The 576716-nt window shown below is 44.0% G+C and overlaps 3 protein-coding genes across 14 annotated transcripts; 1 reads left to right on the forward strand and 2 right to left on the reverse strand.

Moving 5' to 3' along the window:
* Window positions 1-55880: 55880 nt before the first annotated feature.
* On the reverse strand, window positions 55881-319795 carry PHF14 (PHD finger protein 14). Of its 11 annotated transcripts, none has more exons than XR_011313935.1 (20): window positions 319703-319795; window positions 299208-299318; window positions 296171-296826; window positions 294899-295043; window positions 288303-288462; window positions 283020-283131; window positions 270936-271073; window positions 267264-267410; window positions 265678-265948; window positions 260532-260638; window positions 258895-258990; window positions 243716-243819; window positions 243389-243520; window positions 234536-234704; window positions 220877-221017; window positions 205035-205091; window positions 204820-204941; window positions 155902-156019; window positions 146857-146931; window positions 55881-57127 (listed from the first exon to the last, which is right to left on the reverse strand). XR_011313935.1 is itself a non-coding variant. In XM_069729337.1 (19 exons), coding segments are annotated over exons 1-19 (2835 nt in total). In that variant the 5' UTR covers window positions 319704-319795; the 3' UTR covers window positions 56934-57079. The 11 variants fall into 11 exon arrangements, 8 of the variants coding, with proteins under 8 accessions (XP_069585438.1, XP_069585435.1, XP_069585434.1 ...); XR_011313933.1 differs by having other exon boundaries at window positions 265678-265972; XR_011313934.1 differs by lacking the exon at window positions 55881-57127 and adding an exon at window positions 123874-124701 and having other exon boundaries at window positions 220877-221014; window positions 265678-265972.
* A 197345-nt stretch (window positions 319796-517140) lies between these two features.
* On the forward strand, window positions 517141-518984 carry LOC138641718 (uncharacterized). The gene is made up of 2 exons (XM_069729339.1): window positions 517141-517755; window positions 518076-518984. The coding sequence occupies exons 1-2, from the start codon at window positions 517400-517402 to the stop codon at window positions 518956-518958; spliced, it is 1239 nt and encodes a 412-aa protein (XP_069585440.1). The 5' UTR covers window positions 517141-517399; the 3' UTR covers window positions 518959-518984.
* Window positions 518985-519236: 252 nt separating this feature from the next.
* On the reverse strand, window positions 519237-521457 carry LOC138641719 (uncharacterized). Of its 2 annotated transcripts, XM_069729341.1 has the most exons (7): window positions 521421-521457; window positions 521266-521349; window positions 521109-521183; window positions 520871-520981; window positions 520579-520780; window positions 520326-520485; window positions 519237-520220 (listed from the first exon to the last, which is right to left on the reverse strand). In XM_069729341.1, the coding sequence occupies exons 2-7, from the start codon at window positions 521308-521310 to the stop codon at window positions 519305-519307; spliced, it is 1509 nt and encodes a 502-aa protein (XP_069585442.1). In that variant the 5' UTR covers window positions 521311-521349; window positions 521421-521457; the 3' UTR covers window positions 519237-519304. The 2 variants fall into 2 exon arrangements, with proteins under 2 accessions (XP_069585442.1, XP_069585441.1); XM_069729340.1 differs by having other exon boundaries at window positions 521266-521456.
* Window positions 521458-576716: the final 55259 nt, after the last annotated feature.

A 576716-nucleotide genomic window follows, 5' to 3' on the forward strand; every position in this document is an offset into this window, starting at 1 on the left:
TACATTACTGATCCTGAGTTACATCCTGTATTATACCCCACAGCTGCACTTACTATTCTGCTGGTGCAGTCACTGTGTACATACATTACATTACTGATCCTGAGTTACATCCTGTATTATACCCCAGAGCTGCACTCACTATTCTGCTGGTGCAGTCACTGTGTACATATATTACATTACTGATCCTGAGTTACATCCTGTATTATACTCCAGATCTGCACTCACTATTCTGCTGGTGCAGTCACTGTGTACATACATTACATTACTGATCCTGAGTTACATCCTGAATTATAGTCCAGAGCTGCACTCACTATTCTGCTGGTGCAGTCACTGTGTACATACATTACATTACTGATCCTGAGTTACATCCTGTATTATACCCCAGAGCTGCACGCACTATTCTGCTGGTGCAGTCACTGTGTACATACATTACATTACTGATCCTGGGTTACATCCTGTTTTATACCCCAGAGCTGCACTTACTATTCTGCTGGTGCAGTCACTGTGTACATACATTACATTACTGATCCTGAGTTACATCCTGAATTATAGTCCAGAGCTGCACTCACTATTCTGCTGGTGCAGTCACTGTGTACATACATTGCATTACTGATCCTGAGTTACATCCTGTATTATACCCCAGAGCTGCACTCACTATTCTGCTGGTGCAGTCACTGTGTACATACATTACTGATCCTGAGTTACATCCTGTATTATACTCCAGAGCTGCACTCACTATACTGCTGGTGCAGTCACTGTGTACATACATTACATTACTGATCCTGGGTTACATCCTGTATTATACCCCAGAGCTGCACTCACTATTCTGCTGGTGCAGTCACTGTGTACATACATTACATTACTGATCCTGAGTTACATCCTGTATTATACCCCACAGCTGCACTTACTATTCTGCTGGTGCAGTCACTGTGTACATACATTACATTACTGATCCTGAGTTACATCCTGTATTATACCCCAGAGCTGCACTCACTATTCTGCTGGTGCAGTCACTGTGTACATATATTACATTACTGATCCTGAGTTACATCCTGTATTATACTCCAGAGCTGCACTCACTATTCTGCTGGTGCAGTCACTGTGTACATACATTACATTACTGATCCTGAGTTACATCCTGTATTATACTCCAGATCTGCACTCACTATTCTGCTGGCGCAGTCATTGTGTGCATACATTACATTACTGATCATGCGTTACCTCCTGTATTATACCCCAAAGCTGCACTCACTATTCTGCTGGTGCAGTCACCGTGTACATACATTACATTACTGACCCTGGGTTACATCCTGTATTATACTCCAGAGCTGCACTCACTATTCTGCTGGTGCAGTCACTGTGTACATACATTACATTACTGATCCTGAGTTACATCCTGTATTATACTCCAGAGCTGCACTCACTATTCTGCTGGTGCAGTCACTGTGTACATACATTACATTACTGATCCTGAGTTACATCTTGTATTATACCCCAGAGCTGCACTCACTATTCTGCTGCTGCAGTCACTGTGTACATACATTACATTACTGATCCTGAGTTACATCCTGTATTATACCCCAGAGCTGCACTCACTATTCTGCTGGTGCAGTCACTGTGTACATACATTACACTACTGATCCTGAGTTACATCCTGTATTATACTCCAGATCTGCACTCACTATTCTGCTGGCGCAGTCATTGTGTACATACATTACATTACTGATCCTGGGTTACATCCTGTATTATACTCCAGAGCAGCACTCACTATTCTGCTGGTGCAGTCATTGTGCTGATCCAAACACTGAAAATAGATTTGGGTGGATGAAATTTGAATTCTCCAGCTTCTGGATTTGGAAGAGATAACTGTGTGCACAATTGGCAGCAGCTGGGTAATAGGACCATCTTGTGAAGATGAAGAAGCAAAGTTACAACTAAGTCATATACAAGTAGTAAACAACAACTTAAAGGGACTTTTTTTTCCTTTGGACGCTAAGAACTTATTAACCATGGACCACTCCTGCCGGTTAATTGTCCTGTTTTCTGACACGGTACATCAACAGGGCAGTTCCTTCTCTTCTGCTTTGCTTTGTCAACATCATTTTGATTCACAGCCGGCTCAACCTAATGCAACGGAGAGTCAGCTGTCAATCAGCATGACATTGGCAGTGACACTCCATCGACAGAGCAGAGGAGAAGAAAAGGAACTGCTCTGGCTATGCGGCATCACAGGAAGATGGAGAGTTGCAGGACATGAGCAGTCGGGGACCGATCTGAGCTGTCACAGGGCAGCATAAATGGGTGGTTAGTTCTTAGTCCTATAAGGGAAAAATAAATAAGTTCTTTAATTATTCGACCAACCTAGACAGAGGCCGAGTACATACAGCAGGCGGGAAATCCGGGACACGTAAGACAAAAGTCTAAATCTAGATGTGAAGCAGAAGTCATCGGACGATTTCTCCACCTCCTTAATCCTTCACCAGAACCAAAGAGCTCGTGGCGGGAGCTGGAGATCGCTGGTGGAGCGAAGACAGGTGATCAACAAGTTGTCATTTACCAAATGTTATTTCCAATCTATTTCCCAATTGGATGATTAATGTGGCAATATATTATTTATTACACATTCTGGACTGTGATGATACAATGTCAGAATCTCCGCCGGATCCCGCGACGTAACGGACTGGACAATGACGAGAAATTGGATTTATTCACCGCGTCCTCGTCTGCGGCCGCACCGCCTGTAAGTAAAATATTTTCTGAAGATGAAAAGACAGCGAACATTGTATTATTGATGTAGGGACTCGTCGTCAGGCCCCAGTGCTACTGGAACAGATTGTCTCCTACAACCCCGGCCCAAACCACAGATGATTCTCCCGGTGGCAGTCATCCAAGTCTATCTGGACAGACAGTGCCTGAATGAACTTTGCTCCTGGACGGGGTTTTTTTTCACGGTGTTTATCAGCAGTTTTCAAGCTGTTGAAGTCGTCTTGGCAGAGACGTTCAAAGTAATCACATATGCTGGATTTTAATGCTCAACCTTAAAAAAAAAAAAGATTTAAAAAAAATAAAAAAAAGCATTCCCTCAAATTTTTAGGTCCATTATTCTTCGGCGGATCAGAACTCGTCTTGGAATAATGAAAAAAAAAAAAAGGATTTACAGAAATGATAGCAAAACAATAAATTCATTAAAAGGATAAGGCAGGAGAGTTTTTCATATTTTCATTTTGGACACTGTTTTCCACGTGATTTACTTTGGGCTCACGAGAGATAATGATCCTCAGATCCCATCAGGCATCTCGAACATATATAGTTTTACTTTTTCACCCTCCCCAGGTATAGCACTAAGTCTCTGCATCTGCTTCGGAGTTTGTTGATGTCACATTGACAGCTCTGCAGACAATCACTGAGCTCAGTAGCGCTACCCATGTAGATTCTGAGCTCACTGATTGGCTGCAGCGCTGTCGACGTGATGTCACTTCTGTAGAAAGCAACAGTCAATTCAGCAGCAGACAACACTGCATCTAAAGACGCATCTTTCTTAAAAATGGAATACTCCCTTTAAAGGGATTTTCTCTATTATAAACCCATTTCAATGCACCCTATTAGTGTTAGGGGTTTGGTGATGCATACAGTATAGCATGTCGGGGACACACTGATACCTACAGTGAACCATGGTGGTGTCTCTGGGATGTCTACAGTGAAGCACGGCAGGGACTTGGTGATGCCTACAGTATAGCATGGCAATGACTCTGTGATGTCTACAGTGAACCACGATGGTGGCTCAGTGATGCCTACAGTATAGCATGGTGGTGGCTCTGTCATGTGTACAGTGAAGCACGGCAGGGACTTGGTGATGCCTACAATATAGCATGGCAGTGACTCTGTGATGTCTACAGTGAACCACAATATTGGCTCAGTGATGCCTACAGTAGTATAGCATGGTGGTGGCTCTGTGATGTGTACAGTGAAGCACGGCATGGACTTGGTGATGCCTACAATATAGCATGGCAGTGACTCTGTGATGTCTACAGTGAACCACAATATTGGCTCAGTGATGCCTACAGTAGTATAGCATGGTGGTGGCTCTGTGATGTGTACAGTGAAGCACGGCATGGACTTGGTGATGCCTACAATATAGCATGGCAGTGACTCTGTGATGTCTACAGTGAACCACAATATTGGCTCAGTGATGCCTACAGTAGTATAGCATGGTGGTGGCTCTGTGATGTCTAGAGTGAACCTCAGTGGTGACTCCGTGATGTCTACAGTGAAGCACTGTGGGGGTTCAGTGATGCCTACAGTATAGCATGGAGGTCTACAGTGAACCATGGCAGTTGCTTGGTGATGTTTACAGTGAACCATGGTGGTGACTTGCTGATGTCTTCAATGAAGCACGGCAGAGGCTCTTTAATGTCTACAGTATAGCATGGCGGGGGCTCAGTGATATGTACAGTGAACCATAATAGTTGTGACGGGGTATGCGACAGAGCAGAAAGAGACACCAGACCGATAAACAATCCAACAAGTTTTATTGGAACAGGGAACTGGGACAACACAAATGAAAGAAATTCTGCAGCTTCCACAATGAGTCCACAATGAGTCCACAATAAGTCCTTAGAAAAGGAGTAGATCCGGGGGCGCCACCCGGCAATCCAACTCCAGGGAAATAGCAATAGTCCTTGAGTGAATTTAATAGATCCAGCAGATTAGGGGCACAACACAGTCCCATGTGGCAGCTTCCAACAATACACACAGTCACAGGGATCTCGCCTCAGCCTAAGATCCCAGTCCTTCACAAGTCACCTCATAACTGAACCAGCCAACACATGAGTCTATTGTTCTGTGTCCTGGGATCCACCCTTCCATGGGGAGGGCTCCCCTCACTGGTTGTTGACTCAAGCCTGATTACATGGCAGTCCAGGGACACAGGCCGGGGGAGGGACACGCTGTTACAATGGTGGCTTGGTGATGTCTGCAAGGAAGCACGGCAGGGAGTCAGTGATGTCTTCAGTGAAGCATGGCTGTGGTTCTGTGATGTATACAGTTTAGCATGGCAGTGGCTCGGTGATGTCTATAGTAATGCTTGGTTATGGCTTGGTGATTCCTATAGTGAACTGTGGCGATAGTTTGGTGATGTCTACAATGAAGCATGGTGTCAACTCGGAGATACCTACAGTGAAGCGTGGAGAGTTTTCAGTGATGCATACAGTGAAGCATGGAGGTGGCTCAGTGATGTATGCAGGTAAGCATATTATTCTCAATAAGTTTGATTGCAGCTGTATATATGTATGATGTATGGTGGGTCATATACACACTGTGCTGCTTCTTTGTCCCCAATATGACATAGGTTGGCCACCAGTTCGTTTTCGACTCCCCTTCCAATACAATCTACCTATCCCAGTCATCTGAGTAATGACCCAGCGGCACCATGACCCAGGCACGTGACCGCGACCCTGGCTAGAGTGATACGCGGTGAAGGGTTCTCTCCGGTTGACCTCTCTGTTAATGGTCTGTATTGAAGTTTGGGTCCAGTACTGGACCAGATTCTGGACATCTGCTGTAGACTTAGAGTTAGCTACTGTTTTAGTCTTGACTTTGTAGCCACATTTGCCATTTTTTCCTTGTTTTTCTATACCTTCAGTGGATAAATAGAAATATCTTAACAATAATGAAATCTCCAACATGTCCAGATGGGGCGAGCTAAATTTACATCCGCTTCACTCCGGCCTGACACTTACTTATTTACACAACTATAAAACGTAGGAGGATAAATTGGATTCCATCTATTGAATGACGCAAAAGAGACAGAAGAGTAACCGCGCCGGCGGACAGGGGAGGAATGGCAGGTAGCAGGTGCACTCTCACAGATCACATTATTTACAGCCTGCGTAGCACAAGGCGGCATTATTACCAACTGCAACATCAACTACCTGGAACCCGGGGATAACACAGAAGAGACGATAGCTATAACTGTGGTCCAAGAGACTCCAAATCTGTGGTTTTCTCTTTATTTTTCAGTGTTAACCTTTTGTGTTGTTCACGCATCATGACCACTCCTGGAGTCATTTTGAGCATTTAAAGGGAATCTGTCAGAGGGATCAACACCCCTGAGCCATCTATATGGTCATGTAGGTCATAGGAAGCTGAATGAAATGATACATTGATATCTGCGATCCGATGTCTTACTCCGGAGAAATCCATGTTTTTATTAATATGTAAATGAGCTGTTAAGATCTGTGGGCCGGATGTAGATCTCCCTGAGACTCTGCCTCCAGAGCTTATTTTAAACAAATGGGGGCATTACCAATGTGAGATATTTAGATCAGGACAGCAGACTGTCAGTCATTACATGTCTGACACTGGTAACGTCCGCTTTTATTTACAATAATCTATGCTGGCAGATTCTTGGGACGATCTATGTCCGACCCATAGATCTTAACAGCTCATTTACATATTTTAAAAAAAATGTGGATTTCTCTGGAATAAGACATCAGATCATAGATATCAAGGTATCATTTTATTCAACTTTCTGTGACCTACACATCCATATGGTCTGCTTAGGAGGATAGATCCTACCAAAAAATTCCCTTTAAATCTGTATAAGATGTATAAGAATATACTTTCTGTAATGGAGAAGCGGGGTCAGTGGGTGCTCTTGTCCGCTGGCCCGGCTGTCTTTAGCAAGACTGCATGGACCACGGCTCATACCACTGAACGCCCGCTCTATCTCCCAGTGGGCAATACACTACACAAACAACACAGGGTTAAGGTAAAACAGTGTGGCAATACTTTATTGAACCACAGCACACAATAGCAAACAACAATCCCAACATTGCTGCAATTGCTTGATTACATGGGCGCATATAAAATATCAGTGCGTCTACACGTATTTCCAGTATGACATGATGTCAAAGCTCCCAGGGTCACTACTCCATCTGTGGATGCACGCACAGAGAAGAGGTAGCGACAAGCATAGGGAGATGACCAAGAAATGTCCATAGAGTCCATACAAGGTCCAAAGCTTGAGACAATGTCAGAGCTCCCAGGGTCGCTACTCCATCTGTGGATGAACGCACAGAGAAGAGGTAACGACAATCATAGGGAGATGACAAAGAACTGTCCATAGAGTCCATACAAGGTCCAAAGCCAGTTGACACGAGAGTCACCACCTGGCTTATCTGACCATCAGATGGTCACTGGATCAGATCTGTGTCCTTCCAACCAGAGCCGAAAACCCCTAGGTTGTTTCCTATAGAAACATATATCAGTGTCCCTCGTGATGGTGCCATGATGAATTGGCTGCAGTCCTTTCTTTTGTCTGTTGGGTGGTTTGCAGAATGTCCAGCTGGTAGCTCTGTGTACATCAGACTCCCCCAGGATGTGATCTCTGAGTCTTTTTATACCCAAGGCATGTAAGCTATTTTTAGAATTACCCAGTGTCCTTTAGTTCAACATCAAGATATGGCAAACAATGGTGATGAGATTACGTAGTACTACTTGACCATTCAATTTGTTTGCACAGTCTTTCCTTCTCTGCTTTAAAAGTCACCAAGCTAGTTCTGGAATTCAATGCACAATTAGCATATCAGCACACATCAAGACAAAGATAAACACAGACTATGTACAAGTCACTATTAAAGACTTAAACTGTATGTTAAATGATATCAGTTTGCAAGTCTGTCTTCTTGAACCACCAGACATAAACACTTAAATGCACAAGCCAATATACAAATGAAAAGTCAGTTCTTATTGGTTTGCAAAAAGGTAGCTGTCTGGGTAATTAAGATACAATCTGGCTTCTTCACAATTACTATAATACTATCCCCTATGTATAAAGGTACCTTCACACTCAGCAACTTTACAACGATTAAGACAACGATCCGTGACGTTGCAGCATCCTGGATAGCGATCTCGTTGTGTTTGACACGCAGCAGCGATCTGGATTCCGCTGCGATATCACTGGTCGGAGCTAGAAGTCCAGAACTTTATTTGGGTCGGCGTGTATCGTCGTGTTTGACATCAAAAGCAACGATGCCAGCAACGTTTTACATGGAGCTAACAACCAGCTACAACGATAAGTGAGTCACTGTTACGTCACTGGATCGCTCCTGCATCGTTCTGGAGCTGCTGTGTTTGACGTCTCTACAGCGACCTAAACAGCGACGCTGCAGTGATCGGCTCGTTGTCTATATCGCTGCAGCGTCGCTGAGTGTGACGGTACCTTAAGAATACACATATACGTGGGTTGATCCTACTGACAGATTAACATTACCAACATTTCAGTTGCAATACCCTATGACGCCACAGGGTGTGCTGCCATAATGAGACACAGAGCACAAAGAACTGTAGTCTACTATACAGTCCCACCCAGTGGTGGACATATTAAAGTGTTCCCTTTTTTTTTATTGTTTTCTTTTTTTAAAAGCTAAATTGACTCAAAATTTTAAGGAATTTCAAAAAATAAAACAAAGGTCAAAAATCAAAACTATAGATTGCATAGCTGCAATGCAATTGATGGTTTAAGAGAGAAATTGTGCAATTTCCCAGTGCATTTATTTTTTGGGGCCTCAACCATTGTCCAGTTCACTGTCCTAGACCACCAGGAAATATACAAATAACTTATTTACTGGCTTAGACCATTAGTGAATTTACAATTAACCCCTTCACTACCCTAAAGGGTATATCCAGCCCAGACCTTCACGTAGACCTATATCGTTTACATCCGGCCCAGACCTTCACGTAGACCTATATCGTTTACATCCGGCCCAGACCTTCACGTAGACTTATATAGTTTACATCCGGCCCAGACCTTCACGTAGACCTATATCGTTTACATCCGGCCCAGACCTTCACGTAGACTTATATCGTTTACATCCGGCCCAGACCTTCACGTAGACCTATATCGTTTACATCCGGCCCACACCTTCACGTAGACTTATATCGTTTACATCCGGCCCAGACCTTCACGTAGACCTATATCGTTTACATCCGGCCCAGACCTTCACGTAGACCTATATCGTTTACATCCGGCCCAGACCTTCACGTAGACCTATATCATTTATATCCGGCCCAGACCTTCATGAAGACTTATATCGTTTATATCCAGCCCAGACCTTCACGTAGACTTATATCTTTGACATTCAGCCCAGACCTTCACGAAGACCTATATCGTTTACATCCGGCCCAGACCTTCACGTAGACCTATATCGTTTACATCCGGCCCAGACCTTCACGTAGACCTATATTGTTTACATCCGGCCCAGACCTTCACGTAGACTTATATCGTTTACATCCGGCCCAGACCTTCACGTAGACCTATATCGTTTACATCCGGCCCAGACCTTCACGTAGACTTATATCGTTTACATCCGGCCCAGACCTTCACATAGACTTATATCGTTTACATCCGGCCCAGACCTTCACGTAGACCTATATCGTTTACATCCGGCCCAGACCTTCACGTAGACCTATATCGTTTACATCCGGCCCAGACCTTCATGAAGACTTATATCGTTTACATCCAGCCCTGACCTTCACAAAGACCTATATCTTTCACATCCAGCCCAGACCTTCACAAAGACTTATATCTTTTATATCCAGCCCAGACCTTCACGAAGACTTATATCGTTTACATCCGGCCCAGACCTTCACGTAGACCTATATCGTTTACATCCGGCCCAGACCTTCACGTAGACTTTTATCGTTTACATCCTGCCCAGACCTTCACGTAGACTTATATCGTTTACATCCGGCCCAGACCTTCACGTAGACTTATATCGTTTACATCCGGCCCAGACCTTCATGAAGACTTATATCGTTTACATCCAGCCCAGACCTTCACGAAGACCTATATCTTTTACATACAGTCCAGACCTTCACGAAGACTTATATCTTTTACATCCAGCCCAGACCTTCACGAAGACTTATATCTTTTATATACAGTCCAGACCTTCACGAAGACCTATATCTTTAATATCCTTCTCAGACCTTCACGAAGACCTATATCATTTACATCTAGCCCAGACCTTCACGAAGACCTATATCTTTTACATCCAGCCCAGACGCCCAGACCTTCACGAAGACCTACATCTTTAATATCCAGCCCAGACCTTCACAAAGACCTACATCTTTAATATCCAGCCCAGACCTTCACGAAGACCTATATCTTTTAAATCCTGCCCAGACCTTCACGAAGACTTCTCCCAGCCATGACTTATGTCTGCAGAGTTTGCTGCCCTGACATTGATATGTTCTTACATTTTCAAACACTCCACATATTTTTTCCTGACTTCCATAAACTCTCCATCCTTTTGATCCCCTCAATTCCGCTGACAAATGACTGATGCAGCAGATGCAAAGGAGTAAGAGACATGAAGACGGCATCTGAGGAGATGGGAACCGGCTCCCTCTCCTTGTCTTGTGCTTGTCCTGGGGATGGATAAATAAAAGCATTGTGTGAACTCTATGGAAATATCAGGCATAATTTAGATGATATATTGGACTCTTGGGGCACTGAATGGTTATATTTTCTGAGCATTGTATGAACCTTTTGAGAATTGTGCAAGACTGAGAACGCCTCATTTCTTCTTGCAATCCCCTATATGCACTTATAACCCTGCAGTACTATCATAAGTCTTTTAGGTCAGTGGCCCTTTAAAGGTTCAGTAAAAGTCTGTTTTTCTTGCTCCTTTGTGGCTTTGTATTAGACCTTACCCTGTAGTCTCTATTCATTTACTTTCTTTCGTGAACTTATTGTTACACATTGCATTTTTTCAATTTTCTCTCTTGACACCAACCAGTTCTTTTCTTTGCCTTTAGTTTTCATTACAACATTTATTTCTTTTCTTTTTTTTTTCTCCAGCTTCAGTTCAGCTTACCTGGGATGTCAGCCTTATTTTATCCTTGGTGACCCTGACTGTTCAGCTGTACAAATGGAGATCAAAGCAATATCTCAGAGCAGGAAAAAATGGTGGAAGTAACTCCAGTGTTATCTGTTCTTACAGGAGGTGTTCATTTATCAATATAAATTCAAAAGATAATTCATGGCGCTCATGCTTGTAATATATATACAGTGGGGCAAAAAAGTATTTAGTCAGTCAGCAATAGTGCAAGTTCCACCACTTAAAAAGATGTGAGGCGTCTGTAATTTACATTATAGGTAGACCTCAACTATGGGAGACAAACTGAGAAAAAAAAATCCAGAAAATCACATTGTCTGTTTTTTTAACATGTTATTTGCATATTATGGTGGAAAATAAGTATTTGGTCAGAAACAAAATTTCATCTCAATACTTTGTAATATATCCTTTGTTGGCAATGACAGAGGTCAAACGTTTTCTGTAAGTCTTCACAAGGTTGCCACACACTGTTGTTGGTATGTTGGCCCATTCCTCCATGCAGATCTCCTCTAGAGCAGTGATGTTTTTGGCTTTTCGCTTGGCAACACGGACTTTCAACTCCCTCCAAAGGTTTTCTATAGGGTTGAGATCTGGAAACTGGCTAGGCCACTCCAGGACCTTGAAATGCTTCTTACGAAGCCACTCCTTCGTTGCCCTGGCGGTGTGCTTTGGATCATTGTCATGTTGAAAGACCCAGCCACGTTTCATCTTCAATGCCCTTGCTGATGGAAGGAGGTTTGCACTAAAAATCTCACGATACATGGCCCCATTCATTCTTTCATGTACCCGGATCAGTCGTCCTGGCCCCTTTGCAGAGAAACAGCCCCAAAGCATGATGTTTCCACCACCATGCTTTACAGTAGGTATGGTGTTTGATGGATGCAACTCAGTATTCTTTTTCCTCCAAACACGACAAGTTGTGTTTCTACCAAACAGTTCCAGTTTGGTTTCATCAGACCATAGGACATTCTCCCAAAACTCCTCTGGATCATCCAAATGCTCTCTAGCAAACTTCAGACGGGCCCGGACATGTACTGGCTTAAGCAGTGGGACACGTCTGGCACTGCAGGATCTGAGTCCATGGTGGCGTAGTGTGTTACTTATGGTAGGCCTTGTTACATTGGTCCCGGCTCTCTGCAGTTCATTCACTAGGTCCCCCCGCGTGGTTCTGGGATTTTTGCTCACCGTTCTTGTGATCATTCTGACCCCACGGGGTGGGATTTTGCGTGGAGCCCCAGATCGAGGGAGATTATCAGTGGTCTTGTATGTCTTCCATTTTCTAATTATTGCTCCCACTATTGATTTCTTCACTCCATGCTGGTTGGCTATTGCAGATTCAGTCTTCCCAGCCTGGTGCAGGGCTACAATTTTGTTTCTGGTGTCCTTTGACAGCTCTTTGGTCTTCACCATAGTGGAGTTTGGAGTCAGACTGTTTGAGGGTGTGCACAGGTGTCTTTTTATACTGATAACAAGTTTAAACAGGTGCCATTACTACAGGTAATGAGTGGAGGAAAGAGGAGACTCTTAAAGAAGAAGTTACAGGTCTGTGAGAGCCAGAAATCTTGATTGTTTGTTTCTGACCAAATACTTATTTTCCACCATAATATGCAAATAAAATGTTAAAAAAACAGACAATGTGATTTTCTGGATTTTTTTTTCTCAGTTTGTCTCCCATAGTTGAGGTCTACCTATGATGTAAATTACAGACGCCTCTCATCTTTTTAAGTGGTGGAACTTGCACTATTGCTGACTGACTAAATACTTTTTTGCCCCACTGTATATATATATATATTTATATATATATATATATATATATATATAAATATATATATATATATATAAAATCTATCTTTAATTGTATCTGGTATCTGTCTATCTAACTACTTCTAGAAAACAATGTTTATTCACCATCACAGGTTGCGATTCTCTACTGCAGTGAGCCTACAGATTCTTTACTGTACCAGCAGTGAGATTGCAGATCATTTACTGTAAGAGCAGTGAGACTATGGAATCTTTACAGGAAGAGCAGTGAGACTATGGATTCTTTACTGTACCAGCAGCGAGATTACAGATCATTTACTGTAAGAGCAGTGAGACTATGGATTCTTTACTGTAAGAGCAGTGAGACTATGAATTCTTTACTGTTCAAGCAGTGAGACTATGGATTCTGTTACTGTAAGGACAGCAAGACTATGGATTCTTTACTGTAGGAGCAGTGAGATTACAACCATATATAATAATAACTATTAATCTATCATTTATTATTTATGTAATCAGGTATTAACACTGACCGCAAAGGGTACCTGTATTGAATGTTTGTCTATGCCCCATTATGCCAATATATATAGAATTTACACATTAAACACAAATATACAAGTATATATCTACATTACAGACATTTACATATTACACTCATACACATTTCACAGATGTACACATTATACTCATTATTCTTGTATAAAATTTTGGCTTTTATTTCAAACCAAAGAAATTTCACACAAACCAAGTTCTACAGTATATATGACAATAGTCAATTAAATCTTTATTTTTATATAGTGCCAACATATTCCGCAGCACTTTACAGTTTGCAGACATTAATATCGCTGTCCCCGTTGGGGCTCACAATCTAAATATGTATGACAGTAGTCAATTTTTGGAAGAAAATTATTTTGTAAACTGTACCAGCCCAAGCGGTTTTTAAAAAATTTAAACCACCATCATTTTACACAAAGCACGATAAACTGTATGGATGACTAATTTAATCCAGGAAAAAAAACTTTTTTTTAAGTTGTATATACCACTGTAATGTACTGTGGCGTAGCTTGGAGCTCATGGGCCCCAATGCAAAAGCTCCAATGGGACCCCCAATTATTTTGAGTCTTTAATAGCATTCCTCTTTTCATATAAACCAAAGGGACTTTTTGGGCCCCTTAGGCTTCAGGGCCCAGGTGCCATTGCATCCCCTGCACCTATTGTAGTTACACCCGTTTTAATGTTGCAATAACCGTGTTAAACTGTATGAATGACTAATTGAAACTAGAAAAAAATTGGAACTTTATTTGTAGCTTTAGATACCGATGTAATATAACACAAAGCAGATAATACTCTATGGATGACAAATTCGGTCCAGAAAAATATTTCAACGCAAATATTTTGAAAGTAAGTTACTGTACTGCTACACTCATAAAGGCTTTGAACAAAATGCAAAGCCAGTAAAATTTATGAGGGTAATACAGTAATCCTCTTCAAGTGTCCACTTCTCTTTCTCTCTCCTCAGGAGGCAGTGGGAACTGCATTCACCTGCTTCCTGGAGCCAGATTCCCAGGTGCCTGGGCAGTAAGTGACCCGGCTTCAGGTAGTGCCGGAGCTCCCAGCATGTAGAAATAGGTGACATCCCCCTGTGTCACCTGCACATTGCCTGATCCTGCATAAGAGGTGGGTAACCTCAAAGACAGTACAATCTCTTGGGAGTGATAGCCCAGGTACGTTCATTTCCCAAAAGAGTTTATCCTGCTCCATTCCTTCTCGGATCACATCCACCGCATACCAGCGATGTTGCGTTTCTATTTTGAGGAACGTGACCCAGCAGTCAACTCCTGCAGCCTTTGAGGTTCAATCTCTACTGGCCGATGGTTGAAAGGGATGTGATCACGGGTCCTAAACTCTTCGATGGACTCCCATCTCAGCTACCGGTCATACATAGTGACCTTGATGGCACAACTCTCAGTACCTTGCGGGTTGCGTGTCTCCAGCTCTGGTCCTGGCTCTCCTCTTTCTCTCTTTCGACCAGGCTATGCTCCACAGCCTGCTCACTAGTTAGTGTATCCTGGCTCTCCCTTTTGCTGTCCGCAAGAACCCCAATCCACCATTGGCCTGGGTTCGAGCCTAATTCAATCCCAAAAATTTTGAACACTTTTTCAGAGTGTTCTATACCACCAAAATGTAACACAAAGCACTCAATACTCTATGGATGACTAATTGAATCCAGAAAAATAATTCTATGCTGTTTTGCATTGTTACAAATTTACCAGAAAACACGTAATACTCTATGAATGACTTATTAAATCCAGAAAAAATCAATGCTTTTTTTTGGAGTGTTATATACCTCCGATATTTAACAGAAAGCATGCAATACTCTATGGATGACTTATTGAATCCAGAAAAAAAATTCTATGCTTTTTTGGAGTGTTATATACCACCGTCATGGGGGAATGAGATCATCAGCAGGGAAACAACATAGGGGAGACAGAGGTAAGTAGCAGGGAACATGAGATTAGGGAGAAAGAGTTCAGCAATAGGGAACAGGAGATCGAGGAGATAGAGATCAACAGCAGGGAATAAGAGACTGGGAGGAGAGAGGTCAGCAGAAGGGAACACAAGACCTGGAATAGAGAGATAGGTCAGCAGGGAACACAATACCTTGTAGAGAGAGAGTGTTCAGCAGGAAGGAACTTGAAATGGTGGAGAGAGAGGTCAGCAGCAGAGAATAGGAGGCGAAGGAGAGAGTTCAGCAGCAGAGAATAGGAGGCGAAGGAGAGAGTTCAGCAGCAGAGAATAGGAGGCGAAGGAGAGAGTTCAGCAGCAGAGAATAGGAGGCGAAGGAGAGAGTTCAGCAGCAGAGAATAGGAGACGAAGGAGAGAGTTCAGCAGCAGAGAATAGGAGGCGAAGGAGAGAGTTCAGCAGCAGAGAATAGGAGGCGAAGGAGAGAGTTCAGCAGCAGAGAATAGGAGGCGAAGGAGGGAGTTCAGCAGCAGAGAATAGGAGGCGAAGGAGAGAGTTCAGCAGCAGAGAATAGGAGGTGAAGGAGAGAGTTCAGCAGCAGAGAATAGGAGGCGAAGGAGAGAGTTCAGCAGCAGAGAATAGGAGGCGAAGGAGAGAGTTCAGCAGCAGAGAATAGGAGGCGAAGGAGAGAGTTCAGCAGCAGAGAATAGGAGGCGAAGGAGAGAGTTCAGCAGCAGAGAATAGGAGAGAGAGCTCTGGTAAATCTGAAAGGTATTTTGGGTTAGACCATGTAGTTTTTACCTGACTGAAACCAACATACTATGTGTAAAATGGTGACAGCTGATTTGAGCAATTTGCGCAACTCAATTTGCACGTGGTTTGAATTCCCTGGGACCTGCAGATTTCTGGAAATTTAACTAAAATTCAATTCGCGTGAAATTGATTTAATCAACTCTACTCCTAAACTACTGTAGACCTTATCCAGAAAGCGTAACTATGGAGCAGACAAGATACCCGGCATACAGACCCCTGAAAAGACTCCCTAAAAAAATATAAATGCCAGACAAGACACCCTAAAGACTTATGAACCCTTGATCAAACCAAAACAATGCATAAGAATATTGATTGCAGTGGGTTCCAACAGTGGAATGAACCTTGGAGTGGTGAATATATTTTTAAGCGACCGTGTACAGGAGATTTTTCTGATATTTAGGGAGTATTCCCAAAACTTCAGGTAGAATTTGTAAGTATATAGAACATATTTAATATATAAACTACAGCATTGAATTTCTATAAGAAAACTATTTATATGTCGGAGCCTCATGAAGACTATATCTGATGGCATACTTTCAATGAGAGTCCTACTTGTCAATTCCTCTTCTGTTCCGTGAAGGTGAGGAGGCAATGATTAAGATAAAATGATACATTGTGTCTATAATACTATAACCGATAATACAGAGGGACACATTATAACAAAACCGAAAATATGGATGATTGAGCCGCAGTGACAATAAATGGCTTTTTACTGGGAATTATTGGGCTAAGTTAATAAGCCGCCGCATCAGAGGAGGCGATTCTGGGAAACCGCGTCCAAGATGACTTTATAAATAAGGGAATTTTACAGTGGAAGATGAAATGAAGACGGCTCTGGTCACATCATACTCAGATATCAGATCTCCATAACTGGGAGGAGGACGGGATTTGTCTCAGATAATTTACAGGTAAAGGAAAGATAACGTCACAGAACATAAACAAATGAAAGAGGAAAGAGACTGTAAATGTGGACGTACACAGATGCAGCAGGGCACTGAGTATACGGCAGGTTTCTTTATATCACCAAGGGTTTATCAACAGAAACTAATGGGAATCTCTATTGAAAGTAGAGTTGAGCGAGCCTTTTAAGGTTCGGCGAACTTCCCGATGTTTGCTGAACATAACTGAACATCATTGAATTCAATGGGAGGCATAATAAAACACGTAGACAACACCTTCAGGGAGGGGTCCAAAAGCTGCCAAAGTAGCTCAAATTTGGGGCACCATACACCAGGAGAAGTAACAACAATTGTCCCATCAATTGCACTATAAATAAATAATTACAAGTAAAATTAGCGTGTGCTCCCCTGTATTTTTGTTAACCAGCCAGGCAAAACTGACAGCTGTGGTCTACAACCCTTAGCTGTCAGCTTTAGCAAGGCTGGTTATCAAGAATACAGGGCTATCCACCCTAATTTTTTTTTAATTATTTAAATTAATCATTTAAAAAATAGTGTGGAGACCCCCATTTTTGATAGCCAGCCAAGCTAAAGCCGACAGCTGGGAGCTGGAATTCTCAGGCTGGTAAGGGGCAATGGATATTGACCTAGCTTAAAATTAGAAGCCCGCAGCCACCCTAGAAAAGGTGCATCTAATAGATTCTGAAGCTTTTCCCAGTTCTCACTGACCCTGTAGCGGTGGCAAGTGGGGTTCATATTTGTGGGGTTGATGTTACCTTTGTATTGTCTAGTGACATCATACCCAGAGGTTAGTAACGGAGAAGTGTCTATAAGACACCCCCATTACTAACCCCATAGTGATATTATATAAAAGCACACACTCAGAAAAAAAGTCCGTTATTTGAAATAATGACACAGACTCCTTTATTAGCTCTAAATTAAACCATACTCACGTCACCGCTCAGTCCGCTGAAGCTAATGTCCCCTGCAAATGAATTAAAATAATAAACAACCATATTCTTCACCTGTCCGAAGTGAAGAGATAATCCATGATGTCCCTTGATGATCCTGATCACTTTGAGAGCAGATTAGTGACTGCACTACCCATCAGCCGATGACACACTGACAGGAGCATGTAATCACTCCTGCAGTGTGTAGCGTTGAGCTGCGGTGAGAAAGTTCATCGGAGGTCATCACCTGATGGGCCCCAGTGACCTCCCTTAAGGCACCTCTGCTTAAGAAAGTGAGATCACCGGGGGTCATCAGCTGATGTGACTGCTCTACAAGTGATCTGAATCGTTGAGGGAAATTATGGATTATGGCAGATAGGTGAGGGATATGGTGGTTTATTATTTTTTCTTTTTTACAGTTGACATGGGCATCGGGGATTAGGCATTAAGATTAGTGTATGGTTATTTTTTTTCAGAAGACAAAGTGAAGACATTATTTTCTGTATCCCTGGTGGTCTAGGACAGTGAAGGGGTTAATGCTTTATCCATGGTAATCTATTGCAGTGAAGAGGCTAATATCTGTATCCCTGCTGGTCTAGGGATAGAGTAAAGAGGTTAATGTCCGGATCCCTAGTGGTCTAGGTCAGTAAAGATGTTATTTTCTGTATCCCAGGTGGTTGAGGTCAGTGTAGGGGTTAATGCCTGTATTCATGGTAATCTATTGCAGTGAAAGGGCTAATGTCTCTGTCCCTGGTGGTCTAGGGCAGTGAAGACGTTAATATCCGGATCTCTAGGGGTCCAGGGCAGTAAAGATGTTATTTTATGTATCCCTGGTGGTCTAGAGTAGTGAAGGTGCTATTCTCTGTATTCCTGGTGGTCTAGGGCAGTGAAGGGGTTAGTGTTTGTATCTCTGGTAGTCAAGAGCAGTGAAGGGGTTATTGTCTGTATCGTTGGTGACCTAGGGCAGTGAAGGGGTTATTTTCTGTATCCCTGGAGGTCTAGGGCAGTGAAAATGTAATTTGCTTAATTCCGTATTTGTGGGGACGGCTAATTTTCTTTTTTTCTTGCAATATTTGTTGTAGTTTTTTTTTGCACCAAATTTTTCAAAATAGCGCATGTGGGTTTAGGAATTTAGAGCAAAATTAATAATCATTATTTTTGTCTTTTACCTTTTTTTGTGCCTTTTCAGGGCAAACTCTCTCATTAAAATGTCACATCCAACTTTAACATTTAAGGAAAAATTTCTATCATGCAAAATAAAACACTCCAGGAAACGACCAGATCACATGGGCACCAAAGTTTTGTAGAATCCATAAATAATGAATTGGCAGCAAATATCTTCAACGCAAAATCTGTGCCCACAGTGGCGAACATAGAAAACAAAAACAGATGAACAAGTAGAAGGGAGACTTCAAAACAAGTCAAACTAAAAGCAGCAAAAAAAATGGAAAAAATAAAAATAAATTAGGCGCCTATGCCGTAAAGAATCCGGTCTAGTATCTCTATCAGCGGCGGGAGAAATTTCGCTCCAACTGATAATTCAAAAGCTTAGGAAAAGAGATGAGCAACTCGATCCGCAGGACTTTGGTCCACATTAGTGGTCGCCGATTGCCATTGTTGTGGTGTGACGCACCCATAACGCCGCTCCGGAGCTACTAATCAGAAGAGGTTCCGTTCATTTGTAACTCTCATAGAAGTCAATGGAGTCGTCATACATGGGCTGCCTTGTGGATAAGCCGTAAGGTCCCTATTTTTTTATATGTATCATTCTAACACTTACTGCAGTCCTATGTAAACAGCTTGTTCTTATCTTTATTGCCCATCTCCGCTACTTCAGCTCAGATACTCAAAAATCCGATATCATAGAAAGCCAATTAACCTATTCATACATGGAGGAATCTCACCTGGGGACCACAAAACACCGTGACCTTGTACCTTTTACAAAATGCCCCATTTAAATTACGTTAGAACTTTTCATTAAATTAAACTTTGGTTGCATCTTAAATGCTTGATCCTGCATGTAAAGCGGCTCAGATTCTAATAATCGAGCTATAATTGTCACTGATAATTAAGTATTTGCAATTAAAAAGGAACAGAGATGTGTCCAGACTGCAAAACACAAGAGAACAATGATATTATGTATTATTACACTGCAAATCATACATGTACTGTATATATCCAGAATTCATAGGGCCAGTATTATAGTAGTTATATTCTTGTACATAGGGGCAGTATTATAGTAGTTATATTCTTGTACATAGGGGCAGTATTATAGTAGTTATATTCTTGTACATAGGGGCAGTATTATAGTAGTTATATTCTTGTACATAGGGGCAGTATTATAGTAGTTATATTCTTGTACATAGGGGCAGTATTATAGTAGTTATATTCTTGTACATAGGAGCAGTATTATAGTAGTTATATTCTTGTACATAGGGGCAGTATTATAGTAGTTATATTCTTGTACATAGGGGCAGTATTATAGTAGTTATATTCTTGTACATAGGAGCAGTATTATAGTAGTTATATTCTTGTACATAGGAGCAGTATTATAGTAGTTATATTCTTGTACATAGGGGCAGTATTATAGTAGTTATACTCTTGTATATAAGAGCAGTATTATAGTAGTTATATTCTTTTTCATAGGTGGTAGAATTATAGTAGTTCTGGGGGAAAAAATGATGGGCGCATTCGCAGTGTAATCACCAAGATCTATCAGCCAGCACCAGGCGACAATAGGAATTTTTTCTTCTTTGTTTCTTTTGATCATTGTGATAGACACTATCACAGTGATCAAAATAAAAAAATAGTAAATCAAATCCACCTATGTCACTCCCTTAGTTCGTTAAAATGATAAAATACATATTTTTTTATTCTTTCCATTCTTTGCAGTTGGGGTTAGGGTTGGAGTTAGAGTTGATGTTGGTGTTAGGGTTGGGTTAGAGTTAGCGTTGGGGGTTTGTGTTGAGTTAGATTTGGGGTTAGAATCGTTTTTTTTTTCAAGAGTAAAAAATAAAGACGATATGTCACTCGAGCACCCGTTGTATTCGATGCATAACCAAGCACTAGATGCAAATTGGAGTGACCTGATGACTAATGACGACATATTCAATATGTTATCAAATTCTGTGTCGTACCTGTGGTTTCAAAAGGCTCCCTATACCCCTGGATAAAATCATTTAGGGGTGTGGTTTCCACAATGTGGTCACTTATTTTACATTCAAAAAGTCAAGTGGTGATCCCTCTCTTCTGAGCCCTGCCGTGCACCCAAACAGTAGATTTTCCCCACAAATAAGGCATCAGGGTATTCAGGAGAAATTCCACAAAAAAATTTGGGGTAAATTTTCTACTGTTACCCTTGTGAAAATAAAAATTAAGGGGCGAAATGATAATTTTTGTAGAAAAAATGTGATTTTTTATTTTCACGGCTCTACGTTATAAACTTCTGTGAAGCACCTGGGGGTTTAAAGTGCTCACCACTAGTGGTGAGCGAATATACTCGTTACTCGAGATTTGCCGAGCACGCTCGGGTGTCCTCCGAGTATTTTTTAGTGCTCGTTTTAGTTTTTATTGCCGCAGCTGAATGATTTACATCTGTTAGCCAGCATAAGTACATGTGGAGATTCCCTAGCAACCAGGCAACCCCCACATGTACTTTTGCTGGCTAACAGATGTAAATGATTCAGCTGCGGCAATAAAAGCTAAAACTCCGAGCACTAAAAAATTCTCGGAGGACCCCGAGCATGCTCGGGAAATCTCGAGTAACGAGTATATTCGCTCATCACTACTCACCACACATCTATACAAGTTCCTTAAAGGGTCTAGTTTCCAAAATGGTGTCACTTGTGGGTGATTTCAATGTTTAGGCACATCAGGGGCTCTCCAAATGCGACATGGCGTCCGATCTCAATTCCAGCCAATTCTGCATTGAAAAAGTCAAACAGCACTCCTTCTCTTCCAAGCTCTGCGGTGCGCCCAAACAGAGGTTTACCCCCACATATGGGGTATCAACGAACTCACGAGAAATTGCCCAACAACTTTCATGGTCTATTTTTTCCTGTTACCCTTGTGAAAATAAGAATTTGTGGGCAAAAAGATCATTTTTGTGTAAAAAAATGTAATTTTTTATTTTCACAGCTCTAGGTTATAAACTTCTGTGAAGCACTTTAGGGGTTCAACATGCTCACCACACATCTATATAAGTTCCTTAAGGGGTCTAGTTTCCAAAATGGTGTCACTTGTGGGGGGTTTCCACTGTTTAGGCACATCAGGGGCTCTCCAAACGCGACATAGTGTCTGATCTCAACTCCAGCCAATTCTGCACTGAAAAAGTCAAACGGTGCTCCTTCTCTTCCAAGCTCTGCCATGCGCCCAAACAGTGGTTTGCCCCCATATATGGGGTATCGGCGTATTCAAGAGAACTTGCACAACAATTAGTGTGGTTCTTTTTCTCTTTTTACACTTGTGAAAATAAAAAAAATTGGTTCTGAAGTAAAATGTTTGCAAAAAAAGTTAAATGTTCATTTTTTCCTTCCACATTGTTTCAGTTCCCGTGAAGCACGTAAAGGGTTAATAAACTTCGTGAATGTAGTTTTGAGTACCTTGAGGGGTGTAGTTTTTAGAATGTTGTCAAGTTTGGGTATTTTCTGTCATATACATCCCTGAAAGCGACTTTAAATGTGAGATGGTCCCTAAAAAAATGGTTTTGTAAATTTTGTTGTAAAAATGAAAAATTGCTGGTCAACTTTTAACCCTTATAACTTCCTACCAAAACAAAACTATGTGTCAAAAAATGGTGCTGATGTAAAGTAGACATGTGGGAAATGTTATTTATTATCTAATTTGTGTGACATATCTCTTTGATTTAAGGGCATAAGAATTAAAATTTGAAAATTGTGAGATGTTCAAAATTTTCACCAAATTTCTGCTTTTTTCACATATAAACACAAATCACATAGAAGAAATTTCACCACTGTCGTGAAGTACAATATGTCACGAAAAAACAATGTCAGAATCAGTGGGATCCATTTGAAGCGTTCCAGAGTTATAACCTCGTAAAGTGACAGTGGTCAGAATTGTAAAATTTGGCTTGGTCATAAGGGTCAAAATTGGCTTGGTCATTAAGGGGTTAAGTAGTTACAGCACTGGGTCCCTTTTTTGACATTTTTAGATTTATTTTGTAATTGACATCACGCTAATAAATTAACATCAGTTTTCTGAAACAAGCTGCATTTTCTTTTCTTTTTGTATTTTCAACTTATATGAGTCGACGACCATGTGCGCTATTTAGAATAAAAGCGCCGGATTTTCGCTGCGGCACTGAAGGTAAACAATGTAACACACAGTAATTGTTTTCATTTATTTTTCGTGTCCTTTAAGGCAGCACACCGCGACTCATAATTGATGGCCTCAATCTGCTGATGACTAACAGACAGATTTACATAACACGTTCAAAGCTCAATGAATAAGACCCAATTCAACTAAGACCTTTTTTTTTTAACTTAATTATGATATATTATATTGAAATGTAAAAATCAAATTGTAAAATAAATATTAAGCAAATACTGGCCAGTGAGGCAAAGCAATATGTGAATCATGTGGTCTGAAAAAAATTGTTATTCTTCAGAAAGAAAATGGACACAAATTAGAGCCCAACGGACATTTGACGCTTTCCTTCTAAAGTTATCAAGTCTCTAGTTTTAGAAAAAAATGCTTTGTAATTGGATCGAAAACGAGCACACAGACTGTATTCAGGGAGCGACGGTCAATGATTCCTACTCTGAATGTCTGATTGTAAGTGGTGACCCCAAAGATCAGTCGTATAATTCGACTCATTTATTACTGATGTAGAAGATGGGTCTTCTTATCTTTGGAGATGACACCAAGTTGATAGGTGACCATCTAGGGTGCCCCAAGCAACAAAGATTCGGGACTCATGCAGGGATTCAGTGTACACCTTAGGCTACGTTCACATTAGCGTCGCGTCGCCGTTGCGTCGGCGACGCAGCGGCGACGCACGGAAAAACGCGCGCAAACGCACGGAAAAACGCGCGCAAACGCGCGCGTTTTGCGACGCGTGCGTCGTTTTTTGCCGAAATCGGACGCAAGAAAAATGCAACTTGTAGCGTTTTCTTGCGTCCGACGCTAGCGTCTAAAACGACGCACGTGTCGGAAAACGCGTGCAAAAAGACGCACGCGTCCCCTATGTTAAACATAGGGGCGCGTCGCCGCTGCGTCGCCGACGCAACAGCGACGCACATTAGCGTAACGCTAATGTGAACGTAGCCTTATCATTGACATTCTTTAATGGACCAAAGAGCAATGATCCCAAATGTATGGAGGACCTTTTCTGTCGAAAGACCTTCAAAGAGATGGTCTCCAAGTCATGGCACTGCCGGAGCCACAAAGGAAAGTGAGAGCTATTCTGTGTAAAAGTCTTTGGTCTTTATTCGTTTTGTGATCTGAGATTTGGTGGTCTGTGCTTATTTGGCAAATTGGTCTGGGTTCAGTTTTTACTGGGTCTGTAATTATTTGGGGGTTTATTTTTAGGGGGATCGGCATTTATTCAGGAGTATTTTTGGAGCTTAATCTACTGTAAGTTATGGATTTATTGTGGGATTATTTATATATGGAGTCTCAATTTATTTTGGGTTTCTTATATGTGGAGGTCTGTGATTTTTCTTGTGATCTATTTAACCTGATTGTATTTTTGGATCTATTTTTCAGATGACATCTAGAGTTGATAAGAAGTTATTCTGGGTCTAAATTTATTCTGGTGTTTAGTCTGAATCTGTATTCATTGAGATGCTCTGGGGTCTAAATTAATTTTGAGGTCCATATTTACTTTCCGGTCTGGTCTGAGATTGTGTTCATAAATAGGACTGGTCTGGGTCTGGTTTTTTTTTGTAGGATGGATTCCCGGGTAATTTGGGGAAATGTATTTTTTCTGGCATATGGTTTTATGAATTTTGAAGTATGATATAAAAATACATGTACTATGTGTAATTATTACAGTACTTTGTTAAAAATATTGGGGCGAAGCCTAGCACACGTTTGTAGAAGAACCTGATGTCACTACTCAAAACTAGCTTTATATATAACAGGATCCTTGAACCCTCAGATCTTGCCATCCTAGTTGTGGATCAATGATTGGCGTACAGACAGTGCTGAAGGAGATGACTATCAACCAGACACATGGTATCAGACAATAACCTTTCAACGACCAATGACCCAATCATTAACTTTATGGATTTATGTTATTGGACGGAAGGTAAACTTTTCTAGGCCACCAAAATGGCTTGTCCTGGCCTCGGTGAAGTGTGGTTAGTAACCAGAGGCCGATTTGCACAAGAATCCTTTGTATTGAAGTGAACTTCTTGGTGTCATGAATGTATAAAACCAAGGAGATGAAGATCCCATGACTTACTTACTTACTCTGTCCTGTAAATGTCATCAATTTAAGATATTCTCAGAAGACAAGATGACATCCTCTCTGTTTGGAGAATACAGCATTTATCTTCCGAGATGTCTCTGTCTCTAGGAGCTTCTAACAGCAGAAACAATCAATGGCTTCAAAAAGGTCTTAGACAAGTTCTTGGAACCAAAGATCAGACACCGTTCCGTGAATGTGTAGGATCCTAGTAGGAATCTTCATCCACTCTGATCACCAGTTGAGATCTCAAAGATGACTTAAGCTTTGTCATATTTTTACTTTCCTTGGATCAATAGGGAAAAACAAAGTTCCAAAGTGTCCCTATATACCTTTCCTTCATTCCCATTTCTATCCTCTCCCATAGCCTGGTAGAACATATTTTATTTTCCAATCCAACCAACTTGTAGCTCTGTAAGCCAATGGGGTCCTGTGTGAACCATTAGACCATGTTCGGCACTGTGTCTTGGCCTCTGTTATAAATGGAAGCTCAAATGTAGATATTCACATTGTTTTATAGATACTGTTCATACTACTATCATGGAATAGTATCAGCTACATTTACAGAAACCCACGGTCTCACTAGGCTATTAGTGAAATTATAAAGTTATCAAGCATTGCCACTCGCCAGGTGATCAAATTCATCTCATTTTTAACAATTATTCCTTTTATCTCCCAGAACCCACACTTCTTAGTCACAGGCAACGATTCCTACAAAGCTAAGTGATGAATGTTGTGGGAAATCGGAACGTATCTTGTATGCAAGTGTGAAGAATAGAAGTGCCATCATACTCCTGGTTGACCTCAATGTTCCAGTCATCTGACATGACTTCTTATCAATAGATAAATTCTTATTCCTTCGAGCCCGGCACACTGTCCTATATTTCACCTTCTTACCAACTTTTAGCCAAATAGAATATTAAGGACCCTAATGATGATGTAAGTGCTCGTTTTAATTAAGAGCCTTGACTTTCTGTCATCGATGGAAGAAAGATGCAATTAGCGCAGTGGAATCAAAGGCATAAAAAAATATAATAAAGTAAATCTCAATTATCACTTTTTCTCGTTGCTTAACTATACAGATCTATCATCCTCATTATCACCTGACGAACAAAAGAGAATGGTATTCTAATGAGGATGTGTCGGGACTCGGGAGCATTTTAATTGGGTATGGCAGAGAGATACAGGATGGGTAGACTAAAGACATGCGAGAGGTAAATAGCAATGATATACAGATAGGGAAGGTGGGTACAGGATCACCCCCACAATAAGAATTGGACAGCGGCCATGACTGAAGGAGGTCCACTCTAGTACTAGGCAACTACAGAGGCAAAAATAAAGATAGCCTTCCCAGTAAGGAGTGGGTGGCTTTTTTTCTACAGGCGATGTCTCTCTACTGCCTGCAGGGATTTCACCAAGTGTCAGCACTGGCCATTTTTGTTAATGATTGGCGTGTAAAGTAACAAAAGAATATCATGTGTTTGATATGTTTCCAGATGCATCTGAGGAATGTCTAAATTATGTTAGTGGTGTGTGTGCCATATTTTTAGGGTGCTGAATTTTTTATGTCTATTGTGTGAGTGGCGCATGTTTGAGATGTGTCTGGTATTGTGAGTAGCTCAAATCCACTGTATGCTTCCCTTCATATATGTCTAGTGCTAAAGGTAGTACAATTTGATATTGAACTAACCCAAATATTTTAACTAGACTGGCTGACTATATAATTTGTGTATCTCAAATATCTTTAGGGGTCCCTATCAAATTAAGCATGTGTGTATATGGTGGCATCAGGAGGCATAGCGGTCATCCAAATCAATGCTTAGCTGAAAATTACTGTATCTTAACTGTATGGCCACCTTAAAAAGTGTGTTAACAACCTATAAGTGATTAGTTGTGAATTTGTCAAGTTAAGCAATCGAAGTGATACATAAAAAAAACAATCTTGAATTGTAAATTATTGTTTATAACTGCATGGGAACCGCCATGGGGGCCCACAGTACCCCTTGTATCCAGTTCTGATCACATGCAAAAAAAAGTTGGATGGTTCTTCTGCGTTATCCCAGTCACATGGCTTAAAGGGTTATTATCATCTCTACCTTTCAAGTCTGAGATGGGATTATCTGCTTCTAAGTAATGGCCACAATACTGCAGTTATGTTACCTATAGTAGTGCTGTAACAGTAACATCTCTAGTTCACCCTGTATGAAACTGCCTTTTATTAACTAGGCATTAAGTTACCAATGGAAAGCATCATGCGTTTTTCCATTATATTTGTAACAAGTATTGATGGACGATGAGCGTGCTCGATATTAGATTAAGCATTTGGGTGCTGGAACGAGAACATATCTCTCTCTCTCTCTCTCTCAACAGCCATTGTATATAAATGACATCTTCAGGAAAAATTTTATTTCCCCCCCCAAAAAAAAAAACATTTTTACAATTGGATTTTATTAAAACTTTTTACTATTTTTCTTCTGCAACTTTCTTCCTGCATTGTTATTCTTATTGCTGGCTGCAGAATGATTTAACTGAAAATCCATCAATGAGCTTGCTTTAGTGTATGTACTGTATATCTCTTATCCTTGTTTAGAGCTCATTAATTTATGACCACGTGAAAGTCGAACTTTGTGGTTCATAAATCAGCTGAGAGGAGCTCAGAAGAAGAAGAAAGATAATAGTTATAAACTTTCCCATCAGAACAATTTCACTGACATATTTTCAGTTCATTCATTCTGCAACAAGTAATAGATAGTGCACCACGTAGGCTATAGAAAGGAAAAGGATGCAAAATGTTTACTGAAATGCAATAGCAAAACATTTTCTTAGCTAACAATACATGTATTAAGAAAAAGTTGCCTCCAAAAATGTTCTTATCTGTTATCCAGATCCTTGAGTCTGGATACCTCTGACAACCTGTTACCAGCTGTATAATTTTCTGAGGCAGGCCTTTTACACACTCCTATTCTATGAAAATTTGGCATCATGTTAAACAGTGTTTAACGGTAATTAAATGTCGTATTATGCGCCCTATTAATAGGGTTAATCAAAAATTCTTCACAATTGCATTGTGTAATCTAACGCTGCAGATGAAAGGGCTTCCTGGGTTAACGAGAAACAATTCGAATAGAAATCATTCTTTCATTGTGACAATGTCAAGAAAATAGCGTCATTTATAAAACATACAGTGACAACATGATGAATGACTTCATCGGAACACTGCCGAATAGGAAATAATATAGGAGTGTTTAGACGGACCCTTTCAACAAGCCTTATTAGGAGCTTACATGGGGGAGAGTCACATGATTGACCCCCAATTAATGGATGTGCATTGTTCTCCTTGGGTCTACGAGTCATTCTCACAGCTTTACCTGTCTGATGTATGTTCCTTTGTTTTGCATTACACATATGATTGTCCCTCTGAAGTCAGAGGTGAAAGCCTCTAGACCTCAACGCACAATCTGCAACAATGCCACCCACCTACAGATGTGTTCTTGGTCACTCTTTAGCACGGAGATTGTAAACGATATGTGGTATATAGGGTTAAATCAAAAATTCACAGAAAAAAATAATAACATCTTCGGGTACATTAATGTTGCTACACCAATAAAGTCATATTAATCTAATTGCCTCTTATATATGCACATTTTCCATTATAATCTGAATAGGGCCTGGTAGGGACCTGTTATGAACAGGTAATTCAGAACCACAATGGACATTGAAGTCCAGAGCACACAAAGTGACCTGACAATTACCAAAAACAAAGGACGAGCTCTGACACGTGGGAACTCTGCTGACCGCAATCCCTAATCTTAACACACCACAGTAGAGGTAGCCGTGGATTGCGCCTAACGCTCCCTATGCAACTCGGCACAGCCTGAGAAACTAACTAGCCCTGAAGATAGAAAAATAAGCCTACCTTGCCTCAGAGAAATTCCCCAAAGGAAAAGGCAGCCCCCCACATATAATGACTGTGAGTAAGATGAAAATACAAACACAGAGATGAAATAGATTTAGCAAAGTGAGGCCCGACTTACTGAATAGACCGAGGATAGGAAAGATAGCTTTGCGGTCAACACAAAAACCTACAAACAACCACGCAGAGGGGCAAAAAGACCCTCCGCACCGACTAACGGTACGGAGGTGCTCCCTCTGCGTCTCAGAGCTTCCAGCAAGCAAGAAAAACCAATAAAGCAAGCTGGACAGAAAAAATAGCAAGCAAAAATAACACAAGCAAAACTTAGCTTATGCAGGATAGACAGGCCACAGGAACGATCCAGGAGGAAGCAAGACCAATACTAGAACATTGACTGGAGGCCAGGATCAAAGAACCAGGTGGAGTTAAATAGAGCAGCACCTAACAACTTAACCTCATCACCTGAGGAAGGAAACTCAGAAGCCGCAGTACCACTCTCATCCACCAAAGGAAGCTCATAGACAGAACCAGCTGAAGTACCACTCTCGACCACAGGAGGGAGCTTGGCCACAGAATTCACAACAGTACCCCCCCCTTGAGGAGGGGTCACCGAACCCTCACCAGAGCCCCCAGGCCGACCAGGATGAGCCACATGAAAGGCACGAACCAGATCGGCAGCATGGACATCAGAGGCAAAGACCCAGGAATTATCTTCCTGACCATAACCTTTCCACTTAACCAGATACTGGAGTTTCCGTCTCGAAACACGAGAATCCAAAATCTTCTCCACTATATACTCCAATTCCCCTTCAACCAAAACCGGAGCAGGAGGATCAATAGATGGAACCACAGGTGCCACGTATCTCCGCAACAATGACCTATGGAACACATTATGGATGGAAAAAGAAGCTGGAAGAGTCAAACGAAAAGACACAGGATTAAGAACCTCAGAAATCCTATATGGACCAATGAAACGAGGCTTAAATTTAGGAGAGGAAACCTTCATAGGAATATAACGAGATGACAACCAAACCAAATCCCCAACACGAAGTCGGGGACCAACACAGCGCCTGCGGTTAGCGAAACGTTGAGCCTTCTCCTGGGACAAAGTCAGATTGTCCACTACATGAGTCCAAATCTGCTGCAACCTATCCACCACAGTATCCACACCAGGACAGTCCGAAGACTCAACCTGCCCTGAAGAGAAACGAGGGTGGAAACCAGAATTGCAGAAAAACGGCGAAACCAAAGTAGCCGAGCTGGCCCGATTTATTAAGGGCGAACTCAGCCAAAGGCAAAAAAGACACCCAATCATCCTGATCAGCAGAAACAAAACATCTCAGATATGTTTCCAAGGTCTGATTGGTTCGTTCGGTCTGGCCATTTGTCTTGAGGATGGAAAGCCGAGGAAAAAGACAAATCAATGCCCATCCTAGCACAAAAGGCTCGCCAAAACCTCGAAACAAACTGGGAACCTCTGTCAGAAACGATGTTCTCTGGAATGCCATGTAAACGAACCACATGCTGGAAAAACAACGGCACCAAATCAGAGGAGGAAGGCAATTTAGACAAGGGCACCAAATGGACCATCTTAGAGAAGCGATCACAAACCACCCAAATGACCGACATTCTTTGAGAGATGGGGAGATCCGAAATAAAATCCATAGAGATATGTGTCCAAGGCCTCTTCGGGACCGGCAAGGGCAAAAGCAACCCACTGGCACGAGAACAGCAGGGCTTAGCCCGAGCACAAATCCCACAGGACTGCACAAAAGAACGCACATCCCGCGACAGAGACGGCCACCAAAAGGATCTAGCCACCAAATCTCTAGTACCAAAGATTCCAGGATGACCAGCCAACACCGAACAATGAACCTCAGAGATAACTTTATTCGTCCACCTATCAGGGACAAACAGTTTCTCCGCTGGGCAACGGTCAGGTCTATTAGCCTGAAATTTTTGCAGCACCCGCCGCAAATCAGGGGAGATGGCAGACAAAATTACCCCCTCTTTGAGAATACCCGCCGGCTCAGACAAACCCGGAGAATCGGGCACAAAACTCCTAGACAGGGCATCCGCCTTCACATTTTTAGAGCCCGGAAGGTACGAAACCACAAAGTCAAAACGGGAGAAAAATAGCGACCAACGAGCCTGTCTAGGATTCAACCGTTTGGCAGACTCGAGATAAGCCAAGTTTTTGTGATCAGTCAAGACCACCACGCGATGCTTAGCTCCTTCAAGCCAATGACGCCACTCCTCGAATGCCCACTTCATGGCTAGCAACTCTCGATTGCCAACATCATAATTTCGCTCAGCAGGCGAAAATGTCCTGGAAAAGAAGGCGCATGGTTTCATCACCGAGCAATCAGAACTTCTCTGCGACAAAACAGCCCCTGCTCCAATTTCGGAAGCGTCAACCTCGACCTGGAACGGAAGCGAAACATCTGGTTGGCACAACACAGGGGCAGAAGAAAAACGACGCTTCAACTCCTGAAAAGCTTCCACAGCAGCAGAAGACCAATTGACCACATCAGCACCCTTCTTGGTTAAATCAGTCAACGGTTTAGCAATGCTAGAAAAATTAGCGATGAAGCGACGATAAAAATTAGCAAAGCCCAGGAACTTCTGCAGACTCTTCAGAGATGTTGGCTGAGTCCAATCATAAATGGCCTGAACTTTAACAGGGTCCATCTCGATAATAGAAAAAATGAACCCCAAAAATGAAATCTTCTGAACTCCAAAGAGACACTTTGACCCCTTCACAAACAAAGAATTAGCACGCAGGACCTGGAACACCATTCTGACCTGCTTCACATGAGACTCCCAATCATCCGAGAAGACCAAAATATCATCCAAGTATACAATTGTTTTTAAAATTCAAAAACTTTGCTCTATCTCCAGAAAAAAACTCAGGAATAGGAATCTTAGGTTCTAACATAGGATTCTGAACCACTAAATCTTGAATATTCTGTACATTTATAGCGAGATTATCCATCAAAGAGAACAGACCTTGAATGTCCATGTCCACACCTGTGTTCTGAACCACCCTGATGTAAAGGGGAAAAGAAAGACAGAACACAGTGCAAAGAAAAAAAAATGGTCTCAGAACTTCTCTTTTCCCTCTATTGAGAAGCATTAGTACTTTGGGCCTCCAGTACTGTTATGAACAGGTAATTCAGAACCACAATGGACATTGAAGTCCAGAGCACACAAAGTGACCTGACAATTACCAAAAACAATGGACGAGCTCTGAGACGTGGGAACTCTGCTGACCGCAATCCCTAATCCTAACACACCACAGTAGAGGTAGCCGTGGATTGCGCCTAACGCTCCCTATGCAACTCGGCACAGCCTGAGAAACTAACTAGCCCTGAAGATAGAAAAATAAGCCTACCTTGCCTCAGAGAAATTCCCCAAAGGAAAAGGCAGCCCCCCACATATAATGACTGTGAGTAAGATGAAAATACAAACACAGAGATGAAATAGATTTAGCAAAGTGAGGCCCGACTTACTGAATAGACCGAGGATAGGAAAGATAGCTTTGCGGTCAACACAAAAACCTACAAACAACCACGCAGAGGGGCAAAAAGACCCTCCGCACCGACTAACGGTACGGAGGTGCTCCCTCTGCGTCTCAGAGCTTCCAGCAAGCAAGAAAAACCAATAAAGCAAGCTGGACAGAAAAAATAGCAAGCAAAAATAACACAAGCAAAACTTAGCTTATGCAGGATAGACAGGCCACAGGAACGATCCAGGAGGAAGCAAGACCAATACTAGAACATTGACTGGAGGCCAGGATCAAAGCACCAGGTGGAGTTAAATAGAGCAGCACCTAACGACTTAACCTCATCATCTGAGGAAGGAAACTCAGAAGCCGCAGTACCACTCTCATCCACCAAAGGAAGCTCATAGACAGAACCAGCCGAAGTACCACTCTCGACCACAGGAGGGAGCTTGGCCACAGAATTCACAACAGGGACCATAGGGCCAGTCCTCATTGAGCGAGGGCACCACTTGTGTTTACTAGGGTACCAACCTAAACGGTTAGGTAGGGTCTGGTAGGGACCATAGGGCCAGTTCGCATTGAGCGAGGGCATCACTTGTGTTTACTAGGGTACCAACCTAAACAGTTAGGTAGGGTCTGGTAGGGACCATAGGGCCAGTCCGCATTGAGCGAGGGCGCCACTTGTGTTTACTAGGGTACCAATCTCTATGGTTAGGTAGGGCCTTTGAAAGGAATTTTGCATAGGGACAAACCTACAGTGGGAAAATATCTATTTGATACACTGCCGATTTTGCATGTTTTTGCACCTACAGAGAATGGAGAGGTCTGTAAGTTTTATCATAGGTACACTTAAACTGTGAGAGACAGAATCTAAAAATTAAAATCCAGAAAATCACATTGAGGGATTTTTGCATAATTAATTTGCAAAATGCCAGAAAAAATTAGCCAGGATCTGACTGACTCGTTCCTCTTCGCCATTGGAATGAGGATGGTAAGAAGATGAGAAATCCAAAGTAACATCCAGTAGCTCACAGGTGGCTCTCCAGAAACGAGAGGTAAACTGGACACCTCTTTCGTAGACTATGTGAAGTGGTAGACCATGGAGACAAGAAATCTGAAGAATGAATTTTTTTGCCAGTACTGGCACAGACGGAAGACTAGATAGCGGTATGAAATGATCTATCTTGGAGAAACATCCAGCTGACACTGGCAGATCTGTGATGAAATCCATGGAGATATGCTGCCAGGGAGCAGATGGCACAGGCAAGGGAAACAACTGACCGGTCGGAAGCTGTTTAGGACTCTTATTTTGGGCACATGAGGGACAAGCAGAGACAAAATTTGCAATATCTTTGCGCAAGGTTGGCCACCATTAACATCGAAAGATAAGGAGAGTTTTCTTCTGTCTGGCATGGTCCACCACCTTAGAAGAATGTCCTCAGAGAAGAACCCACTTCCTGTCAGGTTCAGTCACATAAGCTTTACCGGAGGGTAGACGAGATAAGTCTAGCAGAGCGACTGTGATTATTTTGGAGGGTTTGATGATATGTTTAAGCTCCTCCTACTGGTTGGAGACTTGGCAGGTGCAACTGGTTCAGCTGCCTTTGAGGTGAGCAATGGCGGGTGCGGCTGCCTTGGCTGCCATTGAGGTTGAGTACTGACGGGTGCAATTGAGTCGGCTGCCGTTGATGTGAGCACTGGGAGGGTGCGGCTGGCTCGTCTGCCGCTGAGGTGAGCACTGGTGGGTGCAGCAGACTAAATGCAAACACTGGGACCTGAGAACTGACAAGCTTGTTAGGAACAAACGTACAACATTGCACAGGCACCTCCATGTTGGAGGAGGCCCTTTAAATAGTAAGTAACCTCCAGCTATTGTCTGGGGACACGTTAGAGGAACGTGCGTGGCCCCATTAAGAAAGAGGGAGTGTGCATGCGCATGCCCTAAGCACAGTGCCTGGAGACCTGCTAGGAGTGCACACACCCTGGGCAGCAGCAGACCCGAAAGGAGCAGGACCAGAACCTCGGCAGTGAGTACGCTGGTGTCTCTGCAGGGAGAGATTGACTGCAGGCAGAGATGCAGGCGCTGCACATGCTCTGCTATTAATAACCCGAGAAGCGTGAAACAAGATGACAGCTATAAAACAAAAATACCATGATGTTGCAATTAGAGATAGCACATTTTTTTGAGTCAAATTGAATAAGTCTTGAATTTTACAAAAAAATTTGAATCCTCCTGAATCCAAATTTCTTACAATTTACTTTCTGCAAATTCAGCAAAGTGGCAAAAAAAAACCAGATGCCATTTTTCTGGATTCTAGAGGGCCGGGAAAGGGATTAAAATAAAATTGTGTCCTCTGTGTTATCCAGCCTCTTCTTTTCTCCAGCTCATGAAATTCCCTTCAGGCATCTTCACTCTGTGCCGGGGCTTCTGGAGCAGAGTAGTCTTCTGACGTGGAGGTAGACATCGTGACTTCAGTCCAGTCAGCACCTCAGGTGGCGCAATATATTTTGGAATAATAATAATTTCCACTAATGGATGTTTAAAAAATGTTTCTGTGCCAAGATAATCTTATACATGTGCCCCTGCTGTGTACTGTATAATGGTTGTGTCTGACCGTACAGGAACATGGTCTGATCATACCACAGCTCCTGGGTAGGGGAGGAAGCAAAAGAGAGGATACAGACAGGACAGCATGGGATCCCAAATGATCCTTTCTTTGAGGATAAACATTTTAAAAACAGGGAGTGAAATGTTCTATCTCATGAATAGAATAAGCTGGGATCCCCAGCTGTAATGTCTTTAGCAGGTGCAGATTTATCTCGCAGATTATCTCAGCCCAGGTACATTTTTCTTTAACACATCTAATTGTGGAATTTATTATTATTCCAAGATCTGGTGATTAAAATGTACTTTGTTCTTGAGAAAAAAAAACCTTTAAGTTTTGTGCCTAGATCCCTATCTTGTCATTTCCATTGGTTTGATATCGACATGTGGTTCATTTAAGCTCCTAGTTCCATCTTATAACTACTAAAGAGTGAATCGATTGTTGCAAATCAAATTTGTGCGGAATTTTTCAGAATTTGAACAATTTGTAATTTTGTTTATCTTAAATTGCCAAAAACAGTTGCTACCATTTTACACATTGCAGATGATTGCATCAATCACAGAAGGATTACATGACTATGGAAGTGGCTGTGTGTGTGCTACCTCATAATGTCTTGCATTAATCACATCTTATGGTGTAGCACAGCCAATCAAGAGAGACTATACACAGCCTGTATAAATAAGCATGAAATGCAATAGCCATTTTGTGGCGAATCCGGACAGTGAGAAGATGTCACAGCTCAAAGCATAACCATATAGATAGAGGGGAAACCATAAAACACTGAAGAAACTATACAGATAGGGTGTGAAAACACAGCAGTGAAGATGAAAAACACCATCCGTTTACGCACAGCCATATATGTTGAGGTCACTTTGACATTACTAATGCTGAGTTTGCGTTAAAGTGCTTCAATAGAATTGGATACAGTCCTAAGTGACCTGACAGTGTTAGATATGTCTATTGAGGACAATTAAATGATTTTCATGCTTGTTATTTGCTACAATTCAATTTAAAAAGATTTGTTCATCGCTAAAAATTACACAATAAGGCTACTTTCAGAGTAGCATCGGCATCGGCCCGTCGCAGTGCGTCGGGCCGACGTACCGACGCATCCTGTGTCAACGCAGCACAACCGGGGCAGCGGATGCATTATTACAACGCATCCACTGCCCCATTGTGAGTTGCGGGAAGGAGGGGTGGAGTTCCGGCAACACAACGCACCAAAAAACATTACAAGCAACGTTTTATGGTGCCGACGGTCCGCCACAACATGACGCAACCGTCGCTTGACGGTTGCGACAAGTGGCAATGTGTCGCTAATACAAGCCTATGGAGAAAAAACGCATCCTGCAAACAACTTTGCAGGATGCGTTTTTTCTGCAAAACGACACATTGCGACGTGCGTCGTACGACGCTAGTGTGAAAGTAGCCTTACTTAGTCCTTGGCACTGTAATTCTCAATTCCTGGCTTGACACCAACTCTCACTTGACTGAGCAAGTAGTCAGGTGGACACATATCAGAGGCTAATCTTAGGACTGCACTAAGACAACCATCCTTTACCAGTCACCTATTACAGAATTCAAGATACTGGCCACAATATTTCCCTTTACTGTCTCATTATCTATCTCTGATCTCTACTATCGAACCTAGGGTCAATCGATTACTCCATTTCAACAAAATGGATCCTACTCCAGAATTTTTCCTCATGCCACTCATACAAGTTTAGAAAAGGAATTGTTCAGAATCAGAAAATTATGGCCGTTTTCAACCAGAAACAGCATTACACCTGTGTATAAGTTATGTCTGCTTTTGAGCTTTGCTCCATTGAAGTGAATGGTGTTGATATGCACGATGTATCAGAACAACATTGTGTGGGAAACTAGAGCCAGTTTAATCTCTGACAGCTGGGTGACACAATGGTTATCCTCTCTTTTATAGTCTCCTAAATAAGATAATGTAGCTATACAATCATGGAAACGGAACTGTGTGGCAGGAGCTGTATAGTCATCATCATTCACTGTGATAGGAGTTTCTGCTTCCTGTCTCTGTGAAGAAATTCAGTAATACAGGCATCATACGGGAAGTTAAGATGGTTTCATCTTCAGAGAACATAAAGACATGAAATCCGCATGGGGGGTTACCTTAGGATCATGTGACTTACCTGAAAAGTATACTATGGATTTTCTGACAGGAAGGAACAACTTCAGATTTCAGGGTATATGTCTTGAATTCGTCCAAAATTATATTGTAATTTGAAGCATGCAATCTCTCCACAAGGTTTTATCACATTAGTCCTCTAAGTTCCCTGCTACGTGCACCTTGTCTCCCACAGAATAACCCTCCCAGTACAGCAAGCAGGTCCATAGTGGCCTGCCCAATGTACTGCTACGTAATTTCCAACTTCTTCTCATGTTAGTCATCAGTTTGTGCATATGCAGACTTTTTTTTCATGAGCAAAATGCCCTAGATCTGTCTCTTGAACATAATATCAATGGCAAGAGGCATTTTACATTTAGGAAGGCAACCAACAAGGAAACATCAAGCATAAAGTCTACGGTGCACCATAAATGACCATAAGTGTAAAGACCTGTTCGTTTGACCAAAAATTAATAATGATGCAATTACAAAATGAGAGAAGACAGGAATGTGCAATTTCCAAAAACCCTTTTAACACAGTATTTCTTTTTTATTTTTATCAGAAACAATATAATCTTTTTGGCTCTCCTGCCTATCACCTACTACTACTGGGCACAGCATTAACCAAAGTAAAAATCTTATAACGTCTTTCTTCATAAACCTGCAATATATTGCAATGACGCCTACAAGTCTCCATTTCCTTCTTATCCAGTTGGTTTAATTTCATAGCTTGGAACATAAAAGGAATGGAAAAAAATATACACCAGGCTGTTAATACATACTTGACTTCCATTTCGAGGGAGCGCGGTGAAAGGTGTGTTTATGTAAATATCCAGGTAATGTACATGCGTGGGCTCACAATAATCTCTGTTCTTGCTGACGGTTAAATTACGCATTGGAGCTCCAAAAAACCCTGAAAAACTATAAAAATAAACATTTTCTTAAAGGAAATATAAGTCATTTGGAAAATAATCCAAGATTGAAATGAAACAGTGGGTGCAAATTGTCTCTTCAGAGTGGAAGAGGACTAGAACTCTAGTGTCACCAATAGTAATTAGCAATCCTAAAAGTCAAAATCGACGCTCTAACGAGCCTTGTCACATGACTTAGGATAAAAGCCAAAACCAGAATCTTAATTAAAGGCTCGTTAGAGGGTCAATATTGTCTTTTAGGATTGCTACTTCCTATAGGTGACACTCGAGTTCTAGTCCTCTTCCTCTCTGAAGAGACAATTTGCAAATTGTGGCTTAAAAGTCTCCTCACCTTGGCATGTCAGGTTTGACATGTCACTCTCCACAAGGAGAAACGTTATCCCTTGGATCCCGAAACAAAGGATAACACAGATCTTAGAAAGCATAGAATAGTAATACAACTCCAAGAAGGTGCTTACTTTTAAGCCCCACAAAAATGTATTCGGTTTCTTACAAAAACTGCATTAGGGGTGGGATCTATTGGAAGGGTCCCGGATTATCCCAAACCCCTTCAAGTCAAAAGACTCTGAAAGATCAATTAGCAGTAATTACAACTCAATGTTGACATTTGGACAGGGAGACTCTGTGTCTTAGGGTCTTTCTAGTTGTCTCTGAAATATCCCCAGGCCTTCAAAACTCCTTCACAACTACAACTTTCTGAACTTGCCATTTTACATTTTTGCGCTTTCATTTTTTTCTTGTCCCCTTATTCCAAGAGCCATAACTTTTTTTTTCCCCCGTCCCCATAGCCGTTTGAAGACTTGATTTTTTTCAGGACAAGTTGTACTTTTGAATGACAACATTAATTTTATCATGTGATGAACTGGAAAACGGGAAAGAAAATCCAAGTGCTCTGAAATTGCAAACAAAGTGCAATTCCACTATTTGTTTTTCTTTATTTACCATGTTCGCTATATGGTACAACTGACTTGGTAGTATGATTTTCCAGGTCAGTACGAGTACGCAGATAGCAAACATGTATAGTTTTTTTCTTTATTTTCATTGGTGAAAAAAATTGGAGATTTCGAAGAAAAAACGTTCTGCTTTTGATGCCATTTTCCAAGAACCGTACTACTACTACTATGTATAGCAGAAATTACGATCTTTTATCGACGCTGGTGACAAGCTGGGATTCACAGGAGGATGACAGGCCCGGGAGTTATTAGCAGCCCCCCCAGTTGTTGACAAACTATCAAGTGACGAGTGGGATGGATGACGTGTTTCCGTCAGTGATTAACAATGGGATTTAACTGGTTATCAGCTCTGATTTCTTGAATACCGACTATAAGGAATTATGCAAAATAGGAGAAACTGTAATAAGTTTTGTTCAGTTTATGAAGAAAACAAGAGGATGAAGCAAAGGAGCCGCAGAGCTTCACTGAGCACAGCCATGGTTCACCTTAGGCATTAGCAAGTCAAAACCATGTTTCCTTGTAGACATCACCGAGTCACTGCTATGCTTCACAGTAGATTTAAACAAGCAAACATCATACTTCAGTATAGGCATCACCGAGCCACTGCCATACTTCATGGTACTCATTACCGAGTGACCGCCATGCTTCATGATAGGCTGGGAATTCGTTACAGAACAAGTTTCATTTTTTCTCTTCCAAATATACCAATGATCCATAGGCTTCTTCCAAGTTTCATGGCTCTACAGAACAGAATCCCAAAACTTGTAAGGCTTATGTTAATTATTTTGAACATATTAAAGTCACTTTTCTTATGCTTTTGGGTCATCTTAGAGTTCGGGCAGGGAGTCCTACAGTATTTAGTAGTATATGCTTTACTGTTCAACCTGAAACCTCAGTGCTCTCTGCCCCAAATCCTTTTGCAGGTCTTTGGCAGTTATTGAAGTGTCTTTTAGATGACTTGCCTGATGACAGCTTCCTGTTTCTGCTACACCCACGTAGTGTATCTAGTTGAGACCATGAATCTGATTTGCAATGCCCTGGTCCGGCATTTATCCCAGTCCTCCATGACCGTTCGTCTTCACTTCTCCACCAAAGATCCCGGGAACAGCATCTTGTGCATAGTCGGATACTTATTATGCTCTGTGACGTCATGGGGCCTAGTAGGCGCATAAGTAAAAACCATGTACCACACAGGACTGGACTGTATATCAGTCTAGGAAAATGCTAATCAACTTGCTCATCTCTAGGCATATTATGCCTCCAGCCATATGTCTTGGAACATTCGATGTCTTTGTATCTTTTTGTATTATGTTCCTTGTTTGTGCAATGTAATCATCTCTTCTCTTAACTTTTTGAGCGGCTTTCTTGGCAACCTAAAAATATTACTGAATTAGAGTCAATGAAAAATGGGCTAAGAGTCCTCGGGAATGCTGCCAAAAGCTGGTGTGTGGATATGCATCACATCTGCAGCATGTTACAACAGCCAGAGGTATTAAACTCGCTTGTCATAAAGGGAAGAATAACTGAGACTACAGTTGTCATTAAGTGGCATTTTGTGGTGAATTTGGAGAAGCCCCTTCTTCTATTATTTGTGTTTAGCATTTGACATTGTTTTGTGTCACTGGTTTATTGCAAACAGCAGAAAGTTTGTAAATTTTGACAATAGAACAACTTTGTAATGGGGTTGAATGATATACTCCCCTATTTTGTTCTATGAATATACAGTACATTTCCCACTTTATTAGTCATGCCAACAGTATAATAAAGATATATTCTTTCCGAATTATATGCCTATTCAGTTGGAGACAATGTTAGCCAATGTTTTTGTATGTATGGATTCACATACTTTTACTATATAGTTTTATTATGCATTGGGTGCTAATAACGGTTATCTAATCTTGTATGTTATGTTTATTTATTTTACTCACGTACCTTTATTAATTCCACAGACATCATCATCACTGTCCCCATTGGGGCTCCCAATCTACATTCCCTATCACTATGTCTTTGCAATGTGGGTGGAAACCAGAGAACCCGGAAGAAACCCACCCAACATGGGGAAAACATTCAAATTCCTTGCAGATGTCGTCCTTGGTGGGGTTGGAACTCAGTACTAACCACTAATGATGACCGCCTATGCTCGTTACCCGAGTTTTCCCAGGGTATGCACCGAATATCGCAGGTGCTCGAGTGACATGTTCGAGTCCCCACAGCCTCAAGACATGCGGGGATTGCCAACGTTTGTCAGACAACCCCCACGCTTTGTGGATGTCTAACAGCCATGAAACCTGTGGTTGTGGAGACTGGAACATCTCACTCGAGTTCCCGCGACAGTCGGTGCATACCCGAGAACCCTGGGCAAACTCAAGTAACGAGTACAGGCGCTCATCACTACTAACCACTAATCTGACACGTTGGGTTGTATATATTTTAGGAAGACCAAGCTTTTGGTACATAGAGATAAAGAACATCAGCTGCAGATAATTGTTAAGATTGGAGACATGTAAACTTGCAAATGCCAACGACTAACGTTTCCGATTTTTGTCACTATTTTTCCCCAATGATATATTTTTAACAATTATTAAAAAAAAACTTACTGCTAATTATAGGTGTGTCGGGGGAGGCGGTGGGGTGAGATTTTTACATTTATGGTCCAACTCGAATTATAAATTTGGTTTCCACAAAGAGTAAATTTTATTCCGTTCTTTAAAACATGAAACTGAGCCATCTTAATAGTTAAGATCTGCATGTGGTGTCAATCCTCTTCTCCCGTCTCGGTAAAGCCTCCATCAGTAGATTTTTATGTTCTCTCCTTGTATCCCAGCAACTACTCCATGCTGCCCGCATCCTCCCCCACACGGTATTAACTATTTGATTGTAAGGAGAGAAGGGCTAATATGCATAAAGTGCGCTGACATTTCTAATTGTATGCTGACATTCAGTCTCCCAGATCTGTCCTATAGGCTTTCATTTACAGCCCAGTAGTAATGCCATTAACCGTACAGAAGTCGCGGAATCCCTGCCATTCCTACAATGTACATACTGTACATAATGCAGTGGATTAATAACCCCTAATCCAAAAAAAAAAGCAATTAAAGCGGCAAACCAGCTCTGATTAAATGCTTCTTGCCGATCCATTCATTGGATAGTCTTATCTATTTAATACGCTCTTCGGGGAACAGCAGATCATATTTAAGGCATCAAATGCTCCTAAGTCCATTATCGATCTATTGAATGTACTCGATCCGAGTCTGTTAAGCAGATACAAGACTATTTGTGTCTGTTACTTTCCAAGAGGGCTAGAGCAATCAGGTAGAGATATCATAGCTCTAGAGGAAGGGAACCATACCATTAATGGTAATCGGAAAGTGATTGGTACTTAAAATTACATGTTTTATGGATGTTTTAATCCCAGTATATCGAAAAGAATAGAAAGTTGTAGTTTGAGTTTCTAGATAACAGCACTGTGGGTGGTCTTAGATTAGTGGAGGAGTGATTTCGCCTTGTTTAGGAGGTATGGAATACACAAGAATATGACTATTGTGGTAACATACACAACACATGGAGGAGATGGAAGCATTTGTGTTTTACTATGTTCAGTTGTGTGACCCGTTGACTACAGATGAGCAATTCCATTCACGTTGTCCTGTCAGGTCCTCCATGGCAGTTGGGCTTCACTTCTGCACCACAGGTAATTACTAAGGGTACGTTCACACTAGCGTTGCGCCGCCCTGCGTCGGCGACGCAACGCGCGACGCATCGAAAAACGCGCGCAAACGCGCGCAAAAACGCGCGCGTTTTGCGACGCGTGCGTCGTTTTTGACCAAAATCGGACGCACAGAAAATGCAACTTGTAGCGTTTTCGTGCGTCCGACGCCAGCGTCGGAAACGACGCACACGGCGAAAAACGCAAACAAAAAGACGCACGCGTCCCCTATGTTAAACATAGGGGCGCGTCGCCGCTGCGTCGCCGCTGCGTCGCCGACGCAACAGCGGCGCAACGCTAATGTGAACTTAGCCTAAGCTGTACCACATCATGACATTGTGAGGATCCAGGAACCCAGGTACAGAAGTGAAGATTGGCTGAATTGAAGGACTATACCACCGGGCCAAGGCAATATAAGTAGTACTGCTCATCTCTACCGAAAAAAAACATTCAAGTTCCTAAGTTAAAAAAGGTTATTATTCCTCAAAATCTACATTTCTATTCATCTCCACATTGAGTTTTAGGATTGCCACCTAAATTAGGGGGCTCTGGAGACCCTAATCTCTTCCACCATGAAGAGGCTATTTGCATACCTTCAAGTGGCCAACATGTCCAATGAGATTGTGCTCTTTGAAAAGATATGGCTAATCAGAACCTCTTCCTAAGCATATTCGTAATGTTGGAATGTGACGACACAGCATTTAATCTTAATTATCCAGATGTCTATTTTCAGTACGCCAAGAGGCACAAACTATTATCTTTATGTTGAATTTTGACTTTATGCGTTTATTCTTTGGTCAAAAAACACAGACTATTGTGCTTATGTGCCTTTAACGTTGACCTTTGAGTTGATGTTTGTTGTAACGTATTGTGTGTTATCTTGGATGACAGAGATGCAGGGTAATTGAACAATAGATGTTTGTTAATATGCTGATTACATATTGTACCAGCATAGCTAGTTTGTTGACCAGCAAAGCAGAGAAGTATGAACTATGCAGATTGATTAAATACTCAAAAAACGAGTTAAGGTACCTTCACACTGAGCAACTTTACAACGAGAACGACAACAATCCATGACGTTGCAGCGTCCTGGATAGCGATTTCGTTGTGTTTGACACGCAGCAGCGATCAGGATCCCGCTGTGACATCGCTGGTCTTAGCTAGAAGTCCAGAACTTTATTTGGTCGTCAGGTCGGCGTGATTCGTCATGTTTGACAGCAAAAGCAACGATGCCAGCAATGTTTTTACATGGAGATAACAACCAGTGAGAACGATAAGTGAGTTGCCATTACGTCACTGGATCGCTCCTGCAACGTTCTGGAGTTACTGTGTTTGACGTTTCTACAGCGACCTAAACAGCGACGCTGCAGCGATCGGCTCGTTGTCTATATCGCTGCAGCGTAGCTGAGTGTGACGGTACCTTTAAACTCATCCCACCTTCCCGCTGACCTGTGGATGATGACCTGAGCCACAGATATGGGTATAAAAAGAGATTTCTATAATTCTGCTGAAGAATCAAGTGACTTGACAGAACAACAGCCAGGACACCATGACTCCATAAAGGAATACTCTACCAGAACAACATGGCTCCATCAAGTGGGACACAAATTTGACATTCTACAGGATGTCAGCTTAGTGGACCTCAGCCTCATCTGAAAGAATACAGATCTGCACCATTTACCATGACTGAACACATGGATATGTCTGGGGAAGCCAGGATTGGGACCCACCGGTCACCTAGCTCCATGGAGACGTTCGGAGAAGACAGGGTGTTATGATCTGGTCACCTGGTCATGTGCCTCAACAGACTGTCAGTTTACTAAGCTTGTTGTTTCCTCCTCTCTGCGGGTGCCAAGCAAAAACGGGATGCCACTGGTGGGGGTAGTCAGCGCTGGAAGCCCCAGAGTCTCAGCTGTTCTAATCCCGGCGAGTCAGGGTGAAGGGTGAGACGCTGTAATTTTGCATCATCTTGGATATTTTGCTGGCACTGTTCTATATTGTTATTGTCTGTTTAGTGGTTCAATAAAGTATTGCCTCACTGTATTACCCTCACCCTGTGTAGTTTGAATAGTATTATGCCCGCGGAAAAAGCAGAATGGGCGTTCAGTGGGATGAGCCCTGGTCCATGCAGTCTCGGGCCAGCAGATGAAAACACTCACAGACCCCCTGTGCCTCCACATTTGTAACGTTGGGGTGGGAAGTCAGAAGACAACTACTCTCCATGGCGCTACAGTCTAAAGAGAGTGGACTTCCTCCTCTCTTGGGACACCACTGTATTGAACTCTGCCCAATATGCTGAAAAACGACCACTTTAAATGCAGATTTTAATACACCTCATCTCTTCTGTGCTTCTGATTATAGACTGTTGGCAAATTTGAGCTATTTTATTTATGTTTTGCATATGTAGCAGTGTCATATTCCATAGCGCTTTACAGACTTTGTCAATGCTGTCACAATCTAAATACCCTATCAGTATGATTTTGGAATGTGGGGGGAAGCTGGAGAACCAGGAGGAAACCCACGCAAACATAGGAAGAACATACCATCTCGTTGTATATGTTGTCCTTGGTGGGTTTTGAACCTAGGACCCAAATGAATGTGTTAACCACTGAACCACCGTGGTTCTAAGTCAGATTATATCACCATGCAACTAGCATGACAGGTCAGTACTTTGAGTGGTTCTTTCTCAAGTCTGCCAAGCCATAGGAGCTTGTGCATTATCACTAAAATACACCATTAGTGGGACTCTGAATGCATGGAGCTGTAGACCTTGAACGGCTGACCCCTGCAGAGTCAGGAGAGCCAGTATACAGCGCTACTACACCAATGCTCCATTCCCAGGATCGAAAAATTTGATGCTCAAAACTCCATTGATCAGAAAATTGAAGGCACTTCCTATGATAGGAAAATCCATTTAATGGGAGTCCCCCTGCAGGAATTTTAACGCTACTACAGAAAAATACAGTTCTTTCTTATTTCACATTGCAGACTTCTCACTTTCATCGACTAATCAGCCTTCTTCTCACAAAGTCCCATTAAACGGGAAATAACTACTTAACGGCTCATACATCAGACGCTTTATTTTAAGCATTTTCCTGCATCACCGATATCAGCACTTCTGTTATTCCCTGCATCGACTTTCACGCAGTGCAAATGAGGGTTGTAATTAGCAAGTAAATGTGTTCTATAGACTAAGGGGCTGGGGTTTTCCTCTTGGCTCAGACATTTAAGTGACAAAAAGCTTTTCAGTTTTTTTCTTTTTTTCCAGATTTTTGGCTTGGGCTCGGAGTCAATGCCCTTCTCGCGGTCTTCTGCAGGCAATATTAGCGTTTGAGATCCTTCCAATTTAATAGATGCAGACGGATACATTTAATGCACGTTTTGTTTATTTTAATTTTTGCATTAAATCTCGTCTTTTTTTATGTCGCCTTAGGTGTAAACGAGATTTAAAAAAATAAATAAAAAATAAAGTCAGCCTTTCAGACATTAATGCGATGATGGCTGTGTTATTACCAGCCTAATGATATCCAATGTGCACAAGAATACATAGGTGTCACGCAGAGAGAGCAATGATCTGATTCTCATTTTGACTGCAGGCAAATAATATCTCATCAAGGCAATAAATTTCTCGACACTGTTCCCAAATTTAAAACCCTCCAGGAAAATGGCTTTTACGGTTCAGAGGGTTTAAAGGGTTGTTCTGCCTTTTTTTTTTTTTTGCAGGAGTGGGGTAGACTTGCAAATTAATGGCCCTTTAAAACAAATGGGAATTAGAGAACATACATTGTAGAAATTTTGGATTTTTTTTTTATTTTAGGAGTTGCACCCCTATCGAGTTTGCTCATAGTGATCACCGTGGGAAATGTTTATTAAACTGCCATGATTGCAAAACGGTTTGCAAAGGCGTCGGATCTTCGGCGTTCATTGCTATGTAAAAATTGTTTTCGTTAGGTCATGTGCAATTGAGTTGGATTGTAATCAACCTTCACTTTGCGCAGAGTGAAACCTATTCAGTCTAATGTCAGTGAGAATTAGTTTTTTTCCAGGCAGATGTAGAATGAGCCAGCGAGCTGGTACGGCTCTCTAGAGATTTTTAACAGACAAATATAGGAAAGAAGAAGAGAGGGGGAAAAAAAAAGAACGGCCGCGATTAATTGGGATTTCTCTTATCTACTTGAGCATATAGCTTTAGTGAAGGCTAAACAAAAATCATTTGGCTTTCTTTCAATCTCACATTAGATGCACTGGTGCAATGAACCTGCGCATCAATAGACTATTTTTTTTCTAAACTTTCAATTGCGGGATAAAAGAGAGAAATTCTAGGACGCAGACGACTGCACATTTTTAAAGGTAAATGTCACTAGAAAGCGTTGGGAGAAACTAGGCGAAAATGACAAAGAATAAATGCTAACATATGGAACGAGGCTCATATGCGGGCTACTGGCTGTGGTATTATCAGAAACTCGATTTAGTTATTTATTATATACCTAATTTATGAAAGTGATGGAAAATGGTGGCAAAAACTGAAATTTTCCATTGTAATTTATCCCTAAAAAGCCCTTCAGACAGCGGTGCTCAGCTTAGCACATAATGAGGACCTTGAGTGTGGCCCTTTACCATTCAAGGGCTAAACATTATACACTGCACAAAAATAAATAAAGGGAACACTAAAATCCCACATCCTAGATATCACTGAATGAAATATTCCAGTTGTAAATCTTTATTCATTACATAGTGGAACGTGTTGAGAACAATAAAGCCTAAAAATGATCAACGTAAATCACAACTAATATCCCACAGAGGTCTGGAGTTGGAATGATGCTCAAAATCAAAGTGGAAAATGAAATTACAGGCTGATCCAACTTCAGTGGAAATGCCTCATGACAAGGAAATGATGCTCAGTAGTGTGTGGCCTCCACGTGCCTGTATGACCTCCCTACAACGCCTGGGCATGCTCCTGATGAGGCAGGGGATGGTCTCCTGAGGGATCTCCTCCCAGACCTGGACTAAAGCATCCGCCAACTCCTGGACAGTCTGTGGTGCAACGTGACGTTGGTGGATGGAGCAAGACATGATGTCCCAGATGTGTTCAATCGGATTCAGGTCTGGGGAACGGGCGGGCCAGTCCATAGCTTCAATGCCTTCATCTTGCTGGAACTGCTGACACACTCCAGCCACATGGGGTCTGGCATTGTCCTGCATTAGGAGGAACCCAGGGCCAACCGCACCAGCATATGGTCTCACAAAGGGTCTGAGGATCTCATCTCGGTACCTAATGGCAGTCAGGCTACCTCTGGCGAGCACATGGAGGGCTGTGCGGCTCTCCAAAGAAATGCCACCCCATACTATTACTGACCCACTGCCAAACTGGTCATGCTGAAGGATGTAGCAGGCAGCAGATCGCTCTCCACGGCATCTCCAGACTCTGTCACATCTGTCACGTGTTCATTGTGAACCTGCTTTCATCTGTGAAGACCACATGGCGCCAGTGGCGAATTTGCCAATCCTGGTGTTCCGTGGCAAATGCCAATCGTCCTGCACGGTGTTGGGCTGTGAGCACAACCCCCATCTGTGGACGTCGGGCACTAGACCATCCTCATGGAGTCAGTTTCTAACCGTTTGTGCAGACACATGCACAATTGTGGCCTGCTGGAGGCCATTTTGCAGGGCTCTGGCAGTGCTCCTTCTTGCACAAAGGTTGAGGTAGCGGTCCTGCTGCTGTTTTTTTGCCCTCCTATGGCCTCCTCCATGTCTCCTGGTGTACTGGCCTGTCCCCTGGTAGCGCCTCCAGCCTTTGGACACTACGCTGACAGACACAGCAAACCTTCTTACCACAGCTCACATTGATGTACCATCCTGGATGAGCTGCACTACCTGAGCCACTTGTGTGGGTTGTAGAGTCCGTTTCATGCTGCCACGAGTGTGAAAGCACAACCAACATTCAAAAGTGACCAAAACAACAGCCAAAAAGCATTGGCACTGTGGTCCCCACCTGCAGAGCCGCTCCTTTATTGAGGGTGTCTTGATAATTACCAATAATTTCCATCTGTTTATTCCATTTGCACAACAGCATGTGAAATTGATTGTCATTCATTGTTGCTTCCTAAGTGCACAGTTTGATTTCACAGAAGTTTGATTTACTTGGAGTTATGTTCTGTTGTTTAAGTGTTCCCTTTATTTTTTTGAGCATCTAAAGTCCTGCTAGGTCCACATCATGAAAAAGATTTGTTGGAAGTTTTCAACAATCCCAATTTTTGATCATTGGAAACATTTCTGCACCCTTTTGTTGAATATCAATTCCATTGTTGTGGAGAATTGGAAACATCCTATGGAGCATGCTCGGCAATTTTGTGTATCTGCCAATTTGCAATGGAATAAATGTTGGCTCCTTCCCTTCTGTAAATAAAGGTTACAGGGCTCCTTGTTCCCTGTATTCAGGGTCTTTGATGCCAATCAATTCAGCAAAAAATAAGCTTGCTTGTTTTACATTCATAATCTTAATGAGCAGAGTACGCATATTGCCATATTTTATTCCGATGCAATTTCTGCTTCATTCTGCCATGTCCTTGCATCTAGTGCATTTCTTTCCATATGAGATCTGATGTGACATGATTGACATTCCCACTTTGTTATTCACGTTTTATGGTCTGGGTGCACCTGTGTTTGAGCCCATGACCACTATACTAGCCATTGCAGTAATGAGGCAAGCGGGCTGGCTGTTCCAGTTTATCTTGATTGACAGGCCATGAGCTTAAATAGTTGGGCGCACTCAGAGACCGGTAACCCTGATGAAGGACTCAACGCCTTCGAAACGCGTCGGTATTTTCTGGTCTCTGTGCCGCCCCGTAGCTCCTGTGACGTCACATGGTGGGCTTCTTGCTGGCCAATCTCTTCCCCCTTTTTTCCCGCTCGTATCCAGGGATGCCACCGGCCGGGGCTTTCCCTGGCTCTGCGCAGCCGTTACACTGTGCCGCTGTGCTGCGGTTGTTTGCTCCTGCCTGCTTCTCCGCTCAACATCTACCCGCAGGGCGCTCCACCGCAGAACCGGACGAATATTACTGCACTATACACCATCCGGACTTCGGTGAGTTCCTGCCTGGTACTATACTATTTGTGCGGTATTAGCTCAGGTGTATTTCACAAATTGACTTGTATACGTCTTGCAGGATATATTCAATACGTCCATCATTAACCCATTGCGGTTTTATTATATCATTACACCCCTATTTCCCTGAATCGGGGCGCAGCACAGGGATTTGTCTGGTGTGTTTGTGTGTTCACAGCAGGTTTTTCCTTATATATTTCCTGTATTTGCACGATTGTTTGAGCAGTTATCCCTTGAGCGCGGTTTCAGCTGTCCTATTATTATCATTGGTTATTTATCTGACAGTGGTGGCACCTTCCTGTCTTGATTCCTGCAGCTGAGGGCTATTTTGGGGAGTTAGCGCTTGGGTGTTTTTTTTTTTAAAAACAGCAAAAATAAGGTTTTATTTTGTGGCCATAAAAGTGCCTAGCGCAGAGCTAAAATACATCAATTAATGATCACTAACGATACATTCATATGGAGTAAAATACATGGTGGAAAAATCAGATGTGTATTTCTTACATGTTCCGAGTTAGAAATCAGAACCTCTTTGCCCTGCAATAGATTTATGGTTTAAAAGGTTGGGATTCTTCATAAGAATAAGTCCCACTCACAGGTTTTCCATTTAAAAATAGCTTCCAAAAAGCTTTAAATTATGGCTGGTCTTCTTTTGTAGAAACTTTACGAAAAAAAAGTGTGAAGGGCAACACTTTATTCCAGTGAAAATCATAGGACAGTTTTTTTAAATACAGGTTTTAGTATGGAAAAGTTAATCTTTTCAAGTTCAAAAAACTTTGTACATACCCAAAATTTGTGGCATAACTTTTGATTATGAATAGTGATGTGCGAACGTGCTTGGATAAGGTGTTCTCCGAGCATGCTCATGTGCTAACCGAGTGTCTTCGGCGTGCACGAATAATATGTCCAAGTCCCTGCGCCTGCAAGTCTCGCGACACATACAGGGATTACCTAACAAACTGGAAAGTTGCGGCTGTTGAATAGCCGTGAGACATGCAGACGCGGGGACTCGAACATATTTTTCGAGCATGTCGAAGACACTCGGTCAGATGAGCATGCTCGGAGAACACCGTATGTCAGCACGTCTGCTCATCACTAGCTATGAACATTATAGCACATGGGTCCATTAAAGAGCGCTACACACTGTAGTTTGTACCGTGCACAGAAGGCTACGTGAAGCCAGTGAGGGAAAGCCATCAAGGGCAGACCAGCAGCAACCCATCACTAGGGTCAAGTACCAACCTTTTTCTTAAGCAATGAGCTGAATAACCTTGGGGTGTTGCTGAGCATATGCTGGCCGAGGAACAGAGGTGACCCCCATCCAGAACAGTGATTGTGATAGACCAACATTACAGCCACAGAGAAGAAGTATGATGGCCGTCACTTGCCAGTCTTGCCAAATGGTCATTTTGGTAAGACAATTGTACAGTGGGTTGGGTGGGTAAATACTACATGAGACTTGGACAATAAAGAAGACTTCCAGCCTTTATATAATAATTGAGTTGCAAGGGATATTATGTCCGTCCCTGCCAACCAGAGGTGGGGGCAGGGTTATACAGATTTCATGAATATGGAGGACTACTGTATATGCCAGCCAGTTTACTAGTGATATACCATTTTATCGGTAGATTATCAAAACTACAAATCACGCTACCCTCAGATTAGGAGGCAAAAAACTGCTCAGATTCCCTTTAAAACATCCACATTTTTTTTATATAAATCAAGTAAAGGTAAGACACATTTTGTAATAGATCTCATAAAAGGAAAACTATATTTTCCTCCACTATTAGACTTCTCTTCCCTAAATTCACAGGTCAAATCTGTCTTTTTGATGCAGTCTATAAAGAAATCACATATATAGAATTCCCAACATATACAGCATACGTGGCGAAAACTAGACCAGCAACAATAAATATTATGTACTGAATTATATGATTTGATTTTTGTTCTTGATAGGATTACCTAGATGTCCTCCATGCATGCAGCAGTAAGATTATGGATTCTTGACTGTACGAGCCGTGAGATTATGGATCCTGGATAGTGATGAGCGAGTGTACTCGTTGCTCGGGTGATCTCCGAGTATTTGTTAGTGTTCGGAGATTAAGTGTTCATCGCGGCAGCTGAATGATTTACAGCTACTAGACAGCTTGATTACATGTGAGGATTCCCTAGCAAACAGGCAACCCCCACATGTACTCAGCCTGGCTAATAGCTGTAAATCATTCAGCTGAGGCGATGAAAACTTAATCTCCGAACACTAACAAATACTCGGAGATCACCCGAGCATGCTCGGAAAAACTCGAGCAAGGAGTATATTCACTCATCACTAATCCTGGACTGTATGAGCCGTGAGACTATGGATCGTTGACTGTATGAGCCGTGAGACTATGGATCATTGACTGTACGAGCCGTGAGACTATGGATCATTGACTGTACGAGCCGTGAGACTATGGATCATTGACTGTACGAGCCGTGAGACTATGGATCATTCACTGTACGAGCAGTGAGACTATGGATCGTTGACTGTATGAGCCGTGAGACTATGGATCATTGACTGTACGAACCGTGAGACTATGGATCCTTAACTGTAAAACATATTTGGATTGGTAAATAAAGAATAATAAAAAAATAAAATAAACTTGAACCAGGAGGCGGAAGACCAAGTGGAGGAGGAAGTAGAGGTGTACGTGGCGGTGCAGGTGGGAAAGGCAAGGGAGGAGTAATCCAACACTGCTTTTTCAAGGTTTATTTTTCTTTTTTTTTTCAGTGTAACAAAACTAAAACTAGCAATCTAGAACCAGGAGGCGTAGGTCGAAGTGGAGGAAGAGGTGGATATGACGGTATGAGTGGAAGAGGCAAGGGCGGAGTAATCCAACACTGTTTTTTTTTTCCTTCTTTTTTTTCAGTGTTTAATTTTTATTTAATGAAACGGTCTTAACATAAATTGAACCCCCAAATAAATTAAAGGAGGTGCAACCTAGGGGCAGAGGTCTCCATGCACCCTAACTCCAATGGAAAGGTTTCACCTTTCATGGCCATGTGTCCAACCATCAGTAGTTTCTCTACCAGTGTCTGCTTGTATTCACGCATTTTGCAATCCCGCTCCAGTGACATAATGATGGCATTTTGTCCTTGTAGCAGGGGTCCAGCAGGGTGGCTGCACAGTAATCAGAATTGCTAACAATAAGGGCAACTCGGCGTTCGTTGCGCAGGCACAGCAGCATGTATTTGCTCATATGTGCCAGGCTGCCCAAAGGCAACCCACAAACTGTTCTCAGTGGGATGTGATTCTTCTGGGAACTCTGTATCCCAACCAAGCTCCAGTGATGCCCATGAGCTGTTCTGAGTGCCACTCTGCTGTGAACACTGTTGTTCCTCCTCCCAAACTATCCCAATGATACAGTTGGGTACCTGGCCACTGCTGGGGCAGTAACGCACTCTCCAAGCCATGTGTGGATGACAGGTATGATAACTATGTGAATTGGCCCTGCTCCTCTTCTTCCTGTGCCACCACCTCACCTTGAATTGTTTTTTCCATCAGGCACATAAGTGGTATAGCAACGCTCATGATGGTGTAATCAGCACTGCTCATACTAGTGAAGTATTCAAAGCAGCACAACACGACACATGTCCCGCATGAAGGCCCACTCATTGGTGGTGAAGTGGTGGTGTTCTGCAGAGTGACTGAGTAAGGGAGGAGCAGTAGGTTCTTCTTTAAACAAACCCCAACATCATATCCATTCCCAGTAAATATACCAGTCTTAATTACCTGTCCACAAAAAAGATTAAATTAGTTTTTCACTTCCCAGCCATATGTAATTTCCTCTGTTCTCTATGTTAACATGTAGTTCTACTTCAAGGAGGCTCTCAGATTACAAGCTCTGTCTATGAGAAATTATGTGTGATGTGTAGTGTTGAGCATTCCGATACCGCAAGTATCGGGTATCGGCCGATACTTGCGGTATCGGAATTCCGATACCGAGATCCGATATTTTTGTGATATCGGGTATCGGTATCGGAAGTGTAAAATAAAGAATTAAAATAAAAAATATTGTTATATTCACCTCTCCGGCGGCCCCTGGACATCAGCGGGAGGATCCGGCGTCCGGCACGGCTTCTTTCTTCAAAATGCGCGCCTTCAGGACCTGTGGAATGACGTCCCGGCTTCTGATTGGTCGCGTGCCGCCCATGTGACCGCCACGCGACCAATCAGAAGCCGCGACGTCATTCCTCAGCTAAAGTCCTAGAATGAGCGCCTTCTAGGACCTGAGGAATGACGTCGCGGCTTCTGATTGGTCGCGTGGCGGTCACATGGGCGGCACGCGACCAATCAGAAGCCGGGACGTCATTCCACAGGTCCTGAAGGCGCGCATTTTGAAGAAAGAAGCCGTGCCGGACGCCGGATCCTCCCGCTGATGTCCAGGGGCCGCCGGAGAGGTGAATATAACAATATTTTTTATTTTAATTCTTTATTTTACACTTTAATATGGATCCCAGGGCCTGAAGGAGAGTTTCCTCTCCTTCAGACCCTGGGATCCATGAGGATACCTTCCGATACTTGATGTCCCATTGACTTGTATTGGTATCGGATATCGGTATCGGCGATATCCGATATTTTTCGGGTATCGGCCGATACTATCCGATACCGATACTTTCAAGTATCGGACGGTATCGCTCAACACTAGTGATGTGTTTGTGGGGGTGTGTGATGGATTTGAATGTTTTCTATGAAAAGTTCAGAGTACACAGCGGCTTTTGGGTGCACTACTCCCACAGACGGGGTGGCAGAGTACACACAGCGACTTTTGGGTTCACTACTCCCACAGACGGGGTTGCAGAGTACACACAGCAGCTTTTGGGCACAGTACTCCCACAGTCGGGGTTGCAGAGTACACACAGTTTTTTTAAGCAAAGTTCATCCACTGAGACATATGGAGAGTGCACACGGTGGCTTTTTTGCAGAGTGCGCAACCTATCACTATCCTTCACTTCAGCTGCGTTCTCTCCTTACACTAATCAGAGCAGAATGGTGGCGGCACTCGTGAACCCGCATTTATACAGCCTGGGTCACGTGCTGCGCCGGCCAATCACAGCCATGAGAATACTTGGCATGGCTGTGATGGCTCTCGAAGTGTTCCGAGCCTAAAAGTTTGTTGGTTGGCTGTGTTGCAGCCTTTCAAACAAACTTTATTAGGCATCCGAACCTGAACAGAAAACCAGACATCGTGTTAAAAGTCTATGTTCAATTCCAAACACTAGGTATAAAAACTAATATATTTATAGATACACACACGTTACAGTTCGGGTTTGTGCATCCCGAGCTACAACACAATAGAATTTAACGTATTAACTTCTATGGGTTTAACAAGTAAAAATAACACCCTAAAATATACTTACCTCCAGCCTAGCAGAGGAGGAAACAAAGCATGGGAAATCAGAGTGTTTTATTAATAGTAAAAAAGCACAAAAAACAAAAAAACAAAAAAAGAAAAATCATTGTTTGCTTTGCAGCACCAATGCCTAAACATATTTCCCAAGGCCAAAAGGTTTCCATTCAATCAGTTGATATTTTGTGTTCCAATAGACTGATACTTGACATGAGTAATTATATATTGAATTTTTTTTCAAGATGTGGACATGTATCCTGTTTTTCCAGGAGATAACATATTTATATACATTGCACCATTTTCATTAAGTCCTGGAATTGCTGTATACCTTACGGGAATCGACCGAATCAATACCTCTACATGTCGTGTGTATCAAATCGCAAAATTATCAACCCTATTTATTAAAAAAAATGCAAAGCAAAGAAAACTGATGAAAAATATTGTTTACTGTACTTTTACTGATCTTGGCATAAAAAAAGGTTGAAGATGTACAATAACGAATATAACAAAGCACAAGTTTTTCATAAAAAAAAGAGAAAAGAATATAATTGGCGGACACAAAAATATGCAGCATGCAGAAGACACACATTGTCATATTACAGTGCAGAATATAAAGTTGAAAAACACTGAGAACATGAGCAGAAGAACTGAGAATTGTGAGATTCTAAACCTTCTAGAACACCTAATATTCATCTATTACAATATACAATGACCAAACATTTGTAACCGTTGGAATAAAAACAAAAAAAATCCCTCCAAAAATTTTTTGTACATTTTACGCAGATGCAAAATTGAATTTGCAAAGTCAATTCAGGCAGACAAGCGACGGCACGTGACCAACTCCGATGGACTTACTGTAGCCCACAAAATGCGCCCTGAAATGTTTACGCCAAGTTCCCACAGAGGAGTTGAGGGTCTCAATTAAGTCTGAAAATATAGAAAATAATATTTCCTGTTCACATTTTAGAACAGTTTTTGACTAAATAAAAACAAAAATAATCCCTAAAAAAATAAATAAAACTTGTCCTAAATTACCTAACTTGTATCCTAACTTTTTTTTAAAAAAAAATTAAGAACTGCGCTGACGTTAATTTATAATTTTTTTTTTTTTTTTTAGATTATTGGCTCCTCCTTTTCCCAAATCAAAGAGGTATTACTCATCTCAGCAAAAATGTATCAACTTGTATCTTTTTTTTTTAGAATTGTAGTGATAAGGCCAAAGGCTTCATTCACGTGGCAGAGTGAAGAGCGCAGATTTCACCTGTCCTGCAGAAGGATTTATCATCCCATGGAGTGCACCAGAATATTTTAAACAAATTTTGACAGAAACATTCAGCCTTTTTCCTATTTAAGACACCAAGTTACAGCCTGGCCCCAGAGAAACTGTATTGTTCCTCCGTAGACCTACGGAGCCAAAATAAAAGCCCGAGTAGCTCATGAAAGCTTCCACATTCCAAAATTCAGCAAGAAAAAACACTTTCAGAGACTGATTTTTCTGCAAACTCAGAATGACATTTTTTTCAGTTATTTTTCTTTTTATACAAAATGATTATTTAGAATGCGACATCCATCTTTCTTTCGACACATTTTTCACAAAATTGTCAATATTCTTTTTTTTTTTTCCCCTTCACAACATTTCTTGAGAGTCTGTCTCCAGGTTTTCGCTTTCATCTTCCTACAAAAAAAAATATAATAACGCGTTAAGAAAACGTCAAAATAATTAGATTTCCGAGAATTATTAGAAACATTTAAAGAGCGTGAATATTAAATAGAAATAATTCTACATTCCCGTGACATGATCGTTAGAAAATCAAATCTGCTCTCTTCAAAAAGTTTCTGGAAATATCCAGCACTTACCAATAGAGTTGTCAATGAAGCCCTGAGAAGGCGGCTTCCTGTTTACCCCGACTACTAAGTGGTAAAATCTGCCTAATTCTACATCTTTAGATTATAAACCACCCTATTAAAATAGATCTATGTTATAATGCGTCGCCCCAGTCGGCCTCCATGGACCTCCTTCTCTCCTCCACACTTATTCGCTCCTCATCCAATCGCCTCCAAGACTTCTCCCGAATATCCCCCATCCTCTGGAACTCTCTGCCCCAACACGTCCGACTATCAACCACAGTCGGATCCTTCAGACGGAACATGAAAACTCATCTCTTCAGGAAAGCCTACAGCCTGCACTGACACCGCTGCTGCCTCATCACCAACGAAGCTACCGCCTCACCGACACCGGAGCTACCGCCTCACCAACACCGGAGCTACCGCCTCACCAACACCGGAGCTACCGCCTCACCAACACCGGAGCTCCTGCAACCCTCAACCTACTGTCTCCTTCCCCATAATCCTGTAGAATGTAAGCCCGCGGGGGCAGGGTCCTCGCCCCTCTGTATCAGTCCGTCATTGTTAGTTTGTTTACTGTATGTGATATTTGTAACTTGTATGTAACCCCTTCTCATGTACAGCTCCATGGAATCAATGGTGCTATATAAATAAATAATAATAATAATAATAATAATAATGTAACAAACTGGCATCCCTGCTCTTGTATCTGAGGGGGGCATGTCTCTGTTTCTCTCTGCAGAGGGCCTCCCTGATACACAACATTGCAGACTGTCCAGAGAAAAGACTTCAGGGACCTTCTTTGAATTTGATGCACCAGATGTTTTACATCAAGGGGCTAATCCCCCCCCAAAAAAAGAAAGAAAAAGCAAGATACATGTTTGGGATCCGGTTGATGGTGCGGTTTCTTGGAAGGGCTAGGATCTCCTACGGAGGATAGATCCTGGTGCCACTACTTGGACATTTAGAGACTCGGGATCATCTGCCACATACTATTGCCACCCTCTTTGGTTACCTTGCTGGATATTGAGAACTATTCTATGGACCAGTATTTTATCTGTCCTTTGCGTTGGATTACCCAGTGACATCCTCTGGATTTGTTCATCTTGTTGAGGCTGCACTGCAGACTCTAAAGAGTCATATATATGTTCAGTGAAATATTCTCCCAGCCAAAATTAATTTTTTTTTTAATTTTTATTACACTGTTCACAGGTCTGTTGTCCCTGATTCAGTCACATACCTCGTCACAATACTCACTTGTACAAAGGGGTGGTATTTTAGTAGTTATATTCCAGCATATAAGAGCAGTATTATAGTAGTTATATTCTTGTACATAGGGGCAGTATTATAGTAGTTATATTCTTGTACATAGGAACAGTATTATAGTAGTTATATTCTTGTACATAGGAGCAGTATTATAGTAGTTATATTCTTGTACATAGGAGCAGTATTATAGTAGTTATATTCTTGTACATAGGAGCAGTATTATAGTAGTTATATTCTTGTACATAGGAGCAGTATTATAGTAGTTATATTCTTGTACATAGGAACAGTATTATAGTAGTTATATTCTTGTACATAGGAGCAGTATTATAGTAGTTATATTCTTGTACATAGGAGCAGTTTTATAGTAGTTATATTCTTGTACATAGGAGCAGTATTATAGTAGTTATATTCTTGTACATAGGAGCAGTATTATAGTAGTTATATTCTTGTACATAGGGGCAGTATTATAGTAGTTATATTCTTGCACATAGGGGGCAGTATTATAGTAGTTATATTCTTGTACATAGGGGCAGTATTATAGTAGTTATATTCTTGTACATAGGAGCAGTATTATAGTAGTTATATTCTTGTACATAGGAGCAGTATTATAGTAGTTATATTCTTGTACATAGGGGCAGTATTATAGTAGTTATATTCTTGTACATAGGGGCAGTATTATAGTAGTTATATTCTTGTACATAGGAGCAGTATTATAGTAGTTATATTCTTGTACATAGGAGCAGTATCTGTTATGGCTGGCAATCAGGCAACACAGCGTGCAGTAATCAGCGCACATACAGAGATCTGGCAATAACCAAAAACAATAGGACGAGCTCTGAGACGTGGAATCTCTGTAGACTGCAGTACCTGATCTATCCTCACACAACTATAAGCAGCAGTGGATTGCGCCTAACAACTACCTATGCAACTCGGCACTGCCTGAGGAGCTGACTAGCCTGAAGATAGAAATACAAGCCTGACTTACCTCAGAGAAATACCCCAAAGGAATAGGCAGCCCCCCACATATAATGACTGTTAGCAAGATGAAAAGACAAACGTAGGAATGAAATAGATTCAGCAAAGTGAGGCCCGATATTCTAGACAGAGCGAGGATAGCAAAGAGAACTATGCAGTCTACAAAAAACCCTAAAACGAAAACCACGCAAAGGGGCAAAAAGACCCACCGTGCCGAACTAACAGCACGGCGGTGCACCCCTCTGCTTCTCAGAACTTCCAGCAAAAGACAATAGCAAGCTGGACAGAAAAAAACAGAAAACAAACTAGAAGCACTTATCTAGCAGAGCAGCAGGCCCAAGGAAAGATGCAGTAGCTCAGATCCAACACTGGAACATTGACAAGGAGCAAGGAAGACAGACTCAGGTGGAGCTAAATAGCAAGGCAGCCAACGAGCTCACCAAAACACCTGAGGGAGGAAGCCCAGAGACTGCAATACCACTTGTGACCACAGAAGTGAACTCAGCCACAGAATTCACAACAGTACCCCCCCCTTGAGGAGGGGTCACCGAACCCTCACCAGAACCCCCAGGCCGACCAGGATGAGCCACATGAAAGGCACGAACAAGATCTGGGGCATGGACATCAGAGGCAAAAACGCAGGAATTATCTTCCTGAGCATAACCCTTCCATTTGACCAGATACTGGAGTTTCCGTCTAGAGACACGAGAATCCAAAATCTTCTCCACAATATACTCCAATTCCCCCTCCACCAAAACAGGGGCAGGAGGCTCCACAGATGGAACCATAGGTGCCACGTATCTCCTCAACAACGACCTATGGAATACATTATGTATGGAAAAGGAGTCTGGGAGGATCAGACGAAAAGACACCGGATTGAGAATCTCAGAAATCCTATATGGACCAATAAAACGAGGTTTAAACTTAGGAGAGGAAACCTTCATAGGAATATGACGAGAAGATAACCAAACCAAATCCCCAACACGAAGTCGGGGTCCCACACGGCGTCTGCGATTAGTGAAAAGCTGAGCCTTCTCCTGGGACAAGGTCAAATTGTCCACTACCTGAGTCCAGATCTGCTGCAACCTGTCCACCACAGAATCCACACCAGGACAGTCCGAAGACTCAACCTGTCCTGAAGAGAAACGAGGATGGAACCCAGAATTGCAGAAAAATGGAGAGACCAAGGTAGCCGAGCTGGCCCGATTATTAAGGGCGAACTCAGCCAACGGCAAAAATGACACCCAATCATCCTGGTCAGCGGAAACAAAACATCTCAGATATGTTTCCAAGGTCTGATTGGTTCGTTCGGTCTGGCCATTAGTCTGAGGATGGAAGGCCGAGGAGAAAGATAGGTCAATGCCCATCCTACCACAAAAGGCTCGCCAGAACCTCGAGACAAACTGGGAACCTCTGTCAGAAACAATATTCTCAGGAATGCCATGTAAACGAACCACATGCTGGAAGAACAAAGGCACCAAATCAGAGGAGGAAGGCAATTTAACCAAAGGCACCAGATGGACCATTTTAGAAAAGCGATCACAGACCACCCAAATGACCGACATTTTTTGAGAAACGGGAAGGTCAGAAATGAAATCCATCGAAATATGTGTCCAAGGCCTCTTCGGGACCGGCAAGGGCAAAAGCAACCCACTGGCACGTGAACAGCAGGGCTTAGCCCTAGCACAAATTCCACAGGACTGCACAAAAGCACGCACATCCCGTGACAGAGATGGCCACCAGAAGGATCTAGCAACCAACTCCCTGGTACCAAAGATTCCTGGATGACCGGCCAGCACCGAACAATGAAGTTCAGAGATAACTTTACTAGTCCACCTATCAGGGACGAACAGTTTCTCGGCCGGACAACGATCAGGTTTATTAGCCTGAAATTTCTGCAACACTCTCCGCAAATCAGGGGAGATGGCAGACACAATGACTCCTTCCTTGAGGATACTCGCCGGCTCAGATAACCCCGGAGAGTCGGGCACAAAACTCCTAGACAGAGCATCCGCCTTCACATTTTTAGAGCCCGGAAGGTATGAAATCACAAAATCAAAACGAGCAAAAAATAACGACCAACGGGCCTGTCTAGGATTCAAGCGCTTGGCAGACTCGAGATAAGTCAAGTTCTTATGATCAGTCAATACCACCACGCGATGCTTAGCACCCTCAAGCCAATGACGCCACTCCTCGAATGCCCACTTCATGGCCAGCAACTCTCGGTTGCCCACATCATAATTACGCTCAGCAGCAGAAAATTTCCTGGAAAAGAAAGCACATGGTTTGAACACTGAGCAACCAGAACCTCTCTGTGACAAAACCGCCCCTGCACCAATCTCAGAAGCATCAACCTCGACCTGGAACGGAAGAGAAACATCAGGTTGACACAACACAGGGGCACAGCAAAAACGACGCTTCAACTCCTGAAAAGCTTCCACGGCAGCAGAAGACCAATTAACCAAATCAGCACCCTTCTTGGTCAAATCGGTCAATGGTCTGGCAATGCTAGAAAAATTACAGATGAAGCGACGATAAAAATTAGTAAAGCCCAGGAATTTCTGCAGACTTTTTAGAGATGTCGGCTGAGTCCAATCCTGGATGGCCTGAACCTTAACCGGATCCATCTCGATAGTAGAAGGGGAAAAGATGAACCCCAAAAATGAAACTTTCTGCACACCGAAGAGACACTTTGATCCCTTCACGAACAAGGAATTAGCACGCAGTACCTGGAAAACCATTCTGACTTGCTTCACATGAGACTCCCAATCATCTGAGAAGATCAAAATGTCATCCAAGTAAACAATCAAGAATTTATCCAGATACTCACGGAAAATGTCATGCATAAAAGACTGAAAAACAGATGGAGCATTGGCAAGTCCGAACGGCATCACCAGATACTCAAAATGACCCTCGGGCGTATTAAATGCCGTTTTCCATTCATCTCCCTGCCTGATTCTCACCAGATTATACGCACCACGAAGATCAATCTTAGTAAACCAACTAGCCCCCTTAATCCGAGCAAACAAGTCAGAAATCAATGGCAAGGGATACTGAAACTTAACAGTGATCTTATTAAGAAGGCGGTAATCAATACACGGTCTTAGCGAACCATCCTTCTTGGCTACAAAAAAGAACCCTGCTCCCAATGGTGACGACGATGGGCGAATATGTCCCTTCTCCAGGGACTCCTTCACATAACTGCGCATAGCGGTGTGTTCAGGTACGGACAAATTAAATAAACGACCCTTAGGGAATTTACTACCAGGAATCAAATCGATAGCACAATCACAATTCCTATGCGGAGGTAGGGCATCAGACTTGGACTCTTCAAATACATCCTGAAAGTCCGACAAGAACTCTGGGATGTCAGAAGGAATGGATGACGAAATAGACAAAAATGGAACATCACCATGTACTCCCTGACAACCCCAGCTGGTTACCGACATAGAGTTCCAATCCAATACTGGATTATGGGTTTGTAGCCATGGCAACCCCAACACGACCACATCATGCAAATTATGCAGTACCAGAAAGCGAATAACTTCCTGATGTGCAGGAGCCATGCACATGGTCAGCTGGGCCCAGTACTGAGGCTTATTCTTGGCCAAAGGTGTAGCATCAATTCCTCTCAACGGAATAGGACACCGCAAAGGCTCCAAGAAAAATCCACAACGTTTAGCATAATCCAAATCCATCAGATTCAGGGCAGCGCCTGAATCCACAAACGCCATGACAGAATACGATGACAAAGAGCACATTAAGGTAATGGACAAAAGGAATTTGGACTGTACAGTACCAATAACGGCAGAGCTATCGAACCGCCTAGTGCGTTTAGGACAATTAGAAATAGCATGAGTAGAATCACCACAATAGAAACACAGTCTGTTCAGACGTCTGTGTTCTTGCCGTTCTACTTTAGTCATAGTCCTGTCGCACTGCATAGGCTCAGGTTTACTCTCAGGCAGTACCGCCAGATGGTGCACAGATTTACGCTCGCGCAAGCGACGACCGATCTGAATGGCCAAGGACATAGACTCATTCAAACCAGCAGGCATAGGAAATCCCACCATTACATCCTTAAGAGCTTCAGAGAGACCCTTTCTGAACAAAGCCGCTAGTGCAGATTCATTCCACAGAGTGAGTACTGACCATTTCCTAAATTTCTGACAATATACTTCTACATCATCCTGACCCTGGCATAAAGCCAGCAGATTTTGCTCAGCCTGATCCACTGAATTAGGCTCATCGTAAAGCAATCCCAGCGCCTGGAAAAATGCATCAACATTACTCAATGCAGAATCTCCTGGCGCAAGAGAAAACGCCCAGTCCTGTGGGTCGCCGCGCAAAAAAGAAATAATAATCAAAACCTGTTGAATAGGATTACCAGAAGAATGAGGTTTCAAGGCCAAAAATAGCTTACAATTATTTCTGAAGCTCAGGAACTTAGTTCTGTCACCAAAAAACAAATCAGGAATCGGAATTCTTGGTTCTAGCATCGATTTCTGATCAATAGTATCTTGAATCTTTTGTACATTTACAACGAGATTATCCATTGAGGAGCACAGAGCCTGAATATCCATGTCCACAGCTGTGTCCTGAAGCACTCTAATGTCTAGGGGAAAAAAAAGACTGAAGACAGAGCTAAGAAAAAAAAATGATGTCAGGATTTCTTTTTTCCCTCTATTGGGAATCATTGGTGTGGCTCCTTGTACTGTTATGGCAGGCAATCAGGCAACACAGCGTGCAGTAATCAGCGCACATACAGAGATCTGGCAATAACCAAAAACAATAGGACGAGCTCTGAGACGTGGAATCTCTGTAGACTGCAGTACCTGATCTATCCTCACACAACTATAAGCAGCAGTGGATTGCGCCTATCAACTACCTATGCAACTCGGCACTGCCTGAGGAGCTGACTAGCCTGAAGATAGAAATACAAGCCTGACTTACCTCAGAGAAATACCCCAAAGGAATAGGCAGCCCCCCACATATAATGACTGTTAGCAAGATGAAAAGACAAACGTAGGAATGAAATAGATTCAGCAAAGTGAGGCCCGATATTCTAGACAGAGCGAGGATAGCAAAGAGAACTATGCAGTCTACAAAAAACCCTAAAACGAAAACCACGCAAAGGGGCAAAAAGACCCACCGTGCCGAACTAACAGCACGGCGGTGCACCCCTCTGCTTCTCAGAACTTCCAGCAAAAGACAATAGCAAGCTGGACAGAAAAAAACAGAAAACAAACTAGAAGCACTTATCTAGCAGAGCAGCAGGCCCAAGGAAAGATGCAGTAGCTCAGATCCAACACTGGAACATTGACAAGGAGCAAGGAAGACAGACTCAGGTGGAGCTAAATAGCAAGGCAGCCAACGAGCTCACCAAAACACCTGAGGGAGGAAGCCCAGAGACTGCAATACCACTTGTGACCACAGAAGTGAACTCAGCCACAGAATTCACAACAAGTATCATAGTAGTTATATTCTTGTACATAGGGGCAGTATTATAGTAGTTATATTCTTGTACATAGGGGCAGTATTATAGTAGTTATATTCCAGTACATAGGGGGCAGCATTATAGTAGTTATATTCTTGCATATAGGAGAAGTATTATAGTAGTTATATTCTTGTACATAGGAGCAGTATTATAGTAGTTATATTCCAGTACATAGGGGGCAGCATTATAATAGTTATATTCTTGTACATAGGAGCAGTATTATAGTAGTTATATTCTTGTACATAGGGGCAGTATTATAGTAGTTATATTCTTGTACATAGGAGCAGTATTATAGTAGTTATATTCTTGTACATAGGAGCAGTATCATAGTAGTTATATTCTTGTAGATAGGAGCAGTATTATAATAGTTATATTCTATTACATAGGGGCAGTATTATAGTAGTTATATTCTTGCACATAGGGGCAGTATTATAGTAGTTATATTCTTGTACATAGGGGCAGTATTATAGTAGTTATATTCTTGTACATAGGGGCAGTATTATAGTTATATTCTTGTACGTAGGAGCAGTATTATAGTAGTTATATTCCAGTACATAGGGGGCAGTATTATAGTAGTTATATTCTTGTACATAGGAGTAGTATTATAGTAGTTATATTCCAGTACATAGGGGGCAGCATTATAGTAGTTATATTCTTGCATATAGGAGAAGTATTATAGTAGTTATATTCTTGTACATAGGAGCAGTATTATAGTAGTTATATTCCAGTACATAGGGGGCAGCATTATAATAGTTATATTCTTGTACATAGGAGCAGTATTATAGTAGTTATATTCTTGTACATAGGGGCAGTATTATAGTAGTTATATTCTTGCATATAGGAGCAGTATTATAGTAGTTATATTCTTGTACATAGGGGCAGTATTATAGTAGTTATATTCTTGTACATAGGAGCAGTATTATAGTAGTTATATTCTTGTATATGGAAGCAGTATTATAGTAGTTATATTCTTGAACGTATGGGCAGTATTATAATTGTAAAGATCCTATAAAATCTGTGTTGTATACTGAGAGATGATGAGCGGGACATTCAGATTAGAAAATAAGTGATTAATATTCCAAATAACACGGCACTAGACATGCTCCATACATGTGATATGAATCACATACTAATATGTGATACTCCTCCACACGGATCAGTCATCTGACATCTCCACTCTCCTGATTTGTGTTTGCATCTTCCATTTCCAGGAGCGTAAATCTTCAGACAGAAGTGGAGCCGTCATTTTACTTCTGTAACGAGATCCTCTTTACTTTATAATTTGTTGCGACAGTAAATTTCCATCCGCAGACGCTTCATATACGCCACAATCATAATTTTGTCTCACTGTGCATATTTTCTCAATTTGTCAATTTTCCAATTACTCGTAAAGCCATACGTCATTCCAAAATTGGTAAATAGACCATACAAAGAGGACTCGAATCTCCCGAGGATTAAACAAGAAAGACATCAATAGGTGATGCCGTAGTGTGAGGCTCGATGAGAGAACAACTTCTATCACTCAAACCTTCCACAAATTCACACGTGTATCACAGCCCATTTCATAGTATTACCCAATATTGACTTTGCATAATGGGCAAATCTCTCGGTGATCTGGGATATACAGTCATGAGAAAAACTACGTAAACCCTTTTTGGAATTCCATGGTTTTACACATAAGGCCATAAAGAAAAATCTGGTCCTTAGAAAGTATTACAAGTAGGTTAATCCAACCTCAGATAAAGAACTACACGTAACCAATGACCGTGTCATAATTTACCACAAACTAGGCCAAAATGTAGAAAGTATGTAAACAAGTCCATTCTCACGGCTTCAATAGGAATTAAAAGGTTAAGTAGCCACCAGTTACTGCTTACTAAATGCACTTGATGGTTCATCAGCATGTGTGACCGCCTCTACAAAAGCAGACGTTTGGGTGGTTTACTGATCTGGATCAAGTCAAGGAGGAAAGACGTCATCAATGATCTTAGAGAAGCATTTGTTGATGCTCATCAATCTGGGAAGGGCTTTCCATCATTCCATAGTGAGAAAGATTATTCACCAGTGAAAATCATTCAAGACAGTTGACATTCTTCCCAGTAGTGGACACCCCGGCAAATTTTACCACAAGTTTAGAGCGTGCCATATTCTGAGAAGGTGCAAAAAAAAAAAAAAACCTAAAGAACTACAGCTCAGACTCTAAGGGCCTCAGCATGTTAAAAGTTTAAGTTAATGTCATTGTAATTAGAAAAAGTCTGAACAAGTATGGCTTATGTGAAAGTGCTTCCAAGCTTCTCTTGAACATTTGATCTCTTGAGCATTTGAACCAACAAGTCTTCTGTAACATCATTTTTTGGATAGACAAGACTGAAGTGGAGATGTCTGGCCATAATGACCTTTGTCACGTTTGGTGAAAACCAAACACAGCATACCAACTGTCAAGCATGGTGGTGGAGGGAGAGGATTAGGTTGTGTTTTGCAGCCACAAGACCTGAGCATCTTGCAGTCATTGAGCTGAACCTGATTTTCCTCTGTATACCAAAGTATTCTAGAGTCAAATGTGAGGTCATCTGTCTAAAAGCTAAAGCTTGGCTGAAACTGGGACATGTGACAGGACTAGTTTTTGGTAAAATAAGTGACATGGTGTAATTTATCATGTGATGTTGTCCATATGAGGTTGTATTTACATAATTTTAAGACCTTCCACGGACCAGATTTTTTTTATTTTAGGTCCCAATACGTAAAACCACAGTATTCAGAGGGTGTACTTTGTTTTTCTTATGATTGTATGTGGTTTTCTAGGACAGTCCAAATAAAAACGAATGCATTTTTACATCACAATGCTTAAAATAAATAACAACACAAATTAAACTCCGCTTAATTATCATCTTAAACAATAGACACTTGGTCATCAAGTGAACCCACCCAAGAAATTGAAGAACCCAGATCTAAAAGTGATGCCCCTACATGGAACAGGTTTTTTGGGAAAAAGTAAAATTTTCATGGAATTTTGACACTTCAAACAGAATGAAATGCTATATATTTAGTCTAATGAGTAATTGGTTGTCTGCGTTTAGTTTTGACAGATCACAAGTCCAAGAGAAGAGATTGGTAATGTTCAAATATCTGGTTTCACCGACAAATACACATCTTGTCCTAGACTAGAGATGAGCGAAGATTTTGGTCCAGCACAGTCAATAGTACATAGCTTCCGGATAGAAGTCCTAAACTACCTATTTTTCGACATCCCTGGCGATACTTATAGTTAGTAGGATGGGAATGCCGGCATCGCACAGGGCCTATGAATCAAGAGACATGGTCAAGAAGACCTACCACTTCATTCACGCGAGGGACACAAGAAACAAGTTTTTGGAATTGGCAGAGGTCTCAGTGGTCAGATCTCCACTGATAAGTGATAAATGATGTTTGTGGGACTACAAAGACACTTGTTGTTCACTGGATGAGAAAGTTTGGGGCCTTTTAATTTAAAGTTTTGTTTCTACTACTGCCGGAATTGTTATTTCAGAAATGTTTACGTCTTCTAAGTAGTGATGAGCGAATGTGCTTGAATATGGCGCTTTCCAAGCCTGGTCGTGTGCTAACGGAGTGACTTCGGCGAGCTCGAAAAATATGCTGGAGTCCCCGAGCCTGCATGTCTCGCGGCTGTTCAAACAGCCTAACAAACAGGAGATCCCTAAATGTGTTGCGCTTGTCGAACAGCCACAAGACACGCAGCTGCAGAGACTCTAACATATTTTTTGACCATGCCGAAGACACTCGGTTATCACACCTTATTCTAACACATTCGCTCATCACTACTTCTAAATAATAACTGGAAGCAAAATTTAAAAAAATAAAAACGAGCCAAAACACATGAGTAGGAAGCCTTTATGTAAAACAAGGAAGTTTGTTAATGTCAGTGGTCAACTCACGGAGTGCTGCAGACGTTAATATCAGTCTGACTCATCAATAAATCACTTTGCATACAAGGATGCGCCGCTGACATGTCCCTTTTTACTCGCCGATAATTTAAGGAAGATTTATAGGAGCACTTCGTAGACAATTAGGAGGAAAACTTTAATGAATGACGACTCTAAGAAGCCAAAAGATGGAGCTGCCAACTTCAACAAGTCTTTCTTTTTAGGAGTATAAAAGTTCTCGTGTACAGCGCATGGACTGTCAGGGAGGAAACGAGGCCGTGATGCCTACCGCAAACAATAAGAATGACCGTACAAAAAACGGTGGTCAACAACTCAGGACAGTCAGGGGGAAACAAGGCTGAAATCCAAATGGTGGAGTTGGTTTTATCTTGAAATTGGATTTTCAAAAATAAAAAAACTTGGAAAAAACATGTCTACATAAGCAGAAAGGGTAAGAAGTATGAAGTAGGAGGTTGCTATATTTACTGAACCAATAAGTCATCTCTTCCTTTGTGGTTCTTGCTTACCCTTATGCTTTTCATCAAATAAGAACCTGCAGCTGCATCTCCCTCCTCTCCTTCCTATTTGTCCTTTGATTATGGATGTATACTGGATGTTTTTTTTTTAATCTCAGAGTGTCTTCTTAAAGCTGTAATGTGTGAACTTTTCTATGTTTTATGACCAGAAAAGTTAGTACATTACAACTGGAAGACAACACTCAGACATTAAAAAAAATCTATGTATCTAGTGTACAACCATAAACATAAGACAAATAGGAAGGGGAAGTGGGAGATGCAGCTGCAGCTTATTAATCAGTGAAAATCATAAAAAGGAAAAGTTAAGAGATAAGAAGAAAGGAAGTGATAACTTATTGGCTCAGAAAATATAGCAACGTTTCTACATTAAAGCTGGAAGAACACAGACAAAGTATCTAGTATACAAACAAAGGCTGCCGTCACACGTTCAGTATTTGGTCAGTATTTTACATCAGTATTTGTAAGCCAAAACCAGGAGTGGGTGATAAACGCAGAAGTGGTGCATATGTTTCTATTCTACTTTTCCTCTATTTGTTCCACTCCTGGTTTTGGCTTACAAATACTGATATTACCATAGTCCTTATTGAAACACAAGGCTGTGAATCACTTCGAGAGTCAAATAAATCACATATTCAATTGTGGAGTATCACAAAAGAAACAGAAGTGAGGAAAGGAGGAAAATATCTTTGATAAAATGTAATAAATGTATTAAAGCAATATATTAAAATAACACAGAACATTAAAATATAAAAAAGAAAGAAAAAATGGGGGGGAGGGGGTTAAACCACCAGACTAGGAGAAACAAATCTACACTATACCATAATGGGTTACAATATATTGAAAAAAGATAAATACTATAAACCCAATAAAAAGGTGGTAATACTGGAGTAATGAGAGCGATATAGGCACCACGGAGCCAGGTAAAGGTAAACAAAAGACCTAAAATATTCCCCAGCAGAGTAAATGATCAGGCATACACTGAGTACATGTCTTAAACAGGGATACAAAGCAAGAAACAACCTGCTAATGTCCTGTAGAGTACTTCCCAGTAAACAAATGCCAATGTAAGTACAGAGCCTGCTGTGCAACGAGTGTATTGCCAAGGACTTAGTTTACCTGTCAATCAAGTGATGGTGTCTAGCGCTGAATGGTGAGGTGTAGATCAGGTTCCCATGCGCCAGACAAGCGCTGTTTCGCCGTAGCTTCTTCAATGGGGCGAGGACAGGGACAGGGAGGTGTGGAAGGCTTTTTATAGTGAGTGGGAGTAGCGTGGGAACAGCCGGAAAACGCCTACGGCAGCTTGAATTGCGCGCGCTCAAAGGGCCGCCCCACCAGACCAAAGGGGACTTCCGAGCATGCACACCGTGACACGCAGTGGAACGCACTGCGGTCACGTGATGGCGCCTCCCGGAAGACAGGGGCAGGGTACGGACCCCGCGCGTGCGCAGTGCCGCCGAGGAGTATCTGACCAGGGAAGAGGATGGATAAGGCGGTAGTCACGAGTGTCAGAGGGGTAATTGCTGCGCGCGAAAAAGGGCCGTCCCACCATACTAAGGGGACTCCGGAGCATGCGCACCGTGACACGCAGTGGAACGCACTGCGGTCACGTAGCTGGCGCATCTCCGGGGTCAGTGGGGGAAGCGGACCCCGCGTGGGAAGTGGGAGAAGTGGGAGATGCAGCTGCAGTTTATTACTCAGTGAAAAGCATAAAAGGAAAAAGTAAGAGAAGCACAAAGGAAGAGAACTTATTGGATCAGAAAACAGCAACGTTTTTACATTAAAGCTGGAAGAACATGGACATAAAAAAATCTAGTGTATAACGATGAAAAACAGGAAGGGGAAGAGGGAGCTGCAGCTGCAGTTACCCAGTGAAAAGCACAAAGGAGGAGGTAACTAATTGGACCAGAGAATATAAAAGTTCTTACACTACAGCTGTAACAACACTGACAAAAAATGTATCTAGTATACAACCATGAACGACAAAAAGGAAGGGGAGGAGGGAGATGCAGCTGCAGTTACTTAGTGAAAAGAACAAAGGAGGAGGTAACTAATTGGATCAGAGAATATAAAAGGTCTTACACTACAGCTGTAACAACACTGACAAAAAATGTATTTAGTATACAACCATGAACATTAGACAAAAAGAAAGGGGAGGAGGGAGATGCAGCTGAAGTGACCTAGTGAAAAGCACAAAGGAGGAGGTACATGTAACTAATTGGATCAAAGAATATAAAAGTTCTTACACTACAGCTGTAAGAACAGGGACACAACTTTTTTATTTAGTATAAAACCATGACCATTAGACAAACAGGAAGGGGAGGAGGGAGATGCAGCTGCATTTTCTTACTTAGTGAAAAGCATATGGTTACTCAGAGAATTTTAGATTTAAGAATCGGTCTACTTTAATCTACCCGTGATCCCATTAAGAGTGGGGCCAAATGGTGATATTGGCTGTGATAAGTGGTTATAGATCACATTCTACTTGCTATATTTGCAACATTCCAACAAAAGTTAAAATTGACCAACGAGTTTGCGATGAGCAAGTTGCGAGAAATCCAAACCTGAAATGCAAAATGCAGCTCGCAACACGACCACATTTGATTTCATTGAGTTGCCATGTGCCGTTTGCCTTGTAGCCGCAGCCGGACACATATGAAGACCATGGAAGTCACTGCCCTTCTCCTAGGAAAAAGCAAAACAGGACTACCCTGAAGTCGTAGAAAACCCCGCAGCACATAAAAGCGTTAGATTGTGTCATGTGATGCTGATTTTCAGCAGGTCCACAGCTGCGCTCGGCAATACGTAAAAGGCAGAACGCTGCGGTCTCTCCAGTGGCGACTATTAATAGGCAGATATTCATTCCTCATGATAAATGGCATATACTGTCACTGGAGGAACACAGCAATAAGACAGCTGGTTGTTTCCCTAGGAAAATAGACCTAGCGACATGGATCATTTTCATAGCGGCAGCTGCGACAAGTTTGACATTTGCTTCGTGACGAATTCTGAAGCAGTCATCAAGAAAGTGTCCCCACTGGGACCACCCGGTACACATCAGCCTAGATTGCTTTCATTTATCCTCCTTAAACACACATATATAAAAATAAAAACTGCACTTAAAAAATAAAATAAAATCATACACAAATTCAACATATACGTGTAAAATAAATTTAGCGTTTTTACGAAATACTGATTGCAGTGCTCGGTCACCCCTGTAGGTGGCAGTAGAGGACCGGTGTATTTTTTCCCCCATTATTTATATATAGCAACGCTTTAATAAGAAAGCCGTTAGTTACTCCGAGCAGTGCTGTGTGACACTCAGGATTTCTATTAAGGGTGATTTTTGTTATCAGCTGCATTCCATTTCCCAACATTGGGACGGCTGGTATAGGAAGAGAAAAAAAAAGCCTTCAAAAATCATCACTTGCTTCCGCGATAATACTTCTTAATGCATTGCCGTCCATTTCACCTTCCCCATCGGCTGGGGACACATTTTTAGAGAAGTTTGAACAATGGGATTTTAGTGCTTTTATTTTTCCCCATTTACAGCTCCGCTAAAAAAAAAAAAATAAAAATAATAAAAAAAGTATAAAAATAAAACCAAAACTAAAAAAAAAAGGCTATATTTAAAAAATACATATTTTAAAAAAAAATATTAAATGCATACATCTCATTGGCTGGGACATGATAGAAAACAAAGTCATCCGCTAAAGTAGAGCTTCATTAAAAACTACAATGAAAAAAAAAAACAAATAAAAGTAAAACTTCAAATGAAGAACAAATCAGTTTTAAGTAATACACAAATTCATTCAATCCCATAGAATTGAACAACAATTACCGGAAATAATTTCCTTCTACAAAAAAATAAAGAAAGATCTGTCCATATACAGAAATTGAAAGCTGAATTCTTTAAAATTAAAAATGATAAAAATTACGAAAATATAACGAACATTTTTTTTAATTTAGAAAATGTAAAATTGAAAACTACTAAAAGTTTTTATTAAAATTCTAATTCTTATAAATTTAATTTAGAAAAAAAAAAACAGAACAGAAAATGAAATATTTCTGAGAAACAAAAGTAACAATTTGTTGAATGAAGTCACAAATTTTCGTTAAAGTCACGTCATCTTTTTCATAATAGTAGGAATTAGTTACATTATCATTTATAAAGAAAAAAAAAAGTTTAAGGTAAAATGGGCAATTTCATTGGTCCCGATTAAAATTAATTAAAATTGTAATGTTCTATGGTTTCCCCATAATTCTTTAAATGGAGCATTTACTTTATAGTTTTCAGCATTCGGTTCATTAACTAAAGTTCAAAATGTGTGTTACTCGCTACATTAAGCCCCCGCGGCTCCGCACTTTCTTGTTTCTTCCTTCACTTTTCCATTGCAGCGAATAAAGCAATTATCTGTCTGGAATTCGTATATTTGGGATTCTTACTTCTAATACAAAAGACAATTAATATACCGCTGCCCGACATCTCTCCAATCTCATCGTCTCATGACACATCAGAAGACGACCTTACAGGAAACACCTAATTAAACCTTCCGCAAATACGGAGAATAGGACTCCAGGAACGTCAATCGTCATTAATTAGCGTTTGTAATTACAATAGTAACAGGACAAGGAACATAAAAACACAAAGAAAGGAGAAAAGTATACAACACTGTGGAAACAATAAGAAGTGAAGCAGGAGCACTATTATAGTAGTTATGTCCTTGCATTCGCAGTGAATATTCACTTCTCTTATAGCGCGCGCAGTGTCAGCAGCTGCCAGGCTATCAGGGGAGCGCGCCACTTAAGAGTTGTGAATATTCACCTCTCTCCACTCCCATAGGCGTGAAGTGGAGTGAATATTCATTACCTTAATGAGAGGGGACATGTGATCACCTGCCCGCTGCTGGCACCGGAACAAGATGCAGCGAGGGCGCGCAGGGAAGGTAAGTAGGATGTGTTTTTTTAAATGCTTTTCTCATGGAGGCCATGCATACAAGGATAGAGATGAGGAACCATGCATACAAGGACAGGGGATGAGGGGACAGTGCAGACAAGGATGGGGGTGAGGAGCCATACATACCAGGATAGGGATGAGGGGACAATGCATATCTGGCTTATACTCGAGTTAATACATTTCCCAGTTTTTCTTAGGTGCCTCGGCTAAAACGCGGGTTGGCTTATACTCGAGTATATACGGTAGTTATAGTCTTGTACATAGGGGCAGTATTATAGTAGTTATATTCTTGTATATAGGGGCAGTATTATAAGTTACATTCTTGTACATTTATGCAGTATTATATTAGTTATATTCTTGTACATAGGGACAGTATTATAGTAGTTGTAGTCTTGTACATAAGAGCAGTATTATAGTAGTTATATTCTTGTACATAGGGGGCAGTATTATAGTAGTTATATTATTGTACATAGGGGGCAGTATTATAGTAGTTTTATTATTGTACATAGGGGCAGTATTATGGTAGATATATTCTTGTACATAGGGAGCAGTATTATAGTAGTTATATTCTTGTACATAGGAGCAGTATTATAGTATTTATATTCTTGTACATAGGGGGCAGTATTATAGTAGTTATATTCTTGTACATAGGGGCAGTATTATAGTAGTTATATTCTTGTACATAGGCGCTGTATTATAGTAGTTATATTCTTGTACATAGGGGCAGTATTATAGTAGTTATATTATTGTACATAGGAGCAGTATTATAGTAGGTATATTCTTGTACATAGGAGCAGTATTATAGTAGTTATATTCTTGTATATAGGGGCAGTATTATAGTAGTTATATTCTTGTACATAGGAGCAGTATTATAGTAGTTATATTCTTGTACATAGGAGCAGTATTATAGTAGTTATATTTTTGCACATAGAGGCAGCATTATAGTAGTTATATTATTGTACTTAGTGGCAGTATAGTTGTTATATTCTTGTACATAGGGGGCAGTATTATAGTAGTTATATTCTTGTACATAGGCGCTGTATTATAGTAGTTATATTCTTGTACATAGGGGCAGTATTATAGTAGTTATATTCTTGTACATAGGAGCAGTATTATAATAGTTATATTCTTGTACATAGGAGCAGTATTATAGTAGTTATATTATTGTACTTAGTAGCAGTATATTAGTTATATTCTTTTACATAGGGGCAGTATTCTCAGGCTGTGTTCACACGTTCCGTTTTTTTTGCGGTTTTTCCCGATAAAAACGCTATAAAACCGCAAAAAGACCGCATACAATAAGCATCCCATCATTTAGAATGAATTCCGCATGTTTTGTGCACATGATGCGTTTTTTTCCGCAAAAAAAAACGCATCAGGCACAAAATCCGGACATGCTCTATCTTTTTGCGTTTTTTTTTGCGGATTTCCCACTCCAAAATGCATTGGGAAGTGTCCGGAAAAAACCGCGGCAAAAACGCGTCAAAACCGCGGCAAAAACGCACGCGGTTTTCTTGCGGATTTCATGCAGAAAATGTCCGGAATTGTCAGGAATTTTCTGCATGAATTCCTGAACGTGTGCACATAGCCTCATAGTTACATTTTTGTCCCTAAAGATACCTAGTATGATTTTGGCCCAGTTTTTATTATTAAAGCACCTATACTCTCAGAGCTGTAATGGTAGTTCTCTTGGTCTTTGCACACATCTAACCGTATCGAGAACATTTGTGCATTTAAACAATTGATTTAGGTAACTCACTATAAATACACCTTACTCCACAGAAAAACAGGAGACGAAAAAAAAAATCCAAGCACACCGGCATCTGAGGGCAATTTATTTCCCGATTTAACAATGAGCTGTAGTTCTTTCATCTTTCCAAGGATTGAGAAAAGTATGAATATTTAGGGCCCAGAGTGGCAGCTGGAATATGACTTCTATAAAGAGGTACTTGTACAAACATCAATATGAAGAGGATGCTCTACAGGCCGCACTGCAGGAATTCATCCCACAGGGTGAGGAGGATTTATGGGCGCGTCTACGGTTGTCATTTTTAGTGAGCCATCACTTACTGCCGGGACAGAACTGTCAGACATTCTCACTGAACATGCTAAGTGCATTTAAACCGTTTAGAAAGGGTCAATTTAAAGGGTTTACTCATCAGCACCTTCACTTGGTCACACATTAGTCCTTTCCTGAATTAGTCCTTTTCCACGTTCAGGATTGCATCAGGATTTGACGCAGGTAAAATCTGCACCAAATCTGCACCTGAGGTCACCTGCGTTTTTCATGCGGATTTGTGTGTGTTTTTGTAAGCTCAATAAAGATATACAAAAAAAAAAAGAATTGTGATGTCATTTCTTGTCCAACCTCTTCATTTACATACTCCATTGAAGAATATACACACACAGCTGGATAGATAGATACGTTCGATGGATACAATAGATAGACAGATATGATAGATATGTATCGTATCTATCTATCGTATCTATCTATCACATCTATCTATGGATCTATCGTATTTATCTATGGTATCTATCTATCAATATATCTATCTATTATCTACCGATATATCTATCTATAAATATATCTTTATATAGATATATCGATAAATAGATAATAGATTGATACAATAGATAGATAATAGATAAATAGATGATTGATAGATACGATAGATAGATATGATAGATGGATGACACAAGCGAGAAACTCGGATGAGTCTCGCATCTTAATACCCGGCACTGCCGCCAGCACTCGGGTGCGGAGCGTGCAGCTGCATGTATTTCTATGCAGCTGCATGCTCCGCTCCTGAGTGCCGGTGCCAGTGTCGGGTATTAAGATGCGAGACTCGTCCGAGTTTCTCGCATGTGTGATCCCTGCCTTAAATAAAGACACACACACAAAATCTGCATTAGGCTGGGGTCACACTCGCGAGAAACTCACACAAGTCTCTTGCTTCAATACCCGGCACTGCCACCGGCACTCGGAAGCGGAGAGTGCGGCTGCATGTATTTCTATGTTTTCACACTCGTGGTAGCATGAGACGGACTCTACAACCCACACAAGTGGCTCAGGTAGTGCAGCTCATCCAGGATGGCACATCAATGCGAGCTGTGGAAAGAAGGTTTGCCGTGTCTGTCAGCGTAGTGTCCAGAGGCTGGAGGTGCTACCAGGAGACAGGCCAGTACACCAGGGGATGTGGAGGGGGCCGTAGGAGGGCAACAACCCAGCAGCAGGACCGCTACCTCAGCCTGTGCAAGAAGGAACAGGAGGAGCACTGCCAGAGCCCTGCAAAATGACTGCAGCAGGCCACAAATGTGCATGTGTCTGCACAAACGGTTAGAAACTGACTCCATGAGGACGGTCTGAGTGCCCGACTGTTGTGAATTCTGTGGCAGAGCTCCCTCCTGTGGTCACAACTGGTACTTCGGCTGATTCTCTCTGTGAGCTTCCGTTGGTGGAGGAAAGTGGTACTGCGGCTTCTGAGTTTCCTCCCTCAGGTGATGTGGTGAGGTCGTTAGGTGCTTCTCTACTTAACTCCACCTAATGCTTTGATCCTGGCTTCCTGTCAATGTTCCAGTGTTGGACTTGTTTTTCCCTGGATCATTCCTGTGGCCTGCTGCTCTGCATAGCTAAGTTCTTCTTTGCTATTTGTTTGCTATTTTTTCTGTCCAGCTTGTCTAATTGTTTTGCTGGAAGCTCTGGGACGCAAAGGGTGTACCTCCGTGCCGTTAGTTCGGTACGGAGGGTCTTTTTGCCCCCTTTGCGTGGTTTTCTTTAGGGTTTTGTGTAGACCGCAAAGTTACCTTTCCTATCCTCGCTCTGTTAAGAAAGTCGGGCCTCACTTTGCTGAATCTATTTCATCTCTACGTTTGTCTTTTCATCTTAACTCACAGTCATTATATGTGGGGGGCTGCCTTTTCCTTTGGGGTATTTCTCTGAGGCAAGGTAGGCTTATTTTCTATCTTCAGGCTAGTTAGTTTCTCAGGCTGTGCCGAGTTGCATAGGCAGAGTTAGGCGCAATCCACGGCTGCCTCTAGTGTTGTTTGGAGAGGATTAGGGATTGCGGTCTGCAGAGTTCCCACGTCTCAGAGCTCGTTCTATGATTTTGGGTTATTGTCAGATCACTGTATGTGCTCTGACCGCTATGTCCATTGTGGAACTGAATTGCCTTTCATAACACCCGACGTCCACAGATGGGGGTTGTGCTCACAGCCCAACACCGTGCAGGACGCTTGGCATTTGCCACAGAACACCAGGATTGGCAAATTCGCCATCTGCCGCCTCATCAGGAGCATGCCCAGGCATTGTAGGGAGATCATACAGGCACTTGGAGGCCACACACACTACTGAGCATCATTTCCTTGTCATGAGGCATTTCCACTGAAGTTGGATCAGCCTGTAACTTCATTTTACAGTTTGATTTTGAGCATCATTCCAACTCCAGACATCCGTGGGATTTTATTTGTGATTTACGTTGATCATTTTTAGGTTTTATTGTTCTCAACACATTCCATTATGTAATGAATAAAGATTTACAACTGGAATATTTCATTCAGTGATATCTAGGATGTGGGATTTTAGTGTTCCCTTTATTTTTTGAGCAGTGTATAATGGAGGTCAATTAAAACTACAGCCTGCTTATTGATGCCTGCGAGCAAATTGCATCATGTGTAAAGTGATCCGCCATTGCTTGCAATTAGCGACTGTATGCTTCTTCCAGAAAGAGTCCAAAATAGTTTATGAAGCGATAAAGTGAACAACATGAGCAATGGCCTTGGGTATGGAGATAAAATCTGATTAGCACTGGCTGGAACACATGAGGCTTTTCTGCCACCGAGGGACAGGAGCAGCTGTCAGATTACTGGCTGCTACGAGTCAGAAGGAATTAGTTTGACCTGCTGATCCAATGGCTAGTCATTAGTCAAAGTGCGTCTCCGGAGAAATAGATTCCCCTCTCTGCAAACACTGTAATTAACTGTGAGGTTTACACAGGTGATTATTATAGGAGGCTCGTCCCCGCCGGACGCCAACAATTTCTACATCACCAGGTGAACTTAAAATTAACTCTGTATTTTGGGATTGGAATGAGAACGAAAAAAAACCTAAAGCAAAGAGCAATGTACTACGGCATGCGAGATTTCAACGCGGTGGATAAAAGGGCAGCCCTTCGATAGTGGTAACTTTTTACCACCGCTGTTGACCTCGGAAACGCGTTTCATCCAGATTCAAATATTATCTGGTAGAGAAGTTTTTTTTGGCCCTGCACCCCTTGCAGGACGACAAAGTGGCGCACAGATCATGTGCGTACCCATAGTCCAAAGTGGTAGGGACTCCGTCATGCTCATGAGTTCTTTGCGCTATATGCACATGGCAGATGTTGTTTCCTTAAACTGCCGGCAGTGATGCATCTTTACTGGCGGCTTTGATACCTGCACTTTTTATTTTAAATGTCGCATGTGACATTCGGTGGCTTCTGCAGAGGATAAATGACAAAACACAGAAAGTACGCACAGCCAGAATGTTCATTATTTTTGGCATTTTTTTTTGTGCTCTTACAGACGAATTCACATTGGCAGTCCATTTTAAAAAAAAGGGCTTTAAAATTCCCTACCTTGTTGTGTAGTAAGATCCTCTGGAGACCCCTGTGTGAAGTTGCTGCACAGATAGAGGCAGGATTTTATCCCGCTTTGGGCTACGTTTTGTACGCCGTTTTGGATGCATATAAGCTTATATGCCAGAAAACCAGCATGAAACGCGTTGAAATACGTTTCTGACTTTGGCATTTCCAGCCAGTTTGAAACAGCACAGCTGAAATGGGTGGAGCTGGGAAGGATGGGGCAGGACTATGTCTGACCGCCAAATTCATCAAAAAGTGCTAGTAAAGTTACTCCAGTCCAGGCTGCGGACTGGAGCAGCATTTGTGGCGAGGCACGCTGAGATGCACGCCACGAATAACGTGCCGAACTCATGAAGTGACGCCTCCTAGTGAATTTGCTTCATCGCTCATCACATTTCAGCGAGCCCTTCAATAAGACTGGCTTGCACAATGCAAGTCATAATGAATTTAGCCCTATAAAGTATTGCAGATTTTTCTTTTTTTTTGGGGCGGGGGGATAGGGGGGGGTGAGAGAGGATCAATAATTTCACTAGCCATTTACTTATTTTTTTTTTAAATGGTGGCAAAGAAAGGAAAACCCTCTAAGCCTCTCAACGCCCAAGAACAATATTTTAACCTTAAAAGTTTGGTAAAAGCAAAACAGGAAAAATTAATGAAAAAATTTACTTTTTCATCGGGTGACTGCTGGTGTGTATACACGTGCCGATAATCAGGAACGACCGTCCTTCCGAGAGGACGTTCTTGAACACAGCTCTAAATCTGCTGCTTTATCATCTGTGTGCCCAGGGGCGAGTAGGCCATATGTCCACTCCGGGCAGCTGTACACCGGCTCAGTAGGTAAGGGGTCCGCTGTCACTTTTAAAATGACCATCTAATATCTGTCTGATTGCATGGAAGGGACCGAGCTAATGAAATTGATATTTCGCTGTAACCAATGGGTTGTCGGACTTATGGAGGGTTCTCCAACATGAGGTTCTGCAGTGCAAGGAGACCATATACTGTTCTTGCACACAGGACCTCCGCTGCCCAGGTCGATCTCTTCCTATAAATTCTATATCATCTGTAGGATAACCGTTTATTCACGACTCGGCGAGCATTTTTCGATGGGGTCACTGACTGGTAGCTGATATGGATGGTACATCAGACAGACCATGAATGTTACATGATTTGCTTTTGTCACGGTCAATTACTCACATAGAGCGTGCACATTACTCGTCACCTGCCGGTCAATGATCCATATTCTAACCTCGCCGCTCAACAAGGCATCAAGTGATGGCAAAAACTCCAGTATGGCACGTCCAATGACAGCACGGAAATGTCTTGAGAATCATCTTACTTCCAAACGGTTGAATAAGAGGAATCTAAAGCGAAATAAGTCTTCCCAAGTAAATGCAATAGAAAAAAGTGCAACAGCCAAAGATGCCGCTACTAATTGGAAGAAGCGCAGTGCTCAACTTCGCAAAGTGGCCTTTTCAAACAGTTGATAGGCGAGATGGACCCCAAACTGTCCGACATTGATGGCTTAGCCGAATTTCCCTTTAAACGTTCTCTTCTGACACTTACTCCATCACCTTCAACCACCAGAACAGAGGCGCTCCTCCAAGGCCACAAACTGATTCAGCACTACACAAAAATGTCATTTACTGGATATTTCACACAAAAAAATTCAATGCAAAGATTGACCAGACTCTCCACTGGTGGCAAATGTAAAAAAAATAAAAATAAGGATCAGACATGTTCTATTTCAACATGCTCAATCATATGCCATGGCCTTAAAAAGTGGCTTATTTAGTTGTGCTCATTTAAAAGAACATGATGGCGGTAAGAGGAATATCTGCTTGACCGATAGCTATTCTTTGGGAATGGCCAGCTTTACACAAAGTTTATTTTATTCAAAGGGAACCTGTCACCCCGAAATTCGCGGGTGAGGTAAGCCCACCGGCATCAGGCGCTTATCTACAGCATTCTGTAATGCTGTAGATAAGCCCCCGATGTTACCTGAAAGAGGAGAAAAAGACGTTATATTATACTCACCCAGGGGCGGTCCCGCTGCTGGTCAGGTCAAACGGGCGTTTCCGGTCCGCTGCGGCGCCTCCCATCTTCATTACAAGACGTCCTCTTCTGACCTTCAGCCACGGCTCCGGCGCAGGCGTACTTTGCTCTGCCCTGTTGAGGGCAGAGGATAGTACTGCAGTGCGCAGGCGCCGGAAAGGTCAGAGGCCCGGCGCCTGCGCACTGCAGTACTTTGTCTGCCCTCAACAGGGCAGAGCAAAGTACGCCTGCGCCGGGGCTGAAGATCAGAAGAGGACGTCTTGTAATGAAGATGGGAGGCGCCGCAGTGGACCGGAGACGCCCGTTTGACCTGACCAGCAGCGGGACCGCCCCTGGGTGAGTATAATATAACGTCTTTTTCTCCTCTTTCAGGTAACATTGGGGGCTTATCTACAGCATTGCAGAATGCTGTAGATAAGCCCCTGATGCCGGTGGGCTTACCTCACCCGCGAATTTCGGGGTGACAGGTTCCCTTCAATGTTGATCACTTTATAAAAGATTTTTATTCATTAAAGATCAATGAAAAATGGACTGGATAACTGATACACAAGGCACCAGTTTTAAAGGGTTTACCCAGGTCTAAAATATTAATGCCCTTCTCATTAGGAGGAAAGGAAGCGGGGGTCACTGTGTTCAGAGCTGTTCACTACTGAACGCTACATGCACATGAACTGCAGGATTACTTTCTTACACTTGACAGTGCCAGTGTGATAACGTAGGCGGAATTAGTGCGCAATGCGCTCCCGTCCCACAGAATAAGAGAGCAGTTGCAGCCCCAGTGATGTCTATGCCCATCCTACCCAGTGATGTCTATGCTCCCAAGTGAGGTCTGTGCCCCCTAGCCCAACCCAGTGATGTCTATGCCCCCAGCCCTCCCCAGTCATGTGTGATGACACAGCATTTATTCTTCATTATGTCAGATGTATAGATTTAGAAAGCCCAGAGACATGAGCTATCGTTCATATCAGTCTGAACGTTGACTCTTTTTGTAGATAGATTTTGTGTTTGTGAATAGGTGAATGGCTGCTGTTTACCTATTATATCAGCTCCTACAGTTTATTGTGTTGCTATCTTTGGAGGACAGGGACGCATGGTAATTGAACATTCGATGTTTGCTAATATGTTGATTACCCATTGCATAGGTCCATGCAGCTCGCTGACCTGCAAACAGTGAAGGACAAACTATGCAGATTCATTTAATACTTGAACAATGAGAGTTGACTTCATCCCACCTTCCCTGTGGATGATGGCCTGAAGGACAGTTGTAAACTATAAAAGGGGGATCTGCCTATGTTCATAGAGAGACTCTACAGAAAAACAGCTAAAGCACAATGGCTCCATCAAGAGAAATATAGATCTGACACTCTACAGGATAACAAAAAGTCCAGCTTACCGTAATGGACATCCTTAGGTGTTCAGAGCATACGAAACGCTGTGCCAAGGCATGAAGCAATCAAAAATAAGAGAAATCCAGCTCAATGAACAAGTTGAACTGGATTTCTCTTTTTTTTGATTACTCTACAAGATGCTAGCTTAAAGGACCATGGCCTCAGCTGGAGGGATACAGATCTGCTCCATTGACCATCATTGAACCCATGGAGCCGTTCGGAGAAGCCAGGTTGGGTCCATCCAGCCACCTGGCCCCATGGACACGTTCGGAGAAGCCAGGTTGGGACAATTAGGACACCTGGCCACATACCTCAATGGCCTTCCTAAGCTTGTTGCCTCCTCTCTGTGGGTGTCCACCAAAAGCAGGGTGTCACTAGTGGGGGTAGTTGGCCCTGGAAGCTCCGAAGTGACAGCTGCTCTAAACCCAGCGAGGCAGCGCAAGGGTGAAACTCTTATTTGCTGGAACTGTTCTATATGCTATTGTCTGTTGGTGGTTCAATAAAGTATTGCCACACGGTTTTATCGTCACTGTGTTGTCGGAGTATTATTATGCCCACGGGGAAGTAGTGCGAGCATTCAGTGGGATGAACCCTGATCCATGAGGTCCCTCTAAAGACAGCAAGGCCAGTGGATGAGACCACCCACAGACCTCCCTGCCTCCACATCATATCTGTGCCCCCAGCCCTCCATAGCATCCCATATGTGATGTATATGCTGCAGTCCCAGCGTCTCCTGTGATGTATATGCAGTTGTGAGAAGCAACACATGCTCAATATCACCTAATATTGTAGCTGCACCAAAGAGAAGCAGCTCCAGCCATCACATTAGGGGTGAGTTAATTGTTTGACCAAATACAGTAGGGTAATTTTCAAGTTGATAATTTTGTACGGCCTCCAAATGATGGTAGAAATTTCAAAATGGCCCTTGGCAGAAATAAAGTTCCCCACCCCTACTCAATCATACGAGAAATTTCAGTATCTATAGCCTATGCTTATGCAATAGCTTAGCCTTCACCTTCCTTCTCTGTAAGTAATCTTCCATCTACTTCTTCTCGGGAGTGTATTATTGCACATCCACAACTCTATAATCAATCCTTAAAGAAAAACTCGATGTCAAGCGCATTCCGTTGCATTAAACTAATGTAATTTATAAACACAGTTCACTAAAAGCATCTGGAACCTTCATTTCAGTTTTGCTGATACAACTCCGCGTCTTCTAATCAGATGCTCCTTCGAAAAGAAGATTCATATTTCTAAATGCAATCTCCGCACAGGTATGCAAAGTGAGCCAATTTACTAAACCCACTCACCGATAAATTAGTCTTACCAGCAAAACACAAAATCTTCAGCAAACTAAGATACAGAGGAATTAAAGTGGAAAATTAATAGAGGAATCAACCAACACAGGAAAGAGGAATGGAAAAAAAATGAAAACAAATCTAAATATATTTAAGAAATCAAAACAGTGTTGTTAACAGCATTTATCAGAGAGAGTTACGCTCCGAGCATAACAAAAAACTAAAATCGCCTATGAAACTGTATGGGATCTGGCTTCATTAAAAAGTTAAAAGAAAAATCTCGAAATAAAAATATCACCTTAAAGTTCTCCTACAAATTCTATTCGGTTCTGACTGTCACATGTGGGAAAGTCCGATGGCAACCAACCTATCCACAATACCAGAGAAATATATGGAAAATCCTTTGTAAACGCCATAAATATTTGAAATCCTTTGTAAACGCCATAAATGTTTGGAAGGCAGGATTCATCATGGGTTTAGAGTCAGGCAACAGGGAGAAAGTCCCTTCTAAATCCCCTTTGAAGTCTATGAAAATGGAAAGCAGAAAGAGCAGCTGTAGAAAGAAGATGCTGTGAAGGCTTTAGTAGGTGTTTTAGCTTACTCCAGAGCTGGATTCACAGCTACTTTGCATATATCTAGAATATGAGGTCCTCAATAATGCGGCTTTTGAGGGTACGCTAAATAGAGGAAAAAGATTTTTTTTCTCATGAGAAATGGCTAAAAATGCAGTAAAAGTTATACAATAGTCAGAAATAGTCTTATTTGGCACGAAGACACACGATGGCTTATTCTCAAAAGTCAAGGGAAATTAAAACTATGTTTCCAAATTATGGTCATCGGGAGGGTGTAATGTAATAATACTGTGCTGACTCACAATAAAGAAAATAATGGAAAAAATAAATTAAAGTAGGAAAAAAAACAAGTGGATAAAGGAGAAAAGAGAAGAGGAAAATGAAGAGCAAGAAGAGTAGAAGAACTAGAGGCAAGGGTGGACGAAAAAAAATTGTGGAAGAGTAGAAGGAAGAAAGGAAAAATAAAGAAGGCATTCAAAACGGAAAAGGGGAACAAGTGGTTAAGAAAATTAAAGAGAAGTATAGAAATGGACAATAAAAAAAGGAACTCAAAAGGAGAAGAAAGAACAAGAAAGGTGGAGAACAAAGAACAGGAAGAGGAAGAGACGAGAGTAAAAGTAGAATGTGGGGGAAGAACATGAAGTAAAAGAATGCGGAAAAGGAGGAGGACAAAAAATTGCAGTGAAAAGTGGAAAACAAAGAAAGTGAAAATTAAAAAGTGGATGATGAAGAGGAGTACAGTAAAAGAAAATAATTGATATAAGAAGGATGGGCTTAACTACTTTCACTTTTTTAAGATATATTACCATATTAAAGAGTGATTAGACATAAGTAGGACACGTCCATGATCGAGGGCTGTCTGATCTCTGGGATCCCAGGAAAGAGCCTGTTGTGCCAAATCAGCGCTCCGGCCAAATGAATGCCATAAGATGGGAATATCATACTACGGTAATTTAAATAACAAGAAAAAATCCAAGAGAATAAAGTCATGGAATAAAACCAAGGAAAAAATATATATTCAATGTTCAGGCCAATGAGAAAAGGAACAGCAAATATTCAGTGAATATTTCTTAAAAAAAAAAAAAGAGGTACTTATTTTCTAGTGGCATAATGCGATCTTAACTTTTACATCATGTACCAAAACAACATGAAAGAGATTAACAAGAGAAAAACGAATGTAAAGTTCACAGTAGGCATTTTGGCTGGCTCTCCGCAGCTTTGAAATGCGGTTGTGCGGGGCCTCGGCGCTTTTCATGTTCGGCTCAGCTGTAATTAAACAAAGTGCAGGAGCCTGTTGTGTATCCAAACACAAGTTCTCAGGTTCCAGGCGTCTACTGATTAGATACTGATCTTCGGAAAAATCCTTGCAGTTTTATAGCTTTTTATAACATTGAATGTAAAAAAAAAAAAGTCAAAACGAAAAGAACTTAGAAACATTGAAAGTTGTTTCGTTCCGACACTATCGACCAATCTAAAGGTGCTCATATACAGCAGAGGTGTCCACTGTTGATCTCTTATACACATGTATGCTAGGCTCGAAGAGTAAGGCAGTGCTAGACACTTGGTGGCAAATTATCTCCCATGAGAACCAAAGAATCGGGCATTTATATACCGTAATTACTTTAAAAATGGCCAATCCTTCTCTTTATGGACATCACCGGTTCAGCTCATTAGGGGGCTCCCGCACACAATAAATGGTTTGCACCCCTAAGGCAAGTGTGGGCATTATTACTCTATATAGGGGTTGACTTCATAGTCTGTATTAATCATGAGAAGAGCTTTTCTACTGTGCGATTGACCTTTTAATGCCTACTATGGGAGAAAGGGACTGTTGTTCTGAATACACTTCCGGGGCTTCTCAGGGGTCATTTGGATATTTATAACATCTGAGAAACTGAGACTGCTGTATACAGTTGCTTGTGAAAGTATTCCACGAGTGGTGCCCTCCCCACAAAATTTTTCATCTTTTGCTACATCACAATCTGGAATTTCATGGTTTTATTTGAGGGTTTGTATCAGCTCATGTGGGGATGATGTTCTTGAGGTGATGAGCTGTGTTAGTTTGGCATCAGACATAGCGGTTACCTTGGTGGCTAAAAAGTTCAATTTTGGTCTCCTCTGCCCACAGCACCTTCCTCCATACATTTGGGGAGACTCCCACATGTCCTTTGGCAAACACAAAACGAGCCTTACAGTTTGTGTGTGTAAGCAAAGGCTTTTTTTCTGCCCACTATTCCAAAAATGTCACCTCTATGAAGTGTATGGCTTATTCTGGTCATATGGAAAGATACTCCAGTCTCTGCTTGGGAACTCTGTAGCTCCTTCAAGGTTACCTTTGGTCTCCGTACTGACCCCGTGACTAGTGCCCTCCTTGCCTGGTGGTTGGCGGCCCTTTCTTGGCAGGTTTGCTGTGGTACCATGATCTTTCCATTTGATCGTGCTCCAGAAGATCATTAGAGATTGGGATTGTTTTTTTTATTTAATAACCCAACCTTGACTTGTATTTCTGAACAACTTTGTCCATGACTTGTTTGTATATTTCCTTGGTCTTCATGGTGCTGTTTGAAGATGTCCTTGGTCTTCATGGTGCTGTTTGGAGATCCCCTTTGTCTTCATGGTGCTGTTTGGAGCACTCTGTTTTCATAGAGTTGTTTGGAGATCTCCTTGGTTTTCATGGTGTTTGGAGATTTCCTTGATCTTTATGGTGTTATTTGAAGCACTCTTGGTACTCATGGTATTATTTGGAGATCTCCTTGGTCTTCATGGTGCTGTTTGGAGAACCCCTTTGTCTTTATTGTTTTGTTTGGAGCACTCTTGTTCTTCATGGTGTTGTTTGGCGATCTCCTTAGTTTTTATGGTGTTGTTTGGAGATCTCTTTGGTCTTCATGGTGTTTGGTTAGTGGTGCCTTTTGTTTAAGGTGTTGCAGGCTCTGTGGCCTTTCAGAAAAGGTGAAGTGTATATACTGACAGACATGTGACACTTAAATTACACCAGGCGGACATCCTGTCCACTAAGCATGTGACTTAAGGTAATTACTTGCTCCAGAAATTTTTAGGGGGTACATTACAAAGGGGGTGAATACATATGGACATTAATTTATGACTATATTTTCTCCCTTCACCTACTTAGTGCTGATGTATCACACACAAATCAAATTACAAAAAATATTTAAACACAGGTTGTAATGTAACAAACTAGGTAAAAACCCCAAAGGGTTGAATAGTTTTGCAAGCCACTAAAAACATCACATAGAAAAAAAATGAGACTGCTGCATATACATCACAAAGAAGAATGAAAGAGCCTGTGGCTGAAAAACTGTAACCAGTGGCCCAAGAACTTAGATCCACCAAATGTCCAACTGTCACTCCATTCTTTCACTATGTAGTTGCTGGGAAAAAGTCGATCAGAAAAAGGGGATAAATAAAATGCTGGTCAAGTTTTAGAGGTCTTGCAGAGCCATAAGCATAACCTCCTTAGTTGCCACTAGAGACCTGAGCTATCAAGCAGCTTCTTTTCCGTCCGGGTGACAAGAACTGCAAAGCTGTTCTTTGCAAAACTGCAAACTGCAAAGCTCCGCTAATGACCTGAGGTTAGCATCCTCAATAATCAGAACCTCCCACTCCCGTCTCCAAGACTTTACACGTGCTGCGCCGATTCTTTGGAATGCACTACCTAGTGTTAGGGCTAGTGGAACGCACCGAGTAAATAGAGATGTTTTTATTGATATTGGTGCGTTCGCAGCCTGGGGTCCACCGTGCAGGAGTACCTGCTGCTAGCAAACGGCGGTACTATATGGCGGTATGGACTAACTCAGTTAATTCACCGAGTAGCCGTGAAAGAAAAGCACTGTGCCCTGTTAGCAGGGGTGTCAAACTGCATTCCTCGAGGGCTGCAAACAGGTCATGTTTTCAGGATTTCCTTGCATTGCACAGGTGATAATTTAATCACCTGCAGAGAATGATTCCAGCACTTTGTGCAATGCTAAGGAAGTCTTGAAAACACGCATGGTTTGAGGCCCTCGAGGAATGCAGTTTGACACCCCTGCTGTTAGACTCCACAGAGGCACAGGCTAACTGCCCAATCAGAGAGCAGTCAGTGGTCACGCATGCACACAAAACTCCTCGCCGGAGGTGCCAGCATTCTAGGGGCTTATTTCAGCCAGGTCCCTGAATACATTCAAACACAAACTCCTCGCCGGAGGTGCCAGCATTCTAGTGGCTTATTTCAGCCGGGTCCCTGAACACACTCTCACGTGACCGCACTGGTGCAAAGCACATAACAAAAGACAATACTAGCGCATGGCCGTGCGGCCGTGCGAACCTTAAATAGTTGCAGCATGTATAGGACCTTCCTAGAAGGACCAATGAGAGGCTGCCACAGAGCGTGAGCACCTACAGGGCCTTCCTGAAGGACCAATGACCTTAGCTGCAGTATCTGATCATGTGACCCTTGATCTTCACTGAGAGATCTTACTCTGGGCATGCTCAGAACGTGAAAAGCAGGACTTAGTCCCAGAAGCGTCTGCTCGCCGCTGCCCAGCACTGACTTCAATGGCAGAAGCAGGAAATGCAGCAGTAACTCTTTGCACAAAGTCAGACTGAGCAAGACGCTGGGACTGACGTCTCTGCTGAGCAGGCTCCACTGCGGTAGAATGGGAGACCGCAGCAGAGATGGCCCGATATTCCCCCTGTGCAGAGGCGGGAACTCAACCCCTAACACCTAGGTTAATACGATTAATCCCCAATCCCCACAGTGTTAAGCGTGCCCTAAAAACTCATTTGTTCAGATTGGCCTACCGCCTCAACGCATTAACCTAACTATCCCTGTGTGGCCCATTCAAAAAACAAAAACATAATTGGGTTCCTCGTATCATGTTCTCATACACTTTGTGCAGTTTCTAGCCCTCTATGTCTGTACTGCTACATACTTAGGCAGTTAACCGGTTCATGCAGCTTTACATGAACACCCGAGCCTTACACTATGGCTGGTCCGACTAACTAAAGCAATTGTTACCATCCACCTCTCGTGTCTCCCATTTTCCTCATAGTTTGTAAGCTTGCGAGCAGGGCCCTCATTCCTCTTGGTATCTATTTTGAACTGTGATTTCTGTTATGCTGTAATGTCTATTGTCTGTACAAGTCCCCTCTATAATTTGTAAATCGCTGCGGAATATGTCTTCCTGGAGCAGAACAATATTGTATCATACATTGTATCATACAATTATTAGGTTCTGTAGCAGGACGTAGATCTGGGGATTTATTATGATGGAATATAGGCTGAACTGGATGGACAAATGTCATTTTTCGGCCTAACTACGTTAATATGTTGGCGCTATATAAATAAAATTATTATTATTATTATTAGCTGATGCCTTGTCCAGATCTTTTTTCGTAACCGACGTTGCGGAGGAACCTTCACACATCATAGACCCCAGCAAGATCATCCTTGTTGCTCCTATCAGCATGATATCCTTGCCTCCAGGTAAGACCTTTGTTCAGGTGAACAAGAGGAGTCGAGTTTTACATTGGGGTCACGCCTCTAAGCTGGCAGGCCATGTGGGATACAGGAAAACCCTCTCTCTTATCTTGCGCTATTATTGGTGTCCGTCTCTTCCACGAGATGTCCGAAGTTTTGTTGTATCCTAGGTTCCTAGGCATCTGCCCTCTGGTCTTCTGCATCCGCTGCCAGTTCCTTCGGTTCCTTGGCAATACATTGCTATGGATTTTATTACTTATCCGCCTCGGTCTTCTGGTCATACGGTCACTTTTGTAGTTGTGGATCGATTCTCCAAGATGGCTCATTTTGTCTCTTTGCCCGGATTACCTTCCGCTCCTGAACTGGCAAGAATCTTCATTGCTCATGTTTTTCGGATTCATGGCTTTCCTCTACACATAGTTTCTGACAGGGGAGTTCAATTCCCCTCTTGGTTCAGGCGGGCTCTTTGCAAACTGATGAATGTTACATTGGACTTCTCCTCAGCCGACCATCCTCAGACCAACGGATAAGTGGAGCGCACGAACCAGATTCTAATGACTTATGTCCGTCATTTTTCCAACGTCCATAACGATTGGTCTGATTTGCTTCCGTGGGCCGAGTTCGCGTACAATAACCACATTAATGACTCTTCTTCCAAATCACCCTTCTTCATCGTTTACGGGCAACATCCTGGTATCCCTCTGCCGGTACTTCCAGCCTCGGGTGTGCCGGCGGCCAATCTTCTGTCCGAGGAGTTCTCTAGGGTCTGGCAGGAGACCAAAACGGTGCTAGAGCAGGTGCAGGACAGAATTAAAAGAAATGTCGATAAAAGACGCTTGGACCCTCCGTTATACCAGCCTGGTAATAAGGTGTGGTTGTCTTCCAGGTTTATCAGTCTTAAGATTCCCTCGCATAAATTAGGTCCACTATACATTGGTCCATTTGGGGTTCTGGCTCGTATCAACAATGTTGCCTACAAACTGAAACTTCCTGCTTCTCTTCGCATTCCCAATTCTTTTCACGTCTCTGTTCTGAAACCTGTCATTTTCAATCAATTCCATGCTTCTCCTGCTCAATCACCTCTGCAAGTCTGCGCTCAAGATGTCTTTGAGGTTAAAGATCTTCTTGCCATGAAAATGTCCAGAGGTAAAACTTTCTTTTTGGTCGATGGGAAGGGTTTTGGTTCCAAGGAGAGGTCTTGGGAGCCCCGTGAAAACATACAGGCTCCTCAGATTTTAGCCAGATTTCTTTCTGGTCTTAGGAGGGGGAGTAAGGGGAGGAGTACTGTCACGGCGCCTATCCGCGCCTGCCACTCACCTTTCTGTTCGCCGACATACTTACCCGACCCGGCGTGCTCCTGCGGTGTGTGCGCGCCTTCTGGTCTCTTCCCCTCCAGTCTCGCCGCCGGTCCCTGGCTCTCGTCGGGTGCGCGTGCGCACTTCTCTTTCCAACTCCTTCTGCGCCCGCGCACTTCCTTCCTCTGCTCCATGCCTGATTGTCATTTGTCCTCATTTGACCCAGGTCCCCCTGTGCTTTGCTCTGTCCTGTGTGTTATCCTGTCTGTCCTGTGTCTCCGCCATAACCAGTCTGTCCTGGGCATCCGCCATAACCTGCCCGTCCTGTGTCTCCGCCATAACCAGTCTGTCCTGGGCGTCCGCCATATCCTGCCCTTCCTGTGTTTCCGCCATATCCAGTCTGTCCTGGGCATCCGCCATATCCTGCCTGTTCCGCCATATCCAGTCTGTCCTGGGCATCCGTCATATCCTGCCCGTCCAGTGTCTCCGCCATATCCAGTCTGTCCTAGGCGTCCGCCATATCCTGTCCATTCTGTGTCTCAGTCATTGCCAGTCTGTCTTGTGTCTCCGCCATAGCCAGTTCTGCGTCTTTTCTGCTCCTACTTTCTGTTCCCGGGTATCAGCTTCTGCGGCAATAGTCTCCCTCGGGCCTGCCTGTATTGGGGATGGTCCACCAGGCCAGCTCACCCTTGGACGGTTCGTTGTCGTGGTTCTGCGGGTTCACTTTAGGAGTTCCAAAAGATCTGACACAAACCGCTCTCCCGCCAACAGGAAGCCAGGAGGCAGAGGAGCGGTGTGCTCCTGATCAAAATGAGAAAAATGTGTTAGCAATCCTGAGCAGTAAAGAGATCACAGATGAATCACAGACACGGCATATAAAATGCCATATATACGGTAAGGAACCTAATGGAGCAGTAGAGAAAATCTCCACCAACGTAAGAGGTTTACAGCTTGCTAGAGACAACGACACAGTACATGTGTAAGTTTAATACCAGTCTCATTTTACTTGATGACCGCTGAAGTGATAGAAGAGAACAACTTCACAAAGTCAGTAACAAGCCAAAAATTCGAGGTGACAGCCACGAAGCGATGGCCGCAGACAGCCTATTATTTACAGTACGAGACGAAACAGTATATGGAAATTGTTACTTGTCACCGCACGTTACTGTCAGCTTCCCTCTGTCATTACACTAACGCCCACCTAGCAAACGACAGCGACTGAAAAAGATGAAGGTCTACGGCAAGTGACAGCCTGGTTTGGCATGATTTTTTTTACACTATTTAGTTGCACTTCTTTTGAGTACATTATAAAGGAATATGAATGGTGTCTCATAACTGTAATTCGTCCTGCAAACAACAAAATCTCATACGGCTACTTGGATGGAAACTAATAAATTGGTTATGGCTCTTGGTAAATGGAAGAAAGAGGAGGGTAATGGAACAAAAATGCAAAAACAAAGAATCACCAGGTTGGAAAGTGGTGAAAAAAAAAGTTGAAAAGTTGCAATTCTGCCTTTTTTACATTTCAAATGTACAGAATAAAAAGAACAAACTTTAAAAATATTTGTGCTATGTTCCGCAAGCTGTAGTTTTTATTGGTAAAGCTTTATATTTTTTATTTTTCCGGTAGATGGGATAACGCAACCCAGTTTCAAGCCCATTGATACCAAACAATTTTACGGCTGCCAGAATAAGCCGGCTTCCCGCTGACCTGCATTACTCGCCCTCTTCAGTCCGTCGCCCCATGTAATTGTGGCCTGAGTACAGTTACCCGCCTGTTCTATTTCAGCCGCCCCACAACATGTCATTATCCATGTGGTGCTGACTTCATTCCAACGCAAAAATAGAACAGCTTTACTAAAAATATTCAGGGTGCGCATTGTGTGGCCTCACTGTACAGGAACAGATGATGGAACACGAAATCTGGAAATTAATGCGTAAATTACCATAAATAAGATATATAGTCACCATCAGAATTTGTTTGACTGCAGTGTTTTCTCCATGACCCAGAAAAACTCAGTCTTCTAGATATCCCACAGAGAACACGGGTAAATTCTAAATCAATGCCCAATCAGTCATCCAAAGAAGACTCCATGGACCCTACTGACTTACAATGGAGACTGTTGACATATCCATTGCAAAGTTGAAAAATTATTGACAAAGTTAATAAATCGAAACCCAGAAAGGAGGTTTAAAGGTTCCCTATCACAAAGTGGTCTCCTCTTTCCTCTCGTTGTTCTACCAGGTGATTACCAGTGTTTGCTAATCGTGATGAGCGAACAAGCTCGAATTTTATTCTCCGAGCATGCTCATCTGCTAACCGAGTGACTTAGGTGTGCTCGAAAAATATGCTCGAGTCCCATCGCCTGCATGTTTGTTAGATGCAGTTTGCAGGGGACCCGAAAATATCTTTCGAGCATGCCAAAGACACTCATTTAGCACCCGAGCATGCTCGGAGAACAGCTTATCTGAGCACGTTAGTTCCTCACTATTTGCTAACTATACTAAAATAACCTAGACGGTGAAGTGAGATAGAGCCGATCACATTTCTTGTTACTATACATAGTGCCTTGAAAAAAGTCTTCATACCCTGTGGACTTCACTTTTCTTTTTTCACACTACACCCACAAATTTAAATGTACTGTATAGTGGTCTTAAGGGATTTGTGAAGTGTAAATGAAATGATGCATCGTTTTCTAAATATTGTAAAAATATAATTCAGAAAATTGTGAGATGCATTTGTATAACTCCCCTCTGTAGTCTGATACCCCTAAATAAAATCTTGAGTGATAAATTGCCTCTAGAAGTCACATAATTAGTAACTTGAGTGCACCTGTGTGTAATGTCTTCTCAGTATAACTACAGCGGTTCTGTGAAGACCTCAGAGGTTTGTGTGCTAACATTAGGGATCAACCAGCATCATGAAAACCATGGAGCACATCAGACATGTCAGGGATAAAGTTGTGGAGTAAAGCAGGGTTAGGTTGTAAAAAATTTCCAAGCTCTGAACATCTTCAAAAATGTAAGGGGTATGGCACAGCTGCAAACCTACCAGCACATGGCCGTCCACCTCATTAGAGAAGCAGCCAAGATGCCAATGGTCAATCTGCAGAGATCCACAGATCAGGTGGGAGAATCTGTCAAACTATTAGTTGTTCACTGCACAAATCTGGGCACTATGGGAGAGTGGCAAGAAGAAAGACATTTTTGAAAGCAAGTCATAAGTCCTATTTGCAGTTTGCAAAAAGACACATAGGGGGTACAGCTATTATACGGGGGCTCCAGATTATACAGACTGCTGTTATAGGGAGAGGTTCCAGACTACACATCCAGACTGCAGTTATAGAGGGCTCCAGACTGCTGTCATAGGGGGCTCCAGACTACACATCCAGACTGCTGTTATAGGGGGGCTCCAGACTACACATCCAGACTGCTGTTATAGGGGGCTCCAGACTACACACCCAGACTGCTGTTATAGGGGGCTCCAGACTACACATCCAGACTGCTGTTATAGGGGGCTCCAGACTACACACCCAGACTGCTGTTATAGGGGGCTCCAGACTACACACCCAGACTGCTGTTATAGGGGGCTCCAGACTACACATCCAGACTGCTGTTATAGGGGGCTCCAGACTACACACCCAGACTGCTGTTATAGGGGGCTCCAGACTACACACCCAGACTGCTGTTATAGGGGGCTCCAGACTACACATCCAGACTGCTGTTATAGGGGGGATGCAGACTACACACCCAGACTGCTGTTATAGGGGGCTCCAGACTACACACCCAGACTGCTGTTATAGGGGGCTCCAGACTACACACCCAGACTGCTGTTATAGGGGGCTCCAGACTACACATCCAGACTGCTGTCATAGGGGGCTCCAGACTACACATCCAGACTGCTGTTATAGGGGGGGCTCCAGACTACACATCCAGACTGCTGTTATAGGGGGGCTCCAGACTACACATCCAGACTGCTGTTATAGGGGGGCTAGACTACACACCCAGACTGCTGTTATAGGGGGCTCCAGACTACACATCCAGGCTACTGTTATAGGGGGGCTCCAGACTACACATCCAGACTGCTGTTATAGGGGGGGCTCCAGACTACACATCCACACTGCTGTTATAGGGGGGGCTCCAGGCTACACATCCAGACTGCTGTTATAGGGGGGTGCCAGACTACACATCCAGGCTACTGTTATAGGGGGGTCCAGACTACACATCCAGACTGCTGTTATAGGGGGGCTCCAGACTACACATCCAGGCTACTGTTATTGGGGGGTCTTCAGACTACACATCCAGGCTACTGTTATAGGGGGGCGATAGACTACACACCCAGACTGCTGTTATAGGGGGGCGATAGACTACACATCCAGACTGCTGTTATAGGGGGGCTCCAGACTACACATCCAGGCTACTGTTATAGGGGGCTCCAGACTACACATCCAGACTGCTGATATAGGGGGGTGCCAGACTACACATCCAGACTGCTGTTATAGGGGGTCTTCAGACTACACACCCAGGCTACTGTTATAGGGGGGGCTATAGACTACACACCCAGCCTGTTTTCTAACTTTACTGTAGGAAACACATTTACAAATGTTTGAGGCAAAAAAAGTGAGAAAATGTCTTGAAGTTTGGCTGCTGTCTCACTGTTCATTTCAGCCTCCTTCACAACGTATGAATTACTTTAAAGAAGTTTCTATTAAGCCACAAGCTCTATAAATGCCGTAATGGATGAGAGTGCAGCGTCCGATGTGACACGCCGGCACAGTTAACAGCCTGGCACTTGCATTTTCATAAAATACAACTTCTTTTAATTTACCGCAGATATATTTTCTAGGAGGAAACTGCTGATGTTATCTTGCTTATAAGCTTGCCACCTAAATGATTTAGATTTTCTCTCTGCCCAACAGAACCGCGCGGCCCCTCGATGCAGGCAATGCATTATGTTTGACACTTGGAGCCCATTTTATCTGTATCTTCTAGGTCAGAAAAATGAAGAAAACAAAATATTTATTTTACACAAACTGGAAGGGGGGGGGGGGGGGTTGGGGGAAATACCTGATAAAAAATGATTCACGGCGGAAAGATAAATTCTTGTTACTTGTGTTACGGGTACGGCTGGGATGAAATAAGCAGAAATGACTTTCGGCTTTGATTAACTCGCGGTAACGGAGACTTTACCAGTTATTCTACAAAGTTGTGCAGGTACAAGACCAGCATTATTATTTTTTTCTAGAGCCGGACCATTAACTTTCTTACCAATGAAGGACATGGCATTTTGAAAACAGAATGAATCGAGTGAAGAATAATGCTGCTGTACTGACTTGGAGAAGTTTAAAAAAAAACATTAGGGGGAATGGTGTCTTTTTTCACTTTGCTTTAGCATTATTCAAGTAGATCGGCATAAGCTGCAATACCAAGAGAAACCCATTGGCAACAGTCGCGCGGTTTGTGGAGCAAAACAAAAATAGAGGTCCATTCTTGTAAACCCGCTTAAAGTTGGCTAGCGACATGAGATATTAAGTGGCAGACCTAGCTAAGGGTGCCCGTATGCAAGCTGGACATGTCAAGTGTCTAGAGGCCTCCGACATCTTCTGGGATTGGGTAGCTTGAATTAGACTGCACGGTCGCTTTGTTCTCTCGCTGTAAAGGCCACTGCCAAAGGCTGTCCGGCAGCGGCTTACTCCGCCATCCTCATGAAGAACGCATACACTCCATCGGGAGAGACTGCCATCGGCACAAAGAGCTTGCCGTATGCAAGCTGGACATGTCAAGTGTCTAGAGGCCTCCGACATCTTCTGGGATTGGGTAGCTTGAATTAGACTGCACGGTCGCTTTGTTCTCCCGCTGTAAAGGCCACTGCCAAAGGCTGTCCGGCAGCGGCCTACTCCGCCATCCTCATGAAGAACGCATACACTCCATCGGGAGAGACTGCCATCGGCACAAAGAGCTTGTTTGGTAGATGGCTATCTAAGGCGCAATAGCACTTTAAGTTTGGTGAGATCTCATGAAAATCTCTCTCATCTTCTTAGTAACAGAAAACTACAGTAAAGATGGGCCAACAGTCTGTCGATAAATATCGATACAGGCCGCCCCAGGGTTACGAGCTAGATGGGCTCTATAGGTTTCTTTGTATGCAAGCTGGAACAGGGTAGGCACAAAACCCCAAAACTAATACTTCATCACTCACCTCTCCAGACACTCCACTATTCACTGTCTGGTCTGGTCCTCCTCATTCTGCCATAGAGCGCCGCATCTGTGGCTTTCAAGCCGCGTCCAGACCTCAGCGGTGACCATGTGCTGTATGGCTGCAACGTTAAAGCGTGAAGTGACCTCCCAAGTCTGGACACGACGGGAAGTCTTGGCCTACAGTGAAGAGGTCGGAAATGTTTTGCGCTATGGCAAAAAGATGACGACGGGGAGTAGCGGAGTGCCGTGCGCTACGGCAGAAAGTAGAGAACGGGGAGCAGGGGAGTGGCCGGAGAGGTATTGGTTTGTTTTTTTTACCAATACTCATTTCATCGCTTACCTCTTTGGCTGCATTGACCTTCGATTCCTGGACACCCCTGGAAGACCTGGCCTATAATGAAGAGGCGTACGACAGCAGAATGAAGAGGAGTGATGGCAGGGCTGCCGGAGAGGTAGTTTTTGTTTTTTTAACATCTGATGTTCATAACAAGGGATCGTACGATAGTATGATGTTCGTAAGTCACGGACTGCCAGTAATCACCCTTCCCCTATTAATTGCCTAAATGAACATGCGGCAAAATGAATTATTGCCAACATCATGACCTCAATAAATACAGTAAAGCGGATATATATCGCGTTTCCCATGGATGCCACGGACGATTATTGTCAGTCTATGGAAGGCTGAGAGAAGCTCGTCTGCTTGTTTCTATCCCTATACAGTCCATAATGTAAGGAAATTGCTTTCCTCACTTTCAGAAGGCTTCTTATGAACTGGAAAAAGAAAAATCATTCTTAAAGTAAGAAGAAACCTCAGTGTGGTGGAAGCAGGATACGTGATCTGCAGGTTCTGTAACAGGCACTTCACTCTCGGGAGATCATTCAGACGTCCGTTTTTCTTGTGTTTTTCAAGGACAGAACTAGGACCGATTCATCTCGGGGTTTTTCACATGTCCGTGTACTTTTGCTGACTTGAACGACTGATAAGAGTCTCGAATCAATCTCGTCAATGCAAGTTTATAGGCCCATGAAAATTTAAAAAATAATAAAATCACCGATCGTTTGATACGAGAATGTTGAGAAAACGCCATCAGGTTTGTTTTCATCCCAAAAAAATGCTGAAAAAAACCCAAAACCCCTGTTGGAGCCAAGACCAATTTTCTTGTACGAGCAAACCTCTAATGTCAGCAGGAAAGAACATTCACTGGAATCAAATGGTAATTCACGGCTTTCAACAAGCGTCCTTTAGTTTTACAGCACAGGATAAATATATTTATTATGCTTCTGATGGTATGTATTTTCCCATAACTTGCCATATGGTACGAAGAAAAAAATAATAATACAATGCCCTGGTATAACGTAACATACAGGAATTCAGGGTTTATCAAAATAACCTGGGCTAAAGAAAATAATTCAAAATTGCTTCTATGAAATAATTGAGAATTTTGTGCAAGTACTAGGATTATACTACACACTATAACCCTTCCACCGCAGTAGTGCCCGCTATTGTGCCTCCGCTTCAGAGCAAGTATCGCACAACTTCTGAAGGTATTCCTGATGCAATAAATCTTCAGCTACATTTTTTTTTGCCTGATGTGACAAGATTTGCTTCCATGAATTTATACATGATTTTGGAAAAAAAAAATGCTGCTTCTAACCTTGAAAGTCTCAAGAAGGCACATTAATCTAGCGGAACGTTGCTTTTATGTAGTGGGTTTCGTTGTCAAGGTCAAGCATTCTCTATGTAGAAAGCAGAATGCCACAAACTAATGGAAAGTTTGCCAAGGTTCACCGCAGGTTACAGAACATAAAGCAAGGTTTTACTACACTAAATGACTCAAAGGTATTTTAGAGAATAACTCCAAAAAGGAGCAGGACACCAAAAAGGCATGTTCAGCCTTCAACAAATTATGGCCGGACTGCATCTATTTTACTCACTCATTACGGATAACTTTGGAACATTTATTGTGGTCGGCGCCCACCACTAGTGGTCTGGTTTGGACATTTATTGTGGTCGGCGCCCACCACTAGTGGTCTGGTTTGGACATTTATTGTGGTCGGAGCCCACCACTAGTGGTCTGGTTTGGACATTTATTGTGGTCGGCGCCCACCACTAGTGGTCTGGTTTGGACATTTATTGTGGTCGGAGCCCACCACCAGTGGTCTGGTTTGGACATTTATTGTGGTCGGCGCCCACCACTAGTGGTCTGGTTTGGACATTTATTGTGGTCGGCGCCCACCACTAGTGGTCTGGTTTGGACATTTATTGTGGTCGACGCCCACCACTAGTGGTCTGGTTTGGACAATTACTTCTCAGTAGCAGAGTTCCCTCTCAATAAGTTGATCGCAATGAGGTCCCAATGGTTAGACCCTACTTATCAGCCGTACTTTGGGAATGAGAAAAACAATTTCCTTGCAGCACCTCCACAAAACAAATTAAGCATTACACAATACCCATTCCAGGGGGTAATGTTTCTCCTTCCTTGCGGAGAGTGACATGTCAAGCCTGATCTGCTAAGGTGAGGAGAATTTTAAGCCTTCCTCACTTTTGTATGTCACACTTGACATGTCACTCTCCGTAAGGAGAAATAGTACCTCTTTGATCCTGGTCAGATGCCTCTCACCATGCCAAATCAGATCTCACACCCTACACTGTCGAGGGGCAGTATCCCGAAACACAGTATAAAAAACAACATCTCAGTTTGCAGACAAAGTTGACCCTTTAACGAGCCTTGCCACATGACTTAGTATAAAAGCCAATCCAGACACTGTTTGCAAACTGGTGTTTTGGGGTATTTGCCTCTCATCAGTGCAAAGCAGGAGGTCTCATTAGGCTGGACGAGACACCTCAAGTGGGTCTAAGGCATAACGTGACTTCTTGTGGAGAATGTCATGCTGGTGTAAGACGACTTATAGGTCATGCTTTGCTCCTCTGGGAAACTAAATATGCTAACTGTCTTTTCAGACAGGAAAATGATCTAGTGACACCTATGTTGCAAGGGTGAATATTGACTTTTATAATTGCTACTTCCAAAAAGGTGGCATTAGAGTTCAAGTTCTCTTCAATAAAGAGACATGTCTCATATTTAATTTCCCAGAACATGGCCTATAAGTCTATTTACGCTGGCTTGGCACACTCCACAAGAAGAGACATTACCCCTTACATCACGTTACCCATATGAAGATATGAAGAGACTGTCCAGGTGGCGTATAGCCATATTGGGTCATCAAGATGATAAATATAGCTGCGCTCGCTCCACTCTCTAAATAGATAAGAATCCTAATGAAGGGCTTCCCCTATATAGACCAGGTTTTCTAGACCAAGCAAATTCTATTCTATAAATGTGCTCAATTTCTACTAACATTTCATAAAAAAATGGTGGAAGGATCTAGATACTGGGACCCTGAAACTTGAAAAGACGTGGCTTAGGTCACTTTCCAAAGCATTGTGCCACCAGGCTGAAGTTAGATTTAGTCAAACGCAGTGGGTCAATTTGAGCCGATTTTTGACCCTTTTAAATAAGCTCAGGCAAGATTAATAATCTAAAGTTACTACTTTCATTGCTACCAAACCAACAAACTCAGCAGTGGCAATTTACATGCAAATACCTTTAAATAACTGATGTTCCAGAGTCCAGATGATTATAGGGATCTCACACAGGTCTAGAAATAACTGCACAGTTATCAATTAAAATTGATGTTTTTAAGAGTCCACAAAATAGTCCTCCAAGACAAGAGCCTCAATTTGCATTAACATTTTGCTCTTCTTTATTGAAGAGTTCCCAATCTGGTAAGAACTTTAATTCTCTGCCCTACTAGAGGGAAGGCAAACATGTATTTGGATTCACGTGTCGTTCATCTGGATGTTTGGTCAAAACAAAGAAGAACCTTCGTCTGTGTCTCATTTTAGATCCAGGTTCAGCTACAGAAGACCAACCCCAACAACTGTATCAAATACAATGGACTGGCCAAGATGCGTCAATTTTTGGCTGATCATTCGGATCTAGATTTGGAACTAGATTGTTGGTTGACGAAAACCAAACTTTGATGAACATAAGAACCTTTTTCATGACTGCCGATTTCTGGAGTAAGCTTCAACGAGTGCGATACGCCAAGTATCCTCCTGGATGAACAGCATATCGTCTGTGAATCTGAAGACTAACTAATTTAAAGATTGGTTCTTCCAATACTGAAGACTAGAAACAAGTCCTTTGAGGAGGCAATTTGACTTTTTAGCTTGAACTCTCGAACACATCAATACAGGACAATCTTAAAATGTTTGACAACTGGCTGTACTGGCTACAATGCTCTTGGGATTGGTCCGTCCTCCAAATATATCACTGATAAGATCGAATTAACATGTACAGGTAGTTTTGGGACTAGATATTTGACTATAAACATCGAAATAGCCAACATGGTTGAGAGTGCATCGTAAGAACCAGTTCAGATCCTTCTCCCCATTGCTTTGCATCACAAGACGTCTTTTACCAAGCAAAGCTCAACATTTTAAAATAGCGACAATTACGTTTGCATTCACTTATTATCTAATCTATTGTGTTAACTTATGGGAGAGTGTACTAATGAGAGTCTGCGACTGTGACATTCGGTCTGTTGCAATGTTGAGATAACCCAGAAACAAGGAAAGGAAAATCTATACAGCTGCATTATTAATGACTGCCGGGTGACCTCTCCGTTATCTCCACCAACTTAAAGGTGACATTGAATTTTTCAATAAAGTTTCTACTTTGGCACGTGCGCTGTAATCATTCCACATCAAGCCTATTGAAGACTTTTGTAACCAAAAACTTTTTTTTCAGCTTTAATGAAAGAAACTTTGTAGAAGAAAGTCCACAGTAAATCTATTATACTGGTGTCCTGTGACTTCATTTTAAGTCAATTTTCAAAAAGTTGTCCAAACATGAAAAATGACAATATTGAAGTCCACGATACCCGGCCTAAGGGGTCACTAAGAGATCACCTAACAAGATGACAATGCCCCTTCAAAACAAGCTGTGACTTAGTTGTCTGGAGGAGAAGGAATGGGTAAAGCCAACCCAACCTGCTCATAAAGCCAAATAACGTGCTTGTATCTGTGGTTTATGGCTCGGTTTGTGTTTGTTGGAGTTAGCAGATATTCTATATAACTCTTCAGACCATACACTGGGGTGGAATGCGTCTTTGAAACACAGATACTCTTTAACCCCTTCAAGACCTTGCCTTTTTCCGTTTTTGCATTCTCGTTTTTCGCTCCCCTCCTTCCCAGAGCCATAACTTTTTTATTTTTCCGTCAATTTGGCCATGTGAGGGCTTGTTTTTTTGCGGGACAAGTTGCACTTTTGAACGACATAATTGGTTTTAGCATGTTGTGTACTAGAAAACGGGAAAAAAATTCCAAGTGCGGTGAAATTGAAAAAAGTGCAATCCCACACTTGTTTTTTGTTCGTCTTTTTTTTGCTAGGTTTACTAAATGCTAAAACTGACCTGCCATTATGATTCTCCAGGTGATTACGAGTTCATAGACACCAAACATGTCTACGTTACGTTTTATCTAAGCGGTAAAAAAAATTCCAAACTTTGCTGAAAATTTTTTTTTTCGTCATCTCAGGTTGAGTGAGGGCTTATTTTTTGCATGCCAAGCTGTTGTTTTTAATGATAGCATTTTGGTGCAGATACGTTCTTTCGATCGCCCGTTATTGCATTTTAGTGCAATGTTGCGGCAACCAAAAAAACGTAATTCTGGCATTTCGAATTATTTTCTCGCTACGCTGTTTAGCGATCAGGTTCAGGTTTGAATGGGGCGAAAGTGGGGTGATTTAAACTTTTTTATATATTTTTTTTCCATATTTTTTTAAACCTTTTTTTTTTTTTTTATTTATTTTTTTTTACTTTTGCCATGCTTCAATAGCCTCCATGGGAGGCTAGAAGCTGGCATAGCCTGATCGGCTCTGCTACATAGCAGCGATCATCAGATCGCTCCTATGTAGCTGAATTGCAAGCTTGCAATGAGCGCCGACCACAGGGTGGCGCTCACCGCAAGCCGGCATCAGTAACCATAGAGGTCTCAAGGAGACTTCTGGTTACTATGCCGACGCATCGCTGACCCCCGATCGTGTGACGGGGGTCGGCGATGCGAGCATTTCCGGCCGAGCGGCCGGAAGCGCCAGTTAAATGCCGATGTCAGCGTTTGACAGCGGCATTTAACTAGTTAATAGCGCCGGGTGAATCGCGATTTCACCCGCCGCTATTGCGGGCACATGTCAGCTGTTCAAAACAGCTGACATGTCCTGGCTTTGATGCGGGCTCACCGCCGGAGCCCACATCAAAGCAGGGGATCCGACCGCCGCAGTAATAGTACGGCGGAGGTTGGAAAGGGGTTAATTTCAGACTTTCCAAAACCAGAAAACTTGTTAAAAGATATCCTCATACCAAACAGGCCATCCCCGCATGTGTTGCGGCTGTCTACCGCCGCAGATCATGCAGCCGCAAGGACTCGAATATATTATCCGAGCACGCCCAAGATAGACGGATAACACGCTATCCAAGCACGTTCGTTCATCACTAATCGTATCATCTTCTTCATAGATCCTATTCTACTAATATGCAATCGAAAGAATGAGAATTGATCTCTTAAAAGGGAATCATAGTAACATAGTTAGCAAGGCCGAAAAAAAAAAGCCATTTGTCCATCCAGTTCAGCCTATATTCCGTTAGAATAAATCCCCAGATCTACGCCCTTGTAAAGATCCTGATCTGTCAGCAAGTTATTGAGATAGAATCTGACAAAAGAATTATACAGCAGTAATGAGCAGTGTAGCTGTGAACCAGCCGTGGGGTGAAAAAAAAAAACACTTAAAAGAAAGGAGCGCAACCCTCTTTCCTCTTTCTCCCTCCACTTCCCGGTTATTCTACGTAGACTTTAACAGGCAGCAGCGATATGATCACTCCACGTCTTTAGCAAGACAGATTTGAATTGTTTTTCAGAATCAATCATGGGTACAGATGAGCATGTCGTAGATTCATAGTCCGCCAACCACGTCAGTTGACCATGGCCTTGCAAAATCACTCACTGACGGCATCATTGGATACTTTTTTGATTAGCCTGTCTGATGTGATTTCATGTAAGTGTCCCGCTGAAATGAGGGGCCCACAAATCAGAAGGTGGGCAGGGGATTCCGGCAGGTAGAAAGGACTGTCGAAGGACTGTTGTCCGGTGGAGATGGACAACCAAGGTGGCTGCTGAACCAGGGTCCGGTGACTCGATCCGTTATGCTCTAATGATGAGTTCAGAAGACAGAAGAGAGGAGGAGTAGTGGAGAAATAACCATATTTCTCTAATAAGACATATTCGTCAGCACTGCAGATTACTGCGAACAGGATTGAACATTTACAGAAGGTGTATTACTGAATATTGCAAGACTTCTCCTCGCAGCTGAAATCTACTTAAGTCAGTGGGGAAAAGAAGTTCTTCATACATACATTTACACCATACTGCTGTGCAATTTTGTCCACCTAGGAAAATATTTTCTATCATTTATATTTTACATGCCTATTAGTCCATAAATGTCCCTGGGGCTGATAGATTCTGCTTACACAAGGACTTCGGCCGCAGGCTGCCCCGGGAGGAGGAAAAGAAGAGGGTACCATACACCGGAGGACAAATCAAAGAGGCGCGCTGCTGATTTCTGAGCATGTTGTAGAGTTGAGCTGATCAACGAATGTTAAATCTTAATGATGTATGGCAAATAACATCGGACCGAATAATAACGAGTGCGGGATGGAACGTGGCATCGAAAGGAAATTGCAGAAAAACTTCACTGCAGAAAATGAAAATATATACAGACAGATAAAGCTAGACTTATATGGGCTGCTATAAAAGAGATAAAAGCTGCGCATCTCATCAAGAGGTTCTTTGAAGACGGAGTTTGACCATCAATGATTGTAGGTGTGAAATTGAATGGTTTAAGTATCTCAAAAACGGCTGATCTCCTGGGAAATTCATGCCAAGTAGACCATTTTCTGAGTATCGTGCAACCTAGAAAAACATTTTGATAACGCCAAAAAGCCTGGTGATCTAAAAGCTTCGGCAGACAATGGCCAGACTGGTGATGGGAGGACGGGTGGTCTGCAGACGAATATTGCTGACCTAACACCATATGCACCCTTCATATGGATGGTCTACAACAGTGCTTCTCAAACTGTGAGGAACCGGTTAGGTGTTGGGGACGCGGTTTTCAGAAAAGCGATCATATGTTGCCCAGTCCAATAAATGGCTTTTAGAACCTAAAAAAAAAAAAAAAGGATATTTTACATTTTAGTATGTTTTTTCAATGCGGATAGGGAAGCCCAGGCACCCCCAATGTGTCAGGAGAGGCTTGGCCAATATCTCAATCTATCTGATGAAGTCCAAGTAGAAAATGTTTGACAAGCCCTGCTCTACAAAAGCAAAAAAACATGGAAGGTTGGCTGATGGAAACTGAAGCTACAATGGCAACAATGTGGCAAAACTGGACAGATTAAGAATGGGTTAAAAAAAAATTGTGAAGCTATTCATTTTGGAAAAGTCAATACCCTGTATACATCATATTAGGGAATATTTAGCTAATGGTAAAAAGGGGACTGGGGTCTCCTTTTTAAGATCCTCACCTTGGACAGGAGAGTCACAATGTTCAATGACATCTGCAGAAACTCTAATGAACATGATCAGCTTGTTCTGCCACAAAGAATTACAGCTGTTGAGGACAAGGAAGGCTCTTGAAAGGTAGACCTCACAAAGGAGACTCTATATAATAATCTTATGCTAATGTGAGAAGGTCCCCGTTCTACAGAACCATGGTTGAGTTGATACAGATCTTCCTTGAATTTTCTTCAACCCTATTAGAAGTTTCTGTTCTCATTCTATATACTACATCTTCCTTCCTATATTAATCTGTTCTCCTCCCTTGCAGTGGTCCTCTTTCATCTTCGCAACTTCATCGGACTCTTTGGCCAGTTCTAGTATTCGAGTCTCCAAATTGGCTCTATATTCTCATAACCCTCCTTGCCCACTTCCAGGAACCTGGTGAGCATTTGCAGCTTCCTCTACCTATGTCGGCCAAGTTTGATCAGGCGAATGGCACTCAACAATGATGTCAGGCATATTGTGGTGGTGTATTTAAATCAGAATAATTCTGCAATGACTTGCACACCAATTGAGCTTTATAACCTTGTCCAAGCTCTTGCTCCTTGTGTTGGTTTTGACCTCGTCCTTGCTCCTGAAAATCACTTTTGCCTCGCTCTTGGGATTATTCATCTAGTGGGTATTGTTCAACTTCTGGAGCTTACTTGACGGACTTCATCCTCTGGGTTGTCATATCCTTACCACTCTTTGTAATGGTACTTGACTGTTCCTGACTATATTACTACTAGATCGTGGTCCAATTTTAACGCATCGGGTATTCTAGAATATGTATGACAGAACTTGTTCAGTAAACGTAGCATGTAACAGCCGGCGTAGCATATAGCACAGCCCATGTAGCATATAGCACAGCCACGTAGCATAACACAGCCCCGTAGCATATAACACAGCCCACGTCGCATATAGCACAGCCACGCAGCATAACAGCCCACGTAGTATATAGTACAGCCACATAGCATATAACACAGCCTACATAGCATATAGCACAGCTACGTAGCATATAACACAACCACATAGCATATAGCAGAGCCACGTAGCATATAAGTCCAGGTAGTATATAGCACAGCCACGTAGTATATAGCACAGCCACGTAGTATATAACATAGCCCACGTAGCATATAACATCCCACGTAGAATATAGCATAGCCACGCAGCATATAGCACAGCCACGTAGCATATAACAGACCACGTAGTATATAGCACAGCCACGTAGCATATAGCACAGCCACGTAGCATAACAGACCTTATAGTATATAGCACAGCCAAGTAGCATATAACACAACCCACGTAGCATATAGCAGCCACGTAGCATATAGCACAGCCATGTAGTATCTAACACAGCCCACGTAGCATATAACACAGCCCACGTAGTATATAGTACAGTCGACATAGTATATAACAGAGCCACATAGTATATAACAGAGCCACGTAGTATATAGCACAGCCACTTAGTACATAGCACAGCCACGTAGTATATAGAACAGGCACAGCCCACGTAGTGTATAGCAACCACGTATTATATAACACAGCCCACGTAGTATATAGCACAGTCCACGTAGTATATAGCACAATCCACGTAGTATATAACACAGCCCAAGTAGTATATAGCACAGTCCACGTAGTATATAGCACAGCCATGTAGTAAATAGCACAGGCCACGTAGTGTATAGCACAGCCAAGGAGTATATAGCCAGGCCACAGAGTATATAACACAGCCCACGTAGTATATATAAGAGTGTGGGCACCATATCCCTGTTAAAAAATAATTAAAATAAAAAATAGTTATATACTCACCTTCCGCTGGATCCAGCCCAGGAGTTAGCAATGCTCTCGCCAGGTCCGTACCCAGTGATGCTTTGCAGCAATAACCCGTGATGACGTAGCAGTCTCGCGTGATCCTATGTCATCTGGGGTCATTTTGCAAAGCATTACTGGGAACGGAGCTGCCATGAGCATCGCGAGGAAGGGTGAAGGCTTCGGGGGCCGCCGGAAGGTGAAAATAGCACGATTTTTTATTTTTTATTATTTTTAACATATCTTTTTATTATTGATGCTGCATAGGCAGCATCAATAGTAAAGCTTATCGCTGACAGGTCGCGGCCGGCCAGGCGCGACCAATCAGCGACGCGGGATTTCCGATACAGACAAACAGATGGAAATGGACCTTAGACGATTATATATATATATATATATATATATATAGATGGCACCACAGCTAATGCTTATATAACCGGTGACTATTCTGAGAATCCTCTTACAGCAAAGTCCAGAGAGCCACTATTATGAGGACCCTCTAACAGCAGTCAATAGCTCCCTGCAAGATTTAAAGTTAAGACCGGTGGATTCTTCAGACTTTGCACCCTAGTCTAGTCTGTGACAAATGTATTACAAGTTAGAGAATCTATATCTCCATTACAGGATCATAGTTTGCCCTGCTGTTGATAAAAGACAAGACCCCATGTCTTCATAAGAACAAGGGCAAACCTTAAGGTAGGGTTTATAAGTTTGGTAAATCTGATCTTCTCAATCAATTTCAGAAAAGCCAAATAGTAGTCGGTAACTTCCTTCTCAGTCCCATAATGTAACCCTCTGATCAAGGTCACAAAAGGAATTGTTTGTAATCATCAGAGATCATAAGAACAGGTTCTTTGCCTAATCGTAACTCAAAGCCAAACTCATTTATTGGTATTACAAGCTGAAATTTTTGATGGACTTGACGCTGAAATTTCAAGTAAAAAGGTCTCCTTAACTGATAACATAAGAGCATGCAAGATACAAGCTAAACGAGGTTAATTCAATTGAAATCCAAGATATTGAGGAAATTAAGTGTGTAACTGGATGTTCTCAAATTGACCTTGCAGTAAAGGTGCAGCAAAAGGCAGGCACGGGAGAACGGAATATTCTGCACCGATTATTAAATCTCTATCTGTACAAAGCAATTAGGATTTACAACATATGGCACGTATCCTCTGAGCACATCGATAAGTACAAGCATCTTTAACGTATACATGGGGCTTTAAAGACTGGAAATTATTCATTATCTAAAAGGCTCAGAAGGCCTGCTCTGCCCAGATGAACTGCTCCTTATCAACATTCGATTAGGATGGGGGTTCAAAGAGAAGGTAAAGAGTCAGGCCTCCCCAAAAAAGAAAGACAATGAAGCGTTAACTGGCTTTACAGACCATTAATACAGAGTGGAAGCAAAAATGCAAAGTTGTTACTATATATATATATATATATATATATATATATATACACAGTTAGGTCTATATATATTTGGACAAAGACAACATTTTTCTAATTTCGGTTACAGACATTACCACAATGAATTTTAAACAAAACAATTCAGATGCAGTTGAAGTTCAGACTCTCGGCTTTCATTTGAGGGTATCCACATTAAAATTGGATGAAGGGTTTGGGAGTTTCAGCTCCTTAGCATGTGCCACCCTGTTTTTAAAGGGACCAAAAGTAATTGGAAAATTGACTCCAAGGCAATTTCATGGACAGGTGTGGGCAATCCCTTCGTTAGGTCATTCTCAATTAAGCAGATAAAAGGCCTGGAGTTGATTTCAGGTGTGGTTCTTGCATTTGGAAGGTTTTGCTGTGAAGTAAACATGCGGTCAAAGGAGCTCTCCATGCAGGTGAAACAAGCCATCCTTAAGCTGCAAAAACAGAAAAAAAAACATCCGAGAAATTGCTACAATATTAGGAGTGGCAAAATCTACAGTTTGGTACATCCTGAGAAAGAAAGAAAGCACTGGTGAACTCATCAATGCAAAAAGACCTGGGCGCCCACGGAAGACAACAGTGGCGGATGATCGCAGAATAATCTCCATAGTGAAGAGAAACCCCTTCACAACAGCCGACCAAGTGACCAACACTCTCCAGGAGGTCGGCGTATCAATATCCAAATCTACCATAAAGAGAAGACTGCATGAAAGTAAATACAGAGGGTTCACTGCACGGTGCAGCCACTCATAAGCATCAAGAATAAAAAGGCTAGACTGGACTTTGCTAAAAAGCATCTAAAAAAAGCCGCACAGTTCTGGAAGAACATTCTTTGGACAGATGAAACCAAGATCAACCTCTATCAGAATGATGGAAAGAGAAAAGTATGGCGAAGGCGTGGTACAGCTCTTGATCCAAAGCATACCACATCATATGTAAAACATGGCGGAGGCAGTGTGATGGCGCGGGCATGCATGGCTGCCAGTGGCACTGGGTCACTAGTGTTTATTGATGATGGGACACAGGACAGAAGCAGCCGGATGAATTCTGAGGTATTCAGAGCCGCCATACTGTGTGCTCAGATCCAGCCAAATGCAGCAAAACGGATTGGTCGTCATTTCATACTACAGATGGACAATGACCCAAAACATAAAGCCAAAGCAACCCAGGAGTTTATTAAAGCAAAGAGGTGGAATATTCTGGAATGGCCAAGTCAGTCACCTGATCTCAACCCAATTGAGCAGCATTTCACTTGTTAAAGACTAAACTTCAGACAGAAAGGCCACAAACAACCAGCAACTGAAAACCACCACAGTGAAGGCCTGGCAGAGCATCAAAAAGGAGGAAACACAGCGTCTGGTGATGTCTATGAGTTCAAGACTTCAGGCAGTAATTGACAACAAAGGGTTTTCAACCAAGTACTAGAAATGAACATTTTATTTAAAATTATTGAATCTGTCCAATTACTTTTGGTCCCTTTAAAAACAGGGTGGCACATGTTAAGGAGCTGAAACTAATAAACCCTTCATCCAATTTTAATGTGGATACCCTCAAATGAAAGCTGAAAGACTGAACTTCAACTGTATCTGAATTGTTTTGTCTAAAATTTATTGTGGTAATATCTATAACCAAAATTAGAAAAATGTTGTCTCTGTCCAAATATATATGGACCTAACTGTATATGTATATATATATATATATATATATATATATATATATATATATATATATATATATATATAGTACAGACCGAAAGTTTGGACACACCTCATTTAAAGATTTTTCTGTATTTTCATGACTATGAAATTTGTACATTCACACTGAAGACATCAAAACTATGAATTAACACATGTGGAGTTATAAACTTAACAAAAAAGTGTGAAACAACTGAAATTATGTCTTATATTCTAGGTTCTTCAAAGTAGCCACCTTTTGCTTTGATGACTGCTTTGCACACTCTTGGCATTCTCTTGATGAGCTTCAAGAGGTAGTCACCAGGAATGGTTTTCAATTCACAGGTGTGACCTGTGAGGTTTAATAAGTGGGATTTCTTGCCTTATAAATGGTGTTGGGACCATCAGTTGTGTTGTGCAGAAGTCTGGTGGATACACAGCTGATAGTCCTACTGAATAGACTGTTAGAATTTGTTTTATGGCAATAAAAAAGCAGCTAAGTAAAGAAAAACGAGTAGCCATCATTACTTTAAGAAATGAAGGTCAGTCAGTCTGAAAAAATTGGGAAAACTTTGAAAGTGTCACCAAGTGCAATGGCAAAAACCATCAAGCGCTACAAAGAAACTGGCTCACATGAGGACCGACCCAGGAAAGGAAGACCAAGAGTCACCTCTGCTTATGAGGATAAGTTTATCCGAGTCACCAGCCTCAGAAATCGCAGGTTAACAGCAGCTCAGATTAGAGACCAGGTCAATGCAACACAGAGTTCTAGCAGCAGACACATCTCTACAACAACTGTTAAGAGGAGACTTTGTGCAGCAGGCCTTCATGGTAAAATAGCTGCTAGGAAACCACTGCTAAGGACAGGCAACAAGCAGAAGAGACTTGTTTGGGCTAAAGAACACAAGGAATGGACATTAGAGCAGTGGAAATCTGTGCTTTGGTCTGACGAGTCCAAATTTGAGATCTTTGTTTCCAACCACCGTGTCTTTGTGCGACGCAGAAGGGGTGAACAGATGGACTCTACATGCCTGGTTCCCACCGTGAAGCATGGAGGAGGAGGTGTGATGGTGTGGAGGTGCTTTGCTGGTGACACTGTTGGGGATTTATTCAAAATTGAAGGCATACTGAACCAGCATGGCTACCACAGCATCTTGCAGCGTCATGCTATTCCATCCGGTTTGCGTTTAGTTGGACCATCATTTATTTTTCAACAGGACCATGACCCCAAACACACCTCCAGGCTGTGTAAGGGGTATTTGACCAAGAAGGAGAGTAATGGGGTGCTACACTAGATGACCTGGCAAGATGATGGTTTGGGGCAAGCTGGACCGCACAGAGTGAAGGCAAAAATGCCAACAAGTGCTAAGCATCTCTGGGAACTCCTTCAAGATTGTTGGAAGAACATTCCCGGTGACTACCTCTTGAAGCTCATCAAGAGAATGCCAAGAGTGTGCAAAGCAGTCATCAAAGCAAAAGGTGGCTACTTTGAAGAACCTAAAATATAAGACATATTTTCAGTTGTTTCACACTTTTTTGTTAAGTATATAATTCCACATTTGTTAATTCATAGTTTTGATGCCTTCAGTGTGAATGTACAATTTTCATAGTCATGAAAATACAGAAAAATCTTTAAATGAGAAAGTGTGTCCAAACTTTTGGTCTGTACTGTATGTATATATATATATATATATATATATATATATATATATATATATATATGTGAGGGTGATCTCTTAAAGTGAGATCAATAGGATTCCTTGTACCTGACCAAATATAAACGGAGTGCTAGCTTAGAGGCCAAGAATGCATCAGGTTCACAGAGATGATAAACACAGCCTCTCTCAGCGAAAGTTGTTCCCCAACTGCTTTATTCTGAACAAAGGAGGATACTAAAAACAGGTAATGGGGGAGGTTGCACAACTTCTGAATAGTTAGTGTCACTCTGATTGGTTCATTCCAACTTCATTTTCAAATATGGTGTATTCCAGTATCTTCAATCCTGCATTCCAAAGATTCCTTCCAAGACAGTTTCAAGGATCTCCAAGACATCTTCAAAGACGCAATCGCCATCTTGCTACACCATATCTGAACTGATTTATATAAGGTTTAATAATTGATTTAATTAGCCATTTTCTCCTTCACAAAAATATGTTCAGAATTGTAAAAGTCATAAACGTCAAGCCTTGCAACCAAAGCAACAACTTGGAAGCTATGAAGATCTGCATACAACCAAGCATCGGGCTCTGGCCTCCCTTTTCTTACAGTCATGCGCTCTGTCTATAGAGTAGAACACAAGGGGAAGACAAAAACACTAAAATAGACAGATCGTCTTTCCATTCACACATCGAAGAAATCAGAAAGAGAACTTTCTCAGCCACAAGGGATTTGGTTACACGCGGCTGATGCAGGCAGGCTGCTTAGTGTCTGGGATGCTGCTGTGACTTCCTGCTGGGAGAGGGGAAGAGATAGCTGCTTCACCGACAGCCTGAAAAGATGCTATAAAAAAAGCTTCTGAGATAAAAAAAAATGTAAGACTGATGAATTAAATAATTATGGTAAGCATTTTGCATCCCCCTCAAAGCATTTACCATGCATTGTAATTTCTACCTTTTAGGAGCAGCCTCACTGTTTACTGGCTGCTCATATTATTCTCCGATAATAACTTAACAGATTTTAATTTTTGAGCTTTCGGTTCTACTTTATCTTCTTTCAGGAGCCATCACAGTTATAATTTTCAGTTGACATAGCTAGATAAGATCTATTTTTTTTTGCAGGCCAAGTTTTAGCTTCACTTTATTATACTGAAAATCAAGAATTTTTTTTAAACAGATGAAAAACAGGGAAAAAAAAACTTCTGCAATTGTTTATTTCTTGAGGGCTTTCTTTTTCTGGGGTTCATTTTGTGGTAAATAATGATCTGGCACCATGATTCTCCAGATCGATAAAAATATATAGTTTATTGTTAAAGTAATTTGCAAAGGGAAAAAAAAAAAAAGGAATTCTGCAAAAAACAAAAATAACTTAAGAAACTTCTCTTGTGTCGCCATTTTCTGAAACCTATACCGCTTATTATTCAATGACATAGCTCTACAAGAGTTTATTTTTGGTGCGGCGAACTGTTGCTTTTATTGGTATCGTTTTGGGTGCACATAATTTGAATGCTTTTGTATTGCATGTTTTTGAGGGAGGTGCACAAAACTAAAAAAAATGGCAATTCTGGAGTTTAAATTTTTATTTACTGAAGGGAATATCGGGGAGTATCTGAAAAATGAAAAATGTGCCTAAGCACCAACACACAGGCGGTCACAGACTGCTCTTGCCGGCAATTCACCTGTCTCTGCTGAAGTCACGTCAGCAGAGCAGAGGCTTCTTTTCCACCTAGCTCGGTCGATGGGGCAGGACTTCCGACATCATTTTGATTGACAGACAAGGCCTTCAGTTAGGCAGCGGGAATCTGGCAGACAATTAGAGTGACGTCGTAAGTCCCACCCAATCAACAGAGCGGAGCAGAAAAGAATCCGCCGCTCTGTTGACGTCACGTCAGCAGAGACAGCAGAATCGGTGGCAAGAGCGGTCTGTGACTGCTCTGGGGCGGGGAAGAACAGCGGAGGGCACAACATGCCGGTAAGTAGAAACTACCTGCCTGTTAGTACTTAGGCACTATTTTTGTTTTTCAGAAATTCCCAGACATGCCCTTTCAATAATTTAATATTTTAACAGATCGTACTTTCATACATGCGACAATAATATTAAATGTTTAATTTTACAGTAATGAATATGCAGCTCCACCTCCCATAGAGGTGGAGCCGCATATTTATTACTGTAATGAGCTGTAACGGTGACCGCTCACTACAGGAAGAAAATGCCGCGCCGGGGAAAAGACGTGCAGTGATGGCGCCAGGAGCAGGTAAGTATGATGGGGGCAGTACGTGATACTCACCTGCTCCTCGTTCCAACATCGGCGCCGCTGTGTCTTCCACAGTGACGCTCCGGTCAGAGGGCGCGGTGACGTGATTAGTGCGCGCCGCCCTCTTCCTGAACGTGGGTGCAGAGGATGGGAAGACACAGCGGCAGTCAGCGGTGGAACGGGAAAGGTGAGTATAACAAGTGCCGGGGGCCTGAGAGGCGAGTATGTAATTTTTCTATTTTTTTAATCGCAGCAACAGCATATGGGGCAAATATCTGTATGGAGCATCTTATGTGGCCATGTGCAGCGTTATATGGGGGCAAATATCTGTATGGGGCATCTTATGTGGCCATGTGTAGCATTATATGGGGGCAAATATCTGTATGGGGCATCTTATGTGGCCATGTGTAGCATTATATGGGGGCAAATATCTGTATGGGGCATCTTATGTGGCCATGTGCAGCATGATATGGGGGCAAATATCTGTATGGAGCATCTTATGGGGTCATAATCAACATTTGTGGAGCATTATATGGGGCAAATATCTGTTTGGAGCATCTTATGGGGTCATAATACCCCGAAACAGCTGTCTGTGGATGGATACCATGTTTTGGCATAAGTGGTTTTCCTTTTTGGATGCTGCCCTTCCCGTGGTTGTTCCTTCCCGGTGAAAGACCTGGCTATTTATTGCTTGCGTTGAGAAACACGTGATGGTGTCTCCGCGGCTTTTCTACATGCATTTGCATATTTCCCATAAGGGATGGGGGCAGTGTTCTGGATCAATGCATTAGGAAACATGTGATGGTGTCTCCGCGGTGTTGGATGTTTTGATCTCCCCGAGGTCATTCATCCTTATGTTTATAGTCCTTCTTACTAGGCACTGCTCCTAATAGCCAGTTTCCTACTCCACACTGATGAGGGGTAAATACCCCGAAACAGCTGTCTGTGGATGGATACCATGTTTTGGCATAGGTGGTTTTCCTTTTTGGATGCTGCCCTTCCCGTGGTTGTTCCTTCCCGGTGAAAGACCTGGCTATTTATTGCTTGCGTTGAGAAACACGTGATGGTGTCTCCGCAGCTTTTCTACATGCATATTCCACCCTAGGCTTATACTTGGGTCGGCTTATACTCGAGTATATACGGTACATATTTTATATTACTTTTTTCCTTAATTTTTTAGGCACACTACGGCACTATTACTTGCAATCTAAAATGCAGTGATCTGAGATGTCTCTGGTTGCTGCTGTAAGAGGTAGGCGCTGGCTGTACAGCACAGCAGACATCTGCCCTAAGAAAGGCAGGGTAAGTAGGATGCACTATTAGGACTTGGGGAGAAAAAAAATTAAAAGTTAACTTGCTTAAGTAATTGCTAATATAGAACAGCAGGTTTCTCTGGACGTCGAGGATACATCCCATGGCCTTTTCTCGCCGGTGTCGAAAGCAACACGGCAAAGCTACTAGCAAAACGCAAAAAAATGTGATCAAAATTAAATCATCTGGGCAAACAAAGGTGAACACTTTGGGAATTTATCGCTGAAAACAATGTAATGACTTCCTCTTTGAACGTGCACGCTCCTCCTCGACCCTAATTCGCTCTATCTTAAGAAAATCCTCTACAATATGAATGGAAAGCAAACAGATGTTGATTTTCTATTTGCTTTTAATTTTCTCGTAAGACTCCAGCCATCAGTGTGTGACAATTAATTAACTTAATTAAGCTAACTAAATTATGCTCTATCGTGGGTCAATATATAAAGTCACTGCGATTAATGGCAGAGCTTGTAAAGTTAATCTGCTTATATGAAGTAAATTATGTCACGACGAAGAGAATCCGTGTCAGAATTACAGGGGGGAAATGTTATACAGGAGGGTCTACAACCTCGCCACCAAGATACAGTCTATCACAAAGCCGAAGAAAAGAGACGTGACTACAAAACGTGAACCTGATGATTATTGAAAAGTTCCTTTCTAACAAATAAGAAAACAATCTAAAAAAAGAATATTAAAGAAATCTTAATAGAAATATAACAGATTGTGGATTTATAACATAGGGGGCAGTATTATAGTAGTTATATTCTTGTACATAGGGGCAGTATTACAGTAGTTATATTCTTGTACATAGGGGCAGTATTATAGTAGTTATATTCTTATACATAGGAGCAGTATTATAGTAGTTATATTCTTGTACATAGGAGCAGTATTATAGTAGTTATATTCTTGTACATAGGAGCAGTATTATAGTAGTTATATTATTGTATATAGGGGCAGTATTATAGTAGTTATATTCTTGTACATAGGGGCAGTATTATAGTAGTTATATTCTTGTACATAGGAGCAGTATTATAGTAGTTATATTCTTGAACATAGGGGCAGTATTATAGTAGTTATATTCTTGTACATAGGGAGCAGTATTATAGTAGTTATATTCTTGCACATAGGAGCAGTATTATAGTAGTTATATTCTTGTACATAGGAGCAGTATTATAGTAGTTATATTCTTGTACATAGGAGCAGTATTATAGTAGTTATATTCTTGTACATAGGAGCAGTATTATAGTAGTTATATTCTTGTACATAGGGGCAGTATTATAGTAGTTATATTCTTGTACATAGGAGCAGTATTATAGTAGTTATATTCTTGTACATAGGAGCAGTATTATAGTAGTTATATTATTGTACATAGGAGCAGTATTATAGTAGTTATATTGTTGTACATAGGAGCAGTATTATAGTAGTTATATTCTTGTACATAGGAGCAGTATTATAGTAGTTATATTCTTGTACATAGGAGCAGTATTATAGTAGTTATATTCTTGTACATAGGGGCAGTATTATAGCAGTTATATTCTTGTACATAGGGGCAGTATTATAGTAGTTATATTCTTGTACATAGGAGCAGTATTACAGTAGTTATATTCTTGTACATAGGGGCAGTATTATAGTAGTTATATTCTTGTACATAGGAGCAGTATTATAGTAGTTATATTCTTATACATAGGAGCAGTATTATAGTAGTTATATTCTTGTACATAGGAGCAGTATTATAGTAGTTATATTATTGTACATAGGAGCAGTATTATAGTAGTTATATTGTTGTACATAGGAGCAGTATTATAGTAGTTACCGTATATACTCGAGTATAAGCCGAGATTTTCAGCCCAAATTTTTGGGCTGAAAGTGCCCCCCTCGGCTTATACTCGAGTCACGGTAGCGGTGGGGTCGGCGGGTGAGGGGGTGAGGGCGCTGAGGTATACTTACCTACTCCCAGCGATCCTCGCGCTGTCCCTGCCGTCCCACGGGCTTCGGCGCTGCAGTTTCTTCCTCTCTTCAGCGGTCACGTGGGACCGCTCATTACAGAAATGAATAAGCGGCTCCACCTCCCATAGGGGCGGAGCCGCTTATTCATTTCTCTAATCAGCGGTGCCGGTGACCGCTGATAGAGAAAGAAGCTGCGGCACCGAAGACCAGGCAGAGGGACAGCGCGAGGATCGCCAGGACTAGGTGAGTATAGCATATTCACCTGTCCTCGTTCCAGCCGCCGGGCGCCGATCCATCTTCCCGGCGTCTCTGCTCTCTGACTGTTCAGGCAGAGGGCGCGATGACGCATACAGTGTGCGCGGCGCCCTCTGCCTGATCAGTCAGAGCAGAGACGCCGGGAAGATGGAGGCGCCGGAACGAGACGCCGGGAGCTGCAATCAAGGGAGGTGAGTATGTGTTTTTTTTTCTTTATTGCGGCAGCGGCGGCACAAATTTATGTGGAACATCTATGGGGCACAGTGAACGGTGCAGAGCACCGTATATGGCACAGCACAGCTATGGGGCACAGTGAACGGTGCAGAGCACCGTATATGGCACAGCACAGCTATGGGGCACAGTGAACGGTGCAGAGCACCGTATATGGCACAGCACAGCTATGGGGCACAGTGAACGGTGCAGAGCACCGTATATGGCACAGCACAGCTATGGGGCACAGTGAACGGTGCAGAGCACCGTATATGGCACAGCACAGCTATGGGGCACAGTGAACGGTGCAGAGCACCGTATATGGCACAGCACAGCTATGGGGCACAGTGAACGGTGCAGAGCACCGTATATGGCACAGCTATGGGGCACAGTGAACGGTGCAGAGCACCGTATATGGCACAGCTATGGGGCACAGTGAACGGTGCAGAGCACCGTATATGGCACAGCACAGCTATGGGGCACAGTGAACGGTGCAGAGCACCGTATATGGCACAGCTATGGGGCACAGTGAACGGTGCAGAGCACCGTATATGGCACAGCACAGCTATGGGGCACAGTGAACGGTGCAGAGCACCGTATATGGCACAGCTATGGGGCACAGTGAACGGTGCAGAGCACCGTATATGGCACATCTATGGGGCACAATGAACGGTGCAGAGCACCGTATATGGCACAGCTAGGGGGCACAATGAACGGTGCAGAGCACTATATGGTTCACACCTATGGGGAAATATGAACGGTGCAGAGCACTATATGGCACAGCTATGGGGAAATAATGATCTATTTTTATTTTTGAAATTCACCGGTAAATGCTGCATTTCCACCCTAGGCTTATACTCGAGTCAATAAGTTTTCCCAGTTTTTTGTGGCAAAATTAGGGGGGTCGGCTTATACTCGGGTCGGCTTATACTCGAGTATATACGGTATATTCTTGTACATAGGAGCAGTATTATAGTAGTTATATTCTTGTACATAGGGGCAGTATTATAGCAGTTATATTCTTGTACATAGGGGCAGTATTATAGTAGTTATATTCTTGTACATAGGAGCAGTATTATAGTAGTTATATTCTTGTACATAGGGGCAGTATTATAGTAGTTATATTCTTGTACATAGGGGCAGTATTATAGTAGTTATATTCTTGTACATAGGGGCAGTATTATAGTAGTTATAGTCTTGTACATAGGAGCAGTATTATAGTAGTTATATTCTTGTACATAGGAGCAGTATTATAGTAGTTATATTCTTGTACATAGGGGCAGTATTATAGTAGTTATATTCTTGCACATAAGGGGCAGTATAATAGTAGTTATATTCTTGTACATAGGAGCAATATTATAGTAGTTATATTCTTGTACATAGGAGCAGTAGTATAGTAGTTATATTCTTGTACATAGGGGCAGTATTATAGTAGTTATATTCTTGTATATAGGGGGCAGTATTATAGTAGTTATATTCTTGTACACAGGGGTAGTATTATAGTAGTTATATTCTTGTACATAAGGGGCAGTATTATAGTAGTTATATTCTTGTACATAGGAGCAATATTATAGTAGTTATATTCTTGTACATAGGAGCAGTATTATAGTAGTTATATTCTTGTACATAGGGGTAGTATTATAGTAGTTATATTCTTGTACATAAGGGTAGTATTATAGTAGTTATATTCTTGTACATAGGGGTAGTATTACAGTAGTTATATTCTTGTACATAGGAGCAGTATTACAGTAGTTATATTCTTGTACGTAGGAGCTGTATTATAGCAGGTATATTCTTGTACATAGGGGCAGTATTATAGTAGTTATATTCTTGTACATAGGAGCAGTATTATAGTAGTTATATTCTTGTACATAGGAGAAGTATTATAGTAGTTATATTCTTGTACATAAGGGGCAGTATTATAGTAGTTATATTCTTGTACATAGGAGCAGTATTATAGTAGTTATATTCTTGTACATAGGAGCAGTATTATAGTAGTTATATTCTTGTACATAAGGGGCAGTATTATAGTAGTTATATTCTTGTACATAGGAGCAGTATTATAGTAGTTATATTCTTGTACATAAGGGGCAGTATTATAGTAGTTATATTCTTGTATATAGGGGCAGTATTATAGTAGTTATATTCTTGTACACAGGGGTAGTATTATAGTAGTTATATTCTTGTACATAAGGGGCAGTATTATAGTAGTTATATTCTTGTACATAGGAGCAATATTATAGTAGTTATATTCTTGTACATAGGAGTAGTATTATAGTAGTTATATTCTTGTACATAAGGGTAGTATTATAGTAGTTATATTCTTGTACATAGGGGTAGTATTATAGTAGTTATATTCTTGTACATAGGAGCAGTATTACAGTAGTTATATTCTTGTGCATAGGGGCAGTATTATAGTAGTTATGTTCTTGTACGTAGGAGCTGTATTATAGCAGGTATATTCTTGTACATAGGAGCAGTATTATAGTAGTTATATTCTTGTACATAGGAGAAGTATTATAGTAGTTATATTCTTGTACATAAGGGGCAGTATTATAGTAGTTATATTCTTGTACATAGGAGCAATATTATAGTAGTTATATTCTTGTACATAGGAGCACTATTAAAGTAGTTATATTCTTGTACATAGGAGCAGTATTAAAGTAGTTATATTCTTGTACATAGGAGCAGTATTATAGTAGTTATATTCTTGTACATAAGGGGCAGTATTATAGTAGTTATATTCTTGTACATAGGAGCAGTATTATAGTAGTTATATTCTTGTACATAAGGGGCAGTATTATAGTAGTTATATTCTTGTATATAGGGGGCAGTATTATAGTAGTTATATTCTTGTACATAGGAGCAGTATTATAGTAGTTATATTCTTGTACATAGGGGTAGTATTATAATAGTTATATTCTTGTACATAAGGGTAGTATTATAGTAGTTATATTCTTGTACATAGGAGCAGTATTATAGTAGTTATATTCTTGTACATAGGGGTAGTATTATAGTAGTTATATTCTTGTACATAGGAGCAGTATTACAGTAGTTATATTCTTGTGCATAGGGGCAGTATTATAGTAGTTATGTTCTTGTACGTAGGAGCTGTATTATAGCAGGTATATTCTTGTACATAGGGGCAGTATTATAGTAGTTATATTTTTGTACATAGGAGTAGTATTATAGTAGTTATATTCTTGTACATAGGAGCAGTATTATAGTAGTTATATTCTTGTACATAGGAGCAGTATTATAGTAGTTATATTCTTGTACATAAGGGGCAGTATTATAGTAGTTATATTCTTGTACATAGGAGCAGTATTACAGTAGTTATATTCTTGTGCATAGGGGCAGTATTATCGTAGTTATATTCTTGTACATAGGGGCAGTATTATCGTAGTTATATTCTTGTACATAGGAGCAGTATTATAGTAGTTACAGTAAATTCTTGTGCATAGGAGCAGTATTATAGTAGCTATATTCTTGTACATAGGGGGCAGTATTATAGTAGTTATATTATTGTACATAGGGGCAGTATTATAGTAGTTATAGTCGTGTACATAAGAGCAGTATTATAGTAGTTCTATTCTTGTACATAGGAGCAGTGTTATAGTAGTTATATTTTTGTACATAGTAGCAGTATTATAGTAGTTATATTCTTGTACATGGGAGCAGTATTATAGCAGCTATATTCTTGTACATAGGAGCAGTATTATAGTAGTTATATTCTTGTACAGAGGAGCAGTATTATGGTAGTTATATTCTTGTCCACAAGGGCAGTATTATAGTAGTTATATTGCTGTACATAGGAGCAGTATTATAGTAGTTATATTCTTATACATAGGAGGCAGTATTACAGTAGTTATATTATTGACCTTTTTATGAGCCAGAAATATTCTTGATAAAAAGTACATTGCTCATTTAAGTAGCATACTATTGTACATACATTTATGTATACAGTATTTTGTTTCCTTATTCTTTGCCACGGTTTATCTTTCATTGTACCAAGTGACCATATAGACATGAAGTTGATCTGTGGTCACACTACACGTACAGACGGAGTTAGAATTGTGCGTCTCCTCTCGCCTTTTCACCATTAATGGAATGAATTTAATGCCTCACAAGGCACTTGCCAATGTCCCTAATCCTTTTAAGCTGCTTGTAGAGTACTTATGACTAATGGCAGTCGACTTAAGAACATGGCACATTTTTACCCATAAAACAGAGCGTTGCGCTGCAGCTGTGAATTACTGATGGGAGAAGCCTGCACCTTACACGCCCGTGATGCGAGCTGAATGCTGAATAGCTCTGAAACAGATTAATGAGCAACTACTTTAATCTTTCTCGAGATCTCTATTTTGAGTAATTCTTGCACACTTTGGACGACTCTTTATAAACACAAAAGGAGTTGAAAATGTAACAATAGATTAAATTGTGAGAGAACAGTTCTCCAGAAAAAAGCAAGTAAGTGTCAAAATACAATCCATCTTATGCCATCAAGAACGGCCTCTATGGTGACAGCAAGAAAATGATCTATTGGACGTTTGTGATCTGTAAAATATATTGCAGCAAGTAAAGAATGAAGTAAAACACAATATGAAATAATTTTATGGCACTAACGAACAAACTAATAAAAAAATGAAATTTCAATGAAAAACATTAACAGGATCATTAATGTGCTTTAAGAGTATCTATTGCGTCTCCTGTGTGGTGCAGTATATAGAGGATGTGTGGTGTAATACAGTTAGGGCCAGAAATATTTGGACAGTGACACAAGTTTTGTTATTTTAGCTGTTTACAAAAACATGTTCAGAAATACAATTATATATATAATATGGGCTGAAAGTGCACACTCCCAGCTGCAATATGATAGTTTCCACATCCAAATCGGAGAAAGGGTTTAGGAATCATAGCTCTGTAATGCATAGCGTCCTCTTTTTCAAGGGACCAAAAGTAATTGGACAATGGACTCTAAGGGCTGCAATTAACTCTGAAGGCGTCTCCCTCGTTAACCTGTAATCAATGAAGTAGTTAAAAGGTCAGGGGTGGATTCCAGGTGTGTGGTTTTGCATTTGGAAGCTGTTGCTGTGAGCAGACAACATGCGGTCAAAGGAACTCTCAATTGAGGTGAAGCAGAACATCCTGAGGCTGAAAAAAAAGAAAAAATCCATCAGAGAGATAGCAGACATGCTTGGAGTAGCAAAATCAACAGTTGGGTACATTCTGAGAAAAAAGGAATTGACTGGTGAGCTTGGGAACTCAAAAAGGCCTGGGCGTCCACGGATGACAACAGTGGTGGATGATCGCCGCATACTTAATTTGGTGAAGAAGAACCCGTTCACAACATCAACTGAAGTCCAGAACACTCTCAGTGAAGTAGGTGTATCTGTCTCTAAGTCAACAGTAAAGAGAAGACTCCATGACAGTAAATACAAAGGGTTCACATCTAGATGCAAACCATTCATCAATACCAAAAATAGACAGGCCAGAGTTACATTTGCAGAAAAACACCTCAAGAAGCCAGCTCAGTTCTGGAAAAGTATTCTATGGACAGATGAGACAAAGATCAACCTGTACCAGAATGATGGGAAGAAAAAAGTTTGGAGAAGAAAGGGAACGGCACATGATCCAAGGCACACCACATCCTCTGTAAAACATGGTGGAGGCAACGTGATGGCATGGGCATGCATGGCTTTCAATGGCACTGGGTCACTTGTGTTTATTGATGACATAAGAGCAGACAAGAGTAGCCGGATGAATTCTGAAGTGTACCGGGATATACTTTCAGCCCAGATTCAGCCAAATGCTGCAAAGTTGATTGGATGGCGCTTCATAGTACAGATGGACAATGACCCCAAGCATACAGCCAAAGCTACCCAGGAGTTCATGAGTGCCAAAAAGTGGAATATTCTGCAATGGCCAAGTCAATCTCCAGATCTAAACCCAATTGAGCATGCATTTCACTTGCTCAAATCCAGACTTAAGACGGAAAGACCCACAAACAAGCAAGACCTGAAGGCTGCGGCTGTAAAGGCCTGGCAAAGCATTAAGAAGGAGGAAACCCAGCGTTTGGTGATGTCCATGGGTTCCAGACTTAAGGCAGTGATTGCCTCCAAAGGATTTGCAACAAAATATTGAAAATAAAAATATTTTGTTTGGGTTATGTTTATTTGTCCAATTACTTTTGACCTCCTAAAATGAGGAGTGTTTGTAAAGAAATGTGTACAATTCCTACATTTTCTATCAGATATTTTTGTTCAACCCTTCAAATTAAACGTTACAATCTGCACTTGAATTCTGTTGTAGAGGTTTCATTTCAAATCCAATGTGGTGGCATGCAGAGCCCAACTCGCAAAAATTGTGTCACTGTCCAAATATTTCTGGCCCTAACTGTATATAGAGGATGTGTCCTGTGTGGTGTAGTATATAGAGGATGTGTGGTGTAGTATATAGAGGATGTGTCCTGTGTGCTGCTGTATATAGAGGATGTGTCCCGTGTGGTGTAGTATATAGAGGATGTGTCCCGTGTGGTGTAGTATATAGAGGATGTGTCCCGTGTGGTGTAGTATATAGAGGATGTGTCCCGTGTGGTGTAGTATATAGAGGATGTGTCCTGTGTGGTGTAGTATATAGAGGATGTGTCCCGTGTGGTGTAGTATATAGAGGATGTGTCCCGTGTGGTGTAGTATATAGATGATGTGTCCTGTGTGGTGTAGTATATAGAGGATGTGCCCCGTGTGGTGTAGTATATAGAGGATGTGTCCCGTGTGGTGCTGTATATAGAGGATGTGTCCCGTGTGGTGTAGTATATAGAGGATGTGTCCCGTGTGGTGTAGTATATAGAGGATGTGTCCCGTGTGGTGTAGTATATAGAGGATGTGTCCCGTGTGGTGCTGTATATAGAGGATGTGTCCCGTGTGGTGTAGTATATAGAGGATGTGTCCCGTGTGGTCCCGTGTGGTGTAGTATATAGAGGATGTGTCCCGTGTGGTGCAGTATATAGAGGATGTGTCCCGTGTGGTGCAGTATATAGAGGATGTGTCCCGTGTGGTGCAGTATATAGAGGATGTGTCCCGTGTGGTGCAGTATATAGAGGATGTGTTCCGTGTGGTGCAGTATATAGAGGATGTGTTCCGTGTGGTGCAGTATATAGAGGATGTGTCCCGTGTGGTGCAGTATATAGAGGATGTGTCCCGTGTGGTGCAGTATATAGAGGATGTGTCCCGTGTGGTGCAGTATATAGAGGATGTGTCCCGTGTGGTGCAGTATATAGAGGATGTGTCCCGTGTGGTGTAGTATATAGAGGATGTGTCCCGTGTGGTGTAGTATATAGAGGATGTGTCCCGTGTGGTGTAGTATATAGAGGATGTGTCCCGTGTGGTGTAGTATATAGAGGATGTGTCCCGTGTGGTGTAGTATATAGAGGATGTGTCCCGTGTGGTGTAGTATATAGAGGATGTGTCCCGTGTGGTGTAGTATATAGAGGATGTGTCCCGTGTGGTGTAGTATATAGAGGATGTGTCCCGTGTGGTGTAGTATATAGAGGATGTGTCCCGTGTGGTGTAGTATATAGAGGATGTGTCCCGTGTGGTGTAGTATATAGAGGATGTGTCCCGTGTGGTGTAGTATATAGAGGATGTGTCCCGTGTGGTGTAGTATATAGAGGATGTGTCCCGTGTGGTGTAGTATATAGAGGATGTGTCCCGTGTGGTGTAGTATATAGAGGATGTGTCCCGTGTGGTGTAGTATATAGAGGATGTGTCCCGTGTGGTGTAGTATATAGAGGATGTGTCCCGTGTGGTGTAGTGTATAGAGGATGTGTCCCGTGTGGTGTAGTATATAGAGGATGTGTCCCGTGTGGTGTAGTATATAGAGGATGTGTCCCGTGTGGTGTAGTATATAGAGGATGTGTCCCGTGTGGTGTAGTATATAGAGGATGTGTCCCGTGTGGTGTAGTATATAGAGGATGTGTCCCGTGTGGTGTAGTATATAGAGGATGTGTCCCGTGTGGTGTAGTATATAGAGGATGTGTCCCGTGTGGTGTAGTATATAGAGGATGTGTCCCGTGTGGTGTAGTATATAGAGGATGTGTCCCGTGTGGTGTAGTATATAGAGGATGTGTCCCGTGTGGTGTAGTATATAGAGGATGTGTCCCGTGTGGTGTAGTATATAGAGGATGTGTCCTGTGTGGTGTAGTATATAGAGGATGTGTCCCGTGTGGTGCAGTATATAGAGGATGTGTCCCGTGTGGTGCAGTATATAGAGGATGTGTCCCGTGTGGTGCAGTATATAGAGGATGTGTCCCGTGTGGTGTAGTATATAGAGGATGTGTCCCGTGTGGTGCAGTATATAGAGGATGTGTCCCGTGTGGTGTAGTATATAGAGGATGTGTCCCGTGTGGTGCAGTATATAGAGGAGGTGTTCCGTGTGGTGTAGTATATAGGGGATGTGTGGTGCAGTATATAGAGGATGTGTCCCGTGTGGTGTAGTATATAGAGGATGTGTCCCGTGTGGTGTAGTATATAGAGGATGTGTGGTGCAGTATATAGATGATGTGTCCTGTGTGGTGTAGTATATAGAGGATGTGTCCCGTGTGGTGTAGTATATAGAGGATGTGTCCCGTGTGGTGTAGTATACAGAGGATGTGTCCCGTGTGGTGTAGTATATAGAGGATGTGTCCCGTGTGGTGTAGTATATAGAACATGTTTTTTTTAAAAAAAAACTCCCTTAATTTTTTTTAAATCTGTAAATTCTTTGTATACTTCTCTTCAGTTAGGTCATGTGATCTCATGGTGACCCCATATAGCTTTAGGCGCTTTAAAGAAAGTCATCTTCTAAGTCCCCAGAGCCTCCTCTTAGATGAACCTGCATGGACTGTACTACCAATGTCCACTACTAAGCCTATCATTAACGCTTATCATAGATACCGATGATGACTACACAGCTCCTGCCACACAGTTTCTATTCTAGAAGGGGAAAGCTGAATTTTTGTGCACCTATGATATATGTGGACGCATCATGAGATTTACAGCAGAGCATTTAAAGGATAGAGTCTGACAATCAGGTTATTAGTGCACTTATGGGAAAAATAAAAGGAAAGGCTTTCTTAAAGGCCACTTTTATTTCTCACTATTTTTTTGCCTTTGCCTCAGACAACCATGTTCATTTCTAGACGACAAGGATGAGCCATCTTCAGTTCAGAAGCTTTATTTATTGCTGCGACAGGTGAAAAATGAAAAGGAGAACTAAGGAGGCTCTTACTACTGGAATATAGCCAAGCAGCAAACAAAAACATCTAACAGTTAAGGGGGGGGGGGGGGAGGGTGGGGAGGGAAATACATTAATTGTTGCCATGACAACAGAATTCTAAAAATGTGAGTTTAATTTTAATTGTATTTAATAGCTTTTAAATGAAGCTTGGCGGCACGCAGCAGCACTCTTACACAAGGTGCACGGGGAGCTGTGCTGATAAAGCTTCAAAAATAAACGCCGTAAAATAATGTTCTAGCGAAAAAAACAAAAACACAAAAAGCCTAGCTGCATACATTGGGAAAAAAGGCGTATCCACACCGTGGTGTATGTTGGTCACGATCATTATCCTTTTCTCACCTGCCTCCAGTCTTTCCATCAATTCTCCAACGTCACTTGTGCAGTGGACTCGCCCTAAAAAGTCAGATCTCCGCAAATGCACAATGTATCCAAAAAGATCCATCTGTTACCAGCACCCGCCATTAAGTTATGGTATTTCATTGTCCGACTTTTTGTTGTCCTGATCCGCTGGCCAAACGTGGGGAGTCGGAAAGAAGAAGGTCCATAGACCATAATATGTCCCAGGGCTGTGGAGTCAGGTAACTACATCTCCGACTCAGACGCCACAGCACTGGTCACTACTGAGCATGTGCATAAAGTGCAGCACAGGTTCATCTCAGGAACAGAACGGACATTTATAGGAGATTTTAAAACTTTCCAAAACTCTTATTAAAAAATTACAGAAAACCATGCATTGTACTGCTGTACCCAATTTATGTATGTTAGGAGTCAGTTCATTTTATACCGACTCCATCTTAGACCCCACATCCCTGATTAGCGCAGTTCTGCCATAGATTAGATCAGAGTACAAGTATAAAACAAAAAAAGTACATGAAATATGGAGAAATATTCATAAGAAACACAAAAACGCACTAACTGCCCTACATATAGCAACATTGCTCACAGAGACAAAAATATAACTGCTAGAATACTAATTTAAAAAAAACTGACCGTCACATCCAAACAGACTAAGTGTGAACAGGTGTTGAACCTAGAGTCACCAACTCGTATACAGTCAAGTAAATAAGGCAGCACACTGCAGCGCTAAAACATGCAAACATGAAAATTGAAATGGATTACTCCACTAGAAATATGAAAAACGCTCTCATTTTTTCATATTTCTAGTGCAGTAATGCAGTTCAATTTTCATTGTTCATGTTTGCATGTTTTAGCGCCACAGTGTCCTGCCTTATTTATTTGACTGCTACAATACAGTCCGCTAAGTACAAGAACATAATTACTATAATACTGCTCCTATACACAAGAATACAACTACTATAAGACTGCCCCTATGTACAAGAATATAACTCCTATAATACTGCCCCTATGTACAAGAATATAACTACTATAATACTGCCCCTATGTACAAGAATATAACTACTATAATACTGCTCCTATGTACAAGAATATAACTACTATAATACTGCCCCTATGTACAAGAATATAACTACTATAATACTGCTCCTATGTACAAGAATATAACTGCTATAATACTGCCCCTATGTACAAGAATATAACTACTATAATACTGCCCCTATGTACAAGAATATAACTGCTATAATACCGATCCTATGTACAAGAATATAACTACTATAATACTTCCCCTATGTACAAGAATATAACTACTATAATACTGCTCCTATGTACAAGAATATAACTACTATAATACTGCCCCTATGTACAAGAATATAACTACTATAATACCGATCCTATGTACAAGAATATAACTACTATAATACTGCCCCTATGTACAAGAATATAACTACTATAATACCGATCCTATGTACAAGAATATAACTACTATAATACTGCCCCTATGTACAAGAATATAACTACTATAATACCGATCCTATGTACAAGAATATAACTACTATAATACTGCCCCTATGTACAAGAATATAACTACTATAATACTGCCCCTATGTACAAGAATATAACTACTATAATACTGCCCCTATGTACAAAAACATAACTACTTATTTCTCCACTTAGGAGCTTAACACAGCTTAACTTTGTCTTACTAAATAACAGACAAACTGCCAGCACAGTGAGATGTTAAGTTACACGTTTGATTATATTTTATGGCGAGAGGAAGCAGAAGGAGACACAGGGAGACAATGCTGAGCTTTCCAACAAGTCTTTTACATCAATCGAGAGCTGGATTCACATCTATACTGCTCAGTCCTGCTGTAATTGCTTTCACGCTGCTGCTTGTCCCTGAAAGCTAAATAATGAATAAAACAACTGTGTCGTGTATCGGAGACATTTGTAGCAGACAGTCTTTTCCCATTAGATAATAGTCAACTGAAAATTAGAGACAAACGCTAGAGGAAAAAAGTGGTAAAAATGCAAGATAAAAGTTACATAATGGCCACAAAGTGTTATTCCTTATGTACACACAGGACAAATTGTTCTGAAAAAAAAAAAACCTTGAAAATACAAGTAGTCTGAGGATTAAATCACATTGTCAGCCTGCCGTTTTGTTTCACCCCTGTGCCTCCAGAACTTGCCCTGTGTATAAGCAGAATTATATGACCTAGGAGAGAATTATTACTGAACATAGAGGGGGATCAGTCAGATAGTCGGAAGGACTCGCGTTAATGTCTTTTTAACATTTTTTTCTCAGCTAAAATAAATGCAAAAAAAAATAGTGAAGTTTAATAACAAATCAAACAAACAGTTTTATTAAAAGGAGAAATGATGTTTTCATTACGGAGGAAGCCTTGCGAAGATGGTAATTATTTTTTCTTAATAAGGAAACCTTTATATATAGAGCATATAGAAGATAAAGAGGCGCCTGCCGCAAATTGCATTCTGATAAAAAAAAAAAGAAAAAAAAAAAAGGATATTTTACTTGATGACAACCTTGGTTTCCAATTATACGGGCAAAACTTAATAATACTTCCTAATAAATGAGAGATCATATTTTATAATCATGTGAAAAGGAGTCTGTGAACTGTGCAGAGGCGTTCTACAACGGCCAACGTCTCATTCTCTTGGCAAAATCTGTGGACGGTGATGTGGCTGCTTCCAACAGAAATGAGCTATGATTTCTTAGTACCGAAGATCAGCGCTGCTTCCGATCCAATTTAAAGGGGCAATGAAGACCCAAGAACGGGGGAATTAGGGCAGTAGGATCCACAGCGATCATCAAGTCATCAGCTATCCTTATGGTCAGGTCACTTCTTTGGTAACCGCACACTCCCTAAGAGGAGCATGCATGAAGTAGCCCTGCCAGAGGTACGAAAAGGGTTAATATTTAGAATGCCAATCGGCAAGAGGAACTGTAAACATTCCGGCTTCTCTTTACCGCAGAGCGGCTGACGAGGCACAAACCGGGGCAGTCTTCGGGCTGTCTTTGCAGGCGAAGATTAAATGTGAACATACCCAGCCTAAATAAGGCCTTTCTCCGATCTCGCCCTCGAGGCAACTCAAAAGTTTAGGGAAAAAAAACAAAACACACACACACACACTAAACTCGACTCAGCAAAATAAATAAAGATACTAAAAATGCCTTATAAATAAGGAAAAACATATCTGACGTTGTGTCAAGTGTTCCTCCATCAATGTTCAATTTGCAGGTGAAGAGTTCTTCTTGATAGTATAGTTTGGACGCTTTTTTTTAACAATTTTTTATAGTAATAGGCATATAATTTTTGGGCCTGTCTGTTTTCTATGTTCATGCACTTTGTTAGCCCTTTTTTTTTTTTATAGTAATAGGCATATACCGTATATACTCGAGTATAAGCCGAGATTTTCAGCCCAAATTTTTGGGCTGAAAGTGCCCCTCTCGGCTTATACTCAAGTCATGATGGGCGGTGGGGTCGGCAGGTGAGGGGGAGAGAGGACTGTCATATACTCACCTAGTCCCGGCGCTCCTGTCGCTGTCCCTGCCTGTCCCATGGTCTTCGGGTGCCGCAGCTCTTACTCTGTTCAGCGGTCACATGGTACCGCTCATTAAAGTTATGAATATGGACTCGCGCTCCCATAGGGGTGGAGCCGCATATTCATTTCTGTAATGAGCGGTGCCAGTGACCGCTGACAGAGGAAGAGGCTGCGGCATACGGAGACCATCTGTCCGGGATAAGGAGCCAGGGACGCCGGAGCAAGTGAGTATCTCATATTCACCTGTCCACGTTCCACCCGCCGGGCGCCGCTCCGTCTTCCCATCCTCTTGCAGTGACTGTGCAGGTCAGAGGGCGCGATGACGTACTAATCTGCGCGCCGCCCTCTGCCTGAACAGTCACTGCGGAGAGACACCGAGACGGGACGCTGAGGAGCTGCGGGCAGCAAGAGAGGTGAGTATGGCATTTTTTTTTATTGCAGCAGCAGCATTATATATGGCACAGCTTTATATGGAGCATCTATGGGGCAATAATCAACGGTGCAGAGCATTATATGGAGCATCTATGGGGCCATAATGAACGGTGCAGAGCATTATATATGGCACAGCTTTATATGGAGCATCTATGGGGCCATAATGAAAGGTGCAGAGCATTATATATTGCACATCTTTATATGGAGCATCTATGGGGCCATAATGAACGGTGCAGAGCATTATATGTGGCACAGTTTTATATGGAGCATCTATGGGGCAATAATGAAATGTATGGAGCATTGTATGTGATAGTTTTATATGGAGCATCTATGGGGCAATAATGAAATGTATGGAGCATTGTATGTGGCACAGTTTTATATGGAGCATCTATGGGGCAATAATGAAATGTATGGAGCATTATATGTGGCACAGTTTTATATGGAGCATCTATGGGGCCATAATGAACGGTGCAGAGTATCTATTTTTATTTTTGATATTCACCGGTAGCTGCTGCATTTTCCACCCTAGGCTTATACTCGAGTCAATAAGTTTTCCCAGTTTTTTTGTGGCAAAATTAGGGGGGTCGGCTTACACTCGGGTCGGCTTATACTTGAGTATATACGGTAATTTTTGGGCCTGTCTGTTTTCTATGTTCATGCACTTTGTTAACCCTTATTTTTTTATAGTAATAGGCATATAATTTTTCATACTTTTTTTTCTATCTTTATGCACTTTTTTTAATTACAATTCTTTATAGTGAAGTCACGTTGAAGATTATTCTCATTTGCATGCAATATATCAGCCTGCATTTCTTTCTATAATGTAAGCAACTGCGGAGAGGATAAACTGCGGCACTCACCAGATTAAAAATATCAAAAGACTTAAATTCCATATTTTTAGAATTACAATGTGGCAACCAGTGGAATATTAAGAAGTATGGACAATAGCAGTTTCGCTCCCGACACGCGCTTCTTCCTGGTCCCAAGTACCACCCCAAACACATCTCTCTAAACTGTTGTGCTGTTTGTCCGCCATCGCTCAGGGAATGAGCAGCTGCTGACTGACCACAATTCCAAACGCCTTTTCTAGGATTGTCGCTGTAATTGCACAACCCCAGAAGGTGAGTGCATCCCCCCAAATCTACCTAGATCTCCAACTTGTACTGGCTTCATCGTGCTAGAAGGCGCCGAGGTTTTATGCGATATTCAAGAACCGCTTCCTGAGCGAACGCTCACTGGTCGGTGTTCGATGAATGGGGCGTTTACAAGGATTGATGCAGAATGCATGAGAACCAACGATCACTACTACATTTTGCTCCGTCCGATTACAATTTGAAAATTATCATCAGCATGTCCGGATTACACGGGGAAATGTGCTGCGGTCAACACGGATTGTTTGGGCCAGTTTAAAGGATGTGAACAGTTGAGCAATGATCATCTAGTCGCGGATTGATTTGCGCCAAGAATACAATCTGGCATAATATTTCCAAGCGAAAAGAGCCCTAGATGATTATTCTTATTACATTTATATGGGAAAAATTTAAAAATGCTTACAAAAAAAGCAATTTTACAATTTATTGCTTGTTAAAAATACTTTGAACCTCGGAGGGATTTTTCATGCTACAGTTACAGCTGGATATCCAAGTCACCGGATTCCTTGACAAGTCTATCGGTGGTGGTTGGTCTACTAGTCAAAGAGAACATGGCTTACAAGCTTTCTTCTCTCCAGCTCGTAAGTGCTGCTCTGAAGCTGGTTGGGTTTTGGGATCCAGCCAGCTCCCTTCTCCGATGCTAGGGGAAGCTACCTTTGTTTTTGCACATAACATGGCTTACAAGCTTTCTTCTCTCCAGCTCGTAAGTGCTGCTCTGAAGCTGGTTGGGTTTTGGGATCCAGCCAGCTCCCTTCTCCGATGCTAGGGGAAGCTACCTTTGTTTTTGCACAATCGGAAAGCGACTAGTTTGGGCCAATGGTGCAGTCTAAACTGTCAATCAATCAGGACTGCATTGACCCTGATAAACAGGAAGCCAAGGGGCTGGGGAGCAGTACGTTCCTGAAGAAAGATCATGGGGCAATCCCTTTAAAAGCAATAGGTAAGATGTCCTTCCCAGAAGACCAAATGCAAACATCTGTGGCTCAGATCACAACCCCTGGCCTGGCCGATGGGCCGTCTCGCTTGAGCCATCTTTCTCCAGTAATTCTGGTCAGGAGACCTGCCGGTTGGGTTTCGTGATCCACGGGAGAAGTTTATTTGGCCTAAAGAAGGGGGGGGGGGGGGGGGGGATCACAATTACCACAAAATGCAATACAATTGCAGAAAAAAAATGATTCTTTAAAGCTTGAGGAAATTTGTGTTTTGGAGTTTTAACGAGAGGAAATATTTTACTATAGCAAAAAAATACAAATTTTCACCAAAGAAATGAATTAGTAATGTATCTGTAACGCTGGATTCTAATTTTCTTTTTGTGTTAAAAAAAATATTTAAAAATAGAATTCGGGAAGAAATATACTAAAAAAAAAAAAAAAAAAAGTAGTTGTAGAAAAATCCCCAAACCATCCTTCTAGAACAGTGAGAATTAACAACACTGACAAAAAGGTGAAGAGACAGTGACTGTAATATGTTATCAGAATGCAGAAGGGCAACTGTCACCAGGAAAAAAAAATACCCAGCCGGAGGCAGAGAACATTTCAATAAAACTGATTTACAGCGGTAGAATAATTTAACATGGTGCAGGCAGTAGTAAATTACCGAGGTGCTTCTTATCTTCCTATTTTAAGCAAAACAAAAATTGATGTTTCACATTTTTCCCCCTTACATTTAACATATATGCATTGCACAAAAAAATAAAAATCTATATACTGTATACTATTGTTTTTTTATTTTTTTTTTAAATTTCAGCATTCAACATATGATTTAAATAATTTTAGATTTTGATCAATGGGACTTTTGCAAATGAATGCAATTTTCTTTTTATTACATTAGGGGATTTAAAACTTTTTTAAATACGGTAGATATTTTTTACGTTTAATTTTTAGTTATTTTTTGTGTTGCACTTTATAGTTAACTTGACGTTTTTCCTATGACATCGCTCAGACATGGCAGCAATTGAGATCTTCACTAAGCCGCTGGAATTGAAAGGATAATAACGGTTTTCAATAGTTACAGTGTAATGCTTCAATTCACCTGCGGAGGTGCTGCAGGGAAATGAAACACTTGGAATCGGACTATTTTTATACTAATGTATAAAATACTGCATTTTGCACACAAGTATTACATTACACACACACTATAAAAGAGTAATATAAAAATATATGTAAAAAAAATTCTATGTACAATTCCTCAATATTCAATTACAACATCACGATGGAAAAGTCGTGGAATTATGGAAATCACAGGATTTTTAATGAATGCACTTGGACAGATCATCAAGATCCACTGCTGGCAACTTCTGTTTAATCAACGATCAATGACGTACCCGACGTGTTCGATAGGAGACAAACCCCGGAGATGCAGACTGCTGTGATTTCCATCAATGCAATGTTTCCTAGTTGGTGTTGCGATTTTAATATTGAGAAGTGATAGATCTGTATTTATAAATTTGTGATAAAAATGTAATTGAAGAATACAGGGTGGGCCATTTATATGGATACACCTAAATAAAATGGGAATGGTTGGTGATATCAACTTCTTGTTTGTGGCACATTAGTATATGGAACGGGGGAAACTTCTCAAGATGGTTAGTGATCATGGCGGCCATTTTGAAGTCGGCCATTTTGGATCCAACTTTTTTTTCAATGGGAATAGGGTCATGTGACAGTAAAATTATTGAGAATTTAACAAGAAAAACAATGGTGTGCTTGATCTTAACATAACTTCATTCTTTCATGACTTATTTACAAGTTTATGACCACTTATAAAATTATATAGAAAAAAAAATAAAATTTTTTTATATATATATATATATATATATATATATATATATATATATATATATATATATATATTGTAAGGATTTCACTCACTCAGCTGCGACGGCTGACACTCAGGAGACGTGTTCCTTTTAAGTTCACTGGGTTTATTGCTTCATAAACCATGTTGCAAACAACAGAAAACAAATAGCCTTTGGTTCAGGTAAAGAAAAACAAGTGTCCAGTTCATCCGGCTCAGTCCTGAAGCCGTAACACACTCAGGAGGGTTTCACCTCCACACATCTCTGCTGTGTAAAGGATTAGCCAGTCTTATAAAGAGCTAACCCCACCCAGTAACCCATCACATGATCAGCCATGTGGTCTGACATCACCACAGGTCCTGAAACACATATACAAGATTATGTGCAAGAAAGGAATACTCCGGGCTACATTACAGCAACCAGGCACTTATGTGGCACATACCTCCCATCGACTACAAACCCTTTAGCCATGCTACATACCTCCCCCCTCTGCCTAAAGCCGTGGGGCTTGGCACTTTCCCCCACTAAACAAGGGATTCTCGATAGGGCATCCGCATTACCGTGCAGCTTTCCGGCCCTATGTTCCACATGGAAACTGAAGTCCTGCAGGGCTAAGAACCAACGGGTGACTCTAGCATTTCTTCCTTTCGTTTCTCTCATCCACCTAAGCGGGGCATGGTCAGATACCAGTCTAAATTTACGTCCCAGCAGATAGTACCGCAATGTGTCCACTGCCCATTTTATGGCCAAGCACTCCTTCTCAACGACTGAGTAGTTCTTTTCAGATGAGGACAGCTTCCTACTCAGATAGGGAACAGGATGCTCCTCCCCATGTAGTTCTTGGGAAAGGACTGCTCCCACCCCAACATCTGAGGCATCTGTCTGAAGAATAAACTCTTTCTTGAAGTTTGGGGCCATCAGAACGGGTTGCTTACATAAAGCCTCTTTCATTTCTTGGAAGGCTGAATCTGTTTCTTCGGACCACTTAACCATTACTGATTTTGTCCCTTTTAGCAGGTCAGTCAGAGGCGCCGCCATTGTGGCGAAGTTTGGGATGAACCTCCTGTAATATCCCACGATTCCCAGGAAGGCTTTAACTTGCTTCTTGGAAACTGGTTTTGGCCATGTTTGAATTGCCTCCACTTTACTGATTTGGGGTTTTATTCCTCCATGACCCACTATGTATCCAAGGTACTTAGCTTCTTCTTTACCCAATGCACACTTCTTCGGGTTTATTGTAAATCCGGCCTCTCTTATAGCATCAAACACCGCTTGGACTTTCTCCAGATGACTCTCCCAGTCCGGGCTAAAGATGACGATATCATCTAGGTACGCAGCAGCGTATGCCTTGTGGGGTGCAAGGACTCTATCCATAGCCCTTTGGAAGGTGGCCGGAGCTCCCTGTAGGCCAAATGGCATCCGGACATACTGGAAGCATCCATCTGGTGTAGAAAACGCCGTCTTCTCCTTGGCTTCCTGTGCCATGGGGATCTGCCAATACCCCTTCGTCAAATCCAAGGTGGTTATGTACCTGGCGGGCCCAAGCCTTTCGATGAGCTCATCAACTCGGGGCATGGGATATGCGTCGAACTTGGAGACCTCATTCAACTTTCTATAGTCGTTGCAAAATCTCCACTCCCCATCAGGTTTTGGGACCAGGACAATTGGGCTCGACCAACCGCTCTTGGATTCCTCAATGACTCCAAGCTTCAACATACGCTCCACTTCCTTGGAGACTATTTCTCGACGGGCCTCAGGAATTCTATAGGGCTTCACGTTCACGCGCACATGGGGCTCTGTCAGGACCTCATGCTCTATGACCTTCGTGTACCCAGGCAACTCGGAAAACAGGTCCCTGTTTTTCTGGAGTAACTCCCGGCATTGCTGTTTCTGGGACTCCGATAGCGTCTCCGCTATAGTAACCGCTCCAACCTCATCTTCTGGGTTGCTTAACAACGATGGAGTTACTGTCGGCTCTCTATCTTGCCACGGCTTGATAAGGTTGACATGGTATACTTGGAATGGTTTCCGTCTTCCTGGTTGGTGAATTTTATAGTTTACTTCACCAAGTTTCTCGACAACCTCATATGGCCCTTGCCATTTGGCCAAGAACTTGCTTTCCACTGTCGGAACTAACACAAGAACTCGGTCTCCCGGATTGAATTGCCTCACTCTTGCAGACCGGTTGTAGACCCTGGCCTGAGCTTCTTGTGCTTGGAGAAGGTGTTCTTTCACGATAGGCATCACCTTTGCAATCCTCTGCTGCATCAGGGCCACATGCTCAATGACGCTTCTGTGGGGCGTGACTTCGGCTTCCCAGGTTTCCTTGGCTATATCCAGGAGTCCTCGTGGATGTCGGCCATACAGAAGCTCAAACGGTGAGAAACCTGTGGAGGCCTGTGGAACTTCACGAATGGAAAACATCAAATAGGGTAAGAGACAATCCCAGTCTCTACCGTCTTTCTCTATAGCTTTTCTCAGCATGCTCTTCAGTGTCTTGTTAAATCTCTCAACAAGGCCATCTGACTGGGGATGGTACACCGAGGTCCTCAACTGGGAGATTTTCAGGGCTTTGCATAGTTCCCTCATCACCTTGCTCATGAAAGGTGTCCCCTGGTCAGTCTGGATCTCCTTCGGCAGACCTGTCCGGGAAAAGACATGGACCAACTCGCGAGCTATACTCTTTGAAGAAGAATTTCTCAAGGGAATTGCCTCAGGATAGCGTGTGGCGTAGTCCAGGATGACTAATATATACTGATGGCCCCGGGCTGATTTAACTAAGGGACCGACCAAGTCCATGGCAATTCTCTCGAATGGCACCTCAATAATGGGCAGTGGCACAAGGGGGTTCCGGAAATGAGGAGTGGGAGCAGTTAGCTGACATGTAGGGCAGGACCTGCAATAGTTCACTATTTCCCGGTGGCACCCAGGCCAATAGAACCTCTGCACAACCCGTTCCTGCGTTTTTTCCACCCCTAGGTGTCCACCCAAGATGTGTGAATGGGCCATGTCCAACACCTTCCGTCTATATGGACCCGGCACTACCAACTGCTCTACCAACTCCTCCCTTATTTTCGTGACCCGGTACAACAACTCCCTGCTCATTAGAAAATGGGGAAATCTTGTGTCTGCCCCCGACTCCTGTACCACCCCGTCAATAACTGTGACATTATTAAAGGCTTCCCTCAGAGTGGGGTCCCTATGTTGGGCAGTCCCAAAATTTTCACCGGATACCTCTAACTCCAGAATGTCAGATGCAGGGGACACTTCCTCCTCATCTCCAGCCAGGACACAAAAAGGAAATCTGTCTGACTCGGGGTGTGGCACCACCCTTCCCGGGTTCACTGGTTCCCTACTCTTGCTACGGAGCTCAGAACCTTTCCCCCACAAATCCCAAAACAAACAGAAATCCCGGCCAATAATTATAGGGTGCAACAAGTCCTGAACGACTCCGTGCCACATGTCGTTTCAATGTTCACACTGGCCACAGGGTAGTCCTTTGCATCACCATGTATGCACCGCACTCCGACCTTCTCTCCCGGGAGCAGGTGGAGAGGAAAAGTGGCCCTCACCAGGGTCACTAGGCTCCCCGAGTCTAACAGTGCCGTTACTGCTTGACCGTTCACCTTCACGGGACATGCTTGAGGTCCCTCGTTGGGCGGAGAGTTCACACTGCAAGCTGGATACGCATAGTATGAACAACGGCGTCCCATGCTGCAGTCCATCTGCTCAGTGGTTTGGGAACAACGGGCAGCTATATGTCCTGGCTTGTGGCACCTCCAACAAATAATATCACCCGTGGGGACCTTGGGCACCACCTCCCCCACCCTTTGTGACCTTGGACGCACCACCCCTTTTTGGGACTCAGCTGCCTTCTGGGATCCCCAGTACGGTATGGGCTGCCTCCCGAAGGAGCCTTCCAACCCTTGGTACCTCTCAACCAGTCCGATCAGCTCGTCGGCATTCTGGGGATCACCCTGGGCAACCCAAGACTGTATAGGCCTCGGGAGGGAATGGACAAACCGATCCATCATCACCCGTTCTACCATCTGTGCAGGCGCAGAGGATTCTGGCTGCAGCCATTTCTGGACCAGGTGCAACAGATCAAACATTTGGGAACGAGGTGGTTTGTCCCGGTGATAGCCCCAGGAGTGAACTCGCTGTGCCCTGACAGTCAGTGTTACCCCCAAACGTGCGAGAATCTCGGCTTTCAATTTGTGATACTCTTTGGCATCCTGCAAGGTCAAATCATAGTACGCCTTCTGGGGTTCTCCCGTCAGGTATGGCGCAAGTACCTCTGCCCACTGCTCTGGCGGAAGTTTTTCCCTCTCAGCGACCCTCTCAAACACCGTCAGGAAGGCCTCAACATCATCCCCGGGAGTCATTTTCTGCAACGCGCGTCTTACCGTTTTCCGGACGTGGGTGTCATCAGCCAAACCTGGGGTTGGGGCGCTCGCCTTGCCCTGGATGGCGGTTGCCAGAAGCTGCATCGGCTGCTGATGCTCCTGCTGGCTCTGCTGCATCTGCTTCCGTTGCTCCTGCTGGCTCTGCTGCATCTGCTGCTGGCTCTGTTGTAACTGCTGCCGTTGCTCCTGCTGGCTTTGTTGCATCTGCTGCCGTTGCTCCTGCTGGCTCTGTTGTATCTGCTGCATCAACAGCCTGTTGGTCTCTTGCTGCCTTTTCTCCTGCTGTGACTGCATCTGGACCAATTGTTTCAGCAGGTCCTCCATTTTCTCCGGCAATGCTTGCTGGCTTGCAACAGCCTTGACCCAGGACATTCAAAATAAACTCACGTCTCCGCTGGGAACGCTGCCCGCATTCTCCACCAATTGTAAGGATTTCACTCAGCTGCGACGGCTGACACTCAGGAGACGTGTTCCTTTAAAGTTCACTGGGTTTATTGCTTCATAAACCATGTTGCAAACAACAGAAAACAAATAGCCTTTGGTTCAGGTAAAGAAAAACAAGTGTCCAGTTCATCCGGCTCAGTCCTGAAGCCGTAACACACTCAGGAGGGTTTCACCTCCACACATCTCTGCTGTGTAAAGGATTAGCCAGTCTTATAAAGAGCTAACCCCACCCAGTAACCCATCACATGATTAGCCATGTGGTCTGACATTACCACAGGTCCTGAAACACATATACAAGATTATGTGCAAGAAAGGAATACTCCGGGCTACATTACAGCAACCAGGCACTTATGTGGCACATACCTCCCATCGACTACAAACCCTTTAGCCATGCTACAATATATATATATATATATATATATATATATATATATATATATATATATATATATATATATATATATATATATATATATATATATATATATATATATATATATATATATATGGTAGGGCAGCACGGTGGGTAGGGCAGCACGGTGGCGCAGTGGTTAGCACAGCAGCCTTGCAGCGCTGGGGTCCTGGGTTCTAATCCCACCCAGGACAACATCTGCAAAGAGTTTGTATGTTCTCTCCGTGTTTGCGTGGGTTTCCTCCGGGCACTCCGGTTTCCTCCCACATTCCAAAGACATACTGATAGGGATTCTAGATTGTGAGCCCCATCGGGGACAGTGGTGATAATGTGTGCAAAACTGTAAAGCGCTGCGGAATATGTTAGCGCTATATAAAAATAAAGATTATTATTATTTATTATTATATATATATATTTATATTTGATTTTATTTTTTTGCTGCAATACCCTTTCTAGGCATGGTGATAACCAAAATTAATTTTGCAACACGAATGTATATATTGGGGAAAAATAAAGTCTAAATTAACCTTTATATTCCAGAAGTTATCCATTTTTATTTTTTCCTTTAAATCTGAGTTCTGATTTTTTTTTTTTCTCCAGAATGCAACAAATGCAGCGTTGTCATAAGAGAAACCTGGTCACGGCTGTGATCAACACCTCCGGCTTCGGGGTGACAGGCAATATTACCAATTGTGAAGAAAGCCGATTTCATGCCCTGCAGTCACTGTCTATCTAGAGCTTGACACGTAGGGTAAAAAAGAAGTATATTACGCTGCTTAAAACCAACATGACTCCTATTAAATCCCTATGCACGCTGTCAAAAAAGATAAAAGGTGCGGACATGAACCCGAAAACTGCTTGTTTTAAAAATGTAACAGTTTCCAGGATCGACTTTGTCAGGGAATATGTAATGTCGCTCACATCGAGGACAGCGGATTTCTGGTCACCAGGAGGGAAGAATTAAAGGTCATCCGACTGCCATAGGCCGATGGCCGCTCCGGATGATGCTCCATGGAATCGCGACAGAATTTGGAGAAAGTACATGGTCACAATCATCAGCTGGAAATCAGATTTTCTGGATTATTGGAAGGTGGGTCAAATATAGCTCAATATACATTTTTTTCTCCCATGAGTCCTTACTCAAAATTGGTCAAGCACTATAGGCCTTGGGACTTTCTTCCACCGAACATACATTGCTCATACCTTTCCCATTCGCTTACCTGCCCCGAATTTAATGCCTATCTCTGTTTTGCCAACATGCAGATAGCAAGACAGGAGAACAGGAGTATATATACATAAGGGGTATATAAAATTTCGAAAATTCTCAATTTTTTTTTATTTTATTTTGAGCAACGCGAGGTTGTGCAAAAAAAAAAAAAGTGAGTTCTGTTATTTTCACCCCAGCTCAAACAAAGTGGGCAGAGCTTGAGAAGGACGTAGGTGTGACGACCCTCACTCTTCAAATTCATGATGAGGGGAAGTGTTCACTACGTTACTAAGTTTCATCCAGTGTGTGCCTCTTAATGAATCAGGAATGTCTGTCCCAAAATGCCCCCTAATCAAGACTGGAGAGAGAATTTCCGGTCATGATGAATTGCCCCCATCTTCCTGGAGACAGTCCAAGACCCAACACCAATTCCTGTACAGAGACAAAGACCCAACCCCAATTCCGGTAAAGACAGATACTCAACCACACGCCCTGTAGAGACAGCGACCAGCTTCCACTTTCTGTGGACAGAGACCAGCCCCCACTTACTGAAAAGAACCAGACCTTCCCCCACTTACTGTTGAGTGAAATAGACCCACCCCCAATTCCGGTAGAGAGACAACAACCCAACCCCATCTCCTGTGAAGACAGAGACCCAACCACACATCCAGAGACTCAACCATACATCCTGTAGAGATAACGACCAGCTCCCACTTTCTGTTGAAAGAAACCCGCCGCCCGCTTCCTGAAAAGAACCAGACCCTCCCCCCACTTACTGTAGCATGGAAAAGACCTACCTCCAATTCCTGTAGAGACAAAAACCTAACCACATTACCTGTGAAGATAGAGACCCAACCACACATCCAGAGACTCAACCATACATCCTGTAGAGATAACGACCAGCTCCCACTTTCTGTTGAAAGAAACCCGCCCCCGCTTCCTGAAAAGAACCAGACCTTCCCCCACTTACTGTAGAGTGAAATAGACCCACCCCCATTCCTGTAGAGAGAAAAATCTAACCCCATCTCCTGTGAAGACAGAGACCCAACCACACATCCAGAGACTCAACCATACATCCTGTAGAGATAACGACCAGCTCCCACTTTCTGTTGAAAGAAACCCGCCGCCCGCTTCCTGAAAAGAACCAGACCCTCCCCCCACTTACTGTAGCATGGAAAAGACCTACCTCCAATTCCTGTAGAGACAAAAACCTAACCACATTACCTGTGAAGATAGAGACCCAACCACACATCCAGAGACTCAACCATACATCCTGTAGAGATAACGACCAGCTCCCACTTTCTGTTGAAAGAAACCCGCCCCCGCTTCCTGAAAAGAACCAGACCTTCCCCCACTTACTGTAGAGTGAAATAGACCCACCCCCATTCCTGTAGAGAGAAAAATCTAACCCCATTACCTGTGAAGACAGAGACCCAACCACACATCGTAGATAATGACCAGCTCCCACTTTCTGTTGAAAGAGACCCGCCCCCAATTAATGAAAAGAACCAGACCCTCCCCCACTTACTGTAGAGTGTAAAAGACCCACCTCCAGTTCTTATAAAAAGACAAAGACCCAACCCCATTTCCCGTGAAGACAGAGAGCCAACCACACATCCTGTAGCAACCAAGTCCAGCTCCCACTTTGCTGAAAGAGACCCGCCCCCGCTTACTGAAGAGAGTCACACCCCTGCTTACTGTAGAGTACAAAAGACACGCCCCTGCTCCATGTAATCTGTCTCTGTATCTCTGCTGCTTGAGATGGATTACACTTGGCACCAGGCAGTGGACCGAAAGTTACAAAGAAGAGAGACTAGTGGTCGGCACTTTGGCGTCAACTTTTAGGGTTAAGACAATGATTTATAAATAAAATGATTTGCAGATTGTCCATTTATTACATTATCAAGCGTGACGATGATGTAAAAAAAAATACAGGAACTATTTACAACAAAATCTGTTCTAGTTTTCCAGAATTAAAAAAAATTAAGAAAAGGAATAAAGGACACAACATATGTGAATCAGGATATATAGGAAGCAAACACATTGATTTCAACAAGCCTTCTGAATGGGGCAATAAAGTTACAACATTTCTGAAACAAATCTTGTTGGAATAAACCGTGAATCTCCCTCACCTGGAGTCCTACTTTTCACAGTCTCGTTTTAGATTTAAAGATGCCCGACTCACAAGAAAGAAGTATGACGTGATAAGCGTAAATGAGACTGGAGAGGAGGGGGATGCAACTGCAGCTCCTCTCTTTTTGTAAATGCTGTGAGGGGAAGGGGAGCAAATGTATGGAATGTGCTGTGGCTGAGATTGCGGTGCACAGAACAATAGGATAAGTAGTCAGCAGAAAACACCACAAGTAAGGGCAAACATCACATCAGGAAAAGCCTGCCCATTATGACAGCATGCAAGAAGCAGTAATACAGTCATAGATGCCATGCAAATAGATGCAAAAATACATTTCCAGCTGCTCTCAAACATGCGCACGTATAAGGATAGGCGGTAAAGAAGACCTAACAACAGGTCAAAAATGAGCAGCTTTTGCTCTTTTATTCTCGATACTACCCTGAGTGTTCTATTTTTTAGTTTTGTTAAAATCGGCCACATAATTCCAAAGATATTGGCCTTTTTATTTAGTGCTGCTTTCAGTGTGTTTACCAAGGAGGCGTGTCTCACAGGAAAATTATGCAGAGCAGCCTAAAGACACGCCCCAGAGGATCCTGTCCCATGTAAGGCTACGTTCACATTTGCGTTGTTGGGCGCAGCGTCGTCGACGCAACCAACAATGCAAAACAACGCTGCATTTTTTGACGCATGCGTTGCCATAATCTAGGAATGTTCTTGAATTTTGGCGCAGGGAAAACGCTACAAGTAGCGTCTTCCGTGCCCTGTCTGGTGCGTCAAATTGACGAATGCGTCGTAAAACGCAATACAACGCATACTGGCGCATGTCCATGCGCCCCCCATGTTAAAGATAGGGGCGCATGTGTCGATGACGCTGCGCCCATCAACGCAAATGTGAACGTAGCCTAACACTAAATATAAAGGCCCATATCTCTGGAACAGTATGGTGGATTTAAAAAAAGAAAAATACAACAGAATACTCAAAGTAGCACAGAGAATAAAATAAGAGCAAAACTTGCCCACTTTGAACCTCCTGACAGGTTCGTTAACTTAGATCCTGAAAGTTATACCACTTTTCAATACCATAAGAAAGAAAGCATAATACACAGAGGATAATGTAACCCTGCCCTACCTTGTGGCTGCAGACTGACGTTGGACTGCAGCAGTTTGACAGGTTTTCTTCACAGAACATTCAATGTGGACCCTCCTGCAGAAATGCGGTTTAGATGGAAAAGGAGGGAAAAAGATAGTTGGAAATTAAAGCTTAGGAAGATTCGAGGAGGAGGAGGAGAAGGAGAGAGTGAATTAGTCAGGGATAGAAGACAGTAAGCAGACAGTAAAGGAGCAACGCAGGGAAAGACAAGCCATTGGGGTGCACAGGGCAACCTTCACCACAGGTGTAGTATTGAAAAGTGGAGTATATGGACTCGTGAAGCATCGTTAGGAGTTTAGAACCACATCATTGTGAAAAACACTTTGCCACAAACCTTTTGTCTGAGGAATGTAATTTGTAAGTCAAGAGAATAGAACCGAAAACTCCGGTCACTATTATTGCCTACGGGCTTACGGGCTTGTCCTTGGGTCTCACATGTGAGGTCAACTGCGTCCAAAAGAGGTCCCAATTTAACCCAAACCCATAAACATGTTACAAAGTTAGCAAATTACTCAATGTCTGAAGATCGTTATTTACAGTCGGACTCTTATGTCCAAGCTCTGTACTCATTACTGGTTTACATGTAAAAATGAAATGAGCAACTGTGTCCAGTTTTGGGCACCGGTGCTCAGGAAGGATATAATGGAACTAGAGAGAGTACAAAGGAGGGCAACAAAATTAATAAAGGGGATGGGAGAACTACAATACCCAGATAGATTAGCGAAATTAGGATTATTTAGTCTAGAAAAAAGACGACTGAGGGGCGATCTAATAACCATGCATAAGTATATAAGGGGACAATACAAATATCTCGCTGAGGATCTGTTTATACCAAGGAAGGTGACGGGCACAAGGGGGCATTCTTTGCGTCTGGAGGAGAGAAGGTTTTTCCACCAACATAGAAGAGGATTCTTTACTGTTAGGGCAGTGAGAATCTGGAATTGCTTGCCTGAGGAGGTGGTGATGGCGAACTCAGTCGAGGGGTTCAAGAGAGGCCTGGATGTCTTCCTGGAGCAGAACAATATTGTATCATACAATTATTAGGTTCTGTAGAAGGACGTAGATCTGGGTATTTATTATGATGGAATATAGGCTGAACTGGATGGACAAATGTCTTTTTTCGGCCTTACTAACTATGTTACTATGTAAGATGTTTGATCATGCGTACCGAGATATGAGACGAGGAACAAAGGAAATCCTCTTACAACCTCATGTCTGCTTACTACAAAAAGTGCTACGGTGTTCCTACAGGCACAATGTAATTCTATGGGATAGGAATATTACTACATCATACAGATTCCTCCATCAGTACAAAAAAACCCAACAGGGAACATATAGGGTGGGACAGTCCCATGTAATAATAGGTCTATAAAAAGGTACAAAGAGTAACAAAAGAGCAAAGTAAATAAAATATAAAATGCTTTATTAAGACATTTGAATAACAATTGATCAGGTAATTCAAAAGAGGAAACAAGCTGGGGACGGACAAGGATAGTCAGCCAATACAGGATTATCGGATGAGGTACATAAGGGTATATTGCACATGCCACTGTCGCGGATATATAGCATCTAAATCAACATAAAGGTCCAAACCAGAGCCCAAGTGATCAGATAATAGGAGTTATTATTTACTGCAGTGCTTACCCATTGGAGGGATAATTCCTGAGCCCTCCACAAAGACTCAATACAAGTTTCGCGTGATGCTTTCTCAAGGGGTCACCGACGCGCGTTTCACAAGATGCTTTCTCATGGGGTAACCCCTGGAGAAAACATCATGTCGGGGCTCTGTGGAGAGCTTAGCCATTGTCTCTCTAATGGGTAAGCGCTGCGCTTCATAACGCCTCCTATTATCTGATTACTTGGCCTCACGTTTGGACCTGTAGGCTGATTTAGATGCTGCACTATGATCATATATACTTGGCAGTGGCATGTGCAATAAACATTAATGTACCCGACGTGATAATCATGTATTTGATGACCATTCTTCTCTCTCTGCCGCCTGTTTCCTCTTTGAATTACATGATTATTGTTCTTAACATTTCTTAATAATGCTTTGCATATTTTAGTCACTTTGTTTGGTGGTCTTTGATTACTTTTTTTTTTACTCTTTAAAGACATTACTACAACATTTCTATAGAAAAAAAAAGGACCACATTATTGTTACAGCACCCCCCCCACCATCCTTGTACACTATACTTTTTAACCCTCACCTACAGGGGCATAAGGATGATCTTTGCACCTTCTTACACTAGTGCCTATTTCACCTGGATGTGCGTCCTTGGATGCACATTCGGATGAAATGTATTACAGCACAGAGACCCGCAGGCTTCCTGCACTGCAATAAATGCTGCAGGTCAGAGACTGCAGCAGAGGTCGGCATGCCGTGATGGACATCATGCGCTGGCCATGCCGGCAGTCCAAAGCCAGCCACAAAGAAGGACACCATGGGAGTGGGGGAAGGTAAGAATAATTGTCTTTTTTAAAATGTGCCAGAGAAGAACAGACGGGGCCAAAGAGGGGGGGGGGGGGGGGGGGAGTTAATAGTGGAGACATTTTACCACCAGGAGGGGGCTAAGGATGAGGGGGCATTATACCACGAAGGGGTCCGGGATAGGAGAAATTATACCAGGATGGAAGACATTATAACTGAAAGGACTGAGGATGACAGACATGATCACTGGAAGGGCCAGAATGGAGGCCACTATCAAAGGACTCTACATTATACAAAGAAAAAGCCCATTGTTACAGTATGGGGCCCAAAATAGGGGGCATTATTACAGGAAGGGGCCAGGATGGGTGACATTATTACAGGAAGAGGCCAGGATGGGGAGGTCATAGGAAGGGGCTAGATTGGGGGAGATCATAGGAAGCAGCTAGGATGTGGGACACTATCATAGGAAGAGGCTAGGAAGGGGGAGATTATAGGAAGGGGCTAGGTTGGGGGAGATCATAGGAAGGGGCTAAGATGTGGGACACTATTACAGGAAGAGGCCAGGATGGGGAGATTATCATAGGAAGGGGCTAGGTTGGGGGAGATCATAGGAAGGGGATAAGATGTGAAACACTATTACAGGAAGAGGCCAGGATGGGGAGATTATCATAGGAAGTGGCTAGGTTGGGGGAATCATAGGAAGGGGCTAGGTTGGGGGAGATCATAGGAAGGGGCTAGGATGAGGGACACTTACAGGAAGAGGCCAGGATGGGGATATTATCATAGGAAGGGGCTAAGATAGGTGGCATTGTTACAGGAAGTGGCTGGGATGGGGGACATTATTACATGGGAGCGAACATGAATGTCTTTAAAGGATCTTGAATGCTACAAGAGACCATACATCTGACCCAACATGCAGGTGGGGGGCCAGGTCTAAGTTTTGCACAGGGGCCATTGTACTCCAGTTTCACCACTGCTAGCCTGCATATTTTACTTAGTATTCTTCTTGTTGGACAGAAAACAAGCCTGTGCAATGTGGAGGAGAAGTCTATTGTATAGCAAAGAGAACTGTTAACCAAGTAAGTAATTAATTCTTAAATCACAATCATCTTAACTGTGAGTGAAGTAGTAGAAGATGATACTAGAAAGATGAGACAGATGCTCATGAAAGATTTATTTGGAAATGTGACAACACAGCACCCAGAAGACTTCCTTACAAGGGGGGGGGGGTGTTTTGTTTCGTTGCGGTTTCTATCAGTTTGATAGTGAGAATGACAGAACGCCGAGCCTCCTGCACGCATTCTAATACTGTATGTATGGTGTTTTTACAATACTAACGAACATGTAAGGGAATCTCCCATACAACAGAATGAAATATGTACGGCTTCATAGAAATCAATAATTAATAAAATTACAGCAATGTAGCAGAGTATCTTTGCTTCTTTGAGTGTCTAAACTTTTTTTTTTTTTTTTACAAATGTTAAAAGGGAGTGTAAGGAAAAAAATGACTGTTCAAACCAAGCTCAGGTTCATATCGGCGTGTGAAGCTTCTTGTCCGTGTATTCAGGTGAAACACTTCGGTCCTGCGGTGGGTTTATAGATCGCCCCTTTCTCTCCCGTTACACTTTAGGATGTTCTGATCCGCACTCCGCCAATAAATGATTTCGGATAGATTCCGGACGACAATGAAAGCCTTTTTAACGAATGGTAAATCCCTTCTATTCTAAGCAGCTGACAGGAATTCAATACCAATTCTTATTCACTCAAGGAGTGCCCGACATCCTTAAGTGGTGGAGGAGAGAAATCGGACAGCTGCAAACCAGGGCCGACAGCTCATTTCCCGCATCCACCTGCCCAGGTTCACTGTGGCGGCCACTTCCGCTGCCTCTGTCCATTAAAGAGAGCAATGAACTTTATATATTTTGCTTAGATTTGACTAGTAGGATCCTTCCAAGTTCTGTTTTAATAGGAAAAGTCCAATTATTCCTTTAAACAGACAACCTGTTACTTATATAAAGTTATGGTATTTTTTCACCTGGTGTAAATGCCGCTGTTCTCCTGAATCCGGCGATGTTTTTCTTTTGTTCCTGCGCCTCTCCGTTCCTGAGTTATCCCCACTTCTTTCTTGTACGTTAAATCTAGTCTTCTTAGGCAAGTGGGCGTGGTCCTCGATTCTTTATGGCATCTTTTTTTTTTTTTAGAACCAAGCCCTCTTAGGTAAAAAGACTAGATTTACCGTATATACTCGAGTATAAGCAGAGATTTTCAGCCCATTTTTCTTTAGGCTGAAAGTGCCCCTCTTGGCTTATATTAGAGTCATTGTCCCAGGGGGGTCGGCAGGGGAGGGGCGGCGGTCACATACTCACCACCTCCCGGCGTGGTCCCTGCATCCCCGATGGTCTCAGGGCTCTGACAGCTTCTTCCAGCGTTGAGCGGTCACGTGGTACCGCTCATTACAGTAATGAATATGGACGCGACTCCACTCCCTTAGGGATGGAACCGCATATTCATTACTGTAATGAGCGGTACCAGTGACCGCTCAAAGCTGGAAGAAGCTGTCAGCACCCGGAGAGTCCATCAGGGACCGCGCCGGGAGCAGGTGACTATAATGGGGAGGGGGAGCAGCTTTGTGCGATATTCACCTGTCCTCGTTCCACCGCTGGGCTCCGTCTTCAGCGTCCTCTGCTGTGACGCTAAGGTCATGACGTGGTTAGTGCACGCCTGAAGGTCAATGCAGAAGACGCTGAAAACGGAGCGGTGCCCGGAGGTGGAACGAGGACAGGTGAATATTGCAAGTGCCGGGGGCCTGAGCGACGAGAGGGGAGAAAGTGATTTTTTTTTTTAATCACAGCAACAGCTTATGGGGCAAATATCACTATGGAGCATCTTATGGGGCCATAATCACCATTTGTGCAGCATTATATGGTGCAAATATCTCTATGGAGCATCATATGGGGCCATAATCACCATTTGTGCAGCATTATATGGTGCAAATATCTCTATGGAGCATCATATGGGGCCTTTATTAACCTTTGCACAGCATTATATGGGGCATATTTTAATATGGAGCATCTTATGGAGCCATCATGAACTATATGGAGCATTATATGGGGCTCCTGATTCAATATGGATATTAAAAAACACTTAACCTACTGATGTCTCAATTAATTTTACTTTTATTGGTACCTATTTTTATTTTCTAAATTTACCGGTAGTTTTCCCAGTTTTTTTGTGGCAAAATTAGGGGTCTCGGCTTATACTCGAGTATATACAGTATATGCAGAACATAAAAGGTCATATCTCAGGAACTGAGACGCACAGGAACATAAACACAACACTGGATTCTGGAGAACAGCGGCATTTACACCAGGAAAAAAATAAATATTTTAAGGAAGTGACAGGTTTTATTTAAAATCTTTGAAAACCAGAGAGTAATATAATGTATGTACACAGTGACTGCTCCAGCAGAATAGTGAGTGCAGCTCTGGGGTATAATACAGGATGTAACTCAGGATCAGTAATGTAATGTATGTACACAGAGACTGAACCAGCAGAATAGTGAGTGCAGCTCTGGAGTATAATACAGGATGTAACTCAGGATCAGTAATGTAATGTATGTACACAGTGACTGCTCCAGCAGAATAGTGAGTGCAGCTCTGGGGTATAATACAGGATGTAACTCAGGATCAGTAATGTATGTACACAGTGACTGCACCAGCAGAATAGTGAGTGCAGCTCTGGAGTATAATACAGGATGTAACTCAGGATCAGTAATGTAATGTATGTACACAGTGACTGCACCAGCAGAATAGTGAGTGCAGCTCTGGAGTATAATACAGGAGGTAACTCAGGATCAGTAATGTAATGTATGTACACAGTGACTGCTCCAGCAGAATAGTGAGTGCAGCTCTGGGGTATAATACAGGATGTAACTCAGGATCAGTAATGTAATGTATGTACACAGTGACTGCACCAGCAGAATAGTGAGTGCAGCTCTGGAGTATAATACAGGAGGTAACTCAGGATCAGTAATGTAATGTATGTACACAGTGACTGCACCAGCAGAATAGTGAGCGCAGCACTGGAGTATAATACAGGAGGTAACTCAGGATCAGTAATGTAATGTATGTACACAGTGACTGCACCAGCAGAATAGTGAGTGCAGCTCTGGAGTATAATACAGGAGGTAACTCAGGATCAGTAATGTAATGTATGTACACAGTGACTGCTCCAGCAGAAAAGGGAGTGCAGCTCTGGAGTATAATACAGGATGTAGCTCGGGATCAGTAATGTAATGTATGTACACAGTGACTGCACCAGCAGAATAGTGAGTGCAGCTCTGGGGTATAATACAGGATGTAACTCAGGATCAGTAATGTAATGTATGTACACAGTGACTGCTCCAGCAGAATAGGGAGTGCAGCTCTGGAGTATAATACAGGATGGAACTCAGGATCAGTAATGTAATGTATGTACACAGTGACTGCACCAGCAGAATAGTGAGTGCAGCTCTGGGGTATAATACAGGATGTAACTCAGGATCAGTAATGTAATGTATGTACACAGTGACTGCACCAGCAGAATAGTGAGTGCAGCTCTGGAGTATAATACAGGATGTAACTCAGGATCAGTAAGGTAATGTATGTACACAGTGACTGCACCAGCAGAATAGTGAGTGCAGCTCTGAAGTATAATACAGGATGTAACTCAGGATCAGTAATGTAATGTATGTACACAGTGACTGCACCAGCAGAATAGGGAGTGCAGCTCTGGAGTATAATACAGGATGTAACTCAGGATCAGTAATGTAATGTATGTACACAGTGACTGCACCAGCAGAATAGGGAGTGCAGCTCTGGAGTATAATACAGGATGTAGCTCGGGATCAGTAATGTAATGTATGTACACAGTGACTGCACCAGCAGAATAGTGAGTGCAGCTCTGGGGTATAATACAGGATGAAACTCAGCATCAGTAATGTAATGTATGTACACAGTGACTGCACCAGCAGAATAGTGAGTGCAGCTCTGGGGTATAATACAGGATGTAACTCAGGATCAGTAATGTAATGTATGTACACAGTGACTGCACCAGCAGAACAGTGAGCGCAGCTCTGGAGTATAATACAGGATGTAACTCAGGATCAGTAATGTAATGTATGTACACAGTGACTGCACCAGCAGAATAAGGAATGCAGCTCTGGAGTATAATACAGGATGTAGCTCGGGATCAGTAATGTAATGTATGTACACAGTGACTGCACCAGCAGAATAGTGAGTGCAGCTCTGGGGTATAATACAGGATGTAACTCAGGATCAGTAATGTAATGTATGTACACAGTGACTGCTCCAGCAGAATAGTGAGTGCAGCTCTGGAGTATAATACAGGATGTAACTCAGGATCAGTAATGTAATGTATGCACACAGTGACTGCACCAGCAGAATAGTGAGTGCAGCTCTGGGGTATAATAAAGGATGTAACTCAGGATCAGTAATGTAATGTATGCACACAGTGACTGCACCAGCAGAATAGTGAGTGCAGCTCTGGAGTATAATACAGGATGTAACTCAGGATCAGTAATGTAATGTATGTACACAGTGACTGCACCAGCAGAATAGTGAGTGCAGCTCTGGGGTATAATACAGGATGTAACTCAGGATCAGTATTGTATGTACATAGTGACTCAACTTTTTATATATAATTTATCATGGTGTTCATACATGTACTGCATAATTTTTCCTCGAATATTCACAGTTGCGGACAGCACAGTGATGGATTTGCAGATGATATGCTTAGTGGAGATGACTTAATGAAAGCTTAGAATCTGACATGAATAAAGGTCAGTGACCACTATTAATATCACACATTACTGCTGTTGTATAGAAGTACATATACGAGATTTCCTTCTGTGATTGGCATTGGCTCTCTAATAAGATAAGAGATAAAATCCAACATTTCCGGAATATTTATTATTTTTTTTGCCAATTTATAAAATGAATAACAGTTCAGCTAGAAACCATGAACAAGCTGCTGCTGATGGATCCTCCGTTCTCCGAAATTACGCTCCTGATGGCCAAAGATGAGGACCCTTCCCCGGGAATAAGCGGATTTAGTCTGAGAGCGGACAGTGTATATCGTCTATGGATGGTTCCCGAGCCCCAAACTAAAGGTTCCAGAAACGTAGGTAACAGTTCACACAGGAAATAACATCATCCGCACTTACAGAGGATCCCAATGCTTGAATAAAGGAGGTAAAATGTAAGGCAGTAAAATGGCGCAAGAGATGATCTGAAATGAAGAATGAAACAACCTGTGATGGAGCTGTGGAAGAAGCCCCTTATGCCTATATTCACATGTTCAGAACACGCAGTTTTTTTGTCCAGATTTCTAACCAATCTGCGGAATATATACAGGAAAATGGAGATTTGATCAATTTTGCTCGCCTTGGAGTTACCACTGCTGCCTCTTACAGCAGATCCGCGAAATTACCCTGCAAGGGGTATAGCAAAAATCTCCCGGAATGTCACGAGCGGCGGCTGTGAGCTCGGACCACCGCCGATCTCCAGATACATTCTCTAGATCTGGGCACTTACTTTGGAAGAAGAAGAGTCACATTCCTGGCAGATCCATCCGTATCCTGTCTGCTTTGGGGACTTTTTGAGCGGCGGGTCCAGGCAGCCAAAGTGGTAGCAGAGTTTACATTCATCGCACCTGCAAGACAAGCAGAGAGACACGGATGTAGCTACGCTTCTGAAAGTCACGAGGGAGCAGCTCACGTGGCGGGATAGGACCTGGGGCATTTATTGGGGATGTGGTCTCCTGTTTAAGTTTACCCAACCCAGTACCAAAAAATGCTCGCCTTAGGCACACGTACAAGAATACTATGTTGGCAGACTCCTCATTGTGTGAGCTCTGCCCTTACTGAATGGGGGTGTTTGGTAAAAACAAGTTATCACCTATCCATTGGTGGAGGTCCACCCACTGCAGCCTAAACTAACGTCCCCCTGCTCCACTCATTGCTCGCGGCTTTTTCCAGCAGCCACATAGAGGATACATGTTGTGGTGGTTGGCCATCTGACCTTCTACTCCATTTTAAAAAGGGAATAAAAAAGTGTCCAATCTGCCGATCGGTGTTGGTCCAAGGAGTCGAACCCGCACTTTTCAGCAAGTTATCACCTATCCATTGGTGGAGGTCTAACCACTGGAGCCTAAACTAACCTCCCCCTGTTCCACTCATTGCTCGCGGCTTTTTCCAGCAGCCACATAGAGGATACATGTCATGGTGGTTGGCCATCTGACCTTCTGCTCCATTTTAAAAAGGGAATAAAAAAGTGTCCAATCTGCCGATCGGTGTTGGTCCAAGGAGTCGAACCCGCACTTTTCAGCAAGTTATCACCTATCCATTGGTGGAGGTCTAACCACTGGGCCTAAACTAACCTCCCCCTGCTCCACTCATTGCTCGTGGCTTTTTCCAGCAGCTACACAGAGGATACATGTCATGGTGGTTGGCCATCTGACCTTCTGCTCTATTTTGAACCGGGAATAAAAGTGTCCAATCTGCCGATCGGTGTTGGTCCCAGGAGTTGAACCCGCACTTATCAGCAAGTTATCACCTATTCTATGGATAAGTGATAATGGGGTTGGAAACAAGTTAAGTTTTGATTCCTGCTGCTCAAACCAATCACAAATCCAAAGAAAAGTCTTACCGCTCTCACATGGCATCACTCTGATCCTGAGAAAGAGAAGTTGCAGGATTGCCCCATACATCCCAAAGTGCCAAACTTGATGAGCGCTCACTCTGTCAGTCTCCTAGACACAGACAAAAATAGCTGCAGCTTCATACCCCTCCTCTCTTTCTATTAGTGCTGTCATGTAAGGGTACACTACTGTATATAGATCTGTCTAGTACAATATCTGACCTCGCGTGTCCTTTCCAGCTCTCCGTACCGACCATAAAATCAAAAGATGCATTTCCACGCTCACATACAAGGAGGAATAAAATCTGCAGCTGCATCCCCCTCCTCCTCTACTAGTGCAGAGAAGCAGACGCCCAGTGCGATGCACCAGATACTACACCAGCAACTAAAATCTGCGTCTGCTGACTGCATTCAGATTGCAGCTCCGCAGGTGATTGGAGGACATTGGATATTGGAGATATTTGCTGCTGGTTTTAAGACACGAGACATGTCAGCAAACAAGCCATAATTATAAAGAGGCGGTGGAAACATAGAAGAAAAGACTGAAGCAATATCCTGCCACCGGGAAAGGACAAGTGAGCTGTTCTATATTTCAATATTCCACAATGAGCTTTAGAAAGGTCATTCTGCTGGAGATATATGTGGCCATTCTTCCTCTCATTACACGGCAGGATTGTTATGCCGTACACATCACCTCTCCGCGCCTATTAATGAAGCTGGAATGATGTGCTCGCCCTACTGTAATCCACGAAGCTGGAGAGAAGGCTTCTCTGCTCACATCCTCATGGACAGCACCATTACTGACAGTAATTAAACCAGTGCGGGACTTTAATAATGAGATTTCCCATGAGATGCAATCACATGCGGTGAGGAAAATAAGTATTTGATCCACTGCAGATTTTGCAAGTTTTCCCACCTATAAAGAATGGGGAGGTCTGTAATTTTTATCGCAGGTACACTTCACCTCTGAGAGACAGAATCTAAAAATAAAATCCAGAAAATCACACTGTAGGATTTTTACATAATTTGCATTTTATTGCATGAAATAAGTATTTGATACAACAGAAAAACAGAACTTAATATTTGGTGCAGAAACCTTTGTTTGCAATTACAGAGGTCAGACGTTTCCTGTAGTTCTTGACCAGGTTTGCACGCACTGCAGCAGGGATTTTGGCCCCCTCCTCCATACAGATCTTCTCCAGATCTTTCACTTTTCGGGGCTGTCGCTGGGCAATATTGAGTTTCAGCTCCATCCAAAGATTTTCTATTGGGTTCAGGCCTGGACACTGGCTAGGCCACTCCAGTACCCTGAAATGCTTTTTATGGAGCCACTCCTTAAGTTGCCCTGTCTATGTATTTCGGGTCACTATCATACTGGAAGATCCAGCTACAACCCATCTTCAATGCTCTTACTGAGGGAAGGAGCTTGTAGGCCAAAATCTCGCAATACATGACCCCATCCATCCTCTTTTCAATACAGCGCAGTCCTGTTCACTTTGCAGAAAAGCACCCCCAAAATATAATGTTTCCTCCACCATACTTTGCGGTTGGGATGGTGTTCTTGGGGTTGTACTCATCCTCCTTCCTCCTCCAAACATGGAAAGTGGAGTTGATACCAAAAACTTATGTTTTGGTCTTACCTGTCCACATGACCTTCTCTGGATCATCCAGGTGGTCATTGGTGAACTTCAAACAGGCCTGGACATGTGCTGTGAGCAGGGGGACCTTTCTTGCCCTGCAGGATTTTAATCAATGACGGCATAGTCTGTTTCTAACGGTAATGTTTAAGATTGTGGTCCCAGCTCACTTCAGTGTAGTTCTGGACTGATTCCTGAACTCTCAGAATCATCCTTACCCCACAAGGCGAGATCTTGCATGGAGCCCAGGACCGAAGAAGATTGACTGTCATCTTATGTTTCTTCCATTTTTTAATAATTGTGCCAATAATTGAGACTTCTCACCAAGCTGCTTGCCTATTGTCCGGTAGTCCATCACAGTCTTGTGCAGGTCTACAATTTTATCCCTGGTGTCCTTAGACAGCTCTTTGGTCTTGGCCATGGTGGAGAGGTTGGAGTATGATTGAGTGTGTGGACAGGTGTCTTTCATACAGGCAATGAGGTCAAACAGGAGGCTTCTTAAAGAAACACTAACAGGTCTGTGAGAGCCAGACTTCTTGCTGGTTGGTCAGTGATCAAATAATTATTTAATGCAATAACATTTTATTTAATTAGGTAAAAATAACACTGATTTTTTTTTTTTAAGATTCTGGTCTCTCACAGTTGTAGTGTAACAATAATAGTGTGCAATAAAAATTACAGACTTCTCCATTTTTTCTAGGTGGGAAAACTTATAGAATTGTCAGTGTATCAAATACTTATTTTACCAACTGTGGGTGCGAGGGTCTATCGTTTCCGTTTCCATAGTCCTACTTTTGCATTCCTGATAGAATTGCGGATAATGAAGGATGGCAGTGGTTGTAGAAAAGCCATCTCTTGTTCTGCTCCTCCTCCGCACATAACAAGGGCATGCTCAAAATACACCCTCTGGAGCACACGCTCCATCTACAGCACGCTCCCACTAGTGCATGTTCCTCACATCCTCCATTTCATCTTTAGAGCACCTGACCCTTCCCTTCTTCTTGTCCCACCCTCTCTCCTTCTAGAGCACGCACGCCCAACACTCTCCCCTTCCAGAGGACGCTTGTCCCACACTCTCCCCTTCTAGAGCACGCTCGCCCCACGCTCTCCCCTTCCAGAGGACGCTTGTCCCACACTCTCCCCTTCTAGAGCACGCTCGCCCAACACTCTCCCCTTCCAGAGGACGCTTGTCCCACACTCTACCCTTCTAGAGCACGCTCGCCCCACGCTCTCCCCTTCCAGAGGACGCTTGTTTCACACTCTCCCCTTCTAGAGCACGCTCGCCCAACACTCTCCCCTTCCAGAGGATGCTTGTACCACATTCTCCCCTTCCAGAGGACGCTTGTCCCACACTCTCCCCTTCTAGAGCATGCACGCCCGCCCAACACTCTCCCCTTCCAGACGAAGCTTGTCCCACACTCTCCCCTTCTAGAGCACGCCCGCCCAACACTCTCCCCTTCCAGAGGACGCTTGTACCACACTCTCCCCTTCTTGAGCACGCTCGCCCCACATTCTCCCCTTCCAGACGATGCTTGTCCCACACTCGCCTCTTCTAGAGCATGCTCGCCCAACACTCTCCCCTTCCAGAGGACGCTTTTCCCACACTCTCCCCTTCTAGAACACGCACACCCAACACTCTCCCCTTCCAGATGACACTTGTCCCACTCTCCCCCTAGAGCACGCTCTACCCACACTCTCCCCTTCTAAAGCACGCCCGCACCAGTCTCAGCTTCTAGAGCACGCCCGCACCAGTCTCAGCTTCTAGAGCATGCTCGCCCAACACTCTCCCCTCCTATTGCATGCTCATCTCACAATCTTCCCTTATAGAGCATGTTCGCCCCCCACACTCTCCCTTTCTAGAGCACGAACGCTCCAGGCTCTCCACTTCTAGAGCACATTAGCCCCCACACTCTCTCCTACAAGAGCACACACGCCCCAGGATCAACCCTTCTAGAGAATGTTCGCCACCACACTCTTCCCTTCTAGAGCACACTCCATGCACACTCTACAGGGCATGCTCACTAAACTCTCCAAGACAAAACAATACGACCTTGAGCTCTTTTATCGATGTGCCTGCTATAAGGCACATTTATGAAGGAGATGAGTTGGGGACGGCTCATCTCCTCCTCCACCTACCTGAGGCAACGACCTCTGCACATGATACAGAGAATGCTCATTACACTCTCTCATAAAAGAAAATTTGTGCCATTTTTTTTTTACATAGATTTGTTATATTCATGTGCCTGCTGAAAAGTAAGAAATGAAGTAGATGACTTGAAGGAAGTTTACCTCCTTTTTCATCTCCAGTGACCTCCCCTCATGTCATAGCGCATGCTCACTATAAATTCCAATAAAAGACAGTGTGACATTATTTTGACTTGTTTCCTCGTGTCCATGTCCTTGCTAGTAAAGCAAAATTGTTAAAGGAAAAAGAGATGGAGGCAATTCAGCTCCTCCTACAACTCCCAGCAAACTGCTGCACATTGCACAGAGCATGCCCACTACATTCTCCTATCTTAGAATGTAAAATTTTCTGAGACGAGCTTCAGCAGCCAGAAATGGCTACTACAAAGGGAATGGAGGGCTGCTTTTCCTGCTCTGTTTACTGTGCTCATCCGTCCGTCATTGCAGCTGATTTGTGGAGGTGCTGGACCGCCATCATTCTGATATTGATTACCGTACCTACATGAATATTTTAAGCCTTAAAAACCCATTTTACAGATTTTTGCCGGAAAATCAAAAAATAAAAAAAAATTATGGCTTTTTTTTCCAATATGTAAAATATTTATACTGATAAATGGTTAAAAACGAAACATTGGTGCTGAAGAAACAAACGGCAACTGAGCTCTCCAACAAGAAAACCCATCACCCTGAGACCGAATGTCATGTAATTTTCCGCTCAAAATTAGTTAGTTCTTGATCGATACAGTTGATCCTAATTGTACAATGTAAATGAGATAAACAAGATAATGACTGAGAGGAGGAAGGGGGAAACTCATTTTATTTACCGCGCTTCCCAAGTCCATCCAATTTCATTACAGTGGAGGATATCTTATCAGCGAGCCTGCAGAAGGCTAAATGTGCACACCAGGGGCCTCACTACACTACGTGCACGGACAAAGCTGCCGCAGAGCCAAGAACCCGACATGACGGATGAGGATCAGACGGGCGCTGCTCGCGCTAGGAGAGCAGATGAAGAATTCACAGAGTGGTCGAGATGTTTCTGTATTTGTAATTCGAGTAATAATAACAGTCTGTGAAATTTGACAATCCAGTAGGAAGAAATATTAGGTTTATGTAGGTTAACAGACATAGGAAACAGAAGCTCAGACACTTAAAAAGCATGATAACATGAAGAAAAGGGTCACAGGGTGAAGAACACAGTGACAGGTTGTGACAGGTATGAAGGGGGCTAATATGAGGAAAAGCTCCTCTATCCATGTCTGATATCCCTGGAGATTGTACAGGGGAAAAGAGGATGGTGACAGGCTGTAAGTAGGGGGATAACATGAGGAAAAGTTCCTGTATCCCCTTCTGATATTCCTGAAGACGGTACAGGGGAAGAGATGACGGTGACAGGATATAATTAGTAAGAAGGGGGATAACATGAGGAAAAGTTCCTGTATCCAATTTTGATATCCCTGGAGACTATACAGGGGAAGAGATGATGGTGACAGGACGAAATTAGTAAGAAGGGGGATAAGATGAGGAAAAGTTCCTGCATCCCCTTCTGATATTCCTGGAGACTGTACAGGGGAAGAGATAACGGTGACAGGATGTAATTAGTAAGGAGGAGGATAACATTAGGAAACGTTCCTCTATACCCTTCTGATATCCCTGGAGACGGTACAGGGGAAGAGATGATGGTGACAGGATGAAATTAGTAAGAAGGGGGATAAGATGAGGAAAAGTTCCTGTATCCCCTTCTGATATCCCTGGAGATTGTACAGGGCAAGAGATGACGGTGACAGGATGTATATAGTAAGAAGGAGGATGAAATTTGTAAAAAGTGGGATAACATGAGGAAAACTTCCTGTTTCCCTTTCTCATATTCCTGAACTCTATACAGGTGAAGAGATGAGAGGGACAGGATGTAATCAGTAAGAAGGAGGATAACATGAAGAAAAGTTCCTGTATCCCCTTCTGATATCCCTGGACACTGTTACAAGAGAAGAACTGAAAATGACAAGCTGTGATTGCTAAGAAGAGGGATAAAATGAGGAAAAGTTCCTGCATCTCCCCCTTCTGACAACTCTGGACACTGTACAAGAGAATATATGATGGCGACAAGCTGTGATTGCAAAAAGATAACATGAAGAAAAGTTCCTGTATCCATTTCTGATATCGCTGGAGACTGTACAGGGAAGAGATGACAATAATATGCTGTGATTAGGAAAAGGATAACAAGAAGACAAGTTCCTGCATGTCCTGCTGATGTTACTTGAGGCCATGCACTGGGATAGATTTACTTATCCATCATACACCATCATCAGGGAGGCGTCTGATTGGCTGCAAATGTATTCTGCAGCAGCACAACAAGCCCAGACATACAGCGAATGTCACTAAAGGGAATATGTCAGCAGGTTTTTGATATGTAATTTGAGAGCAGTATGATGTAGGGGAAAATCTTCAGATTCCAATGATGTATCACCTGCTAGTCCGCTTGCTGTCATTTTGATAAAATCACAGTTTTATCTGCAGTAGATCTAGGAGAGCTCTGAATGCTGAGCTCTGTATGACCCTGCCTACACCTCTGACTGGCAGTTTTCTGTGTACATTGTACATTGACAGAAAGCTGCTTATCAGTGAGGTGGTTATACACAAAGCAGGAGGACTACAGGTGATATCTAGCCCTGTAGGAGGAAGGCATGAGACACCTGTAGTGATAATCTCCTGCTGATAAACTGATTTTATTGAAACAGCCACACCAGCAAATGAAACATCATTGATATCTGGGTCTCTGCCCCTATATCATATTGCTCTCAAATTACAGAGAGATTCAGAACTATTTGTGTTAACAACGATCTTCAGTGTAATAAAAAAGAAGGAGCGTTGATCCGGCCCCCCACAGAGCCCTGATCTCAATATCATCCAGTCTGTCTGGAAACACAAAGACACAGAAGGATTTGCAGAAGCAAAAATCCACAGGAGATGTGTGGTCAGGTCTCCAAGATGTTTGGAACAACCTCCTGCTGATATCCTACTAAAACGATGCGCAAGTGACGAAAAGAAGTGATGAAGGCGAAGGGCGGTCACCAAATAGTGATCGGATTTAACGTTCGTTTTTTGTCCATTCACTCTGCGCTTTGTTAACTGATAAAAATGAATTAATTACAGTGAATGGAAATATTCTGATCGACATTCAGAATCTGAAAAAATATACAGACCTAAAAAAAAATCTCACAAAGCAGGGATTGCTAGAAGTATATCGAGCCTACGGAATCCATCATGAGCAAAGTACAACAGCGGAACACTCTCTGATTTGATACAATGTATCAGTGTCGGGAATGTGTGAGTCTACAATGTGTACATTTCACTTATGAGACACCTGATGAAGACTACATTAGCCGAAACGCGTTGTGTGTGCCAAGTTTTATGTTTGGTAGCTCCAACAATTTTTTTTACACATATATACTATATATATATATATATATATATATATATATATATATATATATATATATAATTTTTTTTATCCCTGATGACACTGTTGATTTCTTGATTTCTCTTGGAATTTCCTTCATCTAGATGGAAGCGCCTTCCAGGATCCTCCATCCACAACTTCTTACGACAGACTTTACTGATCCCAAGGGAAATTGTAGTATTACTACAATAAGTGTTATATTGTATTAATGTAGTAATAACCAAGGATTGTCAATCATCAAAATAATATGACTGCAAGTGGGGTCTTGGAAAAAGTGCAAGATCTAGACCCAGGCAATTGTGAGGATCTAATCACAGAAGATTGCAGTTTCATCCCCCCCATTGTAGGAAGTCTGGACATTTACAGAACATAAGTGAATGTATCCTTAATGAGTAGGCGGAGGAGGAAGGAAAAGATAAAGATGCAAGAGATCAATGAAGCAAAAGAAGAGAAACCAAAGGAGCCCAACACAACATCACCTCAGCTGCTGCCCCAGCCTCTAATTAGCCTAATGATTCATACCCTGAGCACAGACACATGGCCGAGGCTCACACTGATGACATCATTAACATCTGGTGAGCAAGTAAATGCAAAAAAGAAAGCAAATCTGTATATATTATACATTAAATCTAACTAGGAATTCAAGAGACACTTCATGCTTTAGCAAAGTATATAGACGGCATAAAATGCTAAAATACATGAAAAATTAGCGTTATATTCTAGTACATAGGAGCAGTATTATAGTAGTTATATTATTGTACATAGGGGGCAATATTATAGGAGTTATATTCTTGTACATAGGAGCAGTATTATAGTAGTTATATTCTTGTACATAGGAGCAGTATTATAGTAGTTATATTCTTGTACATAGGGGCAGTATTATAGTAGTGATATTCTTGTACATAGGGGCAGTATTATAGTAGTTATATTCTTGTACATAGGAGCAGTATTATAGTAGTTATATTATTGTACATAGGGGGCAATATTATAGGAGTTATATTCTTGTACATAGGAGCAGTATTATAGTAGTTATATTCTTGTACATAGGAGCAGTATTATAGTAGTTATATTATTGTACATAGGGGGCAATATTATAGGAGTTATATTCTTGTACATAGGAGCAGTATTATAGTAGTTATATTCTTGTACATAGGAGCAGTATTATAGTAGTTATATTCTTGTACATAGGGGCAGTATTATAGTAGTGATATTCTTGTACATAGGGGCAGTATTATAGTAGTTATATTCTTGTACATAGGAGCAGTATTATAGTAGTTATATAATTGTACATAGGAGCAGTATTATAGTAGTTATATTCTTGTACATAGGAGCAGTATTATAGTAGTTATATTCTTGTACATAGGAGCAGCATTATAGTAGTTATATTCTTGTACATAGAGAGCAGTATTATAGTAGTTATATTATTGTACATAGGTGCAGTATTATAGTAGTTATATTATTGTACATAGGGGCAGTATTATAGTAGTTATATTCTTGTACATAGGAGCAGTATTATAGTAGTTATATTCTTGTACATAGGAGCAGTATTATAGTAGTTGTATTCTTGTACATAGGAGCAGTATTATAGTAGTTGTATTCTTGTACATAGGAGCAGTATTATAGTAGTTATATTCTTGTACATAGGAGCAGTATTATAGTAGTTATATTCTTGTACATAGGGGGAAGTATTATAGTAGTTATATTCTTGTACATAGGAGCAGTATTATAGTAGTTATATTCTTGTACAAAGGAGCAGTATTATAGTAGTTATATTATTGTACATAGGGGGCAATATTATAGGAGTTATATTCTTGTACATAGGAGCAGTATTATAGTAGTTATATTATTGTACATAGGGGCAGTATTATAGTAGTTATATTCTTGTACATAGGGGCAGTATTATAGTAGTGATATTCTTGTACATAGGGGCAGTATTATAGTAGTTATATTCTTGTACATAGGAGCAGTATTATAGTAGTTATATAATTGTACATAGGAGCAGTATTATAGTAGTTATATTCTTGTACATAGGAGCAGTATTATAGTAGTTATATTCTTGTACATAGGAGCAGCATTATAGTAGTTATATTCTTGTACATAGAGAGCAGTATTATAGTAGTTATATTATTGTACATAGGTGCAGTATTATAGTAGTTATATTATTGTACATAGGGGCAGTATTATAGTAGTTATATTCTTGTACATAGGAGCAGTATTATAGTAGTTGTATTCTTGTACATAGGAGCAGTATTATAGTAGTTATATTCTTGTACATAGGAGCAGTATTATAGTAGTTATATTCTTGTACATAGGGGGAAGTATTATAGTAGTTATATTCTTGTACATAGGAGCAGTATTATAGTAGTTATATTCTTATACATAGGGGCAGTATTATAGTAGTTATAATCTTGTACATAGGAGCAGTATTATAGTAGTTATATTCTTGTACATAGGAGCAGTATTATAGTAGTTATATTCTTGTACATAGGAGCAGTATTATAGTAGTTATATTCTTGAGCATAGGATCAGTATTATAGTAGTTATATTCTTGTACATAGGAGCAGTATTCTAGTAGTTATATTCTTGTACATAGGGGCAGTATTATAGGAGTTATATTCTTGTACATAGGAGCAGTATTATAGTAGTTATATTCTTGTACATAGGAGCAGTATTATAGTAGTTATATTCTTGTACATAGAGGCAGTATTATATTAGTTATATTCTTGTACATAGGGGCAGTATTATAGTAGTTATATTCTTGTACATAGGAGCAGTATTATAGTAGTTATATTCTTGTACATAGAGGCAGTATTATAATAGTTATATTCTTGTACATAGAGGCAGTATTAAAGTAGTTATATTCTTGTACATAGGGGCAGTATTATAGTAGTTATATTCTTGTACATAGGAGCAGTATTATAGTAGTTATATTCTTGTACATAGAGGCAGTATTATAGTAGTTATATTCTTGTACATAGGGGCAGTATTATAGTAGTTATATTCTTGTACATAGGAGCAGTATTATAATAGTTATATTCTTGTACATAGAGGCAGTATTATAGTAGTTATATTCTTGTACATAGGGGCAGTATTATAGTAGTTATATTCTTGTACATAGGAGCAGTATTATAGTAGTTATATTCTTGTACATAGAGGCAGTATTATAGTAGTTATATTCTTGTACATAGGGGCAGTATTATAGTAGTTATATTCTTGTACATAGGAGCAGTATTATAGTAGTTATATTCTTGTACATAGGGAGAAGTATTATAGTAGTTATATTCTTGTACATAGGAGCAGTATTATAGTAGTTATATTCTTGTACATAGGGGCAGTATTATAGGAGTTATATTCTTGTACATAGGAGCAGTATTATAGGAGTTATATTCTTGTACATAGGAGCAGTATTATAGTAGTTATATTCTTGTACATAGGAGCAGTATTATAGTAGTTATATTCTTGTACATAGGAGCAGTATTATAGTAGTTATATTCTTGTACATAGGGAGAAGTATTATAGAAGTTATATTCTTGTGCATAGGAGCAGTATTATAGTAGTTATATTTTTGTACATAGGGGCAGTATTATAGTAGTTATATTCTTGTACATAGGGGCAGTATTATAGGAGTTATATTCTTGTACATAGGAGCAGTATTGTAGTAGTTATATTCTTGTACATAGGAGCAGTATTATAGTAGTTATATTCTTGTATATAGGAGCAGTATTATAGTAGTTATATTCTTGCATATAGGGGCAGTATTATAGTAGTTATATTATTGTACATAGGAGCAGTATTATAGTAGTTATATTCTTGTACATAGGGAGAAGTATTATAGTAGTTATATTCTTGTACATAGGAGCAGTATTATAGTAGTTATATTCTTGTACATAGGGGGAAGTATTATAGTAGTTATATTCTTGTACATAGGAGCAGTATTATAGTAGTTATATTCCTGTACATAGGAGCAGTATTATAGTAGTTATATTCTTGCATATAGGGGCAGTATTATAGTAGTTATATTCTAGTACATAGGGGCAGTATTATAGTAGTTATATTCTTGTACATAGGGAGCAGTATTATAGTAGTTATATTCTTGTACATTGGAGCAGTATTACAGTAGGTATATTCTTGTACATAGGAGCAGTATTATAGTAGTTATATTCTTGTACATTGGAGCAGTATTACAGTAGTTATATTCTTGTACATAGGGGCAGTATTATAGTAGTTATATTCTTGTACATAAGGGCAGTATTATAGTAGTTATATTCTTGTACATAGGAGCAGTATTATAGTAGTAATATTCTTGTACATAGGGGCAGTATTATAGTAGTTATATTCTTGTACATAGGAGCAGTATTATAGTAGTTATATTCTTGTACATAGGAGCAGTATTATAGTAGTTATATTCTTGTACATAGGGGCAGTACTATAGTAGTTATATTCTTGTACATAGGGGCAGTATTATAGTAGTAATATTCTGGTACATAGGGGCAGTATTATAGTAGAGATATTCTTGTACATAGGGGCAGTATTATAGTAGTTATATTCTTGTACATAGGAGCAGTATTATAGTAGTTATATAATTGTACATAGGAGCAGTATTATAGTAGTTATATTCTTGTACATAGGAGCAGTATTATAGTAGTTATATTCTTGTACATAGGAGCAGCATTATAGTAGTTATATTCTTGTACATAGAGAGCAGTATTATAGTAGTTATATTATTGTACATAGGTGCAGTATTATAGTAGTTATATTATTGTACATAGGGGCAGTATTATAGTAGTTATATTCTTGTACATAGGAGCAGTATTATAGTAGTTGTATTCTTGTACATAGGAGCAGTATTATAGTAGTTATATTCTTGTACATAGGAGCAGTATTATAGTAGTTATATTCTTGTACATAGGAGCAGTATTATAGTAGTTATATTCTTGTACATAGGGGGAAGTATTATAGTAGTTATATTCTTGTACATAGGAGCAGTATTATAGTAGTTATATTCTTATAAATAGGGGCAGTATTATAGTAGTTATAATCTTGTACATAGGAGCAGTATTATAGTAGTTATATTCTTGTACATAGGAGCAGTATTATAGTAGTTATATTCTTGTACATAGGAGCAGTATTATAGTAGTTATATTCTTGAGCATAGGATCAGTATTATAGTAGTTATATTCTTGTACATAGGAGCAGTATTCTAGTAGTTATATTCTTGTACATAGGGGCAGTATTATAGGAGTTATATTCTTGTACATAGGAGCAGTATTATAGTAGTTATATTCTTGTACATAGGAGCAGTATTATAGTAGTTATATTCTTGTACATAGAGGCAGTATTATATTAGTTATATTCTTGTACATAGGGGCAGTATTATAGTAGTTATATTCTTGTACATAGGAGCAGTATTATAGTAGTTATATTCTTGTACATAGAGGCAGTATTATAATAGTTATATTCTTGTACATAGAGGCAGTATTAAAGTAGTTATATTCTTGTACATAGGGGCAGTATTATAGTAGTTATATTCTTGTACATAGGAGCAGTATTATAGTAGTTATATTCTTGTACATAGAGGCAGTATTATAGTAGTTATATTCTTGTACATAGGGGCAGTATTATAGTAGTTATATTCTTGTACATAGGAGCAGTATTATAGTAGTTATATTCTTGTACATAGGGAGAAGTATTATAGTAGTTATATTCTTGTACATAGGAGCAGTATTATAGTAGTTATATTCTTGTACATAGGGGCAGTATTATAGGAGTTATATTCTTGTACATAGGCGCAGTATTATAGGAGTTATATTCTTGTACATAGGAGCAGTATTATAGTAGTTATATTCTTGTACATAGGAGCAGTATTATAGTAGTTATATTCTTGTACATAGGAGCAGTATTATAGTAGTTATATTCTTGTACATAGGGAGAAGTATTATAGAAGTTATATTCTTGTGCATAGGAGCAGTATTATAGTAGTTATATTCTTGTACATAGGGAGAAGTATTATAGTAGTTATATTCTTGTACATAGGGGCAGTATTATAGGAGTTATATTCTTGTACATAGGAGCAGTATTGTAGTAGTTATATTCTTGTACATAGGAGCAGTATTATAGTAGTTATATTCTTGTATATAGGAGCAGTATTATAGTAGTTATATTCTTGCATATAGGGGCAGTATTATAGTAGTTATATTATTGTACATAGGAGCAGTATTATAGTAGTTATATTCTTGTACATAGGGAGAAGTATTATAGTAGTTATATTCTTGTACATAGGAGCAGTATTATAGTAGTTATATTCTTGTACATAGGGGGAAGTATTATAGTAGTTATATTCTTGTACATAGGAGCAGTATTATAGTAGTTATATTCCTGTACATAGGAGCAGTATTATAGTAGTTATATTCTTGCATATAGGGGCAGTATTATAGTAGTTATATTCTAGTACATAGGGGCAGTATTATAGTAGTTATATTCTTGTACATTGGAGCAGTATTACAGTAGGTATATTCTTGTACATAGGAGCAGTATTATAGTAGTTATATTCTTGTACATTGGAGCAGTATTACAGTAGTTATATTCTTGTACATAGGGGCAGTATTATAGTAGTTATATTCTTGTACATAGGGGCAGTATTATAGTAGTTATATTCTTGTACATAGGAGCAGTATTATAGTAGTTATATTCTAGTACATAGGAGCAGTATTATAGTAGTAATATTCTTGTACATAGGGGCAGTATTATAGTAGTTATATTCTTGTACATAGGAGCAGTATTATAGTAGTAATATTCTTGTACATAGGGGCAGTATTATAGTAGTTATATTCTTGTACATAGGAGCAGTATTATAGTAGTTATATTCTTGTACATAGGAGCAGTATTATAGTAGTTATATTCTTGTACATAGGGGCAGTATTATAGTAGTTATATTCTAGTACATAGGAGCAGTATTATAGTAGTTATATTCTTGTACATTGGAGCAGTATTACAGTAGTTATATTCTTGTACATAGGGGCAGTACTATAGTAGTTATATTCTTGTACATAGGGGCAGTATTATAGTAGTAATATTCTGGTACATAGGGGCAGTATTATAGTAGTTATATTCTTGTACATAGGAGCAGTATTATAGTAGTTATATTCTTGTACATAGGAGCAGTATTATAGTATATTCTTGTACATAGGAGCAGTATTATAGTAGTTATATTCTTGTGCAGAAGAGCAAATATTATAGTAGTTATATTTTTGTACGTAGGAGCAGTATTGTAGTTGTATTCGTGTACATAATTTATATACATTATTCTGACATTATTCAAACATTTTGGAAGAAAAATTATCAATCTAAAGCAATGGCCCTTATATTCTTTAATGCAATTTAGGAACAATATACATATGTAGATGTCATAAATAATGTGCGTTTCCACGAAAGTGTCTTGATAAGTCGTCCTGTGCAGATTCAGTGGAGATGAGGCACACTTAGCTTGCGATTAATATTACGACTCGCATTTATTGCTCTTGATTAAATGCGATTTTGAATAACATCTTTAATATAACGCAGCCATGAAAACCACAGCGGGAAATCGCGGCGTACGGCTGATAAAGAGAGGTTGCTATTTCCATCCAAGGATAACAAAGGAACACATTGCTTTTGACTCTCGCAGGCTCCTGTCACTTTCCAGTGGATTCAAGTACAGCGAGTCATCAATTGCCAGACAAACCGGGGAAAGAGACATTATTTATTAGGACAAGTCTGACAAGGCATTTATCCGCTATTTTCTAACAATGCACATATCAAACATTCTTGATGAGTGCGGGGAAACTGAACAAGAAAATGGAGAGCTTTGTCATTCTAAGTAGCAAACTAATCAATTACATTCTTGCTAACTGGAAGGAGGTGGGGAAGAGGGAGATGCGGGAAGGGAAGATTCATGATCGGCTTTATTCTGATTTACCTGGATAAAACAGGCCTCCAGGACAACTTTACTACCTTAGATTGCATTGTCGCTTTTGGGAAGTTGTTACTTTGTAAGTTAAGTCTTGTCCGCTGTCCTTCAAAGCAGAGTATAAAATTCTGCTGTCAATCTCCTGGCATCTGTCAACGCTGCGCGGGCAGACACACCCACAGGTCCTTGGCCCGACAGACACACCCACAGGTCCTTGGCCCGACAGACACACCCACAGGTCCTTGGCCCGACAGACACACCCACAGGTCCTTGGCCCGACAGACACACCCACAGGTCCTTGGCCCGACAGACACACCCACAGGTCCTTGGCCCGACAGACACACCCACAGGTCCTTGGCCCGACAGACACACCCACAGGTCCTTGGCCCGACAGACACACCCACAGGTCCTTGGCCCACAATCTACAGCCAGATACGTCGTAGACGTAGCTTCTACTGTAGACACTTGGTTGTGTGTTACGTTGCATGTCCACCTTAGAAAGCTGGCTGAATAGTCTTTTCACCGCTCCTTCCATACACAAATACTCAACATGTCACCAATTTTCGAAGCAAATAAATTTGTAAAGATGATATTGGCGTGAAATTCTCACCAGGTAACAACCCATCCAATCCACACAGGCAAAGAAATCAAACCATAGATGTCCATAATATGGGTAATAATGACCCAGGGAAAAAGTATTGAACACGTTTACTGAAATTTATTTAATACTTCGAACGAAAGTCTTTGTTGGTGACGAAGCTTCAAGACGCCTCCTATATGGAGAAACCAGTCGCAGGCATTGCTCTGGTGTGATTTTGGCCCATTCTTCCATACAAACGCTCTTCACATCCTGAAGGTCCGGTGGTCTCCTTCTATGAACTCTGAGCTTTAGTTCCTTCCATACTTCTTGCTGGGAGCACTTGGTTGTCCCCAGTATATGGCGAAATAATGTTGCGTCAACCTCCGGATTGTGGCCTCATCAGTGCTCACCGCCTTCAGTAGTTTAGAAATTCTTCTGTAACCAATGCCATCAGTATGGTTTTAGAACAATAAGGTTGCAAAGGTCTTGAGACAGTTCACTGTCTTTACCTATCATGAGATGCTTCTTGAGTGACACCTTGGCAATACGACAAGCACGATTGCTTTTTAATTACTGATAGATTTCATCTGGTGTCATGACTTTTCATGCCATTTTGCATCTCTCCTGCTTAATGAGTTCAATACTTTTTTTGTGTGTCATCTCTCATTATTACATATAGCTTATGTACATCTATGGTGATTTCTTTGCCTGTGCGGACTGGATGGGTTGTTACTGATATCTGTTGAGAATTTCATGTCAATAGCCCCTTTAGAAATATACTGACTTAGTGACGTTACTTATTTCACCCACTGTATATAGCAGGAGAACATCTATTCAGGCTGGGGGCGGGGGAAATAATAAATTACACATTAGATGGCCCACCCTTACCAACAATATGGTTGGGGTCAGCCAACTTTAATGTAATTTATATGAGGGCGAATAAACCATAACTTAGCGCATACGTGGGAGATCCTGTATCCTGAGCAGAGTTTTGAATGCAGCTCTGGGTATGAACAGGATATCACTCAAAATGACCAAGATACAGATCTGTAATTGGTCACAACTAGAAAGGTGCTTTTTATTTTCACTGCAGATTAAAACTACACAGAATGTAACGGGATCGTCTTCAAATTTGTAGAATGCTTCATAAGGCTAAATAATTAAGACTGTGGAGGAGGAGTGGGAGATATAGTGCGGGTTCTACAGGCTTTATCCTGGAGGACAGTCCATTGACTACGGCTAGATCACATTACAACTTTTTGCTGCTTATTTATGCAAATTTAAAGCTGCCTTTGACAAGCCACACAGGGACCCACTCGGAGGTGCAACACAGGGACCCACTCGGAGGCGCCACACAGGGACCCACTCGGAGGTGCAACACAGGGACCCACTCGGAGGCGACACACAGGGACCCACTCGGAGGCGCCACACAGGAACCCACTCGGAGGCGCCACACAGGGACCCACTCGGAGGCGCCACACAGGGACCCACTCGGAGGCGCCACACAGGGACCCACTCGGAGGCGCCACACAGGGACCCACTCGGAGGTGCAACACAGGGACCCACTTGGAGGCGACACACAGGGACCCACTCGGAGGCGCCACACAGGGACCCACTCGGAGGCGCAACACAGGGACCCACTCGGAGGTGACACACAGGGACCCACTCGGAGGCGCCACACAGGGACCCACTCGGAGGCGACACACAGGAACCCACTCGGAGGCGCCACACAGGGACCCACTCGGAGGCGCCACACAGGGACCCACTCGGAGGCGCCACACAGGGACCCACTCGGAGGCGCCACACAGGGACCCACTCGGAGGCGCCACACAGGGACCCACTCAGAGGCGCCACACAGGGACCCACTCGGAGGCGCCACACAGGGACCACTAGGAGGCGCCACACAGGGACCACTAGGAGGTGCTACACATGGACCACTAGGAGGTGCTACACATGGAGCACTCGGAGGTGTCACACAGGGACCACTAGGAGGTGCTACACATGGAGCACTCGGAGGTGTCACACAGGGACCACTAGGAGGTGCTACACATGGAGCACTCGGAGGTGTCACACAGGGACCACTAGGAGGTGCTACACATGGAGCACCTGGAGGTGTCACACAGGGACCACTAGGAGGTGCTACACATGGAGCACCTGGAGGTGTCACACAGGGACCACTAGGAGGTGCTACACATGGAGCACCTGGAGGTGTCACACAGGGACCACTAGCAGGTGCTACACATGGAGCACCTGGAGGTGTCACACAGGGACCCACTCGGAGGCGCCACACAAGGACCCACTCGGAGGCGCCACACAGGGACCCACTCGGAGGCGCCACACAGGGACCACTAGGAGGCGCTACACATGGAGCACTCGGAGGTGTCACACAGGGACCACTAGGAGGGCGCCACACAGGGACCCACTCGGAGGCGCCACACAGGGACCCACTCGGAGGCGCCACACAGGGACCCACTCGGAGGCGCCACACAGGGACCACTAGGAGGCGCCACACAGGGACCACTAGGAGGTGCTACACATGGAGCACTCGGAGGTGTCACACAGGGACCACTAGGAGGTGCTACACATGGAGCACCTGGAGGTGTCACACAGGGACCACTAGGAGGTGCTACACATGGAGCACCTGGAGGTGTCACACAGGGACCACTAGGAGGTGCTACACATGGAGCACCTGGAGGTGTCACACAGGGACCACTAGGAGGTGCTACACATGGAGCACCTGGAGGTGTCACACAGGGACCACTAGGAGGTGCTACACATGGAGCACCTGGAGGTGTCACACAGGGACCATTAGGAGGTGCTACACATGGAGCACCTGCAGGTGTCACACAGGGACCACTAGGAGGTGCTACACATGGAGCACCTGGAGGTGTCACACAGGGACCCACTCGGAGGCGCCACACAGGGACCCACTCGGAGGCGCCACACAGGGACCCACTCGGAGGCGCCACACAGGGACCACTAGGAGGCGCTACACATGGAGCACCTGGAGGTGTCACACAGGGACCACTAGGAGGTGCTACACATGGAGCACTCAGTGCTCCAAAGTGACTAAACAATCCTGAAACAGCGTCCACGTATATCTTCTATATAACATTGCCGTACTTAATTACAATATTGCTGCATAGTACCCCACACCGAGCAGAAATGGCCAAAAAAATACACAGCAGCCAGTGCAATGACTTAATAAAGCAACAAGTTGCCTGAAGGAAGCTCAGAACGGGCTCAGACATTTGCTTAGTGCAATATTTATCCGTAGCACTTAAAGTCCTAAACTTTGCAGTGAGCAGGGGACGTTGATAAAGTTCAGCATTGTTATGCACAGTGTGTCCCTGAACTGAGGAGGGAGAAAAAAAACATTATCAAATTAATTAGCCAGGAAAAAAAAAATCAAAAACTTCCTCTCCATAGGTCAATCCAATCTTCCCTTTTAATCATCAATAATAATGGTCTTTTAAGTTGGGGAGATAAGAGGAGCGGCTTTATCACTAGAGCAGGGACATAATTAAGCCAAGAGTAGCTGTGTGATAAAATCAATAAGATAAAACGCACTCATAAATTGATTTGTAGCACTGGCATGTAAGAAAAGCCGCGGCACAACAAACAAGGGCTTGTGTCGGCCTTTATGTGCCAGTTCTGAGCGGACCTCCATGTGCCCGCTGTAATATTTCAACCCACATACAGATATACAATCATTCAGAGCTGGTTTAGGCACAAACAGAATCAACAAATATTATTATTATTATTACTAGTAGGGTCCCGTTAAAGTGACTCATTAACTTCTTACACAGCCCCCCAATACTTCGAGGACTACAGATTACACATAACGAGGTCAGAAGGGACAATTAATCATTCATCTTTTCATCTTGTTCCACTTTTTGGCCCAATTTGTACATATTTTCTGGCTTTCTTTTCCAGCATATTTATGTTAATGTCAGAATTTAGTTATTCTGTATTTGGTTACTTTTTACCCCTCGGTCAAAAGAGGCATTTCCCTGGCACAAGTACATAGGTGGTAGAGAGGTCTTAAAGGGACACGGACAAGACAGAACTTGAAGGGGAGGAGTGGTGGGGAAGGACAGGAATGACCAAGAAAGGGCCCTGGGAAAGGAGGGTAAGAAAGAGGCGAGAGAGGAACCTAGGGAGGACAGAATGCCTCGAAGGGGCGGGGGCCGGAGGACAGAGTGCCTCGAAGGGGCGGGGGCCGGAGGACAGAGTGCCTCGAAGGGGGGCGGGGGCCGGAGGACAGAGTGCCTCGAAGGGAGGCGGGGGCCGGAGGACAGAGTGTCACAAAGGGGCGGGGGCCGGAGGACATTGTGTCTCGAAGGGAGGCGGGGGCCGGAGAACAGTGTGTCTTGAAGGGGCGGGGGCCAGAGGACAGAGTGTATTAAAGGGGGCCGGAGGACAGAGTGTCTCGAAGGGGCGGGGGCCGGAGGACAGAGTGTCTCGAAGGGGCGGGGGCCGGAGGACAGAGTGGCTCGAAGGGGCCGGAGGACAGAGTGGCTCGAAGGGGCCGGGGCCGGAGGACAGAGTGGCTCGAAGGGGCGGGGGCCGGAGGAGAGTGGCTCGAAGGGGCGGGGGACGGAGGACAGAGTGGATCGTAGGGGCGGGGGACAGAGTGGTTCAAAGGGGTGGGGGGGTCGGAGGACAAAGTGGCTTGAAGGGGCGGGGGATGGAGGAAAGAGTGGCTTCAGGGTAAGGGATGGACGAGAGAGGGGCTCAGGTGTGGGGGACAGCCTAGAGAGGGGCTCAGGGGTGGGGCGGATGAGAGAGGGGCTCAGGGGTATGAGACGAAGAAATGTGGGACTTGGGTGGGGAACAAGAGTTGAGGCTCAGGGGGTGGGGGACAGAGGAGAGGGGGCTTAGGGGTGGGGGGACAGAGGAGAGGGGGGCTCAGGTGTGAGGGACAGAAGAGAGTAGCTCAGGAGTAGAGGACAGAAGAGAAGCTCAGGGGTGGGGGACGGACAAGAGAGGGGCTCAGGGGTGGGGGACGGACAAGAGAGGGGCTCAGGGGTGGGGGACGGAGGAGAGAGGAGCTCAGGGGTGATGGACGGATGGACAAGAGGGGCTCAGGGGTGGGGGATGGACAAGCGAAGGGCTCAGGTGTGGGGTACGGAGGAGAGAGGTTGCTCAAGACGGATGGATGACAGAAAGGCTTGGGGAGGTTATCTTTAGAGTCAGAGAGGCGTAAAGACAATGTCTGGAGAGGAACAAACAATAGAGGGATCAGGACAATCCAGAGTGAATAAGAATTTTGAATGAATACAGGGAAATTAAGAGAAAGAACCATAGAGGATAGGGGGAACCGGTAAGATCGGGAAGGTACAACACTACACGATTGGGAGACAGAGGAAAACCAGAAACAAAAGTAAAATTAGGGGGTAAGGGTTGGGACAGGGGAAAAGCTGATTGAATTATAAGGATATAAAAAGGAAAAATGACAGGAAAATGATATCCGAAAATATAAGGGGTGCTTACTGGTATGATAGGTGCTCTGGAGAAAAATACCAGGTAGATATTATTAGGAAACTTAATAAAAACAAAATATATTCTCATCTCACTTGTTTATTTTCACCAGGTAAACCAATATCACTGCACAAAATTTAGAAATAAACATTTCTGACATGCAAAAACAAAACCCCCCAAAATGAGTGCCCAATATAGCCCCCTTTCTTTATGATGACACTCGGCAGCCTCCATCCATAGATTCTGTCAGTTGCTTGATCTGTTTACGATGAACATTGCGTGCAGCGGCCACCACAGCCTCCAGACACTGTTCAGAGAGGTGGACTGTTCTCCCTCCCTGTAGATCTCACATTTTATGAGGGACCACAGGTTCTCTATGGGGTTTAGATCAGGTGAACAAGGGGCCATGTCATTATTTTTTCTTCTTTGAGACCTTTACTGGCCGGCCACACTGTGGAGTAGTTGGAGGCATGTGATGGAGCATTGTCCTACATGAAAATCATGTTTTTCTTGAACGATACCGACTTCTTCCTGGACCACTGCTTGAAGACATTGTCTTCCAGAAACTGGCAGTAGATCTGCGAGTTGAGCTTCACTCCATCCTCAACCCGAAAAGGTCCCACAAGTTCATCTTTGATGATCCCAGCCCATACCAGTCCCCACCTCCACCTTGCTGGCGTCTGAGTCGGAGTGGAGCTCTCTGCCCTTTACTGATCCTGCCTCTGGCCCATCCATCTGGCCCATCAAAAGTCACTCATTTCATCAGTCCATAAAACCTTTGAAGAGTCAGATATTTCTTGGCCCAGTCTTGGCATTTTATCTTATGTTTCTTGTACAAAGATGGTCATTTTTCAGCCTTCCTTACCTTCGCCATGGCCCTGAGTATCACACACCTTGTGCTTTTTGTTACTCCAGTAACGTTGCAGCTCTGAAATATGGCAAAACTGGTGGCAAATGGCATCTTGGCAGCTTCACGCTTGATTTTCCTCAATTCATGGGCAGTTATTTTGCGCCTTTTTTGCCCAACACGCTTCTTGCGACCCTGTTGGCTATTTGCCATGAAACGCTTGATTGTTCGGTGATCGCGCTTCAAAAGTTTGGCGATTTCAAGACTGCTGCATCCCTCTGCAAGACATCTCACAATTTTGGACTTTTCAGAGCCCGTCAAATCTCTCTTCTGACCCATTTTGCCAAAGGAAAGGAAGTGGCCTAATAATTATGCACATCTTATATAGGGTTCTGATGTCATTATACAACACCCCTCCTCATTGCAGAGATGCACATCACCTGATTTACTTAATTGGTAGTTGGCTCTCAAGCCTGACCAGCTTGACATGTATAAAAAGGATCATGTGATGAAAACACAACTTGCCTAATAATTCTGCACACAGTGTAGAAAAAATATTCCGGCATACTTAAGATTCAAAAAAACCAATGAAACAGTTTCCTGCAATTTCCAAAACTACAATTTATTATGTGTCCAACACATAGTACAAATAGTACAAGTGAATCAGGTACATGAATCAACGTTTCGGCTTTCTCAAGTAAGTAAAAAAAATGGTGGCGAACTAGATAAAATAAAGAAGGAACATAAGAAATAAAAGTGGAAATAATAAATATAGATAAATAGGGAAAGGAAAAACGGGAAACACTAAATAAGCTAATGGAAAAGATAGGAAAAAAGTGGACAGGGAATAGAGAAAAATCATGAAAGGGGAAAAGACGGGAATGGATAATGATAGTGTAAGTTAAAATGAAAATATATGGAAAAGAGAAGAGACAAGGATAAGAAGGAAATGACTCCAAGCGATACCGAAACGATTCGGAATGTAAGACTGTAGAGCGCAGACTTCCAACAGATTACTGGAAAACATGGACGTGCATCTTGTAAACCAATATTACCCTTCCCCCATCAGCAGCGGCAATCAGAACTGAGGGAGAGTAACCCTTCCCGCGTGTACCCAAAGTAGCACCTGACAAACCTTTGATTCCACGATGTTGGGGGTGAAGATAACGCTCACGGTCGAGCAGGAATCACGAGTTTACCTTACAATACTTCTCTGGTGTGAAGGACAAATTACCAAAATCAACGCAGCAGTTCTTGGCTCACAATTAGAAGTCATTTCTTTAATTATCCTTTATGTGAAAGCGTTTAAAAGCCCCATGAAAAAACAGATTTCCTTGACTAATCATAACATTTGTTTTCCATGGAAGCAATGACATGTGAAGAAGGTTATATTACCCCGAGGAAAGTATGTCAACCCTGCAGCAAGGCGACAAAACCGTGCCCACAGTGTCCCTGTATACAAGTTACACCACATGTATCAAATATGGAATGTTTTCAACTTCTCTCCGGCTACTATAAAGAACTGGTGCTGTGTAACAATACTCAAGGCGGCTTGTGTCACTTTAAGTGATTTCCCACAGCATGAAAACCTCAACAAACATGAAGGTCGGCCAAACCAGCTGATATAGGAGGGATTAGACAAATGAGCTCTTTACTGTGAGGGCAGTGAGACTATGGATTCTTTACTGTAAGGTCAGTGAGACTATGGATTATTTACTATAAGGGCAGTGAGACTATGGATTCTTTACTGTAAGAGCAGTGAGACTATGGATTATTTACTGTAAAGGCAGTGAGACTATGGATTATTTACTGTAAGGACAGTGAGACTATGGATTCTTTACTGTAAGAGCAGTGAGACTATGGATTCTTTATTGTAAAGGCAGTGAGACTATGGATTATTTACTGTAAGGACAGTGAGACTATGGATTCTTTACTGTAAGGACAGTGAGACTATGGATTCTATTGTAAAGGCAGTGAGACTATGGATTCTTTACTGTAAGGACAGTGAGACTATGGATTATTTACTATAAGGGCAGTGAGACTGGATTTTTTACTGTAAGAGCAGTGAGACTATGGATTCTTTACTGGAAGGACAGTGAGACTATGGATTCTTTACTGTAAGGGCAGTGAGACTATGGATTATTTACTATAAGGGCAGTGAGACTATGGATTATTTACTGTAAGAATAGTGAGACTATGGATTCTTTACTGTAAGGACAGTGAGACTGATTTATTTATTGTAAGAATAGTGAGACTATGGATTCTACTGTAAAGGCAGTGAGACTATGGATTCTTTACTGTAAGAGCAGTGAGACTATGGATTATTTACTGTAAGAATAGTGAGACTATGGGTTCATTACTGTAAAGGCAGTGAGACTATGGATTCTTTACTGTAAAAGCAGTGAGACTATGGATTCTTTACTGTAAAAGCAGTGAGACTATGGATTCTTTACTGTAAAAGCAGTGAGACTATGGATTCTTTACTGTAAAGGCAGTGAGACTATGGATTCTTTACTGTAAAAGCAGTGAGACTATGGATTCTTTACTGTAAGGACAGTGAGACTATGGATTACTTACTGTAAGGACAGTGAGACTATGGATTCTATTGTAAAGGCAGTGAGACTATGGATTCTTTACTATAAGGGCAGTGAGACTGGATTTTTTACTGTAAGAGCAGTGAGACTATGGATTCTTTACTGGAAGGACAGTGAGACTATGGATTCTTTACTGTAAGGGCAGTGAGACTATGGATTATTTACTATAAGGGCAGTGAGACTATGGATTATTTACTGTAAGAATAGTGAGACTATGGATTCTTTACTGTAAGGACAGTGAGACTGATTTATTTATTGTAAGAATAGTGAGACTATGGATTCTACTGTAAAGGCAGTGAGACTATGGATTCTTCACTGTAAGAGCAGTGAGACTATGGATTATTTACTGTAAGAATAGTGAGACTATGGGTTCATTACTGTAAAGGCAGTGAGACTATGGATTCTTTACTGTAAAAGCAGTGAGACTATGGATTCTTTACTGTAAAAGCAGTGAGACTATGGATTCTTTACTGTAAAGGCAGTGAGACTATGGATTCTTTACTGTAAAGGCAGTGAGACTATGGATTCTTTACTGTAAAAGCAGTGAGACTATGGATTCTTTACTGTAAGGACAGTGAGACTATGGATTACTTACTGTATGGACAGTGAGACTATGGATTCTACTGTAAAGGTAGTGAGACTTTGGATTCTTTACTGTAAGGACAGTGAGACTATGGGTTCTTTACTGTAAGAGCAGTGAGACTATAGATTCTTTACTGTAAGAGCAGTGAGACTATGGATTCTTTACTGTAGAAGCAGTGAGACTATGGATTCTTAACTGAAAGGACAGTGAGACTATTCTTACTGTATGAGCAGTGAGACTATGGATTATTTGCTGTAAGGGCAGTGAGCCTATGGATTCTTTACTGTACGAGCAGTGAGACTATGGATTCTTTACTGTAAGAGCAGTAAGACTATGGATTCTTTATTGTACGGACAGTGAGACTATGGATTCTTTACTGTAAGAGCAGTGAGACTATGGATTTTTTACTGTAAGAGCAGTGAGACTATGGATTCTTTAATGTAAGAGCAGTGAGACTATGGATTCTTAACTGAAAGGACAGTGAGGCTATTCTTACTGTATGAGCAGTGAGACTATGGATTATTTACTGTAAGGGCAGTGAGCCTATGGATTCTTTACTGTACGAGCAGTGAGACTATGGATTATTTACTGTAAAGGCAGTGAGACTATGGATTCTTTACTGTACGGACAGTGAGACTATGGATTCTTTACTGTAAGAGCAGTAAGACTATGGATTCTTTACTGTAAGAGCATTGAGACTATGGATTCTTTACTGTAAGAGCATTGAGACTATGGATTCTTTATTGTACGGACAGTGAGACTATGGATTCTTTACTGTAAGAGCAGTGAGACTATGGATTCTTTAATGTAAGAGCAGTGAGACTATGGATTCTTTACTGTAAGAGCAGTGAGACTATGGAACTCTTCCAGATGATTTTGGAATGGTTGATTCACTACAAGAACAAAGGGCCCGCAAGTTTTTACTCAAAAAAAAAAAAAAAAAATTACAGGATGGGTACTAGATTCTGTGATGAGACATTGATCCATGGAACTAGTCTGACTGCCATATGTAGTGTCGGGAGACATTTTTCCATCAATATGGGACAATTAACATCTGCTTTATAGGGTTTTCTTATTCCGGATCAACTTGGTGCTATGCTACAAGTTAAATTCAATAGACTTTTGACTACCTTGAACCTTAGGAACTATAAACTATTATCAAAGTACCATTGGCCATTCCTACAGTATCAGCAAATGTTATCTGTTCCAATTTTGTCATTCAAAATTGACCCTCCATCATGTAAGATTCCTGCTGTCCTGTCCCCAAGAGAAGGGAACGATCATAACTTGCAACATTCACAACAAAGGTCCCAGCAGCGAATATCCATCTGCCCCATCGCACACTGAAGAGGAGACACAGGCGGCTCACGTGTCGGCCAATAACGCTATCCAAGAGCGCCAGTTACAGGTTCTTTCCCGCATACCACCTATGGCTGGTTTAACGTCACCAACTGGTGGTTCTTCTCACTGACGAGACAGGTGGTCTTCCCACACATTGCATTTTGTTGCAAAGATCCATCTATTAGCTCAGGCATGATGGTGGCATACATTTTCTTAAGCATTTTTGACGTATCACTTCCAACTGTACTTTCCCAAACACCATGGTTTGCCTTGGCTCTCGCACACACACCTGCATACTGTATCTCTCGTATGATGCCGACAGTAATCTGGGGCACAGCGTATTCTGCCAGTCGCAAAAGGGGAAAACACCTGCTATAATTACGTCCTCGGCAGGATAATTATCGCCAACTCCTTAAAATAACATCTAAGAACAAAAGGCCTTCAGAGCTGAAACGCTCGCGTGATTCTTAGTTCTTTGCAGATGTGCAGAGAGGAAACAAAACGGTAAGTGAATGCAGAAACGTAACAGTCAATGGAAAACCGGTCTACAATATTCTACATAAATAAAAAAAAAAAAAAAGAAAGAAAAGGCGCTTTGATAAGTGCACAAGTACGGCATCAAGAAATGCAAATCGTCCGCCTTTGGCTGGCGCATTGTCTCCTTCATGCACAGAGCTGGCGTTGCCACTGGTGTTTTTAGATTCTTGTTGGCTCAGTTATCTCTATTTCACAGCGAGAAATATTACAAGCGGTTTCCGTGTGTTCCGAGCGCGCGGCGTCTCTATGCAAATGGGAACCAAAGCTAAACAAGATTTCTCCTTCATCTAAAACATAATATTATGTTTTATACGCCGACCAGTATCTGAAAGGGACAGCCATGGCGGCGGCGGCTGCTATTAGACTTCTGGCTTGTGTCTGGAAGAGAAAGCCACTTAAAAGGTTCATAGACCAGAAGTCTGCGCCTTGCTGGTCAAAGATGAAGGAACGGATGCGGTTTTCTTTTTTTTTTTTTATTCATTATATATATGGTCTGTTACAGAACCCCCCCCAGCACCAAGAATGTAATGCAGTATATGTATGTATAATAGTTTCCATGTGAAATGCATCAGTCCACAGGCTGCGCCCCTGGACAAGATATTCTCTTTCTAACCTCCCCCCACCTTTGTAATTCCCACAGTAAATAGCGGCAGGCTCCGGCCCCCTGCGGCTATTGTAATGTATGTCTAGCCAGCTGTTTTCCTATTGGCCTGTCCTGTGTATCTGTGTTATATATACTGTGTGCTGAAAATAAAGTGAGTTCTTTTAGACTGGAAATACGTGGGGTAGCAGTCAGCTTTTATATGCTCTCTCGTAACCAAGGAATTCCAGCCAGCATCCTTCATTCAGAATCCAGGGGTGGTACTGAAAGAGGTACCCCAGCTTGTTAGACCCCGTTACACTGGTGGCAGACAGCGGGATCTGATACCACTTCTACAGGAGGAAAGAAATGAATGGAAGACAACTACCAGAAGTTAAAGAGGACTACATTAAAAGATCTGGTGGAAGCCCGAGGGTTAATCGCCAGCAACAAAACAAAAGCGGATTTGATAGCAGCCATCATGGAACACGATAGTGCAGCGCCCTCCAATGTGAACGTGGAGGAGACTGAATTCCAGAGGGAGGTAAAGAACAGACTGGCGTTCTATGGCCCAAATCCTGCAGTAGAGATCATACGAGAGGTGATGGCTGATGTGCGTACTGATCTGAAGGAGAAGATGGCCGAGCGGACCATGATAGAGCTGGCCAAGATGGAGATGGCAGAGCGGAGAGAGGAGAGTCAGCGAGCAGGGGGAGCTCTGGCTTCCGCCCAGGTACCTTCAACAGTAAGCCACAAAAAGATCCAGTATAATGCCTTCCGACAGTTGGGGGAGGCAGAGGAAGACATTGATGGCTTTCTGCAGGACTTTGAGCAGCAGTGTGCCCTTCATCAAGTGAAGCCGGAGGAACGGGTTCAGATTCTGGCCAGCAAGCTGACAGGCCGGGCAGCGGACGCCTATCGCACGGTACCTGATGAGGACTGTATGGACTATGAGCAGATCAAAGAAGTGATCTTGGCCCGGTATGCGCTGACACCAGAGGCATACCGCCAAAAGTTCAGCGGACTTATAAAACGAGTAACCGATACCCACGCTGAATGGGCATGTAAATTAAGGCGGTCACTGCTACAGTGGGTACAAGGGAGCCAAGCAACCACTAAGGAGGACGTCCTCCAGCTCTTCTTGCTAGAACGATTCTTTAATCGACTAAACCCCGACACATAGGAATGGCTTTGGGACAGGCGGCCAATGACTCTTGAGGAAGCCGCTCGTCTGGCCGATGAACATCATGACGCCAGGAGGCCTCAGTTGTCAGGATCAAAGATGGTCACTAGGGGTCCGCCCATGGACCTGGAGGGCCCCAAACCACCGAAGATTGTAGGGGGACCAGCTAGAAACCCGGCCTACCACAGTTCCCCTGGGGCGCGATGCCACACCTGCCGTCAGCTGGGCCACCTGCAAAGACAATGTCCCTACCGGACTCAGCATACCCAGTGGCCAAAGGCGGGAACAGCTACCTTCTGCCGGGCCGCTGTACACTGCTACCAAGGTGAAGCTGACCCGGCATTGGGGGCTACAAATAACCAAGGGGTGGAAGACATGGAGGAAGTGCTGCATGAAGTAGACCCCGTGCAGGCAGCCCGGGCAGATAATCGACAACAGCATCGACAGGTCGTGTGGGTTAATGGGAAACGCATGCAGGGACTAAGAGATTCCAGAGCAACTTTGACCCTTGTGAAGCCTCATCTCGTCCGGGACCAAGGGAAGACGGACCGGACAGTGGCAGTCCGTGTAGCAGGGGGAGCCATACATCGACTGCCCACTGCCAGGATTCACCTGAACTGGGGAGCTGGGGATGTTGAGGTTGGCTTGATGGAGGATTTGCCTGCAGACGTTTTGCTGGGAAATGACTTGGGGCCCATGTTGTCTGCCTTCTCGGTTGCCCCTCTGGCTGAGACATATCCTGTGACCACCCGGAGACAAGCTCGAGCTGCAGAGGCGGAATCACACTCAGAGGAGGCCCAGGTAAGACATCCCAGCCCTACACGTATTCCCATAGCCAGGCACATTTCTTGGGCCACCCCAGGTGAATTTAAGAGGGAGTTACTTGAGGATCCTTCATTGGAGGGATATCGTGGGTAGGCACAGGAGGGGAGAAGGGTACTGGAAGGGGAACAGTTTATATGGAAGCAGGGACTCCTCTACCGGATCACAGAGCAGCACCACACAGGGACGAGCCTCACTATAAAAAGACAGCTGGTAGTTCCCAAGAAGTATAGGCAGGAGTTACTGCGAATCTCTTATGACATACCCTTGGCCGGGCACTTCGGCGTCAGTCGCACCAGGCATCGTCTGAGACAAAACTTCTTTTGGCCGGGGGTAACCTATGATGTTCGTCAATACTGCCAGACCTGTGACAGTTGCCAGCGCATTGGCAAGAGGGGAGATCGATGCAAGGCCAAATTACGCCCACTCCCCATTGTGGAGGAACCATTTAGCCGAGTAGCGGTCGATCTGATAGGGCCGTTAGCCAAACCCGGTCCGTCAGGGAAAAGGTATATATTGACAGTGGTAGATTATGCCACACAGTATCCAGAGGCGGTTGCGTTACCTAACATACTGGCAGAGACGGTGGCGGCTGCCTTGCTCCAGGTTCTCACGGGTTGGATTTCCCCGGGAGATTATCTCAGACCAGGGTACCCAGTTTACAGCAGAGGTGACCAACCAACTGTGGAAGCTGTGCGGCGTAAAGTCCATTAGAAGCACCCCGTACCACCCGCAAACCAATGGGTTGTGTGAACGCTTTAACGGGACGTTAAAACAACTAATTGGGACTTTTACCAGGACCTACAGGGACTGGGAGAAATTCTTGCCTCACCTCCTGTTTGCCTATCGAGAGGTGCCCCAAGAATCCACGGGGTTCTCCCCATTCGAACTGGTATAAGGGAGACGGGTAAGGGGACCCCTAGACTTAGTGCTAGAACACTGGGAAGGGGAGGGCACCATAGAAGGGGTACCTATTGTACCCCATGTGCTGGAATTCTGGGACCGCCTACAGGAGCTGAGCCAGGCTGTACGTGGGAACATGCAGGTGGCCCAGCGGCGCCAGCACGTATGGTACGATTGGAGGGCCAGAGAGCGCACCTTGGAAATAGGGCAGAAGGTCCTGGTGTTAGAGCCCACTAGGCAGAACAAGTTCCAAGCTGCATGGCAGGGGCCCTACCAGGTGGTGGGGAAAATAGCCGACACCACCTATAATGTCGCCGATTGTGACGACCCCAAGGTTATCCGTATGTTCCACGTGAATATGCTGAAGCCCTATCGGGAGCACCCTGAAGAGGTAGTGGCCATCTGTGCACCTGAAGCAGAGGATTTAGTCGGACTTCCCTTGCCTGATGTCTTAGGGGAGAGGACTCAGTCTAAAACATGGGACCAGGTACACTGGGATGAAGACTTAGGTCCCCGGGAGAGACAGCAGGCGGAGGAGTTGTTGAGGCAGCGAAAGAGGATGTTTTCGGGGAAACCCGGGTACACTCACCTGGCACAACACAAGGTTGAGACCCAGGATCAGACCCCCCTGCGACAACCCCCCTTCCGCGTCCCTGAGTCTGTACGAGAGGGGATGCAACAAGAGATACAAGAGATGTTGCGTTTAGGGGTCATTGAAGAGTCAGATAGTCCCTGGGCATCCCCCGTAGTCTTAGTGCCCAAGAAGGATGGGACTACACGGTTTTGTGTAGACTATCGTAAGCTCAATGAGAAAACAGTGACGGATACGCATCTCATGCCGCGTGTGGATGAATTGTTAGACCGGCTGGCAGGGGCAAAGTATTTGACCACCATCGATCTATGCAAAGGCTACTGGCAGATTCCCCTTAGTCCTGATGCTATTCCCAAGTCGGCATTTGTCACCCCGTTTGGCCTATTCCAGTTTCGAGTTATGCCATTCGGGATGAAGACTGCCCCGGCGACCTTTCAGAAGCTGGCTGACCGGCTTCTGGATGGTCTCCAGGACCATGCGTGTGCCTACCTGGATGACATCGCCATCTACAGCGCGACATGGGAAGAGCATCTAAATCACCTAGAGACTGTATTGGACAGGATCCACAAGGCCGGAATCACCCGGAACCCAAACAAGTGTCACGTGGGCAAAGCAGAGGTTCAGTATTTAGGGCATTGGGTGGGAAGTGGGAAACAGAGACCAGAACCAGCCAAGATTGAGGCCATAGCCAAATGGCCCACCCCACGCACTAAAACCCAGGTCATGGCGTCTCTAGGGACAGCGGGGTATTACAGGAAATTCGTTCCCAATTACAGCAGCGTAGCCAAGCCCCTCACTGATCTGACCCGTAAGAACCAACCCCGCCAGGTAACCTGGACCCCAGAGTGTGAGGAAGCCTTCCGCCAGCTAAAGGACGCCCTCACCAATACCCCTGTATTGGCCGCACCCGATCCAACTAAACGTTTCCTGGTCCACACAGACGCTTCTATGTTTGGATTGCGGGCAGTACTGAGCCAAGTCGGGCCGGACGGCCAAGAACACCCGGTAGCTTACCTGAGTCGGAAACTACTACCCTGTGAAGTGAGCTATGCGGCCATCACGAAGGAGTGCCTGGCAATAGTATGGGCACTCAAAAAGTTACAACCATATTTGTATGGACGACAGTTTTCCCTCCTAACGGACCATAATCCCATAGTCTGGCTTAATCGGGTCTCCGGAGACAACGCCAGATTACTGAGGTGGAGTTTAGCCCTACAACCTCTGGACTTCACCATCCACTACAGACCCGGCAAACAAAACGGTAATGCCGATGGACTAAGTCGACAAAAGGAACTCGTACCAACCCCATAAACTTCGGTCATCCCCAAACCGATCCGTTAAGGATCAGACTGTGTATGCCGATCGCGTCGCTAAAAAGGGGAGCCGTGTTACAGAACCCCCCAGCACCAAGAATATTATATGTTTTACTAGATGGCAGCCCGATTCTAAAGAATCGGGAGTCTAGAATCCATATATACTTTATTCAAATGTAAGAATAATACAATTAATAAATAATAGTAAGAAAGAACAAAAATAATAGGCAGTATATGGAGAAAACACCAAACAAAAGTTCAAAATTGGTGTGAAAATGTCACTGAACCACTTCACAACTAAATATATATAGTTTTGGTAAATGGTATTATCATTTTTTTGACGAAATTCGGCAGGAGCTTGAAGAGCAACGTCACTGGGCCCGCCTCCACGCAGTAGAAACTTGCTGTGAGGTAAAAATTCAAAAATCACACCAAAATGGCGGGCGGAGTGTGTCACAGTACGGCACGTTTCTGATTGGTCGCTCGCAGCAGGCGGCAACCAATCAGACACTGGACACTGTTGACGTCACTTATCTCCGGACATTAGCTCCGGACATTAGCTCCGGACAAAGCCACGGAAGTTGGCACAAATTGCAGGAAGTAGTATTCTAGGCAATTATATATTAGATACGCCGACCAGTATCTGAAAGGGACAGTCATGGCGGCGGCTGCTATTAGACTTCTGGCTTGTGTCTGGAAGAGAAAGCCACTTAAAAGGTTCATAGACCAGAAGTCTGCGCCTTGCTGGTCAAAGATGAAGGAACGGATGCGGTTTTCTTTTTTTTTTTTTATTCATTATACTGTATATATGGTTTGTTACAGAACCCCCCAGCACCAAGAATGTTATGCAGTATATGTATGTATAATAGTTTCCATGTGAAATGCATCAGTCCACAGGCTGCGCCCCTGGACAAGATATTCTCTTTCTGACCTCCCCCCACCTTTGTAATTCCCACAGTAAATAGCGTCAGGCTCCGGCCCCCTGCGGCTTCTGTAATGTATGTCTGGCCAGCTGTTTTCCTATTGGCCTGTCCTGTGTATCTGTGTTATATATTCTGTGTGCTGAAAATAAAGTGAGTTCTTTTAGACTGGAAATACGTGGGGTAGCAGTCAGCTTTTATATGCTCTCACGTAACCAAGGAATTCCAGCCAGCATCCTTCATTCAGAATCCAGCAAAAGCAGCGTGGAACTCCTGAAACACGGGATGGTACTGAAGGAGGTACCCAGACCCCGTTACATGGTCTAAAAGCAAATATTTCAATTTTACATAAAATATAGCAAGTCACCATTTACCGCATATGTGATCTATTACCGTACTAATTATAGTCTACATATGTAGCAGTATTATAATAGTCATATTCTCGTACATAGGAGCAGTATTATAGTAGTTATATTCTTATATATAGGGGAAGTATTATAGTAGTTATATTCTTGTACATAGGGGCAGTATTATAGTAGTTCTATCCTTGTATATAGGAGCAGTAATATAGTAGTTTTATTCTTGTACATAGGAGCAGTATTATAGTAGTTATATTCTTGTACATAGGAGCAGTGTTATAGTAGTTATATTCTTGTACATAGGGGCAGTATTATAGAAGTTATATTCTTGTACATGGGGTAGTATTATAGTAGTTATATTCTTGTACATGGGGCAGTATTATAGTAGTTATATTTTTGTACATAGGGGCAGTATTATAGTAGTTATATTCTTGTACATAGGGGCAGTATTATAGTAGTTATATTCTTGTACATAGGAGCAGTATTATAGTAGTTATATTCTTGTACATAGGAGCAGTGTTTTAGTAGTTATATTCTTGTACATAGGGGCAGTGTTATAGTAGTTATATTCTTGTACATAGGAGCAGTATTATAGTAGTTATATTCTGGTACATAAGGGCAGTATTATAGTAGTTATATTCTTGTACATAGGGGCAGTGTTATAGTAGTTATATTCTTGTACATAGGAGCAGTGTTATAGTAGTTATATTCTTGTACATAGGGGCAGTATTATAGTAGTTATATTCTTGTACATAGGGGCAGTATTATAGTAGTTATATTCGTGCATATAGGAGTATTATAGCAGTTATATTGTTGTACATAGGGACAGTATTATAGTAGTTATAATCTTATATGTAGGAGCAGTATTATAGTAGTTATATTCTTGTACATAGGAGCAGTATTATAGTAGTTATATTCTTGTACATAGGAGCAGTATTATAGTAGTTATATTCTTGTACATGGGAGCAGTATTATAGTAGTTATATTCTTGTACATAGGTGGCAGTATTATAGTAGTTATATTCTTGTACACAGGAGCAGTATTATAGTAGTTATATAATTGTACATAGGGGCAGTATTATAGTAGTTATATTCTTGTACATGGGGCAGTATTATAGTAGTTATATTCTTGTACATAGGAGCAGTATTATAGTATTTATATTCTTGTACATAGGGGCAGTATTATAGTAGTTATATTCTTGTACATGGGGCAGTATTATAGTAGTTATATTCTTGTACATGGGGCAGTATTATAGTAGTTATATTCTTGTACATGGGACAGTATTATAGTAGTTATATACTTGTACATAGGAGCAGTATTATAGTATTTATATTCTTGTACATAGGGGGCAGTATTATAGTAGTTATATTCTTGTACATAGGAGCAGTATTATAGTAGTTATATTCTTGTACATAGGGGCAGTATTATAGTAGTTATATTCTTGCATATAGGAGAAGTATTATAGTAGTTATATTCTTGTACATAGGAGCAGTATTATAGTAGTAATATTCTTGTACATAGGGGGCAGTATTATAGTAGTTATATTCTTGTACATAGGGGCAGTATTATAGTACTTATATTCTTGTACACAGGAGCAGTATTATAGTAGTTATATTCTTGTACATAGGGGCAGTATTAGGCTGCCGTCACACTAGCAGTATATGGTCAGTATTTTACATCAGTATTTGTAAGCCAAAACCAGGAGTGGAACAATTAGAGGAAAAGTATAATCTACGTACAATATAAGGGTCACTTCCGTTTGTCTGTCTTTCTGTCTGTCACGGATATTCATTGGTCGCGGCCTCTGTCTGTCATGGAATCCAAGTCGCTGATTGGTCTCGCCAGCTGCCTGTCATGGCTGCCGCGACCAATCAGCGACGGCCCCAGTCCGATTAGTCCCTCCCCTGCAGTCAGCGCCTGCTCCATGCTCCCCGCAGTCACCGCTCACACAGGGTAATGCCAGCGGCATAACGGACCGCGTTATGCCGCGGGTAACTCACTCCGTTACCGCCGCTATTAAACCTGTGTGACCAAGTTTTTAGTATTGATGCTGTCTATGCGGCGTCAATAGTAAAAACATCTAATGTTAAAAATGATTAAAAAAATAAAAAATCATTATATACTCACCTTTCACGACGCTCCAGTGACCGCTCCATGCAAGCGGCAGGTTCCGGTGCCAAGGATGGTATGGGAGAAGGACCTGCCATGATGTCACGGTCATGTGATCGAACTACAAGGGGCCCTCGGAAGGTGAGTATATGTTTATTTTTTAACCTGTGATATACGTAACTGTCCAATATACTACGTGGCTGGGCAATATACTACGTGGCTCTGTGCTGTATACTACGTCACTGGGCAATATACTACGTGGCTGGGCAATATACTATGTGGCTGGGCAATATACTACGCGGCTGGGCAATATACTACGTGGCTGGGCAATATACTACATGGCTGGGCAATATAATACGTGGCTGGGCAATATAATACGTGGCTGGGCAATATACTACGTGACTGGGCAATATACTACGTGTCTGTGCTATATACTACGTGACTGCGCAATATACTACGTGTCTGTGCTATATACTACGTGGCCGAGCAATATACTATGTCACTGGGCAATATACTACGTGGCTGGGCAATATACTACGTGGCTGGGCAATATACTACGTGGCTGGGCAATATACTACGTGGCTGGGCAATATACTACGTGGCTGGGCAATATACTACGTGGCTGGGCAATATACTACGTAGCTGGGAAATATAATACGTGACTGGGCAATATACTACGTGACTGGGCAATATACTACGTGGCTGGTCAATATACTACGTGGCTGGGCAATATACTACGTGGGCTGGGCAATATATTACGTGGACATGCATATTCTAGAATACCCGATGAGTTAGAATCGGGCCACCATCTAGTAGAAACATATGCACCACTTCTGTATTTATCACCCACTCCTGGTTTTGGCTTACAAATACTGATGTAAAATACTGACCAAATACTGCTAGTGTGACGGCAGCCTCATAGTAGTAGTTATATTCTTGTACATAGGGGCAGTATTATAGTAGCTATATTGTTGTGCATAATAATAATCTTTTTATTTATATAGCACCAACATATTATGCAGCGTTTGACAGTGTGCACGCATAGGGCTCAGTATTATAGTAGTTATATTCTTGCACATGGGGTCAGTATTCTAGTAGGTATATTATTGTACAAAGAAAGGGGTAATATTATAGCAGTTCTAGTCTAACATGTATTTTTTTTTCTTTCGTTGTCCACCAGCATCTGCATGAACAGATAGGAAAGCTAGCAGAACAGTTAACCAGAAAAGAAAAAAAAAAATCAAAACCCACTGCTCAAAAAAATAAAGGGAACACAAACAACAGAATATAACTCCAAGTAAATCAAACTTCTGTGCCATCAAACTGTCCACCTAGGAAGCAACACTGATTGACAATCAATGTCACATGCTGTTGTGCAGATGGAAAAGACAACAGATGGAAATTATTGGCAATTATCAAGACACCCTCAATAAAGGAGTGGTTCTGCAGGTGGGGACCACAGACCACATCTCAGTACCAATGCTTTCTGGCTGATGTTTTGGTCACTTTTGAATGTTGGTTGTGCTTTCACACTCGTGGTAGCATGAGACGGACTCTACAACCCACACAAGTGGCTCAGGTAGTGCAGCTCATCCAGGATGGCACATCAATGCGAGCGGTGGCAAGAAGGTTTGCTGTGTCTGTCAGCGTAGTGTCCAGAGGCTGGAGGCGCTACCAGGAGACAGGCCAGTACACCAGATGTGGAGGGGGCCGTAGGAGGGCAACAACCCAGCAGCAGGACCGCTACCTCAGCCTTTGTGCAAGGAGGAGCACTGCCAGAGCCCTGCAAAATGACCAAATAGTTAGAAACCGACTCCTTGATGGTCTGAGTGCCCAATGTCCAGAGATGGGGGTTGTGCTCACAACCCAAAACCATGCAGGACGCTTGGCATTTGCCACAGAACACCAGGATTGGCAAATTCGCCACTGGCGCCATGTGGTCTTCACAGATGAAAGCAGGTTCACACTGAGCACATGTGACAGACGTGACAGAGTCTGGAGATGCCGTGGAGAGCGAACTGCTGCCTGCAACATCCTTCAGCATGACCGTTTTGGCAGTGGGTCAGTAATGGTATGGGGTGGCATTTCTTTTCAGGGCCGCACAGCCCTCCATGTGCTCGTCAGAGGTAGCCTGACTGCCATTAGGTACTAAGATGAGATCCCCAGACCACTTGTGAGACCATGTGCTGGTGCGGTTGGCCCTGGGTTCCTCCTAATGCAGGACAATGCCAGACCTCATGTGGCTGGAGTGTCTCAGCAGTTCCTGCAAGATGAAGGCATTGAAGCTATGGACTGGCCCGCCTGTTCCCCAGACCTGAATCTGATTGCGTACATCTGGGACATCATGTCGCGCTCCATCCTCCAACGTCACGTTGCACCACAGACTGTTCAGGGTGGATGCTTTAGTCCAGGTCTGGGAAGAGATCCCTCAGGAGAGCAACCGATGCCTCATCAGAAGCATGCGCAGGCATTGTAGGGAGGTCATACAGGCACGTGGAGGCCACACACACTACTGAGCATCATTTTCTTTTCTTGAGGAATTTCTACTGATGTTGGATCAACCTGTAATTTGATTTTTCACTTTGATTTTGAGCATCATTCCAACTCCAGATCTCCGTGCGATATTAATTCTGATTTAGACTGATCATTTTTTATTCTTCTCGACACATTCCACTATGTAATGAATAAAGATTTGCAACTGGAATATTTAATTCAGTGATATCTAGGATGTGGGATTTTAGTGTTCCCTTTATTTTTTTGAGCAGTGTATTATGTGAGTATGTTACTTCTAGGCTAAGATGTGATTGCGGGAAGTCCCAGGCCTTGGGCTACTGACTGAACTATGGAGACATACAGACGAAAGGAGGTTCCCTTCAGAGTACCTAGTGTAGATCCCAAATATCAGCTACTTTAATATACAGATCCTACATAACTGGGTTTGTTCTGTGTCTACATATAGGCCCATATCTACAAGACAGGTAGGACACATCAACTGCATGTCAGAGTCCATAAAAAAAGATCCAATCAACATAGTTGTGGCTACAAAATATTTCCAGCTCCAACGGTGCCGATTCACGGGTGTCAATAAGACACTTCTCTCCTTGTGGCCTTGCGTGGACCATAACAAGACCTCCCATGTGAGCAGCCAATCAGCAGCCACTTCCTGTGCCTTTCAGTCCCTGCAATCAGTGGTCCGCCCTGGTGCAGGAGCGGGCACAGATGTATAAGTTTGGTCGCCATGTAAAATAGTCATAAAAAGTGTATCTCAGCACAAAGCCAGAACCTAGGACACGTGGTGCTCTGCTACATTCATTAATAAACCCGCCTTCTGCAGTCCTCGGAAGGCACTTTCCCGCATTTCTGCTATTGCTCTGCACATTAATACCGCATATAGTACTTGCTAAATATACGGCTTTAATTAACCATTATATCGTTAAGCAAATAAAACCCAGATCTTAAAACCTACTCGACAGACACAGAGGATTTCCAATTCCACCCCCAAAAAACAGTGATAGATTGTGTTTCTGCAGCTTAACCATTTCCAAAAAAATTTCCTGTGTTGCTTTTCGGTGCGGTCTCCATGATGGATATTAATGTAGGCCGGGTTTTATGTATTCCTTCTCCTTAACAATTTATCCTTTAGTCAGTGACCTTTCGGGGGGCCGAGCTCTACCAGTACATCGCTCTCTTTCCCAATAATACGCCTCGACAAATGACAAGCGGCACGCCGTATATATCTCAAGCCTGCGCTCTCTGTAAATTTTAATTAGAAAGGATGCTTCACTGATTTAGATTTCTCCCTAGTATGCAATTACTACTGAGGAACAACATAAATTAAAACCTAAAAAGAAATATTCCAGTGTACGCTGGGTGCAGGCATATTCTGATCCTTTCCCCAGTCACACTTTACATTCAGCTGCGCAATGCAACTATATGACCATTTATTGCTACCGCCTAACATGGCACTGCCTGCGCCGCTGCACCGCCGGGGAACCAACCTGTCTGAGACAGCGGAGGAGGGGCGTCCGAGACAAGACAGCGGAGGAGGGGCGCCCGAGACAGACAGCGGAGGAGGGGCGCCCGAGAGAGACAGCGGAGGAGGGGCGCCCGAGAGAGACAGCGGAGGAGGGGCGCCCGAGAGAGACAGCGGAGGAGGGGCGCCCGAGAGAGACAGCGGAGGAGGGGCGTCCGAGACAAGACAGCGGAGGAGGGGCGCCCGAGACAGACAGCGGAGGAGGGGCGCCCGAGAGAGACAGCGGAGGAGGGGCGCCCGAGAGAGACAGCGGAGGAGGGGCGCCCGAGAGAGACAGCGGAGGAGGGGCGCCCGAGAGAGACAGCGGAGGAGGGGCGCCCGAGAGAGACAGCGGAGGAGGGGCGCCCGAGAGAGACAGCGGAGGAGGGGCGTCCGAGAGAGACAGAGGAGGAGGGGCGCCCGAGAGAGACAGCGGAGGAGGGGCGTCCGAGAGAGACAGCGGAGGAGGGGCGTCCGAGAGAGACAGCGGAGGAGGGGCGCCCGAGAGAGACAGCGGAGGAGGGGCGTCCGAGAGAGACAGCGGAGGAGGGGCGTCCGAGAGAGACAGCGGAGGAGGGGCGTCCGAGAGAGACAGCGGAGGAGGGGCGTCCGAGAGAGACAGCGGAGGAGGGGCGTCCGAGAGAGACAGCGAAGGAGGGGCGTCCCAGAGAGACAGCGAAGGAGGGGCGTCCGAGAGAGACAGCGGAAGAGGGTCGTCCGAGAGAGACAGCGGAGGAGGGGCGCCCGAGAGAGACAGCGGAGGAGGGTCGTCCGAGAGAGACAGCGGAAGAGGGGCGTCCGAGAGAGACAGCGGAGGAGGGGCGTCCGAGAGAGACAGCGTAGGAGGGGCGTCCGAGAGACAGCGGAGGAGGGGCGTCCGAGAGACAGCGGAGGAGGGGCGTCCGAGAGAGACAGCGGAGGAGGGTCGTCCGAGAGAGACAGCGGAAGAGGGGCGTCCGAGAGAGACAGCGGAGGAGGGGCGCCCGAGAGAGACAGCGGAGGAGGGGCGACCGAGAGAGACATGGGAGGAGGGGCGACCGAGAGAGACATGGGAGGAGGGGCGACCGAGAGAGACAGGGGAGGAGAGGCGACCGAGAGAGACAGGGGAGGAGGGGCGTCCGAGAGAGACAGCGGAGGAGGGTCGTCCGAGAGAGACAGCGGAAGAAGGTCGTCCGAGAGAGACAGCGGAGGAGGGGCGCCCGAGAGAGACAGCGGAGGAGGGGCGTCCGAGAGAGACAGCGGAAGAGGGGCGTCCGAGAGAGACAGCGGAGGAGGGGCGCCCGAGAGAGACAGCGGAGGAGGGGCGTCCGAGAGAGACAGCGGAGGAGGGGCGTCCGAGAGAGACAGCGGAGGAGGGGCGTCCGAGAGAGACAGCGGAGGAGGGGCGTCCGAGAGAGACAGCGGAGGAGGGGCGTCCGAGAGAGACAGCGTAGGAGGGGCGTCCGAGAGACAGCGGAGGAGGGGCGTCCGAGAGACAGCGGAGGAGGGTCGTCCGAGAGAGACAGCGGAAGAGGGGCGTCCGAGAGAGACAGCGGAGGAGGGGCGCCCGAGAGAGACAGCGGAGGAGGGGCGTCCGAGAGAGACATGGGAGGAGGGGCGACCGAGAGAGACATGGGAGGAGGGGCGACCGAGAGAGACATGGGAGGAGGGGCGACCGAGAGAGACAGGGGAGGAGAGGCGACCGAGAGAGACAGGGGAGGAGGGGCGTCCGAGAGAGACAGCGGAGGAGGGGCGTCCGAGAGAGACAGCGGAGGAGGGGCGTCCGAGAGAGACAGCGGAGGAGGGGCGTCCGAGAGAGACAGCGGAGGAGGGGCGTCCGAGAGAGACAGCGGAGGAGGGGCGTCCGAGAGAGACAGCGGAGGAGGGGCGTCCGAGAGAGACAGCGGAGGAGGGGCGTCCGAGAGAGACAGCGTAGGAGGGGCGTCCGAGAGACAGCGGAGGAGGGGCGTCCGAGAGACAGCGGAGGAGGGGCGTCCGAGAGAGACAGCGGAGGAGGGGCGTCCGAGAGAGACAGCGGAAGAGGGGCGTCCGAGAGAGACAGCGGAGGAGGGGCGCCCGAGAGACAGCGGAGGAGGGGCGTCCGAGAGAGACATGGGAGGAGGGGCGACCGAGAGAGACATGGGAGGAGGGGCGACCGAGAGAGACAGGGGAGGAGGGGCGTCCGAGAGAGACAGCGGAGGAGGGTCGTCCGAGAGAGACAGCGGAGGAGGGTCGTCCGAGAGAGACAGCGGAAGAGGGTCGTCCGAGAGAGACAGCGGAGGAGGGGCGCCCGAGAGAGACAGCGGAGGAGGGGCGTCCGAGAGAGACAGCGGAGGAGGGGCGTCCGAGAGAGACATGGGAGGAGGGGCGACCGAGAGAGACATGGGAGGAGGGGCGACCGAGAGAGACAGGGGAGGAGGGGCGACCGAGAGAGACAGGGGAGGAGGGGCGTCCGAGAGAGACAGCGGAGGAGGGTCGTCCGAGAGAGACAGCGGAAGAGGGTCGTCCGAGAGAGACAGCGGAGGAGGGGCATCCGAGAGAGACAGCGGAGGAGGGGCGTCCGAGAGAGACAGCGGAGGAGGGGCGTCCGAGAGAGACAGCGGAGGAGGGGCGTCCGAGAGAGACAGCGGAGGAGGGGCGTCCGAGAGAGACAGCGTAGGAGGGGCGTCCGAGAGACAGCGGAGGAGGGGCGTCCGAGAGAGACAGCGGAGGAGGGTCGTCCGAGAGAGACAGCGGAAGAGGGGCGTCCGAGAGAGAGACAGCGGAGGAGGGGCGCCCGAGAGAGACAGCGGAGGAGGGGCGTCCGAGAGAGACATGGGAGGAGGGGCGACCGAGAGAGACATGGGAGGAGGGGCGACCGAGAGAGACATGGGAGGAGGGGCGACCGAGAGAGACAGGGGAGGAGAGGCGACCGAGAGAGACAGAGGAGGAGGGCGTCTGAGAGAGACAGCGGAGGAGGGCTATCCGAGAGACAGCGGAGGAGGGGCATCCGAGAGAGACAAAGGAAGGGGCACGAGAGAGAATGGAGAAAGAGGGGGCCGAGAGAGATAGCGTAGGAGGGGCGACCAAGAGAGACAGCGGAGGAGTTGCGACCAAGAGAGACAGTGGAGGAGGGGCGACCAAGAGAGACAGCGGAGGAGGGGCGACCAAGAGAGACAGCGGAGGAGGGGCGACCAAGAGAGGCAGCGGAGGAGGGGCGACCAAGAGAGGCAGCGGAGGAGGGGCGACCAAGAGAGTCAGCGGAGGAGGGGCGACCAAGAGAGACAGCGGAGGAGGGGCGACCAAGAGAGACAGCGGAGGAGGGGCGACCAAGAGAGACAGCGGAGGAGCGTCAGAGAGAAGACAGAGGAGGAGGAGCGCCAGAGACACAGCGGAGGAGGAGGAGCATGTGAGAGAGAAAGAAGGAGCGTCCGAGAGAGACAGAGGAGGAGTGCCCGAGAGAGTCAGAGGAGGGGGGCCGAGAGAGATAGAGGAGGAGGAGGAGTGTCCGAGAGAGACAGCGGAAGAGGAGCGTCAGAGAGAGAAGACAGAGGAAGTGAAGCTCCTCCAGTGACTGAATGGAGCTGGCAAAAAGCATGAGAGACAAAAAGCGCTGTTCCAGGTCTGCTAGACTCAAGGAAAGAATGGAGGACATAACTCTTTTGTTGTAGCCATCTATGGAGGTCTCAGTGGTGAAACTGGAAAGATATATATCTTGGTACCCTGTTAGCCAGTTGATGGAAAAATATTTAGAATTGCGAGTCCTCAGTGGTTCATACCTTTTAATGGCTAACTGGAAAGCTGGTAACAAATTGCAAGCTTTGGAGACTACACAGGTCTCTTCATCAGGCAAAGACATAGTGGTGAAACCAACGCTGATCTTACAAGTAATAACTTTCCTATAGAAGAGAGACAAATGAGTAAATCAAGCCTGTAGAAATGGTCGCATATCCAACAAATACATCACAACTGTTAAATCAGTCGTTGTTTCACAGCTGGGATCCTAACCGTTCACAACGACAGGGAACTCATGTCCTTTGTTCGCCCGTTTTTTGTCCAGACCTAAATATTTCATCCAGGAGCACCAAAGGACAATGATGAAGATAGGAAAGTGCTGATCTTGACTATTATTCTCTCATAAAGAACAATCAGCATGTGTGACCAGTCAATCTAATCTTCTCCTGTTGGGTGGGAAAAACTGTAAAACTAGAAAAAAGTCCCCCCCCGTCCCCATTCCGCTGATCTGTGGAGGGACCAAGAATGGAACAAAGAAAAAAAATATCTAGCACTTCTCAATCTTCCCTTGGAAAGGTGATAAAGGTGTAGTCAAGCCTACGGAAATGTTCACCTACCCTCTGGAAGCGTCAGTGATTGCTCTTGGGTGGGATACTTACTGCTCACTGTTTTTCTGGCATGAAGACAGCGGCTCTGATGGAGACAGCCAAGCTCTAAAGTTGACCATCATCATTACTTTCATGGGGCTTCAAGGTCTATGCGCAACCTGGAAGTCCAAGTAACTTCTTTTGGCTTAGAAGAACAATGCTGGGAAAAAGACCCCCTTTTTTCCAATGAGTGGAGGTCCCCAGAGAAGGAACTTGCACCGATCTAACGAATGACGCCATACAATTACGTGATCGCTTTAGCAAGTGGCTGCCTCTAGTTGCCACAAAGATCACTGGCTAAAAAAAAAAAAAAACAAACCCAAAGATCAGAGACACCATGATCGTCAGTGATGAAGCAGCAAGGAACGGTTGGATTGGCATTGTAGAACATTTCTTTAATTTCTGGTATCAGATACTTTAAAATGTAAAATAAAATGCGTAAAATTTTGAATACGAAAGAAATTAATACGGACAAAAATAAACAAAAGTACATAGACCGAAGGAAGGGAACGCAACCAACGACTCAATACTTTGACGGATGTTTCCATTATTTTTAAAACAAAGGAGGGAAAAAAAGACAGAAAAATAAAATGCCAGCATTAAATCACGGCACAGCTCTCCATGTCTAGACTGAACAAGGAAAGGTTAGGGCTTCTTCCCGCACATCCCATCCGGTGGTTGAAGGCATATCTCTACACAACGGTTCAAGGAGCCCCACTGACTGCCGCTCTCCCCGGCCTTAATGTGGCAGCTGACGGATGACGGCATTTTGAGGAAACCACAGAGCGGTAATTTTGCCGACTATCTGAGCGAAAGCAATTCTATGATTCAGGATAAGTACTGTGTTTATGAGGACGGGGGAACAGTCAGACGGTGGCGGAGCGCTCGCTTTGTTTAGTGCGGTCGGTTCAGGAAATGTGTTTGATACGAACAAATCAGAGACGTAAAAGACGGATGAGAAGTGTATGAGCGGTTAAAGTAAATACGGGCCCATAACTAAAGCTGGGCTCTACTAAAGATAGCCATCCTCCGAGATGCAACATTACACACAGGGATATACGTTTTACTTAAAAATTGCTTCCAAGGTAATATTTTACATGGCTTCCCCATTTTCTATATCCTATATGCCGCATCTATTATCTGGTATCAGACAAGTACGGTAGTAAAACTATCAGGATCATTAGGAGTTAAATCAAATACTCCATATGGGGTTATCGGAGAATAGGACTTGATTTTTATAGTGTTCAATTAAGATGGTATTGGTCCATTTTCTAAATGTGGTATATTTATTACTAATAAACTTGCTTCTTTATACTTTTTTTTCCCTTTCTCATATCTTGTACTGCTGTTTCTTATCGGTTATACGTACAAGAATATACCGTAACTACAATAATACTGCTCCTATGTACAAGAATACAACTACTATAATACTGCCTCTATGTACAAGAATATAACTACTATAATACTGCCCCATGTACAAGAATATAACTACTATAATACTGCCCCTATGTACAAGAATATAACTACTATAATACTGCCCCTATGTACAAGAATATAACTACTATAATACTGCTCCTATGTACAAGAATATAACTACTATAATACTGCCCCGTGCACAAGAATATCTCATCTACAGTAGAGACAGACAGGAACATAACTATTCTCATGATGAACTTCTTTTAGTAACGCTTTGGCGTGCAAAGGTTTTCTTGAACCAGGAGGCTCGAGGTGCTAAATCACACAAGCTATTCATTAATTACATGTGATGGGGAGCATATGTGAGACACTAATTATTGAAACCCGACACATCAATTACAGAATTGCAGAAATCTCATCATTACAAGTGAAATATGTGAGTGCTGACAATTATTTCGCCAACGGATCCGCCATGTATTCCCTAAGGTTTCCTCACTAAATGAATGAATGACCCCAGTCAATAAGGCCCAGGGGGTTTAGAAGACAAGTAAGAAAGCCTTTGTTAAGTAAAAGGGAAGAGTAAATGAAAGGAAATAAGAGAACCATGTGCCACCCCAAACATGATCAGGCTTTGATTCATCAAGCAAATTTTGCTCATTTTCAGGCATAAAACTGCTGGAAATGTCGGAAAATATTTGCACAACTCATAACTGGAAAAATGTTTGCAACTCTTGGTGCTTTTTTACGCCTGTACTTGTCAGCACCTTTAACTTTATGAAAAGTGGGTAGTTCAGCAAAAAGAGATGAGCTCCTGCCTCCATCCCTACAGATTGTCGGTCTTGATATTTCTAAGTTGTATGTGCAGGAAAACTTGGAATAATTCTTGTGGAGGTTGATTGGCAATTTCCTATTTTCTCTTCTTGTTGCTACTAAAAAGTGAGTTTCTAGTAACATTTATAAAATGTTAAAAAGTGGGGGTAGGAGGGGATGATGCTGCAGTCTAAGCCTTTCTGTGAGATCCACGCTGCGAGAGGGGAGCCAGAGCTGCTCCAGCTCCAAAGAGTCAATGATTCAGTGCAGTTATAGATTGTTAACCTTTACAAATAAAAAAAACATGGACAATGAAGGAAAAAAACTGAACTATCCTTTCTGCATGAACATTGAAAGACCTTACAAACACAGCGACTGTGCAAACTGTGTCCTTAGTTTTACCCCATGGTACCGAATGGAAAAAGTCAAGTGCAGGAAGTGGGAGATAAGGAAGCTGTCCAGTAAGTAGGCAAAGTTATTTTTTCTATCCACACATGCATGGGATCTCTGCTTTAGTGGGGTCTCAGCCCACCACTAATCTCTTATGAAGCCCAGCAGCAGGCGGGATAGGAGATCTCACATGGTAGGTATGGCGGCCTTCAGAAAGCCCAAGGCAATGGCAACCAACTGGAAACTGCCAATTGTGTTAGGGCAGAACAAAAGCCTGAAGACTGCCAGCATCCATAGTGATAGCGGACAACCTATGTTCTGGTAAGGTGGCAGTCGATAAGGTCTTAAATCTAAGAAACCACTCACGCTCAATGCCAAGCTGCGGCGGTGTAAAGCAAGTGGTCACCGAACCCTAGAAGCATGGGTTTTTTTTTTTTTTGCATCGATCAATCACCATTTGGCAGACTGGTAGGGGGGGGTGGCATCTTCTGTCCATGAGGCATTCTACACATTTGTTTCTTCTAACTTTGTGGGGACAGTCTGGGGTAGGCTCTTTCCTGTTGGAGCACGATTGCACCCCTGTGCACACAGAGAGCCAAGTAGAGACATAACTTAATAAGTTTGGTGTGGAGGAACTCCCACGAAATGCCAATATGAAGCTAGACCTTGACCTGAGAAATGGGCATAAACTCCCAATAATCCAAAACCTTGACGAAAGCCTTCGTAGAGGATTGAAGGCCACCCACCACCATTTTACCACGATGGCTTTGGAATGGAACACCCAACAAGCTCACTGGAGACATAATGGTCAGGTGTCCACATAGTAAACGTAATGTGACTTATTCGCGGAAGAAGAAAATCCAAATATGGTACCTGACGAGGTTCTCATTGTCCCCGATGCCTTTACATGACGCACATTCGGTTCTTAGGTCCTCCGATTTTAGCCTTTTAGTTAAAAGCATTGGTTGTCGTCTCCTCTCCCTCGACATTCGCTCCTGATACAACCAGAGACGCGTGTGAGAAATACAACATCGCTGTATCAAGAGATTTCCACCAGTCCCCTACATAAGACCTACACAAACCCTGACCTCCGGTAAGTCATCATCAAGCAGGTAGCTTCTCTTTCTCTTCTGACCTCGGGTTCTCTGAAACAAAAAATAAATAAAAAAATGATTTTAACTTACGGTACTCAGAAACAAAATACAACAATGGATGATGAAAATTCCCGTACATCTCTGCTGTACTTTGTCATTTAATTTCTTACTATTTTCAAAATCTTTGCTTGTCATCAGTGAGAAAGACTACCTTCAAAAAAGTTTTCCCACATTTGCAAACTACATCGCTTCATTCATTGTCAATGGGACTGGGTGTTGATCTTTTATCTATGGCCCCAAAAAGAACCATTTGTGATATTCACATAGTTCCTGTAGTGATTTTTTTTGCCCCATAAGCTTGTTCAATGAGTAAAAGCTACTTTTTTGTTGTCGGTCCGAAAGGGTCTCTGAAGGAGAAGGAGGAGGGAGGAGAAGGAGGAGGGACGAGAAGGAGGAAGGAGGAGAAGGAGGAAGGAGAAAAAGGAGGAAGGAGAAAAAGGAGGAAGGAGAAAAAGGAGGAAGGAGAAAAAGGAGGAAGGAGAAAAAGTAGGAAGGAGAAAAAGGAGGAAGGAGAAAAAGGAGGAAGGAGAAAAAGGAGGAAGGAGAAAAAGGAGGAAGGAGAAAAAGGAGGAAGGAGAAAAAGGAGGAAGGAGAAAAAGGAGGAAGGAGAAAAAGGAGGAAGGAGAAAAAGGAGGAAGGAGAGAGAGAAGGAAGAAGAAAGAGGAGGAAGAAGTAGGAAGAGGAGGAAGTGGGAGGAGGAAGAAGTAGGAAGAAAAGGAAGAAGTAGGAAGAGGAGGAAGTGGGAGGAGGAAGAAGGAGGAGGAGGAAGGAGGAGGAAGAAGGAGGAGGAGGAAGGAGGAGGAGGAGGAGGAGGAAGAAGGAGGAGGAAGAAGGAGGCGGAAGAAGACGAAGAAGAAAATTTATGTAGTAGCCATTCGTGGGTACAGCAGCTCAGATCACATCCACTTCAATATGAGCAGCAGCACCTGAGAACGGCCACCAAACGGTGTATAAAGCTGTGTTGTGCTAACTTTAAACACTGAGTACATTGGGCTGGCAGCGTAACTAATCAATGGGGGTGCCAGATGTCAGACCTCCACCGATCTATATATTGATCACCTATACCAAAGATAGGTCATCGTTATATATATCCCGGACTACCCCTTTAATGGCAGTAGCTGAAGAAGCTCCTATCCTGAATGAAGCCAGCCTCATTACAGGGCCAGAAGATAATTATTTCATTTATTTTATTTTTGAGACACGGCTTTAAATACGGCATTTTACATTCGGTAATTAGAGTCCATAAAAAAAAAAAAAACTAAAGAAGATTAAAAGTTATTACGTTTAAGTCAGAGTTAAAAAATACTGATGGCGGCATATAAAAAAATGCAGCGGATATATGAAGAGAAAGCAGAAAGAGGCTTCAGACTTAATTTAATTAGGGCTCAGATTTTTGTGGTCTCGCCATAAATCAGATTCACGACTAGAGTGGAAATGAGATCTGTGTTCACAGCGGAGGCTGCTTTGTGAGAGATGGGGAGGAAGGACGTTTTTCTATTGAGGAACTTAATTACTTATCAGAACTTCATGTTTCAGCTACAAAAATACAGAATAGTACGAGGTGGGTGCTCCATCCAAAAGCAAAAACTACTCAGGATCTATAATATGACTTATATGTTGTACTGCAGTTATATAGTTGAGTAAAAACCTGCTGATTTTATGGACTCCCACCAGTGACGATAACAGGGCCCTTTAAAGGGTTATTTCCAACTTCATAGATGGATATTGTCAGAAAAAGGAAGGAAGAGGGGGAAACAAGGAGGAAGAGGGAAAAACAAGGAGGAAGACTAAGAAGGAGGAAGACTAGGAAAAAGGAGGAAGACAGAGGAAGATTGAGAAGGAGGAAGACTAAGAAGAAGTAGGAGGAAGACTAAGAAGAAGAAGGAGGAAGAAGACCAAGAAGGAGGAAGACTAAAAAGAAGAAGGAGGAGGAAGACTAAGAAGAAGAAGGAGGAAGACTAAGAAGGAGGAAGACTAAGAAGGAGGAAGACTAAGAAGGAGGAAGACTAAGAAGGAGGAAGACTAAGAAGAAGGAAGAAGACTAAGAAGAAGGAAGACTAAGAGGAAGTGTGAGAAGTAGGAAGACTAAGAAGAAGGAGGAAGACTAAGAAGAAGGAGGAGGAAGACTAAGACGAAGAAGGAGGAAGACTAAGACGAAGAAGGAGGAAGATTAAGAAGAAGAAGGAGGAAGACTAAGAAGAAGAAGGAGGAAAACTAAGAAGAAGAAGGAGGAAGACTAAGAAGAAGGAGGAGGAAGACTAAGAAGAAGGAGGAAGACTAAGAAGGAGGAAGACTAAGACGAAGAAGGAGGAAGACCAAGACGAAGAAGGAGGAAGACTAAGAAGAAGGAGGAAGACTAAGAAGAAGGAGGACTAAGAAGGAGGAAGACAAAGAAGGAGGAAGACTAAGAAGAAGAAGGAGGAAGACTAAGACGAAGAAGGAGGAAGACTAAGACGAAGAAGGAGGAAGACTAAGATGAAGAAGGAGGAAGACTAAGAAGAAGGAGGAAGACTAAGAAGAAGGAGGAAGACTAAGAAGGAGAAAGACTAAGAAAGAGGAAGACTAAGAAGAAGGAGGAAGACTAAGAAGAAGGAGGAAGACTAAGAAGAAGGAGGAAGACTAAGAAGAAGGAGGAAGACTAAGAAGAAGGAGGAAGACTAAGAAGGACGAGGAAGACGAAGAAGAAGGAAGACGAATAAGAAGGAGGAAGACGAAGAAGAAGGAGGAAGACGAAGAAGAAGGAGGAAGACGAAGAAGAAGGAGGAAGACGAAGAAGAAGGAGGAAGACGAAGAAGGAGGAGGAAGACGAAGAAGGAAGACGAAGAGTGGTAATATTTCAACAACAGATGGAAAAGTTTAAGGAATAGATCTGCAGCAATATCATCCTATGAAGATGGAAATCACCATTTGAGTGCACAGTTAGAACGGATAGATGGTGGCACATGTACATCGCTGCTCAGTTCATCGTCTATAAGAGTGCTGGGAATAATGAGGTACAGCACCAAGATACTGTCGTGACACAGACGCACTGGTGCACATGAGCGGCTATCGTTCCATTCCACTGGGACACTTTAGAAGCCCATTCTCATCTTTGTGAATGAATCAGCAAGTTATCACCTCTCATTGTGGGCAAAACCAAAACCCTGGGGATTTACATTTCCAATTCCAAATAGTAGGACCACTGTGTAAAATGTAAAACAAGACTGCAATGATCTTGAATGGTCTTGTTTTCTTTACAAATTACACTGTGGACAAACTTATTTGGAACTAAAGTTGCAGATGACCCATCACAGGACCGGCTCAGCCATTGCTACATGTGTGCTTCTATCATTTGGTATCACGTGCACTAGAAATGTGTTTTTATTGTGCATGCGCCAACTGGTCAATGTGAAGCGTGCACACAGGTTACTCAATGAAGATAGGACATCAGGTCCCACAGGTGATTGAGGTCTCATCAAGTGACTCTCCCATCCATGACTGAAAGCATGCTCCAATCATCTGTTTTTAGTACATATACGCCGATGTTACCTTTTTTAGCGTATAGTGCGCATGCTCCAAATTCAGTGTCTGACGCGAGCACACGATACTGCATTACAACACATTTGGTATTTTGTGCACATGCGCCAGATGGCCAATTACATGCGCACATGAAGCTAAGACATCTGATCCCTCAGTTCTTGATGCCACATCACGTGACCCACACGACCATGACTTGCTAGATGATGTAGCGCATATCATCATATGTGCACATCAAATTGGCCATCCAGTGCATGCGAATTAAAAATCAGATGCGCTGTAACAGTTTCTAGTGTGCATGCGCCATCAAGAGAACTTGCTCTAAACTGTCCGTCTGCGCATGCACACTAGAATCGGTTTATTATTGCATGCGCCGAACTGACTGTCCGACGTATGCTCATAAAGAACAAAGTGTGCTGTAATAGCACATGCATGCGCCAGATGGTGAATTTGCGAGGTGTACACTTAAAGGGGCTGTCCAGTCTACAAGTCTGCAGTTACTCTGACTGTAGACTTGTGAATCCTCGCTGACTATATATATATATATATATATATATATATATATATATATATATATATATATATATATATATATATATACATATACATATACATATATGTAACAATATATGAATATAATATAATAATTAATATAATAATAATAATATTATAATGGAGAAAAATCTAACAAAGAATTTTAATAATGAAAAGAAAGAAAAGAGAAAATGTAAAAATGTTAAATAAAATCCAGCAGGCAGAAACATTGAGAAATATACAAATTAACAAGGCAATCGCTTTCTTTAAGTAGCGACCGTATCTATTTATTAGAGCGCGCTGCGGAGGAGCGGAAACATAATAGCTGCTGATTGGGAACTCGAGATTTTTATTTTAGGAAGAATTTCTAAGAGCACATTGGAGCCGACAACACAATCCCGGGCTCAGCACAAATGTGTCTCTCAATGAAGAAGCCAGAAGAGCAAGAACGGGAGGTTCAGTATTTGATAGGACCTTGCAATGTACAGGATAAGGGTCGGCTGGTATCGTTCGCCATATAACTAGTTATAGTGGAGAAAAGAGAAGTCACCGTTTCTATAGGACTGGTCGCAAACATTACTATTGCCGCTCCTTTCCATTCCTACAGACTGCCTGAATCAGTGCAGAGGCTGCTGTAATCACAGGACTTTATTAGCTAATAAGTTCCATCTACAGACACGCACAGAAAACTTGAAATCCCCATATGTGTTATTGGCAAACCATTCAGGGCATTTAACCCCTTCATGACCCAGCCTATTTTGACCTTAAAGACCTTGCCATTTTTTGCAATTCTGACCAGTGTCCCTTTATGAGGTAATAACTCAGGAACGCTTCAACGGATCCTAGCGGTTCTGAGACTGTTTTTTCGTGACATATTGGGCTTCATGTTAGTGGTAAATTTAGGTCAATAAATTCTGCGTTTATTTGTGATAAAAACGGAAATTTGGCGAAAATTTTGAAAATTTTGCAATTTTCACATTTTGAATTTTTATTCTGTTAAACCAGACAGTTATGTGACACAAAATAGTTAATAAATAACATTTCCCACATGTATACTTTACATCAGCACAATTTTGGAAACAAAATTTTTTTTTGCTAGGAAGTTATAAGGGTTAAAATTTGACCAGCGATTTCTTATTTTTACAACAAAATTTACAAAACCATTTTTTTTAGGGACCACCTCACATTTGAAGTCAGTTTGAGGGGTCTATATGGATGAAAATACCCAAAAGTGACACCATTCTAAAAACTGCACCCCTCAAGGTACTCAAAACCACATTCAAGAAGTTTATTAACCCTTCAGGTGCTTCACAGCAGCAGAAGCAACATGGAAGGAAAAAATGAACATTTAACTTTTTAGTCACAAAAATTATCTTTTAGCAACAATTTTTTTATTTTCCCAATGGTAAAAGGAGAAACTGAACCACGAAAGTTGTTGTCCAATTTGTCCTGAGTACGCTGATACCTCATATGTGGGGATAAACCACTGTTTGGGCACACGGCAGGGCTTGGAAGGGAAGGAGCGCCATTTGACTTTTTGAATGAAAAATTGGCTCCACTCTTTAGCGGACACCATGTCAAGTTTGGAGAGCCCCCGTGTGCCTAAAAATTGGAGCTCCCCCACAAGTGACCCCATTTTGGAAACTAGACGCCCCAAGGAACTTTTCTAGATGCATAGTGAGCACTTTGAACCCCCAGGTGCTTCACAAATTGATCCGTAAAAATGAAAAAGTACTTTTTTTCACAAAAAAATTCTTTTAGCCTCAATTTTTTCATTTTCACATGGGCAACAGGATAAAATGGATCCTAAAATTTGTTGGGCAATTTCTCCTGAGTACACCAATACCTCACATGTGGGGGTAAACCACTGTTTGGGCACATGGTAAGGCTCGGAAGGGAAGGAGCGCCATTTGACTTTTTGAATGAAAAATTATCTCCATCGTTAGCGGACACCATGTCGCGTTTGGAGAGCCCCTGTGTGCCTAAACATTGGCGCTCCCCCACAAGTGACCCCATTTTGGAAACTAGACCCCCCCAAGGAACTTATCTAGATGCCCAGTGAGCACTTTAAACCCTCAGGTGCTTCACAAATTGATCTGTAAAAATGAAAAAGTACTTTTTTTTTACCAAAAAAATTCTTTTTGCCTCAATTTTTTCATTTTCACATGGGCAATAGGATAAAATGGATCATAAAATTTGTTGGGCAATTTCTCCCGAGTACGCCGATACCTCATATGTGGGGGTAAACCACTGTTTGGGCACACGGCAGGGCTCGGAAGGGAAGGCGCGCCATTTGACTTTTTGAATGGAAAATTGGCTCCAATTGTTAGCGGACACCATGTCGCGTTTGGAGAGCCCCTGTGTGCCTAAACATTGAAGCTCCCCCACAAGTGACCCCATTTTGGAAACTAGACCCCCCAAGGAACTTATCTAGATGCATATTGAGCACTTTAAACCCCCAGGTGCTTCACAGAAGTTTATAACGCAGAGCCATGAAAATAAAAAATAATTTTTCTTTCCTCAAAAATGATTTTTTAGCCTGGAATTTCCTATTTTGCCAAGGGTAATAGGAGAAATTGGACCCCAAATGTTGTTGTTCAGTTTGTCCTGAATACGCTGATACCCCATATGTGGGGGTAAACCACTGTTTGGGCGCACGGCAGGGCTCGGAAGGGAAGGCACGCCATTTGGCTTTTTAAATGGAAAATTAGCTCCAATCATTAGCGAACACCATGTCACATTTGGAGAGCCCCTGTGTGCCTAAACATTGGAGATCCCCCAGAAATGACCCCATTTTGGAAACTAGACCCCCAAAGGAACTAATCTAGATGTGTGGTGAGGACTTTGAACCCCCAAGGGCTTCACAGAAGTTTATAACGCAGAGCCATGAAAATAAAATAAAAAATTATTTTCTCAAAAATGATCTTTTAGCCTGCAATTTTTTATTTTCCCAAGGGTAACAGGAGAAATTTGACCCCAAAAGTTGTTGTCCAGTTTCTCAAAGTTTGCAGACTTTGATGGAATGCTCTGCGGGCGTCACGTTGCGTTTGCAGAGCCCCTGATGTGGCTTAACAGTAGAAACCCCCCACAAGTGACCCCATTTTGGAAACTAGACCCCGAAAGGAACTTATCTAGATATGTGGTGAGCACTTTGAACCCCCAAGTGCTTCACAGAAGTTTATAATGCAGAGCCGTGAAAATAAAAAATACGTTTTCTTTCCTCAAAAATAATTATTTAGCCCAGAATTTTTTATTTTCCCAAGGGTTACAGGAGAAATTGGACCCCAAAAGTTGTTGTCCAGTTTCTCCTGAGTACGCTGATACCCCATGTGTGGAGGTAAACCACTGTTTGGGCACACGTCGGGGCTCAGAAGGGAAGTAGTGACTTTTGAAATGCAGACTTTGATGGAATGGTCTGCGGGCGTCACGTTGCGTTTGCAGAGCCCCTGGTGTGCCTAAACAGTAGAAACCCCCCACAAGTGACCCCATTTTAGAAACTAGACCCCCCAAGGAACTTATCTAGATATGTGGTGAGCACTTTGAACCCCCAAGTGCTTCACAGACGTTTACAACGCAGAGCCGTGAAAATAAAAAATCATTTTTCTTTCCTCAAAAATGATGTTTTAGCAAGCAATTTTTTATTTTCACAAGGGTAACAGGAGAAATTGGACCCCAGTAATTGTTGCGCAGTTTATCCTGAGTATGCTGGTACCCCATATGTGGGGGTAAACCACTGTTTGGGCGCACGTCGGGGCTCGGAATTGAGGGAGCACCATTTGACTTTTTGAATACGAGATTGGCTGGAATCAATGGTGGCGCCATGTTGCGTTTGGAGACCCCTGATGTGCCTAAACAGTGGAAACCCCTCAATTCTACCTCCAACACTAACCCCAACACACCCCTAACCCTAATCCCAACTGTAGTCATAACCCTAATCACAACCCTAACCGCAACACACTCCTAACCACAACCCTAACCCCAACACACCCCTAACCCTAACCACAACCCTAATTCCAACCCTAACCCTAAGGCTATGTGCCCACGTTGCGGATTCGTGTGAGATTTTTCAGCATCATTTTTGAAAAATCCGCGGGTAAAAGGCACTGCGTTTTACCTGCGGATTTTCTGCGGATTTCCAGTGTTTTTTGTGCGGATTTCACCTGCGGATTCCTATTGAGGAACAGGTGTAAAACGCTGCGGAATCCACACAAAGAATTGACATGCTACGGAAAATACAACGCAGCGTTTCCGCGCGGTATTTTCCGCACCATGGGCACAGCGGATTTGGTTTTCCATATGTTTACATGGTACTGTAAACCTGATGGAACACTGCTGCGAATCCGCAGCGGCCAATCCGCTGCGGATCCGCAGCCAAATCCGCACCGTGTGCACATAGCCTAATTCTAAAGGTATGTGCACACGCTGCGGAAAACGCTGCGGATCCGCAGCAGTTTCCCATGAGTTTACAGTTCAATGTAAACCTATGGAAAACAAAAATCGCTGTACACATGCTGCGGAAAAACTGCACGGAAACGCAGCGGTTTACATTCCGCAGCATGTCACTTCTTTGTGCGGATTCCGCAGCGGTTTTACAACTGCTCAAATAGAAAATCGCAGTTGTAAAACTGCAGTGAAATGAGCAGAAAAAACGCGGTAAATCCGCCATAAATCCGCAGCGGTTTAGCACTGCGGATTTTTCAAATCCGCAGAGGAACAGAATACGTGTGCACATACCGAAACCCTAACCCTAGCCCTAACCCTAGCCCCACCCCTAACCCTACCCCTAGCCCTAACCCTAGCCCTACCCCTAACCCTAGCCCTAACCCTAGCCCTACCCCTAACCCTAGCCCTAACCCTAGCCCTAACCCTAGCCCTAACCCTAACCCTAGCCTAACATTAGTGGAAAAAAAAAATTCTTTATTTTTTTATTGTCCCTACCTATATGGGGGTGACAAAGTAGGGGGGGTCATTTATTATTTTTTTTATTTTGATCACTGAGATATAATCTATCTCGGTGATCAAAATGCACTTTGGAACGAATCTGCAAGCCGGCAGATTCGGCGGCCGCACTGCGCATGCGCCCGCCATTTTGGAAGATGGCGGCGCCCAGGGAGAAGACGGACGGACCCCGGCAGGATCGGTAAGTATGATGGGGTGGGGGGAGCATGGGGGGGGGGGGGGGATCGGAGCATGGGGGGGTGGATCGGAGCGCGGCAGCTGTGGAACGGAGCACGGGGGGTGGAACGGAGCACAGGGGGCTGGAACGGAGCACGGAGGGGTGGAACGGAGCACGGGGGGTGGATCGGAGTGCAGGGGGGGTGATTGGAGCACGGGCGGGTGATTGGAGCACGGGCGGGTGATTGGAGCACGGGGGGAGCGGACAAGAGCACGGGGGGGAGCGGAGCACAGGACGGAGGGGAGCCGGAGCAGTGTACCGGACAGATCGGGGGGCTGGGGGGGCGATCGGTGGGGTGGGGTGGGGGCACATTAGTGTTTCCAGCCATGGCCGATGATATTGCAGCATCGGCCATGGCTGGATTGTAATATTTCACCAGTTATAATAGGTGAAATATTACAAATCGCTCTGATTGGCAGTTTCACTTTCAACAGCCAATCAGAGCGATCGTAGCCACAGGGGGGTGAAGCCACCCCCCCTGGGCTAAACTACCACTCCCCCTGTCCCTGCAGATCGGGTGAAATGGGAGTTAACCCTTTCACCCGATCTGCAGGGACGCGATCTTTCCATGACGCCACATAGGCGTCATGGGTCGGATTGGCACCGACTTTCATGACGCCTACGTGGCGTCATGGGTCGGGAAGGGGTTAAAAGGGGGATATTCCAGTAAGCAGTCGTTATCTGTCTTATGGATAGGTGATAACTTCAAGGAGTCAAAACTGAAGACACCCCATGTTGATCAACAGCAATGTCTGGAAATAGCGGATCAATGCACTCGGTCATCTCAGACAGTCTTATAGACAATGAATGGAGCACGCACAAGCCCACTTCATTCAAAACAGGGGACTCACACTGGTCAGACTACTTCTCATTTTCCTGTTCTTTCTCTTAATTGCTTTTTAATCGTTTATCTGCTCCTGCAGCAGAAATCGGCAGGGAGGAAGTACCTGCTCCATAAATAAGAGAGTGTGCAACCTACAAGTAAAAAGATTAGATGCACGCCTTGGATCCTTCCATGACTCAACTTTCATCGAATCCATCTCCGGAGATCTAGACAGGGTGGTTCTATAGAAGGAAAAGTCACATTGCAAGGGGGCAGGGGGAGGTAAGGAGCCCGACAGGCAAATGTAGATTATTGGGTGGGGGGGTGAGCAAGGAAGAACATCTTTGACTAAAGTAGTGTTACAGCGGGCTTCTTTTAAACCCCTAAAGTATTCTACAGTCATTAAGTGCCCATACACCGTATAGCGGTCAGCTCAACGCTCGGTTAGGTGACGGCTCCCATTGACTGTCACGGATTCCTTCTCTAACACAATCAACAGAGCGAGGGAAGTGTGAACAATTTCAAGACCTTTATTACAGGCAAAACTAAAAGATCCATAAACAATCCACCACACTGAGGATACAATAGTCCAGAACACTAATGCAGTTCAGTAACAGGATAAAATGTCCAAGGAGATGAGAGTCCAATAATCCAGCAGAGGATAAAAAATCCATACGCTTCCCTTTCTCTCCGACGTGCTCTGTTTACACCATCCTCACCACACAGGAACTGACTTCCCAGCTCCTGTCCTCCACGATGGTTTTCAGGCCTCCCAGACCTGACAAAGGTGCTTCGGGGATTAAGGCACTACAGGGGGTCATCAAGAGGCATAGATACAGTCAGGCTGCAGACAGTAAGTGAGCCAATTCAATTATCAGCCTTTTGGAAGGTAATGGAAACTCTAGACAATATGGGGAATACACGGAATGATACAGGGCAACAAGAGAACACTATGAAAATCAGTAAAATATAAATATACACAAAATGATACCCAAATAACATCACACCATCACAACCTCTCCCCCCTCATAAGTGAGCACGCCATGAGGTCTACACAGACCTCTGGCCTGCTCACTTTAGTCCACATTGCTCAATCGTTTAGAGTTCCTTGTACAGTGGCAGGGGTAGGTCGGCCTGGGGAGCCTATGGTTCTTCTTGTCGAGACAGTCCATCAGCGTTCTGGTTTTGGCTTCCCCGTTTGTATTGGATGGAGAAGCTGTAGGGTTGTAAGGACAAGCTCCACCGCAGCAATCTTTCATTGTCCCCTGATACGCGGTTCAGCCATGTGAGGGGGTTGTGGTCTGTAACAATTGTAAAGTATCTACCATACAAGAATGGCTGCAATCTTATTAGCGCCCATACGATGGCAAGGCACTCCTTTTCAATAGTGGCATAGGCAACTTCCCGATCCAGTAGTTTCCGACTGGCAAAAGCAACAGGATGTTCTTCTCCGGCGGCGTTCACTTGGCTAAGTACTGGCCCAATCCCAAAGGTGGATGCATCTTTCTGCACGAGGAACCTGCGCTTGTAATCAGGTGCAGCCAAGACAGGACGGTCTTTAACTCTGAAAAGGCATCCTCGCATGCAGTCGTCCACATCACATTCCTAGGCATGTTCTTGCGGGTCAGGTCAGTTAGGGGCTTGGCCAAGGTGCTGAAGTTAGAAACAAATTTTCGATAGTAACCAGCAGTTCCTAAAAATGTAAGTACCTGCTTTTTAGTCTGGGGTCTATACCAGTTGCTAATGGCTTCCACCTTGGCAGGCTCAGGCCTTAGGGTCCCACCCCCTACTCTATGCCCAAGGTACTGCACCTCAGCCATCCCTATTTGGCATTTATCAGGGCGAATGGTCAGTCCTCCAGTAAGGATACAGTCTAGCACTATGCCCAAGTGTTTAAGATGTTCCTTCCAGGTGGTGCTAAAAATGGCAATGTCATCCAAGTAAGCACAGGCAAAGTCCTGACATTGTCGTAACAGTCAATCTACCAGTCTCTGGAAAGTAGCGGGGGCATTTTTCATCCCAAAAGACATTCCCAGGAACTCAAAAAGCCCAAATGGAGTAATGAAGGCCGAGCGCTCCCGAGCGTCCTACGTTAGGGGTATCTGCCAGTACTCCTTGCTCAAGTCTAACATGGTCACAAGTTGGGCACTGGCCAGACGATCCAATAGATCATCAATCCTGGGCATGGGGTGAGCATCACTCTTGGTGGCATCATTTAATCGTCTGTAATCAATGCAGAATCGTATTGTACCATCCTTCTTGGGGACCAGGACGACAGGAGAGGGCCAAGAACTGTGAGATGGCTGAACAACTCCCAGTCGTTTCATCTCCTCCAGTTCGTTCTTTATCATACCTTGAATAGCCTCTGGAACCCGGTAGGCAGCCTGCTGGATGGGGCGCTGTCCGGGGGTTTCCACATGGTGGCTGGTGAGAGTAGTCTTCCCCGGCTCTGAGGAGAAAGAAGCAGCCCTCGGCCTTAGTACCGCGCAAATATCGTCCTTTTGTATATCCGATAAATGGGAGCCCAGGGGCACTTGTTTCAGTGATCCTCCCATTTTGGCGACCTGGAGAAGATCGGGGAGATACTCGTCGGTGGCGGTATCATTAGGGGGGTGGCAGACGGCTAGAAAAGGCAGAGATTGGTCGGGGTAGTCTTTCAGCATGTTAATGTGGATGGTTTTCTGTCGTCGACCACTAGAGTCCAGGGCAATAAAGTAGTTAGTGTCATTAATTTTCTTGACAACCTGATAAGGGTCTTCCCACACTGCTTGAAGCTTGTTGGCAAGAGAAGCAGTAATCATGAGCACTTGTCCTTCCATAAATTCCCAGGTCCTGGCATTACGGTCATACCAGGTTTTTTGTCTGGACTGGGCCATTCGCTGATGTTCTTTAGCCAAGGTAGCTAGCTGGGCGAGACGGTCTCTGAACTCTAGAAGATAGGGAATGATGGGTATTCTGGTGTCTGACATATCTCCTTCCAAATGTTCTTTCAGAAAGGTAAGAGGCCCACGGACCTTCCGGCTAAACAGTAGTTCGAAGGGAGAGAACCCTGTGGACTCTTGGGGAACCTCCCGATAGTCGAAGAGGAGATGTGGCTGGTATTTTTCTCTGTCTTTTTCAATGTCAAAAGCCCTCAGCATATTTTTTAGGGTTCCAGTAAAGCGTTCACATAGTCCGTTGGTCTGCGGGTGGTATGGGGTTGTGCAAATGGCTCGAACACCACAGGTATGCCATATTGACTTGTCCAAACCTGACATGAACTGAGTGCTTTGATCCGATAATATTTCACTAGGAAACCCTACCTGGGTTAAGATGGTAACAAGGGCCTCGGCTACCTTTACTTCTGTAATACTGGACAGGGCCACAGCTTCAGGATACCGAGTGGCATAGTACACCACTGTCAAGATTATTTTTTCCCCGACCGGCTGGGGTAGGCCAGAGGACCTATGATGTTGACAGCTACACGTTGAAATGGTTCTTCAATTATGGGCAGGGATTGCAGGGGTACCTTATGTCGAGCTCCTGGATGCCGCATTCGCTGGCACACATCGCAGGTGCGGCAATAATGGGCTACCGACTGCGAGATGCCAGGCCAGTAAAAACTTTGGGTGAGTCTCTTTTCAGTCCTTTTCCTCCCTTGATGCCCAGCAAAGGGGATGTCATGGGTCAGTTGGAGTAGCTGTGCCCAGTACTTCTGAGGGACAATGAGTTGCCTGGTCGTTGCGTCAGGGTTGCCCTTGTCATTGACCTTTGTTACACGATAATACAGTCCGTTTTCTCGAGTGAAGCCATCCCCATTATCTCCCATGTGCCCAGTTTCTGACCTTAGCTTAAGGGGAGCTAAGGGAGTGTCACCCTCTATTTCTCACCTAAACGCCTCTCTATCCCAAGACTCTCCCAATGTAGTAGCAGCGAACGTATAGCTTACCAACTCTGATGCGGTTCGTGGTGGTTGCTCCCCGATGAGGTCTGGATGATGTAGTGCTTGAAGGGCCTGTAGTCGGGTGACTGCTCCCACAAATTGGCACTGTAACTCCCCAATGTTGTTCCCAAGGAGGATATCTGCAGGAAGTCCTCCCATAACTCCAATTCAAAACAGTTTTTCTCCACAACCATAATCAAGACGCACAGAAGCTCGCTGTATATATTTGCGGGCACCCCCCGCCAGGACAATGGGAATTCCCGGACTCGTATAGCGGTCAGTTCAACGCTCAGTTAGGTGACGGCTCCCATTGCCTGTCACGGATTCCTTCTCTGACACAATCAACAGAGCGAGGGAAGTGTGAACAATCCCAAGACCTTTATTATAGGCAAAACTAAAAGGTCCATAAACAATCCACCACACTGAGGATACAATAGTCCAGAACACGAATGCAGTTCAGTAACAGGATAAAATGTCCAAGGAGATGAGAGTGCAATAATCCAGCAGACAGAGGATAAAAAAATCCATACGCTTCCCTTTCTCTCTGACGTGCTGTGTTTACACCATCCTCATCACACAGGAACTGACTTCCCAGCTCCTGTCCTCCCCAGCCCCCTCCTTATGACTAGGGGTAGTCAGACAGGTTGGGGTCCTTTTCAGGCCTCCCAGACCTGACAAAGGTGCCTCGAGGATTAAGACACTACAGGGGGTCATCAAGAGGCATAGATACAGTCAGGCTGCAGACAGTAAGTGAGCTAATTCAATTATCAGCCTTTTGGAAGGTAATGGAAACTCTAGACAATATGGGGAATACACGGATTGATACAGGGCAACAAGAGAACACTATGAAAATCAGTAAAATATAAATATACACAAAATGATACCCACATAACATATCACACCATCACACTGCCGATACCCATTTACAAAAGAAGATGCAAGTAGTCTCTTTTTTTTTTGTTTAAAAAAAAACTAGACAACTCTTTTAAAAGATGTGTACACATTTTATAAAGTAATGACACATGCTATTAAAGAGTGCCCATTTTCTTATATCCTGTTCATATTCCTGTGGGTAGAAAAAGCAATCAGACAATAGTAAAAGTCTAAGATAGTGAAAAGTAAAAGAAAAAAAAAAGAAAAAGCCTTTTGCCCCATTAAAAATAAAAAGATTAAAAAAAAAAAAAAAAAAACACCCATATTTGTGGTATCGTTCCATCTGTAAAAATCCCATCTATCAAAATATAAAAGTAAATAACCTGATCGGTGAACAGCGTAAAGAGAAAAAAAAAACTAAATATTTGCAACAGTGCAATAAGAGGCGATCAAAACATTGTATCTACCCTAAAATGGTATCAGTAATAAAGTTAAAAAATAAGCCCTCACATAAACGCATTGACCAAAAATTGAGAACGTTACAGATATTGGAAACTGGTGACACAAGAAAAACTTTTTTTTTTCCTTCATTTTTAAAAAAGTTTCACTACTTGAAAAAAAAAAATGCTATGTATGTTTGATACCTGCATAATCGTACTGACCTGAGGAATCAGATTGACAGGTCAATTTTACCATATAGTGAACATGGTAAATAAAAAAAAAAAACAATTGTGGCACATTTTTCACAATTTCTCCGCACTTGGAATTTCCAGTACCAAGTCCTCATTTGACCAGGTCGATGAAAAAATGAAAAAAAAAGAAAATAAAAAAAAAGGTATCTCTCCACATATGGCTGCCGCTATTGGGAGATAGTAACAAGATAGAGGAGTAACATGTAAAAGTAAAAAATAAAAAAAAAGTATTCACATTACCGACAACAGTTCACTCCGCGGACCGTGCTCAGGGAGGACCTCCGCTCGCTTGGCCAGATCCAGCAGCTTCTCCTTCTTTACTTCCTCCGACAATTCGTAATTTAACTGGGAGCTTTTCCGCCTTCCTCTAACGCAAAGCTTCTGAAAGAAACGGGAGAAATGTCAGACATTATGCAGAACCTTCATCGGCTTTACAGTGTTTAACTTCACCGTACAGAAGGAAAAAAAATCAAAAAACCATGAAGGAACCAGTCCGACACCAAATCCTTCAGGACAGAGCCGAATCTTATGGTGGAGGGTCCTCCTGCAGCGCCGCTAAGCACAGACTAATAGGTGTTGTCTGCTGGATCACGTGCCCGATTATTTGTAGGCTTGAGGATTGATTGTTTTTTTAAGTCATTTCAGTTTTTTCATTTTATCTTGTTGCATTTGTTGTTCTGTCTTACTATTTTATAACAAAAACGTTGCTCGTTATTCAAAAACTTTAAAAAAAATTGCTTAAAAATTCTTCACATAAAATCACTCTGCGAGAAGTTGCTGTACGTTTTGCGACAATCGACTGAAAACATCTTGAAAACCTTAAAAATCCTGTTTAATTTAGTAATAATAGCTCTGGTCCTTTAATAAAGGGAGACTGAAGTCAGCTGATGTCTGGCTCTCTGCTGTCTCACTATTTTGACACAGACTTCCTGCTTATTAGCTATGAGATATAACTCCATGAGGGGAGACAGTGTGCAGAGTGCATTTGTAGAGAAGATATGTACTATGGTTTAATGTCGTCTCCCACTAGATGTTGAACACTCTTATAAACAGGTAAGATGAATTCCAGCACCCTTTAGAAGCAGTTTTATCCTCTTCTTGGAAACTAACCCTTTAGAAACAGTTTTGCCCTCCTCTTGTAAACTAACCCTTTAGAAGCAGTTTTGTCCTCTTCTTGCAAATTAACCCTTTACAAGCAGTTGTCCCCTACTGCAAATTAACCCTTTAGAATCAGTTTTGTCCTCCTCTTGCAAACTAAACCTTTAGAAGCAGTTTAGTCCTCCTCTTGCAAATTAGTCCTTTAGGCCGGCGTCACACAAAACGTATAAAAAAATAGGTCCATTTTACATGTTTCATGAACAGTGATCCGTGTGCAATGCAAGGATGCGATTTCCTCGCATTAAAGTATCTGTGTGACATCCGTATGGTGAGATTATCTCGCCGGCTTGCAAAATGGACATATAATGGATCCAAGGGCTCTAATATTCGTGAAAACATATATACAGTCTATCTATCTATCTATCTATCTATCTATATATATATATATATATACACACACATATATACACTGTATGCAGAATTATTAGGCAAGTTGTATTTTGATCACATGATCCTTTTTATACACGTTGTCCTACTCCAAGCTGTTCAGGCTTGAGAGCCAACTACCAATTCAGTAAATCAGGTGATGCGCATCTCTGTAATGAGGAGGGGTGTTGTATAATGACATCAGAACCCTATATAAGGTGTGCTTAATTGTTAGGCAACTTCCTTTCCTTTTGCAAAATGGGTCAGAAGAGAGATTTGACGGCTCTGAAAAGTCCAAAATTGTGAGATGTCTTGCAGAGGGATGCAGCAGTCTTGAAATTGCCAAACATTTGAAGCGTGATCACCGAACAATCAAGCGTTTCATGGCAAATAGCCAACAGGGTCACAAGAAGCGTGTTGGGCAAAAAAGGCGCAAAATAACTGCTCATGAATTGAGGAAAATCAAGCGTGAAGCTGCCAAGATGCCATTTGCCACCAGTTTTGCCATATTTCAGAGCTGCAACGTTACTGGAGTAACAAAAAGCACAAGGTGTGCGATACTCAGGGACATGGCCAAGGTAAGGAAGGCTGAAAAACGACCACCTGTGAACAAGAAACATATGATAAAACATCAAGACTGGGCCAAGAAAGATCTTAAGACTGACTTTTCAAAGGTTTTCTGGACTGATGAAATGAGAGTGACTCTTGATGGGCCGGATGGATGGGCCAGAGGCTGGATCAGTAGAGGGCAGAGAGCTCCACTCCGACTCCAGCAAGGTGGAGGTGGGGTACTGGTATGGGCTGGGATCATCAAAGATGAACTTGTGGGACCTTTTCGGGTTGAGGATGGAGTGAAGCTCAACTCCCAGATCTGCTGCCAGTTTCTGGAAGACTTCTTCTTCAAGCAGTGGTACGGGAAGAAGTCGGTATCGTTCAATGAAAACAAGATTTTCATGCAGGACAATGCTCCATCACAGCCTCCAACTACTCCACAGCGTGGCCGGCCAGTAAAGGTCTCAAAGAAGAACAAATAATGACATGGCCCCTTGTTCACCTGATCTGAACCCCATAGAGAACCTGTGGTCCCTCATAAAATGTGAGATCTACAGGGAGGGAGCACAGTCCACCTCTCGGAGCAGTGTCTGGAGGCTGTGGTGGCCGCTGCACACAATGTTGGTCGTAAACAGATCAAGCAACTGACAGAATCTATGGATGGAGGCTGCCGAGTGTCATCATAAAGAAAGGGGGCTATATTGGGCACTAATTTTTGGGGGGTTTCTTTTTGCATGTCAGAAATGTTTATTTCTAAATTTTGTGCAGTGATATTGGTTTACCTGGTGAAAATAAACAAGTGAGATGGGAATATATTTGGTTTTTATTAAGTTGCCTAATAATTCTGCACAGTAATAGTTACCTGCACAAACAGATATCCTCCTAAGATAGCCAAATCTAAAAAAAAAAACACTCCAACTTCCAAAAATATTAATCTTTGCTATTTATGAGTTTTTTGGTTTGATTGAGAACATAATTGCTGGTCAATAATAAAAATAATCCTCTAAAATACATATATATACCGTATATACCCGAGTATAAGCCGACCCGAGTATAAGCCGACCCCCCTAATTTTGCCACAAAAAAACTGGGAAAACCTATTGACTCGAGTATAAGCCTAGGGTGGAAATGCAGCATTTACCGGTGAATTTCAAAAATAAAAATAGATCATTATTTCCCCATAGCTGTGCCCCATATAGTGCTCTGCAGCGTTCATATCTCCCCCTTGGCTGTGCCCCATATAGTGCTCTGCAGCGTTCATATCTCCCCCTTGGCTGTGCCCCGTATAGTGCTCTGCACCGTTCATATCTCCCCCTTGGCTGTGCCCCATATAGTGCTCTGCACCGTTCATATCTCCCCCTTGGCTGTGCCCCATATAGTGCTCTGCACCGTTTATATCTCCCCCTTGGCTGTGCCCCATATAGTGCTCTGCACCGTTCATATCTCCCCCTTGGCTGTGCCCCATATAGTGCTCTGCAGCGTTCATATCTCCCCCTTGGCTGTGCCCCATATAGTGCTCTGCAGCGTTCATATCTCCCCCTTGGCTGTGCCCCATATAGTGCTCTGCAGCGTTCATATTTCCCCATAGCTGTGCCCCATATAGTGCTCTGCACCGTTCATATCTCCCCCTTGGCTGTGCCCCATATAGTGCTCTGCAGCGTTCATATCTCCCCCTTGGCTGTGCCCCATATAGTGCTCTGCACCGTTCATATCTCCCCCTTGGCTGTGCCCCGTATAGTGCTCTGCACCGTTCATATCTCCCCCTTGGCTGTGCCCCATATAGTGCTCTGCACCGTTCATATCTCCCCCTTGGCTGTGCCCCGTATAGTGCTCTGCAGCGTTCATATCTCCCCCTTGGCTGTGCCCCATATAGTGCTCTGCAGCGTTCATATCTCCCCCTTGGCTGTGCCCCATATAGTGCTCTGCACCGTTCATATCTCCCCCTTGGCTGTGCCCCGTATAGTGCTCTGCACCGTTCATATCTCCCCCTTGGCTGTGCCCCATATAGTGCTCTGCACCGTTCATATCTCCCCCTTGGCTGTGCCCCGTATAGTGCTCTGCAGCGTTCATATCTCCCCCTTGGCTGTGCCCCATATAGTGCTCTGCAGCGTTCATATCTCCCCCTTGGCTGTGCCCCATATAGTGCTCTGCACCTTTCATATCTCCCCCTTGGCTGTGCCCCGTATAGTGCTCTGCACCGTTCATATCTCCCCCTTGGCTGTGCCCCATATAGTGCTCTGCACCGTTCATATCTCCCCCTTGGCTGTGCCCCGTATAGTGCTCTGCACCGTTCATATCTCCCCCTTGGCTGTGCCCCATATAGTGCTCTGCACCGTTCATATCTCCCCCTTGGCTGTGCCCCGTATAGTGCTCTGCACCGTTCATATCTCCCCCTTGGCTGTGCCCCATATAGTGCTCTGCACCGTTCATATCTCCCCCTTGGCTGTGCCCCATATAGTGCTCTGCACCGTTCATATCTCCCCCTTGGCTGTGCCCCATATAGTGCTCTGCACCGTTCATATCTCCCCCTTGGCTGTGCCCCGTATAGTGCTCTGCAGCATTCACATATTCCCATAGATGCTCGGTATAAATCTGTGCCGCCGCTGCTGCTGCAATAAAAAAAAAAAAAAAGCCATACTCACCTCTCTTGATTGCAGCTCCCAGCGTCCGGTCCCGGCGTCTCCCCGCTCTGACTGATCAGGCAGAGGGCGCCGCGCACACTACATGCGTCATCGCGCCCTCTGACCTGAACAGTCAGAGCGCAGAGACGCCGGGAAGATGGAGCGGCGCCCGGCGGCTGGAACGTGGACAGGTGAATATGACATACTTACCTAGTCCCAGCGATCCTCGCGCTGTCCCCACCTGTCACAGCTGTCTTCCTCTATCAGCGGTCATCGGCACCGCTGATTAGAGAAATGAATAGGCGGCTCCACCCCTATGGGAGGTGGAGCCGCCTATTCATTTTTCTAATGAGCGATCCCACGTGACCGCTGAAGAGGGGAAGAAGCCCGTGGGACGGCAGGGACAGCGTGAGGATCGCTGGGACTAGGTGAGTATACCTCAGCGCCCTCTCCCCCTCACCCGCCGACCCCACCGCTACCGTGACTCGAGTATAAGCCGAGAGGGGCACTTTCAGCCCAAAAATCTCGGCTTATACTCCAGTATATACGGTGTGTAATTATATATATATATATATATATATATATATAAATGACTGGCACATCCAAACTAGTGTGAATAGGTGCATACCAGGAGCAGCTACCTCCATATACAATATACAAGGAAAGGTTGCACTCTATCGTGCCAAAGCATTGTCTAATATGAAATACACGAAATATGAATAGCAACATGGCTTTTGAACATTGGGAAAAAAACAGGACTACAAGGGCTCCCTCGGAAGGTGAGTATATGTTTATTTTTTTATTTTAAGTCTTTTTTAACCTGTTACATACGTGTCTGGGCAATATACTACGTGGCTGGGCAATATACTACGTGACTGGGCAATATACTACGTGTCTGGGCAATATACTACGTGGCTGGGCAATATACTACGTGTCTGGGCAATATACTACGTGGCTGGGCAATATACTACGTAACTGGGCAATATACTACGTGGCTGGGCAATATACTACGTGACAGGGCAATATACTACGTGGCTGGGCAATATACTACGTGTCTGGGCAATATACTACGTGTCTGGGCAATATACTACGTGGCTGGGCAATATACTACGTGGCTGGGCAATATACTACGTGGCTGGGCAATATACTACGTGGCTGGGCAATATACTACGTGGCTGGGCAATATACTACGTGGCTGGGCAATATACTACGTGACTGGGCAATATACTACGTGGCTGGGCAATATACTACGTGGCTGGGCAATATAGTACGTGGCTGGGCAATATAATACGTGGCTGGGCAATATACTACGTAACTGGGCAATATACTACGTGGCTGGGCAATATACTACGTGGCTGGGCAATATACTACGTGGCTGGGCAATATACTACGTGGCTGGGCAATATACTACGTGGCTAGGCAATATACTACGTGGCTGGGCAATATACTACGTGGCTGGGCAATATACTACGTGGCTGGGCAATATAATACGTGGCTGGGCAATATAATACGTGGCTGGGCAATATACTACGTGGCTGGGCAATATACTACGTGGCTGGGCAATATACTACGTAACTGGGCAATATACTACGTGGCTGGGCAATATACTACGTGGCTGGGAAATATACTACGTGGCTGGGCAATATACTACGTGGCTGGGCAATATACTACGTGGCTGGGCAATATACTACGTGACTGGGCAATATACTACGTGGCTGGGCAATATACTACGTGACTGGGCAATATACTACGTGACTGGGCAATATACTACGTGACTGGGCAATATACTACGTAACTGGGCAATATACTACGTGGCTGGGCAATATACTACGTGGCTGGGCAATATAATACGTGGCTGGGCAATATACTACGTAACTGGGCAATATACTACGTGGCTGGGCAATATACTACGTGACTGGGCAATATACTACGTGACTGGGCAATATACTACGTGACTGGGCAATATACTACGTGACTGAAATATATATTTCATACAGAGCTAAATAGCAGAAATGCCAGTAATTCAATTGGCGGCTTTTGCTAAATCATTACCGAATCCGACAGTTTATGAGACATGGTTACATACAGTAAACTATTGCATATATGTTATATTTTTATATATCCCTCACTAATAATGTTAGCAGTGTGTGTGTGCAAAGTTTGGGAGCTATAGGGGTTAAACTAAAGGATTAATTCACGGAAAAAAACTGGCGTGGGCTCTGGCAATAAAGATTTTAAAACCTGTGTTTATTCATTTCATTAAAAGACTTTATTCTTAATGCGTGTGTTTTTTTTTTAACCCTTTCAAACTAGTGGCTTAATAATGGATAGGTGTCTTATTGACACCTCTTCAATATTAACAAGGCTTAATGTCACCTTACAATAGCAAGGAGACATTAACCCCTTATTACCCCATATGCCAATGCCACAGGACAGTGGGAAGAGTGGCTAAGTGCCAGAATAGGCGAATCTTCCAGATGTGCCTTTTCTGGGGTGGCTGGGGGCAGATGTTTTTAGTCGGGGGGGGGGGGGGCAATAACCATGGTCCCTCTCTAGGCTATTAATATCTGCCCTCAGTCACTGGCTTTCCCTCTCTGGCGGAGAAAATTGAGCAGGAGCCCACGCCAGTTTTTTCTGTGAATGAACCCTTTAATTTAACACCTACAGCTCCCACATTTTACACACACACTACTAACATTATTGGGGACAATTGAATTACCGGCTATTCTGCTATCTAGTTCTGTATGAAATAAATAAATATATGTATATATACACACACCTATACTATGTGTATATTAACCTGTCAGTGTGATTTTACTGTACATCGCACTAAATTGCCGGCTTTTCTATAGGACACCGCTGCGTATTTCTCGGAAGCCACACTGATGTTCCGTGTGGTGCGAGTTTTCCTCGCACCCATAGACTTTCACTGGAGATTCTCGGCCGATGTACAATGTAAATCGCACGTATAATACGGCCAAGAAAACAACGCATGATAGGAGCTGCCCCATAGATTAACACTGGTCCGAGTGCTATGCGATTTTTTTATCGCATAGCACTCATCTGTGTTACGGTCTAGTGTGACTCTGGCCTTAGAAGCAGTTTTGTCCTCCTCTCGCAAACTAACCCTTTAGAAGCAGCTTTGTCCTCTTGCAAATTAACCCTTTAGAAGCAGTTTTGTCCTCCTCGCTCATCTAGGCGGCATAATAGACAGAGGTCTTAAAAGATGGTTAATAATTAATATTCTGCATAAAATTTAAGCTTCTCATGGAAGGTGGAAAAATATGCAATTGGCTAATTTGTTGCCTATTAACGGATTAGGGAATTAATTCACTATGTTTGTCATTTTTTCAGGTAAATGTATGAGAATGTAAATTAATAAACACTCCTTTTATGAGCAATAGATTTGACAAATGGCAAAACAGGACAAATCCTGATATATCTGAGCGCCAGGATTCCCTTAGCCATTAGGATCAGTTATGACTAATCAACCCCACATTTAGTTGGTACCTCCCAGAGAAGAGAATTTAATTTGATCTTTGCGAGAACAATGGTAAAAGTAAAAATTTCGCCCCTGTAATACTGGGGTAAATAATCTCATTTGCGAATGACACATATTTCAGAAAAGTCTTATATTTTCGTCTACTGTCACTTTTTTTTTTTTATTTCCTCATAACTGACAGATCTCCTTTAAGTCATAGATCCTACAATCAGCCAAACTTTTACACATAATCTGCAAGATAAGAAGTCACCCTTTCAATCCAAAAATCTAAACATGCAGGGGTGATAATCCTTCAGCGCAGTCTCGGCAGCTCAGCTCCTCTTAGTGAATATAAGTCCACTTGAGTACTGACCCACTTTGCACCAAGTGTAAAAAAAAAAAGCTATCGTAATGATTCTTAAAGAGACACATATCTGATTTTGCCATAATCCCTGTGACCTTTCATGTCTTTGTACAAGCGAGCCCTCTTGATCTAAAAAGCTTGCCGATAAGTGACCCTCGTGTCCTAAATTCATGATAACAGAGAACCCATAAAAAGGTACCATGTCTTATTTACAGGATGCTTTTCCAGGTTTATCTTCAAGCAAAAAGAGAAAAAAAAAAAAGTGAAATATCAAAATCAATGATGCCAGGAATGGAGCGATCATGCATCAGGAGGTACAATCTGCACTTAAAGACCCGAGCAGGCGTCCGGATGAGAGCAGAACATTGCGAGAGTCTGTGCACCGGGCGTAGCGTCAGGATTATTGGCATTCTCAGAAGGTGTGAAAACAGGACACGGGAGGAAAAAAAAAAGGTTAGAAAGCTTTTCACGGAGCGCTGGTTATTTAATTCCAGTAATGGCAAAATAACAATAGAGGCAAAAAAGAAAAACATCTAACCATTGTTAGAAGAATTATACCATTTAAAGGGGTTGACCGATCGCACCAAATTAATCATCTATCCATATCCATGGGAAGGAGAGGTCATCAATAGGAGATCACACACCCAGCGCCCACTGACCAGCTGTTATATACTGCAGTGATGGCGAGCGCAGCTCCGTACAATGTGTACTGCAGTGCAGCTCCTATTCACAAGAATCACTGAGTGCAGCTCTGGAGTATCATACAGGAGGTAACTCAGGGTCAGTAATCTATGTACACAGTGACTGCACCAGCAGAATAGTGAGTGCAGCTCTGGGGTATAATACAGGAGGTAACTCAGGATCAGTAATGTAATGTATGTACACAGTGACTGCACCAGCAGAATAGTGAGTGCAGCTCTGGGGGATAATACAGGATGTAACTCAGGATCAGTAATGTAATGTATGTACACAGTGACTGCACCAGCAGAATAGTGAGTGCAGCTCTGGAGTATAATACAGGATGTAACTCAGGATCAGTAATGTAATGTATGTACACAGTGACTGCACCAGCAGAATAGTGAGTGCAGCTCTGGAGTATAATACAGGATGTAACTCAGGATCAGTAATGTAATGTATGTACACAGTGACTGCACCAGCAGAATAGTGAGTGCAGCACTGGAGTGTAATACAGGATGTAACTCAGGATCAGTAATGTAATGTATGTACACAGTGACTGCACCAGCAGAATAGTGAGTGCAGCTCTGGAGTATAATACAGGATGTAACTCGGGATCAGTAATGTAATGTATGTACACAGTGACTGCACCAGCAGAATAGTGAGTGCAGCTCTGGAGTATAATACAGGATGTAACTCGGGATCAGTAATGTAATGTATGTACACAGTGACTGCACCAGCAGAATAGTGAGTGCAGCTCTGGAGTATAATACAGGATGTAACTCGGGATCAGTAATGTAATGTATGCACACAGTGACTGCACCAGCAGAATAGTGAGTGCAGCTCTGGAGTATAATACAGGATGTAACTCAGGATCAGTAATGTAATGTATGTACACAGTGACTGCACCAGCAGAATAGTGAGTGCAGCTCTGGTGTATAATACAGGATAAGTAATGGAATGTATGCAGTGAATTCGCTTTGTATACATAGTCTGTGTGTAGACTGTAACTATAGTATTGTGTGATGTGTAGCACATACATTTTTGCTTCTCCTGTTATTCTGGTAACTGGTGTCAGATTCTTTTTACATACACCAGCACAGGACGAGAGACCCCATAAAGGGTAAACTAGACCTATAATTCCACCATATAAACGATGCCCCTTCTACAATATGCAAACATAGAAAGCGCCCGTACGATTCTCCCGTCCCCTCGGCCCGGACACATGACGAGCAGCGAGAACTTGAAAGGAGTCAAATAATTCAGATTCATGAGAACCGCGTCCCAGTATCTGCATGGAAGCCTTTGAGGATCCCCCGCACCCCAGTCATTGTTAGTGGTGCATTAGGTGGGCTGCGGACGCTGGGTGACAGGTTATGGGGGTGTTCCATTATTAATGAGGCTTTGTATCCGGCTGCCGGTAGCGCGGCCGGTGCCGATGTGTAACGCTCATTTTTAATGTTTCTGTTGCTCGGGTTCATTCACCTGTGCACAACTTACCCGCAGTTTACCATACTTCAGTCCTTAAAGGGGTTTTCCGTTTCAGAAAAATTCTGTCCATCAAAAACCGTGCATTACATACCCTCCCCGGGTCCGGCGGGGAGTCTCCGCCATTGCTCCCAGTGTCTTGATATTTTTTGCAGCGCTGACGTCATTGACTTCAGCGGCTCTGCCCGAGTTGACAGCTGGGGTGGCTACTTGCTGCAGTGTCGACGTGACATCAGCGCTGCAGACAATACCAGGCAACGGGAGCACCAGCGGAGCCTCAGTACTGGACCTGGGGAGGGTGATTAAAGAAACCTTTGTTTTTTCTAAAACAAATTGCATCTGAGTACAAAGGTTTTCCCAAAAACCCTTTAAGGTAATTAGTATCAGGTCTTTCAGTTCTGATGTCCTGTAGAGCTGGGGCTTACACGCAGAAGCCAATCAGAAAAGGCAGCGCTGCAGTGTAAAGATCTGAGAATAAAGTCCCATGCCAGCTTTTATGGTTGACTGTGCTGTGTAGACTGGTACAGAGTCAGCAGAGTCATCTCATCATTGGGCTCTGTAGTGTAATGTCCATTCTACCGTCAACACAATGACAGCACAAAACAACCAATTGTACATAAACTGTGCGCAGCAATGAATGTGACGCTACTGGGATTGGACGGGTTTCCATCATGCTCCAAAAAAGAAAAAAAAAATAGCACATTTTTTTTGTTTTTTTTTTAGAAAAAAAACATAGCACAAACAGAAGAGCCTCCCTCCATAGATGAAAAATAAGCTTTACAGATATGTGTTTTTCAAATCTCTCTCTTTTAATATTGAGAAGACACTGCTAACTCTCGCCCAGTCTACACAGTGCAGTGCACCTTATAAGTAGTCACGGGACGCTTTGCTTCGTCTGCTGGTCAAAGACAACATCAGGAAGTGGATACGGTCTTTGACCTGGAAATAAAGCAAAGAGTCCCATGACTGCTTATAAAGTGCACTGCACTGTGTAGACTGGGCGAGAGTTAGCAGAGTCATGTTTTTCCAGAAAGTGAGTGGCTAAAAGCTAGAAATAGCAGCTAGCTTCTCCTCCTACTTTGGCTTTAATAGAATCACAGTGGGGGGCATAACGGGAAGGAAAGAGATGGAACTTTCAACAATCATATCTGGCAGTCTTATAGGATAAAACAAAAGTTTTGCATCTGGAAATAAACTTTATTGTATCACGCTCTTGTCATTGAATAGCTTTAGACTCAAAATACCGACTTCCCATTTAAGAGATACAAGTTGGTCTATTCAAGAATTAAAAAAAAAAAAATCCTCCTTGACGACAACTATCCCCTCTCCGCAGGAGAAGCAGATGTGATCAATCTGTGCGCTGCAGCTGGTCATACTCTTTAGTAATATGGATTTCCAGATAAAGGCAAAGTCTATTCATTTCACTTAAAATTGAAATGAGGTGTAATTAATTTGCTGCATGTGCGGCAGCGCTGCGGTCTGGTGACTCCGCTTTATTGTTATTGATTTTACACCAGAAACAAAGCAAAAAAAAAGCTCTAGAAACATATAAAGCAGATTAATGAAATACCAGTCAGCAAAATACTGAAGGAGGTCTTTATTTAAAGGAATAATTGTTTATTTAAAGGGGCAATCAGACCGATGCTGAAAAATCATCAGACTCTGCCAACCTCGCCCAGAATCAGCAGGATAGATCAACACTCGACTGACGTTTAGGCAGAGATCAGGCATGTCGATTTTCGATATGCCTAATCCTTTATTCCCTCCGGAGATAGGACAGAAATGCCGAGGAGAAACTTACTCTTTTCTCTCCATTGAGAACATCGGCATGCTCTGCCAAATTAGGAGGGTAACCTGTATGTATGGTAGAGACGGAATAGCCAAACACTAAAGGTGAGGTTTACTTGTCACCAAGTCATTCAAAAGTGAACAGTTTTTGCTCTTTTGGTTCTTTACCAATAGGGTGTTGCTCACAGGATCCTCAGGGGCGTGTCTATAGGTTGCCTTCTATACTTACTTTCTGAGCAACGCCCCCTTATAAAGATAGAAAAACTGTGCTAAATAGAAAGGCCTGTATTTCTGCAATCATACGGCAGATTTCAAAAGAAATACTGAGACGAGCGGTGGGATAAAGGTACGAAAAAAGGATAGCCACGGGTCACCGGTCCAAACTTTACATACATTAATAATACATGCAAACTTAAGTAACGAATATGAGAAACTTATCAGATAAATCTGCTTCTTACTCCACTATTCTCCTCATCCCTGCCTCCTGTACTCATCATTCATTCTAAAAAAAAAAAAAAAAAACATTGCTAAGATCCACTAGACCACTGAAGGATCAGATTACAGCTCCCTATTGAAGTCAATGACGAGAGGTGGAGAGCAATAAAGAGATTGTGTGCATCTGAGCCTTTCGCGCTCTGTGACAAAGCTACTACTTTCTAGTAAGTGGTTTAGTTCACCCTGTGCTGGATTCACAGCTATACTGATCAGTACTACTGTATAAAATCCTCCATACTGATGATTTCTAATAAACTGTGTTAACAGCCACAATGCTCAATACGGCTGTATAATGTTTTGCTTTTATACATGTGACACATAGACGGGAGAGCAGGAATTTATCATGTCTGAGCGTGCAGGAAACAACATATAGCAGTTAGTTTACACCCACTAGCTCAGAGACAACTGAAAATTAGAGATAAGGATTACAGAGGGATTCACTGGTGACAAAAATGTAGGAATGGCTAGAAATAGTATCATTACTAGTGATGAGCGAACGTGCTCGGATAAGGTGTTTTTCCGCCATGCTCGTGTGTGAACCGAGTGTCTTCGGCGTCCTCAAGAAATATGTTCGTGTCCCTGCGGCTGCATGTGTCGCGGCTGCAAACAAGCTGGGATTGCCTAACAAACAGGCAATCTTTGCATGTGTTGCGACTGTCAAACAGCATTGAGACATGCCGTCTCGGGGACTAGAACATATTATTCGAGCATGCCGAAAACACTCAGTTAGCACCAAAGCATGCTCATATAACACCTTATCAGAGAACGTTCGCTCATCACTAATCATTACTCATGAACGCACATGATAGATACGATTTAAGAGTCTGCAAGTTCTTGTAAGCAAGTGGGTGACCAATGACAGCTACTGTTAAGACTTCAACATGGCTGACAATGATCGCAGAAATACTCACTGCGCTCCTCAAGGGCAGTTTTTTGGTGTCTTGAGGCATGTCCTGAGACACAAACTTCACCGGTTCCTTTATTTGCCTCCTGGATCTCTTGGTCCCGTTTGGTAAAGTTTCCATAGCAAAATCGGCTTCCATGTCGCTGCTCCCAGCCTGGTCGCACTCTGAGCACTGCCTGGAGGACACAAAGCAATGGAAATTGGGAATATTTCACTCTCTCTTCTGAATTACAAAAATAAGCGACTACTTACTAAGGCGCAGAGAAAGTTGGGTAACAACCAACATGGTCACAGCTACAAGTTCTCAAAAAACTTTCCCGGTAACTCACTGATAAACGGTCTGACCGGCCAGATTATCAGGATTGTGCTGATCAAACGGAAAAAATACATCACTGGAGATCTTACTGATATTTTTAGCAGACGGAAGCACAGACAAATTTTAGGCAGTGCAATTTAGGAAAAAAAGGAAAGTAAGCATAAAAGCAAAGGGGCGTGGGTGACATTTCACCATCACCACAAATTTCATTTTTGTGGAAATAGGACTTTAGATTCTGAACGTGATAAATTGAAAATGCAGCGGAAAGAAGAAACGGAGGAGAAAACTGCCCCAAATCATCCTCGGCGTGTCAGGAGAGGTCACATATGGAGTCCTCCACAAGGTCCCAGAATAAGACACAAAAATCTATTTATCTCAGAAGTCTAAATATTGAGATAAACAACTGGGGTCAAGTTACGGATTTTAGTAGCAATCCAGATTTTAATCTACTGAAGATGACGTCTGATTATGGGGATCCTCTAAACAAAAATAGAGTTAGGAAGAGAGAGAAAGGGAAGTGAGGCAACCACCCAAGAGAGGGAGAGAAGGGAGAGAGGAAGAGAGAGGAAGAGTCCTAGAGAGGAAGAGAGTCCAAGAGAGGCAACCACCCGAGAGAGGGAGGGAGGGAAGGGAGAGAGGAAGAGAAAGGAAGAGTCCTAGAGAGGAGGAGAGAGGAAGAGAGTAAAAGAGAGGCAACCACCCAAGAGAGGGAGAGAAGGGAGAGAGGAAGAGAGAGGAAGAGTCCTAGAGAGGAAGAGAGTCCAAGAGAGGCAACCACCCGAGAGAGGGAGGGAGGGAAGGGAGAGAGGAAGAGAAAGGAAGAGTCCTAGAGAGGAGGAGAGAGGAAGAGAGTCCAAGAGAGGCAACCACCTGAGAGAGGGAGGGAAGAGAGAGGAAAGGCGAGTAAGGCTACGTTCAGATTTGCGTTGTGCACCGCTGCGTCGGCGACGCAACGCACAACGCAAATAAAAACGCACCAAAACGCATGCAAAAACGCTGCGTTTTGCGACGCATGCGTCGTTTTTTGCCGAAATTTGGACGCAAGAAAAATGCAACTTGTTGCGTTTTCTTGGTCCGACGCTTGCGGCAAAAAAGACGCATGCGTCGCACAACGCAACAAACAAAAACGCATGCGTCCCTCATGTTAAATATAGGGGCGCATGACGCATGCGTCGCCGCTGCGTCGCCCGACGCAAACTAGCATAACGCTAATGTGAACGTAGCCTAAGAGAGTCCTAGAGAGGAAGAGTTCAAGAAAGAGAAACAACCACCCGAGAGAGGGGAAGGAAGGGAGAGAGGAAGAGCGGGTAAGAGTCCTAGAGAGGAGGAGAGAAAGGAAGAGAGTCCAAGAGAGGCAACCACCTGAGAGAGGGAGGGAAGAGAGAGAGGAAAGGCGAGTAAGAGAGTCCTAGAGAGGAAAAGAGTTCAAGAAAGTGAGGCAACCACCCGAGAGAGGGGAAGGAAGGGAGAGAGGAAGAGCGGGTAAGAGTCCTAGAGAGGAGGAGAGAAAGGAAGAGAGGCAACCACCCGAGAGAGGGAGGGAAGAGAGAGAGGAAGAGCGAGTAAGAGTCCTAGAGAGGAAGAGAGTCCAAGAAAGAGAGGCAACCACCCGAGAGAGGGAGGGAGGGAGGGAAGGGAGAGAGGAAGAGCGAGTAAGAGTCCTAAAGAGGAGGAGAGAGGAGGAGAGAGGAAGAGAGTTCAAGAGAGGCTAACCACCTGAGAGAGGTAGGGAAGAGAGAGAGGAAGAGCGAGTAAGAGTCCTAGAGAGGAGGAGAGTCCAAGAAAGAGAGGCAACCACCAACCACCCGAGAGAGGGAGGGAAGAGAGAAGAAGAGCGAGTAAGAGAGTCAAGAAGAGAGCCCAAGAAAGAGAGACTAGCCACTTGAGGGAGGGAAGAGAGAGAGGAAGAGCAAGTAAGAGAGTCCTAGAGAGGAAGAGAGTCCAAGAAAGAGAGGCAACCACCCAAGAGAGGGAGGGAAGGGAGAGAGGAAGAGCGAGTAAGAGTCCTAGAGAGGAGGAGAGGAAGAGAGTCCAAGAAAGACAGGCAACCACCCGAGAGAGGGAGGGACGAGAGAGAGGAAGAGGGAGTAAGAGAGTCCTGGAGAGGCTAACCACCTGAGAGAGGAAGGGAAAAGAGAGGAAGAGCGATTAAGAGTCCTAGAGAGGAGGAGAGGAAGAGAGTCCAAGAAAGGGAGGCAACCACCCGAAAAAGGGAGGGAAGAAAGAGGAAGAGAGTAATAGAGTCCTAGAGAGCGAGGAGAGAGAGGAAGAGCGCCCAAGAAAGAGAGGCTAACGACCTGAGAGAGGGAGGGAAGAGAGAGAGGAAGAGCGAGTAAGAGAGTCCTAGAGAGTGAGGAGAGAGAGGAAGAGAGCCCAAGAAAGAGAGGCTAACCAGCCGAGAGAGGAAGAGCGAGTAAGAGAGCCCTAGAGAGTGAGGTGGAAAGCCAGAGAGAAGAAGGAGAGCACGAGAGAGAGCACGACAGAGAAAGGGAGCCTAAAAGAAAGGAAGGGATAGAGGAAGGAGGGAAGGAGTAAGGAAGAGAGTCTAAAAGAATAGAAAGGAGAAAGGGAGGAGGAGGGGGTGACTGCTAAAGAGAGGGAGGGAAACAAAAATAGGGAGAGAGAGAGAGAGAGAGAGAAGAGGAGGGCCCAAAAGAGGGAGAGAGAAAGGAGGGGAGCCCAAGAGAGGGAGAGAGAAAGGAGAAGGAGAAGAGTCCAAAAGAGGCAGACAAAGAGGAGGAGAACTCGAAAGAGGAGGAGCACCGGACAGACAGAGGAGGCGTACCTGACCGAGACAGAGAGGAGGAGCGCCCAATAAAAACATACTGAAGGGGTAAGAAAGGGATGACAACACAGAGACAGACAAAAACTATAGAAGGAAAAAGAGTGAAGGAAAGATTAAATCTGAGTCCAGTTTTACTCTGGGCTTTTGGAAAGTCAAGTCTGGCAATAAACCCCTTGGGCGCCATGATGACAGATGATCAGAATCTATTATTGGTGTTTATAATCCAAAAATATTCAGAAACATCTTTGAAGATGGTCAGATACTGACATTTATGTGTGTTTTCATTTTAGAGGGAGAATCTCTAGTCGTGGGCTTACAGAACCCAAAAGATGGAGAAAAAAAAAATTGTGTGGTAAAGTTAAAAGATGTAATCAACGCGGCTTACTTTGACCAGAATCCTCCTCTTTCCTAGAACATTTGGACTAATTAAAAGCAAAGAGAATAAAATTAACCAACCGACACGACCAAGATGAAAAGAGCTTGTGCTCATGACCCTGGGCGAAGGCAGGAAGCAAGCAGAAAATAAAAGGATTCGAAGTACGTGACCTACTCTACCTGGCCTCCAACTGCGAAGGAGCCTCTTTATCCTCCAGACAGATGACACTTAATGCTTCTTACAATTTACTTACAAGGCAGAACAAAAAAAAAATGGTTTAACTTTCCTGCGGTGCCACAATTTTGGCTGAGAGTGGTAAAAAAAAAGGCCCAAATGGATCACCAGTCCTGATTACCTGCACTCAGGGACACTCAAAATTATAGGAGTTAAGCTATTTAGAGGGAACGCACAACATTAAGAGCTAAGGAACATTTGAGGCCAAAAAAAGTGGTCCGAGACATCGATGAGGCTGCAGCCATCGGCCCCGATATTCCATTTCAGCGCATTACGCCTTTTTCCTTTTTTACTAGAGGCACCACTCTACATTATATACCGTAGTAAAATGAATGGTGTTAAAAATAATGAAAAACCGACAAAAATCCAACGGCGGTCGAAATGGTGAAAAAAAAACAAAACATACATTCGCCATTGGTTTTTACGTTTAGTTTTTGTGGCGTTCATGGTGCGGTAAAAATAGGATCATCTGGGGTCTGTAAAAGTCTCACATGAAAATATTCAACTTAAACTGCACAGTAAAAAATAAAATACAAAAAGATGTTGATAAAGAAACTGATGTTTTTTGGTCACTGCACAATTTATTCAAAATTTAAAAAAAACAGAACGTGATATATATATATATATATATATATATATATATATATATATATATATATATATATATATATATACAGTTAGGGCCAGAAATATTTGGACAGTGACACAAGTTTTGTTATTTTAGCTGTTTACAAAAACATGTTCAGAAATACAATTATATATATAATATGGGCTGAAAGTGCACACTCCCAGCTGCAATATGATAGTTTCCACATCCAAATCGGAGAAAGGGTTTGGGAATCATAGCTCTGTAATGCATAGCGTCCTCATTTTCAAGGGACCAAAAGTAATTGGACAATGGACTCTAAGGGCTGCAATTAACTCTGAAGGCGTCTCCCTCGTTAACCTGTAATCAATGAAGTAGTTAAAAGGTCAGGGGTGGATTCCAGGTGTGTGGTTTTGCATTTGGAAGCTGTTGCTGTGAGCAGACAACATGCGGTCAAAGGAACTCTCAATTGAGGTGAAGCAGAACATCCTGAGGCTGAAAAAAAAGAAAAAATCCATCAGAGAGATAGCAGACATGCTTGGAGTAGCAAAATCAACAGTTGGGTACATTCTGAGAAAAAAGGAATTGACTGGTGAGCTTGGGAACTCAAAAAGGCCTGGGCGTCCACGGATGACAACAGTGGTGGATGATCGCCGCATACTTAATTTGGTGAAGAAGAACCCGTTCACAACATCAACTGAAGTCCAGAACACTCTCAGTGAAGTAGGTGTATCTGTCTCTAAGTCAACAGTAAAGAGAAGACTCCATGACAGTAAATACAAAGGGTTCACATCTAGATGCAAACCATTCATCAATACCAAAAATAGACAGAAAAACACCTCAAGAAGCCAGCTCAGTTCTGGAAAAGTATTCTATGGACAGATGAGACAAAGATCAACCTGTACCAGAATGATGGGAAGAAAAAAGTTTGGAGAAGAAAGGGAACGGCACATGATCCAAGGCACACCACATCCTCTGTAAAACATGGTGGAGGCAACGTGATGGCATGGGCATGCATGGCTTTCAATGGCACTGGGTCACTTGTGTTTATTGATGACATAAGAGCAGACAAGAGTAGCCGGATGAATTCTGAAGTGTACCGGGATATACTTTCAGCCCAGATTCAGCCAAATGCTGCAAAGTTGATTGGACGGCGCTTCATAGTACAGATGGACAATGACCCCAAGCATACAGCCAAAGCTACCCAGGAGTTCATGAGTGCCAAAAAGTGGAACATTCTGCAATGGCCAAGTCAATCTCCAGATCTAAACCCAATTGAGCATGCATTTCACTTGCCCAAATCCAGACTTAAGACGCAAAGACCCACAAACAAGCAAGACCTGAAGGCTGCGGCTGTAAAGGCCTGGCAAAGCATTAAGAAGGAGGAAACCCAGCGTTTGGTGATGTCCATGGGTTCCAGACTTAAGGCAGTGATTGCCTCCAAAGGATTTGCAACAAAATATTGAAAATAAAAATATTTTGTTTGGGTTATGTTTATTTGTCCAATTACTTTTGACCTCCTAAAATGTGGAGTGTTTGTAAAGAAATGTGTACAATTCCTACATTTTCTATCAGATATTTTTGTTCAACCCTTCAAATTAAACGTTACAATCTGCACTTGAATTCTGTTGTAGAGGTTTCATTTCAAATCCAATGTGGTGGCATGCAGAGCCCAACTCGCGAAAATTGTGTCACTGTCCAAATATTTCTGGCCCTAACTGTATATATATATAGACACAAACACACACACATATATATACCGTATATACTTGAGTATAAGCAGAGCTTTCAGCACATTTTTTGTGCTGAAAAAGCCCCCCTTGGCTTATACTCGAGTAAGGGTCACAAAGGATGGAGGGGGAACACAGTCGGGGCAGCAGGTCACAGGAAGCAGGAGCCGGCTGCTGTGGCTAAAGCCTGCGCCCGCTGCTACAGAGAAATGAATATTCACTGTGTTCGCAGTGAATATTCATTTCTCTTTAACAGCAGGCACAGTACTCGCAGCCGCTGGCTTCCTGCAGCGGCCGGGCGATTACGTATGCCCGCTATTTAAGAAAAATGAATATTCACTTCTCTCCACTCCCATGGATGTGGAGAGCAGTAAATATTTATTTCCTTTAGTAGTGGCACACATGAAAGCCCAGCTGCTGTAGGAAGCCAGCAACTGTGCCTGACACTGTGCATGCTACTAAATAGCAATGAATACTCACTGCTCTCCACGCACATAGTCCAGGCGTGGAGAGGAATGAGTATTCCAGCAGCTGTGCTCCGCTTGTAAGCAGTGCATGACGTCCCTGCCAAGCGCTGCTTACAAGCATAAATCAGCTGCTAGCACCGGAACAAGATGCTGCTAGGGAGCACAGGGACGGTAAGTAGAATGGTTTTTTTTTTCCAGTTTTTTCTGATGGGGGTCATACATACCAGGATAGGGATGAACAGCCATGCATACAAGGATAGGGATGAGGAGCCATGCATACAAGGATGAGAATGAGGGGACCATGCATACCAGGATGGGGATGAGGAGACCATGCATACCAGGATGGGGATGAAGAGCCATGCATACCAAGACAGGGATGAGGGGGACCATGCATAACAGGATGGGGATGAGGGGACCATGCATACCAGGATAGGGAAGAGGGGACCATGCATACAAGGATAGGGATGAGGAGTCAAGTATATCAGGATAGGGATGAGGGGACCGTGCATACAAGGATAGGGATGAGGAGCCATGCATACCAGGATAGTGATGAGGAGTCATGTATATCAGGATAGGGATGAGGGGACCATGCATACCAAGATAGGGATGATGAGCCATGCATACCAGGATAGGGATGAGGAGTAATATATATCAGGATAGGGATGAGGGGACCATGCATACAAGGATAGGGATGAGGAGCCATGCAGACCAAGATAGGGATGAGGAGCCATGCAGACCAGGATAGGGATGAGGAGCCATGCAGACCAGGATAGGGATGAGGGGACCATGCATACCAGGATAGGGATGAGGAGCCATCCATACAAGGATAGGGATGAGGAGCCATGTATACCAGGATAGGGAAGAGAGGACCATGCATACAAGGATAGGGATGAAGAGCCTTGCAGACCAGAATAGGGATAAGGGGACCATGCATACCAGGATAGGGATGAGGAGCCATCTATACAAGGATAGGGATGAGGAGCCATATATACCAGGATAGGGATGAGGAGCCATATATACCAGGATAGGGATGAGGGGCCACGCATACAAGGATAGGGATAAGGAGTCATGTATATCAGGATAGGGATGAGGAGCCACGCATACCAGGACAGGGATGAGGAGTCATGTATACTAGGGTAGGGATTAGGGGACCATGCATACAAGGATAGGGATGAGGAGTCATGTATACTAGGGTAGGGATGAGGGGACCATGCATACCAGGATAGGGATGAGGAGCCAAGCATACCAGGATGGAGACGAGGAGACCATGCATACCAGGATGGAGACGAGGAGACCATGCATACCAGGATAGGGATGAGGAGCCATCCATACAAGGATAGGGATGAGGAGCCATGTATACCAAGATAGGGATGAGGAGCCATGCATACCAGGATAGGGATGAGGAGCCATGTATATCAGGATAGGGATGAGGGGACCATGCATACAAGGATAGGGATGAGGAGCCATCCATACAAGGATAGGGATGAGGAGCCATGTATACCAGGGTAGGGATGAGGAGCCATGTATATCAGGATAGGGATGAGGGGACCATGCATACAAGGATAGGGATGAGGAGCCATCCATACAAGGATAGGGATGAGGAGCCATCCATACAAGGATAGGGATGAGGAGTCATGTATATCAGGATAGGGATGAGGAGCCATGCATACCAGGATAGGGATGAGGAGCCATGTATATCAGGATAGGGATGAGGGGACCATGCATACAAGGATAGGGATGAGGAGCCATCCATACAAGGATAGGGATGAGGAGCCATCCATACAAGGATAGGGATGAGGAGTCATGTATATCAGGATAGGGATGAGGAGCCATGCATACCAGGATAGGGATGAGGAGCCATGCATACCAGGATGGAGACGAGGAGACCATGCATACCAGCATGGGGATAAGGGGACAATGCATACCCGGCTTACACTCAAGTCAATACATTTTTGCAGTTTTCCGTGGGCTTATACTCGAGTATATACACACACATACATATATTTACACACACATATATAATAAACTAAAACAATGGCGATGTAAATATTTTTACCATTTTAAAATAAAATATATTGAAATATGTAGATCGCCATTGTTTTAGTTTAATATATATATATTACACACACATATAAGACACACACACATACATGCGGTATATACACAAACACACACAGATATACATTTTCGTTTAATAAATATTGGAAGCAGGGAAGAAAACAGCGCCTCCCTTGTCTACAGGTTGTGTGTAGAATTGCATCCCAGCATCGTTCAATTCAAAAAGGCTTAGCTGCCATTCCAGGCGCAGCCCATGGGCAGCAGTGGCGCTGATTTGAGATGAATCCGCTCGAGGCGGTCGCACTCACCAATAGCTGTTCTTGGTTTTCTTCGGCATCCTCGTCAGTGGGGGTTCCAGGCACCCCAAATGATAGTGCAGCTTGCAGGTGTCACACAGCAGAAGTAAATGCTGGTCATTGTTCTTCTTACATATTCCACAACTAAGAGAGGAAAAAAAAAAAAGAGGAAAAATGTGTCAATCACAGACGTCTGCCCTGCGGGCGCTGGGCTTGCAGAGCGCGGCTGTGCCCCCAACACACGTGTCCTGCTGCTCCAATATTAAAACACTAACAACCTTTTCTGGAGGAAAATGAAATTGCAACGCTAATAAAAAAAAAAAAATGGATAGCAGTTACCTGTAGAGGACCGCCGGCAACGGCAGCGTCTTCTGCGCGCCCCCCTCTCTTTTACTGGGTTTTCTCTCTTTCGGCGCCCGGAGGATGGCGGGGAGATTCGGCTTCTGATTCAAGAAAAGCAATGATGTATACAGCCAAATTAAAATAGAGTAAATGAATGACAGAGGGTTCATTTAAGGGGTCTTCCCACCAGTACATATCTCTGTTAGGCGATACAGAACGTAACACAATGTGTCAAGTGGAACTTAATAAAAAAATCCTTAAAGGGAACCTGTCAGTAGGATCAACCCTCCTAAACCATTTATATGGGCTTGTAGGTCATAGAAAGCGGAATAAAATGATACCTTGATATCTCCAATCCGATGTTTTATTCCATAGAAATCTGTGGTTTCCTCAGTATGCAAATGAGCTGTTAAGATCTATGGGCCGGACATGGATCTCCTGAGAATCTGCCTCCAGAGCTTATTTTAAATGAAAGCTGGCGTTACTATTGTGAGACATGTAACGACTGACAGTCTGCTCTCATGATCTACACTGGTAACGCCTCCGTTCATTAAAAGTAAGCTCTGGAGGCAGATTCTGTGGGAGATCTATGTCCGGCCCATAGATCTTAACAGCTCATTTACATATTAAGAATAACAAGGAATTCTTGGGAATAAGACATTGGACCGCAGATATCAAGGTGTCATTTTATTCAGTTTCCTATGACCTATGTTCCCGTATAAATGGTTTAGGAGGATTGACCCTACTGAAAGATTCCCTTTAAAAACACAAGGTTGTTGCAAAGCCTTTTTTTTTTTTGCTCAAAAGTAGTGTATTAATGTTGAATTTTGGGGGAGGTTAAAAATCAATTTTAGTTTCTGCAATCCTGTAGATTTTCAATGTTGAACTTTAAATTGGAATAAGTCCTTTGAGTGGCCCTCAAGTCAATTATAGCCCTCAACACGCTGAAAATCACATCACAACTACAGGGTGGCCATGAGAAGACATGTGTAGAGTAAACATCTCCCTATAAAGTATCACAAAATATCTAAAGATTATTTATAAAAAAAAAAAAAAATTATATATATATATACACATACACACAGTATATTGACAACTGAACTGCAGATAACGTGAGGCGTATGTGAATAGGGCGTATGCTAATGGCCAACATAAAAAAATCTTCAAATATTGCACACTTTGTGGGCATAGTCACATTTAAAATAAACACATTTATAAAATGATTTTTAGTAAAAACCTTACAGAAATTATGCAATTTCCCTATTGCCTATACACACTGATTTACAGAAATTACCTTTTATCAGATGTCTATATGAACTGTACTTTATAGAATATATAGTAATGAAGCAAAAATAAGAAAAAAAAATTACAATAAAAAAATTAAATAAAAATCATGATTTGGCTCAGAAATGACCACACAGCTACAAAGGCAGAGAGATACAGAAACTATATTCTCCAGTATGAGTTTTATCTCATCCCAGTACTGGATTCACAGCTACACTGCTAAGTAGTGCTGTATCATGTCCTCTATGCTGATGCTTCTGAACATGTGCTACAGAGAGTTAGGCCAGAAATATTGCTAATCCTCTCACAACAAACTGCTTTTTCTGAAAAAAAAAAACACCTACACAGAAAAGCATCTACACACAAACAGTTTTCAGGCAACAATGTAGATGAGTGTTGTCCCCACCAGGGAACGACTGAGGAGCAGCATAAAGAGCTTTACCTGCGTTACCCAACTGTCCTGGCATCAGTCCCCGGCGGCAGGACTGGTCTGCTCTTACTAGGTTACTATTGTAATATCCCAGCATGCACCTCTGTTGCCATGATCCTAGGTTCACTATAAGGCCGGCTGCTACCATGTAGAAGGACTAACGCTGAGCGCAGCTGGAATCCTCAATGTTTCTCCTGACAAACACCACTGCAGTCCAAAAGTGCTATCTGCAAATTCGGCACTGCTTTATCAAGGTGTCCTTTTGCCAATTTGGCTCTGCTGTTCCAAAGTAATGTCTGCACATTCGGTTCTGCTGCAACTGTCTGCACACCAAACCCTGCTATTCAAAAGGTACCCAAGGTGCAGTCTGCATACTCAGCTCTGCTATTCAACAGGAACCCAAGGTGCAGTCTGCATACTCACCTCTGCTATTCAACAGGAACCCAAGGTGCTGCCTGCATAGTCAACTCTGCTATTCAAAAGGTACCCAAGGTGCTGTCTGCATAGTCACCTCTGCTATTCAAACGGTACCCAAGGTACAGTCTGCATACTCACCTCTGCTATTCAACAGGAACCCAAGGTGCAGTCTGCATACTCACCTCTGCTATTCAAACGGTACCCAAGGTGCAGTCTGCATGCTCACCTCTGTTATTCAAACGGTACCCAAGGTACAGTCTGCATACTCACCTCTGCTATTCAACAGGAACCCAAGGTGCAGTCTGCATACTCACCTCTGCTATTCAAACGGTACCCAAGGTGCAGTCTGCATGCTCACCTCTGTTATTCAAACGGTACCCAAGGTACAGTCTGCATACTCACCTCTGCTATTCAACAGGAACCCAAGGTGCAGTCTGCATACTCACCTCTGCTATTCAAAAGGAACCCAAGGTGCAGTCTGCATACTCACCTCTGCTATTCAAAAGGAACCCAAGGTGCAGTCTGCATAGTCACCTCTGCTATTCAAAAGGAACCCAAGGTGCAGTCTGCATACTCACCTCTGCTATTCAAAAGGAACCCAAGGTGCAGTCTGCATAGTCACCTCTGCTATTCAAAAGGAACCCAAGGTGCAGTCTGCATACTCACCTCTGCTATTCAACAGGAACCCAAGGTACAGTCTGCATACTCACCTCTGCTATTCAAACGGTACCCAAGGTGCAGTCTGCATGCTCACCTCTGTTATTCAAACGGTACCAAAGGTACAGTCTGCATACTCACCTCTGCTATTCAACAGGAACCCAAGGTGCAGTCTGCATACTCACCTCTGCTATTCAAAAGGAACCCAAGGTGAAGTCTGCATACTCACCTCTGCTATTCAACAGGAACCCAAGGTGCAGTCTGCATACTCACCTCTGCTATTCAAAAGGAACCCAAGGTGCAGTCTGCATACTCACCTCTGCTATTCAAAAGGTACCCAAGGTGCAGTCTGCATACTCACCTCTGCTATTCAAAAGGTACCCAAGGTGCAGTCTGCATGCTCACCTCTGTTATTCAAAAGGAACCCAAGGTGCTGCCTGCATAGTCACCTCTGCTATTCAAACGGTACCCAAGGTGCAGTCTGCATACTCACCTCTGTTATTCAAACGGTACCCAAGGTGCAGTCTGCATACTCACCTCTGCTATTCAAAAGGAACCCAAGGTGCAGTCTGCATAGTCACCTCTGCTATTCAAAAGGTACCCAAGGTGCAGTCTGCATACTCACCTCTGCTATTCAAAAGGAACCCAAGGTACAGTCTGCATACTCACCTCTGCTATTCAAACGGTACCCAAGGTGCAGTCTGCATGCTCACCTCTGTTATTCAAACGGTACCAAAGGTACAGTCTGCATACTCACCTCTGCTATTCAACAGGAACCCAAGGTGCAGTCTGCATACTCACCTCTGCTATTCAAAAGGAACCCAAGGTGAAGTCTGCATACTCACCTCTGCTATTCAACAGGAACCCAAGGTGCAGTCTGCATACTCACCTCTGCTATTCAAAAGGAACCCAAGGTGCAGTCTGCATACTCACCTCTGCTATTCAAAAGGTACCCAAGGTGCAGTCTGCATACTCACCTCTGCTATTCAAAAGGTACCCAAGGTGCAGTCTGCATGCTCACCTCTGTTATTCAAAAGGAACCCAAGGTGCTGCCTGCATAGTCACCTCTGCTATTCAAACGGTACCCAAGGTGCAGTCTGCATACTCACCTCTGTTATTCAAACGGTACCCAAGGTGCTGTCTGCATACTCACCTCTGCTATTCAAAAGGTACCCAAGGTGCTGTCTGCATAGTCACCTCTGCTATTCAAAAGGTACCCAAGGTGCAGTCTGCATACTCACCTCTGCTATTCAAAAGGTACCCAAGGTGCTGTCTGCATACTCACCTTTGCTATTCAAAAGGAACCCAAGGTGTAGTCTGCATGCTCACCTCTGTTATTCAAAAGGAACCCAAGGTTCTATCTGCATACCCACCTCTACTATTCAAAAGGAACCCAAGGTGCTGCCTGCATAGTCACCTCTGCTATTCAAACGGTACCAAAGGTGTAGTCTGCATGCTCACCTCTGTTATTCAAAAGGAACCCAAGGTGTAGTCTGCATGCTCACCTCTGTTATTCAAACGGTACCCAAGGTTCTATCTGCATACCCACCTCTACTATTCAAAAGGAACCCAAGGTGCTGCCTGCATAGTCACCTCTGCTATTCAAACGGTACCCAAGGTGTAGTCTGCATGCTCACCTCTGTTATTCAAAAGGAACCCAAGGTGTAGTCTGCATGCTCACCTCTGTTATTCAAACGGTACCCAAGGTTCTATCTGCATACCCACCTCTACTATTCAAAAGGAACCCAAGGTGCTGCCTGCATAGTCACCTCTGCTATTCAAACGGTACCCAAGGTGTAGTCTGCATGCTCACCTCTGTTATTCAAAAGGAACCCAAGGTGCTGCCTGCATAGTCACCTCTGCTATTCAAACGGTACCCAAGGTGCAGTCTGCATACTCACCTCTGTTATTCAAACGGTACCCAAGGTGCTGTCTGCATACTCACCTCTGCTATTCAAAAGGAACCCAAGGTGCTGTCTGCATAGTCACCTCTGCTATTCAAAAGGTACCCAAGGTGCTGTCTGCATAGTCACCTCTGCTATTCAAAAGGTACCCAAGGTGCTGTCTGCATAGTCACCTCTGCTATTCAAAAGGTACCCAAGGTGCTGTCTGCATACTCACCTTTGCTATTCAAAAGGAACCCAAGGTGCAGTCTGCATACTCACCTCTGCTATTCAAAAGGAACCCAAGGTGCTGTCTGCATAGTCACCTCTGCTATTCAAAAGGTACCCAAGGTGCTGTCTGCATACTCACCTCTGCTATTCAAAAGGTACCCAAGGTGCAGTCTGCATGCTCACCTCTGATATTCAAAAGGAACCCAAGGTGCTGCCTGCATAGTCAACTCTGCTATTCAAAAGGTACCCAAGGTGAAGTCTGCATACTCACCTCTGCTATTCAAAGGTAACCCAAGGTGCAGTCTGCATAGTCACCTCTGCTATTCAAAAGGTACCCAAGGTGCTGCCTGCATAGTCACCTCTGCTATTCAAAAGGTACCCAAGGTGCTGCCTGCATAGTCACCTCTGCTATTCAAACGGTACCCAAGGTACAGTCTGCATACTCACCTCTGCTATTCAACAGGAACCCAAGGTGCAGTTTGCATACTCACCTCTGCTATTCAAACGGTACCCAAGGTGCAGTCTGCATGCTCACCTCTGTTATTCAAACGGTACCCAAGGTACAGTCTGCATACTCACCTCTGCTATTCAACAGGAACCCAAGGTGCAGTCTGCATACTCACCTCTGCTATTCAAACGGTACCCAAGGTACAGTCTGCATACTCACCTCTGCTATTCAAACGGTACCCAAGGTGCAGTCTGCATACTCACCTCTGTTATTCAAACGGTACCCAAGGTACAGTCTGCATACTCACCTCTGCTATTCAACAGGAACCCAAGGTGCAGTCTACATGCTCACCTCTGCTATTCAAAAGGAACCCAAGGTGCTGTCTGCATACTCACCTCTGCTATTCAAAAGGAACCCAAGGTGCTGCCTGCATAATCACCTCTGCTATTCAAACGGTACCCAAGGTGCAGTCTGCATTCTCACCTCTGCTATTCAACAGGAACCCAAGGTACAGTCTGCATACTCACCTCTGCTATTCAACAGGAACCCAAGGTGCAGTCTGCATACTCACCTCTGCTATTCAACAGGAACCCAAGGTGCTGCCTGCATAGTCAACTCTGCTATTCAAAAGGTACCCAAGGTGCAGTCTGCATACTCACCTCTGCTATTCACCAGGAACCCAAGGTGCAGTCTGCATTCTCACCTCTGGTATTCAAAAAGGTACCCAAGGTGCAGTCTGCATACTCACCTCTGCTATTCAACAGGAACCCAAGGTGCAGTCTGCATTCTCACCTCTGCTATTCAAAAGGAACCCAAGGTACAGTCTGCATACTCACCTCTGCTATTCAAAAGGAACCCAAGGTGCAGTCTGCATTCTCACCTCTGCTATTCAAAGGGTACCCAAGGTGTTGTCTGCATACTCACCTCTGCTATTCAAAGGATACCCAAGGTGCAGTCTGCATACTCACCTCTGCTATTCAAAAGGTGCCTGTCTGTATACCTTATTATACTGATCCTCACCGTTTCACACGGCATCCAGCACAATCAGCTCTGCCGTTCCACGTGCTGTCCAGCATAATCATCTCTGTTGTTCAATGTGCCAGTTGACTTATTGGCCTTAGGTCAGTACCACCCTGACCTATGGGCTAAGCAAATATCTGTGTATGGTGGTATTAATGTATTATCAAGAATTCCAGTAGCACAACACAACGGTCAGTAACTTGATCAGCCAGTAATGATAGTGAGATGACTCTGCTAATCAAACCCAATCTCTTCACCAAAGCATAACAGAAAATAGGAAAACTCCAGCATATTATGTATTGTATTGTCCAGTGTTTAAAAAAAAGTGGAATATTTTAAAATGTATATAGCCATATAAAAATAAAAACATCAAAAGAAAAAAAAAGTTTATACTAGAATATTGAAATAATGTTTTTTTATGGCCAATAGAAAAACAATTCCTTAAATATTATGCGTCTGATGTTGATGTTAAAACGATATTTTATCGAATAGACAGGAATGAAGAATAAATAATAGGAAAAAAAATGTAAAAATGAAAAATTACGATTTGGCCGAGAAATGAGCCCAGAGCGACTGACAAAAGAATAGTGAAGCCGTTTCTTGTGCGCGGCGTCCGGGCTCCGTCAGTGCTCTATAGGTTAATTAGAAACATTATCTTATTGGACCAAACTCTCTACAAAGCAGGCGAGATTCTCTTTGGGTTTGCACTAATCTGTTGTATGCTAGCGTCTCAGACAGCAGCCATCTATCAAAGTCATTTCTCGAGGGCCCCGTGGGTTTACATCTGTTCAGCCAACTGGAAAAAAAAATGTCATGCAAGCTGTGTAAATGAATTCTGCTCCTGCCACCATCATTACACACACATGCAGTCGTCTTGTACCGGGACAAAAGACACTTCCATGCGTGCGTATACACCGACAGCTGTCCAAGTACACACTATTACATTTAAAAGGGGATTTAAAGAAGAACTCCAGGTTTATTTTTTTGACAAATCATCCCCCTACCTAATAATTTATCACAGTTTGCACTCCTTTTTGAACCTCTATCTTGATTCCCAGCTCATTATCTTGCATAGTATTTGTCCATGCTCTGCTATAAATCCCATGATGCATCAGTGCAGCATCACACGACTAGCTAGAGCCAGTAACATCTCTGCCCGCCGGGAGTAACGGCGTGGTTATCCTCTCATCTATCAATATACAGTAAGGGAAGCTGAACTGTGATCTCCTGCATTACAACTGTGTGAAAGGACTGTGCAGTAATCATCATTATCAACGATAGGAGTTACTATCTCCACTGTGCCGAACTTTAGTGGTACAGTCCATGCGATTGAATCATAAAGAGAGTCTTCTAGCTTCTTTTAGCTTCCAGATTAACTTGCCTAATAGTTAATCGTCTTTTGGGTGGCATTTTAAAACGCAATCCTTAGTAATGATGACCCTTAGTAATCCCCTCACGCTGATCTGAGATCTAATAGGATGACGATTTGCTGAAAATTTGGAGCAGAAACGCAAAATAACGAAACGCTCAACTGACTTATTTGGACCTTTGCTCCGAAACATCTTCATTCGGATGCAAAAAAAAAAAATCGAAAACATTTTTTTTTTCAAAATTTTGACAGGTCTGCAATTGTGCCAAAAAATTGATACTCAATTTTCAGCAGGACACCATTTTTTTTCTTTAATTCTGCTACCAGAGATAGAGACAATCACGGTAATTAAGAATCTTTCTTTTTTTTTTAGGTTCTGACTAGTACAACAGCCGGGATCGTGGCCACTGTTCACCACCGTATCGTTTTCCTTGGCCACTTCCCTGATTTTTTACAGTATTTATTTATACCCTTTTCAGGATACAAAAATTTGTAAACAAAAGGCAAAAAAAGTGTAAATATGTGGAGATAGATTATAACAACGAGCAAGAGATGCAACAAAAAAAAAATGAATAAAAACATCCAAGAAATGGTGAGGGCATCATTTAAAGAAAATAGGTACTGCATCATGTACATGTAATATAGTATTAAAGTTGCCACAAAAGTCAAACTACGCTGAACTAGCAGGTCTTGGTGTCTTCACATTAATATGGCGGTAGACATTACTACGGTTTAATTAGTGATGTGAAAAATAAACATTGGCCGACCAAGGTGTGATATTGAATAATGCCTGTGGATGACCAAGGTATGAAAGGACGACCAAGGTATGAAAGGACGACCAAGGTATGAAATTAAACAATGCCTATGGCTGACTGTTGTGAATTCTGTGGCAGAGTTCACTCCTGTGGTCACAAGTGGTACTTCGGCTGATTCTCTCTGGGAGCTTCCGTTTGTGGAGGAAAGTGGTACTGCAGCTTCTGAGTTTCCTCCCTCAGGTGATCTGGTGAGGTCGTTAGCTGCTTCTCTACTTAACTCCACCTAATGCTTTGATTCATGCTTCCTGTCAATGTTCCAGTGTTGGACTTGTGTTTCTCTGGATCATTCCTGTGGCCTGCTGCTCTGCATAGCTAAGTGCTTCTTTGCTATTTGTTGCTATTTTTTCTGTCCAGCTTGTCTATTTGTTTTGCTGGAAGCTCTGGGACGCAAGGGGTGTACCTCTGTGCCGTTAGTTCGGTACGGAGGGTCTTTTTGCCCCCTTTGCGTGGTTTTCTTTAGGGTTTTGTGTAGACCGCAAAGTTATCTTTCCTATCCTCGTTCTGTCTAGAATATCGGGCCTCACTTTGCTGAATCTATTTCATCCCTACGTTTGTCTTTTCATCTTACTCACAGTCATTATATGTGGGGGGCTGCCTTTTCCTTTGGGGTATTTCTCTGAGGCAAGGTAGGCTTATTTTTCTATCTTCAGGCTAGTTAGTTTCTCAGGCTGTGCCGAGTTGCATAGAGAGCGTTAGGCGCAATCCACGGCTGCCTCTAGTTGTGTTTGGAGAGGATTAGGAATTGCGGTCTGCAGAGTTCCCACGTCTCAGAGCTCGTTCTGTTATTTTGGGTTGTTGTCAGATCACTGTGTGTGCTCTGATCGCTATGTACATTGTGTTCCTGAATTGCCTATCACAACAGCTGACCAAAGCGTGAAAGTAAACTGTGTCCTACAAACTCCATGCTCTGCCAATGTCACAGGTAAACTATTCCCGACCAATTTTTTTGTTCAGATTAGTCGATATTTTTTCAGACAATCTTTTTCCACTAAATAATTTGATCAAATTGCCATTTTACCAAAAATGTTTTTTATGGTTACACATAAGCTTAAAAGTGAGTATTCGTGTAATGGTAGAAAAGGGGAATCCTACGCTGCAGAACCCCTTTGCATCCTCGCCTTATTATTGCAGAAACCATTTTAGCGATTATTCCTCTACAGACACACTTGCCCAGTGGGAGAAGATATCGGCACAAGTCCTCTCCTAAACTCCCAGCCAGTCCCCGAATCACTACTTTATTTTCCCAAACTCCATGTCTGACGCTCCCCCCCGAGACCCTGACGTATCATCACCGCTGCGTCTTATTACCCCCCCCACTTCTCGTGTAGAGCTCCTTTAAGGACTGAGCCGATAGTTTCCCTTATTCTGAGTTGATGGATGCAAAGTATTCGTGTTGGTGATTGTAATTGTCAGAAAAGCTGCTCGGTAAGGAAAAGACCGGTAGCCAAAGTAGATGTAGCCAAATTGGCACGGCCGAGGAAATTTCACTCCGGCTGATTAAATCAATGGAAAGGCTGAGCAGGAAAACGTCAGCGCGACTTCAAGTCAGATTTTTTTTTCTTTTAACAAAAAAATAATCTAAAAAATCAATGTACTTTCTTCTGTAATAGCTAAATGCAGAGATTACCGACAACTGATTATGTACAACTGAGGATTGTGAACAACCTGGACAAAAACAAATATAGTAGTTATATTCTTGTACATAGGGGCAGTATTATAGTAGTTATATTCTTGTATATAGGAGCAGTATTATAGTAGTTATATTCTTGTACATAGGAGCAGTATTATAGTAGTTATATTCTTGTATATAGGAGCAGTATTATAGTAGTTATATTCTTGTACATAGGAGCAGTATTATAGTAGTTATATTCTTGTACATAGGTGCAGTATTATAGTAGTTATATTCTTGTACATAGGAGCAGTATTATAGTAGTTATATTCTTGTACATAGGGGCAGTATTATAGTAGTTATATTCTTGTACAGAGGAGCAGTATTATAGTAGTTATATTCTTGTACAGAGGAGCAGTATTATAGTAGTTATATTCTTTTACATAGGAGCAGTATTATAGTAGTTATATTCTTGTACAGAGGAGCAGTATTATAGTAGTTATATTCTTGTACATAGGAGCAGTATTATAGTAGTTATATTCTTGTACATGGGGCAGTATTATAGTAGTTATATTCTTGTACATGGGGCAGTATTATAGTAGTTATATTCTTGTACATAGGAGCAGTACTATAGTAGTTATATTCTTGTACATGGGGCAGTATTATAGTAGTTATATTCTTGTACATAGGAGCAGTATTATAGTAGTTATATTCTTGTACATGGGGCAGTATTATAGCAGTTATATTCTTGTACAGAGGAGCAGTATTATAGTAGTTATATTCTTGTACATGGGGCAGTATTATAGTAGTTATATTCTTGTACATGGGGCAGTATTATAGTAGTTATATTCTTGTACATGGGGCAGTATTATAGCAGTTATATTCTTGTACAGAGGAGCAGTATTATAGTAGTTATATTCTTGTACATGGGGCAGTATTATAGTAGTTATATTCTTGTACATAGGAGCAGTATTATAGTAGTTATATTCTTGTACATGGGGCAGTATTATAGTAGTTATATTCTTGTACATAGTAGCAGTATTATAGTAGTTATATTCTTGTACATGGGGCAGTATTATAGCAGTTATATTCTTGTACATAGGAGCAGTATTATAGTAGTTATATTCTTGTACATAGGAGCAGTATTATAGTAGTTATATTCTTGTACAGAGGAGCAGTATTATAGCAGTTATATTCTTGTACAGAGGAGCAGTATTATAGTAGTTATATTCTTGTACATGGGGCAGTATTATAGCAGTTATATTCTTGTACATAGGAGCAGTATTATAGTAGTTATATTCTTGTACATAGGGGCAGTATTATAGTAGTTATATTCTTGTACAGAGGAGCAGTATTATAGTAGTTATATTCTTTTACATAGGAGCAGTATTATAGTAGTTATATTCTTGTACAGAGGAGCAGTATTATAGTAGTTATATTCTTGTACATAGGAGCAGTATTATAGTAGTTATATTCTTGTACATGGGGCAGTATTATAGTAGTTATATGCTTGTACATAGGAGCAGTATTATAGTAGTTATATTCTTGTACATGGGGCAGTATTATAGCAGTTATATTCTTGTACATAGGGGCAGTATTATAGTAGTTATATTCTTGTACATAGGGGCAGTATTATAGTAGTTATATTCTTGTACATAGGAGCAGTATTATAGTAGTTATATTCTTGTACATAGGAGCAGTATTATAGTAGTCATATTCTTGTACATAGGAGCAGTATTATAGTAGTTATATTCTTGTACATAGGGGCAGTATTATAGTAGTTATATTCCAGTACATAGGGAGCAGTATTATAGTAGTTATATTCTTCTACATAGGGGCAGTATTATAGTAGTTGTATTCTTGTACATAGGAGTAGTATTATAGTAGTTATATTCTTGTACATAGGGGCAGTATTATAGTAGTTATATTCTAGTACATAGGAGCAGTATTATAGTAGTTATATTCTTGTACATAGGGGCAGTATTATAGTAGTTATATTCTTGTACATAGGGGCAGTATTACAGTAGTTATATTCTTGTACATAGGAGCAGTATTATAGTAGTTATATTCTAGTACATAGGGGCAGTATTATAGTAGTTATATTCTTGTACATAGGGGCAGTATTACAGTAGTTATATTCTTGTACATAGGAGCAGTATTATAGTAGTTATATTCTAGTACATAGGGGCAGTATTATAGTAGTTATATTCTAGTACATAGGGGCAGTATTATAGTAGTTATATTCTTGTACATAGGAGCAGTATTATAGTAGTTATATTCTTGTACATAGGGGCAGTATTACAGTAGTTATATTCTTGTACATAGGAGCAGTATTATAGTAGTTATATTCTAGTACATAGGGGCAGTATTATAGTAGTTATATTCTAGTACATAGGGGCAGTATTATAGTAGTTATATTCTTGTACATAGGAGCAGTATTATAGTAGTTATATTCTTGTACATAGGGGCAGTATTATAGTAGTTATATTCTTGTACATAGGAGCAGTATTATAGTAGTTATATTCTTGTACATAGGAGCAGTATTATAGTAGTTATATTCTTGTACATAGGAGCAGTATTATAGTAGTTATATTCTTGTACATAGGGGCAGTATTATAGGGGAGCAGAAGAGGGACTAGAAGTCTCAGCTATGCATAAAATAGTAGACTTTTACAACTTTTTTCCATTAGTTACTTGGAGAAGAAAACATGAGCAGTTGGAAGTTTTCAGCCTTATAAAACTGAAGATGTCAGTCTGAACGTCAGAACACAAATTCGGAATAACTTTGGACAAGTGATCGGCCTTTGGGGATGTGAGTGGCCATGAACTCCGGCACTGTCACAGGCGAGGGGAGCACGACGTCTGTCGCGCTACATGACAAGTTTGTAAATAAAAATGGCAGAATTCTGAAAGCCGACGGTTACAAGTTTATCCTCTTGATCTATACATAAAAATCCAGTAAAATGTAATGGAATGGAGTTTTCTGGTTTTATGTCAACAATATTTCATCTTCGGTTCAGACAGAAGCAACATTGCTCAACACGGACATAGTAACAGCAAAAGGAAAAGCCGTGCGATGATGGAAATCACAGGATGATGGCGTGTTCGTCATCTGGAAATGATGAAAAAAATGGAAACAAAATATCCTGATTTCTGATCCCGCACCTCCACCCTCGGCTGCTATCACCGAGGTCATTAATGGTCATCTTAGGAAGGTTCTGCCGCTGAACAGAGAGGGGCGAACCCGAAGAGTAAAGTTTGATGTCCGTACTGAACACCTGCTATTCGGGAGCAGACACCAAACACGGACTTGTAACTGATCAGCCGAACCCGCTGAATCCGAATATCCAGGGGGTCCCCCCATCTCTACCACTGAATGCACTTGGTCAAATCATCAAGATCCTCTGCTGGCAGCTCCTGTGTAATCACCGACCAATGACGTCCCTGATGTGCTCTATGGATGCATATCAATTATTTTTATGGCTTAATAAAGGGCCTGCTCTGCCAAAACATTGTGATTTTTCTGTACTAATAAAGCTACCAAAAAGATGACGTCTGGTGCCCTGGTTCACTGATTTACCTGTATTGCTAGAACCTTATGGAGGGTTTCACTTAGTGTGCACAGACAACAGAGTCGTGCACCGAACTCAGCTATTCCAAGAATAAGTATGCAGGGAACACCCTCATAAGACCTGCTGTATACCAAGAACACCCGATAACACTTGCCGTATACAGGGAACACCGCATAAGACCTGATGTAACCCAGGAACACCCAAGACCTGCCGTATAAAGGGAACACACCACAAGACCCGCAGTATACAGGGAACTCCCCACAAGACCTGTCATATACAGGGGACTCCCCACAATAAACGCCGTATACAGGGAACACCTCACAAGACCCGCAGTATACCTGGGAACACCCCACAATAAATGCCGTATACAGGGAACACACCACATAAGACCTGATGTAACCCAGGAACACCCAAGACCTGCCGTATACAGGGAACACCACAAGACCTGCCGTATACAGGGAACTCCACACAAGACCTGCCGTATACAGGGAACTCCACACAAGACCTGCCGTATACAGGGAACTCCACACAAGACCTGCCGTATACAGGGAACTCCACACAAGACCTGCCGTATACAGGGAACTCCACACAAGACCTGCCGTATACAGGGAACTCCACACAAGACCTGCCGTATACAGGGAACTCCCCACAAGACCTGCCGTATACAGGGAACTCCACACAAGACCTGCCGTATACAGGGAACTCCACACAAGACCTGCCGTATACAGGGAACTCCACACAAGACCTGCCGTATACAGGGAACTCCACACAAGACCTGCCGTATACAGGGAACACCCCACAAGACCTGTTGTATACAGGGAACTCCCCACAAGACCTGTTGTATACAGGGAACTCCCCACAAGACCTGTTGTATACAGGGAACTCCCCACAAGACCTGTTGTATACAGGGAACTCCCCACAAGACCTGTTGTATACAGGGAACTCCCCACAAGACCTGTTGTATACAGGGAACTCCCCACAAGACCTGTTGTATACAGGGAACTCCCCACAAGACCTGTTGTATACAGGGAACTCCCCACAAGACCTGTTGTATACAGGGAACTCCCCACAATAAATGCCGTATACAGGGAACACACCACATAAGACCTGATGTAACCCAGGAACACCCAAGACCTGCCGTATACAGGGAACTCCACACAAGACCTGCCATATACAAGGATCAGCCCACAAGACCTGCAGAATACCGGGAACACCCCACAAGACCCGCAGTATACCGGGAACACCCCACAAGACCCGCAGTATACTGGGAACACCCCACAGGACATGCCGTATACCGGGAACACCCCACAAGACCTACAGAATACCGGGAACACCTTTTCCAAGGTAAATAAATTAAATAAATAAATCCAATACATAAATTTGTATAATGTGTATATAAATTATGCAAAGTATATAAATATGTACATAAGAAAAGACATACCTGGCCGGCAACTTTACACATCATGACCCAGATATTCTGCCCCTCACTCCTCAGGTTGCTGCTGACGTTCTGCAGATCATCCAGAGCTTCACAGAGCTACAAATAAAAGAACAGTTCTTGTATTATCCATTGCAATAACATCCATAAATTATGTCCTGTACTAAAGCTGACCTTTTTGGAAGAAAAAGGGCCGTCTTCATGAGAACCGCCACAAGAAAAGTAAAAATGCGCTGCACTGGGGATGGAGATATTCACAGTTATTTTACTTCAGCATTTGGCAGCTCAGTTATTGTGACGAGATCTGAGGCTGTGAATAAAGTGGAGGAGCCATGAAGAACGAACGTGGAGGAGCCATGAAGAACGAACGTGGAGGAGCCATGAAGAACGAACGTGGAGGAGCCATGAAGAACGAACGTGGAGGAGCCATGAAGAACGAACGTGGAGGAGCCATGAAGAACGAACGTGGAGGAGCCATGAAGAACGAACGTGGAGGAGCCATGAAGAACGAACGTGGAGGAGCCATGAAGAACGAACGTGGAGGAGCCATGAAGAACGAACGTGGAGGAGCCATGAAGAACGAACGTGGAGGAGCCATGAAGAACGAACATGGAGGAACCATGAAGAACAAACGTGGAAGAGCCATGAAGAACAAACGTGGAAGAGCCATGAAGAACGAACGTGGAGGAGCCATGAAGAACGAACGTGGAGGAGCCATGAAGAACGAACGTGGAGGAGCCATGAAGAACAAACGTGGAGGAGCCATGAAGAAAGTCACTAATCGAGCAGATCTCCATGTATGGAAAGGACATGGCTACATAATCAGCGTCCAACGGAGGAGGTTTAAATTAGGTGACACTTATCAAGGGTGCAAACACTTTTGCCATTTAGACTTCAACTTTGCATCACTTTCCACCTTAAATCTATTCAGAAATGTAGTGTGTATGTACCAGACAGGTAGGTCTCTCACACAATTAACCCATCGAGCTCCAATCCATTCCTATATATTGTGAACCTCTACATTTACTTTTCATCCAGCCCACCCCTCTCGCGGACAGACCCAGCCCTCCCGCGGATAGACCATATCTCTCAGCTCGGCCCAACCATCTCCATACATTGATCTTGTCTGCATCCAACCATGTAGCTGATATTGATCTTCGCAGATTGGTCCATCTATCGCAGATCTATCCTGTTATCTCTGTATAGCGATCTGAATGCTCGTTGCAGCCATGTATGAGCCACCTCTAGCACAGTCGCACCCATCCACCCTTCTCATACCCATCCACCCTTCTCATGTCTCCCACACACACACATCTATTACAAGTCTCTGATCAGGGACGTCACCGTCCTCTTGGACCCTTTTATAACCGTATTATTTCATTTCTATCTATAGAAACGAGTGAGATGCAGAAGTGATATGGGGACTGCATGGGCTGTGAGTTATCAATGGTCTGTTTTACTGGCGGACACCCCGGAGTCTGGGGCTTGTCATTGTAAAGCCGCTGATAAAGCAGATTTCAAAGGGATAACACAAAATAATCCTTCAAAGCAGAAACACATAAATCACGGCCGGCCGGCACATCTCTGCATTAATATTCCGGGCGGCGAGCGGCGCAGCGCTGATGTGAGACACTACCAACCTTGTTATACTCGATGTGCAGCTTCTCCTGCTCGTTTTCTAATTTGTCCTTTATGTTCTTTTGCTCGGCCATGTTTTCCTGCAACTGCATCATCCGCATATTCCTCTCTGATATACAAAAAAAATATAGAAAAATCACAAAATGCTTTTGATGGGGGCGAAGCTGCAGTGATTGACAGGTGAATGCCAAAATATACACAGGAAATGGCGGGTGAGAGAGATACAGCGGGTGAGCAAGAGACCGAGCAACATAGAGAGACCAGGCCATGGATAGAGGGAGAGAGCGCAGGCCATGGATAAAGAGAGAGAGCGCGGGCCATGGATAGAGGGAGAGAGCACAGGCCATGGATAAAGGGAGAGAGAGCGGGCCATGGATAGAGGGAGAGAGCGCGGGCCATGGATAGAGGGAGAGGGAGAGAGCGCGGGCCATGGATAGATGGAGAGAGCACGGGCCATGGATAGATGGAGAGAGCGCGGGCCATGGATAAAGGGAGAGAGCGCGGGCCATGGATAGAGGGAGAGAGCGCAGGCCATGGATAAAGGGAGAGAGCGCGGGCCATGGATAAAGGGAGAGAGCGCGGGCCATGGATAGAGGGAGAGAGCGCGGGCCATGGATAGAGGGAGAGAGCGCGGGCCATGGATAAAGGGAGAGAGCGCGCGGACCATAGATAGAGGGAGAGAGCGCGCGGGCCATGGATAGAGGGAGAGAGCGCGGGCCATGGATAGAGGGAGAGAGCGCGGGCCATGGATAGAGGGAGAGAGCGTGGGCCATGGATAGAGGGAGAGAGCGCGGGCCATGGATAGAGGAAGAGAGCGCAGGCCATGGATAGAGGAAGAGAGCGCGGGCCATGGATAGAGGGAGAGAGCGCGGGCCATGGATAGGGTGAGAGAGCGTGGGCCATGGATAGAGGGAGAGAGCGCGGGCCATGGATAGAGGCAGAGGGAGAGAGCATGGGCCATGGATAGAGGGAGAGAGCGCGGGCCATGGATAGAGGGAGAGAGCGCAGGCCATGGATAAAGGGAGAGAGCGCGGGCCATGGATAGAGGGAGAGAGCGCGGGCCATGGATAGAAGGGAGAGAGCGCGGGCCATGGATAGAAGGGAGAGAGCGGGCCATGGATAGAAGGGAGAGAGCGCGGGCCATGGATAGAGGGGAAGAGAGCGCGGGCCATGGATAGAGGGAGAGAGCGCGGGCCATGGATAGAGGGAGAGCGTGGGCCATGGATAGAAGGGAGAGAGCGCGGGCCATGGATAGAGGAAGAGAGCGCAGGCCATGGATAGAGGAAGAGAGCGCGGGCCATGGATAGAGGGAGAGAGCGCGGGCCATGGATAGAGGGAGAGAGCGCGGGCCATGGATAAAGGGAGAGAGCGCGCGGACCATAGATAGAGGGAGAGAGCGCGCGGGCCATGGATAGAGGGAGAGAGCGCGGGCCATGGATAGAGGCAGAGGGAGAGAGCATGGGCCATGGATAGAGGGAGAGAGCGCGGGCCATGGATAGAGGGAGAGAGCGCAGGCCATGGATAAAGGGAGAGAGCGCGGGCCATGGATAGAGGGAGAGAGCGCGGGCCATGGATAGAAGGGAGAGAGCGCGGGCCATGGATAGAAGGGAGAGAGCGGGCCATGGATAGAAGGGAGAGAGCGCGGGCCATGGATAGAGGGGAAGAGAGCGTGGGCCATGGATAGAGGGAGAGAGCGTGGGCCATGGATAGAGGGAGAGCGTGGGCCATGGATAGAAGGGAGAGAGCGCGGGCCATGGATAGAAGGGAGAGAGCGCGGGCCATGGATAGAAGGGAGAGAGAGCGGGCCATGGATAGAAGGGAGAGAGAGCGGGCCATGGATAGAAGGGAGAGAGAGCGGGCCATGGATAGAGGCAGAGGGAGAGCGCATGGGCCATGGATAGAGGGAGAGAGCGCGGGCCATGGATAGAGGGAGAGAGCGCGGGCCATGGATAGAGGGAGACAGCCCGGGCCATGGATAGAGGGGAAGAGAGCGTGGGCCATGGATAGAGGGAGAGAGCGCGGGCCATGGATAGAGGGAGACAGCCCGGGCCATGGATAGAGGGGAAGAGAGCGCGGGCCATGGATAGAGGGAGAGAGCGCGGGCCATGGATAGAGGGAGAGAGCGCGGGCAATGGATAGAGGGGAAGAGAGCGTGGGCCATGGATAGAGGGAGAGAGCGCGGGCCATGGATAGAGGGGAAGAGAGCGTGGGCCATGGATAGAGGGAGAGAGTGCGGGCCATGTATAAAGGGAGAGAGCGCGGGCCATGTATAAAGGGGGAGAGCGCGGGCCATGGATAAAGGGAGAGAGCGCGGGCCATGGATAGAGGGGAAGAGAGCGTGGGCCATGGATAGAGGGAGAGAGCGCGGGCCATGTATAAAGGGAGAGAGCGCGGGCCATGTATAAAGGGGGAGAGCGCGGGCCATGGATAAAGGGAGAGAGCGCGGGCCATGGATAAAGGGAGAGAGCGCGGGCCAAGGATAGAGGGAGAGAGCGCAGGCCATGGATAAAGGGAGAGAGCGCGGGCCATAAATAGAGGGAGAGAGCGCGGGCCATAAATAGAGGGAGAGAGCGCAGGCCATGGATAGAGGGAGAGAGCGCGGGCCATAGATAGAGGGAGAGAGCGCGGGCCATGGATAGAGGGAGAGAGCGCGGACCATGGATAGAGGGAGAAAGCGCGGGCCATGGATAGAGGGAGAAAGCGCAGGCCATGGATAGAAGGAGAGAGCACAGGCCATGGATAGAGGGAGAGAGCGCGGGCCATGGATAGAGGGAGAGAGCGCAGGCCATGGATAGAGGGAGAGAGCGCGGGCCATGGATAGAGGAAGAGAGCGCAGGCCATGGATAGAGGAAGAGAGCGCGGGCCATGGATAGAGGGAGAGAGCGCGGGCCATGGATAGAGGCAGAGGGAGAGAGCATGGGCCATGGATAGAGGGAGAGAGCGCGGGCCATGGATAGAGGGAGAGAGCGCAGGCCATGGATAAAGGGAGAGAGCGCGGGCCATGGATAGAGGGAGAGAGCGCGGGCCATGGATAGAAGGGAGAGAGCGCGGGCCATGGATAGAAGGGAGAGAGCGGGCCATGGATAGAAGGGAGAGAGCGCGGGCCATGGATAGAGGGGAAGAGAGCGTGGGCCATGGATAGAGGGAGAGAGCGCAGGCCATGGATAAAGGGAGAGAGCGCGGGCCATAAATAGAGGGAGAGAGCGCGGGCCATAAATAGAGGGAGAGAGCGCAGGCCATGGATAGAGGGAGAGAGCGCGGGCCATAGATAGAGGGAGAGAGCGCGGGCCATGGATAGAGGGAGAGAGCGCGGACCATGGATAGAGGGAGAAAGCGCGGGCCATGGATAGAGGGAGAAAGCGCAGGCCATGGATAGAAGGAGAGAGCACAGGCCATGGATAGAGGGAGAGAGCGCGGGCCATGGATAGAGGGAGAGAGCGCAGGCCATGGATAGAGGGAGAGAGCGCGGGCCATGGATAGAGGAAGAGAGCGCAGGCCATGGATAGAGGAAGAGAGCGCGGGCCATGGATAGAGGGAGAGAGCGCGGGCCATGGATAGAGGCAGAGGGAGAGAGCATGGGCCATGGATAGAGGGAGAGAGCGCGGGCCATGGATAGAGGGAGAGAGCGCAGGCCATGGATAAAGGGAGAGAGCGCGGGCCATGGATAGAGGGAGAGAGCGCGGGCCATGGATAGAGGCAGAGGGAGAGAGCATGGGCCATGGATAGAGGGAGAGAGCGCGGGCCATGGCTAGAGGGAGAGAGCGCGGGCCATGGATAGAGGCAGAGGGAGAGAGCATGGGCCATGGATAGAGGGAGAGAGCGCGGGCCATGGATAGAGGGAGAGAGCGCGGGCCATGGATAGAGGGAGAGAGCGCGGGCCATGGATAGAGGGAGAGAGCGCGGGCCATGGATAGAGGGAGAGAGCGCGGGCCATGGATAGAGGGAGAGAGCGCGGGCCATGGATAGGGTGAGAGATCGTGGGCCATGAATAGGGTGAGAGATCGTGGGCCATGAATAGAGGGAGTGAGAGAGCACGGCCATGGATAGGGAGAGAGCATGGGCCATGGATAGAGGGAGAGAGCGCAGGCCATGGATAGAGGGAGAGAGCGCGGGCCATGGATAGGGTGAGAGATCGTGGGCCATGAATAGAGGGAGTGAGAGAGCACGGCCATGGATAGGGAGAGAGCATGGGCCATGGTTAGAGAGACAGAGCGCGGGCCATGGATAGAGGGAGAAAGAGAGAGAGAGCGGGCCATGGATAGAGGGAGAAAGAGAGAGAGCGCGGGCCATGGATAGAGGGAGAGAGCGCGGGCCATGGATAGAGGGAGAGAAAGCACGCGGGCCACAGATAGAGACAGAGGGAGAGAGAGGGCAGGTCAGGATAGAGGAAGAGAAGGATGAAAGAAACTGAAAAATAAAATAATGGGAAAGAGGGTAATGGAGTAAGCAAGGAGGATGAGTAGTGTGAGAGCCATGGAAACAGGCAGCAAGCTAGAAGGAGAAGAGACGCGGAGGAGGGACAAGACAGACGGCGGAGGAGGGACAAGACAGACGGCGGAGGAGGGACAAGACAGACGGCGGAGGAGGGACAAGACAGACGGCGGAGGAGGGACAAGACAGACGGCGGAGGAGGGACAAGACAGACGGCGGAGGAGGGACAAGACAGACGACGGAGGAGGGACAAGACAGACGGCGGAGGAGGGACAAGACAGACGGCGGAGGAGGGACAAGACAGACGGCGGAGGAGGGACAAGACAGACGGCGGAGGAGGGACAAGACAGACGGCGGAGGAGGGACAAGACAGACGGCGGAGGAGGGACAAGACAGACGGCGGAGGAGGGACAAGACAGACGGCGGAGGAGGGACAAGACAGACGGCGGAGGAGGGACAAGACAGACGGCGGAGGATGGACAAGACAGACGGCGGAGGAGGGACAAGACAGACGGCGGAGGAGGGACAAGACAGACGGCGGAGGAGGGACAAGACAGACGGCGGAGGAGGGACAAGACAGACGGCGGAGGAGGACAAGACAGACGGCGGAGGAGGACAAGAAAGACGGCGGAGGAGGACACGAGAGATGGCGGAGGAGGACAAGAAAGACGGCGGAGGAGGACACGAGAGACGGCGAGGGGAACAAACTCCTCTTACCCAGGTAGTAGTTGACAAAGTCTGCAGTGAGCGCGGGCTGCTTGTGCTTCCTCCTGCCATCTACACTGGAGCTGGTGTCTGAATTATCCACCGGGAAGATGTCTGTGCTGATCCCCATCAGTTCGGCTTTGCGCATCAGTTTCCGTATGGCAGAGGCGCTGCTGGTCAGCGGGCGCGGCAGCTTCTCTCTCGGGACCCAGGCTTGGGGTCTCGTATTACGAGTCAGCTCCGACTTCACTCTGTACTGCTGTAATCGGGTGGAGATCCGAGCCTGAAGAGATACAGAAACGGTTCCCTAAGAAACCATCAGCAGATTATAGGCTGTAACTCATGAAGATCGGGGATGGGATGATGACTACAAAATGTCACAAAACAGACGGATTATATGTCAGTTCCCCGCTGTCCCTAACACACATTAATTCAGATTATTACAGCTACACTGTGGACACTCTGCAATATAAAATTATTATATCAGACCATTATATTTTATGCTCTGAGGTTTACAATAGACCATGTGGCACTACGACACCATCAGCAGAATAGTGAGTGCAGCTCTGGAGTATAATACAGGATGTAACTCAGGATCAGTAATGTAATGTATGTACACAGTGACTGCACCAGCAGAATAGTGAGTACAGCTCTGGAGTATAATACAGGATGTAACTCAGGATCAGTAATGTAATGTATGTACACAGTGACTGCACCAGCAGAATAGTGAGTACAGCTCTGCGGTATAATACAGGATGTAACTCAGGATTAGTAATGTAATGTATGTACACAGTGACTGCACCAGCAGAATAGTGAGTGCAGCTGCACCAGCAGAATAGTGAGTGCAGCTCTGGAGTATAATACAGGATGTAACTCAGGATCAGTAATGTAATGTAGGTACACAGTGACTGCACCAGCAGAATAGTGAGTGCAGCTCTGGAGTATAATACAGGATATAACTCAGGATCAGTAATGTAATGTATGTACACAGTAACTGCACCAGCAGAATAGTGAGTGCAGCTCTGGGGTATAATACAGGATATAACTCAGGATCAGTAATGTAATGTATGTACACAGTGACTGCACCAGCAGAATAGTGAGCGCAGCTCTGGGGTATAATACAGGATGTAACTCAGGATCAGTAATGTAATGTATGTACACAGTGACTGCACCAGCAGAATAGTGAGTGCAGCTCTGGGGTATAATGCAGGATGTAACTCAGGATCAGTAATGTAATGTATGTACACAGTGACTGCACCAGCAGAATAGTGAGTGCAGCTCTGGGGTATAATGCAGGATGTAACTCAGGATCAGTAATGTAATGTATGTACACAGTGACTGCACCAGCAGAACAGTGAGTGCAGCTCTGGAGTATAATACAGGATGCAATGAACATGTTGTGGCATCATATGATTAGATTGACATTCAGAGGCTTAATGAAGCGTTTGTAATTTTATGCAGACTAAATATATGCTCCCATTCAAAGACTCCTATGATCAAACATAACAAGTCCCCGGTGAAGTGAATGACCTTAGCTGTGGATTTGCGGATGCTGCGCCTCTTTTCATGGGGAATTATCACTGACGATCCATTAATACCTGCGCTTCTGGCGTGAGATGCTTCTCCCTTTCCTTCAAGGACACTTTGCAGTAGGACTGTAGAGCCAGATAGTTTTTCCTCTTCCATTTTCTGTCGAAGCGGTCTGCGTGCTGCTTGCAATAGGCAAAGAAAGGATCCGCGATCTCCTGCCGGAAGAGATTAAGAGTCGCCGGTGACATTCCTATTCAGGTGGTGGATGTACATTATATGTGGCCCTGCGTGGGGCGCCAGCTGCACTTCTATACTTGCTGACTGTTTTTACTATATGTAAGCAGTGATGCAGGGTAAAGCATCTCCCCATTGGGTGTCTGCAGAGTAGGCAGCGCAGCTAGAGGAAGAACCAAGAAAGGGACAACGAAGCTGCAACATGGGGTAGTGAGCTATAGGGAAGGCAAGCAACCATAGGAATGGATGGGGAATAGGCATGAAACTCGATTTACACTTTATGATTATTGTGAACATTGCAAGATGATTGCTAAATGCACATCTAAATGGGCTGCTGATCATAACACAAAAGAGCAAAACTCTTGTTTGTAGGGTGAAATGAACTTCTGGTTTGCACTAAAGATGATGGTTCCCTGCAGCACATTTCCTTGTGTAAACAGGACCTGTGCTGCCGAGAACAATGGCAGCTTATGTACACTGAGTGATTTATTACATCTGTGTACATAGGCCACAACAGCCAATCAGCAAGCAAGTAGTTTAGTGCCGCCAGTCTGCAGGTGTAAAGGGGCTCTAGCAGCAAACAAGTAGCTGTTTAGTGCCGCCGGTCTGCAGGTGTAAAGGGGCTCTAGCAGCAAACAAGTAGCTGTTTAGTGCCGCGAGTCTGCAGGTGTAAAGGGGCTCTAGCGACAAACAAGTAGCTGTTTAGTGCCGCCAGTCTGCAGGTGTAAAGGGGCTCTAGCAGCAAACAAGTAGCTGTTTAGTGCCGCCGGTCTGCAGGTGTAAAGGGGCTCTAGCGACAAACAAGTAGCTGTTTAGTGCCGCCAGTCTGCAGGTGTAAAGGGGCTCTAGCGACAAACAAGTAGCTGTTTAGTGCCGCCAGTCTGCAGGTGTAAAGGGGCTCTAGCAGCAAACAAGTAGCTGTTTAGTGCCGCCAGTCTGCAGGTGTAAAGGGGCTCTAGCGGCAAACAAGTAGCTGTTTAGTGCCGCCAGTCTGCAGATGGAAAGGGGCTCTTGTAGCAAACAAATAGCCGTTTAGTGCCGACGGTCTGCGGGTGTTAAGGGACTCTAGCGGCAAACAAGTAGCCGTTTAGTGCCGCCGGTCTGCGGGTGTTAAGGGAGTCTAGCGGCAAACAAGTAGCCGTTTAGTGCCGCCGGTCTGCAGGTGTAAAGGGGCTGTAGCAGCAAACAAGTAGCCGTTTAGTGCCGCTAGTCTGCAGGTGTAAAGGGGCTCTAGCAGCAAACAAGTAGTCGTTTAGTGACGCCAGTCTGCAGGTGTAAAGGGGCTCTAGCAGCAAACAAGTAGCCGTTTAGTGACGCCGGTCTGCAGGTGTAAAGGGACTCTAGCGGCAAACAAGTAGCTGTTTAGTGCCGCCAGTCTGCAGGTGTAAAGGGGCTCTAGCGACAAACAAGTAGCTGTTTAGTGCCGCCAGTCTGCAGGTGTAAAGGGGCTCTAGCAGCAAACAAGTAGCTGTTTAGTGCCGCCAGTCTGCAGGTGTAAAGGGGCTCTAGCGGCAAACAAGTAGCTGTTTAGTGCCGCCAGTCTGCAGATGGAAAGGGGCTCTTGTAGCAAACAAATAGCCGTTTAGTGCCGACGGTCTGCGGGTGTTAAGGGACTCTAGCGGCAAACAAGTAGCCGTTTAGTGCCGCCGGTCTGCGGGTGTTAAGGGAGTCTAGCGGCAAACAAGTAGCCGTTTAGTGCCGCCGGTCTGCAGGTGTAAAGGGGCTGTAGCAGCAAACAAGTAGCCGTTTAGTGCCGCTAGTCTGCAGGTGTAAAGGGGCTCTAGCAGCAAACAAGTAGTCGTTTAGTGACGCCAGTCTGCAGGTGTAAAGGGGCTCTAGCAGCAAACAAGTAGCCGTTTAGTGACGCCGGTCTGCAGGTGTAAAGGGACTCTAGCGGCAAACAAGTAGCTGTTTAGGGACGCTAGTCTGCAGGTGTAAAGGGGCTCTAGCAGCAAACAAGTAGCCGATTAGTGCCGCTAGTCTGCAGGTGTAAAAGGGCTCTAGCAGCAAACAAGTAGCTGTTTAGTGCCGCCAGTCTGCAGATGTAAAGGGGCTCTAGCAGCAAACAAGTAGCCGTTTAGTGCCGCCAGTCTGCAGGTGTAAAGGGGCTCTAGCAGCAAACAAGTAGCCGTTTAGTGCCGCCAGTCTGCAGGTGTAAAGGGGCTCTAGCAGCAAACAAGTAGCCGTTTAGTGTCGCCAGTCTGCAGGTGTAATGGGGCTCTAGCAGCAAACAAGTAGCCGTTTAGTGACGCTAGTCTGCAGGTGTAAAGGGACTCTAGCAGCAAACAAGTAGCCGTTTAGTGCCGCCAGTCTGCAGGTGTAAAGGAGCTCTAGCAGCAAACAAGTAGCCGTTTAGTGTCGCCAGTCTGCAGGTGTAATGGGGCTCTAGCAGCAAACAAGTAGCCGTTTAGTGACGCTAGTCTGCAGGTGTAAAGGGACTCTAGCAGCAAACAAGTAGCCGATTAGTGACGCTAGTCTGCAGGTGTAAAGGGACTCTAGCAGCAAACAAGTAGCCGATTAGTGCCGCTAGTCTGCAGGTGTAATGGGGCTCTAGCAGCAAACAAGTAGCTGTTTAGTGCCGCCAGTCTGCAGATGTAAAGGGGCTCTAGCAGCAAACAAGTAGCCGTTTAGTGACGCCGGTCTGCAGGTGTAAAGGAGCTCTAGCAGCAAACAAGTAGCTGTTTAGTGCCGCCAGTCTGCAGGTGTAATGGGGCTCTAGCAGCAAACAAGTAGCCGTTTAGTGTCGCCAGTCTGCAGGTGTAAAGGGGCTCTAGCAGCAAACAAGTAGCCGTTTAGTGTCGCCAGTCTGCAGGTGTAATGGGGCTCTAGCAGCAAACAAGTAGCCGTTTAGTGACGCTAGTCTGCAGGTGTAAAGGGGCTCTAGCAGCAAACAAGTAGCAGTTTAGAGCCGCTAGTCTGCAGGTGTAAAGGGGCTCTAGCAGCAAACAAGTAGCCGTTTAGTGACGCTAGTCTGCAGGCTGCAGGTGTAAAGGGGCTCTAGCAGCAAACAAGTAGCCGTTTAGTGACGCCGGTCTGCAGGTGTAAAGTGATCTTAACAAAAGCAAAAAGCCATTGAACAGAAGAGGTGCGATAGGGGCTGAAACAAAAGAGGTGAGAAGACATCATGAAGAGGGTGAGGCTGCATAAAAACAAGGGCGACATAGCAAGAGATGAAAAACCACTGCCACTAATTCAAGAAACTTCCAAGTTTGAAAGTTAAGCAAAAAAGAAGAAAAGTAAAACACATGCAATATAATGGAATAGGGCGAATAACCGGGACGATATGAGAAGTCACGTTTCCACTTAAGTTCGTAAAGCGACATTGGAGCAGCAGCACTTTCATCCCAGGCCATTTACCAGGCAGCCGCACTCTGGGCGATTTTATCCCCTCTGTCTACATCACGGCTTAATTTTTTTTTAGCAGAATGTTTTGCCTTATTTTTTTCTTAATGCTTTGCTTACAATTTGTTAAGCAATCTTCAAAAGAAGTGCGGCGGGTAATTTACCTCTTCGGCGGCGGCTTCTGAGAGCAAGCCTTCCTTCTGGGCACAAGTCACATGAAAGTAAGCTCTGCACATCCCTGCGTCGCAGCTGATACACACTCCTGTCCTGGCGAATCGCGGATCTTCACAGAAGCTGCATTCCTACGGAAAAATGAAAATCTAAGCTCACCACGCCGGATTTACCGCCACATCTGAGGCACAATATCCAGGTGTGCTCAAGCAATGGAGTCACGGGGTAAAAAAAAAAAAAAATCTCTCTAGGAGGGAGGTTCAATCTCAGAGCTGAACGTTTAGAAAATTGATTTCATTGCAAAACACTTTAATGACTGCTGCTGTTTCTCTAAATTTTGCAAGTCACTTTGTAATGCATCTCATTAGAGATAGACGAGAAATCGGCTAGTTTCTCCACATATGAGACACTTTTCCTTTTCCCCCACTAATTCTGGAGGAAAGCTGCTAAAATCCACCAGGATCAAGATAAACCAGCTCACTGAGAGATCAGATTACAGCTGTACAGGCACCTGTAATCTGATCTCTCAGTATGCAGTGTCATCAAGAATCCATATTCAGCAAGTGCATACTGAGAGATCGGATTACAGCTGTACAGGCAGCTGTAATCTGATCTCTCAGTATGCAGTTTCATCAAGAATGCATATTCTTTAACTGCATACTGAGAGATCAGATTACAGCTGCCTGTTTAAGGCTAGTTTCACACTAGCGTTTTGAGGAGCTGCGGACTTCCTCCGTGAAGACCCGCCCTTGGCCGCACCTCTGCTGCTAGCTCCGCCTACTCCTGCATACGGCCGGTGTACCTATCTTTAACATTAGGTACGCAAGTCGTGCCGCTGTATGCAGATGCTTCCGCATGCGTCGTCGACCAGCGTAGAACGCAACTTGTAGTAATTTTTATTACTCCGCATCATCAAAACGACGCATGCGGAAGCATCCGCATACAGCGGCACGACCTGCATACCTAATGTTAAAGATCGGTACACAGGCCGCATGCAGAAGTAGGCGGAGCTAGAGGCAGAGGTGCGGCCGAGGGCGGGGCTTCACAGAGGAAGTCCGCAGCCCTCCGCAGCTCCTCAAAACGCTAGTGTGAAACTAGCCTAAGTCTATGAACACCCATACGTCATTGTTGGAAGACCCTTATAGAAGAATCACTAAACATCGAAAACTCCCAGAATATAAGTTCTTGATGAAAGTGCACAAAAGATGTTCTCGTATCCCTCCTCTCTTTTATTTGTCAGCATTTCAGATTTTAGCCAGTTCCAGAGGCAAACCATCTTGTAGAAATCCACAGAACACGGGGGTTAGTCTTTTGATTATCTCCATTCTTGGATGGTCAACACACCCGACAGGAGGAGTCCTAACAGTCTTTACAGCAGGAGCCTCTCCCCTTTTGATCAGTCAGTTGTCTTACAGCCAGACACAAGATGGTGAGAGGGAAATGTCTGAGCTCCTAAGGCTACGTTCACATTAGCGTCATGCGACGCAGCGTCGCCGACGCACGACAACGCATGCGTCATGCGCCCCTATCTTTATCATTGGGGACGCATGCGTTGCGTTGTCGTGCGTTTTCGGTAAAACGCACAACGCATGCGTCGTTTCACCGCACCTGGGTGGCGTCGGAGACGCTACCTTGTTGCATTTTTCTAGCGTCCAAAAAACGCACGCGTCGCACTTGCGTCGCTCGTGCGTCGTCAATGCGTTCAATTTCCCATTGAAACCTATTGACAACGCACTTGCGTCGCGGGTGTGCGTCGTGCGTGCGTTGTGCGACGCATGCGTCGTTAGATAAAATGAAACAAAAAAGTGTCTAGACAGTGCAAACAGTGAGAAAAACATCCCCCATATATAAAGAAAATGTTGGATTGTTTGTCACTTCTGCTGCAGGCTACACATCAGACTAGACTGTCTTTTCATCCGCTGTCCAGAGATGTAAGTATAGAATGATTCTGTGCATTTTCTCCATGTTTTTTAACCCCTTAGTGACGGAGCCAAATTTTTGAAATCTGACCAGTGTCACTTTATGTGGTAATAACTCTGGAATGCTTCAACAAAGGCCAGTGATTTTGAGAATGTTTTTCCGTGACACATTATACTTTATGATAATGGTAAATTTAGGTTGTCATGCTTTGTGTTTATTTATAAAAAGTATCAGAAATTTGAAAAAAATGTTAAAAAAGTAGCAATTTTCAAACTTTGAATGATTATCCCTTTAATCCCGATAGTCATACCACAGCAAAACATTAATAAATAACATTTCCCACATGTCGGCTTTACATCAGCACCATTTGAAAAATGTTATTTTATTTTGTTAGGATTTTAGGAGGTTTAAAAATGTAGCAACAATTTAAATTTTTTTCAAGGAAATTTACAAAATCTATTTTTTTAGGGACCTATCCATGTTTGAAGTGAATTTGGGGGTCCTATATATAGGGAAATCCCCACAAGTGATACCATTTTAAAAACAGCACCCCCTGACATATTGAAAACTGCAGTCAGGTAGTTTGTTAACCCTTCGGGTGATTTTCAGGAATTAATGCAAAATGGCATGAGAAAAATGAAAATGTGTATTTTTACCACCTAAATGTCACTAACTTCTGAACAGATTACTACAGCCTACAGACTCTAAGGCCGCTATTTGGTTGTGAATTGCCAAGACAAACATCAGGACCGCACAATCACGATCTGAGACCACCAATTTGGATAAAGAGGAAACCCCCACACTCTGTTATCCATTTATAATGATGTAGTCACTACTGACAGCAGCATCTAAGGGGTTAAATAGATTTGGACGGTGCAAACACTGATCATGGCTGATGCAGCAAGTTGTCAGCTATAGTGGACAGCCGACAGCTGCTGGATTGTCACCTGTATGGGGATGTAAGTCTCTTATCTCAGGTCAGTTAAAAGGCGTATTGGCGGTCACTAAGGGGTTAAAATTATTTTTGCAAGTTGTGTTTTATATTCTGCACTGTGGTTAAAGATATTGTGGTATTTTTAGTCTGGTTGTGACGTATGGCGTTGTATAGGATGGCGTTTCATTGTCTGCGGCCTTGATTATTGTTACAGGATAGATTTTTCGTTTCCATTTTTTGGTTTGGTGGTGTTTTTTGTATTCAGTTGTGATGTTTTATTCTTGCGTTATATGATGGCGTTTAATAGTCTCCGGCCCTGTCGATTTTATTGTAAAGTATGGTAGTATAGAATGATTCTGCGCCCTTTTATTACATTTATTAATTTTTTATTGCAAGTTGTGTATTATGTTCAGCACTGTGGTTGTGTAAAGACATTGTTGTATGTTTCTGGTTGTGCTGTATGGCGTTGTATGGCCCTTTTATTGTCTCCGTCCCTGTCGGTTTTATTGTAAATTATGGTATAGAATGATTCTGCGCCCTGTTATTAAATGTAATAATTTATATTGCAAGTTGTGTATTATGTTCAGCACTGTGGTTGTGTAAAGACATTGTTGTATGTTTTCTGGTTGTGATGTATGGCGTTGTATGGCCCTTTTATTGTCTCCGTCCCTGTCGGTTTTATTGTAAAGTACGGTGTGTTATTAATGTTTCTGCCCTAAATTTTTGGGGGTTGTTAATTTTTTACTTTCAAAAAACTATTGTGTTTTTTGTGTTGCTCCGTGCATACTGTACTTTTTAAAAAAAACAAAACAAAACACTCTTTTGGGATTACTACATAGGGTCTGTTGTAGATTAGTTTTCTTATCTTTAGGCTTTTGTACTCTGGCATTGGGTTGTCTCTGCCATTGTTTCTTTAATTTAATCAATGTGGCAGTGTTGTTTGCTCAGCGTTAGTTCAGTTGGAGTGCAATGTTCTTTGTGGTTTTTTTATTTTTATTTATTGCTGGATTGTGCATAGGAGCATAGTATCAATGTTATTTTGTTCTTTATTTCAGAATTGCATTAGTCATGGCCAGCGGCAGCGATTCCAGCCACACCCCACCGCTGAGGAGTCCGGTGAGTACATGATCTACTATTGCTTACTATATTCGCTGTCATTTGTAGTAGGTTCACTCAACTTTTTGGTCAACTATTTTGCAGGCTTCTTCAAGTGAGGAGGAGAACCAGGAGGAAGAGAGGGAGCAGCAGCAGGGACCACGGGGCCAAGCTGTGGCTGCAGGACGGAGAGTAAGTATTTATTTCAAACCTTTTCTTTTTTTTTTTTTTATTTTTTTGTTTTTGCGGTTATGGGGGGTGGTGGGAGGTTGTGGTGTTGTGTGTAGTAGGTGGCGGTGGAGGAGGTAGGGACCATTGTTTTTATCTTTCAAACATTAATATTTCCCATTTTTTCTAGGTTTCACAACGGGCCCTGGATGAACCACTCAATATTGACATGATGGTGGCATCCATTGAAGCACGGGGCCCGTTGTGGGACAGCCGTGACGACCCCCGGCACGCGGACCAGGGCATATTGCGGCGTCTGTGGATAGAGGTGGCACAATTGCTGTGGGATGGCTTCGACAGCGCTTCCTCCCAGGCCAAAGCTAGTTTCCGTAAGTATTTCCAAAATGCTGCTGTGACCCATCATGCCAGGATTACACAACCGCCTGTGATGTCTTCTATTGGGATTGCACACGGTTGCGTAATAGTTTTCAATATATTATCTAAAACCTTTTTTATTTTTTCAATTTATACACAGTTAAACAATTGAAGACCAGATGGCGCTCCATGAAGGACCGCTTCCGGAGGGGCCTGAAAAAGGAGGGACAGACCCGTAGTGGTGCTGCCGCTTCAAGGACCTCGGTGTACAAGTACAACCGTATACTGCAGTTCCTGCGACCGGTCCTTGAAAGCAGAGAGTAAGTATAGTACCTATGCACACACCTAGTTTTTACAACATGCATATTCACATACTACATTCCAGCCATGTAGCTTATTGCCCAGCCATTTATTTTGGCAAGTACAAAGTATAGAAATGAAGAAAAAAAGGAAAGCTCACCGAGGCGTGAAAAATAAAAAATACATACTTTTATCCACTTCAATCATAAGCAGAGGATGAAACATCAGCACAATACAATAGACACTATCTACGCGTTTCAGGAGACAGGGAACATCCGACCTGAAACGCGTAGATAGTGTTTTTATTGTATTGTGCAGATGTTTCATCCTCTGCTTATGATTGAAGTGAATAAAGTATTTTGTTTTTACTTTTCACGCCTCGTTGACCTAGAATTTTTTATTCATTTCTGGTCTTCTCACACTTGACACAGCGGCTCCCTTCTGGGATTACTACAATGGTGAGCGTGACTTACTAGTTATTTCCCTGAAATCTGAAGTATACAGAACACAGAAAGATAGTAGATTGGCCATGCCCAGGCAATATTTCATAGTGGAGTAGTATAGTGCCTATCCAGGTGTATCCCCGATTTTTTATACACAAAAAAGTAAAATATAATAGATACGGCATACCTTCTACTGCAAGGCAGGTTATGTTCCCATGGTTGATCAGCTCGCAGGACCTGTGATGACGTCTCGGTCACATGACCGTGACGTCATGGCAATTCCAACGTAAGCATAATTGTCTGGCGTTGCAAACCACAACCATGGGTGACTTTTTTGAATAAATAAATGCATTTTTTTTTAATATTTGTGGTGCATATGCAGTGTCAATATTAAAAATAGGTTAATATTAATGGCGGCAATGGATACCTGGCGGTAAAGTTTATTAATGACGCATGTGAAATGTGATATTTAGTATACTAATGGTTTCCTTATGTTTTCACAGAACACACAGCAGCACCTGCGAGACTGTCCGACCCTCTGGAGCGGTCCTTTGTGAAGCGCCATCTGAACAGTCGCAGCCATCCCACAGCGAGAGCAGGTCTGCACCACCACAATCTGGCGAACCGGCAGCCGGTCCATCAGATGTTCCCCTGGCCGAGGCCTCTGGCGCTCCTTCCTTCGGGTCTTCCCGACAGCGTCAGCGGGCCTCGGACAGGGCGCCCATGCCCGAATTTTTACATCTGAGCACCGTATTTCAGAATGGTTTCAAGGCGCTGTGCGATAAAATGTGCAATATCGAACGGCGTCTTGAAAACATCGAAACGGATCTCTCGAGGCCGGCGAAACATTTTTTTACTGCCATTCACAACGGCATGGTTGAACATCTTACGCCGGAACTCCAGATTTCGGTCATGCAGGGCTGCAACAATTTATATGTCAGTGCTCTGCAGCAGGCTCGGGTCATGCAGTCAGCGACAAATATGCCCGCAGTACCATCGCTGGCTGCCATGACTCCGACTCCTGCTGCAGAGCACCACCACAGAGCTCCGCGTGCCGAGGGCCACCGCCACCACAGAACAGAGTCCCAAAGTTCAGAGCCTGACAGGCCTTCAAGGGGACACAGACGGGATGCCGACCCACACCCAAAGGGAGAGAGGAGGAAAAAGAAGAAGAAGAAGACGACGACGACAAGTACTACGACCTTGGCTATGGCTGCTCCCAAAAGTACCACCAGAAAACACTCCGGGTCGACCCGGAGCACACCAAGTACCCAGGCTGGGTCTACACGGAGCACACCCATTACCCAGCCTGGGTCTACAAGGAGTACACCATCACAGCCTGGGTCTACCCGGAGCCGAGTAGCCAGCCAAGGACACTGGTCGTCCCTCCTCCTCCCTCACCTCCTGCTTTGCTAATCTCACCACCATCCACTACCTGGATTGATGTCGGCATCCCGTCTAGTGTGATAGAGTATGCTGCTTCCTCCCCCTCGTCCTCCTCCTCGGTCTCCTCAACACCCCCAAAAAGTGTGGGATATCAATCCCCTTTAATTGCGGATGTTGGTACCCCCTAATAACATTTCCCAATTATTTTTTTTTTGTACCCTAAATAAATGTTTTGTTTTTTTTTAAAAATTAGTTTTTATTGTCTCAAATAAAGTTTGCACCAAATCACACCTTGCGCCGTATACACAAATCTTGTCTTTGTAACACCTGATGTGCAATGTCTGACAATATTTATCAATTTGTTTTTTTCATTGTTTTATAGGGCTGTCGCTCATTGTACTCAGATGTTACAAACACAAACAGCATTGCTCAATATGTCAAGTTTACAATGTACCATCACACAAGAATTTCAGTATAAAGTTGGTTTTTGTGTGTAACCAACGTTATCTTTTCTGAAATCGTAAAACAATTGAGCCCCTGCTGTGAGTTTTTTGGTGTCAGCGAATGATTTGGAATTTTTTTTGGGTAACTGATCAGACGCGGTCATTGTTGGATCGGCGAGTTTAGACCGATCCAGCGATGTCTTTGTTTTAAACAAGGGAATATTGGGTTACTAGCGCACTGTTTTAAACAGTCAAATAAAAAGTGAACAATACCCCACAAATATAAAAAGGTGTCTACCACGTCCCTCGCCGTCATCTTTCCGCACTGACACTGTGATTCCCGCCCGTAAAGCTGAGCACACTGTTGACTTAATAATAAACGCTGTGCTGTGCTTTAGGGCTGGCACAGTACGGGAAGTTGACGGCGATGGACGTTTCACACACCGGAGTGTAAGGGTTTTTTGTATTTTTTTAAATTACATTTACAATGGTAAACATCGTGAGTGTGGCAAAGCGCTTCATAACATTACCCAGATTACACGGGACTTGCTCTTTTTTGGTCGCTGGAGAGCTGTCTGTGTGACAGCTCTCCAGCAACCACGCGACAACTAAACAACGATCTCGATCCAGTCATATCACTGGTCGGTATCGTTGGGTAATACTTTTATTAATGTACCTTAAGATTATTGGTCAGGTGAGGTGGAAGCAATGTTCACAGTGTCGCCACTATTTTACTCTGGACAAATTCTATCATCCTGAGTACAATAGTGTTAACTCTGTAGAGTTTTGCAAACATGATCGTCTCCCTCCTTGTCTAGCCAGGTTCCATATGCAAATAGTCTGCAGGATTAAAAATGGTTGACAAGGTGGGAGCCGATTATGTAATTATACGTCAAAACTATGGAACACACAATTTTTGTGTGACACACATTACTTTCAATAAAATTGGATTTTACAATTCTATTACTATGGAAAAACGTATGGGAGATTTGTTTGGTGAAAACGGAAAGGCACAAGAACTTTATTTCAAAACACAACGCATTATACAATCAGGGGACATTATAACAATAACCAAACATAGGATGGTTAAATGACATGGACTACACGGTGTTTACATGGCATCATAACACGAAGAATTAAACCATTTGATCTTGCCATGAAACACGGCCAACATCTGAAACAAAGTATGCAGCAAATTGGTCCCTCATATGAGCAATCTCCACAGTTGTCCGCAGAGGATGATCTTGATAATCAGGCAATGGATTTGGTATGGGTTCATCGAGTTCCACGTTGACTCTGTCTTTATCAATAATAAAATTGTGGAGAACCACACACGCCTTCACCACCTCATCCACTGTCTCAATTTTCAAATTTATGGCGGATCCTAAGATACGCCATTTGGAGACCAGGATGCCAGAGGCGCACTCCACAGTTCTTCTGGCCCTGGACAGTCTATAATTAAATATAGTTTTGGTGCGGTCCAACCCACGACTTGAGTAAGGTTTAAGTAGGTTGCCACTCATTTGAAAAGCCTCATCACCAACAACAACAAATGGCAGGGCCGGGCTGTCGGTGTTGGGAAGAGGTCGTGCATGGGGGAAATTAAAATTGTTATTGTACAATCTTCGGCCCATATCAGACTCCTTAAATGTCCGTGAATCATTTGCACGACCAAACGCTCCAATGTCCACGGCGAGAAACCTGCAGTCCGCACCTGCAATTGCCATCAGCACGGTGGAAAAGTATTTTTTATAATTAAAAAAAAGAGATCCACTTCTTGAAGGCTTGGTAATCCTAATGTGCTTCCCATCCACGGCTCCAATACAGTTAGGGAAAGAACACACTTGCTCAAATTTTTGGGCGTTGGCAAGCCATATTTCTCTTGTAGGGATGGGTAAAAATTCCTCCCGGAGGTTGTCCCACAATGCGCGGCAAGTGTCGGCAATAATACCCGACAGTGTTGAGACTCCAATCCGAAACTGGAAATGCAGTGATCTCAATGTCTCTCCGGTAGCCAGGAAACTGACAAGAAGAAAAATAAATAAATATAATTAATAAAATTGTTATGAAAGAATTTTTCATTTTTAATAACAATCCCCCCACCCCACAAAACAAAAACACGTTACTTTAAAAAATGGCAAGAACATATAAATCCTTCACATTCCATTACGTACCGTAGAGTCACCAGCAGACGTTCCTCAGGGGAAATCGATTTACGGAGCTGCGTGTCCTGCCTGGAAATGGTTCCTTCCACCAGACGCAGCAGATATCGGAAGCTGTCTTTTGACATCCTGGTGTATTCAAAGTATTTGTCCTGGTTCTCATTTAATTCGCCAAACAGACAATGGTAGGCTCCACGACTCTCTCGGACTTCCACTATAGGGTGTAGCCAAAAACGCCGACGACTCCTTCTCCGTAGTTTGTCTCTTTTCCTCTGTTCATGACAGGCAATAGCATAAGCAATAGCAAGGGTTAATTCCAGCTGAAAATTGAGGTAGATACTCTCCATGGAACGATCCATCTTGATGCTCTATGGTTGGAAATAATCTATGCCGGGGTATATATAACACTACCCACCCCCATTTACCCATTGGTGGCATTATCGATTGTCTAGACACTAGACCCACCCTCTTCTATTCATTGGTGGTGTTATCTAGTGTCTAGACACTAAATTGTGTGTAAAGATCTAATCAGTGTTTGACAACGCATGCGTCGTAAAACGCTGCGTTTTTTGTAAAAACGCAACAAAAACGCACCAAAAACGCTGCGTTTTACGACGCATCCGTCCGACGCTTGCGTCAAAAAAGGTGCATTTTTGCGTGCGTTTCCGATGCGTCGTGCGTTGCGTCGGCGACGCTGCGTCGCATGACGCTAATGTGAACGTAGCCTAAGACACACATAGAAGATTTCATCTTTTTATATTACAAAAATTTAAAACCAAAAGATAGAAAAATCAAAGCTTCTCTGTGAACCAGGAAGCTCAACCATGTTCTCCTCCCTCCTTTCTCACTGTCTTGAATCTGGCCGTAAGACAACTGGCTGCAGCAGGAGCTTCCCTCCCCTTTAGTACTGTATGTAGTAGGACACAAGCGACTGTTAGGCCACATCCCATCAGCTGCTGACCATCAAAAGAATTACCCTGATCAGCAGATGACCGACCAACCCATGGATTCTCTGGATTTCTACAAGATGATTTGCTTCAGGAGCAAGCTAAAATCCTAAAAGACTGACAAATGGGAGGGGTCTGGGACAAAAACATCTCCTTTAGTGTTCCTTTAGTGGTGGGAGAACCTTTTTAGCCGCTTCCCAATATCCAGCGGATGTCGTATGCGCGAGAGCTGAGCTCGTACTATATACAGCCGGCACCTGCTGTATCATGCAGCCGGCACCTGCCTCTGAAAGCATCAATGACACCTAGTGCCGATCAGTGCCGTTTAACCATGTAAATGCTGCCATCAATCTCTTAAACTACGTTCACATTAGCGTTGTGCGGGGCAGCGTCGGGCGCAGCCGTGGCGACGCATGCGTCATGCGCCCCTATATTTAACATGGGGGGTGCATGGTCATGCGTTGTCTTGCGTTTTGTGATGCATGCGTCATTTTGGCGCAACTGTCAGGGCGCAGAGGATGCTGCATGTTGCAGTTTTTTCTGCGCCAAAAATCATGCAAAAATGAACGCATGCGTCACAAAAAGCTGCGTTGTGCATGCGTTTTTGTATGCGTTGTGCGTTGCGTCGCCGACGCTGCCCCGCACAACTCTAATGTGAACGTAGCTTTACAGCGACATGTAAGTTGTACAAATCACAGTGGGGGTCCATTCCGATGCCCAATGCAAATGAATGGTGCAGATGAATTGCCTTGGCAGTCATGGGCCTACTGAAGCCCCCCGGAGTAGCCATTTTTGTGCTCCTATGCTTGTGGCTGGGTTTCACAGGAGATTGATGCTTTACATTATACTGCAAAACTGTAATATTTAGAACAAGCGATTGTTTAGTACAAACAATGGCGGGAAAAAAAATTGTAATAAAATAGATTTTTGCAAATATAAAAAAGCATAAGTTTTATTCATCCCACTTTTTCATCCAAAAAGAAAAAAAAAAAACTCTGATCTATGAAAATCTAAAATTAGTTAACATATTAAAAATCTTATAGCAAAAAAAAAATGCTAGAAATGCTGTTTTTCATTCACTGATACTCCCCTCAAAAAATGCAATAGAAAGTGATGATATCATATATAACCTACTACAGTATCAATAAAACAGTTCGAGAAAAACTAAGCCCTCACCCGGTCGCACTGACAAGAATGACACAAACCAAATTTATCTTCTACAAATTGCTTTTTTTTTTTTTTTTTTTAAGGGAATCGGTCACCAGGTAATCTCTATTTAATCTGAGAGCATAATTTAAGGGCAAAAAGTAGTTCCAATATAAGCAGTATTTTAGCAGCAGAAGATTATCATTACAGGACTAGGTCTCACATGCCAGGCAGTCCAGCTAATGTGTATAACCCCACCACCCAGCACTGATTGGCTGCTTCCTGTGTATTCTGTCAGAAAGCAGCCAATCAGTGGTATGGGCGGAGTTATACACAGCTCAGCATTCTGAGCACGGATACATCTACAGGACAGAAAACAGGGATTCTATTAAAACTAGCCCATTGCAATGACCTAGAGAATCATGTCTCCTAGTCATTTTTACAGCACAATGAACGCTGTAAAAACAAAACCCAAAAGTACATTCGCGTGATGACATTTCATTCCACCTGGACTTTATTTTCCTGTTTTTTCAGTACATGATATGGTACAATGGTGCAAAAACTACAACCTGTCCAACAATAGGGTGAAAAAGTTACAGCTGTTGGAAAAAGGAGACGCAAAAATCAAACACAAGCTGGGTCAGGAAGGGGTTAAGAGGGAGACCAGTGTGCCTCAAAAAATGAAGACTTAAATCCTTGGCATTTTTTTTTTTTTAAAAACAAACCTTTTCAGGCCAATACTTTTTCCCTGTACTTACCTTTGCTCCGTACTTCGAATAATTCATCTCTGTCAGTGTCACCGGACGTAATTTGTCAATGTCTCCGAAAGCGACGCCAGGGACGTATAGAGCACAAACAATGTGGACCCACCTAAAAACAGGGAAAAAATATATATATATATTTTTTTTTATCTTATTGCTCAAACTTTTGCTCAAAAAATTGAAGAAAAAAAAAAAAAAATTATATATATATATATATATATATATATATATATATATATATATATATATATATATATATATATTATTTATTATATTTTTTTCAATTTTTTGAGCAAAAGTTTGAGCAATATACTGTTTGAGTATATACTGTGTGTGTATATATATATATATATATATATATATATATATCAGTATATATATCTATGTATATACACACACACACACACACACACATTTTCTCAAAATATATGTATAAAAACAAAGGAAAAAATATAATACCGTATATACTGGAGCATAAGCCGAGAATTTCAGCCCCTTTTTTTAGGCTGAAGTTGCCCCTCTCGGCTTATACTCGAGTCATACCCCAGGGTCAGCGGGGGAGGGGGAGCGGCAGATGCGTAATAATTCTCACCTGCTCCTGGCGCGGTCCCTGGTTCTCTGGGCGCTGACAACTTCTTCCTGTAGTGAGCACTCACACAGAACCGCTCATTACAGTAATGAACATGGACTCACATAGGGGTGGAGCCGCATATTCATTACTGAAGCCCCATTCAAAATAAAACAATAAACATACACATATTTGGTATCGCTGCGTCCAGAATCGACCGATCAATATAGCAAAAAATTAACTCAAATCGCTAAACGGCGTCAGGAGAAAAAAATTCAAAGTGCCAGAATTACGTTTTTTTGGTCGCCGCTAAATTGCAATAACGGTGATCACAAGATTGTATCTGCACCAAAATGCTATTATTAAAAATGCCAGCTCGTCACGCAAAAAATAAGCCCTCACCCGACCCCAGATCACGAATAATGGAGGCGCAACGGGTATTGGAAAATGGCGCTTTTATTTTTTTTTTTCTTTACACCAAAGTTTGTATTTTTTTCTACCATTTAAATACAAAAGCACCTAGTCATGTTTGGGGTCTGTGGAACTGAATTTTTTTTTTTTTTTTGCAATTTCACCGCACTTAGAATTTATTTCCCGTTTTCCAGTAGACAATATTCTAAAACTTATGGTGTCGCTCAAAAACCTGATACCTGCGGCTTTTGCTGTGTTTTTGGCACTTACTCATTGCTTTCAATGGGTGAAAAAAAAATGCTGAAACGAGTTACATCCTGTAGTTTTCAAAAACGCAGCAGTTTTCCAATTCAGTCAGCAAAAAAAAAAAAACCCTGTGTGTGCAGGAGATATCTGACATCTCACAGCGCTTGCCGATACTGTAAAATACCGCAAAAATGCAACATGTGAACAAAGCCATTGTGATCTTGGGCCGATGCAATCCCAGGGTCCTGGATATCAAAGTCCACACGGAGCTCTATTATTATTAATACCGGAGGGGTCAATGATCGTTCAAAGCAGATTTTAGAGCGATGATAAAAAAAAAAAAAGCACCGTCTGCTTCCACTCTTGACACGTGTCCTGGCCCAAATGTAATTTTTCCTTGACGTTCCACACAATTGGATAAATGATGCAGCAGAATACGTATCTCTACGAGGAGAACCGCGATGGGCGCCAAAGCACGGCCTAATGCCCCTTAGTAATAAGACGAGACCCAACAGCCGGGGCGGGGGGAGATTTTGCTTTTGGAGATTAATCCAAGCCCGGGTCCGTATCCTGCAGAGTTCAGTATATAGATACACATCTACCAGCAGCTGCTTCTCTAGTTAATGTGCACGCTCTGTTCACGCTCCGCTGCTACATTGCTCCACTCTGTAGGAGTTTACTGTGATAAACCTACCAGCTGGCCGAATCCTTCCTACTGACCTTCTTCCAATGGCTTTCTGCGCGGCCTGCCCGGACTAAAAATTACAAATGCTGTTTTCCTACCAAATAATAGTATTTTCTCTTTTATTTATATATTTTTTTTTCTTTTAAAATTTCCTTTTTTGTCCATTTTGCTGTTACCTTTTATGTCGTTTTATTTCTTTTCTTACTATTTCGATTTCTTTTTAACATTTTATTATTCGCTCCTAGATTTTACCTTTTAATAGTTTGTCTTTTTTCTTCTTCATTTTTTCATAAGGCTTCAACTCATTTTGTTCCTCTTCCATGTGATTTCTTTTCTTTTACGTTTTCTCTTAAACAGTTTGCCTTTTTTGCGATTTTTTGCCTTTAATTCGTTTTCTCTCTACTTTATATTTTTTTTTAATTTTAGGTCTGTTTTATTCTTACTCCTTTTTTGGTCCTCTAGCTTTTTATTTGCATTTACCTTAATATTTTTCTTCTGCCGTTACATTTCTATTAAACATTTAATTTTTCGATCTTTTGGGACAAATGTATTATTACATTTGTGCCTTATTTTACGTAAGTGTTGGTATTTTGTCTTTAAATCATTTTCCTTCTTATCTGGTTTTATTTTATTTTTCCTAATGGTTTGAGCAATTTTTTTTCTATTTTATATTTGGTAGTTTCTGTATTAAAAAATTTTATCGCAGGTTTTTGTTTTTATCATTTGCCTTTTTAGCCTTTTGCTTTTATTTGTTTTGTTTTTTTTATAATTTTTTTTTTTTTTGTTTTTTACAGTGCAGCAAGAGAAACTATTTTGAGCAAATTTGGCATCTGCTCATATAAACTGGAGCCAAGATGCAGATGTGAGTAGAATGTAATTCAGTAGCGTTGATGTGTTTATATACTTGCTTTGTTTGCTTTTTTTTTACTATTCTTTCGATAGTGTTAAACTGAATGGCAATAGTTTCTTAAAAGAAGACAAAGTAGCATATTAAAAGAAGTGATGTTAAGAGTCTTCTAATATGAGCGCAGATGCGCCATCGGCTGTTCGCCGAGTAGTCTTGCTTGCTTGCTTGCTATGGCGGCACATGGTCCAAAATCATGTAATTAAGACAAATTGGGTAATCAGAGAAGAATAATCCTCCCTTTTATTTTCTCATCTATTTCACTTACAGCTATGATGACAGATGTTGAATTAGACCGTGAACGAGGATCAGAATCCACATCAGAAAAGTAACCGGACCAACGTAAAAAAAAAAACAAAACAAAAAGGAAATAGTGTGGGAAAAAAAAAAAACATAACACACACAAACAAACAATATACACAGAACTATATAAAAACACAGCGATGAGCATAAATAAGCACACTTCAACATATTTTGTCAGAAAACCTTTAGATTCCTTCCAAAATCAACATCATCTATGGGACACCGTGCTAAAAAATACTCCCCCACAAGTGTGGATCATTGATTGCAAACAAGATTTATTATTTTGCACACCCAAAAAAGAAAAATTTTCCTAAGAAATTCATCCAAGAGCATGTTGCAAAAATAAGTACACTCCAAAAAGTTTTAAGAGCAAATCTAAAAGTTTAGATTGCAAAATTCTAATTAAGAAGAATTCAAAGCAGGTAAGCAATTATTCATTACCCAGGTGTCCAGCAGACCAGGGACTATAAAAGAGGCTTAAAGAAAATCCTTCCCATTTCTTGCCATCAGCAATGGCACCACATGGAAGAGAAATGTCACAGGAACTGATGATGATAATAATTCCTTTACACAAGAAAAGTGAAAACTACAAGAAGATCAGTAAAACTTCACTTATTGCTGTTAGCAATGGCACCACATGGAAGAGAAATGTTACAGGAACTGATAATGAAAATAATTCCTTTACACAAGAAAGGTGAAAGCTACAAGTAGTTAAGTAAAACTTCACTTATTGCTGTTTGAAATGGCACCACATGGAAGAGAAATGTCACAGGAACTGATAATGAAAATAATTCCTTTACACAAGAAAGGTGAAAGCTTCACTTAATATATTAAGCTTCACTTAATATACTGGAGCAAAAGTGATACAAAAATGTAACAGATGGAACTGCATCCATCACGAGATGTTCTAGCTGACCACATAAGTTAACATTTAAACAGGAGCATCTTCTGATGAGAAGAGGAAAGAAAATCCACATGTAAGTTTAAAGCCATTAACTAAAGAAGTAGAAAGCCAAACTGGGGTGCTTCCAGAAAGACAATATAGCAACACTGCAGAGGAACAGCATGCACAGGGGTTGTCCATGACGGAAGCCTCTCCTAAAGCCCATGCACAAATGTCCACATACAAAAGCCTACTGGGACTGAATACTCTGGAGTGATGAGGAGACCAAGGAACATGTTTTTGGAACTGAAGGCTTTCAAACTTTATAGTGTTGCAGAGGTGAAGAGTACAAGGAAAAATGGCCAGTGCCTACAGTGAAACATGGTGGTGGCAACGTCCTTACTGGAACACTGCTGGTGCTTGGGGGGGGGTTACAGGTCACTGATGGGATCATGAATTCACAGATGTTCTGCTCTATAGTGACAGAGAAGATGTCGCCATCACTCCATGACCTCGGTAGATGAGCAGTTTTTCTACATGACCATGGTACAAAACACGTGTTGCATTTTTGAAAAACAAGGTGACAGAGACTCAGTGGCCAAGAGTCTCCTGATCTGAACCCAACCGAAATAGCTCTGGGGAATTCTAAAGAGACAAGCTGTCCTCACTCTCCATCCGGCATCCAGGCTCTATAGATCATTCTGGAGAAAGCTAGATGCTGGAATATGTCACCAACTTGTTCATTCCGGGCCTAGAACACTTTGTGCTGTCCTTAAAAACCATGGATGTGACACACAATCCTAGATGTAGCAGTGGTCGATGTGGGGTGTACTCATTTCTGCATCAACTAATTTGAGTAAAAGAGAAGATTTTGTCATGGAAGTTACATTAGTGCCCTGAATTTCATGTTATGGGTTTAAGAGAAAAGTTCTATGAAACTCAGAAGTCAAAATATTGGAAATTGTCCTTGTGTTCAGTAAAATATTGATTAAAATCTTACTTTTCAAAGGGGATGTACTCATTTATGCTGAGGGTTTTTTTTCTGTTTGTAATTTTGCCCAGACTGTAATGCAAATTAGCCCTCGATGCACTGAGCCAGGACAAGCCGCGCTGCTGTGTACATCATGAGAAACAGCAGAAGAAATAAGGATTGCAGACCACCTTAGAGTCCACCGGGCGATGCAGCTAAGGAGGAGTCACTCAGTACAGCGGTGACCACAAACCTGACCAGCAGCCAACATTCCCACCACAGTATCACATGCAAGTGACGAGCGGCTCACCTTCCGGCATCGGTCTCCTTAAATATACCATCTTGGTTGGGGCAGAGCTCACAGCTGGGAGACACACCGCACTTGCAAGCATCACAAAACCAGGGCTCAGTAGAGTTTTCAGAGGCCGAGCTCATAATGGAATCACTCTCCCCATCAACACCGTAACAGCCTGCAACAAAGAGAATAATGCTCAAAGACATGGGAAGCCAGGGCAAAGAAAGGTTACCTTCTAACAGTGAAGAGTGAGCACAGCTCTGGAGTATAATACAGGATGTAACTCAGGATCAGTAATGTAATGTATGTACACAGTGACTGCACCAGCAGAATAGCGAGTGCAGCTCTGGGGTATAATACAGGATGTAACTCAGGATCAGTAATGTAATGTATGTACACAGTGACTGCACCAGCAGAATAGTGAGTGCAGCTCTGGGGTATAATAGATTCTGCACACAATACATCCAGTGGAGTATATACAAGATGTGCATATGTGGACAAAATTGTTGCTATCTTCCGGTAAAGCAAGGCAAACCCATATTGCTCACTGAAATAATGTAAAAGCGAAAGACGAATTTTCAGATTTAATCTGCTGAGTATCAGTAGTGAGAATCACACTTTGGTTTTTTGTTTTTTTAATTTTGTTTCAACAGAAAAAAACGAAGAAAAAAAAAAAACTAAAAGGAGAATGGCGTGGAGAAAACTGATGGTACTCATTTTGCTGCATGACCTATTGAGGCGAGTAATTTCCGTGAGACTTCTGCCACAGTATTTTGGCCGCTCCTCGTGAGCAGACGGCTCCTTGTGTCTCAGGTGTGGAGGGGTCTTCTCCAGGCTGCAGGTCTCAGCTCCTTCCTCAGATGTTCTGAAGGGTTCAGATCAGGGTCATAGAAGCCTCTTTAGCGGAGTCTGATGCTTTGCTCTTATTCTTGGGTGTTTTTAGCCGTGTTTAGGGTCACTATCTTGTTGCGTACCCATGACCTACGACCTGCAGTCTTCATTTTTGCGCCTGGGAAGTTAGAGCTGATGTCACGCATAAAAAGCTCCGGTTTTGTCTCTTCCGTCCAGAGGAAGTTCTCCCAGAAGCTTTTTGGCTTGTCAATGTGCATTTTGGCAAATTCCAGTCTCGCTTTTTTACAATTTGCTTTCCTCCTCCTCGTCTTCCCATGAAGTCCACTTTGTCCAAGACAGCGAAGGACGGTGCGATCTGCCACTGATGGACCTTGACCTTGGAGTTCTCCTCTAATGCAGGGGTGTCAAACTGCATTCCTCGAGGGCTGCAAACAGGTCATGTTTTCAGGATTTCCTTGTACTGCACAGGTGATAATTTAATCACCAACTCATTATTTGTGTAGGTGATTAAATTATCACCTGCTCTAATGTCTTCGGAAGTTGTTCTGGGCTCTTTGGTTCCCATTCGTATTATCCGTCTCTTCACTTTGTCATGTTTTCCTCTTGCGGCCGCGTCCAGGGAGGTCGGCTACAGTCACAAAGACCTCAGATTTCTTGATAATATGTCTCTTCAGAGAGGAAGAGGACTAGAACTCTTCCTCTCTGAAGAGACAATTTGCTTATTTCCCAGAGGAACGTTGCGGCTTTAAGTCTCCACATCTCGACATGCTTAACATGTCACTCTCCGTAAGGACAAACAATACTTCTTGGATCCTAGATATGTCAAATCCTAGAAAGAGGAACATCGAGCAGCTTGGAGAGGTCTCATCGCATTCACCTTTACCATATTTGTCTACAATTTTCTTTCTAATCTCTGGAGACAGATCTCTCCTTAGCGTTCTTAGATCCATGTTCAGTGTGGTACTCACCATGATACCAAACAGCACAGTGACTACTTTTCACTTTGTAACTAGGTGACTGACATTACGAGTTTGTAACATAGTAACGTAGTCAGCAAGCAAGGCCTGAAAAAAGCCATTTGTCCATCCAATTCAGCCTATATTCCATCAGAACAAATCCCCAGATCTACGTCCTTCTAAAGAACCTAAATAACTGTAAGATACAATATTGTTACGCTCCAGGAAAACATCCAGGCCTCTCTTGAACCCCTCGACTGAGTTCGCCATCAGGCATGGAATTCCATATTCTCACCGCCCTAACAGTAAAGAATCCTCTTCTATGTTGGTGGAAAAACCTTCTCTCCTCCAGACGCAAAGAATGCCCCCTTGTGACCGTCACCTTCCTTGGTATAAACAGATCCTCAGCGAGATATTTGTATTGTCCCCTTATATACTTATACATGGTTATTAGATCGCCCCTCAGTCGTCTTTTTTCTAGACTAAATAATCCTAATTTTGCTAATCTCTCTGGGCATTGTAGTTCCCCCATCCCCTTTATTAATTTTGTTGCCCTCCTTTGTGCTCTCTCTAGTTCCATTATATCCTTCCTGAGCACCGGTGCCCAAAACTGTACACAGTACTCCCTGTGCGGTCTAACCAGGGATTTGTACAGAGGCAGTATAATGCTCTCGTCTTGTGTATCCAGACCTCTTATAATGCACCCCATGATCCTGTTTGCCTTGGCAGCTGCTGCCTGGCACTGGCTGCTCCAGGTAAGTTTATCATTATCTGGGATCCCCAAGTCCTTCTCCCTGTCAGATTTACCCAGTGGTTTCCCGTTCAGTGTGTAATGGTGATAGTGATTCCTTCTTCCCATGTGTATAACCTTACATTTATCATTGTTAGACATGCTAATTTCAGGACACAACTTAGTTTACCGTGTTCTTATGGTCAAATTATTTACAATTTTCAGGGTTTTTTTTTCTTTAGTACCATCATTTTAGTCTGGATCATTTTCATTAGTTTTTTTTATGTTTTTGTTGAGCCAAAATTCGAAAGCAAAGTCTGATTCTCATTAATTGATATTGAAATTTCCTTTTTGTCAGTTTCAAGTTATTTCAGTGACTAGGGTGGGTTTTCTTTCTTTATCAGAAGGGCAACAACACTTTTGTCCGCGTGTGTATCTCGGGATCAGGACAGGAGAAGTCGCATCGTGCCCTTTAGTGAGGGCAGTCAGCTTGTGAACACTTTCACCCCTTCAGTTAAAAAAAAAAAAAAAAAACACATGAGAATGTCAATGCTAAAGATTTAGTAAGTCATTCACATTATGATTATTATTTTATTTTTTTTACTAAATGAGAACAGTTTTTCTCGAAATGAAAACATTTTGCTCGTAGGTTGAAAAGCATTTATTTTCCTCTCAAGCACAAAAACGAGAATAAAAGGGAAAAGTAATTGGGAAATATTAACATTTAATAAAAGAAATGAAACATGAATGCATAAATTGAACGATTTGATATTAATTTGTCCGGCACACAAACGCTCTTTATTCGTCTGCTCTCTCTGAAATTATATGTTGTGACTTTACCCTTGTAATTGCTTTTTGGAACAGAAAATAGCAGCAGAATTATCTGTCAATTCAAGTGGTTTCCGGAGAGATGATAGATGGATGCTTATCGGGTAAGGAAGAGGGAACTAGCGGGAGCGAGTGAGGGGAGGGGTCTGCCTGAAGGTGAGCGAGGGCGGGGCCTGCCTGAAGGTGAGCGAGGGCGGGGCCTGCCTGGGGTTGAGCGGGGGTGGGGCCCACCTGGAGTTGAGCGGGGAGGGTAAGATGAGCGGGGGCAGAGCCTGACTGGAGTTGACCGGGGCGGGGCCTGCCTAGAGTTAAGCGGGGGCTGGGCCCACCTGAAAGAGCAGACTTCAAAGGAGACCATGATTTTTGCTATTTGCAACAATGCAATAGCATAAGGGATTAGACGACAGCAGCTTCAAGTCCCCTAAGGGGAGGGGTCTGCCTGAAGGTGAGCGGGGCGGGGCCTTTCTAAAGGTGAGCAGGGGCGGGGCCAGCCTGGGGTTGAGCGGGGGTGGGGCCCACCTGGAGTTGAGCAGGGAGGGTAAGGTGAGCAGGGGCGGGGCCTGCCTGGAGTTGACAGGGGCGGGGCTTGCTTAAAGTTGAGCAGGGGCGGGGCCTGCCTGGAGTTGAGCCGGGGCGGGGCCTGCCTGGAGTTGAGCAGGGGCAGGGCCTGCCTAAAGTTGAGCAGGGGCAGGCTCATCTGAAAGAGCAGGCTTCAAAGGAGACCATGATTTTTGCTATATGCAACAATGCAATAGCATAAGGGATTAGACAACAGCAGCTTCAAGTCCCCTAAGGGGAATAACAAATACTGTGAAAACTTAAAAAAAAAAAAAAAAAGATAAAATCCCCCTTTCCCCTTTAAAAATAATGTAAAAAAAAGAAAAGAAAAATACAAGCGTATTTGGTATCTCCACAGTTGAAGAAGTCCAAACTATGAAAATATAAAACTTAATCTGATCAGTAAACACCGTAAATGGAAAGAAAAAAAAAATCAAGCAATTCCACAAAAAATGCCGTAACAAGTGATCAAAACTTCACTTCTATTCCACAATGGTGTCAAAAACTGTCTTGCCCTGCAAAAAAATCGGCCAAAAAAATAAAAACTTTACAGGTCTCAAAATAGCGACACAAACCCAACATTTTTGAAACTTTTGGTTCATTTTTAAGTGGGCATATTTGCTATTGCCAGAATCGTACTGATGAGCAGAATCATATTGCGAGGTCATTTTTACCACAAAATGTACACTGTGAAGACAATTCCCCAAAAACAATGTCAGAATTACAGTTGTTTTTCACAATTTCTCCCCGTTTGGATTTTTTCCCGTTTTACAGTCAACTGTGGTAGAATGAAGGCTGGGGGCCATACTAAATGGCAAGGCAGGTAAGGTGTGGCCCCTGGGCATCAAGTTATGAACCCGTGCTATAGACCACCAGGGAAGCAATTACTAATCTACCCATCTACCCTAGACCACCAGCGAAGAAATTACTAATCTACTTATCTACCCTAGACCACCAGGGAAGCAATTACTAATCTACTTAACTACCCTAGACCACCAGGGAAGCAATTACTAATCTACCAATCTACCCTAGACCACCAGGGAAGCAATTACTAATCTACTTATCTACCCTAGACCACCAGGGAAGCAATTACTAATCTACCCATCTACCGTAGACCACCAGGGAAGCAATTACTAATCTACCCATCTACCCTAGACCACCAGGGAAGCAATTACTAATCTACCCATCTACCGTAGACCACGGGGAAAGCAATTACTAATCCACCCTAGACCACCAGGGAGGCAATTACTAATCTACCCATCTACACTAGACCACCACGGAAGCAATTACTAATCTACCCATCTACCCTAGACCCCCAGGGAAGCAATTACCAATTTACCCATCTACCCTAGACCCCCAGGGAAGCAATTACTAATCTACCCATCTACCGTAGACCACGGGGAAGCAATTACTAATCTACCCATCTACCCTAGACCACCAGGGAAGCAATTACTAATCTACCCATCTACCGTAGACCACGGGGAAAACAATTACTAATCCACCCTAGACCACCAGGGAAGCAATTACTAATCTACCCATCTACCCTAGACCACCAGGGAAGCAATTACTAATGTACCCATATACCCTAGACCACCAGGGAAGCAATTACTAATCCACCCATCTACCCTATACCACTGGGGAATCAATCATCTACTCTTTACCAAGTAATCCATTACAAACCCACTCTCTTAACATAGACCACCAGGGAATCAATGACGAATGTGCCCATCTACCCTAGACCATTCTTTCTATAACCCCCCACCCTAGACCATCATGTAAGCACTTTCCATTGCACACCACCACCAGAGAATCATTTACTGACTCATTCTTCTACCCTAGGCCACAAGGGATTTCATTACTAACCCTCTCTTTTACCCTGAAGCTACTGGGGGAATTAATTACTCATGGTTTCTATTACTCACGGCCACCAAGGAATCTTAACTGATCATCGGTTAGCATATGAAAAGCAGCCTGGGACGGGGGACAGTGATCTGAACGCACATGTTCTCCTTAAATATTTACATGTTGGGTTTTATTAAGGCTACTTTCACACTAGCGTCGGAATCTCCCCGTCGCAATGCGTCGGGGAGAGATTCCGACGCTAGCGTTTAACGCACTGAACAACGGAGGCAGCGGATGCATTTCTCCAGCGCATCCGCTGCCCCATTGTGAGGTGCGGGGAGGTGGGGGCGGAATTCCGGACGCGCATGCGCGGTCGGAAAAAGCGGTCCGTCAGGAGCAAAAAACGTTACATGTAGCGTTTTTTGCTCCCGACGGTCCACAGAAGCACGACGCATCCGTCGCACGACGGATGCGACGTGTGGCAATCCGTCGCAATGCGTCGTCAATACAAGTCTATGGGGAAAAACGCATATTGCAAGCACTTTTGCAGGATGCGTTTTTTCTGCAAAACGACGCATTGTGGCGGATTGCAGTTAACGCTAGTGTGAAAGTAGCCTAAGACTTTTTTGTCTCCCTTTACTTGAATAGGGCGCCACCATGCGAGACTGACACTTCCCGTTGGGTGCAAGAACGTGCAATCATCCTCAGGGTTGGAAGAACGGAAGGGGTCTAAGTGGTCGGACCCCCATTAGTGACCATTCTATGGAACGTTTAGGTGCTACGCTGTGATGAAAACCCTTTCATCTCCTCTAGATCGCCTCTTGTGGACGGCGGCTGAACGTTACCTTCATGTACGGTTATACCACAGTTATCACACTGGATGATCTCATCCGCATCTTCACTATTATCCCCCAGACACACGCAGCATATTAAGATGTGATCCATCTTCTGCGAACACCATTTGTCACTCTTCTCCAGGATCAGAGAATCCTGTTAAAAAAAAATTCAGCAAAAAGAACTTAGAATCACACTAGAAGGACAGACTTTGTGCATATTCTTCATTTACCCACTGTGCCGACAATTCCCAGGTTCCCCTGCCGATCTCTTTACTTTCTGCTCCACCTTGGAGGACATACTACCACTGTGTCCCTGATTGGCTGAGAGAGTCACACGTTTGTCCAGATCCAGACAGAGACCGGTGGGGAAACCCAGCGTTGGACTGAGAGCAGCAAACAATTGGTGAACAGATAATTATTGAAATTAATATTTTACAAAAATTTGGTAAAATTTTATGTATCCTGGAGACATGTTCTCCTGATCGGTTAGGGTCCTCAAGGTTGCCTGTGACCTTATGAGGGGCCCTTGACTTTAAGAAGTACAGATGTAGTAGCCACCACCATGACTTAACGCGGTGCGCTGAGGCCACCATGTTGGCGGCTGCTACATTAGTATTTCGGGCAAATCTTGAACGATGTGCCATAAATTATTATTATGGAAACAAAGCCTTCAAGTGTTGATTTTTGGAGTATAGAAGGCCCCATTCAACGTTTTCTTTTTTTTTTTGTCTTGCTGTCGTTTTTTTGCATAAAATTCTTCAAAACGTTGCGTAAATTAAAAAACAAATAATAAAATTACCTCTGACCTTCTTCGCGCCGTTTTAGAGCAAAAAAAAAGTCACATGATCAATTAAAACGTTACATGCGACTCTTACATTTGCACAAAAAAAAGAAAAAATCACTCCCAAGGGTGGACTGGAGTAATATTTGGGTCAAAAACGTTGCAACTTTTTAAGTAATCAATCACCCTCAAATATCTGGATTATAAAAACCAAGACCACAATGGAGAGAAAAAAAAAAAACACCAAAAAGAAAATACGACTTCAAAATAGGCGCAGGTTAATAAAATAGAAAAATTTGACGAAAAACAGGAAAAACTAGACAAGAAAAAAAAAAAAATCGGGGCAAATGAAATAATGAATCGGACGCCAAGTGCTTAGTGATCTAACGACGGACTATGAGAAATGCAGGTGGCGATACAAGAGGAGCACGTCTTCGCGGCTGCTCACACCACAAGTTTTTCACATCTTGATGAACCTGTCAGGACACTTTATAAATTACCTCATTACTTTTGCTTTGAGACAATGTCAAGCTGTCATTCGTCAGCTCCTCATCGTCGCCGCTGTTCCTACTGGGAATCTTGACTTTTTTCTTCTTCCCTTCGTCGTCGCTTGAATTGCAGCTGTCGTCTTTGTTGCCGGTTTTGTGATTTGATTCTTCTTCGCTGCCATCCTCCTCTTCTTCGTCGTCTTCCCCATCGCTGCCCTCCCCGGTAGCAGATTTTCCTTTCCCTTTACTGCCTGTGGGTCTCCAATCATTGTCATCTTCGCTGTCATAGTCGTCCATGGCGTTTAATTGTTCGATGGTGACGAAGTCCAGCATTGGACGGTTCCTTCGGAGATTCCATTTCTTGGGTTCGCTCGCTTGGTCGTCGGCCGTGACGTCGACCTCGGAGGTTCTCTCCTTCTTCTTCGGCGGTTTGTCGGTCTCGTCTTTCTTCACCTCGTCTTTACCGGGCTGCTCATCAGCAGCTTTCTCTTCGTTTTGCCTGAAGTCTGTACCCGCTTCTTCTCCTTCGGGTTCTATATTTCTTTCTTCGTTATCAGGAACAACTGTCGCCATATCGTCTGCTTTTAGGCTGTCTTCTGAGTCGCTGCCAGAACTTTCACCACTGTCTTTTGACCCATCATCACTACCGGCGACACTTCCCTCCGAATCTGTAAAGAAAACACATACACGATGTCCGACAAGTAGAGGACAGCCCCATCTGATGCTCAAAATAGGCCAGCCTAAATACTTGATGTTTTGTAGTTCAAAAGCCTTGGTGGAAAATAAAGGTTAAAAAAAAAAAAAAGTGTAAAAAAGATAAAAGTCTAGTTGAACTAATTTGAAAAATGGGGACACTAATTTTGGAATTGCCGAGAAAACTACAGAAGGTAAAGGAAAAAAAAAAAATAAAACGTGAAGACCAACCCAATTACAAATGCTTCTCACTAAATTAAAATATCATCAAAAGTGAATTTATTTCAGTTCTTCAATACAAAAAGTGAATCTCCTATATTCTATAGAGTCATTACACACAGAGTGATCTATTTCACATGTTTATTTCTGTTAATGTTGATGATTATGGCTTGCAGCCAATGAAAACCCAAAAGTCATTATCACATGAAATTAGAATAATTAACAAAAAACACCTGTAAAGTGTCTTCCTAAGTGTTTATAAAGGTCCCTTAGTCTGTGTCAGTAGCTCCACAATCATGGGGAAGACTGCTGACCTGACAGATGTCCAGAAGGCGTCATTGACATACTCCACAAGGAGGGAAAGCCACAAAAGGTCATTGGTAAAGAAGCCGGCTGTTCACAGAGTGCTGTATCCAAGAATATTAATGGAAAGTGGAGTGGAAGGGAAACGTGCGGTAGAAAAAGGTGCACAAGCAACAGGGATAAGCATTGAAGGGATTGTTAAGAAAAGGCTATTCAATAATGTGGTGGAAATTCACAAGGAGCGGACTGCTGCTGGAGTCATTGCTTCACCACACACAGACGTATCCAGGACATGGGCTACAAGTGTCACATTCCTTGTGTCAGCCACTCATGACCAATAGACAACGCCAGAAACATCTTACCTGGGCCAAGGAGAAAAAGAACCGGACTGTTGTCAGTGGTCCAAGGTGTTGTGTTCAGATGAAAGCAAATTTTGCATTTCATTTGGAAATCAAGGTCCAGAGTCTGGAGAAAGAGTGGAGGACGACACAATCCAAGCTGCTAGAGGTCTGGTGTGAAGTCTCCACAATCAGTGATGGTTTGGGGAGCCGTGTCATCTGCTGTTGTAGGTCCACTGTGTCTTATCAAGATCAAAGTCAGCGTAGCCGTCTACTAGGACATTTTAGAGCTCTTCATGCTTCCCTCTGCCAACAAGCTTTTTGGAGATGGAAATGTCATTCTCCACCAGGACTTGGCCCCTGTCCACACCACCAAAAGTACCAACACCTGGTGTAAAAACAACAGTATCACTGGGCTTGATTGGCACCAAACTCTCCTGACCTTAACCCTATAGAGAATCTATGGAGTATTGTCAAGAGGAAGATGAGAGACACCAGACCCAACAATGCAGACAAGCTGAAGGCTGCTATCAAAGCAACCTGGGCTTCCATAACCCCTCAGCAGCGCCACAGGCTGATCGCCTCCATGCCACACCGCATTGATGCAGTAATTGATGCTAGAGGAGCCTCGACCAAGTATTGAGGGCATTTACTGAATACACATTTCAGTAGACCAACATTTCCGATTTTAAAACCATTTTTCAAGCTGGTGTTATAAAGTCTTCTAATTTACTAAGATAACGACTTCTAGGTTTTCATTGGCTGTAAGCCATAATCATCAACATTAACAGAAATAAACACGTGAAAAAGATCACTTTGTGTGTAATGACTCTATACATGAGATTCCCTTTTTGTATTGTAGAACTAAAATAAAGTAACTTTTTGATGATATTCTAATTTAAGCACTTGTATGTCAGTGGCCAACCCAACTATAGACAAGTTGACTAGACGAGCCTTTAACTTGGAAACGGCCTTTAATACTGGACAATTTTTAACAGCGGTCGAAAAGTAGAGTAACTCCTTCTGTGGGGGGAAAAGAAATTATGTTAAGAGGGCAAGGAAGTTTCCATAGATTATTAAAGGGCTCTAGGATCTATGCTGAGGTCCACAGTCCTGTACTTTTGTGGATATTTAGATCTTCCAAGGCGCCACAATGATGGGAAAGCACCAAAGCATGCTGGACAACAAAGCACAGCAGGTAACACATCTCAGGTCAATGTTATTGTTAGGCACAATTTACAGCTTAGGCAAGAAATGATAGCCCGGGTATAAACAGTGTCAGCATTGCCACAGTCGAGGCTTGACAAAGTTACGAGCCCTAGGAGAGGGGTAAATGCCCCTCTAACTGGCTGACTTACACCAAACAAATCGCAAAAGTTGGCCTTTAAAAATCACAAAATTTTGCAAATATCAGAAAATCTTCAAAATACGAGTCGTCACCAAACATCGTCATGTACAGATTTTAGAAAAAAAAAACATTTTTTGGGGAAAAATACCTGAGGCATCTCCAACTTTAAAATCACTGTCATCTGAGCTATCATAATCCAATGCTTCAAGAAGGGAGGTTGCCAAAGGCTTCACTTGTCGTCTTTTCGAACTCCGGTCCACTGTAACGAAAATTTGTTTTTGGAATTTTTTTTTTCTTTTTTGCTTTATGGGTTAAAATTTGTGGCATCCAATAATTTTTTTTTTAATTCACTGAATTATTTACAAATGAGGACACCACCATTATTGCCCAACGGCCATCATAGCGATCTATCGGTTTCTCTATGCTGACACTTCATTTTAAGGGCTATCACCCCCCGGGATTCCAAAAATGACATATAACAAAGCAGCATTAACAGAGCATTAACCCCACCCCATTGTCCTCCCTCTCCCCCACAAAAAATCCCAAATCGAAGTCCTTGAGATGTCCTCTTCTGTCAAGTCGTTAAAACATTTTATTCATCCACTTTGGCATAGGACTCATGGCGACAACCAGTATGGCCGTCGTTACCCAGCTATCCTTTGACTCCTGGCTTGTGCTTCTAGTTTAAAGGGGACGTTTCATAAGGACCACACTTTTATGATACAAAACCTACTAGGATCGTCTTCTGAGAAGAAGTCCAGCGATCAGTTGTGATCGCCAGAGGAAGCTGAGCCGGCCATACATTTCCCCTGCATTGGCCACTACAGGGGAAAATTAGTATTACATGGAGGTCACTCTCATAAGGCCAAAAAGGGGGACATTTATTTTTTTTTTTAAAATAGGTCCTTAGTGGAGGACTCCCCTCTATGCCGTAAAATGTTTGGTAACACAATCTGGAAACTTTGTGTTTGCTGGCCATTTCCACCGCCCTCGTTGCCTTCTATGAACTGAAATACAGTGGGGCAAAAAAGTATTTAGTCAGTCAGCAATAGTGCAAGTTCCACCACTTAAAAAGATGAGAGGCGTCTGTAATTTACATCATAGGTAGACCTCAACTATGGGAGACAAACTGAGAAAAAAAAATCCAGAAAATCACATTGTCTGTTTTTTTAACATTTTATTTGCATATTATGGTGGAAAATAAGTATTTGGTCAGAAACAAAATTTCATCTCAATACTTTGTAATATATCCTTTGTTGGCAATGACAGAGGTCAAACGTTTTCTGTAAGTCTTCACAAGGTTGCCACACACTGTTGTTGGTATGTTGGCCCATTCCTCCATGCAGATCTCCTCTAGAGCAGTGATGTTTTTGGCTTTTCGCTTGGCAACACGGACTTTCAACTCCCTCCAAAAGTTTTCTATAGGGTTGAGATCTGGAGACTGGCTAGGCCACTCCAGGACCTTGAAATGCTTCTTACGAAGCCACTCCTTCGTTGCCCTGGTGGTGTGCTTTGGATCATTGTCATGTTGAAAGACCCAGCCACGTTTCATCTTCAATGCCCTTGCTGATGGAAGGAGGTTTGCACTCAAAATCTCACGATACATGGCCCCATTCATTCTTTCATGTACCCAGATCAGTCGTCCTGGCCCCTTTGCAGAGAAATAGCCCCAAAGCATGATGTTTCCACCACCATGCTTTACAGTAGGTATGGTGTTTGATGGATGCAACTCAGTATTCTTTTTCCTCCAAACACGACAAGTTGTGTTTCTACCAAACAGTTCCAGTTTGGTTTCATCAGACCATAGGACATTCTCCCAAAACTCCTCTGGATCATCCAAATGCTCTCTAGCAAACTTCAGGCGGGCCCGGACATGTACTGGCTTAAGCAGTGGGACACGTCTGGCACTGCAGGATCTGAGTCCATGGTGGCGTAGTGTGTTACTTATGGTAGGCCTTGTTACATTGGTCCCAGCTCTCTGCAGTTCATTCACTAGGTCCCCCCGCGTGGTTCTGGGATTTTTGCTCACCGTTCTTGTGATCATTCTGACCCCACGGGGTGGGATTTTGCGTGGAGCCCCAGATCGAGGGAGATTATCAGTGGTCTTGTATGTCTTCCATTTTCTAATTATTGCTCCCACTGTTGATTTCTTCACTCCAAGCTGGTTGGCTATTGCAGATTCAGTCTTCCCAGCCTGGTGCAGGGCTACAATTTTGTTTCTGGTGTCCTTTGACAGCTCTTTGGTCTTCACCATAGTGGAGTTTGGAGTCAGACTGTTTGAGGGTGTGCACAGGTGTCTTTTATACTGATAACAAGTTTAAACAGGTGCCATTACTATAGGTAATGAGTGGAGGAAAGAGGAGACTCTTAAAGAAGAAGTTACAGGTCTGTGAGAGCCAGAAATCTTGATTGTTTGTTTCTGACCAAATACTTATTTTCCACCATGATATGCAAATAAAATGTTAAAAAAACAGACAATGTGATTTTCTGGATTTTTTTTTCTCAGTTTGCCTCCCATAGTTGAGGTCTACCTATGATGTAAATTACAGACGCCTCTCATCTTTTTAAGTGGTGGAACTTGCACTATTGCTGACTGACTAAATACTTTTTTGCCCCACTGTATCTAGAAGGGTTTTGGATGCATCCGATAACATTGCAGATATGACCAACTAAAAACCCCCAATGGAGACCGGGCTGGGACTACAAGGTCCTCAAGTTATTTTGCTTACATTTTTCGGTGTTCAAAATGGATCATGGATGACTGAACACCCAAAAAGTCAACTAGACCTTCCCAATGATATTGGTTTTCCTTCGCTCCTTCTCCTAAGTCATTCCCGCTTCTTCCTTCACTTTTTGACATCACAATGAGTCATCCTAACTAGTTAGTTAAGAGGGGTTTAAAAAAAAAAAAAGAGGAGTTCTACAGAACAGCAAAAAATGGTCATTGAAGGACTGGAGCAGCTTTCCACCCGTTGAAGAGATGGGTGCAAATTGTGGCACAACCATGTGGCACTGTCCACATTGGAATCTTATTCAGAGGCCCAATATCAAAGAAACAACTGAAGGAACCTTGGCTAAAGATGACAATTCAAGGACTCACTTCCTTTGGATTTTCCCCAATTTTTTTTTTTAGGTGGGTGGAGTACATGCTCTTAAGGCTGCATCATATGTATTACATTTACTGTCTTCATGTTAAAGTTCTCTCCATGCGAAGCGGCAAAGTCCGTTATGCAAATTATCACATTTATAATAGATGAATCTGCAAAAAAAAAAGGTTATTATATTAATGCAAACAATAGATGAGTGATGGAAGGTAAGAACCGAAAGCTTTTGGTTTGTGGTACAAACACTAAATGCAGAGCGGTGCGGTGTGTTCCGGCTGCAGGATGAATGGTATCACAGTCGTTCTATTCCGTCACTTTTGGCAGACGAGATGTTTCAGTGTCTCATACGTTAAATTTAGCTGGGGGGTTCAGGTGACTTTTTAAAATAAACAGTCCAGAGTCTGTACATGTGGATTAAAACTACTATTACATGACTTGTACCCGGAACTTATCACCAGCTTTCTCCTCTGCAGGCTCCCTGTAAGTTATAGTCGCCTCTGAGCTAGTGGATTGGAACCAGCTGCTATGATGTCTCCCATCCCCAGCGCAAGCATGAGATTCCTCCTCTCCTGCCTTCATGTAGCACAAGCTCAGAAACTGCATGGAGGATGTTTTGTAACGGTGTAACTGAGAATCCAGCACTGGAGAGGTCACTGAGAATCCAGCACTGGAGGGGTCACTGAGAATCCAGCACTGGAGGGGTCACTGAGAATCCAGCACTGGAGGGGTCACTGAGAATCCAGCACTGGAGGGGTCACTGAGAATCCAGCACTGGAGGGGTCACTGAGAATCCAGCACTGGAGGTGTAACTGTGAATCCAGCACTGGAGGGGTCACTGAGAATCCAGCACTGGAGGGGTCACTGAGAATCCAGCACTGGAGGGGTCACTGAGAATCCAGCACTGGAGGGGTCACTGAGAATCCAGCACTGGAGGGGTCACTGAGAATCCAGCACTGGAGGTATAACTGAGAATCCAGCACTGGAGGGGTCACTGAGAATCCAGCACTGGAGGGGTCACTGAGAATCCAGCACTGGAGGTGTAACTGAGAATCCAGCACTGGAGGTGTAACTGAGAATCCAGCACTGGAGGGGTCACTGAGAATCCAGCACTGGAGGGGTCACTGAGAATCCAGCACTGGAGGTGTAACTGAGAATCCAGCACTGGAGGGGTCACTGAGAATCCAGCACTGGAGGGGTCACTGAGAATCCAGCACTGGAGGTGTAACTGAGAATCCAGCACTGGAGGGGTCACTGAGAATCCAGCACTGGAGAGGTCACTGAGAATCCAGCACTGGAGGAGTCACTGAGAATCCAGCACTAGAGGGGTCACTGAGAATCCAGCACTGGAGGGGGTCACTGAGAATCCAGCACTAGAGGGGTCACTGAGAATCCAGCACTGGAGGGGTCACTGAGAATCCAGCACTGGAGGTGTAACTGTGAATCCAGCACTGGAGGTGTAACTGAGAATCCAGCACTGGAGGCAAAGGAGAAAAGGTGAAAACACTTTCTATTAAGCGTTTGTCTCTTTCACTCCCCGCCCCCATTCCTTTCTCCAGACTTCAATAGGCAGCTGTAACCTGGATCCCTCAGTAAGCTGGCAGTCTGGCTTAATGGGAATCTGTCACCCTAAAAATTGTATAAGACATAAGGCCACCGGCATCAGGGGCTTATCTACAGCATTCTGCGGCAGGAAGACAAGAAGAGGACGTCATCGCATGGCGATAGGAGGCGCCGAACCTGGACTGTGACGCCCATTGGACCCGGACCGCCCCTGGGTGAGTATAATATACCGTAACTTGTTTTTCTTACCTTTCAGGTTACATCGGGGGCTTATCTACAGCATTACAGATTGCATTCCAGAATGCTGGAGATAAGCCCCTGATGCCGGTGGCTTATCTCATATACGATTTTTGGGGGTGACAGATTCCCTTTAATTTGAGCACGTTGTATAATGTTTAAACTTGGCTTGAAGGCTACATACACCTTCACACACTCTTTTACATTCATTTTCTTTCTAAATAAAAAGTTAAACTTCCTGAATAGTTTTACTTAAAATCTACTATATAATTGTCTAAAGGTCACTTCCGTCTGTATTTCTGTCACGGATATTCATTGGTCGCGGCCTGTCTGCCATGGAAATCCAAGTAGCTGATTGGTCGTGGCAAAACAGCCACGACCAATCAGCGACGGGTACAGTTCGACGGAAAAATGGCCGCTCCTTACTCCCAGCAGTCAGTGTCCCCGGCGCCCGCTCCATACTCCCCTCCAGTCACCGCTCACACAGGGTTAATGCCGGCGGTAACGGACCACGTTATGTCGCGGGTAACGCACTCCTTTACCGCTGCTATTAACCCTGTGTGTCCCCAACTTTTTACTATTGATGCTGCCTGTGCGGCATCAATAGAGAAAAGATATAGTGTTAAAAATAATTAAAAAAAAAAAATCATTATATACTCACCTTCCGCTGCCTTTCGCGCTCCTGGCGACGCTCTGGTAACCACTCCATGCAAGCGGCAGGTTCCGGTGGCAAGGATGGTATGCGACAAGGACCTGCGATGACATCACGGTCATGTGACCGCGACCTCATCACAGGTCCTGCGTGCCTACGCGAGAAGGACCTGCCATGACGTCACGGTCATGTCACCGCGACATCATCACGGGTTCTGCGCTACCAACCCTGGGACCGGAAGCTGCCGAGTGCACCGTACACAGGAGACATGACTACAAGGGGCCCTCGGAAGGTGAGTATGTTTATTTTTTAACCTGTGACTTACGTGGCTGGGCAATATACTACGTGGCTGGGCAATATACTACGTGACAGGGCAATATACTACGTGACAGGGCAATATACTACGTAACTGGGCAATATACTACGTGGCTGGGCAATATACTACGTGGCTGGGCAATATACTACGTGGCTGGGCAATATACTACGTGGCTGGGCAATATACTACGTGGGCTGTGCAATATACTACGTGGGCTGTGCAATATACTACGTGGGCTGTGCAATATACTACGTGGGCTGTGCAATATACTACGTGGGCTGTGCAATAGACTACGTGGCTGGGCAATATACTACGTGGCTGGGCAATATACTACGTGGCTGGGCAATATACTACGTGGGCTGTGCAATATACTACGTGGGCTGTGCAATATACTACGTGGCTGGGCAATATACTACGTGACTGGGCAATATACCTCCCCCTGATATAGATTTTCTTCCCCGTATGGTGGTGATAGAAGAAATCACCTTTAATTAAATTGTCACAACAGGCACACCCCAGGCAGGGAAAATTTCCCATCTTGGGCAATATACTACGTGACTGGGCAATATACTACGTGACTGGGCAATATACTACGTGACTGGGCAATATACTACGTGACTGGGCAATATACTACGTAGCTGGGCAATATACTACGTAGCTGGGCAATATACTACGTGGCTGGGCAATATACTACGTAGCTGGGCAATATACTACGTGGCTGGGCAATATACTACGTGACTGGGCAATATACTACGTGACTGGGCAATATACTACGTGACTGGGCAATATACTATGTGACTGGGCAATATACTATGTGGCTGGGCAATATACTACGTGGCTGGGCAATATACTACGTGACTGGGCAATATACTACGTGACTGGGCAATATACTACGTAGCTGGGCAATATACTACGTGGCTGGGCAATATACTACGTGACTGGGCAATATACTACGTGACTGGGCAATATACTACGTGACTGGGCAATATACTACGTGACTGGGCAATATACTACGTGACTGGGCAATATACTATGTGACTGGGCAATATACTAAGTGGCTGGGCAATATACTACGTGACTGGGCAATATACTACGTGACTGGGCAATATACTACGTAGCTGGGCAATATACTACGTGGCTGGGCAATATACTACGTGACTGGGCAATATACTACGTGACTGGGCAATATACTACGTGACTGGGCAATATACTATGTGACTGGGCAATATACTATGTGGCTGGGCAATATACTACGTGGCTGGGCAATATACTACGTGACTGGGCAATATACTACGTGACTGGGCAATATACTACGTAGCTGGGCAATATACTACGTGGCTGGGCAATATACTACGTGACTGGGCAATATACTACGTGACTGGGCAATATACTACGTGACTGGGCAATATACTACGTGACTGGGCAATATACTACGTGACTGGGCAATATACTATGTGACTGGGCAATATACTAAGTGGCTGGGCAATATACTACGTGACTGGGCAATATACTACGTGACTGGGCAATATACTACGTAGCTGGGCAATATACTACGTGGCTGGGCAATATACTACGTGACTGGGCAATATACTACGTGACTGGGCAATATACTACGTGACTGGGCAATATACTACGTGGCTGGGCAATATACTATGTGGCTGGGCAATATACTACGTGACTGGGCAATATACTACGTGGACATGCATATTCTAGAATACCCGATGCGTTAGAATCGGGCCACAATCTAGTACACATATATTTATTAGTGATGAGCGAGTTTACTCGGTGCTCGGGTTTTCCCGAGGATGCTCGGGTGGTTTCCGAGTATTTGTGAGTGCTCGGAGATTTAGTTTTCATTACAAGGAATCATCACTGACAATTTTTTGTTTATTTTTGAGCCCCAATGAGCAGAAAGAAGCAGCCTGACTGTGTGGTCGGCAATGTCTGGACAGTGTGAGGGTCTCCTGACCGGTTACGGTCGGGTCAGGACGTTGTGGCTCGACCTCGGATGGTGAATGTCTGACGCGATACTCCGTCCTTTACCTTCGTCTGATAATTCCATAACCCAGACTTGATCTCTGGTGATAAAAAATCTTTTTACTTACGGTCTTAAAAAATAAAATGCTTTCTTCCTTCATGGAAGCCGATGGGGACAGTATGGCATTATAGGCTAAGCCGAGCTCCGATCCCGGGTACAGGCGCTACAGTGTCCGGAGCTGCTGATCAGAGGGGGCTGCAGCGTGTAGGACCCTCATGGAAGCCGATGGGGACAGTATGGCATTATAGGCTAAGCCGAGCTACGATCCCGGGTACAGGCGCTACAGTGTCCGGAGCTGCTGATCAGAGGGGGCTGCGGCGTGTAGGACCCTCATGGATGCCGATGGGGACAGTATGGCATTATAGGCTAAGCCGAGCTACGATCCCGCGTACAGGCGCTACAGTGTCCGGAGCTGCTGATCAGAGGGGGCTGAGGCGTGTAGGACCCTCATGGAAGCCGATGGGGACAGTATGGCATTATAGGCTAAGCCGAGCTACGATCCCGGGTACAGGCGCTACAGTGTCCGGAGCTGCTGATCAGAGGGGGCTGCGGCGTGTAGGACCCTCATGGATGCCGATGGGGACAGTATGGCATTATAGGCTAAGCCGAGCTACGATCCCGCGTACAGGCGCTACAGTGTCCGGAGCTGCTGATCAGAGGGGGCTGCGGCGTGTAGGACCCTCATGGAAGCCGATGGGGACAGTATGGCATTATAGGCTAAGCCGAGCTACGATCCTGGGTACAGGCGCTACAGTGTCCGGAGCTGCTGATCAGAGGGGGCTGCAGCGTGTAGGACCCTCATGGAAGCCGATGGGGACAGTATGGCATTATAGGCTAAGCCGAGCTCCGATCCTGGGTACAGGCGCTACAGTGTCCGGAGCTGCTGATCAGAGGGGGCTGCGGCGTGTAGGACCCTCATGGAAGCCGATGGGGACAGTATGGCATTATAGGCTAAGCCGAGCTCCGATCCTGGGTACAGGCGCTACAGTGTCCGGAGCTGCTGATCAGAGGGGGCTGCGGCGTGTAGGACCCTCATGGAAGCCGATGGGGACAGTATGGCATTATAGGCTAAGCCGAGCTACGATCCCGGGTACAGGCGCTACAGTGTCCGGAGCTGCTGATCAGAGCGGGCTGCGGCGTGTAGGACCCTCATGGAAGCCGATGGGGACAGTATGGCATTATAGGCTAAGCCGAGCTCCGATCCTGGGTACAGGCGCTACAGTGTCCGGAGCTGCTGATCAGAGGGGGCTGCAGCGTGTAGGACCCTCATGGAAGCCGATGGGGACAGTATGGCATTATAGGCTAAGCCGAGCTCCGATCCTGGGTACAGGCGCTACAGTGTCCGGAGCTGCTGATCAGAGGGGGCTGCGGCGTGTAGGACCCTCATGGAAGCCGATGGGGACAGTATGGCATTATAGGCTAAGCCGAGCTCCGATCCTGGGTACAGGCGCTACAGTGTCCGGAGCTGCTGATCAGAGGGGGCTGCAGAGTGTAGGACCCTCATGGAAGCCGATGGGGACAGTATGGCATTATAGGCTAAGCCGAGCTCCGATCCTGGGTACAGGCGCTACAGTGTTCGGAGCTGCTGATCAGAGGGGGCTGCAGAGTGTAGGACCCTCATGGAAGCCGATGGGGACAGTATGGCATTATAGGCTAAGCCGAGCTCCGATCCTGGGTACAGGCGCTACAGTGTCCGGAGCTGCTGATCAGAGGGGGCTGCAGAGTGTAGGACCCTCATGGAAGCCGATGGGGACAGTATGGCATTATAGGCTAAGCCGAGCTCCGATCCTGGGTACAGGCGCTACAGTGTCTGGAGCTGCTGATCAGAGGGGGCTGCAGCGTGTAGGACCCTCATGGAAGCCGATGGGGACAGTATGGCATTATAGGCTAAGCCGAGCTCCGATCCTGGGTACAGGCGCTACAGTGTCCGGAGCTGCTGATCAGAGGGGGCTGCGGCGTGTAGGACCCTCATGGAAGCCGATGGGGACAGTATGGCATTATAGGCTAAGCCGAGCTCCGATCCTGGGTACAGGCGCTACAGTGTCCGGAGCTGCTGATCAGAGGGGGCTGCAGAGTGTAGGACCCTCATGGAAGCCGATGGGGACAGTATGGCATTATAGGCTAAGCCGAGCTCCGATCCTGGGTACAGGCGCTACAGTGTTCGGAGCTGCTGATCAGAGGGGGCTGCAGAGTGTAGGACCCTCATGGAAGCCGATGGGGACAGTATGGCATTATAGGCTAAGCCGAGCTCCGATCCTGGGTACAGGCGCTACAGTGTCCGGAGCTGCTGATCAGAGGGGGCTGCAGAGTGTAGGACCCTCATGGAAGCCGATGGGGACAGTATGGCATTATAGGCTAAGCCGAGCTCCGATCCTGGGTACAGGCGCTACAGTGTCTGGAGCTGCTGATCAGAGGGGGCTGCAGCGTGTAGGAGTCTCACGTATCTGATATTCATGACCCATCTTAAAGAAGGGTCCTCAATTCCATAGCGGTGGACAACCCCTTTAATAAACATGGCCTAGAGCTAGTTACTGTTAGTGAAGAGGAATATTCTTGCTTCTATCCAGACTGAGAAGCTGCACAGAACGGACACTTCTCGCCGATTCTGCTACAAATGTTCCCAGTCCTGATACAACGAGGCTCGTCCTGTCCGTAGGGGTCGCACGTCATATTCCACAGAATCACGTGTAATATCTGTCTGAACTCACATCTGTCACAGCACCAGCCCCCGCTCACGTACTACAAGCCCCAGACATGTAGGCGCCATCATTTACAAGTCCTGAACCGGCAGACGCCATATTTATCAGTCTAGATAAAAAAAGCAAATAATATCCCTGTCATACACATCACAGGCATCTAATCCATAGATCACACCACAGTCATATACCCCTACAGACAGAACATACATCTATCCCATATCATACATATATCACACATCCATCCCATACATCATAACATCCAGGCTCGGACTGGCCGATCGGAGAACAGGTGAATCCCCCGGTAGGCTGCACACCCTCCTACATGAGTAGTGGCGGGCACAATACACCTGATTTACTGTGAACAAAGGCGACATCTCATCATTCATGTAAAACTACCCGGTGTATTACTACATGGAGGCAGAGGGATGTGTGATGGAGGGGGATGTCATGTAGCTGAACAGCGGCTCCAGAGGCAATGGCACTGGTGGGCCCTTGGGGCGTCAATCCAACACTATCATACACCCCATATCCTACACACAGTATACACGTATCACACAGCCCATATACTACACATATCATACATATATGATGTGTGTAGGATATAAAGTACATGATGTGTGTAATATAGAGGGCGTATATACTGTGTGATACATGTAAACTGTGTGTAGGATATGGGGTGTTGTGGTTAATTTTAACATTGAGAGATACAATATCAAAAATAAAATCCAGAAAATCATAGTATAAATTCTATAAATTTATTTACATTTTGCAGTAAAAAATAAGTATGTAATATTATGTTTTGGCGGTGTTTCTCTGCTAAGGGCACAGGACTACTGCACCGCATCAATGGGTGGAGCCAGGTTTGGTAAAATCCTGAGCGACAACCTCCTTCCCTCCGCCAGGACATTAAAAATGGGTCGTGGCTGGGTCTTCCAGCAAGACAATGACCCAAAACATACAGCCAAGGCAACAAAGGAGTGGCTCAAACAGAAGCACATTAAGTTAATGGCGTGGCCTAGCCAGTCTCCAGACCTTAATCCCATAGATAACTTATGGAGTTGAAGCTCCGAGTTGCCCCAAAATCTGAATGATTTACAGATGATCTGCTAAGTGGAGCACGATTCCTCCTGACCTGTGCAGAAAACACATCGTCAACTACAAAAAAAAAGTCTGACTAGTTAACAATAACTGACATTGCAGATACACATCAATGTATACTCACAACGTATACCAATAACCACCACTGAGGGCTGCTCCCTTACATTAATTAATATGACAAAAGACAATGGAGCAAACTTGCTCTCAAATGCGAATCAAAAAAAAGTACGCACAAAGTTCTTACTCATGTGGGGAGAGACAACACAGAGGGTCAGTATCGCATGTAACGATAGCCCCGACGCGCGTTTCGGGTATTCAGGCTTCTTCGGGGGGTGATTGGCACCATATAGCATGGTGGGGCAGCAGCACTTGGATGCATACATATTTAATGCCAACCGCCCTGCATTTGGACACTTATATGAATATGATTGACTCCTAATGGAGCATAAAAATGCTAATTTGTTGATATTGTGTGCCGTTACTGGTCACATGGAGGGAAGCAGAGGGAGATGCTTGCAGCTACGTTTTCTCCCCTTTTTCTCATTTGTTCATATATAATGTGAATGTTGTCTATATGTTTATGAGTGGGCTATTTAATGAAATTTATACTTTTTATATAGATTGGTGTCACTATAATTCATTTGAGAGCAAGTTTGCTCCATTGTCTTTTGTAGGATTAAAAAAAAACTGACTGCTTTGATTGCCACCAAGTATTAAGTCTTGTTTGCCAGAGGGATCAAATACTTATTTCTCACTGCAAAATGCAAATAAATGAATATAATTTATACAATGATTTTTTTGGATTGTATTTTTGATATTCTATTTCTCAATGTTGATGTACAATAACAAATTGTATTGTGGTACCGTGTTAGCCAGAAAAATCGATGTGAATACTTTTCTTCCCAATGATGACAGAAGGATTCTAGGAGTGATACCTTTATTGGCGAACCAGAAAATAACATGTCTGCAGCTTTAGAGCAAAGGCTCCTTCTTCAGGCAGATTACAAAGAGATGAAAGCTGCAAAGATGTTATTTTCTGGTTCACCAATAAAGGTATCACTCCTAGAATCCTTCTGTCATTATTGGGCAGAAAAGTATTCACATCGATCTCTCAATGTTAAAATTAACCTACACTTAAAATTATAGACTGTTCGTGTCTTTGTCAGTGGGCAAACTTACAAAATCAGCAAAGGATCAAATACTTATTCCCCCCACTGTATATACCCCATAATGTACCCTTATAACATATATACCCCATATGCTACATGTATCACACATCATACATACCCGATATCCTACCCTTATCACACACCCAGTACACCAGACATAACACCTATCACACATCATCTATACATCCCATATCCTACATGTATCACACACACATCCTACCCGTAATAAATGTGTATAATATATAAATAAATATATATATATATATATATATACACACATATATATATATACATACACAGTACAGACTTAAAGTTTGGACGCGCCTTCTCATGTAAAGGTTTTTCTGTATTTTCAGGACTATGAAAATTGTACATTCACACTGAAGGCATCAAAACTATGAATTAACACATGTGGAATTATATACTTAACAAAAAAGTGTGAAACAACTGAAAATATGTCTTATATTCTCGGTTCTTCAAAGTAGCCACCTTTTGCTTTGATGACTGCTTTGCACACTCTTGGCATTCTCTTGATGAGCTTCAAGAGGTAGTCACTGGGAATGGTCTTCCATCAATCTTGAAGGAGTTCCCAGAGATGCTTAGCACTTGTTGGCCCTTTTGCCTTCACTCTGCGGTCCAGCTCACCCCAAACCATCTTGATTGGGTTCAGGTCTGGTGACTGTGGAGGCCAGGTCATCTGGGGTAGCACCCCATCACTCTCCTTCTTGGTCAAATAGCCCTTACACAGCCTGGATATGTGTTTGGGGTCATTGTCCTGTTGAAAAATAAATGATGGTCCAACTAAACGCAAACCGGATGGAATAGCATGCCGCTGCAAGATGCTGTGGTAGCCATGCTGGTTCAGTATGCCTTCAATTTTGAATAAATCCCCAACAGTGTCACCAGCAAATCTCCCCCACACCATCACACCTCCTCCTCCATGCTTCACGGTGGGAACCAGGCATGTAGAGTCCATCCGTTCACCTTTTCTGCGTCGCACAAAGACACGGTGGTTGGAACCAAAGATCTCAAATTTGGACTCATCAGACCAAAGCACAGATTTCCACTGGTCTAATGTCCATTCCTTGTGTTCTTTAGCCCAAACAAGTCTCTTCTGCTTGTTGCCTGTCCTCAGCAGTGGTTTCCTAGCAGCTATTTTACCATGAAGGCCTGCTGCACAAAGTCTCCTCTTAACAGTTGTAGAGATGTGTCTGCTGCTAGAACTCTGTGTGGCATTGACCTGGTCTCTAATCTGAGCTGCTGTTATCCTGCGATTTCTGAGGCTGGTGACTCTGATAAACTTATCCTCAGAAGCAGAGGTGACTCTTGGTCTTCCTTTCCTGGGGCGGTCCTCATGTGAGCCAGTTTCTTTGTAGCGCTTGATGGTTTTCGCCACTGCAATTGGGGTCACTTTCAAAGTTTTCCCAATTTTTCGGACTGACTGACCTTCATTTCTTAAAGTAATGATGATGGCCACTCGTTTTTCTTTACTCAGCTGCTTTTTTCTTGCCATAATACAAATTCTAACAGTCTATTCAGTATGACTATCAGTTGTGTATCCACCAGACTTCTGCTTAACACAACTGATGGTCCCAACCCCATTTATAAGGCAAGAAATTCCACTTATTAAACCTGACAGGGCACACCTGTGAAGTGAAAACCATTCCCGCTGACTACCTCTTGAAGCTCATCAAGAGAATGCCAAGAGTGTGCAAAGCAGTCATCAAAGCAAAAGGTGGCTACTGTGAAGAACCTAGAATATAAGACATAATTTCAGTTGTTTCACACTTTTTTGTTAAGTATATAATTCCACATGTGTTAATTCATAGTTTTGATGCCTTCAGCGTGAATTTACAATTTTCATAGTCATGAAAATAAAGAAAAATCTTTAAATGAGAAGGTGTGTCCAAACGTTTGGTCTGTACTGTATATACCCCATGTCCTACACGTATCACACATCATACACACCCACCTCACCCCTATCACACATCATACACCCCCCCCTCACCCCTATCACACATCATGCACACACCCCGTACCCCTATCACACATCATACACACCTCCCGCACCCCTATCACACATCATACACACACCCCGCACCCCTATCACACATCATACACACCTCCCGCACCCCTATCACACATCATACACACCTCCCGTACCCCTATCACACATCATACACACCTCCCGCACCCCTATCACACATCATACACACACCCCGTACCCCTATCACACATCATACACACACCCCGTACCCCTATCACACATCATACACACCTCCCGCACCTCTATCACACATCATACACACACCCCGTACCCCTATCACACATCATACACACCCCGTACCCCTATCACACATCATACACACACCCCGCACCTCTATTACACATCATACACACCCCCCCACACATCATACACCCCCTGCACCCCTATCACACATCATACACACACCCCGCACCCCTATCACACATCATACACACCTCCCGCACCTCTATCACACATCATACACACACCCCGTACCCCTATCACACATCATACACACACCCCGCACCTCTATCACACATCATACACACCCCCCACACATCATACACCCCCTGCACCCCTATCACACATCATACACCCCCCCACACCCCTATCACACATCATACACCCCCCCCGCACCTCTATCACACATCATGCACACACCCCGTACCCCTATCACACATCATACACACCTCCCGCACCTCTATCACACATCATACACACACCCCCACACATCATACACCCCCCCGCACCCCTATCACACATCATACACCCCCCCACCCCTATCACACATCATACACCCCCCGCACCCCTATCACACATCATACACCCCCCCACCCCTATCACACATCATACACCCCCCGCACCCCTATCACACATCATACACCCCCCGCACCCCTATCACACATCATACACCCCCCCACCCCTATCACACATCATACACCCCCCCACACCCCTATCACACATCATACACCCCCCCACCCCTATCACACATCATACACCCCCTGCACCCCTATCACACATCATACACCCCCTGCACCCCTATCACACATCATACACCCCCTGCACCCCTATCACACATCATACACCCCCTGCACCCCTATCACACATCATACACCCCCTGCACCCCTATCACACATCATACACCCCCTGCACCCCTATCACACATCATACACCCCCTGCACCCCTATCACACATCATACACCCCCTGCACCCCTATCACACATCATACACCCCCTGCACCCCTATCACACATCATACACCCCCTGCACCCCTATCACACATCATACACCCCCCCACCCCTATCACACATCATACACCCCCCACACCCCTATCACACATCATACACCCCCCCACCCCTATCACACATCATACACCCCCTGCACCCCTATCACACATCATACACCCCCTGCACCCCTATCACACATCATACACCCCCTGCACCCCTATCACACATCATACACCCCCTGCACCCCTATCACACATCATACACCCCCTGCACCCCTATCACACATCATACACCCCCTGCACCCCTATCACACATCATACACCCCCTGCACCCCTATCACACATCATACACCCCCTGCACCCCTATCACACATCATACACCCCCTGCACCCCTATCACACATCATACACCCCCCCACCCCTATCACACATCATACACCCCCCCACACCCCTATCACACATCATACACCCCCCCACCCCTATCACACATCATACACCCCCCCACACCCCTATCACACATCATACACCCCCCCACCCCTATCACACATCATACACCCCCTGCACCCCTATCACACATCATACACCCCCTGCACCCCTATCACACATCATACACCCCCTGCACCCCTATCACACATCATACACCCCCTGCACCCCTATCACACATCATACACCCCCTGCACCCCTATCACACATCATACACCCCCTGCACCCCTATCACACATCATACACCCCCTGCACCCCTATCACACATCATACACCCCCTGCACCCCTATCACACATCATACACCCCCTGCACCCCTATCACACATCATACACCCCCTGCACCCCTATCACACATCATACACCCCCTGCACCCCTATCACACATCATACACCCCCTGCACCCCTATCACACATCATACACCCCCTGCACCCCTATCACACATCATACACCCCCTGCACCCCTATCACACATCATACACCCCCTGCACCCCTATCACACATCATACACCCCCCGCACCCCTATCACACATCATACACCCCCTGCACCCCTATCACACACCATACACCCCCTGCACCCCTATCACACATCATACACCCCCCGCACCCCTATCACACATCATACACCCCCCGCACCCCTATCACACATCATACACCCCCTGCACCCCTATCACACATCATACACCCCCTGCACCCCTATCACACATCATACACCCCCTGCACCCCTATCACACACCATACACCCCCTGCACCCCTATCACACACCATACACCCCCTGCACCCCTATCACACATCATACACCCCCTGCACCCCTATCACACATCATACACCCCCCGCACCCCTATCACACATCATACACCCCCCGCACCCCTATCACACACCATACACCCCCTGCACCCCTATCACACATCATACACCCCCCGCACCCCTATCACACATCATACACCCCCTGCACCCCTATCACACATCATACACCCCCTGCACCCCTATCACACACCATACACCCCCTGCACCCCTATCACACATCATACACCCCCCCACCCCTATCACACATCATACACCCCCCCACACCCCTATCACACATCATACACCCCCCCACCCCTATCACACATCATACACCCCCTGCACCCCTATCACACATCATACACCCCCCCACACCCCTATCACACATCATACACCCCCCCACCCCTATCACACATCATACACCCCCCCACACCCCTATCACACATCATACACCCCCCCACCCCTATCACACATCATACACCCCCTGCACCCCTATCACACATCATACACCCCCTGCACCCCTATCACACATCATACACCCCCTGCACCCCTATCACACATCATACACCCCCTGCACCCCTATCACACATCATACACCCCCTGCACCCCTATCACACATCATACACCCCCCGCACCCCTATCACACATCATACACCCCCCGCACCCCTATCACACATCATACACCCCCTGCACCCCTATCACACATCATACACCCCCTGCACCCCTATCACACACCATACACCCCCTGCACCCCTATCACACATCATACACCCCCTGCACCCCTATCACACATCATACACCCCCCGCACCCCTATCACACATCATACACCCCCTGCACCCCTATCACACACCATACACCCCCTGCACCCCTATCACACATCATACACCCCCCGCACCCCTATCACACATCATACACCCCCTGCACCCCTATCACACATCATAGTAACATAGTAACATAGTAACATAGTTAGTAAGGCCGAAAAAAGACATTTGTCCATCCAGTTCAGCCTATATTCCATCATAATAAATACCCAGATCTACGTCCTTCTACAGAACCTAATAATTGTATGATACAATATTGTTCTGCTCCAGGAAGACATCCAGGCCTCTCTTGAACCCCTCGACTGAGTTCGCCATCACCACCTCCTCAGGCAAGCAATTCCAGATTCTCACTGCCCTAACAGTAAAGAATCCTCTTCTATGTTGGTGGAAAAACCTTCTCTCCTCCAGACGCAAAGAATGCCCCCTTGTGCCCGTCACCTTCCTTGGTATAAACAGATCCTCAGCGAGATATTTGTATTGTCCCCTTATATACTTATACATGGTTATTAGATCGCCCCTCAGTCGTCTTTTTTCTAGACTAAATAATCCTAATTTCGCTAATCTATCTGGGTATTGTAGTTCTCCCATCCCCTTTATTAATTTTGTTGCCCTCCTTTGTACTCTCTCTAGTTCCATTATATCCTTCCTGAGCACCGGTGCCCAAAACTGGACACAGTACTCCATGTGCGGTCTAACTAGGGATTTGTACAGAGGCAGTATAATGCTCTCATCATGTGTATCCAGACCTCTTTTAATGCACCCCATGATCCTGTTTGCCTTGGCAGCTGCTGCCTGGCACTGGCTGCTCCAGGTAAGTTTATCATTAACTAGGATCCCCAAGTCCTTCTCCCTGTCAGATTTACCCAGTGGTTTCCCGTTCAGTGTGTAATGGTGATATTGATTCCCTCTTCCCATGTGTATAACCTTACATTTATCATTGTTAAACCTCATCTGCCACCTTTCAGCCCAAGTTTCCAACTTATCCAGATCCATCTGTAGCAGAATACTATCTTCTCTTGTATTAACTGCTTTACATAGTTTTGTATCATCTGCAAATATCGATATTTTACTGTGTAAACCTTCTACCAGATCATTAATGAATATGTTGAAGAGAACAGGTCCCAATACTGACCCCTGCGGTACCCCACTGGTCACAGCGACCCAGTTAGAGACTATACCATTTATAACCACCCTCTGCTTTCTATCACTAAGCCAGTTACTAACCCATTTACACACATTTTCCCCCAGACCAAGCATTCTCATTTTGTGTACCAACCTCTTGTGCGGCACGGTATCAAACGCTTTGGAAAAATCGAGATATACCACGTCCAATGACTCACCTTGGTCCAGTCTATAGCTTACCTCTTCATAAAAACTGATTAGATTGGTTTGACAGGAGCGATTTCTCATAAACCCATGCTGATATGGAGTTAAACAGTTATTCTCATTGAGATAATCCAGAATAACATCCCTCAGAAACCCTTCAAATATTTTACCAACAATAGAGGTTAGACTTACTGGCCTATAATTTCCAGGTTCACTTTTAGAGCCCTTTTTGAATATTGGCACCACATTTGCTATGCGCCAGTCCTGCGGAACAGACCCTGTCGCTATAGAGTCACTAAAAATAAGAAATAATGGTTTATCTATTACATTACTTAGTTCTCTTAGTACTCGTGGGTGTATGCCATCCGGACCCGGAGATTTATCTATTTTAATCTTATTTAGCCGGTTTCGCACCTCTTCTTGGGTTAGATTGGTGACCCTTAATATAGGGTTTTCATTGTTTCTTGGGATTTCACCTAGCATTTCATTTTCCACCGTGAATACCGTGGAGAAGAAGGTGTTTAATATGTTAGCTTTTTCCTCGTCATCTACAACCATTCTTTCCTCACTATTTTTTAAGGGGCCTACATTTTCAGTTTTTATTCTTTTACTATTGATATAGTTGAAGAACAGTTTGGGATTAGTTTTACTCTCCTTAGCAATGTGCTTCTCTGTTTCCTTTTTGGCAGCTTTAATTAGTTTTTTAGATAAAGTATTTTTCTCCCTATAGTTCATACACCCCCTGCACCCCTATCACACATCATACACCCCCCGCACCCCTATCACACATCATACACCCCCTGCACCCCTATCACACATCATACACCCCCTGCACCCCCATCATACCCCCCCACACACACATCATACACACCCCTGCACCCCTATCTCACACACACACACACACACACACACACACACACACACACACACACACACACACACACACACCGCTCTCTGCACATGTTCTCCCCACACAGGTGATGTTATGCGCAGCTGAGCCTGAGCGCTGATCACATGACCCGTCGGTGTCACGTCTGGTGCAGGTAGATGATACATGGGGTGACATGATGCGGCGGGGCTGCGCCCTCACATGCGGCGGGAGGTCACTCACTTGCACGGATGAACGGCACACTACTCAGGTAACAGCAGAACAAGCCGGGCACTCTCTCATACAAGGCACAATAGGGCCAAGCATCAACCGAGCCACTGCGCAGATGCGGCTCCTCCCCGCCAGACCATACGCCATGGAGCGTCACGTGAACAGACAGAGAGGGAACTCGCCAATCAAAAGGTCAGAATCGTGGCACGTGAGGCAGGGACGCTGCGCCGACGACGCCATCTTTATAGAGGGCAAACCATTTTAATTTTTAACCGGTGTGCCATCTTTAAAAAGGGCAAAGAGTGTGTTGTTTCTGTAGTACTCATTCAGTTGTCTTTTTTACCTATCAAGTTTCTACTTCATTTATTTCCTTTTCATTTTGTGAAAAGTGCTGAAATAGTTTCTCGCTGGCTAATTTTAAGAACCAATTGGACATGTTGAGTTTATGAAATCGCTACCCTGCGTTCGTGCCCAGGTGGAAGAACAATTCTAGTCACAATGAACCTAAATTATCAAAAAAAATTATCAGGAAAGTGTCCTTGTTGCACATAGCAACCGACCAGTAATTGCAGAGGAACCTAGTGATCCCAACCTAGAGCATGGATCCCCGACATGAGAGAAGGTCGCTGGCCACAATCGCGCAAAGAAATGGTAGAAGCCCCCATGTGCCTCTTTGAAGGTTATAATTCCCCGAGTGCCCCCTTTATAAGTAATAATGTCCCCATTATGAGTGCCCCTTTATAAAATAGTAATGCACGAAGTGACCCCTTAACAGTACTACTAAAGACGCAATACCACAAGTGCTTTCTGTAAAATTAATAGGGTCTTATAAAGTAATAATCCCCCAAGGACCTTCGTAATATGTAATAATGCCCCTTCAGTGCCTCCTTAATATGTAATAATGCCCCTTCAGTGCCTCCTTAACAAGTAATAATGCCCCTTCAGTGCCTCCTTAATAGATAATAATGCCCCTTCAGTGCCTCCTTAATATGTAATAATGTCCCTTCAGTTCCTCCTTAATATGTAATAATGCCCCTTCAGTGCCTCCTTAACAAGTAATAATGCCCCTTCAGTGCCTCCTTAACTAGTAATAATGCCCCTTCAGTTCCTCCTTAATATGTAATAATGCCCCTTCAGTGACTCCTTAACAAGTAATAATGCCCCTTCAGTGCCTCCTTAATATGTAATAATGTCCCTTCAGTTCCTCCTTAATATGTAATAATGCCCCTTCAGTTCCTCCTTAATAGGTAATAATGCCCCTTCAGTGCCTCCTTAATATGTAATAATGTCCCTTCAGTTCCTCCTTAATATGTAAGTCCCCCTGTCTTTCACTAGGGGGACTTGTCAGGGAGTCACAAAAACACTGAACTTTAGGAAGGCAAAGTTTGACCAGCTTAGAGATGCCCTTAATCTGGTAGACTGGGACAATATCCTCAGAAATAAGAATACAGATAATAAATGGGAAATGTTTAAGAACATCCTAAATAGGCAGTGTAAGCGGTTTATACCTTGTGGGAATAAAAGGACTAGAAATAGGAAAAACCCAATGTGGCTAAACAAAGAAGTAAGACAGGCAATTAACAGTAGAAAGAAAGCATTTGCACTACTAAAGCAGGATGGCACCATTGAAGCTCTAAAAAACTATAGGGAGAAAAATACTTTATCTAAAAAACTAATTAAAGCTGCCAAAAAGGAAACAGAGAAGCACATTGCTAAGGAGAGTAAAACTAATCCCAAACTGTTCTTCAACTATATCAATAGTAAAAGAATAAAAACTGAAAATGTAGGCCCCTTAAAAAATAGTGAGGAAAGAATGGTTGTAGATGACGAGGAAAAAGCTAACATATTAAACACCTTCTTCTCCACGGTATTCACGGTGGAAAATGAAATGCTAGGTGAAATCCCAAGAAACAATGAAAACCCTATATTAAGGGTCACCAATCTAACCCAAGAAGAGGTGCGAAACCGGCTAAATAAGATTAAAATAGATAAATCTCCGGGTCCGGATGGCATACACCCACGAGTACTAAGAGAACTAAGTAATGTAATAGATAAACCATTATTTCTTATTTTTAGGGACTCTATAGCGACAGGGTCTGTTCCGCAGGACTGGCGCATAGCAAATGTGGTGCCAATATTCAAAAAGGGCTCTAAAAGTGAACCTGGAAATTATAGGCCAGTAAGTCTAACCTCTATTGTTGGTAAAATATTTGAAGGGTTTCTGAGGGATGTTATTCTGGATTATCTCAATGAGAATAACTGTTTAACTCCATATCAGCATGGGTTTATGAGAAATCGCTCCTGTCAAACCAATCTAATCAGTTTTTATGAAGAGGTAAGCTATAGACTGGACCACGGTGAGTCATTGGACGTGGTATATCTCGATTTTTCCAAAGCGTTTGATACCGTGCCGCACAAGAGGTTGGTACACAAAATGAGAATGCTTGGTCTGGGGGAAAATGTGTGTAAATGGGTTAGTAACTGGCTTAGTGATAGAAAGCAGAGGGTGGTTATAAATGGTATAGTCTCTAACTGGGTCGCTGTGACCAGTGGGGTACCGCAGGGGTCAGTATTGGGACCTGTTCTCTTCAACATATTCATTAATGATCTGGTAGAAGGTTTACACAGTAAAATATCGATATTTGCAGATGATACAAAACTATGTAAAGCAGTTAATACAAGAGAAGATAGTATTCTGCTACAGATGGATCTAGATAAGTTGGAAACTTGGGCTGAAAGGTGGCAGATGAGGTTTAACAATGATAAATGTAAGGTTATACACATGGGAAGAAGGAATCAATATCACCATTACACACTGAACGGGAAACCACTGGGTAAATCTGACAGGGAGAAGGACTTGGGGATCCTAGTTAATGATAAACTTACCTGGAGCAGCCAGTGCCAGGCAGCAGCTGCCAAGGCAAACAGGATCATGGGGTGCATTAAAAGAGGTCTGGATACACATGATGAGAGCATTATACTGCCTCTGTACAAATCCCTAGTTAGACCGCACATGGAGTACTGTGTCCAGTTTTGGGCACCGGTGCTCAGGAAGGATATAATGGAACTAGAGAGAGTACAAAGGAGGGCAGCAAAATTAATAAAGGGGATGGGAGAACTACAATACCCAGATAGATTAGCGAAATTAGGATTATTTAGTCTAGAAAAAAGACGACTGAGGGGCGATCTAATAACCATGTATAAGTATATAAGGGGACAATACAAATATCTCGCTGAGGATCTGTTTATACCAAGGAAGGTGACGGGCACAAGGGGGCATTCTTTGCGTCTGGAGGAGAGAAGGTTTTTCCACCAACATAGAAGAGGATTCTTTACTGTTAGGGCAGTGAGAATCTGGAATTGCTTGCCTGAGGAGGTGGTGATGGCGAACTCAGTCGAGGGGTTCAAGAGAGGCCTGGATGTCTTCCTGGAGCAGAACAATATTGTATCATAGAATTATTAGGTTCTGTAGAAGGACGTAGATCTGGGGATTTATTATGATGGAATATAGGCTGAACTTGATGGACAAATGTCTTTTTTCGGCCTTACTAACTATGTTACTATGTATGTTACTATGTTACTATGTAATAATGCCCCTTCAGTGCCTCTTTAATAGATAATAATACCTTTTCGGTGCCTCCTTAATCTACTATATAATTGTCTAAGGGTCACTTCCGTCTATCTGTCCTTCTGTCACGGTTATTCATTCGCTGATTGGTCTCGCCAGCTGCCTGTCATGGGTGCCGCGACCAATCAGCGACGGGCACAGTCCGGAAGAAAATGGCCGCTCCTTACTCCCCGCAGTCAGTACCTGTCGCCTGCATACTCCCCTCCGGTCACCGCTAACACAAGGTTAATGTCGGCGGTAACCCTGTGTGTCCCCGACTTTTTACTATTGACGCTGCCTATGCGGCATCAATAGTAAAAAATGTAATGTTAAAAATAATTAAAAAAAAAAACCTGCTATACTCACCCTCTGTTGCAGCTCGCGCCTGCCGCCATCTTCCGTTGCAGGTTCCGGTGGCACAAGGACCTGCCATGATGTCACGGTCATGTGACCGCGACGTCATCACAGGTCCTGCGCTGATATCAACCCTGGGACCGGAACCTGCCGTGGACTACAAGGGCTCCCTCGGAAAGGTGAGTATATGTTTATTTTTTAGTTTTTTCACCTGTGACAAACCTGGCTGAGCAATATACTACGTGACTGGCCAATATACTACGTGGCTCTGTGCTGTATACTACTTCACTGGGCAATATACTATGTCACTGGACAATATACTACGTGGCTGCGCAATATACTACGTAACTGGGCAATATACTATGTAACTGGGCAATATACTACATGGCTGGGCAATATACTATGTGGCTGGGCAATATACTACGTGGCTGTGCAATATACTACGTCACTAGGCAATATACTATGAAACTGGGCAATATACTACGTGGCTGGGCAATATACTACGTCACTGGGCAATATACTACGTGGCTGGGCAATATACTACGTGGCTGGGCAATATACTACGTCACTGGGCAATATACTACGTGGCTGGGCAATATACTACGTCGCTGGGCAATATACTACGTGGCTGGGCAATATACTACGTGGGCTGTGCAATATACTACGTGGACATGCATATTCTAGAATACCCTATGCGTTAGAATCGGGCCACCATCTAGTAGATAATAATGCCCCTTGAGTGCCTCCTTAACAAGTAATAATGCCCATTCAGTGCCTCCTTAATAGATATAAATGCCCCTTCAGTGCCTCCTTAATATGTAATAATGCCCCTTCAGTACCTCCTTAATAACTAATAATGCCCGAGTCCTTCATTAATAAGAAGTAATACCACCGCGTGATAGATCGGCTCCTTTAGCTATACCCGGCGGTAGAACTCTTTAAGTTCTTCACTGGTGTATTATATACAGGCAGCATAAAGTGTGGTGAAGTAAAAAATAAACATGGCCTTTTGGGCAAAACATGGAAAACAAAACAAAGTGTTATATCACAGTCCATACGTTTGCAGGAATTTGCCCGCTCAGGGTTAGCAAAACACACACGGTTCAACTTAGCACCAATACTTCTCTGGAGTTAGCCTCTCCAGACACACTGAACACTGCACCGACACGACTACTTCTCTGGAGTTAGCCTCTCCAGACACACTGAACACTGCACCGACACGACTACTTCTCTGGAGTTAGCCTCTCCAGACACACTGAACACTGCACTGACAAGTAATAATGCCGTTCAGTGCCTCCTTAATAGATAATAATGCCCCTTCAGTGCCTCCTTAATATGTAATAATGCCCCTTCAGTGCCTCCTTAATATATAATAATGCCCCTTCAGTGCCTCCTTAATAGATAATAATGCCCCTTCAGTGCCTCCTTAATATATAATAATGTCCCTTCAGTGCCTCCTTAATAGATAATAATGCCCCTTCAGTGCCTCCTTAATATATAATAATGCCCCTTCAGTGCCACCTTAATATGTAATAATGTCCCTTCAGTACCTCCTTAATAGATAATAATGCCCCTTCAGTACCTCCTTAATATATAATAATACCCCATCAGTGCCTCCTCAATAGATAATAATGCCCCTTCAGTGCCTCCTTAATCTATATATATAATTGTCTAAGGGTCACTTCCGTCTGTCTGTCTGTCCTTCTGTCATGGCTGCCGCGACCAATCAGCGATGGCCACAGTCCGATTAGTCCCTCCCCTACTCCCCTGCACTCACTGCCCGGCGCCCGCTCCATACTCCCCTCCACTCACCGCTCACACAGGGTTAATGGCAGCAGTAACGGCCCGCGGTGTAACGCACTCCGTTACCGCTGCTATTAACCCTGTGTGTCCCCAACTATTTACTATTGATGCTGCCTATGCAGCATCAATAGTAAAAATAGGTTATGTTAAAAATAATAAAAAAAAAAAAAAAACCTGCTATACTCACCATCCGCCGCCTTGCCCGCTCCTCGCCACGCTCCCGGGACCACTCCATTGCAAGCGGCAGCTTCCGGTCCCAAGGCTGGTGTGCGACAAGGACCTGCAGTGATGTCACGGTCATGTGACCGCGATGTCATCATAGGTCCTGCTCACACCAGGATGGTGAGTATAGCAGGACTTCAACAGGCCTTCGGAAGGTGAGTATATGTTTATTTTTTTTTTAATGTCTCTATACTACGTGCCTCTGTGCTGGCCAATATACTACGTGGCTGGGCAATATACTACGTGACTGGGCAATATACTATGTGGCTGGACAATATACTCTGTCGCTGGGCAATATACTACGTCACTGGGCAATATACTACGTGGCTGGGCAATATACTACGTGGCTCTGCTATATACTATGTGGCTGGGCAATATACTATGTGACTGGGCAATATACCGTACTACGTGGCTCTGCTATATACTATGTGGCTGGGCAATATACTACGTCACTGGGCAATATACCGTACTACGTGGCTCTGCTATATACTATTTGGCTGGGCAATATACTACGTGGCTGGGCAATATACTACGTGACTGGGCAATATACTACGTGGCTGGGCAATATACTACGTGGCTGGGCAATATACTACGTGGCTGGGCAATATACTACGTGACTGGGCAATATACTACGTGACTGGGCAATATACTACGTGACTGGGCAATATACTACGTGGCTGGGCAATATACTACGTGACTGGGCAATATACTACGTCGCTGGGCAATATACTATGTGACTGGGCAATATACTACGTCGCTGGGCAATATACTACGTGACTGGGCAATATACTACGTGGCTGGGTAATATACTACGTCGCTGGGCAATATACTACGTGGACATGCATATTCTAGAATACCCGATGCGTTAGAATCGGGCCACCATCTAGTATGTAATAATGTCCCTTCAGTGCCTCCTTAATAGATAATAATGCCCCTTCAGTGCCTCCTTTGTTGTGAATTCTGTTGTCGGGCTCCCTCCTGTGGTCATGAATGGTACTTCGGCTGGTTCTGTCCATTGACTTCCTCTGGTGGGTGTTTCTGAGTTTCCTTCCACAGGTGACGAGGTTAATTCGTTAGCTGGCTGCTCTATTTAACTCCACTTAGATCTTTGCTCCATGCCACCTGTCAATGTTCCAGTATTGGTCTAGTTCACTCCTGGATCGTTCTTGTGACCTGTCTTCCCAGCAGAAGCTAAGTTCCAGCTTGTATTTCTTTGGTTTGCTATTTTTCTGTCCAGCTTGCTATTTTTATTGTTGTCTTGCTTGCTGGAAGCTCTGGGACGCAGAGGGAGCGCCTCCGCACCGTGAGTCGGTGCGGAGGGTCTTTTTTGCGCCCTCTGCGTGGTCTTTTTGTAGGTTTTTGTGCTGACCGCAAAGTAACCTTTCCTATCCTCGGTCTGTTCAGTAAGTCGGGCCTCACTTTGCTAAATCTATTTCATCTCTGTGTTTGTATTTTCATCTTTACTCACAGTCATTATATGTGGGGGGCTGCCTTTTCCTTTGGGGAATTTCTCTGAGGCAAGGTAGGCTTTATTTTTCTATCTTCAGGGCTAGCTAGTTCCTTAGGTTGTGCCGAGTTGCATAGGGAGCGTTAGGCGCAATCCACGGCTATTTCTAGTGTGTTTGATAGGATTAGGGATTGCGGTCAGCAGAGTTCCCACGTCCCAGAGCTCGTCCTTTATTATCAGTAACTATCTGGTCATTCCGTGTGCTCTTAACCACCAGGTCCATTATTGTCCTGACCACCAGGTCATAACAGTACAGGTGGTCCAAAGTACTAATGCATCTCAATAGAGGGATAAGAGAAGTTCTGAGACCATTTTTTTTTCTTTGCACTGTGTTTTGTCTCTCTTTTCCCCTTTACCTCTGGGTGGTTCAGGACACAGGTGTAAACATGGACATTCAAGGTCTGTCCTCTTGGATGGATAATCTCACTACAAGGGTACAAAACATTCAAGATTTTGTGGTTCAGAATCCGATGTCAGAGCCTAGGATTCCAATTCCTGATTTGTTTTTTGGTGATAGATCTAAGTTCTTGAATTTCAAAAATAATTGTAAATTGTTTCTTGCCTTGAAACCTCGCTCCTCAGGTGACCCTGTTCAACAAGTAAAGATCATTATTTCTTTGTTACGTGGTGACCCTCAAGACTGGGCATTTTCCCTTGCGCCAGGAGATCCGGCATTGCGTGATGTTGATGCGTTTTTCCTGGCGCTTGGATTGCTTTATGACGAACCTAATTCAGTGGATCAGGCAGAGAAAATCTTGCTGGCTCTGTGTCAGGGTCAGGATGAAGCGGAGATATATTGTCAGAAGTTCAGAAAGTGGTCTGTGCTCACTCAGTGGAATGAATGTGCCCTGGCAGCAATCTTCAGAAAGGGTCTCTCTGAAGCCCTTAAGGATGTCATGGTGGGATTTCCCATGCCTGCTGGTCTGAATGAGTCTATGTCCTTGTCCATTCAGATCGATCGACGCTTGCGTGAGCGTAAAGCTGTGCACCATTTGGCGGTACTATCTAAGCATGGACCTGAGCCTATGCAATGTGATAGGACTTTGACCAGAGCTGAACGGCAAGAACACAGACGTCGGAATGGGCTATGTTTTTACTGTGGTGATTCCACTCATGCTATCTCCGATTGTCCTAAGCGCACTAAGCGGTTCGCTAGGTCTGCAACCATTGGTACGGTACAGTCTAAATTTCTATTGTCCGTTACTTTGATTTGCTCTTTGTAATCCTATTCTGTTATGGCATTTGTGGATTCAGGCACTGCCCTGAATTTGATGGACTTGGAGTATGCTAGGCGCTGTGGTTTTTTCTTGGAGCCCTTGCAGTATCCTATTCCATTGAGAGGAATTGATGCTACGCCTTTGGCTAAGAATAAGCCTCAGTACTGGACCCAATTGACCATGTGCATGGCTCCTGCACATCAGGAGGATATCCGCTTTCTGGTGTTGCATAATCTGCATGATGTGGTCGTTTTGGGGTTGCCATGGCAACAGGTTCATAATCCAGTATTGGACTGGAAATCTATGTCTGTGTCCAGCTGGGGTTGCCAGGGGGTACATGGTGATGTTCCATTTTTGTCTATTTCGTCTTCCACTCCTTCTGAAGTTCCAGAGTTTTTGTCGGATTATCGGGATGTATTTGATGAGCCCAAAGCCAGTGCCCTACCTCCTCATAGGGATTGCGATTGTGCAATTAATTTGATTCCTGGTAGTAAGTTTGTTAAGGGCCGATTGTTCAATTTATCTGTGCCAGAACACTCCGCTATGCGGAGTTATATAAAGGAATCCTTGGAGAAAGGCCATATTCGCCCGTCGTCATCACCGTTAGGAGCAGGGTTCTTTTTTGTGGCCAAGAAGGATGGATCTTTGAGACCTTGTATTGATTACCGCCTTCTTAATAAAATTACAGTCAAATTTCAGTATCCTTTGCCGTTGCTGTCTGATTTGTTTGCTCGTATTAAAGGGGCTAGTTGGTTCACCAAGATAGATCTTCGAGGGGCGTATAATCTTGTGCGTATTAAACAAGGCGATGAATGGAAAACAGCATTTAATACGCCCGAGGGCCATTTTGAGTACCTGGTTATGCTCCATCAGTATTTCAGTCCTTTATGCATGACATCTTCCGAGAGTACCTGGATAAATTCCTGATTGTGTATTTGGATGATATTTTGGTCTTTTCGGATGATTGGGAGTCTCATGTGAAGCAGGTCAGAATGGTGTTCCAGGTCCTTCGTGTGAATTCCTGGTTTGTGAAGGGGTCAAAGTGTCTCTTTGGAGTTCAGAAGGTTTCATTTTTGGGGTTCATTTTTTCCCCTTCTACTATCGAGATGGACCCTGTTAAAGTCCAGGCCATTTACGATTGGACTCAGCCGACATCTGTGAAGAGCCTGCAAAAGTTCCTGGGTTTGCTTATTTTTATCGGCGCTTCATCGCTAATTTTTCTACTGTTGCTAAACCGTTGACTGATTTGACCAAGAAGGATGCTGATGTGGTCAATTGGTCTTCTGCAGCTGTAGAGGCTTTTCAGGAGTTGAAGCGTCGTTTTTCTTCTGCCCCTGTGTTGTGCCAGCCAGATGTTTCGCTCCCGTTTCAGGTTGAGGTTGATGCTTCTGAGATTGGAGCAGGGGCTGTTTTGTCGCAAAGAAGTTCTGATGGCTCGGTGATGAAGCCATGTGCTTTCTTTTCTAGAAAGTTTTCGCCTGCTGAGCGTAATTATGATGTTGGTAATCGTGAGTTGTTGGCCATGAAGTGGGCATTCGAGGAGTGGCGTCATTGGCTTGAAGGAGCCAAGCATCGCGTGGTGGTCTAGACAGATCACAAGAATTTGACTTATCTTGAGTCTGCCAAACGGTTGAATCCGAGACAGGCTCGATGGTCGTTATTTTTCTCCCGTTTTGATTTTGTGGTATCGTACCTTCCGGGCTCTAAGAATGTGAAGGCTGATGCCCTGTCAAGGAATTTTGTGCCTGACTCTCCGGGTGTTCCTGAGCCGGCGGGTATTCTCAAAGAGGGGGTAATTTTGTCTGCCATCTCCCCTGATTTGCGGCGGGTGCTGCAAAAATTTCAGGCTGATAGACCTGACCGTTGCCCAGCGGAGAAACTGTTTGTCCCTGATAAATGGACTAGTAGAGTTATCTCTGAGATTCATTGTTCAGTGTTGGCTGGGCGTCCTGGAATCTTTGGTACCAGAGATTTGGTGGCTAGATCCTTTTGGTGGCCGTCTCTGTCACGGGATGTGCGTTAGTTTGTGCAGTCCTGTGGGATTTGTGCTCGGGCTAAGCCCTGCTGTTCTCGTGCCAGTGGGTTGCTTTTGCCCTTGCCGGTCCCGAAGAGGCCCTGGACGCATATTTCTATGGATTTTATTTCGGATCTCCCCGTCTCTCAAAAGATGTCGGTCATTTGGGTGGTTTGTGATCGCTTTTCTAAGATGGTCCATTTGGTACCTTTGTCTAAATTGCCTTCCTCCTCTGATTTGGTGCCATTATTTTTCCAGCATGTGGTTCGTTTACATGGTATCCCGGAGAACATCGTTTCTGACAGAGGTTCCCAGTTTGTTTCGAGGTTTTGGCGATCCTTTTGTGCTAGGATGGGCATTGATTTGTCTTTTTCCTCGGCTTTCCATCCTCAGACAAATGGCCAAACCGAACGAACTAATCAAACTTTGGAAACATATCTGAGATGCTTTGTTTCTGCTGATCAGGATGATTGGGTGTCCTTTTTGCCGTTGGCTGAGTTTGCCCTTAATAATCGGGCCAGCTCGGCTACTTTGGTTTCGCCGTTTTTCTGCAATTCTGGTTTCCATCCTCGTTTCTCTTCAGGGCAGGTTGAGTCTTCGGACTGTCCTGGTGTAGATACTGTGGCGGATAGGTTGCAGCAGATTTGTACTCATATGGTGGACAATTTGACATTGTCCCAGGAGAACGCTCAACGTTTCGCTAACCGCCGGCGCTGTGTGGGTCCCCGACTTCGTGTTGGGGATTTGGTTTGGTTGTCGTCTCGTTATGTTCCTATGAAGGTTTCCTCCCCTAAGTTTAAGCCTCGTTTCATTGGTCCGTATAAGATTTCTGAGGTTATCAATCCTGTGTCATTTCGTTTGGCCCTTCCTGCTTCTTTTGCCATCCATAATGTGTTCCATAGGTCGTTATTGCGGAGATACGTGGCGCCTGTGATTCCATCCGTTGATCCTCCTGCCCCGGTGTTGGTTGAGGGGGAGTTGGAGTATGTGGTGGAGAAGATTTTGGATTCTCGTGTTTCGAGACGGAAACTCCAGTACCTGGTCAAGTGGAAGGGTTATGGTCAGGAAGATAATTCCTGGGTTTTTGCCTCTGATGTTCATGCTGCCGATCTGGTTCGTGCCTTTAATTTGGCTCATCCTGGTCGGCCTGGGGGCTCTGGAAAGGGTTCGGTGACCCCTCCTCAAGGGGGGGGTACTGTTGTGAATTCTGTTGTCGGGCTCCCTCCTGTGGTCATGAATGGTACTTCGGCTGGTTCTGTCCATGGACTTCCTCTGGTGGGTGTTTGAGTTTCCTTCCACAGGTGACGAGGTTAATTCGTTAGCTGGCTGCTCTATTTAACTCCACTTAGATCTTTGCTCCATGCCACCTGTCAATGTTCCAGTATTGGTCTAGTTCACTCCTGGATCGTTCTTGTGACCTGTCTTCCCAGCAGAAGCTAAGTTCCAGCTTGTATTTCTTTGGTTTGCTATTTTTCTGTCCAGCTTGCTATTTTTATTGTTGTCTTGCTTGCTGGAAGCTCTGGGACGCAGAGGGAGCGCCTCCGCACCGTGAGTCGGTGCGGAGGGTCTTTTTTGCGCCCTCTGCTTGGTCTTTTTGTAGGTTTTTGTGCTGACCGCAAAGTAACCTTTCCTATCCTCGGTCTGTTCAGTAAGTCGGGCCTCACTTTGCTAAATCTATTTCATCTCTGTGTTTGTATTTTCATCTTTACTCACAGTCATTATATGTGGGGGGCTGCCTTTTCCTTTGGGGAATTTCTCTGAGGCAAGGTAGGCTTTATTTTTATATCTTCAGGGCTAGCTAGTTCCTTAGGCTGTGCCGAGTTGCATAGGGAGCGTTAGGCGCAATCCACGGCTATTTCTAGTGTGTTTGATAGGATTAGGGATTGCGGTCAGCAGAGTTCCCATGTCCCAGAGCTCGTCCTTTATTATCAGTAACTATCTGGTCATTCCGTGTGCTCTTAACCACCAGGTCCATTATTGTCCTGACCACCAGGTCATAACACTCCTTAACAAGTAATAATGCCCCTTCAGTGCCTCCATAATAGATAATAATGCCCCTTCAGTGCCTCCTTAATATGTAATAATGCCCCTTCAGTACCTCCTTAATAACTAATAATGCCCGAGTCCTTCATTAATAAGAAGTAATACCGTCGCGTGATAGATCGTCTCCTTTAACTGTACAAGGAAGAAGAACTCTTTAAGTTCTTCACTGATGTATTATATACAGGCAGCATAAAGTGTGGTGAAGTAAAAAATAAACATGGCCCTTTGGGCAAAACATGGAAAACAAAACAAAGTGTTATATCACAGTCCATACGTTTGCAGGAATCCGCCCGCTCAGGGTTAGCAAAACACACACGGTTCAACTTAGCACCAATACTTCTCTGGAGTTAGCCTCTCCAGACACACTGAACACTGCACCGACATGACTACTTCTCTGGAGTTAGCCTCTCCAGACACACTGAACACTGCACTGACACGACTACTTCTCTGGAGTTAGCCTCTCCAGACACACTGAACACTGCACCGTCACGACTAGTGTTGAGCGATACCTTCCGATATCGGAAAGTATCGGTATCGGTTTGGATCGGCCGATATTCAAAAAATATCGGATATCGCCGATACCGATACCCGATCCCAATGCAAGTCAATGGGACCAAAATATCGGAATTAAAATAAACCCTTTCTTTCCTTGTAGGTTCATTCTACCTGAAGGAAAACAACTAAGAATAATGTAGGATGTATAAGGGAGGTGGCGGAGACATTAAAGGCAATGAGGATTAGTCCAATCAAATAGAATAGCATGTTTTTTTTTTTTTTTTAAAGACGTTCGGATTGAAAAAGATATTGAGTATGTAAATTTTTTTTATTTTGTCAGATATTGATGTTTCACTATTCCACGCCCTTCCCCTTCTTTTTTTTCTTTTTTTTTTTTTCTTTTCCCACACTTTCATCTTCATCATCATCAGCATCCTTGACATCAACTTCTTCACCTTATTCATCTTCTTCTTCATCTTCTACCTATTTTTTTTTTTAATTACATTCTTCATATTCATTTTCTTCAACTATTATTATTCTTCCTATTCTACATATTCTTTTTATTCCACTGTTATTATTCTTCCTATTCTACTTCTTCATCATATTCTCATTTGTGACAGGCATTCCCGTAGTTGTTATCTATAAAAGTTGGAAGATTACACCTTCCGTTCTGCCAGTCACAAAAGTTACATTTGTCCGCGTTCAGTTTGGCCTGCAGCATCAGGCTTTATCCAGGGGCACCACGAGGAGGAACGGACTCACCCCCATACACTGCTTAGTCTTCTTCTGCATATAATTTAGATAATATCTTTTGCTCTGATATTAAGTCTTATGCTTAATGTTCTTCTGCTCTTTGTTCTGCAGCCTCTTGTTCTTCTGCTTCTCGGTCTTCCATGTTGTCGTCTCCAGGGTCTTCGTCTCCAGTGTCGTCATCTCCGCCGTCGTCGTCTCAGCCGTCGTCGTCTCCGCCGTCGTCGTCGTCATCGGGGTGGTCTTCCGGGTCGTCGTCATCGGGGTGGTCTTCCGGGTTGTCGACGTTAGGGTCTTCAACTTGGAAATGTAGCAGAAGGTACAAGAAGGCTGAGAAAATGCCAAGAACCAGCTGATGGAACTGGAACTCGGATGGCTACCCGAAGGTTCAAGAGCCTATGGAACTACCGAGGACCAGCTGACGTTACTGGAACCCGGTTACTAAGCAGGAGGTACCCGTGCTAAAAAGCACTACCAAGGACCGCCTGACGTTGGCGGAACTCGGATACCCAGAAGGAGGCACCTAAGCCAAAGGCTCTGCCCGGAACCAGATGACGTTACTGGAACCAGGATGGGGAGCAGAAGGTACAAGAGCAAAAGACACTGCCGAGAACCAGCTGACGGTACTGGAACCCGGATGGGTAGCCGAATGTCCAAGAGCCAATGGAACTACCAAGGACCAGCTGACGTTACTGGAACCCGGTTACTAAGCAGGAGGTACCCGTGCCTGAAAGCACTACCAAGGACCACCTGACATTGGTGGAACTTGGATACCCAGAAGGAGGCACCTAAGCCAAAGGCTCTGCCCGGAACCAGCTGACGGTACTGGAACCAGGATGGGGAGCAGAAGGTACAAGAGCAAAAGACACTGCCGAGAACCAGCTGACGGTGCTGGAACCAGGTGGTGGACCCGAAGGCCCACAGGAGAGGAGAGAACAGCTAGGCCGCGAGGCAGCCGCAGTTACCGAACCCCAACAGTCCTACAGGGGGAGCTGGGCCTACTGGCACTACAGAACCAGCCTTGACTACCAGTTCACGCAGCCCACATAGGAAGCTCCTAAACTGGAGGCACCCTGGAGTTGGCTAACTCGACCGCCCCACGACGGGGCAAGCATAGGCGTCTCAGTGAAGTTGACACAACCCGGAAACAGCTGACGGTGCTGAAACCAGGCTTGGCACGAGGGAGTACCTGTGACAAGAACACTGCCGAGAACCAGCTGGCGGTGCTGGAACCCGGATGCGTTGCCCCAGTGTGCAAGAGCCAATGGCACGACCGAGGACCAGCTGACGGTGCTGGAACCCGGTTACTAAGCTGTAGGTGCCCGCGCTTAAAAGCACTACCAAGGACCGCCTGGCGTTGGCGGAACTCGGATACCCAGGAGGAGGCACCTAAGCCAAAGGCTCGGCCCGGAACCAGCTGACGGTGCTGGAACCAGGTGGTGGACCCCAAGGCCCACAGGAGAGGAGAGAACAGCTAGGCCGCGAGGCAGCCGCAGTTACCGAACCCCAACAGTCCTACAGGGGGAGCTGGGCCTACTGGCACTACAGAACCAGCCTTGACTACCAGTTCACGCAGCCCACATAGGAAGCTCCTAAACTGGAGGCACCCTGGAGTTGGCTAACTCGACCGCCCCACGACGGGGCAAGCATAGGCGTCTCAGTGAAGTTGACACAACCCGGAAACAGCTGACGGTGCTGAAACCAGGCTTGGCACGAGGGAGTATCTGTGACAAGAACACTGCCGAGAACCAGCTGGCGGTGCTGGAACCCGGATGCGTTGCCCCAGTGTGCAAGAGCCAATGGCACGACCGAGGACCAGCTGACGGTGCTGGAACCCGGTTACTAAGCTGTAGGTGCCCGCGCTTAACCTTCGTCCGGCTGAGTAGGTACAATTGTAACTATTCCGTTTTAAAATTGCAATAACTTTTTTTTTCGAAAAGCCGTAGAGGGCTGAAATTTCGTGACATCTCTGCAGTTTTGGTCCAGAATATATTGGCCAAATTTCAATAAAATATATATGAAGGTACAATTGTACCTCTGCAGCCTGTTAACGTTGTAAAATTATGCAGCCTGACGAAGGTTAAAAGCACTACCAAGGACCGCTTGGCGTTGGCGGAACTCGGATACCCAGGAGGAGGCACCTAAGCCAAAGGCTCGGCCCGGAACCAGCTGACGGTGCTGGAACCAGGTGGTGGACCCGAAGGCCCACAGGAGAGGAGAGAACAGCTAGGCCGCGAGGCAGCCGCAGTTACCGAACCCCAACAGTCCTACAGGGGGAGCTGGGCCTACTGGCACTACAGAACCAGCCTTGACTACCAGTTCACGCAGCCCACATAGGAAGCTCCTAAACTGGAGGCACCCTGGAGTTGGCTAACTCGACCGCCCCACGACGGGGCAAGCATAGGCGTCTCAGTGAAGTTGACACAACCCGGAAACAGCTGACGGTGCTGAAACCAGGCTTGGCACGAGGGAGTACCTGTGACAAGAACACTGCCGAGAACCAGCTGGCGGTGCTGGAACCCGGATGCGTTGCCCCAGTGTGCAAGAGCCAATGGCACGACCGAGGACCAGCTGACGGTGCTGGAACCCGGTTACTAAGCTGTAGGTGCCCGCGCTTAAAAGCACTACCAAGGACCGCCTGGCGTTGGCGGAACTCGGATACCCAGGAGGAGGCACCTAAGCCAAAGGCTCGGCCCGGAACCAGCTGACGGTGCTGGAACCAGGTGGTGGACCCCAAGGCCCACAGGAGAGGAGAGAACAGCTAGGCCGCGAGGCAGCCGCAGTTACCGAACCCCAACAGTCCTACAGGGGGAGCTGGGCCTACTGGCACTACAGAACCAGCCTTGACTACCAGTTCACGCAGCCCACATAGGAAGCTCCTAAACTGGAGGCACCCTGGAGTTGGCTAACTCGACCGCCCCACGACGGGGCAAGCATAGGCGTCTCAGTGAAGTTGACACAACCCGGAAACAGCTGACGGTGCTGAAACCAGGCTTGGCACGAGGGAGTACCTGTGACAAGAACACTGCCGAGAACCAGCTGGCGGTGCTGGAACCCGGATGCGTTGCCCCAGTGTGCAAGAGCCAATGGCACGACCGAGGACCAGCTGACGGTGCTGGAACCCGGTCACTAAGCTGTAGGTGCCCGCGCTTAAAAGCACTACCAAGGACCGCCTGGCGTTGGCGGAACTCGGATACCCAGGAGGAGGCACCTAAGCCAAAGGCTCGGCCCGGAACCAGCTGACGGTGCTGGAACCAGGTGGTGGACCCGAAGGCCCACAGGAGAGGAGAGAACAGCTAGGCCGCGAGGCAGCCGCAGTTACCGAACCCCAACAGTCCTACAGGGGGAGCTGGGCCTACTGGCACTACAGAACCAGCCTTGACTACCAGTTCACGCAGCCCACATAGGAAGCTCCTAAACTGGAGGCACCCTGGAGTTGGCTAACTCGACCGCCCCACGACGGGGCAAGCATAGGCGTCTCAGTGAAGTTGACACAACCCGGAAACAGCTGACGGTGCTGAAACCAGGCTTGGCACGAGGGAGTACCTGTGACAAGAACACTGCCGAGAACCAGCTGGCGGTGCTGGAACCCGGATGCGTTGCCCCAGTGTGCAAGAGCCAATGGCACGACCGAGGACCAGCTGACGGTGCTGGAACCCGGTTACTAAGCTGTAGGTGCCCGCGCTTAAAAGCACTACCAAGGACCGCCTGGCGTTGGCGGAACTCGGATACCCAGGAGGAGGCACCTAAGCCAAAGGCTCGGCCCGGAACCAGCTGACGGTGCTGGAACCAGGTGGTGGACCCCAAGGCCCACAGGAGAGGAGAGAACAGCTAGGCCGCGAGGCAGCCGCAGTTACCGAACCCCAACAGTCCTACAGGGGGAGCTGGGCCTACTGGCACTACAGAACCAGCCTTGACTACCAGTTCACGCAGCCCACATAGGAAGCTCCTAAACTGGAGGCACCCTGGAGTTGGCTAACTCGACCGCCCCACGACGGGGCAAGCATAGGCGTCTCAGTGAAGTTGACACAACCCGGAAACAGCTGACGGTGCTGAAACCAGGCTTGGCACGAGGGAGTACCTGTGACAAGAACACTGCCGAGAACCAGCTGGCGGTGCTGGAACCCGGATGCGTTGCCCCAGTGTGCAAGAGCCAATGGCACGACCGAGGACCAGCTGACGGTGCTGGAACCCGGTCACTAAGCTGTAGGTGCCCGCGCTTAAAAGCACTACCAAGGACCGCCTGGCGTTGGCGGAACTCGGATACCCAGGAGGAGGCACCTAAGCCAAAGGCTCGGCCCGGAACCAGCTGACGGTGCTGGAACCAGGTGGTGGACCCGAAGGCCCACAGGAGAGGAGAGAACAGCTAGGCCGCGAGGCAGCCGCAGTTACCGAACCCCAACAGTCCTACAGGGGGAGCTGGGCCTACTGGCACTACAGAACCAGCCTTGACTACCAGTTCACGCAGCCCACATAGGAAGCTCCTAAACTGGAGGCACCCTGGAGTTGGCTAACTCGACCGCCCCACGACGGGGCAAGCATAGGCGTCTCAGTGAAGTTGACACAACCCGGAAACAGCTGACGGTGCTGAAACCAGGCTTGGCACGAGGGAGTACCTGTGACAAGAACACTGCCGAGAACCAGCTGGCGGTGCTGGAACCCGGATGCGTTGCCCCAGTGTGCAAGAGCCAATGGCACGACCGAGGACCAGCTGACGGTGCTGGAACCCGGTTACTAAGCTGTAGGTGCCCGCGCTTAAAAGCACTACCAAGGACCGCCTGGCGTTGGCGGAACTCGGATACCCAGGAGGAGGCACCTAAGCCAAAGGCTCGGCCCGGAACCAGCTGACGGTGCTGGAACCAGGTGGTGGACCCCAAGGCCCACAGGAGAGGAGAGAACAGCTAGGCCGCGAGGCAGCCGCAGTTACCGAACCCCAACAGTCCTACAGGGGGAGCTGGGCCTACTGGCACTACAGAACCAGCCTTGACTACCAGTTCACGCAGCCCACATAGGAAGCTCCTAAACTGGAGGCACCCTGGAGTTGGCTAACTCGACCGCCCCACGACGGGGCAAGCATAGGCGTCTCAGTGAAGTTGACACAACCCGGAAACAGCTGACGGTGCTGAAACCAGGCTTGGCACGAGGGAGTACCTGTGACAAGAACACTGCCGAGAACCAGCTGGCAGTGCTGGAACCCGGATGCGTTGCCCCAGTGTGCAAGAGCCAATGGCACGACCGAGGACCAGCTGACGGTGCTGGAACCCGGTTACTAAGCTGTAGGTGCCCGCGCTTAAAAGCACTACCAAGGACCGCCTGGCGTTGGCGGAACTCGGATACCCAGGAGGAGGCACCTAAGCCAAAGGCTCGGCCCGGAACCAGCTGACGGTGCTGGAACCAGGTGGTGGACCCCAAGGCCCACAGGAGAGGAGAGAACAGCTAGGCCGCGAGGCAGCCGCAGTTACCGAACCCCAACAGTCCTACAGGGGGAGCTGGGCCTACTGGCACTACAGAACCAGCCTTGACTACCAGTTCACGCAGCCCACATAGGAAGCTCCTAAACTGGAGGCACCCTGGAGTTGGCTAACTCGACCGCCCCACGACGGGGCAAGCATAGGCGTCTCAGTGAAGTTGACACAACCCGGAAACAGCTGACGGTGCTGAAACCAGGCTTGGCACGAGGGAGTACCTGTGACAAGAACACTGCCGAGAACCAGCTGGCGGTGCTGGAACCCGGATGCGTTGCCCCAGTGTGCAAGAGCCAATGGCACGACCGAGGACCAGCTGACGGTGCTGGAACCCGGTCACTAAGCTGTAGGTGCCCGCGCTTAAAAGCACTACCAAGGACCGCCTGGCGTTGGCGGAACTCGGATACCCAGGAGGAGGCACCTAAGCCAAAGGCTCGGCCCGGAACCAGCTGACGGTGCTGGAACCAGGTGGTGGACCCGAAGGCCCACAGGAGAGGAGAGAACAGCTAGGCCGCGAGGCAGCCGCAGTTACCGAACCCCAACAGTCCTACAGGGGGAGCTGGGCCTACTGGCACTACAGAACCAGCCTTGACTACCAGTTCACGCAGCCCACATAGGAAGCTCCTAAACTGGAGGCACCCTGGAGTTGGCTAACTCGACCGCCCCACGACGGGGCAAGCATAGGCGTCTCAGTGAAGTTGACACAACCCGGAAACAGCTGACGGTGCTGAAACCAGGCTTGGCACGAGGGAGTACCTGTGACAAGAACACTGCCGAGAACCAGCTGGCGGTGCTGGAACCCGGATGCGTTGCCCCAGTGTGCAAGAGCCAATGGCACGACCGAGGACCAGCTGACGGTGCTGGAACCCGGTTACTAAGCTGTAGGTGCCCGCGCTTAAAAGCACTACCAAGGACCGCCTGGCGTTGGCGGAACTCGGATACCCAGGAGGAGGCACCTAAGCCAAAGGCTCGGCCCGGAACCAGCTGACGGTGCTGGAACCAGGTGGTGGACCCCAAGGCCCACAGGAGAGGAGAGAACAGCTAGGCCGCGAGGCAGCCGCAGTTACCGAACCCCAACAGTCCTACAGGGGGAGCTGGGCCTACTGGCACTACAGAACCAGCCTTGACTACCAGTTCACGCAGCCCACATAGGAAGCTCCTAAACTGGAGGCACCCTGGAGTTGGCTAACTCGACCGCCCCACGACGGGGCAAGCATAGGCGTCTCAGTGAAGTTGACACAACCCGGAAACAGCTGACGGTGCTGAAACCAGGCTTGGCACGAGGGAGTACCTGTGACAAGAACACTGCCGAGAACCAGCTGGCGGTGCTGGAACCCGGATGCGTTGCCCCAGTGTGCAAGAGCCAATGGCACGACCGAGGACCAGCTGACGGTGCTGGAACCCGGTCACTAAGCTGTAGGTGCCCGCGCTTAAAAGCACTACCAAGGACCGCCTGGCGTTGGCGGAACTCGGATACCCAGGAGGAGGCACCTAAGCCAAAGGCTCGGCCCGGAACCAGCTGACGGTGCTGGAACCAGGTGGTGGACCCGAAGGCCCACAGGAGAGGAGAGAACAGCTAGGCCGCGAGGCAGCCGCAGTTACCGAACCCCAACAGTCCTACAGGGGGAGCTGGGCCTACTGGCACTACAGAACCAGCCTTGACTACCAGTTCACGCAGCCCACATAGGAAGCTCCTAAACTGGAGGCACCCTGGAGTTGGCTAACTCGACCGCCCCACGACGTGGCAAGCATAGGCGTCTCAGTGAAGTTGACACAACCCGGAAACAGCTGACGGTGCTGAAACCAGGCTTGGCACGAGGGAGTACCTGTGACAAGAACACTGCCGAGAACCAGCTGGCGGTGCTGGAACCCGGATGCGTTGCCCCAGTGTGCAAGAGCCAATGGCACGACCGAGGACCAGCTGACGGTGCTGGAACCCGGTTACTAAGCTGTAGGTGCCCGCGCTTAAAAGCACTACCAAGGACCGCCTGGCGTTGGCGGAACTCGGATACCCAGGAGGAGGCACCTAAGCCAAAGGCTCGGCCCGGAACCAGCTGACGGTGCTGGAACCAGGTGGTGGACCCCAAGGCCCACAGGAGAGGAGAGAACAGCTAGGCCGCGAGGCAGCCGCAGTTACCGAACCCCAACAGTCCTACAGGGGGAGCTGGGCCTACTGGCACTACAGAACCAGCCTTGACTACCAGTTCACGCAGCCCACATAGGAAGCTCCTAAACTGGAGGCACCCTGGAGTTGGCTAACTCGACCGCCCCACGACGGGGCAAGCATAGGCGTCTCAGTGAAGTTGACACAACCCGGAAACAGCTGACGGTGCTGAAACCAGGCTTGGCACGAGGGAGTACCTGTGACAAGAACACTGCCGAGAACCAGCTGGCGGTGCTGGAACCCGGATGCGTTGCCTTGCCTATTAAAGATTGTCTTCCTAGAGCCCCAACTAGCGGTGTTGGAGCAAAGGGTAAGCAGGGGGAGATGAGTGTAGGCCGAAGCCTGCACTGGAGGCAGCTTTGTGTCTGCGTTGCGTTTGCAGGACACTTTGCCGGCTACACACTGGGGGAACAGCTGGCGTTGCTGAACCCCACTAACACAATGGCGTGTGTTTTTATCTGTGCAGCTAGCACTTGCGGGCAAAAACTAGCGATGTTAGAGCCCGTGTTGAAGCAGGAGGAGGAGGAGAGGAGCAGAGTGTAGGCCGAAGCCTAGTTGAACCAATTTCAAAGGAAACCTTTAACCCCCCCCTCAGGTGTTACAAAGTACAAGAGACACACCTTGTGCAGTATTAATGCTGCACAAGTGAAAGGTTGCTCTATTAATTTGTCTACTTGCACACGCTGAATGAAAGACATACACAATTTACCCCATTCTACAGTCAAACTGTAGTGGATGCGTGACTTGGTTTTTTGATGAGACGCAGCACAGGTGTCCAAAATAACTCCTTGGTGCTTGGCGCAGCTTCCTGAGCGTTGTTATTTGCTGTACAGGAGTCTGCGCTCTTGTGTTATCCCTTGGCAATGCCCTGTTAGCGCTGCCCATCTTATGACCTCATTTCATGTTGGCCGGTGCGGTTAACGATGGCCATAAATCCCAGACCCACAGTGTCTTTTCATAAAGCCACACTGCGGTGCTGGGATTCGTGGCCTTGAGCAGTAAATATTTTGGCCGCTCACACACGTCCTTACACCTGCTTCAGACTGGGCGGCCTCTGCTGATCCCTTCTCGCATGCCGCGGCCATGAGGCTGCACAGTCTGAAGAAGGCGGAAGGAGATGAGTTAAGACAGGCGAAGATATGCACTGCTCGTGCCCATCAATCACACCCTCGCAGTCAAAATAATTAAGACAACGAGGAGCATTTTATTCAGGCAGGGCGGACGAACAGGCGCAAGTAGCCAACCAATGATGTCAGAAGACGGGAAGCGCTACCAAGGGGGGTGCTGCGTATCATTAGAAAGGAAAGTCACACCTCAGGGACAGTGGAATGGTCTCAAAGAGACACATTTTGTACGTGTTGAGTTCCACGTGGGCAAGGAGAAAACATCAGCCACCTTGTACAAATGCAGCAGTACTGCTGTACAAGGTGGCTGTTATACATAGAAACACCTGGGGGTGGGGGCCAGGCTCCCTTCAATTTCAGTTCATGTGCCTGCGTGGCGTTTGCAGGTCACGTTGCAAGCTGCACAGCAGGGGAACAGCTGGCGGTGCTGAACCCCACTAACACATTGGCTGGTGTTTTTCTCTGTGCAGCTAGCATGTCCGGGCAGAAACTGGCGTTGTTTGAGCCCAGGGTCAGCAGGAGGAGGAGAGGAGCAAAGTGTAGGCCGAAGCCTGCACTGGTGGCAGCTTTTGTTCTGTTGTGCCAGCGTGGCTTGTGCTGGACACGTTGCCGACTACACAGCAGGGGAACAGCTGGCGGTGCTGAACCCCACTAACACATTGGCTGGTGTTTTTCTCTGTGCAGCTAGCATTTCCGGGCAAAAACTAGCGGTGTTTGAGCCCAGGGTCAGCAGGAGGAGTAGAGGAGCAGAGTGTTGGCCAAAGCCTAGTTGAACCAATTTCAAAGGTTACCTTTAACCCCCCCCTCAGGTGTTGCAAGGTACAAGAGCCACACCTTGAACAGCATTATTGATGCACAAGTCAAAGGTTGCTCTATTTAATTTTTCTCCTTGCACACGCTGAATTAAACACGTACACTATTTAGCCCATTATACTGTCAAACAGTAGTGGAGGCGTGACTACTAGTCTTTTTAAGGAGACGCAGCACAGGTGTACAAATTTACACCTAGGTGCTGTGCGCAGATTCCTTACCGTTGTTATTTGCAGTACAGGAAACTGCGCTCTTGTGTTATCCCTTGGCAATACCCTGTTAGTGCAGGCCGTCTCATGACCTCATTTCATGTTGGCCGGTGCGGTTAACGATGGCCATAAATCCCAGACCCACAGTGGCTTTTCCTAAAGTCACACTGCGGTGCTGGGATTCGTGGCCTTGTGCAGTAAATATGTTCGCCGCTCACACATGTCCTTACACCTGCTTCAGACTGGGCGGCCTCAGCTGATCCCTTATCGCATGCCGCGGCCATGAGGCCGCACAGTCAGAAGAAGGCGGAAGGAGGGGAGTGAAAACAGGGGAACATATGCACTGCTCGTGCCCATCAATCACACCCTCGCAGTCAAAATATATGAGACAACGGGGGGCGTTGTGTCGGGCAGGGGGGACGCACAGGCACAGCCAGCCAACCAATGATGTCAGGAGACGGGCAGCGCTAACAATGGGGGTGCTGCGTGTCATTAAAAAGGAAAGTCACACCTCAGGGACATTGTAATGGTCTGTAATGAGACACATTTTGTACTTGTTGAGTTCCACGTGTGCAAGGAGAAAAAGTCAGCCACCTTGTACAAATGCAGCAGTACTGCTGTACAAGGTGGCTGTTATACATAGAAACACCTGGGGGTGGGGGCCAGGCTCCCTTCAATTTCAGTTCATGTGCCTGCGTGGCGTTTGCAGGTCACGTTGCAAGCTGCACAGCAGGGGAACAGCTGGCGGTGCTGAACCCCACTAACACATTGGCTGGTGTTTTTCTCTGTGCAGCTAGCATGTCCGGGCAGAAACTGGCGTTGTTTGAGCCCAGGGTCAGCAGGAGGAGGAGAGGAGCAAAGTGTAGGCCGAAGCCTGCACTGGTGGCAGCTTTTGTTCTGTTGTGCCAGCGTGGCTTGTGCTGGACACGTTGCCGACTACACAGCAGGGGAACAGCTGGCGGTGCTGAACCCCACTAACACATTGGCTGGTGTTTTTCTCTGTGCAGCTAGCATTTCCGGGCAAAAACTAGCGGTGTTTGAGCCCAGGGTCAGCAGGAGGAGTAGAGGAGCAGAGTGTTGGCCAAAGCCTAGTTGAACCAATTTCAAAGGTTACCTTTAACCCCCCCCTCAGGTGTTGCAAGGTACAAGAGCCACACCTTGAACAGCATTATTGATGCACAAGTCAAAGGTTGCTCTATTTAATTTTTCTCCTTGCACACGCTGAATTAAACACGTACACTATTTAGCCCATTATACTGTCAAACAGTAGTGGAGGCGTGACTACTAGTCTTTTTAAGGAGACGCAGCACAGGTGTACAAATTTACACCTAGGTGCTGTGCGCAGATTCCTTACCGTTGTTATTTGCAGTACAGGAAACTGCGCTCTTGTGTTATCCCTTGGCAATACCCTGTTAGTGCAGGCCGTCTCATGACCTCATTTCATGTTGGCCGGTGCGGTTAACGATGGCCATAAATCCCAGACCCACAGTGGCTTTTCCTAAAGTCACACTGCGGTGCTGGTATTCGTGGCCTTGTGCAGTAAATATGTTCGCCGCTCACACATGTCCTTACACCTGCTTCAGACTGGGCGGCCTCAGCTGATCCCTTATCGCATGCCGCAGCCATGAGGCCGCACAGTCAGAAGAAGGCGGAAGGAGGGGAGTGAAAACAGGGGAACATATGCACTGCTCGTGCCCATCAATCACACCCTCGCAGTCAAAATATATGAGACAACGGGGGGCGTTGTGTCGGGCAGGGGGGACGCACAGGCACAGCCAGCCAACCAATGATGTCAGGAGACGGGCAGCGCTAACAATGGGGGTGCTGCGTGTCATTAAAAAGGAAAGTCACACCTCAGGGACATTGTAATGGTCTGTAATGAGACACATTTTGTACTTGTTGAGTTCCACGTGTGCAAGGAGAAAAAGTCAGCCACCTTGTACAAATGCAGCAGTACTGCTGTACAAGGTGGCTGTTATACATAGAAACACCTGTGGGTGGGGGGCAGGCTCCCTTCAATTTCAGTTCATGTGCCTGCGTGGCGTTTGCAGGTCACGTTGCAAGCTACACAGCAGGGGAACAGCTGGCGTTGCTGAACCCCACTGACACATTGACTGGTGTTTTTCTCTGTGCAGATTGCATGTCCGGGCAAAAACTAGCGGTGTTAGAGCCCAGGGTCAGCAGGAGGAGGAGGAGAGGAGCAAAGTGTAGGCCGAAGCCTGCACTGGTGGCAGCTTTTGGTCGGTTGTGCCAGCGTGGCTTGTGCTGGACACGATGCCGGCTACACAGCGGGGGAACAGCAGGCGGTGCTGAACCCCACTAACACATTGGCTGGTGTTTTTCTCTGTGCAGCTAGCATGTCCGGGCAGAAACTGGCGTTGTTTGAGCCCAGGGTCAGCAGGAGGAGGAGAGGAGCAGAGTGTAGGCCGAAGCCTAGTTGAACCAATTTCAAAGGTTACCTTTAACCCCCCCCTCAGGTGTTGCAAGGTACAAGAGCCACACCTTGTGCAGCATTAATGCTGCACAAGTAAAAGGTTGCTCTATTTGTTTTGCTCCTTGCACACGCTGACTAAAACACGTACACTATTTAGCCCATTATACTGTCAAACAGTTGTGGAGGCGTGACTTGTCTTTTTAACGAGACGCAGCACAGGTGTCAAAATTTGCACCTAGGTACTGGGCGCAGATTCCTGAGCGTTGTTATTTGCTGTACAGGAGTCTGCGCTATTGTGATCCCTTGGCCATGCGCTGTGAGCGCTTCCTGTCTTCTGACCTCATTTCATGTCGGCCGTTGCGGTTAGCGATGGACATGAATCCCAGACCCACAGTGTGTTTTCAAAAAATCACACTGCGTGGCTGGGATTCGTGGCCTTGTGCAGTAAATAGGTTTGCCGCTTACACATGTCCTTACACCTGCTCCAGACTGGGCGGCCTCAGCTGATCCCTTATCGCCTACCACGGCCAGGAGGCCGCACAGTCTGAAGAAGGCGGAAGGAGATGAGTTAAGACAGGCGAACATATGCACTGCTCGTGCCCATAAACCACACCCTCGCTGACAAAATAAATATGACAACGAGGGGCGTTGTTTCTAGCAGGGCGGATGCACAGGCGCAGCCAGCTAACCATGATGACAAAAGACGGGAAACGCTACCAAGGGGGGTGCTGCGTATCATTACAAAGGAAAGTCACACCTCAGGGACAGTGGAATGGTCTCAATGAGACACATTTTGTACGTGTTGAGTTCCACGTGGGCAAGGAGAAAAAGTCAGCCACCTTGTACAAATGCAGCAGTACTGCTGTACTAGGTGGCTGTTATACATAGAAACACCTGGGGGGGTGGGGCCAGGTTCCCTTTTAATTTCAGTTCCTGTGCCTGCATGGCGTTTGCAGGTCACGTTGCCGGCTACACAGCAGGGGAACAGCTGGCGTTGCTGAACCCCACTAACACATTGGCTGGTGTTTTTCTCTGTGCAGCTAGCACTTCCGGGCAAAAACTAGCGGTGTTTGAGCCCAGGGTCAGCAGGAGGAGGAGAGGAGCAGAGTGTAGGCCGAAGCCTGCACTGGTGGCAGCTTTTGTTCTGTTGTGCCAGCGTGGCTTGTGCTGGACACGTTGCCGACTACACAGCAGGGGAACAGCTGGCGGTGCTGAACCCCACTGACACATCACCTAGTGTTTTTTTCTGTGTAGACAACACTTCCAGGTGGCAACTGACAGTGTTGAAACCCAGGGAATCAAAGAGGAGCAGAGTGTAGGCCGAAGCCTGCAGTGGAGCAAGTTGAAAGGGAACCTTTAACCCCCCCCCCCAGGCATTTGTTGCTGAAAGAGCCATCTTGTACAGCAGTAATACTGCACATGGAAAATGGTGGCTCCGAAAATTATGCTCCTTGCAAACGCTGAAGTACACACTCATATAATGTGTCCCCTCACACCGTCAAACCATCCCGGAAGTGGGACTTTCCTTTGTAATGTGACACAGCACAGCCGTCATTCCAACCCCCTTGGTGCCGGGCACCACCTCCTCAACGTTGTTTGGTTCTGTCACGGAGCCCGCACTGTAATGTTATCCCTTGGCCATGCACAGTTAGCGGTGCCCGTCTTCTGACATCATGTAGGTGTCAGGCTGGCAGTGCCTGTGCGTCCAAGCTGCCCGAGATCCAACCTTGCAGTGTCATCTAATGTAGTCCCACTGCGGGCCAGGGATCCATGGGCATGCGCAGTGCATATCATCGCCTCTCACTCACCTCCTTCCTGCTTCTTCAGACTGTGCGGCGTCACGGCCGTGGCATGCTATTAGGGATCAGCTGACGCCGCCTAGTCTGAAGAAGCGTGAAGAAGGGGAGTGAGAGGCTAGTATATGCACTGCGCATGGCCATGGATACCAGGCCCACTGTGGGATCACATTAGACGACACTGCGAGGTGTGATTTCGGGCAGCGTGGACGCACAGGCGCAGCCAGGACGACAACAAATGATGTCAGAGGACGGGCAGCGCAAACTGTGCATGGCCAAGGGATAACATAACAGCGCAGGGTCCATGACGGAATCAAACAACGCTAAGGAGGCAGCGCACGGTGCCAAGGGGGTAGCAATGACGGCTGTGCTGCGTCACATTACAAAGGAAAGTCCCACCTCCGGGACGGTTGGACGGTGTGAGGGGACACATTACATGAGTGTGTAGTTCAGCGTTTGCAAGGAGCATAATTTCAAGAGCGACCTTTCCCTTGTGCAGTATTAGTGCTGCACATGGTGGCTCTTTCAGTAACAAACGCCTAGGGGGGGGGGGGGACAGGTCCCCTTACATTTTAGTTGTGCCAGCGTGGCGGTCGCATGACACGTTGCCGGATACACAGCTGGGGATCAGCTGACGTTACTGAACCCCAATAACAGAGGAGCGACTGTTGACTGTGCACACAGCACTTCCAGGCACCAACTGGCGGTGTTAGAGCCCAGGGACAGCAGGAGGAGCAGATTGGAGGTATTGCCGCACACACAGCTGGGGATCAGCTGACGTTACTGAACCCCAATAACAGAGGAGCGACTGTTGACTGTGCACACAGCACTTCCAGGCACCAACTGGCGGTGTTAGAGCCCAGGGACAGCAGGAGGAGCAGATTGGAGGTATTGCCGCACACACAGCTGGGGATCAGCTGACGTTACTGAACCCCAATAACAGAGGAGCGACTGTTGACTGTGCACACAGCACTTCCAGGCACCAACTGGCGGTGTTAGAGCCCAGGGACAGCAGGAGGAGCAGAGGAACAGAGTGTAGGCCGAAGCCTGATTGGAGCAAGTTGAAAGGAAACCTTTAACCCCCCCCCCCAAGACGTTTGTAGCTGAAAGAGCCATGTTGTGCAGCACTAAGGATGCAAAAGGAAAAGGTTGCTCTTTTAATTATGCTCCTTGCAAACACCGAAGTAAACACTAAAAATGTGTCCCTTTATACCGTTAAACCGTTCCGGAGGTGCGAATTTCCTTCGTAATGGGACACAGCACAGCTGTCATTCCTATCCCCTTGATGCCGTGCGCTGCCTCCTCAGCGTTGTTTTAAGCTGCCACGGAGCCTGCGCTGTTCTGTTAGCCCTTGGCCATGCCCAATTAGCGCTGCCTGTCTTCTGACATAATTTGGTGTCAGGCTGTCAGTGCCTGTGCGTCCACGCTGCTCCAGATCCCACCTCGCAGTCTCATCTAACGTAATCCCACTGCGGGCCTTGGAACCATGGGCATGCACAGTGCATAACCTCGACTCTCACTCCCCTCCTTCCCTCTTCTTCAGACTGTGCGGTGTCACGGCCGTGGCATGCTAGGGATCAGCTGACGGCGCACAGTCTAAAGAAGGCGGAGGGAAATGAGCGAGAGCCCGAGGGGAAGATATGCACTGCGCATGCCCATGGATCCCAGGCCCGCAGTGTGACTCAATCAGAAGACACTGCGAGGCGGGATCTCGGGCACCGCGGCCGCACAGGCGCAGCCAGCCTGACACCAAATTATGTCAGAAGACAGGCAGCGCAAATAGGGCATGCCCAAGGGATAACAGAACAGCGCAGGCTCCGTGACAGCTTAAAACAACGCTGAGGAGGCAGCGCATGGCACCAAGGGGGTAGGAATGACGGCTGTGCTGCGTCACATTACGAAGGAAAGTCCCAGCTCCGGGACGGTATAACGGTATCAGTGAACACATTTTATAAGTGTTAAGTTCTGCGTGTGCAAAGAGCTAAAAAAAAAGAGCTACCTTTTCCTTGCGCAGCATTACTGCTGCACAAGATGGCTCTTTCAGTAACAAACGACGGGGGGGGGGGGGGAGAGGTTCCCTTACATTTAGGTTGTTGTGCCAGCGTGGCGGTCGCAGGACACATTGCCGGCTACACAGCTGGGGATCAGCTGACGTTACTGAAACCCAATAACACTGGGTCGTATGTTTTTACTGTGCAGCCTGCACTTCTGAGCCGCAACTGGCGGTGTTGGAGCCCAGGAATAGCAGTTCAGGTGGTAGAAAGATGAACACAGCAGGAGACCTGGATGACACCCAATTACTTAATCAGGCAGAGGAGTGGCAAATTCCTGCGAGATCCAGGCCTGGTTCATTTTCAGGAAAGTAAGCCGGTCAACGTTATCGGAGGATAGTCGCATGCGACGGTCTGTTAGTACACCACCTGCGGCACTAAAGACACGTTCCGATAAGACACTAGCCGCAGGGCAAGCCAGCACCTCCAATGCATACTGGCTTAGCTCTGGCCATGTATCCAGCTTAGAGACCCAAAACTTGAACGGGGAAGAGCCGTCTGGGAGTACAGTAAGAGGGCAAGCCATGTAGTCTGTCACCATCTGACGGAACCGTTGCCTCCTGCTGACTGGAGCCGCCGGTGATGGTGTAGACATTTGGGGCGGGCACACAAAAGTGTGCCAGAGTTGTGCCATACTGGGCTTGCCTTGGGCAGAGGCACTGCTTCTGCTCCCTCTTTGGGCAGAGCCTCCCCCACTGCCTCGACGCACTGAGCTGCTTTGTAAAGCACTAGCAGCACTCCTCTCAGTTGGACAGGAGAAGATGATGGAATTCACCAGTGTGTCGTGGTACTCCCGCAATTTACGCTCCCGGGTCAACGCAGGGATGAGGTTTTGGACGTTGTCCCGGTAGCGAGGATCGAGGAGGGTGAACACCCAATAATCAGGCATGTTGAGAATGTGGTCGATGCGGCGGTCGTTTCTCAGGCACTGCAGCATGAAATCCACCATGTGCTGCAGAGTGCCAACCGGCCCAGAAACGCTGTCCCCTGCTTGAGACATGATCTCTGCCCGCTCGTCATCACCCCACCCTCGCTGTACACACTGACCACTGGACAATTGTGTCGCTCCCTCCTCTGGACGGAGCTCTTCCTCCTCCATTGACTCCTCCTCATCCTCCTCACAAATTGGCCCCTGCGTACCCCTTTGTGAGGAACCACGTGGCGCTGACTCTCCAGAAGCTGATGGAAAAGGTGACTCCTCATCCTCCACCTCTTCCACCACATCATCCCTTAACCCTTGCAAAGTTTGCTGAAGCAGGCAGATAAGGGGGACAGTCATGCTGACTAGTGCATCATCTGCACTTGCCATCCGCGTGGAATAATCAAAAGGACGCAAAACCTGGCAGACGTCCTTCATAGTGGCCCACTCTGTGGTTGTGAAGTCTGATCGGCGCTGACTGCGACTTCTTTGCGCCTGATGCAGCTGGTACTCCATAACTGCTTGCTGCTGCTCACACAACCGCTCCAACATATGTAACGTGGAATTCCACCGGGTAGGTAGGTCACATATGATGCGGTGTTCCGGAAGGCGGAATCGGCGCTGCAGAGCAGCAATGCGGGATCTGGCCAAGCTGGAACGCCGCAAGTGAGCACACTCTAGGCGGACCTTGTGCAGCAGGGCATCAAGATCCGGATAGTCCCTCAGAAAACTCTGCACAACCAAATTGAGCACATGTGCCAGACATGGGATGTGAGTGAGGTTGCCAAGGGCCAAAGCTGCCACCAGATTTCGGCCATTGTCACACACTACCATGCCTGGCTGGAGATTCGCTGGCAGTAACCACACATCGCTCTCCTGCTTTATGGCATTCCAGAGCTCCTGCGCTGTGTGGCTTCGATGCCCCAATGAAACTAGTTTCAAGACGGCCTGCTGACGTTTGGCCACGGCTGTGCTCATGTCGGTCATAGGTAAACGTTCACGGGTCCATGTGGGGGTGGACTGTGACGGATCCTGCAGAGAGGAATCAGAGGAACTGGTGTAAGAGGAGGAGTCGATGCGTACAGACTGGATTCCTGCAATCCTTGGAGTGGGCAGGACACGTCCTGCGCCACTCGCACGATCTGTACCTGGCTCAACAACATTAACCCAATGGGCAGTGAGGGAAACATATCGCCCCTGTCCATGCTGACTGGTCCACGCATCGGTGGTGAGGTGGACCTTGCTACTGACGGCGTTCAGTAGCGCATGTTTTATGTTTGCCTCAACATGCCTGTGCAGGGCAGGGACAGCCTGCCTGCTGAAGTAAAAGCGGCTGGGCACCTTGTACTGTGGGACTGCCAATGCCATCAAGTCACGGAAGCTGTCAGTCTCCACCAGCCTGAACGAGAGCATTTCCAGGGACAACAGTTTGGCAATGCCTGCATTCAGAGCCTGTGCTCGGGGGTGGTTGGCCGAGAATGCCCGCCTTTTCTCCCATGCCTGTACTACCGATGGCTGTAGAGTAGACTGGGAGTGTGAGGATGACTGGGAAGGTGGTGCTGTGGGTGGAATTACACAAGGTCTCTGGGAGGAAGCCAAACCAGCTGTGCGTGAGCTGGAGGAAGAGGCAACACGAGCTGAAGAGGTGGTAGCTGCCGCTGTTGGTTGGCCTACATCTTCAGTGTGTTTCTGTAACTCCACCGCGTGCCTGGTCCGCACATGTTTCCACATATTTGTGGTATTGAGGTTGCTGACATTTTTCCCTCTTTTTACTTTATGATGACACAGCTTGCATTTGACAAAACAAATGTCATCTGCAACTGTGTCAAAAAAGGACCAGGCACTGCAAGTCTTGGGAGCGCCCTTTTTGGCTTTGGAAAGAGACAGGCTCCTAACGGGTGCCAAAGTGGAGGCTACAGGCTCCGCAGTCTTCCCCCTCCCTCTCCCTCTTTGGCCCGTAAGAGGAAGCTCTTCCTCTGAGCTGCTCCCACCACCTTCCTGTTCCTCACGCCACGATGGGTCAAGGACCTCATCATCTCCACTACCCTCTGCCACCAACTGCTCCTCCTGGGTAGTCTCAGCAGCACAGTACGCACGAGAAAGCGGCACCTGAGTTTCATCATCAGATGCGTACTGCGCTGTGGTCACCGGAGGCACTGGCCCACCTGCCTCTTCAGAGTCAGAGAGAAAAAGGTGTTGGGCATCACTGCACACTGCCTCTTCTTCCATTTCTCCAATGCTGCTTGGCTGGCCCCCTGTTTCCAAGCCAAGAGATTCAGAAAACAGAAGTAGAGACGGCTCCTGTCCTGGGCTCTCTGACTGCCTGGCCAATTTGGCAGGTGGTGAAGAGACAGATGGCTGCTCTCCAGTGCTCTGTGCCTGAGAGGATGTGGCACTAACTGAAGTCGATGCCGAGGCGTTAGCTGCCATCCACCCGACAACGGCTTCAATTTGGTCTTCACGCAGCAGCGGTGCACGGCGCTCTCCGACAAAGCTGCGCATGAAGGACTGTTCCCTGCTGAAACTGAGTGACGACGAGTCACCGGCGCCCGCAGCAGGCACAGAATCACCACGTCCTCTCCCTGCTCCTCTCCCTGCTCCGCGCCCACGCCCACGTGCCTTACTCCCTGCCCTCTTCATCTTGGTTGACAGATAAAGATAAGCAGAAAAGTACTAAGGCCTTAGTGTGCTTATTCCTGTAATGCTCCTCCTAACAGGTGTAAGAAACACTAATGTTGTAAATTGTGGACTAAACTTTATTATTTTTCAAATGTGGCCTACACAAGTGTAAGTTGTGTTTGGTGAACTTAACCTTTTTTTTGGTGCAGATCGGGCTACAGAGCTAGTTTAAATCACACGGAGACCGTGCAGACAGCCGTAAACGGCGCTGCAAGGCCAAGAAACCCTCCTCTAGGTTATCCTATATAGTGTTTTTCCACTATTTAGCTGGATACAAGTGGAAAGACACTAATAGGAATTTTTTTTTTCAAATTTTAAACTGGCTGCACTATTTGAAAAAAAGGAAATTGTTTTTCAAGGTATGAGGCAGTAACGCACCCTGAGCTGAATCCAACCGGCTATGGCTGCACACAGACTACAGGGCGAGCTGCGCTCACACAGAGACCGTGCAGACAGCCGTAAACGGCGCTGCAAGGCCCCCAAAAAAACCTCTAGGTTATCCTATGTAGTGTTTTTCCACAATTGAGCTGGAGACTGGTGGAAAGACACTAATAGGAATTTTTTTTTTTTTCAAATTTTAAACAGGCTGCACTATTTGAAAAAAAGGAAAATTATTCTCAAGGTATGAGCCAGTAACGAACCCTGAGCTGAATCCAACCGGCTATGGCTGCACACAGACTACAGGGCGAGCTGGGCTCACACGGAGACCGTGCAGACAGCCGTAAACGGCGCTGCAAGGCCAAAAAACCCTCCTCTAGGTTATCCTATATAGTGTTTTTCCACTATTTAGCTGGATACGAGTGGAAAGACACTAATAGGAATTTTTTTTTTCAAATTTTAAACAGGCTGCACTATTTGAAAAAAAGGAAAATTTTTCTCAAGGTATGAGCCAGTAACGAACCCTGAGCTGAATCCAACCGGCTATGGCTGCACACAGACTACAGGGCGAGCTGGGCTCACACGGAGACCGTGCAGACAGCCGTAAACGGCGCTGCAAGACCCAAAAACCCCCCTCTAGGTTATCCTATGTAGTGTTTTTCCACAATAGAGCTGGAGACTGGTGGAAAAACACTAATAGGAAATTTGAGAAAAAATGTGCAGCAGGCTGCACTAAGAGCAAAAAAGAACAACTGTGTGAGGCAGTGTGAACCCCCCCTGAGCTGAATACAACCGGGTATATGGCTGCACACAGACTACAGAGTGAGCTGCACACACACACACACACACAGAGACCTTGCAGAACGCTGTTAAAACAGCGCTGCAAGGCAAGAGCAAGGTGAACAGTGAAGAACACACAGCGTTTTGCTAAATTAGCCTTTGGAAAGGAAAATAAAGCAATTAGCTAGCTCAACTGGCCCTCAGTTAGAACACAGCGTCCTGTCCCTAACTGAAATCACAGCAGAGTGAGCGCAAAATGGCGGCAGCGCTTTTTTATAGTGCAGAGTGACATCATTTCAGCAGCCAATCCAAGCCTTGCCAGTACTTACATGCCCACCATGCTAAACAGGATGTGCCCACACTTTCATTCATTCCTCATTGGCTGCTGCGTTCAATTTGAATTCTGGGAACTTCCGATTCCGGTATCCGATACGCGGGAAGTATCGGAATTCAGTATCGGAATTCCGATACCGCAAATATCGGCCGATACCCGATACTTGCGGTATCGGAATGCTCAACACTAGTCACGACTACTTCTCTGGAGTTAGCCTCTCCAGACACACTGAACACTGCACTGACACGACTACTTCTCTGGAGTTAGCCTCTCCAGACACACTGAACGCTGCACTGACACAACTACTTCTCTGGAGTTAGCCTCTCCAGACACACTGAACACTGCACTGACACAACTACTTCTCTGGAGTTAGCCTCTCCAGACACACTGAACACTGCACTGACTCGACTACTTCTCTGGAGTTAGCCTCTCCAGACACACTGAACACTGCACTGACACGACTACTTCTCTGGAGTTAGCCTCTCCAGACACACTGAACGCAGAACAACTATTTATTAGCTCCAGACTAGAGATCGGCGGACATCTGGATGTTCGGGTCTGTCAGGTTTGGCCGAACAGTTACAAAAAGTTTGGGTTCGCGTACCAGAATAGTACCCGGAACCCGAACCCGCACCCCATTCACTTGAATGGGGGCCCAAACATCCAGTGCTTGCCACGATGTCATCTGAATAATGTCATGCGTTTATATACATAAATTGTGTCATGTGAAGTGTAAACTATGTCCTGCGGTTTTTAGTGTGTATTGTGACAGAGACTGTGATATGGTTATGTATAAAGTATAGAGTAAGGCATAGGTTAGGATTTAGGACACAAGGTAGTGAGCATATAGGGTAAGATAGACTTTGGTAAGCATTCTAAGTGTTAAATGTTTAATGTATGCCAATGTAATGGAAAATGTTGTAAAAGTAGATCTGTCAGCTACAGATGTAGGGACGGGTATTGGCACGCAACATGCAGGATAGGCTAAGTGCAACACGAATGCATAAAGGAAAGGGAACCAAATACCAGGGAAGGGGGAAGTGGAGACCCCTAGGGAAATCTAATGTCACCCTGTCTGCCCTAATATCTCACAGCCCTGTGCTGGTCTGGGATCTGTGTTGCCACAATGTCTTCTTGACTCAAACAAAGGACTCCAGATGGCTGGTCCTGCACAAGAATTCACACCCCTGTGATAATTGTAGAACTTGGTGCTGGGAGACACAGGGTCCATGGTCTTCCAACCCCCCCCCCCCCCCCCTCCCCGAGAGAGCTTCAAAAGCCTATTTGCTTGGGCTAATTAAAGAAAAACATTGGTGGGCACTGTCCAAGGAAGTGCCTTCCCTGGATAATGAGGACCCATTGTATAGGGTGTATTTGACTTGTCTTTTGGCCTGGGAGAATGCCAAAGGTGGGGGCTGAGTATGTTTGAGCCACTGCATCTGACAGGGCATTCCATCAGATATCAAAATATCAATTAAATATCCTTTTCCCATATATCACACCTCCCCTCTTTAGAGGGCGCTAGAGGGCATCACATTCCTGTGTTCCCCGAGCGCACTCCCGCAATCTCTCCTTGTGGGGATAGCCCATCAGCATTGCCATGGTCACGGCCCCTTTTGTGGTGAATGGAGAAGTGGTACTGCTGGAGTGCCAGGCTCCAATGCAGCAAACTCATATTCATCCTGGAGACCATGTGTAACCAGCTGAGGGGTTTCTGGTCCGTCCCCATGATGAAGGGATGTCCGTACAAGCATGGCTGCAGACGCTGCAGGGCCCACACAATTGCCAGGCACTCCTCTTCCATCGTAGAGTAGGCCACCTCTCTTTGCAATAGCTTCCTGCTCAGGTACAGGACGGGATGCTCCTGGCCCACTACATTGACCTGGCTGAGCATGGCACAGAGTCCAAAGTCACTGGTGTTGGTCTGTTCTACAAATGTCTGCGCAAAGTCAGCAGCTTGTAGTACTGGGGAGCTAGAGAGAGCAGCCTTGAGCACCTGAAATGTGGTCTCGCAGGTGACTGACCAGTCTACCACGAGAGGCAGCTTTTTCTTGTTGAAGTCCGTCAGGGGCTTGGCCAGGGTACTATAGTGTGGAACAAAGCTCCTATGGTACCCAGCGGTCCCCAGGAAGGTTATCACCTGTTTTTTGGTCTTGGGGGTGGGTCAGGATGCGATGGCATCCACTTTCCCGGGTTATGGTTTCAGAACCCTCCCGCTTACCCGGTGACCCAGGTGGAGGACCTCGCTCATGCCCAGCTGGCACTTTTCCGGCTTGATAGTCAAGGATTCACCTAAGCACCTGCGTCAGATGCTCTAGGTGATCCTCCCATGTAGGACTGAAGATGACAATATCATCAAGGTACGCAGCCGCCTACCCTTTAAGTCCCTGGAGCAGCGTGTTGACCATCCACTGAAAAGTGGCAGGGGCATTCTTCATGCCGAATGGCATCACAGTTGGCTCTTACAATCCAAACGGGGTGATAAAGGCAGAGCGCTCCCGGGCCTTGTGGGTCAGAGGGATCTGTCAATATCCCCGGCTCAGAGCCATGATTGTCAGGTACTTAGCCCCGGCCACCTGGTCGAGCAGGTCATCGATGCGTGGCATAGGGAACGCATCGGTGACCATGACAGCATTGAGCCCCTGGTAGTCCACTCAGAATTGGGTTGTTCAGTCCTTTTAGGGGACGAAGACTACGGGTGATGCACATGCGCTGTTGGATGTCTGGATCACCCCTAGCTTCAGCATCTAATCAATCTCCTGGTGCATCTGCTGCTGCACCTTGAGAGATACCCGATATGCTAACCGCCGGATTGGGGGGGGTGATCCCCAGTGTTCATGTGATGGACAACCACCTCAGGGGACTACGGCCTCGGCTGAAAGAATACAGATCTGCTCCATTGACCATCACTGAACCCTTGGATACATTTGGAGTAGTTAGAATTTGGACCCACCGGTCACCTGAGCCCCATTGATACGTTTGGGAAAAGCCATGATTGGACCTTCCGATCACCTGGCTCCATGGAGATGTTCAGAGAAGCCAAGTTGTGAAACTCCAGTCACCTGACATTGTACCTCAATGGACTGCTAGCTTCCTAAGCTTGTCGTTACCTCCTCTCTGTGCATGCCACAGGTGGGAGCATTTGGCTCTGGAAGCTCTGAAGTCACAGTTGCTCTTATTCTGGCGAAAGGGTGATATTCTGTAATTTGCACCATCTTGGGTATTTTGCTGGGACTGTTCTATGTGTTATTTGCCTGTTGTGTGGTTAAATAAAGTATTGCCACACTGTTTTACCCTCAACCTGTGTTGTTGGAGTAGTATTATGCTCACGGTAAAAGGAGAGCGGGCATTCGGTGGAATGATCCCTGGTCGATGCGCTAGCGAACTAGATCACCCTCTGTCCCCCCCGTGTCTGCACAAATCTCTTTTGCAAAATATGCCCTCAAATATCTCTTAAATAAATTGCAGGCAACATTACTCAGCTTTGGCTGTATAACCTCATACTACCAACCATAACATTCATGTTTCTTGCTGTGTTAAACATCCATGTAAGCCAACTATACACTGGGAATTTCACCCAATTCTTCCATACCAAAAAAAAAATACATACAAATTTCTTCAACTTTGCAGACGTCTCAGCTTGATGTGTCGATCCAGCCTAATGACTCTCCGTAGAAAACCATGTATAAAGCCTTTTTCATACAAAAGAGACGGAACAAAAGAAAAAATGACAGAGACGTTCTGGTCCTCATGGCACTAGCAGTGGGTCTCACTTTAAATGATAATGATATAAAAATCCACAGGTAAACCCAACTTCAATGTGCCCGTGTACAAAAGAGGCCATCGTTCTCCATTCTCCTGTTCGCCAGCACCTTGACTCTATTATGCTACAGTGTGTTTTACATCTACTTTTATCCTTTACTCTTTATAGTCTGTGGGAGTTAAGACGCTGAAGGATGGCAACGTCTAATTTACTCTCTACAAAAGCGGCGGCCGAACATGTCCTTTGATTATGTGATTTATGAGTGCAGTCGTATCCTCCAGAATGTCAGACATTCACCTTATTTCACATGCAACAACTTTAACAAACCAAAATTTTAATAGAATGTCTATTGAACAGAGTAGGTGCAAATTTATTCTCACGTTCCATTCCTCCGGCCACTACAGTGGTCTGTGGCCCCTGAAATGAAAGGGGGCACCGCCTTTTACCTGATGGCATCCGTGGCATGAAGGTGTGCCAGGCTAGCTAATCCAAAGAAACACTACACATCAGTAAAAAAAAATTGTGTGGTCTTTTTTGCCATCCTTATGAACGCCAGCTCGTAAGATGCAGTATTCCCTATCCCGTCCAGCGGGACATAGACCTTTTTCGTGGCTGATGGGATGGGACTTGCTAATCGATTTGCACCAGCTCTACTTCAGTAAGACTTTTAATAAAGAAACAACATACAGTCCACGAATTGGGGCAGGGCTTAGTGAAGTTAGCGAGCAGAGTCTTCCATCTGCAGGGCTTTCCTTGTTGAATAACTAGATGTGCTCAATATTCATAACATACAACTGACATTTACTGGCAGGTTATATGTGGATTGTCCAAAAATAATAGTGCTGTGCGCTGTGCTTGTGTGACGTGTATAGTGCTTGTATGATGTATACACTGTGCTTGTGTGATGTATGCACTGTGCTTGTGTGATGTATACACTGTGCTTGTGTGATGTTTGCACTGTGCTTGTGTGATGTATGCACTGTGCTTGTGTGATGTATGCACTGTGCTTGTGTGATGTTTGCACTGTGCTTGTGTGATGTATGCACTGTGCTTGTGTGATGTATGCACTGTGCTTGTGTGATGTTTGCACTGTGCTTGTGTGATGTTTGCACTGTGCTTGTGTGATGTTTGCACTGTGCTTGTGTGATGTCTACACTGTGCTTGTGTGATGTCTGCACTGTGCTTGTGTGATGTATACACTGTGCTTGTGTGATGTATACACTGTGCTTGTGTGATGTATACACTGTGCTTGTGTGATGTTTGCACTGTGCTTGTGTGATGTATGCACTGTGCTTGTGTGATGTATGCACTGTGCTTGTGTGATGTTTGCACTGAGCTTGTGTGATGTTTGCACTGTGCTTGTGTGATGTTTGCACTGTGCTTGTGTGATGTTTGCACTGTGCTTGTGTGATGTCTACACTGTGCTTGTGTGATGTCTGCACTGTGCTTGTGTGATGTATACACTGTGCTTGTGTGATGTATACACTGTGCTTGTGTGATGTATACACTGTGCTTGTGTGATGTATGCACTGTGCTTGTGTGATGTATGTATTGTGCTTGTGTGATGTATACACTGTGCTTGTGTGATGTATGCACTGTGCTTGTGTGATGTCTGCACTGTACTTGTGTGATGTATGCACTGTGCTTGTGTGATGTCTGCACTGTGCTTGTGTGATGTATACACTGTGCTTGTGTGATGTATACACTGTGCTTGTGTGATGTATACACTGTGCCTGTGTGATGTATACACTGTGCTTGTGTGATGTCTACACTGTGCTTGTGTGATGTATGCACTGTGCTTGTGTGATGTCTACACTGTGCTTGTGTGATGTTTGCACTGTGCTTGTGTGATGTATGCACTGTGCTCGTGTGATGTCTGCACTGTACTTGTGTGATGTATGCACTGTGCTTGTGTGATGTATGCACTGTGCTTGTGTGATCTATGCACTGTGCTTGTGTGATGTCTACACTGTGCTTGTGTGATGTATACACTGTGCTTGTGTGATGTATGCACTGTGCTTGTGTGATGTCTACACTGTGCTTGTGTGATGGATACACTGTGCTTGTGTGATGGATACACTGTGCTTGTGTGATGTATGCACTGTGCTTGTGTGATGTCTACACTGTGCTTGTGTGATGTCTGCACTGTGCTTGTGTGATGTATGCACTGTACTTGTGTGATGTCTGCACTGTGCTTGTGTGATGTATGCACTGTGCTTGTGTGATGTATGCACTGTGCTTGTGTGATGTCTGCACTGTGCCTGTGTGATGTATGCACTGTGCTTGTGTGATGTATGCACTGTGCTTGTGTGATGTCTGCACTGTGCTTGTGTGATGTATGCACTGTGCTCGTGTGATGTCTGCACTGTACTTGTGTGATGTATGCACTGTGCTTGTGTGACGTATGCACTGTGCTTGTGTGATGTATGCACTGTGCTTGTGTGATGTCTGCACTGTGCCTGCGTGATGTATACACTGTGCTTGTGTGATGTCTGCACTGTGCTTGTGTGACGTATGCACTGTGCTCGTGTGATGTCTGCACTGTACTTGTGTGATGTATGCACTGTGCTTGTGTGATGTATACACTGTGCTTGTGTGATGTATGCACTGTGCTCGTGTGATGTCTGCACTGTACTTGTGTGATGTCTACACTGTGCTTGTGTGATGTATGCACTGTGCTTGTGTGATGTATGCACTGTGCTTGTGTGATGTATGCACTGAGCTTGTGTGATGTATACACTGTGCTTGTGTGATGTATACACTGTGCTTGTGTGATGTATACACTGTGCTTGTGTGATGTATACACTGTGCTTGTGTGATGTCTACACTGTGCTTGTGTGATGTATACACTGTGCTTGTGTGATGTATACACTGTGCTTGTGTGATGTCTGCACTGTGCTTGTGTGATGTATACACTGTGCTTGTGTGATGTATACACTGTGCTTGTGTGATGTCTACACTGTGCTTGTGTGATGTATACACTGTGCTTGTGTGATGTATACACTGTGCTTGTGTGATGTCTATACTGTGCTTGTGTGATGTATACACTGTGCTTGTGTGATGTATACACTGTGCTTGTGTGATGTCTACACTGTGCTTGTGTGATGTATACACTGTGCTTGTGTGATGTATGCACTGTGCTTGTGTGATGTCTGCACTGTGCTTGTGTGATGTATGCACTGAGCTTGTGTGATGTATGCACTGTGCTTGTGTGATGTATGCACTGTGCTTGTGTGATCTATGCACTGTGCTTGTGTGATGTCTACACTGTGCTAGTGTGATGTATACACTGTGCTTGTGTGATGTATGCACTGTGCTTGTGTGATGTCTACACTGTGCTTGTGTGATGTTTGCACTGTGCTTGTGTGATGTATGCACTGTGCTTGTGTGATGTATGCACTGTGCTCGTGTGATGTCTGCACTGTACTTGTGTGATGTATGCACTGTGCTTGTGTGATGTATGCACTGTGCTTGTGTGATCTATGCACTGTGCTTGTGTGATGTCTACACTGTGCTTGTGTGATGTATACACTGTGCTTGTGTGATGTATGCACTGTGCTTGTGTGATGTCTGCACTGTACTTGTGTGATGTATGCACTGTGCTTGTGTGATGTATGCACTGTGCTTGTGTGATCTATGCACTGTGCTTGTGTGATGTATGCACTGAGCTTGTGTGATGTATGCACTGTGCTTGTGTGACGTATGCACTGTGCTCGTGTGATGTCTGCACTGTACTCGTGTGATGTATGCACTGTGCTTGTGTGATGTATGCACTGTGCTTGTGTGATGTATGCACTGTGCTTGTGTGATGTCTGCACTGTGCTCGTGTGATGTCTGCACTGTACTTGTGTGATGTATGCACTGTTCTTGTGTGATGTATGCACTGTGCTTGTGTGATCTATGCACTGTGCTTGTGTGGTGTCTACACTGTGCTTGTGTGATGTATACACTGTGCTTGTGTGATGTATGCACTGTGCTTGTGTGATGTCTACACTATGCTTGTGTGATGTTTGCACTGTGCTTGTGTGATGTATGCACTGTGCTTGTGTGATGTATGCACTGTGCTCGTGTGATGTCTGCACTGTACTTGTGTGATGTATGCACTGTGCTTGTGTGATGTATGCACTGTGCTTGTGTGATTTCTACACTGTGCTTGTGTGATGTATACACTGTGCTTGTGTGATGTATGCACTGTGCTTGTGTGATGTCTACACTGTGCTTGTGTGATGTATGCACTGTGCTTGTGTGATGTATGCACTGTGCTTGTGTGATGTATACACTGTACTTGTGTGATGTATACACTGTGCTTGTGTGATGTATGCACTGTGCCTGTGTGATGTATACACTGTGCTTGTGTGATGTATGCACTGTGCTTGTGTGATGTCTACACTGTGCTTGTGTGATGGATACACTGTGCTTGTGTGATGGATACACTGTGCTTGTGTGATGTATGCACTGTGCTTGTGTGATGTCTGCACTGTGCTTGTGTGATGTCTGCACTGTGCTTGTGTGATGTATGCACTGTGCTTGTGTGATGTATGCACTGTGCTTGTGTGATGGATACACTGTGCTTGTGTGATGGATACACTGTGCTTGTGTGATGTATGCACTGTGCTTGTGTGATGTCTACACTGTGCTTGTGTGATGTTTGCACTGTGCTTGTGTGATGTATGCACTGTGCTTGTGTGATGTATGCACTGTGCCTGTGTGATGTATGCACTGTGCTTGTGTGATGTATGCACTGTGCTTGTGTGATGTATGCACTGTGCTTGTGTGATGGATACACTGTGCTTGTGTGATGGATACACTGTGCTTGTGTGATGTATGCACTGTGCTTGTGTGATGTCTACACTGTGCTTGTGTGATGTTTGCACTGTGCTTGTGTGATGTATGCACTGTGCTTGTGTGATGTATGCACTGTGCCTGTGTGATGTATGCACTGTGCTTGTGTGATGTATGCACTGTGCTTGTGTGATGTATGCACTGTGCTTGTGTGATGTCTGCACTGTGCCTGTGTGATGTATGCACTGTGCTTGTGTGATGTATGCACTGTGCTTGTGTGATGTCTGCACTGTGCTTGTGTGACGTATGCACTGTGCTTGTGTGATGTATGCACTGTGCTTGTGTGATGTCTGCACTGTGCCTGTGTGATGTATGCACTGTGCTTGTGTGATGTCTGCACTGTGCTTGTGTGATGTATGCACTGTGCTCGTGTGATGTCTGCTCTGTACTTGTGTGATGTATGCACTGTGCTTGTGTGACGTATGCACTGTGCTTGTGTGATGTATGCACTGTGCTTGTGTGATGTCTGCACTGTGCCTGTGTGATGTATGCACTGTGCTTGTGTGATGTCTGCACTGTGCTTGTGTGACGTATGCACTGTGCTCGTGTGATGTCTGCACTGTACTTGTGTGATGAATGCACTGTGCTTGTGTGATGTATACACTGTGCTTGTGTGATCTATGCACTGTGCCTGTGTGATGTATGCACTGTGCTTGTGTGATGTCTGCACTGTGCTAGTGTGATGTATGCACTGTGCTTGTGTGATGTATACACTGTGCTTGTGTGATGTATGCACTGTGCTCGTGTGATGTATGCACTGTGCTTGTGTGATGTATGCACTGTGCTTGTGTGATGTATGCACTGTACTCGTGTGATGTATGCACTGTGCTTGTGTGATGTATGCACTGTGCTTGTGTGATGTATGCACTGTGCTTGTGTGATGTATGCACTGAGCTTGTGTGATGTATGCACTGTGCTTGTGTGATCTATGCACTGTGCTTGTGTGATGTATGCACTGAGCTTGTGTGATGTATGCACTGTGCTTGTGTGATGTATGCACTGTGCTTGTGTGATGTATGCACTGTGCTTGTGTGATGTATGCACTGAGCTTGTGTGATGTATGCACTGTGCTTGTGTGATCTATGCACTGTGCTTGTGTGATGTATACACTGTGCTTGTGTGATGTATGCACTGTGCTTGTGTGATGTCTACACTGTACTTGTGTGATGTATACACTGTGCTTGTGTGATGTCTGCACTGTGCCTGTGTGATGTATACACTGTGCTTGTGTGATGTCTGCACTGTGCCTGTGTGATGTATACACTGTGCTTGTGTGATGTCTGCACTGCGCCTGTGTGATGTATACACTGTGCTTGTGTGATGTATGCACTGTGCTTGTGTGATGTCTGCACTGTGCCTGTGTGATGTATACACTGTGCTTGTGTGATGTCTGCACTGTGCCTGTGTGATGTATACACTGTGCTTGTGTGATGTTTGCACTGTGCTTGTGTGATGTATGCACTGTGCTTGTGTGATGTATACACTGGGCTTGTGTGATGTATACACTGTACTTGTGTGATGTATACACTGTACTTGTGTGATGTATACACTGTGCTTGTGTGATGTCTGCACTGTGCCTGTGTGACGTATACACTGTGCTTGTGTGATGTATGCACTGTGCTTGTGTGATGTCTACACTGTGCTTGTGTGATGGATACACTGTGCTTGTGTGATGGATACACTGTGCTTGTGTGATGTATGCACTGTGCCTGTGTGATGTATACACTGTGCTTGTGTGATGTATGCACTGTGCTTGTGTGATGTTTGCACTGTGCTTGTGTGATGTATGCACTGTGCTTGTGTGATGTATACACTGTACTTGTGTGATGTATACACTGTACTTGTGTGATGTATACACTGCGCTTGTGTGATGTCTGCACTGTGCCTGTGTGATGTATACACTGTGCTTGTGTGATGGATACACTGTGCTTGTGTGATGTATACACTGTGCTTGTGTGATGTCTGCACTGTGCCTGTGTGATGTATGCACTGTGCTTGTGTGATGTATGCACTGTGCCTGTGTGATGTATGCACTGTGCTTGTGTGATGTTTGCACTGTGCTTGTGTGATGTATGCACTGTGCTTGTGTGATGTATACACTGGGCTTGTGTGATGTATACACTGTGCTTGTGTGATGGATACACTGTGCTTGTGTGATGTCTGCACTGTGCCTGTGTGATGTATGCACTGTGCTTGTGTGATGTTTGCACTGTGCTTGTGTGATGTATGCACTGTGCTTGTGTGATGTATACACTGGGCTTGTGTGATGTATACACTGTACTTGTGTGATGTATGCACTGTACTTGTGTGATGTTTGCACTGTGCTTGTGTGATGTCTACACTGTGCTTGTGTGATGGATACACTGTGCTTGTGTGATGGATACACTGTGCTTGTGTGATGTATGCACTGTGCTTGTGTGATGTCTACACTGTGCCTGTGTGATGTATGCACTGTGCTTGTGTGATGTTTGCACTGTGCTTGTGTGATGTATACACTGTGCTTGTGTGATGGATACACTGTGCTTGTGTGATGTCTGCACTGTGCCTGTGTGATGTATGCACTGTGCTTGTGTGATGTTTGCACTGTGCTTGTGTGATGTATGCACTGTGCTTGTGTGATGTATACACTGGGCTTGTGTGATGTATACACTGTACTTGTGTGATGTATGCACTGTACTTGTGTGATGTTTGCACTGTGCTTGTGTGATGGATACACTGTGCTTGTGTGATGTATGCACTGTGCTTGTGTGATGTCTACACTGTGCTTGTGTGATGTTTGCACTGTGCTTGTGTGATGTCTGCACTGTGCCTGTGTGATGTATGCACTGTGCTTGTGTGATGTTTGCACTGTGCTTGTGTGATGTATGCACTGTGCTTGTGTGATGTATACACTGGGCTTGTGTGATGTATACACTGTACTTGTGTGATGTCTGCACTGTGCCTGTGTGATGTATACACTGTGCTTGTGTGATGTATGCACTGTGCTTGTGTGATGTCTACACTGTGCTTGTGTGATGGATACACTGTGCTTGTGTGATGGATACACTGTGCTTGTGTGATGTATGCACTGTGCTTGTGTGATGTATGCACTGTGCTTGTGTGATGTTTGCACTGTGCTTGTGTGATGTCTGCACTGTGCTTGTGTGATGTATGCACTGTGCTTGTGTGATGTCTACACTGTGCTTGTGTGATGTTTGCACTGTGCTTGTGTGATGTCTGCACTGTGCTTGTGTGATGTCTGCACTGTGCTCAGTGGCGTAGGAAGAGGGGTGCGGGGGGGGCGGTCCGCCCCGGGCGGCACAATGGGGGGGGCGGCCGGCGCTGCAGAAGAAGATAAAAAAAAAAAAAAAAGACGCCCCTTTAAATCTTCAGGCGGCGCCGTGTGCCGCCACGACCAGGGCCAGCTCCCCCCTCCCCCGGGTCCCGCCCCCGCCCCCGCCCCCCGCTCTAATACTCACCTCTCGTGGTTCCTGCGGCTTCAGCATCCTCTGACTCTGCGACGTCTCAGAGCAGAGGGCGCGATGACGTCACTACTGTGCGCGCCGCTCTGCCTCTCTGTCCTGAGCGTCGCAGAGCCGGAGAGACGCTGACTGCACCGCACCTGCGCTGGGAACGGGAGAGGTGAGGATTTTACTTTTTTTTTTTTTCTTTATGTCTGACTGTCTGGGGCTGGGGCAATGCTGGAGACCATGGGGCAGATTGCTGGACACACTGGGGCAGTACTGGAGACCATGGGGCAGAATGCTGGACACACTGGGGCAGTACAGGAGACTATGGGGCAGATTGCTGGACACACTGGGGCAATACAGGAGACCATGGGGCAGATTGCTGGACACACTGGGGCAATACAGGAGACTATGGGGCAGATTGCTGGACACACTGGGGCAATACAGGAGACCATGGGGCAGATTGCTGGACACACTGGGGCAATACAGGAGACCATGGGGCAGATTGCTGGACACACTGGGGCAATACAGGAGACTATGGGGCAGATTGCTGGACACACTGGGGCAATACTGGAGACCATGGGGCAGAATGCTGGACACACTGGGGCAATACTGGAGACCATGGGGCAGAATGCTGGACACACTGGGGCAATACTGGAGACCATGGGGCAGAATGCTGGACACACTGGGGCAGTACAGGAGACTATGGGGCAGAATGCTGGACACACTGAATACTGGAGACCATGGGGCAGATTTCAGGACACATTGAGGCAATGCTGGAGACCCTGGGGCAGACTTCTGGACATACTGGGGCAATACTGGAGACCATGGGGCAGATTGCTGGACACACCGGGGCAATACTGGAGACCATGGGGCAGAATGCTGGACACACTGGGGCAATACAGGAGACCATGGGGCAGATTGCTGGACACACTGGGGCAATACTGGAGACCATGGGGCAGAATGCTGGATACACTGGGGCAGTACAGGAGACTATGGGGCAGAATGCTGGACACACTGAATACTGGAGACCATGGGGCAGATTTCAGGACACATTGAGGCAATGCTGGAGACCCTGGGGCAGACTTCTGGACATACTGGGGCAATACTGGAGACCATGGGGCAGATTGCTGGACACACCGGGGCAATACTGGAGACCATGGGGCAGAATGCTGGACACACTGGGGCAATACAGGAGACCATGGGGCAGATTGCTGGACACACTGGGGCAATACTGGAGACCCTGGGGCAGATTGCTGGACACACTGGGGCAATACTGGAGACCCTGGGGCAGATTTCTGGACACACTGGGGCAATACTGGAGACCCTGGGGCAGATTTCTGGACACATTGAGGCAATGCTGGAGACCCTGGGGCAGACTTCTGGACACACTGGGGCAATGCTGGACACTGGGGCAGATTGCTGGACACACTGGGGGTAATATGCTGGACACACTGGGGCAATGCTGGACACTGGGGGTAATATGCTGGACACACTGGGGCAGACTGCTGGACACACTGGGGAAAGGCTGGACACAGGGGCAGATTGCTGGACACACTGAGGGCAGATTGCTGGACACACTGGGGGTAATATGCTGGACATACTGGGGCAGATTGCTGGACACACTGGGGGTAATATGCTGGACACACTGGGGCAGATTGCTGGACAACATGGGGGTAATATGCTGGACACACTGGGGCAGATTGGTGGACAACATGGGGGTAATATGCTTGACACACTGGGGGCAGGACTTGAGGCATGGGCAGAATGTAGATACGGGGCATGATTGGAGACACGGGGCAGGATTGGATCATGGGGCAGGACGGATACGATGGAGGCTGGTGGGGCAGGATGGGGAGATCATATGGGGTAGAATGGATACTCATGAGGGCAGGATGCGACAACATATGGCTGGAGCCAGGAATGAGATAAACGGGGCCAGGGTGGGGAATATTATTACCATAGGGGATAATTAAGGGATATTGTTACTGCAGTGATGTATTTATTTTATTTTTTGAGTATACTGTTTTAAATGGGGGGGCGGTCCTGTTACTGTGCAGAGTGACACTATATCACCTTTTTTTCTTCATATGGTGTAATGTAGAAGTTGTGAAAAATTAAGTAATGTATTCTGCAAGCGGAGCTCGAGATAACTGTGTTATTTCCTGCAGAAACGAGTCCTGGCTGGAAGGAATGATGGCGGTCTGTGCTGGATGAAAGATGAAGGACTTCACCTAGAGACGTCACTGGTGAGTCAGTGTTACCTATACACTGACACTATACACTGTATACTATATGGAGGTCCTGTGTATAATGTCACCAGTGATCTCTGTATTACCTCTACACAGACACTGCATACTAAGTACAGATCTCCTGTGAATACTGGCACTTATGGTGATAGTATTGTGGTTTTTTTTTTATTACTGATCAGTATTGTAGTATTCAGTCACTATGTGGTGGTAATATGTGGTCTGGAAATGGTGCGGTGGTATTTGTCCCTTGTATGTAGTATTATTCGGTCACTATGTGGCCTGGTCATGGTGTGGTGGTATTAAGTCACAGGTGTGGCATGTGGGGGTGACACCATTAGGCCCAGTTTAAGTTCTACAAAACAGGAAAACCATTTTTGGTGACCTTTGTGTGTATTGAGCCGGGGGGGGGGGGGGAGGCGCCAAACTCGGGAACAGCCCCGGGCGGCAAAAGCTCTAGCTACGCCTCTGACTGTGCTTGTGTGATGTATGCACTGTGCTTGTGTGATGTATGCACTGTGCTTGTGTGATGGATACACTGTGCTTGTGTGATGGATACACTGTGCTTGTGTGATGTATGCACTGTGCTTGTGTGATGTCTACACTGTGCTTGTGTGATGTTTGCACTGTGCTTGTGTGATGTATGCACTGTGCTTGTGTGATGTATGCACTGTGCTCGTGTGATGTCTGCACTGTACTTGTGTGATGTATGCACTGTGCTTGTGTGATGTATGCACTGTGCTTGTGTGATCTATGCACTGTGCTTGAGTGATGTATACACTGTGCTTGTGTGATGTATACACTGTGCTTGTGTGATGTCTACACTGTGCTTGTGTGATGTTTGCACTGTGCTTGTGTGATGTATGCACTGTGCTTGTGTGATGTATACACTGTGCTTGTGTGATGTATACACTGTACTTGTGTGATGTATACACTGTACTTGTGTGATGTATACACTGTGCTTGTGTGATGTCTGCACTGTGCCTGTGTGATGTATACACTGTGCTTGTGTGATGTATGCACTGTGCTTGTGTGATGTCTACACTGTGCTTGTGTGATGGATACACTGTGCTTGTGTGATGGATACACTGTGCTTGTGTGATGTATGCACTGTGCTTGTGTGATGTCTGCACTGTGCTTGTGTGATGTATGCACTGTGCTTGTGTGATGTATGCACTGTGCTTGTGTGATGGATACACTGTGCTTGTGTGATGGATACACTGTGCTTGTGTGATGTATGAACTGTGCTTGTGTGATGTCTACACTGTGCTTGTGTGATGTTTGCACTGTGCTTGTGTGATGTATGCACTGTGCTTGTGTGATGTATGCACTGTGCCTGTGTGATGTATGCACTGTGCTTGTGTGATGTATGCACTGTGCTTGTGTGATGTATGCACTGTGCTTGTGTGATGTCTGCACTGTGCCTGTGTGATGTATGCACTGTGCTTGTGTGATGTCTGCACTGTGCTTGTGTGACGTATGCACTGTGCTTGTGTGATGTCTGCACTGTGCTTGTGTGACGTATGCACTGTGCTCGTGTGATGTCTGCACTGTACTTGTGTGATGAATGCACTGTGCTTGTGTGATGTATACACTGTGCTCGTGTGATGTCTGCACTGTACTTGTGTGATGTCTACACTGTGCTTGTGTGATGTTTGCACTGTGCTTGTGTGATGTATGCACTGTGCTCGTGTGATGTCTGCACTGTACTTGTGTGATGTCTACACTGTGCTTGTGTGATGTATGCACTGTGCTTGTGTGATGTATGCACTGTGCTTGTGTGATGTATGCACTGAGCTTGTGTGATATATACACTGTGCTTGTGTGATGTATACACTGTGCTTGTGTGATGTATACACTGTGCTTGTGTGATGTATACACTGTGCTTGTGTGATGTATGCACTGTGCTTGTGTGATGTCTACACTGTGCTTGTGTGATGGATACACTGTGCTTGTGTGATGTCTACACTGTGCTTGTGTGATGTTTGCACTGTGCTTGTGTGATGTATGCACTGTGCTTGTGTGATGTCTACACTGTGCTTGTGTGATGTTTGCACTGTGCTTGTGTGATGTATGCACTGTGCTTGTGTGATGTCTGCACTGTGCTTGTGTGATGTCTGCACTGTGCTCAGTGGCGTAGGAAGGGGAGTGCGGGGGGGGCGGTCCGCCCCGGGCGGCACAATGGGGGGGGCGGCCGGCGCTGCAGGAGAAGAAGATAAAAAAAAAAAAAAAAAAAAAGACGCCCCTTTAAATCTTCAGGCAGCGCCGTGTGCCGCCACGACCAGGGCCAGCTCCCCCCTCCCCCGGGTCCCGCCCCCGCCCCCGCCCCCCGCTCTAATACTCACCTTTCCTGGTTCCTGCGGCTTCAGCGTCCTCTGACTCTGCGACGTCTCAGAGCAGAGGGCGCGATGACGTCACTACTGTGCGCGCCGCTCTGCCTCTCTGTCCTGAGCGTCGCAGAGCCGGAGAGACGCTGACTGCACCGGACCTGCGCTGGGAACGGGAGAGGTGAGGATTTTACTTTTTTTTTTTTTCTTTATGTCTGACTGTCTGGGGCTGGGGCAATGCTGGAGACCATGGGGCAGATTGCTGGACACACTGGGGCAGTACTGGAGACCATGGGGCAGAATGCTGGACACACTGGGGCAATACAGGAGACCATGGGGCAGATTGCTGGACACACTGGGACAATACAGGAGACTATGGGGCAGATTGCTGGACACACTGGGGCAATACAGGAGACCATGGGGCAGATTGCTGGACACACTGGGGCAATACAGGAGACCATGGGGCAGATTGCTGGACACACTGGGGCAATACAGGAGACTATGGGGCAGATTGCTGGACACACTGGGGCAATACTGGAGACCATGGGGCAGAATGCTGGACACACTGGGGCAATACTGGAGACCATGGGGCAGAATGCTGGACACACTGGGGCAATACTGGAGACCATGGGGCAGAATGCTGGACACACTGGGGCAGTACAGGAGACTATGGGGCAGAATGCTGGACACACTGAATACTGGAGACCATGGGGCAGATTTCAGGACACATTGAGGCAATGCTGGAGACCCTGGGGCAGACTTCTGGACATACTGGGGCAATACTGGAGACCATGGGGCAGATTGCTGGACACACCGGGGCAATACTGGAGACCATGGGGCAGAATGCTGGACACACTGGGGCAATACAGGAGACCATGGGGCAGATTGCTGGACACACTGGGGCAATACTGGAGACCATGGGGCAGAATGCTGGACACACTGGGGCAGTACAGGAGACTATGGGGCAGAATGCTGGACACACTGAATACTGGAGACCATGGGGCAGATTTCAGGACACATTGAGGCAATGCTGGAGACCCTGGGGCAGACTTCTGGACATACTGGGGCAATACTGGAGACCATGGGGCAGATTGCTGGACACACCGGGGCAATACTGGAGACCATGGGGCAGAATGCTGGACACACTGGGGCATTACAGGAGACCATGGGGCAGATTGCTGGACACACTGGGGCAATACTGGAGACCCTGGGGCAGATTGCTGGACACACTGGGGCAATACTGGAGACCCTGGGGCAGATTTCTGGACACACTGGGGCAATACTGGAGACCCTGGGGCAGATTTCTGGACACATTGAGGCAATGCTGGAGACCCTGGGGCAGACTTCTGGACACACTGGGGCAATGCTGGACACTGGGGCAGATTGCTGGACACACTGGGGGTAATATGCTGGACACACTGGGGCAATGCTGGACACTGGGGGTAATATGCTGGACACACTGGGGCAGACTGCTGGACACACTGGGGAAAGGCTGGACACTGGGGCAGATTGCTGGACACACTGAGGGCAGATTGCTGGACACACTGGGGGTAATATGCTGGACATACTGGGGCAGATTGCTGGACACACTGGGGGTAATATGCTGGACACACTGGGGCAGATTGCTGGACAACATGGGGGTAATATGCTGGACACACTGGGGCAGATTGGTGGACAACATGGGGGTAATATGCTTGACACACTGGGGGCAGGACTTGAGGCATGGGCAGAATGTAGATACGGGGCATGATTGGAGACACGGGGCAGGATTGGATCATGGGGCAGGACGGATACGATGGAGGCTGGTGGGGCAGGATGGGGAGATCATATGGGGTAGAATGGATACTCATGAGGGCAGGATGCGACAACATATGGCTGGAGCCAGGAATGAGATAAACGGGGCCAGGGTGGGGAATATTATTACCATAGGGGATAATTAAGGGATATTGTTACTGCAGTGATGTATTTATTTTATTTTTTGAGTATACTGTTTTAAATGGGGGGGCGGTCCTGTTACTGTGCAGAGTGACACTATATCACCTTTTTTTCTTCATATGGTGTAATGTAGAAGTTGTGAAAAATTAAGTAATGTATTCTGCAAGCGGAGCTCGAGATAACTGTGTTATTTCCTGCAGAAACGAGTCCTGGCTGGAAGGAATGATGGCGGTCTGTGCTGGATGAAAGATGAAGGACTTCACCTAGAGACGTCACTGGTGAGTCAGTGTTACCTATACACTGACACTATACACTGTATACTATATGGAGGTCCTGTGTATAATGTCACCAGTGATCTCTGTATTACCTCTACACAGACACTGCATACTAAGTACAGATCTCCTGTGAATACTGGCACTTATGGTGATAGTATTGTGGTTTTTTTTTATTACTGATCAGTATTGTAGTATTCAGTCACTATGTGGTGGTAATATGTGGTCTGGAAATGGTGCGGTGGTATTTGTCCCTTGTATGTAGTATTATTCGGTCACTATGTGGCCTGGTCATGGTGTGGTGGTATTAAGTCACAGGTGTGGCATGTGGGGGTGACACCATTAGGCCCAGTTTAAGTTCTACAAAACAGGAAAACCATTTTTGGTAACCTTTGTGTGTATTGAGCCGGGGGGGGGGGGGGGGGGGGGAGGCGCCAAACTCGGGAACAGCCCCGGGCGGCAAAAGCTCTAGCTACGCCTCTGACTGTGCTTGTGTGATGTATGCACTGTGCTTGTGTGATGGATACACTGTGCTTGTGTCATGGATACACTGTGCTTGTGTGATGTATGCACTGTGCTTGTGTGATGTCTACACTGTGCTTGTGTGATGTTTGCACTGTGCTTGTGTGATGTATGCACTGTGCTTGTGTGATGTATGCACTGTGCTCGTGTGATGTCTGCACTGTACTTGTGTGATGTATGCACTGTTCTTGTGTGATGTATGCACTGTGCTTGTGTGATCTATGCACTGTGCTTGTGTGGTGTCTACACTGTGCTTGTGTGATGTATACACTGTGCTTGTGTGATGTATGCACTGTGCTTGTGTGATGTCTACACTGTGCTTGTGTGATGTTTGCACTGTGCTTGTGTGATGTATGCACTGTGCTTGTGTGATGTATGCACTGTGCTCGTGTGATGTCTGCACTGTACTTGTGTGATGTATGCACTGTGCTTGTGTGATGTATGCACTGTGCTTGTGTGATCTATGCACTGTGCTTGAGTGATGTCTACACTGTGCTTGTGTGATGTATACACTGTGCTTGTGTGATGTATGCACTGTGCTTGTGTGATGTATACACTGTGCTTGTGTGATGTTTGCACTGTGCTTGTGTGATGTATGCACTGTGCTTGTGTGATGTATGCACTGTGCTTGTGTGATGTATACACTGTGCTTGTGTGATGTATACACTGTACTTGTGTGATGTATACACTGTACTTGTGTGATGTATACACTGTGCTTGTGTGATGTCTGCACTGTGCCTGTGTGATGTATACACTGTGCTTGTGTGATGTATACACTGTGCTTGTGTGATGTTTGCACTGTGCTTGTGTGATGTATACACTGTGCTTGTGTGATGTATGCACTGTGCTTGTGTGATGTATACACTGTGCTTGTGTGATGTATACACTGTACTTGTGTGATGTATACACTGTACTTGTGTGATGTATACACTGTGCTTGTGTGATGTCTGCACTGTGCCTGTGTGATGTATACACTGTGCTTGTGTGATGTATGCACTGTGCTTGTGTGATGGATACACTGTGCTTGTGTGATGGATACACTGTGCTTGTGTGATGTATGCACTGTGCTTGTGTGATGTCTGCACTGTGCTTGTGTGATGTATGCACTGTGCTTGTGTGATGTTTGCACTGTGCTTGTGTGATGTCTACACTGTGCTTGTGTGATGTCTACACTGTGCTTGTGTGATGTTTGCACTGTGCTTGTGTGATGTATGCACTGTGCTTGTGTGATGTATACACTGTGCTTGTGTGATGTATACACTGTACTTGTGTGATGTATACACTGTACTTGTGTGATGTATACACTGTACTTGTGTGATGTCTACACTGTGCTTGTGTGATGTCTGCACTGTGCCTGTGTGATGTATACACTGTGCTTGTGTGATGTATGCACTGTGCTTGTGTGATGTCTACACTGTGCTTGTGTGATGGATACACTGTGCTTGTGTGATGGATACACTGTGCTTGTGTGATGTTTGCACTGTGCTTGTGTGATGTCTACACTGTGCTTGTGTGATGTCTACACTGTGCTTGTGTGATGTTTGCACTGTGCTTGTGTGATGTATGCACTGTGCTTGTGTGATGTATACACTGTGCTTGTGTGATGTATACACTGTACTTGTGTGATGTATACACTGTACTTGTGTGATGTCTACACTGTGCTTGTGTGATGTCTGCACTGTGCCTGTGTGATGTATACACTGTGCTTGTGTGATGTATGCACTGTGCTTGTGTGATGTCTACACTGTGCTTGTGTGATGGATACACTGTGCTTGTGTGATGGATACACTGTGCTTGTGTGATGTATGCACTGTGCTTGTGTGATGTCTGCACTGTGCTTGTGTGACGTATGCACTGTGCTTGTGTGATGTATGCACTGTGCTTGTGTGATGTCTGCACTGTGCCTGTGTGATGTATGCACTGTGCTTGTGTGATGTATGCACTGTGCTTGTGTGATGTATGCACTGTGCTTGTGTGATGTCTGCACTGTGCTTGTGTGATGTCTGCACTGTGCCTGTGTGATGTATGCACTGTGCCTGTGTGATGTATGCACTGTGCTTGTGTGATGTATGCACTGTGCTTGTGTGATGTATGCACTGTGCTTGTGTGATGTCTGCACTGTGCCTGTGTGATGTATGCACTGTGCTTGTGTGATGTATGCACTGTGCTTGTGTGATGTCTGCACTGTGCTTGTGTGACGTATGCACTGTGCTTGTGTGATGTATGCACTGTGCTTGTGTGATGTCTGCACTGTGCCTGTGTGATGTATGCACTGTGCTTGTGTGATGTATGCACTGTGCTCGTGTGATGTATGCGCTGTGCTTGTGTGATGTATACACTGTGCTTGTGTGATGTATGCACTGTGCTTGTGTGATGTCTACACTGTGCTTGTGTGATGTATGCACTGTGCTTGTGTGATGTATGCACTGTGCTTGTGTGATGTATGCACTGTGCTTGTGTGATGTATGCACTGTGCTTGTATGATGTCTCCACTGTACTTGTGTGATGTTTGCACTGTGCTTGTGTGATGTCTGCGCTGTGCTTGTGTGATGTCTCCACTGTGCTTGTGTGATGTATACACTGTGCTTGTGTGATGTCTCCACTGTGCTTGTGTGATGTATACACTGTGCTTGTGTGATGTATGCACTGTGCTTGTGTGATGTGTGCACTGTGCTTGTGTGATGTATACACTGTACTTGTGTGATGTCTGCACTGTGCTTGTGTGATGTGTGCACTGTGCACTGTACTATTCTTCCTTGACCAGGTTGAGAGAATAACATATTGTATATGGCTGGTGCGGTTTGTGTGTCTAGGCTATTGTTTTTTTTTCCTCCCATTCCGGCCCTGATGACAAGCAAAGTCCATTTAGAACCATTTTTAATACTTTTTCAGAAACTTAAATAATTTGTCGGCTTGGTCGTGCACCACCATAGAAAAAGTATAATAGGACTGCAAGGTAGATTGGATATTTAGGAACCAGGGGAGATGGTCAGGCGTTCCTGTAATGGTGGTCATCTTGGCTATTATCACCTGGTTTTCTCAACATCTTAGATAACCAAAAAACAGCTGAAGAGAGCTGAGTACATCTCGACTGAGGAAGAAGATTTAGCATCTTATTTATTGGGGGATTTTGATTTTAGTTGGGATTTTTTGTAAACGTTATAAAGTTACAAATGACAGCGGGTGAATCTGCAACTAAAATCATTTCCCAATAACAGAAGAAATAAATAGCGTGTTAGGGGGAGATCTACGGCTGGGTTATATGTTTCTATTAGCACATGACAGAGGAGATTGCTTCTGCACCAGAATAATTTATAGCCGCAATGCACGATGCAATTATAATAATAGAAATTGATGTTGGGGCCTTATTTTATTCTTACAGTCGCAGCATTCCTGGAAGAAGCAGTGACTGCAAAACATAAACGTAACACTTTATAACGGCGATTTTACAGGCGTGGTGGGACAATTACTCAACCAAACAACCAGTTCAGGGGTTCTATTCTATAATATTTAATGTAATGAATTACTTTTCAGGCTCTCCAAAGTGATGCACAAAGCCTGTAGAAAAGCGCAGTCTTACAGCACTTATTCCACCCAACAAAGTAAAACTGCCTACAGTGCATGTTACCATCTAATAATATCCAGAAAGTGTCATGATTCTCATGCTCTGTAACTTGTCATCCGCTCTTTTTGATAACTTGTCATCCGCTCTTTTTGAGTGTGCAGTTTCAATTCTATAGCATTGTGCCTGCATTACAGGTGCTGGAACTTTCTTTCCCCTCACTTTCCAGAATTAATTGCTCTTGCCATTGTTCAATGATTGCCTGTCTTCAATTATATCTGACCAAGTTTAGTGGACGCAGAGGGATAAAGATCTGTCTCCTTTCTTGTGGAAAGACAAAAACCACCCGTACTTCCTGAAGAGAGACAACAGCCCACCTGCACTTCCTGTAGAGAGACAACAACCCACCCACACTTCCTGTAGAGGCAACAACCTACCCGCACTTCCTGTAGAGAGACAACAGCCCACTTGCACTTCTTGTAGAGAGACAACAGCCCACCTGCACTTCTTGTAGAGAGACACAGCCCACCTGCAGTTCCTGCCGAGAGACAACCCACCCACACTTCCTGTAGAGAGACAACAACCCACCCACACTTCCTGTAGAGAGACAACAGCCCACCTGCACTTCCTGTAGAGAGAGACAACCCACCCACACTTCCTGTAGTGAGACAACAACCCACCCACACTTCCTGTAGAGAGACAACAGCCCACCTGCACTTCCTGTAGAGAGACAACCCACCCACACTTCCTGTAGTGAGACAACAACCCACCCACACTTCCTGTAGAGAGACAACAGCCCACCTGCACTTTCTGTAGAGATACAACAGCCCACCTGCACTTCTTGTAGAGAGACACAGCCCACCTGCAGTTCCTATAGAGAGACAACCCACCCACACTTCCTGTAGAGAGACAACCCACCCACACTTCCTGTAGAGAGACAACAACCCACCCACACTTCCTGTAGAGAGACAACAACCCACCCTCACTTCCTGTAGTGAGACAACAACCCACCCGCACTTCCTGTAGAGAGACAACCCACCCGCACTTGCTGTAGAGAGAAAACAATCCACCCGCACTTCCTGTAGAGCGACAACATCCCACCCACACTTCCTGTAGTGAGACAACAACCCATCCACACTTCCGGTAGAGCAGGGGTGGGGAACGTCCAGGACATCATTTGGTGCGGCCCACAGCCACTTTGCCAATTTTTTGGCAAAGGACCCTTTAATTCTTCAGAGGTGCGCGCGGTATTGTGTCCGACATTCTGTGTGTGTCATAGAAGAATGAATGACACCAGAGAGACTACAATTCCTGGCATGCCACACTCCAGAAAGGTGTTGCTTGGTGAAAGGCTGTGTACTGCTGTAGGAGGAACCAGCGTTGGGAGAGACAGCAAGTAAGATGGAGAGAAGGAAGTCTGCAGGTATGCTGCTGGGCCAGGGAGGGCAGCCGGACTACTAGCCGAGCACAACTGATGCCCTGCGGCGTGTAATGGAGCCGAGAAACCGGTTCTGTAGCGTGTGCTGAGGTAATTGTGGCAGTGACTGCTCGGTGCGGAGAGTGGCTGGTCACTCTTTGCTAAGAATGGATGGTGAAAGTCATGCAACTGTCATGGGATGGTCGAGGTTGCCTGTAATAATATTGTAGGAACTCGAGGATTCTGGTAGCGTGGGGCAATGAACAGACAGAGACAGGTTTCTTTAGTGCAAAAAGTGTATTTGTACAACAGCAATAACACCCAAAACAATATACTGATAACACGTAGAGAACCGCAATGAACAAGTCCTTGAAACCTAATCAGCAGAGTTCTTAAGACAGAGTCCTCAACAAATGTGATCAAAAGATGAATGTGACACACTGGTGACGTGGCGCAGTTCAAACACTGGTGGTGCAGTAAGAGTCAAATCCAGGTATGTAGTAAACACAGGAAAGTCCAGAAACAAGTTGACAGGTTAATCCCCAGGTGTGGCGTGAACACAGGTAAGTCCAAAAACTAGTTCACAAGTTAATCCCAGATGCGGCGTCAAGACGGGTAAGTCGAGAAACAGATTTACATTAAGTATTATTCTGGTGATGGTTCCAACAGCTCTCACCGGGGCGAGTGAATGCAGGATTAAGTAACAACACACAGTTCAGAAACACAGTTCTTACCAGGAAGAGTGAACCAAGAGTGAAGTTCCAAAGTCTACAGACTAATGATAACACAGAGAGTGTAGCTTACATATGTAGAGAATGTCCAGAGCCACGGGTAGAAGCACATTAAGAACAAAGCAGCTGAACTGGAAGGAACCGGAAGCAGAATACTCCAGCAAGGAAGCCGACACCTGAGCCTGGTTTTAAGCAAATGAACAGGAAGTTGAGCACACAAAAACAGCAAACTCCACCTTAACAAAGGGCAAGATCATTCACAAGGTGACTTGGAAAACCCGGAATACTGACATTGCCCTTTATTTTTAATGATATTTTTTCTTTTCTCAAACTTAGTAGTCAAATTGCAGCTGACGGAAACTTGGAAGTGGGACAGAACCTCGGCAGCATGTCCATTGTTGCAACTAATATCATTATCTCCAGCCCCACTAGTTATCCGGAAAGCCGAAAAATCTGACTTCTATTTATCGTAATTTCCAAAGCCAAATCTAACCTTCCTATGAAATGAAAGGCAAATTCATCAGACAATGGAAACATTCCTCTGTTAATGTCAATATAAAATATAATATCCTTCTTTATAACACTTTGGAATAAAAATTAATGTAGCAGAGAGGAAAATACATCTTGTAAGTGGCAACTAATCTCTGAGTCCATTCAATTTCACACTGAGTAAATGCTCCTTTTTTTTAGAACCACATTGTAGCCTAAAGACGCCAATATTTACTGACATTTCATAGCAGGCAGAGTCCGGTGTTTACAGATAGAACTGAAACCCGCCGGCGGTGGTGTTATACGCCTGCGGGTGCTGGGGGAAGCAGCCACTATCACAACACGTATCTTCTGCCAGGAAGACGCTCCTGGACCAGAGCTATTAAATTACAATTAAAGAGACATTAAACTCGCAGTATATATAAAAAAAATACAAGAAAGTAAAAAGAAAGGAGATGTATATAAATCCTCAAGACTTTCTGCATTGAACTGGAAAACAATGTAGCAAGGAACATAAGGATCCTTACTTCTTTTCCCTGACAGTTTTGGTTGAGAGTCACTAAAGGGAATATTGAATAAACTTCCCTTGTAATTGGGGGGACGCTACATCATGCAATTCCATGATGAAGTCCTTTGTTTGGCCCCAAAATTATTCTGCAGCTGGACAACATCCACAAACTTCCAGCCAAATCATTAAGGACTGTAAAGAAGAACAAGGAATCCTGGAGATGACGATCCGGCCCCCAAAGAGCCATGGTTTCACATAATCCAGTCTGTCTGGGATCACATGAAGACACAGAAGGATCCGCACAAGCCTCATACCCAGAAGATCTGGGATCAGGTCTCCAAGATGTTTAGAACAACCTCCTGCCGAGTTCCTTCACAAACTGTGTGCAAGTGACAGGTACCTGAAGATCTGATGAAGCCGAAGGGTGGACAGCAAATGTTGATGGGATTTCGGGTTCTATTTTCTTCATTCACTGTGCATTTTTAACCAATGAAAGTAAATTATTAACAATTATATTTTTGAAAGCATTCTTACTGTGCAGCATTTTTTCCACGGCAAATTAAAACTTGCTTGTTACACACCTGTCCCAAGTATTCCGGTCTCTGCTTCCTTCCCTCGGGTCCGCTGCCCTCTGTTATGCTCCACATTGGTGCCATGGATATAATCATAAAATCTATAAGCTGTTACATAGTGAATAATGAAGCAAGGCTTCTTTAAGAAACTCCAGATGACCCCGATGCATGGGGACACCCCCTTCTATGAACAGGTAATTAAAGTGGAGCATATGATGGATGGCAGACCAGGCAACACTGTCAGACGAATGCAGCAGGTGACACATTTATGGCCGGTGGAAATAACTTACCACCTTTAGCCTCAGCTTGACCACAAAAAGGCAAGCAGATTACTTTGAACTCCTTTGTCCTCCTTTGCAAATTAGGAATATTTGGATTTTATGAATGGCATAGATATGATATTGTCTTACATCACTGGGCGGTTGCAACGGCAGCTCCAAAATAATATTGGCTAGATGGATGACAATATCTATGTCATGCTTCTTATCTGTAGAAAGATAAAATTAACATAAGAAATACGGCATTAATATCTCTCATCTGGGACCTCCAGGATATCGTGAAAGTTGTGGATCCCTTAATTATCTAAAGATCTATAGCCACATCCTATGACCAGCCCTGTTATAAGTCACCAAACGGCGTGACTTGTGTTAAAAAAAAGCGAATATCGTACCATAATCATTGTCAGTCTTGAAAGACACAGTGCGCTGTGGTTCTGTACCGTCTCTCTAAACAGAAAAAAATGAGTGCTTCCCTCCACTATGATCTATGCCATTTCCATGGCACAGTGTCATGGGGTTACCACGACAGTGTGGAGCCAGAAGACTGCAACGTCTGATTGCTCCTATGCCCACACTGAGATGAAGCACTCCTCCTTCATTTTAAATGTGTTTATTCCTTCTGGCAGAACAGGGGTTAATCGTCCATGTTGGAAATTCCTGTGCTCACAGCTGAGCTCGGTTAGCCACTCCTTTTTCCTTTATAATCTGGTCTCTGCTACTAATCCTCGTCAGAGCTAGCATTTGCTGCATGGCTATCGGTGGGAGAGGAGTTGGGATGAGAAGGAGAGTTGATAGAGTTATCAGTGACTGTTGTTTGGTTTGTATGCATTGTAATTCCTTATCCTTCTCTGTTTTTGTTTATTCTCTTACCTTCACACCCCACAGCAGTCCTCTGTAACATGTGAGTGAACATTTTGTAGGTGTTTCAGTTATCCCTGGTCTGCGTAGCTTTGTTTGTCAGGTTGGTGTACTACGGTGCACAGTAGCGCCCCTCTTCCCTGGGTGCGGGAAAAGAACAGACGGAGGGCTAACTCAGGAGATAAGACAAGGGTGGAGACCCCGGCATCTTCACCTTCAGAAGTATCCCGGGGAGCAGGGAAAACTAGTGCGCTCCCTAGTATGGGAACAGGGAAGGGGCCCCTGGTCTCGGGTCACCCGACAGCTGTGTCGTAACACACAGGTTTAGTACATTTCTTCTGTTTATCCTCTTTTTTATTTTATGTAAATTTATATACTGCTTTGTTTTGCCCATTTTGTAATAACTTTTTATATTTTTATAAACATTGCTTGCTTTTCAGATTAATTGTATAAAATTTAATAGCTTCGTACCTGTTGCTCTGTAAAAAGCACCCCTGAAGCAATTCGCTATCTGTAACAGGAGTCCAATCGGCTTGTGCAAACAATTGGTGGTGGCAGCTGGTTCCTTTTGTTATTGTGAAGTTTGACAGTGACCATACTGGGGGTATATATATATATATATATATATATATGCACACAGGGGTTTGACAAAATAATGGAAACACCTAACGTTTTGGCATCATAATCTTCGAACATGTTATAAACATGCAAACCATTGTTATAGTGTTAGGACTGGAAAAGAGTCCTCCAGGGGAATAGAGCAGAGTGGAAGGAGCGGCATAAATCAAAGAGATAAAGGTGCGCGTGTGCCGTGAAATCCGGTGCGTGTGCGCTCCCGATCAGAAGCAGAGGCCGGCTGTGCGAGCAGAAGAGAAGACGCCGAAGAAGGAGCGGGACCGCGCCTGGACTCTGTGGAGCTTTAAGTATGAAAGGGCACCCGGGAAGGCGGCAGTGACGGCGTAACACCATGACATATGGTAATGTTTTGTAGTTGATTATTTGTGTTATGTGATATGTGTATGTAAATTAACTGTTTCTTTTGCAGAATTGTAAGAACATTGATGAGAACCTGATACCAATGGCAGACCTCTCGGATTTTTCATGCCTTGGAATCGGCGGTGTATATCCTATACGCTCACTGCAAGTTCCCCAATAATGGGCCTAATAGTTAAAACAGCAGTGGCCTCGTCCATCACTCGTCAGTCAGCTGCATAATTGTCCTGATGATTGGAGACAGCGGAGTGTTGATCCCTTACAAACTTGTGGGATCTGCGTGATCTACCTGTTGTTATCCCTCAAATTGATAGCAGTGGTGAGATCTGCAGGATCTCCCAGCTGTTTCCCTGAAAATTGGGTTTTTCAGGTTGCATGGCATGGATTAAGTACATCATCTTCCCAGATCTATCTAAAGCCCATTGACACACACTTATGTTTTGGGAGATCCATTTTCGATGTGTTCCATCATTTGTGTTTTTTTGTTTGTGCCTACATTCATCCCTGCTGGGTTGCACTGCCACCACCCTGCCGATCCTGGATTCTTAGTGATCCTTTATATTGCTTGCTGCCCGGGTGCCTTTCTTCTCGCTGCATCGAAACCCTGGGTTTGTGTGTCAACCCGGACCTAAGACTAAGAGGATCCACTTCACCTGGTGAGCCTTGACAAAACTTTTCCACAATACTGTAAGAAACTTTCAGTAATATATATTATCAACAAAATTTGCTTCTTTCTCCACCTATGAGACACTGATTTTTTTCACGGACCCATAGACTTGCATTGCTGATTTTGATCCGACCCTCAGATCAAAACTGGACATGTCTCCGAAATTTTCCACGGACCGCTGTTGCTGCTTTCTAGCAAGCGTTTTATCTCATCCCATGTGCTCCATGCTGCCGCTTCAGTCAAAAACATATACTACATAGAAATAAAGATAGAAAGCAATCACAATTTTTCTCATTTTCAAATCTTTTTTGACCCCATTTCATTTTCCCGGATATTACGTCCGTGGACATCATGGAAGGGGGTCTTTGGCTTTGCCTTTGTTACATTACCAATAACACAGAGGTGCTGCAAAAGACAGCTTAATTCTCCGGTGCACTAAACGTGATTATACATTACATGGTCACCCATTCATTTTGCAGTGCTGTGTAAAACTATATTTCCCCTAAAGCTTTTGCTGCAGGGGACTTGAATGGATGCGCTGAGCCAGGTGTAAAAGAAGCAGCGTCCATTATTCAGGGTGAAGAGTCACCAAGGAGAACGTAGCACAGTTATTAATAATACATTTTTATCTCTGTTGGACCATTTTTTGCACTTTCCCCAGATTGCATAATTGGAAGTTTGAGCAGCAAAACTTGCAGCAATCAGTCCACAATGTCAAAGTCCAGTCTCTATTAATGGCAGCTTTACATGCACTAATAATCTGCCAAAAGAGTATTCGTAAGAAAACTTGTTACCCATTATTGACCTGTCCAATAGCTCACTGGCTTATATTGCTACTGTAGCATCACATCTTCTCGTATAACCAGAAGACTACTTATATAGGACTGGAGTGCTATGGCTCACTTGAAGAGGTGTATTATCAAAGCCCCTTGTCTGGATGGACAGTCCTTGAGCAATATGGACAGGTGGTGCTGGAACAGCAGAAATATGGTGAAATGGTGTCGAATATATAGGAGGCTGGAACAGCGATGATTGAAGTAGAAGAGCTGGAACAGTGATGACTGAAGTAGAAGAGATGGAACAGTGATGACTGAAAGGGAAGAGATGGAACAGTGATGACTGAAGTAGAAGAGATGGAACAGTGATGACTGAAGTAGAAGAGATGGAACAGTGATGACTGAAGTAGAAGAGCGGGAGCAGTGATGACTGAAGTAGGAGAGCTGGAACAGTGATGACTGAAGTAGAAGAGATGGAACAGTGATGACTGAAGTAGAAGAGCGGGGACAGTGATGACTGAGGTAGAAGAGATGGAACAGTGATGACTGAAGAAGAAGAGACGGAACAGTGATGACTGAAGTAGAAGAGATGGAACAGTGATGACTGAAGTAGAAGAGATGGAACAGTGATGACTGAAGTAGAAGAGCTGGAACAATGACTGAAGTAGAAGAGCGGGAGCAGTGATGACTGATGTAGAAGAGCTGGAACAGTGATGACTGAAGTAGAAGAGCTGGAACAGTGATGACTGAAGTAGGAGAGCTGGAACAGTGATGACTGAAGTAGAAGAGATGGAACAGTGATGACTGAAGTAGAAGAGCGGGAACAGTGATGACTGAAGTAGAAGAGATGGAACAGTGATGACTGAAGTAGAAGAGATGGAACAGTGATGACTGAAGTAGAAGAGCGGGAACAGTGATGACTGAAGTAGAAGAGATGGAACAGTGATGACTGAAGAAGAAGAGATGGAACAGTGATGACTGAAGTAGAAGAGATGGAACAGTGATGACTGAAGTAGAAGAGCTGGAACAGTGATGACTGAAGTAGAAGAGCTGGAACAGTGATGACTGAAGTAGAAGAGATGGAACAGTGATGACTGAAGAAGAAGAGATGGAACAGTGATGACTGAAGTAGAAGAGATGGAACAGTGATGACTGAAGTAGAAGAGCTGGAACAGTGATGACTGATGTAGAAGAGCTGGAACAGTGATGACTGAAGTAGAAGAGCTGGAACAGTGATGACTGAAGTAGGAGAGCTGGAACAGTGATGACTGAAGTAGAAGAGATGGAACAGTGATGACTGAAGTAGAAGAGCGGGAACAGTGATGACTGAAGTAGAAGAGATGGAACAGTGATGACTGAAGTAGAAGAGATGGAACAGCGATGACTGAAGTAGAAGAGCTGGAACAGCGATGACTGAAGTAGAAGAGCTGGAACAGTGATTACTGAAGTCGAAGAGCTGGAACAGTGATGACTGAAGTAGGAGAGCTGGAACAGTCATGATGACTGAAGTAGAAGAGATGGAACAGTGATGACTGAAGTAGAAGAGCGGGAACAGTGATGACTGAAGTAGAAGAGATGGAACAGTGATGACTGAAGTAGAAGAGATGGAACAGTGATGACTGAAGTAGAAGAGCTGGAACAGTGATGACTGAAGTAGAAGAGCGGGGACAGTGATGACTGAAGTAGAAGAGCAGGGACAGTGATGACGGAAGTAGAAGAGCTGGAACAGTGATGACTGAAGTAGAAGAGATGGAACAGTGATGACTGAAGTAGAAGAGATGGAACAGTGATGACTGAAGTAGAAGAGCTGGAACAGTGATGACTGAAGTAGAAGAGCGGGACCAGTGATGGTTGAAGTAGAAGAGCTGGAACAGTGTTGACTGAAGTAGAAGAGATGGAACAGTGATGACTGAAGTAGAAGAGCGGGAACAGTGATGGTTGAAGTAGAAGAGCTGGAACAGTGATGACTGAAGTAGAAGAGATGGAACAGTGATGACTGATGTGCAGAACTGGAACAGGAATAATAATAATCTTTATTTTTAATAATAATCTTTATTTTTATATAGCGCTAACATATTCCGCAGCGCTTTACAGACATTATCATCACTGTCCCCAATGGGGCTCACAATCTAAATTCCTTATCAATATGTCTTTGGAATGACTTATGTGGCAGAAATGAAACAGTTACGACTGAAATAGCAGAACTGAAACAATTATGGTTGATGTGGCAGCTGGAGCAGTGATGATTGATGTAGCAAAACAAGAACAATGATGACTGGTGTAGCAAAACTGGAACAGTTATGATTGATGTGGTAGAGCTGGAACACTAATGACTGATCAAGCAGAGCTGGAACAGTAGTGACTGAAGTAGCAGAACTGGAACGGTGATGACTGGAGTAACAGAACTAAAACAATTATGATGTGGCAGAACTAGAACAGTGATGTCTGATGTAGCATAACTGGATGTCACAATTCCACCACTTACTGTGTCCTAAAGACATGGTGATTGACAACTCAACTACCCAATGGGATCAAGGGCTTGCTGAGCTGTCAGTATTGTGACTGACAGCCAAGCTGTCCATTCTGGTTGGGCCTGTAAGGTTTCCTCCAGGTGTCACCTGTTCACCCATTGATTACCTGACTATTTAGCTGGCTAGCAATGATCACAACATTGCCAGTTGTAGCCATGGTCTGTGGTGTGTTCACACTGTTTTCTCATTTTCTTATCTTGACGGTCCTTGGATTTACATTTTGACTACTTGTTTGGATTACCCTTTTTGCCTTTGATGTATTCTGACCTTAGTTACCAGACCCCCTACTTTGCCTCTGACTATCCATTTGTCTTCTCCCTTTGTTTTTGACGTACCCTCCTGGCATTTGACCTCGGACTCCATGTCTTCCCCGCCTTCTATGAGAAGTGACTTGGCATCACACTGGAACAATGGTGATTATTGTAACAAAACTGGAAGTTATGATTGATATGGCAGAGCTTGAGCATTAATGACTGATCAACCAAAGCTAGAACAGTGATTAATGATATAGCAGAGCTGTAGCAGTGACTGATATAGCAGAGCTGGAACATTGATGACTGAAGAAGCAGAACTAGAATAGTACTTACTGAAGTAGCAGAGCTGGAACAGTGATGATTGATATAGCAGAGCTGGAACAGTGATGACTCAAGTAGCAGAACTGTAACAGTGATGACCGAAGTAGCAGAGCTGGAAGAGTGATGACTGATATAGCAGAGCTGGAACAGTGATGACTCAAGTAGCAGAACTGGAACAGTGATGACCGAAGTAGCAGAGCTGGAAGAGTGATGATTGATATAGCAGAGCTGGAACAGTGATGACTCAAGTAGCAATACTGGAACAGTGATGACCGAAGTAGCAGAGCTGGAACAGTGATTACTGATATAGCAGAGCTGGAACAGTGATGACTCAAGTAGTAGAACTGGAACAGTGATGACCGAAGTAGCAGAGCTGGAAGAGTGATGACTGATATAGCAGAGCTGGAACAGTGATGACTGATATAGCAGAGCTGGAACATTGATGACTGATGAAGCAGATTTGGAACCACAATGACTGATGTGGCACAGATTAATAATAATAATTAATTATGTGCGGGATAGCTGAGTTGTACTGTATAAGCGGTGACTGGCAAAATGAATTACATACGGTATATATTATTCTGTAGCAGTGCTGTAACAAAAATGAGCGGATTAGCAGAGTTATAGCAGAGGTGGCTGATGTAGAAGTATGCAGTGGTAGTACATTGTATACATCAGGAATGACAACTACCTGAATACTTAGGCGTTGTTAAATGACTCGACAATGTAACATCAAGAGAGCTCGTTCGGTTGCCAGAGAGAGGATGCAATACTCGGCGCTGGAGACTGAAGAGGTAACATTGACTGATTGTAGTAACGATCACTCGCCCCTATACAGTTCTCATTGGGCCATTTACACAAGTCATAAATGAGCACTGATCGACTTGTTACATTGCCTGTCGGCGCTCGTTAGGAGTGTAAATTCACTGTAATTGTTGAAAAAAATTACTGGCCCAGTAATGATGGATTTTATTTGAATAGTGACATTAACTGTCACGGGGAGCCTAGGTTGACAAAGCTAATAAACCGGGCCCCTGCGATATCCCTCTGACTAGGGAAACCCTGTCTGACCCTCTCCCAGAGATTACACTGATGGTGTGCTTGTCTGGGCCACCAGGCCTGACCCTAACTCCTGTTTCAGTACTAATCTGAAACCTCCACCCTCCACCCAGTGATAATTCCTCACACCAACCCCTACAGAAAGCACAGACAGGGAAAACCAGAAACGCACCATGCCGCAAACACACTCAGGAAAACACTGTAATGTGCACAGGGCAAAACAAAACACAAATAGGAAGGATAAATATGGCAAAGGATCATACACCACCAGATATGATATTTGCACTGCAAGACCACCACTCCGAACTATTTAAAGGCTGTGGGCGTGACCCAGCCTCCAATCCGAGTACTAGCTAGATTAACCCCGGACAACCTACATAAAATCTAGCCGGCGCCACTGAGCGCATAGTGGACGAATGCAGAATTACCGCTGTCTGTCGGGCGCCCTAGTGTGAATAGCGTCCGACATGACATTAACGCCAGGCCTTTCTGTCCGATGTAAACCTAGAACTGTATATGCTGTATGCATAAAATATAAAAAAGTATAAGTCAAACTCTACTGACCATAACCATCTAAAATTAATATAAATATATAATAAAAATCTAAATAAATTCCCTAATAATAACAAAAACATTTATATTCTACTTTGAATGTTTCTATCACTACAATAAGAATCTGTATAATCGGATCAATTCATGAATGTCACTTTAACTTTTAATAAATCTATTACATTGTTTTGCATTATCTTAGCTCTACTTTAAACTCCTTACATCAGGGCGGCCTTTTGCCCAATTAATGTAGATATATGATTTTTTTTTTCTTATATAATGAATGGATAAATGAAAGTAGTCAGCAGAAGCGATTCTTCATCCTAAACGGTTTTCTCCCTAATTTTCTCACTATTTCGATCCATGAAATACTTAACAGGTCTCATTTATTTTACTTAGCACAATATTAAGAATTTAAAGAGTATAAGATATCAATATTTCTTTGACGGTCTCATGAAATATTCAGGCGTTATTATACTTTCTATTGGAAGTGATTATATTCAAATGGAATTTACTATACTATAATGTTATAGGCGCCGGTATCTGAGGACGAGGATGGATATGTGTTAGTGTGCCAGGAGCAGCACACCAACGCTCTATGCCAACAAATGACACATTTTTCTCATTATATATATATATATATATATATATATATATATATATATATATATATATAGTAGCAAAGCCAGGTAGGACTGGGTTAAATCCTAGCACTACAGTTATTTCACCTGTCTTGCGTTGACTAAGAACTAGGTCCAGAGTTCACTAGATGTGTCAGTCTGCTGTGCGGGAAGAAGCAGAGCCAAGTGTGCTGCTGGTGAGTCACCAGCCAACATGGGAGCTGTAGCTGGCAGAGAGAAAAGTCAATTTGTACAGTGTCATCAAGAGATGATTCTGAGCTTGAGTGGGTGAGATAGATCTCGGTCTTATATGGGATTTTCTTCACCTACAAACCCGATTGTTCTGGAGGTCGAACGGGTCACGCTGATTTTTTTTTATTTGACCCCCACAACCTCTTTTTCCAACTTCTGGAGCTCGCTGTTGAGCTCACCATTTAATTTTGAGGCCGAATCAGTGGTCAGCTGTTTATTAACTCTAGAAGTCCCAGAGAGGGGTCATTTAACATTTCTACCTTTGGAACCTTTGGAGCTCGAAATTTCTGGGACTTCTAGTGTTAATGCTGTCCTGGTGGTGTCATTAGATTTAATAAGTAATTCCATAAAGCCTCTTGAGCATGTGGAGGATAACTCCTCCCAACATTTCTTAAAAACATCATCATCAATGACAAAGGATGGAAAGATCTGGACCCGCAAGCCCCTTGGCATTAGACCTCTCTATAAGTATCTCTCCAAAAATTCTTTATTCCACCATAACTGGGTTCTGAAATCACTGCTATACATCGGGAAATGCGCGCCTCAGATGAATCGAGGAGAGGACTCCGCAGGACCTCGGCCAGGTAAGGAAAAAAGCACAGGCTGCTTGGGTGGTCTCTGCCAGGAGAGGAAGTGATGCCATCCCATTCTTCAGTCACCTGATTGCTGACACCAGCTCATCCAAGGGACATCTGATGACATCCTGTTCTAGGCACCTAGCCAATCACTGGCTTCAGCAGTCTGGTGAGTAAAGATCAATATGTCCATGGCTTCTTCAGAGATCACTGACGTATCCTTCGTGATGGTGAGAAAATCTTTATTCTTAAACTATTCCTGGCTTTCGAAATAACTTTTTGGAAGTTGGACAACTCCTTTAACAGACATGGAAAGAAAAATGGGAATTGTGCTATCTAGGTAGTTATTTCACTTGGTATGGCAGGAGTCAGGTAGACTGAAAGGAGGAAATGTCCTCGGTACCCAAAACTTAACCCTTAGGGCTTGTTCAAATCTGTCCAAGCATGGACCGCAATGGACAGACTGGCCACGACTCTGCTGACCCGAGCGTCACAGACTCATAGACCTACACTATATGAAGCTGTGACGTTCAGGTTGGGAGAGTCGCTGCCAGTCTGTGCATTGTGACCTGTGCTCGGTCCGATCTCCACGGACATCTACATGAGCCTATCGGCTGGGGCTATACTAAGAACTTAGCCACAAAACTAGTTGTGCTGCAAAAGATCTCTGTATGCCGCTACTATATCACAGCATAATGTAAGTGAAAGGGGTCACAACGGGGGACTGGGACAAAAATATCCAACGGGTTCTGACTTTTTTTCCGCTTGTGAGTCGCAGTAGCTTGCGGGCCGCAGTGCATCCCCATTGACTTGCATTCTGCTATGATGGGACATACATGACAAGGTTTGGCCATAACCACCGGCGGTGTCATCCCATCCTTAACCATGCAAAGTAAGAATGTGGGATATAGCATGTGTAAAAAGTTACTTTGGTACAATCAAGAGTTGAAGGGTAAGGAGGAGAATTTTGTCATCTCTATTGTGGGCACCATCGTACTCGGAAGTCTTGTTTTACACCATGCTAAAAAATGCACCACCGATGCGTGTCGTAAAATACCGCAGCAGCAAAATGGTGACACTTCTCCGCACGCCGTCTGTTCCCCCCATTAATCTATTAGAAAGAATCTTGCAGCTTCCACCTGTCTAAAATATTCATGGCCGGTAACATGATGTCCTGAATGCCCTCCAGGATCGCAGCATACACGAGCGGATGATTGATAGCGACGCTTCCTTCTGAGCCGGAATCCTATGTAATTCTATTTGTCTTACACATACTGAAGCGCAGGCAAAGCCATAAAGTAGGTAAAAGGGCTCATATTTCATTGGCTGCAGCTTGTATCTTACCTTCATTGGTTGCTGCTCAATTTTACATTTTGTTTATTATTATTCATAGAGCATAAAAAGTGTCGCAGTAAATTCCCATTCGTTTTATTTATTACCAAAAATATCATTTTATTGATATATTTTTTTTACTATTATTACATGTACTTGTAGTTTTATTTTAGGAATAAAAATACATAGGGATATAAGAAGTCCACATGGGCGTATTTTTAAAAACTATTTTTTTAATTTCTTATTGACACTTATGATGTACGGTCCCATTGTATGTTTACAGTTGTATTTGTAAACTGCCCATCGTGGGGTGTAATGGTTATGAAAAACAATAAAGGAAAAAAAGAAACAAAAAACGCAAAAGAAAAATATATATATGATTTTAAAAAAGTAATAAAAAATTAAAAAATCTTATTATTTGTTCTGGCCATGATAAAAAAAAAGGATATAAATGTAAAACAATAAAATAAATAAATTAAAATTGTATTACTTGTTCTCACCATGAATAAGCAGATTCCGTTTTTGATAAATGCCTACAAATCGCAGCTGGAGTTATGGTTTGTTACCGTAAAATACGCTGTATATAATAGAGGTTAATAGGCACGGTATACAAAAACCAGCATAAAACTCAGACCACACTAGTGGTGGCTATGACCCAGTTATGAGTAAGGATATGTTTATGTATGTTGACTTTATGATATTTTTGCAACAGATTTTTTTTTTCTTCTGCTGTTTAGTATAAATGGCATTAAAATGTCTAGTCCTTCTTATGCATAAAAAAAACTAAAAAAAACTATGTATGTATATACACAGTGTATATTTATATATATATATATATATATATATATATATATATATATATATATATATATATATATATACACATATATATTTATATATAAATATATATACACACATTATATATATATATATATATATATATATATATACCGTATATACTCCAGTACAAGCCGAGACCCCTAATTTTGTAAAAAAAAAACTGGGAAAACTTAATGACTCGAGTATAGGCCTAGGGTGGAAAATGCAGCAGCTACCGGTAAATTTCAAAAATAAAAATAGATACCAATAAAAGTAAAATTAATTGAGACATCAGTAGGTTCAGTGTTTTTGAATATCCATATTGAATCAGGAGCCCCATATAATGCTCCATACAGTTCATGATGGCCCCATAAGATGCTCCATATTAAAATATGTATTAGGCCGGCGTCACACACAGCGTAAAACAATACGGTCCGTATATTACGGCCGTAATACGCTGAAAAGTCCCGAAAATAGTGGTCCGTAGCTCCTCCGTAGGCAGGGTGTGTCAGCGTTTTTTGCGCATGGCATCCTCCGTATGTAATCCGTATGGCATCCGTACTGCGTGGTTTTCTCGCAGGCTTGCAAAACCAACATACCGCTATAGAAATGATCCATGTGTCCCAAAAAGAAAAAAAAATATATATATATACTGTCTATATATATATATATATATATACAGTGGGGCAAAAAAGTATTTAGTCAGTCAGCAATAGTGCAAGTTCCACCACTTAAAAAGATGAGAGGCGTCTGTAATTTACATCATAGGTAGACCTCAACTATGGGAGACAAACTGAGAAAAAAAAATCCAGAAAATCACATTGTCTGTTTTTTTACCATTTTTTTTTGCATATTATGGTGGAAAATAAGTATTTGGTCAGAAACAAACAATCAAGATTTCTGGCTCTCACAGACCTGTAACTTCTTCTTTAAGAGTCTCCTCTTTCCTCCACTCATTACCTGTAGTAATGGCACCTGTTTAAACTTGTTATCAGTATAAAAAGACACCTGTGCACACCCTCAAACAGTCTGACTCCAAACTCCACTATGGTGAAGACCAAAGAGCTGTCAAAGGACACCAGAAACAAAATTGTAGCCCTGCACCAGGCTGGGAAGACTGAATCTGCAATAGCCAACCAGCTTGGAGTGAAGAAATCAACAGTGGGAGCAATAATTAGAAAATGGAAGACATACAAGACCACTGATAATCTCCCTCGATCTGGGGCTCTACGCAAAATCCCACCCCGTGGGGTCAGAATGATCACAAGAACGGTGATCAAAAATCCCAGAACCACGCGAGGGGACCTAGTGAATGAACTGCAGAGAGCTGGGAACAATGTAACAAGGCCTACCATAAGTAACACACTACGCCACCATGGACTCAGATCCTGCAGTGCCAGACGTGTCCCACTGCTTAAGCCAGTACATGTCCGGGCCCATCTGAAGTTTGCTAGAGAGCATTTGGATGATCCAGAGGAGTTTTGGGAGAATGTCCTATGGTCTGATGAAACCAAACTGGAACTGTTTGGTAGAAACACAACTTGTCGTGTTTGGAGGAAAAAGAATACTAAGTTGCATCCATCAAACACCATACCTACTGTAAAGCATGGTGGTGGAAACATCATGCTTTGGGGCTGTTTCTCTGCAAAGGGGCCAGGACGACTGATCCGGGTACATGAAAGAATGAATGGGGCCATGTATCGTGAGATTTTGAGTGCAAACCTCCTTCCATCAGCAAGGGCATTGAAGATGAAACGTGGCTGGGTCTTTCAACATGACAATCATCCAAAGCACACCGCCAGGGCAACGAAGGAGTGGCTTTGTAAGAAGCATTTCAAGGTCCTGGAGTGGCCTAGCCAGTCTGCAGATCTCAACCCTATAGAAAACCTTTGGAGGGAGTTGAAAGTCCGTGTTGCCAAGCGAAAAGCCAAAAACATCACTGCTCTAGAGGAGATCTGCATGGAGGAATGGGCCAACATACCAACAGTGTGTGGCAACCTTGTGAAGACTTACAGAAAACGTTTGACCTCTGTTATTGCCAACAAAGGATATATTACAAAGTATTGAGATGAAATTTTGTTTCTGACCAAATACTTATTTTCCACCATAATATGCAAATAAAATGTTAAAAAAACAGACAATGTGATTTTCTGGATTTTTTTTTCTCAGTTTGTCTCCCATAGTTGAGGTCTACCTATGATGTAAATTACAGACGCCTCTCATCTTTTTAAGTGGTGGAACTTGCACTATTGCTGACTGACTAAATACTTTTTTGCCCCACTGTATATATATATATAATGTCAGTAGACACATATATGTATATATATTACTATTTTTTCCAGCGCTATACAGCTTGAAAGTCGGTAATTCAATTACCGGCTTTTTCTTTCTCCTTCCTAAAACCCGACATGATTTGAGACCTGGTTTACATACAGTAAACCATGTCTTCTCTCCATTTTTTTTGCAGATTCCACACTACTAATGTCAGTAGTGTGTATCTGCAAAATTTGGCCGTTCTAGCTCTTAAAATAAAGGGTTAAATGGCGGAAAAAATTGGCGTGGGCTCCCGCGCAATTTTCTCCGCCAGAGTAGTAAAGCCAGTGACTGAGGGCAGATATTAATAGCCTGGAGAGGGTCCATGGTTATTGGCCCCCGCCCTGGCTAAAATCATCTGCCCCCAGCCACCCCAGAAAAGGCACATCAGGAAGATGCGCCTATTCTGGCACTTGGCCACTCTCTTCCCATTCCCGTGTAGCGGTGGGATATGGGGTAATGAAGGGTTAATGCCACCTTGCTATTGTAAGGTGACATTAAGCCTAATTAATAATGGAGAGGCGTCAATTATGACACCTATCCATTATTAATCCAATTGTAGTAAAGGGTTAAATAAAACACAAACACATTATTTAAAATTATTTTAATGAAATAAAAACAATGGTTGTTGGAGTATTTTATTCTACGCCCAATCCAGTCACTGAAGACCCTCGTTCTGTGAAAGAAAAAACATAATAAACCAACAATATACTTACCCTCCGCAGATCTGTAACGTCCAACGATGTAAATCCTTCTGAAGGGGTTAAAACATTTTGCAGCAAGGAGCTTTGCTAATGCAATGCTGCTCCTCGCTGCAAAACCCCGGGCAATGAGTCTAAATATAGATCAATGATCTATATTTAGCTTCATTTGCGGTGAGGCGCCCTCTGCTGGATGTTCATAGATCGTGGGAAATTTCCTAGAAAGCTCCCAGGAAGTATATTGTTGGTTTATTATGTTTTTTCTTTCACAGAACGAGGGTCTTCAGTGACTGGATTGGGCGTAGAATAAAATACTCCAACAACCATTGTTTTTATTTCATTAAAATAATTTTAAATAATGTGTTTGTGTTTTATTTAACCCTTTACTACAATTGGATTAATAATGGATAGGTGTCATAATTGACGCCTCTCCATTATTAATTAGGCTTAATGTCACCTTACAATAGCAAGGTGGCATTAACCCTTCATTACCCCATATCCCACCGCTACACGGGAATGGGAAGAGAGTGGCCAAGTGCCAGAATAGGCGCATCTTCCAGATGTGCCTTTTCTGGGGTGGCTGGGGGCAGATATTTTTAGCCAGGGGGGGCCAATAACCGTGGACCCTCTCCAGGCTATTAATATCTGCCCTCAGTCACTGGCTTTACTACTCTGGCGGAGAAAATTGCGCGGGAGCCCACGCCAATTTTTTCCGCCATTTAACCCTTTATTTTAAGAGCTAGAACGGCCAAATTTTGCAGATAAACTCTACTGACATTAGTAGTGTGGAATCTGCAAAAAAAATGGAGAGAAGACATGGTTTACTGTATGTAAACCATGTCTCAAATCATGTCGGGTTTTAGGAAGGAGAAAGAAAAAGCCGGTAATTGAATTACCGGCTTTCAAGCTGTATAGCGCTGGAATAAATATTAATATATATACATACAGTTAGGGCCAGAAATATTTGGACAGTGACCCAAGTTTTGTTATTTTAGCTGTTTACAAAAACATGTTCAGAAATACAATTATATATATAATATGGGCTGAAAGTGCACACTCCCAGCTGCAATATGATAGTTTCCACATCCAAATCGGAGAGAGGGTTTAGGAATCATAGCTCTGTAATGCATAGTGTCCTCTTTTTCAAGGGACCAAAAGTAATTGGACAATGGACCCTAAGGGCTGCAATTAACTCTGAAGGCGTCTCCCTCGTTAACCTGTAATCAATGAAGTAGTTAAAAGGTCAGGGGTGGATTCCAGGTGTGTGGTTTTGCATTTGGAAGCTGTTGCTGTGAGCAGACAACATGCGGTCAAAGGAACTCTCAATTGAGGTGAAGCAGAACATCCTGAGGCTGAAAAAAAAGAAAAAATCCATCAGAGAGATAGCAGACATGCTTGGAGTAGCAAAATCAACAGTTGGGTACATTCTGAGAAAAAAGGAATTGACTGGTGAGCTTGGGAACTCAAAAAGGCCTGGGCGTCCACGGATGACAACAGTGGTGGATGATCGCCGCATACTTAATTTGGTGAAGAAGAACCCGTTCACAACATCAACTGAAGTCCAGAACACTCTCAGTGAAGTAGGTGTATCTGTCTCTAAGTCAACAGTAAAGAGAAGACTCCATGACAGTAAATACAAAGGGTTCACATCTAGATGCAAACCATTCATCAATACCAAAAATAGACAGAAAAACACCTCAAGAAGCCAGCTCAGTTCTGGAAAAGTATTCTATGGACAGATGAGACAAAGATCAACCTGTACCAGAATGATGGGAAGAAAAAAGTTTGGAGAAGAAAGGGAACGGCACATGATCCAAGGCACACCACATCCTCTGTAAAACATGGTGGAGGCAACGTGATGGCATGGGCATGCATGGCTTTCAATGGCACTGGGTCATTTGTGTTTATTGATGACATAAGAGCAGACAAGAGTAGCCGGATGAATTCTGAAGTGTACCGGGATATACTTTCAGCCCAGATTCAGCCAAATGCTGCAAAGTTGATTGGACGGCGCTTCATAGTACAGATGGACAATGACCCCAAGCATACAGCCAAAGCTACCCAGGAGTTCATGAGTGCCAAAAAGTGGAACATTCTGCAATGGCCAAGTCAATCTCCAGATCTAAACCCAATTGAGCATGCATTTCACTTGCTCAAATCCAGACTTAAGACGGAAAGACCCACAAACAAGCAAGACCTGAAGGCTGCGGCTGTAAAGGCCTGGCAAAGCATTAAGAAGGAGGAAACCCAGCGTTTGGTGATGTCCATGGGTTCCAGACTTAAGGCAGTGATTGCCTCCAAAGGATTTCCAACAAAATATTGAAAATAAAAATATTTTGTTTGGGTTATGTTTATTTGTCCAATTACTTTTGACCTCCTAAAATGTGGAGTGTTTGTAAAGAAATGTGTACAATTCCTACATTTTCTATCAGATATTTTTGTTTAACCCTTCAAATTAAACGTTACAATCTGCACTTGAATTCTGTTGTAGAGGTTTCATTTCAAATCCAATGTGGTGGCATGCAGAGCCCAACTCGCGAAAATTGTGTCACTGTCCAAATATTTCTGGCCCTAACTGTATATGTGTCTCACTGACATATATATATATATATACCTATTCTATGTGTACACATTTATTCTACCTATTCTACTGTAAGCTGTCAGTGTGATTTTACTGTACACCGCACTGAATTGCCGGCTTTTCTCTCTAACACCGCTGCGTATTTCTCGCAAGTCACACTGCTTGTCCGTGTGTAATCCGTATTTTTCACGCTTCCATAGACTTTCATTGGCGTATTTCTTGCGCAGTACGGTGACAAACGCAGCATGCTGCGATTTTGTACGGCCGTAGAAAGCCGTATAATACTGATCAGTAAAATACGGCAGATAGGAGCAGGGGCATAGAGAATAATTGTGCCGTATTTTTTGCGAGTTTTACGGACGTAGTTTCTGCGCTCTTACGTCCGTAAAACTCGCATGTGTGACGCCGGCCTTAAAACCTGACAGGGCACACCTGTGAAGTGAAAACCATTCCCAGTGACTACCTCTTGAAGCTCATCAAGAGAATGCCAAGAGTGTGCAAAGCAGTCATCAAAGCAAAAGGTGGCTACTTTGAAGAACCTAGAATATAAGACATAATTTCAGTTGTTTCACACTTATTTGTTAAGTATATAATTCCACATGTGTTAATTCATAGTTTTGATGCCTTCAGTGTGAATGTACAATTTTCATAGTCATGAAAATACAGAAAAATCTTTAAATGAGAAGGTGTGTCCAAACTTTTGGTCTGTACTGTATATTCTATAAATAAAAAGTGGTGGTGATCTGCAGCATAAACACCATCAGTATGAGTGTAACCTTATAGAAAATGTGCACATTACATGGACTTGGCCACAAGGAACCATGTGCAAGGCTTTGTGCCCACGATAAGTTTTTTGTGAGTTTTTGACTTTGCATATTTTTGCGTCAAAAGCGCAGTGTCTTACAGTTCCGTGGATGGGATTTATAGAAATCTCCTCTCCACTGTGCTGCTTTCTCTTTACCAACGGCGATCAAAAGATCGTATCTGCACCAAAATGGTATCATTAAAAACGTCATCTCGGCATGCAAAAAATAAGCCCTCAACCAACCTGAGATCACGAAAAATGGAGACGCTACGGGTATCAGAAAATGTCGCAATTTTATTATTTTTTTTAACAAAGTTTGGAATTTTTTTGTCACCACTTAGATAAAAAAAGAACCTAGTCATGTTTGGTGTCTATGAACTCGTAATGACCTGGAGAATCATAATGGCAGCTCAGCTTTAGCATTTAGTGAACCTAGTAAAAAAGCCAAACAAAAACGCAAGTGTGGGATTGCACTTTTTTTTGGCAATTTCACAGCTCTTGGAATTATTTTCCCATTTTCTAGTACACGACATGCTAAAACCAATGATGTCGTTCAAAAGTACAACTCGTCCAGCTATAAAAAAGCCCATATTGATGGAAAAATAAAAAAAGTTATGGCTCATGGAAGACGGGGAACAAAAAAAATGAAAATGCAAAACCAAAATTAACTCTGGACGTTAAGGGGCTAAAGTATAAAGAATACAAAAAATGTTAATGAAAAAAAAAAAGATATTAAAATTAAAAATAACCATGGCTTATGAAAAAAAATACATTAAAACATATTTTAAAAAAATATAAGGAATGTTCATAAAAAAACTATTAAAAGTAGAAATGATAAAATGCATAAAAAACTAATAAAAAATTATAAATCATATAAATAATGCCATGTTATAACAATGGGTTAAAAAAAATAAAAATAAAGCATCTGTAAGAAAATTCCATCTTGGAAGCAGAAAATTGGGGATTGATTATGTACAAAAGAAGAGATGTTTTTTGTTGTTTTTTTTTTTTCTCATTGGAAGCAAGGAAACGATTCAAGTCGCTCTTACAATGGAACAGAGCAGAGTTTTCTTTGAAGCAGGACGACATGTAACGGCATTGTTTTCCAGATACCGTTGTTGATAGGTTTGACATACAACGTAGTCTGCGCGTGCCAATAGAATATTGTCTTTTTCACAAATCTCCTCGTGCCAGCAGTGTTGCTTCTATGGGGGAGCTTATCAGCTCCGACCAGAAACCGCTCCACTTACACTCGCCTCCATTGCCTTAGAGAAGAATAAATTGTACCCAAGCAGTTAATAAGAAAGAATTATTGTGAGTGAGATGCATGACATTATGGAAAAAAAAAAGGCACGGTGCGGCTGCGGGAGGGAAATGTTACTTGGTGAAATAACAAATTTACTAGAAATAAAGTGGAAACGCGTTACAGAACGAGGCCAGGATGAAACTTTATTACCAATTTCCTGTCGCTAAATCTTTTCCCTCTGCAACCTTGAAATAAACTACTTTTCCATTTGTCGGATCTGTTTCAATGTTACGGTTTGATTTTTCGACCCCCTCCCCCCATCCTTTACATACATTGATGATACAGGAATGTATAGGCTGCAGGTCGGCTGTGCGTTTCGTGGCGCGAGTGGGTGACATATTACCTGATCTGCAAAAATAAACAAATATGTGACATCATAGACAATGTACTTATCAATAAAATCACTGCTAGAACTTGATGTCTCCGGATTATTTCCTACTGATCTACTAGTGTATGTATAAGAAGTTTTAAATACACCGCACACTCTATAGGTAATTACCTATACAGTAGAGTGTGCGGTGTATTTGAGTCGACCGCCAGGGCAGTGGGGTACTCGGTACCGGGTCCGGTACTTAATGGGATGTGTCACGGTGGCGGCGACCCGGCCGGTGGCCCTGGGCGCTCATGTTAAAGGAAAGGTCTTTAAAGGGATTTGTAAAATAATAAGTGTTCGTGACGTCACCTGTGGTATTCGGTCAGTAGGGACCGACGCTGCTTAAAAGGATCCACTGGGGTGATGTTATGGCAGCTGGGATGGTATAACTTCCCACAGGTGAAGCTAGGTCCCCAGGGCTCCGATGTTGTATAGATGAAGGATGGTGAGTGATGTAGTAAGAATGAAGGTTTGCAGTCTCTTTACCGGTTTTACTGATGGTAGCAGGCAGCCACAGTCCAGGGTACCAGATCACAAGTACAGGCAGGGGCCGGCCGGCTTGCAAGCGAGTTCAGAGTCCCCTTAACCAGGTGGGGTTAAATGACTTCCTTTTAGAGCGGTGGTGTTGTAGTCCCTTACTGCCTATGGCTTCTTGCAAGGTCCTCACGTTCTCTCTGTCCCCCATGTAGGTTAGGACACAAACCCGTATGACAGGTGACTCGAGCTTTTTTACAGGGTCTCTATCACGACCAAGGCTCTATGTGTCACTGTGTCTCCTGGGTGTTAGGATGGACAGGTTACGTGTAGTCTAGCTGTCCTACCGGTTTCTGCTGTGCCTCCTAGAGTATGACACAACCTCGGTCTTCCGGTTACCGGTATCTGCGCTCTGTCAGGGAGGTAGCCAAGTCACAGCTATTCTCCCTTATTGTCACTCTCCTGTGCTTCGCTCTCCAGCACGTTAGCTAAAGGCTGTTATTCCTTCTGTATCTCGCTATCTCGGAGCTACAGCACTTCAGGCTTTATGGCCCCTCACTCGTCTTTCTGTCTCAGACTGCTCCTGTCTGCTGTCCGGCATCAACTGACCAATTCTTCCCAACTGCCTAGCAACTGACTCCTCCTCCTGACCAGAGAGAGCAGCTCCCCTGATTTTGGGTGCAGAGCTCCCCCCTCTGGCCTTGAGTCAGAATGGTGTTGTATGCGCTGATTACCTGTCAAAAGGAATCCTTCATCGCTTCCAAGCGTGACATCACTCTCCCCGTGAGGAAAGCAATGCCACTGTGACAACCAGGACCCTGGGGCGTCATATATTTAAAACTTCTTATACTGTCTGGTACTTTCACAGTCGATTACATCAGCACCTCACCTTCCAGATTGATTGCACATCATTATACTTTAACTACTAGTATATGTGACGGTCTCCACAGTCATTCTCATATTCTATTAATGCCGGAAGGTTTATCCTTCATTTCTGAAGATTATATGACTGTATGTACCATGTAATGCTGCAGCGTGGATTACCTTCAGATAAGCATTGTAGAATGTATTCTGGAATACAGACATCTGTAAAATGCTCTATGAAGGTGAAAAGTGTATTAGGTTCTGTATTTCTTTAGTAGCAAATGAACAAACTGTCATATGATTAATGGAATACTGTCCCTTAGATACAGAAAAGCAACTATTATAATACTTCACCTATGTACAAGAATTTAACTACTAGAATACTGACCCCTATGTACAAGAATATAACTACTATAATACTGCTCCTATGTATAAGAATATAACTACTATAATACTGCTCCTATGTACAAGAATATAGCTACTATAATACTGCTCCTATGTACAAGATTATAACTACTATAATACTGTCCCTATGTACAAGAATATAACTACTATAATACTGCTCCTATGTACAAGAATATAACTACTATAACACTGCCCCATGTACAAGAATATAACTACTATAATACTGTCCCAATTTAAAAGAATAAAACTACTATAATACTGCCCCTATGTACAAGAATATAACTACTATAATACTGCTCCTATGTACAAGAATATAACTACTATAATACTGCCCCAATGTACAAGAATAAAACTACTATAATACTGCTCCTATGTACAAGAATATAACTACTATAATACTGCCCCAATGTACAAGAATAAAACTACTATAATACTGTTCCTATGTACAGGAATATAACTACTATAATACTGCCCCAATGTACAAGAATAAAACTACTATAATACTGTTCCTATGTACAGGAATATAACTACTATAATACTGCTCCTATGCACAAGAATATAAGTACTATAATACTGCCCCTATGTACAAGATTATAACTACTATAATACTGCTCCTATGTACAAGAATATAACTACTATAATACTGTCCCAATGTACAAGAATAAAACTACTATAATACTGCTCCTATGTACAATAATATAACTACTATAATACTGCTCCTATGTACAAGAATATAACTACTATAATACTGCTCCTATGTACAGGAATATAACTACTATAATACTGCCCCTATGTACAAGATTATAACTACTATAATACTGCTCCTATGTACAAGAATATAACTACTATAATACTGCCCCTATGTACAAGAATATAACTACTATAATACTGCTCCTATGTACAAGAATTTAAGTACTACAATACTGCCTCTATGTAAAAGAATATAACTACTATAATACTGCTCCTATATACAAGAATATAACTACTATAATACTGCTCCTATGTACAGGAATATAACTACTATAATACTGCTCCTATGTACAAGAATATAACTACTATAATACTGCTCCTATGTACAAGAATATAACTACTATAATACTGCTCCTATGTACAAGAATATAACTACTATAATACTGCCCCTATGTACAAGAATATAACTACTATAATACTGCTCCCTATGTACAAGAATATAACTACTATAATACTGCTCCTATGTACAAGAATATAACTACTATAATACTGCTCCTATGTACAAGAATATAACTACTATAATACTGCTCCTATGTACAAGAATATAACTACTATAATACTGCTCCTATGTACAAGAATATAACTACTATAATACTGCCCCTATGTACAAGAATATAACTACTATAATACTGCTCCTATGTACAAGAATATAACTACTATAATACTGCTCCTATATACAAGAATATAACTACTATAATACTGCTCCTATGTACAGGAATATAACTACTATAATACTGCTCCTATGTACAAGAATATAACTACTATAATACTGCTCCTATGTACAAGAATATAACTACTATAATACTGCTCCTATGTACAAGAATATAACTACTATAATACTGCCCCCTATGTACAAGATTATAACCACTATAATACTGCCTCTATGTAAAAGAATATAACTACTATAATACTGCTCCTATGTACAAGCATATAACTACTATAATACTGCTCCCTATGTACAAGCATATAACTACTATGATACTGCCCCATGTACAAGAATATAACTACTATAATACTTCCCCTATGTACAAGCATATAACTACTATGATACTGCCCCATGTACAAGAATATAACTACTATAATACTTCCCCTATGTACAAGCATATAACTACTATGATACTGCCCCATGTACAAGAATATAACTACTATAATACTTCCCCTATGTACAAGCATATAACTACTATGATACTGCCCCATGTGCAAGATTATAACTACTACTAGATGGTGGCCTGAGTCTAACGCATCGGGTGTTCTAGCATATGCATCTCCACGTAGTATATTGCTCAGTCACGTAGTATATTGCCCAGCCACGTAGTATATTGCCCAGCCGCGTAGTATATTGCACAGGGACGTAGTATACAGCACAGAGCCATGTAGTATACAGACTTAAAATAAAAAATAAACATATACTCACCTTCCGAAGGTCCTTTGAAGTCCTGGCTCTGTGTGCGGTGCACGCGGCAGCTTCCGGTCCCAGGGTTGATATGAGCGCAGGACCTGTGATGACATCGCGTCACATGACCGTGACGTCATGGCAGATCCTTCTCACATACCATCCTTGGCACGGGAACCTGCCGCTTGCATGAAGCGGTCACTGGAGCGTCGCGAGGAGCGGGAAAGGCGGGGGAAGGTGAGTATATAATGATTTTTTATTTTTTTTATTATTTTTAACATTAGATCTTTTTTATTATTGATGCTTCATAGGCAGCATCAATAGTAAAAGCTTGGTCACACAGGGTTAATAGCGGCGGTAACGGAGTGAGTTACCCGCGGCATAACGCTGTTCGTTACCGCTGGCATTAACCCTGTGTGAGCGGTGACTGGAGGGGAGTATGCGGTCTGGGGAGGTCCTCATGTGAGCCAGTTTCTTTGTAGCGCTTGATGATTTTTGCCACTGCACTTGGGGACACTTTCAAAGTTTTCCCAATTTTTCGGACTGACTGACCTTAATTTCTTAAAGTAATGATGGCCACTCGTTTTTCTTTACTTAGCTGCTTTTTTCTTGGCATAATACAAATTCTAACAGTCTATTCAGTAGGACTATCAGCTGTGTATCCACCAGACTTTTGCACAACACAACTGATGGTCCCAACCCCATTTATAAGGCAAGAAATCCCACTTATTAAACCTGACAGGGCACACCTGTGAAGTGAAAACCATTCCCGGTGACCACCTCTTGAAGCTCATCAAGAGAATGCAAAGAGTGTGCAAAGCAGTCATCAAAGCAAAAGGTGGCTACTTTGAAGAACCTAGAATATAAGACATATTTTCAGTTGTTTCACACTTTTTTGTTAAGTATATAATTCCACATGTGTTAATTCATAGTTTTGATGCCTTCAGTGTGAATTTACAATTTTCATAGTCATGAAAATACAGAAAAATCTTTAAATGAGAAGGTGTGTCCAAACTTTTGGTCTGTACTGTATCTCTGTGATTTAATTGCATAAAAATTCAAAGATGGAAAATTGCGAAATTTTCAAAATTTTCACCAAATTTCCATTTTTTTCATTTATAAACGCAGGTAATATCAAAGAAATTTTACCACTATCATGAAGTACAATATGTCACGAGAAAACAATGTCAGAATCACTGGGATCCATTGAAGCGTTCCAGAGTTATAACCTCATAAAGGGAAAGTGGTCAGTAGTGTTGAGCATTCCGATACCGCAAGTATCGGGTATCAGCCGATATTTGCGGTATCGGAATTCCGATACCGAGTTCCGATATTTTTGTGATATCGGGAATCGGTATCGGGATGAAGATTGATGTGTAAAATAAAGAATAAAAATAAAAAATATTGATATACTTACCCTCGGACGCGCCCTGGTTGTCACCGCTGCAACCGCCATGCTTGCGTTCCTAAGAATGAGCGCGTTAAGGACCTTCGATGACGTCGCGGCTTGTGATTGGTCGCTGAGCGGTCCGCTCAGCGACCAATCACAAGCCGCGACGTCATCGAAGGTCCTTAACGCGCTCATTCTTAGAAAGGGAAGCATGGCGGTTGCAGCGGTGACAACCAGGGCGCGTCCAAGGGTAAGTATATCAATATTTTTTATTTTTATTCTTTATTTTACACATGAATATGGATCCCAGGGCCTGAAGGAGAGTTCCCTCTCCTTCAGACCCTGGGAACCATAGAGGATACCTTCCGATATTTGTGTCCCATTGACTTGTATTTGTATCAGATATCGGTATCGGCGATATCCGATATTTTTCGGATATCGGCCGATACCATCCGATACCGATACTTTCAAATATCGGATGGTATCGCTCAACACTAGTGGTCAGAATTGTAAAAATTGGCCTGTGCAAAGCAATCTTGCCTTGTGCAGGTGTGTACTATGGAGGACAGAGAATGAACTTCAATCCAATATTGCAGCCAGCGGGTAAGGAAAGGGTGAATCAAACACCTGAAAACTCCGCCCATATGACCCAAAACCAGTCCCGCCAAATTCAGGTGACAGGTTCCCTTTAAACACTTTTCAAAAATCATTTTACCGATTACTTCACTCATAAAGAAAACCGAAGAGTTTTCCTGGTCTCCAGAGGCACAAGTAGCTTTTGACAAACTAAAGACTCCTTTTTACTTCCTTACCATTGCTAGTCCATCCAAATCTTGAACTGCTGTTTGTTGTCGAAGTACATGCCTCAGACTCTGCGGTGGGAGCCGTTTTGTCTCAGCAAGTTGGAGACAAGATACAGCTTTGTCCATGTGCATTCCTTTCTCATACCATGTCATCTGCAGAAAAGAACTATGACATTAGAACTATGACATTGCTCTGTCCAGGATATTTACCGAACCTCAGGAGAGGTCTAACACTGACTGCACCATTCTATGGCCCAACACTTTTTTGGGAATTACGGGCACCAAAGAATTTTTAACAAAGATTAAAGATGGATATCAAACTGACTTTTTTTAACCATCCTTCTAAAGATGTTGATCTTTCTTTTAAGGAGGGAGTTTGGATTCAGAACCACCTTATACACCTTATGTCCCCAAATCTGCTCGACTTGAAGTCCTGAAATTTGTCCATGATTCAAAACTTGTAAGACACCCTGGAGTCATGAAAACACAAGAACTACGGCTTCGTTATTTTTGGTGGCCTAATTGTAGTAAGGATGTGAGACAATATGTTTCCTCCTGTGCACGGATCAAGATGCCACAATCTTCTCCTCTAGGACTCCTTCAACCTCTTCCAGTTCCATCCAGATCTTTGGGATCAATCTCAATGGATTTTATCATGGACCTACCTCCCTCTAAAGAAATGACTGTTATCATAGTTGCTGTAAATCGGCCCTCTGTATTCTAACTAAAGGGATTTCTACCATTGAACAAAAAGCAGAATCAATGGTCAGAGAGATATTTAAGCGTCATGGAATTCGCGACAATGTGATTTCAGATAGAGGTGTTCCGTTTACATCGAGACTTTGGGAAAGCTTCTGTACAGCTTTAGGAGTTACTGTCAAATTGTCTACTGCTTTCCACCCACAATCCAATGGCGAGACTGAAAAAACTAACCAAACTCTCAACCAATACATGAGGTGTTTTATTTCTTACATGCAGGATGACTGGGTGGCCTATTTACCAACAGCAGGATTTACCTATAATAACTTCAAACACAGTTCTACATCCAAATGCCCATTTTTTGCTAACTATGGCTGCATCTGGTATTTATTCCTAGTTTGCCATTGAAAACTTTGGTTCCTGCTGTTACTAACAGACTTACAAAGTTGCAGAAAGCTCAGGAAGAACTAACTGAAATGTTGCAAAAAGGCCCAAGAAGATTGCAAAAAACAGCAGATAAACATTGCAATGGTTTGGCTATCTACAAAAAAATCTGAAAACAAATGTACCATCTTCTAAATTGAGTCAAAAATTCATAAGACCTTTTCAGATTTCTGCACAAATTAACCCAGTTGCTTTCAGTTTAAAACTTCCTAACAGCCTGAAAATACACCCTGTGTTCTATGTATCTTTGCTCAACCCATTCAGAACTTGTTTCTAGGAAGAACTTAGCTTCCTCCTCCACCAGAAAAAGTCCATGGTCAAGAAGAGTACATTGTGGATAAAATTCTGGATTCTAGAAGATTTAAAGGAAGATTACAATATTTGGTGCAATGGAGGGGTTACGGACCAGAAGATAATTCATGGGAGCCGGAGGGCAACATATATGCACCCAGGCTTACAGGAGCCTTTCACAAGACACATCCAGAAAAGCCAGTGCCTGAGATGTCCAGAGGCCAACCTAGAAGAAGGGGAGTACTGTCATGACTCGCTCTCAGCAGCTCTTATGCACCAGGCAGCAGCTCTTCCCTCTAAGCTATTCAGCTCTCTGGACAGTTCCTTGCTAACATAGGTACTAGTACCTGTGTTGTCTACACCCTGAGATCCTGATTGACTCAACTCTGTGATCTCCTGATTGAATTTCTTACTTAAACCTGGCCTTGCACTTCCTTCCTTGCGAGATTATTGAGTTCCCAGCCTCTAGTCTAGCTTCTTTCCACCTGCTGCTTATCCTGAAAATTATACTGCTGCTATCATGTATCGACCTCTGGCTATTTCCTGACTACGCAACCTGATTATCCTCCCAACTATACTGCTGCTACTGTGTACCGACCACTGGCTATTTCCTGATTATGCAACCTGATTATCCTCCCAACTATACTGCTGCTACTGTGTACCGACCACTGGCTATTTCCTGATTATGCAACCTGATTATCCTCCCAACTATACTGCTGCTACTGTGTACCGACCACTGGCTATTTCCTGATTATGCAACCTGATTATCCTCCCAACTATACTGCTGCTACTGTGTACCGACCTCTGGCTGTTTCCTGATTATGCAACCTGATTATCCTCCCAACTATACTGCTGCTACTGTGTACCAACCTCTGGCTATTTCCTGACTATGCAATCTACTTATCCTCCCAACTGTACTGCTGCTACTGTGTACCGACCTCTGGCTTTTTCCTGATTATGCAACCTGTTTATCCTCCCATCTATACTGCTGCTGTGTACCAACCTCTGGCTATTTCCTGACTATGCAACCTACTTATCCTCCCAACTGTACTGCTGCTACTGTGTACCGACCTCTGGCTATTTCCTGACTATGCAACCTGATTATCCTCCCAACTATACTGTTGCTCCTGTGTACCGACTTCTGGCTATTTCCTGACTATGCAATCTACTTATCCTCCCAACTATACTGCTGCTCCTTCAACAGAGGTTTTAAAAGGACACGCTCGGCACACTGATGCCTTTGCACAGTTCAGAGACAGTTGTGATTTGTGGGAGAGAGCAGTTATCCGGGCCTGTGTGTGCACAGTTTAAGTAATCAAAGTCTTCTGGAGATGATACTGGTGCTAATGGTGAGCCATCATACTAACAGTCCTTCTAAGGGCTAATCTTGTGCTTTGCTGTTTGTACGATACATTCTGCATTTAGCCTAGGGACAGTTGCAGGAGCAGGGAGACTTGCAGAATATAGTCTCTAGGTAGGGCTTAGGGCTTTGCAGTCTTCCACATGCTGTAGAAGCAATCAGCCTGCAAAAAATGATTGTCCCATAGTGTGACTAAGTAAAAAGTAAAAGAAATGTTTAAAATGCTTAAATATTTGTAAAAATATTTTAATAAAAGAGCTAAATTAATAATAATAAAAAAAATCTAAAGATACTATATCTATAAACAAATATTTGAATGAAAAAAATATAAACAATAAAGTGTACATATTTGGAATCGCCGAGTCCGCAACAACCCAACCTATAAAACTGTCAGACTAGTTAACCCCTTTAGTGAACACTATAAAAAAAGGCAAAAAAAAACAATGCTTTATCATCATACAGCTGAAGAAAAAGTGGAATAAAATGCATTCAACAGATACAAATAAATGCAAAAAAAAAAGTAAAATAAATACTCAAACGGATACAAATAAACATGGTACCATTGAAAACGCCATCTTGTCCTGCAAAAAAACAAGGCACCATACAGCTCCCAGAATGAAGCGATGCAAAAATAATTATTTTGTTTATAAAATAATTTTTATTCTGTAAAAGCGCCAAAACATAAAAAAGATATAAATTAGGTATCGCTGTAAACATACTGATGCGAAGAATAAAACTGTTTTATCAATTTTACCAAACGCAAAACGGCTTAAACTCCCCACCAAAAACAATTCCTGAATTGCTATTTTTTGTTCATTCTGCCTCACAAAAATCTGAATAGAAAGCAATCAAAAAATGTCATGTGCCTAAAAATGGTACCATTAAAGACGTTAACTCGTCTCGCAAAAAACAAGCCCTGACAAGACACTGTGGGCCGAAATATGGAAAAATTATAGCTCTCAAAATATGGTGATGCAAAAACTAATTTTTGCAATAAAAAGGGTATTTTAGTGCGTGACAGCTGCCAAACATAAAAGCCCAATATGAATCAGGCATTGCTGTAATCGCACTGACCCGAAGAATAAAGTCGCCTATTCACTTTTACTGCATGAGGAATAGAGCAAAAAAATAAATAAAACTGATTCTTCACCTGCTGTTGATTTTTTCATTCTGCCTCCCAAAGATTGCAGTAAGGCTCAGTGCACATTTATCCTGCGCTCTGTCTTGAGCTCTTGCATCAGAGTTTCCATGTTAATCTCTGAAATACGTGATTCAGATGGAACCTCTGGCGGAAGATTCCCTATAATGAGGCAAATGGAGTCACTGTAGACGCCGTCTGACCTGTGATCTGGTGGTGTCTGTCTTTTTAGGATTGTCTAAAAGTGTCATTGGCCAGACGGAGTGCAGAGTAACTCTGTTACCTCATTATAGTGAATGGATCCCTCAGGGGTTTGATCAGAATCACGTCACTCAGCGATTTAGATGGAAACCCCAAAGTAAATGGTCAGCGTAGAGCGCCGGATAACTGTAATCCCAAACGTTATGTAAAATGTTCCCAATAAAAGCTTCAACTCAATCCACAAAAAAGCAAGCCCTCTCTCAGATCTGTCATCTGTTAATGGAAACATAGGGGGCTTCCACATTACTGGTAGCACAAAGGCTCTGGAAAAGCGAAATGGCTCACCACCCGCCAAAAGAAATTCGGAAAATTCTCCTCTCCCAAATCCAAATCTCCCCCTCCCTGCTAAGCCCCAGTGTACCTAAACCACATAATGCATCAACGTTTGGCATTTCTGAAGCGATGAGAGCCCGCCTAACTTACAGGTGCATGTCTCCAGAAGTATGAGCTGGGCATAACGTACTGGCGACTACAACGTACTGGTCACTACAGCGTACTAAGGTGGTTTGCAATTTTCACTTTGACCATGGAGTCAAAATCGTCACTACACCTATAGATAAATTCCCCAAGGGGTACAGTTTCCTTAATGGGGTCACTTGAGGGGGGTGTTGTGAGTTCTGTTTTTGGGCTCCCTCTGGTGGTTACTGATGGTACTGGGTGATTTGTGTTCTGCTGTCTCTGGTGTCCACCTGTTCTATTAGGATTTGGGAGTTTCCTATTTAACCGGGCTTTCTTGTCATTTCCCCGCCGGCTATCAAGGTTATCAGAGTGTTTTGTTACCTCAGCTTCTGGCTTCAGTAATCTTCAGGACAAGCTAAGTTTTTGATTTTCTTGTTTCACGTTTTGCTTTATTTTTGTCTTGTCCAGCTTGCATGTAATTGTTTCTTTGCTGCTGGTTGCTCTAGTGGGCTGTAATTGCTCCTCATGTTCCATGAGTTGGAACATGAGTTCAAGTAATTACAGGATGGTTTTTTGAAGGGTTTTTTGCTGACCGCGCAGTTTACTTTTGTATCCTCTGCTATCTAGTTTTAGCGGGCCTCATTTTGCTAAATCTGTTTTCATACTGTGTATGTGCCTTCCTCTCATTTCACCGTCATTATATGTGGGGGGCTGCTATTTCTGTGGGGTATTTCTCTGGAGGCAAGAGAGGTCTGTGTTTCCTCTAATAGGGGAAGTTAGATCTTCGGCTGGTGCGAGACGTCTAGGATCAACGTAGGCACGTTCCCCGGCTATTGTTATTTGTGTGTTCAGGTTTAGGGTCGCGGTCAGCTCAGGTTCCATCACCCTAGAGCTCGTTGGTGCTTGTCCTTTTGTGATTCCCTGCCATTGGAATCATGACAGTATAGCCGGCCCAAAAATGTTTGGGCTGAAGTAGGAGGAAAAGTAGTCTGAGGAAGTTTTTTTTTTTTTCTTTTTTCTCTCCTCTGAGGTTGCTGCCTAGCCTTAATTGCAGCCTGGCTGATTTTTTTTTTTTCCTCCTCTTAATCTTTGAATGGCTCTGACCTTAGCTGTTTATCATGGACGTCCAGAGTTTAGCTTCCAGCTTGAATAATCTTGCTGCTAAGGTTCAAAATATACAAGATTTTGTTGTACATGCTCCTATGTCTGAACCTAGAATTCCAATTCCAGAGTTCTTTGCTGGAGATAGATCTAGTTTTCTGAATTTTAGGAACAATTGCAAGCTGTTCCTTTCTTTGAAATTTCGCTCTTCTGGAGACCCTGCTCAGCAGGTTAAGATTATTATATCTTTCCTGCGGGGTGACCCTCAAAATTGGGCATTTGCATTGGCACCAGGGGATCCTGCGTTGCTTAATGTGGATGCGTTTTTTTTGGCATTGGGTTTGCTCTATGAGGAACCTAACCAGGAGATTCAGGCTGAAAAAGCTTTATTAGCTCTCTCTCAGGGGCAAGATGAAGCAGAAATATATTGTCAAAAATTTCGGAAATGGTCAGTGCTTACTCAGTGGAATGAGTGCGCCCTGGCTGCAAAGTTCAGAGATGGCCTTTCTGAGGCCATTAAAGATGTTATGGTGGGGTTCCCTGCGCCTACGGGTCTGAATGAGTCTATGACTATGGCTATTCAGATTGATCGGCGTTTACGGGAGCGCAAACCTGTGCACCATTTGGTGGTGTCTTCTGAACAGGCACTTGAGACAATGCAATGTGATAGAGTTCAGTCTAGAAGTGAACGGCAAAACTATAGGCGGAAAAATGGGTTGTGCTTTTATTGTGGTGATTCAGCTCATGTTATATCAGCATGCTCTAAACGCACAAAAAAGGTTGATAAGTCTGTTGCCATTAGTACTTTACAGTCTAAGTTCATTCTGTCTGTGACGCTGATTTGCTCATTATCATCCATTTCCGTCGATGCCTATGTAGATTCAGGCGCTGCCCTGAGTCTTATGGATTGGTCATTTGCCAAGCGATGTGGGTTTAGTCTTGAGCCTCTGGAAGTCCCTATTCCTTTGAAGGGAATTGACTCTACACCTTTGGCTATGAATAAACCTCAGTACTGGACACAAGTGACCATGCGTATGACTCCCGTTCATCAGGAGGTGATTCGCTTCCTGGTATTGTATAATTTACATGATGTTCTAGTACTTGGTCTGCCATGGTTACAAACTCATAATCCAGTCCTTGACTGGAAAACAATGTCTGTGTTAAGCTGGGGATGTCAGGGGGTTCATGATGATGCACCTCCGATTTCTATCGCTTCATCTACTCCTTCTGAGGTTCCTGTATTTTTGTCTGATTATCGGGATGTTTTTGAGGAGCCTAAGCTCAGTTCGCTTCCTCCTCACAGGGATTGCGATTGTGCTATAGATTTAATTCCTGGTAGTAAATTTCCTAAAGGTCGTTTGTTCAATCTGTCAGTGCCAGAGCATACTGCTATGCGGGATTATGTTAAGGAGTCCTTGGAAAAGGGACATATCCGTCCATCTTCGTCCCCTTTGGGAGCAGGTTTTTTTTTTCGTGGCCAAAAAAGATGGGTCCTTGAGGCCTTGTATAGATTATCGTCTTTTGAATAAGATTACCGTAAAATATCAGTATCCTTTGCCTTTGTTGACTGATTTGTTTGCTCGCATTAAGGGGGCTAAATGGTTCACTAAGATTGATCTTCGGGGTGCGTATAATCTTATACGAATAAAGCAAGGTGATGAGTGGAAAACCGCATTTAATATGCCTGAGGGCCATTTTGAGTATTTGGTAATGCCTTTTGGACTTTCTAATGCTCCTTCAGTCTTCCAGTCCTTTATGCACGATATTTTCCGTGAATATCTGGATAAATTTATGATTGTGTATTTGGATGATATTTTGGTTTTTTCTGATGACTGGGAGTCTCATGTTCAGCAGGTCAGGAAGGTGTTTCAGGTCCTGCGGGCTAATTCCTTGTTTGTAAAGGGCTCAAAGTGTCTCTTTGGAGTCCAGAAGATTTCTTTCTTGGGGTATATTTTTTCCCCTTCTACTATTGAGATGGATCCCGTCAAGGTTCGGGCTATTTGTGACTGGACGCAGCCTGCATCTCTTAAGAGTCTGCAGAAGTTCTTGGGCTTTGCTAATTTCTATCGTCGTTTTATAACTAATTTTTCTAGTGTTGTTAAGCCTTTGACGGATTTGACTAAGAAGGGTGCTGATGTTGCTGATTGGTCTCCTGCGGCTGTGGAGGCCTTTCAGGAACTTAAACGCCGGTTTTCTTCTGCTCCTGTGTTGCGTCAGCCTGATGTTTCGCTTCCTTTCCAAGTTGAGGTTGATGCTTCCGAGATTGGAGCGGGGGCGGTTTTGTCACAGAGAAGCTCCGATTGCTCGGTGATGAAGCCATGTGCGTTCTTTTCTAGAAAATTTTCGCCCGCTGAGCGGAATTATGATGTGGGTAATCGGGAACTTTTGGCCATGAAGTGGGCATTTGAGGAGTGGCGTCATTGGCTGGAGGGTGCTAGACATCGTGTGGTGGTCTTGACTGATCACAAAAATCTGATTTACCTTGAGTCTGCCAGGCGTCTGAATCCTAGACAGGCTCGTTGGTCACTGTTTTTCTCTCGTTTCAATTTTGTGGTTTCATACCTGCCAGGTTCAAAGAATGTGAAGGCGGATGCTCTTTCTAGGAGTTTTGTGCCTGACTCCCCTGGAAATTCTGAGCCCACTGGTATCCTTAGGGATGGGGTGATTTTGTCGGCCGTCTTCCCAGACTTGCGACGTGCTTTGCAGGAGTTTCAGGCGGGTAAACCTGATCGTTGTCCGCCTGAGAGACTGTTTGTTCCGGATAGTTGGACCAGTAGAGTCATCTCCGAGGTCCATTCTTCTGCGTTGGCAGGTCATCCTGGAATATTTGGTACTAGAGACTTGGTGGCCAGGTCTTTTTGGTGGCCTTCCTTGTCGAGGGATGTGCGTTCTTTTGTGCAGTCTTGTGAGGTTTGTGCTCGGGCTAAGCCTTGCTGTTCTCGAGCCAGTGGATTGTTGTCACCTTTGCCTATCTCGAAGAGGCCTTGGACGCACATTTCCATGGACTTTATTTCGGATCTCCCTGTCTCTCAAAAAATGTCCGTCATCTGGGTTGTGTGTGACCGCTTTTCTAAAATGGTTCATCTTGTACCCTTGCCTAAGTTGCCTTCCTCCTCTGAGTTGGTCCCTCTGTTTTTCCAGAATGTGGTTCGTTTGCATGGGATTCCGGAGAACATCGTTTCTGACAGGGGATCCCAGTTTGTGTCTAGATTTTGGCGGACGTTCTGTGCTAAGATGGGCATTGATTTGTCCTTTTCGTCTGCATTCCACCCTCAGACGAATGGCCAGACGGAGCGAACTAATCAGACCTTGGAAACTTATTTGAGGTGTTTTGTTTCTGCTGATCAGGATGACTGGGTTACCTTTTTGCCGCTGGCTGAGTTTGCCCTTAATAATCGGGCTAGTTCTGCTACCTTGGTTTCTCCTTTCTTTTGTAATTCGGGGTTTCATCCTCGTTTTTCCTCTGGTCAGGTGGAGCCTTCTGATTGTCCTGGAGTGGACATGGTGGTGGATGGGTTGCATCGGATTTGGAGTCATGTGGTGGACAATTTGAAGTTGTCCCAGGAGAAGGCTCAGCAGTTTGCTAATCGCCGTCGCCGCGTGGGTCCTCGACTTCGTGTTGGGGACTTGGTGTGGTTGTCTTCTCGTTTTGTTCCTATGAAAGTCTCTTCTCCTAAGTTCAAGCCTCGGTTCATCGGTCCTTATAGGATCTTGGAAATTCTTAACCCTGTGTCGTTTCGTTTGGATCTCCCGGCATCGTTTGCTATTCATAATGTGTTCCATCGGTCGTTGTTGCGGAGGTATGAGGTACCTGTTGTTCCTTCGCTTGAGCCTCCTGCTCCGGTGCTGGTGGAGGGAGAATTGGAGTATGTTGTGGAGAAGATCTTGGATTCTCGTGTTTCCAGATGGAAACTCCAATATTTGGTCAAGTGGAAGGGTTATGGTCAGGAGGATAATTCTTGGGTGGTTGCCTCTGATGTTCATGCTGATGATTTGGTCCGCGCTTTTCATAGGGCTCATCCTGGTCGCCCTGGTGGTTCTCGTGAGGGTTCGGTGACCCCTCCTCAAGGGGGGGTACTGTTGTGAGTTCTGTTTTTGGGCTCCCTCTGGTGGTTACTGATGGTACTGGGTGATTTGTGTTCTGCTGTCTCTGGTGTCCACCTGTTCTATTAGGATTTGGGAGTTTCCTATTTAACCGGGCTTTCTTGTCATTTCCCCGCCGGCTATCAAGGTTATCAGAGTGTTTTGTTACCTCAGCTTCTGGCTTCAGTAATCTTCAGGACAAGCTAAGTTTTTGATTTTCTTGTTTCACGTTTTGCTTTATTTTTGTCTTGTCCAGCTTGCATGTAATTGTTTCTTTGCTGCTGGTTGCTCTAGTGGGCTGTAATTGCTCCTCATGTTCCATGAGTTGGAACATGAGTTCAAGTAATTACAGGATGGTTTTTTGAAGGGTTTTTTGCTGACCGCGCAGTTTACTTTTGTATCCTCTGCTATCTAGTTTTAGCGGGCCTCATTTTGCTAAATCTGTTTTCATACTGTGTATGTGCCTTCCTCTCATTTCACCGTCATTATATGTGGGGGGCTGCTATTTCTGTGGGGTATTTCTCTGGAGGCAAGAGAGGTCTGTGTTTCCTCTAATAGGGGAAGTTAGATCTTCGGCTGGTGCGAGACGTCTAGGATCAACGTAAGCACGTTCCCCGGCTATTGTTATTTGTGTGTTCAGGTTTAGGGTCGCGGTCAGCTCAGGTTCCATCACCCTAGAGCTCGTTGGTGCTTGTCCTTTTGTGATTCCCTGCCATTGGAATCATGACAGGGGGGATTTTGCTCTCCTAGCACTTAGGGGCTCTGTATATGGAGTCTGCAAAAACTATTTTAGGAACATTTGCGCTCCAGGAGGTAAATAGCACTCCGTTCCTCCCGAGTCTCTCCGTATGGCTAAGTAATACTGTACAGCCACATATGGGGTATAGCCACGTTCAGTAGAAATTGTGGGACAAATTTTGGTGTCATTTTTACCCACATCTTGTGTGAAAATGTAAAATCTGGGGCTAAAACTGAATTTTGGTGGTAAGAATGTAATTATTTTTTCTTCACTGCCCAATGGTATAAAATTCTGTGACACACCCATGGTGTCAATATGATCACTGCACCCCTAGATGAATTCATTGAGAGGTGTAGTTTGTAAAATGGAGTCACTTATGGAGGGTTCTGCTGTTCTGGCATGCCATGGGCACCTGCAAACCATAGCAGTAAAATCTGGCGCTCCTTGCCTTCTGAGCTTGGCACTATGCCTGAAAAATATTTTCCCGTTACATGTAGAGTATTGGCGCACTCAGGAAAAAATGGACCTCAGTTTGTCGTAAAAAAAAAATTCCTATTAGCTCTTAGAAAAATGTAAAACTTGGGGCTAAAACAACAAAATGGTGTCACTTGTGGGGGATTTTAATTGCTTAGGCAAATCAGGGGTCTCCAAATGCGACATGGCATCCGCCAATTGCTCCAGCAATCTTCTCTCATATAGAGCCCTCAAAGTGAGTTCAAATGTGAGGTGGTGCCTAAAAAAATGGTTTTGTAAATTTTGCTGGAAAAATGAAAAGTTGCTGGTCAACTTTTAACCCTTATAACTTCCTAACAAAATTAATTTGGGTTCCAAAATTGTGCTAATGTCATTTATTAACTATTTTGTGTGACATATCTCTGTGATTTAATGGCATGAAAAATTCACAGTTGGAAAATTGCGAAATTTTCAAAATTTTTGCCAAATTTTCATTTTTTTCACAAATAAACACAAGTCATATCAAAGAAATTTTACCGCTATCATGAAGTACAATATGTCACGGAAAAACAACTGGGATCCGTTGAAGCGCTCCAGAGTTATTACCTCATAAAGTGGACTGTGGTCAGTAATCTGGGAGTCAGAGATGGTTAGAGGGGTCTTCCTCATGCTGTTCTCCTTCCACTTAGCACTTTTTCCATCCATTTCCAAATTTTCACTGTCCCCCTCTAGACCTCCTTGTAGGGTCTGCCGGAAAAAGGCTTGGATTTCCCATTGTCGCCCATTATACTTGTTACTCAAAACGAGCATCCGAGCATTCGGAATTGCTTGGTTTGAGTAACGAGCATCCGAGCATTTAAGTTCTCGCTCATCCTCATTTACTACCACTGTTTGCAGATTGTTCTTAATGTTTCCTTTGCAGGAGAAATAATACTTATTTTTTGTTGAACAGTTAGTAAAAAGAAGATAAAAGCACAAGGATACAAACCAGTGAGTGTCCTAAGAAGCAGTAATGCAGGGTCATCTGAATTCTGATGTTCGGATTCACAGTAAGAAGTCTGAAAGTGTTCTTGGTGTCTGTATTTAGCAGATGGAAGGACGGAGATTTTTTATTTATTTATTTATTTGCTGATTTCTATGCCCATAATTGGATGATTATTTTATACCAGTTTATAAAGAGAGCACTGATTGATGACTTAATTCAAACCGATTTTTACAAGGAAAGCTGCAGTGAAATCAAAAGCCACATGAATATATTTTGCAGAAAAGTTTTTGTTTTTAAGTTAGTATAACTCAGTTAAAGAATTTGTCTTAGTTTGTCAGCCCCTTTCCAAAAGCCCAGTAGAAGGGTTGTCCCGGCATAGTACCAAGGCAGCCTTACCCACAGGAAAAGGATTGCTCTTGTAGTGGGACCAAAGAAAGTGGCAACACGTCCAACTGTAGAAAAGTGAGGAGGAACAGGCAGCTTCACCACTTCAGATGTCTGGGTGTAGAACAGGCAGCGTGATGCAGTGACTTCACTGTGTAGCTGTAACACCCCAGGTAACCGGTTGTTACAGTGATGTTGCCTTACTTTCGGGGAGGGTGATATCACGCTTGGAGGCAATGAGGATTCTCTTTACCAGGTAAGGCACTCACATTCAACACAATCTGAATCCAGGCCAGAAGGGGGAGCTCAGGACCCAGATTCAGGGGAGTTTCCCTTAGCTATAGGCATCCTGGTCTGGAGGAGGAGTTAGGCAGTCTAGAGGAGAGAGTGAGAGGAGAAGGACATCTGGAACAGACAGAGGGGCTGAGCAGCCACGTGGGAGCTGCGACCCCTGGAAAGAGTGAGAATTTGAAGGAGTTGAATAGTGGATGAGCTTAGAGGAAAGGAGCACAGTGGAGGAAGAGGCTCAGCAGGGGAACAGCGGAAGGACACCCTCAGAGCCAGAGCGCAGAAAACGTGTACCGGGAGCCCGAGGTTGTGTTGTTCTCCAGGACACACGACAGAACCGGAGGGCATAGGACTGTATGTCAATTGTCCACATCAAGTCTGAGGTGAAGCAGTAACCTGTGAGCCTGGGTCATGATAGAGACCCTATAAAACGGCTCGCACTGCCGATCATACAGACATCTGTCTTAGGACAGGAGAGAGAGGACTTTGCAACCAAGCTTCAAGCAGCAGGGACCTCCCAACTAAAGTAGCGCAAGTAGGAAAGGCTTATGGACCTCACCTGGTAACGGAATCCTCTATTGCCTCCAAGCCGGCCGGACCACAGCTACCCTTGCACTTGGTACCCTAGACTGAGGCTGACCGCTACCATCAGTTAACCAGGTAAAGACTGCAAACCTGTGTCCTGGTTCTTTACTATATCATCCACCACACCATCTGTGCCATACACCTTGGGAGCCCTGGGAACCCCGCTTCACCTATGGGAAGCATCACCATCTTGCTGCATAACATCACCCCAGAGAACCCCTTTAAGCAGCGTCAGTCCCTACTGACTGAAAACCACAGGTGGCATCACGAACACAACCTTTATTCATAAAACCCCTAAAAGACTTTTAATTTAATTGGGCACCCAGGGCTAAGGACCGGGTCGCAGCCACCGTGACATCCCCTTTAAGACCGGACCCAGTACCGAGTACCCCACAGCCCAGGCGGGTGACTCATAGCCTGCACTGGACATGAGAAGCCCTGCAAACATAGTACTTTGAAATTAATGCATCAAGCTGACTTTGCCATTGTTACCCACATATTCCCCCTCTACTTCTCCTGGGTTACCATCTCTTGTGACATCATGCTGTCAGGCCTTATATGCTGGCTCACACAATAGGATGCCGCCTGAGTATTCATGTAGTTGGTGCACTGCTCACCTCTACTGTGGACTTTATTCCTGTTTAGTTTACTCAGCTGCTCTCATGCAACCTGCTTCTAACCTTGCTCTGCTACATCGCTGGGTAAATTCTGCTAAACTGCTGTTCCAGCTCTGCAATTAAGGACTGTGTTACAAACCCAGCTTCATTTTGTTGCTGGGTCTACTCTGCTATACTGCAGGACTCTGCTGCAAACCCAGCTCCAGTATATTTTTAAATCGACTTTGCTGTACTGTTCTGTCCTTCTGCAATCCAGCTCACTGGTCAATGCTGATAGAACACTGTACCAGCTCTGCAATGAAAAACTCTGTTGCAAACCAAACCCAATTTCATGATGTCACTGGTTCTGCTCTGCTGAGCCCTGATGCAAAGCAATTTCTGCCACATCACCGGATTAGCTCTACTAAACTGCTGTGCCAGCTCTGTAATCTAGTATATCATTGGGTCTACTCTGATATATCAACATGCCAGTTCTGATTTGGACACTATTGCAAGCTCAGCTCTGCTTCACCTGTGCCTTGACTCTGGGCTACCATCACTGGCTTGATTCTGCCATTGAACCTTGTTATACCACTGACCAATTCTATCTTGCACTCTGTGACAAATCTAGCTCCGCTACACCATTGGGTTTCTCTGCTTTATTGCTGCCTGTAGGTGTGTAACTAGAGTCCGATGGGCCCCAGTGTGATCAGATTGGTCAGCTGTATTAGCTTCTGCTATAATTTCCCCCTGTCCCGACACGACTCAGTTGTCAGGTGATCCGGGACCAGGGGCTCCTTCCCTGTCCCTAACACTAGTGGGCACCCAAGATTGACCTATTCCCTTGGATAATTATGAAGGTGAAGATGCCGAGGCCACCACCCTTGCCTTATCTCCTGAGTCACCCCTCTATCTGTTTCCTTCCCCCAAGAGGGAAGCTGCCGTGCACCACAGTACACCAACCTGATGAACAAGGCAACACGAACAAGGGGTAACTAAAAATACCAGGCATATCTCTCACACATAATCCTTGTGGATTTCAACTCTGTTACACAATTTGCTATAATCTCAGCTCTGTTTCTACGAATTCCATGACTCCCATTTGCTTCTCCTATTCTGTCACAATCTTTCTTTTGTTCCATATGGATCTTGTTGCTGCACGAATATCATCTACATAACAACTGCTCATCTGGGTCAAGGGCTTTGAGGATCCACCTCACCTAGTGAGACATAATAGCCAAAAGGCAAGTGTTGTTAACTGCTGGACATAGACACCACAACAATGTAACTGCATTCCACCACGTACAATGCACAATCAATAGGGGTTAAAAAGGGGTGCAATATTGCCAGTCTCACATTCAGATAATATATCTGCAAATTCGAGGTGGTTCCGTGCCAAAAAAATGGGCAAAGAATATGTAAAATCTAGTGATGAACGTACGTGCTCGGGTTTTATCTGAGAATCTGGGCGAGCTCTTCTATTATGTTCGAGTCCCTGCTGCTGCATGATTTGCAGCTGTTAGGCTAGGTTCACATTGTGTTAGGGCAATCCGTTTAGCGTATTCGCTAGCGGATTGCGCTAACGCAATGTCCCGAAAAGGATTGTGTTTGGCGATCCCGCTAGCGCAGATACCCGATCTGCGCTAGCGAGGAACGGACCTCGGACGCTGCAAGCAGCGTCCGAGGTCCTTCCGGAACTAACGGGACATCGCTAGCGCATGCGCTAGCGATGCGCTAGAGATCCGTTAGCACATTGCAGTCAATGGGTGCGCTAACGGATCCGATACATAGCGTTAATTGCGACAATTGCGCCATGTAACGGAGTCCGCTAGCGGACACCCATTAACGCAATGTGAACCTAGCCTTAGACAGCCTGAGCAAATGTGGGAAATGCGTAACAAAAAGGCAACCCAAAGCCGCAGGGACTCGAACATAATATACGAGCACGCCCAGATGCTCGGATAACAGCCGTGCGTGCTCGATAAGACTTCATCCGAGCACATTCGTTCATCACTAGTAAAATCCTCGGCAACAGTTGTTTGGGGTTTCTCAGATGTCTACTGTTGGAAGGAAATACACATTTAAGGAGGCTTCTTTATGAGTTCTGCTCTGAAGCCTATGTCAGAGTTTTTTTCATGCAACAAATATCTTTTCATTGGATTTTCAATTTTCCAATTCAGCAAATCCTGAACTAAGCTCACACTTTTACATTTAGATAGATTTTTCTGTCTGCCGCTATTATGGACGTGCGTCTAGGCTTTGTACATACTGCGTACTCTTGTAGTTTTGACAGCCCCAAGTTTCCATTCCAGGTGCGGACACACCTTAACATCAGCGCCTTAGCTGGTCGTATGTGGCCACAGCCGCCGCCGCGTCATCCAACTTCATGCAACATTTTTCAGATAAGGCAGAGCACAGCGTTGTCCCTATGGCGCTAATAGAGGTTTCTTCCAGCCAAATACTCCGCAATACAATTTGATTAAAGCTGTTTAATCCTAATCCCCTTTTCTGTGATCTTGGCAGCGAAATATTAGCGAGTCACTCGATTTAAATAACTAGTGAGCATTAATCCTATTGGCGGGGGGAAAAAAAGAGCAATGAATAGAAAAGAATTGTAGAAACTGGTTACAGCTGCTCCATTGTTGTGCTCTGTGTATGTGAAAGAGCTTTGTTTAGACCGGAGAAGTAATCTCCAGCATAAGTTTATAGTTTAATATGGCTTTGTTTGGCCGGGGCCTATGCTGGGCAAACAAGTCATTACGTCTCTAAGTTAATTGTGCAAAGGGCACCATGCCATTCTCTACTCAATGCCCTTCTATAAAAGGTAATTTATACTCTTTGGTTTTCCTTTACTTCACTTTTACTAAATATGTCAATCAATATACAGCAATTCTTATTCCGCTGCTTATGTGCAAGAAGAAGTCAGTCTAGATTGTCATCGCTAGCTGGATACAATGGCAGCAGCGTCTAGTTTTGGTTTGCCACTAGGTGGAAGAAACATGGTTAAGGGCCATCGTAGCTTGGGCATTTATGTTATAGTCACATGATAGAGCCATCTCTGGATCCTTCATTTATCCGGAGGACATGGAGCCCTATCAGGGGCGTAGCTAGAGCTTTTGCCGCCCGGGGCTGCTCCCGAGTTTGGCGCCCCCCCCCTCGGCTCAATACACACAAAGGTTACCAAAAATAGGACAACACGCATGATCGGGACTGCAAAAAAAAAAAACAAGTTCTGCTTACCTGACCGCGCTCCTGCTCTCTCCACGCAGCTGAAGCGTGCACTCGCCGGCGACTGACAATGACGTCAGCATTGCCCCAGTGTCTCCAGCAATCATCTGCCCCAGTGTGTCCTCCAGCATTGCCCCCAGTGTGTCCAGCAATCTGCCCCAGTGTCTCCGGCATTGCCCCAGTGTCTCCAGCAATCTGCCCCAGTGTCTCCAGCATTGCCCCAGTGTCTCCAGCAATCTGCCCCAGTGTCTCCAGCAATCTGCCCCAGTGTCTCCAGCATTGCCCCAGTGTCTCCAGCATTGCCCCAGTGTCTCCAGCATTGCCCCAGTGTGTCCACCGTTAGCTTATAAAAAAAAAACCAAACAAACAGAGTCTCCTCACCTGACCAGCGCTCCATGCGGCGAGCTCCCTCCAGCAGCGCACACTCGCCGGCAACTGACGTCAGAAGCCGGCGACGTGTGCGCTGCGGCCGACTTCAGCTGCCAGCCTCCAAATGGCTGGTGGCTGTTGTTAACTATTGACGTGCGGGCGCGGGCCCGCACGTCAATAGCGTTAAACAGCTGCAGCGCCGGCCGCGGTTTTAGAGGGCCCCGGGCGAAAGAGTCTCAGTGGGCCCCCCCTTTAACACATAGCACGATTCATGATGCAGATACAGCAGAGAAATATAGCATAGCCACATAGCATATAACACAGCCCACGTAGCATATAGCATAGCCACGTAGTGTATAACACAGCCCACGCAGTATATAACACAGCCCACATAGCGTATAGCACAGCCACGTAGTATATAACACAGCCACGTAGTATATTGCCCAGCCACGTAGTATATTGCCCAGTGACGGAGTATACAGCACAGAGTCACGTAGTATACAGACTTAAAATAAAAAATAAACATATACTCACCCTCCGATGAAGTTCTGGCCCTGTACCGCACGAGGCAGCTTCCGGTCCCAGGGTTGGTATGAGCGCAGGACCTGTGATGACGTTGCGGTCACATGACCGTGACGTCATGGCAGGTCCTTCTCACATACCATCCTTGGCACCAGAAGCTGCCGCTTGCATGGAGCGGGCACTGGAGCGTGGCGAGGAGCGGTAAAGGCGGTGGAGGGTGAGTATAGCAGGTTTTTTTTTATTTTTATTATTTTCAACATGACATATTTTTACTATTGATGCTGCATAGGCAGCATCAATAGTAAATAGTTGGGGACACACAGGGTTAATAGCAGCAGTAACGGAGTGCGTTACACTGCGGCCCGTTACTGCTGCTATTAACCCTGTGTGAGCGGTGAGTGGAGGGTATTATGGACTGTGCCCGTCGCTGATTGGTCGCGGCAGCCATGACAGGCAGCTGCCGAGACCAATCAGCGACGACAGACAGAGGCTGCGACCAATGAATATCCGTGAAAGAAAGAAAGACAGAAGGACAGACAGAAAGACGGAAGTGTGACCCTTAGACAATGATGTAATATATATATATATATATATATATACTTCTCACCTGTGTCTTGCCTCTCTGTTGTGTTTTCTATCTCTCACAGTCACATCTTTTCTGTCTCCCGCTCTGATTTTCATATTTCCTTCTGCCTCTTCTTCCTGCTTGTCCATGGCTCTGCCCCCGACATTTAGCCCTGCCCCTCCATGGCTCTTCACAGTGTGAAAGCTGTGACGCTGCTGGAGGGGAGGGATCGGAGCTTCTGCTTCTGATTGCAGGTGCGGGGGTGAGTCACAGCGTGTGTGACTGTGTGCCCCTGCTACACTGCAGCCAGCAACTCTGCACGGCCGCGCGCATTGCCAGCGCTCTGCTCCAGTCCACACTGCAGGGAGGAAGGAGCAGAGAATGAGTGCGCACAGCCGCGCTGATATCCGCCCCCCGCATTGTGCCGCCCGGGGCGGCCCGCCCCCCCCGCACCCCCCTCTTCCTACGCCACTGAGCCCTATCCTGCCGCCATAAGTAAAATGTGCATCTGTCATGAGTGTGTCACATCCTCCTGGGAGATCTGGAGTTAGGTGATCTTTACGAACTGTAAATCACTCACAGATCTTCCATTTAGCCTGTGTGCTTTGTTCCTCATATTAAATGGACTTAGTTTCCTTTGACACCAAAGAAGTTAACGGCTCTTTGTATGCTGATTAGAGACATGCTGCTCCATCTCACAGCTGCTCGTTTTCTCTCTCTATAAAACCTGGCCAAACCTTCTCATCCCTGACTGCGAAAGTTTTGCTTCCTTGCTTGCTGGAGTTGGTTTGCTGAAGTTGGAGTTCGTAGTTGCTGCTGGAGATTGTTGTCTACTGGTTTTGGGTGTATGCTTTCTCCATTATTCTATTCCCATTTGGCTTGTACCTTCCTATCTTGCCCTTCATTCCTCTCTACCCTTGCTGAGTGTTTTTGTATGGAAGTTACTTTTTGTGATTCTTGTTTGTCTTACGTGTTTATACACTAACATGGGTGTCCCAGGCCTCTTGGGGGAGGAGAGATCTCTCGACATTAACAGGAGCAGAGAAAGGTTGGAGACTCGGGCCTATCTACCCTTGAGAGTCCAGGGATAGTTAGGGTCTCAGTTCCAGGAACAGGTTGTGGTTCCCCTACAACTGAAGACCATCATAGTGTGACAGCATCTTTGTTCATCTTTTGCCTTTCACTTTTATGGCAATTTTCACAACTCCCAAAGAAGAGAATACAGAGAAATGCGCCTTACCATTAATGGTGGTGCTAGGCAGGACCTCTTTTTCGAGACTATGTAAGCCCAGTCGGTAGGACTTTCATCTATCAGACATTTATAAAATATCCAGTGACGATGGGAAAAACATCTTAAAGTATTTTTGTCATTAAGTGGTGAAACCACATCTATCTCGAGAGGGCTTCAGAAATCGCCCAGCTGTCCGTCCCAGAGAAGTGAAAGGGCTGGTGGTCAAGCAGGTGAAACCTGTTGAAGCACTTGAGCAGCGCGAAACGGCCGTCATTTGACCTGTACACTCTGCTGTATATGCTCCCCCAAGCCGTGAAGATTTTACTGCAATAAAGTTTTACCTGCACTGAAGATCGGTGAGTGCTGCCGTCTCCTTCCTTACTCGCATATATATAAAATTGTTGATTTTGCACAAAATCCATGGACTGCATACGTCACTTTGAAGAATTTGGTATCGAAAAATGTCAACGAATACTGGAAGACAAAAAAGAAAGCAACTTACAAAAAGCCCTCAAATGATAAATGGGGCTCTTTATGTGTACACTGTATCACTATTGAGCACATTATGAGGCCCATTCGGATGTCTACATTTCACGTACGTGTTGTTTCCATGTTTCAGAACACCTAACCCTAATAGTCTATGGGCATGTTCAATGGAATTTTTTTAGGTACCTGAAAAAAAAAGCAAAACAAATAAAAAAAAAAAAATGGGGACAACAGAGCGTCCGATTTTCATCCCATCAAAATCATGTTTTAAACTGAAAAGTTCTTCAAAGAGACGGACAGATTTGTCATTTAAGTGATGTCCGTTTTTTGCTAACTAATGGATTGGAGAACCTTGCAACCTTTTTTTTATTTCCGAAAACAAAGAAAAATGGATGTCGCATAGGGTAAAAATGGACACATAGAGACCCCCAAAAAACTGGTGAAAATACGATAAAAAAAATAATGATGAAAATCGATTCACGCAGAATAAAAAGGAAATGGATGTTTGAATGAGGTCTAAGGTGGAGGACACAATACAAGGGGACACCGTCCAACATAAGGCCCACCCTGCAGATGGGTCACCCCCAAAGGTCATCCCATAGTATGGCTTCCTGTATCTGGTAACAAGGGAGCACATCCACGAATCCGCGTCTGTCGTTAGTCTGAGCTCGGACATGCAGCACAGAGCAGTAATGTTCTCCGTACCAAGGTTATCATAGTGTTTCTTGTAAAGTTATAAAACTCATTCATCTAAAAAGCTTGCTTAAGATTAAGGCCTAATACCGTTCCTCTCATAAAACCAAGGACGAAGCATCTTTTTTTTTCTTTTTTTTTATTCTCAATATGTATTTAAAGTGCAATATTCATTTAGGTCGATTTAAAGTGCAGTGAAGTATTGAAATAGGAAAGAGGGAAATAACGCTGACCTCTGCTTCTGATCACAGATGTAAAGTTCACTCTGATACACAGGGCCATAAATAAGGATCGAGATGCGTGACAATTACGCCGTGTCCTTTACAAGGCTCCCGCTGGAAGAGCGGCTCCGCTTTATGGAACAGATGCATTGCGGTAAAGTTCGGAAACTTACAGGCTCTTTATTAATAGGAAGAAGAAATACTTTGTATCATAGAATCATAGAATGTTCGGAAGCGAAGGATTCACACTTCACAGTATCCAATAACTCCACTGAACAACATTGATGTAGACGTAGCTTTCCACCCGAAGGAGGGGGCACGGATTTCTTTACTTAAAGGGAACCCGTCACCATGAAAATGCAGTCCAATCTCCGGGCACCATGTTATAGAGCCGGGGGAGCTGAGCAGATTGATATATAGTTTTGTGGGAAATGATTAAGTATAACCCTTGTTCTAATCATTTATGTCTCTGCTCTTTCTGGGATTTTTGGTCCAGTGGGCGGTCCTATCAGTGACTGACAGCATTATTTATATACGTGTGCATACAGAGATAGCTGTCAGTCACTGATGGGACCGCCCACTGGACCAAAAATCCCCAAAAGAGCAGAGGAAAAAATGATGAAAACCCAGGTTATACTCAATCTTTTCTCACAAAACTACATATCAATCTGATCGGCTCCCCCTGCTCTAGAACATGACGCCTGCAGTTTGGATGGCATTTTCATGGGGACAGGTTCTCTTTAAGTGTATGGACGATATATATATTTTTTAATTAAAATTGCCTAAAATGTTTTTACTGGTTATTTTTTAAGCCTGCAGAAAACTATGATGTTGCTTCCCTCCTCTTTCTGCTCTCCAATATTACCAGGAAGTGCAATGATTCTAATATTGTCTACACTTTTCCACTTCATCGGCGTGCTGCCAGCACTATAGGTTCTGTATCTTGCGCTGTTCCTAAATTTCTGGCCTGCCTCTCTGTAAGGGTAGTGTCACACGACCGTTTTCCCCATGTCCGAGACAAACGGGCGGGTTTTTCTGATCAGACTGGAATAAGTTTTTCTTGCATGTGGAGAGAAAAAAAATCCCTTTTTACTATCCGTGAAAATCGGACCGATGTTTTTCACGGACCCGTAGATTTGCATTACAGATTACTAGGATCAAAATTAGACACGTCTCCAATTTTTTCAGCGGACCACTTGGTGCGAGGAAATGATCGGACACGTGCACAACCACACAGAATATATGGATGCCATCCGTGAAATCCACGGAGAGAACTCGCACTGAAAAATTGGTTGTGTGCAAGAGCCCCTATACCTATAAGCAACAGAGACAAGAATCCGCTCCTCCTTCCTGTAATCTGCCTCTGAATCTCTGCTGCTAGACACAGATTGCACCTCATGGTGGCAGCAAGAGGGTCTCCTAGGGACCGACAATGGGGAATTATTTTTTAGGGGTTTAGGGCAACATAATTAAAGAAAAAAAAAAGTGATTTGCAGATTGCCTGATAAATATGATCTATGAGTTGAGATCAGGCTGTCTGAAGATACAGGCACATTGTAATATATTTTTAAAATTAAAATATGTAGAATTATTATTATCATTATTATTAAAACGATTGTATTATTATCAGCATAATTATTATTAATACAATATTATTATTATTGATAATATTTGATTTTGATCACTATTTTCCTACTGTATCCTCACCCATCCCTTGTAGATTGTGAGCCCTCGCGGGCAGGGTCCTCTCTCCTCCTGTACCAGCTGTGACTTGTATTGTTTAAGATTATTGTACTTGTTTTTATTATGTATACCCCTCCTCACATGTAAAGCGCCATGGAATAAATGGCGCTATAATAATAAATAATAATAATATTTTATTATTGTTATCATTATCTGTACTATTTTATTATTATTGTTTATACTATTTTATTATTATTATATAGTAGTAGTACTATTTTGTTATTATCTGTGCTATTTCACTATGTATACTATTTTATTATTAGTAGTACTATTTTTTATTAATTATTATTATTAATAATAATAATAATAATAATAATATAGTACAGATAATGATAAAATAGTACACATAGTAAAATAGTACAGATAATGATAACAAAATACTACTACTACTGCTAATAATAATAACAATTATAATAAAATAATAAAATCTACTATATACTTGTCTAAGGGTCACTTTCGTCTGTCTGTCTGTCTTTCTGTCTGTCACAGATATTCATTGGTCGCGGCCTCTGTCTGTCATGGAAATCCAAGTCGCTGATTGGTCGCGGCAAAACAGCCACAACCAATCAGCGACCGGCACAGTCCTGCGGCAATATGGCCGCTCCTTACTCCCCGCAGTCAGTGCCCGCTCCGTACTCCCCTCTCGTCAGCCCTCACACAGGGTTAATGGCAGCGTTAATGGACCGCGTTATGCCGCGGTGTAACGCACTCCATTAACGCAGCTATTAACCCTGTGTGACCAACTTTCTATTATTGATGATGCGTATGCAGCATCAATAGTAAAAAGATCTAATGTTACAAATAATAATAATAATAATAATAAAAAAAACACGTTATTCTCACCCCACGTGGCGCTGTCCTCTGCAGTGCAACCGGCAGGTTCCGATGCAATGGATGCTAAGCGAGAAGGACCTTCCATGATGTCACGGTCATGTGACCGCGACGTCATCACAGGTCCTGCGCTCATACCAACCCTGGGACCGGAAGCTGCCGCATGCACCGCACACACTCCAGGACTACAAGGGGCCCTCAGAAGGTGAGTATATGTTTTTTTTTAATTTTAAGTCTTTTTTAATCTGTTACATACGTGGCTGGGCAATATACTACGTGACTGGGCAATATACTACGTGGCTGTGCAATATACTACGTGGCTGGGCAATATACTACGTGGCTGTGCAATATACTACGTGACTGGGCAATATACTACGTGGCTGTGAAATATACTACGTGGCTGGGCAATATACTACGTGGCTGTGCAATATACTACGTGACTGGGCAATATACTACATGGCTGGGCAATATACTACATGGCTGGGCAATATACTACGTGGCTGTGCAATATACTACATGACTGGGCAATATACTACGTGGCTGGGAAATATACTACGTGGCTGTGCAATATACTATGTGGCTGGGCAATATACTATGTGGCTGTGCAATATACTACGTGACTGGGCAATATACTATGTGACTGGGCAATATACTACGTGGCTCTGTGCTGTATACTACGTCGCTGTGCAATATACTACATGGCTGGGCAATATACCACATGGCTGGGCAATATATTACATGGCTGGGCAATATACTACGTGGCTGGGCAATATACTATGTGACTGGGCAATATACTACGTGGCTCTGTGCTGTATACTACGTCGCTGTGCAATATACTACATGGCTGGGCAATATACTACGTGGCTGGGCAATACACTACGTGACTGGGCAATATACTACGTGACTGGGCAATATACTATGTGACTGGGCAATATACTACGTGGCTCTGTGCTGTATACTACGTCGCTGTGCAATATACTACATGGCTGGGCAATATACCACATGGCTGGGCAATATACTACATGGCTGGGCAATATACTACGTGACTGGGCAATATACTACGTGGCTGGGCAATATACTACGTGGCTGGGCAATATACTACGTGGCTCTGTGCAATATACTACGTCGCTGTGCAATATACTACATGGCTGGGCAATATACTACATGGCTGGGCAATATACTACATGGCTGGGCAATATACTATGTGGCTGGGCAATATACTATGTGACTGGGCAATATACTACGTGGCACTGTGATGTATACTACGTCGCTGTGCAATATACTACATGGCTGGGCAATATACTACGTGGCTGGGCAATATTCTACGTGACTGGGCAATATACTACGTGGCTCTGTGCTGTATACTACGTGACTGGGCAATATACTACGTGACTGGGCAATATACCAAGTGGCTGGGCAATATACTATGTGGCTGTGCTATATACTACGAAGGCTCTGTGCTGTATACTATGTCGCTGTGCAATATACTACGTGGCTGGGCAATATACTACGTGGCTGGGAAATATTCTACGTGACTGGGCAATATACTACGTGGCTCTGTGCTGTATACTACGTGACTGGGCAATATACTACGTGACTGGGCAATATACTACGTGGCTGGGCAATATACTACGTCACTGAGCAATATACTTCGTGACTGGGCAATATACTACGTGGCTGGGCAATATACTATGTGGCTGGGCAATATACTACGTCGCTGTGCAATATACTACGTGGCTGGGCAATATACTACGTGGCTGGGCAATATACTACGTGGCTGGGCAATATACTACGTGACTGGCCAATATACTACGTGACTGGGCAATATACTACGTGGCTCTGTGCTGTATACTACGTCGCTGTGCAATATACTACATGGCTGGGCAATATACTACGTGGCTGGGTAATATACTACATGGCTGGGCAATATACTATGTGGCTGGGCAATATACTACGTGGCTGTGCAATATACTACGTGACTGGGCAATATACTACGTGACTGGGCTATATACTACGTGGCTCTGTGCTGTATACTACGTCGCTGTGCAATATACTACATGGCTGGGCAATATACTACGTGGCTGGGCAATATTCTACGTGACTGGGCAATATACTACGTGGCTCTGTGCTGTATACTACGTCGCTGTGCAATATACTACGTGGCTGGGCAATATACTACATGGCTGGGCAATATTATATGTGACTGGGCAATATACTACGTGGCTCTGTGCTATATACTACGTGACTGGGCAATATACTACGTAACTGGGCAATATACTTTGTGACTGGGCAATATACTATGTGGCTGGGCAATATACTACGTCGCTGTGCAATATACTACGTGGCTGGGCAATATACTACGTGGCTGGGCAATATACTACGTGGCTGGGCAATATACTATGTGGCTGGGCAATATACTACGTGGCTGGGCAATATACTACGTGACTTGCCAATATACTACGTGGCTGGGCAATATACTACGTGGCTGGGCAATATACTACGTGGCTGGGCAATATACTAAATGGCTGGGCAATATACTACATGGCTGGGCAATATACTACGTGGCTGGGCAATATACTACGTGGCTGGGCAATATACTACGTGGCTGGGCAATATACTACATAGCTGGGCAATATACTACGTGGCTGGGCAATATACTACGTGGCTGGGCAATATACTACGTGGTTAGGCAATATACTGCATGGCTGGGCAATATAATACGTGGCTGGGAAATATACTACGTGGCTGGGCAATATACTACGTGGCTGGGAAATATACTACGAGGACATGCATATTCTGGAATACCCGATGCGTTAGGGCCGCCATCTAGTAGTACAGATAATACTATTAATAATGATAATACCGTAATAATATAGTAGAAATAATGGGTAATGAAAACAAATAATTATATAAAGTAGCAATAAAATAATAATACTGACAATAGTTAATAATTAATGAACACCCGACTGCCATAATTAGCAATTAGTAAATTGATTTATTTCCCATTTCATACATAAGTAGCTTCCCGCACCTTGGGGCAGATGAATATAATGGGCAGTTTGATATCAGACGCAGAGCTAAACAAAATCCAATTTTTTTTCAATTTCAGTGAAATTCTCTATGAAGGGATCAGGCGCTGGTGTCAGCTGCTTGTAATCTGAAATTTACATCCTCTTTCTTCACGCCTAAAATAATGGATTTATGAAGCTGAGACATAACGACAGCAAACAGATGTGGGGATGGAGGCTTTTTTATTTCTTTATTTTTTTGTGAGATTTGGCACCGGCTTTATTATTGTTATGAAGTTAAAACAGGGAGGTTAATTGAAAAATAAGATAAAAAAGCCCCTTGTATGTGCGTGAGTAATTCTGCCCGACGGCGCTGACAACCTCCAACCATCCTGCACTACAACAACCGAACCGCCGCTGAAAAAAAAAAAGAGTTAATTGTCTTTTTGTTCCTTCCACCTCATTTCAGACCAATTATAACTGGGAAAAGTCGTTTTATCTCATTTGCATTAATGCGCTTCCATGAAAACAAAAATAACTTTCAGTGCAAATTTGATTTTGATTTTGTTTTTTGAAAAAAACAAACAAAAAATTGGCAACTTTTTTAACCCCTTAAATGGAACCAGCGACTAGATGAATCGGAGCCGGGCTGCGTGATTGCTAGTCAGATCTCCCCATATGGTTCCCTGCTGGATCCCCAGCGTTTCAGGAAAAGACAGACCTGCGTGCTATCCTGCAGTCAGCCTCTGAATCGGGGGTTTCGGGCAGCATGAATTTAGTGACAGGTTTCCTTTAAGAACCTGTCAAACTTTTGTTTCCTCCCCTTGTTCCAAGAGTCGTAGCTTTTCTATTTTTTTTTTCTCCGTAGGCCGAGTTGCAGTTTTGAGTGACATCATTCATTTTACCGTACAGTACACTGGAGAACAGGAAAAATATTCCAAATGGGAAGAAATTGCACAAAAAAAGGATTTCAACCATAATTTATTTGGTTTTGTAAAATTGGGGTTCTCCAGGTCAGTACGACTTCATCAATACCAAACTTGTATAAATTTATTAAAATTATTTCAGTGGTGAAAAAAAAATCTGAAGTGTGTAAAAAAAAAAATTGTTTGTGTAGCCATCTTTGAAGACCTGTATTTTTTTTAAACTTTCTTACATCTTGAGCTTATGATATTATGAAAGTGGTTATCCGAGACTATTTTATTTTTTTCCTATGGGCCTAAGAACTAACAGGCAGGTACTGTAGTTGTTAACTACCTGCCTATTGTGCCCGGTACCAATCTCTGCCGGCACAGAGCGGTCACAGAGCCCCTGTCCACAAATCTGTGGTTTCCAGTGACGTCAAGTTGACAGAACCAAGGCTTGTCTTCTAGCCTTCTCTGTTGACAGGGCGTGACTGCCAATGTCATGCTTATTGACAGCCAGCTCTCTGCTGCCTAACTGCGGGGAGCCGGCTGTCAGTCACCATGGCGTTGGCAGTCACATCCCATCAACAGAGCAACCCAGAAGAAAAAGAGCTGTTGTGTTAATGTGGAACTGCTGAAATCGCTGGCTGGAATGGTGAAGGACCACTCCTAGCCGGGCTTGGGCAGAAAAGACATGTAGTTAGCAACTACCTGCCTGTCAGATCTTAGCCCTATTAGAAAAAAATTAAATAGTGCCGGTAAACCCTTTGAAAGGGAACCTGTCATGTGAAAAACCACTATTAACCTGCAGATAGGGAGTTAATATGTAGATTAATAGCATTCTGAATGTCATGCCAGTGACTTACACAGTTAGGAAGAGCCGTCCTATATACTGTGGTCACCGCTCTGCTCCTCCCAGTGTTAGGCCATTTTGCTGTACAGCCTCTGGCAACATTCCAGCATTGCTATGTCTTCCTCTCTCTGGTGAGTCCCCACCTGGCTATAGGGAGGCAAGGCCAGATTGTGCAGGAATTTAACCCCTGTGGGTCCTCCAGAGATTAGCTTCCATGGCCAATCCCTAGCCATCAAGTGCTATAACAGGCACCACTGCCTTCCACACCTTACCTGAGTTTAAGTTCCAGTTGCATTTGTCTCTAGTTTCCTGCCAAGGTGTACCTTTGTTTAGGCTCCTCTGTTAATGACCCAGCTTGTCTACTCATCTTTTCCGATCTCTGCACTTCTGATCCTGGCTTGTATAGTGAAACCATGCTACCTGCCCTGACCCCAGGCCATCTGAACATGCTTGTCTTGCCCTTCTGTACCTTGCATATCTACTCTGGCCCGCGAGTCAGCTGCTGCAGGCCCAGGGACTGCCCCGGAGTGACTCCTGGCAACTACTTGCAGCTGAGCCTATCCTCACAATATGTCCAAAAAATAGTTAATAAATAACATTTCCCACATATCTACTTTACATCAGCACATAGCCAGTGATTTTACATTTTTTCAACAAACTTTACAAAACAATTTTTGTTAGGGACCACATCATATTTGAAGTCACTTTGAGGGGTCTATATGATAGAAGATACCCAAAAGTGACACCATTCTAAAAACTGCACCCCTCAAGGTGCTCAAAATCACTTTCAAGAAGTTTATTAACCTTTCAGGTACTTCACAGGAATTTTTGAAATGTGGAAAAAAAAGATGAACATTTAACTTTTTTTCACAAAAAATTTACTTCAAAACCATTTTTTTTTCACTTTGACAAGGGTAACAAGAACAAAAATGGACCCCAAAATTTGTTGAGTAATTTCTCCTGAGAATGTCAATGGGAGAAAACCACTGTTTTGGCACACGGCAGAGCTCAGAAGGGAAGGAGCGTCATTTGACTTTTTGAATGTAAAATTTCCTAGAATCATTAGCGGACATCATGTCCCATTTGAAGAGCCCCTGATGTGCCTTAACAATGGAAATCTCCCACAAGTGACCCCATTTTGGAAACTAGACCCCTCAAGGAAAGTATTTAGATGCGTGGTGAGCACCAAGTGCTTCACAGACGTTTAAAACGTTGAGCTGTCAAAATAAAAAAAAAATCACATTTTCCCCACAAAATGTTATTTTGGCTGGCCCCAATTACACCATACAATTTGTTGTGCAATTTCTCCTGAGTATGCCGATACCTCTCGTATGTGGGGCAATACTACTTTAGAGGCACAATGCAAAGCTCAGAAGGGAAGAGACATCATATTGGAGTTCAGATTTTGCTGCAATGGTTTGAGGGTGCCATGTCACATTGGCAGAGCCCCTGAGGTGCCAGAACAACAACAAAAAAACCTATATGTGAACTCATGTTACAAACTACACTCCACAATGAATTCATCTAAGGCCAGTCTCACACGTTCAGATAATTCCGGTACCGGAAAAATCGGTACCGGAATTATCCGTGTCCGTGTCTCCGTGAGCTCACGTAGGCCATCCGTGTGACACACGTGCGGCACACGTGTGCCGCCCGTGTGCCAACTGGGTACCACACGGAGCGTGCAGGAGACAGCGCTAGAGATAAGCGCTGTCCCCTGCATCTGGTGCTGAAGCAGCCATTCATATCTTCTCTCCAGCAGCGTTCGCTGGAAAGAAGATATGAAAAATCCTTTTTTTTTGTCCTCGTGTTTAAAATAAAGATCCCTGTCGCCACCCCCCTCCCACCCCCTGTGCGCCCCCCCGTTACTAAAATACTCACCCGGCTCCCTCACAGCATCCTGTCCTCGCCACACCTTCTCCTGTATGAGCGGTCACGTGGTGCCGCTTATTACAGTAATGAATATGCGGCTCCAACCCTATGGGAGGTGGAGCCGCATATTCATGACTGTAATCGGCGGCCCCACGTGACCGCTCATACAGGGTATTTTCCAGAAACAAGCAACAGTGAAAATTGCAAACTGCCGTTGTAGTGACCACTACGCTGTAGTGACCAGTATGTGGCAGTCACTAGTGTGTTATGCCCAGCCTGTGCTTCTGGAGACATGCACCCGTAAGTTAGGTGGGCTCTCATCACTTCAGACTGCGGATGCAGTATATGGTTTAGGTACACTTTGAGGCTCAGAAGTGAGGGGGCATTTGGATTTGGGAGCGGTGAATTTGCTGAATTTCTTTTGGCGGGTGCGGAGCCATTTCGCTTTTCCAGAGTCTTGGTGCTACCAGTAACATGGATGCCCCCTATATTTGCGTTAACAGATGACGGACCTGAGTGGGGACTTGCTTTTTTTGTGGATTGAGTTGAAGCTTCTATTGCGAACATAACATTTGGGAATCACATTTATCGATGCTCTACGCTGAGCACTTACTTTGTGGTTTCCATCTAAATCTCTGAGTGACGTGATTCAGATGAAACCCCCGATTGATCCATTCACTATAGTGAGGCAGCAGAGTTACTCTGGATTCCGTCTGGCCTCTGTTCTGCATTGTCCTTCTTTTCGGAAGTACACAAAACTGCGGCTGACAGCTCTTTTATGCAATCCGAAAAAGATATACACCACTGGATCACAGGTCAGACAGCGTCCACAGTGCCTCCATCTGCCTAATTATAGGGAATTTTCTGCCGGAAGTTCCTTCTGAATCACGTATTTCAGAGATTTACATGGAAATCCTTGAGCAAGAGCTCAGTGCAGAGGGCAGGATAAATATTCGCCGAGCCTTACTGCGATCTTTGGGAGGCAGAATGAAAAAAATCAACAGCAGGTGAAGAATTTACTTTATTTATTTTTTACGCCATTCCTCATGCGGTATAAGGGATTAGACAACTTTATTCTTCGGGTTGGTGCGATTACAGCGATAACAGATTTATACCGGGTTTTTATGTTTGGCTGCTGTCACACACTAAAAGACGCTTTTTATTGCAAAATCGTTTTTGCATTGCCATATTTTGAGAGCTATAATTTTTCCATATTTTGGCCCACAGAGTCATGTGAGGGCTTGTTTTTGCGGGACGAGTTGATGATTTTTCTAGTACCGTTGTTGAGCACATGACATTTTTTGATAGCTTTCTATTCCAATCTTTGGGATGCAGAATGAACAAAAACCAGCAATTCAGGAATTTTTTTTGGGGGTGTGTGAATTATGCGGTTCCGTGTATGGTAAAAGTGATAAGGCAGTTTTATTCTTCGGGACAGTATGATTACAACAATATCTCATTTATTTCATTTTTTTAGGTTTTTGCGCTTTTGCACGATAAAAAACTACTTTATAGAAAAAATTATTATTTTTGCATTGCTTTATTCTGAGAGCTATAACTTTTTATTTTTCCGCTGATTGAGTTGCATGGTGGCTTGCTTTTTGATGGACAAGATGATGCTTTCAGCGGTACTATGTTTATTTATATCTGTCTTTTTGATCGCGCTTTATTCCACTTTTAGTTTTGCGATATGATGATAAAGCATTGTTTTTTGCCTTGTTTTTTTATGGTGTTCACTAAAGGGGTTAACTAGTGGGTCAGTTGTATAGGTCAGCCTGTTGCGGACGCAGCGATACCAAATATGTGTGCTTTTATTGTTTTAATTTTTTTTTCATACAAATATTTATTTATGTACACAATATATTTTTTATTATTATTATAATTATTTAACTTTTTTCAACTTTTTTACTTTGTTCCACTATGGGACTATCATTTTGTCTGTATAAACTGTCAACTCTACCCTGACAGAGAAAGTTGCTGATCATGCACTGCGCATGATCAGCAACTTTCCTAGCTCTGTTCACCAGGATGTCATCAGGACATGTCATCGGGTTACCATGGCAACGCCATGGCAACAACCCCTGCTGGCCACAGCCAGAGTTGTGCCTAAGGATGCAGTGTATGTTGTGCTTGCATCACTTCTTGTCTGGACAGGAAGATGCAACTTAACTTCATTTTCTTCCTCCTCCTCCACCTCCTCTGCTGAGCTTCTCAGCTATGTGCCTCTGGCTTCACACCAAGTGGGATCTCCAACCTCATTGTCATCCTCACTGTTCTCCCACTCCTTGCCCTGAGAGTCACCTTCCTCCTCTTCCTGCCCTGACAGCACAGTACTGTGCACGCGCACGTCAGGTATCTAAGTCTCATCAGGATCACCTCCAACCCTGATGAGGGTCTGGATTTTGCTCAGACCCTTCTTCGTAGAGCCCCGGATCCAGCAAGAAAAACTTTGGACATCAGTAAAGATGCTGTCCTCCTCTGGCTTCTGTGAATCTTTGGAGCAGACCTCTGATGCTCATAGAATAGAATGTGTGAACAGCTCTGCAGACTCACCCATCTTACACTTTACAGGAGAGAGAGAGAGGACTCCGCTGACCATAAGAGCTTACACTCTACAGGAGAGAGGACCCCGCTGACCATAAGAGCTTACACTCTACAGGAGAGAGAGGACCCCACTGACCATAAGAGCTTACACTCTACAGGAGAGAGAGGACCCCGCTGACGATAAGAGCTTACAATCTACAGGAGAGAGAGGACTCCGCTGACCATAAGAGCTTACATTCTACAGGAGAGAGAGGACCCCACTGACCATAAGAGCTTACACTCTACAGGAGAGGGAGGACCCCGCTGACCATAAGAGCTTACACTCTACAGGAGAGAGAGGACCCAACTGACCATAAGAGCTTACATTCTACAGGAGAGAGAAGACCCAACTGACCATAAGAGCTTACACTCTACAGGAGAGGGAGGACCCCGCTGACCATAAGAGCTTACACACTACAGGAGAGAGAAGACCCAACTGACCATAAGAGCTTACATTCTACAGGAGAGCGAGTACCCCATTGATCATAAGAGCTTATGAGTCACCGCCTGGGCAGTGGGGTACTCGGTACTGGGTCCGGTCGCACTTAAAAGGGATGACACGGTGGCTGCGTCCCGGTACATGGCCCTGGGCGCTCACTTAAAGGGGAAAGGTCTTTAAAGGGAATTTGGTAATAAAGTCTATGTTCGTGACGCCACCTGTGGTTTTTGGTTAGTAGGGACCGACGCTGCTTAAAGGGGTCCTGTGGGGTGATGTTATGCAGCAAGATGGTGATGCTTCCCACAGGTGAAGCGGGTTCCCCAGGGCTCCCTAAGTGTATGGCACAGATGGTGTGGTGGATGGTATAGTAAAGAACCAGGACACAGGTTTGCAGTCTTTACCTGGTTTACTGACGGTAGCAGTCAGCCTCAGTCCAGGGTACCAGGCACAGGTGTTGCGGTTGTCCGGCCAGCCTGAAGGCAATAGATGAATCCCTTTTCCAGTTGAGATTTGTGAGCCTTTCCTGCTAATGCTGGTGTGCGAGGTCCCTGCTGCCTGAAGCTTGCTGGCAAGGTACCCCTCCTTTCCCCTGTCCTGGGACAGGTATCTGTATGGTGGGCATCTTGAGCCGTTTTACAGGGTCTCTATCATTACCCGGGCCCTTCAGATGCTGCTGCGTCTTCAAGTGTGGTGTGGGCAAATCACATACAATTCTTAGCCCTCCGGTTCTGTCATGCGTCCTGGAGAGCGACATGACCTCGGGCTCCCGGTGTCCAGTTTTTGCGTTCTGGCTCTGAGGGTGCCCGGTCACAGTTCCCCTCTGAGCCCTTTATCTCTCCTCTACTCCTTCCCTCAATGACTCCACCACATTCAACCCCCTGGGTTTGCCTTCCTTCCTGGAGCTGCAGCTCAAAATCCTGGCTGCACGGCTCCCCTGTCTGCTCAGTATCAGACTTCCTCCTCTGTCCACTGTCTTTCACCAACTGCCTAACTCCTCCTCCAGACCAGAACACATAAAGCTGGGGAAGCTCCCCTGAATCTGGGTCCTGAGCTTCCCCTTCTGGCCTGGATTTGGAATGTGTTGTGTGTGGGTGCCTTACCTGGTGAAGGGGATCCACCTTTCCTCTAAGCATGATATTACCCTCCCCGAAAGGAAGGCAATATCACTGTAACAACCGGTCACCTGGGGTGTTACACTTACACTCTACAGGAGAAAGAGGACCCCGCTGACCATAAGATCTTACACTTTACAGGAGAGAGATGACCCCAGTGACCATAAGAGCTTACACTCTACAGGAGAGAGAGAGGACCTCACTGACCATAAGAGTTTACACTCTACAGGAGAGAGAGGACCCCACTGACCATAAGAGCTTACACTCTACAGGAGAGAGAGGACCCAACTGACCACAAGAGCTTACACTCTACAGGAGAGAGGGAACCCCACTGACCATAAGAGCTTACACTCTACAGGAGAGAGAGGACCCCACTGACCATAAGAGCTTACACTCTACAGGAGAGAGAGGACCCCACTGATCATAAGAGCTTACACTCTACAGGAGAGCGAGGACCCCACTGACCATAAGAGCTTACACTCTACATGAGAGAGAGGACCCCACTGACCATAAGAGCTTACACTCTACAGGAGAGAGAGGACCCCACTGACCATAAGTGCTTATACTCTACAGGAGAGAGAGGACCCCACTGACCATAAGAGCTTATACTCTACAGGAGAGAAAGAGAGGACGCCAATGACCATAATAGCTTACACTGTACAGAAGAGAGAAGACCCCACTGACCATAAGAGCTTACACTCTACAGGAAAGAGAGAGGACCCCACTGACCATAAGAGCTTACACTCTACAGGAGAGAGAGAGGACCCCACTAATCATAAGATCTTACACTCTACAGGAGAAAGATGACCCCACTGACCATAAGAGCTTACACTCTACAGGAGAGAGAGGATCCCACTGACCATAAGAGCTTACACTCTACAGGAGAGAGAGGACCCCACTGACCATAAGTGCTTATACTCTACAGGAGAGAGAGGACCCCACTGATCATAAGCGCTTACACTCTACAGGAGAGAGAGGACCTCACTGACCATAAGAGCTTACACTCTACAGGAGAGAGAGGACCCCACTGACCATAAGAGCTTATACTCTACAGGAGAGAGAGGACCCTGCTGACCATATCAGCTTACACTCTACAGGAGAGAGAGGACCCCACTGACCATAAGAGCTTATACTCTACAGGAGAGAGGACCCTGCTGACCATATGAGCTTACACTCTACAGGAGAGAGAGGACCCCACTGATCATAAGCGCTTACACTCTACAGGAGAGAGAGGACCTCACTGACCATAAGAGCTTACACTCTACAGGAGAGAGAGGATCCCACTGAACATAAGAGCTTATACTCTACAGGAGAGAGAGGACCCTGCTGACCATATCAGCTTACACTCTACAGGAGAGAGAGGACCCCACTGACCATAAGAGCTTATACTCTACAGGAGAGAGGACCCTGCTGACCATATGAGCTTACACTCTACAGGAGAGAGAGGACCCCACTGACCATAAGAGCTTACACTCTACAGGAGAGAGAGGACCTCGCTGACCATAAGAGCTTAAACTCTACAGGAGAGAGAGGACCTCACTGACCATAAGAGCTTACACTCTACAGGAGAGAGAGGACCTCGCTGACCATAAGAGCTTACACTCTACAGGAGAAAGAGGATCCCACTGACCATAAGAGCTTACACTCTACAGGAGAGAGAGGATCCCACTGACCATAAGAGCTTATACTCTACAGGAGAGAGAGGATCCCACTGACCATAAGAGCTTATACTCTACAGGAGAGAGAGGATCCCACTGACCATAAGAGCTTACACTCTACAGGAGAGAGAGGATCCCACTGACCATAAGAGCTTACACTCTACAGGAGAGAGAGGATCCCACTGACCATAAGAGCTTACACTCTACACTAGAGAGAGGATCCCACTGACCATAAGAGCTTACACTCTACAGGAGAGAGAGGACCCCACTGACCATAAGAGCTTACACTCTACAGGAGAGAGAGGACCCCACTGACCATAAGAGCTTACACTCTACAGGAGAGAGAGAGGACCTCACTGACCATAAGAGCTTACACTCTACAGGAGAGAGAGAGGACCTCACTGACCATAAGAGCTTACACTCTACAGGAGAGAGAGGACCCCACTGACCATAAGAGCTTATACTCTACAGGAGAGAGGACCCTGCTGTCCATATGAGCTTACACTCTACAGGAGAGAGAGGACCTCACTGACCATAAGAGCTTACACTCTACAGGAGAGAGAGGACCTCGCTGACCATAAGAGCTTACACTCTACAGGAGAGAGAGGACCCCGCTGACCATAAGAGCTTACACTCTACAGGAGAGAGAGAGGACCCCACTGACCATAAGAGCTTACACTCTACAGGAGAGAGAGGACCCCACTGACCATAAGAGCTTACACTCTACAGGAGAGAGAGGACCCCACTGACCATAAGAGCTTACACTCTACAGGAGAGAGTGGACCCCACTGACCATAAGAGCTTACACTCTACAGGAGAGAGAGGACCCCACTGACCATAAGAGCTTACACTCTACAGGAGAGAGAGGACCCCGCTGACCATAAGAGCTTACACTCTACAGGAGAGAGTGGACCCCACTGACCATAAGAGCTTACACTCTACAGGAGAGAGTGGACCCCACTGACCATAAGAGCTTACACTCTACAGGAGAGAGAGGACCCCACTGACCATAAGAGCTTACACTCTACAGGAGAGAGTGGACCCCGCTGACCATAAGAGCTTATACTCTACAAGAGAGAGAGAACACTGCTGACCCCTTTCACACATCAGGTTTTCGCTATCAGGCTAAATCCGGCTTCTTTTGAAAAAAAACGGATCAAGCGAAAGCTGTCCCTGGATCCGTTTTTGTCTCATAGACTTGTATTAGTACCGGATTGCGCCGGATGGCCTCATGTTTCGTCCGTCTTTCGCCGGATCGGACGAAAAGGGGTTTTCCGGCACCTGAAAAAAATGTACAAAGTTACGTTTTTTGAAGACACAAAAGAGCATAGTAGAACCAAAAACACTCAGTTTAAAAAAATCACAGTAATCCGCAAAAAAAATCGGACAGCGCTGTATACGGAGCGTCCAGCTTTTTGCTAGAATGGAAGCCTATGGGATCTATCAAATTTTGGCGCCGGATTCCGTTTTTTTCAACTGCGCATGCTCAGATTTTTTTAGTATCCAATTAGCTGAATCAGCTAGTCAGATCCATCGAAAAAACGGATCCGTCGCATCAGTTTTTCAAAATCTGCGCCGGATCCATTTTTTTCAACATTCGCCAGATTCAGCCTGACGGCGAAAACCTGATGTGTGAAACAGGCCTTAGCCAGTGAGTCTGGAGAGGGAAAATTAATGTGTAGTACAATCTGTGTTCCGCTGGGAGCCACTGATCTGTGATGGCCCCAGTACTGGCCACCACTGTATAAGGAGTGATAATCCTCTAGATGTCATAGCTACAGGGAATTATGGGGAGGCCACACGGTATTGTAAAAAGTCATTCGCTCTCTGGTGCTTCAGCAGTGTGTGAAATAGCGTCCGAGCAAAGTATTTTTTGTGAACCACGAATTGAATCTTAATAATATTATTCAAGATTATTCAAACTAATATTCAAATTAGGCTACGTTCACATTAGCGTTAAGCTAATGTGCGTCGGGTTTGCGTCGGCGACGCATCGGCGACGCATGCGTCATGCGCCCCTATACTTAACATGGGGGACGCATGCGTTTTTGTTTGTTGCGTTGTGCGACGCATGCGTCTTTTTTGCCGCAAGCGTCGGACCAAGAAAACGCAACAAGTTGCATTTTTCCTGCATCCGATTTTCGGCAAAAAACGACGCATACGTCGCAAAACGCAGCGTTTTTGCATGCGTTTTGCTGCGTTTTTGCGTGCGTTGTGCGTTGCGTCGCCGACGCAGTGGCGCACAACGCTAGTGTGAACGTAGCCTTAGAGTGAAACAATAGATATCAGGGCATTTTATTTAAACTCAGTCCTCCATGGATCGATCCGCTCATCTCTAAAATATATATATATATTTCATCCTATACTTACAGTATCTATATCCTATCCGTCTATGATCTCCTATCCATCTCATCTATTCTCATTGTGGACATATCATTTCACGTCTCCTGTAGCTTCTGGTTCTGCAATATTTTCTAATGAAACCATTCACCCGTGACTGAGGAAGGTTGGATATAATCAAAGGTAAGGTATATATTTGCTGACGAAAGTCTAATTAACAAGGCTATATCTGGCCTAAATATAAACCTGACGTTAATAGCACTGACGGTGGAGCTTTGGCTGAACACTTCATTACTTTCCCTTTTTTGCAGGATTTCTACGTTTCCAGTGAATTGAACAAGTCATATCGCCTGAGCTGTTTCACAATGCACATTGATGATAATTTTTTCGATTATATTAATTTAAATGAATTACATCGTTTCCTAATCCTTTATGTAAAATATCAGAAACTACTTTATGTATAACTGTCCCACTACTGTGTTTAAAGAAATGTGAAAATCTTTTTCTTATATCACATTTCTCAGCTGATCTATGATCACATGAAGTTTCAAGCCCAAAATATGGGTCTACATTGCATGACATAATGTCCTCTTCGAATATTATCTGGCGCATTATTATCAGTCTTTATGAAAATCTACACTTGCCAATGGACCTGATTCTGATGGCAAAATTCTGTGGGGCTTATATATACCCCTCTCCAAAGTGGGATATTTGGGGTGGTCCTTGATTTTCTTGGTTATTCGTAGGGACAGGGCTGAAATATCCTTGTTTTGATCTTCCTAATCATGACCAATGACTCCTCTATCTATTATCTATAGCTGTGAACAATTATGTATTTAGTAATCCCATGGAGATTATAGTACAGAAAAATACTATTTTTTTTGTATTTACCAACAGTCCCCATTTTGCTGGATAGTGTTGGGCTCACCTCATGAGGTAGATCCTTCAAGCCCATGACCCGGGTGGGCACAAGGGCCGCGAGCGTCAGGGCAGCAAACAGGTAGGGCACACAGAACATGGATAGCTGAGGGACTGGAGACAGTAAACAGACAAGAAACCATTAGCAGAGGTACTGGAACCCACAGGCAGGAGATGTCCTGGAGACCGCAGACAGGTAGCTAAGATACTGGAAGCGGCAGGCAGAAGATGTCCAGGAGACCGCAGACAGGTAGCTAAGATACTGGAAGCTGCAGGCAGAAGATGTCCTGGAGACCGCAGACAGGTAGCTAAGATACTGGAACCCCCAGGCAGAAGATGTCCTGGAGATCACAGATAGGTAGCTGTGATAATGGAAACCACAGCGAGGCAGGAGACATCCTTGAGACCACAGACAGGTAACTGAGATACTGGAAACCACAGGCAGGCTGGATACATCCTTGAGACCACAGACAGGTAGCTGAGATACTGGAAACCACAAGCAGGCTGGAGACATCCTTGAAACCACAGACAGGTAGCTGAGATACTGGAAACCACAGGCAGGCTGGAGACATCCTTGAGACCACAGATAGGTAGCTGAGATACTGGAAACCACAAGCAGGCTGGAGACATCCTTGAGACCACAGACAGGTAGCTGAGATACTGGAAACCGCAAGCAGGCTGGAGACATCCTTGAAACCACAGACAGGTAGCTGAGATACTGGAAACCACAGGCAGGCTGGAGACATCCTTGCGACCACAGACAGGTAGCTGAGATACTGGAAACCACAGGCAGGCTGGATATATCCTTGAGACCACAGACAGGTAGCTGAGATACTGGAACCCCCAGGCAGAAGATGTCCTGGAGATCACACATAGGTAGCTGTGATAATGGAAATCACAGCGAGGCAGGAGACATCCTTGAGACCACAGACAGGTAGCTGTGATAATGGAAACCACAGCGAGGCAGGAGACATCCTTGAGACCACAGACAGGTAACTGAGATACTGGAAACCACAGGCAGGCTGGATACATCCTTGAGACCACAGACAGGTAGCTGAGATACTGGAAACCACAGGCAGGCTGGAGACATCCTTGAGACCACAGACAGGTAGCTGAGATACTGGAAACCACAAGCAGGCTGGAGACATCCTTGAGACCACAGAAAGGTAGCTGAGCAGGTCGAGGTGCACAGAGAAACTAAGAGTCTTAGGCATACTGAAGTCCTAATGCTAAGATATAGGTGTGTGTCTTGGTGAGCCTTATATATACCCGGCCAGATTATCACATGAGGTCACGCCGAGCCATCTTCAAAGCCCAACATGGAGAACAACAGAGTTTAGCAGACTGGGGTGAGGGAAGTAAAGCACGGATCCAGGACAGGTGTGCAACAGTCATTGAACCAGACAGCAGTGTGGCGATGTGTAATAAAACCACACCCAAAAGGGAACTATAGGGCCAATGATGGCAGTTCCTAGGTGTTCCTGGACATTACGGGGCAGGACTTAATGTTACATATTTTGCAGTAGATCTTTAAGCAGGTAGTTCCATACATTGGGGAATTTCCATCGTTATTTCTAGTTGACTTGCGAAGGTTGTAATTTTTGGGTGATATAAGTTGACACTAGTGACTCCTCTTGTGATCTGTGGCTTTGCCTAGGCTTCCATTAATGAGACTCAGATCTGTTATTTAACATAAAAAAGCCTTTCCAACTACACCATCTTTTATGACCAAAACAATCTAAAAATGTAAAAAAGCAGACAAGATTGTCACAGATACTTGTGCTTCAGGCCAGTACCTGGGGCAGCATACAGCTGGCAGTGTTGCAGGCTCCTGAGAAAATCAAAAACAGCGCTATTTTCATTGACAGACAGTGACAGTTTTTACTTTCTAAATACTGGAAGGTGCAAAGGAGCCATTTGATCCACCAGGATCAGGAGAAGGCTGACACCATCAAAGCTATTGGTAGACACTGCAGGGTGCCTGGGCTGCAGATAAAAGGACATTATCTATATTGCAATATGCAGGCCAATAATTACAGTGGCACTTGAAAGTTTTTGAACCCTTCAACATTCCTCATGTTTCTGCATAAATTGGATTGTGCTCGCATGAAAATTGCTTGCCTCTTGCATGACACTCGACCGAGCTAGTGTGTCTCCGGCCTTACGAGGGCACCGTTACTGGTCGCCTGCTATTTATAAAGGGACAACTACGGTTATACTTTGCTCTGGCTATTCTGACTATCTGGTCTCAGGGGAGCCATAGCCTTTACCTTTTAACCCCACACAGAGCAGCAATACTGAACTACAACACAGGTGTCACAGGTAATGAAAGAGAAGTCAGGCAAGCCAAGATCATACACAGAGATAAGCGCAGTACACAGGGGGAGTCAGAAGAATGGTCGGGGACAAACAAAAAGTCAGAGCCTACCGGGAACGTGGTAACCAAAACGTGAGACGCAAGACAAAGTCAGGATACAAGCCAGAGGTCAGAACAGTCAGAGGCAAAAAGGAACACTAGTATAAGTGAACAGGTCAGGTGCTCAAGTCGTGCAGCATGAACTATAGCTGACACTGGCCCACAGGTTGCAGAGGACTTAAATAGCTCAGCCAGCTTCAAAGTGAGGCAGAGGGGATTAACTCCCACATGACCAGTCCAGAAACAAGACAGCTGAACATAAACTCAGAACTTTTCATGACAACAGGGATGTGGAATCGCACAGGGACCCTGAGCTAAGTCCTTTTAGTAGCCACTGGCTGGTAGTGCAGGCTGACAAGAAGAATGGCCAGGTCAGAAACAAGAAGTACAGAGAGGTTCAAATTCGTCAAGACAGGAGAATTGTCAGTAAGGGAGCTGAAGTCTGAATCAGCTACACCCACTAGAAGCACAAGAGCTAAGACACACAGGAGTTCATCAGACCTAGTATAACTATAAGGCCGGGATCACACATGCGAGAAATACGTCCGAGTCTGGCATGGTAATCCCCGGCCCTGCCGCCTGCACTCTGGAGAGGAGTGTGCGGCCGCATAGCAATACATGGAGCCGCACGCTCCGCTCCTCAGTGTCGGGTGCAGGGCCGGGGATTACCATGCGAGACTCGAACGTATTTCTCGCATGTGTGATCCCGGCTTCACTGGCAGTGAATAGCAGGATTTCAGGAGCTTAAATAGCTTGCAGCCTCGCCCAGGCAAAACAGCAGGGAGTTAACACTAACTAAAGTGAACTCCCAAGTTCACAGCCTGGACCACAAGTCATATTGAACACATCACTATCACCTGGTAACAGAAGCAGAAAAAGGATGACCGACACCGACGCAGATATCACACCCAATGGCTAGTGTGAAAATTACACAATTTTATATTTCAAAAGAGAACCTGTCATCAGATTCATGCTGTGCAAACCACGGTCGGCATGAATCAGACACTGCGTGACTGCAGCCAGTTTTATTTGAAGGTGTTTCGCCCCACTCCAGTTGACTGACAGGTCTCACCCTACGTGTGTAAAGCGCAGCAGTGAAAAACAGCTGTCATCCATTTACCCATAAACAAATATGCAAAGGTCACTGATATTAATAAGCTGTGCATGTGTTACAGAGCTTGAAGAGTGTTGGATACAGCCCTGGGAGACCTCAAAGTGTTACACATGTTTTCAGGGCTTTTGAAGGTTTTGCTGTAATATCAATTTGCGGAAAATCAAACGTTTTGAAAAATTTGCGAAAAATTGCGAATTTGAATTTTTGATTTTTAGAAGATGTGTTCATCTCTAGTTGTATGTGTTCTATGTGTTCATCTATAATACAATTAGGTTCTGTAGAAGGACATAGATCTGGGGATTTATTATGATGGAATATAGGCTGAACTGGATGGACAAATGTCTTTTTTCGGCCTTACTAACTATGTTACTATGTAGCTCTAGTAACTGTATACTGGGGTTGTAGGCACTGTCATGACATAGAGCATCTATTCTAACATAGCCCAATTTAGCATAGGGAGACATTAGGGTTTTTATGAGCACCATAATATGGCTGTGTGTCAGGCTGTGTTTTGGGTACAATATTATATTCCTTGAAAAGAGGGGTCAAATTCAGAAGGTGCCAACCACTATTCCTATAGTGCCAATGATGCCCTGGCCAGACATACTGTACCTCCGCCAACATTTGAGGCTTTACGGCGGCAAACTTGGTCTCTACAAATTTTACACCATTTAGTCAAAGACCCTTTGTGCGCTGCCGCACGATGCAACAACATGGCCGTATATACAACATCCAGTCCAGAGCCGGTCACACCGGAGTACTCTAGAAGGCAAGTTAGACCCTGAAGATGACACATCCTTCAGATCTACTTTCTAGTTTGTCTAAAAGAGGGGGTTCCAGTGGTATGACCCCCAAACCCTGTACGGTTGGGTCATACTATCGGGGAGAGGACATATTTTCAGAAATTGCTGGAATTGAGTTTTAAATGCCCTCCTCACTGAGCCCTTTCACATTATTTGGTCCCCCACCGGTCTCTATTTCAGGGTCCATCAATCAGTTTTTGCCCCAGGGACCGATCAAGTGGTAGAAAGTCACCGTCAGCTGGAAGTAGAAACCAGTAAGGGGCCCGGACTCCTTCAGAATCAGGATTGGTGAGTTTTGGGTTTCTTTTTGGTTCGTTTTTTTTTAAACACATTCCCAACATTTTTTTTAAAAAGTATCACACCCCAGACCATCCCTTTAATAAATCCAAAGTCCCTATAAAGTTCTTTAAAAAAAATCCTCAGATCTTGCGGTATTACTCTTATAAATGATTATGTTAGGCTTCTTTCACACTAGCGTCGGAATCTCCCCGTCGCAATGCGTCGGGGAGAGATTCCGACGCTAGCGTTTGCTGCATTGCACAATGGGTGCAGCGGATGCATTTTTCCGGCGCATCCGCTGCCCCATTGTAAGGTGCGGGGAGGTGGGGGCGGAGTTCCAGCCGCGCATGCGCGGTCGGAAAAAGCGGTCTGTCGGGAGAAAAAAACGTTACATGTAGGGTTTTTTTCTCCCGACGGTCCGCCAAAGCACGATGCATTCGTCGCAAGACGGATGCGAAGTGTGCAAATCCGTCGTCAATAGAAGTGTATGGGGAAAAACGCATCCTGCAAGCACTTTTGCAGGATGCGTTTTTTCTGCAAAACGACGCATTGTCACGGATTTAAAAAAACGCTAGTGTGAAAGTAACCTAAGGAACCCATACAAAAAAAACTTAACGTGTAATGTGTGAGTGGATTTGAATTTTTTTTTTACTTGTCAAAAATATCCACAAATCACCTAAAGAATTGATAGCGCCTCTTTAAAGTCAGGTATTGAATTGAATGTTAAAAAAAAAAGTCTCTTATGTTGAGCATAGAAGGGGAAAAAAAAAAAATCAAACACTTTCTGAATTGGACCCAAATATCCAAGGTTAATTTTCTGAGAAAGCTGCAGTAGCTAGATAAGGCCGTCCCCTGCAAATTAGTTTTGCTTGCCTGGATTACAGCTAAATTTATGCAGCCTTCCTTATCCTTTCAGAAGCGCCTCTGAAGTGTCGTAATTAACTGGCATACATAAAGTGTGCAAATTTTCTGCTTGGTGGCAGCCATTTCTCATTTCATCTAAGTTCTAACCCATATGGAAAGGTGTTTTTTTTTTTTTTTTCTTTTTGAAAAAAAAAAAAAAAATTAAACTTCCCCATATCAAAAAAAAAAAAAAAAAAAAAATCCCCTTCGACACTTTGCTGCCTGCTTCTGAGAAGAGACACATAAAGCGGCTTCCAACATACGTCTGCTTTATTATTTCAAAGGAACATACTGGATTCTGTTAGAGCAATTAGAACCTCCAGTGTTAAAAACACATAAATGAAGAAAAAGACCAAAACCCTCATAGAGCGACTCAACGGAAATTGGATCTTTCATCTTTCTTTTTTTTTTTTTCTTTTTTCTTATCTCAGTCCTTGGCATGTCTGCCAGCACAGGAGGCAGAACAATAAGTGGAGAAACCATCTTTCATGAAGCCGTTTCTTTATAGGGAGAACTTAGTTATGGGCTTGTGATCTCAATTTTTTTTTTTTTTTTTACTTTTTAGATTAAGGCAAATATTTTTTTTTTTTTCGTTTTTGTTTTTTTCCCTTTAATTCTTATTGGAGATGACAGGAGCCAGATCTGTAAATGGGCTGCATTTCAAATAAATGAAAGATAAGAAATGATGAGAGTGAGAGTCGTCTGTTTCAGCTCCAAGTTGGAAAAACTAAAACGAGTTATCTAACATTAAAGGGGCTCTTTTTAAAGGGTTGGATTTTTTTTAACAACTTTATACATGCAATTCTATACTACGGTACTTTCTTCTATTACCAAAAGTTCATCTTCTATCTGTGTGCTTGACAAAGGACAGCATTTGCTGGGTAACAACATCATCTAAGCTGTCTATGAAGGGGGCTGGCTAACAGCTAAGTCGGCCAGCCCCCTTCACAAGTGGCTCTGATAATAGGCCAGAAGAGGAAACTCCCCCCACAGAGATGGAAGTGGAGCTGCTACGACCTAGCGCCGAGGGTGAAATCGGGACATCGCTGGAGCTTTGGTATCAGAAGTACATTAGTAAGCTATATAGACTTTAATCAAGAACGTCTCTGACCACAAAACATATATATATACTTTTTAAATGGACAACCCCTTTAATTAGGTAGGTCATCAATTGTAGATGAAGAGGGTGTGCTGTGCTCCCTTGTGTGCCGCAGACTCTTCAATCAGCTAATTGTTGGGGATGAATACATTAAAATTGATGATGTATTCAAAAATAATCAATATTAAGCTCATAAAACCCCTTTAAGTAGGCCTCGTTAATCAATGAAGGGGTTAAGTTCACTGACACAAAGTGTCTCTCACTTCTAGCTCAAAGAGTTCATAGTAAGTTGTCCCCCTTCCCTGAACTTCATCTACCCTTATAGGACAATCCATTTAATGGGACGTTCCATCTTTCCCAAACACGGGCGACACAATAGGCAAATGTACACTGCAATTTTTTTTTTAACTTTAGTTTTTATCATATCCAAAAAGTTCTTTCTTTTTTTTTTTTCAAAATAATTCAAATATGTTGCTATTTAGAAACCATCAGCAAGCAGGCTATATTTATTGTACTTAATGTGCTTATGTAAAAAAAATATAATAAATATAAAGACAAAAATGAATTAGAAAATATATAAAATTACTAAAAAAAATAAATAAAGTAAAAACAAATCACTCTGTACAAAGCTGTAATATGCGATAAGGGGCATAACTACAATAGATGCAACGGTTGCAATTGCACCCGAGCCCGAGGGGCCCAAAAAGTCCATTTAGTGTATATGAAAAGACCACTACTACTAAAGGCTTGCAATAATTGGGGGCCCAGATGAAGCTTTTGAATTGGGGCCCATGAGATTCAAGCTACACCACTGCACCCAAGGAGTTTTTCAAGTTCCTCATAGGACTGTATTTGAGGGGAAAAATATGTGACACGCTCCACCAGTTGGTGAGTATACGGAGGTATGGTGACGTATTGCTTCTACAGAAGAATAATTCCATTATACGGCGCCATGCAGAGTATCTCCAATTCTTACAAATGTGGCAGCCATGAAATTGTCAGGAACAGCGCTACCACCATCACCAATTTACCACGAACCATGACACATGTTCCTCGCTCATGACACATGTTCCTCAGTTGTTACCGTACAGGGGGCCTCTGCTTCCCACACACACTCGTCCACTCACCTATTGCAATAGTCTGACAAAGTTTCTCCTCCTAACAACTGTCAGCTACTTATAATTACTCTTTATACACACTCCGTGTCTGCTCTCCATCGGATAACCTGCTTCAATTACCTGTTGTGATCCAATGATCCCAGCTCAGAACAGGGCAAAGTGCGGCCCGCGGGACACATTCTGCCCTCTGTCTGTTCCAGTCCAGCCGGTGGACCGAGACATCAAAGGGGCTGAAAACAGTGGCCCATTGTTATGAATAGGTAATTCAGAACCACAATGGACCTTGAAGTTCAGAGCACACAAAGTGACCTGACAATAACCAAACGTGGGAACTCTGCTGACCGCAATCCCTAATCCTATCACACCACACTAGAGGTAGCCGTGGATTGCGCCTAACGCTCCCTATGCAACTCGGCACAGCCTGAGAAACTAGCTAGACCTGAAGAGAGAAAAATAAGCCTACCTTGCCTCAGAGAAATTCCCCAAAGGAAAAGGCAGCCCCCCACATATAATGACTGTGAGTTAAGATGAAAATACAAACACAGAGATGAAATAGATTTAGCAAAGTGAGGCCCGACTTACTGAATAGACCGAGGATAGGAAAGATAGCTTTGCGGTCAACACAAAAACCTACAAACAACCACGCAGAGGGGCAAAAAGACCCTCCGCACCGACTAACGGTACGGAGGTGCTCCCTCTGCGTCTCAGAGCTTCCAGCAAGCAAAAAAAACCAATATAGCAAGCTGGACAGAAAATAAAGCAAACAAAAGTAACACAAGCAGAACTTAGCTTATGCTGAGCAGACAGGCCACAGGAACGATCCAGGAGGAAGCAAGAACAATACTAGAACATTGACTGGAGGCCAGGATCAAAGCACTAGGTGGAGTTAAATAGAGCAGCACCTAACGACTTAACCTCATTACCTGAGGAAGGAAACTCAGAAGCCGCAGTACCACTCACATCCACCAACGGAAGCCCATAGACAGAATAAGCCGAAGTACCACTTGTGACCACAGGAGGGAGCTCGACCACAGAATTCACAACACCCATGGGCCGCACCGTGACTGCCCATCCGCCCGCTCTGTCTCTGCAGTCACTCTCCATCCACACTTGCTGCATTGGTGGAGGATCCTTCCTCCACCAATCAACGTAACAGCTGACGCGATGACATCATGTACTGTACTGCGGCAAGTCAGTTCACCGGAGACAGGAGCAGAGCGCCGTGGGAATGGAAGAAAGGTGGTGAGTGTGTGGTGTTTTTTTTTTTTTTCATTTATTTATGTGTATGGGATGTTTGGCTGAACATGGGGAGACTATATGGGTCTCATCATGGACATGGGGAGGCTATAAGGGTCTCATCATGGACATAGGGAGGCTATAAGGGTCTCATCATGGACATAGGGAGGCTATAAGGGTCTCATCATGGACATGGAGAGGCTGTAAGGGTCTCATCATGGACATGGGGAGGCTATAAGGATCTCATCATGGACATGGAGAGGCTGTAAGGGTCTCATCATGGACATGGGGAGGCTATAAGGATCTCATCATGGACATGGAGAGGCTGTAAGGGTCTCATCATGGACATGGGGAGGCTGTAAGGATCTCATCATGGACATGGAGAGGCTGTAAGGGTCTCATCATGGACATGGGGAGGCTATAAGTATCTCATCATGGACATGGGGAGGCTATAAGGGTCTCATCATCGACATATGAAGGCTATAGGTGTCTCATCATGGACATTGATAGGCTCTATTTTGGTTCTCATCATGGACATGGGGAGGCTATATGAGGGTCACATCATGGACATGGGGATGCTCAGTCTGCTGCAAATCATCTTTTAACTTCCATCTTTTAACTTCCATCTTTTAAATTACATCTTTTTAATTATGATTTTGAATTAGACTGAATTCTAGAATGCATTTGGCTACTCATCACTACTACAATATTATCATCATCTGCACCATCTAATCGAGCTGTTCTCCTCTTCCCACAGGTATGCACTGACTTTACCCAGCTCTCCCTGGCTTCTGAATGTCTCTGTATACTGCATTGATTTTCCATGGTATGCACTGACTTTACCCAGTTCTCCCTGGCTTCTGAATGTCTCTGTATACTGCATTGATTTTCCATGGTATGCACTGACTTTACCCAGCTCTCCCTGGCTTCTGAATGTCTCTGTATACTGCATTGATTTTCCATGGTATGCACTGACTTTACCCAGCTCTCCCTGGCTTCTGAATGTCTCTGTATACTGCATTGATTTTCCATGGTATGCACTGACTTTACCCAGCTCTCCCTGGCTTCTGAATGTCTCTGTAGATTGCACTGGCTTTTCTATGCTTCCCCTGGATCTGAGTGTCTTGGTGCTGCACATATAATCCTTTTAGTATGCTTTCTTACCTATCAGCTTGTTTTCCATGACCTGTTTTCATGTCTCTCATTGTGTGATCCTGGCATCTCTTTGAGTGGTCAGTCTTACCCCTCCCTCACTTTATGACCTTTGCTTAACTCTCTACATCTGGTCTCCCATACCCAGCCACCTCCTCATTCACACCTGATTGCCCTTAACTGGGGATATATTCACATATAGGAGTCTGCTATAGACTCAGTCTGCTGCAAATCATCTTTTAACTTCCATCTTTTCAATTACATCTTTTTAATTATGATTCTGAATTAGACTGAATTGGACTGGAATTGACTGGAAGGTAACAGAACACCAACCACTACAATGTTTCGGTTTCTTTTCTCTTTCACCCCCATACTACTTTCCTTCTTACAATCTCCTGCAATCCCTCCTCCTAGTAAGGAACTAGTCATTTCTTCCTCCATACTCCCCAGCCATCTCACCTTCTCCTCAGAACTGTTCCTCCACATACAATCCTTTTCATCCAGACACACACGGCCACATCATGTTCTATCCTGCTCCCACCTTCTAATGATCTGTCTGTTACTCCTCATTGCTGGTGACATATCCCCAAATCCCGGCCCTCCCCAATTCATCCCCACACTCGTTTCTAACCCCCTGCCACGATCCTCCGCACGTTTTCCCAACCACGACAACCTCATACCCATTCATCCAGCCCCCACTCCCCAGCTCCCCCTACTTGGAGCACTATGGAACGCACGCTCCATCTGCAACAAACTGCCATTTATCCATGACCTCTTCATCACCAACAAACTCTCCTTCCTCGGCCTCACTGAAACCTGGCTCACCCCCTCTGACTCGGCCTCTCCAGCTGCGCTCTCCTATGGCGGATTCCACCTCTCTCACACCCCTCGCCCCAGCAACAAACGATGTGGAGGAGTTGGCTTGCTTCTGTCCGACACCTGCTCCTTCACTCCAATCCCGCTACCACCCTCCGCTACTCTTCCCTCGTTTGAGGTGCACTCTGTCCGCATCTATTCCCCCTCCAACCTCCAGCTGGCTGTCATCTACCGCCCCCAGAACTAGCCATCTCCACCTTTCTCGACCACTTCACCACCTGGCTACTTCATTTCCTCTCTGTTGACATCCCCACTATCATCATGGGTGATTTCAATGTCCCCATTGACACTTTCACCTCAGCTACCTCTAAACTTTTATCACTGACTGCCTCCTTTGGCCTCACTCAATGGTCCTCTGAGGCCACTCACAAAGATGGCCACACGCTGGACCTCATCTTCACCCGCCTCTGCTCCCTTACTAACCTCACTAACACACCCCTCCCCCTGTCTGACCACAACCTACTGACATTCTCGTCCCTCTCCTCTCCTAGTGTGCAACCCCCACTCCACAAACTCACTCACCCTCGCAGAAATCTCAAACATCTCAACTTACAATCACTCTCTGAGTCCCTTCTCCCTCTCACAGACATAGCTTCCCTTCATGACACAGATGCTGCTGCCACTTTTTATAACACCACAATAACAACAACACTCGATTCGGCCGCCCCACTCATGCATAGTAAAACTCGTACAATTAACAGGCAGCCCTGGCTGACCAGCCTGACCAAAGAATTGAGACGGGCTTCCAGGATTGCTGAGCGGAGATGGAAGCGATCCCACTCTGCCGACCACTTCACTGCATACAAGCAGTCCCTCGCCAGCTTCAAGTCTGCGCTCACTGCCGCAAAACAAACTTACTTCTCATCTCTCATATCCTCCCTGTCTCACAACCCTAAACAGCTTTTCAACACTTTCAATTCTCTACTCCGTCCCCCCGCACCTCCTCCCTCCCCCCTCATTTCTGCTGATGACTTCGCCTCTTTCTTTAAACAGAAGATCGATACGATCAGAGAAAGCTTTGGCCCACAGCGCCCACTGCCCCTCTTAGCTGCTCAACCCTGCTCCTCCAAAACCAGCTTCTCCACCATGACAGAAGATCAGCTCTCCACCCTCCTGTCAAGATCACACCTCACCACCTGCACGCTTGACCCGCTCCCATCCCACCTCATCCCTAACCTTTCCACGGTCTTCATCCCAACCCTAACGCACCTCTTCAACCTCTCACTCACAACAGGTGTCTTTCCCTCATCCTTCAAGCATGCCAAGATCACACCCATCCTCAAAAAGCCCTCCCTCGACCCATCCTCTGTGTCTAGCTATCGCCCAATATCTCTTCTCCCTTATGCCTCCAAATTGCTGGAGCAACACGTCCATCTTGAACTGTCCTCCCACTTCTCCTCCTGCTCCCTCTTTGATCGGTTACAATCAGGCTTCCATTCCCATCACTCAACTGAAACTGCCCTAACTAAGTCACCAATGACCTACTAACTGCCAGGAGCAAGCGACACTACTCTGTCCTCCTTCTCCTGGACTTGTCTTCTGCCTTTGACACTGTTGACCACTCCCTTTTGCTACAAATCCTCTCATCCCTTGGCATCACAGACTTGGCCCTTTCCTGGATCTCGTCATATCTAACAGACCGAACATTCAGTGTCTCCCTCCCCCACACCACCTCCTCACTTCGCCCCTTGTCAGTCGGTGTTCCTCAAGGCTCTGTTCTAGGACCCCTACTCTTCTCCATCTACACTTTCGGCCTGGGACAGCTCATAGAATCCCACGGTATGCAGTACCATCTCTACGCTGACCACACGCAGATCTACCTCTCCGGACCTGACCTCTCCTCCTTGCTTACCAAAATCCCGCACTGTCTGTCTGCCATTTCAGCCTTCTTTTCTGCTCGCTTTCTACAACTGAACATGGACAAAACAGAATTCATCATCTTTCCCCCATCTCACTCTACCCCTCCACCAGACCTATCCATCAATGTCAATGGCTGCTCACTATCCCCAGTCCCACTCGCCCGGTGCCTCGGGGTGATCCTCGACTCTGCCCTCTCTTTCAAGCCACATATCCAAGCCCTTGCCTCCTCCTGTCGTCTCAAACTCAAAAATATTTCCCGGATCCATGCTTTCCTTGACCGCAACACTGCAAAAACAATAGTGCATGCCCTTATCATCTCCCGCCTCGACTACTGCAACCTCCTACTCTTTGGACTCCCCTCTAGCACTCTGGCACCACTCCAATCCATCCTACACTCTGCTGCCCGACTAATCCACCTGTCCCCCCGCTATTCCCCAACCTCTCCCCTGTGTCAAGCCCTTCACTGGCTTCCTATCGCCCAGAGACTCCAGTTCAAAACCCTCACACTGACATACAAAGCCATCCACAACCTGTCTCCTCCATACATCTGTGACATGGTCTCCCGGTACCTACCTACACGCGACCTCCGATCCTCCCAAGACCTCCTTCTCTACTCCCCTCTCATCTCTTCTTCCCATAACCGCATCCAAGACTTCTCCCGTGCTTCCCCCATACTCTGGAACTCTCTACCCCAACACATCAGACTTGCGCCTACCATAGAAACCTTCAAAAAGAACCTGAAGACTCATCTCTTCCGACAAGCCTACAGCCTGCAGTGATCCTCAACCTACTGAACAGCCGCACAGCCAGCTCTTCCCTCTCCTAGTGTATCCTCACCCACCCCCTGCAGACTGTGAGCCCTCGCGGGCAGGGTCCTCCCTCCTTATGTACTCGTGTGCCTTGTTATCTGCTCATGTTTAATGTATTTGTCTATATTTGCCCCGTATTCACATGTAAAGCGCCATGGAATAAATGGCGCTATAAAAATGTATAATAATAATAATAATAATAATAATAATAATGCTATATGGGGGTCTCATCATGGACATGGGGATGCTATATGGAGGTTTTATCATGGACATTGATAGGCTCTATTTTGGTTCTCATCATGGACAGGGGAGGCTATATGGGGGTTTCATCATGGACATGGGAAGGCTATATGGGGGTCTCATCATGGATATAGAAGGCTATGGGGGTCTTATGGACATGGGGAGGCTATATGTGGGTCTCAACATGGCCATGGGGAGGCTGTGCGGGCCACAGATGCTGTCCATAAGAAGGCTGTGCGGGCCACAGATGCTGTCCATAAGGAGGCTGTGCAGGTCTCAGATGCTGGCCATGGGGAGGCTGTGCGGGTCTCAGATGCTTGCCATGGGGAGGTTGTGTGGGCCTCAGATGCTGTCCATAAGGAGGCTGTGCATGTCTCAGATGCTGGCCATGGGGAGGCTGTGCGGGCCTCAGATGCTGGCCATGGGGAGGCTGTGCGGGTCTCAGATACTGGCCATGGGGAGGATGTGCAGGTCTCAGATGCTGGCCATGGGGAGGCTGTGCAGGTCTCAGATGCTGGCCATGGGGAGGCTGTGCGGGTCTCAGATGCTGGCCATGGAGAGGCTGTGCAAGATTCAGATGCTGGCTATGGAGAGGCTGGGTGAGCCTCAGATGCTGGCCAGGGGGAGGCTGTGCAGGTCTCAGATGCTGGCCATGGGGAGGTTGTGTGGGTCTCAGATGCTGGCTATGGGGAGGCTGTGCAGGCCTCAGATGCTGGCCATGGGGAGGCTGTGCAGGCCTCATATAGTGGCCATGGGGAGGCTGTGTGGGCCTCATACAGTGGCCATGGGGAGGCTGTGCGGGCCTCATATAGTGGCCATGGGGAGGCTGTGCGGGCCTCATACAGTGGCCATGGGGAGGCTGTGCGGGCCTCATATAGTGGCCATGGGGAGGCTGTGTTGGCCTCATGAGATATATTAAAGGGACTGTATTCGGGTTCAAAAACTATATAGGGGGAAGTCAGCATACTTAATTCTGCTCAATTGTCACGCCATAAACGGTGATAAAGGGGCAGGACGGCGTACTGGGACCCGCACCTGTCCCTACCGCTTAAATGGGGCCCTGGCTTTCCCTTATCTCGGGGGTACCTATGATGGTTAGGAGGCCCGTGCCGCCAGCATATCCCTGTCTCCTGTGCAGGCCCTATCAGGGGTCCCCTCTCCCCCCAAAGGAGGTGGACTGCACCAGTGTAATAATACAACAAATAACAGGGTATACAGACAAGGTAACTAAAAGTCTCAAACTCAGCAAATGCTCACACAACCACAGAGGAAACACAGAGAAGGGAAGAGAAGGAATAAACTTAGGAAGAAAAACAGGTTTAACATGCAAACAAAACAGCAGACACCAATCTCTGTAAATAAACCTCCAACACAAACACTACGCTCCTTCAACCTCCAAGCCAGGCAGTAGAACTGATCACTGACACTAGCTGAAGTCAGGACTGGGTCTATATAGAGGATCAGATTACAAAATCCACTTCAGCTGAGAGAGACCCAGCTCTCAGCAACTCAGCAATAAGGTTAACTCCTGCACTGCTGGCACAAAGCAGCCAGGTCAGAATACAGGTGAAGAGCTTCTGTTCACTGTGTGTGAACGAGGCCCAGAGCGCTGCGGTTCTCTGGAACCTCTCTGTCGCGGTAGCCCCGTGACATCAATATTAAGTGATATAATTAATATCAATATTAATATTACAATTATAATTAATATGTTGATATTAATATTGTGCCTAATTAATTTGAGCCTATTGGTTTGGTCCTCCACAACAGTCACGGTCTCTCATGCGGCCCCTTGGGAAAATGAATTGCCCACCCGTGCCCCAGCCTATAGCTCGATTTATAACACATGACTTTCCATAAAACATTGTGACCAAGCTTTCTCACTGTTTTTGTACTTTAGGCACACTCTGCTAGTACTGTAGCGCCTACAGGTGCCAAGTTGCTGGCTGCTACATTGGTATGAAGAGATACAATCCCCCAGTCAATACCTTCAACAGGGAACACAAGGGGACAACCCAGGACTCGTACTGATTGAATTTTGATATTTTTCTGGTCTTTCAATAATTTTGTATTCCTTCCCAGCACAGTGATGAAACTCCAAGTACTTGTGGATTGACATGCAGCCCCATCCGCTGCCAACACTGGAAATTTGTCATTTGGAAAGATTATTTTTTCTCAATCCAGGATTCTGATGCCTCCAAAATAACAGGATTACTGGCAGCGGACTCCAATTGTTTTACTGAAATTGGCATCTTAACATTGGATGTCAAAAGGATGTCACAATTTTGCTTTTCAGAGATGAGAGTCCTTAGAGTTTTCAGTAGAGAATTGATGTATCAGCACAGTGGTGTCTACCGGAGATAAAATTAATTCAGTTCCAACAGTTTCACCTTAAAATTAATATTTACTCTTCTTTTTTATTGATCTAATGTTTTGCTTTTTCCTTTTAAAATCCAGAAAATTGTAAGTTACGTGATAACCATTAATTTGCTTGCATAAACCACTGCCATTTTATTAATCTTCCATAGTTCCCCATTTTTATTGCAATATTGAGAATTCCTTCTCATTCTAAGCGGATAGTACTAGCAGATTAATACATCTTTTACAGCTTTTAAAGGGAATCTGACACCATAATTAGGCTGCGAGAGGATGGATGTCTTTACGCACCAGTACTCACACAAGGTGATTTTATCAGACAGCTTGACTCGACTGCAGAGGCGTGTATGAAGATTCCAGAAGAAGGTTCATTTTCCAATGGAACTTTTGCATCATGCACAATGGCCGTAGCTGCACTAGCAGTTGGTAAAATGACAATTCTGAACCAGAGATGAATCTCAGACAAATATGGCTGACACACACTGGAAGAAGGGAGGGGTCAGTAATATCAGAGCTGGCTACAGGGAGAGAGACAGGACAAACTTCTGAAAGGCAAACCTCTTTCCATAGCAATGTAATAGGAACAATACAACGATAACACAATACTGTGTGATTCCAGAGTTGTGAGGAATGATACTGTTACCAGGTATTTGCAACTTAGTCTGAAAGCAGCGATGTGTCACTTATTGGGCTGCTTTCTGTAGTTTCGATAAAATTTCTAACCCGTCCCCCACCACTAATTGGCAGCTTTCTGCCTATGCACATTGTAAACAGAAAGCTGCCAATCAGTGGTGTGGGCGGGGTTATACAGAGCTCAGTATTCAGAGCTCTGATAGATCTGCAGCAAGCAGTCCTGCAAGTAATGAATCACTGGAATTATGGTCTCTGTCCCTACATTATGCTGATCTCAGATGGAAGAGCAAAAACCTAGTGACAGTTTTACGCAACAGTGAATGTGTTATCAGAAAATTACTATTGTTTCAATTTTTTTTTGTGTTAAATGTACTTTTGAAAATTTTTTGCCAATGTTTTTTTTCCCATTTCTCAATCTTTATTAAAAATTAAAATAGGATTACTACTGAAGATTTTCTAGACTCTAACTTCCTGTTGTTTCAAGAAACAACAAATGTACATTGCGAGAGGAACGAAGAGCCTCAGAACCTAAGTTTTTTATTCAGGCATCTAATGAGCCTGTGTAAAATTCATTTTAAAGGGAGGAGGAGTAGAGGTAGCTGTGACGTAAGTGATTGTGATTCATGGATCCTGTGTTATTAGCTGTGTATAAAGATGTTATCAGTAATTTTACAATAGGTGGAGGAGGTGAGCTGTGACACCACTTATTGTAAATGGTGGATCCTGTGTTATCTACTGTATATAGAGGTGTTATCAGTCATTGTACAGGAGGAGGAGGTGAGCTGTGACATCACCTATTGTGAATGGTGGATCCTATGTTATCTACTGTATGTAGAGGTGTTATCAGTCATTGTACAGGAGGACGACGAGGTGAGCTGTGACATCACCTATTGTGAATACTGGATCCTGTGTTATCTACTGTATGTAGAGGTGTTATCAGTCATTGTACAGGAGGAGGAGGTGAGCTGTGACATCACCTATAGTGAATGGTGGATCCTGTCTTATCTACTGTATATAGAGGTGTTATCAGTCATTGTACAGGAGGGGGAGGTGAGCTGTGATATCACCTATTGTGAATGGTGGATCCTGTGTTATCTACTGTATATAGAGGTGTTATCAGTCATTGTACAGGAGGAGGAGGTGAGCTGTAACATCACCTATTGTGAATGGTGGATCCTGTGTTATCTACTGTATATAGAGGTGTTATTAGTCATTGTACAGGAGGAGGAGGTGAGCTGTGACATCACCTATTATGAATGGTGGATCCTGTGTTATCTGCTGTATATAGAGGTGTTATCAGTCATTGTACAGGAGGAGGAGGTGAGCTGTGACATCACCTGTTGTGAATGGTGGATCCTGTGTTATCTGCTGTATATAGAGGTGTTATCAGTCATTGTACAGGAGGAGGAGGTGAGCTGTGATATCACCTATTGTGAATGGTGGATCCTGTGTTATCTACTGTATATAGAGGTGAAATTTTCTATAAGAGGCTGTATAATTAAAAGGAAGCACAGGTCTCATTAATAGTATGAGGAGGCACAGAGGGGTCAATATTATTGATTTGGATACAGAGGGACATTATTACTGTCTAGGGCACTAGTTATAGCATTATATGATTTGTGTAGAGGTGGGAGAATGTGAGTAGGGGGCTGGAAAAGTAGTAAGCCAAAGATGTCTGTGTGCTACATTCTGCAGAGATGAGCCATGGAGGGAAGAAGTCATAGCGGTCTGGGTATAATGGAAAAGAAAAGGGAAATGACTACAATCAGCAAGAATGTCACTGGTGATTATCTGTACAGTACACACATACAGTCTGTGGTCTGCAGACACCGGTGTCAACTGACATCACCATTAGGCTACTTTCACACTTCAGGTTTTCGCTGTCTGGCTGAATCCGGCTACTTTTTAAAAAAATGGATCCGTTGCAAATTGTGAAAATCTCATGTAACGGATCCGTTTTTTTCCAGATCCGAATAGCTGATATCCGGACACCATCTGGTCCGGGGAGGAGAGAGAGAGCAAGAGAGAGAGACTCCAGAACAGAAAATGCTGCTACAGAGCATGCTCAATTGAAAAAAACCTTGAATCCGTTGCCGGATTCATCATTTCACGGATCCGGCACCATAGACTTTCATTATAGCAAACTCCAGACGCCGTCGGAGTCGTCGCTGTCCGTTTTTTAGCCGGACAAAAAAAAGTTACTATGTCCGTTTTCTCCGGCCGCCGGAAAACACATTTTCGACGGATCTGGTCAGGCCATCCGTCACAATCTGGCGCTAATACAAGTCTATGAGAAAAAAACGGATCTGGCGGCAACTTTTGCCAGATCCGTTTTTTTCAAAATTCTCCGGATTAAGCCCGATGGCAAAAACCTGATGTGTTAAAGTAGCCTTACATAGTTACTGTATGGTGGTAATATTTGGTTATGGTCTGGCGGTATTATTGGTCTGTTATATTGCAATATTGATGGTGATATTGATCATGGCACAGTTGTGTTTGGTAAAGATCAGTATGGAGGCATTATTGCTCAAATATTTAGTGGTATTATGTGGTCATAATGAGGCGGGATTACTTTATCTTTTATAGCGGTATCATTATTAATACCGGTCTTGCATGAAATTTTGAATTTCTCCAATGTCATGCGGGGTCACATTTGTAATAGAATAAATAAATAAGGCAGCACACTGCGGCACTAAAACATGCAAACATGAAACAAGTTGGTGACTATAGGTTCAGCACCTGTTCACACTTAGTCTATCCCATCTTACCCGCTATCTCTCAGATAACTCTCTTCTCGACCCTCTTCAGTCTGGCTTCCGCTCTTTACACTCTACTGAAACTGCCCTCATTAAAGTCTCTAATGACCTACTAACAGCTAAATCTAATGGTCACTACTCTATGCTAATTCTCTTGGATCTCTCCGCAGCATTCGACACTGTGGATCATCAGCTCCTCCTCACTATGCTCCGCTCCATCGGCCTCAAGGACACCGTTCTCTCCTGGTTCTCCTCCTATCTCTCTGACCGATCCTTCACTGTATGTTTTGCTGGTTCCTCCTCCTCTCACCTTCCCCTTACTGTTGGGGTTCCTCAAGGATCAGTCCTAGGTCCCCTCCTCTTCTCGTTGTATACTGCCCCTATTGGACAAACAATCAGTAGATTTGGTTTCCAGTACCATCTCTATGCTGACGACACCCAATTATACACCTCTTCTCCTGTTATCACGCCGACCTTTTTAGTAAACACCAGTGATTGTCTTACCGCTGTCTCTAACATCATGTCCTCCCTCTATCTGAAACTGAACCTGTCAAAAACTGAACTCCTCATGTTCTCTCCCTCTACTAACCTACCTTTGCCTGACATTGCCATCTCTGTGTGTGTTTTTCCACCATTTCTCCCCAGCAACATGCTGGCTGCCTTGGGGTCATCCTTGATTCTGACCTTTCATTCACCCCCTACATCCGATCACTGGCTCGCTCTTCTTACCTGCATCTCAAAAACATTTCTAGAATTCGCCCTTTTCTTACTTTCGATTCTGCAAAAACTCTGACTGTTTCACTTATTCATTCTCGTCTGGACTATTGTAACTCTCTACTAATCGGCCTCCCTCTTACCAAACTTTCCCCGCTCCAATCTGTCCTGAATGCTGCTGCCAGGATCATATTCCTCACCAACCGTTACACCGATGCCTCTACCTTGTGCCAGTCATTACACTGGCTACCCATCCACTCCAGAATCCAGTACAAAACTACTACCCTCATCCACAAAGCACTCCATGGCTCAGCACCACCCTACATCTCCTCTCTGGTCTCTGTCTACCACCCTACCCGTGCCCTCCGCTCCGCTAATGACCTCAGGTTAGCATCCTCAGTAATCAGAACCTCCCACTCCCGTCTCCAAGACTTTACACGTGCTGCGCCAATTCTTTGGAATGCACTACCCAGGTTAATACGATTAATCCCTAATCCACACAGTTTTAAGCGTGCCCTAAAAACTCATTTGTTCAGACTGGCCTACCGCCTCAACGCATTAACCTAACTATCCCTGTGTGGCCCATTCAGAAAAAAAAACAAAAAACAAAACTATAATCAGGTTCCTCGCATCATGTTCTCATACACTTTATGCAGTTAATAGCCCTCCGTGTCTGTACTGCTACATACTTAGGCAGTTAACTGGTTCATGCAGCTTTACATGAACACCCGAGCCTTACACTATGGCTCGTCCGAATAACTAAAGCAATTGTTATCATCCACCTCTCGTGTCTCCCCTTTTCCTCATAGTTTGTAGCTTGCGAGCAGCAGGGCCCTCATTCCTCCTGGTATCTGTTTTGAACTGTATTTCTGTTATGCTGTAATGTCTATTGTCTGTACAAGTCCCCTCTATAATTTGCAAAGCGCTGCGGAATATGTTGGCGCTATATAAATAAAATTATTATTATTATTATTATGTTTGGATGTGACGGTCAGTTTTTTGACATTTGTAATAGAGACCCCCACCTGGGTAATTGTGAAGAAACCGGATTATATCTTAATTACCTAGCCTGTAAGGCTGGGTTCACATCGTGTTGAACCCGCCTGTCTAACGGACTACGTTACACGGACATAACGTGGTGTAAATGTAGACCGTTAATGCCGCCATTGAATTCAATGTCAGACGCATCGCTAGCGCACGCCCACAATGGGCGTGCGCTACCGATGTGCCGTCATTGAGTGATGGACCCCGAGATGCGGGCTGCAGTGTTTCCGGGTCCGTCACCACTAGCGCAGATAGAGCTAGCAGATGCTCTATCTGCGCTAGCGTGCTGCCATACCGGCACTTGCGTTTACAGCAGCCCGTTACCGTATGTGTTGAACGGGCTGCTGTAAACGCAATGTGAACCCAGCCTAATCGTGACTTGTAAGCTGATATTTTATATATAACATAGTGTGCGCTTATCTTTCTTGACTAGTGATGTTTGCTGATATGCTAATTATACATTGTATTATGGAGCCAGTTTGCTGACTTCACAGAGAGGGAAAAACTATGGAAATAGATTAAATAATCAAGTAATGCTACTTCATCTCATCACCATTGTTCCCTTTATCTTGATGCTGGACTGAAAGACACTGGGTAATCTAAAAATATGTCACATGCCTCTGTATAAAGAGACTCAGGGACAGAGAGATGGGGAGAGACAGCCAGAGATTCTGCCAAGACATATACATCCAAAAGACCAGAGACAGGACAGCAGCCAATATCAGGGCACCATCACGAGGGACACGGATCTATCATTCTACAGGAAACAACCTAGGGGTTTTTGGCTCTGGTTGGAAGGACACAGATCTGTTCCATTGACCATCGCTGGACCATGGATACATTTGGAGACAGCCAGGATTGGGACCCGCTTATCGCCTGGCTCCATGGAGATGTTCGGATAAGCCAGGTTGTGATTCTCGTGTCAGCTGACCTTTTGCCTTGGATGGACTCAATGGACTGTCATCTTCCTGCGCTTGTCGTTACCTCCTCAATGTGTCTGTACCACAGGTGGGGTAGCTGACCCTGGGAGCTCTGACATAACATCTGTCTTTATCCTGGCTGGTCAGCGGAAGGGTGAGACTCTGTAATATGCACCAGCTTGGGGAATTTTGCTGGGACTGTTCTATGTGTTATCTGCCTTTTTTTTGGTTCAATAAAGTATTGCTACACTGTTTTACTCTCATCCTCTGTTGTCTGAGTAGCGTTTGCCCACATTAAAGGGAGAGCGGGCATTCGGCGGAACGATCCCTCGTCTATACGATTCTGGCTAGCCTGGGACCTGGACGCTCACCGATCCCCGTGTCTCGATAGTAATGGATTCCATTGATCTCTATGGAAAATGGCTAAAAAGGTGTGGCCAACTCTTGCATTGCCAGCAATCTCTCCTTATCACTTATGCCGAATAGTTAACCCCATCTATGGGACTCATAAAGAACTTTAAAATGGGGAGGTAAAAAAATTCCGCCAAGTTTTCAAAAATTATGTGCCTAATTTAGGCTAGGTTCACATTAGCGTTTCTGTGCACAACGTTTCATCTGCATGTGCAAACGCTTGCCAAAACGCATGCCAAAGCATGCGTACGCCTGCACATAATCTTGCGCATGACGCAAACAAAAACGCTGTGTGTGCATGCGTTTAATGCATTTTGGCATGTGCTTGCGTTTTTTATGCACATGGTGGAGGCGGTGTCATCATTTTCCGGACATGCGCAGTCTAAAGTACGCATGCGTATCGAACGCATGTGTACGTATGTCCTTGCGTATCAATGTGTTTCCATAGACAGTAATACGTTTTTTTACGCAATCATCCCCATGCGGACGATTGAGCAATACTTGGCACCTCAAAAATGCAACATGTTGCGTTCGCAGGACAACGCCGCACATAGCGAAACGACGCATGCGTACGCATCGGCATGCGAACGCATGCGAAAACATGTCCCTGTGTACACAATGTTAAAGATATGTACGCATGGCGCATGCAGATGTATGCGGATCATACGCTGCACACAGACACGCTAATGTGAACCGGGCCAAAGAATATAAAAAAAAATACCCTGATTCTTGACTGGATGCCAACATCCAGCGTATAACATAAATGCCCCCCTTTGCTCTGATCTGTGAAATTTAGTTGTGTAAAAGTTTTAATCTTTTCAGTTTCAACATTTTTATCGTGCAATAAATCTTGCGTAGTTTTACAATTTGAGGAAACCCTTGACTTCATTAGTGATAATCTGAATAACCTTTAAATTTGCATTGCTTTTCGTATTGTTAAGCTGTTTTCCCATCCCTGAGAATGAAATGTTCATAAAGTAAATGTCAGAAAGAAAATTAATATGTTTAGAAATTAAAAAGTGCTGACATTGAGGAGGTATGGCTGCTCAATAAAAACCCGACATAACTTTTTATAGGACTGAGCGGAGGGAGATGTTTCATGCGGCCAAATTTTAAAATAGATCTAGATGATTTAGAAATTGTATCCATGGCGCTAAATATATGGCTGGGGATAAAAATATAGATATTTTTGGGTTAAGCAGGTGAGATTTTAAAGGGGTTGTCCCCAGACAGAAGTATAATTTTTTCAGTTAGATATTAAAAATTAACAATATTTTCCCTTTGCATGACATTAAAATAATGATAGAGTGAAGAGTTATAAGCTTATGACATTTTTTTGTTGGAAGTTATCACTTTTATTTGCATAGTATGCCGCCACCTGGTGTTCACCATGTATAGCAGTGTGCACATCCACCTGCTGGGCTGAACGCTCTTGGTCATACTTGCTCAGTCACAGTGATCACAGCCAGTTCTCTGCACAGGGACCTGTTCACTGCACATCAGACAATTGAAATACAAACACACTTCCGAAAAGTTTTTGGAGACATTCATTTTGAGAATGATGGCAGCAACACATCTCCAAAAATTGCTGTAGGGTCAACAAAAGGCTGGAAAAGTAAATGGCACTAATGAAAAACAGCTGGAGGGTCAATTTTCAACAAAAGTCACATGATTATACATATATAAAAAGAACATATTAGAGAGGCAGAGTCTCTCAGTAGCAAAGATGGTCAGAGGTCACCAATCTGTGAACAACTGCGTCTAAAAATTGTGGAACAGTTTCAGAAAAAATGTCAATGTCAAACTGCAAATACTTTGAATATTCCACCATCTTTAGTAAATAATATGATGAAAAGATTCAGAGATTCTAGAGAAATCCATGTGAACAGTTACAAGATCGACAGTCAATATTAGATTATATCTGGGCCCTCAGGTGGCATTGCATTAAATACAGGCATGATTTCGTCATGCAAATCACCGTTGGGGCTCAGGAAAACTACCAGAATTTATTGTTGGTGAACACAGTTCTCAGTGCAATAAACAAATGCAAAATAAAGCTCGATGATGTAGAGAAGAGGCCATGTATCCGCACGATCCAGAAACGTTGGCATCTTCTCTGGGCCAAAGCTCATTTACAGAGGTGTAAGAAGATGGAAGTTTTGCCTATGTTTCCCTTTGAAGATGTGTATTAATGGGATGAGATGTCAGGAAGTCAGATAGGGCCCAGCATGCGGTAGGAGCAGACCTATGGACTGACTAGCTAGTAGAACCACATGAAGTGGGTGTCCCTGAGGTGGGAGGAGACAGAAGCAACAGATAGCGAGATCCAGAGTAGAGACGAGGAAAAGCGACAGGGGAAGTGAACCATTAATCAGAGACGGAATCTGATGCGGGAGGACTAGCGGGACGGTCCAGAGTTCACAAGTCAAACAGGAAATGGGAAGCATTAGAGCAGGGAACACGTGACGAAGAGATTGCTCTAGGTACAGTTTGCTTTTAATGTGGTCTTTCTTTTTATACTCTTAATACATTCAGGAGGCCATAATGGCACAACATGAATAAAATAAGTAGAGTAGGACTGCCCCATTATGAGAATGTCGTGAAGTGGCGGGGTAGCTCAAAGAATTGATCAATTGTTTGCTAAATGTCTCATATTTGAAATACAGTTAGAATGTATTATGTGCATGTGCACTTCAGTTATTGCGTTCTGACCATAAGCAGTGCTGGCTTCTCCCCTTTTTTTTATTAGAGCAGGGAACACGAGACGAAGTGATTGCCCCAGGCAGTAGTTTCAAGTTGTTAGCAAGCAAAGAAACTAAGTAAAGGCCATATTGGCAAAGTAGCTCCCCTAAGGCAAAAAAGGATGTGGAAATACAGGACTCTCACTTAGGCTAAGTTCACACTTGCATGTGGCTGGACTGCGTACTTCCTCCCTTAAGCTCTGCCTAAGATCCGCCTACTTCCGCAGGCATCCTGCGTACCTATCTTTAACATTGGGTACGCAGGGACATGCGTTGTATGCAGATGTATCCGCATGCATCGTTTTGACGTGCCCTCCGACCGCATGGGAATGCTTTAAGGGAGGAATAATGCAGCCATACGCAGACCAGCCACACGCAAGTGTGAAACCAGCCTTACTGAACTGGACCTCCATTTTCATGCAGTGTGCTGGAGCATGAAACACGAGTACACCGCCCACAGCTACTGCCCCCCACCGTGCTATAGAGGCAAAATGGAAAACTGTTCTGTGGTTTGCGGAATCAAAAGTTGAAATTCTTTATGGAAACCATGGATGCTGTGTCCTGTGTACTCAAGAAGAGAGGGACCAAAGATCTTGTTATCAGCACACAGTTCCTGTATCTCTGATGGTTGGGACTGCATTAGTCCCTATGGCAGAGACAGTTTACACATGAAAGGCACCACCAGTGCTGAGCATTATTCTCCCATCCCATTTCAGGGAAGACCTTGCATATTTCCTCAAGACAATGGTAACCACATACCGCCTCCATCACAAGCAGTAACTGTGAAAAGTGGACTATAGTTTATAGCCCAGGGCTAATATAATAATAATAATCTTTATTTATATAGCGCCAACATATTCCGCAGCGCTTTACAGTTTCAAACACAACAGTCATAAGTAACAACATTAACAATACAATAATTAAAGCACAATAAGCCGCCCCTGCTCGTGAGAGCTTACAATCTACAATGAGGTGGGGGAGATACAAAGTACAGGTGTGTATTTACAATGATGTATTTACAATGGTGGTCCAGCCATCTTCAGGGGGTGGGGGATAGATGGAGATAGTGAATGGGCTACAAAACACACACAAACATAGAATGACTTTGATTAGTTAACATGGTAGGCCGCTCTGAACAAATGTGTTTTGAGCAAGCGCCATAAACTATGCAAATTGTGGATGGTCCTAATATCTTGGGGTAGAGCATTCCAGAGGATTGGCGCAGCACGGGAGAAGTCTTGGAGTCGGGAGTGGGAGGTACGGATTAGTGCAGAGGTTATTTGAACGTAATTTGCAGAGCGCGGCGGTCGGTTAGGCCGATAGACTGAAATGAGGGAGGAGATGTAAGGGGGGCCGCACTGTGAAGAGCATTGTGGGTGAGAACAAGTACTTTGAATTGTATCCTGTAATAAATAGGCAACCAGTGTAATGACTGGCAAAGAGCGGACGCATTTGAGTAACGATTAGTTAGATGGACGACCCTGGCTGCTGCATTAAGGATGGACTGGAAAGGGGAAAGTTGAGTGAGGGGGAGGCCAATTAATAGAGCAGTAGTCCAGGCGGGAGTGGATCAGGGCGACAGTGAGCGTTTTTGTTGTTTCCATGGTGAGAAAAGGGCAGATTCTAGAGATGTTCTTTAGGTGTAAGCGGCACGAGCGGGCAAGAGATTGTATATGGGAGGTGAAGGACAGATTGGAGTCAAACAGAACACCGCATCAAACAGCGCGCCAGTTAATATAATATCTTAAGGGGATTTTTCAGACTTAGGATGGTGATGACCAATCCTAAGCTGAAGGTCATGATAAGCAACATATCAGAGATTGATTTGTTACTTGGAAAAGCTAAGAACAGTAGAGCTGGATATGCAGGACGGCAAGTTGATCAGTAGAGGGGAAGTACTTGGCACAGCATGTGTGGAAAGAACAGGAATAATAATAATCTAATATAATAAATAATATAATTTATTATAGCGCTAACATATTCCGCAGCGCTTTACACACATTATCATCGCTGTCCCCGATGGGGCACAATCTAAATTCCCTATCAGTATGTCTTTGAAATGTGTGAGGAAACCGGAGTACCCCCACGCAAACATGGAGAGAACATACAAACTCTTTGCAGATGTTGTTCTTGGTGGGGTTTGAACCCAGGACTCCAGCGCTGCAAGGCTGACCACTGCGCCACCGAATAGCAGACTTATGTCAGCAATCTGGCACCTAGTTGCAGGAGCTCAGAAGCACACAGGAATAGCAGAGATGAGTAGGTGGTAAGGGAACTCCTTGATAGCAGATTTGAGAGTGTAGACAGCACCAGGAATAGCGGACCTGAGCTGGCACGAGAAGTTGATGCAGGTGCATGAGCTGCTCTTAAAAAGCCTTGGATGATGACATCAGAGGTGTATGCTGGATTACCACAGCACAGAGGAAGGCAGACATATAGGAAGGAGGCAAAGCCTGGAGCTGAATAAAAAGTAGTCATTTCATTATATATAGCTTTAAATGGTAACAAAAAAAAGTACAAAAAAAAGAAGCCATTACCTGGCTATATCAACGGAGAAACAAAACAGTTACATCTCTTGGAATGTGTTGAGGTAAAATATGAAAAAAAAATCTTGTTCGTCAACAACAAAAGCAGAATACAGTCATGGCCAAAAGTATTGACACCCCTGCAATTCGGTCAGATAATACTCAGTTTCTTCCTGAAAATGATTGCAAACACAAATCATTTGGTATTATTATCTTCATTTAATTTGTCTTAGATGAAAAAACACAAAAGAGAATGAAGCAAAAAGCAAAACATTGATCATTTCACACAAAACTCCAAAAATGGGCCAGACAAAAGTATTGGCACCCTCAGCCTAATACTTGGATGCACAACCTTTAGCCAAAATAACTGCGACCAACCGCTTCAGGTAACCATCAATGAGTTTCTTACAATGCTCTGCTGGAATTTTAGACCATTCTTCTTTGGCAAACTGCTCCAGGTCCCTGATATTTGAAGGGTGCCTTCTCCAAACTGCCATTTTTACATCTCTCCACTGGTGTTCTATGGGATTCAGGTCTGGACTCATTGCTGGCCACCTTAGAAGTCTCCAGTGCTTTCTCTCAAACCATTTTCTAGTGCTTTTTGAAGAGGGTCTGTTTTGGGTCATTGTCCTGCTGGAAGACCCTGGGCCATGACCTCTGAGGAAGACCCAGCTTTCTCACACTGGGCCCTATATTATGCTGCAAAATTTGTTGGTAGTCTTCAGACTTCATAATGCCATGCACACGGTCAAGCAGTCCAGTGCCAGAGGCAGCAAAGCAACCCCAAAACATCAGGGAACCTCCGCCATGTTTGACTGTAGGGACTGTGTTCTTTTCTTTGAATGCCTCTTTTTTTCTTTTGTAAACTCTATGTTGATGCCTTTGCCCAAAAAGCTCTACTTTTGTCTCATCTGACCAGAGAAAATTCTTCCAAAACGTTTTAGGCTTTTTCAGGTAAGTTTTGGCAAACTCCAGCCTGGCTTTTTATGTCTCGGGGTAAGAAGTGGGGTCTTCCTGGGTCTCCTACCATACAGTCCCTTTTCATTCAGACACCGACGGATAGTACGGGTTGACACTGTTGTACCCTCGGACTGCAGGGCGGCTTGAACTTGTTTGGATGTTAGTCAAGGTTCTTTATCCAACATCCGCACAATCTTGCGTTGAAATCTCTTGTCAATTTTTCTTTTCCGTCCACATCTAGGGAGGTTAGCCACAGTGCCATGGGCTGTAAACTTCTTGATGACACTGCGCACGGTAGACACAGGAACATTCAGGTCTTTGGAGATGGACTTGTAGCCTTGAGGTTGCTCATGCTTCCTCACAATTTGGTTTCTCAAGTCCTCAGACAGTTCTTTGTCTTCTTTCTTTTCTCCATGCTCAATGTGGTCACACAAGGACACAGGACAGAGGTTGAGTCAACTTTAATCCATGTCAACTGGCTGCAAGTGTGATTTAGTTGTTAGGTGCCACAGGTAAGTTACAGGTGCTGTTAATTACACAAATTACAGAAGCATCACATGATTTTTCGAACAGTGCCAATACTTTTATCCACCCCCTTTTTTATGTTTGGTGTGGAATTATATCCAATTTGGCTTTAGGACAATTCTTTTTGTGTTTTTTCATTTAAGACAAATTAAATGAAGATAATAATACCAAATAATTTGTGTTTGCAATCATTTTCAGGAAGAAAATGAGCATTATATGACAGAATTGCAGGGGTGTCAATACTTTTGGCCATGACTGTAGTCCTTGGGATTAAAGGATGATTCCCATTTTAAAAAATCTGTGATTGATTCACAAAATAAGTGATCTTGCTGATCACTTGGATGGAGAACAGGGTTTTGAAATTCTTAATTTTAAGGGAGCGCTCCAATACTCCACAGATAGTCTACAGCAGAGGTGTCAAACTGCATTCCTCGAGGGCTGCAAACAGGTCATGTTTTCAGGATTTCCTTGGGTTGCACAGGTGATAGTTTAATCACCTGCACAGAATGATTCCATCACCTGTGCAATACTAAGGAAATCCTAAAAACATGACCTGTTTGCAGCCCTCGAGGAATGCAGTTTGACACCTCTGGTCTACAGGACCGCCGGAGGTTGCTGAGAAATGTCTTCTGCTCCATTCCAGTGGAGCATTTTTGGAACCCTGTTTGAGAATTGATAGGACAACCAACTATCTACAGATTATCACCTAAATTTCGAGGATGGGAATAACTCTTTAAGGTCACTGTATATTGGACTTCGAAAAACCAAAAATAGATTCCACCAATTTGTTAGTGATTCGTGATTAATCTGTTTTTTTTTCCAGCTTTGCCTCCAGATAAAGACATTGTCAATAGTCAATCTACGTTTTTGCCTTTTCTTTCCCCTCCCTCCGCCACTTTGTGCTTCCCGTAACAAGACGATAATCTGCCCACCGCTTTCTTCTCCGCAAACAAATTCTTTATTATTCGAGAAGTCAAGGTAGCGATATTTAATTGAAGAAGTTAATGCACGATTATATTTGCTCTTTTGTTTGGATACCTTGGTGCACTATTAATCTTCAAAAAGCATAATTATGGAAATTTTTAAGACCAATTAGTTTCCTGTAGGCCCCTTCTTTATTATCAGCATGGGATTGTGCCGTAAATTACATGTCCACTATTTTCCTTCATTCTTTTCAGATAAGAATGGAAATGACATTTTCGCGGTGAGCTTGTCAGGAATAAAGTGGAACATTGTTTAAAAGCCGCTTTGTTTCCTGTTTTGTTTCGCGACTTGTTATTATGTTTTTTTTTTTACGGAAGAGATTATATTTATTATGTTCATTTTCCTAATTGATGCGATTCATTCGTGAACTTAAACACCTGAAATAAACCTTTCTCTGGAATCGTATTTTCCCACCCTCGATGCATAATTTTATACAAGGTGCCGGTATAAATATAGCATTAGGAACGATGAAAAAAAAAAATTAAAAAGTAAAGAAATTATTTAACCCGTTCGTTTTCTTTGTGCGCTTTAATTATTCATCCAGTTTCTTTTTTTTAATTAATTCATCGATTTAGCCATAGGAGAGCTTGTTTTTTTGCAAGTTGTAATTTTTGTTTTTATTCATTTTATCATATAATATACTCAAAAATGGGGAAAAAAATTCAGTGTGGGGTGAAATGGTGAAAAAAAACCACGATTATTTTTACAGCACTCATTATTGCAGTAAAAATGAGTCGCCGTTGTGATTTTTCTGATCAGCGTGATTGGGGTAGTGCCAAACTTGCATTTTGTTTTTAAGTGTAAAATAAAATTTGCAAAAAATAATTGTTTTATGTCGCTATTATTTTTTTTATTTTTCCATTTCGACTTTTTTTTATTTTTCCCCTATGATCGCTTGTTTTTTTTTGCGTGGCCAGTTGACGTACATATAACATTTTCATTGATTATTATTGGATTTTTTTTAGGAGTAGTGCAGTCACTACAAATCTGGCGTTTTGATTCGTTTTTCATTTGGTGTTTAACATATGTTTTAAATATTGTAATGTTTTGATAGATAGGAAAAATATCAAATATGCTAATTTTTTTTTTCTCTTTATTTGTAAACCTGTAAAATGTGTGTGATTCAAACATTTATATATTTGAAATTTTTTTTTTACGTTTTTTTTTTACTATATCTTCATTTCCCCCTTTTGGGGACTTGAACCTGTGATATTGTTTGGAATATATAGTTAAAGTGATTAAGTCCATGAACAGTCTAGGCTTCAGAGGGGGATCATCATGACAGTAATAGGGACCCGAGTCCAGCCCCGGCTACTATAGTATATCAATACTATGGGGTGATGGGAGATGGTGCACAAGAATACCAGCAATTAAAATCAAGTAAATGGTTAATCAGCAGTGACTAGCGCTAGCTCCAGTCGCTGCTGTTATAGGCACATGCTTGCTGTGTAACACAGACGACATCTGCCCGTCATGGGGCTTCTGAGTCTGCTCAATATTCCTGCACCCAGACTGTGACGTACAGGTATGTTAGGGTGCTAGAAGGGTTAATGAAGTAGCTGCCAAAATTTGAACCACTTTTGCTCTTGACAAAGGAGTATGCGCATAGGTTCTGCTTTTAACGTCTGTCGTGAGAAAAGAGCCGAGCACAAACTCTATGTAACCTATCGTATGGACTACCGCCTTTAATGGAAGCCCTTAAAGTTGACCATTTAGTCCAATCTATGGGTAAATCATGTAACAGAACAGGAGGTGGAGGTTGAAGCCCCTGCATAATCAGGATCAGTGTCTGACCACCGGTAATCATTGAGTACTGTCATGTCCTAGTGATACGCAATTGCTTATGGAGATGTGAATTAGACGGGTGGAACAGTACCTCCAGGTGTGACCCAACTTTGTGGAGTTTTCTAAAAATAAATAAATAAATTTTAGATTGGATCTGGATAAGTTGGAAACTTGGGCTGAAAGGTGGCAGATGAGGTTTAACAATGATAAATGTAAGGTTATACACATGGAAAGAAGGAACCAATATCACCATTACACACTGAACGGGAAACCACTGGGTAAATCTGACAGGGAGAAGGACTTGGGGATCCTAGTTAATGATAAACTTACCTGGAGCAGCCAGTGCCAGGCAGCAGCTGCCAAGGCAAACAGGATCATAGGGTGCATTAAAAGAGGTCTGGATACACATGATGAGAGCATTATACTGCCTCTGTACAAATCCCTAGTTAGACCGCACATGGAGTACTGTGTCCAGTTTTGGGCACCGGTGCTCAGGAAGGATATAATGAAACTAGAGAGAGTACAAAGGAGGGCAACAAAAATAATAAAGGGGATGGGAGAACTACAGTACCCAGATAGATTAGCGAAATTAGGATTATTTAGTCTAGAAAAAAGACGACTGAGGGGCGATCTAATATCCATGTATAAGTATTTAAGGGGACAATACAAATATCTCGCTGAGGATCTGTTTATACCAAGGAAGGTGACGGGCACAAGGGGGCATTCTTTGCGTCTGGAGGAGAGAAGGTTTTTCCACCAACATAGAAGAGGATTCTTTACTGTTAGGGCAGTGAGAATCTGGAATTGCTTGCCTGAGGAGGTGGTGATGGCGAACTCAGTCGAGGGGTTCAAGAGAGGCCTGGATGTCTTCCTGGAGCAGAACAATATTGTATCATACAATTAGGTTCTGTAGAAGGACGTAGATCTGGGGATTTATTAGGATGGAATATAGGCTGAACTGGATGGACAAATGTCTTTTTTCGGCCTTACTAACTATGTTACTATGTTACTATGTTACTATGTTAGATTAGGGATTTATACTGTCCTCCCCTCTCAACTATTCAAGACACTCATCTATTTGCCAGAATACAAAACACATCTATCTCTGGAGGACCCAAACACAATGGACAAGGCGTAATGCCACTTTTCTCCTGCGGAAGTGCTGCAGGGGATATTTACATTTGCTGTTAGATTGAATAAAAGGTTTCAGCTGAACAATAGAAAATAGGGAATCCTGCAATCAATTTATCACTAAAAGATCCCCTTCATACATAAAGTCCAAACCCTTTAAATGGTCTTGAAAAGAAAACTTGACTTTTGTTGCAGCCTGCTTCATCTCAGTTGTTACTGCCTAAAATCACACAGAAAGCCGTAATTGTGTGTTGTTGGTAAAGAGCTTTCTATGTTCAGGTATGGATCAAAGGCTCTGAGTACGGAGCATTTATCTTACCGTTTTATCAAACATTCATTGAGATTAATTCCTAGCATTTACATTTGGGCTCGTGGGGGAGAAGCGTTATTTTTATTATACTGGCACAATGTCGGTTTGATTGCTCCAAATTCCCATCAGCTGTGCAGCTATTATAGGACTTGAGGGGTTTTTTTTTGCTTGTTTTGCTCTTTTGTACTTCTCATTTTTTGTTCATTTTTGATATTCTCTCATTTTGAATGTAAATGATTTTTTACATTACTATATTTTTCTTTACAAACAAATAGGTAAACTGTTTATTTATAATATGATTAAGGTGCTGGTACCTTCATTGTGAGTATGAATGCTGACTAACACAGCCGAGTGTATTAACTTTTATTCACCGAGGGATTGGGAATTTGGATCATGTTATTGTGCTAGTTTCATACATCTAAATGTTATAGCTTGCAAAAAACTTTGTGTTCTTATGACAGCACTCTTTTTAGGCTATGTGCACACTTTGCAGATTCCACTGCGGATTTTTCCGCAGCGGAATTGCAAAATCCGCAGTGAAAACCCATCGCGGTTTTTACTGCGGATTTATCGCGGTTTTTACTGCGTTTTCTTCTGCGGATTTTCAACTGCAGTTTTCTATTGGAGCAGCTGAAAATCCGCAGAAAAGAAGTGACATGCTGCGGAATGTAATCCGCAGCGTTTCCGCGCGGATTTTTCTGCAGCATGTGCACAGCGTTTTTTGTTTCCCATAGGTTTACATTGAAATGTAAACTCATGGGAAACTGCTGCGGATCCGCAGCGGTCAAATCCGCTGCGGATCCGCAGCAAAATCCGCAAAGTGTGAATATAGCCTTACTGTTCACTGCCTCTGTACAAGAATATGCAGTATCTACTATAACACTGCCCCTATGTACAAGAATATACCTACTATAATACTGCCCCTATGTACAAGAATATAACTACTATAATACTGCCCCTATGTACAAGAATATAACTACTATAATACTGCTCTTATATACAAGAATATAACTACTATAATACTGCCCCTATGTACAGGAATATAACTACTATAATACTGCTCCTATGTACAAGAATATAACTACTATAATACTGCCCCCTATGTACAAGAATATAACTACTATAATACTGCTCCTATGTACAAGAATATAACTACTATAATACTGCTCCTATGTACAAGAATATAACTACTATAATACTGCTCCTATGTACAAGAATATAACTACTATAATACTGCTCCTATGTACAAGAATATAACTACTATAATACTGCTCCTATGTACAAGAATATAACTACTATAATACTGCCCCTATGTACAAGAATATAACTACTATAATACTGCTCCTATGTATAAGAATATATCTACTATAATACTGCCCCCATGTACAAGAATATAACTACTATAATACTGCTCCTATGTACAAGAATATAACTACTATAATACTGCTCCTATGTATAAGAATATAACTACTATAATACTGCTCCTATGTACAAGAATATAACTACTATAATACTGCCCCTATGTACAACAATATAACTACTTTAATACTGCTCCTATGTACAAGAATATAACTACTATAATACTGCTCCTATGTACAAGAATATAACTACTATAATACTGCCCCCATATACAAGAATATAACTACTATAATACTGCTCCTATGTACAAGAATATAACTACTATAATACTGCTCCTATGTATAAGAATATAACTACTATAATACTGCTCCTATGTACAAGAATATAACTACTATAATACTGCCCCTATGTACAACAATATAACTACTTTAATACTGCTCCTATGTACAAGAATATAACTACTATAATACTGCTCCTATGTACAAGAATATAACTACTATAATACTGCTCCTATGCACAAGAATATAACTACTATAATACTGCCCCTATGTACAACAATATAACTACTTTAATACTGCTCCTATATACAAAAATATAACTACTATAATACTGCCCCTATATACAACAATATAACTACTTTAATACTGCTCCTATGTACAGTACAAGAATATAACTACTATAATACTGCCCCTATATACAAGAATATAACTACTATAATACTGCCTGTATATACAAGAATTTACCTATTATAATGCTGCTACTATATGATAATAACATAGTTACATAGTTACATAGTTATTAAGGTTGAAGGAAGACTATATGTCCATCTAGTTCAACCCATAGCCTAACCTAACATGCCCTAACATGTTGATCCAGAGGAAGGCAAAAAAACCCCATGTGCAAAGAGTAAGCTCCACATTGGGGAAAAAAATTCCTTCCCGACTCCACATACGGCAATCAGACTAGTTCCCTGGATCAACGCCCTATCAAGGAATCTAGTGCATATACCCTGTAACATTATACTTTTCCAGAAAGGTATCCAGTCCCCTCTTAAATTTAAGTAATGAATCACTCATTACAACATCATACGGCAGAGAGTTCCATAGTCTCACTGCTCTTACAGTAAAGAATCCGTGTCTGTTATTATGCTTAAACCTTTTTTCCTCCAACCGCAGAGGATGCCCCCTTGTCCCTGTTTCAGGTCTATGATTAAAAAGATCATCAGAAAGGTCTTTGTACTGTCCCCTCATATATTTATACATTAAAATAAGATCACCCCTTAGTCTTCGTTTTTCCAAACTAAATAGCCCCTAGTGTAATAACCTATCTTGGCATTGCAGACCCCCCAGTCCTCTAATAACCTTGGTCGCTCTTCTCTGCACCCGCTCTAGTTCAGCTATGTCTTTCTTATACACCGGAGACCAGAACTGTGCACAGTATTCTAAGTGTGGTCGAACTAGTGACTTGTATAGAGGTAAAATTATATTCTCCTCATGAGCATCTATGCCTCTTTTAATGCATCCCATTATTTTATTTGCCTTTGTAGCAGCTGCCTGACACTGGCCACTGAATTTAAGTTTGTCATCCACCCATACACCCAGGTCTTTTTCATTGACGGTTTTGCCCAGAGTTTTAGAATTAAGCACATAAGTATACATCTTATTACTTCTACCCAAGTGCATGACCTTACATTTATCCCCATTAAAGCTCATTTGCCATTTATCAGCCCAAGCTTCTAGTTTACATAAATCATCCTGTAATATAAAATTGTCCTCCTCTGTATTGATTACCCTGCAGAGTTTAGTGTCATCTGCAAATATTGAAATTCTACTCTGAATGCCCCCTACAAGGTCATTAATAAATATGTTAAAAAGAAGAGGGCCCAATACTGACCCCTGTGGTACCCCACTGCTAACCGCTACCCAGTCCGAGTGTGCTCCATTAATAACCACCCTTTGTTTCCTATCCCTGAGCCAGCTCTCAACCCACTTGCACATATTTTCCCCTATCCCCATTATTCTCATTTTATGTATCAACCTTTTGTGTGGCACCGTATCAAAAGCTTTTGAAAAGTCCATATACACTACATCCACTGGGTTCCCTTGGTCCAATCCGGAACTTACCTCTTCATAGAAACTGATCAAATTAGTCTGACATGAACGGTCCCTAGTAAACCCGTGCTGATACTGGGTCATGAGGTTATTCCTCATCAGATACTCCAGTATAGCATCCCTTAGAATGCCCTCCAGGATTTTACCCAAAGTAGAGGTTAAGCTTACTGGCCTATAATTTCCGAGTTCAGTTTTTGTTCCCTTTTTGAATATTGGCACCACATTTGCTATACGCCAGTCCTGTGGCACAGACCCTGTTATTATGGAGTCTTTAAATATTAAAAATAATGGTCTATCAATGACTGTACTTAATTCCTGCAGTACTCGAGGGTGTATCCCATCCGGGCCCGGAGATTTGTCAATTTTAGTGATTTTTAGACGCCGCCGCACTTCCTGCTGGGTTAAGCAGGTGACATTTAATTGGGAATTTTTATCACTAGACATTTTGTCTGCCATGGGATTTTCTTGTGTAAATACTGATGAAAAAAAGTCATTTAGCATATTGGCTTTTTCCTCATCCTCATCCACCATCTCACCCAGACTATTTTTAAGGGGGCCAACACTATCATTTTTTAGTTTCTTACTATTTATGTAGTTAAAGAATATTTTAGGATTATTTTTACTCTCTCTGGCAATGAGTCTCTCTGTCTCAATCTTTGCTGCCTTGATTTGCTTTTTACAGAATTTATTTAATTTTCTGTATTTATTTAATGCCTCCTCACTACCTACTTCCTTTAATTCTCTAAATGCTTTCTTTTTGTCCCTTATTGCGCCCCTTACAGCTCTATTTAGCCATATTGGTTCATGAAAAGTTTCTTTTTCAATAAATGAATTATATAGATGTAATAAATGATAATGTCTCCCTATAATTAGAAATATAATAATATACTATTTGGGACATTGCAACTGGGCCGTAATCATGTTTCGTACACCAGTTGTTTTGATTCTTACATCTAACTCTTTTCTCACTTGAGAATTGGAGGATATGTGCTAAACTCTTCGTCCTTCACATTCAAAGAAAAAAATAACATATAAAGAATAAAAAAGGGATTTGAGAAGATACATAAATCTTACGACACTTGAAATCTCCAAAGTGGTTGTTATTGTTCAGTAAATGTCACCAAAATCAGTGAGGAGTGAGAAGTTTCTATTATGACTCCTCAGAAGGCACGAGGAACTCAGCATTAAACATAATGTCTCCTCAGATCTATAAATGTTACTATCAAAAGCAGCTCTGTACCGGGGGATGGAGCAGAGAGAATCCTCCCAATAACACGTAATGTCTTATTATTCTCATATAAGTCTTCAGGATCAGAAGATTGACAAGTTATATGAGCACTCGCTTTGTGAAGATGACATTTGATTCATGACCTGCCCACCATGGATATGATAATCCTGAAGCTGAAGGACAAGGTGACATATAATAAAGGATGCAGAATGTCATGAAAATTCTGATAATAACGTGCTTACTATTAGAGATGAGTGAACCTTTCAAGGTTCGATTCGCCGAACATTTACACGTTCGCCGAACGGATCGACGAACGTACCCAAACCCTATTAAATTCATTGGGAGGCAAAAGCAAACGCATAGACAACACCTTCAGTGGGGCCACAAAGCTGTCAAAACAACTCAAATTATGGGCAGACACCAGGAAAAGCGGCATGAATTGACCCACGGTAGAAATTTGATAATGGCACAGCAGCCGTCAGCCATGGACCATGCATGAGGTATCAGGGTCTGGGCCACCTTTAACAGTTTTTAATTAGAGTTTAAATTAAGATGAGGCTCATGAGGGATCGGTGTAGGCCTGCTGTGCTGGGAGCTCTGATACCTCATGCAACAGCTCAAACTGCTTTTTAGCTAAGCCACACTCAGGTGGCACAAATATTAACAAAGGTAGTTGACGGATCAATTCACCAACAGTAGAAATTTGATAATGGCACAGCAGCAGTCAGCCATGGACATGCATGAGGTATCAGGGTCTAGGCCACCTTTAACAGTTTTCAATTGAAGTTTAAATTAAACTGAGGTGGGTGAGGTATTGGTGTAGGCCTGCTGTGCTGCGAGCTTTGATACCTCATGCAACAACTCAAACTGCTTTTTTGCTAAGACACACTTAGGTGGCACAAATATTAACAAAGGTAGTTGATGGATCAATTCACCAACAGTAGAAATTTGATAATGGCACAGAAGCAGTCAGCCATGAGCCATGCATGAGGTATCAGGGTCTGGGACAGCATTTCGACCTTTTAATTGAAGTTTCAATTACCACATAGTGGGAAAGGGAGTGGTGTAAGACTTCTTTGCTGGGAGCCCTGATACCTCATTCAACAGCTCAATTATTTTTTTCACCGCCACACTCAGGTGGCACAAACATCAGTTTCATACAGTACTATTGGTGGAAAAATGGAAGGAAAGTAACACAGGTAGCTGACTGATAAATTGACCCACAGGATAACCTTTAATAATGGCACACAAGCAGTCAGCCATGGGCCATGCATGAGGTATCAGGATCTGGCACCGGGATTTAACCCCTTACCAAATTCCGCCGTATTATTACTGCAGAGGTCGGGTCCCCTGCTTTGATGTGGGCTCCGGCGGTGAGCCCACATCAAAGCCGGGACATGTCAGCTGTTTTGAACAGCTGACATGTGCCCGCAATAGCGGCGGGTGAAATCGCAATTCACCCACCGGTATTAACTAGTTAAATGCCACTGTCAAATGCTGGCAGCTGCATTTAACCGGCGCTTCCGGCCATCGGGACGGAAATTAGCGCAACGCCGACCCCCCGTCACATGATCGATCAGGCTATGCCAGCTTCTAACCTCCCATGGAGGCTATTGAAGCATGGCAAAAGTAAAAAAAAGTAAAAAAATATGGAAAAAGTAAAAAAAAAATAAAAGTTTAAATCACCTCCCTTTCGCCCCATTCAAAATAAAACAATAAAAAAAACAAACCTACACATATTTGTTATCGCCGTGTTCAGAATCGCCCGATCTATCAATAAAAAAAGCATTAACCTGATAGCTAAACAACGTAACCCAAGAATTACATTTTTTTGGTCGCTGCGACATTGCATTAAAATGCAATAACGGGTGATCAAAAGAATGTATCTGCACAAAAATGGTATCATTAAAAATGTCAACTCAGCTCGCAAAAAATAAGCCCTCACCTGAGTTTGGAATTTTTTTTACCACTTAGATAAAACGTAACCTACACATGTTAGGTGTCTATGGACTTGTAATGACCTGGAGAATCATAATATCAGCTCAGTTTTAACATTTATTGAACCTAGCAAAAAAGCCAAACAAACAACAAACAACAAACAACAAACAACAAGTGTGGGATTGCACTTTTTTGCAATTTCACCGCATTTGAAATTTTTTTCCCGTTTTCTAGTACATGACATGCTAAAACCAATGATGTCTTTCAAAAGTGCAACTTGTCCCGCAAAAAACAAGCCCTCACATGGCCATATTGATGGAAAAATAAAAAAGTTACGGCTCTGGGAAGGAAGGGAGCGAAAAAACGAGAACGCAAAAATGGAAAAGGGCAAGGTCTTGAAGGGGTTAATGAGGACCTGGGGGTCTGTATGTTGGGGAGACAGGGCTATAACTGAGAACAAGGATAAACTTGCACCGCCACAAAATATGAGAAAAAAGAATGGATCTGCCTGTGGCCAAACATTTTTGTGTGCCTGATCATAGCATCGCGGACCTGAAATTACTTGTATTGAAAGGTAACTTCAAATCTCAGAGAGACAGAAGAATCTGGGAGCATAAACTTATGACAACCTTTGACACACTTAGTGCAGGAATGAATGTGTTGCATGGATTTATGTATTTTTACATTAACTAAGGAATTTGCACTTCAGACCTTATGGGGGCATTATAACACAGAACCAGACCCCAATCAGAGGACAATAAAACATTAACTCCTTATCTAGGAACTGTTTCAATATTTATGGACACAACTGTTTATCACTCTCCCATAATGACAGTTCTGTGCTGTGTTGTGTATAAATATGTGATTCTTCAGATGTTGTATTAGTCTATGACTGATGAAGAGACCTGTGTAGTCTCGAAAGCTTGCAATTTGTGACCATCTTTTCAATTAATCATTAAAAGGTATCAACCACTGAGGACTCTCAATTCCAAATATTATATTCAATGTAGCTAGTGTCTCTTCTAGACTTTGCAACTTTTCCTCCAACTGGGACACAAGCTCACATTTCTGGCAGGTGAAGTTTGGATTTTTCTCTGGTAAGTCTGTGAACATTAGATTAGCAAAAAAGTGTCTATAGGTGCAACAGGGCACTTCATGTACATTGAAACAACAAAATCCCATATGATATTCAATACTGGAAAAGGAAGAGATCCCAAAAACAATTGCAATTAAAATAATACATTTTATTACACAATTTGGGATGCCGAGCACAAATGCAGTGTAGGGGACACCTAGCAGGCATCCCTATATGGAATTCCTTCTTTTTTAATTATGGTTTTGAAAATTGCGTAATAAAATTTATTCTTATAATTGCAATATTTTTGGGGACCTCTTCCTTTTCCCGTATTGAATATCATTTTAATTTTGTTGTTTTTTAGTTGTGAACATGTAACATTCAATGCAGCTCACCAAAAGTCTACTGGCCTCTTCCATTTTCTTAATGTTTTTATGATGTCAAAGTGGTAAAGATTGTGCCAAAATTCACACGATGACACTTTACTGATCTTTAGAGTTTTCATCTTTCCAAAAAACTCAACATGGGCAAAATCAGATTCATTATCTTTTCCTATCTCACTTCACCAGAACTATTAACCCAAATTTATATCTATTCTCTACTCGCTACCCAGTCTCCTGCCCCCGGAAATCACCAAACCTGTCTTTCAGATGAGACAACACTACCTCAAAACATTTTTCGTATCTGCTCTCTTTTCAACTATGAGTCACCTGTAAAGCTTATACATGCAGCTATGATTTCCCACCTAGACTACTGCAAAATCATGTGTGCAACCTATTAAACTCTTGCACCTAATCCTTTCTCAACAGTGCCTGGATAATTAATCTCTCCCCTTGATGTTCCTCTGGATCTCCATTCTTGCTAATCCCTTCACTGGCTACCCATAACCCAATACGTAAGTTTTATAATCTCTGGTCAATGTCCCCCCAACATTCAAGTCTGTCCAAATCTCCATTCCTTTTAGCTTCCCAGAATTGTTTTCTAGTTTTTTGCAAGACCAGTTTCTCTGCTCCGCTTCTGCTCCTCACACAACCATCTGTAAGATTTCTCTTGTGCTTCCCCCATATTTCAGAAAAGGGGAGATGTTGACTCAATCTTTATATTGTGTGGCTGTGTGTTCCACACTAATCATGAAGAACAGAAAGAGGAGAAGAGAACTGTCTGAGGACTTGAGAATCAAAATTGTTTAAAAAATATCAATATCTCAAGGTTACAAGTCCATCTCCAGAGATCTTCATGTTCCTTTGTCCATGGTGCGCATCATAATCAAGAAGTTTACAACCCATGGCACTGTATTTAAATTCTCTGGACGTGGGCAGCAGAGAAAAAAAAATTGAAGAAAGGTTGCAATGCAGGATAGTCCGGATGGTGGATAAGTAGCACCAATAAAGTTCCAGAGAAATTCACACAGCCCTGCACCCTTAGGGTGCATCAGTGTCAGCCCAAACTTTCCATTGAAATTTGAATTAAATGAAATTGTATGGCAGCAGACCCTGGAGGACCCCGCTATTGACACAGAGACACAAATAAGCTAAACTGCAGTTTGCCAAAATGTATATGAGTAAGCCAAAATCCTTCTGGGAAAGAGTCTTGTGGACAGATGAGATCAAGATAGAGCTTTTTGGTAAAACACATAATTCAACTGTTTATTGAAAACGGAACAAGGCCTACAAAGAAAAGAACACAGTACCTACAGTCAAATATGGTGGAGAGTCAAAGATGTTTTGGGGTTCCACAGGTACTGGGTGCCTTGAAATAATGAAATCTAAAGATTACTAAAGGATCTTGCCTCGCAAATGTAGTGCACAGTGTCTGAGAGCTGGGTTTACATCCTAGGTCATGACACCAAACATACATCACAAAGCACCCAGAAATGTATGGAATCAAAGCGATGGAAGGTTCTGAAGTGGCAGCAATGAGTACGGATCTAAATCACATTGAACATCTGTGGAGAGATCTTATAATTTCTATTGGGAGAAGGCGCCTTCAAGGGTGCCAACACTTTGCAGCTTCTTTCCCACCTCTTGTCTATTCCTTGCTTATCTGTTGTGAATTCTGTGGCAGAGCTCCCTCCTGTGGTCACAAGTGGTACTTCGGCTGATTCTCTCTGTGAGCTTCTGTTGGTGGAGGAAAGTGGTACTGCGGCTACTGAGTTTCCTTCCTCAGGTGATGTGGTGAAGTCGTTAGGTGCTGCTCTATTTAACTCCACCTAGTGCTTTGATCCTGGCCTCCAGTCAATGTTCTAGTATTGGACCTGTTTCCTCCTGGATCGTTCCTGTGGCCTGCTGCTCTGCATAGCTAAGTTCTGCTTTGCTATTTTGTTTGCTGTTTTTTCTGTCCAGCTTGTCTATTTGTTTTTTCCTGCTTGCTGGAAGCTCTGGGACGCAGAGGGTGTACCTCCGTGCCGTTAGTTCGGTACGGAGGGTCTTTTTGCCCCCTTTGCGTGGTTTTTGTAGGGTTTTGTGTTGACCGCAAAGTTACCTTTCCTATCCTCGCTCTGTTCAGAAAGTCGGGCCTCACTTTGCTAAATCTATTTCATCTCTATGTTTGTCTTTTCATCTTTACTCACAGTCATTGTGTGTGGGGGCTGCCTTTTCCTTTGGGGTATTTCTCTGAGGCAAGGTAGGCTTATTTTCTATCTTCAGGCTAGCTAGTTTCTCAGGCTGTGCCGAGTTGCATAGGGAGCGTTAGGCGCAATCCACGGCTGCCTCTAGTGTGTTGGAGAGGATTAGGGATTGCGGTCAGCAGAGTTCCCACGTCTCAGAGCTCGTTCTATGTTTTTGGGTTATTGTCAGGTCACTGTATGTGCTCTGACCTCTATGTCCATTGTGGTACTGAATTATCTTATCACAACAGTACTGGAGGCCAAAAGTACTAATGATTCTCAATAGAGGGAAAAAAGAAGTTCTGACACCATTTTTTTTTCTCTGCACTGTGTTTTGCCTTTTTTTTCCCCTAGACATTTGGGTGGTTCAGGACACAGGTGTAGCGATGGACATTAAAGGTCTGTCTTCATGTGTGGATCAGCTCACGGCAAGAGTACAAAATATTCAAGACTTTGTGGTTCAGAATTCTATGTTAGAACCGAGAATTCCTATTCCTGATTTGTTTTTTGGAGATAGAACTAAATTTCTGAGTTTCAAAAATAATTGTAAACTATTTCTGGCTTTGAAACCTCGCTCCTCTGGTGACCCAGTTCAACAAGTTAGGATCATTATTTCTTTTTTACGTGGCGACCCTCAGGACTGGGCATTTTCTCTTGCGTCAGGAGATCCTGCATTAAGTAATATCGATGCGTGTTTCCTGGCGCTCGGATTGCTGTACGATGAACCTAATTCAGTGGATCAGGCAGACAAAAATTTGCTGGCTCTGTGTCAGGGTCAGGATGAGATAGAGGTATATTGTCAGAAATTTAGAAAGTGGTCCGTAATGACTCAATGGAATGAAGGTGCGCTTGCAGCTATTTTCAGAAAAGGTCTCTCTGAAGCCCTTAAGGATGTCAAGGTGGGATTTCCTATGCCTGCTGGTCTGAATGAGTCTATGTCTTTGGCCATTCAGATCGGTCGACGCTTGCGTGAGCGTAAATCATTGCACCATTTGGCGGTATTACCTGAGCTTAAACCTGAGCCTATGCAGTGCGATAGGACTTTGACCAGAGTTGAACGGCAAGAACACAGACGTCTGAATGGGCTGTGTTTCTACTGTGGTGATTCCACTCATGCTATCTCTGATTGTCCTAAGCGCACTAAGCGGTTCGCTAGGTCTGCCACCATTGGTACGGTACAGTCAAAATTTCTTCTGTCCGTTACCTTGATCTGCTCTTTGTCATCATATTCTGTCATGGCATTTGTGGATTCAGGCGCTGCCCTGAATTTGATGGACTTGGAGTATGCTAGGCGTTGTGGGTTTTTCTTGGAGCCCTTACAGTGTCCTATTCCATTGAGAGGAGTTGATGCTACGCCTTTGGCCAAGAATAAGCCTCAGTACTGGACCCAGCTGACCATGTGCATGGCTCCTGCACATCAGGAGGTTATTCGCTTTCTGGTGTTGCATAATCTGCATGATGTGGTCATGTTGGGGTTGCCATGGCTACAAGTCCATAATCCAGTATTAGATTGGAAATCCATGTCTGTGTCCAGCTGGGGTTGTCAGGGGGTACATGGTGATGTCCCATTTCTGACTATTTCGTCATCCACCCCTTCTGAGGTTCCAGAGTTCTTGTCTGATTACCGGGATGTATTTGATGAGCCCAAGTCCGATACCCTACCTCCGCATAGGGATTGTGCTATCGATTTGATTCCTGGTAGTAAATTCCCAAAAGGTCGACTGTTTAATTTATCTGTGCCTGAGCACGCCGCTATGCGGAGTTATGTGAAGGAGTCCTTGGAGAAGGGGCATATTCGCCCGTCATCGTCGCCATTAGGAGCAGGGTTCTTTTTTGTAGCCAAGAAGGATGGTTCACTGAGACCTTGTATAGATTACCGCCTTCTAAATAAGATCACGGTTAAATTTCAGTACCCCTTGCCGTTGTTATCGGATTTGTTTGCTCGGATTAAGGGGGCTAGTTGGTTCACCAAGATAGATCTTCGTGGTGCGTATAATCTTGGGCGTATTAAGCGAGGCGATGAATGGAAAACTGCATTTAACACGCCCGAGGGCCATTTTGAGTATCTAGTAATGCCATTCGGACTTGCCAATGCTCCATCAGTGTTTCAGTCCTTTATGCATGACATCTTCCGAGAGTACCTGGATAAATTCCTGATTGTGTACTTGGATGACATTTTGATCTTCTCGGATGATTGGGAGTCTCATGTGAAGCAGGTCAGAACGGTGTTTCAGGTCCTGCGTGCTAATTCTTTGTTTGTGTAGGGATCAAAGTGTCTCTTTGGTGTTCAGAAGGTTTCATTTTTGGGGTTCATCTTTTCCCCTTCTACTATCGAGATGGACCCTGTTAAGGTCCAAGCCATCCATGATTGGACTCAGCCGATATCTCTGAAAAGTCTGCAAAAGTTCCTGGGCTTTGCTAATTTTTATCGTCGCTTCATCTGCAATTTTTCTAGTATTGCTAAACCATTGACCGATTTGACCAAGAAGGGTGCTGATGTGGTCAATTGGTCTTCTGCTGCTGTGGAAGCTTTTCAAGAGTTGAAGCGTCGTTTTTCTTCTGCCCCTGTGTTGTGTCAACCAGATGTTTCGCTTCCGTTCCAGGTCGAGGTTGATGCTTCTGAGATTGGAGCAGGGGCTGTTTTGTCGCAGAGAAGTTCTGATTGCTCGGTGATGAAACCATGCGCCTTCTTCTCCAGGAAGTTTTCGCCTGCTGAGCGAAATTATGATGTTGGCAATCGAGAGTTGCTGGCCATGAAGTGGGCATTCGAGGAGTGGCGTCATTGGCTTGAAGGAGCTAAGCATCGCGTGGTGGTCTTGACTGATCATAAGAACTTGACTTATCTCGAGTCTGCCAAGCGGTTGAATCCTAGACAGGCTCGTTGGTCGCTGTTTTTTGCCCGTTTTGACCTTGTCCCAGGAGAAGGCTCAACGTTTCGCTAATCGCAGACGCTGTGTGGGTCCCCGACTTCGTGTTGGGGATTTGGTTTGGTTATCTTCTCGTCATATTCCTATGAAGGTTTCCTCTCCTAAGTTTAAACCTCGTTTCATTGGTCCGTATAGGATTTCTGAGGTTCTTAATCCTGTGTCTTTTCGTCTGACCCTTCCAGATTCTTTTTCCATACATAACGTATTCCATAGGTCATTGTTGCGGAGATACGTGGCACCTATGGTTCCATCTGTTGATCCTCCTGCCCCGGTTTTGGTGGAGGGGGAGTTGGAGTATATTGTGGAGAAGATTTTGGATTCTCGTGTTTCAAGACGGAAACTCCAGTATCTGGTTAAGTGGAAGGGTTATGCTCAGGAAGATAATTCCTGGGTCTTTGCCTCTGATGTCCATGCTCCCGATCTTGTTCGTGCCTTTCATATGGCTCATCCTGGTCGTCCTGGGGGCTCTGGTGAGGGTTCGGTGACCCCTCCTCAAGGGGGGGGGGGTACTGTTGTGAATTCTGTGGCAGAGCTCCCTCCTGTGGTCACAAGTGGTACTTCGGCTGATTCTCTCTGTGAGCTTCCGTTGGTGGAGGAAAGTGGTACTGCGGCTTCTGAGTTTCCTTCCTCAGGTGATGTGGTGAAGTCGTTAGGTGCTGCTCTATTTAACTCCACCTAGTGCTTTGATCCTGGCCTCCAGTCAATGTTCTAGTATTGGACCTGTTTCCTCCTGGATCGTCCCTGTAGCCTGCTGCTCTGCATAGCTAAGTTCTGCTTTGCTATTTTGTTCGCTGTTTTTTCTGTCCAGCTTGTCTATTTGTTTTTTCCTGCTTGCTGGAAGCTCTGGGACGCAGAGGGTGTACCTCCGTGCCGTTAGTTCGGTACGGAGGGTCTTTTTGATAGGGTTTTGTGTTGACCGCAAAGTTACCTTTCCTATCCTCGCTCTGTTCAGAAAGTCGGGCCTCACTTTGCTAAATCTATTTCATCTCTACGTTTGTCTTTTCATCTTAACTCACAGTCATTATATGTGGGGGCTGCCTTTTCCTTTGGGGTATTTCTCTGAGGCAAGGTAGGCTTATTTTCTATCTTCAGGCTAGCTAGTTTCTCAGGCTGTGCCGAGTTGCATAGGGAGCGTTAGGCGCAATCCACGGCTGCCTCTAGTGTGTTGGAGAGGATTAGGGATTGCGGTCAGCAGAGTTCCCACGTCTCAGAGCTCGTTCTATGTTTTTGGGTTATTGTCAGGTCACTGTATGTGCTCTGACCTCTATGTCCATTGTGGTACTGAATTATCTTATCACAACACTTATCTTCCTGGATTTTAAAGCCATTGTGGGTATACCTCACTCTTTCCTCAGGACCTGTGAGTTTTATTATTTTTTCATGTTATGTATTTATTTTGTCCCCCAAAATTTTACATGTAGATATAATGGTGATAGAAAATAATAATCATCAATTAGGATGACTTATGCTGTTTTATGGGAGTGCAGTGCAAACAAAAGGCTGCTATAAATGGCTTGTTTGAATTCTAGCGTTAATCCCTATGGCACCTTACACCTACAGGAATTTTAGATATTGACTTGACACATCCAAAATATATGTATTTAGCACTATGTCTTCACCGTAGCTTTTCAGATGTATTTGGTATCAATTATGAATCCCTTCTAGACCCCCAGGAGTAAATCAGAAATGCTGTTCTATAGAAAAACAATATAAACTGGGGTGTTTTGGTGCTTCCGTTGTGAGCAGCAAGACAGTTGGAACTCCCCATCCTGCAATTACCCCTGTTAGTGCTTGGTACCATCCCACCAATGGCCCCATAGTAGGTGCATGGTCTTCTTGTAGGCACAACACTGCCAGAAGTATAGTCCCATTTTAGATCCTGATGTCAGAGGTTTACTGCAATAGAGAGGAGCCAGAAGACTGCAGCGTCTGATTTCTCATACTCCTGCGCTGATTAGAAGCACTTCACCTTCATATAAAATGGTGTAAATTTCATTAGGTAGTGCAGCGGTTAATCTTCTCTTTTGAGAGCTCCTTGAGCTAAGGCTCTCAGCTGTGCACTGTTAGCCACTCCCATCTCCTATATAATCTGGTCCCTGGCTAGCACTCATTGTCAGAGTTAGCTTATGTTGCATGGCTGGAGGTTGTTGGTGGTTATTTGAGAAGGTGTTTGGTGGATTTATCTGTGACTGTTGCTTGGTTTTGAGTGAGTGATAATTGCCTTTCTTCTCCTACTTTGGTTTAACCCCATCCTCCACTCCCCGGGGCATACCTCTGTTATATGTGTGTATATTTGTATGTTTGGTATTTTCCATTACCCCTATTCGTATTACCTTGTTAAGTCTGGTTGGTGTATGGCGGTACACTACTACTCCCATCATTCCTGGGTGGAGGAATGGTACAGACGGAGGGCAGATTCAGGAGTTAAGGCCCTGGCGTCTTCATCATCAGAAGTAATCTGGGGAGCAGGGTGAGCTAGGGCGCCCCCTATCGTTCGGGACAGGGAAGGAGATCCTGGTCCCGAGATACCCAACAACAGAGTTGTGACACCTGACAATTTATGCATTGCATCTAATTAGATGAGTTATGACAGACGTGTTGTTTTTGCCTATTTTTGATAGCAGCATCTATTTTCCAATCTCCGGCCATCATGTTCTGCACAGCGTCCATACAGTATAAGCGATGCTTTTGCCTTTGAGAATAATTTCTCAAAAACTTGACATTTCAACTTTGCGTTCAGGAATTGTGTAAGTCTCAGAATGGATGCTGTGTCAGGAGAACGAGTGCCAGTTCATTCATTACTCGGATTTTTTTTGCTGATACGTAGCCTTTGTTGTGATGTGACATGAATTAGAAAATCCTCGCAGGGAACTGGTTTAATCCATTATATTCAGAGGGAAATGAAGTGTTGACAGATTATCATCTGCTTCTACTGATTGTCGCTTTGGCGATATCCTTATCAGTTGACCAATCAAGAAACAAGATAATCAATAATGATACATATTATATAAAGATATGGTAATAACAGAAACATAACATAAAAGAACACAAAAGTAACAAACCAATGAATACAATAGGGAAACAATGCGAATACAAAACAGACGTCAATGAGAATGATCCGAGGAAGGTCCGGGAGATGCTAGAGACATTTTAGAAGTTATATCAAATTCAGAAGTCAATTAGGTATTCTTTCCATGTGTTTAACCCCAGGGCGATTTTCCATTTTCGTTTTTTTCCTCCACTTCTTCCAAGAGCTAAAACTTTTTTATTTTTCCATGCACATAACCATATCAAGGCTTGCTTGTTGCGGCACAAGTTGTACTTTTGAATGACATTATCCATTTCATCATGTGTCGCACTGGAAAGTAGGAAAAAATTCCAGGTGCGTTGAAATTCCCCCCCAAAAAAGTGTCATTCCCCAATTGCTTATTGTTTTTTTAATTATGATATTCACTATACGGTAAAACTTAACTGGAAATATGATTCTCCAGATCAGCATGACTACACAGATACCAAATATATATATATATATATATATATATATATATATATATAATTTTTTTTTATTTACACTGGATACAGAAAGTATTCAGACCACTTTCAATTTTTCCTCCATGAGATGGTTCTACTCCTTCATTGGAGTCCAGGTGTGTAATTAAACTGATAGGACTTGATTTGGAGCGGCGCACACCTGTCTATATAAGACCTCACAGCTCACAGTGCATGTCAGACCAAATGAGAATCATGAGGTCAAAGGAACTGGCCAAATGAGCTCAGAGACAGAATTGTGGCAAGGCACAGATCTGGCCAACCAAGGTTACAACAGAATTTCTGCAGTACTCAAGGTTCCTAAGAGCACAGTGGCCTCCATAATCCTTAAATGAAAGAAGTTTGGGACCAGCAGAAGTCTTCCTAGACCTGGCCGTCCAGCCAAACTGAGCAATCGTGGGAGAAGAGCCTTGGTGAGAGGTGAAGAAGATCCCCAAGATCACTGTGGCTGAGCTCCAGAGATGCAGTAGGGAGATGGGAGAAAGTTCCACAAAGTCAACTGCAGCCCTCCACCAGTCGGGCCTTTATGGCAGAGTGGCCCAACGGAAGCCTCTCCTCAGTGCAAGACATATGAAAGTTTACTAAAAAACACATGAAGGACTCCCAGACTATGAGAAATACGATTCTCTGGTCTGATGAGACGAAGATAGACCTTTTTGGTGATAATTCTAAGCGCATGTGTGGAGAAAACCAGGCACTGCTCATCACCTGCCCAATACAATCCCAACAGTGAAACATGGTGGTGGCAGCATCATGTTAAGGGGGTATTTTTCAGCTGCAGGGACAGAACGACTGGTTGCCATTGAACAAAACATGAATGCGGCCAAGTACAGAGATCTCCTGGATGAAAACCTCTTCCAGAGTGCTCTGGACCTCAGACTTGGCCGAAGGTTCACCTTCCAACAAGACAATGACCCTAAGCACACAGCTAAAATAACAAAGGAGTGGCTTCAGAACAACTCTGTGGCCATTCTTGACCGGCCCAGCCAGAGCCCTGACCTAAACCCAATGGAGCATCTCTGGAGAGACCTGAAAATGGCGTCCACCAATGTTCACCATCCAATCTGACGGAACTGGAGAGGATCTGCAAGGAAGAATGGCCGAGGATCCCCAAATCCAGGGGTGAAAAACTTGTTGCATCATTCCCAAGAAGACTCATGGCTGTACTATCTCAAAAGGGGCTTCTACTCAATACTGAGCAAAGGGACTGAATACTTATGACCATGTGATATGACCAATTGTCACGGATCCCTTCTCTGTGGTGTCACTTATTCGTCACGTGCCTGCTCTCACACGTGAATTGGGGTTGTGCCTGCAAGGGTTAATCTATCTCCCCACTCTCAGTCCCGCATTCAACCTCTGTCCTATGCTGTAATGGGAGCATAAATCACACACCGACCCAGGCCAGACACCTGCTCATACTTGCTGCCACCACTCATTGAATACACGGGCGATGAGTCCCGGACTAATAATAATACTAATAAAAATATGTCTATCACTCATAAGCCTCACACACCTTTAGGCTATGGATTCTTTAGAACATTCAAGGTTCAACTTGTTAAAGTTTTATACTTTAATTGCAAAAAGTTCAATGCTTACAATAAGAAAAAGGTATACAAATATGATAATAAAAAGACATACAACTTATGCAAAACAGTGTCAAAATAAACAGGAGAAAACTTACAGAAAATCATCTAACTGGTAGTTGCTTCTGCTCCCTGGGGTAGGACGAATGTAGATTGGAACACATCAGCTTCTCAGGCTCTCCCCTCTGTACCAGTCTGTCACTGTAAACTTGTTTACTGTAAACGATATCTATAACTCTGTATGTAACCCCTTTCTCATGTACAGCACCATGGAATTAATGGTGCTATATAAATAAATAAATAATAATAATAACAATAATAAAAATAATAATATTTCAGTTTTTATTTTTTAATAAATTTGCAAAAATTTTTACATTTCTGCTTTTTTCAGTCAAGATGGGGTGCAGAGTGTACATTTATGAAAAAAAATTAACTTTTTTGAATTTACCAAATGGCTGCAATGAAACAAATAGTGAAAAATTTAAAGGGGTCTGAATGCTTTCCTTAACCACTGTAGGTCCATGCCACAGCTTCCTATGCTGAGCGCAGCAGTTAAAGATCAGTTTGTCATCAGCTGCTGATCTCTGCATACGCAGCGACCAACGTATGAAAGCTTTCAGCATGATAAATTGAGCTTTGTCATCTCAATCGCTGCCTATACAGAGTGCAGCAGACAATGACCATCTGGGCCTGACCGCTGCGCTCTGCATAGGCAGTAACTGAGATGACAACGGCTGCACTACACTCTCCCATAGCTCCTTTTTTTTCTCTTACGTGTAATTTTATGAGAAAGGAGACATGTTGAGGGAGCTATCCCAATTTTTTTTTTTTTTTTAAAGTGTCCCATGTAAAAAAAAAACAAAAAATCCACTAATTGATATGAACTATAACTTTTTAAATGAGCTTTCTAACTAGGATTTGGGCTAAGGTCAAGGATAGGACTAGGCTTTGAACTTAGGTAAAGGTTACTACTAGGTGGTTTAGTGGAGGTGATAACTTTGGGGTAGGTTCAGGACTAAGGAAATAACACAGATACATAAAAAACGCAAAAATCAAAATAAATAAATAAATAAATAAAAAGTAAAAAAAAAAATAAGGATGTAATTTTTTTTTTTTTTTTAGTTTTTATGTGTAACGGGTGTAATATACTCGTATTGCCCAGGGTGCTGCCGTCACACGTTGCTCCATTGCTGGTAACATACGATCACAGTAGTGCCACCATTGCAGCTTTTTATACCTACGCCACCTCCTCCATCCTTTGAACAAGCGTGTACGGATAAGGTTAAGTTTTTGTAAACAGCGCTCCGGCATTCACTTTCCTTGTTGATTGAAAATGTATCCGTACAGCAAGGAAAACTCATCTTTGAATTGAATAGATGCTATCTGCTTGTGCCGAACAATGAGAAACAGATAAATCACTTCCCAGAACTGCATGTGAGGGATAATGTCAATATGAGTTATGTCTTCCTATAACTTCAAATGAAGTCTGCTGCTGACTGTCACAAGATGAACAATTTCCATTACTCCATCAGCGTTCCACAGCTTGTTCACTTAGAAAACTGCTATATGTTTCTTCTCTGCTGTCACTAACACAGATAAGTCACACACTGACTGTCAGAGGAGAACATCAGGAAATCTCAAAGAAAGACCGTTCTCTGTGTCTTGTTGTATACCGCTATAATACCGCAGCCATGAATTAACATTAATATCAAAGTAACGTCACAGGAACGTACAAATTGTAATCATTGTCCCATCAAGACTCAACGCAACACAGAAGGTCGAAATATTTCCCTGTGCTCATTGTCGCTCCCTTGAGAATAAAATCCTCAGTTTGGTTCATGTTTTGGATTGCATAAAACAGACACAGTGAGTGAAAGATCTGCACTAAAGAGTCATAAACTATTATTTTATTATAATATTATAATGCTGTCACCTACTGAACTTCAGTCCTACATGTAAAAGATAATGCTCCTATGTACAGGAATATAACTACTATAATACTGCTCCTATGTACAAGAATATAACTACTATAATACTGCTCCTATGTACAAGAATATAACTACTATAATACTGCCCCTATGTACAAGAATATAACTACTATAATACTGCCCCTATGTACAAGAATATAACTACTATAATACTGCTCCTATGTACAAGATTATAACTACTATAATACTGCTCCTATGTACAAGAATATAACTACTATAATACTGCTCCTATATACAAGAATATAACTACTATAATACTGCTCCTATGTACAAGAATATAGCTACTATAATACTGCTCCTATGTATAAGAATATAACTACTATAATACTGCTCCTATATATAAGAATATAACTACTATAATACTGCTCCTATGTACAAGAATATAACTACTATAATACTGCTCCTACGTACAAGAATATAACTACTATAATACTGCCCCTATGTACATGTACAAGAATATAACTACTATAATACTGCTCCTATGTACAAGAATATAACTACTATAATACTGCCCCTACGTACAAGAATATAACTACTATAATACTGCCCCTATGTACAAGAATATAACTACTGTAATACTGCTCCTTTGTACAAGAATATAACAACTATAATACTGCCCCTATGTACAAGAATATAACTACTATAATACTGCCCCTATGTACAAGAATATAACTACTATAATACTGCTCCTATGTACAAGATTATAACTACTATAATACTGCTCCTATGTACAAGAATATAACTACTATAATACTGCTCCTATATACAAGAATATAACTACTATAATACTGCTCCTATGTACAAGAATATAGCTACTATAATACTGCTCCTATGTATAAGAATATAACTACTATAATACTGCTCCTATATATAAGAATATAACTACTATAATACTGCTCCTATGTACAAGAATATAACTACTATAATACTGCTCCTACGTACAAGAATATAACTACTATAATACTGCCCCTATGTACATGTACAAGAATATAACTACTATAATACTGCTCCTATGTACAAGAATATAACTACTATAATACTGCCCCTACGTACAAGAATATAACTACTATAATACTGCCCCTATGTACAAGAATATAACTACTGTAATACTGCTCCTTTGTACAAGAATATAACAACTATAATACTGCCCCTATGTACAAGATTATAACTTATACTAGATTGTGGCCCGATTCTAACGCATCGGGTATTCTAGAATATGCATGTCCCCGTAGTATATGGACAATGATGATTCCAGAATTCGCGGCAGACTGTGCCCGTCGCTGATTGGTCGAGGCAACCTTTATGACATCATCGTTGCCATGGCAACCATTATGACATCATCGTCGCTGTGCCCGTTGGCCTGGCGGCCTCGACCAATCAGAGACGCGGGATTTCTACGTCGATGCTGTGCCGATCTCTGATTGGTCGAGGCCTGGCGGCCTCGACCAATCAGAGAGCCGGGATTTCCAGGACAGACAGACAGACAGACAGACAGACGGAAAAACCCTTAGGCAATTATATATATAGACTAGATGGTGGCCCGATTCTAACGCATCGGGTATTCTAGAATATGTATGTAGTTTATTTATGAAGTTTTCAGAATAATGCAGTTTATACACAGGATTCGGCTGGCCGTGACTAATTAGCGAAGCGTGGTTCAAATTCCGCACCAATTCGCGGGGAGAGTGCGACTGTCGCTGATTGTTCGCAGCCCGGGCAAAAGACTCTCAGTGGGCCCCCCTCTTTAACACATACCACGATTCATGATGCACAGATACAGCATAGAAATATAGCACAGGCAAGTAGCGTATAACACAGCCCACGTAGTATATAACACAGCCACGTAGTATATAGCACATCCCATGTAGTATATAACAGCCACATAGTATATTGCCCAGCCACGTAGTATTTAGCACAGCCCACGTAGTAAATAGCACAGCCCACGTAGTATATTGCCCAGCCATGTAGTATATAGCACAGCCCACGTAGTATACAACACAGCCACGCAGTATATTGCCCAGCCACATAGTATATAGCACAGCCCATGTAGTATATAGCACAGCCACGTAGTATATAACACAGCCCATGTAGTATATAGCACAGCCACGTAGTATATAGCACAGCCATGTAGTATATAGCACAGCCATGAAGTATATAGCACAGCCCACATAGTATATAGCTTAGCCCACGTAGTATATAGCACAGGCCACATAGTAAATAGCACAGACACGTAGTATGTTGCCCAGCAACGTAGTATATTGCCCAGCCATGTAGTATATTGCCCAGCCATGTAGTAAATAGCACAGTCACATAGTATATAGCACAGTCACGAAGTATTTTTACACAACCCACATAGTAAATAGCACAGCCCATGTAGTATATTGCCCAGCCACGTAGTATATAGCACAGTCACGCAGTATATAGCACAGCCTCGTAGTATATAACACAGCCCATGTAGTATATAGCACAGCCACATATTATATAGCACAGCCACGTAGTATATAGCACAGCCCATGTAGTATATAGCACAGCCCACGTAATATATAGCACAGGCCACATAGTAAATAGCACAGACACGTAGTATATAGCACAGCCACATAGTATATAACACAGCCAATGTAGTATATAGAACAGCCACATAGTATATAGCACAGTTACATAGTATATAGCACAGCCACATAGTATATAGCACAGCCCATGTAGTATATAGCACAGCCCACGTAATATATAGCACAGGCCACGTAGTAAATAGCAGACACGTAGTATATTGCCCAGCCATGTAGTATTTTGCCCAGCGATGTAGTATATTGCCTAGCGACGTAGTATATTGCCCAGCCACATAGTATATTCCCCAGCCACATAGTATATAGCACAGCCCACATACTATATAGCACAGCCACGTAGTATATAACACAGCCCATGTAGTATATAGCACAGCCACATAGTATATAGCACAGCCTATGTAGTATATAGCACAGCCCACGTAGTATATAGCACAGGCCATGTAATAAATAGCACAGACACGTAGTATATTGCCCAACCACATAGTATTTTGCCCAGCGACATAGTATATTGCCCAGCGACGTAGTATATTGCCCAGCCATGTGGTATATTGCCCAGTCACATAATATATAGCACAGCCACGTAGTATATAGCACAGCCATGTAGTATATAACACAGCCCATGTAGTATATAGCACAGCCACGTAGTATATAGGACAGCCACGTAGTATATAGCACAGCCCACGTAGTGTATAGAACAACCCACATAGTATATAGCACAGGCCACGTAGTAAATAGCACAGACACGTAGTATATTGCCCAGCCATGTAGTTTATTGCCCAGCGACGTAGTATATTGGTGAGCGACGTAGTTTATTGCCAGCCACGTAGTATATTGCCCAGCCACGTAGTATATTGCCCAGCCATGTAGTATATTGCTCAGCCACGTAGTATATTTCACAGCCACGTAGTATATAGCACAGCCCACATAGTATATAGCACTGATATGTAGTATATATCACAGCCCATGCAGTATTCAACACAGCACACGTAGTATATAGCAATGTGGGCACCATATCTCTGTTAAAAAAATAATTAAAGTAAAAAATAGTTTTAGACTCACCTTCCATCGGCCCCCCGGATCCAGCCAAGGCGTTTACCGATGCTCCTCATGACGCTCCAGTCTCAAGAGTGCATTACGGTCTCATGAGATGATGACATAGCGGTCTCACGAGACCACTACGTCATCATCTTGCGAGACCGCACTGCATGGACCGCTCACCGGAGCGTCGCGAAGAGCGGGAAAGGCCTGGGCTGGATCTGGAAGGTGAGTATATAATGATTTTTTTATTATTTTTAACATTAGATCCCGTGCCAATGTCGCTGATTGGTAGCGCCGTCTGGGCGCGACCAATCAGCGAAGCGTGATTTAAATCCCGCGCCAATGTCACCCAATCAGGGAAGCGTGATTTAAATCCTGCGCCAATGCCGCTGATTGGTCGCACCGGCTGGGCACGAGCAATCAATGAAGCGGGATTTAAATCCCGCGGCAATGCCGCTGATTGGTTGCGCCGGCTGGTCTCGACCAATCAGCGAAGCGGTGGGACCGGAGCATCGTGAGCTGCAGGAAAAGCTGCTGCGGAGGCGACGGAAGGTGAGAATATCACGATTTTTTTTTAAATTATTTTTAACATTATATCTTTTTACTATGGATGCTGCATAGGCAGCATCAATAGTAAAAAGTTCGTCACATAGGATTAATAGTAGTGTTAACAGACTGCGTTACACTGCCACGGTGTAACGCAGTCGGTTTAACGGACTGCTACAACGCTATGTGGGCGGCGGGCATTGACTGGGGGGGTAGTATAGAGGCGACACTGACTGCAGGGGAGTAGGGAGCAGCCGGACTGTGCCTCTCGCTCCCAAGAGTGCATTGCGGTCTCGCGAGATGATGACGTAGTGGTCTCACGAGACCATTATGTCATCATCTCGCGAGACCGCAATGCATGGACCGATCACCAGAGCATCGCGAGGAGCGGGAAATGCCTGGGCTGGATCCGGAAGGTGAGTATATAATGATTTTTATTTTTTTTTAATTATTTTTAACGTTAGATCTTTTTACTATTGATGCTGCATAGGCAGCATCAATAGTAAAAAGTTGGTCACACAGGGTTAATAGCAGCGTTAACGGAGTGCGTTACACCGCAGCATAACGCAGTCTGTTAATACTGCCATTAACCCTGTGTGAGCGCTGACTAAAGGGGAGTATGGAGGGCACTGACTGCGGGGAGTAAGGAGCGGCCATTTTGCCGCCAGACTGTGCCCTTCGCTGATTGGTCGTGGTTGTTTCGCCACGACCAATCAGCGACTTGGGATTTCCGTGACAGACAGACAGAAAGATAGACAGACAGAAAGACGGAACTGACCCTTAGACAATTATATAGTAGATAATACTGCCCCCTATGTACAAGAATATAACTACTATAATACTGCTCCTATGTACAAGAATGTAACTACTATAATACTGCCCCTATGTACAAGAATATAACTACTATAATAATGCTCCTATGTACAAGAACATAACTACTATAATACTGCCCCTATGTACAAGAATATAACTACTATATTAAAATAGATAAATCTCCAGGTCCGGATGGCATACACCCACGAGTACTAAGAGAACTAAGTAATGTAATAGATAAACCATTATTTCTTATTTTTAGTGACTCTATAGCGACAGGGTCTGTTCCGCAGGACTGGCGCATAGCAAATGTGGTGCCAATATTCAAAAAGGGCTCTAAAAGTGAACCTGGAAATTATAGGCCAGTAAGTCTAACCTCTATTGTTGGTAAAATATTTGAAGGGTTTCTGAGGGATGTTATTCTGGATTATCTCAATGAGAATAACTGTTTAACTCCATATCAGCATGGGTTTATGAGAAATCGCTCCTGTCAAACCAATCTAATCAGTTTTTATGAAGAGGTAAGCTATAGACTGGACCACGGTGAGTCATTGGACGTGGTATATCTCGATTTTTCCAAAGCGTTTGATACCGTGCCGCACAAGAGGTTGGTACACAAAATGAGAATGCTTGGTCTGGGGGAAAATGTGTGTAAATGGGTTAGTAACTGGCTTAGTGATAGAAAGCAGAGGGTGGTTATAAATGGTATAGTCTCTAACTGGGTCGCTGTGACCAGTGGGGTACCGCAGGGGTCAGTATTGGGACCTGTTCTCTTCAACATATTCATTAATGATCTGGTAGAAGGTTTACACAGTAAAATATCGATATTTGCAGATGATACAAAACTATGTAAAGCAGTTAATACAAGAGAAGATAGTATTGTGCTACAGATGGATCTGGATAAGTTGGAAACTTGGGCTGAAAGGTGGCAGATGAGGTTTAACAATGATAAATGTAAGGTTATACACATGGGAAGAGGGAATCAATATCACCATTACACACTGAACGGGAAACCACTGGGTAAATCTGACAGGGAGAAGGACTTGGGGATCCTAGTTAATGATAAACTTACCTGGAGCAGCCAGTGCCAGGCAGCAGCTGCCAAGGCAAACAGGATCATGGGGTGCATTAAAAGAGGTCTGGATACACATGATGAGAGCATTATACTGCCTCTGTACAAATCCCTAGTTAGACCGCACATGGAGTACTGTGTCCAGTTTTGGGCACCGGTGCTCAGGAAGGATATAATGGAACTAGAGAGAGTACAAAGGAGGGCAACAAAATTAATAAAGGGGATGGGAGAACTACAATACCCAGATAGATTAGCGAAATTAGGATTATTTAGTCTAGAAAAAAGACGACTGAGGGGCGATCTAATAACCATGTATAAGTATATAAGGGGACAATACAAATATCTCGCTGAGGATCTGTTTATACCAAGGAAGGTGACGGGCACAAGGGGGCATTCTTTGCGTCTGGAGGAGAGAAGGTTTTTCCACCAACATAGAAGAGGATTCTTTACTGTTAGGGCAGTGAGAATCTGGAATTGCTTGCCTGAGGAGGTGGTGATGGCGAACTCAGTCGAGGGGTTCAAGAGAGGCCTGGATGTCTTCCTGGAGCAGAACAATATTGTATCATACAATTATTAGGTTCTGTAGAAGGACGTAGATCTGGGGATTTATTATGATGGAATATAGGCTGAACTGGATGGACAAATGTCTTTTTTTGGCCTTACTAACTATGTTACTATGTTACTATGTTACTATAACACTGCTCCTATGTACAAGAACATACCTACTATAATACTGCCCCTATGTACAAGAATATAACCACTATAATACTGCTCCTATGTACAAGAATGTAACTACCATAATACTGCTCCTATGTACAAGAATATAACTACTATAATACTGCAGCTAAATATAACTACTACTAGTCTATGAACTAAAGAACAATATAAATTAACCTTATATAATTCTACCTTATTCCTTTCTATCAGCTCTTTTAAACTTTTTTCCATGGCCCCGAAATTTTAAACTGAGCTTGGACATTCTCTGTCAGGCACAGGGTGCTGTCACCTCCACCTTGGCCAACATTAATTTTACTGTGATTGAGTGAAATAATTGGATAAGACGTGAGATAAAGACGAGTCAGAAGATTATAATGGAAATCATTAGATCTTATCATCTGATTAGCTTTATTTTCTTTTCCACTGATGACTTTCCTGATCAGATAATGCTAAGAATTGATTTGCTGCTATCAGACCAGTTTGTATAGAAAATACAGGCCAGGACAACTGGTGACGTTGGGCAATCCGCTCACTAAGATTTTAATTTGAATATTTGCCATTTTTAATCAAATTTTTACATTTAGGTATTATTATTTTATTATTATTATTATTATTATTATTATTATGCAACATCAAGATAATTTTTTTTCTTATAATGCCCACACATTGTAGCCATGATGATCAGCTGACACCCTCTGACCCCCTGTGACTGTCTCTCTAGTCTATAAAATTGAAAAGCTGCCAATCATCACAGACTGGACTATAATGACAATGGTAGACCCCGGTGGTCTATGGAAGTAAAGGTTCAATGATAGTCTCCGTGTGACGCTGAGTCACTAGTCACAGGAAGAGACAGGATTGTCAGGCGGTCCAAGGTCAGATACCAGGAGGGCTCATAGTGCAGAGGAGTGATCCAAAGTGTGGTCAAGTAACAGTCTGTGGTCAAATGCCAGGAGGGTATGTGAAAAGCAAAATAAGAAATCCAAAAGCGTAGACACAACAAAATCCAGGGTCATCAGCAAGATCAGAGATAGGCACAGAGCAAACACACATACCTAAAGCAAATCTACAGCTGACACAGACTACTAGCAACTAACCAGCTAAATACCTTGCACAGGATTAAAGGTGGGAGGCACATGAGGAAACAGACTAAACCAGATTGAGCAGCGGAGCTTTCAATCAAACTGTTGATAACCAGAACGCTCCAGGATAAGATAGGATAACTGGACTCTCACTCACACAACTGACAGTCCAGTACACACCAGGTCCCATAGGGCGGCTGAGCTGTCACTCACAGCATTCCTTGGCCTCAATCAATGTAGAAACCGTGACACTCTGGTTGACTCGTGCAGTAAAATTTTAAATGCAATCCCTTCTGGCCTAGTGCATTAAAGGTTTATTTGTAGTCCATGGTCACTTGGAGCTGTGAATGTTTAAAGATGGTGGTCTATGGCAGTTGAAATTTAAGGGTTTAGTGTTTACTGGTGTTTTAAAGAAGTGAGGTTTTAATGGTAATTCCTGGTGGTCCAGGGGTGATTTAATTATAGCATCTGATGGTCTAGAGCAGAGGTCCCCAACTCCAGTCCTCAAGGCCCACCAACATGTCATGTTTTCAGGATTTCCTTAGTTTTGCCCAGGTAATAATTGCATCACCTGTGCAATGCAAAGGAAATCCTGAAAACATGACCTGTTGGTGGGCCTTGAGGACTGGAGTTGGGGACCTCTGGTCTAGAGAAGTGAAGGTTTCATTGTAGTTCATGGTGGTCTAGGGCAGTAAAGAAAAAATTATAGGCTCTGGTGGTCTAGGAAAAAATGATTTTAATGGTAGTCTGTGATGAACTAGGGAAAAAAGTATAAATATAGACCCTGGTGGCTTACAGCAGTGAAGGTTTAATTGCAGTTTCTGGTGGTCTGGGGCAGCAAATGGTAAATGTTAGTCCTGCGTGATCTAGGGAAAACAAAAGGTTTAATGGTAGTTACTGGTGGTTAAGGGTGTGAAGGAACAAATTAAGAAGGATTCTCCATTTTGTGCTTTTCCACTCCATTTTGTTGTTTTGATATAAATTTTGATAGTAGGCTAAAGTTTACAGCTGTTATGAGACCTTGATGAGACCTTGATTGTTGCAACCTGGGCAGGACATGAGACTGAGGGTGTATTGTTCTACGAGACTTTGACGTACAGACTGTTCCTGTATTCTTATAGGTTAAGAACTGTGAATGTGTTCTTATGCTGATTGGTTGAAGCATAATTTCTATGATTATAAAAAATGATACACAATAAACGGGGGCCAGAGATCTGCTCGATCCCCCATACAGAGACATACGTCTCCGTCTGGTCATTTTCAGTTGACGGCAGCGCCCTGTAGATTAATTTGGAAATCACTGAGTTAACCGTGAAGGATCACTTTAGATCCTCCCTCAACAGTTGGCGCCCGAAATGTGGGGCCCCAAACAGGAACGCCTCTGCCCCCCCCCCCCGGAGGACAACAAGACAAAGGACCATCGGACCGGACACAGGCACTGGAAAATTGGGACTGATCATCCCCCACAACAACCACGGTAAGTTGGCAGTTATACTGTCCAGATTGACCGTTTGGTGTGGTTTTCCTGTGTTTGTGCTGCAAAGAGGATCTGAGGTTTGTCCCCGATGGTGGGGTGATTCTTGGGTGGAATCATATAGAGGTGTAGTTCCGTTGGGAGGCCAGTGCTCGAACCGTACCTCATAAGGGACGGACACCCCAGATTGACCAGTGATGTAATTCTCTTTATAGTCAAAATATCCTGAATTCCTGATCACTGTTAGAATCAGGCGCGGAGAGGTGATCGAAGATGGGTAGGATGCGTAACTCACGAATATATAGATATATATGTATATGTCCAGGGGTTTCCGGAGGGAAAGTCTGAGACGCCCTCCTCCTTTCACTGAGTACCGCGTTTTTGGGTTGTCCCAGCGGGGGACAGAGAGACCCAGTGGAATAGACTATACGGCCGCTCTAGTACTATGCACGACTAAAGTAAGGATATTCAGCTCTAAAGGAGAATCAGTTTCCGTGGTAGAAAAAGAAAAAGAAGACTTTGAATGTGTGTGACAAATCTGATATTGTTAGCCAAAGACGGGGAAAGAAATCTGTTAAGAATGCAGGAAAGATAATATGGTCCCTCCCCAGGAAATTAAGCCTCTACTCCTGACTGTAAGCCCTATGCCCCGTAACCCCAAGGCACAAATATATCCTGGACTGCCGAGAAGTTCTATGGGCATCTTATGGTAGTATTTAAAGTTCTGGGATTCTCATTGTAAATCATTTTTGTGGCAGCTTTTATGCCCGGCCTTAAATCTGAATTAAAAGAGGCAATTATGTCAGTCAGATGCGATATTGAGACTTCCACTCCGAATGATGCATTAAAAGTAGTACAAAGTTTTCAGAAGAATTTAACCCATTCTGCATCAGCAGGGATATTAAAGGTTAAGTCAGTAGCCGCAGTGATTCTTGCTCGCTCTCTAGCCCCCACCCCAACTACAAGGACACAGCTCCGTTCCTTATCAGTGGCCCACGCAACAGACTTTAGCTCCTACCCTCCCCACCTTACACAAATCCAGTCCCATACTCCAATATCCCTTTTAACCCTATGTCTGGGAATCTCGCTCCCCAGCCCTGCCATGTCAATTCTCAGATCAAGAGCTTGTTTTAATTAGAGTAGATGGCGGACCTAATAAATATACTCTTACAAAACCCATCCCTGTCTGAAGTCACGGCCCAGTTCATGATCTCTCCTACATCTCCGGTAAATTTACTGGGGGCAGATTTATTATCACAGTTCCACTACAGGATACAATTCCAAGATAATGGTCAGATGGTCCTAACATTATATAACCCCTATGCAGATGAACACCATGAGGAGATCTGTATCCTACATGCCCTTCCCTCGGTTATGATGGCCCTGATAGGCCCAGATCCACCCCCAATAATGCCTGTAGAACCAGTAAAATTGTTTCTCAAACCTGGTGCCCCTTTTCTCAAAGTCCATCAGTACCCTTTGAAATATGATCAGGAGTGGAAAAAACAGGCCCTAGCCCTGGTACAAAAATTCTACTGGGTTCCAGGTATTTCTACAGTCCTGACAGCACTCAACCGTGCATGTAATATCTGTCAGACCTGCAATCCCGGTCAACTTCAACGTGTACCCCCGAAGCACCTTGCTAAGCCCGGCTATCCTTTCCAAAGGCTCCAGGTGGACCACATCACGTTGCCTAAGTCTGGAAGTTATGAATATTGTCTGGTGGTTGTCGACATGTTCTCCAATTGGCTGGAAGCATTCCCCGTTACCAACATGACTGCAAACACCACAGGAAAGAAACTGGTGATGGAAGTCATATGCAGATTTGGTGTTCCAGAAGTTATCGAAAGTGACCAAGGCCCGGCTTTTTCTTCTCATGTGTATCAGGAGGTTTTGATAATGCTTGGATCCACTGTAGCCCTCCATAATCCGCACCATCCACAATCCAGTGGGAAAGTTGAGAGGCTGAACGGCACACTGAAGGGACAATTGACCAAAATGATGCAGGAGACTACGGCTCCATGGCCAGAGCTCCCACCCATTTTACTGTACCACATTCGTACTACCCCTATTGAAAAACATGGCCTGTCCCTATATGAGATATTGTTTGGTGCTAGGTCCTCAGTTGCAAATTTCAGTCTCAGTAGTTGTCAGAAGAAACTGACCGTGCTGTTCAATATGGTTATTCAGCTTAGTAAAAATTTTGCTAACACCCATGTTTTAGTTTCTTCTTCCCTTCCAGATTCAGCAGAAACCAATACTTGTCACAATTTGAAGTCTGGTGATTTTGTAGTCGTGAAAAGGCATGTCAGAAAACACGGACTAGAACCCTTGTATGATGGTCCCTACCAAGTTCTCCCATTACTCCTATGTCAGTAAAGCTGGAAGGAAGGCCGACATGGATCCACGTATCGCACTGCAGGCTGGTCAAACAGACTAGTAGCAAATAAGGGGACATAATGTTTTGGTTTTTCGTATTTCCATATAATAATATTGGTAACCGCATGGGACAGCCTAAATTCTCCAATATCCTTGAGTAATACGTTTGTACAATATCATGAAAGATTAGTAGTACAGATGGGTATAGCCAATAAAATTGTCAGTTCTATTTTCATTTATCCTATGATTACACAAATATGGGATAAATTGCTTAGGGCCACAGACTATCTAGATGATCAAATTTGGGATATATTGGATATACTTAATACTACTGTTGCTGTCCAAAACCAACTTATCATAGTCACTAATAGTGTTGAGCATTCCGATACCGCAAGTATCGGGTATCGGCCGATACTTGCGGTATCGGAATTCCGATACCGAGATCCGATACTTTTGTGGTATCGGGTATCGGATCCATAGGGATGTGTAAAATAAAGAATTAAAATAAAAAATATTGATATATTCACCTCTCCGGCGGCCCCTGGACATCACGCTGGTAACCGGCAGGCTTCTTTGTTTAAAATGAGCGCGTTTAGGACCTGCGAATGACGTCGCGGCTTCTGATTGGTCGCGTGCCGCTCATGTGACCGCCACGCGACCAATCAGAAGCCGCGACGTCATTCGCAGGTCCTAAATTCCTAGAATTAGGAGTTTAGTGAATGAGAATGACGTCGCGGCTTCTGATTGGTCGCGTGCCGCTCATGTGACCGCCATGCGACCAATCAGAAGCCGCGAGGTCATTCTCATTCACTAAACTCCTAATTCTAGGAATTTAGGACCTGCGAATGACGTCACGGCTTCTGATTGGTCGCGTGGCGGTCACATGAGCGGCACGCGACCAATCAGAAGCCGCGACGTCATTCGCAGGTCCTAAACGCGCTCATTTTAAACAAAGAAGCCTGCCGGTTACCAGCGTGATGTCCAGGGGCCGCCGGAGAGGTGAATATATCAATATTTTTTATTTTAATTCTTTATTTTACACATTAATATGGATCCCAGGGCCTGAAGGAGAGTTTCCTCTCCTTCAGACCCTGGGAACCATCAGGATAACTTCCGATACTTGGTGTCCCATTGACTTGTATTGGTAACGGATATCGGTATCGGCGATATCCGATATTTTTCGGGTATCGGCCGATACTATCCGATACTTTCAAGTATCGGACGGTATCGCTGAACACTAGTCACTAATCAACATACTGTAGTACTGGACTATTTAACAGCAGCACAGGGTGGTATGTGTCAGATTATTGGACCCGCTTTCTGTCATTATACAGATCCCAATAGTACTTTAAAGTTAAAGTTAGAGGATATTCAAAGACTCAGAGATTAATATGATAAAGACAATGACCGTAATAAGGACAGTTGGTGGGCAGACACCTTCTCCTTTCTTAATCCAGCCAATTGGTTTAAGGGATTTGGGGGCTGGATAGCTGGAATCTTGCAAAGTTTGTTACATATCGCTGCCTTTATCCTTCTCATGTATGTAATGCTAAAACTTGATCTTTGGTGTATTTCTGTATGTATTAGGAAATTCTGCACTAGGACAACTAATGATGAAACCAAAAGCGTTGCCACCCATGCTCTTCTCTACACCGATTTCACAAAGTTACCTGATGAAGATGTTGAAGCCAAGTGCTTGGCTATCTTCAAAAGATCCCCATCACTGTTATCAATAATTGTTATTCGTAAATTCTAGTATACAGGGGGGACGGGTACGCCGCAACAGCCATGGCTGGTAACATGGTACCAGTCATGTGAAGACCGTACCCCTCGAGCTTATAGCTCGGGATAGTACCTCTGATGCTGCATATTAGTTTACAAAATTTATCTAGGGGGGAATGTGAAGGAACAAATTAAGAAGGATTCTCCATTTTGTGCTTTTCGACTCCATTTTGTTTTTTTGATATAAATTTTGTTAGTAGGCTAAAGATTACAGCTTTTATGAGACCTTGATGAGACCTTGATTGTTGCAACCTGGGCAGGACATGAGACTGAGGGTGTATTGTTCTACGAGACTTTGACGTACAGACTGTTCCTGTATTCTTATAGGTTAAGAACTGTGAGCGTGTTCTTATGCTGATTGGTTGAAGCATAATTTCTATGATTATAAAAAATGATACATAATAAACGGGGGCCAGAGATCTGCTTGATCCCCCATACAGAGACATATGTCTCCGTCTGGTCATTTTCAGTTGCCGGCAACACCCTGTAGATTAATTTAGAAATCACTGAGTTAACCGTGAAGGATCACTTTAGATCCTCTATCAACAAGGGTAGTGAAGCTTTAATTTTTCTATCCAGTGAAAGTTTAATTCTATTCCCAGCTTGTCTAGCTTAAATGTTTGTCCTTGGTGGTTTACAGCAAAAAAATGTTTCATTTAAGTCCCTGGAGGCTTAGAGCAGTAAAGATTCTATTGTAGTACCTGATGGTCTGGAGTGAAATCTATAAAGTCCCTGGTGGGCTGTAAAAGTTTAATGGCAAAGTCCTTCTACTCTTGGACAGTTAGGAACCAGAAGCCTTGGTCAGTTTCCCATATTTCCACCTTATAAAACTGTCTTTTTTTGCTACAGAAATATTCTCTAGTTACTGACATATTTTTGGGGAGGAGAATCAAATGTAAGGACACCAGACCATCCCACAGCTATGGGTGGTCTTATCTGCTTTGCTATTAGGTGGCGAGAACCTGTGCATTTCTGCAGTACAGAGTTTTATGTGGCGCCCCCTCTCATGCATGAGAGGAATACACACCGTGCAAGATAAATCATGCCCTCATGGTGCTCCCTATGTGGAATAAGAGTGATTTCGAACTCAATTGATTTCTATAAATGCCGCATTATGACAATGTTCAACTTCCCGGCAGAAAAAGGCACTTCGGCCGAAACGCGCGTTGGGGTGGTGGCACCGCAGGTCTCAGGTAGCACTTCACATTTTATATGATTTATATGTCTCATTCTATACAGATATGCTGCTATCACATATAATTTAATATTCACTGCTGGCTTGGTGGGTTCTTTCCTCTTATTAATTAGTTACTTACCTTATTATATTGTAACCTGCTGCTATACTTTTTTACCTTGCATACTGATTCTACTACTTATACCTTTGACCTGCGGTCCCACATTTCTGTTTTTTTCTCTGTTCATCACCCTTCTACATGCATTTTTTTTTCAATAGAGTGTTATGTTTTATGAGTACACATTGGTTCCCCTGGTGCTTTTTTTCTTTATATGCTTCAACGTTCAACTCAAATGTTTCAGAAAGTGCAATCTTCTCCTGTATTTTCTTCACAAGTTGCCATCTTTGCAAAGAACTTTCAACTACCTCCTCGTATATTGTATCTTTTTTCCACTCCTTTAATTAGAATTCCTTGTATCCAGTATGAGCGAAACCTTTACACCTTTGTATCACCACGATGTGATGACAATGTATCAAATAACTTCACAGCCGAAGATGTAGGACAAATATAGATCCATGAAGAATATAGGACGGACCAGATGTAATAAAGGAGGACAGGAACGGAGCGATATGTCTGCCGGAGGAATAATATCCTAATGAGGAACAGTAAAATACATATAGCAGTAAATGTAACAACATGTCATTAGGAAAGGTTAGTGCGCTGCCGGCTCCTCGCTTTATGATATTAATTATGGCTTCTACATAGATTAATTTTATTGGTGTTGTAGAGGGACTCGTCTAATTACCACATTTAGAGCTTTGTCCTTCTTCCATTGGTTGACATGATATTTAGCTAAAAGGCTCGTGAAGCTCTGAACATGGATGATGGGCGTTATTGTTGACAGACGTCACGTCATCATTATCTGCAATCAATTTTGCAATTGGTTTTCACTAAAAATGTTGCTCCATTTGTTTCTTACAGACTTTGTTTTCCTACATATTCGACTTTAATGTGCTCATAAATCAGCTGAGAAGAGCTCAGAAAAAAGTAGATGAAATAGTTGCAACTGACCCGTCAGAACGAGCTCACTGATGTAAACTTAGTTCCCTCATTCTGCAGCCAGCAATAAACAATGCAACAGAGAGGCTATAGATGTTGACCATTGCAAAATCTTTAATGGAAACTAATTACAAAAATTATTTTTAGTACTAAATACATGAGTCTATGTAAAAAAAAATACTCAAAGGTGGACTTCAACCTCCAAGCCTGTTTTCACCTTCATAACCAAGCTAAATTTTACAATTCTGACCACTGTCACTTTATGAGGTTATAGCACTCGACGCTTCAATGGATCCCACTGATTCTGAGATTGTTTTTTTTTGTTACATATTGTACTTCATTGTAGTGGTATAAAAAATTATTATCACAAGGGTAAGGCTACTTTCACACTAGCGTTAACTGCAATCCGTCCCAAAAACGTCTTTTTCCCGAAAAAACGGATGCGTCAAAAAACTGCAAAACGTATGTAACGAATACAGCATTTCGACGGATCCGTCGCAAAACCGTCGCAAATCCGATAAACGGTTCCGTTGAAATGCTGGATGCGTTGCATACGTTGCATACGTTTTTTCCATCCGTTGCATACGTTTTTACGACGGATCCGTTTTTAAAATGGGAGGCACCAAAATTTGATTGGCTACTGGAAACTAGGGAAATCTATATACTGACTGTATTTACAGCACATCTTTGAGGGTTTTAGTTTAGTGGCAATGATGGATGGTGTAATTGGGAGGATTTCGAGTTTGGTTACTGAAGTTATATTTGAGACGAATCGCCTGGATATCATAGTGCGGGAGAAGGAGGCGGCAGCAGAAAGACGGATGATGCAACGGAGAAGGCGACGATTCTGGATACATCCAATCAATGAGCTGCGGATGACCAGGGGTGTCCAGTCCACTCTCTATCTGGAGTTGCGGTGCAACCCCCAAAAATTCTTTAGTTATGTACGGATGAGGATGGAACATTTCGATTATTTGGTTGGAAAAATAGAGGATGTCATCCAAAGGCAGGACACAAGGATGAGGCTTGCCATCACACCGGCGGAGCGGCTCATGGTGACACTGCGGTAAGCATTTTTTCTTTATGTCATTGCTCATATTGAATGTGAGTACATGCTGCAGAGAATACTGCGCTGACACATTGCGCCGCATTTACTGTAGCATGTCATTTGTTGGTTTATGTGAGGCCATTCCACTTGTTTTTTTTTCTTGTGTCATTGGTCATATTGAATGTTATTACATGCTGCAGAGAATACTGCGCTGACACATTGCGCCGCATTTACTGTAGCATGTAATTTGTTGGTTTATTTGAGGCCATTCCACTTGTTTTTCTTGGTTGATGGTCTGTGCAATTTTTTTTTACATTTTTTTTTATTTTTCCCTGCAGCTTCCTAGCTACGGGTGAGTCTTTGACTTCACTCCATTTCCAATTCCGGCTGGGGATTTCCACTATTGGCGGAATTGTGAAGGACACATGTCGTGCGATTTGGGACACTTTACAGCTGGAGTATATCCCACAACCAACAATGGAAATCTGGATGAGAAGTTCCGAACAATTTGAGCGAATGTGTAATTTTCCAAATTGTGTTGGTGCTGTGGACGGCAAACACATTAGGATTGCAAAACCGGCAGGAACAGGATCAGAGTACTATAACTATAAAAAATACTTCTCAATTGTACTCATGGCTATTGCTGACGCCAACTGCCGATTCCTTGCTGTGGATATAGGAGCGTATGGCCGGTCCAACGACTCCCAAGTGTTTAAAAACTCTCCGATGGGTCGCTGCCTGTATGGAGATACATACAATTTCCCGCCAGCAAGACCACTCCCAGGAACCAGTGAACCAGCCTTGCCCTATGTGTGTGTAGGTGATGAAGCCTTTCAACTGTCGCCGCACCTACTGAAACCATACAGCAGCCGTGAATTACACCGCACCAAGCGGGTATTTAATTACCGTCTTACCAGAGCAAGAAGAGTGGTAGAGTGCTCTTTCGGTATTTTGACAGCAAAGTGGAGAGTTCTGCTGACGGCAATAAAACTGGATACAAAAACTGTAGACGATGTTGTCAAGGCATGTGTGGTGCTCCATAATTTTGTTATTTCAAAGGAGCCCGTTACCTTGGATGACGAACAATTGGAGACATCCTTGTGGGATTACCGAAGTGCCTCTGTTCGCTCCACCGGTTCTGTTACTAGGATGAGGGAACAGTTTGCTGAATATTTTTTGTCACCTGTTGGGCGGATTCCATGGCAAGACATAATTGTGTGACTTTTTTTTAATTTTTTTTCTTTTTTTTTTCCCAAATTTTTTGGTAGCAACTGCCACAAAAAAACAAAAAAAAAAAACAAAAAAAGAGTGTGTGTGGTTTGCTTGCTAATATAATATAAAACCATTTTGTTAAACCTTGAAAACGTCTGGTGTTTCTTTTCACTTAACCTTTCATATTTACCTTAATTAATGAACACACACACACAGTAGATTGTAAACCAGAATTATGTTTATTTCAAAAAATATATTTTTTGTGGGTAATTTTCCCACACAATTTTTTTTTTGGTAATTTAAAGAACCTTTCTTTTTTTGGCAAAAAAAAACTATGTACAAGTACATTCCAGGTTCACAGGTCCTGGTATTGTTGGGTGGAGTAACTATGGGAGGAGGGGCTGGAAGGTTGGACCACGTCGGTAGGTGGGATTGGGGAAACCCTACCTGTTGCGTCTGTAGTGGAAGGGGGGGGGAAAACAGGAGGCTGACCAGAGGGGTGTTGTGTTGGGGTAGGTGGAAAACTTACTGGGGAAGGAAAGCTGGGCAAAGATGAAGAAAACACGGGTGAATACATTTGGGTTGTGGGCCGGGTTGGGTATTGGTAGTGATGTTGATATTGAGAGTGATGTGGATATTGGGACTGGCGGTGATATTGTGGGGCATGGTGTTGAAATTGGGACTGGGATGTGTGGGGAGGTGTGGGGGTAGATTGGGGTTCGTTAATTACCTTCAGCAGAGCGTTATGGCAGCTATTCATTACCCGCATCTGCTGATCAAAAGAAAGCTTTTCCATGCTCCTGAGCATGGACTGAAAAAAAAGATTGGCTGGAGCTTGACTTACATCTAAATGCAGTCTATCCAAGCGACTGCTGATTTCATGTTGGTTTTCACTCATGCGTGATTGCATCATGCTGAAACCAGCAGTCACTTGTTCTCCCAAAATTTTAAATGAATTTTGGAAGCCTGCATTTAGATGCAAGAACTCAGGAGCATAGCTCCTTTCCTGACCCCTCTGACGCTGCCGCCATGAACCTACCGGTGGTGTAGAGGTGGCAGGGTCAGAGGGGTGGGGTAAAGGGAACGCTATCTGTTGACCATCAGATGCGAGTAAGGAAGGCTGCACTCCACTGGTAGAGGCGGATGAAGTGGAGGGGACAGAGGGGTGAGAGGTGTGGGGCCTACCGACGTGGTCCCCGGTGGCGGACTCAGGAGGGATCGCTTCAGAGGGTGCAGAGGTAGATGCAGGCGCACGGTGGCTGGAGTAGGTGCTGTGAAAGAAAAAAAAATAAGTTAATATATTGATATGAAAAAGGCCGGACTGAAACAAAAGTTTTGTGATTAGACAGGTTCTTACTGTGATGTTGAATACTTACACTCTACTCAGCATGGTTTCCCTCAGGAAGGAGAGGTTCGTGCCATATCTGTACCTCCTCTTCTTCCTTGCTGCTGAGCCACTCGGGGCCTGCATCTCCTCGTTAAACTCCCTCTTAAAGCGATCCCTCAATGACCGCCACCGCTTCCTAACCTTGGTACCTGTGAAGACAGGAATGAAGAAAAAAAAAAAAATATTCGTAAATGCAAGACATTACATTCAGCTCAAAACATCACTGAAAAGTGAATACTTACATAGTTTGCTCTGCTGCTGTGGAAGAAGGTCCTCCCACCTCGCAAAGATGTTCCGGCATACTTCCAACCAGAGCCGACGGGTGACACTGGTATCAGCATGCCTGCGGTCAGCCATGTTCCACAGTGGCTCCCGTTCACGAACCTCCTCGATGAGGGCTTCAATATCGATATCTGAATCGTATTCGGGAGCACACTGTGAAGCCTGTTAGAACAAAAAAAAAAGAAAGAATTAAAAATTAGTAGACTGAAAGCAAAAAATTAACAATTGAAGCCCCACAAAAAACCGACTCACTGATGGCCGACCGCGGCGTCGAGTCCGCCGACTCTGGGAGTGCCTGGGAGAACCTTCATGCTGTGCTGGACGTTCAGCAGCACCAGCAGCAGCAGCAGCAGCAGCAGGAGACTGAAATAAAGGATAAAAAAATTAGCTTTAATGTATGTATATGTTTTCTGTGTTACGTTATATATGAAATTCTGTTTTGTGTACGGTGCAGTGTGATGTGTGAAGCAAGTGTTTCACCACTCCTTACACTTGGTTCCTCCTCCACTTCGATGTCTCCACCCGTCTCGGTCCCTTCCGACAGCTCCTCATCGGATTCTGATTCCTGTTTAAACATAATAAATGCATGTAGTGACTCAAAATGATGTAAATTTAAAAAAAAAACCAAAAAAATTTTTTTTACTTACCGATACCTGCTGTTGCTGTGGAGGAGGGCTGCCGGAAGAGGACATTGTGTGGCTGTGGTCCAGGTGGCTGTGGTCCTGGTAGGTCTGTAAGTTAAAAGACACTTGCAATCTGCTCTACACATTGAAGTAGCAGATTTGGGGTCTTCAAAACTTACTTTTCAGATTTTCTGGATGTGGGCCAGGTGGCTGTGGTCCAGGTGGCTGTGGTCCAGGTGGCTGTGGTCAAGGTGGCTGTGGTCAAGGTGGCTGTGGTCAAGGTGGCTGTGGTCCAGGTGGCTGTGGTCAAGGTGGCTGTGGTCCAGGTGGCTGTGGTCCAGGTGGCTGTGGTCCTGGTAGGTCTGTAAGTTAAAAGACACTTGCAATCTGCTCTACACATTGAAGTAGCAGATTTGGGGTCTTCAAAACTTACTTTTCAGATTTTCTGGATGTGGGCCAGGTGGCTGTGGTCCAGGTGGCTGTGGTCCAGGTGGCTGTGGTCCAGGTGGCTGTGGTCCTGGTAGGTCTGTAAGTTAAAAGACACTTGCAATCTGCTCTACACATTGAAGTAGCAGATTTGGGGTCTTCAAAACTTACTTTTCAGATTTTCTGGATGTGGGCCAGGTGGCTGTGGTCCAGGTGGCTGTGGTCCAGGTGGCTGTGGTCCAGGTGGCTGTGGTCCTGGTAGGTCTGTAAGTTAAAAGACACTTGCAATCTGCTCTACACATTGAAGTAGCAGATTTGGGGTCTTCAAAACTTACTTTTCAGATTTTCTGGATGTGGGCCAGGTGGCTGTGGTCCAGGTGGCTGTGGTCCAGGTGGCTGTGGTCAAGGTGGCTGTGGTCAAGGTGGCTGTGGTCAAGGTGGCTGTGGTCCAGGTGGCTGTGGTCAAGGTGGCTGTGGTCCAGGTGGCTGTGGTCCAGGTGGCTGTGGTCCTGGTAGGTCTGTAAGTTAAAAGACACTTGCAATCTGCTCTACACATTGAAGTAGCAGATTTGGGGTCTTCAAAACTTACTTTTCAGATTTTCTGGATGTGGGCCAGGTGGCTGTGGTCCAGGTGGCTGTGGTCCAGGTGGCTGTGGTCCAGGTGGCTGTGGTCCTGGTAGGTCTGTAAGTTAAAAGACACTTGCAATCTGCTCTACACATTGAAGTAGCAGATTTGGGGTCTTCAAAACTTACTTTTCAGATTTTCTGGATGTGGGCCAGGTGGCTGTGGTCCAGGTGGCTGTGGTCCAGGTGGCTGTGGTCCAGGTGGCTGTGGTCCTGGTAGGTCTGTAAGTTAAAAGACACTTGCAATCTGCTCTATACATTGAAGTAGCAGATTTGGGGTCTTCAAAACTTACTTTTCAGATTTTCTGGATGTGGGCCAGGTGGCTGTGGTCCAGGTGGCTGTGGTCCAGGTGGCTGTGGTCAAGGTGGCTGTGGTCAAGGTGGCTGTGGTCAAGGTGGCTGTGGTCCAGGTGGCTGTGGTCCAGGTGGCTGTGGTCAAGGTGGCTGTGGTCCAGGTGGCTGTGGTCCAGGTGGCTGTGGTCAAGGTGGCTGTGGTCCAGGTGGCTGTGGTCCAGGTGGCTGTGGTCCAGGTGGCTGTGGTCCTGGTAGGTCTGTAAGTTAAAAGACACTTGCAATCTGCTCTACACATTGAAGTAGCAGATTTGGGGTCTTCAAAACTTACTTTTCAGATTTTCTGGATGTGGGCCAGGTGGCTGTGGTCCAGGTGGCTTATGCCGGTCAGTGTGGTCCCTACTCTATCTGCAATATAATAAGTATAATGGATTGAAAGTTAGACCAAAGCAGAAATAGGTAATGTTTACCACTAAACACCATGTTAAAATGAGAAAAATATGTGAACACCCAAACCCAAAAACTGGTGCACGTTATACCATTCTTTTCCATGTCCCAAAAACAAAAAAAGGTAAACTGTGAGACACCTTTAAAAATATTTTTATGTTTTAAAAAAAAAACAATTACCTCCCCGAAATAAAATTTCAAAGGATAACCTTTATTAAAAAATGACCACTCAAACAACTCTGTATTGCATGTGTAACCATTGGTACATACACCTGATTTAAATTTACCTTTAAGAAATTATACTACGGACAATTTTTTAAGAAACATTTTATTAATATATAATTTTTTTCTTTTTTTTTTTTTTTAAATCACAATGGAGCAGAAATGCTCTTTATTTTAAAATACAAGTACATCGAATGGGAATGGTTAAGTAAATTTAAAAAAAAAAAATATAACCTCAAGCTGCAGACCATTAGACTTTGCAATAATACATCCATTTTAATAAACAAAAAAAAAAAAAAAGGTGCACAAAACACTATACTAAAGGTACTGTCACACTAGACGATATCGCTAGCGATCTGTGACGTTGCAGCGTCCTCACTAGCGATATCGTCCAGTGTGACACGCAGCAGCGATCAGGCCCCTGCTGTGATGTCGCTGGTCGGGGAATAAAGTCCAGAACTTTATTTGGTCGCTGGACTCCCCGCAGACATCGCTGAATCGGCGTGTGTGACACCGATTCAGCGATGTCTTTGCTGGTAACCAGGGTAAACATCGGGTAACTAAGCGCAGGGCCGCGCTTAGTAACCCGATGTTTACCCTGGTTACCAGCGTAAAAAAACAAACAGTACATACTTACATTCAGCTGTCTGTCCCCTGCCGTCTGGTTCCTGCACTGACTGCTGGCCGGAAAGTGAAAGTGAAAGCACAGCACAGCGGTGAGTCACACAGCGATGACTCACCGCTGTGGCTGTGCTCTGCTTTCACTTTACGGCCAGCATTCAGTGCAGTAACCAGACGGCAGGGGACAGACAGCTGAATGTAAGTATGTACTGTTTGTTTTTTTACGCTGGTAACCAGGGTAAACATCGGGTTACTAAGCGCGGCCCTGCGCTTAGTTACCCGATGTTTACCCTGGTTTACCGGGGACCTCTGGATCGTTGGTCGCTGGAGAGCGGTCTTTGTGACAGCTCTCCAGCGACCAAACAGCGACGCTGCAGCGATCCGGATCGTTGTCGGTATCGCTGCAGCGTCGCTAAGTGTGACGGTACCTTAAAGGTACCGTCACAATGAACGATATCGCTAGCAAACCGTGACGTTGCAGCGTCCTGGTTAGCGATATCGTTCAGTTTGACACACAGCGGCGATCAGAATCCTGCTGTGATGTCATTGGTCGCTGCAGAAAGTCCAGAACTTTATTTCGTTGCTGGACTTTATGTAGACATCGCTGAATCGCCGTGTGTGACGCCAATTAAGCGATTTGTTCACTGGTAACTAGGGTAAACATCAGGTTACTAAGCGCGGCTCTGCACTTATTAACCCGATGTTTACCCTGGTTAACAGTGTAAAAGTAAGAAAAAACACAAACACTTCATACTTATGTTCCGCTGTCTGTCCCTCGGCGTTCTGCTTCTCTGCCCTGTATAAGCACAGCGGCCGGAAAGCAGAGTGGTGACGTCACCGCTCTGCTCTGCTTTACGGCTGGCTGGCGCTCACAATGCAGAGAAGCACAGCACGGGGACAGACAGCGGATATTTTTTTTTTTACCTTTTTTTTTTTTTACTTTTACACTGGTAACCATGGTAAACATCGGGTTACTAAGCGCGGCTATGCACTTAGTAACCCCATGTTTACCCTGGTTACTGGCATCGTTGGTTGCTGGAGAGCTGTCTGTGTAACAGCTCTCCAGCGACCAAACAGCGACGCTGCAGTGATCCGGATTATTGTCGGTATTGCTGCAGCGTCACTCAGTGTGACGGTACCTTAATTAGTAAATACATCACAAATCAATATTAACCAATATGGCATTGACAAATGCACATGCAACCAACAAGACGCACACAAACATACCTGCAAGCCGAGTCATAACGCAAGCATAACACATGAACAGTCGCAATATTGACGAAGGCATAATAAGGTGCAGGCACGTGAACACATACATACAAAAGCACACAGCAGTACAAAAATAAACACACACACCCACACACACACACACACACGGCCATCAGTCCTCCGGCTGGAGCTTGATATCTTCACAGTGGCAGGCCTCACGGTGGATCTGGACTGTAGCATGGCAATGGCTGTTGCAGGATGACGGCAGGCCTCAGGTTGGATTCAGGTTTTATAAGCTCTTGCTATAGTCAGTACGTCATACACAAATGCGCACACACACACACACACAAATGGCAATATACTCACACTGTTGTAGTGTGTCTGGTCCTTGCTGCCAGGCTGGGCTCTTGGTGTCCGGCTGGGCTCTTGGTGTCCGGCAGGGCTCTTGGGGTCCAGGCTGGGCTCTTGGGGTCCGGCTGGGCTCTTGGTGTCCGGCAGGGCTCTTGGGGTCCAGGCTGGGCTCTTGGGGTCCGGCTGGGCTCTTGGTGTCCAGGCTGTGCTCTTGGTGTCCGGCAGGGCTCTTGGTGTCTGGCAGGGCTCTTGGGGTCCAGGCTGGGCTCTTGGGGTCCGGCTGGGCTCTTGGTGTCCAGGCTGGGCTCTTGGTGTCCGGCTGGCTGGAGGCTGCTTCTTCTTCTCTCTGAGTCTTGCTGGCATATGTGGGGGTTGAAGGCCCAGACCAGGTTTATATAGATTTGGGGATGTCTGGCCATTTAGATAAAAACACCTGTTTCTGAGCATGCTCAGTAGAAAAAAACGTATTGCAGCGCTGCATTGCGTCGTACGACGTGTCTCGACGCATCCGTCGCTCATAGACTTTCATTCTAGCAAAAGACGCATGCCGACGAATGCGCCGAGACACGTTTTATTGGCGGAGACAAAAAACGTTACAATCTTCTTTTTTCCAGACGACGTGTCGCCTCTTTTCGACGCATCCGTCGAAAGACGTATACCGACGAATGCAAATCCGTCGCAATACGTCGCCAATACAAGTCTATGGGGAAAAAACGTATGCAGCAAAATATTTTGCTGCATACGTTTTTTCTGCAAAACGACGCATTTTAACGTATTGCAGTTAACGCTAGTGTGAAAGTAGCCTTACAGGAGAATATGGAATTCAAAATTTATTGAGTACGATATGTGGGGGAAAACTACTTTTTGGGTGCATGGATGGGCTCAGAAAGGACATGACATTTTTTTGCTCGCTTTCCATTCCAATTTTTGGGAGGCAGAATGAACAAAAAACAGCAATTCATGAATTGGGTTTTGGGAGTTTTTTTTATGCCGTTCCGTGTGTGGTAAAATTGGTAAGGCAGCTTTATTCTTTGAGTCAGTACAATTACAGCGATACCTCATTTATATTTGTTATGTTGCAGCTCTTTTACACAATAAAAACTTTTTAGAGAAAAAAAATTGTTATTTTTGCATTGCTTTATTCTGAGAGCAATAACTTTTTTATTTTTACGCTGATGGAGCTGTAGGGCGGCTTGTTTTTTGCAAGACAAGATGACATTTTCATAGATACCAATTTTATTTACATTCTTTTTGATTGCATTTTATTCCATTTGTTTGCCGGTATGATGATAAAGCATAGATTTTTGTCTCATTTTAATTTTCTTTGTTTAACCACGGAGGGGGTTAACTACTGGGACAGTTTTAGTGGTTGGGTCGTTTGGAACGTGGCGGCACCAAATATGTGTAGTTATTTTATTTTTAATTTTTTCATAAAAATATTCATTTATGGGTACAATATATTTGAATATTATTTTTTTACCATTTTATGATTTTTTTTACAATTTTTTTTTTACGTTTTTACTTAGTCCCTCTGTGGGACTTTTCCTTTTTTCATTCTGATCACTTCTAAATCATAGCAATGCACGAGTATTGGTATGCTATATAAACTTGATACACCATGCTCTGAGCATGTTCTAACATCTTGATAGCTCTGGTGACCCGGATGTTGTCATGTTGACATCTTGTCACAATGGCGCCAATTGGAGAGAAAATGGGGCTCCTGCCCTCTTCCTTCCTTCAAAATGTTGCGATCACTATCGATCGCAGCATTTAGGGGGTTAAGCTGCCGGGAGCGGTGCCTATGGATACGTCCAAGGTCGTGAAGGGGTTAACCCATTCCAAAGATTGGACATATTAGTGTGTCCTAAGTCAGGTGTAAAATTTGTGATATTTACTACATATTGCAATATAATGCAAAACATAATACAAATGATTAAACGATTAGTAATAAATACATGAGTGAAAAAGGATAAACAAGTTTTAACCATTAAAAAAACAACAGAAAGCTAAAAGTTTGAATTACATAATTTCTGAATCTGATAATAAATGTAAAAAAATAAACATATTTGGTGTTGCTGCATCCGCAAAAGTCCATAATATTGAAAGGTAAAATTAAATGACACGTAGGATAAATGCTGTAAAGGTAAAACCTATAAATGCCACAATCAATATCTTTTTATCACCTCAACACACATCAAAAATGCAATGTAAGTAGTCAAAGAGTCGTATGTATCCAAAAATGGAAACAATGAAAACGACAGCTTGTCACACAAAAAGAATAGACCAATTTTTCACAAAGATCTGAATTTTCTTTGACCAGTAATGTTGTATATTATACCACTACTATATATTTATAGTATATTAGTCTATGTTCACATGTTGCCTTTTTTGATGGTCAAAACCTGATCTCTTGGCAGTAAAAAAGATGCAGACAAAAAGCAGGTTTTGCTGCTTTTTGCTGCGTTTTTCAGCAATCCAAAGTTTAGCTTTGCTTCCACCATGCAAGCATGAATAATACAAGGTTTTAGACCACCAATGAAAGACATATGTGAAACCATAAGGCCGGTTTCACAAGTCAGTGGCTCCGGTATGTGAGGTGACAGTTTCCTCACGTACTGGAGACACTGACTCACGTAGACACATTAAAATCAATGTGTCTCTGCACATGTCAGCGTGTTTTCACGGACCGTGTGTCTGTTTGGAAAACACGGAGACATGTCAGTGTTCGTGGGAGCGCACGTATTACACGGACCCATTAAAGTCAATGGGTCCGTGTAAAACACGTACCGCACACGTGTTGCCCGTGTGCAGTCTGTGTGCCGTGCAGGAGACAGCGCTACTGTAAGCGCTGTCCCCCCAGCGTGATGCTGAAGCCGCCATTCATTTCTTCTCTCCAGCAGCGTCCGCTGGAGAGAAGATATGAAAAATTTTTTTTTTTTGGTGTTAAAAAAAAAGATCCCTGTCCCCAAACCCCCTCCCACCCCCTGTGCCCCCCCCCCTTCCCGCTGTTAATAAAATACTTACCTGGCTCCCTCGCTGCTGCTTCTCCTCGCCGCAGCTTCTCCTGTATGAGCGGTCACGTGGTGCCGCCCATTACAGTGATGAATATGCGGCTCCACCTCCCATAGGGGTCATTAACCCTTTCTCTGCCCTGTACCACCTGTAAAATTGATCATAACCTCCTTCTCTAGACCACCAGGGACACAGTCAATAACGCTTTCACTGCCCTAGATCACCAGAGTTGCAGAAATTAACCTTTTCTCCTAGTGTCATTAAAACTTTTTTTTCAAAATCATATCATCTGGGGGAAATTGATCATAACGCCATTCTCTTCTTCCTACCACCAGGGATTTCTGATCAGACGATCAGAGACATAGCCATTAACCCCTTCGCTGCACTAGACCACCAGGGATCATTTCAGAAGCAACCTTTTCTGCCGAAGACCACCAGGGATGCATATATTGACCCCTTCACTGCCTGAAGGCAGATGTTAACCCATTTACTACCGTAGCTAATTATGGATCATTACTAATATTTATCTGGGTCCCTGACTGACCCGATCACTGGCTTCCACGTTGTACAGGCAACATTGGTTTTCTTTATTATAGATAGGATTAAAAGAAAACTGGATAACAGAGAAATTTCATCAGAAGAGTAAAATTGCCGAGTGCAGCATGGCAGACGGAGAATATTGGTGATTGCTATTCATTACTATTTATGTTGTATTCTGTCCTTTGCCATTCATATTACAAAAGCTGCAAATTACCATAAACTGCTTCATCAGCTCGGCTCTATTTAAAGCCTCTGTAGCAGTTGCTTTGCCCGGGATTTATTTACTGTGAATGAGGATAAGGGCCACTCAGGCTTACAGTCCTTCAAGTGATGTTTCCGGCACATCTGTAGAACCTCTGCGTCGCTGCCTGACACAGGACACAACAGATTATGCAGGTTTATGAGCGATATACACAGTGTCACGCTGTGATGGTCTTTTGGTATGAAAAGGGGGCCTCAAACTGTCACTGGAACTGGAACCCTAACTATCTCTGTCCCAGGGGTACTCTTGAAGGTGGAGATGCCTGAGTCTCCGACCTTACTATGCTTCTGTTAAACCCTGATCTATCCCATCCCCCACCCCATGAGGCTTGGGACAGAAATATAAGGTAAACCAGACACAAAGACAAGACAGAGATGACAGAAAACAACAAACATACAAACACTAGCCAAAGGTAAAGACGTACATAGGGCAGGATAGGAATGTACCAACCAAATGGGAATAGGACAATGAGGAAAGCATACATCGCAAAACAGCAGGCAACAACGGTCTGCATTTCAGCACAGCGTCTCTGAGGAGCTAGGAAGCAAAGCTTTCACTGGCAAGGAAGAGAAGGTCTGGCCAGGTTTTATAGGGAGAGGTAATGACCAGATCAAAAGCAGCTGAAAATGGAGCTGCAAGTTTCTGACCAGCATAGAAAGGATTGTTAACCTCATCAGCACCAAAGGAAACCAAATCCATTTAATATGGGACACAAACACAGAGGCTAAATGGAAGATCTGCGATTCACAGTGATCTTCTAACCCCATATTTCCCACCGTGTAGGGTGTGTTAGACTCACTTCTAAGCCGCAGACCTCGGCCATCTCCAATTCTTTAATTTAAGAAGCCACTGCCATGAATCAGGGAAACGCTGTTCCTTTCATCACAAAGAAGTTTACTCGACAGTCCCAGTGCATCAGTTCATAACACGCAATATCAGGGACAAAGCTCTCAGTTTCTTGCTTCCATACTACAGTACATTTCCAGCATTTATTTCCGTTCCACCTGGACTATTCCTATATTCACTGATCCTGTGAGCCCCTGGAATTCCCATTCCTATGAAGTAATACGCCCGAGGTCCGTTACTTCTCCCACCCGCAGTTCCACATCCATCTTCCTCTGTACATAAGGGGTTACAGTGTCTGCCATAGCACCCGACTCGAGCCTTGAGCTCTGGATGATGCAGGAATGTCTGCAGGGAATTTTGCAAGGCCTACTGCCGTTCAGCGCAATATTTACTTGCCCTTACTATCAGTCCAATTGCACCTTGAACTTGACCTTATGTCTCTCTGTAACAAACTCTCTAATGAATAGGAAGCAGCGTCCTTTTTACTGGAACTCCCCCCCCCCAACTATGGGCTAGTCATGGAAACAGGAACACATGGGCTACTTGCACAGTGAACAAGTCTGTATGATCATGTTCACACACCACCAAGAAACCTGAAGACACAAAAGAGAATAGTAAAACCAAAAACACTCAGTTTGAAAAAATGTTGCAGTAATCCGCAAGTGCTAGTAAAAGATGTAAAAAACAGGGTATTTGGTTGATACGTTTTTTGCAAAAAATGTATACTAAGCTGCTCTACCAATCTTCACGGTATACCCTTATCAGAGCAGTCCTAACTAATGTATGCAATCCCTATCTGATGTATTTATAAACCTGATCATCTGTATATAACCTGTGTGAACAGGGTTCAGAGAGGAAAAATCCATGTGTGCTGTTCAGAGAGGAAAAATCCATGTGTGCTTACAGGGTAGAACAGCTTTTGTGCAGATAGCCCAAGAGGAGTGGTGGAACTCCCCAGTCTTGTAGACACAAGAGAACAATTATGGAAACAGGAACACATGGGCTACTTGCACAGTGAACAAGTCTGTATGATCATGTTCACACACCACCAAGAAACCTGAAGACACAAAAGAGAATAGTAAAACCAAAAACACTCAGTTTGAAAAAATGTTGCAGTAATCCGCAAGTGCTAGTAAAAGATGTAAAAAACAGGGTATTTGGTTGATACGTTTTTTGCAAAAAATGTATACTAAGCTGCTCTACCAATCTTCACGGTATACCCTTATGCACACATGGATTTTTCCTCTCTGAACCCTGTTCACACAGTTTATATACAGATGATCAGGTTTTTAAATACATCAGATAGGGATTGCATACATTAGTTAGGACTGCTCTGATAAGGGTATACCGTGAAGATTGGTAGAGCAGCTTAGTATACATTTTTTGCAAAAAACGTATCAACCAAATACCCTGTTTTTTACATCTTTTACTAGCACTTGCGGATTACTGCAACATTTTTTCAAACTGAGTGTTTTTGGTTTTACTATTCTCTTTTGTGTCTTCAGGTTTCTTGGTGGTGTGTGAACATGATCATACAGACTTGTTCACTGTGCAAGTAGCCCATGTGTTCCTGTTTCCATAATTGTTATCTTGTGTCTACAAGACTGGGGAGTTCCACCACTCCTCTTGGGCTATCCGCACAAAAGCTGTTCTGCCCTGTATGCACACATGGATTTTTCCTCTCTGAACCCTGTTCACACAGGTTATATACAGATGATCAGGTTTTTAAATACATCAGATAGGGATTGCATACATTAGTTAGGACTGCTCTGATAAGGGTATACCGTGAAGATTGGTAGAGCAGCTTAGTATACATTTTTTGCAAAAAACGTATCAACCAAATACCCTGTTTTTTACATCTTTTACTAGCACTTGCGGATTACTGCAACATTTTTTCAAACTGAGTGTTTTTGGTTTTACTATTCTCTTTTGTGTCTATGGGCTAGTCATGAACATTAACACTTTCTTACCCTACTATCACCATCTAACTACCACCACTCTCTTATCCCCTAAATCCTAATCTATGTCTTACCCTATACTTATTCTGCATAGTACACTACTCACATTATGCATACCCTTTACATTACATATACTCTATGCATTACCTATACATTACGTGTTCCCCAGCTCTGGTCCTCGAGAGCCACCAACAGGTCATGTTTTCAGGATTTCCTTAGTATTGCACAGGTGATGGAATTATTGCCTGTGCAGGTGATGCAATTATCACCTGTGCAATACTAAGGAAATACTGAAAACATGACCTGTTGGTGGCTCTTGAGGACCGAACTTGGGGAACACTGTGATTACCATATCTTGATACATGGCGATTCTCATATCACATCACTACACAATTTATAGAAAAAGACAAATTACACTATTCACATGTCGTGATTGGTGTCTTCAGGGGCAGGAAAGCGATAGTACAGTACATACCCCCTTAGAATTGAGCTGTTTGTCATGTCGGCTGTAGACCGTCCAGGTCTCGCTGGCGTAGAGGAGTGTGGTAAGGACCACCGCACAGTAGACATTCAGCTTGGTAGTAAGGCTGAGTCCCCTCCTTTCCTGTAGAGATACAAAAACCTTCCACCACTTCCTGCTGAGAAACAAAAACTCGCCCCCACATCCTGTGGAGATACAAAGACCCTCCACTACTTCTTGCAATCTGTCTCGACATCTTTGCTGTTAGAGATAGATTAGATCTGACAACAGGCAGTGGACAGAAAGTTAAATAGAAGAGAGACATCTAGTAGCCAACAGTTTGGAGTAATTTTTTTGTGGGTAAAACAATTATTAAATGAAGCGATATGTAGATTATATATTTATCGCATTATCTATCAAAAGAGACAAAGTTGTCTGAAAATACAATGGCCATGAGGGGACGTGTGATGTGATCTTTTTGCAACTGTAATGTTTCCCTATGACACAAAAAGCTGCCTGAAACTTTCAGTAATTGCTAAATATTACTCATGACTGAGGTGGTCACCTGCAAATTAATTGGGACTGATACACAATCAGAAATAGTCATGGACGCCAAGCCGACATAGAAGCCTTAATAGATATAATTCCTACATACATATATATATATACATATATATATATATACACCCATAGTGTATGTAGTAGAATTCAATATTATAGTTAACGTAAGCGATCATCCAGATTTGTATTACAGACTCTTTGAAGATATCAGAGGAATGACATATTGTAAGTTATTTACTGGATGTACTGAACATATAGAGCTGGGGTGAAGATGGGTCTTGCTGAGCCTATAGGGATAATATAAACATACGTCAATTAATCTCAGCCTTCTGTTTACTCTTCTAATTTGGTAGGATCCAGATGTCTTTTGCAGATGATACATAGTACCTGGTGGGATGCCAGGAGCATTAATAAGATTCAATCTTTCTCGACTTGGCAGGAAGTGGCCACCATCCTCTTAAAGAATCCATGGCATTTGTAGAAAGTGAGAAAAGAATATAATCCTGAAGATTTATAAAACATGTATATGGACATAAAGCTGTTGGAGCTCCAGAAAAGTTTTCTAAATTTTTGTTTACATTTTATTACTCAGTCATGAAAAAAAAAACAAGAAAAAAGTACATCCTCCTTGAATTCTACAGTTCTATTTAGGATGGCATAAAAAACATCAGAAGTCTTAAAAGTAGGTAAATACAATTTCAGACGAACAGTAGAAATGAGAAAATCTACTCAATTGGAATCGAGTTCTTCTCAAATCTTACAAAAATTTGCATTTTCCAGGGCAATTTTCTCTGAACTAATTTATCACGAGAGGTGGCGAGTTCTCCTTCAATGGAAGTCTTCAGAGTCTGGACAGACATCTGTCTGATATGGCTTAGTGAATCCTGCATTGAGCAGGTGGTTCGACCAGATGATCCAGGAGGTCCCTTCCAACTCTAACAATGTAGGATTTTATTATACAATGAAAATGGGGTCACCATTTGGCTGAAATGCAAAGGTGTGTTAGGCGTAACGGCGTGTTTTCTATTTCTAAATAAATGTGTAAAACGGTGCTTTGTTTGATTTTAGATAATGGATTTTATTCTTGCTGTGTGTTTATTTCAGTGGTGGGACCTTAACAGAGCTGTGAATGAATGTCCACAAACCTCAATGAAACTAAGCAATGTTGTTAAGAAGAGTGGCCAAAATTCCTCAAGAACGATGTGAGGGACTAATAAAGTCATACAGAGAACCAATACTTCAAGTTACTGCTGATAAAGTTGGTTCTACAAGCTATGGAGTCATGGGGTGTAGTTTATTTTTCACACATTGTTTCTGCATTTTGATCATTTTTTTGGATATTCGTTTAATTTGTCGTGTGCTTTGTTCAACTGAGGTTTACGTATTTACGTATTTTTAGAGATTTATGAATAAAACTTTTTTTTACTGAATTAATGTAGTTTCTTTGACTGTTTTTGGTGTGCCAGCATTAAAGGGCAAAGAAGATGTTTCTTCCAGAAGAGAATAAAAGATCTTGTCCCATTTCTTGAAAAGAAACAAAGACCTGCCCCCATCTCCTGTAGAGATAAAAAGACCCTCCACCACTTTCTGTAGAGATACAAAGACCCTCCACCACTTTCTGTAGAGATACAAAGACCCTCCACCACTTTCTGTAGAGATACAAAGACCATCCACCACTTGTTTTAGGGACATAAACACTTCTCCACACTTCCTGTAAAGATACAACAACCCACTCCAATTTCCTGCAGAGAAGAAAACTTCCTGCAGAGAAACAAAAAACATCCACCACTTTCGGTAGCGATAAAAAGACCCTCCACCACTTCCTGCTGGGATACAAAGACCCTCCACCACTTCCTGCTGGGATACAAAGACCCTCCACCACTTCTTGTAGTGATACAAAGACCCTTCACCACTTCTTGTAGCAATACAAAGATCTTCCAAACTTCATGTATCGATGCAAAGATCCTCCACCACTTCTTGTATCGATACAAAGATCCTCCACCACTTCTTGTAGCGATACAAAGATCCTCCACCACTACTTGTAGCGATACAAACATCTTCCACCACTTCATGTATCGATGCAAAGATCCTCCACCACTTCTTGTATCGATACAAAGATCTTTCACCACTTCATGTATCGATGCAAAGATCCTCCACCACTTCTTGTAGCGATACAAAGATCTTCCACCACTTCATGTATCGATGCAAAGATCCTCCACCACTTCTTGTATCGATACAAAGATCCTCCACCACTTCTTGTATTGATAAAAAGACCCTCCACCACTTCCTGTTGGGATACAAAGACCCTCCACCACTTCTTGTATCAATAAAAAGATCCTCCACCACTTCCTGTAAGGAAACAAAGTACTTCCGCCACTTCTTGTAGAGATACAAAAACCTTCCATCACTTATTGCCGAGAAACAAAGACTCATCCTGTGTTGTTGTCCGTATTTCGTAGTTGAAGATGACCGTGATTTAAGGATTTAAAAGGAGGATCAGTGGCTCTAGGTCCAGAGGTCAATGTGGATCCTGAATGCGCACTGAGTGAGCACTCACATATGGGACATAAGTAAGTATATGTGTCACGCCAAGGCAGACGGAGCAGGGTTAGTGAACCCACTTGACCACAGAGGACTCTGTGGAAGCTGAACCCTAGGAACCAGCTGGACAAGGATGTCAGATGAATCAGCAAAGCTTTATTCAGATTATAAAGCAGGTGAACCCACAATGGAAAACCCCCTGAGCTGAAACACAGAATACCACCGAGGAAGCTCTGGCGAGCGAACCCCTATACAGGGATAGACCAGGCGCAGCCAAGGAAGCTCACGTGCAACAGCTCCAGAGACCAGAGGGTCAGACCCAAACGGTGCAGTGGTACTGGGAGAGGAGAAGCGAGAGGTCCAGGGAACTGGAGAATGAGAACCAGCAGGGCCCAAGAGTAGGTGTTCAGGACAACGGTACTAGGGAAAAACACTGGATATTAATTCAGGCAAGACAGAATAAGCAAGCACTGATCTGGAACCTGAGAACGGCAACTAAGAACAAAATGCAAAGTTGCCCTGGCACCTCCCAAAGGAAGTGAGGACCTTAAGTATACACAGACCTCTCAGTGACTGGCTAAGAGGTGATCACAGGAAAAGGGTGAACTGGCCCTTTAAATCATTAGACAGCCGCGCACCCTATGCTCGCTCCCCCACAACCTGGAAGTGAAGAGGCAGTGGAGAAATGTCGGGAAGATGCCGCAGCCAGAGGGAGCATCGCGGACAGGGTAAGAGATATTGCGGGGACCAAGGGTACGCCTGCGGCCAGACAGGACCCGATCCCCCTCCACCCTGGAGACGGGTCCCGCAGACTGGATCATTACAATATGTAGTCAGGACAGTGGATACTGCTTGTGCCTTGCGCACAGCTCGCTTTTGTTTTGAGGTTACTACATTTACCTAATTTTAAACCCTTCTAAGAACCAGATGCTTTTTTTTAATATGTCCTGATTTGTGAAAGCATAACATTTCTAAGAATTAGGCTAGAATTACTCATTGCAATCAAGTTAAAATCATTACATAAATTCAATGATTTCCTATGAGAAAAAATTACAAGCGATCACTGGAAATTATGCCTATTTTTTTGGAATAGTTTCAAGGTCCTTGTGACTTTTGATACATAAGTTGGTAACATTATATTTGCAATTCAAATGGAATGTACTGATATCTCATCTTGACGGTATCGACAACCCAGGAGGTTGTTGTGGGGTCCTCGTAGACTGTGGGTTCAGCCAACTTGAACTCAGACATGATTTACAAACATTCTCCCTCTATGAGCAATGCAGGAGGTAAGCAGAGAGTGTTTGTCAACAGTGTCTGAGTATGAATTCTTGCTAGAGCAGCAGTTGAAAGCAGCTTCTGAAAGTATCAACTAGGCAAATAAACCAGCACTTTCAGCATCGTAATTGGGAGATAAAGAAGCAAAAAAAGGTAATGGAGTACATTACAAAAATTCCAAACTTTGTAAATGCTGATTCATAACTAAATAATAAAAAAGTTTACATCTACTATATAATTGTCTAAGGGTCACTTCCGTCTTTCTGTCTGTCTGTCTGTCTGTCATGGATATTCATTGGTCGCGGCCTCTGTCTGTCATGGAAATCCAAGTTGCTGATTGGTCGTGGCAAAACGCCCATGACCATTGCCACGACCAATCAGCGACGGCCATAGTCTGGCAGCGAAATGGCCGCTGCTTTACTGCCCTGCAGTCAGCGCTGAGAGCTCTGTTATGAACAGGTAATTCAGAACCACAATGGACCTTGAAGTTCAGAGCACACAAAGTGACCTGACATTTACCAAAAACATAGGACGAGCTCTGAGACGTGGAAACTCTGCTGACCGCAATCCCTAATCCTATCACACCACACTAGAGGTAGCCGTGGATTGCGCCTAACGCTCCCTATGCAACTCGGCACAGCCTGAGAAACTAACTAGCCCTGAAGATAGAAAAATAAGCCTACCTTGCCTCAGAGAAATTCCCCAAAGGAAAAGGCAGCCCCCCACATATAATGACTGTGAGTAAAGATGAAAATACAAACACAGAGATGAAATAGATTTAGCAAAGTGAGGCCCGACTTACTGAATAGACCGAGGATAGGAAAGATAGCTTTGTGGTCAACACAAAAACCTACAAACAACCATGCAGAGGGGCAAAAAGACCCTCCGCACCGACTAACGGTACGGAGGTGCTCCCTCTGCGTCTCAGAGCTTCCAGCAAGCAAGAAAAACCAATATAGCAAGCTGGACAGAAAATATAGCAAACAAAAGTAACATAAGCAGAACTTAGCTTATGCAGGAAGACAGGCCACAGGAACGATCCAGGAGGAAGCAAGACCAATACTAGAACATTGACTGGAGGCCAGGATCAAAGCACCAGGTGGAGTTAAATAGAGCAGCACCTAACGACTTAACCTCATCACCCGAGGAAGGAAACTCAGAAGCCGCAGTACCACTCTCATCCACCAAAGGAAGCTCATAGACAGAACCAGCCGAAGTACCACTCACGACCACAGGAGGGAGCTTGGCCACAGAATTCACAGCAGCGCTCACACACACAGGGTTAATGCCAGTGTTAACGGACCACGTTGTAACGCACTCCGTTAAGGCTACTTTCACACTAGAGTCGGACTCGGCCCGTCGCAGTGCGTTGGGCCGAGGTTCCGACGCTAGCAGTGAATGCGCCACACAACGGAGGCAGCGGATGCATTTTTCCTGCGCATCCGCTGGAACGGACGACGGTTGCGACGTGTGTCAATGCGTCGCAATGTGTCGCTAATGTTAATCTATGGGGCAAAAACGCATCCTGCAAACAACTTTGCAGGATGCGTTTTTTCCCATAAACGATGCATTGCGACGTATTGCAAAAAACGCCAGTGTGAAAGTAGCCTAACGCAGCTATTATCCCTGTATGACCAACTTTTTACTATTGATGCTGCATATGCAGCATCAATAGTAAACAGATCTAATGTTACAAATAATAATAATAAAAAAAAGGTTATTCTCACCCTCCGCCGTCGCGTCCTCTCCTCGGCAGTGCAAGCGGCAGGTGCCGGTGCCAAGGATGCAATGCGAGAAGGACCTTCCATGACGTCACGGTCATGTGACCGCGACGTCATCACAGGTCCTGCGCTCATACCAACCCTGGGACCGGAAGCTGCCGCGTGCACCGCACTGTTGTGAATTCTGTGGCAGAGTTCACTCCTGTGGTCACAAGTGGTACTTCGGCTGATTCTCTCTGGGATCTTCCGTTTGTGGAGGAAAGTGGTACTGCAGCTTCTGAGTTTCCTCCCTCAGGTGATCTGGTGAGCTCGTTAGCTTCTTCTCTACTTAACTCCACCTGATGCTTTGATCTATGCTTCCTGTCAATGTTTCAGTGTGGGACTTGTTTTTTCCCTGGATCATTCCTGTGGCCTGCTGCTCTGCAAAGCTAAGTTTTGCTTATGTTATTTTGTTGCTATTTTTCTGTCCAGCTTGCTTTATTGGTTTTTCTCGCCTGCTGGAAGCTCTGAGACGCAGAGGGACCACCTCCGTACCGTTAGTCGGTGCGGAGGGTCTTTTTGTCCCCTCTGCGTGGTTTTTTATAGGTTTTTGTGCTGACCGCAAAGTTATCTTCCCTATCCTCGTTCTGTTCAGCTAGTCGGGCCTCACTTTGCTAAATCTGTTTCATCTCTATGTTTGTGTTTTCATCTTACTCACAGTCATTATATGTGGGGGGCTGCCTTTTCCTTTGGGGAATTTCTCTGAGGCAAGGTAGGCTTATTTTTCTATCTTCAGGATTAGCTAGTTTCTCAGGCTGTGACGAGGCGCCTAGGTTCTGGTCAGGAGCGCTCCACGGCTACCTTTAGTGTGGTTTGATAGGCTTAGGGATTGCGGTCTGCATAGTTCCCATGTCTCAGAGCTCATTCTATTATTTTGGGTTATTGTCAGTTCACTGTATGTGCTCTGACCTCCATGTCCATTGTGATTCTGAATTGCCTTTCATAACAGTACAGGAAGCCAAAAGTGCTAATGATTCTCAATAGAGGGAAAAAAGAAGTTCTGAGACCATTTTTTTTTTCTTTGCACTGTGTTTTGTCTTTTTTTTCCCCTAGACATTTGGGTGGTTCAGGACACAGGTGTAGCAATGGACATTAAAGGTCTGTCTTCATGTGTGGATCAGCTCACGGCAAGAGTTCAAAATATTCAAGATTTTGTGGTCCAGAATTCTTTGCTTGAACCGAGAATTCCTATTCCAGATTTGTTTTTTGGAGATAGAACTAAATTTCTGAGTTTCAAAAATAATTGTAAACTATTTCTGGCTTTGAAACCTCGCTCTTCTGGTGACCCAATTCAACAGGTTAGGATCGTCATTTCTTTTTTGCGCGGCGACCCTCAGGACTGGGCGTTTTCTCTTGCGTCAGGAGATCCTGCATTGAGTAATATCGATGCGTTTTTCCTGGCGCTTGGGTTGCTGTACGATGAGCCTAATTCAGTGGATCAGGCAGAAAAAAATTTGCTGGCTCTTTGTCAGGCTCAGGATGAGATAGAGGTATATTGTCAGAAATTTAGAAAGTGGTCAGTGCTCACTCAATGGAATGAATCTGCGCTGGCAGCAATATTCAGAAAGGGTCTCTCTGAAGCCCTTAAGGATGTCATGGTGGGATTTCCTATGCCTGCTGGTTTGAATGAGTCTATGTCTTTGGCCATTCAGATCGGTCGACGCTTGCGTGAGCGTAAACCTGTGCACCATTTGGCGGTATTACCTGAGCTTAAACCTGAGCCTATGCAGTGTGATAGGACCTTGACCAGAGTTGAACGGCAAGAACATAGATGTCTGAATGGTCTGTGTTTCTACTGTGGTGATTCCACTCATGCTATCTCTGATTGTCCTAAGCGCACTAAGCGGTTCGCTAGGTTTGCCACCATTGGTACTGTACAGTCAAAATTTCTTCTGTCCGTTACCTTGATCTGCTCTTTGTCATCATATTCTGTCATGGCATTTGTGGATTCAGGCGCTGCCCTGAATTTGATGGACTTGGAATATGCTAAGCGTTGTGGGTTTTTCTTGGAGCCCTTGCAGTGTCCTATTCCATTGAGAGGAATTGATGCTACGCCTTTGGCCAAGAATAAGCCTCAATACTGGACCCAGCTGACCATGTGCATGGCTCCTGCACATCAGGAGGTTATTCGCTTTCTGGTGTTGCATAATCTGCATGATGTGGTCGTGTTGGGGTTGCCATGGCTACAAGCCCATAATCCAGTATTAGATTGGAAATCCATGTTGGTGTCCAGCTGGGGTTGTCAGGGGGTACATGGTGATGTTCCATTTCTGTCAATTTCGTCATCCACTCCTTCTGAGGTCCCAGAATTCTTGTCTGATTACCGGGATGTATTTGATGAGCCCAAGTCCAATACCCTACCTCCGCATAGGGATTGTGATTGTGCTATCAATTTGATTCCTGGTAGTAAATTCCCAAAAGGTCGATTGTTTAATTTGTCCGTGCCTGAGCACACCGCTGGAGAAGGGACATATTCGCCCGTCATCGTCGCCATTAGGAGCAGGGTTCTTTTTTGTAGCCAAGGAGGATGGTTCGCTGAGACCTTGTATAGACTACCGCTGTTATCTGATCTGTTTGCTCGGATTAAGGGGGCTAGTTGGTTCACAAAGATAGATCTTCGTGGTGCGTATAATCTGGTGCGAATTAAGCAAGGCGATGAGTGGAAAACTGCATTTAATACGCCCGAGGGTCATTTTGAGTATCTCGTGATGCCGTTCGGACTTGCCAATGCTCCATCAGTGTTTCAGTCCTTTATGCATGACATCTTCCGAGAGTATCTGGATAAATTACTGATTGTGTACTTGGATGACATTTTGATCTTCTCGGATGATTGGGAGTCTCATGTGAAGCAGGTCAGAACGGTTTTTCAGGTCCTGCGTGCTAATTCTTTGTTTGTGAAGGGATCAAAGTGTCTCTTTGGTGTGCAGAAGGTTTCATTTTTGGGGTTCATCTTTTCCCCTTCTACTATCGAGATGGATCCTGTTAAGGTCCAAGCCATCCATGATTGGACTCAGCCGACATCTCTGAAAAGTCTGCAAAAGTTCCTGGGCTTTGCTAATTTTTATCGTCGCTTCATCTGCCCCTGTGTTGTGTCAACCAGATGTTTCTCTTCCGTTCCAGGTCGAGGTTGATGCTTCTGAGATTGGAGCAGGGGCTGTTTTGTCGCAGAGAGGTTCTGGTTGCTCAGTGATGAAACCATGCGCTTTCTTTTCCAGGAAGTTTTCGCCTGCTGAGCGTAATTATGATGTGGGCAACCGAGAGTTGCTGGCCATGAAGTGGGCATTCGAGGAGTGGCGTCATTGGCTTGAAGGAGCTAAGCATCGCGTGGTGGTATTGACTGATCATAAGAACTTGACTTATCTCGAGTCTGCCAAGCGCTTGAATCCTAGACAAGATCGTTGGTCGTTGTTTTTTGCCCGTTTTGACTTTGTGATTTCGTACCTTCCGGGCTCTAAAAATGTGAAGGCGGATGCTCTGTCTAGGAGTTTTGTACCCGACTCTCCGGGTTTATCTGAGCCGGCGGGTATCCTCAAGGAAGGAGTAATTGTGTCTGCCATCTCCCCTGATTTGCGGCGTGTGCTGCAAAAATTTCAGGCTAATAAACCTGATCGTTGCACAGCGGAGAAACTGTTTGTCCCTGATAGGTGGACGAATAGAGTTATCTCTGAACTTCATTGTTCGGTGTTGGCTGGTCATCCTGGAATCTTTGGTACCAGAGAGTTAGTGGCTAGATCCTTTTGGTGGCCCTCTCTGTCGCGGGATGTGCGTGCTTTTGTGCAGTCCTGTGGGATTTGTGCTCGGGCTAAGCCCTGCTGTTCTCGTGCCAGTGGGTTGCTTTTGCCCTTGCCGGTCCCAAAGAGGCCTTGGACACATATCTCTATGGATTTTATTTCTGACCTTCCCGTTTCTCAAAAGATGTCAGTCATTTGGGTGGTCTGTGATCGCTTTTCTAAGATGGTCCATCTGGTACCCTTGTCTAAATTGCCTTTCTCCTCTGATTTGGTGCCTTTGTTCTTCCAGCATGTGGCTCGTTTGCATGGCATTCCAGAGAATATTGTTTCTGACAGAGGTTCCCAGTTTCTTTCTAGGTTTTGGCGAGCCTTTTGTGGTAGGATGGGCATTGACTTGTCTTTTTCCTCGGCTTTCCATCCTCAGACTAATGGCCAGACCGAGCGAACCAATCAGACCTTGGAAACATATCTGAGGTGCTTTGTTTCTGCTGATCAGGATGACTGGGTGTCCTTTTTGCCTTTGGCTGAGTTCGCCCTTAATAATCGGGCCAGCTCGGCTACCTTGGTTTCACCGTTTTTCTGCAATTCTGGGTTCCATCCTCGTTTCTCTTCTGGACAGGTTGAGTCTTCGGACTGTCCTGGTGTGGATACGGTGGTGGACAGGTTGCAGCAGATTTGGACTCAGGTAGTGGACAATTTGACCCTGTCCCAGGAGAAGGCTCAACTTTTCGCTAATCGCAGACGCCGTGTGGGTCCCCGACTTTGTGTTGGGGATCTGGTTTGGTTATCTTCTCGTCATATTCCTATGAAGGTTTCCTCTCCTAAGTTTAAACCTCGTTTTATTGGTCCGTATAGGATTTCTGAGGTTCTTTATCCTGTGTCTTTTCGTCTGACCCTTCCAGATTCTTTTTCCATACATAACATATTCCATAGGTCATTGTTGCGGAGATACGTGGCACCTATGGTTCCATCTGTTGAGCCTCCTGCCCCGGTTTTGGTGGAGGGGGAATTGGAGTATATTGTGGAGAAGATTTTGGATTCTCGTGTTTCAAGACGGAAACTCCAGTATCTGGTTAAATGGAAGGGTTATGCTCAGGAGGATAATTCCTGGGTTTTTGCCTCTGATGTCCATGCTCCCGATCTTGTTCGTGCCTTTCATGTGGCTCATCCTGGTCGGCCTGGGGGCTCTGGTGAGGGTTCGGTGACCCCTCCTCAAGGGGGGGGTACTGTTGTGAATTCTGTGGCAGAGTTCACTCCTGTGGTCACAAGTGGTACTTCGGCTGATTCTCTCTGGGATCTTCCGTTGGTGGAGGAAAGTGGTACTGCAGCTTCTGAGTTTCCTCCCTCAGGTGATCTGGTGAGCTCGTTAGCTTCTTCTCTACTTAACTCCACCTGATGCTTTGATCTATGCTTCCTGTCAATGTTTCAGTGTGGGACTTGTTTTTTCCCTGGATCATTCCTGTGGCCTGCTGCTCTGCAAAGCTAAGTTTTGCTTATGTTATTGTGTTGCTATTTTTCTGTCCAGCTTGCTTTATTGGTTTTTCTCGCCTGCTGGAAGCTCTGAGACGCAGAGGGACCACCTCCGTACCGTTAGTCGGTGCGGAGGGTCTTTTTGTCCCCTCTGCGTGGTTTTTTATAGGTTTTTGTGCTGACCGCAAAGTTATCTTCCCTATCCTCGTTCTGTTCAGCTAGTCGGGTCTCACTTTGCTAAATCTGTTTCATCTCTATGTTTGTGTTTTCATCTTACTCGCAGTCATTATATGTGGGGGGCTGCCTTTTCCTTTGGGGAATTTCTCTGAGGCAAGGTAGGCTTATTTTTCTATCTTCAGGATTAGCTAGTTTCTCAGGCTGTGACGAGGCGCCTAGGTTCTGGTCAGGAGCGCTCCACGGCTACCTTTAGTGTGGTTTGATAGGCTTAGGGATTGCGGTCTGCAGAGTTCCCACGTCTCAGAGCTCGTTCTATTATTTTGGGTTATTGTCAGTTCACTGTATGTGCTCTGACCTCCATGTCCATTGTGATTCTGAATTGCCTTTCATAACACCGCACACAGGCTCCAGGATTTCAAAGGGCCTTCGGAGGGTGAGTATATGTTTATTTTTTATTTTAAGTCTCTTTTAACCACGCATATAGTGCCCACTTTGCTATATACTACGTGGGCTGTGTTACATACTGCGTGGGCTCTGTTATATACTACATCTCTGCTATATACTATGTAGCTGGGCAATATACAACGTGACTGTGCAATATACTACGTGACTGTGCAATATACAACGTGACTGTGCAATATACAACGTGACTGTGCAATATACAACGTGGCTGTGCAATATACTACGTGCTCTACGTTATATACTTCGTAGCTGTGCAATATACTATGTGGCTGTGTCGGTTCTGTTATATACTACGTCGACTGTGCACTATACTACGTGGCTGTGCAATATACTACGTAGCTATGCAATATACTACGTGCCTCTACAATATACTACGTGGCTATGTTATGTACTACGTGGCTCTGCTATATACTATGTTGCTGACCAATATACTACATAGCTGTGCAATACACTATGTAGCTGTGCAATACACTACGTGACTGTGTTATATAATACGTGGCTGTGCAATATACTACATACCTGTGCAATATACTATGTGGCTCTACAATATACTACGTGGCTATGTTATATACTACATGGCTCTGCTATATACTACTTGGCTGATGAATATACTACATACCTGTGCAATACACTACGTGGCTACGTTATATACTACGTGGCTGTGTTAAGCTCTGCTATATACTACGTACGCTGTGTTACATACTACGTAGCTCTGTTATATACTATGTAGCTATGTTAGATACTACATTGGTTGTGTTATATACTACGTCACTGTGCAATATAGTACGTAGCTTGTGCTGTATACTACCTACATATTCTAGAATACCCGATACTTCAGAATCGGGCCACCATCTAGTATTACATAATTCTAGATTTTAGAGTGACATGTGTTAGGAGTCGAGTTTCCTCTGCTGCACAGGGGGAATCTCGATCCGTCTCCGCTGCGGTCTCCCATTCTCCTTCAGCCGCAGTGGAGTCTGCTCAGCAGGGACGTCGATCCCAGCGTCTCGCTCAGTCTGACTCTGTGCGAAGAGTTGCTGCTGCTTCTCCAGTCTCTGCCATTAAAGTCAGTGCTGGTCAGCAGCGAGCGGACTTCTCTGGGACTAAGTCCTTGTCTGCACGTACTGAGCATGCCCAGGGTAAGATCTCCCATTGGAGATCGATGGTCATGTGCTCAGGCTCTGCAGCACATTCCATTGGTCCTCTTGGCAGGTCTTGGAAGGGCAAAAGTGCTGTAGCCACTTCCTGTGCTGCAACTATATAAACTGCGCATGACCGCACGGCCATGCGCTAGTATTGTCTCATAATGTTATATGTGTGTGTGTAGATGAATGTATGTCGATGGATAAAAGCTCCTAAATATCCCTCCCTAGAGTTGTTGTCTGCTCGCGGATGTTGGTAGCTATCTAGCGCCCGACTAATCATCTGCACAATACACACATTACAGCGTCCTCTTGCTGTGTTCGCCTGTACGGCGCCGTGCGCTTGCCTTGCGCTTTCCATACCCAAGCCAGTGTGGTTGGTGGCGTCCGTCAGTGCGGCATTGCTCGCACTCCTGTGCATTTATATATTTATACTTAGTTTCCTTACACACCCAGTTGTGGTGTAGTGCCAGCGAGGGTCTAATCGGACTTCAATCCCAGTTGGGGTTAAGTACGCTGACTACTCGCTCGCACTTTAGGTGCGGTACCGCGATCCTGTGACTCAACAGGATTGCTCCCTTCACGCTGGGTGAGGTTGAACCCACGTGTACATACTTTAGTGTACCGCCATATAGTCTGTATTTACTAGCAGCAGATTTTCACCTGCACGGTGGACCCCGGACTGCGAACGCACCTATATCACCTTTCTTGGTGCGTTCCGCCAGTCCTAACAACATGTTTATCTGTATAGTACTTTTGAGATCCATATCCCACCACTAAGCACCATCAGCTGTCAATAGTGCTGGCCAGATTTTCCCCTAAAAACTGCTTCTGTAGAGAAATTGGCACTGTGGCCTGAGTTACTGGAAGGAGTGGTGAATTTTCACAACAAACTCTGCCAAAGCCTGAACTTTGGCCTGAATTGTGAACATGCTGTTGATTAAAGGGTTACTCCCCTGTTAGAAAACTTTTCCTGATATGCGCAGTTCACTGGGCTTGTTTAGCTTAGAAAAATGGCGCCTCATAGGGGATCTCATTTACATGTATAAATATATTTGTGGTCAGTACAGAGGACTGGCGCAAGACTTATTCCTTCCAAAGACCACACTAAGGACCGGGGGTACTCATTATGGGTGGAAGAAAGGTGATTCCAACAGCTAAATTGGAAAGGCTTCTTTACAGTTAGTGCAGGCAGACTGTGGAATGCTGACCACAAGAGGAACTAATGGCAGATACTATAACCGCTTTTATACAAAAGCTGGATGATTTCCTCAATACACATAACATTGCGGGCTATAGTTAAATTAGTGAAAAAACGCACAAATAGTGGAGAAAGGTTGAGCTTGATGGACCTAGGTCTTTTTTCAATCTATGCAACTATGTAACTATTGTCCCATTTCCCAGATAATTAACATAAGCCCCCAGTTGTCAGCTTTCCCTCTGCTGGTTATAAAAATTACGCGGAATTCCACACCTTCTTTTAAATGTAATTTTTAATTTTACACAGGAGGTGCACAGCTCTACCCTCGCCTACTGTATTCTCACCCATCCCTTGTAGATTGTGAGCCCTCGCGGGCAGGGTCCTCTCTCCTCCTGTACCAGTTATGACTTGTATTGTTTAAGATTATTGTACTTGTTTTTATTATGTATACCCCTCCTCACATGTAAAGCGCCATGGAATAAATGGCGCTATAATAATAAATAATAATAATAATAATAATATAAGTGGCTTCCAAATTCTTTGCTTTTCTCTAATCTATTTTATCTGCTTTCAATTGCAGTGATATCAGAACATACTCGTTTGGAGTACAGATGATGGCAGTGATTAGTCAGCTCAGCCGCAGTGCCTCAGTAACTCTGGAGATGATCTGCTGCAGGAGATAGCTCTGCTACGCCCAACAGTCAGGGGAGGAGACAGGGGCTGACCCATCACTGCCATCATCTGTACTCCAAAAATGTAGGATCTTATATCAATGCAGCTGAAGGCAGGGAAATACAGTAGACTGGAGAAAATCAGTCTATTTGTGTTACAGGAATGAAGACATATAGTATAATAATAAAGTGATTTACTAAGTTTGATAGCTTTCCATGCTGGACAAAATGATTACACAAATTAAATTTAATTATTTACTCTTTAAAGACTTTTGTGCTATTGAGGAATTGTGTGTGCTTTTTTTCCTGCACTTGAATTTATTGGAAGAATAAATAAATGAATAAATTTATATAAAAAAAGGTGTGGACTCCCGCATATTTATAAAAACCAGCACAGGGAAAGCTGACGGCTAGGTACTGATGGTAGTAATCTGGTAAAGGGGCCATTAGTCCTAAATGTTCCCAGGATATAAACAACAACTCACAACTGTTTGCTTAGCTTTTGCTGGTTAGTGTACAGTGGGATCCCAGACAAAACATAATGTAGGGTCCCCCTCTAAATTCTAACCAGCAAAGGCTAAACAAACAGCTGTGGAATGATATTAATATCCAGGATAGGGGCCATGGATATTGCCCCCCCTCTAAGGTTAATAACATGAGCTCTCAGAGGCCACTGAAATGGTGCAATGATAGGAAGTGCCAAATCTGGCAATTAGCCTCGCTCTTACCACTTGCTCTGGTGCGGTGGCAAGTGGAGTAATAGGGTTGGGGTTGATGTCAGCTTTTTTTTAGTAATGGAGAGTCATCAATAAGACGCCCTCATTACTAACCCTATAGTCATATTGCAAAAAATACAATGCCAGAATATTTCCCAAGGTACTAGCTGTGATTTCATTGAGGTCACCGCAGTTCATCGGGCCACTGATAATGAGCGGCCCATAGGAACCACAGCTTCAGTGACCTGCGGTGATCTTAACGACATCACCGCAGGTCACTGAAGCTGCGCTCTGACACTCAGCTCAGTGTCTCCTAAATGCCAAACTGAACAGTTGCATCATGCCAGTTCTCAGCAAGGCATCCAGATGAAGCAGATATGGATTATGGTGTGGGACAAATGTATTCTCGTCAGACAGGTGAGGAATATAGTCTTTTTGATATATAATTTTACATTTTCTAGACTCCTCTCCATTACTAACCCTTGGGATTGATGTCAGTGGCCATAAAAAAGCTGACATCAACCCCAAACCTATTATCTCACTTGCCACCACAGCAGGGCAAGTGGGAAGAGCCAGGTTAAGCACCAGACTTGTAGCATGTTATGGATGCGCCATTTCTGGGGCCGGTTAGTGCTGATGTTTTTAGCCTGGGAGGGGGTCCAATAGTCACGGCCCCTTCCCTGGCTTATATTAGCCCACAGCTGTCTGTTTAGCCTTTGCTGGTTAGAATTTATGGTGGGACTCCATTTTTTGTCTGGGGTTCCCCCTGTAAATTAATCAGTAAAAGCTGGGCAAAGAGCTGTGAGATGTAATTAATAGCCTGGGAACATTTAAGTCTAATGGCTCATTTCCCAGAATATTAATATCAGCCCCCAGGATTTCATTTCATTTTATTGTTATAGCCGGCCGCTAACTACAACTAACATCAGCATCGCCTGCTTTAGCTGATTCGCACCCAGCACCTGGTAACAGCGCAAAACGTATGGCTTCTGCCAGATACTGTTACACGTCACACTGCTGAAACTAGGATGTCATCCGTGTGTTATCAGTTTGCATGTGTGCGGCACACATTTCGGCTGTGGTGCTGGCTAAAAATGGACATATCTGCGGGTTTTTTACATGGACTTGATCTGTGTGAAAAAACTGACATGTGTGCAGCACCATTGAAAAATGGGAGTGCGTGTATTTTCAGTCCTTAACCTCTTAACCCTGGGAGTTTTTTTCAGTTATGCGTTTTCGTTTTTCGCTTCCCTTCTTCCCAGAGCCATAACTTTTTATTTTTCTGTCAATTTGGCCATGTGAGGGCTTGTTTTTTGTGGGACGAATTGTACTTTTGCATGACACCAATGGTTTTACCATGTTGTGTACTAGTAAACGGGAAAAAAAATTCCAAATGCTGTGAAATTGCAAAAAAGTCCAGTCCCACACTTGTTTTTTGTTTGGCTTTCTTACTGGCTTCACTAAGTGCTAAAACTGACCTGCCATTATGATTCTCCAGGTCATTACGAGTTCATAGACACCAAACATGTCTAGGTTCTTTTTTATCTAAGTGGTGACAAAAAATCCAAACTTTGTTTAAAAAAAAAATTGCGCAATTTTCCGATTCCCGTAGCGTCTTCATTTTTCGTGATCTCTGGTTGGGTGAGGGCTTACTTTTGCGTGCCGAGCTGACATTTTTAATGATACCATTTTGGTACAGATACGTTCTTTTGATAGCCCGTTATTGCATTTTAATGCAATGTTGCGGCGACCAAAAAAATGTAATTTTGGAGTTTTTACTTTGTTTCTAGCTACGTCGTTTAGCGATCAGGTTAATCCTTTTTTTTATTGCTAGATTCTGGCGATTCTGAATATGGCAATACCAAATATGTGTATGTTTGGTTTTATTTTTATTGTTTAGGGGGGTGATTTGAACTTTCATATATATATATGTATATATATATATATATATATTTTATATCTTTAAAAACATTTTTTTTACTTTTGGCTTGCTTCAATAGCCTCCATAGGAGACTAGAAGCTGCCACCACCCGATCGGCTCTGCTACATACAGGCGATGATCAGATCACCTCTATATGGCAGAATTGCTCACTTGCTATGAGCGCCGACCACTGGGTGCGCACAGATCAATCATATTTGCATTCTTTCTATACCCATGGAAGTGGGGTTGGACGGACGGACTTGGATAATAAAAGAGCGCCGATTTGCTTGCATATAGCTGATCAGTAATTGTTTATTGGCTGCATTATAAAAGTTTGACAATGACCCGAGACTCCAGAGATAAGTTGTAAGGAAACCTTGTAGTTAGGGTATATACACACGTCCGGAAAGTATGCAGAAATTTCCTGAGAAAATCCTGAGGTTTTCCGCAGGAATTCTGCATGCGGATTTTTTGCGTTTTTTTTGTGTGGATTTTATGCAGAGTTTTTTGCTTTTTTTGTTCCCCAGACACTAATATAATGGGAAATCCGCAAAAAATACGCAAAAAATAATGAACATGTTGCTTCTTTTTCCGGAATGCGTTCCTTTTTTGCGGAAAAAAAAACGCAACATGTGCACAAAAATTGCAGAATGCATTCTAAATGATAGGATGCATATCCATGCGTTTTTAATGTATTTTTATAGCGTTTTAATCGCAGTAAACCCCGCAAAAAACGCGAAAAATCTGCATCGGGTGCACCTAGCCTAATTGTTCTGTTAACTCTGCAGCTCCACCACAAGGGGAATAAAGTATTACGGAAAGGTCATTCATGTCAACAGGTCATCTTTGTACTGCTGAACAGTACAGGTTCTCCATAAATATATATGCCTATTCTAAAACATAGAGTATAATCACCTGCAATCTGCTTGGAAACCCTGCAACGAGTGTTAAACTTCCCTGCAGCGCCCCGACAGGAGACATGAGGTATTACAATGCATGGAAGTGCAAGGTCCTCCAGATGCTTTATGTGATTTTTTTTAATCCATTTAATGTCTTCGACATAACTTTTTTTTCACATATGGATGTCAGTTCTTCTCATTAGCCTAATTGGATTCATGGTCGGTCCTCGGTGGATCTGCTCGTACACAGACGACCTCATGATGATGACTGATTCATGGCCCCTACCTTTTTTTTACCTTTTTTTTTTCCTGTAGTTGTCCAACCAATTCCTTTTGGATTTTCTCCACCGTCACCTACACAACTCTCCTACCGGCTATAAAATAGAGCAGCAGCTTGTCGGTAATTGATCAGACAAGTGAACTGTAAAATATTCATTTTCTACTTCAACAGCCAGATAAATCTCCTGGGATGCGGAGGGGAATATTACTATGCACAGTAATAGTAATGTTGCTGATAAGTGAGGTTCTGCTACACTCAATGGTTAAGGCTTTACGGCACTGCGGTGCATGCAGGCGTCCCGTAACTGTGAAGTTTACCAACGCCCGCAGTCACCGGATAATGGGAAGCTTGTTTATAAGGTGAAAAGACTTCACCTTCAACACGCGAGTCTCAGGAAAAACGCTGAGTCTTTTACAGACTACGCGAAGAGTGACGCAAATTCCCATGAACAAGGCTGGATAATTAAAGAGCAGAATCTACCCACCACCGATGCTCACCCTAATAATGCGCCAAATACGCACACCATGGACGGTAAGACTATTAAAAAGATACACTTCACTAAAGAGCAATTTTTTATTTTTTTTTTAATTCTGAATTTCACCGCAGTAAGAACCTCAGAATAGAAGAAAGATTTCATGTTCTATTTAATCAATGAAGAGTTTATCCCACGCTCAATTTAACGCACTTTGCACGAACATGGGAAAAAGTAACGAGAGAAGGGAAGTGACAACACATCTGATCTCATTTCTCCTTGGGATGACGGGTTGTCACAGTAGCACTTAATTTAGTTTATCTGGCCAAAGACGGAAACAATAGTGATCACTTTAAGTGTTGTAACTGCTAGAATGCTGCATAAGAGGGGATAGGAAACTTATAAAGTCAACTCACCCAAATGGAGATCCAATGCTCGAAAACTGCGGTGGTTCAGGAATAAAGGAAGAAGAAAAATCCAGCATCAGGGTCTTCCACAAATGTACAACATATAATTTCCAAAAGAAATTACAAAAAAACAAACAAAATACAACCACGCAACCATCACCACTAAAAAAAATGTTAAAAGAAAAGGCAAACGCTTTTCGGACGTAAGTCCTTAATTATTGCAGTGATATGTACAAGAATATAACTCCTCATGGTTAAGGACATATGTCCAAAACGGGTTTGACTTTCATTTTGACCACGGCCCCTATATACAAGAATATAACTGCTATAATACTGCCCATATGTACAAGAATATAACTACTATAATACTGCTCCTATGTACAAGAATATAACTGCTATAATACTGCTCCTATGTACAAGAATATAACTACAATAATACTGCCCCTATGTACAAGAATATAACTACAATAATACTGCCCCTATATACAAGAATATAACTACTATAATACTGCCCCCTATATACAAGAATATAACTACTATAATACTGCCCCTATGTACAAGAATATAACTACTATAATACTGCCCCTATGTACAAGAATATAACTACTATAATACTGTCCCTATGTACAAGAATATAACTACTATAATACTGCCCCCTATATACAAGAATATAACTACTATTATACTGCCCCTATGTACAAGAATATAACTACTATAATACTGCCCCTATGTACAAGAATATAACTACTATAATACTGTCCCTATGTACAAGAATATAACTTCTATAATACTGCTCCTATGTACAAGAATATAACTACTATAATACTGCCCCTATGTACAAGAATATAACTACTATAATACTGCCCCTATGTACAAGAATATAACTACTATAATACTGCCCCTATGTACAAGAATATAACTACTATAATACTGCCCCTATGTACAAGAATATAACTACTATAATACTGCCCCTATGTACAAGAATATAACTACTATACTGCCCCCTATATACAAGAATATAACTACTATAATACTGCTCCTATGTACAAGAATATAACTACTATACTGCCCCCTATATACAAGAATATAACTACTATAATACTGCCTCTAGGTACAAGAATATAACTACTATAATACTGCCCCTATGTACAAGAATATAACTACTATAATACTTCCCCTATGTACAAGAATATAACTACTGTAATACTGCCCCTATGTACAAGAATATAACTACTATAATACTGCCCCTATGTACAAGAATATAACTACTATAATACTGCTCCTATGCGCAAGAATATAACTACTATAATACTGCTCCCTATGTACAAGAATATAACTACTATAATACTGCCCCTATGTACAAGAATATAACTACTATAATACTTCCCCTATGTACAAGAATATAACTACTATAATACTGCTCCTATGTACAAGAATATAACTACAATAATACTGCCCCTATGTACAAGAATATAACTACAATAATACTGCCCCTATATACAAGAATATAACTACTATAATACTGCCCCCTATATACAAGAATATAACTACTATAATACTGCCCCTATATACAAGAATATAAGTACTATAATGCTGCTCTTATGTACAAGAATATAACTACTACTAGATGGTGGCCCGATTTTAACGCATCGGGTATTCTAGAATATGCATGTCCACATAGTATGTTGCACAGCCCATGTAGTATATTGCCCAGTGACGTAGTATATTGCACAGCAATGTAGTATACAGCACAGAGCCACGTAGTATATTGGCCAGTCACGTAGCATATTGCACAGCCACGTAGTATATTGCCCAGCTACATAGTATATTGCACAGCGATGTAGTATACAGCACAGAGCCACGTAGTATATTGCACAGCCACGTGGTATATTGCTCAGCCACATAGTATATTGCCCAGCCACGTAGTATTTTGCCCAGTCACGTTTTATATTGCCCAGCCACGTAGTATATTGCCCAGCTACGTAGTATATTGCGCAGCCACGTAGGATATTGCCCAGTCACGTAGTATATTGCTCAGCTATGTAGTATATTGCACAGCGACGTAGTATACAGCACAGAGCCACGTAGTATATTGCCCAGCTACGTAGTATATTGCCCAGTTACGTAGTATATTGCCCAGCCACGTAGTATATTGCCCAGCCACGTAGTATATTGCCCAGCTACGTAGTATATTGTCCAGCCACGTAGTGTATTGCCCAGTCACGTAGTATATTGGCCAGCTACATAGTATATTGCCCAGTCACGTAGTATATTGCCCAGCCACATAGTATATTGCCCAGTCACGTAGTATATTGCCCAGCCACGTAGTATATTGCACAGCGACGTAGTATACAGCACAGACACGTAGTATATTGCCCAGCCACGTAGTATATTGCCCAGCTACGTAGTATATTGCCCAGTCACGTAGTATATTGCCCAGCCACGTAGTATATTGCCCAGTCACGTAGTATATTGCCCAGCCACGCAGTATATTGCACAGCGACGTAGTATACAGCACAGACACGTAGTATATTGCCCAGCCAAGTAGTATATTGCCCAGCTACGTAGTATATTGCCCAGCTACGTAGTATATTGCCCAGTCATGTAGTATATTGCCCAGCTACGTAGTATATTGCCCAGTCACGTAGTATATTGCCCAGCCACATAGTATATTGCCCAGTCACGTAGTATATTGCCCAGCCACGTAGTATATTGCACAGCGACGTAGTATACAGCACAGACACGTAGTATATTGCCCAGCCACATAGTGTATTGCCCAGTCACGTAGTATATTGTCCAGTCACGTAGTATATTGCCCAGCCACGTAGTATATTGCCCAGCTACGTAGTATATTGCCCAGTCACGTAGTATATTGCCCAGTCATGTAGTATATTGCCCAGCCACGTAGTATATTGCCCAGCAACGTAGTATATTGCCCAGTCACGTAGTATATTGCCCAGCTACGTAGTATATTGCACAGTGACTTAGTATAGAGCACAGAGCCACGTAGTATATTGCCCAGTCACATAGTATATTGCCCAGGTACATAGTATATTGCCCAGTCACGTAGTAGATTGGCCAGTGACGTAGTATATTGCACAGCGGCGTAGAATACAGCACAGATATGTAGTATATTGCCCAGTCACGTAGTATATTGCCCAGTCACGTAGTATACAGCACAGAGCCACGTAGTATACAGCACAGAGCCACGTAGTATATTGCCCAGCCACATAGTATATAACAGTGGCCACGTAATATATAGCACAGCCCACGCAGTATATAGCACAGCCCACGGAGTATATCACACAGCCCACATAGTATATAACACTGCCTATGTAGTATATAGCAGCCATGCGGTATGTAACACAGCCCACATAGTATACAGCAGTGTGGGCACCATATCCCTGTTAAAAAATATTAAAATAAAAAATAGTTATATACTCACCCTCTGGCGAGATCCACCGAAGCTCCGGCGATACGCGCACGGCTGCCGCTATCTTCCGTTCCCAGGATGCATTGCGAAATTACCCAGATGACTTAGCGGTCTCGCGAGACCGCTAAGTATTCTGGGTAATTTTGCAATGCATCTATGGGAACGGAAGATGGCGGAGGCCGCGCGCGGCTCAGCGGACAACGGAGGGTGAGTATAGCAGGTTTTTTGTTTTTCTATTATTTTTAACATTACATTTTTTTACTATTGATGCCACATAGGCATCATCAATAGTAAAAGGTTGGGGACACACAGGGTTAATAGCGGCGGTAACGGAGTGTGTTACCCGCGGCATAACACGGTCCGTTACCGCCGGCATTAACCCTGTGTTAGCAGTGGCTGGAGGGGAGTATGCGGGCGCCGGGCAGTGACAGCGGCGAGGAAGGAGCGGCCATTTTCTTCCGGACTGTGCCTGTCGCTGATTGGTCGTGGCTGTTTTGCCGCGACCAATCAGCAACTTGAATTTCCTTGACAGACAGAGGCCGTGACCAATGAATATCCGTGACAGACAGACAGACAGACAGAAAGACAAACAGAAGGACAGGCGGAAGTGACCCGTAGACAATTATATAGTAGATAATACTGCTCCTATGTGCAGGCATGTAACTGCGATAATGTTGCTCTTATGTACAGTTTTTTGCACATACCATGGATGATCTGGAAGCTTGGAGAGAAGTCATCATCACTTCAAGTTCTGTAATATTCCTCACATTTTTTAACACGTTTTTCTGCCATTTTGGAAAATCTGTTCAATGTCGTCTTCTTCATGTCACTCAGATCCCTATCTTTGCCTATTTTCCTACTTCCAACCCATCATCTTGATACATTACAAATTATTGAAAGCAAAATGCAGAACATTTCAGCTCCACCCCCTGGACTATTTAAGAATGTCTCAAATAGTCCAGGTGTGCTTAATTTTGAGCTTGCTTTTAATAAGAACCAAACATATTGTGCCCCATCTTGCGGGACTGTTGGCACATACGGTATACATCCTTCAGCCTCACTTATCCCCCTTGCAGCTTATTTTCACCTGTCAGTGGTTTTGCTGTTGGCTTGATCTGAGCACAGGATCAAGAATTTGTAAAATGTAAGATTTTCTGAAGTCTCTTATACATTTCATTTTTTGGATTAAAAATAATTTATTATTGAGTGTCAAAGTGTTTATGACCAGAATGAAAAGAAAAAAAGATTTTTAAAGCCTAAAAAAACATCAAATTGTAAAAATCCAATAATTTAATTGCAATAACAAACTCAGTCAAGTGTGTTTATCTGGCTTTAACATGCCGGGATTTAAGAAAAAAATTTCACCTAACGGAAAAGTAGTTTTGTGCTCTAAAACTCAAACTCATTGATGCGATATATGGAGAGAAGTTATTAAAATCAGTTAGTTTTCTTAAACTTTGAATTCTAAATCTGTGTGCCAGCTAATCCAAAAGAAAATTAACTAAACTTTCCCTTTGGGAAATGCAAGATTGTTGCCACCGAAAGAAAAAATAGTGTTAATTTAGTATAAATGAACGAGGCTATTGTTGGAGAAATTGCCTTTATAATTAACTATTATCTCATAAAAAAGGGAAAAATGGAAAAACAAATGGAACTTTCTTTTTTGCGAGGCTTTCGTTTCTCGGCTCCTTTTTAAAAACCATAGTCATTTTGTTTATTGCTTCTTTGTCATAAAGGAAAATTTACATTTGCATTACTGTTCTCTTTTTTTAATTTTACATGGACCAACACGCCTCCCATTTGACCCATGTGGTTTTAAATTAAGAGGAGACTGCAAGAGGGGTTCTGACAATTTTTGCTCTCTGTCCACAGTCTGAGGCCGGTTTCACACGTCCAGATAATTCCGGTACCGGAAAAAATCTGTACCGGAATTATCCATGTCCGTGTGCCCCTACGTTTCTGTGGCACATCAGTGTGGCACACGTGCGGCACACGTGTGCCGCCCGTGTGCCCACTGGGTACCACACGCACCGTGCTGGGTACCACACGTACCAGCATCTGGTGCTGAACCCGCTGTTCTGAAAATACTCACCCAGCTCCCTCGTTGGCTGTCGCTGCTTCCTGTTCTGGCCGCATCTTCTCCTGTATGCGGTCACGTGTTTAAAATAAAGATCTATGTGCCCCCCGCCCTCCCACCCCCTGTGCGCCCCCCCGCTGTTCTGAAAATACTCACCCAGCTCCCTCGTTGGCTGTCGCTGCTTCCTGTTCTGGCCGCATCTTCTCCTGTATGCGGTCACGTGGGGCCGCCGATTACAGTAATGAATATGCGGCTCCACCCTTATGGGAGGTGGAGCCGCATATTCATTACTGTAAATGAGCGGCCCCATGTGACCGCATACAGGAGAAGATGCGGCCAGAACAGGAAGCAGCGACAGCCAACGAGGGAGCTGGGTGAGTATTTTCAGAACAGCGGGGGGGCGCACAGGGGGTGGGAGGGCGGGGGGCACATAGATCTTTATTTTAAACACTATTATTCATATCTTCTCTGCAGCAAACGCTGCTGCAGGGAAGATATGAATCGCGGCTTCAGTACCAGTGGGGGGGACAGTGCTTAATGTAGCGCTGTCTCCTGCACAGCACACGGACTGCACATGGACAATGTCCGTGTGCGGTACGTGTTTTACACGGACCCATTGACTTTAATGGGTCCGTGTAATACGTGCGCTCCCACGAACACTGACATGTCTCCGTGTTTGGCACACGGAGACACGGTCCACAAAAAATCAATGACATCTGCACAGATGCATTGATTTTTATGTGTCTACGTGTGTCAGTGTCTCCGGTACGTGAGGAAACTGTCACGTCACGTACCGGAGACACTGACATGTGAAACAGGCCTGAGAGTTAAGGTACCTTCACACTGAACAATTTATCAACGATATCGCTAGCGATCCGTGATGTTGCAGCGTCCTGGCTAGGGATATCGTTGTGTTTGACAGGCAGCAGCGATCTGGATCCTGCTGTGCCATCGTTGGTCGGAGCAGAAAGGCCAGAACTTTATTTCGTCGCTGGATCTCCCGCAGACATCGCTGAATCGGCGTGTGTGACGCCAATTCAGCGATGTCTTCACTGGTAACCAGGGTAAACATCGGGTTACTAAGTGCAGGGCCGCGCTTAGTAACCCGATGTTTACCCTGGTTATCAGTGTAAATGTAAAAAAAACCAAACACTACATACTTACATTCCGGTGTCTGTCCCCTGGCGCTCTGCTTCCCTGCACTGTCAGCGCCGGCCGGCCGTAAAGCACAGCGGTGATGTCACCACTCTGCTTTATGGCCAGCCGGCGCTCACAGTCAGTGCAGGAAGCTGAGCGCCGGGGGACAGACACCGGAAGGTAAGTATGTAGTGTTTGGTTTTTTTTACATTTACACTGGTAACCAGGGTAAACATCGGGTTACTAAGCGTGGCCCTGCGCTTAGTAATCCGATGTTTACCCTGGTTACCAGGGGACTTCGCATAGTTGGTCGCTGGAGAGCAGTCTGTGTGACAGCTCTCCAGCGACCACACAGCGACGCTACAGCGATCGGCATCGTTGTCTAGATCACTGCAGCGTCGCTAAATGTGACGGTACCTTTAGTGAAAGGTGAGTTTTTTAGATCTATTCACCAGATGTTTGGTGCATTGTTGCTGCGGAGTTGTGCCGATGGGGCGGTGTGGCCAGGAGTAGTCAGGACTCCGTCTCGCAGCATGGATAATGTGAGGCACCGGGCCGCAAGCCCTGTTAGTGCATTGTTGTTATTGTGATGGTGGTTTGCATAAGGCGCCGCACCTTTCAGGTTAGGGACCCATTATGAGGTTTACCATGACGTGGTAGTGGGATTCATACAGTCTGATCAGAATGTTAAACTAAGAACCTCATGTTCAATTTGTAAAATTTTTGCCTAGCGGCACTAGATCAAAGTATGAATATTGGGATGTGTGGTCCATGTCTTTTTCTACAGTTCTGAAAAATTAAAATCCATAACACATCTCCAGGAAGGGGGCATGAACTCCTCCCCTCACACAGAATCTCCAGAAGGACAAGAGCTAACACTCCTTTAAGTAGAATTACACTGTTAACATATGGCGTAGTGAGGAATCCTAATTAAAACGCAGATAGATACAACTTGAAACTTCTTTTGAAAGCATAGCGCCGCAGTGCCAAGCAGGATATGTATTGTGCTGAAGAGGCAGAGAAGTGGAAAATCTAACACCAGTAGAGGTAACCCTTGTTCACTTCAGAGGGAACTGGACATCTGCAACTAGTCATTTGGGCATCAGTGGAAAGTTATGAATATTGAGGTTTGTATAGATTATATATTGATGGCAAAAACATCTTCAACTTCAGGTCTAATATTGTAAGAATTTGCATATTTTTTCATAAGTCATAAAATCATGATAAAAAAATACAACATTGATATCGAATGCCAGTGATCGTCAGGCGTGACGATATTGTGAATATTGGGAATCTCATCATTTTCTGAAACTGAATTCACATCCCATGAACGGTCCTTTTATGAGTCATAAAGTGGGGGAGGTTGTAACTTAGGTGCTGATAAAAAAACAAGGAAAATTATGATCTGTGTTCAATGCTGAAAGATACATCACCGTGTAGGCTTGATCCACATTTACGTCTAGACATTTTCATTCAGATTGCTTCCATCTGCTAAGCTTTGAAGCCATTGCAGTGACATCGGGTTTAGTTATTTTTCTTTTTAAAGCCTTTTATTTTATGTACTTGTTCATGTTGTACTGTGTTGTCCCCTTTATAAAATTTTTTGGGTATGTTTTATAAACGCTGCCTATCTTTTTTGATTAAATATAAAATGTAATAGTTCTCTTCCTTTTGTTCTCTAAACCACACTCTTGAAAGCCCTACACTATTTGAAACCAGGCGTCCAATCGGTCTATAAAGGATTTGTGGTGGCAGCGAGTAGATTTGATATCATAGAGGTGGCAGTGACAGTTTTCTGGGAATATACATATATTCCAATGCGCTGAAATCAGAGGTGTATATACCATATGCTCGTTAATAGTTCTCAAATAGCCAGCCCTGTAGTGAAAACAGCCTGCGGCCTCCTCCGTTAGTCTCTAGTCCACTGCATAATCTTCCCGACGATAGGGGGAAGCAGGGGGCTGTTCGAGACAAATAGGTAACAGCTTGGTGGGTTCAGCGTGACCTCCGTGGCTGTGATTTTTGAGAGTCTCGATTACTTATTTATGAAGGGATGCAATATATCTGTTGCCCTTATATGCCTCCATAGGATATGTTCTTTTTGGAACATTACAAAGAAAGTTTTTCTTTACAAGATCTAATTCATTAGTCTAATAACCCAGATACCAAGTTGGCAAAATTTTTAGGGTTTAATATTTATAGTGTTCAAATGAAGATTGTGCCCAGCAGTTATTGTTTACCTTGATATTGCATATAGGAAATTCCTGAATTTCTACATGAAATCTCAGGGGTAGTTTCTCCTTGTTGGGAGTGTCAAGTTGGTGTAGGTAGAATTTTAAGCTATGCAATTTTTACATTATAAAGAGCCTTGCCACATGATTTGCATCCAATCTAGAATTTCCTTTTGAAACTCTTTTTACAGACACGTGTTGGGGTTTTTCTACCCCTCATCATTGCAAATCAAGAGAACTGGTTGGCTGCGTGAGAGACCTTTGGCTCTTAAGTGGTTGATTTTTTCTTTCTTCCTCAATGAAGAGAATATTTCCATGAGATATGTGATTCTCTCTATGCCAACTTGGCACTTTCCACAAGGAGAAACTTTAAACAGGAGACACCCTATCAGAGGCCTCTCACCCAGACAAACAGTTCAACTTCTTTGCACTGGTGAGGGGTAAACCCCTGATACACGTTTCTGCAACTGGAGTTTTAGGCTTGGCTTCTTATCATAAGTCACAAGAAAAGGAGCTTTAATGAATTGATATTGATGTTTAGGATTGCTATTTTCAATAGGTAGCATTAGAGACCCTCTTCCATATGCAATTATAAATGACACTCATTAGTAACTGATCCTAACACAGGGATTGCAACTGCTGCGTCATGATTATGGATGAGGAATGTACTCAGCTACCAGTCAAAATTCATCTGTGATCGTGTGGTTCCACATTATTAGGAAGCCACATTTACTGTCAATTTTCCTTTGAAATGGACCCTGAGATCAACAAACCAGATAGTCATATAATAGCACAGGGTGCTTCATCATGTATCAATAACAAATAGCAAGAAAAACAACTTTTATTAATTTACAAACATTAAAAAAACCATAAAATATATGTGCAAGATCTGGAATACACACGACAAGGTGAGAGAAATGGGCCGAACAAATGATCAAAACCAGACCAAGGTGCAGTCTATGTCATAGAATAAAAAATAATCTAAAGTCTCCCGTAGTAGCAATGAACATGATGTCTCAGTATGTGACAGACAATATATATACCTTACAAATTCAAGGAACAATATAGCACTGACTGTAATAGATATAACATATTTGTCAATAAATTGCATAATTTATAAGACAGTACTAGTGTTATATAAGATAGTACCAATGATGATATACACTATAGTAATTAAATATAGCTTAAACACATATTGCCCCTTCCCCCCCAGAGAAAATCCCCTATGGTAGCCACCCATATAGCCAATCACCTTAAGGGCAAGCAAAGCAATAAGAGCAAAGGTAAATGCTATTGAGAAACGGTCCCCAGGTACAATATACCCCATGTACGAAACAGTCTCCAGATGCATACCCCATGGCAAGCAGTGCAATAGCAAAATTGCAAACAAGAGAGAATAAAAATATCACCCATAGGAGCCCATGAGTCAGGTCAACACCCGGAAACCCCACACGTATTGCTGTATATAACAGGGAAATGTTTTTCTGACCCCCTATTTTCTCAGGGATCTGTTGTAGATCAGGGGTTATCTCTATTATTGGATCTTTTATTTAGTATGATCTCTTGTCCCTCTTGTCTTAACCTTTCATTGGTGGTATAGATCATTGGTTATGTCTATCGATGGGTTCTTTGATATGTTCCTGTAGCCATCTATGTACCTTTCTGTCTTCGTGGACCATGCCATTGGAAACATAGATCATGTGTAATATCTGTTTCTGCGTCCTTTGCATTGGGTTGTCCTGTAGCCATCTTTGGACTCTCCTATTTTACTGTCATTGGATATGTACAGTTAGGGCCAGAAATATTTGGACAGTGACACAAGTTTGTTATTTTAGCTGTTTACAAAAACATGTTCAGAAATACAATTATATATATAATATGGGCTGAAAGTGCACACTCCCAGCTGCAATATGATAGTTTCCACATCCAAATCGGAGAAAGGGTTTAGGAATCATAGCTCTGTAATGCATAGCGTCCTCTTTTTCAAGGGACCAAAAGTAATTGGACAATGGACTCTAAGGGCTGCAATTAACTCTGAAGGCGTCTCCCTCATTAACCTGTAATCAATGAAGTAGTTAAAAGGTCAGGGGTGGATTCCAGGTGTGTGGTTTTGCATTTGGAAGCTGTTGCTGTGAGCAGACAACATGCGGTCAAAGGAACTCTCAATTGAGGTGAATCAGAACATCCTGAGGCTGAAAAAAAAGAAAAAAATCCATCAGAGAGATAGCAGACATGCTTGGAGTAGCAAAATCAACAGTTGGGTACATTCTGAGAAAAAAGGAATTGACTGGTGAGCTTGGGAACTCAAAAAGGCCTGGGCGTCGACGGATGACAACAGTGGTGGATGATCGCCGCATACTTAATTTGGTGAAGAAGAACCCGTTCACAACATCAACTGAAGTCTAGAACACTCTCAGTGAAGTAGGTGTATCTGTCTCTAAGTCAACAGTAAAGAGAAGACTCCATGACAGTAAATACAAAGGGTTCACATCTAGATGCAAACCATTCATCAATACCAAAAATAGACAGGCCAGAGTTAAATTTGCAGAAAAACACATCAAGAAGCCAGCTCAGTTCTGGAAAAGTATTCTATGGACAGATGAGACAAAGATCAACCTGTACCAGAATGATGGGAAGAAAAAAGTTTGGAGAAGAAAGGGAACGGCACATGATCCAAGGCACACCACATCCTCTGTAAAACATGGTGGAGGCAACGTGATGGCATGGGCATGCATGGCTTTCAATGGCACTGGGTCACTTGTGTTTATTGATGACATAAGAGCAGACAAGAGTAGCCGGATGAATTCTGAAGTGTACCGGGATATACTTTCAGCCCAGATTCAGCCAAATGCTGTAAAGTTGATTGGACGGCGCTTCATAGTACAGATGGACAATGACCCCAAGCATACAGCCAAAGCTACCCAGGAGTTCATGAGTGCCAAAAAGTGGAATATTCTGCAATGGCCAAGTCAATCTCCAGATCTAAACCCAATTGAGCATGCATTTCACTTGCTCAAATCCAGACTTAAGACGGAAAGACCCAGAAACAAGCAAGACCTGAAGGCTGCGGCTGTAAAGGCCTGGCAAAGCATTAAGAAGGAGGAAACCCAGCGTTTGGTGATGTCCATGGGTTCCAGACTTAAGGCAGTGATTGCCTCCAAAGGATTTGCAACAAAATATTGAAAATAAAAATATTTTGTTTGGGTTATGTTTATTTGTCCAATTACTTTTGACCTCCTAAAATGTGGAGTGTTTGTAAAGAAATGTGTACAATTCCTACATTTTCTATCAGATATTTTTGTTCAACCCTTCAAATTAAACGTTACAATCTGCACTTGAATTCTGTTGTAGAGGTTTCATTTCAAATCCAATGTGGTGGCATGCAGAGCCCAACTCGCGAAAATTGTGTCACTGTCCAAATATTTCTGGCCCTAACTGTAAATCATGGATAATGTCTGTCTCTGGGTCCTTTTGGATTGGGTTGTCTCGTAGTCATCTCTGAACCCTCCTGTCTTCCCATCATTAGGTGTAGATCATGGGTAATGTCTATCTATGGGTTCTTTTGATTGAGTTCAATCTTTGTTTAAACCCGTCTTTGATGGTGTAGATCATGGATTACTCTTGTCTGCTGGTACTTTGGTTTGAGATGTTCCTGTTTCCTTCTATGTACCCTTCTGTGGCGCCCCAGGGTCCTGGTCATCACAGTACTGTCGCTTTCCTCCCGGGGAGAGTGATGCTACGTTTGGAGGCAAGGAAGGATAACTGCATCCAGGTATCACAAACATGCAACACATTTCATACTCCAGGCCGCCAGGGGGAGCTTCTGATCCTATTTATTAGGTGACTCCCCATATATACATAACTGGTAGTCTGTAGGGAAAGTTAGTTAGATCCAGACAGCCGTCTGAGGAGGACAGAGGGTCCACGGAGCTGTGCTTGCCCTCAGAGCTGCAGCTCCCAGAAAGAGACATTTTGAAGGCAGAACTGTATTGCAGCGAGCGTGAAGGAAGGCAAAGTAAAGGAGAGGATACCAGAAGGGGACCAGCCCCGAACAGGCTGCCTCCTTCTGAGGCGCAGAACACCGGTAGCCGGGACACTGAGGAAGTAAGGACCTCTACGCCTTACTTCAGAGACCAGCAGGACAGCTAATTGCACGTTACCTGTCTGCACCTACACCCAGGAGGTACGGTGACACCCCACAGACCCGGGTTATCTAAGAGACCCTATAAACAGGCTCAAGTCACCAGTCATATGGGTTTTGTCCTATCCTATACGGGGGACAGAGCGAGAGAGCAAGGCACTACATCTGTGAGCACCTTATTTGAAGCTTATGCAGTAAGGGACTACACCACTACAGCGCAAGGGAAGGCTATTGATTTCCACCAGGACAAGGGGACTCTGGACTTGCCTCTGAACCAGCCGGACTCTGCCTGCCCTGTGGTCTGGTGCCCTGGACTGTGGATGCTGAAGCCTTCAGTAAAGTTAAAGAGGCTGCAACCTTGTATCCTCGTTCTTCACTGCGCCATTCACCATTCACCATCTACACTGGGAAGCCCTGGGCATACACTTCACCTGTGGGAAGCTATACCATCCAGCTGCCATAACATCACCCCAGCGGACCTCTTAAAGCAGCGTCGGTCACCCTGACCGAATACCACAGATGGCATCATGAACATAAACTTTATCCCTTTAAAGACCTTTCCCTTTTATACGGACTTCCCAGGGCCACGGACCGGGTTCGCAGCCACCGTGACATCCCCCTGTGAACACCAGACCCGGTACCGAGTACCCCCTTGCCCTGACGGGGCGCTCCACTTCTAAGTTTGTTTAGCCCTGCCATTGGAAATATAGATCATGGGTAAGGTCTAACTGTGAGTCCTTTGGATTGGGTTGTTCAGTAGCCATCTCTGGACTCTCCTGTTTTACTGTCATTGAAGGTGTAGATCATGGGTTATGTCTATCTCTGGGTTATTTGGTTAGAGATGTTCCTGCAGCCATATCTGTACCCTTCTACCTTTGTCTGACCCTGCTATTGGAAATTTAGATCACGGGTGATGTCTGTCTGTGGTTCCTTTGGATTGGGGTGTCCTGTAACCATTTCTAAACACTCCTGTCTTACTATCATTGGAGGTGTAGATCATGGTTAATGTCTATCTGTGGGTCCTTTGAGTTGTCCTTTAGCCATCTCGATCATGGGAAATTTCTATCTGTGTGTCCTTTTGATTGAGTTGTCCATTAGCCATCTCTAGACCCTGCTGTCTTACCACTATTGGAGGTATAGCTCATGGGTAACGTCTGTCTGTGGGTCCTTTGGATTGAGTTGTCCTCTAGCCATCTCTTGATCTTCCTGTCTTACCATCATCGGAGGTGTAGTTTAAGGGTAATGTCTGTCTTTGAGTCCTTTGGATTGAGCTGTCCTTTACCAAAATATAGACAATTCAATTTTTGGTTAAACCTGTCTTTGAAGGTGTAGATCCTTCGATTTCACATGTTCCAGTAACCATCTTTTGCTATCTCCATCTGATCATCTCATTTCACACAGAGGTGGTGTAGATCATGGGTCTTGGCTGTAGATCATGGAATTAGGGTAGTGAGCTGTTACAATTTCTATAATAATGATTCCTTGGTGAATGTTTTTACATGATTCCACTTAATGAACATGTTGACAGTGAGTGGACCTCTTGATGCTCCACTCAAGCCTAGTAATTTATTTTATCTAGAACATGTACTGTAATATTAGTCCAGAAAAATCCATGAATAAATGAAGTTGATTTAATAAAGATCAGTAAAATGTAACTTTAAAACAGACAAATGTACTTTTTCTGCTTCATGGCCTGTAACATTTTCATGTAGTGCTCTTTGCATGGGAGAACGACTCCCAGTAATACAATTCTGTCTCAGTGGAGGTTAATTACTTTTTGCTACAGCAAAATAAATTTCTTGTCACGTATACAGACACGAACACTTCACCTGAATTAGGGAATGGGGATGGGCATTTTTAATATAAGTTTTAACTGTTATTATTCTGCATTATGATAATTTATCATGGTCATTTTTTAAATGTGCATCCTTAAGATTGACTTTGTGGTTGACTTTTGCAAATTATCTTTTTTAAAGAGTATGTCCATCATTAAGCATCATTTTACAGTTTGTATGTAAATCTGTATATAATCTACATAAAAAGAACATACATACAAAACTATATCATTATTTATCTAGATAATCGAAGTTTTAAGAAAAAAAGAAAATCTGTTTGTTTCTCAAACTAGTAATGAAATGAAAAGTGATGAAAAAACAATTGCAATGAGATAAATGAAGGTTTGCTGGACTCGCTGCATGTGTTAATCGTGTTCTGCATTAATTTATTGTGTGGGAGCTACTTCGCTGTTGGCCTCTAGTATTAAGACTGCCACCAGGAATTTCAGGGCCCCATAATGACTACATTTTCTTGCCCCCTTGAAAGTCCGCCCAGTCTCCACCCCAGCTCCGCCTCCAACCCTTGAACCTTCCACAGTCCCACCACCCTCTCTTGAAAAAAGTCCATTTCTGCACCGCGTCCTCACCAATCACACATTAAAAGTTCCTATCAAAACACCAGTTCACACACATAGCCAACAGCTTTTCTTTTCACTAAAAGATTTGTTCTGCCTGCCATTATGACAAGGTACAATCTTCTGGCCGGATCCTACGTTACTCTAACCTATTAAACATTTCTTAAAATTTCCAATACTCTTCTTAGGTATATTTTTTATTTATCTTTCTTTAAGGGAATGTGTCACATACATTTTTTAAAATAATCAATAATACCGCATAAAAAGGACAAATACAGTTACACCATGGTCGGACTATATATTACCACCACATAGTAACTGAATAATGCAACATACAGTTAGGTCCATATATATTTGGACAGAGAAAACATTTTTCTAATTTTGGTTCTAGACATTACCACAATGAATTTTAAACAAAACAATTCAGGTGCAGTTGAAATTCAGACTTTCAGCTTTCATTTGAGGGTATCCACATTAAAATTGGATGAAGAGTTTAGGAGTTTCAGCTCCTTAACAAGTGCCACCCTGTTTTTAAAGGGACCAAAAGTAATTGGACAATTGACTCCAAGGCTATTTCATGGAAAGGTGTGGGCAATCCCTTCATTATGTCATTCTCAATTAAGCAGATAAAAGGCCTGGAGTTGATTTGAGGTGTGGTGCTGCATTTGGAAGGTTTTGCTGTGAAGTAAACATGCGGTCAGAGGAGCTCTCCATGCAGGTGAAATAAGCCATCCTTAAGCTGCAAAAACAGAAAAAACCCAGCCGAGAAATTGCTACAATATTAGGAGTGGCAAAATCTACAGTTTGGTACATCCTGAGAAAGAAAGAAAGCACTGGTGAACTCATCAATGCAAAAAGACCTGGGCGCCCACGGAAGACAACAGTGGCGGATGATCGCAGAATAATCTCCATGGTGAAGAGAAACCCCTTCACAACAGCCGACCAAGTGACCAACACTCTCCAGGAGGTCGGCGTATCAATATCCAAATCTACCATAAAGAGAAGACTGCATGAAAGTAACTACAGAGGGTTCACTGCACGGTGCAGCCACTCATAAGCATCAAGAATAAAAAGGCTAGACTGGACTTTGCTAAAAAACATCTAAAAAAGCCAGCACAGTTCTGGAAGAACATTCTTTGGACAGATGAAACCAAGATCAACCTCTACCAGAATGATGGAAAGAGGAAAGTATGGTGAAGGCGCGGTACAGCTCATGATCCAAAGCATGCCCCATCATCTGTAAAACACGGCGGAGGCAGTGTGATGGCGCGGGCATCCATGGCTGCCAGTGGCACTGGGTCACTAGTGTTTATTGATGATGTGACACAGGACAGAAGCAGCCAAATGAATTCTGAGGTATTCAGAGCCGCCATACTGTGTGCTCAGATCCAGCCAAGTGCAGCAAAACTGATTGTCCATTTGTAGTATGAAACGACGACCAATGACCCAAAACATAAAGCCAAAGCAACCCATGAGTTTATTAAAGCAAAGAAGTGGAATATTCTGGAATGGCCAAGTCAGTCACCTGATCTCAACCCAATTGAGCAGCATTTCACTTGTTAAAGACTAAACTTCAGACAGAAAGGCCCACAAACAAACAGCAACTGAAAATCACCGCAGTGAAGGCATGGCAGAGCATCAAAAAGGAGGAAACACAGCGTCTGGTGATGTCCATGAGTTCAAAACTTCAGGCAGTTATTGCCAACAAAGGGTTTTCAACCAAATACTAAAAATGAACATTTTATTTAAAATTATTGAATCTGTCCAATTACTTTTGGCCCTTTTAAAAACAGGGTGGCACATGTTAAGGAGCTGAAACTTCTAAACCCTTCATCCAAATTTAATGTGGATACCCTCAAATGAAAGCTGAAAGTTTGAACTTCAACTGCATCTGAATTGTTTTGCTTAAAATTTATTGTGGTAAGGACTATAACCAAAATTAGAAAAATGATGTTTCTGTCCAAATATATATGGACCTAACTGTACAAAGAACAAATGCCACCACACCATGACCACACCACATATTACCACCACATAGTGATCAAATAATACCACACACAAGGGACAAATACCGCCATGACCCCACCACATATTACCACCATATAGTGACCAAATAATACCACACACAAGGGACAAATACAGTCACACCATGACCACACCACATATTACCACCACATAGTGACCGAATAATACCACACACAATAGACAAATACTGCCACACCATGACCACATCACATATTATCACCACATAGTCACCAAATAATACCACATATAAGGGACAAATACCACCACACCATGACCGGACCACATATTACCACCTTATAGTGACTGAATACTACAATACTGATCATTAATAAAAAAAACCCACAAAACTAATCTATCTATATATAATTGTCTAAGGTCCACTTCCATCTGTTTGTCTGTCTGTCACGGAAATCCCACATCGCTGATTGGTCGCGGCCGGCTGGGCGCGACCAATCAACAACAGGCACAGTCCGGCTGCGAATTGGCCCCTCCCCACTCCCCTCCAGTCAGTGCCCCCTCCATACTCCCCTCCAGCCAGCGCCCACATAGCATTTTAGCAGTCCGTTAAACGGACTGCATTACACCGTGGCATAACACGGTGTAACGCAATCCGTTAATGCTCCCATTAACCCTGTAAGTGTGACCAACTTTTTGCTATTGATGCTGCCTATGCAGCGGGATTTGAACCACACTTCGCTAATTGGTCACGCCCGGCCGGCCGAATCCTGTGTATTCATTGCATTATTCTAAAATCTTCATAAATAAACTACATACATATTATAGAATACCCAACTACGTGGGCTGTGCTATATAATATGTGAGCTGTGTTATATACTGCGTGGGCTGTGCCATATACTACGTGACTGTGCAATATACTACGTAGTTGTGCAATATACTACGTGGCTGTGCTATATACTACGTGGCTGGAGACACAAAAGAGAATAGTAAAACCAAAAACACTCAGTTTGAAAAAATGTTGCAGTAATCCGCAAGTGCTAGTAAAAGATGTAAAAAACAGGGTATTTGGTTGATACGTTTTTTGCAAAAAATGTATACTAAGCTGCTCTACCAATCTTCATGGTATACCCTTATCAGAGCAGTCCTAACTAATGTATGCAATCCCTATCTGATGTACTTAAAAACCTGATCATCTGTATATAACCTGTGTGAACAGGGTTCAGAGAGGAAAAATCCATGTGTGCATACAGGGTAGAACAGCTTTTGTGCAGATAGCCCAAGAGGAGTGGTGGAACTCCCCAGTCTTGTAGACACAAGAGAACAATTATGGAAACAGGAACACATGGGCTACTTGCACAGTGAACAAGTCTGTATGATCATGTTCACACACCACCAAGAAACCTGAAGACACAAAAGAGAATAGTAAAACCAAAAACACTCAGTTTGAAAAAATGTTGCAGTAATCCGCAAGTGCTAGTAAAAGATGTAAAAAACAGGGTGTTTGGTTGATACGTTTTTTGCAAAAAATGTATACTAAGCTGCTCTACCAATCTTCACGGTATACCCTTATCAGAGCAGTCCTAACTAATGTATGCAATCCCTATCTGATGTATTTAAAAACCTGATCATCTGTATATAACCTGTGTGAACAGGGTTCAGAGAGGAAAAATCCATGTGTGCATACAGGGTAGAACAGCTTTAGTGCAGATAGCCCAAGAGGAGTGGTGGAACTCCCCAGTCTTGTAGACACAAGAGAACAATTATGGAAACAGGAACACATGGGCTACTTGCACAGAGAACAAGTGAACAAAATGAAAAAGTGAACAAATACTACGTGGCTGGGCAGTATACTACCTGACTGCAATATACTACGTGGCTGTGCAATATACTATGCGACTGTGCTATATACTATGTGGGCTGTGCTATATATTACATGGCTATGCTATATATTACGTGGCTGTGCAATATACTATGTGGCTGTGTTATATATTATGTATCTGTGCTATATACTATGTGGCTGTGCTATATACTACGTGGCTGCGCTATATACTACGTGGCTGCACTATATACTACGTGGCTGTGCTATATACTATCTTACCACGTTATTAGCCATAGGTAAGTGTTCACACTAGGCAGTCAGCTCAGGTACCCATCTGTTCTGAGATTACCTTGACGATTGGTGGATGGGCTCACAACTTTTGGCCAAATCTTGTGGTAAGAATCTCATGTGTTTTTTCATATATTTCACAAGCCATTATGCTATTCCCATTTCATGTATCGCACATTTCCTTGCTCTAGCACAGATTAATTTTGAGTGCAGCCATTAATCTATTTGCTATATGACTTTTTTGTTTATGCACCAGTTCAGATTAGATTGCTGTTCAGTCAGTTTTTCTATATCTACTATATGCTATATACTATGTGGGCTGTGTTATATGCTACGTGGGCTGTGAGACTCTTTCGCCTGGGGCCCTCAAAAACCTGGAGCCGGCCCTGGCTTCACTGATTGGTTGCGACCAGAGCTCTGTATATAATGTCAGTGTACAGGTAATACAGTGATCACCAGTGACCTTCTATACAGGAGCTCTGTATACAGTGTATAGTGTACAGGTAATACAGTGATCACCAGTGATATTTTACACCGGAGCTCTGTAAAGAGTGTAAGTGTACAGGTAATACAGTGATCACCAGTGACATTATACACTGGAGATCTGTATATAGTGTATAGTGTACAGGTAATACAGTGATCACCATTGATATTATACACCGGAGCTCTGCATATAGTGTATAGTGTACAGGTAATACAGTGATCACCAGTGACATTATACACATGAGCTGTGTATATAGTGTCAGTGTACAGGTAATCCAGTAATCACCAGTGATATTATACATATGAGCCATGCATATAGTGTCAGTATACAGGTAATACATTGATTACCAGTAAAATTAAACGCATGAGCTCTGTATATAGTGCCAGTGTACAGGTAATACAGTGATCACCAGTGACATTATACACATGAGCCCTATATATAGTATGTAATGTAAGTGTACGAGTAACACACTGACTCACAGGTGATGGCTCTAGTTGAAGTCCTTGATCTTCACTTTTATTCTTCTTCCAGCACAGACCGCCGTCACTAATTCCAGCAAAGACCCGTCTCTGCGTAAAATAACACAGTTATCTAGAGCACATTCCCAATTTTTTTCCCAACTTCTACACCAAACAGATGAAGATAAAGTGACATATTCCACCCTGCACAGTAACAGGACCTCGCCCCCTCACCAAAAACAGTGTATTCAAAAATAAAATACATCACAGCAGTAATAATATCTCTTAATTAGCACCTACAGTGATAATGTCCCCCATCCTGGCCCTTTTTTGTCCCATTCCTGGTCCCTTGTGTCTCATTTCTGCCCCCATATGTTTCCCCATCCTGTCAGCTTTATGTCCTCTCATCCTGGCCCCATGTGTCTCCATTCTGCCCCATATGTCCTCCTATCCTTGCCCCATGTTTCTCCATCTTGCCCCCATATGTTACCCATCCTGCCCCCGTATGTCTCTATCCTGCCCCCATGTGTCTCCGCTCTGGCCCCATGTTTCTCTACTTTGGTCCCATGTGTCTCCACTCTGGTGCCATCTGTCTCCATTCTGCCCCCATGTCTCTCCATCCTGCCCCATATGTCTGCACTCTGCCCCCATGTGTCTCCACTTTGCCCCATGTGCCTTCATTCTGCCCCATGTGTCTCCATTCTGCCACCATGTGTCTCCATTCTGCTCCCATGTGTCTCTATTCTGCTCCCATGTATCTCCATATTTCCCCATATGTTCTCCCATCCTGCGGCATGTGTCTCTATCCTGCCCCAATGTGTCTCCATCTAACCCCTTATTTTCTCCCATCCTGCAACATATGATCTTCCATCCCACCGCATGTGTCTCCATCCTGCCCCACATAATCTCCCATTCTGCCCCATGTGTCTCTATCCTGCCCCATGTGTCTCCATCCTACTCCATGTGTCTCCATCCTTCCCCATATGATCTCCCATCCTGTCCCCATATTGCAACTTTCACAACAGAAAAAAGAAAAAAAAAGTTTTTCCTTACCTGGCCATAGTCCAGCGGCATCCTCTCCATCATCCATTTGAGGGACGGAAGTGCAGGGGCACGGCAGTGACATCATATGCTGGCAACATACGCACCAGCGTCAGCTGCCAGCCTTTGATTGGCTGGAGACTGTTAACTATTGTCCTGCGGGAAGCCACGGGCTTCCGGCACAATAGATTTTAACTGAAAGTGCATCTGAGGACGTATGTTCACTTACTGAACTGGCAGGATCCTGTCCCACCAGTATGGGCAGTAATGCTCTGATGCAGTATAGACTGGAAAATTCAAGGGAAACGAATTGGCACTCCCAGGAGAGTGAATTTTCCTGATGAAAAAGTCTTGGTCGAAAGTGTTGGCACCCTTGAAATTGTACCAGAAATTGAAGTATTTCTCCCAGAAAATTATTGTAATCACACAGGTTTGGTGATACGCATGTTTTTTTGTTTTGTGTTTATTGGAACAATGCTAAAAAAAAAAGAGAAAAAAATGCAAATTGGACATAAACCCCCAAAATGGCTGAACAAAATTCTTGCAACCTTTTCAAAATTCTGGGTAAACAACTTTGTTTCAAGCATGTGATGCTTGTTTAAACTCATCTGTGGCAAGTAACAGGTGTGGGAGATATGAAAATCAGACTGGAAATCAGATAAAAAGGGCAGAAGTTTGACAAAGAGAACAGAAAGAGGAGAAGAGAACTGTCTGAGGACTTGAGAACCCAAATTGTTGAAAAATATCCACAATCTCAAGGTTACAAGTCTATCTCCAGAGATCTTGGTGGATAAGCAGCCCCCAATCAAGTTCTAAAGAAATTCAAGCTGGCTTGCAGGCTCCGGGTGCATCAGTGTCAGCGCAAACTATCTGTCGATATTTGAATGAAATGAAACGCTATGGCAGAAGACCCAGGAGGTGCTAACACACATACATAAATAAGCTAACCTACAATGTACATAAATAAGCCAAAATCCTTCTGGGAGTGCATCTTGTGGACAGATGAGATTAAGGTAGAGCTTTTTGGTAAAGCACATCCTTCTACTGTTTACCAAAAAGGCCCAAAAAGAAAAGAACACAGTACCTATAGTTAAATATGGTGGAGGTTTAAAGATGTTTTAGGGTTGTTTTGCTGCCTCTGGCACTGGGTGCCTTGGCTGTGTACAAGGCATCATGAAATCTGAAGATTATCAAAGAATTTGGGGTGGCAATGTAGTGCCGAGTGTCATAAAGCTGTTTTTGTGTCCTAGGTCATGGGTCTTCTGGCAGGACATTGATCCCAAACATACTTAAAAGAAGCGCAGAAATGGATGGAAACAAAGCGCTGGAGATTTCTGAAGTGGCAGCAATGAGTCCGGATCTAAATCCCATTGATCACCTGTGGAAAGATCTTAAAATTGCCGTTGGGAGAATGCGGCTTCACATGTGAGAGATTTGGACCAGTTTGCAAAAAGTTCTCCAAAATTCCAGCTGAGAGGTGTAAGAAGCTTGTGGATGGTTATAGAAAGCGATTGATTGCAGCCATTTATTCCTAAGGGTGTGAAATCAAATATTAAGTTGATGAAGACGGCAATTTTGTCCTGACCATTTTTGGTGCTTTGTGTGAAATTATGTTCAATTTGCTTTTTTTTTCCACAGTTTTTTTTGTGTTTTTCCAATACACACAAATGAAAATAAACCTGTGTATAACACAACATGTGTAACTGCAATAATTTTCTGGGAGAAATACCTAATTTTCTGGAACAATTTCAAGGGTGCCAACACTTTCGGCCATGACTCTATGTAACCAAAAATTGCCCCAGAAAACAGAAGTAGTAAAAACATAAAAACAATAATAATAATCATATCAACTTGCAGAGTAAAGTTAAGAGGTCAGTTTTACTGAATGGTGAACAGTGTTTAAATATAAGAAATAAAAGACTAGATTTGCTGATTTTTTTTTGCCTCCCAAAAAGTGTGTTAAAAACTGACAAAAAATTGTACCATTGGAAATTACAGAATATCCTGCAAAAGATTAAGTCCTCATACAGCTTTGCTGACTGAAAAAGGTAGAACTTACGGTTCTCAGAATATAACAACACAAAAAAAAGAAATATATTTTCTCAATGTATTTATTACCCACAAATAAAAAATGAGATAAAAAACGTATTCTGTGGCTAAGTATAACTGCAGTCATACAAAATTTATCAAATTACACTTTTTTGTGCAAAGTGTAAAATTTTGAAAAAAAAAAAAAACAACAGCAATTCTACCATTGCTTTTTGAATTCCACTTACCCCATCAAGAGTTTAAAGGATTATTCTCATCTTCATAGATGGATATTGTCGGATATGGCATGTAAGCATGTTTTTTTTAGAATTTATTACTTATTAAGATTTTTAGGCTATTAACACTTTTGTTTCCATTTCGTTGCTCAGGAGACCAACCATCGCTGTTTTCTAGTTTGTAGTTATTGCACTGAAGCTGGCCGGGATTATTAGGCTACAGCAATTCTGGAAAGCTTCAAAACAGTGCTTAGATGTTCAATAAAAAAAAGAACTTGTAAGCTCGGCTCTTATTCTGCTGCTTAGCAATGCACAAAGAAACGTGTTCATAACTCAAGAACAGCTGAACATTTTAATAAGCAGAAAATAACAAATTTGCTTGTATTTTTAAGATCTATCCAACAATATCCAACTATGAAGATGGGAAATAACCCTTTAATAAAATTTAGATGATCAGTTATAAGTGCCACAAAATGGTATCACTGACAAATAGCACTTAGGTCTCGATCAGATGATCGTGAACATCAGATCGCACTCGGAGCAATATTATTCTATGAGGTCGAGTACGTGTCTGAATTTTTCATAGGACCAAGTCAGAGAAAGAAAATCGCATCATAGGTGATTTGCATCTGATATTTGGGTCACACTCGGCCCTCCGCCATGCAAGTCAATGGGTCAGCTAAAAAATTGGACAACACTAGGATGACCCATGTTCATGGACTGATTGAATGGAGAAGATGGAGAATTTTTT

Source organism: Ranitomeya imitator, chromosome 6 (genome assembly GCF_032444005.1).
Source record: "Ranitomeya imitator isolate aRanImi1 chromosome 6, aRanImi1.pri, whole genome shotgun sequence".
NCBI classification, from domain to species: Eukaryota; Metazoa; Chordata; class Amphibia; order Anura; family Dendrobatidae; genus Ranitomeya; species Ranitomeya imitator.

Coding starts and splice junctions, on each gene's coding strand:
- PHF14 (XM_069729331.1), bottom strand. Junction 296,827..299,207: donor TAAAGTTGGAGATGCCTCAG/GTATTTTTCCCC, acceptor TTTTCTTTACAG/ATTCGGAGGGAAGTGTCGCC. Junction 258,991..260,531: donor TGCACATCGAGTATAACAAG/GTTGGTAGTGTC, acceptor TTTTATTTGTAG/CTCTGTGAAGCTCTGGATGA.
- LOC138641718 (XM_069729339.1), top strand. CDS start 517,400: ATGATGGATGGTGTAATTGGGAGGATTTCGAGTTTGGTTACTGAAGTT. Junction 517,756..518,075: donor CGGCTCATGGTGACACTGCG/GTAAGCATTTTT, acceptor TTTTCCCTGCAG/CTTCCTAGCTACGGGTGAGT.
- LOC138641719 (XM_069729341.1), bottom strand. CDS start 521,310: ATGTCCTCTTCCGGCAGCCCTCCTCCACAGCAACAGCAGGTATCG. Junction 520,982..521,108: donor AAGTGGAGGAGGAACCAAGT/GTAAGGAGTGGT, acceptor CCTTTATTTCAG/TCTCCTGCTGCTGCTGCTGC. Junction 520,781..520,870: donor GACGCCGCGGTCGGCCATCA/GTGAGTCGGTTT, acceptor TTGTTCTAACAG/GCTTCACAGTGTGCTCCCGA.